This window comes from Stegodyphus dumicola, chromosome 1 (genome assembly GCF_044657685.1).
Source record: "Stegodyphus dumicola isolate Sdum_Otavi_A_Nest chromosome 1, ASM4465768v1".
In the NCBI taxonomy this organism is placed as follows: Eukaryota; Metazoa; Arthropoda; class Arachnida; order Araneae; family Eresidae; genus Stegodyphus; species Stegodyphus dumicola.
The window spans coordinates 274,996,268-275,572,983 of NC_140768.1; the positions used below are offsets into that span (position 1 = coordinate 274,996,268).

General features: G+C 33.1%; 4 protein-coding genes across 15 annotated transcripts in view; 2 read left to right on the forward strand and 2 right to left on the reverse strand.

The window, feature by feature from the left end:
• Window positions 1-5,486: 5,486 nt before the first annotated feature.
• Window positions 5,487-254,564, forward strand: LOC118190988 (stress-activated protein kinase JNK-like). Of its 6 annotated transcripts, none has more exons than XM_085807134.1 (12): window positions 5,487-5,678; window positions 83,782-84,035; window positions 164,340-164,469; window positions 168,726-168,784; window positions 173,643-173,781; window positions 178,562-178,727; window positions 183,185-183,256; window positions 186,595-186,780; window positions 191,088-191,224; window positions 236,519-236,582; window positions 239,892-239,981; window positions 243,720-254,564. In XM_085807134.1, exons 2-12 carry the CDS (start codon window positions 83,866-83,868, stop codon window positions 243,806-243,808), a joined length of 1,302 nt encoding a protein of 433 aa, XP_085663260.1. In that variant the 5' UTR covers window positions 5,487-5,678; window positions 83,782-83,865; the 3' UTR covers window positions 243,809-254,564. The 6 variants fall into 6 exon arrangements, with proteins under 6 accessions (XP_085663260.1, XP_085663254.1, XP_085663261.1 ...); XM_085807128.1 differs by lacking the exon at window positions 5,487-5,678 and adding an exon at window positions 9,055-9,244; XM_085807135.1 differs by lacking the exon at window positions 5,487-5,678 and adding an exon at window positions 9,055-9,244 and having other exon boundaries at window positions 191,088-191,212.
• An 8,887-nt stretch (window positions 254,565-263,451) lies between these two features.
• On the reverse strand, window positions 263,452-309,112 carry LOC118202765 (stomatin-like protein 1). Of its 4 annotated transcripts, none has more exons than XM_085807153.1 (10): window positions 308,938-309,112; window positions 308,619-308,773; window positions 302,434-302,546; window positions 295,672-295,738; window positions 287,395-287,477; window positions 281,935-282,138; window positions 274,967-275,022; window positions 274,688-274,821; window positions 271,199-271,396; window positions 263,452-264,531 (listed from the first exon to the last, which is right to left on the reverse strand). In XM_085807153.1, the coding sequence occupies exons 1-10, from the start codon at window positions 309,000-309,002 to the stop codon at window positions 264,347-264,349; spliced, it is 1,260 nt and encodes a 419-aa protein (XP_085663279.1). In that variant the 5' UTR covers window positions 309,003-309,112; the 3' UTR covers window positions 263,452-264,346. The 4 variants fall into 4 exon arrangements, with proteins under 4 accessions (XP_085663279.1, XP_035230850.1, XP_085663286.1 ...); XM_035374959.2 differs by having other exon boundaries at window positions 308,619-308,777; window positions 308,938-309,095; XM_085807160.1 differs by having other exon boundaries at window positions 308,619-308,777; window positions 308,914-309,058.
• A 71,845-nt stretch (window positions 309,113-380,957) lies between these two features.
• LOC118182384 (long-chain-fatty-acid--CoA ligase 5-like) overlaps window positions 380,958-576,716 on the forward strand; it is a 201,355-nt gene continuing 5,596 nt past the window's right edge. The window contains exons 1-19 of one of the 3 annotated variants that reach the window (XM_085807174.1): window positions 380,958-381,100; window positions 478,171-478,338; window positions 493,589-493,703; window positions 495,676-495,743; window positions 498,679-498,774; window positions 498,912-499,011; window positions 505,422-505,594; window positions 509,305-509,337; window positions 514,038-514,160; window positions 525,985-526,062; window positions 531,867-532,001; window positions 534,429-534,511; window positions 536,738-536,888; window positions 542,643-542,715; window positions 546,908-546,996; window positions 549,647-549,763; window positions 566,613-566,756; window positions 566,895-566,996; window positions 570,973-571,044. In XM_085807174.1, the coding sequence (XP_085663300.1) occupies window positions 381,065-381,100; window positions 478,171-478,338; window positions 493,589-493,703; window positions 495,676-495,743; window positions 498,679-498,774; window positions 498,912-499,011; window positions 505,422-505,594; window positions 509,305-509,337; window positions 514,038-514,160; window positions 525,985-526,062; window positions 531,867-532,001; window positions 534,429-534,511; window positions 536,738-536,888; window positions 542,643-542,715; window positions 546,908-546,996; window positions 549,647-549,763; window positions 566,613-566,756; window positions 566,895-566,996; window positions 570,973-571,044 (1,956 nt within the window). In that variant the 5' untranslated portion in view covers window positions 380,958-381,064. Of the gene's footprint in view, window positions 381,101-454,407; window positions 454,644-476,264; window positions 476,475-478,170; window positions 478,339-493,588; window positions 493,704-495,675; window positions 495,744-498,678; window positions 498,775-498,911; window positions 499,012-505,421; window positions 505,595-509,304; window positions 509,338-514,037; window positions 514,161-525,984; window positions 526,063-531,866; window positions 532,002-534,428; window positions 534,512-536,737; window positions 536,889-542,642; window positions 542,716-546,907; window positions 546,997-549,646; window positions 549,764-566,612; window positions 566,757-566,894; window positions 566,997-570,972; window positions 571,045-576,716 lie in introns of those variants that run through there. The other 2 variants (XM_085807180.1, XM_085807181.1) reach the window with 2 other exon arrangements.
• On the reverse strand, window positions 523,736-528,894 carry LOC146999559 (uncharacterized). Of its 2 annotated transcripts, none has more exons than XR_015038382.1 (2): window positions 528,756-528,894; window positions 523,736-524,275 (listed from the first exon to the last, which is right to left on the reverse strand). XR_015038382.1 is itself a non-coding variant. In XM_085807183.1 (2 exons), the coding sequence occupies exons 1-2, from the start codon at window positions 525,119-525,121 to the stop codon at window positions 524,081-524,083; spliced, it is 315 nt and encodes a 104-aa protein (XP_085663309.1). In that variant the 5' UTR covers window positions 525,122-525,577; the 3' UTR covers window positions 523,736-524,080. The 2 variants fall into 2 exon arrangements, 1 of the variants encoding a protein (XP_085663309.1); XM_085807183.1 differs by lacking the exon at window positions 528,756-528,894 and adding an exon at window positions 525,002-525,577.

Genomic DNA, 576,716 nt, shown 5'->3' on the forward strand with positions numbered 1-576,716 from the left:
CCTTATTTTAAACAATATATTAATAGGAAGGACGAATTCCACTACAATATATATAATTATCTAATGCACATGGACAGGTCTCCGCCTCGCGGTTACGATTTCATCTCCCACAACTCTGTTAGATTGGGATGTGCCTGTCTAAATTATGATGAGGATGAAACAGCACGTAACATCTGATTTGTAATTCTTGAATTACCATGGTTTCCTGACTAGATTCCATTTCAAAAATCAGGTCATGCAGATGGATAATTCTAATGTAACCTAAATTAGATTACAAAGATTCTAACTTCATTTTAGTATGATGAAACTAAGAACGTACGTAACTAAGAACGTAGAAATTACGTAAACAACGTAAAAGTTGATGATGAAGCATATGATGAAATAATTAAAAGATTCCTAAGTCCAGTATGTATAAGTATGTATCTCGCATAATTCAAAAACGAGTATCCTCAGAACGTTGAAATTTTGTGTATAAGACTGCTATAACAAGTAGATGTGCATCTCCCATTTTGGTTGCAATCGGCGGCAGAAAAAGTATATATATATATATATACACTTTGTTACTCGGCTCAGTGACATCATTTTCTTAAATCTTATATGTTTTGCTTTAAAAATGATTGAATTATGTTGTTCTTATCTTCCGGATAAGATTTTTATCTCTTTAGTTAGCCTGCATGCATTAATTGTGAAGTTATCAACAATTTAAAACTTTCTAAGTGCGGCTAAGCCTAAACTTTTGTTTACCGTAGCGGCCATATTTGTTTACATTTGAAACTTAGCAGAATAGTGGATTTGTTCCAATCTAGAGAAAGTAATGTCGCAACAACAAAGTAATGTCTTCTTTTATTATTGCGAATTAAATTATGCTTAATTCATTCTGGAATCATCATTTAAGTTATTAGTTTGTTTTTGCGTAGAAACTGTAATTTTAATTGTTTTAACTGTACTTGGAGTTTTATGTTTTTTTATATATTTCAGATTTTTAATGAAAATATTTTGAATTTTTATGTATTTTTGCCTTGCCGTGAAGTGAGAACTGAATTAATTAGTAGCGTATGCGCATTAGGTAAGCGGCGCTGAATCTTCTATAGAAAACTGTTTCTTTTTTATTTATTTAATTTCTTTTATACATCATTTTATATTTATTACAGTATTTGAATAAAACTTGTGGTCATTCTTCAGATAATATAATTTTTGCGCACTCTGAGTTATAAAATGAATGAGATGTAATGCTGTTAAGTGAACCTAGCCCCGATGTGTCGCTATGATAAATAAACATAGTGAACTTTAAAGCGTGCTTTTATTTTATTGTGGTTTATGTGCTATCGACGAAGTAGATTTAATTCAAAATTCGTTAACTGTTAATTCAATACGTTTAAATGAAATGCAGGAAAATTGCGTATAATTTAATGTTCCGTACAAGGAAGTCATGTGGTGTACACATCAGATTTGTTTTTCTGGCAACGCTGTATCGCGCCTAATGACCCAAAATTCAAATCTTTTGTGAATTTCGGGACTCCCTGTATAGCTAATTAAAATGGTACTCTAGTTTAAAAAAATTCCATTTTAGATTCTTTAAAGCATAGCATGTATTGGCAATCCATGAGATTCTGATGTGTAAATTAGATATATAACATTAACAAACATTTTTAAAAATATTTATTTTGAGGAAATTATATCAAATATTTTTTGAGCATGAAAATTAAGTTTTAAAAGATTATGCATACTGGGCTAAAACAAAGGAATGCGCAAGTGTATTTATAATAAATATTTTTATCAATAAATGCATAATTTACTTTTTTATGCTATCATAGTAATCCAAAGGAATTTTTTGTACCTCTACAGAATGCGAGACCTACGTTTTTACATTTTGCTGGTCAGACTTCTACTAATGACTCTTCCGCTTTGGTTGATCAAACTTTTTTTGAAAATAATTTTTTGAAAAATTTGATTTTCAACAAACAACGAAATCTGACTTTTAATGAGTTCTTCCGATTCTTATACTTATATATGGGAAAGTTTTATACTTATTATGAAATAATAAAATTAGAAGAAGTTTGACTCCCGTAACACAAAAATTGACATGGGTGTTTAATTTCAAAATTTGCAATTTTTGATGCCATTTTCAACTTGCCTTGAGAGATCGGTTAATTAAGTTACACTAAGGAAATAAGTTTAAAAAAGTGCATCATAAATGTGTATTATTTAACAGGCGGTACAAGGAAGTCATGTGATGACCACATCATATTTTTTTTTTTTTTTTTACATGGAGTGAGTTGCGCGTCTCGCAGTGAAGGTTAGCTCTGAAGAAGTAACACAGTAAATGACGTCTATAGGATGTTACCTCGTTAACTCCTAAATTAAAGAGATAGTACTATGACATGTAACAGGACACAATTTAATTACATGAAAACCTACATTAAACAACCATTTCTCTTACTATGTCTGGTTACTAAGGAAATTGCATCCCGTTGCTACATTCTAAATATTTCAAACTCAACAGTTCATCACGTGACATCAGTCTTCAATGCGGGTTGAAGAGTAAAATGATGCCATTCGCAACAAAGTAATATATGTATTATTACAGAGGAATACATTCGTCTTCTTTGTTTATGCAGGCATGTCGTAAACAGGGTATTATTGTTCTCAATCTTTTCAGTCTTTAGTTCTCCTAAATGTCACCTAAAATTTAAAAAAAAAAAAAAAAAAAAAAAAAAAAAAAACTTCTGAAAGATTTCAGATATTATATTACTCCCAAAAGGGCGTTTTTTTATCGCTTTCTGTATTAACTCTCTTTATTAAATATCATGTTAAGACAACAATAACACGCCGAATAAATACTAATTCAGAAGTCAAACAACAAAAATCAGCGTTAATTTACAAAACTTTCACAGGACTAGTTTCGATGGTTTTACCGAACCATCATCTTCAGCTGCAAAACCGCAAATGAACAAGACAGGAAATAATGTTTAGATAAGATAAGAAAGCCTGGACAAGAATAAGCAAGTGGCGCCATCTGTTGGCGAAACCAGAACTAAAACATAATTTCTCTAAAAGCCGAAGGCAAATTTGGATTGGAATTAGGATCGTTAACTAGAACAGAAAGATTTTTATGAATGTGAAATGCCTCTAGAAAATCCAGTTCTCCAATGGAAGATGTTTTTTGAATAATTTTGGCAGCAGAAAAATTGAAAGTGTGATTTTCGGACCAACAATGTTGAGCAACAGAAGACTTCTGTGTTTCCTTTTTTCTAACATATGCCTCATGTTCTTTGACGCGAAATTTTAAGGCTCTCTTAGTTTGGCCAATGTAAATTAAACCGCACTGGCAAGGAATCCTATAAATACCCCAGGAATTCATATCCGGAATGGGGTCCTTGAGTATAGAAGTTGGAATTTTATTGATGGGAAAGTAAACAACCCGAAAGTTAAATTTCTGCAAAATATGTGCAACTTTATAGCTAATTGATGGAAAGAAGGGAATGACAACAGAATTTTTATAATCTCCTAAAATAAGAGTGTGGCTTTTAGTGTGTTGAGATGAGAATTTTTTAACTGCTTGATTAATAATGTTGGGTGAAAAGCCCCTGTCAATAGCTATTGCTTTTAAATAATTTAGTTCTTCATCAAGGGCTAGTTTGGAGGAGCAAACTTGAAGAGCACGGAAAACATAGGAATAAAATGAAGCTAACTTTTGTTTAGTCGGATGACATGATTTAAAGTGTGGTGGAAGGCAAACCGATGAAACCGCCTTCCACCACACTTTAAATCATGTCATCCGACTAAACAAAAGTTAGCTTCATTTTATTCCTATGTTTTCCGTGCTCTTCAAGTTTGCTCCTCCAAACTAGCCCTTGATGAAGAACTAAATTATTTAAAAGCAATAGCTATTGACAGTGGCTTTTCACCCAACATTATTAATCAAGCAGTTAAAAAATTCTCATCTCAACACACTAAAAGCCACACTCTTATTTTAGGAGATTATAAAAATTCTGTTGTCATTCCCTTCTTTCCATCAATTAGCTATAAAGTTGCACATATTTTGCAGAAATTTAACTTTCGGGTTGTTTACTTTCCCATCAATAAAATTCCAACTTCTATACTCAAGGACCCCATTCCGGATATGAATTCCTGGGGTATTTATAGGATTCCTTGCCAGTGCGGTTTAATTTACATTGGCCAAACTAAGAGAGCCTTAAAATTTCGCGTCAAAGAACATGAGGCATATGTTAGAAAAAAGGAAACACAGAAGTCTTCTGTTGCTCAACATTGTTGGTCCGAAAATCACACTTTCAATTTTTCTGCTGCCAAAATTATTCAAAAAACATCTTCCATTGGAGAACTGGATTTTCTAGAGGCATTTCACATTCATAAAAATCTTTCTGTTCTAGTTAACGATCCTAATTCCAATCCAAATTTGCCTTCGGCTTTTAGAGAAATTATGTTTTAGTTCTGGTTTCGCCAACAGATGGCGCCACTTGCTTATTCTTGTCCAGGCTTTCTTATCTTATCTAAACATTATTTCCTGTCTTGTTCATTTGCGGTTTTGCAGCTGAAGATGATGGTTCGGTAAAACCATCGAAACTAGTCCTGTGAAAGTTTTGTAAATTAACGCTGATTTTTGTTGTTTGACTTCTGAATTAGTAAATATCATGTTTCTTGCACTTAATCCACATAAAATTTAATCCAACAAAAATATAAAATATTTTAAAACAGCATATCTTTAGAAATTTTCATAGACATTCTCGTGCGCTGGAGATAAAAGTTCCGTATGGTATTTCCCGTATGGTATTGCCATTGCTCGCTTTGAAATTGTTAAGTTTGTTAATCAAAAGTTCGTTAAAGTTTTGCAAAATATAAAATAGGTAAGAAAACAAATTCCAAGTTCGGGCTGTTAAGTGCCCACGTTAGTGTGGAGGATTACGTTATTCAAAATTGAATTGCTTTAGGTACCGTCGTTTTCTCACAGTGCGAGAAACATGCAGATTCTTCATTATTTAATTTCTTTAAATATAATACAGAGTGTCAACAATCTGAAAAGACAAACGAACATTTATAGTGAAACACCGCAAAATGCCGTTTCGAAACTAATAGCCTTTCTGGGCCGCTAATAAAATAAAATAAATTTCTGATTTCAGTATTTATTATTGAAATATTAATCTTCCATATTTAGAAACACAGCTGAACATATCTCGAAATGTAAGTATTCGTCAGAATGCGATCGCTATTGCTCTGGATAGCATGTGCCAGCATGTAATGTACGAAGAATTTGGAAACTTTGATAATAAACAATGACGTAGCGTTTTCACCAATTTTATGACATTCGCTATTCAGCTATGCTTTTTACATCACCTCTTAGTGATTAGATAAAGAAACCTCCACGAGGATGTTATTTTATCGCTTTCTTTCCATATGATTTTGTCAGCTGATCTCCATTTGCAAAATAAGTATCGATAATTTGTATCTACACTCATAGAAGTTCTAGAACTTTGTGCCTCCACAGTTTTTGTCGCAAGTGAAAGCAGTAAAACCTAAAAAAATCAGTTTATGCTTTGAAGTGAAATTTATATTACATATGCAGAAACCTCGTCAACATCCAAGCAGGTAGCTCATTCGCAGGAAACTGGGAGTTCGTGTCGAAAGACTTATGTTTAGGAGTCTCAATCACCGGTTTACTGGTAGGTACAAAAAGAATGATATTGTTCATTTCAAGCAGACTAATTGATGTTAATTAAGGTTTGCAATTTTTAATGCTTTGCTTATATATTAGTTTGTTTTGGGAAGCTTGCTATTCGATGAATTTAATTACTTTTTAGTTTTACATTAAGATGATAATTTGATTTCTTATTTGCGTAATTTCCAACTTTCGTTATTTTATGTTTTAGCGTTTGTCCACGATTGTTTAACACCGCACTATAAATTTTCGCGGCTTGTACATACACGAAAGTATTTCGTTGATTCACCGATATTAATCTCCTTGTTAAATAGTGTAATGATATGAATTCAGTACCAGTAAAATCAACAGTAAAAATAGCTGTGGAGTTTCAAAAATACTTCTTAAAATAAATCTCTGTCATCTGGAATAACATGTCACCAGGAATGCTCAGAACAGCTCGTAATATGTCTTTATAGCCGTCAAAGTGGGACCCCACCAAGATAGACTTTGAACTTCAAATAACCCCACAGAGAAAAGTATCATCTGAAGGGAGAAGTGGCCATACAAATGGAAAAAGTGAATTATGACTCTTTCTTTTGTAATGTGATGGCGCAGCCGTTGTACAGATAGATCAATGTGCGGTGGTGTGCTATAATCTGCATAAAAATTACAGGATAAAGCAACTGCCTCTACTGAAATTGTAGAAGGACAAAATTAATCAGTATATTATGATACATTTTCTTGGTAATGGTACAGATGTGTGGTCCTGTTAGAGTAATGTTCTCAAAAAAGAAGGTCCTTCGCGGACCTTCTTTTTTGAGAAATCCGCTGTAAAGCGGCAGCAAACACTGACTTTTGGTGAATGCAGTGATATTTCATGAACTGCATATAATTGTTTACATGTCCAAATTCGAGAGCAGTCTTAGGGAAAATGGGCCTCATCCCCAGTAAAGAAGTATCCATGTCCAAGTATCGTCGACCTTTATCCTGGCAAGACATGTCAGAGTAAATGCCACTCATTTATCACCATCGTTGTAATTTAATTCCTGGACGCGGTTTACCTATTATGAGTAGAAGTGAAAATTTTTATCAAAAATTTGCCAGACCGTTGAAAAATTCAAATCGAATTGTCGCCCTATTCCCCGAGCATTGCTACTACCAGCAATTTCTCATGTGAACAGCCACCAACTGATGTCGCTGCATCAATAGCCGTCTCTTCTGATACCGGTTTGTGTCCTCTAGCAAACCGAACTGCTAGGATCCTACTTCTCCAAAGACCTACCAGAAGTCGCTGAACACTGGTAATTTAGTCCTAGGTTAGAACCTCGAGAAAAAGCCCGCTGCATGGGCGTTTTTCTGGTTTTCCGCATGTGTAACATGTGTATACGAGGCAGTTGCCCTCAGAAAGTCCTCCTCTTCTCTTAGGTAGATAACCCTCGAGGCTTTGCCATAATCACATAAACCAAACCAAACCAAACGTATTTCTTCAAACTTCTGAATCCTGCCTTACAATGCATTAATAAATAGTGGAACTTTATTTAGGGTTGTTACGACTTCTAAGCTCACGAAGAGCGGTGGTTGCATTTGGTTGCTGGAGATAAAACAACTGAACAAGTACCTTGCGCTGAGGAAAAGTGGAACAAGTAACATTCGGATTGCCTCTGATGTTTTCCCCATATTTTTATAAATTTCCTTAAATTCTTGCCTTACTTTTACTGAATTATTAACGTTGCTATCATTATTGATGAGTTATTGTTGTTGATGTAAGCGAATATTTGCATTTTTAGATTTTACGTGCGTTTCACGCAAATTGGCATTTCAAGTGATACCGACCGAGCTGTCGATGGCTCTGAGCAGTGTCCAAAGCAAATACCCTCTATATTTGACACAATTGTTAAATTCAAAATAATTTTTTACCATCTTTAAATGTCAGCGGTATTTATAGCATGCTAAATGAAACTTAGAAGACTGAATCGCTAATTTTGTCAACACTAGCCGGCGTGAAGATAAATTAATAACTGATTCATAAATTTTTATTGATTGTGCATGGAAATATATTAGAGTCTAAGCTCCATAAATTAACTAAAAAGGAATTATGGCCTTAAGTTGGATTATAGGTGCATTTCGTTATTTTACATGTATTGCGATATTTAACGATATATTAAAACGCGAATACTATAGGCAACTTTCGAATACTTGTAATTCAAACATTCATTCACTAATATAAGTTTTTAAAAATTTAGTGTTCAAAAGCAGCTCATCACCAAAATTCAGAATACACCCCTGATTTTACATTTCTTCGTAGGCCCTTGATTTATTCTTCAAATCTGAATACTGTTTCAAATTTTAGAGGCAGAGAAACTTTAAAAGTTTATGTTCTCAATTCCAGAGTGATTAACAGCTGTGAGAGAAGAGAGGGAACAATTTATTTCCAAACAATTTATTTTTTTCTTCCCCTTCTCGTTTGCAGTCAATTTAAATAATACTGATGTTTAAAATTAGGCAAAAAAGAAGATTTAAATTGATGTCAATTTTTAATAAAACTCTATGGATTTCGAGAGAATCTTCTGCAGTAGAAACATTCTTTTGCTTAAAAATTTATACCATTGTAAGGTTGCTTTTTTGCTTAATTTAAAATTTCACTTTGATATTTTAAAAATATGTTTATTAAATAAAAAACATACTTTTATGTCAAAAAAATTTTTAATTTAGCCAAAAAGGTGACGTTTAGTTAGACGTACATTTTGATTAAACTGCTGTTCAAATGAGACACATGTCTGTCGTCTTCAGAAGCAAAAATGACTTTTGGTTCTGCAGACCTGTATCTATTCGCCTTTGAAGTCAATAGTTTATTCAAAACCTACGTCAAGCAAAGTTTGCTTGTTTACATAATTTTCAATATTCTGATATATCCCGAATTGATCTGTAAATAGCAGCAAGAAAGATAATGACTTTGCCTATTAGCTTTAGAGAATATTGCATAGTGCAATTATAAAACCAGTAAATAGTTTCATTATCATCCATAAGACTACTTATCAATAAAACTACTTGTATAAATGAAACGCCTAATTTCATAAATTAATACTCTAATGTGAATCTCTTTAATTTTCTACGCTGACCGCTTTCTTAAAAATATAAATTAAAATAATAATAATAATAAAACGCTATAAATTTTCCAGACCAGGGAATTTTATTTATGATACAATCGAAAAAAGGAATATTTATCGTAAAAATGCTGCCGAAAGTAAGTTCCTATTATGAGTGTGGGCCCCCATTCCTAAATAGTAACTTTGTTAGTACTGCCATCTAGCGCCAGAATGTGAATCACGATAGTTTTAAATTAAAACAATAGATGTCGCTCCTTTCTCCGAATCATTTATTAATGCTAGAAAGACAGGTGCAGTAGTGCGCCATCTCTCTGCTCTCTACGGAGATTTTCATATCGGCAAATGGCAGCAGTGCTGGCGGAGTTTCATCCGGAAGTGGAAAATTTTCCTCAAGAATGCAACGTTCTAAAACTGCTAAATTTAAAGAATTTCTAAAGATAATTCTTGATTCCATCTCCCCTCTGAAGATAAGGAAATAAAAGTAAGTTTTACTTGCATTAAAACAAATTTATTGTTTATTTATGTGTGTTTCCCGTTCCGTTTTCAATAGAAATTTTTTATGTGTAATGTGTGTAAAACAATGGTTTAAGGAGTATTATAATTAAATCTAATTTCCACAATTTAATTTGATTTATTTTTCCTGTATTGTTGTACTGCATGCAGCTGTCCAGAAGTGACCTCATTTAATCCTTTGTGCACATAATTATTGATTTAGTTTGCGCCTGTTAATAATAAATGTATTAAATGTTATTTTTATGGAGATTTTATTTCTAAATTAGGAGTGCGTTTCGTAACTTCTTTTAACTATATGGTTAAGAGCACATTAACTGTTTTGCACGTGCGCGAATTATAACAAAGTAATATATTATTAAAAATGTTATGAAAGGTAAGTGCTTTTTTCTTCTCTTTTTTTCGGGGGGGGGATATTATTTCAAAAAATTTCTAAATATGCTTTTTCTTAGTTAATTGAATTTGAGAATATATTTTTATTAAAATGTGTTAATCAAATTAAGCATGTTTATCAATAAGAAAACTTTGAAAAAGATACTATAAAATAATTTTAAAATGAAAAACCCGCTGATTGTCTTATATTTTATAATATCAAACCCATAAAACAGAGCGCATTTGTACAAAATTTAAAGCGTTTGCGTGATTTTAAAAAAAAAAAAAAAAAAAAAAAAAAAAAACATTATTTGCATTATTGCTGTTGCTTTTTTATGATGAAATGATGTATAAAATATTGAAAGCAAGTAACAGGAAGAGTTACTGAAATATTCGGCTTAGACAAGCTGATTTCATTCACATTTGTCTTAGGTATAGGAATATTATACACGGTAGCATCTTTTATAATATACAGGGAAAATTTAACTTCTTGTTGTCCCTAAAAATATTTTAAGAATGAACTATAGTTCTCATTATTCCTACTTCCATGAATCCCGAATGATTAAGACAGCCGAATACTGATACTTTTGTCTAGGTTCTAACTTCGGCTAAAGAGCTGGCTGCATAGGATTTTCAGTCTTATCATAGCTACGCGAAAACGAATTGGTTTATGTTAGTTAATCCTTTACGAAGGTTACAGCCGAAAACATCGCGGACGAAAACGTCGCGGAGAAAACAACGCAAGGCGAAACATCGTGGGAGAAAACATCGCAGTCCTAAAACATCGTGGTACAAAACATCGTCGTCGAAAATATCGTGGTAAAAAAAAATGTATCTACAAATCATCGCATGACGATAACATAGCAGACATGCTTTTTTTAGGCTTTAATAACTGTAAATGGATATTCCTATAATGATTTGTAAGCGCAAGATGGACAGAGGGATAATTTTTACTTTCATATTTTTATTCACTAATAAATTTTTGCTGATAAAATAAGAAGGAAACTTAAGCATGGAAAATTAATGCAACTTATAGCACTCAATAGAATTTTAAACCAACATAGTTCACTAACAAAGGCCATTAATAAATCATTTTTATAAAGTTTTTACTGGTGATTTTTCATGAAAAGTATAATCTATAAGTTGCATTTAATTAATTAATGCAATAATTTAACTTTTTCAGCAAAAATTTATTAGTCAATAAAAAACTGTGAAAGTAAAAACTAACCTTCTTTACATCTTGCGCTCACAAATCCTTATGAGAACCATATTTCCATTTACAGTTATTAAAGCCTGAAAAAAGCATGTTTGCGATGTTATCGTCATGCGATGATTTGAAGATACTTTATTTTTTACCACGATATTTTCGACGACGATGTTTTTAAACTGCGAAGTTTTTGAACCGCTTTATTTTCGACGACGATGTTTTGTACCACGATGTTTTAGGGCTACGATGTTTTCTCTTTGCGTTGTTTTTTCCGCGACGTTTTCGTTCGCGATGTTATCGGCGGACACCTTTACGAAAGCATCCTTCTTCTTAGGCAAATGTCGCCGGTATGCTCTGTCGTGCTAAACCTAATCTAACCTTCTTTGAATGGTTCTTAAATTTAAAGTTCCAAACTGTCCTGCCCACCAGTGGTTGAATGGATGAGATCACTGAAGACTCGTAAATCGGGTTCAAATCTCACACAGCGGGTAAGCTACGTGGATATTATTGTGGTTGTTTTCCGTATAGTAACTACCAGACGGTTTTCCTTGAAGTTTCTGCTCCAAAGGCGTTCTTCACTTGACATATAGATCGCGTGTGTTGTGTCTTATTTAAAATTAACTGTTCTGTCCTATACTTCACTGCTTCAACAGAACTATGACAAACCAAATCTTTTTCATAAGTAACTAAACATTTATCTCGGCAATGTAAAAAGGCAAAATTGATAAAACATTTTTCTGACTTTTTCCCTTCATGTTTAGATTATAAATATAGTAAAAAAAATTGATTCAATTACATTTTTTAAGCTTTTAATTTTTTTACCTAAGAATATGTTACTTTTTTTTTACATGTTACCTTTTTTTAAATTAAAAAAATAATGCTTAGGGGGAAAAAAGGTACTTTATTAATGCAACCACCTTGGCTCAATATGAGGATTTTTTTACATACGAAAAGGTTAAACTTACTTATTGGATACAAGTTGGTGATTTACGTGGACTTTTTAGAAAACTTTTCAAGCTATCTGTAGTTATCGTGTCCGCAAACGTTATCAATATATCAAAAGAAAACATACGTTACCAACTTGACATACAAATTTGAATTAGTAAATAAGAATTACGTGATAAATAAATAAATAAATCACTTATATTCTTCTCCGTATTTTTCTGCAAATTTTTGTGCTATTTTGCTTCCGAAGTACACAGCGATCCGTTTTCTTTTCAAAAGAATGAGAGAAATAAGGAACTTCGGCATCATACAAACTTCGGCAACACCGACTACCTACCTAACACTCTACCTACTACCTACCTAAAGCCGACTATCTGCTCGTTGTTTCTTTTAGAGATTTTTGTATCATAATTATGTATATTTTATCGCAGTTTCTTCCATTGCGAGCAAATTCTGTAAGTGCATAATTTTAAATTGAGTTTACGGCAAAATATATCGCGAGCTGCCTACAAAACCTGTGGAAGTTGGAACAAAATAAAAAGAACACATACGAAAATGGCGACTTTGCTTGGTTACAAAAGAGATTTTATGTCAAGTTCCAATTTAGTCAACTTCATTCTCAAGTCAACACCATCAACCGCTAAGAGATTTTTCATTTCAGGTTTGTCGCTTAATAAAATAACTAAGAATACCAAATAGTTGTATAAATCATTTCAAGCAGCGCGAAGCATCTTTCGAGGTAGTGGTGCTTTCTAATGATTTACAGAACGACATTTCTTCGGCAAAATCACATTTATCAATATATCTTACGTACGTTTCGTTGATCAGGAATTGTTGGCATAAAAGACAAAAAGGTGACCGTTCAGCGGGTATGAAACCAAATTTTAAATATTTCACCCAATACTAACGAACTTTTTTCTTGCTTGCACCACTCATTTCACTTACGGCTGAAAGAAAGAAATACAAGATCAATTAAAAACTTTGTCACATTGCTAAATATAAGCAAACCTGAAAGCCACTGCTTTTGCCATTCAAGGGAAGAATAATATACCTGTGTTTAAAATGCACGGCAATTTAAAACCTTTTTTACGTATACATCATTTACATGACTCTTTATTTTTAGGAATAAAAAATTGAATTCCGACTTCTTGAAGAAAATTGGAAATTTGAACGTCCGTTGTCCCCATAAATTCTGGACAAGTTCGTTTTGGAATTGCCCCCTATGGAGTATGGGCCCCACGTTGGAAAACTCTGATCTGGATTAATTTGGAATTTATTAAGACAACTGGTACTTGTTTGTGATTCGACTTCTGCCAATATATCACGAACAATTTGTTGGCGCCTTTTGGAGATAAGATCTGAGTTTCTAATCACCAACTCGGATTATTTTAGAAATCTCTTCCTAAATGACATCAAAGAGATTGTTATTCTCTGAAGTTTGTCGTCGCTTCCATATGAATTGCGGCAAGCAAGATGGCAAGTCACGACGAGTACATATTTTGACTTATTGCTCAATTTTACTGATGCACATATACATTCCATGATGGCTACGTACGGACGTTAAGATCGAAACTCATACTGAAATAAAAAAGGAGCCTTCCTTACTCTTCTTTAAGTCCCCCTCCGAAAGCATTAGACAGAGTGAACATTAACAAGGAAAGAAAAATCTTATCTTATTAGGAGAATGCGGAATACTTCTAGGTTTCCCGAAAGCTTACACGAATTTGAGTCACGGATGACACTTTTGGTCATGTATCAGAGGGTAATGAATAATCAAATACCAGAAAATCCGACATAGCAGTATAAATATTTACCGTTTGAAAAAATTAAATTGGGATTAAGAATAAATTAGTCCGAAGCATGTAATGCAGCATTTGCCTTGATTACCTTTACAGCTGAACCTCTCTTAACCGACAATAAAAGGAACCACTTCCGGATACCAGTTTCGTATAAATATTTCGAGAAATTTAATTCCATCAAAATAAATCGCACATGAGATCTCGGGATCATGATTCTCAGTCTATAGCTCATAAGTAAATGACGTCCAAAATCATGTTTTCTTTCTTTAAAGTTAATCCTTTGTACTCGAGGCTTTTTTTGCCCGAGCGACCAGCAGTTCAAATCGATTTCCCGCATATTTGATGAATTTCTTACTGAAAACTTAAAATGATTTCGCACACAATTCAATGAAATCTAGTGTCTCTTTCTTGTATGAAGGTCTTGCGGTCCTGAGCCTCTTTCGCCGGATACATACGGTATTTTCTTCAGATTCCGTACATGTTATTTATTATTCTGAAATTTCTCTCTCTTCAGCGGAATCACTGTCGCTTTCACATTCACTACCTTTTACTACCTTGATTTTCGCCTTCTTACAGCCCTTACATCTTCATCACAGCTTTCCTGCTCTCTATCGTTAAGTAGTCTACATACAACCGTAATTCCTTTCTTCATCAACGAAAATTGGAGCTTCTTCACTTAAACTGATTCCTTTATCGTATTTCGTATGTATTGGGCTTCGTAATATTTAAAATAATATTCCTATTGCCACAACTGTCAGACTCGAACTAAAGTCGAAGACGCATGTGTAACAAACAATATGTCTGAAAACGCTTTTAAGATTGAAGACTTGCAGCATGTATTGTTGAATACACTCACGAAGCGATATTGCCCAAACCAAACTTAAACAAACATCGTTAGCACTAGAATTACGGCGTCAAACTGGTGATCGAGAGTCACCTCTCGAGTTACCGCATCAAATCAAGTGATGGAGAGAGTCACTTTTCGAGCGCCAAGGGTTAAAAACACTCGCACACGATATTATATTTTGCAAAACCGCAGCTAAAAAATTTGTAATAATGTCCCTGTGTATTGTTAAGAATTCAATGTTCCTCCCCCACTGTGTTCTCTAGTGTAGTCGTTAACACGTCCTTATCTCAACTTGAAAATCCATGGTTCCAATTTCAAAGAAGCCGTAGTTCATTAATTTTCAATTTTTTGGAAACAATTTTTATAAATCTGTTCATCTAAAAACACATACTACTGAAAACTTTAGCTGATTAGTTTTTATAGATAAAAGTTAAAATATAACGAGATTTGCCGATTTTCCAGATTTTCAAAACGCAGTTAAAAAAATTTATTAAGTCTCCAAGATGATCAATTCATGCAACGAAAATATAAAGTGATAAAGTAAGCAATGTAAAAGAAAGCTATTTCAGCTGTACGTACAAAATCTCTCTTCTTGAATTTCATCTTTAAACATGATCATAGGCCTCATTTTATGCTAACAGTTTTCTTATGTAGTATTTATAGACAAGAAACACTGAGGCTTTCAGTGGGAACTTTGTTGCAAAATATTCGACTTTACATTCAAAGTTCACCCATTGACATATAAAAATGGATGTGCTGTCCATCTAAAGATGGATACCTTAATCTTATCTGACTACTAAAACAAAATCTGAAAGCTTTCAGATTTTATATTTTCCTCAAAGTATCTTTTGTTTTCATTTGCAACACATACACGTTTTGAGACCATTTGGACTAAAATTATTTAAAAACAACATATTTTTGGAATTTCCGATAGACAGTCTCTTGCACTGAAAATAAAAGTGTTTTATTTGGTGTACTGTTGCTACGGCTCGATTTGAGAACGTTGAGTTTTTTAATCAAAATTCGTTAAAGGTTTACAAAATATGAAATGGACAATAAAATGAATTTCAAATTCCAATTCTGAGCATCCAGGCGCCTAAATTTCGGGTAGTGGACTATGTTATTCAAAATTTGACAGATCTAGCTACCGCTGGTTTTTCACAATGCGAGAAACATACATACATTCATGCAGATTCTTCATTGTTTAATTTCTTTAAATGTAATACAGAGCTTCGACGCAATATGCCATTTCGAGATTAGTAGGCTTTCTGGGCTAACGCTCCTCTAGGTTTGAAAAAAAAAAAAAAAAAAAAAAAAAAAAAAAAAAAAAACCACTTAATACACTATTTGAGTAGGGTACTGGGCGGTAGAAACATGGCAAAAATGTTTTTCGCGTTTAAGTCATCAATTGGAATTGAGTGCAACTGTCTGGTAAATCATTTTATTAAGTGTTTTTTCACATTAAGATCGAATACAGCGGGAAATCATTCCTTCACTAATTTATGACACTTTTGTGCTTCTTAGCCAACAGGCATATTTTCATGCTTTTAAAGTATTACTATACATTGTGACATTTTCCCTATTATTGGTAATCCCAATTTTGTGAGTAGTTATAGCACACGGTCTTTGTTTCAAAGCTGCTAGCACAGGAATTTTCCTTTGCATGAGGGCACTAATATCCTTTCGATATAAATTTGAAATTTAAGGAACTTCAAATTTGAGTTATGTGAAAATATCGCTAGCGACTTATTACTTAAGATTTGAAGGAAGTTATTGGAGTTTCAACGTTTACTAATCCATAAGATGCTGAATTTAGGAAACATCTTGAATTTTCAGATGTATTTAAATTAATTTGAATATCTTTCATTCCATAAACGCGCATCAATAAAGGGATGTATTGTTCTGCTTAGCTAATTAGTAGAATTATATCTCCTCTTTTCAAGAGCATAGATACCACGAGAATGACTTCTGTGATTTAAATATCTATGTGTATGTAGAATATTCCATTTATCTAGTGCAGGGGGGACAAACCTATGCCCCGCGCCCATTAGGTGGCCCGCGACAAGTATTTGGGTGGCTCGACAAAGGTACTAAGGCTGTTCACACATTTTGTAAACCATTTTCATTGTATTTACAGAAATATTTTACCTAAACTTCTTGTGTTTTGAATGTTTCATTTGATGACCCTAACTCTTCACTACTTTTCTACACCGTAATTTTCAAGACAATAAAGCTTTTTTTAGTAGCGGAAGAGGTATTTTATTTCATTGTTGTTGAACAGCTTACCAAAGTCCAAGGAGAGTTGCAGATAGACGTCTGGACAATTCGCTTTTTGAAAATCCAAAAGCGCAAAAATCCGTTGATGACACATCAGAAGATTTAGTACAGATATGGGTGAAGGCAAGGCCTTGAACACGGTTTCATGTTCCAATTTTTGCAGGAAAGTAGCCGTGAATTTTGACGTGCGGCTGCTTGCTTAATGCAGATCTACCCATTGATGGCACTGTGGGTAAAGAGAAGGTATTTCATAATTGGAAACATCGCATGACGATAACATAGCAGACATGCTTTTTTCAGGCTTTAATAACTGTAAATGGATATTCCTATAATGATTTGTAAGCGCAAGATGGAAAGAGGGATAATTTTTACTTTCATATTTTTATTCACTAATAAATTTTTGCTGATAAAATAAGAAGGAAACTTAAGCATGGAAAATTAATGCAACTTATAGCACTCAATAGAATTTTAAACCAACATAGTTCACTAACAAAGGCCATTAATAAATCATTTTTATAAAGTTTTTACTGGTGATTTTTCATGAAAAGTATAATCTATAAGTTGCATTTAATTAATTAATGCAATAATTTAACTTTTTCAGCAAAAATTTATTAGTCAATAAAAAACTGTGAAAGTAAAAACTAACCTTCTTTACATCTTGCGCTCACAAATCCTTATGAGAACCATATTTCCATTTACAGTTATTAAAGCCTGAAAAAAGCATGTTTGCGATGTTATCGTCATGCGATGATTTGAAGATACTTTATTTTTTACCACGATATTTTCGACGACGATGTTTTTAAACTGCGAAGTTTTTGAACCGCTTTATTTTCGACGACGATGTTTTGTACCACGATGTTTTAGGGCTACGATGTTTTCTCTTTGCGTTGTTTTCTCCGCGACGTTTTCGTCCGCGATGTATTTGCCGCGATGTTATCGGCGGACACCTTTACGAAAGCATCCTTCTTCTTAGGCAAATGTCGCCGGTATGCTCTGTCGTGCTAAACCTAATCTAACCTTCTTTGAATAGTTCTTAAATTTAAAGTTCCAAACTGTCCTGCCCACCAGTGGTTGAATGGATGAGATCACTGAAGACTCGTAAATCGGGTTCAAATCTCACACAGCGGGTAAGCTACGTGGATATTATTGTGGTTGTTTTCCGTACAGTAACTACCAGACGGTTTTCCTTGAAGTTTCTGCTCCAAAGGCGTTCTTCACTTGACATATAGATCGCATGTGTTGTGTCTTACTTAAAATTAACTGTTCTGTCCTATACTTCACTGCTTCAACAGAACTATGACAAACCAAATCTTTTTCATAAGTAACTAAACATTTATATCGGCAATGTAAAAAGGCAAAATTGATAAAACATTTTTCTGACTTTTTCCCTTCATGTTTAGATTATAAATATAGTAAAAAAATTTGATTCAATTACATTTTCAAGACTAAGCGTCCATTAAAGACGGTTTCAGAAACAAGCACGTTAATGGTTGTCATTAATAACGAAACAACAAGTTAACAACTTCCTCTCATTTGTTATTAAGCGGTAAGTTACGGCTATTAAACGGTAACTAAACAGCAAATATAGTTGCAAAATACAATTGGATAGTTTGAAATCAAAGCAAAGCTTTAATGATGATTTTTAAAGAGAAATATAACAAGTGGGGCAGTGGACACCTGAAAAATAATAAACTATAATAATTGGCGCACTAATCAAAAAACGTTCGCCGTACCTGATCTAGTGGGATAGAGATCAGTGTCTAGCGTTTAGCAATAATGGAATACAGAGTGATTTCTTCCGAAGGCAGACCTAACCGATTTATTTTACTTCTGAAATTAATAAAATGCCAGCGTTTATGTCAAGAATATTATTGATCTGAAACATCTTAAGAAATGTTTCATCAGTCTTTAGTCTAGTTCAACAAAATTTGTGATATTAGAGTGGCAGCATTGACTGGATCTATATTAATATACAACGCACTGATTTTTAACAAAAATCACTATCTATCACGGATGAAATTTGCCCCTAAAAAGAAAAAGTTCCATTTCTCACTAAATAAGAGCACACTTCCTGAGAGAAAGATATACAAATGATTGATGTTCGCTGAATCACGATTTCTTAATCAAAGTTGTGACAAGTACCATGAGGTTTCGAAGTTCTTCCTCAGTTTTCCCTTTTTATTGATTTAGTGTCCTATTGTTGAGTAACGAGCTATAGTGTTAACGTTCGGTAGCTAAGGCCATGACAGTTCGCTATGTTTCGGCCTTTTTTGATGACAGCAACAAGAGAATAAAAATGGGATATTATTTCTTTAGTCTGTAACTGGGACCTCTCGAGATCCCCCTTTTGAGAGTTATAAGATAACTGCCCCTGTGCCCAGCGGAGACATTCATTCCTGTTATTACAGGGAACACAATCTATTCTTGTTTTGGCTAAAGCTATTTCTATTAGTGATTCTTAATGCATGCACTTGCAATAAAACAAATAGTAAAAGAAGTAATACACTTATTCAGAGTTTCACTATATATGTATTTTACCGTAAAGGGTATCTATAACTATCTTTCGTCATTTCTAACTAATTTACCTTTCGTATGCTTGAATCTAAATCTCATAAACGGCCAAGCGTTAAGATCGCTGAACACTGGTATTTCACTCTAGGGTTTGAATACCGGCAAACGGTCTGGCTTCATAGAGGTTTTCGTGGTTTTCCCCCATATGTAACGTGCATACGAGCTAGTTTCCTTTAGAAAGCCAGCTCACCAGCGGCCGAGCGGTAAAGTCGCTGAACACTGGCAGTTCGGTCCGAGGTTCGAATCCCACGAATGGAATGGCAGCATGAGCGTTTTCAGGGTTTTCCTCATGTGTAATGTGTACACTAGAGCCAGTTTGCCTTAGAAAATCCTTTAAGAAGGCATCTCTTCCCTTATACGAATAGCCTTTGAAGACTTTGCCATGATCAAATAAACCAAACACTTAGAAAGACGTCCACGAAAGCATCACTTCCCTTAGGTAGGTACATCCATCGAGTGCTTTGCCATTATCAAACAAACAAAATCAACCTTACTTCTTAATTTATCGTACATGTTTTTGTAACCTTTTTACGTTCTAAACTGCTTTACAGCTTCTAAGTTCAACAACTTAAACACATGACTATCAATTAGTGAATCTTTACGGCGATACTTTTCTTTTAATAGTTTGAAGACACTAATCATAATTCTATTCCGAACATTTTCTGAAAATAAATTTGGCATCTGCTTTAATGCTACTTATCGATTTGTAATTTTAAATCCCATCTAAAGGCCTAGTTAATCCTTGGTTTCGTTCCACCTGAAAACTTTAAGTGTTCTGGTTGTTAATGCCATTTCGGCACTAAATAAATCTCTTCCATGCTAAAGAAACACACTTTCGTGTTTTCAACATTTTCTAGAATTAATATTTCGGCCATAATCCTCATTGCGTTTTACACATCAGATATCGAAACACATTACAGAAATTCGCTGCGCATTTCCACTGCTTACAGAAACTTGTATTTGTTATGCCAACCTGGCAAATAACTATTCATTACTTCACTTCTATCAAATCACTATTCATTACTTTGCTTCCATCGATCAAGCCTGAACTGATTGTCACTATCAATTCATGCTTGACAATGACTAATGCAATGATGTTACAACATTTTTAATATTAATTATTGAATACCAAACGTTGCTTGCTTAATTACCAAACACTGTAGTCTGCCAATATTTTTTTAATGACGTGGCCTAGCTGTTTATAATCGTTGGCCGCTACTAAGGCCTAAAGCGGTGGTCTCTTTATTATGGAGGCACCTAATAGGTGGGCCACCATTGCCTTATGTGAAGGAACGGACAAATTAAATCCAACCGGGAACCATTCGAACCTGAGCCCATTGGTACGGCAGTCAGATTCAACAACCACTTTCCCGCCTGGGCAGCATTTTCAAATATTGTTTGTACAAGTAAACTTATCTTCTCACATAACCCTTTCTTTAATTTCTTAATAAAATTCATTGTAAGAGTCTGAAATTTCAGACCAGAAATCCTGATAGATGAGCACAGCATATTAGAGTTTATATGCCATCTTTGACTAACTTACGCTATATCGTGTACATTAAATTATCGCTTTGCTGAAATTTTAGTGACTGAAATGAGTGAAATTTACCTGTTACACACCTTCAGAAAAGGTGTGCAAAATAAAATACACGCAATGTAGATACTGATGCAGCTTTCAAGCCTTAGAACCGCAAATAGTACTGATTGAAACAAAATTTGTTGAAATTGCATCAAATGAAACAAAAATGCTATAAATACAAAAAATTATTGCATAATTGAAATCATGGTTCAGAAGAGCAACGTAATTGCAAATTAAAGTGTAGTTTTTCACGTTTTCTATAGATGTAGACACGTTTTAATTGCGTAAAAGTTTTATTTTAGATGAAACAGATTCACCTACCATCCAACTGAGATAGTGGTTAGTGACTGTGACTAGCATACCAAAATGCACGGCTTTGAGTCCTGGAGAAGACATAGCTGCTTTTAAACTCATAATATCTGTGAGGCATGGGGGCGCTCAAAATATGAGGCGAGCCGAAATTTCTCTCGAAAGAATGGTGATAGAGGGGTGAAAGACCTTCGTACCCGTCTCTCCGGGGTACTATCCTTCAAAATTAGGGGCGGAACTAAGGAAAGTCGTACTGTGACTTATGGGTGCACAAGGCTCGTTCCAACGACAGGCGCAGTCTTGCCTTCTTGCCAGGGTGAATTTTAGGGATTTGTTCTGATTTCTAACTAAAGGCATTAGTCACAACAACTAGGGATTCACCGAAATTTGTTCAATGAAGCACTGCGACTTTATGATATAGGCACTTAATACGAAAACGGATGGGAATGTTCTGAAACGTTAAGTATGAAAACCATTATGGCCATTCTGTTTTGGCGCCACTAACTTTTATAAAATCAAATTACAGAGTTATATTATGATAACACACCACCATAAATCAAAATCGTTAAAAATTACAATGGTGAAAAAGACAAAGCAGAACTGCAGAAAAGTACAACATAACATTCAGAAACTCAAATACAGCAAAAAAATTCTCTAAGAAATGAAACAAGTCCTCAAATTCTACTAAGTAATAAATTTTGGGGACGAAAATCAAAATCAAAAATTCAGGCAGAGCAAATGTAAAAATGAAACTGAAAACCTGTCCAGTTACACACTTGAGTTTTTAACATTCGTAATGGTAAGCAAATTACAAGATCGTGATTATTCTACTTGATTAATGATCTTCATTTGCATAATTATCTCTTTTCTTAATATAATATATCCAAATGAAAGAAATCCTCTAATTCTAAATAAATACTGCAAACAAAAATCAATGAGATGCAACCCTAACAAAAGTAAAAATGAAACTGAAAACCTGTTCAGTTAAACATTTTAGTTGATTTTTAGCATGTGTAATGGTAAGAAAATTACAAGAAAGATCAGGAGTATTCTTATCATTCATTAACTTCCCTTACTTTTTAAATCGCTATAGAAGTCCTCCTTAAGAAACGCACAGTGCGTATAGAAAATTTATTTTTCAAAAATATTCTTTCTTTTATATATAAGCAATTATCCCCTCCCCAGCGTTGATGTTGTTCTGTTGTCCGAAAGTTAGTTCAGAAAGGTCAAATAGGGCCACAAATATCTAAAACAGCCCTAGTGAGGTCGACGATTATCGAAGAATATAGGAGCTGCCACTTCGGGGAAGGGACGGACACCATGAATTCTGGAGAGCCTGATCAGTAGGGCAGAGCAGTCAAAAAATGTGTATTAGAGAAAGTTGTGTATCAGGGCTAGTAAGGGTAAGAAACAAGTTCGCCGACCACCAGGGGATATTTTCATTCTGTCAAAGTGTTTTGTTCTCAGTCTGGCTGGGATAGTTGAAATAATTCGGTTGCAGTTAAGCTCGGGATTAGAATTTTTCATAACTTGTTGCTCCCAATCTGATGAATCTTCTGATCTGATGAATCATCTCATCTGATGAGGATTGTTGCTCCCAATCTGATGAATCATCGGCTGGCTGTTGAATCTCCATCACCAAGAGTTAAACTGCTGGAAAGCTTGAGTACCATTTCGGGCTTCTTTGTCGAGGTAGTTGGCTTCCTCATTGTCACAAATATCGACCTGGAATCCATTGCAGGTTTCAGGCTTTTGGAACAGCTGTTATTGTGTTTATGAGCACAACAATGTCCTGGGCAAACTGAGAGTTGCCCTTCTTGCACTTACTATAGAAAAACGATTGCCAGAGCCCCAGAAAGGTTGGACTCCTACCTGTTGGTCTGTGGAGGGTATTTTATTTCCTTTGTACCACCGAGTGGGCACCACTGGAGGTGTTCCCCTGTCCGCCACACCCTGAGGACGCTTCCTGTATTGGTTACAGGTTTCCCTGAGGAAATTTGTTTAAAATACACAATATTTTTTGTTATCATTCGTATGGAATACACTTTGAAGCCACGCTCTTTCTGCTACCACGAGCTCTTTCAAATTTGCTCCCTTTGGATCTAACGTATGGCTTGGTGTGACTATGAAAAACATCAGAAGCTTCACCAAAATATCTGCATCTTTTTCTTGCCTTTGTATCCAGTGAAAGTGTATTTTGACTGGATACAACGCAACGTGAGGTGAACGCATGGCCAGCTGATCTAAAATAAAACTTTCTCCGCCTGCTTTCAAAATTCGAGTTCTAGCTCTTTCTGTAACTCGAAATGCGCATACTTGGGTACTTCATATAACCTCAAATCATCAGAAATTTTGCCAACAACAGCAATTTTATTTCCATTTCCAGGTTTCTTCCCTGCAGCTTTCTGTTCAACTGTAAGAGGTTAGCATATCTAGATTTAAACTGGAAGTTTTAAATTGATTCGAATTCCATCAATGATACAGCTAAGTTATCCCTTTTCTTGCTTCCAAGAAAGGCCTAATTATCTCTATAGTGGTTCCCGAACTAAAAGACGGTAGAAAATAACTTTTTGTTGTTATCTGTGTTTGGTCGACTAGTTCTGGTGCGGCTTTCTAATCGTTCTTTAGGTAGAAGAAAATATAAAAGGAAATATAGCGTTTCCCATGTTTGCTCTCTTAACGTTTTTGCTGACTGTGCAATACAAAAGTATGTAGGAGCAAAAATGTTCAAAACGTATGTAAAAGTGTACATGTAAGGGGGATCTCTTGGCTGGTATCCCACAAAGATAAAGTTGATTATTACATTTCATGCTTGTAAGAAAAGGTAATGTGTAAGTATAAATATTAATCTCTGGATTTGTGACGATTTGTGTTAACCCCAAAGTTAGGTAACTTCCACACAGAAGTAGGTAATTCTAATACAGCTGGCAAAACTTAAGCCGATTCAAGTAATTCAGCAAACTAAGAGAAATAGTGAAAACATGGTTATTGAATGCTGCTTGCTAAAAGCTCTTTCTTAAACTTAGTTTTCTTTATTAACTAATTTACATCTTCGTGTGAATTGACGAAAGAGACAGTAAAACGAAAAAATAAGATAGCTGGTTATTATACATAACACCCTACAAATTAATATTCGAGGTTTGCATGGCTAAATCATTTCGAACTGAGCAAAATAATGGATATATTTGCATAATAAAGTTTCGACAATTCGTTAATTCGTTTGGATTAGTCAATATAATGGATTATATATTGGATCGAATAATGGATTATATATCCCAAATCAACTTTGATAAGAACAAAAAAATCCATATTTAGTCGTAACTAGTTTCCTTTAAGGTTAAATGTAAAGAGCTAGCAAAATGTAATTTTTTTATAAAACATTATAGCTACAAGGTTCATTTTAGTTGACATGTTAGTGGTTTTCTATAGCTTCTGTTTCTTCTTTCACCGGTACCAAAATACAAACTAGGTCGAGTTTAATGAACTCGTCGTTGAGACTAATAATACTAACGACTAAATAACTAGCAAACATGCAGTAGATTGTATATCCTCCAATTAAATAATGGATGAAATTAATAATAAACGTGACTGCATCTCATCAAGTTTTCGTGTAATCCGTATAATTGTTTGCTTTTTATTGGTATGTCAAAAACGTACATTATTTAATGGAAAAGGAATTTTTATTTTGTCGTTTATGTTTTTTTATTTTGACAATGGTTTTATATCTTAAATTAACCCGTAAAACAACATGCTTTTAAAACATAATAATCTAACAGAATTATTTGGATGTAACGGAACTAGTTTATCGAACGACATAGCGTGGCAACTAGAACAGCTTACAGGCAGTCAACTTCCAGTGCTATGAGGTTATGGTATTTATTATTATTTTTCCGTAATTGTGACATTTATTTTAAATGTTTATTCGAAATGATAAGTGTTCTGTTTTAGTGTATGTTCTGTTCTGATGTATATTTTCATTGTAACTGTTCCTTAGCTCTGTTCATAAATAATTTTAGGGCTAGCCGGTGTTTGTGTTTATAAAAGAATGATTAGAAAATTGCACCAAACGTGGTATTAGTAGGTTACAATAACATATTTTTAAATATAATCAAATTGTGCGACTATTTTATTTACTTGTTCATTCGTTTCGAATTAGAATCAAGCCTCGAAGTTTATTTTTTTTAAACAAGCCATAAAGTTACAGTCAGTCTATGAAACTAAGCCCTGTGTGGAAGTAAGAAAAACAAAATTCCATTTGTTCCGTATATTTTAAATGCAGTATTCCTTAAATTTATTCTGATTTATTAATTTGCATCTTTGGAATTCTTGCTTACAAAAAAAGGGGGGAATGCGTTGCATAATAGGTAATTCCTTTCCTGATTGTGGTGTTTATATTTGCATCTATTACTTATTTTGTTCACTTATATCATTTTGTATCAGATATATTTATCATTTGTATACTCATTCTAAAATTTGAAACTAGAAAATAAAGAACAAGAGACAGTTTTACAGTCCCAAATAATGATTATTGAAATAATCCCAATAAAACCAAATTATTCATATTGAAATAATCCTAATAGTTACATGTATTAATATTGAAATTTAATTCTGTTTAAAGGAATATTTGATTAAATTCAATATAATTGCTGGATTTCTGAAAATAAAGGGTTAATTGCATTTTCACTGGTGTAGTACAAATATAGATTCAGTCACTGTAATTGTGATTAATTTCCGTCCAAAAATATTGTACAATTCTCATTTGATTCTAATTAAATGCCATTAAATACATGGTATGAAATAATAATAAAAGAAATAATATTAATGGTGAATTATTGTTCAGTTAAAAAAGTAAGCTTAAAAAGTGAGCTTTAAACTGCAGCACACATATTTTCGCCTCTTTTAGCTAAGAAATGGATGAAAATTTAGAAAGAAATTCTAATTGTTAAGTTTCAATTTTAGAACACATCAAGATGCATCAAATGAAGTTTATATCATAAATAATCCAAGCAAATTAAGAGAAGAATTAATATCATTGTACTGAAGTTTCACAGTAGTGTACATACAGTTTTCTAACATTAAAAATTGGTTGTTGGAAATAACATATTCAATGTCACTCAAGCTCATTATAATGATTGATTAAACTTCTCTAAAACGCACCTTGCTGCTGCCATTAGTCATTTAGCACTATCTTCCTTTTTAATTTGAACTATAGCTCTTGTTGCTCTTACTTTCGCCACAATAAGCTGTCCAATGTCCAGAAACTGAGTATGCACAGCAACGCAATTCTCTACAGTTTATTGCAGCGAACCTAAAGTAAGGCTCATTGAAAATAGCAGAGTCAGGCTAAACAAGAATGCTTGAAGATGAAATATAGCATATTACCAGTCTTTTCCTTCATTTCATACGTAAAATTTGCCATTGAACAAAGCGCCTGGTTCGAGGGTTTATTTTGTTGATGTTTATATTTAATTTGGCCTGCATTATGTGGTTTATAATTATTTCTGGAAACATTAGTTACACATGTTGCTGGACAATTAAACGAATCAGCATGTTACTTTGTCTTATTGTTTGTCAATACTGATTTTGTTTTTTACAATAGAACACTAAAATGAGTTATTTAATCATAAGGAAGTAAAATCAAGAATATTAAAAATTTTAATTTGTTGTGGAATTAAAGACATAGCATTTCTGGATAATTCTAATGTAACTGATATTGAAATAAAATAACGTATTTAAAAAAGTTTAAGTACGCTATTTTATTTCAATATCAGTTACATTTTTTTTTTTTTTTTTTTTTGTTCAATCAATGCTAAAATAACGGATGTAAAGACTATATTGTTGCGTTCTACGGGTTCGTGGATTTGCAGTGATTGATGACAACATTGGATAAAGAATCAAAATATAATTTATTAACTAGGATTATTCAAGACAGTTCCAGAAACACGTTAACAGTCGCTGAAAGGCCTACGTTAAACACGCTGGATCAATCAACAACACGGCCTTCAAACTATCAAGCTATAACGGTGAAGACAGCTTCACGGCAAAGCACTAAACTACTGTTCTCGACTCGGTCGATCGCTCTCGAAGCTCAAGACACTATCACGTGACTCAAGGCACTCTAGATACCCTCCACGATAAAACTCACGACGCTCGACGATACACTCCTAATTTGTGTACAAACAGGGTTTATATAACTTTTAACCTGCCTTCGAGAACATTCTTGGGTAAACCGGTAAGAATTTGTTATAGAATGTTCTCGATCCATCCATGCATATTGCTAATTTTGTCACCAAATATCGCCAGATGGGCGATTTCGTGCCAACCTGCCTGTCCTTGCCATTTTCTGGCAACCCTACTCCCGTTTTGCGGGGAAGCTAGCTTCACCGCGACTGCGCATTTCGTAACAATATTTAAAATGTATTTTTCTTGAAAAAGAATTTTACCTCTAACTAGCGCCTTCCCAAAATATTTATGCAGCATGCATTCAATAAATAATGTGCGTCTATAATATGTACGGAACGAAAACTGATTATTGTTTTGAAGTATGTGGATTTACGAGTGATAGATTTATAGAATACCTTCCATAACAAAGTTACATCTCTAACCAGATAGGTGACTGATGGCATGCCTTTGTATTGTAAGAAATTATAGGTTCACAAGTAAGTAAAAATTCTGCTGCGTATTTTTGAAGTAATATAAATGGTAAATATAAGTAACTTTTACCATCTTGCTATCATACCAGATTACAGTTTTACACAAAATATGTTTTTAATAAAAACTATGCAAATCTCATGGATAGCAATACTAAAAAAAAAAAAAAAAAAAAAAAAAAAAAAAAAAAAAACACGAATGAGAATATAGAGTATTTAATATAGCAGAAGATAAAAACTTATGCGCTCAGTAATTAATAAAGGAATGTATAAATTATTGGTATTTCCTATATTGTGAAATTTCTAATGGTAAAAAAGTAAGAAGCAAACGAAACCATGTCTAGACATACAACTATTGCTTGACAAAAGTATTTCGACAGTTTAAGTCTGTACTATAAATGCTTTTTGCAATTTTCGAAGAACTGTTAGAACTTTCAGAAAAGTGTCTCAATATTCAATAACCGACTACTAAGTTCTGCGAAAGTATGAAAATATGATATTTGTCTTGAATAGTAATGTCAGCATATCACAATCGAATTCTTACAAACCTGTCATATCCAGGCGTGGATATTATCAGATAATGTTGAGAAACTGAATAATCTGCAGAAAATGAAATTCCTGTCAAACTCTGAAAAAGAATTGCAAAGACCGCGAAATGAAATTGCATCAAAACATTCAGAGCAAAATACTATTCATTTTCATACTATTAGGCTGCTTGTTTTGTTTTGCGCCACAACTCGAATTATTATCTCATGTCTCCCAATCTTGCAAATGAATATCCGTGAATAGGATAACTTTGTAAAGTCTGTCATGATTTTCTTACGAAGAAAATGCGAAAAAAACAACGGTGCCCTTGCCGAGAATTAAACCACAATCTTTCTAATCCTTAACTGGACTTGTTAACTGCTTATATTAAATTATCGTTTACATTATAGTTTAATTTTTACTGCAGGGTCTTCTTTATACAATTTTCGGAACTAGTTAACGGGTGACAAGTCAATTGTATCTTCGCTGGGATTTGAACCACTGATTTTAGAGTTGATAAATGGATTACTAATTAAAAATAAAATGGATTAACTGTTGTGTTGTGTGTGTTATTGTTGTATTGTTGCTAGAGGCACGAGCTGTTGTGTTGTGTGTCAGAGAAGTGACATTTCACTTTTCCAACTGTAACGTCATGAAAAGCTGGATACCGGGACGGGTCCGAGGATCTCCCACCCATCTTCTCCTACCACCAACCTATCGAGAGGACTTCCGGCTCACAGCATATTTAGAGACTCCCCATGCCGCACAGACACTATACATTTACAAACATCCATGCTTTCTCCGGGATTCCAACCCGTACCCTTCAGTACGGTAGTCTGCATCGCTAATCACAACCGGGATATTTGGGCGGCAGATGAACGAGCTAACAACTTACACTACGACACCACGCACAATGGAATGCAGTAATGTCTTATACGCATCTTAGTTGTCATAGGAAAGATGCAACGAAAGGTGGTGAAAAAAATTAAACGTAAACTTAAAATCAATAATCTCAGTATTACTATGGCTCTTTCTGTAAGAACATATCATGAAACAAGAAGAATTTAAGCTCATTTTAATAATCAGTATGAAATAATTAGAATTAATAGAAATAAATGTTTCCTCCTTCATCTGATTCTGATGTAAAATGATTTAATATTTCTTCGTTCCTAAAATGGCCCGTTAATTATTCATTTGATTACATGCCTAAACACCAATACGAAATCCCACCTTTAAGATTCAAGAGAAAAACATCAACATTATTCCTGAAATTAAATGCCTGGACAATTTCATCGATATAAAAATTCTTAGAATTTCGATACATTGCTTTACTAAGGGAAAAAACTGCAAAAAACTTCCGTGCGGGATTCTGATTGAGGATTAAAGCGCATACTGCAAACAATATACAGAGCGGTCCGAGAGGTAAAGTCGCTGAATACTAGTAATTCAATCTGAATCCGATTCCAAACAAACAGGCTGGCTGCATGTTCATTTTCGTAGTTTTTTTTTTTATATGTAACTTAGATAAGAGCCGATGTCTCTTTAGGAAGTCCTCTAAGCAAGGCATCCCTACCCTTGAGCTTATAGCTCTGGCGCTTTGGCATATCATATACACCAAACTAAACCACTGCAAACCACATGGCCTCTTCCAATGAACAAAAGAAAGAAAGAACAATTGCAAGCCATACAAAGGTTCGTTTTTCTGAAAATCAACCAAGCCACTTCTAATCATGTTGTGTTTTTTTTAGGAGTACCACCTTCATAGAACCAGTCAGTAAAAGAAACAGAGTAACAGTATTACAACTAAAGCCCCGCCGCGTCTACACTAGCTGATATGTCCCTTGACAGCATTTGATCTAAACAGGCAGATTTTGTACCTAAGTTGCTTTGAGCTACTAAGCCAATCAGAGAAGTCAGAGTGAGAAGATGAAGTGAATTTTATAGGATAGGAGACTTTCATCCATCTCATAATACATATAATAATTTTTAAAGTTTTCATTGCCTTTATTTTTCTGGGATTAATATTTTAAATAAGTGTAATAATAAAAATAATTATAAACAGTAGGCTTAATAGCAGACAGAAAAAAAACGATGATTAAAAATACCAATAAAGAAGCAAAAAATTAAAAACACGAAAAATAAATAACAATTAAAAATGTAAGAAAAAATTCAAAGTTCAGGAAGCAGGAAAGTAAAGCAATTAATTGTGAAATATAATGTTCGTGTGTATGTAACATATAGTATGTATTATCACTCATTTACGTAAGAGAAAATAAAAAGAATTACATCACATGTCGCATTGTTGATAGTTACATTCATATTAAAATGCCATTTTAGGTACATGAAAGAGAGAAAACAAATAAATTCGATCTCTTTATAAAACGATGAAAAATTTAATAATTACATTTACATAATTAATATGAAATTTCGTGTACAGTAATAAAATAACGTAAAATTATTAAATGTTTCTAATAAGAATTTTTATAATTTTTATATTAATAAAACTCTGCTAATTACAGAAATAATAAAATATTTATTTAAATGGGAAAAAAACAGAAAATAGCTCAGTTCAATTCCAATTCACGACCTGCTGGTTTATGGGAAAATTAAACACTTTGGAAAATGCACCAAGCGATCGAACCGTTTTTGACTTCATCCTAGTATTAAATTGAAATTAGTAACAATAGAAATGAGAAACAATAGATTTAAAAATTAGTAACAATAGAAAGTCGGAAATAAAAGCAAATACAAAAAGACGATAAATTAGGCTTTTTTTATATTTTAGACTTCTCAGCTTATATATTAAGCTTATAATAACAAATAGAAAGGCTTTATAACTTACAGTAGTAAATCACTTGTATCAAGGTGAAAAATATTTTAATTCTGAAGAAGTCAACAGGAAATTATGATCCCAAAGAAATATCGCATCATAATTAGAGTTTGTTAAAATAATGAGGTGCTTTTTCGGAGTTATATCTCCTCGTGTAGGTGGAGCTTAAAGCGTCATACATTACTTTTTCTAGAAAATTATGAAACCATATGCTTTCAGCAAAGAAAACATTCTGTGAATCAATTAACCTTAAAAATAATTCCTAAGAACAGTGATCACGACTGTATCTCGCAGCCAGCACTTACCTGCTTGAAGTTCAACGGAAAGATTGGTACTGAATATGCGAGTTTCAGGCTGTCGGAATAAAGTATCACAAAGTTTCTTACAACTCGTATTTTGTATAATCCAGCAGGATTATCTGCTGCTATTAAAAATAACTCTCAACATTACAATTATTTGGGTACGTAAATTCACGTACACGTTAATTTGTTCTCTGGTAACTAATTAACAAACATTTAAGCCTCGCCTCTTGAGGGCAAAAGCTACTGGCATCACCCAAATGCCAGATGAGACGTTTGTAAAACGTAAAATAGCAGATTATATTAATTACTATAAAAAATATATTAATTACTATAATTAATAGCAGATCTATATTAATTACTATAAAAAGCATAAACTGAGGACACATAAATAAAACAAAATCTGAAGGCTTTCAGATTTTATGTTACGCCCAAAGGGGTGTTTTTTGTGTGTTACCTTTATTTATTAAATATCATGTTCTTTGCACAAAAACCATAAAATTCAATTCAACACCAATATCACGAAATAATTTAAAAAGAGCGTATGCTTAGAATTTCCAGTACACAGTCTCGCGCGCTGGAGATAAAAAAAATTTCGTACAGTGTTCCCATTGTTCTCTTTGAAATCGTTCAGTTTGTTAATCAAGAATTCGTTAAAGTTTTACAAAATAAGAAATAGATAATAAAACAAATTCCAAATTTTTAGCTTACAGATGCCCATATTCGAATGGAGGACTAATTTATTCATAATTTGATGTCTCTAGGTACCGTTGTTTTTCTTACAGTGCGAGAAACATACATATATCCATGCAGATTCTTTATCCAATTTCTTTAAATATAATGCAGAGCTCTAATATTTGTTGGCAACAATTTAAAAAGTGAAACGTCACAAAATGGCAGAACGAAATTAACCCTCTGAGCGTTATGACCGGCTTTATCCGTCATCAGAAGTTTTGCTACTTGGCATAATTAATTAGCTTAAAATATGAGATATTTTGCTTTCTTACTTTCTTCAACAATATAAATATCATCTTAATGAATATAAGTTTATGAAAATACAGACTAAAATAAGTAATTATACAAACTTAATTAATAAATGCTGTTTAAATACCAGTCTTCATGACGAATCTAAAACCCTGTGCCGCTCAGAAGGTTTTAATAGCTCTTCTGGGCTAATGCCCTTTGGGCTAAAAAGAATACAATTTACAATTTTTAAAAATTACGTAATATAAACAAACAAAACTTTACTAATTCAGAAGTCAAACAACAAAAATCAGCGTTATATTTTCAAATTTTCGCAGGACTAGTTTCGATGGTTTTACCGAACCACCATTCCCAGCTACAAAAGCTGCTCTTTTGCAGCTGCATGAGCTGCATGAGCGAAGTGGAAAATAAAGTGATTGGAATGATATTTTCAAGGTAGAAGATTCCAGAATTGCAAACACAAGTAGACAATACCAGGAAGTGGAGTAATGTTTTTCTAAATTAATACTTTACTGAGCACTATCTCGTCCACATTTATTAGTTTCCATAGCGTGCCTAATAAAATCCAAACTGTAGTAATCCCTAAGTGGTTAATATCCCAGGCTGGAGAGATTGCTGTGTATTTGGGTTTTAGGTTTTCCACATATGTAACATGAGTACAAGCTATTTTTTCAATGTTCTACATGAAAACATCCTTCCTCTTAAGCAGATAGCCTTCTTCGTGTGTTTTGCGATATTCAGATAACTAAACTAGTAAATTCCAGCAGACAAAAGGCAAAATAATTAAAATAATGAATTCTTTTTCATTTCTATAATACTGAATAGTGTCGTCCACATTCATCAATTAAGAGCCCAATTAATGCAGCCAAGGCTGCATTAACAAATTAAGAGCGTGCACTATTCACTATCAAAATTAAGTTTTAAAAAAATGCAATAATTTACTGCAAGATTCAGAATCGGAAAATGTTCATGTATAGTAATTCACGTCTTAGAATCGTAGTAGAAATATATATTATCCATCAATTAGTCTATGGCATAGAGATATAATCCGTGAGGAGGTGGTCTGCTTACTATTTTTGCATATACGATGTTCTCCATACTTCTGTTTAACTATGTTCACTTATTAAAGTACTAGCAACGATTAGATTTAATTAATGACTTTGATAAAGGAATTGTAAAAAGATACTCCTGGAAATGAATTCTCCACCCCTCGCCAATTTTAGTCATCTAGAGTAATCTAGAGGTTAGCGGAGGCTGACTGATATTCTGAACTCGAGACTGCGGGTTCGACTCCTCTGTCAGACTTAATCTTTGCGCTCGTTTTTTGTTTTTCCTCGCGGGAAAGATATCGGTTTACTCCCTGTGGTGCATCCTAGCCAATGTTCCCGGTAATGAGACAGCTAACATAACATTAGATTCGGCTATTCCCGACGGGATACTCCAGAGTAAGTGTCAAACTTTGAAAAAAAATTTTAACTAAAAATTCAAATCAGCACATAATCAGATAACCCAGTTTTATTCTGCCATTTTAAATTGTGCCTGAGGACACCGGAAAGAATCTCATTTTTATAAGATAAGCTGATATGATATATTTTTGAGGTTGTATTTGTACTTCATTGATGCACTTAAATAAATCTACATCCTTAACTTTTTTAATGCTTAATTCATTAGGATTAAAAAAAAAATCTGAAAGCTTTCAGATTTTATAATACGCCCATTGTAGATTTTTTTAACGTTTTGTGTATTACCCTTATTTACTAAATATCATATTCTTTGCACTTAAAACACATAAAATTTAATTCAACAGCAATATCACAAAATATTTAAAAACAGTATATCTTTAGAATTTTCAATAGCCAGATTAACGAGCTGGAGCTAAAAATGTTTTATTCCGTACATTGTTACCCTACTCTCTTTCAAATCATTGATAAAAAATTTTTAATCAAAAATTCGTCAAATTTTACAAAATATGAAATAGTTGATAAAGCAAATTCGAAATTCAAAATTCGGGCTTCCAGGTGCCCATGTTCGGGTCGAGAATTGCGTTATTTAAAATTTGATGGCTCTAGGTACCGTTGGTTTTTCACAATGCGAGAAAGAGATCTACATTCATGCACATTCTCCTTTATTTAATTCCTTTTAAAATAATACAGGGCGATAATATTTGGTGGCAACAATTTGAAAAGTGATTCAGCCTTTTACAGTGACTCAACGCACAAACTCATTTTGAGACTAATAGCCCTTTCTGAGCTAATGCTGCTTTGGGCTAAAAAGGCTTATTTTCATTACTTTAAAATAAGTCACAAAATTTAATTCTTAACTTAAGGGAGTCACTAATTTTAATGGCTGGTGTACAGCAGAGTGTTTTCGCATGCTTATATAATGTTTTAGTTTTAAAGAACATAAATTGATCAAAATGACCTTTAAACTTTTCTGATCAGAATGCAGCAAGATTTGAATTCTTGAAAAATCTTTAGTTGAATAAAATTGGCGGTATATTGTCAGTTGCTGTCATTCGTGTTACAATTGTTATTGCCCTGAACTTAACAAACGTTATCGTGAACATCAAGCCCTAAAGATCTAAAAGCAACTCAACCAGTATTAGCATTCCATGGTACCCAACGAAGTAAAATTAATTCTTAAAATGATCAATTCCTTGCTGATTTGCAAAATTCAGACATTCTTATCCAATCCAGTTTCAGATATTATTGGATGTAAAGGATTTTTTCCAAGTATCTAGCTGGCAGGATATAATTAGGTGAATGTATCGAAATACCTATCGCGACTCATTAGAGTACTTAATACCCAGACTTTACTGTAACAATTACTTATTCTAATAAAGGTTTATGAACGCTTTGCTGCACATCTTTATTGGTATTAGTTGCAAACACGCGGATCTACTAACAGAAAATGAGACAATATGTTTTCGTCAGCATCTTCGACCACTGTTGTTAATTGGTGAACATCTATAAACCGAATTTATTTTCTGCAAATGTAAACATTTAGGATTTAGGAAAACAATTTTATTAGCAATAGAATTTTATGAAGTTGATTTTCATGTGGATATTTAAAACTGGGTATCTAATACTTTAGATCACTCCTGGTTCACGCAATGCCGCAATTGCTTTTCCCACCCACGATGTATTCTTTAAGATAACAACATAAGATTTTCAGGCCACCCACCCTATTTTTGTTCCAGCAGCTTTTTTGATCGTAATGCCTTTGAAAAAAACAACAGTCAAGTTAGATGATTTTCTTCTGTCGATTTCTTCTCAGCGGCTTTGGAGCTAGTTTGGCTGAACTCCAAGTGTGAGAAAAACATTGGACAAGAAAGATGAAGATCAGAAACATAATGCCCTTTTGAGAGAAATGGTGCTGTTAAGCTAAGAAGAAAATAATCGGATTATAAATAATTCCACATATGTTTCTGTCATAATTTTACGTTTGTAGTTTATTTGGCGTCAGACATTCCGGCATAGCTTGTTTGTTGAAATATCCCTTTCAAAGATTCCCAATGTTCTGGGAACGCCGCATGTATACAATACACCCTTGAAGAAAAGGTAAGTACAGTTGAATTTTCATATTGGACTCCAAATAACCCAATCAGGATCGAATCTTTTCTTTTCCAACGTAAATAAACTGCCTATTAATTAATTTACTCTTTTTTCTTTTCTTTATTTATTCTGTTGATAAGTATTATGTTAAAAGATAAGTACTAAAGTATTAAAGATAGGTGTACGATTAATACTAAAGTATAGCACTTAAAATAAGTACCTATAATGTAAAAAAAAATATTAAATCTTAAAAAATAAATAAATGAAAACTTTCAGACTTTATATTACGCCCCAAATGGACTTTTCTTTCCGATTTACACACACACATACACGTTTTTAGAGCATCTGGGCTAATGTCCCTTAGGGTTAAAAATATTTTAAAATCCAGAATATTTTTAGGATTATCGATAGACAGTCTCGCGCGCTGGAGATAAAAATGTTTTTTTTTCGTACAGTGATGCCATTTGTCGCCTTAAAATCGTTGAGTTTGTTAATTAAAAATCCGTTAATGTTTTACAGAATATGAAATAGACAAAACAAAATTCTAAATTCCAATTTCGGGCTTTCAAGTGCTGATCATTGGGTGGTGGACTTTGTTATTCAAAATTTGATGGCTGTAGGTACCGTCCTTTTTTCACAATGAGAGAAGCATACATACATTCATGAAAATTCTTCGTTATTTAACCTCTTTAAATATAGTACAAGATCCTAATATTTGGTGGCAACAGTGTTATAAGTAATGCAACGCTTTTTGTGATTCAACGCAAAAGGCGTTTCGAGATTAATAGCCCTTCTGGGCTAATAAATAAATAAAGAAAACGCTAAATTTCTGTATGTTCTTATTGTTCCTATTTTATACACGGAATCTATATTTGTTTCCTTTTTATTCTTTTAGAATATTTTACGCTATTATTATTTTAAATTGTATATGAACTTGAAGTAAAATTATTTCTATTTAATATGCCAGACAATTGTAAATCATCAGAACAACGTACTGCAGTTCTTAATCACCATAATGAGATTGCCATTCGCAACTCTAGCATCTAGCTTGTGTGCATGAATTGCAACTTTAATATTTATCATGTAATTTTAGTCCTTAAAATGATGTAAATTAAACTTCTCAGTTTTTTAATGTGGTATTTAAATGTACGAATTTATTCGAAAATAAGACTATCTCGAATATGACATTTGAGGTAAAATTTTTAATAAAAATATAGGTGAATATTGAACATGTACCCTGTGGGAAAAAAAATCTCCCGTTCTACTGGCCCGATTGACGAAATTCAAATTGCGTTTTTCATATCTCGAAAGCCCGACTTAGGATATATATTAGATTTCGGCTAATCTTTAGAATATGGTAACAGGTAGTTTGGCGACATTTTGGCAAGGCGATAAAGGTTACTAGCTAAGACTTTAGCAATAATCTGAGAAGTACACAGTTCGAATCACAGATTATTTTGTCTCAGAGAAATGAGAAATTTTTACAAAATTTGGCAATTTGGAATAATCTGAGTAGTAGAATCGAAATACGGAAAAAAACTGCCATATAATTTCAGAAAAAGTCCAATTTTGTGTCAAATTACCTATATTAGAACAATGCTATATATAAATCTAATACATATCCTAAGTCGCGCCTTCGAGACATGAAAAACGCAAGTAGAATTTCGTCAATCGGTTCAGTTAGAACGGAAGAATTTCGTCAATCGGCCTTTTCTGTTTTCCGAGCAGCGTACGATCTCAAAAGACGCTGAGAAAATACACTCATGTCCCTAAATTAAGGATAATTCGGAGTCACGCGGAAATCGAACTCTAAAATAAATAAATCACCTGTAAAATCACTACACACATCTTCAAGAATCATGTGCAAATTTCAGGAAGTAACCAGATGACACCGATGGTACGTCACAATGACGAGAGTGTAAGAGAGTGATATATAAGGAATACAGGCAAAGAAGTAAAATTGTTCGCAGGCGCTTTATAAGCATTTCAATGCAATAACCGAATAGTTATGACACAAAGGACGCATTTGGATGATTTTTTACATGGTAGAATTATCGGCCGTCTGGAATGTGAGCGTACCCAAATGGAAGTATCAGACGAACATGGAATTGCCTAGAGTGGCATCTCCAGGCTTTGGCAACTATTCCAAGATGATGGTAATGTGAGTAGACGTTACAGCACAGGTTGCCCCAGAGTTACAACGCCGAATGAGGACCGGTATTTGGCAGTTACTGCCAAAAGAAACAGGCGGAGCACAGCCTCAGACCTGTCTCTTCAGCTCTCTTCAGCCACTGGTACGACAATTTCAAGGCAGACCGTGTACAGACGCTTAGGGCAGATTGGTCTATATGCTCGTAGACCTGTCAAACGCGTTCCACTTACTGCAACTCACTGTCGCCTGCGGTTAGCCTGGAGTAGAGAGCATGCATTGTGGACACCGCAACAGTGGGCTTGTGTGATGTTTTCCGACGAGACCAGGTTTAGCTTGCAGTCTGATTCTCGCCGGACTTTCATATGGATAGCTCCAGATACCAGTTACCACCAAGAAAACATCATTGAACGACACCAATACGGTGGTGCATGAGTGCTCGTTTGAGGTGGATTTATTCTGGGTTGCAGGAACTGACCTGCATGTTCAGATTGGAACCATGTCAAGCCAAATCTATCGGGACGTCATTCTGGAACAACATGTACGTTTGTTTGGGGGCGCCATGGGTGCACAGTTTGTGTTTATGGATGACAACGCTCGTCCTCACCGTGCAAACATCGTAAGCGAATGCCTTCAATCGGAGGATATCACCCGTATGGACTGGCGAGCATTCTCACCGGACTTGAATCCGGTAGAGCACGTGTGGGACATGATTGGCCGACGAGTTTCAGACCGTCAACCTCCTCCTACATGTCTACCGGAACTTCGGAGAGTATTGCGTTTTGAGCATTGCTTTGGAGAGCATTGCTTTGTAATATCCCCCAAGATCAGATCGATAATTTGATACTCAGCATGCCTAGGTGTTGTACGGACTGTATAGCATTGTCTGGGAAACATACAATGTATTAAAATCATACCAACCATGTAATATTGGTTTTTTGTAAATAGGTTTTTTTTTGTAATTTGCTCCAGGGAGAAAAAATCGCTACTTTTTTTAATAATATCAAACATATAGCATCCTTTTTTTGCTCTTTACCTTTTGTTTAATAAATAAGCTTTACAAATAAGTCAAATTTGTTTTGCTTCTAACTCTTCCATTGCCTGATTTTTCATTATCCTTAATTTATGGACATAAGGGTAGTTACTGTGTGATGATAGCAACAGCTATTAAAATGGCAAATGGGGAATATGATGGCAACGGCTTCGAAGTGCCTTTTTAAATTAACACGCTATACGCGTGGTTATCGTAATTAGCTGTAGATATACAATTAATATATACGGTAGATACGCAATGAATGTACACCTGATAGATTTATTTAGTTTAAACAATGTAATTGTTCTACACTATGAGACGATTAAACGTTTTCCTCTCACTCCTCATTGTGCAACTGTGCTTATTAAACCGCAGGCTTTGAGCCCTTAAGAAATTTTAGAACATAAATTCAGCAAAAATGGAGTCTTATTTTAGATGCCACTACAGAGCAAATGTAAATACGGTAGAGTAGATACTGTAATACTGTAATAGAGTAAATACGGTATAGAGTAAAACAAAGGCAAATACCCTAGAGGTTCTCACTCGGTGGTAGGCAAGATAAAAATAGGTGGTACGCAAAAAAGCAAAGTATTTTTAACTATTAAATTCAAATATTAAAGCTTCAACATCCTGATTGAGTTTTTTCTCTAACACTCGTGAATTTATGCGATCTGAGCTTTGTTCAAGAGTAGTGGTGGTAGTAGTACTTTGTAGTGGTGGTACTAAAGGCTTTCAGTATTTGTTTAGATGGTACGCGTTAGTCAAAAGGTTGAGAACCGCTGCCCTAGAGTAAATATGGCACAGAGCTATTGCTTCTTACTAGAAAATGACTAAACGTAATTATTCGTTACTTTCTGCAGATTCTATTATATTAATTAAGCATTCATTAATAGATAATAATAGTTACCTGAAGTTAACGAATATTTAAATTTTTTTGTCTTCAGAACGACGTCTTTTCATGAAAGGAGTTTGCAGTTGATTTTTTACTTATCTATTGTTTCTGCTGAAAATATTATTTCAGTTGTTATTGTTAAATAAGTGAAGTTCAATGCAACCTTAACTAATATAATTAATTTAAGAAACATTTAGCTTCCTACAGCACGTTTAATTTCGAAATATTTATTCTAAAACATAAAATAAAAATATGCATATAAACATACATAAAAATATACATACATATAGTAAAATAAAAAAATATGCATAGTATTTTTCAATACTTAAATCTCCAAAACTTTCAATCAAACTCTTTATAACTATTGTCTTCTATAATATTAGAAACGTTACAGTAAGTGAAATTATACTGTAGAAACATTCAAAGAAATTTACAATTGGCAAACCTTAGCACTTTGTCCTTCTTAACTATAAAATGCCGTATTCCCTTCTTTAAAAATTATGACAGTGAACAATGACATTTAAACTCGTATTACAACTGTCACAGGTCATTGTTGATATTTGCAATATTTTAAACAACTGACTGTTTTAGCCCTTCATAATCATGTTGAAATTATACTACATATCAATAAAAGGATTACTGATAATAAAATAGTTATTTTTAGCCCAAAGGAACAATTTTTCCAGAAGAGCTATTAATTTCGTTTTCGCATTTTGAATCTTTCACTATAAAACGACGTTTCGCTTTTCAAATTGTTGCCGTCAAATATTAAAGTCCTGCATTATATTTAAAGAAATTAAATAATGAAGAATATGCATGAATATATGTATGTTTCTCATACTGTGGAAAAAGAACGGTATCTAGAGACATCAAATTTTGAATAATGTAGTCCTCTATTCGAATATGGGCATTTGGAAGCTAAAATTGCAATTTATTTTAGTATTTATTTTATATTTTGTAAAACTTTAACGAATTTTAATTAACAAATTGAACGATGTCAAAGCGAACAATGGCAATACTGTACGAGAAAAAAAGGGCGACAGACCGTGTATCGTAATTCTAAAGATATGCTGTTTTTAAATATTTTGTGATATTGTTGTTGAATTGAATTTTATGGTTTAAATGCAAAGAACATGATATTTAATAAATAAAGGTAATACACAAAACTTTAAAAAAGTCACTTTGGGCGTAATATAAAATCTGAAAGCATTCAGACATTTTTTTTTATTTTATTCTTTTTTCACTTGTTTTCTTAATTGCAATTATCGCATGAGACACAGCAGTTAACACAGTACACGAGGATTGCTCCTGTGTGAATAGCAAAGAATACTATTTTCATTGGCTAACGCTAATCATATTTTATGAGTTTAGTGGGGGGAGGGAAGTTAATGAAAAGCGAGAACGTGAAGGGAAAAAGGGGGAATTATATTTTTGTTGCTAAATATATGGTTTCCTCGTGTTGTTGCAAATATTAGCATAATTATTATTTGAAAGAACAGTTGTGTATATGTTCGTAAGTATACAGAACACTTAAAAATTTATAAAACTTCCTATATCTACTACAGAAGTAACAGGTATAGTTTTACTGAACAAGACAATGCGTTATGCCATTGAGCTCAGATTTTATGTGGTTTGAGATGTATAAAAAGGATTTTTTTCTTTTAAAGGTCCCTCTGGCTCCTAAATATAAATCTAAATTTCGGGAATGAGGTAAAGAAGGCAACCTTCTCCCTTTAAAAGCCACTGTCTTCTAAATTTAAATCTGGGGAATGCGATAAAAAGGGGAAACCGCTGATCTTCAAGAAATCTTGAAATGATAATAATATTAAGAATAATAAGAAGCTCTGTAATGGAGTCTTCTTGGTCTTCAAGAAATGGAAGATGAATCTCGTGAAATTTAGATTCATTTGCTCCTTGAATGATATCGAAAAGTAGCAGAAAGAAAGTTGGTGTTGGTAAAAATTCGACTAGGTAACCGGACTATATTCCGGTTACTTCTGTTACTTAACTTCGGAAAGTCATTGGGTTCTCGAAGCAGGAAATATATGCAATGCCCTCGTTGAGCCTGGAACTTCGGACCTCCTGGGTAACTAGCAGGATGTGCTTACAATTACACTACGAGACATACATTATTCTACACTGTACATTTGCAGCAAAATTCTTATCACAAGCCTTTTCGTTCAGACGTAGAAAAGTACAGTTGGAACGAAAAATAAAAGCATTTTCGCTTCCCGTTTTCATTTTCATAAATTCACTCCAAAAGACATTCAGAGAATATGTATGCTACTTGTTTTATATTTTGAAATTTATAATACAAATAGAATAAATATTTCTTTTAGTTTTTTTTCCAGGCATAGAGTTTCTTTATTATTGGAAATATATTTTCGGTTATGACCTCGTTTCCCACCTTCGATATCTCAAACCCATCTCACTTTCTTGGCTTAATCTGGCAAAGTTTGCTTAGCCGGAAGCTACTTGATGTTTTTCAAATATGACGATCCGACTTCAAACTGAAAAATATTTTCTATAAATAGATATAGATATAAAATAAGCAACTAGGGATGTCAATAAAAAACTAAATTTAAAATAAGATCAGCGGCTAGTAGTTTCTTTCGCACCAATAATCGATGTTCTATATATATCCCAAAGTTCTGTTATCGAAGCGATTCAACTAACCATGCACAGATCTTTCTTTCCCTTCTCCCAAAACCGCTGACGCAGCGCCATCTGCAGTCGATAATCGTCATACCCAGTGATGCACTGTATGAAATGACCGTGCGCTATCCCCCGCTTTTTACTGCAGAGGTTGCCATTTTCTGAGCAGACTATAAAGAGGTTTGCTTATCTAACTGTGAGCTCCAATAATGCGTCGGTTCAGAAAAAAAATTAAGTTCCTGTTCGCGTTTGTTTGATTTCAAACAATCAAACTCTGTTTGGCTTAACATAAGCAGTAGTTGCTGCGAAATGTGTACATGATAAATTAAATAACTGGGAATATTTTCAGCTAAATAAAGCTTGGAGGAGCCTCAGTATGGGATTTTAAATAAAATATGAACCTTTTTTTCCAGCTAGTTTGGTTAATTTACGAAAAATAGATTTTCTTCCACGGTTAAATTTTTTTAAATATTTTATTGAATTAAAATTTTATTGGATTGAAATGTTTACAAACTAAAGAAGATACGCTAATATTAATACCTCAGTATATAGCTTTTAATATATCGGTAAACAATCAACTGCTGTTGGTAAAATTATCAGAATCCACTGGTACTGTTTATCAACGGTTTATCCAGAGGCAACTTAATTGCCTCTTCTTGTTTGCAGGGACTGTTGAATAAGTTGGGTTGATGTCTTAGTTGAAAAAAAAATTCCCTGCTTTGCACAAAACACAGTTTTTTAATCGGTACCTGACATCTTGACTTTACACATCTCATAAAAATAATGGTAGCAAAACAAATATTTAGCTACCACCTTTAATTTATGGTGGAAGCCAGAAACTAAACATAAAATCTAATTTACACTATAACTCAAAAAGTAATATAATAAACAATAATAACAGAAAAGAAAAATTGATATCTTGGAGAAAATTTAAAACATTAAACAATTAGGGTGCTAAAATTGAATTTCAAAATATTCATACAGTTCACCATCTGGATGACAGGATCATCATTCCTGGATATCTGCAGAGGATAAGGAGAGTTGCCAAGTATTCTTTAATTTATATTTTAAATCAGTGGCTAATCATATCAAAAATCTTCTGATGCAAAATCTTTTCTTTGTAAAATGCAATCTTTCTGATTAAAAAATTTAATTAAAATTGGTGTATCCAATATTAGTTTACAATGTTATAAGTGTGTATATAATTTATCTAAAATGAGCAAGTTACTTGTTAATTATAGCGTATTACGAAGGATTGATTTATGTTTGTTTCCCAATGTAGAGCTCTTAAAACGTGAGATAAACGACGCGGAGTTTTCAAACGTTGCATCAAATAATAGTGTTTCGAATTTTGTACATATACGGATAATTTTCATGAAATTATATGAAATTGTATTTTTCTGTGTAATACAACATGAAAAATCTAGAGACGATGTAGTGCCGAAAAAATTACAATACAGGAGCAACTCTCTTTAACATTAAATAAATGGCTATCTCTTTAATTTGGCGAGATATCGCCAAGCTGGCAACTATTTTGGCGACAAATTTTTGTCGAGAAACTCCCCAAAGTTGCTAAAATTGGGGAACATTGGGCGACATTTTGGTCCGATTCCTGTATCACTGCAATAGGTATTTTAATTGAATAACTAATTGATTTCATATGCAACTTTAAGCGTATTTGGCTTCATATGCCTTCCAGTAACTTCGATAAGTACTAGACATTTCTCGGCGGGCGGGTGAAAAATGTATAAAGCCGGAGAGAGCATCTTCAAGAGAAATCTCCTGATTAGCTTCTCTCTTTAGATGTGCTTTGCATTGCGTTCTGTTTAATGTTCTTAGTAGTTTCAAATGCTTGTGTTTTTAGTGTTTCAAGTACTTACTGCTTGTGCTCTGTGATACTGTGAAGATTTGTACGACTATTTTTGTAGAAAGTTTCAGAACTCTGAATGTTTCTTTTGATAAAATAAATTTCATCAACCTATCAACAGACCTGTATGCATTCAATCTATTACGAAAAAATTGTACGCAGACAATAATAGATTACGTTCAGATGGTTATTTTTGCTTTTGTAAAACATTATAATGCTGTTTCTAATGAGAAAAGAATCACTTCGATATCAAATTTAAAATTAGGCAAAAAGCCCCCTTACTTTGGCATAGATTTTTGAATAAAACTCAATTGCTTCCAATGGCGATCAGACGCAAATACCCTTTCTTGAGAAGGGAAAAAAAATCTGAAAGGTTTCAGATTTTAAATTACGTCCAAAGGGACCTTTTTAACGTTTTGTGTGTTACCTTTATTTATTAAATATCATGTTCTTTGCACTCAAACCATAAAATTCAGTTCAGTAGCAATCACGCAAAATAATTTTAAAATGACCACATCTTTAGAATTTCCAATACACAGTTCCGCGCCCGCTAGAGATGAAAAAGTTTTTTTCCCCGCTTTAGAATGTTGTCGTTGCTCACTTTTAAATCGTTGAGTTTGTTACTCAGAAATTCATTAAAGTTTTGCAAAATATGAAATCGATAATAAAACAAATTCCAAATTTCAAATTTAGTCTTTCACATGCCCATATTCGTAGGAGGATTACGTCATTCAAAATTCGATGGCTTTATGTACTGTTTTTTTATCACAATGCGAGAAATAGACATACATTTATGCAGAGTTTTCATTATTTAATTTCTTTAAATATAATGCAAGACTCTAACATTTGGTGGCAACAGTTTGAAAAGTGAAACGGACATTTATAGTGAGTCAACGCAAAATCGCAAAACGAAAACAATAGTCCTTCAGGGACAAAGCCCCTTTGGATTAAAAATTCAGTCTCCACCTAATTAATATGAATTTTTTGCATTAATTTAATCCATTATTCCTAGAATTTTTATAAAAACCATTCTATAATTGGGTCTCATAACATTCCTTTGAATGCTTGATGTTGTTACTTATTTCATTGCTAGCTATAATGACAGTTCTGATTTTTTTCAAACGTTTCTCTAAGCTGTTTAATTCAGTGATAAATGATCTTGACACACGAATATGTGCACTTTATTTACATGATTAATACGCCTTTCAATAATAAAAACTATTAGATATATACCTTCAGATTTAACATCTTCATCACATAAACTACAATCCATATCCGCAGAAATCAAAATGTGTTCTGAATAATCACGTCTTCAGAAGCGCAACCTAAAGGCTGGCAACATTAATTCATAGCATTACCATTTTCATTCTTTCTATTAAATATATTTTTATACTTAGATTTTTTGTTGTGAAGCTGTTGTTTAAAAGAAAAAATCTGATGTGTACACCACATAACTTCCTTGTATGGAATATTAAATTATATGCATTTTTTCTTGCACTTCATTTAAACTTACTGGATTGAATTAAATCTACTTCGTTGATAGCGCATAAACCACAATATAATAAATGCACTCTTTAAAATTCACTATATTTGTTTACCATAGCGACGCTCTGGCGCTAGGTTCACTTAACAGCGTTACATTTTGTTCATATTATAACTAAGAACGCATATAAATTTATATCATTTGAAGAATTATCTAATCGTTGCCACAAGTTCTATCCAAATACTATAATAAATCTAAAACGATGTATAAAAGAAATTAAGCAAACAAAACAAAAAAGAAACAGTTTTCCACAGACGATTGAGTATTTCTCATTCAATTAATTCAGTTCTCACTTCCCGGCAAGGCAAAAATATATAAAAACTCAAAATATCTATACGAATACTAAAAATTACGAATTAAATTTTAAACACTTATTTGCTCGAAATTCCAGAATGGACTAAACATGATTTAATTCGCAATAATAAAAGAAGGCGTTATCTTTGTTGTTGCGAAGCTTAGTTTCTCTAGATTGGCAACAAATCCGCTATTTTGCCAAGTTTGAAATGTAAACAACATGTCCGCCATCGCAAAAGTAAATAGACTTAGCTGCACTTAAAAACTTTTAAATTGTCGATAAGTCCACAAATATTACATTCAGATTTACTAAAAACATTAAACCCTTAACCGGAAAATAAGAGCAACATAATTCAGACATTTTTCAGGCAAAAAATGCACAACTTACAATCATATAAGAGAAAGAAATTGTGATCACTGAGTTGATCAGAGTGGATATATATATACACATATTTATATACGTTTGGGGCGGCCGATTGCAACCAAAATACGAGGTGCATATCTACATGCTATAGCATCTATTATATATACAAAATTTTAACGTTCTGAGGCTACTCGTTTTTGAGTTATGCGAGATGCGTACGTACGTGCAGCCGCCACGAAAAATTCTCTTCAGAATTCATTTTAAATCAGTTTTTTTAATTTTTTTTGGGGGGAAAAGAGTCTTTTATTCTGTCCTTACATACAGATGCCACGCAAAACCATCGTTAAATTGCATTCGATAGAGATCAAAATGGATATTTTCGTTGAAATATGATGCCTGAAAATTTTTGCGATTACAATACTTCCTTTTTACTTCGTACAAGGAAGTAAAAAAAGTGTTCACCTCTTAATCCTTATTTGAATTTTGGAGGAGAATATTATGTTAGCTTATTCTAAAATAGCTTTTTATTTGTTTCTCAATTTTACTAAACTTTTCGAAAATATACTATTGTTTTCAGTAAGCAGGTTTGCCATCCTGGCAAATATTGGAACTGGTAACTTGAATAAACTGTTGGAAGCCAAGGGTGTGCAGTTGCTCCAATGAAATAAATGCATAGCTACATCTTGAGTAATTAAGGCGAATTAGTGCAAAAATGTCTTTGTGCTGCTAATTTATGATGAAATTATAGCATAACTGTTTTTAGCTGAAATTTACATCGTTGTTTTTAACACTTCATTTTATATATACGATATAGCGTTTTATATCTTGAATCTCTAGCGAATTTAATATTAAACTAATTCATCTGGAATCTATATAATAAATTCTGAATGCAAATTTTTAGAAAAATAAAAATCAAATCCTTTCACAACTTTGTATAATCGAATATTTTAAAAGTCAATGATTTATTTTATTCTTTTAACATTCTGAAACTTTAATGGTCAGCACTTATCTATGCTAGACTGTAATCTTTTTTCTGATGCTAATATTTATAATGATGCTAATAATGATAAGTGGAAAAATATTTATTGCTATCAATTTATATAGTACTTCTGAATATCTGTACTATATAAAGCATAACTTTCAAAATCGTCATTTTCGCTCATTCTCTTTATATTTATTTTTTCCGCTTTGGCTACTTTAATGAGGAAAAACATGCAATTTTATCGACCTTGGGTACTCTTTTATAATACCTCATGTATGGATTATTTCATCATACTTTAAAGGCAGCATTTTCATTTATTTATAATGTCTACTTTCATTTTTATTGTGTCTAGAATTTTCCGTCAAGATAAATACCCTTATATTTTTCTATCTGCTTTCCAATAAAATTTGCGTTTCTTAGCGTTATGTTTTCACGATTTCGAGCTCTATTTCCTACACTCATTTATCCGTGTTTCCTTTACTCCCGCTTTCTAATTCTGTCGGAGATACAGCCAAAAACATTCTTATTTTTCCTTTGTTTTTCCTTCCGCACGTCTATTTTCGTACTGTGCTTTTGATGTGTGTGGCAGTTATCAAGCAGCAATTTTTTTCTTGCAAAGTGTGCCTCTTTGCTTCAGACTGCTTAAGAAATCACTTAACTAAAGTGGATGAGACATTTATAAATTGTTCTAGACTACGGATGAAATTTTCGACATTAATGCACTTAAATTTTTAATTCATAATATCCATCGTCTTAATTCCAATGACAATGCAAGCAGCATTATTATTTATTATTATATCTAAATGTAATAAGCAGTTAACAGTGACAGTGCTTCATATTAATGCCAGTCACATGAAATTAAGAAACGGAAGATAGCCGCCCGGTGACGGTAGTGTGGTTAGAGCAGCCGACTGTGGTACCGAAGGACCCGGATTCGAATCCTGGATAAGGCATGAATGCATGGGGAACCGCTAAATATATGCGGAAAGTCTTCTCGTGTGGTTTGGTTGTAGGGAAGAGTGTGGAAGACCCCCGGACCACTCCTTGACGTGCTCTCTCTCAAAACTGGGATGGAAACAGAAGTTCAACCTCCCTGAGGCTTTTATGAAATACATGGACAAGACAACAACAACGACAAACGGAGGATAAGCTTTACGTATTAAAAACTGCTTTTGTTTAAACCACGTTTATGACAATAATCTTTGTAAAATTCGACTCTTAGAAAACATGTATACGTGAAACTCAGAACACATTGATTTGCTTTTCAACAGCGGTTTCTAAACGATACACATTGCCCACTTGGGCAAATGGCTAATGCATTACGAAGGGAATCACGAGTCGGAAGTTCAGCAAATGAACGTAAATCATCTTAAATATGCAAAAATTGTAGTTGCACTTAAGTAAACATTCTGCTAAAAGGTCTTCTTTACAAAAGAAACTTTTATGGCGCCTTTTAAGAAGACACCACACACAAATTAAATTTACCTAAAAACCTAACCTTACTGAAACAAACATTGCGTTGTTATTTAAAATAACCGCTACAACCTCGCGTAGATAGATGACTGGTGATGATCATGAGAAGTGATTAAAAAAACATGTAATTGTTATTCCAAGAAAAGCATGACTTTTATTTATCAAGAGAAAGTACTTCTAAATTATTAAAAAAATATATTGAAAATCTTCAGTATATAAAAAAAGGAACATTTCTTCCCGGGCGAAATCAAAAAACAAACATAGGATATATATATATAATTTTGATTGCACCTCTAATCTCTATTTAGTTTAACATTTTCACCGAAAACTATTATTCTTTAACCAAATACTCAAATTATAAAGTGTATTTTATAAAAACGTTTTGTAGAACAAATTATGTATCCAACATATTGCACAAAAAATCAATTAAAAAACATTTAGCAAAATTCTTAGAAGGATCATCTACACTCAACTGAATTCATACGAGAGGTATTTGCTTAATTTCAACTATTGCACTAATTTATTTCTTCAGTAAATATTACTTTACAGCAGGTATGAGAAGGTATTCTCAAATCTCGGAGTATTAATAACTAAATAACCCTAACAAAATATTTTTCTTTCCTTGAGTTATAGTTAAAATTTCTCTAACATTCAGTTATAATTAACTTTAAATTTCCTTAATATTATTGCATAGCAAAGTAAATCACCATAAGTACTGAGTCTTATGGTAAGTCTAACTGTAACAGATCAAATCCAACAAACCAAATAACTTGTTCTAATGCTATTATTGAGTGGACTTGTTCTAATGTTATTATTGTCCGACAAGTCAAATCTTCAAAGTTCAGCAATTCTATAAGTGCATTCATTCTCTTTCATAACGTTATTGCTCTTAATATTGCTGTGCTATAGTCAGTTACATTCATCCATGCTATCTTCGAGAGTTGAATCCGGGTCTAACGCTATGGCAACCAGCTCCTCTACAGACATAACGAACACTTATCATAGTAAATTATTTACTACATATAGGACTTACTGCAGTATTTTTAATCCAGGCAATCTTGAGGAACTTTTAAATACTTCTTTGTGTGGATTTTTTTATTTCTAGCAGAAGCACTTGATATGCATCATTCGCAAACATACAAGGAAATCAATTAAATAAAACATAGAAAAAGAAAGTAGAAATATCACAGTGAACTCACCGCAGACTAACAAGCATATTGATAACAAAAGTAAATTAGTCTGTAAGGCTTGTAACTGTACTGTAACCTTCCAATACCTATTGGAAATATTTCTTGAGAGAGATGGGCATACGCCGAGAAGCTCAACGTCCATCACATGGTCTCTGCTGCATAAGACACAGTTTCGAGTGAACAGTATTCCGAACAGTATGCAGGTAATCAGCAAGGCAGTCGTTGCCTGTCTCTAGGCAGCAACAGCATGCCGTCTTGAAAATCAGGAATCCCTTGAAGAGTTCTTTCAAGAGGAATCCCTTCAAGAGTTTTATCACTAATAAGTGCATATAATCACAGATTAGAATTTTTACTAGTGGAATTTACATTGCGTCGAGAAGGAATTCAGAATTTTCGGGTGAACTATTATAATTACTAATTTAGAATGGTTCATCAGCTAATTTTGGGTAACAGAAACGCAGTGACTTTTCAAAGGGAAAGGGTGTTCAACTGAATCTGATGTACCTCCTCTGCATAAGCTGATATCAGATTTGATTGCATTCCTCTTCCTATGTACTTATTTTTTGCGTTTTTGTATTTTTTGAGGTTTTAGTATATAATATTTATTTAATTGCTCTGACTTTTGGTTAATTTTACATATTTATAGAAAATTTTGAAATTTACACGTATTGAATTTCACTTATTTTCCGACCTTGTGGAATTGATTTTAAATTTCTTATTTTTTGTCTATATGTATATCATAATTTTTCTTCTTTGTGAGTTACAGTCTGTCTGTATATTACGGAAATCTTCTTAAATTTACATATAGCCACTTCCATAATTTTATCCACAACTTATCAGGTAAAAAGCAATTCAGCGAATAATTATATTATCAGTTGTAAAAGTAAAAATTCCTACACGAATACAGAATGAGTTTAGCTTCTTTCCGAAACGAAATAGTTGTAACTAAATCGTTGCTACTGCAAAATGGGGGACATTTCTTTTATTTATTTAATTCATTTATGAAACTTACTTCAAAGGCAAAAAGCATTTTTAGTAAATTTCTAAAGTTTATCTGTAATAATATACCGCATTCCTCAGTGATGTTTGGAATTCTCGTCACGCTTTAGTTTCCAGCAATCGTTAGATTTTCCCTCGTTTTATGTTATCAGTTCTCTCGATTTCTCCATCTAACTTCTGTCGTTCCTCAGCTACTGTCCCACAAATACCCGCCAAGTCTCTCAGAACTGCCAGAAGACTTTACTGTAAGCATTCCTATCTGCAATTTTTTAATTCATTCCTCATCAGATAGGCCCAGAAACAGGCAACATGGAAAGTAATGAAATTAACCTCGAGTGCAGAACTTACAGATCGTTATAAGAATGTCTTATTCTGTGCTTTCAGTCTGCTCTGTACGCTGGAGGATATTCGCATTCCTGCACAATGTTTGAAGAATGTCATTTCTCTTTCGGAGGCCTCTTGTCAGTGATGCGTCGATAAACAAGATCGTCGCTGCCTAATATCAGGAATTCCAGCGCTCAGATACTTCTTATAACACATTACGTATGCTATTGTGGAGATGTTGAGGGGGCAACTAGAAATTTACTTTTGCCACAGACCAAATAGAAATAAAGCAAGATCACTGGCTTCTAAATGGAATAATTATTTTCGATAATCCTTCCCTTTCTTCTCCTTTCCTTTCTTGTCCAAATTTTGTTGGCCATTTTAGAAACTATAGATTAAGTCGTATAATTTTCATCTTGAACCCTGACACCAGGAGATCTTCATAGGAATTTATCTGACTGATATTCTTCACAGATGCATTTTAAGGGCAATCATCAAACTTTTCAAACTCCTATCCAAGTCTATTCATACACTTTTTCATAATGGCATAAAGGGAAAAGGAGTAGTCGTGTAATGTAAATACAGAAAGCAGAGATGATTCAGTTTCATACCAGTATCTGTTCACTGTTGTAACTGTTCCTTCTAAACTAACGACAGAGCGGTAACATCTCTGAATATTAGTAGTTCTACTCAGGTTGAAATAACGGTGAACGGGCTGACTGCATGGTGGTTTTCATACACATAGCGTGAATAACATAACGTTTCTTTTAAAACGCTTCTCCTCGAAGGTATTCGACCCTCTAGGCAGACAGACTCTTAATCACTCAAACTGCTGAATCAGGTTCGTGAATTCGCGCGTGGTTAAGAAGGGAAGAAATTGTGCTGTGGTTGGTCTCTTTATAGATGAGAATTTGAATCTTGCCAATTGCTTCATCCCAGTTTTGATGGAGAACACTGTGAAAGGTAATTCCGACGATATCCTAACCGTTTTTCGTACATCCAACCTTTCGAAGGGACTTTCGAGTCCTCGAAAGTCCCTATACAGTATTAGATTGTATTTAGAGTTTCCCTATACAGGAGAAGACACTATAGATACGTTTACAAATATCTAAACCTTCTCTGGGATCGAATCTCAGTTCAAGACTAGGATAAATTGCATCACTAATCATTGTACCGAACACTCAGCGAATCATATCTTCATAAGCTTGTAAGGTTATTACAATTATTTTTAACTAACCAGTTATTTTTAGATCTTTGCTATCACGTCTCACTTCTTTTCTCTAGCAGAATGTAAATGAGGTAGAAAGAGATAGTTTTATGATAGAAAGAGATATTATAGAAAGAGATAGATTTAATGTTTTAAAGGAAGGTTTCTGGAGTTTAATTCAGAGCGTGTTTGCCTCGAGGCTACATTTTTGGTTTTTGCTAGCTGGTATAAGATTCGTAGTCTTGCGTTTGCCGATATTTGAATATTTGCAGTGGTTAGGTTTTTGAGCCAGTTTCGCGTAAAATTGATTTGTGTAACCTTTGGCTTCTAATTTACTTAAATTTAAATATTACATTTGACTGTAATTTTAAGTTACTTCGCGGCAAGTGGTTGACTGATTTGTCAGCATGAGGCGTGCATTTATGTTCCAATTCTGATTTAACTGAAAAGATTTGTTTAAATCTTCTTAAGACTCTGTCCTTTTATATTTAGCGATAATTCGCGGACAGTCTACCTAAAATTTGGTTCCAGTTTATGGTAGCTAAGAAAACCAAACTTCTTAGCGGCGCCCTAACAAAAGTGAGGACATTGGATCAAGACAATGCAATTTTTAGTCTGGCCTTTACAAGATCAAAAATTTCATCGGCAGCAATAAATCCAGAGGAACGATTTGAATACGTGGTAGATACATTCGTGCTTCAACGAACCTACAAACTGCCCTCGATGGCAAAAAATCTGTAATTGCCTTCCTTGAATAAATAAATTTGCTATTCTTGCTTTTATGCAGTGGGGGGAAGGGCAGAAGGTCACCATATCAATCACCGGACTACGAGGACAGGCACTGAGGAAACTAATTAGTAACTTTTTGTTGCGTTGTGCAGGCAATAAAAATTTTACATGCGAAGTGTTTAAAACTGCCTTGGTAAAAGCATTCTCCCTGGTGAAAAACTGGGCCAAACTAAAGGCAGAACTGTTTAGTAGGTATCAGATGAAGATTGAAGAACTAAATGAATTTATATTAAGAAAAATTCAAGTTATTGACTTGTTGTATTGGAAAAGTTCCGATGCAATTGCTTATTATCCTGCCTAAACTGTTAGCGGCTAAATTCAGAACTTTGTGAAACTGTAAAACCCGAACACGTTAGAGTAGTTGTTTGAGCTCGCTGTAGCGTTTGAATGTAGGACAGTTTCAGAAAGTACGCGTACATTAGGATATGGCCAGAGGTCGAATGGACAGTTTTATAAGCCTATAGCGGGAGGAGGGCCACGGCTTGACAGTAATAAACTTTGTAAAGACAGAAAGAAATTTTAACCGGTAAGTGACGATCACCAAGATAATTCACAAAAAGGGAAACGGGGGTGATAGCAAGAAGTTACATTAATAATGGGTATTTACTACCAGCTGAGTTGCTGTACCGCTTGTTAGATGAATAAGGGGTACTGAAAGTAAGAGAGTATAAAGCAAGAAAATCCCTCTAAAATTAAATTGAAAGAGTAGTTATAAAATCTTTGGCTCTGCTTGTAATCCAACTTTTTTTAAATAACATTCCAGCGGACGCACTTTGGGTTCAGGAGCACAAAGCAGTTTCTTGGCGAAAACTCTTCTAGAAAATGTTTTAAGCGGTATAGAATGTTTGAGATTGTATTGTGTGTGTGTGTGTGTGATTATGGCAAAGCCTCGAGGGCTATCTGCCTAAGAGGAGGGATGCCTTCGTGGAGGACTTTCTAAGGGAAACTGGCTCGTATACACGTTACACATGGGGAAAACCACGAAAACACCCATGCAGCCAGCCCGTTCGCGGGATTCGAACCTCGGACCGAACTACCAGTTCGGTTGTTCAGCGACTTTACCGCTCGGCCGCTGGTAGGCCGTTTGAGATTGTAAGAACACAAGTTATCGCCACCAGAAAGTAAACAGTGTGCATGTATCGGAGAAGCCACTTTAAAAGTTCAAGTAAGAAATGAGCATTAGAAGATGGTTTTCTTCATTGTGAAAAATCTGCAAGCTCCTGTAATTTTGGGAATGTATTTTTTAAAGGTGATGGGGACGAATTAATTTTTAGGAAGCCACGGTACAACAGGATATGAATGAGTTGGAGGAGACAGAAACACACCCTCTAATGCCTTCGATCTAAAACACTTGAAGCCCGAAGAAAAACAGAAGCGAAACAGTTGAAAAGCCATTTATCAAAATTATTTGACGATGCTCAAGGGTTAATGCAAATTGTAATCCATAGCATCGTCAGAGCAAATTCCACATACCCCCCCCCCACACACACACACATTCTATAGAGCAAAGCCTTATGGCTATAATAAAACGAAAGAAGAAATAATTAAGAAGCACATCTCAGAAATGTTAAAAAATAAGGTCTTAATTCTGATAAGCAACGCTTATGCTAGCCCATTAGTACTTTGCCATAAGAAAAACAATCTCTCGCCGACGGACCACAAAGTATAGCGTGTAGCTGTTGATCATTGAAAACTCACATTAACAAATATCCCATTTGTCCATTCTCGAACAGATAGTGAGAAAGATATAGTCGACGAATTATTTGATAATACTAGACCTTAGCTCTGGATATATTTAACTATTTGTAAAACCAGAGGATATTAAAAAAACCGCGTTGATAATAAAGTCAGGTGTTCATGGCTTTCTGAATGACTTTTAGCTTATACGGAGCACCCGCCACATTTCAGGAGGCGATGGCCACTCTATCAAGACCTGTCCTTGGAAGATCAACGTTTAGTCATCCAGGTGATGTGCATTGCTGTGTTGTGACTTATCTCACTTGTCTGACAGTAGTATCAGTACAAGCCCACGAAATTCATCTTGGTAAGGAGAGCAAGATTGTGCCTATCGTTGGCAAGAAGAAGTGACTGTCGGACTTCTCTCAGTTACACCACCAATTTTGATGGAGAGCACATCGAGGGGAACGAGTCCGAGGGTCTCCCACCCCTCTTCTCCTACCCCAACCTCTCGAGAGGATATTCGGCTCGCCATATATTTTTAGAGTGCTCCCATGCCGCAAAGACACTATATGTTTACAGACACCCATGCCTTCTCGGGATTCGAACCCGAGTCCGGGGAGTAAGCTGCCCTAATTATTATACTGTCTGCTGGCCGTAGATGATATGATTGTAACTAACGAAAGTATAGACAAATCCATTCGGGATTTAAAGGAAATGTTTTCGCTTCTAAGCGAAACAAGATTAAAAATAAGTGTATCAAAATGCAGAATTTGCGACCAAGCTCCTTATTTAAGCTAGAAGATATCTCAAAAATGAATTGAGATGAGGATTCCAAAATAATTGCGATAAAAAATTACCCGCCACCCATTACTGCAAAAAATGTTGTTCTCACTTATGGGCTTAGTTCCTATTATAGAACTTTTATCAAAGACTTGTATCGTAGAGGATAGAACAGCTGCCAAAACTAAAAAGAAAGAAAGCCAGATTTATTTGGTCGGCAGAAGCAAACACAGCGTTCAAAAATCTTAAAATCGCATTAATACAAGCTCCTGTTTTGAAATTTCCAGAAGACGACGGAAACCCCGAAATTTCCGCATCTGATTCAGATTATGCGGTTAATGCTGTGTTTATGCATGACAAACATCATATATTTCGTTAGATACTTAATCTAATGGAAAAGAATTATACGACCGTAGAAAGGGAAACTTAAGCAGCTCTTTTGGCCGTGCAGAAATTTCATGTGTCGCGGTGGATCGTTTGTATTTCGGGAAGAATTTATCACCAAAACTTTATAGATGGGCCCTTAAACTACAAGGACACAGTTTAAAAAAAAAAATTAGATATCTGAAAGCTTTCGGGTTTCATATTACGATTTATTATTTATTTTATATTATTTATATTACGATTACGATTATTATAAATCTTAATGTATTTATTATATATTATTATTAAATTTTACATTACGATTATATTTCATATTTTATGTTCTCATTATTATTTACATTTTAGATTTTATATTATGATATATTAATAATAACAATTATTATTATTAAAAGCTTTCAGATATATTATTTTATATAATTTACTTCAAGTTGCATAAATATATTAATTTTATTATATTTGATTATTAACTGATCATTGATATGATGGACAGTAAAAAAAGCCTGAAAAAAGTAGAAAAATGTATAGCAACATTTAATACACTATCGAGGATTCTAAAAATATGTTGCTTTTAGAAATTTTGTGATTTGAGTATTGAATTTTATGAGTCGTAAGAGCGAAGAAAGCGATGCTTAATAATAAAATCGAAAAGACAAACGTTGTATAAATAATAATGAGTCCAAGAAGATTATTCGCAAATAGCAAGCATAAAAAACCTCAACAAATTGTCTATAAATCTGAATTTTTTCACACAATGATTTTTGCTTTTATTTCCTTTCTTTATCTTTTCTTTTCTTCTTTGTTTAACATCTTTTTACGTCTTCAGCGAAATTATCGGATAAGAATTTTAATATATATATATATTTATTTAGATTGCCTCATATTTTTGCCAGAAATTAGTTTTAACGTTTTCTCAAAAATATAATGGTAACTTCCATATTTTCTCGTAACATTTAAACTCATAAATTAGAAATTATTCTTAAATTGCCTTAATGCATTGCCGGTGAAACAAAGAAAAAAAATCCCTATCTTCAATCCCGTTATGCTCACAGCCGAAATCCGCGAAGGGAAGATGGCGCCCTGTTTCCCGGCGCTTTCTGCCATAGTCTATGCCTCCACCGGACAGAAGTGTAGGGAAAATGGATGCGAGATGTGGGATCGATCGCCTTTGACGTCAGTGCCGGATCGTTGGTCAGATCCAGAAATTTCCGCTTCTTCTGCGGCCTCTTCCGGCGGCAATGTGTGGAATATCCAAATCGGAATTGGGCTGAAAAGTGCAATTTGAAATCCGTCAGTTTATTTCAAAATGAAATCAGAACTAGTGTTTGGGTATATAACTGCTCTCCGTGCTTCATCTGGTGGGAAGAAAAAAAACCTTCCTCATAATATTCATTTTTTATACAATGAGATTTAATTACAGTAAAAGTGCAAAAGAGGCGATTTCGTAGGCAGCATTTCTTTAAATTCTGAGAGGTGCAATGGTTCCACATTATTCCCGTTTCCCAACAATTCGGTTTTGATTATAAAGAATGTTCGAAGGAGAAATTACATAAGCTGTATTTCTTAAAATTTTATTCCTGAACAAATACTTCTGAATGCAATGTAAGTTCACAATACATAAAACATTTTATGAAAATAATTTTAACGGTGGAAATAAGATGATTTTATAAATAGCTTAGATTTTATATGGATTCCATAGAGCAAGATATTATGCTTTAATAAGTAAAATAAAAAAGGTCAATACTTTAACGTACCAATTTCGTTGGGCATGTTAATATATTGACTAATCTACCATATTAATACCAAATGTTGTTTTATTCATACCTGCATCATTAATTACTAGAATGAACCTTTTCAGGGTTCTCTTTAAATCAAATAAAAATCTGCTTAGAATCACATATCACCAGGTATTGAAAAGTGACTAAGTCAATATATTTATTCTCCAATATTTGCGTTAATTTTAAACGTGAAAGTATTAACTTTACATTAGTAATCCCATCAAGCGAGATGAATGCTTTAGTAAGTGAACTTTTTGATCACTGTAGCATAAAATGTTAATGTTTGCTGCTTGATTATGCATACATAAGCCACGTCTTTGGCTTGGCTGTATTTCTCTATTCCTTAAAAAATGCAACTGCGCAGTTTAAAATTTTGGGGTGCAGATTATTTCCGTTATGCTCTGCCATGCCGTAAGATGTGTCTGAATAGAATAATCAAGAAATAATTAAGATGCATATTTCATTTGTCAAGTTATTTGTGATTCTTCAAAACCTACACCTAGTACTAGGCTCCATTTCCAGAGACCTACAACGCAGCAGTTTCTAGCTATGATTATTAGTGAATGATTCTAGTGAATTTTCCCATCGTACCAATTTTATTATCATACATATTTTAGCAAAGTTTTGTTCCTTTTGACCGAGTACATTATGACTGAGTGGTTAAGACGAAGGTCCCGAGTTCGAAACCCAACAAAAAGCAAGTTTCCTTAGAATTAGTTTTGTTTAAATTTCCTTCCTGTTAATTTGTTTCCTTTATGTTCCATATATTGGAGACTTTTCTCCGTTTTCTAGAACAGCGGTTGCCAACCGTTAGAACTTCACGGACCACTACATATGTAATTTTATATTTGGTGGACCACTAATATGAATTTTAAAAAAACTTAAATCAGACCTTAAAAACAACATATTAATACGCAAAAACAGTATTCTTCAAATTTCCAATACATGTAATTTTAATTTTCATTTGTTAATATAATTTTCGAAACATTTGGTGCTGAGCATCATGCCTTTATGGAAATTCAGGCTACGCCCCTGATTATGAGTAACAACTAAAACACTATTAACATCTCACTGACACACATTTCATTCACATTGAAAAATTATGTTAAAAGTACAAAATCTTACTTTCTTATACAGAAAGCGTCACATTGCTATATCACTGCAAAGGAAGTTCACGAAAACCAAGAACAAACCGGCAAACGCAAAGCAATATCAATAAACTGAAAGTGTTATGCCGCCAATTTTTAATTATTGTAAAGATATTTACTTAGCAATGGCGCCATCGATCAACAGTTAGACAAAACAAAAACAGAAACTTCCAGTGATGCAAATATAAACAAGAATGCAGATGGTTCTCATAAAAATCCATCAACTTGCCTATTGACACGGAGAAAAACTGTGTTATTAACGACTACAATAGCACACGCTTGTAATTCAAAAGGAAGGAGAGTTCCAATTCGCGCTATTATTGATAACAGCAGCATATTCATGGTTGTCAACTCTCACTTTCAAATGTTGCTAGCACCTGCAAAAGTAGCTAAAACGTAATATGAATCTGAATGAATATTTGGCCATTTAAATGTCGCTAAATTCATTGAAGAAATTTCGCTAAAAGTAGTAGCTAAAATTAGAAAAAGAGTATAATACATATTCTATAATAGGTTTTGTTAACTCGTCATATTTTAAACTGAATCTTCATATAAATATAAATAATGTCCGAATTTTTCTGCGGACCATCAAAAAATTTTCACGGACTAACGGTTGGTGACCGCTGTTCTAGAACGTTCCAAGTTTAGAATGTTCCAACTCGTTCATCAGGTGTGTATAAGTGGTTACTCATTCAGTTTGAATAATAATGTCTTGCGTTCAGATTTGAACGGTCTTTTCATTTGTGTGATGACATCATCTACGGGACAATGTTTTTTGCATAATATCTTCTATTGTACTGGAAAAGAATGAAATGCCAAATAAAACGTAGTGCAAAACTAACGACTTTAATTGATGTACATTTTACCTGATCAGAAGCATTTCAGTGATTCCTGGCTACTGGACACACCAGACATTTCAAAATTTTCATGTTCATAATGTTGATTTTCCCTTGTGTTTTACTTTTCTTTTCGCTTAACCTACTCACCATATGATTTTTTACCCTTTAGTTCCACTAACTTCACTCTTAGAGGTATATATTCGTTTGGATGACTTCATCGCTTGGAAAATAGCTATTGCCTTTCGCTCTCTTCCACACCATTATGTTAGCCATATTTCAACCTTATGTTCACTTCCCAACGCAGTTCTATTCAGGATAGGGCAACCGCCCAGGCGCTTGAACATGTGACTGTACTCACCTAAGTCAAGCGCTTAAGTAATTCAGCCTTATATCCTTCTTCAGCTGCAATAAAATAAATGACAATTTAACAAACAGAAAGAGAGAGAAATGCATTTTAAATAACTTTTAAGCAGAAATAATGGATAGAAAAAATAAGCAAACAGATTTTAATTCTTGACCTCATTTGCCATTCCTAAATGCCACAACTTGATTTATTTTTCCCTTCATTATAGAAAGCATTATTGTTGTCACTGGTAAATTTTCGAAATTTCATCGATTCTTATTTTTATCTGTAATACTTGTATTTCATTTCTTCTAGGTAAAGAAGGCGATAATGTTCGATCGCTATAAATATTTCTATTCAAATAGAATCTATGATAATTAACTTTGTTTTCCTTGCACTCAATTAATATTTTATAAATAGGATGTGTCCTATGTATAAATACATGTATATGCCTGTGTAAAACTATGTATACAGTGTTATTTATACTGTAAACTCAGACTAGAAATTGCTTAAGGTCAAAACGTTTGAGTCAAAACGTTTAGGGGCAGAACAAACTTTCAGGTACGTCTTTAAAAGAATAAGCAAATATTTAATTTAAACGAAATATTTTTATTACATGCTATTATCTTAGAGCTGAACGAAATCGAAAAACCATATAAGGTGTTTTCTTCCTCGTTTCAGCATGCCTTCATAGCAAATATAGGCGAATTCTAAAACTCTTGAGGCTTTTTAATAGAGAACTTAGTGAACTGTAATCATTCCTTCGGTTAGTTATTCTGAGAAATGGTTTTCTTCTAGATTTCGTAGGCAATAAAGGGGATATTTTATTAAACGCTTTCTGCGTTACTACATTTGATAAATATTCATTGACTCCAGTGAAGTCAAATGACTTCACTGGTTTTAGGATTATAAATAATATTTCTAAAAATCCACTATTCTTCGCGTTCAATGAATCTCCTTGGATGCCTTGTTCGCGGTTTGTTTTCAAGCAACTTTTTTACAGTATTTCAAAACTTAATTGAACAGTAAAGTTTATTTTAAATTCAATAGTGGAAGTATTTTTTCTTTTTTTCACGATTTCAATGAGAAACAGTAAGTTTGCTCGCATCAGGCGACATATCCATTTCTTTGAGTCATATTAAAAAAAAGTAATTTCTAATCCTTAAAATGTGCCTTTTCAATGTTTAAAATCCATCTTTAAGGGTATTTTACAAGAAACGCTCGCTAGAACTGGCTTTTTGTAACATGTGTAACGCAGTGCTCAATACATTTTTTTTACTTTAATTTGCTATTTAAAGGCAAAATATTTAAAATATCTCATTTATTCATTAGTGATAATTAATATTACTCCTTATAATAGATTTAGCATGGCACTCAGATACAAAAAACAATGAAAACTATTTAGTGTGGAATAACAGTTGAATTTTTTTCACTAAACGTTTAAAGGTTTTATACCCCCAATGCCTTTTTGATACACTGTGGATGATAATAAGTCACATGCAAATTACGCAAATTCTTTTACAAAAGAATCTATTGAGTATAAATTGATTTGGGTAAACTTTGAAATTGGGAAAATATTTGGCCATCTAAATGATCGTTTTTTGGTAAAGTTGAAAGAAGGGAATAATTTGACTTTGATGGGGACCTATTGTTTGGCTATTTTATTATCATCTAATTAGAGGAGTAAAAATGTTCCTTCAACATACTGAAATTAATAGGTACACTAGCTTCCAAATGCAGTACAAATGACCAAATTTTAAAATCATAGTTGAATTTGAGTTGCTGAAAATAGCTGCAGATGCAAATGGCACTACGCTGATATCGTATGTTACAGCCACTCACGATTGATTACCTGAATATCAACTAGTTAAATAGACGTTGAAGACGCCATATTTCTGAAAGATTTGAGAAAGCTCATTTAAATGCCAAAATGAACTGTTTGCTACTTTCTTGGATATTCTTTGATGATATTCTGGTTTCTAGTCTAGTTTCTGGTTCTAGTTGAAGGAAGAATAACGGCATACTGTGAGCACTGACTTGTTAGTACACTCATTGAAGGAGGTCGATTACTCAAAGATGTTATTGTTTTCTTTGGCGTAAATTTTTCGGGAGTTTTTCGAACGAGAAAACAACTCCAAACAAGTCACATACTTTTCCGGAGACCTGTGCCCGATTGACCAAGTGTTCAACCTCTTCTGAAGACATGTATATTCCTACAGCAGCCAAGTGGAATCGACAGCAACCTCCACAAATGTTTCCTCCATGGTTTTAACTTCACTTGGTATGACAACGTCTGCCAGTACTACTCTAAGCCAATGGCTGCACATGTAGGCAGTATACACCCAAGTACAAAGTGTACGTGTTTCACTAACCGCCCAATCTAGAGCGGCAAAATCAAAGTCGTGTCGTCAACATTTCAGTTGCACTGTCTTAGGTTGCCGGAACGTACTGTTCACGGAAGAGTCAGAATATGTAAGGTCTAGTGAGAACGAGGCATCCGGAATGAGCCCAGAACACCATTGAACATCACGCACTCAGAGGTGGCAGCATCATAGTGTGAGCTGGAATTTCAATGTATATCTCACTCGCTGTAAATTTTTAAAGATGATTCTGTAAAGCCTGTACAACATTGGGATGAAGTCATTTACCTCACTGTCAGACTACACTGCAGCAATTTGTTCTAATTACCTTTCATCGAGTCAACATCATTAACGAGTATCTGGAGAGTGAGAGCATTTGCCGTATGGTGTGGCTGGTGTACACCCCGGACATTAAATTCATTGGTAGTATTTGGTATGTTTTCAGGTTTGCTGTCTTTGTACGTTTACCTTCTACAGCCAATCTCAGACAGCTAAAAACTTTTCTAATGAAAGAATGGCTCTTGCTCTTGCTAGACAACGTCTCTCTGCATTTGTTCGTCACCTCATTGAATGCATGTTCAATCGCTGTAAAGTTTTCTTGATAGTCCGGAATAGTCACATACTTTATGAATGTAATTTTTGTTTATCTGTTTTTAGTGTAAAGCGTGAAATCGTTAATGACCCAATTTTGACGTTATATAATTTACAAAAATTAAAATATTTTATCTCTGTAAGTAATGCATGTTTTCTTTCTTCACAAACACATCTGCTGCTTTTGTGAGCGAATTGGTGTAAAAAAAGCTTTACTTTTCCGTTTTTGTTGTTATTATCGTACTGTGTTTAACTATTGAAAACCAGGTAGCTAGTACACAGACAGCATGGCATCCGAGTCATTAATAAAATGTTAATGTTTCAAAGATAATATCACCATCTGTAATTAGCATTATGTATTCATTCCATTTGACTGATCTCTTTTCGTGTTAATTTTGAATTCTTTTGAAGATGTCGATCATTCGAATACATTTTGTTTCCTGAATTTTTGAAATGGTATCAAAATTATGCTGTTTACAATGTGGCTTCAGGTAAAAAAAAAAAAAAAAATTCAGATGCCTAATCTGGCAAACGAAAGTATGGTAAGAACAGTTACACTTTATAATATAAAAATTATGCTGTGTATAATGTGACTTCAGGGAAGAGAAAACAGTCTTCAAATTCCTGATCTAGTAACCAAAAGCGTGATTAAAGACAGTTGCACGTACTTTTTCATTAACTGCTTGAAAGCACAAAAGAAGCTTAATTTCTTTTGGTCGTTAAATGTTTGATTGTCAAACATCAATTAGCTAAATTCAACTAAACCCTTTATTTTTATAAAGAACTATCGCGTACCTTGTTTCCGAAATCTTGGTAATATCTTCGTCGTCTAGCAAATAGGTTATATTTTGAACGCATTAGTAATAATAACAACAAATAATCTTTTAACAGCATCATTGATAGTGTCTGAAATTCGTTATCCATTAACATTGTATACATAGACTGTGCTTACTTATCGTATACATATAAAGTAAGCAAAATATTTCCTAAAACTAACAAACAGTTTTTAAAAAACTCCATGCTCGTTTATGAGAAGAATAGAGCATTAAAACAACTATTCGCCCACCAGCGTCTGAGCAGTAAAGTCGCTGAATACTAGTAGTTCGGTCAGAGGTTCAAATCCCGGCGAACGGGCTGGCTGCTTGGGCGTTTTTCGTGATTTTCCCCATGTATACGAGCCAGTAACCCTCGTATGCTTTGCCATAATTAAATAAACCAAACTAAAACTAAACAGCGATTCATTATGTAGAATAATTAGTTTCTTTCTGTAAAGAAAGGTTTCCTTGTCAATTTTCTCATTAGTAAATAGTGATTCTGTAATCTGGATCATTGTTTCAGATATACTTTTAGTTATTACTGAGAAACTGATTACACAGTAATCAGTTAATTCGTTAAGATACTCTCAAATGTTATGAAAATGAAGAAAATTGGCTTTCTTCGAGCTTCACTAGTACGAGAGATGATCATTAATAACACTGTCTTCTAGGTTTGGATTCAATTCTAATGTCAGGATTCAATTTTATAGATATATGTATAGTTCGTATGCACGTAAAGGTGTCTTCCTGACACCTTCTTAGATCCCATGGGAGAAAAAACACTGCCGAGGTTAAAACATTTTATATAAAAAAAAGGAAACACATATTTTTAACCCACTGTTAGAAAAACGTTTTATACAAAAGAGCTTTATGCAAGAAGAACTTTGTTTGATATGACCGATCCATCATTCTTGGAAGAGACAGATACAGCAGCAAGAGCACTCACGAAGCCGTGTTCAGATCCTACATGTCGAGATAAAATATTTGGTTTATGTATCAGACATATGGCTGTATTTTGCCTTTTAATAAACAGGAATTTATTACCTCTTTCTGCAGCTCGTGTGACTTGGTATTTTAAAGATCTAAGCACTTGAGTTAATCCAGTGATAACTTTACCTCCGGAGTTCAAATTAGGGAAATATTTGAAGAACTATATAAAATCCTAAAGATAACATTCCTCCTCGTTAAAGATTTTCAAACAAATTGGAGCAAGAAATAGCAAAGTATGTCTCAGTTAGCTACTGAGATGTCTCAGGAATTAATTATCGGATAAATATTCAAGTTATCAGAAACTGAATTCCATATTAAGAGATATTTTTTCGAATTCCTGTTCAAAAAATAATTACTTTTCCCCCAGTCGCACAATTTTTCAGCATTGCTGTTTCCATAGATATTATTTTATTAGAAGGGCAAAAATTATGCTAAGCAAATTTAGTGAGTTTTAAGAATTTACGCTCAATGTGGGCATGTTTAAATACATTTTCCCATTTCATCTCTTTTACAGGACATTATACTTATTTGTGAGGTTTATTTAATTTACGCAACCAATTATTATATTTTTTGAATCTTTGCTATCACTTCTCTATTTCCGTTTTCTCGCCAGAATGCAAATTAGTTCGCGTGTATTTAAGGGAGAATTTGAGACTGTTAAGACAAAGCCTGTTTGTTCTGCCTGTTGAAGGCTACGTTACTAGGTTTGCTATTGTAATTTAAAATTAAATTTACACTTGAATTTTTACCTTGAGTTCTCACTAAAAGTGCTGGCAGATTTGTAAGCATCTGTTGTGCCTTCTATTCTTCTGTTTGAGTTTAACGTAAAATGGTCTTTTACACTCTTCTTGAGTTTCTGTACTTACTTTTAGACTTAGCGATAAGTTGCTTTACGTCTGTCAAAAACATTTGATCACAATCTACAGCAGTGAAAAACATTAAACCTTATATATTTACAAGTGTTTATGCCTTGTTGTTTTATTGCTCATTCCTTTCGGGGGTCTTAATTAGTGATTATTATTTTATGACAGGTTTTTTATTGTTTTATGCTATTCAATTAACTGTAACGTATAATAAAACACCAATATTTAGTCTTTTCCTGTATATTTGAGTAGATCAGAAAGTTTGCACAACTAAATATCTCTTGAAAATCTGGTTGTATACCCCTCGTTCTAGTGTTCGGAATGGTCCAAATGAGATACATTTACAGATCGCGACAATATTAAGTAATTGATGCCATTTTTAATAAAACTGTAAAACACATAAAAGCTTTCAGTCTTGTCGAAACAAAAATCAAACAAAAAAGTATTTTCATAATCGAAGTTGTCAAACAAAAAGACATTTGTCATACAATTAAATTACCTTTGGTATCATTAAGTAATTTTGAAGACTTAATACAGAAGAGGTAATATACAAATATTGATTTGATCCATCTTCGAATACAAATTCTGAAGATTTACCAAAGAAACACTCTAATGTTTCTGAAAGAATCCTGGGTTTCAAATTTTTCCTTGCGTTAAGTTTAAAAGATCAAAATTTTGTATCTAACCTAATTCATTTTATACGAAACCCAACATCGAGGAATTTCCCTTTCCTTCTCCTTTCATTCCGAAAACTAATGGATCTTCAGTCATAAAACAAATGTTTTCGAGACAAAACTCTACATGTTACAGTAATGGCTATGTATTGAAAAAGACTTTTCATAGGATAGGGAACAATTGAATAACTATTATATTTTCTGTAATGGTCCCGCATAAAAAATTTCGTTTTTTTTACAAAGATGATTGGTGCGCTTTCGTGAGATATTTATGGCTTGCAGTTTCTAACTGGATTTCAAAAATGTAGATTACAAATTTTAGTTAAATTTGATTGTCCTTGGTAATCAGAATGCTTGAGATGTGTGTAGCGACAAACCGCTGACTTCTTAAAACTGCAAGAACAAGTCCAAGAAGCCCCTATTATTTTAACTCAAAACATTCACAATCGGCCCCTCTCGGGTTTACAGGAAGCCTCCACTTGGGCTGAAACCTAAGATAGAAAATAGAAAACTAAACTAGTTCTAACTAACTAAAACTTAGTCGAAGATGTACAAAAATAACTAACAGAGTCGCCCGTTAAATAAAGCTCACAGGTGAATTCTAACAGGCTGAATACGGCCGAACGTAGGAATACAGCTGAAAGCAGTAATAATACGGCCTAACGTAGTAAGATTTGGCTTAAAGCAACAACGTGACCCAGGAGGCAAGGCACGCTCTACTGAGAACGTCTGAGCTCTTCTACGGAAGTCACCGAGGCTTCTTATTAATACTAGTTCTACCTCATTTACATAAAACGCGAATCTGAAAATTCATTCTGGCAGGGAATTGTAGGTAGGAAACAAGAGGGTAAAGGAAAGCTGTTTGAAATTTAAAATAACTATTAGGAAATTAAAATAACCTCTACAAGATCATGCATGCAAAACTTTGCTCATATGCTACGATATTTTAGCATAAAGAAATCTTAATTTAGTTTGAGTTAATTTCGAATTTCGACAAAATTTGATTGGCTAACTAGTAATGCTCTAAATTATCATTGTCGTTTCCATTGTCTTAAGACTTATCAACACACAGTATGGCTGGAATATTTTGCTTCAACCCGCATAATCATCTGACCTTGGATCATCAGATTTTCTACCGTTTCAGAAACTTCAGAATTCCATAGATGGAGTTCATTCATTTCTTTGGAAGCTGCCAAACAATGTCTTGATAATGTTTTTACAAATAAATGTAATATACATTATCCAGAGAAGCTTTCAGCTATTAGAAAGATGGCGAAACGTCACAAAGCAAAGTGGTTCTTATGTTGTTCAATAAAATTTTCTGCTGTTTCCTTATTGCTTCATAAGCACTTATCTTCAAAAGCATCTCATAACATTCCAGATAATCCGGTATTTGACAAACAAATAAACGTTTTTGTGTTTAATGGACTAACAACATATCTGAGAATTGGAAGTTTGCCGTGCATGTGGTAAGGGAAAGACCATGGATGACAATTTGGTAGCATGATGTGACACTGAAGTCTTTTAGGCTTTTTGGAGCGAAATCCGTTAATAGCAGCTGCGGCATTTATTCTTTATGATATTAAAAATGGAAACACTAGATTATGCACGTTTCTAAATTCGGTATACGAAATGTAATGCAACGTTTACAATTAGCTAATAAAACTAATGAATGTGTTTTCATCTTAAACATTGAATAACAATTACCTGCTGTTATATTTGTCTTTATCTCTCACTTTACAGGAGTGTTTTTCACACATTATATTACTCCAAAACTTGTTTCTTCTTTTCTCTATATTTTCTTCGGAAAAACATCTTCTCCCATACTGTTCTGTCTCATACTAATTAGGCGAGAACAGCTTGTTTTTATTTGAAAAAGCTTTTCAAATGAATTTTAATGATAAATTATTTCTAAAATTCGCTATAAGTAAACCTTTTGCTAATTAGGAATCTAATTTAAATATAATTCATGTATTATGCTGTTCCCTCTTGCTAATTAAAACTGCAGGGACTAAAGTGGTTCTCGAAAGTCTCATCAGCTGAATCGTTATCTTCTTTTCTTTTCAAAAAGACTTCACAAATTAGAAATTAATTATTAAACTTCGTTTTGAAGTGAGAAAAGAAACAAAGAACCAGCTCTAAGAATATTTTTGAATAAAATCTTTTCCTACAGAGTTCAATGAAGGTAATTAGTGTCAAAAATGATTGCCTTTCATCGGAAAAGAATGTTTGAAAAATCGAAGAGATTTGCTATTTACGGCGAATACAGTGTGATTCTACTAGAAAATAAATTTTTCCAGATTAATTCTGTAGCTAAAATAAATGACATTTATGCGTTACCAGCGATATTTTGAAATGTCTTGAGCATTGATTTCTGTTATTAGAAAACCGTTTGAATAGATTGTAGCTGATTTCGGATTTCATGTTCTGCATTTGATGAAATTTCAATAACGTGTAATTGCTTTTATCTTTATTTCCAACCGGATTAATTTTAAAGCAATCAGTATGTCAGTGACTGAAATCTTTGCAACATATATGGCTTATGCGTTTTGATTATACCACTGAATATTATTTTTTATTGTTTGGAAAGTTCAGTGTGCTAATAGCGAGCAAAGAACGCTCTTTTGAGTTAAGATAATTAAATTAGGTACTTGGTTAACTTTGTTGACGTTAAAGAGGTCTAACGTTTTAATCTTTTATCACCATGCATTAAGCTACCATAGTTTTTTTATCATTGATTCCGCTTAGCGAATGTTGCTGTTTCACAAGGTATAAGATCTTTCTTTCATAACCCATGTGGTCTTGCAAATTGTTCTATATTTGATTTTCCATAAAGTATTTATTTATCTTTCAAATGAAAAAAGTAGATTATTTCTCTAACTGAGCTATTTAAAAACACTGGTATTTGTACACACTTGATATCCACATATATAATTAAATTTAGTTTTCCACCGCTGTCGATATTATCATGTGATTCTTTTGTATCACTTGGCGATAGTTCGATTTTTTCCTATGTATTTCGTTAGAATCCAAATGCCCTACATGACTTAAATATTTTCTTGAATACAGCAAATATTCTTGTTTTTCTCATAATCATCACGTTCATTTGGAACACTGGATAAATCTTCAGCGCTGAAAATGATATACAAATCTTGGGCCATCGGCTTTATACGAGACGCATCTTGGTAAAGTGACTTTTGTCCACCGCTCTGTGTACAATATAACGCCGGCATTTATTTCCCAGCTTTTCGCAAACTTTTTCTCTGACAATACAGCATTTATTCTCCACCTTTACGCGTGACATTAAGTGCCATTGTATGGTGCCATCGGACGGATCTAAAATGGAAATAAAAGTAGGGTCAGCTTGTATTTTCCATAAAGCCGAAAATCTGAAAACACCATGGAAAGGATGCCTATGTCTAGAGAATACAGGTTTTTAAAACTGAAATTTTAGCAGTTAAAAAGGTAATAGAAATAGTAGTTAATAATAAATGAAATCAGTTTACAATTCAATTATATTCTTTTTCTTCGTAACTTGCATTAGCGAATTTCAAATATCCTTCTCCAAACAGCACAAGAAATCTTTAAACTCCAAAAAAGTAGCCAAATTAAAGTTCCTCTTCGTTGGGTGAAAGCCTGTGCGAAGAAAGACCGAAACGAAGACGCTGATTTCCTTGCTAACTCTGCAGTTGCTACTCCTGATTCCGAAGATATGGATTTAAAATTGCTTAAGTCGTACAGAAAAAAATAAGCGCACAAGAAAATAAATCAAATCTGGCAGAACAAATGGAATTCTGTTCCTCAAGACAGAAGAACACATGATCTAATCAACGTAATAAACGGGAAAAGATGCCTCAGTAACCCCCCGTTTAAATCAATTTATCTCTGGACATGGACCTTTATTAGCACGAGAGAAATATTTCTTCCTCAGATAACAGTATATGTGGAATATCAGAACACTATCTTGTCTCATGCAAATTAACATGATGCGCATTAACACCACAGCGTTATTCAACTACGAACGACAAAATCAGCAGTATTGTAAAATACCTTTCAAAACAAGGTCAAGATATTTGTGAGCAATAACGATTACGAAAATTTCTTTATCCCATCAACGAGCCCGCCTCTCGGAACGAAATGCTTTGAAAACGGCCGCGTTGTCAGACAACAAACCCCTCCAAAAAAAATCGCTTTCGTTTTCTGAAATCTCTCTAAGATGGCCCAGCCTAAGGCAGTATGTTTGCTTCCCCTCAGTGTGATGGATAAGCCATAAAATTGCCTCCCCGGTATTGAATGGCTTGCGTTTCGTTTCGTCTCCCTCCTCTTTCTTTGTACTAGTAGCCTGTAGACTTGTTTCTTTTAACATGTGACGGCCGAATTTTCCGAAATCTTTTTAGAATTTTAGCTTCCAAGCTTGTAAATTTTCAATTATTCGACATGTTTTATTGGGCAGTATTTTAAGAAAGATCATTATTTATTTTGTTACACAATTTTTTACTATTTACTAATCTATTTTATTTAGTTTTAGTAGGTCAATTTATTTTTGAAAATTAAATTTTAATCCATTCTTTTACCGACTGTTTTCATCACATTATAAGTCCATATAGATTTACGATGAGAGTACAATATTTATCAGGAATTTTTGGAAAATTTGGCATACGTATTTATATTTTAGCGTTGAATTTTTTCCACAAGTTGTTCGTTTACAGTCGAGCTCATCCTCGTAAACGCTTGATCTTTTCAGCATGGAAATGGCAAGCAATAATCTTCCTAATATTTTTCGTTATTTTATAGCAATTTCTAGAATTTTGGCGGTTTTCTACAAATATTTTGGGTACGTTTAGCTATTATACAGTTGCTACTAATGTGGAATTTAAAGCCAAAAATGTATTCCTTCGTTGATTTGAGAGATCGCATTTCGAATTTAAACGGAAGTTTAAATGAATTTGATACAATCTTAGCACAGACTAGAAGAATTATTTCTCTGTGTTGGTTGGATTTTTCTAACTTTTCTGCATTTGATAGATTAAATGCATAAAGCAGACACGCACAAATATAATTTAAATAAATTTATTTAAATAAATTTCTATTTTCATTTAAAATTTGTCATTATTAGCACCTCCCGCAGTTTTATACAATCATAGGATTTTCCGAATTCTATTAGGTCGTTAACATAATTTCAAGGCCGAATAGAAAAGTGATAATATGGAAAGACTATGTCTTAAGTACCAATAGCCAAGTATTTGTAATTAAATAAAAATAAATATTGAATACCAGCCGCTTTTTTATTTATTTTTAGTCATATAACAAAAGATAAACAAGAATACTATTACATCTAAGAATTATTTAGTAAATTATTTTGCTAATGCCATATGAATGATGAAACACGGTAAAAATGTTTTAATGATTGAATTCAAAGTTAAAAATCAAACAAACCCCAAAATTCCTTTTTCTCAAAACTTCGTAAAATGTTTTGATGAAATATGATTTGAATAAGTTTTCCAATTCTGTTTTGAGTGATATAAATGAGGATATAAATATTATTAATTTAGGACATAAATATTAGGATATAAATTATTATTAGTAATAATTTTTGTAATATAACTTAGCAGAATATCGTTTACCGTTAAAAATTATATCTAAAAGAATTAAATTTTGTAAAAGAATAAAAAATATAATTAACTGTTCCATTTTGTCCTCTATGCATCTATTTATATAAAAAAGGAATCTGGCTAGAGAATTTACGACTTGTATATGAACTAAAAATTGGTATCTTGACAAAACTTGTCAGAGCATAAAAAGCGTATATTCTGTGATATTAGTGTATTAATCATACTTCTGTATCCGTAAATGCAGCTTATAATTACCAGCATTAGTATCATAATGGATTTTATTAAAACGACGAAAACTGAATGCATTATCAAAGTACGGCTCTTTATCCCGTTAAGTATTGCTTGGGTCGTAACCAACACGAGTTTTATTTTTGAAATATTATTCCAAATAAAACAGGAAGCGTTAAACTATATGCATTTTAAACAGTTTTACTTTTTTATATGCATACAAATGTTAAGTAGCTTTAAATTGCACTTCATTTCTGAAACTTCTGCGGTATTACTTTTAGAACGGATGAAGGACTTTAAAGAACAAGTACATTTTAGTAATATGCAACGTTAATGATATAGTTCAAATGTTATTGAAAAACTGTACGATTTGTAACTGGCACTGGAAGAAGCAAAATTTATCTACAACTTTCCCTTTCTTCCCAAATTCGTCTGATTAGCAAGGATTGAATAGATAATTGTAAACGTCTTTGCTAAAAGTAATAATAATCGGGAAGAATCCTTTCTACCCCTGCCTCCTGGGAAAAGAAAACGACTTGGAAGGGAACCTGACCTCCGCAGGCTAACTGACACTAAGGTCTCCAAAGACTATTTCTAGTCAATAGAGTTTTTTCATTGTAGAAATACTCATTATCTAGAGCTATCTTTTTTTAAGCTACAGATATAGTGGGAAAAAATTCTCATTTTACATAATTTTCGGATAATTACATTTTACGTTAAATAATTTTAGATTTTGATTAACGCAATCGATGAATATGGCAGAATAATAGTTTGTTGTAAACATTGTAAATTTCAACGTTTTTTTAAGTAAAGATTTCAAGTAAACCAAACCTAAACATTATTAAATTAGTCTTATAATGTTTACTGTTTGGTTTTCAGTGTTCTGAATTTGCATTTTAAAAACATAATTTAAATAATCTTTCTTTACGCTAGTCGCTTTTAAAATGTTTACCTATGTAAACACTTACTAATGTTTAATGTAGCAACTTTGTATGTACTTAACGAAAGACTTAGAGGAATTTATAAAGAAAACTAGTTCACGTGGAAAAAATCACGAAATCTTCCTTGCCACGAAAACTCCACGAAAACTTCCACGAAAACTGCGATGGAATTATTGCATTGAGTAATCTTCAGTGTGATGTAATTAGTGTCCTAAATATAAAAGTATGTAAAAATCAAATTGGAAATTGCAGCAAATCAGTCCCTAGAAATATGCTATGCCTGTATTAATGTAGTAGCAATCAATTATTCATGAACATTATAGTATGTATGCCATATAACAATTTGTCAACCAACGTATTGACCAGAAACCAAAACCAGGTCAAAATACTTATGATCATCTCTTTTATCCACATAGCCATCGGTAAAATTTTCAAACTTATACTTGTTCTTATTGCAGTTATAAACAGAAATGTGAACACTCAGATACTGCTCTTGTTAAAGTTAGTACAGTCTGCGGCTGATTCTATATCTGCCGAGGTGTTTTCGAAAAAAAACTTGAAAGATAATAAATTATGTTACCTGCTGAGTCATCGAAATATTATATAATTGTTTATTGAAACTGAAAATTTTATAATTTTCTATAAAACTGCGATGGAATTATTGCATTGAGTAATCTTCAGTGTGATGTAATTAGTGTCCTAAATATAAAAGTATGTAAAAATCAAATTGGAAATTGCAGCAAATCAGTCCCTAGAAATATGCTATGCCTGTATTAATGTAGTAGCAATCAATTATTCATGAACATTATAGTATGTATGCCATATAACAATTTGTCAGCAATACAGGAAACAATTTCGATATGCGCGCCTTTTCTTTTAACATAGTTTTTCTCTCGTTACTTTTAAGATAAACATATAACTTGAAATAGTTTTTCTTCCTCCAGCTTTCACTTATTTACTTCTTAAAATATCTCCACTAAAATCAGATTGATATTATCAACGATTTTTCTTTATTATATAAATATAAAATTTATCCTTTATTATATAAATAATTGAAATGCTTAAATTTGACATTCTAATAAATATTTTATAGTAACTCTCTGAAAAATTTAACTTCTTTTAAAATGTATGAAAATGAATTAAATCGTGTATTTTTTCTAGTCTTAATGATAATAAAATTTTAGAATCATCAGTTATATATCCGTATTGATTATGAGAAATTATCTCATTCTTCTTTGAGCTGGAAATTGCTCAATGGAGCTTCTTCCAGCTAGAATTTGAACTCGGGGGTGTAAGTGATAGTAGATCGGACTATAAGATAACGGATGTTTCGTGTTTTTTTTTTTTTCTCGTAAAAACGCTATGTCTCTTCAATGGCACCCCAACGAAAACATGTCAGACGATAATTCGTTAACACATGAATTATTCCGACAGTGCCTCGTGCTTCTTCTCTCTCGCCCTTTAAATGAAACAAATAATAAAGGAATTATGTCATTCTCACTATCTTGTTATAAATGGAAGTCTTTCCAGCTAGAATTTGGAAGACCTCCTTATTAGAAGCACAATGAGGGCACCGCTGAATTTTCGCATTTCTTGCTTCGAAAAAAATCCAATGTCTCTGCATGGTATCTTTCTGTTTGTGCAGCATTCGAAATTATTCCGCTTTCGCAAATTTTTCAAATTTACTTTTTCTTGTATCATTTTTCCATTTGTCGTATATTGATAGATGAAACAATGCAGATTTCTGTCTATTTTTTTAAGTTTTCGTGTCGGCAGAAAAATATACTGTCGCATTTAAAATTGGTTTTAATGCTGAAAATGATTTGTTTGTTTGGTTCTATTTTTCCTTTTTCTTCCTTTAAAGATTTATTTTTCTTCCATATACTTATTTATTTATTACATTTTAATCTAATAGTCTCCCAAAAACTAAAGCGATAAAAAAGTTCTTTGATTCCAAGATAAAAGAAACTTTCATTATGCTTTGAATTTCTTCAGCAATCTTTCACCAGTAGGATTTATTTTCTTCTTTCACCTACTGATACTATGTGATTCTATATCTGTATATGTATGTGTGTAAGTATGTATAATGGTTTAATTGATATATATATGTCATCAATGATATATATATATATATATATATATATATATATATATAATCAATGATATATATATGCATTCATATTTTAGCATATGTATATATTTGAATGCATATATATATATATATATTTCATTTTATAATTTCATTACACAAAAATTTTATACCTTAGGGAGTATATCTTTTATAGTAGATTGTGGGAATGCTTGAATTTTGAGTGAAAAGGAAAGTCAAGATTTCTACTACTTTACCCCGTTCAGTGCTTTCTCTTTTACTAAGGAATTAACATCATAGGAGGGCTGTTTTTGCCCAAATGTTCGGCTTTTGTGGGAAAGGTTAGAGGAAACCGGAAAAGCAAGAAATAATTTTTCATTCATGAATTGACATCTTCAAGAAGCATTGACTCTCAGTGAGTAAAAGACAAACATCTGGAAAGATGTATTTAAGCATAAAATGGTTTTCGAATCCAAATAACATTAATTTAGAGAAATTTTTGTGGATGCAATATATAATATTGAGATAAAAGTATAAAAGTAAGTACAAGAGGGCGATGTAGAGTGATTTCACTGTTCGACTATTCGATACACTATTCGACTATGTTAGAGAAAGGCCTCAAACATAGTACTGTCGGCTCTGTGTTTAGATTTGCTAAATTTACTAAAGCACACGATATCTATCTACCAAGATAGAGATATTCTACTTCCGACGAGCTTTCTAAGAAACACTTACAAGCATTTAGTTTAAATATTGAGAAAAATCATAAAAATTCCATGCAGTTGATCTATTTCGTCGCTGAAAATAGAAGCCAAGAAGAATCGATAGTGTTCTCTGGCTTCAGGCACCTAGATTTTTCACTTTTAATTTGGAACTAGAAATATAATTACAAATGTCTCTACTAGGGGAGATCAAAATTCATTATTTTTTCCCACATGTAAAATCTGGTTAAATACGTTTTCTCGTTTATAAATTACAGAAGATTTTTCAATAATTCCTGATATTTTAAAGGAAACTTTTGATGTATTTGTTTCCTGTAACAGGTCTAAATAATCATTCATTACAGCCACACTAATTTTAACGATCTGAAAATTAAGAAATGAGTTGAACTCTTTCATAATTATGATAAAAAACTTAATTTGGGTTTAAAATTACCTCAGAAGTGAATTTTTTTTATTTCTTAATTTAGATGCATTACAATCCAACAGTTATTTCCCCTATTAAAATACGGACATATTAGTGGCCGGTAAATACTGGTAGTTCGACTTAGATTTACACCCTGACGAACAAATACGATGGCTGAATGGTATTTTCCCATGTTTTTCCTATGTATAACATGAATATGAGACTTTTCTCGCTAAAAAGTCCTCTACGAAGGCATCTCTTTCCTTAAAAGCAGATAGTCCTCGTGTGTTTTGCTGTATTCAAGTAATCCTAACCTTCAAACTACGGCACCTGTCACACTAAATCAAGATAAAAGGTTTCTAAACAAGATTTTTAATCGGTCTGCGGGCCCCAGTGGCCAAGCGCTAAAACCGCTGAGTACTGGTAATCCTACATAAGTTCAAATCCTGTTGAACACGCTTGTTCGGTGAAGGTTTTCTACGTTTAATGTGAAGGAAATCTAGTTTTCCTTAGAAAGTCCTCCCTGATAGTTTCCGTCCTCTTGCGCAGATGCCAATTCCATTAAATTTTCTGCATTAAACACAATTGTAATTCTTTCTTTTTAAAGAAATCTCAGGGGAAATAATTGTAAACATCAGATTCAGTGCGATTATGAATTATTATTTTAAAGTAGTTAACATTTTGAGTGGGAAAAGCATTTTTAATACGCTCATAAACAACCCATCCTCTAAACTGGCATCAAACTGTGTCGATTTCTACAACAATCTATATAAATACGTTTCCAAAAAATTCTGCTAAAATATTAAAAGTTGTATTTGTAGAGCATTTATTAGTTAGACTACCTACTCAACTTTTGGTTTTCATAACCTATAAGTTATTTTCTCCCGCCTTCTTAGCATACCTCCGTGGTGTAATGGTCAGCACGCACGGCGTGTATTCGAGAGGTTGGTGGTTCGAGTTCCGGCGAAGGCATTGCTCCTATTTCACATGTCCTGCTTCGAAATAACCTAATGTTTCTATAGTGGCACCCAAACCAAAAAAGGTGGTGGATGATGATTCTCCGCCGCAAGGATTTGGCGTTTCGGTCCCCTAATCCCCAGTCGCCCTTTAAAATGGGGAGTATATACGGTATTTTCTCCCTCCCTTTTAGCATGCCTTCGTAGTCTCAGTACGCTCGGCGCGCATTCGAGATGTCCGTGGTTCGCGTCCCGGGTAAGGCATTGCTCATTTTTCATGTCTCTTGCTGTTAAAAAAAAATGTAATGTCTCTACAAACCTTCCATTCATCAGAATAGTAATAAAGTTATGAAGCATAGGGGGTAGGGGGGAAAAGGAATTTTAAAGAAAAGATTATTTTTACAAAATGACTCAAAATTTCTTGAGACAGTATAAGTAGTTATATAACTCAAATAATTAAATATTTGACCTCTTAATTTTACCAGTATTTCTGTATAGAAATAAAACATAATTAAATATCTTTAATGAGTATCATAGATAGTGGAGCACATCGAGTGAGCTTCACAATATTTTCAAAAGCAGCCACTTTGACAAATGAACAGAACTGTCGGGAATCGCTTATGAATGTCACTTACACGTTTCATAATGCCAAGAATGTTATAAAAATAACGGTTATGCTATATCAACAACTTACCGATCTTTCCAAAGTGCTTAAAAATAGAGCTGTTCCAAAAATTGTATTCAGTTCATTCACGGTGTTTAATCAAAAGCTCGTCGTCGATTTTTGAACTACTTATCGATAAGCTATTGAATTCAAATTTTGTACACACACCGTTTACGGATGATAATAATTCGATTTAGAGTTTTTAAAATTTAATGTCGAAGAAATTTTTTGCGCATATTTCCATTTAAGAATAAACTAAAAATCTCAAAATTTTTAAGTTTGCATCATTTTACAGAGCGTAAAATAGCTTTTGAAATAAAATTTGCATGAAATTCGTAACCTAATTTCTGATTTTGGGGCGAATTTTGTTTTAAATTTATATATCTTTTCGATTATTTGAGGTAAAAGGATACTTGGAAGTAAAAGACTGAACCAATAGTAATAATAATAATAATAATAATAATTTATCGCATAGATTAATGGTAATAAGAGATTACTTAATAGCTTCTTTGCTAAATTCCTGTACAGTTTTATAAGAAGAATCATAGGTCCTTAAATTACGAAATCAAATAATTGAATCGCATTGTCAGATGCATAATATTTATAAATTTATCAAGACAGCCTCACGTTTTTGTTATTCGTGATATAAATTTGTAGATAAATTTCTTAAAGAGAATTATTTAATCTCGTATTCCCATTAAATTACACGATACATTATTTTTAAAACAAAGGGCGTTAGCCGACAAGGTCTATTAACTTCCTTTTTTCATTTTCCGTTGAAAACTATGTCAGTTCACTTTTCAAACTGTTGCTACCACATATTACAGCCCTGTATTATATTTAAAGAAATTAAATAATGGTTTTGGTTTATTAGATTACGGCAAAGCACTCGAGGCTATCTGCCTTAAAATTAAATAATGAATAATCTGCATAAATATATGTATGTTTCTCGCATTGTGATAAAACAACGGTACCTAGACCCATCCAATTTTGAATAACGTACATTTCCACCCGAATATGGGCATCTCGAAGCCGAGATTTGGAATTTGTTTTATTATATGTTTCATATTTCGTAAAACTTCAATGAATTTTTAATTAAGAAACTCAACGATTTTAGAGCGAGCAAAGGCAACACTGTATGAAAATAAAAATATAAAAAATTATCTTCAACGGGCGAGACTGTGTATCGGAAATTCTAAAGATATGCTCATTTAAAATTTATTTTGCGGTATTGCTGTTTAACTGAAGTTTTATGGTTTAAGTGCGAAGAACATGATATTTAAAAATAAAGGTAACCCACAAACCGTTAAAAAAACGCCCTTTGTGCTTAATGTAAAATCTGAAAGATTTGCATTTTCAGATTTTTATGTTTGCATTTATTACTTTTATTTTTCTCGTTTTAATTCATTAATGCTCTTATAGGTAAACGTTCATTTTGTAAAAAATTCTATTTTTTATTCAATAACTGCTCTAAAACGGAAATTCTTAAATCCCTTTATATATGCATCCACTTTGTAACTGGTAATAAATTTGTTTCTTTAGAGTCAGTGTAAGGCCTTTATCCCAAAACATCAAGAAGATTTCTCCCCACGCTAATGACAGCCATTACCCATTGTCGTCAGAATTGCATGGACCCTTGTCGCCTTAGGCATTGGGGGTTGGAAGGCATACAAAAATACGGGCTAGTCCTTTTTAGCGCGTTTTTTCGATAATACAAAAACACGGGACTGTCCGTTTTCGAGGGTACATTTAAACTAACAATAATCCGTAACGAACCGTTAAGAGACCTGCATAAAAGAACGAGAAAATCCGGGCCAAACCGTTAATGGGTTATATTAGTAAACAAATTCTTCTAAATAGTAAATGAATGAAAATACTTTTGAAAACTTTGCCCAAAGCTTCTGTACAATGCTTTAATGGATTCGTAGCTTCACAGGATACAGATCCATTGAATATGGGTCAACATTACCATATGTTAATCAGTAGGACAAAACCTGTATCAACATATGGTAGTGTCCTGGTGTCTCGTATGCTTGTTCCTGTCCTGTCCTGTCCTGCCATCGGACGGCAAAGCTTAAATAAGATAAGCATTTAGTGCAGTTTATGATGCATGTAGATTAATTTTATTTATTGATAATTCGACTTATTACTTTATATAAAAATTTGTTTCTGATGCATGTAAATTAATTTTACTTATTGATAATTCTAATTATTTTTTATAAAACTTGGCTCTTTATAATCAAAGGGATGTGTCAACCGCCATGTATTAGGCACACTGTTGCAGAATAATCATCTTTATGTCACGTTTTTATTTTTCCCCTCAAAGATTAGTTATTCATTACTTTTCAATAATCTTTATAAAGAATTAAGGCATTCTTCCTTTCTATAATGTCCTAATAGTTTCTACATATTCACTGCCTATCATGATGCATTTTTTAAATGACTGCTCATAATTCAAATAAAAAATTGTGTTACTATTTGTGTTTACAGTTGTAACTAGTGTGTGATTTTTTCCATATGTGAAGACTGAGATATAATTACATTATGGCATACGCGCGAAAGGTTTTGAAGGATGAACTATCTTTACTCTTGATTTTTTAATTTTGATTTTAAATTTACAGTTTTCCTTACAAAGTAAAGCGGCTCGTATACACGTTACACATGGAGAAAAAACACGAAAACGCTCATGTAAACGGGATTCGAACCTCGAACCTGATTATTCTGCAACAGTGTGCCTAATACATACAGCGTTTAGCTACTTTACCGCTCAGACGCTGGTGGGCCTGATTTTTAAATTAAGGTAATGAAATCAATCAGAATGAAAGATATTAAAACTAATAAATTGTGCGCAAAAAGGCATTATATTCGAAGAGGCGTTATGCATGTAATACAAATACAGTCCTCAAATGATATGTTGCTGCTTTACAAGAAACTGTTTACAGCAAAATTCTTATTGGGTGTAACTGAAGCTTGATCTATTTTAATGAAATTTTTAATTAATTAATTAAGTAATAAGAAAAATTTTACGTCACTTTATCAGTAAAACACGCATTTGTTTAAAATATTTTTGCCAAAGTTTCGAATATTATAACATATCAGCTTCAAAAAGCACAAAGTTTTTTTTTAACTAGAGTCGAATAGGTACTGACAAAATATTTCCTTTGAAATTATTACTCATTATAAACAACTATAAGATAAAACCAACTCCTACATTTTTGCATTCTCATCATCTTATTCAAAATATGAATACTATGAAATACTCTAGGAGAAAAAAGATATTATAGTTGTCTATATTCATTACGTAATTATGTTTGGGTAAATTATAAAATTATTAATTTCAAATAATGGATAAGCGCAGTCTTAATTAGTCTTTTATTTCTGTACTTTTAACTTTCAATTTAATATTATACATAGCACGTACTGAAATCTTCAGCAGGTTAATATCATTCGGATGAATTTACGAATCTTAATTCTTTGATAATTGTTTTAAAATTTTCAATTTGATAACTGAAACTTTCGCAGAGCCTAACTCTGCGCAGAATCATTTAAAGCATTAAAATCTCATTACTTTCCTCGGTTTTTATTAAGGTGTTTATCGCATTTTCAGCTTGTATGATGTTGGTGCTGATTTCCTGCCCTTTTACTTATTCTCATGCCGTTAAGAGAGTCATCATCTTTATCATTTCGTCACGTTTGCGTCATTATCAACCCAATTTATAATATGACGGTAGAATACACTCATCGCAGAATTTCGAATTTGGATGGAAATCCAAAAGTACTAGGCATTTTAAATCTTTACAATCGTTATTTCGTATTCTTTATAACTGAGATTGAGCATACGGGAGTTATGATCACGGTTAATGATCACGATTAATGTTATCATTTGGATATTTATTATGATCATGGTTAATGTTATCATTTGGATATTGTTATTGAATTACCAAATTTCCGCCAGATTATATACGAAAGTGTGGAAAATATATCGCTTATTGTGATCATCATCTTAATTAATATTACCAAAATATTATGGAATGAGTTTTATAAGCTGAAATTAATTAGTCAAATTATATCAGATTAAATTTAGAAAATTACTGAGAAATGTCGCCAAGTAAGGCATTAAGTCACCAAATTACTTGATTGTAGTTTTAGTCAACCATTTAAAATTAGGCAAAAATGCAAACTTTGGTTTAGTTTGGCGAAAATTTTGAGTACCTCTCTCAATTACAGGGTTATCGGAAACAGGAAATCATCTTCTTTAGGAGCAAAAGAATTTCTGAAGATTTTCTTTTCTGAAAAAATCTACGCCAAACTAAGGTTGCTTTCTTTGCCTAATTTTAAACTTTATATTGGCCAATGAATATGGGTATATCTATAATGGGTAAAAGATAACAGGATGATTAAAATTAATATGAGTTATAAAATATGCATAAGATATTGAGAATAAATAATATTAAATGAATATGAGAACAATTTAAAAATTCAAATACATGGTAATTTTTTAAATGAATGTAGGTTAAGGAAATAATAAAATAGGAATTTGATTATTAAATATAAAATAAATGTGGGATTAATGTAAAAATACAATCAGTATAGTCATATTGGTCTTAAAAACAACGCTTTTTATGATAAAAAAAATAAATTGTTAACTAGAGTTGACTAATTATTTTTCTTTAAAAAAAAACATACGAAAACTTGCCAAACTCGATACTGAAAAGAGAAACGTCCTACTTTTAATCAGTATGTGCTTTGAGAAAATAAATACCGTTCTTACCTTTTGATTATTATGCTTGTATGCATATAAGATAAACTCTTGATATATTGAGAGCCAGTCATTTATGTACTTTCGAGCGTTTTCTGTCAAATAACTGAAATAGGAGTAAACAAGAGTGCTCCTCTTTCCGTGAGATTGGCTGTCAAAGTAAATTCTCACCGGCCTGGGGAAATTCAATTTCGTAATGAAGATACGTATTCTTTTTTTTTTCTTCCAGACACTTTCGTAAATATCTGCTTTTATTGAACAGCGAAAGTTTTGGACAAGTTCTTGGTATCCAGATTTGCTCAATTAGTTCGTCTATTCAGAAACAATGCTTGTCTGTTTTTATTTATAAGAGCTGACTTCTTAACAGAGCATTTCTTTTCCAGATTAAAACAATGCAAACTCCTCAACCCTTCAGCAACTGTTGTTAGAACATAGGTGGCAACAGTACAGCAGAAGTCGTGGCACTGATGCCAGTACAGCCCGGTGTCTCGAGCCCGAATTCTCCTCAGATCTCCTCCGCTATGAGCAAGCTGCCTGCCCTCTTTTACACGGTTGAGGTTGGAGACACCAAGTTCACCATCCTCAAGAGATACCAAAATCTCAAGCCCATTGGTTCCGGGGCGCAAGGTATCGTGTGGTAAGTAATGCTGCATGTTTTATTGTTGTTTACGTTCGTGAAGTTAATGTTTACTTCAAACGTTATGTCCAAGTATCTTGGTCGCTTTCTCATGTCCAGAACCTCAAATTTAGAACAGAAAAACACAGCACTATTAATGTTTGATTCTGTAACTTTCAGAAGAAACTTAACTTGTAAGGGACTACATTCGGTTAATTTAGGAATGATCTTAACATTATAAGCGATTACCAACGATTTTAACCATTTAACTTCTAACTTCTAAACTGTGCATTTTTGAGGGGAAAATTCTGACATATTATTTTTTCATGTATATACAGGTTGGCCATAAAATAACTTTGCCGATATATGAACCCCGTGGAGCCTATCTGTTGAGCCATCCGTAATGAAATTTCAGAAATTGTTTTCTGAAGGTATGCGTTCGATATTGTAATGCTTAAAACAATAGAGCTCTCACGGTTACGGTTACAGTGAAATACTTTCAAAAATTTCGAATCGCAACGCCGACATTTTTTGCTTCGCAAATTGATCAGCGCATTGAAAAACCATAAACAGCATTAGAATGATACACGCATGACGAAAATTGCCAACGTAAAACATTTGCAAAGAAGAGCATTATGAAGGACTACACAATTACAACACAAAAGAGGGCAGGAGAAAAACCTTTTATTGGAATTACGAGTTTTAAATATGCCCACCCTCGCAGACGATAACGCATTGCATGTGGGAGATTGTTGACAATAATAACAAACGTAACTTCGCAGAAGGAAGCTGTGTAACTTCACGCTAACATATCTCGTGGATTTGAAGTGTAAACCTTAGATTTCAGATCATTCTAGAACCCAAAACCCATCGGAGTGAGGCCAGGGGAAAGCGATGGCCACGAAACTGCAAAGTTAGCGGAGAAGACTGTATCTCCAAAGTGCTGTTGTAGCACTTGCCGAACACAGGTGAACGCATGTAAATGTTATTTGGCAGAAACTTTGCTCGAACCTGAGTGATCCAATTGCTATACGCAATTCATCATCGTCAGTGACTTCGTTGGTCTGAAACTATATCCGTCTTTTTCATTCTTTTCATTAAATACCGTAATTGATATTACAGACTGTTGATATTAGGTTTTTTTCTTATCATGACTTAAAATAAAATTCAATGTGGCTACATTTCTGTTGGTAAGATTGAAGTGACTGCTGTGTTTAAAGTTTCGGAAAGCCTCAAAATATCATGGTAATCAGAAAATGTATAGTATAGATTTGCCAGAAAGGATGCACACTCGTGTAATGTTTTTATAGTGCATCTTCCTCCACCATCAGTGTCCATAAATGGCTGTTAGAACAACACGAATAACGAAGTCTGCCTATTGCTGAAAGCGTTTCATTACAAGTGGAGGCTGCTGTAGGGAATTTGTAAAATTAAACATGAACATATAATCTCGCTGTATGTAGACAAACATTAAAACACAAACAATCGGAAACATCAGCTTTCTTTGCTTAGTTTCTTTTTATACTATTACGCAAGTAAGGTAGGTTTATATCACTGGAATATTTAAACATGTGGAGTAAATACACACAATAAATTCATTATAATAGGGTGATAAGAACGATTTGTTTTTAACATATTTTAAATATATTTTAAATATATTACATTAATTAATTCAATATTTAACATAACTGTAAGTTTCTTTTACTGATGATACAGTTATTGTCCTAAAGAAAATGTTAGCATACGATTAAAAATTCCATTATCTAATATTTTCATGTGGATATAAAAAATTATTATTAAAGTGAATAATCTTTAATGCGCCTCTAAAATTTAATTTATAGAGAATGTTTTTAAAACGACAAATAAGTTTGATGGAAAACAGAAGAGCAAATTAAATGCAGTTTTCAAAACCGCATTTAAAAAATCTTCAGAATGCACTGGAGAAATTTCTCATTTTAGATATAATTCCTCATCGAAACAAAATTAAATCTACAAGAAGTAGTTGTGTATGTGCAGAGAGAAATAGACAATAAAACAAAATATAAATATACAAAAAGCGGCAAAATACTTAACATGTAAAAAGCATTAATCAAACAAACTGAAGCATAAACATGGAAATCAGTACTGAATTGAAAATGAATTAACACAAAATCAAAACAATTGTTGTTCCTTGTTCAAGGAAAAGCGAACAGAATTACAAACAGTCATTTTTTTTAATTATGTATAAATGAATGGCAAAAAAAGGAAGAGTAAACAATAAATTAAACTGAAAATTGATTTTTTTAAAATTAAAAATTAAAATAAATATTTTAAAAGTCTTCATTAAGATATAAACTGCCCCATGCAACTTTAAAGAAAATATGTGTTTTACATTCCATGTATTTATTCATCTTACGTGTGTATTTATAAACTGTAATTAAATGAAAAATTTAAAGTATTTACAGCCGCTTCAAAGCAGGTTACATCTTAATGAATGCTTTTATAAAACTTCTTGTTAGTTGTAAATATTTAGTTTTCAATTTATTTGCTTGTATATTTTTTTCATTTTAGATTTGTTCAAGATAGAAATAAGAAACGCGGCTCTTTTGATAATTCTCGTCGCGGCTGCTCGTTAAAGACAAAAGTTTTAGTTATTAGAACTTTAGTTACTTAATTTACTTTTGTTTTAAGGTCGATTTATAAGTTAATGTGTCGTTTTGTGTGATTTGTGCTTTCTTCATATAGCACGATAACTTGCTCCTTTTTGCAGATTAATATCTTATTTTATTCGATTCTATTTTATTCACAACAATTTATTTTCGCAACAATTTGCATTACGTTAATTTCTCTTAATTAAACATTTTTCAATTCTTTATAGCTCTTTTCTTGTATGTATAATAATATATAATAAGTATATCTATATATAATAGTATATAGGTATAATTTTAATAATATATAGTATATAGGTATAATTTTAATAAGTATATCTATATATAATAGTATATACTTATTATACATATATATATTATATATATTATATTATATATATATATACAGGGTGGTTCAAAACTATATGTCAAAAATATAAAGATAGGTAGAGAAGACCTGAATAAGCAGATTTTGTATAGGAATGTGTGTGCGGTAATGCCTCATTAAAGCGCTAGCACGTAAAGCAATGTGAATCATAGGAAACTGAAAACACAAGTAAAGACCAAAGAAAAAAAACTAACAGTTTACAATAGGTGCCCAAAAGAGCGGCCACCAACAGCGATACGAGATTCACAGCGGCAGCGCATGGATCGGCTTACATCAGAAAAGATACTAATTCAGAAGTCAAACAACAAAAATCAGCGTTATATTTACAAAATTTTCACAGGACTAGTTTCGATGGTTTTACCGAACCACCATCTTCAGCTGCAAAACCGCAAATGAACCAGATAGGAAATAACGATTAGATAAGAAAAGAAAGCCTGGACAAGAATAAGCAAGTGGCGCCATCTGTTGGTGAAACCAGAACTAAAACATAATTTCTCTAAAAGCCGAAGGCAAATTTGGATTGGAATTAGGATCGTTAACTAGAACAGAAAGATTTTTATGAATGTGAAATGCCTCTAGAAAATCCAGTTCTCCAATGGAAGATGTTTTTTGAATAATTTTGGCAGCAGAAAAATTGAAAGTGTGATTTTCGGACCAACAATGTTGAGCAACAGAAGACTTCTGTGTTTCCTTTTTTCTAACATATGCCTCATGTTCTTTGACGCGAAATTTTAAGGCTCTCTTAGTTTGGCCAATGTAAATTAAACCGCACTGGCAAGGAATCCTATAAATACCCCAGGAATTCATATCCGGAATGGGGTCCTTGAGTATAGAAGTTGGCATTTTATTGATGGGAGAATAAACGACCCGAAAGTTAAATTTCTGCAAAATATGTGCAACTTTATAGCTAATTGATGGAAAGAAGGGAATGACAACAGAATTTTTATAATCTCCTAAAATAAGAGTGTGGCTTTTAGTGTGTTGAGATGAAAATTTTTTAACTGCTTGATTAATAATGTTGGGTGAAAAGCCCCTGTCAATAGCTATTGCTTTTAAATAATTTAGTTCTTCATCAAGGGCTAGTTTGGAGGAGCAAACTTGAAGAGCACGGAAAACATAGGAATAAAATGAAGCTAACTTTTGTTTAATCAAATGACATGATTTAAAGTTTGGTGGAAGGCAAACCGATGAAGGTTTAAGGTAAACTGTAGTACTGAAGTTGGATGTGTTACGTGTGACCAGAATGTCGAGAAACGGAAGAGAATTGCAAGTCTCAAGTTCAAAAGTGAACTGAATAGTAGGATCAATAGAATTCATTATTGAAAGAACTTTATTTAAATCATCTTTATTACTTTCAAACAGGGTAAAAGTATCGTCTACGTAGCGGAACCATGCCGGGAAGTTTAAAGTTTCAAACAATTTTGATTCATAATAATGCATGTAGATATCAGCCAGGATGGGACTGAGGGGGCTTCCCATGGCTAATCCCTCAGTTTGCTTGTAATATTTATTTTGGAAAACAAAATGTGTTTGTTTCAAACAGAGTTGAGTGAGAGAAATTAGCTCATCAATTTCGATGCAAGAGAAATGAAATTCGCGAAGTCTGGTTTCTAGACATCTTAATGCACCCTCCACTGGGACATTGATCAATAATGATTTTACATCAAAAGAAACCATGAGTAAATTACTAGGAGAAATGTTTTTAACCTTTTTTACAAACTCTATTGAATTTTTTATGGTGTAAATGTTATTGTCTAATAGAGTGGAAAATCTAGAAACTAAATATTTAGCTAATGGATACGAGGCAGTACCTAAATTTGATACAATAGGGCGGAAAGGAATACCACTTTTATGAATTTTGGGAAGAGCATATAATCTGGCACAATTCGCAACAGATGGGATAAGCGAATGTTTTAAGTTGCTTGAAATGATTTGCGAAGATTTGATCGCAGTTTTTATTTTGGATAAGTCCGAAGGTGAAGGATCTTTAGGGATCAGATTATATGGTCCTTCGTTTAAGAGTTTAGTGACACCATCGATGTAAGTGTTCTTATCCATGACGACTATCTGGCCACCTTTGTCGGCCTTTGAAATGATAATATCCGGGTTAGAATGAATTTCACGCATTGTAGCTCTTTCTCTCGCAGTTAGATTTGGTTTCAAAGGTTTATTATTGAATTTCACATTATGAGCGATAAGATGCCTAATCATTTCTTTCTGTGAATCTGAAACTTTACTGAACTTGAAAGCTTTTTCGATAGGAGCCAAAATCTTTGGAATCGAGGGTTTACAGGTTTGTGAGAAGTTAAAGTTATATTTTAGAATTCTCTCTTGTTCTTCTGAAAGACTAACATTAGAAATATTAACTATTGGCTTGATGTTTACAATGGGAAGATTTTTTGAACTACTTGAACTGGAAGACTGTAAAAGAAGTTTTTCGAATTTAACTGCAAGGGTGTTTTTATGACGGTTAACTGCATTCTCCGTTCTAGACCAAGACTTTTGTTCAAGGGCAGTGAATTTTGGATATGATTTAGCGAGTTCCAGATGAAGCTTATAGAGTTCATGTTCAATTTTGGACAATTGTTGACGTGTATCCCTTATCACGGACCGAAGTAAGGCAAGCTTGCAATTTAACAGAATTCTTGAAACGCGACTCGAAGGTTTTTGATTAGATTTGATTTGAATAAAATTGGGGATCAATTTTTTACATTTACATTTAAGTAAAAAGTCAAGATTATTCAGGAATTTTTGCCGTTTCAGGCGTAATTTAGTGAAACGATTAACGGATGAAGGCATGATAAACAATGCAGAAAATCAAATTAAATTAACTGAGCAATAATAAAGTACACACAAAACAGCAGAAAAATCCCTCACTGAAATGAATAGAAAACAAAACGTTTGTAAGCAAAATGCATGAAATCAGACAAGCAAAGCACAATATCCAAATGTACAAAACAAATGTTCTGGTTTCGCCAACAGATGGCGCCACTTGCTTATTCTTGTCCAGGCTTTCTTATCTTATCTAATCATTATTTCCTATCTTGTTCATTTGCGGTTTTGCAGCTGAAGATGATGGTTCGGTAAAACCATCGAAACTAGTCCTGTGAAAATTTTGTAAATATAACGCTGATTTTTGTTGTTTGACTTCTGAATTAGTATTTATTCGGCGTGTTATTGTGTCTTAATTATCAGAAAAGATGTCGCGCTTGTCGAGCACATGTCCAGCAGCAACAGAAAAGCAGGCAACAAGAACTTCCACAGTTATAGCAGGACTCTACTCTCGTACACGAGGCTTTTAATGTGACCCAAAAAGAAGAAATCCAAGCAGGTAATCCGAAAGAATGCGGAGGCCAGGGAACTATTCTGCCCCGGCCTATTCAATGCTGGCTGTAGACAGCGTTCGAGTGATCTCTGACGTTCCTGGACGCATAAAATGATCCACTCGTGCTTAACTCTCGATGAAGATGCTCGAATGTTCTACGATCCGGCTGATTCCTATCCGAAAATTTCTCCCTGTACATCCTTTAAGCCGCTAATCCCTTTTTTTTTGTGTGCAGCCCCATATATGAAATGCATGTCGGCAGCATTGGTGTAAAGATGCATTTCTCTCGATATCCGTGCGGGAGATGAAGAATCCAGCTAGCCTCTGGATACTACTTTCCAGCTAGCCTCTGAATACTTTTATACGCCTGACTCATTAGCGCTCTTTGCTGGCTCAACACACCATTACCGCTTACACATTCCTACACGAAATATGCTTATTTAGGACCCCTCTACCTGCTTTTACATCTTTGACATATAGTTTTGAACCGCCCTGTATATATATATTAGCATGTTTGAAGTAATCTAAGATTTAAATTCAGGCATTTTACAACTTGGAATACAGATTTTGTTCAGAAATGCAAAAAAGACAAAGCGCTATCCTAATGAATTGTTGGTAATTGTATAGGGATTCCCCTTGAAAAATCGGGATCTATTTGGGGAATCAACAACGAATATAATGTAAACTATTATACATCAAAGTGGGACGTCTGTTAAGCCTACATACACTCGTGCGCAATATTAAGAGAATTTTTACATTATGTCGAAGTTCTGAGAAACTGTTGGACAGATTTTAATGCAATTTGTTATGAATTTTCATTTATAATATATGTTCGCGCCTTATGTAAATTTTGATTTTGTTCCCTGCAAGAGGGCGCCTGCGAGCGCCGAACTACTTGTATATCTATTGTACGAACTTGTTCTTCACACAGTCTAATAAACGCAGTAACGAACGTTTGAGTCTACTTTCCATCCGCTAACATGGTCCGTCGTGAGCCAGCGCATTTCTTTGGATGATGTGTCAAGACAATTTTTAACGTTCTGGTATAGAAGGACATTTCGTGCAGGAAAACGGATTTATATTTTGTCTGGATTGTGAAAACAGCGGCAGGAATATGGAGTCAATTTTAAAGCAAAAGCGTATCATTAAGGGTAAGTTGACTCGTTTAATTTCACAAATAAATAGTTTACAAAATCAAGAAAATTCTTTTTCTGCCATTGAAGTGTACGAAAATGATGTTAGTGCATTAAGTGTTGAAGTGAACTGTTTAAACGATAACATTCTTGGTACTTGTTCTGACGCAGAGTTTAGTAAATATGAAATAGAAATGAATGAATTATTTCCCAAATTAGATGCATTAAAAATTACTTTAAAGGAAGAATCAAGAAAACTTAGAAATTCAGGCAAAGATATAATAAATGCTAATGCAAACGGCTTGAAACTTCCTCGCGTGGAATTGCCAGTGTTTACTTCTAATTATGTTGATTGGATATCATTCAGGGATTTATTTCTTGCCTTTGTTGGAAATAATAGTACATTAAGTGACAGTCAAAAATTGCAATATCTTAAGCTTTCTGTGAAAGGTGAAGCTGCTGTTTTACTACAGTCAGTTCAAATTTCAAACGCGAATTATGAAAAGGCATGGGAAGCGCTTACTGAACGTTATGAAAACGAAATGGAAATAATAAACGCAGCATTAAATAAATTAACTTCACAGCCTGTTCTAAAACATGAATCAGCTTCAGGTTTGCGGAGATTAATTGATACAACACAACAGTGTATTGATACATTAAAAATCCTTAAACAGCCGGTAGAGCATTGGGATACTATGATTATTTTTCTGTTAAAAGGGAAACTTGATCATGAAACACTAAAAGAGTGGACGATAGAGCATTCGAACAAGAAAATTTCTGCTTTCGCTGAATTCAAGCGTTTTGTTTTAAACAGAGCGAATGCTATTGCCTCTTTGGCGAGGTGCCAGAGGGAGAAGTCAATTTTGCCTTCTGAAATTAAAACTCGCGGTTCAGGTAGCAGATACGCTTTTTCGTCCCAACTTGTAGCTAATGTGTGCATTCGTTGTAAGAGTAATTCTCATTCTCAGTTATTTAAATGTGATAGTTTTTTAGAACTCCCTATCAAAGAAAAATGGGATATTATTAAAAGGAATAAATTATGTGCTAATTGTTTGAAAGATAGTAAAACGCATCCCATTTTTAAATGTCGTGCAGGAATGTGTAAATATTGTTCAAAGCCACATAATACAGTGTTATGTTCGAAAAATTCAAATGATGAAAAATATCATATACCCATGGAACACGGAACTTCTGCTATTAGTAGCAATAACGCCACGGTGCCTGTTGCGCAAGCAGTTTTATTGCCTACTGCGATTGTTTATGTTAAAGATATTAATGGCGATTTTCAAAAATGCAGGATGCTAATTGATTCAGGTAGCCAGGGCTCATTTATTCGAGAGCACTGTGTAAATTTACTACAGTTAAAGCGCACTAGTGCAAACATAAGTGTAAATGGCCTGAGCTCGCAAAAAATTGGAAAGGTTTCAGGTTCAGTTCAATTACAAGTAACATCTCCATTTTATAAAAACGCAAGAATTTCAGTTAATGCATTAATTATACCCAAGATCACGTGTGACCTTCCTCAATATCAAGTTGATAGGTCTGTTTTGACATCTTTCAAACATTTGTGGTTGGCAGATACAAATTGTTTCCAGCCTGGCCCAATAGATATTCTTTTGGGCGCAGATGTATTTGGCGAGATAATGCTTCATGGACGTTTAACTGTTCCGGGTCATTCGTTAACAGCCTTGGAATCAATATTCGGCTGGGTCATTATCGGAAAGACTAAAAGTGTATCACAGACAATTGTATCTAATCATGCTAGTTGTACCAATGTTCAGCTTCAGCTTGAAAAATTTTGGAAATTGGAAGAAATTTCGGAGATAAAGCATTACACAGAAGAGGAAATTGAATGTGAAAATCATTTCAAGCGGAATTTTTCTCGTGATTCAACAGGTAGATTTGTTGTTAAGTTTCCATTTCGTAGATCGGGAAATGAACTTGGGTCATCAAGGGATGTTGCTGTACATCGTTTACAAAGCATTGAACGTCAATTTATTAAGAATAAATCTCTTTCCAGTCAATATCACAAATTTATGGAGGACTATCAACAACTTGGTCATATGGAATTGATTCCAGAAAATGAAATTGATGTTCCAGCTAATTCTAGTTTTTACCTTCCGCACCATTCAGTTCCAGATAAAAATGGTGATAAATTTCGAGTCGTATTTGATGGTTCTGCAAAATCTTCTAGCGGGATTTCTCTTAATGAGAAATTGATGGTTGGTCCACAGTTGCAGACTGATCTGACAACATTAATTATTCGTTTCAGAATTCACAGAATAGCTATAACTGCAGATATAGAGAAAATGTACAGACAAATTATACTAAAAGATGCAGACTTTCAGAGAATAGTCTGGCGCGATTCACTTTATAAACCAGTTCAGGATTTTCGATTAACTAGGATTGCTTACGGTACTGCATCAGCTTCGTACCTTGCGGTAAGATGTTTACAACAGTTAGCCATAGATGAAGCAACTAATTTTCCTTTGGCTTCCAAGACATGTCTTAGGGACTTCTACGTTGATGATTTGATGTCCGGAGCCAATTCAGTTACTGAAGCTATAGAATTACAAATGCAATTGAATCAGATGTTGTCACGTGCAGGATTTATTCTAAGAAAATGGGCTTCTAACAGCAAAGAAGTCTTGAATTCAATTAATCCAGATTTGTGCTTATCAAATGTTTCTTTGAACATAGACAATGATGATACTGTAAAAACGTTAGGTATCCTGTGGCATCCAGCTTCAGATATGTTTTTATTCAAAGTCAATTCATCATATCCTGAAGTCTTAACCAAACGAACATTACTTTCAATAATCGCAAAGACCTTTGACCCTCTTGGATGGTTGGCACCGATCACGGTTCGGTATAAATTGATTATGCAAAGATTGTGGAAACATCAGTTTCAGTGGGATGAAAAGGTTCCTCCAGATATTGAATGTGAGTGGAAACAACTTACAGAAGATTTGTTATTTATTAAAAGTATCAAAATTTCGCGATTCTTGTTGGTTGAATCAGTTTTAACCAGTTTCAACTGCACGGGTTTTGTGACGCCTCAGAGAAGGCCTACGCCGCTGCAATTTATTATCGTTCTGTGCTAGATGCTGGACAAATTAATGTTCAGTTAGTGATAGCCAAAACAAGAGTTGCACCACTAAAAACCATATCACTTCCCCGATTGGAACTCTGTGGAGCATTACTGTTGACTAAATTAATGGATTTCACCTGTAGGGCTTTAAATACTCCTATATCGCAAGTTTATTTTCATACTGATTCCACTATTGTATTAGCCTGGATAAGATCTCATGCAAGCCGATGGAAGACCTTTGTCGCCAACAGAGTAGCAAAAATCCAGACTTTATCCTCTCCTGTCCAGTGGCATCATGTGAGTGGAAATGCTAATCCTGCTGATCTTGCAACCCGTGGTGTGTCATCATCTGCACTGGTTACTTCATTGTGGTTACGTGGTCCAGATTTATTGTATAATTTATTTCCTTTTCAGCAAGCATTATCTGCACCACTACTGGATGATTCTGTGCCAGAGCAAAGATGTACTTTACAGTCTACAACTGCTGCCAGTCACTTGACAGACGCTCATGATTTATTTTATAAATATTCCTCTCTCACTAAACTTAAACGTGTTGTAGCATTATGTATGAGGTTTGTAAATAACTGTAAAAATTCAGAAGATCAGGTAAGTGGATTTCTAAAAACAAGTGAATTAACTAAAGCTATGCATGTGTTAATTAAATTAATGCAATATGTTGAATTTAAGAATGAAATTAACACTTTAGGCAGAAATCAATCATTATCTGGTACAAGCAAAATTTTATCTTTGAATCCATTTTTAGATAATTTAAGTATTCTCAGGGTGGGCGGTCGCTTGCGACATGCAAACCTTGCATATGGTTTTAGGCATCCAATTTTGCTTCCAAAGAAGCACATTTTAACTCATCTCATTGTTAGACATTACCATGAAAGACTTTTGCATGCAGATCCACAACTTATGCAATCTTGCATTCAAGAACAATATTGGATCATAAATGGTAGAGCTGTTATCAGAGATTTAGTTAGGAAATGTATAAAGTGTTGCAAAATTAGAGCATCTGTCACTAATCAATTGATGAGCGATTTGCCGTCTAGTCGCGTTTCGCCTGCTCCTGCGTTTTTGCGTTGTGGAGTGGATTACGCAGGTCCTTTTCAAATTAAAGCAAATAAGGGTCGAGGCTCTAGGTCATTCAAGGCATATATAGCTCTATTTGTTTGTTTTACGACAAGAGCTATTCACCTAGAATTAGTGACTGATCTTTCAGCAGATGCTTTTATTGCAGCTCTTAAGAGGTTCATTTCCCGCAGAGGCAAAAGCAGTGATATATATAGCGATTGTGGTTCCAATTTTGTTGGAGCAAAACGCAAACTGATGGAATTTGAAAGGCTTGCTAGGTCTGCAACTTATAACCAAAATGTTAGCAGATATTTGGTTGATAATGGCATTAAATGGCATCTAAACGTTCCAGGTGCGCCACATATGGGTGGACTCTGGGAAGCTGGCATAAAATCAACAAAATACCATTTAAAACGAGTAGTTGGTGAGGCGAAATTGACATATGAAGAATTTGAAACATTTCTCACACAAATAGAAGCTTGTCTTAATTCGCGACCTTTAACAAATTTGTCTAATGATCCAAATGACTTGTCAGCATTAACGCCTGGTCATTTTCTTATTGGTAGATCATTAACAAGCATTCCTGAACCAAATTACATTGAAGTTTCCCATCTCACCAGATGGCAACATATTCAAAAAATGGTTCAACAATTTTGGAAGCGTTGGCACAAAGAATATCTGTGTCGATTACAACAAAGACCAAAATGGCTTTTGCCAACTAAAAATCTTCAAGTTAATGATCTGTGTCTCATAAAGGAGGATAACTTACCTCCAACTAAATGGAAAATGGGTAGAATTACTCAGTTACATCCTGGTCTTGATAGTGTTGTTAGGGTTGTGACTATTAAGACTTCAGATGGCATGGTTAAAAGAAATATTACAAAATTGTGTCCATTACCAATTTGAGTTTTAATTCATGTATTATAAATTAAGTATTATATCATAATTTTAATATTGTATTGTGTTTTAAATTTACTAAATTTTAACCACTAAATGTTGAAATAGTATTTCAAGGTGGGCGGCATGTTCGCGCCTTATGTAAATTTTGATTTTGTTCCCTGCAAGAGGGCGCCTGCGAGCGCCGAACTACTTGTATATCTATTGTACGAACTTGTTCTTCACACAGTCTAATAAACGCAGTAACGAACGTTTGAGTCTACTTTCCATCCGCTAACAATATAGAAATAGGTATGCAATTCCAAAGTCATTTTATTATACGCATAATTATCAGTTGTAGATTGATATTTTATTTTATTTAGATATAAATCTGCAAAGATCTACAAAGATTACCACTTTTTATAGATTGCTATGTTATTTTATTCGATTCTATGTTACTCACATTATTTTCGACATCCCTGCTCCACAGCGTCATATCGAACTGAAAATGAGTCTGATATGGTGTATAGCCCCTCTTACAGCCAGAGAGGTCGTGCAGCGTGACGGAATACTGGACAGGAGGTATTTGAGGACTCCATCTGGTAGTCGATTCCAATCCTCCAGCGAGGCAGTTTTCAAGTCCGAGATAATTTTCAGAGGAAGATGGTGAGATCAAATTGCCCTTCCGAGAGCGTCCCGTACATGCTCTATAGGTTAATGTCAGGAGATCTGTCTGGCCAATTCTTACTTTTCAGGTAATCGTCGTCTATCTGATCCCTATGTGGACGAGCGTTGTCATTCATTAACAGGAAGCTAGGACCGACTGCGCTCCTGAAAAGTCGAATATAAGGTTCTACGATATCTTTTTTATACCTCATAGTAGTCAGGGAGCCATTATTAAACACATGCAGGAGGGTGCGCCCATCCAACATAATGCTTACACAAATCATTACACATCCATTACTGTAACGAACCTTTTTCCGATGGAAGGGATGATGTCGCGTTCTAGGCTATAGCTTCTAGGCGTGTTCTCTCCAGCCACAGGTACGCCGAGAATAAGTTTCTATGGTAAATGTCTACTCTTCGAGAAAACGCGCTCTGCTCCACTGAAGTTTGGTCCTAAACGCTTTTGTCTGCATCATGCTAAACGTCTTTTTGTCTGCATCATGCTTTTGGGTGCTGCAATGCGCGAGGCTCTAAAATTGGGTCCTCTGTCTCATTAAGCCCGCGGACAACTGTAGGCCGTGAAACTCGTGTTCTAGTGGCAGCATACAAGCTCACGTAACAGCAATGAAGCTGTAGCAGTCCTGAGTCACCGCGATAAATGGCCAAATAACGGTACTGATTCGTCGTTTTGGATCTTGGTCCACCTTGTGTAGGTTTCTCGATATGGATCCAGCGTCCCGAAACTTTCCAGAAACTGCTGTCGACACTGGGTGTTACATTGAGCTCTGTAACCCTGCGCTCGTGATTGTTCTGCCTTTAATCTACCTACATTTCTCCATCTCATTCCATTATCCACACATTCGTGGCTACTCATTTTGCCTAATATCTTATAAAATTTACCCAACCCTTGCGAGAAACACGACGAATGTTGTGAAGGAGTACGAGCACGCAAATTAACCCTCCCTCGTGCACTTATTTTCCCTCCACAATCACAGTCCGCAGACACGCATGTGTACGCTTATGTATTGGACTTTGAATATTTTCAAAATTCTGCATCGGCATAATTAGTATCTTTCGTTCAATATTTTTCCTAAAAAAAGACATGGTTTGCAAATTCCTTTAATTTTGCACGAGTGTATTTGATGTTTAGATCTAAGTATTTTTAATGTTGGCTAGATGTTTCCGCCCCAAAATGACGGCAGAATGTTTCTTACATTGAGCTATGGAAAAATAGTTTTGTAGATCAGGACCTTTTTAGAATAAACAACAGTGAATTAAAATGATCTAAAATTGAAGCTCCAGGTGAATAAAATTAATTAAACTGACGCAAATAATACAATTGGGTCAGCATTTTGAAGAAGTAGTAACTGCAAACGTTTTTTCTCATCTAATTATGAAATTTGGAAAGATAAAAGTTATGAAGAAAGATGGATTCCTCTTTTGAATAATTTAAAGCGAAAAACGTATTTCATTGCCCATTCTTGCTCAAGTGATAGAATTTGTTTTCAGCATACCAGGCGAAAGGTTATTCCCAGTGATGAATATCACATGGTCTGAAAAAAAGAGGTAGAGCAGCTGAATCAACCGTAACAGCTTTACAAAGCTGCAAAGTTAACAGTGAACAAAATAACAATGAATGTTTCGGCACTAGTGGTAAATACTCATAACTTTTTAATGATAAGATATATTAAGTTTAAAAATTTCTTTTAGTTCATATTTTTTATGTGTGGTTAACAACTAGATTTTTCATTCATAGATACTTCTCGTAGCAGGTTTTTTTTGTTGTATTTTTTCTCAGAATTGTCCCGGTTTGAGCAAAAAATATTATGGTAATTCATATATAGAACCTTTAAAAGACTTTAAAAGTGAAGACCAACATACAATTTTGGAATTCAGTTTTATGAAATGGTGTTGAAAAACTCTACAACCGTGTCTCCAGCCAATATTATGAATTTTCTACATTTCAAATTCAGATCGGATCACTAAATTCAGTTTCTTCACATATGATAAAAACGTCTTCAATAAATTCAACAGCTATATATCAAGAGTATAGAACGCATTCTAGGGTCCAACTGTGTATTGAACAAATAAATATGTTAAAAAAATTCAGCGCCATCGGAAACCGATAAAGTATCTTCCCTCACTCTATTTGAAAACGGCATTTTATCTCAAGTTTCTTTAAAACGTTTGCTTTTATCTACAGCTTCATAGAAAAACCGAGAATAAAGTATACGTCCTTAAATGGAATTTTCAGATTCCATTTTTACATTGGTTTGGACATTAATAAATAATATACCTTCTAGTGTAAAAATTAAAACAAAATCTAGTCCCAATTACTGTCTGCATGCGTCACATAGTTTGCAAGGCTACTAGTAATATCAACTAATTAAAACTGATTGTAAAACGCGTGGATTGGAAAACTATTAAACTCTAATTTGAAATAAGTAGATAAAATCGAGAAAAATTTCGATTTTCTTTTAGGGGAAATTTTAATTATCTTAAGGCTTCAAGTAATTTTTGCCCAAACTTTTAACAAAATTAAATTTATTCAGACTAATTTCACAGAAATATTAAGCTGCTTTAGTTATTCAGTCAGAATATTTAATCATAATGTTTAAATCCGAATTCAAGATTGGCACTTTCGAAATTTATTTGTCAAGGATCGAGCAAGTTAATATTTAAATCTCTATGAATATAAACTCTTTCCAGAAGTTCTATTATTTAATTTGAAAATATTATACTTCTGATGTGAACGCAGCTTATTTCATGTAAACTATGCTCTATAAAATTAGAAAAACTAGCTTTTGATTAGTGTCAATTTTTTAAATTCGCAGTTGTTATAAAGTTTTCAAATTGGCACTAATCACCTCTGTTATCATTATAATCCGTTTTATTGTTATTTTTTAATGTTTTGAAGTACTCTTGCATAAGTGCAAAATTATGCAAGTGCACTTCAAAACTTAGGCTGTAATGACTACATCAAAGAAAGAACCTACTTTGTCATTTACAGATTTTTAATATTACAGTAAATTCAGTAAATAATTACAATAAATATTTATCGAAATCAGTTTCCAGATTCCAATACCTGAAAAAAAATCTAAGGCTTTAAAAGCAAACGCAATAACAAATATCAATGAAGGATACTAAATTTATGATAGTATAATTTGTTTTCTTTTGATGCCAAAACTCTGTGTTGGTTGGTATTTATTAATTTATAAATGCGCGGCTTTTGGAATTTTAAGCTGTTAATCGTTCTTGCCTCCTAATACATCTGGGTCAGAGAATTAAAAGCATTAATCGCAGAGTTCGTATTTAGATGATCTCTGTCCGTGAGTCACAAAGAGGATCACCGTAGAAGGTTTGCTGAAGTTTAAATAAACCAATGTAGAAGCCTACAAATGTCTGGCTTTTGGAATTTAAGCTATATTTCGTTCTCGCCTCCTAATATATCTAGGTTACAGAATGAAAAACATCAAGGGCACACTTCGCGTGTAAATGTTCTCTCTCTGTGTGTCACAAAAAGAACCACCGTAGAAGTTTTACTGTAGTTTAAATGAATGTAGAAGACTATCACAAATGACGGCTTTTGGAAATTAAGCTATTCATCGTTCTCGCCTCCTAATATGTCTGGGTCACAGAATTAAAAACTTTTAAGTACAGACTTCGTGTTTAAATGTTCTCTTTCTGTGAGTCACAAAGAGGACGACGGTAGAATTTTTACTGTAGTTTCAGTGAACTACTGTAGAAGACTATCATTATACCTGTGTAATACAATGGTTAGTACTGTTTCTAACCACTGTAGAAATCTACTAACATTACTACTGATGTTCAAAGCAGTCGTGTACAACGGAAGTCTAAATTCCCCAACTACATCACGAAGGAAATTTGGGATGGTATAAGTTGTTGTCTAGAAGCCATTACTAAGCCTTTCGCCTGATCTTTACTCACAGAACTGAGTCATGGAACTTTCTAAATTCTGTGTTTATCAATCGTTTAACACAAGTGTCATTAAATTTCTCGGTTTCTGGATCACAATCGTTCTTTTCCTGGAGAAGCGATAGCGCTGTGGAAAATTTAGTGTTAACAAGATGCACCGCAACGGAGCCTCAGCATTATTTATAGCATTACACCTCAGCATTATTTAGTGCAAATATATAACAACCCTTTACCTATGGGTAAAGATGTCTTCGAGAAGGATTTCATAATATAGTAATTAACAACGAAGACATTTTACAACCAGTTCGTTCAACACCTGATATACGAAGCCTGGCAGGGTTATGAGTGTTCCGCCAATGTTGCCAAAACACTCATAATTTGATTCATAAAATAAAATAGGAATTTTTTTTTATTTTATGAATAAGACTGCATTAATTATTCTTCAACATTTCCAGTGAAACTTTCACTTAACAAAAATTCCAGTGAACTTTCACTGTTTAATTAAACCTTAGATCATTATAAATTTATGCGTAAATTAACCTTAGATTTACTGAAAAATCTTTGAGTCGGAAAGATTTAATTGGATTGGATTATGACAAAACTCAAGATGGCTATTGGCCTAAACGGAGAAACGCTTCTTGGAGGACTTTCTAAAGGAAATACAGTAGTTAAGTTAAAGATTAGGATCATTTAGGTTATGGCAAATCACTTTCACTTAAGAATTTTCTGCATAAAAGGAAGGCTGTCTTCATAAAGTACGTTTTTGAAGGTTTTTTGTCTCGTATTCCTGCTGCATACGCTAAACCCCCAAAACTACTCATGCAGCCAACGCGTTCGAAAGAATAAGAACCAGTACTGGTTGCGAAGCAGTGAGTTACCTCTTCTTGAAACAACATTGAGTATTTCAGGGTTGGGAAGCCAGGCCGAAAAACAAATAAATATACTAGATTAATAGTATGAGCATACCGCCATTTATTCTTCAAAATAGAAATCAAAAGAATGAATTTAAAACTAAGAGATTGGAATTTAACAGCGTTTGGAAAAACTAGATTAGAATTAATACCGTCAACCAAACTTGAAAATTTTGTTAATTTGAAACAAAAAATAAATTTTACTCAACTCTGAAGGAATTTTCTCTATAATTTTAATGGAACTCAAGATTTAAAAAAATGTCTCAGGGATGGCAAACAATAATTAGCTATGGCTGATCTACTTAATTTTATTTTTTTGACATAAGATTCATATTTTAAAATGCAAAAATTTAATATTCTTTAAATTTGAGCAATATATGTCAAACAACATTGAAGGGAATGCTATGAATTTCACAAGAATTAAAATCTTAAATAGTCTTTTAGAACTAAGGCTCACTAGCAGCCAAGCCGTCAATTCGCAAAATACCGGTATTTCGACCCAGATTCAAAGCCTGGCTAACAGGCTTGCTGTATGGGCATTTTCGGAGTTTTTTCCATGTGTAAAGTGGGCGTTTCCGTATTTGTAAAGAAGGACTTTTCTAAATAGTCCTCCATGAAGGTATCCCCCTTCTTACGCAAATAGCACTTACGTGCTTGACCATAATCAAAGCAATCAAACTCTAAGACGTGAACAAACCAGTTTTATTAACAAAGGAAAAATAACTGTAAAACATTGAGTCTGGGAAGAATGTGAGCCCTTTTGTAAGCAACAGAGGTTTTTCCCTCTGTTGATGACAAGAAGATTATGGTGACGGTTTTAATCAGCAGATTTTTTGGTCAATGTTAAAAGGAATGTTTTTGAAAACGTAATAACTATATGGAGAAGCTCCCTTATCAGGGCAAGTCGATTTTAAATAACTGATTGAAGAGAGTAAGAGACGGTTATAAAGAACTTACCATGAGAAAGAGAGAAAGAGAAACATAAAAATTAAATGACTTTCTTTTAATTAAGCACAGCGACTAGATTTAGCATTGGGAAAGAAGCAGGCAGACAAAGACTGACAATAAACTGCAGAGTTGAAATCAAATTTATAAAGCGTTATTGGAATTTGAATGAAAGCAAAAGATTCAGAGATTCCGTTTCAGCTGTAAATTGAATGGTTGTGTCAACTGAATTTCTATTAGCTACGACACATATTGAATCCTGTTTATTGCCGTTCAAACGTTTAATCAATATAAAGCACCCATAACATACAAAACAGATTTTTTTTAAATAATTAACCATAAAGTAGTGACATAACTATAAGCAAATATTGAATAGAGAGGATTTCTGAGAGCTAGTTTTTATACTTTGCGTTAGCAACTCTATTGGAAATTAGAGTGAATCTGAATCAGGAGCACTGTAGTAAATTCTGACGTGTGAAATGGAATTCCCGAAGTCTGGTTTCATGACATTTTAAAAATTTCTCAGGTATAGCATTTAGATAAAGTGATAAAAAGTGATCTAACGTCAAACGAAACCACAACTGAATTCTGGAAAAAAGTATTCTCGATTTTATTGACAAAGTAAAATGAGGCTTCGTTCAAGTATTGTTGCAGAGTAAGTGTTGCAGTTTCGTGATATGTGCTTTGTTCTTTTATGCGATTCGATCTCATTTATAGTTTTTAGAGATGATAAAGAATTTGTTTCGAATGAACACGGATATTAGTGAAGTTCACGCAAGATATTAGTGACATTTGAATATTGGTTAATTTTACGCTAAGCCGTTTTTTCCTTTTTGTTCTGATTGTAATTAAATGATTTGCTATTGAAGATGAAAAAATAAAAAGACGAACAATTTTTCTGTTTTTGAAATTTTGAAGTAATGACATTCAATAGATATAAATAGGAGCACTGATATTGTAAAGAGAAGGTTTAAATGCAGCTAGTAACATCAATGTTAACCATGAGATTAGTATTCACTGCCGGAATAAAATATTATTTATTGCCTTATAATTATGGATTTAAAAATTTGTTTTACTTAACATGTTTTTACTCATGCTAAATCTGTTTTATACTCCTACCGTTTGATCTACTCTACCAGAATTTGCAAATAAGAAAAGTTTCGAATATGGTAAAAATATTGTAAAGTTAAGAGAGAGAGAACTGGAAACGTCCGCCATCCCCAAAGAACGTCTGTGGTCGGATCCACTATAAGCAGTATTTTTTTTTCGGATGGAGAATTTTTAATGTATTTTTGAATCTTGATTAGTTCGTAAAATCTTACCTAGCCAGTTACTAGGATAGAAATTAGCTTATGAGTTGTAATTAATTTGAATCTGCACGTTGACTGTTATTCCCGCGAGAAGCTGAGGTATGTTTATGCTCGCTAGTTTCAGTTTTGTACTTCAAGTTTAAAAGTAGAGTAAATTTTAATTGCTGTTATTTAGTGTTTTAAACATTTAGGGTTTTGACTTTAGTAAAGCCGGTACAAAACTGCGTCTTCCAGGCTGGAAGGTTAGACTACTTTCAGTTTAAGTAAAAGAGAATTTAATCTTATAGCATAAGCAGTATTAAGTGATTGGAATAGTTTTGCTCTTTAAAGAAAAGTGCCTCTATGCTTGGATATTGATTAAACGTTCCATTAAGTCAGTGACAATCTAAGGTTAATATTTACACATTATGATATCTAAAAGTGGCGAATATTTCTTCTAAATATCTACAGATTATTTCGCTCTAATTAATATATATTTATCTTTTTCAATCAGTTTAAATAAGTGATTGAAATAACAATGAATGCGACTGCGATTGGTCAGAAAACAGTTTAGTGAACGGAAATTTTTAATTTTGCTTAAAGGTTTCTGGCAGTGTTCATGAATTTTTCTTCTCCTTTACTTTAAATAAAAATCTTTATTTGTGTTCTCCTTTAGTATTCCAGAGCTATCATATAAATTAAGCAAAACAGAAGCCTTCTTGGAACTGTAAAATCGCAAATAACTAATAAGGTATCCTAATCATTCCTTTCTTTGGTCTGTAATTAAAAGTGAAGCCAGGAGATCGGAGAAAGATTAAAAGATCTCGTGACTGTCATCTAGCTGGTTGCCTCTTCTAACAGACAGTAATGACCCATTTTCTTTCTTTTTAAAAATGATCAGCTGTCAAATGCTCTCAAACTAAGGCTTCTCTCTAGAAAACTGTTTAAATCAGATCTTGTCTTTTGACATTTGCAGTAGAGGAACAAGCGTGGCCTATTATATTTCATTTTAAATTAAACACTTCCGGGAACCTTTCGCCTTTTTTTTATTCCAGTTGAACTTTTGCCTTCTTCTCTACAACTGTTTCTACTACCTTCAGAAGTCTTACAAGAAAGAAAAAATATCATTCTGTGCCAGTTTCAGAATATATATTCTACTGTCTTTTAACACTCTCCCTTTTTACGGAATTTTCTACTATTCTTTGCGCATTATCATTTGAAAATAACATATTTGGTAATTTGGATTTGGAATGGTTTTTCATTCATCCATAATTTATTTTACAATGGAAAAGTTACTAATATTTCTGTTAATTTTTTTTCTCCTGAAATGAGGAAAAACTAATGATAAATTTTGAAAATTGCGCCAAAACGTCGTTAAATTAGTGTTTATTACATGAATTGTTTTACAATAAATATTATATTCTAATCGCCAAGTGTTTGTTGTTTTGATTAATTTTGCTTGGAAAATGAATTTTATTGGCATTACGTGGAAAATTAAAACATAACAGTAATTTACTGCGATATCTTTGTGTGTAAGAATGTTAGTTAGTGTTTCATTCTGGAAAAGAAAAATTCAATTTATTGTTATTTTATATTATGAACCGTACAATTTATAAAATTCTCTTACTAAATCTTAAGCATCTCTTTTATATACTGCATCGTGTTTTGTTGACAGTTCAAGCTTAATTTTCTAAATAAATATGTTGTTGGTAAGAAACACTTTAGATTTATTGACCGCCAAATCAATTATATTTAATTAAATACAGAATAAAGTCTGAAGTAAAACTGTGGTCCTCTGAATCAGTTCTCTGGTAATATCAGTCTGTCAACTCAGTTCTCCGAGGAGCAAAAGTACGTTTCGTAAATGTTTCAGCGCACAGATTGCTAAGTGCGGATATGCAATAGAAAATTCACTTTAAACATATTTATATATATTGCATACTTTTTAATATAGGTCACTTACTCATATAAGCCGCACTCTAAAAGTTGAAAAAGCCAAAAAAAAAGTTAAATAAAGTTATCCCAGAATATAAGCTGTGGTAAGAAAAGAATATATTGGTAACCATATCCCGGCAGATTCAGGGCAATATAATTATCAGTAGGTAGACATATACATTTTATTTTATCAAAAATATAGTATGTATACAATACAGTATTATTATTTAAAACTCTTAGTTATAATTGTGTGCTATACTTAGTTATTGTGTGCTATTAGTTTTCTTTTAACTTTCTATTGACTATTGTTTCTGTTAATATTCTCTAAAGTTCAATAATTCTACTCTTTGATAACATTATCGATACCTTATCTTAACAGTTTGGCAAGTTTATAAGATGATACTGCTGCACTCTCGTTATTTCAAAATGAGAAAACAGCACATTTTTAACTGCATAGAATATAACGAAATGCAATCGTTTTTCCATAATGCATCATCTTCGCGAATATAATAAGGCGCATCCTTAATTTTCATGATCTAAATTTGGATAAAATGAGTGGCTTATTATTCGGACCAATACTGTGTTTATACATGGTTTAGTCAAACTTTAAAATTAGCTTTGGACTCCTTTTATCGATTCTAGGTTTTTGAAATTTTCTCCTTATCCGTATTTGCAATAAATGAACGATGTTCGTAAGAGTGTTCTTTTTTTTTTTTTTTTTTTTTTTTTTTTTTTTTTTTTTTTTTTTTTTTTTTTTTCAATATTCGATTTAGTTATTGTTTATATTGAATTTCTTGTTAATCTTAATTTATCGCTAAGACATTTTGTCGTAGAACTTCAGTTTTTATAGCGTCCGATAGAATCAAAAAATAGTCAGTCTTCTAAATGAAGGATTTTGGAATTGCTAAAGTAATTTGTCAATTCTTGATGGCAAAAATCTCTAGATTACTTTTAGTTATCTTAGACTTGCTAAAAATGATGGATATTTAAACCAAAAGATTTATTCGTTCGATGTTAGCGGCCTTATTTTCAGTGATGATTAAATAAATTTTTATTCTAAATACAGACTGAAAGGAAATGAGTGTAAATTTAAGTCATCGGAAAGTGTTACAACAATCTTGTCATTATGTAATTCTTTCTTACATTGATTGGGGGGGGGAATTTCATATGTTCAAAAGCGGCCCCTTTTTTCTTTACCAAATTTTAAACATTCTGTAAATTAAATGATGAGAAATAAAGTACATGAACAAATATTTCAATCTCCACGGTTATGGTTAAATTCTTGAAATGCAAAAAATAATTTTTAGCTATCTGTAATCTTCGTACATTCTGGCAATTACATTTTTTAAACATCTTGTATATTGCCCTTTATTTCAACAATCGCAGTAAAATACGCAGCATTTTTAGCAATATTAATCGGTACTGAAACCCAGTCATTTACAAGATAAACACATATTTTAAGAATTAACCCTTCTTTTCCTCACGTCAGAAATGTATGCAAGAATGTTCTCATTGTACAGCATCAATGTTTCAGTTATTATATTAACACCATACTCTTTAATATCTAGAGTACTGTAACTCTAGCAAAATAATTTGTCTTTATTATGTTATCTTTCATGCTGTCGGGCAAAATATCATAAAAAAAGTATAATACAATTTTTATGGCACCCAAGCTGGGAAATTTCGTTGCTAGGAATCATTTTCTCGAGCTCTTATTTCTATCCGGAAGAAGATAAATGAGCCAATATTAGGTGATCAAGATCTCGTGAATTCTCGCTTTGGACGTGAAGCGCCTGATGACGTCAAAGTCAGAATCGATTTACGGCCGCTGACGTCGTTTCATCGTAACGATTCCTATAATTTGCAAGTTCGGGAATAACATTTCGATACGAATGGATAAATTTTTGCACAAAGAAAAATATATGTTAAGTCCTCGACACAATAGCAAGGATATATTTCATTTTATATGCAGAAAACTTTCTATTTTTAACAGATCAGCAGTCTAATTGTGGTAATGTTTCATCGATTTTGCGAAGGAATGTTTTTAGCGTAATGTAGAATACTTAAAAAAAAATAATTTAACGTACTTATCGTTAGTGATTAACAAAGTTCCATATTATAATGACTGTATATTAGCTCTTTTTCAACTAAATATAATATTTTTAAAGATATTTTGAAACAGTTAACATTAGTTTTCTTACTATCAAGTAGAAATATTTTCCTGAGAAGTATATCCATATTTTTGTATAATTATTGAAAAATTTGTCAAAACCTTAAGTAGTTTTTCCTTTAAGCTCTTCATAATATTTGTAGTTTCCCATTTTTTACATTATTAGTTTACGCAGAATGTTTTTAGATGAGGATGTAATGTGGGTTTTACGTATAGTATCTATTTATTTACAAAGTAATTGGTATACAAAGCAAATTTGTACACAACTTGTACAAATAAATATCTTCTAGTCCCAAGGTTTCAATTTAAGAAATAGATTAATCAAGACAGCTTTCAGAAGATGTAAACTTTGGCTACAATACTGTAAGGAAAAGAACATGAAATTCTAATTTTCTTAGAGTTGTCTACAAAGGAAGTTAAAATTATTAATTCTTTCTCTTTTTAACTAAACTTTAAATGAGAAGCGAATTTGTTTCTGAATCATGCAAATTTTCTGTAAAAATTGTTAAAATGTGATATATACGAAATTTCACAAATGGGAAAAAAAGGATTTAAAAATATTGATTTTAGAAACCATGTAAAAAAACTACATCCTTAGATGCAAAATTTAATATTTAAGAATTTTGAGAAATGGAAAAATATCAAACCCTGTTCTCAGTAATAAAGCCTTACTGGAATGAAATGTATGTGGAATGAATGTGGTAAAAATTAGGATACGAAAATTGGTACATTTATGTCTTAATACATAATGCAAAATGCTTGAGAATGTTTCGTGAAAAATTCGGAGAATCTAAAGAACGAATATACTGATTTAGATTATTTTTCATTGCCTGTGTTGTATTATTTCGGCCACATTTTCAGCAGATTTAGTGAAAGTGCTAACAAAATATGTTCGTTTTATCATTTAACGGATATGCATTAGATGAAGAAATGTAACTGACCACGTAAAACTATGGTTTAGTAACACCTCCTTGAGTTTTGCACGCAGCTGTATAGAATGTTTTGTATTTAAACTATTAAATACTAAAGAACATTTTAATAACTGTTTTTCTCTTCTATGGGATCCATTAAAAAAGTTATATTTTTCATTTACTGAATCCTTTCACACAAAGTTATGGAACTGTTATTCTAAAATTCTCGTCGTTATTTTGAAAGGTTCTTTAGTTCTAAGTTATTCTAAGATAAATACTGAAGGAAGTAAAGCCTATAGCCTTCCTAACACTTTGGCTCAAAGCTATTTTTATGTTGGGTAATTACGATCGAGATGTGAATATGCATATATATTTATAGTATATATCACTATAAAAGTATAGTGAACTCCAGATTAATCGGGCTGCAGATTAGCAAAACCTGTTCAAAAAGTGAGAAGTTTGTTTATTTCGGAACGATGGAAAAGTTAATGTCATTAACCATTAGCATAAAATAAAACTGTCTATGGGCAGAAGTTGTATAACATAACATAAGTTATTCTTCTTTACTGTGTTTCTTTTCAATTACTTTCGGATCAGCAGTGATTTTGAGTTAATCATGGACGTTAACCATGAAACAGCTATGATTATAAATTAACCATAACTCCATAATTACTTCTGGAAGTGATAAATCTGGAAGTGACTGTATCAGGAAGTACATGTCTAGGATGAACATTTAAAGAAATAAAGCCTGTAACTACATTTTTGAACATCCTGTCAAGAAAATATACTTCCGTGTTCATCATCTGACATTAATATATTGAGACGCGTGTATTGATATACACTTACAATGCATATCACAATACAAGGGTCAAATAAGACTTAAATAACCAAACTTTTGAAAGAATAATCATTCTTTCAGAAAAGCCATTTTTAGAAGGGCTCGAAAGAAAGGAAAGATGACATAAGAGATTTTAGTGATATTACTGTTTCTATAAACTCTTATTAAAAGCATCTTATACTTTAAAAAGCTCTCTGCTTATCATTAAATTGAAAGCAAACAAAATAAAGTAAACAGAAGCTTCTTTATGAATTATCTTTATTTTTTCTTTTGCTTTCCAGAACTGTTTTGTCTATCTTTTTGGTCTGTCTTTATTCAGCGTTTTCAAATAACATTTCACATACACCATTTAATGTTTCTCTTATAGGTTTATTTTTATCACATCGCATCCTATGTTAAAGTAATTACATGAAAGAATTAGACTAATTTTGTTAATTGAAGCAATATATTATAATAATTCAATATGTTTCTAGACCGCTATACCCCCCCAAAAAAAATAGAAAAGAGAAATAATATTTCCATATTCCATAATTTCCATATTTAAAAAAAAAATTAAGCTAATGTCAATATTAATTTCAAACTTAAAACGTGCTTCAGAATTATTATTTATCTAATTCTTTTTCAATGTAAATATTTAAATTGCTACGAAATTCCTTTTTCGCTTATATTTACTCTACATATTATCATGCATGTTAGTACTTTCTTTAGAAGCTTGGTTGAAATAATGGAAGATAAACTTTCTTGAAATCAAACACTATTTTAGGACTCTCCCATTTATTTGAACAGTACTAAACGGTATTATTTGATATTATGTTTCGTATAATGGTTTGGAATTAACAAAATATATTCATTTCTGATGATGTTTTTAATCAAAGGAACCAAACCTGCTTCATAGCGCGATTTTTTAATCCATTTCTCTTCCATATTGGTAGATTATGATGTCTTCAATTAAACCAACTGACGAATAGAAATGCCATTTCTCGACGATGACCATTTTTAAGACTCCTTTCACAAACTTTTGAATGCATCCAATTACCGCGCTTTTCATGTTGTTTTAAAGCTCGATAATGCATTTCTTGTGATACATTTAAACATGAACAACTTTCTCCATCTCAATTATAAAAGCATATTCTTTCCGTCGCAATAGTTTTCGTTAAATGAAATACCAATTTAAGAATGATTATAGCACTTTTTTTCGTAACTGCTACTGGTTTGAAGGAAATGGAATCACAGTCATCTTGGCATGTTTTATGAGGAATATTTTCTCCTTTCTCACCGCGTGCTTTCGGGGTGTACTTGAAAGCACGTCCGGCAGGCAATGGGATCCCCATGAGTTGAATCCCCATGAAGAGACAGCTGATTTTCCCGTTTAGTGTTCCAACTAAATGAAAAATGTCTTTATAGTGCCACCGACTAAAAGGTGTTCGATGATGATTCATCACCAACTGGATTTGCCGATTGTATCTCCCTCCTCTTCAGTCGTTCTTTAAGTAGGGGAGAGTACACGGAATTTTCCTCTTCCTCACAGAATGCCTTCGTGGCGTAACTGGAAGCACGTCCGGCTAGCAATCAGAATATTAGCTGTTTGAATCCTGTCGAGGGCGTCGCTGTTTCTCCTGTTCCTGCTCAAATAAATGCTTAATCGCTCTACACGTTATTTTTTCAGTGTTAACCAATTTAATTAATTTATTCATATTTGGAAAACTCTTTTATTCTAAGCATGAAAAACATATAATCGTCATCATATTTATAGTAAAATAAAAATGGGAAAACAAAACTAAATTAAAATAACCTCAATTAAAGTAATATGTATGGACAAAAAATAATCTATCTGCAATTTTATTCTAAGCATTAAACGATGGTTACAGCATAATCTTAAAATAAAAATGCAAAATCTAAACATGTTTTTCTTGACTGAATTTATTTCTGAATATTCACTTCTTCACTGAATTTCTCTAATTATAGTCCAGTTTATACTAAATGAAAACATCAGCAAAAGACACGGGAAAATAAATGATCAATATTGCTGTAGGTATTATATAATTATTATGATATGATAAATAATGTAAAATAAAATTTAAAAAATAAGACAACTGAAATGATGCAGCAGCATTAGATGAAGCAACATTTTTATCATAGCCCAATATGCTACACAAAAGCCACGGTAAAACCACGGAAAACAATCGATCCGTGTTACTATTCTGGGCATAAAATGAAACTGCTGTGAATACTTTAGAATATCTAGAGTACCGAGTTATTTATAATCAAGACGCGAAGCATTTGTCACAACCGGTAAGTACGCTGCCGGGCAGAGCAATTCGCGCAGAAGCTCTAAACGGGTGAAAGTGGCCCGAAAATGAATGCGCGAAAGAAACTTTGAAACTCATTGGGATGCAATCAAGTCAATCCAACCTCGCCTTAATAGGTTACTATGAATAGCTCCAAACAGCGGAAGCGCCACTAGCGGCCTGCTGCGAGGTTAAGTTGCGGTCGCAGTGAGAAGGTCAGTGATGGAATAATCGATAAACAGAGGTCTTATTTGGGCCCAAAATCACGTGTGCCAAGGCTGTGTGGGTAAAATTGTTGCACGAAGAATTTCCATCGAAGCCGGGTTTAAAAAGGAGCGAAACATTTAAAGGAGCGAAAGTGTACTTTATACTTGAAGGCATACCAAAGGATCACAAATGGATTATCATTTACAAACTATATGATGTACAGTTCTCTGATCTTCCAGCTGGTGAAGAATTTTAAATGCCTCTTTTAATTTTCACACACTAATCCTCAAACAAGTTTTTTGGTCAGCCATGTAGTTGAATCCTTTAATGGCTTGAATATATAAAATTTGTCATTTATCGTAAGAGAAAGTTTAGATCACCTTTGAGTATAAAAGATTTTTCTTGCTTTATTTATTATCACATAATATTTCTTGTATTCGGTAGACTGCTTAAAAGGAAATATTAGAAATAATGAAAGAAAGTAATCAGTCTTAATTTGTCAAAAATTCATATTATTATATTTAAGCTATTGTTCTTCTCTCAATCACAATTGTACCGGATTGACAACCACTCAAATCTTTTACGCATCTTCACATTAACCGCGGTGACAAATATTTATTCTAAAAACGAGAATGCGTTTTATAAGCAATTCCCAGGTGTTATGTTTGTGTGCGTCACCGGCACACTGGAATATATTAGAACTTAGAAAATTTGTCTCCAATATTTTGGCAACTTATCATATAACTAGTAATATATTCTTATATAAAACTTTAACATAAAATTGCCTTTGGAATGATATCTAAATCTCCGATGTATCTTCATCTTAAAAATACTTCTTTTAAACTAATTTGAAACTGAGCAGTAACACTGATATTTATATTACTAGTATAGAGCTTTTGACTGTCACTGTAACAATATAAAAATTTAATTTTTTTATCTTTTTCATACCTATTGTCCCTCTGCTTATTTGTCTGGTAAGTTTTGTCTATCAATAAATTATTCTAGTTACGTCATGAAACTATGTAAGTAGTTCGCCTGTAATTATATATAATTTGTAAAATACAATGGATTCTATACTACCACAATGTAGTTTTGGCATTAATGGATGTCCTTAAAGAAAATCCTTAAATTCGATAACAATTCTTTTCTAAAGTAATCCTTAGATTGCTTACAACACATTATAGCATTTTAGCATTAAATATGAATCTTTTAAACTAATGGAAAGCAACAGCGCGATGATTAATCAAATTAACGGATACAGCTATGATACTTGCTATTAGATATGAGCGTACTTGGGTCCGTAAATTTACAGTTAGCCCTGCGGATTATAAAATATTAGACGCCAGTAATTTCCTTAGACAAGGTATCGGGAAGTTCCTTTCAAAGTTCATGCAGACAAGAGTACAATAAAGTTCAGAACACAATAAAATTAAATTTTAATGAGTTTCTACTTGAGAATCAACATGAATTCATATTACAGATAATAGTCTGCTTGACTAAACATTAGCTTATAATAAGGCTCACAACTCAATTTTTGCTCAAGGAAGAATCACAATTCTCTCTGATTTTAGCGTGTTAAATCTTCAAGCTTACCATTCTAAATAGGACTTCTCCGGAATCTGCTACATCGCCCCAGAATTGAGAGAAGGAAGATAACATTCATCAGCACTTGCTGCTCCTTCTCCAGCTAGCTCAGCCTCATATAAGCCCAGACTCTGACTGATGATCTTCAGACAACAGACAACGGTTCCACTTAACCTACTAATACTCTTACGCTCGTCTCAAAAATCTATATAATCATCTGGAAAGAACGAGTTGCGTGACTAAGAAGTGATAGTTATAGGTGCAAATTAAAAAAAAAACAGGTTTTTATTTAAAATCAACTAAATTATCACTGAGCGCCCTCCTCTATTTGATTTACGAAGTAAATAGATATACTTAAGGAAAATAATTGAAAGTGTGCAGGGAAATAATTAGCACAAATAAGCAGAAACTGACTACAATTAAGTTGCAATTTTATCAACGTATTGCTGTTACGTTGGTGAAATAGAAGGTTTAATGCTTGCCATGGAAGAGTTTGAGCGGAGTTTTTCCACGTTTCCAAGAGAAACGGAGTGGATGTATCATTAACAAAATTGTTCTGCAGAAAAAATTTCGGAACCTTTGAAAATATCCAAATTGAAAGCGCAAAGAATAATTTTGGCTTTCGAAAATCGAAATTTTCTCATTGTCAGCAACTTTTTGGCACGTTCTAAAAAATTTATCTTTTCCATGCCGAAGTAAGATGTTACAAGGGTAGTGTTGACAAAGGCATCTTACGACTTATAGGTTTTTTCCGGCACAAAAAGAAACAAAAGAAGTATCAAAGAAGTACCCGGTGTGTGCACATTCGCTGGCTAAAAATTCTAGACCTGATTATAAAAATTATGCATATCTAAGTCTTGGCAATCAAATAAAGGAGCACCCTTTGCTTAGTGAAATAAACTTCTGTAATTTTCTAAAAGCACAATCCTTTGAATAGCTAAGACTTCATTTCTGGCTATTAAGCAGATTTAAGTTTCATTCCTAGTTTTATACGCGTTACATTAAATTCGTTTATAGAGTACAGGATAAACGACGTTGCACGTGTAAAATAAAAAAATTCACTATGGCCACACAGAGGTTCAATTATTTTTAATTTGCTATATATTTGTGTAATTATTTACATTGGTTTTGGAAAATTATAGCAACTAGAGGTATATAAAGTTTCTTGGAAATGTAACGATATCATCACTTTTAAACCTGTTTGATGTGAGTTAAGGAACAATAATAAGCATGATTACTTAGTCTTAAATACTATTCGCTATTCTAATAGAAGCTTAACCAACGCAGCAATCAGCTTTACACAGCCGAGCATAAGATTACGGAGCATAAGATTTTGAAAATAATCTTAAATTTGTAAAGTACTAAACTGTAGTTAAATGAATTGCTCATAATAATGTCAGTGAGATTAAATGAATTATATTTTTTTTTCATTAAGGTAAGTTTCCGTATCCCAATTTGAGAATTTTAGGATAAAAATATTTTGTGATACTGAAAACAAGACAACCTATGTTATATTTCAATTACCTTTGATAAAAAGAAGTGAATACCTTCTGCCTAGTACGAACCACTAAAAGAGAGGCTCTGAATTCCATTGGGAAAAAGTTGCAAGCATTTTGGATAGTTTCTGGTAGATTGGATTTTCTGTTTCTCTCCTCATTCTGTAGAGTCGTCTCCTCCACCCCCCCCCAAAAAAAGCTATTCAATTCGGCAGAAATACTAAGCTTTGTCTACTAAGTTTCTGGGTGTTGATTAATAACAGAAAATATCATTTATTGAGTGTAAAGCAGTAAATTTTCTATTGAACATCAGTCATGACCGTTTTCAATTTTGTCTGCACTTAATTTTGTCATTTTATTTATCAGCCTTTTATAAGTTTTCTTTATAAACATGTATTTGAAAAACTGGATTCCCAATATCATATTCTCAAAATAAATAAGTTTTTTCCTAAAATGGTTATGAAATAGATTAATATGAATATGTAAACAATGAAGACTTGAGTACATTCAAAAGAAATTTAATGAGGGCGTCTACGAAATTTTAGGGGTAATATTTTATCAAATTCAAACGAACATGCAACAATAACGGATGTAATCATAACATCTTAACTTGCTTGCAAAACCTCACTCAGAGAAATCTACGAAAGTCTATTAGAAAAGACAATTTTTTCCCTGAAATACTTAATATTCTGGATTTGCAAAAAATGGAAAGAATTTCTTCATTTTTCTCTGTACAATAATTATATTAAGCATTCAAAATTTCTTTACCTGCAAACACAAGGCATTCCAATGGGAAGTACATATTCAACTCATCTTTGTAACTTATTTCTATTTTCTAAAGAATTTAAATTCCTAAAAAGCCTTTCTGATAGCAATTTCAGTAAATTTGAACACACTTATAAGATATATTGATGACATTGTAACTTTCAACAATTATAATCTCATAGAAAATAGCAAAAATTACCCAAACTATCTAAAACTTAATAAGACCAATAAACACCAATCAGAATTATTTTATCTTGATCTTATTATTCATACTCTTAAGGAAATTAAGCTTTTTTTTATAAAAGAAAGAATTTAATTTTTCTACTTAACTTATAAATTGGCAATCGAACATATCTAAAAGCGCTATTGCAAATACTATCATTAACCAAATTAGAGAATTTAAAAATTTTGCACTGAAATAGAAACGCAAAACTAAGAAATTATAATTCTCACCAAAATTTTAGAAGAAAATGAAATTCATATATATATATCAAGTCTTTTAAAAAAATTTGTATTAGTTTACACCCTATAATACTTTTAAAAAGTATCAATTTTTTATCTGAAAACTCCAAAACAGAAGGATAAAGAAGGATGATTTGGAAGGTTTTATAGATTTTTATTCAATATTTTTTATCCATTTAATTTTTTTTCTTAATTTTACTTACTGTCTTTTTATTAAAACAAGGGCCATCTATAATCAAAGTCGTCATGAAAAGCCCATGACATGAAGACTTTTAACTTTTCTAATAAAAGGTCCTTTACTTCTTTTACAAGGTACTTTCTACATAATTTTAAAATTTAATTAAAGTTTTAAAAAAGATCAGAATTTACTTAAATTTTATTTTTATATTGTAGAGTATTATTTTACTTTTTCAAAAATTAAATTTGAAATTAAAATTTTAATTTGAGGATTTAAAGGGTAACTGGGGTTCTAGGGGGACCCAGTCGCCAAACTCAGTGGCGAATTATTGTCCATTACCTTTTAGTTTGGGAGCCAGTTGTAGAACTATTAGTTTTTTTTTTTTTTTTTTGAACGAGAGAAATGAAGAAACTACAATGCGCTCGCCGGGACTCGAACCCTGGACCTCTCACATACGCTCCGAGTGTGCTACCCTTACACCACGAAGGAAATCAGAAACAAGGAAGAAAGTACCTTATAAGTTTTTTTTCCGCTTCTTTTTTGTGACATTAATGTTTCCATCGTTTCATAATAAACAAATGTAAGGTTTATTTTTCAAGAAGCGCTTGGTCATAAGCTGGCTAATCTGCCCACGGTTAATCGGAATTTGACCGTAGTATATCCACAGAAAATTTCCAGATTATGCGCTTAGAAAAAGGTTATATACTTGCGCACTTTAATTCTTCAGGCTTGACTAAACTATTACCTTAACGCATAACAAAGTAAATATAAATTGTCGAAGTCTAAAACAAAAACATATAAATATATTATTTTAAATAAAATTGGTGAATCTTTTAATTAAGGAGATTAAAACGAAGTCTTATATTAACTTTTGCTCTTGAAGCGGTTATTATGCAATCAAAATTGTGTTCTAAGCAGCCTTCGCCGATTATGCAAATGAATTGTTCTTCAAGCCCTTGCTGTTTCAATAAATCTGCACAATACTTTGAGTCTAATGGTGTCTGCGTTAATTACACTAAGTGGTAAAAGGAGAAAGTACAGCTCTTTAGTAATGAAATGTATTGCTTGCGGAAGATTCTGATTGGATGTTCTGATATGACGTCATTAAATGAACCAGAGAGATAACATCTCAAGTTATTCTACGATGATGATGGTGATTAATTAGAGTGGCTTCTAATACTTGCAGTCTTACTGCGATTAGTAGATGCGCTGGAGCGTGGATCTGTCATTCTTCACGACGGTGAGGGAAAAACAGAAATAAATAAAGAAATAAAAACAGAAAGTGTTTAAACCAGGGAACAATTACGTACTTTAAATAAGTAGTGCATTATAAATAAGTAACAATTGTTTCGCTCCGGATGAATACAGTAGACTAAAGAATAAGTGAAAACGTTTTACAAAACGTAAATTGCTTACTAGATAGATTTTTGCTTGAAATAAGGGTTTTATAGATTTAAAATGATTTCAAGGTCTGCCTCGCTTCTACATTACGCGCAGGAGATCGTTTTAATTTTACGATACGTTTGGATCTTCGCAGCAACCGAAATACATCATTTCTAGTGGTCACCTTTTAAGGTATTTTCTCTCTCCTTTCTGCGTGCCTTCGTGGTGTAACGGTAGCAATGCAAAGCGCATCTGAAGAGCGAAACTCGAACGGAGATCTCGTAACAGTCGACTCTGGACTATAAAACTGAGAACTGATGTAATCTCTCTTTTTATGTAGTTTTTCCCTGGCTGCCCATGAATTTCCGGTAGCTTCCATTTCTCGAAATTACTTGAAGACGTATATGGTTAAAGTTACATATAAGGGCCGGATACAGTTAAAGTTACATTTAGGGATCAATTACAGCAATTCAATTACGGTACCAAATACAGCTATGTACGAACCAAAGCGAAATGTCGGCAAATGATCACCAGGTTTGGCGGCTTTTGGAGATTTATTGCCAAAAGTGGTGAAAGAATTAGCCAACTTGGCGATATATCGCCAATTTAGCAAGATATCCTTAATGTTAAATATACTTTTCTCTATAGTCTTATTTTTCCGGAAGAAGCTTCGCTCTTTTGAGGTATTTCATGTTAGATTATACAAGAGATACTACGATTTTACGTTTAATTTCTCTACAATTATTTACATAGATGCAAATTCGTAACAATAATAACATCTTTATTAACGAATAAATTTATGAGCAGTTTGCTCAAAACAGGTCCCAACTATAAGACCTAATAAAGGTTTTGAAATGCACGAGAGGGCTCTTCGTATCTAGGAAAATTAATACACGTAGGAACTTGATTAAGCACTGGAAATTCATGGTCATGTGCCGCAAAACAAGAGATTGCTTAGAAAATGGAAAACGATGGGCAATACATAATGTCCTGTGAAAGAACTGGTTCTTTTTTGTGACTCACTGCTCCCTAACAATAACTTTGATGAAAAACACTGGTAACGAGGAGTGAATCGAGAGTGATTAGCAAAGTTGGAGTGAAGAGCGGAAAGAACTGAATGACAAAGGACTCGGGACCAGTTACCAAGACTAGAATAAAATCGCTAACTCCTTCTACTGATTTCTTTCAACTGTAGTTTTGAAATTCCCTAAAATCTGTTTTCTACATGAAACTATCAATAAACTTATAAAATAAAAAATTTTCAAAAAGCTGAGAAATGATACAAATGGAACTCACTTTTAACAAAGGAGGATAATCATTATTTTCTTACCTAAATTGAGAATCCATCTTTCCTGGCAGCTTCGAAGAAGAGCTCCTCTCTTTTTCGCGAACCAGACTGCAGATATGTATTCTTGGAACGCTTGCAACATGAGATGTCAGTGAACTGCAAATCAATTTCAGCTCCGTTTTCTGGAATTAGAGGAATTTCGCCGAATTGATTCTTTGAAAACGTTCCGGAGCAAATCGTCCAGGTACAAGAACATAGAAAATTGTTTTCACATTATTTTGCCGTAGTTTTAGAATTATGCCATCCAGACTTTTCTCGTGTTTAAATTGGTGCTCTTTTGGCGACTTGGGCGCCCCAACGATGCTAATATAAGAAGTTTTTGTAAAGCTTGTATTATTCCTGTGTTTTAATCTAAAGTTGGTGAACTTTAAGAACAGGTAAGGGAATAATCGCTTAGTTCTGAAACGTAAACATACGAAGTGTTAATTACCCTTTATTATTCAAAATAAAGTTAACAGACGGCTCCTTCTTGGAGTTACAATGAGACTCCACATGGGCTTGAACTTAAGAAAAATAATAGATATTCCTATAACAATTACTAAACGGTCAAACTAAAACAAAAGTCAAATTAAAATCCAAATGAAATTCTGTTTGGCAATTCTTCCTAGATTAAGACAGAGGAGAAGCACGCCTCAAAGAAATCATAAATGTGAAGCACCAATCTATGTTAAGCCTAGATTTTTAGTACGGAAACTCAAAACATAGCATAGAAACTGTGCTAAAAATCTACGCCTAACACAGGTTGGTGCTTCACTTTTATGATCCTCGTAGATCACAAAAAGTTTTAACACAACAGGAACTGTTAACATACCTGATATCCAGGATTTAAAAAATGAAGCTACTGATAAGATTCAAATAATTTACAACATGGTTCAAAACTAAAGACCTAGTAGGCTAAATTGTCTCTACACTGAAAAAGTACTTAACAACAGCACTGTCACTAAGTTTTAATCTTTCACGAACACGGCTAGAATTTCTCAGTAAGACATAACTGAGATGTAGGAATAGTAAGTTACAGAAATAGTCAGTTACAGAAAAGTTAAATCTCCAACTTTTAACTTTTAAGCTATGTCTAAGCTTATGCTAAATTTTCTGGTCAGCAAGGAGAGATAGTTTAACAGAAATCTAACTATCACTGAAGCTCTCCTCCCTGATCGGTATAGTAGTTGGCGAGGCTATCATTGGCCCCGAGTTCAATCCTGGAGACGGCGGGAATCTTAATTTTATGTGCGATAGGGGACACCTAATACAGTACCGAACCGAAAGTCCTCTCTGATGGTTATGGGGTGGAAGAGGGGTGATAGACACTTAGATTCTACCCTGGGTTATTCGCAGTCACAGTTGTGGCTAAGCTGTAGAGTTAGCGAGGTGATATTATACTTGTACGACCAATGGTGAAACTCTACTGTCTTGCCCTCTTCTCCCTGTACCTGTTACAAAATCTTAAGACTAACTGTTATAAGTTTACCATAGGATGTTTCCTACAACGGCACGCACACTGTATGATTTTGAAAATAAACATATATTTTTGGTTATATAAATGTATATATTTTTATTTCCAAGAATATACACATTTAGTTTTGTAGCCTTGATGCATTTGTACAATAATTAAGTAGGCAGGCAGTCCTGGAATGGTTTTCTAAAATTAAATACCCAAAGTTCATCATTCTTAATTCCGAACTGTGCACTTAAATTCTATTTGGATATATATTTCTGTAAATTGTTTAAGCTTATCTTTAAAATTTTTAATTTTATTGGTAAATTCTTTGCATACTCATGACTAGAATGCCTAAATTAATTCTGCGGAGAAAGTAAAAATACTCCAAAAACTGTTTCGCTTGTGCAAACTATTTCAAACTAAAGTGCTAAACTAGAGCTTGTCTCTGTCAAGCATTCTAATTACGGCTCCTGTTTACAGAAAAAATAAAAAAGAAAGAAAAGGAAGTTTCGTACATAGCGTGCATTTCAACCCTTTTAGATATGTATTCAAACATGCCCATAGCAAGTAATCCATAAAATTGAAAAATGTCTACCTAATAATAGCTCATACGTTTTTCTTTCTTCCAGCTGTAACACTGTAAAAGCGCTGTGTATTATTTCAGAAGCTTTTACGTTCTGTAACTGGAGTAGCAGTAAGTGGTGGTTTCTGACGAGCAATCCCTAGGTAATTCCAGCGTTTTTTGATACTTCAGTTTCTCAAAACAAAGAAGTATGATCGTAGGTTAAGTTGCAGTAAAAGTTGGGCTGGAGCGACATAAATATTTTGTGGCTTGTTTTTAAGTTGGAAACGAGCGTTGTTAAGAACTTCGTAGTTATCTTCTGTTGTCCTAAGAACTGTGAAACCACTATTTTATCGCCAAAGGAAATTAGCAATTGTAATGGATTCTAGTTAATTAGTAAACTAATTAGATGAATATGATTTCTTGAGTAATGTGCTTTAGGAAACTTATATGGTAGTAGTAAACTTAGTAAACTTATATGGTACACACTACATTTAAGTTTTAAAATTTCAGAATTCATCTATCTGTTCTTGCGCGTAGATGGTAACACTCCCACGCAAGAACATTCAGAACTAGTTTCGACGAAGACAAACAATAGTAATGATTTTATAAATCATTAATAAAGTAATAGTGATTGATGTGCTAAGTGAGAATTAGTAGCATCAAAGTGCCTTAGAAATTGTGCACTAAGAGTTACTACTGCTCCTACACATTTTACATCTTGCTGTTGAATTTAGAACCGCACCAATGTATTTCAGATCAAAATTACTTTTGAGAATACGATCAAAAGTCGCTTATTGAACTTCAAAGCATTGAATCAGTGGGTATTGAAATTGTTTCCGGATAAGTCATCAATGTCACAGTGATATCGGTTGTGAAGTTCTTCAGCGATGTATTTTAGTAGAGCAAGTGTTTACGATAAATAGCACTGAAAGTTGCTTTTACGGCTAATTTCATATGATAAAGGGAAAACTACTTTTACAGTTTCTATTCCCTATGCTAGACCGCCATTCGCTCCTTAACCTGTATCGTGATTAGAAATATGTAAATAAGCAATGCTAGTTTTTGATTTATGCATGTTATTCAGTGCAGCTTCGTATTTTGTAGACAGGAATTTAAAGTTTATTATTATTACTATTATATTAAATCAAGTGGCCGGACACTTGTTCGAAGCAAGTGGTCGGGAAAGCCGAACCGGTCGGTTCTTTTAGGCGTTTCATCACAGTACTCAGTAATCAGATGGCTAAATGACCAATAGATTTTGCCCTTCCCAATGAATACATTTATTTTCAATTGTCTGGCATTTGAACAATAATAAAAGCATACTGTGATTATTAGCAAATATGTTATGTTTGTTACTTTTTAATTTGAATTATTGGGGGATGATTCCGAAGATATGGTAATAATTGCTTCAATTTATGTGAAATTTAGTTATAGGATTCTAAACACCCAGGTTCGGTAATGAATCCTAAAACTGAAATTGAATACGAAGTTTTTACAGAAACGTTTAAAGCTGGGAAAAAATTTTATAAATTCTACTGTAAATAAAATGCAGAAACAACTCATTTATCACTAAAAATTATAGAAATTAAATACTCGGCAGTTAAACAATGACACTCTTTCTAAAAAATCTAAACCGCGTATTAAAGCATTAAAGAAAGAATTTGCCATCTGAGTGAAAACGTTCTCAAAGAGGAATATATAAAATTTATTTTGATCAATTTCAATATTGGAAAATGAGATCTTATCAGCTAACCTGTAAAAATGAATAATAACTGCAGTTGTCGCTTAAATCATTGTTGTTCATTAAATATTGTTTTAATTTTGGAAGCAAATAAAATAGAACTTGCATGTTTTTATTTAGTACTCCCTTTTAATAGTACAAATTGCGACAGATTCTGCATTTAATACTTGTAAATCATTTGTTAAGGTAGCCAAATGTAGCTCTGAATTAACTCGACAACTGTATAAGCAAAGAGCAACTATGTAGCATAAAATCTCTGTCATGTATTCTGGCAACGTTTCCCACATTGGCTAACCTTATGTCAGTCCATCCTAGAAATTAGAGATTCTCAGAAGAAAAATCCCATTACATGTTGAAAAGAGGAAGACTCCTTCAGCGCGGTACTTGATGGAGTTAACCAATAAGCTTCCTCCCGGGCTATCCGATCATTTGCAGAGTCCCTCTTGTTTTCTTTTGCGGGGTAAGATGGGTGTGGAGGGTAAAGAAACTGCACTTCAATCACGCGATCTCTTCTGTCCTGCTTCCGCCTTTTGTATCGATCGTGTAGTTGAGAATGCAGTTCCCAAAGCCCAGGAACGAAATACATTGTCTTCAAATGAAACTAGAATTAGCTCTAGAAACAAAACAGTAAAAATATTTCCTTAAAATCTCCTCGAGAGTATCGACTCTCAGAATAGTCTCTATTCTTAATTAAACATCAGTAGCGTATTCAATTCATCTGCATTATGTGTAAATTTTGTTTAAGTCAGTGTTCCTAAAGTAAACAATACCACTTCTTTGGCGATGTTTTAGTTAACCACTTGGGCTGTAAGACTCAAGGAGGAAACAGGGTATTTTTAAAGAAGTAATAGTAACTTAATAATAAAAAGGAAATAAGATTATACATAACATATCCGTTGTGATCGGTGTAGTGATTAGCGATGCTGGTTACCGAATAGAATAACCGCTGTTCGAATCCCGGAGAAAGCCTGGATATTTGTATGTGTATAGTGTCTTTTCGGCATGGGAACATTTAAGATACATAGCAAGGTATTTCGAGAAGCTTGATGGTAGGAGAAGAAAGGGAGAAACCCTTGGATCTCTTCTCTGTTTGGTCGCTTATAATTACTATATTATACTGTCGCTTATAAAGTGCCTATACCTCATGCCAGCAAGACACTCATTTCTGTATTTCTCATCACGATAAAAATGTATGCACTTGTTCTGATGTTAGGCACTTGCTAATTTTTCATCTCTCCGGCTTCCAAAAATCCTAATGTCTCTACAATTTCTTCTTAGAAAGATAGGTCAAGTATACAAGTTTTCAATCGATGAGAAATCTCTTCTAAAAGAAAGATTTCAGGATCTTAAAGGGAAATATTAGACTTTAGATTATCAGACGCGAATCGCAACATCCAGGTTATAGCAAAACAAATATCATATAATACATTAGAACAATAAATATCTAAGAATGTTATTAAAGATCTGGTACTGATGATCTAAGTTTTGGAAATCTCCTTCAAAACACTAAAGCCTGAAGAGCAAAATTCTATCTTTAAAAGTATATTTACTAAGTGATAACATTATTACCCCAAATGTTAGGTTAGGTTATTTAATTATGGCAAAGAACAGTAGGGCTATCTGCCTAATGGGAGGGATGCCTTCGTGGAGGACTTTCTAAGGGAAACTGGCTCGTATACGCGTTACACATGGGGAAAACCACGAAAACACCCATGCAGCCAGCCCGTTCGCGGGATTTGAACCTCGGACCGAACTACCAGTGTTCAGCGACTTTACCGCTCGGCCCTTGGTAGGCCCTATTACTCCAAAGGAGCGTTAACTCAGAAGGGCTATTAGTCTCGAAACGGGATTTTCCGTTGAATCACTGTAAAAAGGCTGAATCGCTTTTGAAATTGTTGCCACCAAATATTATCGCCCTGTACTATTTTAAAATAAATTAAATAAAGGAGAATGTCCATGAATTTAGGTATGTTTTTCGCATTGTAAAAACACGATGATAACTAGAGGCATCAAATTTTGAATAACGTAATCCTTCACCCGAACATGGGCACCTGGAAGCCCGAATTTTGAATTTCGGATTTGTTTTATTATCTATTTCGCATTTTATAAACCTTTAACGACTTTTTGACTAATAAACGATTTCAGAACTATAAAAACTAATCGAAAACCTAAACGATTTCAAAGCGAGCAGTAGCAACACTACCGAAAAAAAAACAATTTTATCTTCAGCGCGCGAGACCGTCTATATTCTGTCAGACCGCAATATTTCTAAAGACATGCTGTTTCTAAATATTTTGTGATGTTGCTGTTGAATTTAATACTATGTAATGTAAGTGCAAAAAACATGATATTTAATAAATAAAGGTAACACACAAAATGTTAAAAAACGCCCCTTTTGGCGTAATATAAAATCTGAAAGCTTTTTTCAATTTTTTTATTTTTTTGTAAATTTGATGTTTATAATAATCATAAAAAGGAACAGTAAATCGTCCGTAATATATAATACGCAATTAAATATTACTATGTAAGTGTATTTCTCTCAATTTATGGAAGATCCCCATTCTTTAGCTGAAATGGCCGCTTTATTGATCAGCTGGGAGTCGAGTCACTTACGAAATTAAACATTCATGCTCAGAAATAATTCAATAAGTAAATATCGCTTTGTTATACTGTATTTTATATTCATTAACCTTGAAGAGGAAGAAGGAATGCGGCCTACATCCATTTTTAAAATATCCCCATGTTTTCTATTATTGTTGTTGGAACTTACTATTACGTATCTCACTTTATCAAACATTATTTTTCTATTAGTCAGTTTGGTGAGTTTGGAGCATCATTTTTTGTGATGGAATACTTTATTACGTCTATACTAAATTATGCTTATTTTTTCTTTATTATTCTGAGAAGATGTAGGGGTTGCCAAAACCATTATCTCAAGTTACATTAAATTAAAAAATATTACTTGCAGAGAGTTTTAACAAAATAAATTCTAAGAGCTTTCAGATTTTATATAACGCCCACATGGGCGCTTTCTAACGTCTTATGTGTTACTTATATTTATTAAATCTTATGTTCTTCGCAATTAAACCACATAAAAAGCAATATCACAAAAAACCGAAAATATGAAAGCTTTCAAATGAATGAAATTTATAATATGAAAGCTCTATATTACTCCCAAAAAAGTCGTTTTTTAACGTTTTGTGTGTTACCTTTAGATATTAAATATCATGATTGTCGCATTTAAACCACATAAAATTCAGTTCGACAGCAATATCACAAAATCTTTAAGAACAGCAAAACAGCATATCTTTAGAATTTCCGATACACTGTCCCGCGCGATGGAGATAAAAATGTTTTTTTTTTTCGTACAGTGTTGCCATTGCTCGCTTTGAAATCATTGAGTTTGTTAATCGAAAATTCATTAACGTTTTGTAAAATTTGAAATAAATAACAAAACCAATTCGAAATTAAAAACACGGCCTTCCAAGTACCCACGTTCGGTTGGAGGATTACATTATTCAAAATTGGATGGCTCTAGTTACTGTTGTACTTTCACAATTCGGGAAACATTCTTATATTCATGCAGATGCTTTATTATTTGGCTTCTTTAAATATAATACATGGTGATAATATTTGGTGACACAACTTTGAAAAGCGAACCAACGCAGAAAGTGTTCCAAAATCCATTTTGAGACAAATAGCCCTATGGGTCTAACACCCCTTTTGGGTATTAAAGATGTATAAAATAATAAATGTTTCGATGGTGAAGCCCTCAAAATATTAGCAAAAAAGAAGAAATAATATAATATGGAATTTTCCTTGATTTGATCAAGTTATTTAGTCTAAAACCGCTCATAGATGTGAAGCAAATTATCGGTATGTCTGAAAGTAACCACAAGAATAAACCTTTTTATTTAAACAGAGCTCTGAGCATCAGTGCACAGAACTCTTCCCCCCCCCGTTTAATGAAGAACACTGCGGGGAGATAATTTTAAATCCTGTGCCGATATTGTCCAGACAATTGATCAACCATCAGCTCAGCATATGCAGCCATAAGCCTGAGAGCATAAACATTGATTACCCACGCTCGACAGGAAATTTGAATACCGTCGTTAACGGGACCCACATAAAAAGCAATATCACAAGTCTTGTGCTGTCTGAATGGAAACCAATTTCCAAGTAAGTTCATTGTAGAAAAACAATATTTATTTATGAATTACTTCTGCAAGTACATAAAGTATTTGCTTGTCAAATTTCCTTATAGATGTTAACAGAAGTTTAGAAAAGGAAATGTTTGCAGGCTTTTTAAGTTATGGATTGGGTTTTACAGCCTACGCTTTCGTAGCGAGATTTGTTGGCCGAATTAGACTTCAAACAAACATAAGGATGTTTATAAGAATTAAAGTAAAAATAAAAAGATGGTATTTGTTTTGAGCGAAGAAGTATGGTAATTAAAAATCACCTGCATGTTTTCGAGACACTTGCTGTATCAGTAGCCAACAGAACAAAAACAGAAACACAAAAGTATATTTTAGTCTATTTTTTTTTATTGTTTTGTTGTTGTTGTTGTTGTTGAACAATTCATTTGAATTTTAAGAATTTGCAACTCTGAGAAATGTTATATTGATTTTTATATTTTGTTGAATTTTAAAATCTAATTTCGGATATTTGGAGTCTTTTATATTTCTGATCTGGATTAACCGTAGACATTTTTATCCGGCCGCATTATTTTATATCGCTTATTAAATCTTTTTCGAAATAAAAAGTGTAAGTCAGAATAAAATTGAAAATATTCGCTACAGAAATGGAAGTTTAAGGTTCTAATGCTTTGCTGATTAATAGTTTGGTTTGTGTAAAGTGATTATCATATAAAGTTTTGTTTTGTTCTATAATATCAACAACATTATCTCATTACCCGTATAATTTAGTGTTACATCTATCTTCTTTACTCAGATTTCATATCACAGCAAATATATTAATTTTTTCCTCGGAACACCCAAAGTAAAATTATAGTTTTTACATATAAGCTTCTCTTAAAATAATATATTTATATTTTTTTCGCTTAATTTAATTTATATCGATTTTATATACCTAAAAATTCTTTTACATGTTTATTAATTAAGGTAATAGATAAAATTTAATTATTTGCAAGGATTTATCTATTTGATCTAACCAGTTATTTTATGTTCAGTATCTTTACTGTCATTCTCCCTTTCCGTTTTCCTGCCAGAATGCTAATGCTTAGTTCGCACATATTCAAATGAGGTAAAAAGAGATAGTATTTAAAGGAAGGTTTTAGATTCTTTAGTTCAAGCGTGTTCCGCCTACTGAAAACGCGTTCTAGTTGAACGGCGTTGTTTTATTCTTGTCAATAGCGCTTGTAACGCCGGTATAGATTTGAGCTAAATTACGCGTTAATCAGTTCTGATTACACTTGGATTTAATTTAAATTTTAAATTCTTGTTTTTGCGTTTACGCCATAATGCTACCTGGTTTTGTAAGCTCGAGGAGTGACTTATGTTAAATCATATAAGTTCTTAATAAAAGGTTTTTTTCTTTACAACCTTCTTACGTTTGTCTGTTTTCATATGGCACATAGCGATAAATCCTTTGGATACAGCTAAGGTCTTAGTGTGTGCTTCTCAAGAAGATGAAACGCTGCATATTTATCTGAAAAAATTAAGGCATTCTTATTAATCGTGAGATATATTTATTAGTATTTGATAATAATTTATCTTAAATGAAAATAATTATTCTCTAGTCTTTAATTTACAAATGTAATTGACTTATTACATATGAAAATCTACAGCATCGTTGTTTTAGCTTTGTTAAAAATAGAAGTCGAAATGATAAATATACAGGGTATTTCATATTGAATGGAACAAAAAGAAAGCATACCTATGAACGCTGTAATTATATTATTTTGATAAATCTAATTTACGGTGAAACTATAACTATCCAAGTTTCTATAGATTTCTTCTGTGCGCCCATCGGTGACACGACAAATATATATGTGGCATTCCAGTTGGTGCCATAATGGTGAGAGAATATCCTTTGTTAATGGTTCAAGCAATGCTTTATCTGCTGCTTCATTTGCTGTGAATCCTGAGTAAATTCAGGCACGAACACTTTGTCTTAGCAAAACCTCGTAGGAAAATATCACAAGGGGCTTGGGGATCTCGGTGGCCAAGAAAGCAATGGCATATCGTTTGATCTAGCACGGCCAATCCAGAGGTGGAATAGAATATCATTCAGGTACTAACGTAAGTTTCTATGCAGAATATCTTGATAAATATACCCATTAATCGATTTTCCACGAAGAAAAAAGGACCGAAAGCACAACGGATAGAAATGACGCAGAAAACATTCCCCTTTGGAGAATCATGCTCATGTTCCATTATGCCATGTGGAATTTTCTTGACCAAAAATCGTAAATTATGGCAATTAAATATGCCACACCCTTACATGAGGCACATTGAGTTCATAACTCGCGCAACGCGTTGATTTTGTGGGACTTCGTAAACACGTTTCAAGAATGTTTTCAACCACTTTCGTTTTGGCTGCTGTTCGTTCTGGGTTGCTTTTCTTACACTAGCAGCACGTGTCCTGAAGCTGTTTTACCGACCATTCGATGTAATGTTGCTTCGATGATTCTTTGCCAAACTTTCGTGCGGAAATGTTATTGAATGAAGATAAACGATGATGTTTTGGCGTATTCCAAAACACGATACGCTACATCTTGCAAAGATGGGGCCAATTTAATTAACAGAGCCTCTAGCGGTGATTTCGTAACCGGAAGATCTTTCGCTGTTACCAGATAAAACTTGTATAATTGTAGTTTCAGAATTAATTTGTTTCGGCTTAATAAATCAATTACAAAACTTTTACTGTGCTATTCTTTTGTCCCATTAAATGTGAAACACCCTGTACTTTAGACCAAAACAATGTTCATAAAAATTAGCCAAACCTAAATTTAATTACATGGTTTATGTTACTTTTCTGTAATTGAGTGATAAATGTTAAATTCGAAGCTTTCAGTAACTAATAGGTATTGTTGCTTGCGCACAGGTTCGTAATAGAGTGAATGCACAACTTTGACGAAAAGTTAACAAAATTTATTCTTATTACAAGAAATAAAACAAAGTGCTGAAATTTTTCCCCACATATATTCGTACAATATCACAATATTACACGGTGGTTATATTTTAAAATACTAAAACCTTAAAATTAACACAATTCAAAGCGCAGAGAAAGTTAATTCGATCTCACCGCGAATTCGTTACACTCAACAACAAAAACTTTGTAAACAACTGAATTGAGATATTTCTCTCCGGCTTTTATAAGCTTTTCAAACAGTCTCGAGAAGCTTCTAGCAATTTCTCGAAATCAAAACAATTACTAGATATCTATTTATTAAATGCGCGTGCTCTTGTATTTTTACGTTTTCGGCGTAGCTTTCCTTTAAAACTCGTCACGTGCTGCATTGCAGGGGGAAATGAAACAATTCTAATTACAATTCTACTAAAAATAGCTAACTAAATACAAAAACCGTAATAATATTTTATCCATTATTGATGTAAGGTGACATACAGATGTTTATTTAAATTTATTCGTATTATATAACAATTTGAATATACTTTGATTTATTATGATATCCTTCCCCACGGGCGCCCATTCAACTTGGTGACTTCTTAATTTCATCCTTTTTACTCTACAGACTACAAATGTTTTTATACTTTACATTACTATTACACTGTACAGTAAAATGTTTAATAAGAAATAGTAAGCTATTCTTTGCAATCTTTCCGTTTTACTTCTGTTATACATAACAGTCCTCTTTGTAGTTTTTGTTCCAACATTTTGCTTAGTTCTATTTTATCACTGTTGTTTGGGTTATCTGTATTTTGTTGCAAATTTTTTCAGTCATTTTGAAATTTTTAATCAGTCACACTAAATTTGTAATTTATTTTTTCAATTAAAATCAGATTCGAAAGGCATAACAGATTTTATTATAATTTGAAATAAAGATTCATTTCCAGAGTTCTCATTACAAAGAAGAGGATTTAAAGATTTCACGTTTCCCAAACGTATGCGTATAATTATCTCCAGATTTCCCTACTTCATCAAAAGAAAACAGAAACTCTTATTCTAGGGATAAATGCGCATCCCTATGTCTGGAAAGGCGGCGTCCAAGAGTATTGATTCTTTCCCATTGGCGTAGGGATGCGGTTGTCAAGGAAACGCTGGCGGAACGGGAGAACGCTGGCAAGGAAGAAAACTCAGAAAATGGCCTAAGAAATGCTTAAGAGTTGCGTATCAGATTCTAGTGTGCGAGTGGAGATGTTCGATTGTACCCATGAGGTTTCAGGAATGGTGGGGAATATTTTTTTTTATTTCTTCCCCCGCCCCAAGCATGAACACGGGGTCTCTTTGAGGGTTGATGATTTGGCTAGTTATAAAAGCATCACTTCTAGCACCCTTGACATTCAAGTGTTCATGATGGGTGTTTAAAAGAGACTTGAAAATGTAACTGAACGAGCTGCGTATTGTAAGGCTTTTTTATATTACTTACAAGGATTTAGTTCTCTCCCTTTGCATTCTGTTATATTTGTAATCATCTGCCTTCTTTGTGTATCGAGTTTACCCTCAAAACATTTCTGGAAATCTTTGTTTAAGATAGGGTTTTGGAACGAAAAGCTTTATTCTAGCCTCCCAAGATTTTTTAAAAATTTTTTGTCAACAACAGCAAGAAAATATGCTTTTAAGAACATACTAAGAGCAAATATCGAAAAATCTATTTCAATTTTTTAAACTCTCACGAAAAACAAATATCAAAACTACAAGATTATTGGAAAAAGAATTTTGAGGCTGATACATTGTGTATTTAACACAGTTAAGGCGTTTGAGTACACTACCCTCTATTTAGCATAGTTTTATTAAAAAATCGTGAGCTAAAATATCTGTGAAACCATTATTTAACAAGTTACAGTGTTTGCTTAAATAGAACACAAATCAAAATTAACAGTCTTCACAAACATTTAAATTGAAGTGTTGAAAAAACGAAATTACAAAAGATACACTTATGAGTTTTAAATAGCTTCAGGCTTACCTATTCGACAATATTATCAGAAGTATATTCCCTAAAAGAAAATAACATGCTGGAAAGATGCTGGTAGTGCACAAGTAAAATGTTAGCACAAAATCTTTTTAAGACTTCTTCATCAAAAACCATAGATAGAATCCTCTCTCGTTCGTTTGTTTTTGAAGTTGCCGAGTTTCATTATGCAAAAGTGACACTAATTTATTCTAACAGAGGCATTTTTCGGTAATTTAGTAAAAAAATGCTCCTTTAAAGATATTGCAGTGAAACTTGAAATGTTCACTCATCATCGCTTATCATTTACCTGCCTACTACAGAATTTTAAGATACTGCTGCAAAATTAATACATGATATAAAAACGAAATGAAATAATGAATGATATGACATTCTACGTGGTCACGCGAGCTGGCACTGTGTGTCACGTGATATTAAATTAATTAATTTAATTATACTCACATTAGTAATTAAATACCCATGTCTAAAACAGAGAAAGCGTTCAGCTCAAATTCAAATTCAGCTAAAGGGAATTCCTTACTGTAATATAACTCAAAATCCGACCAAATTTCTTAAACTTATTTTTAAATAGTAAGTAAATTTAAAATTAGTTCTATAAATTTCAACGCGTGGACTAAAGTCCAAGTAATTGTTCTAGAACAGGCCTAAGCAAACTGTTTTGTCAAAGCGCCACATCTGGAATTAATAAGAAACCGCTAGCCTAAAAAGAAAATAGTATTTTTAAAATTAAATTGTTATAATAAGGGAAACTGAATTCTTATCAAAATAAAGTAAATTTCTAACAGCGAATAATTTAATGAGACGAGTGTTACTATCTTAAATTTTTTTTAACATTTTATTTCATTTCATTTTTATGCCTGGTGTTAATTTGTTGTAGAATCTTAAAACTGTTTGCAAGTAATAATCAGTGATGATTGATTATAAAACATTTTAATTAGATTCATTATACTCTATGTCTGTTCATATATATACAGGTTGATCAAAAAAATAACCAAGTAAATTCCAAGCAATATCCAAGTTTAAAAAAATAATAAAGCAATAACCAAGTTTCTCGAGCAAAATCCTTTAGTTTTTCGAATTAAAAATGTGGTAGAATCTGCATATTCCTTCGTGACTGTTTAGTTTTCTTAAATCAATATCACACTACAGATCTAGAATCTCAAGTTTCAGCTTACTTGATGATCTGTCAGTGTCTATTGAAAATGGATTGCAAAATAATGTCCAAAATTGTTTCAGTTTTCCTGAAATTGCCCAATATTGCTAATGAAAAATGTTCTACAATTTAAGAAGTTTCATCCTGTTTTAAACCAAACTGAAAGTCGTAAAATAGTTCGCGAGGTGAAAAATTAAAACTGTATTTTAAATTCAAATTTATTTTATTCAAAGAGGCATTAAAAGACAAAACAATTAATTTGTTGTCAGAAATATTATTATTGCTTAACCTTTATGTGGGTGTATTTGGTCTAGTACCGCTACTAACTCCTATGAATTATTATCCTCTTATTAAAGTTATAAAACAATCTTTTTATTTAAACATAACTTTGAACATAAGGTCGCGACTTGTGCTACAATAACCGCATCTTGTGGTAATGCAAATAAAGGCGAATAGTCAATTAAATTTAAAAGTTGATCAGTGGTATAAGACTGCACAGTTAAATACTAAGCTGTCTAAATAATTTACCGGTGTGTCAGATTAAAGTATCGGCGGCAAGAGAACGCAAGGTTTAGAGAGACTACAACTGCTAGAGATGGCAGAAGTTAAGCACGCTACCTTAGCGCCAGAAACTCTCTCTCTCAATATCCAAACTCCTCAACTTAAATACACAAACAAACTAGTTTGCATTCTAGTGAGGTATTCGAAAGGAAAGGAGTTAAAGTAAAGATCCAGGTCTTAATAATATGTTAGTTTAAAATAATAACTTTATAATTTAGTCTAAAATAATAACCTTTCACGTTTCTTCACCAGAATTTAAGTAATCGCAACGAAAATTTTTAACGACTTTGTTTCTAAATTTAAGAACCTGAGCAAACCTTTACAGTTATTTAGTTAAATGCCTAAATCTAAACTTCTGTTGCTACAAAAGTTAGGAATTTTCCTTGGACATTATTAGAATTTTATGCAATCACTAGTCAGTTCATATAAAATCTCTTTCCAGGAATCTGGAAGAAAAAGTAGTTTAGCGAAGAAATGTTTAACATTTACAGATTTCAGCTTGCCATTTACAACTTCATGAAACGTTTCAACATTTTGCTTTCTCAAAATTCAACAATATTCTATTTCAAGATTTTACACCTAATGTTCGAAGCTAAATTTTCATTAAATCTCTAGTGTTGGCTAGAGAGCCGAACTTTTAACTAAACTCAGTTGTACTGTGCTAGCTTTTACTTTCATTCAAATCGTTATCATTTACTTCCAATCATCATCCCTTTAGTTCAATCCATTATTATTCAAATCATTACCATTGCCTTCAAATCATTATTATCATCTTGTACTTTAAATTTACTCTACGCAACATTAGAACGATAACTTTTACAAAACTGTTAACAAAACATGCTTCAAGGAATATCTGCAACTTGCAACTGTGCAACTGGATAAAGTAAAAAGTGGGTGTCTAATTGTTTCAAAAGAAGTCATTACCGAACCTCATAAGTGATAAGTCGTTCCAAATCAAATTGTCTAAGAGGAACCCGATGCCTTCCATCGGACTTCCTGCTGCCGGTGGAGATTGCATTCTGGTGAGGAATGTGGAAAGAAGAAGCTGAAGGGCAGATGCCAATCATAATAACCGGCTAGTTTAAAAAATTAATTTTACACCTTAATTTGCCCGAGCCTCTCGTAGACCGTCTGATGTATCTAAATTAATAATTGTAGTACATTCTGTATATTTTTTCAACAAATTAGAAAATCTACAAAAAAAAAGGAAATTCTTCAGCTTCAAATGCTACAGTCTACACTTTGGAAACTTTTGCGAAGCAAAGTTAAATAAAACACGTAGACGTGGCCATCGTTTCTACTGAATAAAGTAACACTTGATGATAGACTTCATCACCGCAGGAAACACTAGGAGAAATGTCATTACTGGCTTTTATTAATTAAAACTTAGCTTAATTTGGGCTGCATTCTTAAATACATGATATTCCCAACTTTTTTAAAAGCTAATCTAAACAAGGTTAAGAGGTTAGGTTATTTAAATACGGCAAAGTCATGGCGGCTATCTGCCTAAAGAGGGAATATGCCTTCCTGAAGTACTTTCTGAGGAATTTTGGCTCATATTCACATTAGACGTGGGAAAAACCTCAAAACCAAATAAACAGTCAGCTTGTTCACCTGGGTTTTAACACAAGCCAGGTAAAACTATGAGCATTCAACTGTGCTCACTACTTGACCACTGCTAATCGAATCAAAGTGAAACGCATTTGATTCGATTAGCAGTGGTTGAATGGTGAACTGTGATTAGCAGTGATTAAATTATATTAATAATTCCTATTCTTGTATTAAAGCAAATGAATTTAACTTACGTACTGCTCCAAATATGTTTGCACATATTATTGTCTAAGGCATAATTTTTAATTCAGGATCATATAGCGATAATTATTACTACATTTTTTATCTTTATTACTAGATTTTATCTTTATATACCCAGTTGTATGTTGTAATTCTTTGGATAGTGGTCGTGGTAGCGTGCCAGGGTTTTTGACTCAAAGGCTTATTTTGAAGAAATTTTTATGAAGGATATTATTCGCATTTGCTTTTAGTAAGAAGAAAATCAATAACGACCTTTTGTTCCAAACACAAGAAGAAAATTAAGAACAACTTTTTGTTCTTAACACATTTTTCCAAGAGTTAATCTCCTACTGACGTCACGCTCTTTTCCCATTTATCAAAATGAATTACAACCGAAGTCACAATAAATTCTCACCCCTTTTAGCAAAAACTTCATGCCTAAACGACATTATTTCCTATAACCGCTCTGCAGCTAACCAGCTTACTTTATCAACATTCTTTTTAGACTCTCTGCTGGGAAGTGTATACGTTAAACTGAAAGCCTCTCAGAAAAAAATGGGAAACTTAGGTGTTAGTACTTAAGCACTTCCATAAAAATGCTTTTACTTAGGCTCGGTAATAAGTAGTTTACTTTTTTAATTACGTTGTTAAATTTTTGATTCATCTGATGATTAAAACCTAATGCAATTATATTATGATATTAGTTTTTGGTATTAAAGGAGAAGCTCAGTATGTCTAATATATCAAACGTTAGGAAAGCGAATCGCACTTTTATCCCGTTTTGTTCTGCTCTTTCAACTAGAAATTCATAAATTCGAAATTTGACTGAATACAGCTTTCTATTCAAGTATTAAGCTCTGTTATTATTCTCAGAAATTTTGATCCTCAGAAGTTCAAAATGCATGCAAACTATTTTAGCCCAAATGGGCCTTACCCCAAAACTGCTATTAGTCTCAAAACGGCATTTTGCGTCGAATCACTTTAAATGCCTTAATCACTTTTCAACTTGTTGCCACCAAATATTATCGTCCTGTATCATAGTTTAAAAAAAATTAAATAATCAAGTATCTGTATGAATGTATGTATGTATAGTGCTGTTTACTTTGTTGCACAGCTGTTATTTTTTTTCAATAATGTGATAGTTTCTTCTTGTTTACAGGCGTTAGTTGTTAATATTTCGAGAGCCCACAGCATTATTAATGGATAACAGCAGCTGAATTTGCTGTTTTTGAGAAAATTAGTAATTGTGTTAAAGGACAGGAAAAATAAATAATAGTAGAATTTGTTGATAAAATAAATAATGATATGTATAGTAACAGAAGGACATAAGCATGTCTGAAAAACAACAGTTACGTTACGTAGCAGCAGAAGAATTTTTTTCCTGTGAGAAAAAATTGCTATCAGTATATTTAGTAAGTATTTTTTCGTTTTAAAAAGATATGTGGTGCGTTTATATTCGCGATACTAATTCGATCCGCGATAATAAAAGAGAAAGTTTCCTGAATGAAAAAATAAAATAATTGTATAGGATGAATAACTACTACACATCTATTCCTCATACTCGTGTATTTAAAATTAAATTTCTTCTACAAATAAAACAAAAATGGTCTTCAAACGTATTCACAGTTTTCAATATCTGTTAATTTGGAAGCGTCATTTCTTTCTCGCTCCTGAATTCGTTGTCATTTTTATATTATTTCTTTCTATTCATTCATTCTCATTCTTGGTTTTATTTTTCCCAATTAGTTTGTAGAGACATTAGGATTATTTTTTAAAAGCAGGAGTCATGAAAAAGGAGCAGTGCCCTCGCCGGGACTCGAACCGCGGACCTCTCGAATACGTGTCGAGCGTGCTGACCACTACACCACGAAATAATGCTAAGAAGGCGGGAGAAATACTTTATAAGTTCTTATACTTGATTTTTGTCATACAGTGAACTTTTGATGATTATTTTATTCGTTTTGCTCTCCGCTTTATTTCCATTTTACGTAAGCAATATCTACGTATCTGAAATAAAGATATGTCAAATTTCGTTAGAAGTTTTAAATAAGCGGTAATCATAAGTAAGATGTAAAAGAAAATAAACAGCATTGATAAAAAAAATTGGAGATATAAATAACAGTACAACTCGGTCTTTAATTCAATAACATTTATGCATAGAAATAATCACTTCGTAGAGAAGAAAATTTGTCAAATTACTCATAAGATACCAATAATCTTTGCTAGGCTAATTAAAGTGTATTCTGCTGCAATTATTGTCTCGAAGCTTTTCCCCGATGAAACAGCTCGCGGCAGAACACAGAGCCAAAAGCAACTCACGGCGCATGCGTAGATTCAAATCCTGGACTCTGGTTCGTTATTCTAACACGGAACGAATCGGATGACACGGTGACAGTGGGGAGGAGGGAGCCTTTGAAATCTAATTATCAGTAATAATCCGTCTTTCTCCCCATCCCTTTTCCGAGAGGATTGTGGTCTTCAAATAAATCTCTTAATAATCCTTTTGTTAAGAATAGAATGATGGGAAAAGGAAAAAAGAACGCTGATGTTAGGAATACAACCACAGATTCAATAGCATGGAATGAGCCTTTGAATGTTTCGTTTTGCTTTACGATGAGAGGTAAAACGGGTTGAGTCTTTGTCATTTATGGAATACAAAGTGTTTTGCTATTTCGCGTATAGATGAAGAATCATAGAGTATCTTTTTGAAGGCAAAGTTTGTTTACTTTTCAAAACTGCACAGTGTTTCAGATTTCACATTTTTAGTAACCAGTTCTTAAGATTTATTGATATGACTACTTTTTAGGATGAAATGGCAAATAAATAGTTTATCTTAAATTATTCGTCGCTCTTTTGGAATTTCTAAATGTACGCCGATCCGTGTATAAGCTGAGAAATAAGATTTTTCCCCAAAGTTTCAGCCAAAGTTGAAAACTATGTTAGCCAAATTTAAAACTGCGCTTTAAGTCTAGATATGTGTTCTCGGAAATACGAGTAAAATATCTGAATTAAAAAGACTAATTATTAGATCTATAAGACTATTTGAAAGCTAGTGCCATATCCTCACCTACTTGAAAAATAAGGGAGATAACATTATGTAGAGAGAAAGAGCATTTTGATACCAATACTTTGTCTTTCTCCATTCTCCTAATTTTGGGGCGTAAGCATCATTTGGCGTTTTTTCGTTGTGAATGTTGCTTCGATTCTCAGTTCTGGTAACCATTCTCAAGCAGTCATGAAAGTAGACTTTTTCCTCACTCAAATCTTTACTATATAGCATGGTCGGGTAGCAAAAAATATTTCAAATTCATTTAGGAAAGGTCAAAATGTGTATTTCCATTGAAATCTGTACAATAAAGGAAAACTGCAATATTCTTCAAGTTTTAAGTTATCACTTTTGCTTTAAGCATTGTTAAAATTTGATAGCTACTCTTCATTTTTCGATTGTAATTATTTTATTAGGGAAATGGTGGGCAATAACAAAACAAACAACAAAAAACGAACGATCATTGTCATCCATAACGTTTGAACACATTCCATTCTATGCTCCCGTTGACCCAATCTCGAAGTTTTTGGAATTCTACAGATACAGATCTTTCTTATAAGCAAAGGCAGAAAGGATGTTGGTTGTTTCACTATTTGCAGTATTTAACATGGTTTTTATATGTCGCATGAAAATTGACTGGCCATTGACAACAAGAGTTCAAAAGCAGCTATGATTTTTTTAAACGATCGAGCTACAACGACGTTTACCTACATTTGTTAAATTCTGACCCGCTTGGCAACCCTGCTGTAGGTAGAAGAGTCTTTACTCGTCACTCATCTTAGCTTACTTTTGCATCAGCTTACTTTTGATCTACGTGCCATTGTATCCCTTTAACACGAAACCGTTGATGAGTGAACGCAAGTCATTTTGATCCATTTTCCTGAAAAGGTAAAGTATAAATATAATCACCTGCAAAACGGAAAAAGGATATTGAAACATCAGTATACTAAGAACAATATGCTGTCTTCAAAACGCTATATTTTTCTATCTTTAGAATTATCTTCATGCGGACTTCTGCAAATGTTTTAAATAACCTAGTATATTAAGAGATTAACAGTTGAAGAAGTATCAGATTGCTCTGTAAGTTCCTAGATCCAGATCTCATTCAAAGCTTTGATCTTTACAACAGCATCCGATTAAAATACTATAGAAACTTTGGAAGCACAAGTAGGTTGGCCGCTAGTATACATTAGGGGCATTATTCGATTTAGACGCAAAAGCAATATTTCGGTTGTTAATGGTTGATAATATTTTTCGTAAAATGACTAGTTGCTAAGTCTAGCCTAAAGAAATATCGCTCTGGTGATACTATTTAATTAAGTTTTTTATGAATTGATTTAAATAGATGGAACTATTTACAGTAGCTAGAAAAATGTCTGTTGTGTACACCACATGACTTCCTTGTGCGGAATATTAAATTATACGCATTTTTCCTGCGATTCTTTTAAACTTATTTCCTCGAATTTCATTAGAAATATATTTCTCATTGAATTAATTCATTTCTCACTTCGTGACAAGGCAAAAATACATAAATACGCAAAATATCTTCATTAAAAATTCAAAGATAGAGAAAAACATCAAATACCAAATGCAGTTAAAATAAATTAAAAACAACTTTTACAATTAAAATTAGAGTTTCTGAGAAAAAACAAGCAATTAAGTCAGCAGGCAAGAAAGCAGATCTTTCGGTGCACAAACTTAAAGTTTCCTTTTGTCCCACTCCATGAAAAAACGCTGAAGGTTCACAAAGACCTAATCTACTATTCTGCTCAAATGTAAACAAATGTGGCTGCTATAGAAAGAAAAATTAGGCTAATCTGCACTTAAACAACTTTTAAATTGTGGATAATTCTACAACTATTGCATGCAGATTACCTAAATGCATAAGAACCCTTAACCGGAAGATAAGAACAACATAATTCAATCATTTTTAAAGCAGGAAAAGGGGCAGTTTACCAACATATAAGAATAAAAAAAACTGAGCTCATTGAGCCGAGTAACAGAGTGGGTATATATATTTATATGCTTTTGGTGCGGCCGAGTGCAACTCAAAACGGAGATGTACAACTACATGTTATAGCAGTCTATGTACAAAATTTCCACGTTCTTGAGGCTACTCGTTTTTGAGTTATGCGAGATACACAGATATATGTGTACGTACAGACACCACGAAAAGGTCTCTTCTGAATCCATTTTAAATCAGTTTTATAATTCATCAGTATCAATATCAGTTTGGAGAAAATGAGTCCTTTATTCTGTCCTTGCGTACAGATGTCACGCAAAAACATCGTTAAATTGCATTCGATAGCAATCAAAATGGATATTTTCTTCGAAATATGACCCCCAAAAATTTTCATGATTGCAATACTTCTTTTACTTCGTACAAGGAAGTAAAACTGGATCGGAAAAATCGCCTTTTTTGTCTTATGGCGTGCAATACGGTTGCTTGCCTTGTGAATTTTAATTTAGTGTTCATCTTGAAGTACACAGAGACAGAATTAGGAAATTTTGACTTAAGTACTTAATGCCATCGCTAAAATGATAATCAGAAATGAAATGCAATTAATCATCTATGATGAATTTCGCTTGCTTCCAGATAGGATCAGTTACTATCAACTTCAAGGCAATTTGTTTTGTTATCGAATTTTCTTACCAAATTTGAGACTTCAGAAATAATTGTCAGTGCTGTTTTGAGTATGCCAGTATTTATGTATAACTTCTTTTCATTCAACTTTAAAGCTTACTTTTATGCTGGCTCTTCCTCTTCACACATAATATTAGCTATACTGTAAATTAAGTGGTATAAGCAGAATCCGGTTCAGTTTTGTTTATTATGCACTTGATTGTTCCCACCACAGATTACAAGCGCATGTATTTTCACAGCTTCTTTTGCATTAAATTTCAGTGAAAAAAAAAAAAAATCATCGATTTTCTCTAGCAAGATTGCCTAGCTAATGGTATTTTGTAGGAGCACTGTAATTAAGCTTAGCTTGCTTCCTCAAAATCCATTTCTTCCTATACGACTACTTCGTAGATGCATTTCTGTGTTTTAATGATATTGATTTTTATTCCGTTCCCTAAGTTTCAATGGAATCTCTGATGAGGATTGCTGGTACGCAGAAACGCTTGGCAACAATAAAATGAGGACAATTTGCAACGATAATAATTCGCAGATACAAATGTTTTCGGACCACTATCCTATATTTTACCATTTCCAACTTTTCGACAAATAACTTCTGTCGCCTAAATATAATCGAGTCAAATCGAGATTATTCGTTGCTAAGTAACGCTCTCAACTTCCACAAAGAACTCCCCATGTACAGCAGTAGTAACTTGCTTAGCTTCACAGAGAACCGCTTTAAAAATAATAGAAACATTATTTTCAATACATTGTAAGAAATTACATAATTTTAACTCTAATATGAACCATTTATTTAAACTATTTTACCTAATACATTTGGGGAAAAACAAACCGTACGATATATAATACCACTGGCATTGCATTTTAAATATATTTTGCATTTGCAGCAGTATAAAGCTACTTTGTGTAGATTAACCTTGTTTTTAAAACGGGAAGAGAAATACGTCAATGTAAAATTTAAAATTAGCCTTAATGAAAAATTTACTTTGGCATAAATTTTAAATTAAAACTACCGATTTCAAGGATGATGAAATACAGATCCCTTTCTCTTAAGAACCAAAAATTGACCGTATACTGTGGCGTTTATTGCGCAGGATTACTAACGGAAGTAAGACGTTGTTATAGAACAGATATACCAAACAAAATATTTTACACATATTGCACTTATTCATTCAAAATTAAAGATGCATAATTTAAGATGCCTGCCGTTAACATTCCTAGTAAATGAATTTGCGAAGTATACTGCGATAGGTTCAGGTTCATGGTGTAGTGCAGCAGACACAATTGTTTAACCATTGGTAATATGGGTATTGCCCAACTGCACTATCTATCTTTATTTGAACATTATTTTTGACGGATTTACAATTTTTACATACGGTTACAATATAATTTGTGACATAGGGTGCCTTTCGCACTCGAATACGTAATGGTAAATACAAAACATAAAGGTAAATACAGAACATAAAGTTAAATACATAACATATTAATGCATAATGGCATACATATAACAATACATTTACAAACATACATATAACATGATTATATATATAAATGCAAAAAGCATTTTTGCCTGTATATACAGAGAGTACCTTTATACTAAGTACATGCAGAAATCATTTTGTATATGAATTATTTTTCAGAATATTTTAGACTTTCTTTTGTTGGGTGCAAAAAGGTGTTCATGATCCTCTAGTCCTTTTTTCAATTCTATTCTGTACTTCTGTCAATTCGTCCTTCAATTTTTTTGTCAAGTAGGTCGTTTTGTCAATTCTAATTTAAATTTTTGGATATCATAATATCATAATATCTTAAAACTAACATAAAAAATTTCGCAGAATGCAAATCATAAAATCAGATCGTAATAATAAGGCTTATAACATCCTATTGATTGTATTATTGGAATCTTAATATTCACACTTTTAAAAATCTAAAAAATAGCACCTTACCTTTTTTCTAAAAAGGAAATATTTAAAAGTAGAATTTCATTTTAAACTGCTTTACAAGCCGTTGCCATTCACAGCTTCAAAATACAGAATCATTAAATTGAACATTTTGATATTCTCCAGTATTTCCAGATCCTGAGCTAGTATTTCTGTGTGTTAAAAGTTCATATAAAGTTTGTGAATAAATATGCCTGAAGGAAAGAAAACGCTAACAAGACATTTGGAACTATTTTTACAACTTCGATCAATAATACTTTCTACAGGAACAAATCCGGATGTCTATATCAGTTAGATGCTTTCATCAATTTACATCTCAAACATAAATAGGTTAAGGACTATTAAACAAACTATGGCAACACTCCGTAAATGTGAATGTTGATGAGCTGACTACGTCCAGAGCACACACATTTTTTTCTCTTCATCTTTTCTAATATAAGATATTCAAGAGTAAGACCTTTCTAATGCATTGTTTTCGAAAATTATTATACACCTACGGTTTCTACCGATTATTTTAATAGTTTCCCGTGGAGACTTCTGATACTATTTCTGACTATTTTTTCCTTATCGATGAGGCATCATTCCGTTTATCAGGATATACCAAACACAGCATTCACGCTTACACGTTGGCCTTCCAACAACCCGCATCCATACATGAAATTATTTTACATGAACCGAAACCTGGTATGAGGATTCCAATATCTAAGACAGAATAATCTGTCCGGTATTCTTCCCAGCAACAATAAATTCAGATCATTATTATGAAATCGTTCACAAGTCCATGTGAGAGCTAGCTGTATATGAATCTCTGCTTGACTTTTTTTTCTATAATATATAAACATTTGGATTTAAATCTATCATTTTCTGTAAAGGGCTCACCAGCAACCTGCTGGTAGTTCGGTCGATAAAATCCTATACAGAGCAGATAGCTTCTGAGTGCTTTGCCAGAATTAAACCAAAGCAAAACCAAAGTGTTTTCTGCAAGTATGCCGAAACGGCAGGGTAGGAAATTTTTTAAAACCTATGAGCAATTTTGGCATCCACTGGTCGCTTTGTACAGGCTTTCTTCACTTTCGGCGAATCTGTTGTTTCAGTTTGTTCAATTTTTAATCAAAATCCATACGCTCGATGTTATATCTTTTTTTATCCCATTTCGTCATATTCTATATGCTTAAGGACATTTACTATACTTTAAATACACACAGTAAAAAGTCAAAGTGTAAAACAGGTCATGTATCCTTAGCTATAAAATAGCAATGGGTACATGATGTACAATTACTGGAAAAATAGGTCATGTATCTTTCGCATGCATTCAGATGCGATACATAATGTCGTATATGCATATTTTGATGACAAAGTATCTTCTGAAAGATTGAGTTTTCATTTAAACAATTCTTAATTTCAGAGAGTGCTAGGTTCTATGACTTATTTAATCAAACAGTATGTATATGTCATTAGTTCCAGGTAATTTGTTAAAAATATTTGAGTTGAGCAGTGATCTTATAATGTAATTCCTTCCTAAAACTAGCTGGCTTCGTTACATCTTCTATGTTTTTCTTTGAACTTTTATGTTTTAGATAAACAAAAAATTGTAATCTAAAGTAAGTAAGATCATTATAAATCCTTTTACCTAAAAAACGTTCTTTCTAAAAATAAAATACTTCCTATGGCAGTTACATAATAAATTAATCCATATAATATCCGAATTAAGGAGAAGAAAAAGGATAATAAATTAATCTGTATACGAGTAATATCCGAATTAATGAGAAGAAAAAAGGTCACAACTTACTGAAATATTTGTATTTCTAAGTCGCATATTAAATAGAAATACTAGAGAATATGCTTTAGTATTTACAAGACGCAAATAAAAAACGTATTCCCCTTAACATTAGTAAATCAAACATTGCTAGTAATAAAATTGTGATATCAAGTATAAATTCAAGCATAAATAAGTTTTCCAAACCCTTTCTTCAGCATCAGTGTCTGACAGTTCAGGTTTAATATCCGAAGCATTGACGTCATCGAATCCTTTTTTCATTATGCAGCAACTTAACTAAGAACCTCATTTTGACTCTTTCAGTGAAAGGCGAGCAATATGGAGTTGAGATGTATACGTGCTTCTTATCTGAAATGAAATCGGTGCTCGTGAGGTTTCGAGATTTTCCATATCGTCATTTCTTCCAGAAATAAACGGATCAATAGAATGGAGCTCTTATAGAAAAGAGGCAGCTGTTCGGGAGTGACATGGCTTTGTTGCAATTGAGGATATTCTTAGATGAGGGCTTTTGAGACCACAAATTTATTCTGAGTATTGTATTCAACATTTTTTACAATTCATGATACATTTTTAATGCTGAATGAAATAAATATTGCGAAAAAATATTTTAATATCATTCTTAGCTTAAACCGAATTATATGGATGTTACACTCTTTTATGCTTTAAATTAAGTAAGTAAAAATACTGAGAAAAGTTTTCACTCAATGAAAGTAATGCATTTTACGAAGTCTTAAGATGATAATAATTTCTTTAGATAGACGTAAATTTTTTCGTCGTTTATTAAATATACATTTCTTTGACCTTTTTCCCCTTAAAAGTGTATTTTGAGCATATATATAATATAAAAATATGTCTACATAAATTTTAGAATTATAAAAAATTATTGAGAATTTCTTTATAATATAATATTTCTTGTTAAAACTGCTTCTCATTTTTCTTTGAACATATTTATAATACTTATGTAAATGATATTTTACATGTACTCTTTAAATGTATTATTCATATTGGAAAACCTCATCTTTAAAAGCCTACCAGTTACTTATTAGTATGATCTCTGAATAATATTAGATTAGCTTGCGTTCGAAGCTCGGCAGCCGGCCGGTGACTAAGCGGCAAAACTGCTAAACACTGACAGTTCGATCCGAGTTCAAAATCTCGACGAACAGACTATCTGCCTGGGAATTTTTGTGGCCTCTTGTGAACATAAATACTGGCCAGTTCGTTCATCTTAAAATATGCTCCACGAAGGCATCCCTTCGCTTAGATAGATCTTATAAGCTTTGACCTAATGTAAATTATTTAATCCTCGATGATAGACTCGGTGCATGGGTGTTTTTCGTGGCTTCCTGAAGTCGCCACCTTTCTTCCTGAAAATGTCCTCCAAGAAGGCTTCTCTTTCTTTAGGTAGCCCATTTAGATTCGATAATATTCAATTAAGAAATGTTTTTAATTCTTCTCAGTAGGCTCGTAAGAGAAGATGAGCTGAAGTAAATATGTTTAAAAAATAATTAAGTATGTATTTCTCACATAATTAAAGAATCATTATTTTTAAAGACCTTATTGCACAGCGCATGTATAGAACTTTATGACTCCAATTTTTATAAAAATTCATGTTAAACTTCCTTTTCTTTTTTTATTTGATGTTACACTGTCTTTTGAAGATAACGGAATTATACTATGGGTACAGACAATAGGAGAAGCTTTTTTTGTTTTCAATTTTTAAAATGTCCTCAGAGTGGGTACTATGGGTACAGACAATAGAAGAAGCTTTTTTTGTTTTCAATTTTTAAAATGTCCTCAGAGTGGGTCTATTTATATGAGGTTTTACTCGGGAGCGTAAAAAAATTCACTGGTGCTATTATTGTAGAGTAAAAGGAATTTTCAAGAACGTTTACTTTGAATTGTAATAAACTATTTGATAATAGTTGCGTAGTATAAAGAGAAACTACTATGCAACAAAAGTCACTTGCACGAAATAGCCTTTATTTGATCTATTGGGTCCTTAGCCGAGTGGCCACTGAATACTAACCGTTCGACCCAAGTTCGAACTAAGGCAAACGGGCTAGCTTCATGATTGGTTTTAGTGTTTTTTTCCTCGTGTAACGTGAGTACGAATTAGTTTTCCTTAGAAAAATATCCATAAATTCATCCCTGTGCTTATTCCTTGTGAGCTTTGCCGTATTCAAATAACCTAACGTAACTTTCCAAATTATTGAGTTTAATTCTTTTTAGAAGGCGCTTCATTATGTTTCATAGAGAATGGTGTTTACTTCTTTCTCTTCAAGTACCATTTTCGTGTTAATTACGGTTACCTCCTAATTAAACAAATCATCAACATCATCTTTATTAGACACTTCTGGTGACAAACTTTCTGTAGACAAGCGAAAATTTTTCCAAGTCATAAAGATGATTGACTCTTTGCGTCGAAATAAAATACAAAGTATCAACTTTACTTGCTAGTTGTGATTTGTTTAAAAGAAGTTTGGATTGTATTCTGCTATTTAAGGTAATTCTTCTGAAGCTCCTCTTGCAAAAGTTAACACTTTAGTATGGCAGTTATTGATATATAATCAATATAAAAGAGGAACCTCTCAGGAACTTTTACTGTCATTAGATGTAGTCACCGACAATGTATACAACTTGTTGTCAGCCATGTGGAAATCGTACTGCACCTATAATAATAGCTGATCTGAGAATAATTCGAAGCTCAATCAGGAAAATAAATTTTCCTCGGATTCGTTAGAAAATTTAAGTTCCAAAAATGAATAATAATAAGGATAAAAATATTTAATAATTATACACGCATAGTCTGCTCTTGAAATACGGTATGCATGAAGATCATGCCATCTAAATAGTACATGAGAATTATCAAAACTTACGCCTTGTGATAGTGATACATTTTTCTATAGTCACTCCGACTCCGAAATAGGCCATTTCTTCTACTGAAGTTTCGCATTTGCTTTCTATGATGATTTGACCTATATCTCATCTAGCCTAGTAATACGGAGTAAGGAAGCCTCTCCTTCCGACTTACAGCACTTCACTTAAGTGAGTTTGATGAGCTTCTTATAGTAACAATTTCTCCATTTCCAGCAAGCCCATTATTCTTAATTCGAAACCTTCGTAACTTCACAACTCTATACTGCCAGCTCCAGCCAGACTTGACTCTTCTTATCGTGGTTCATGTGCATAGCACTAGAAGAGGGAATCAATTTATTGTGAGGTAATTTTGGTATTTATTGTGACGTAAGTTGCTTTCGTTTCATGGTATACTTGCAGCTCTTTTGCCGCTCCTCAAGTTCAAACCCATATATTGGGCCCCTTTTTTTCTATAATCAATGCATGCGTCTCAGAATTAAAGCATTTTTGTGCAGAATCTTCAAATTTTGTTACATTTATCACTACTCGAAAATACATATACTTTCATAAGATGTCGTCCATTCAAGATTTTAAACAAAGATCACTTATAGATTTGCTAAAAAGACTTTTCCATCTACTTTCGAGACTCTTCATTAAGACGAAAGTATACTGGATAGTGTTAAATATACGTAGTATATAAGTCGATCGAAACTTACTGATTTGAGAGCTGAAATCATTTATCTTATTCGTATCTCTTATACTATTAAGATCCCTAAAGTGAGGCATAATTCAGGGAAAAGAATGTAGCCTACTGGCAATAATTCTAGTAACAAATTTTTGGTAGCTACGCCGAAAAAGTCAAAAATGTAAGAGCACGTGCATTTAACATTGAATAAATGTATATCTCTTTTATTTCTATTGAAATTGAATAAATATAATGGACTACTGTGTTAACTGTAAGCGTAATTACGTCCTCTTGTTGGTTTCCAGAAATCTCGAGAAGCAAAAAAAATTACTAGAACTCTCTGGCGACCGATTGAAAGCTTTAAAATGCCGGAAAGAGACATCCCAGCTCAGTTTACCGGAAGCCTTGAATGTTCAAGTATTCAGAATGAACTTTGCAATGACTGTTTTCCGATTATTAAAGTGACACGGTTTATTCGGAAAACAAATGGACTTGAAAAGAAACTGCCAGTATTTTTTGCGTCGCTGATGAGAAACGGTATTGGAAGAAGCATATGTAAAACGAAAATGATTCTGGATCTTCCAAGCGACTATTCGCCGATTCAGATCAAATGAAGTAGCATGATGTTTTTCCGATGTCAACGCTTCGGACACGGACAACTTTTTTGTAACAACGCTCCTAGATGTCTCAAGGGTAGGTTAGATCATTTCACCTACACTTGCGCTCAACCAAAAGAGGATAAGCCAACGTGTGCGAGATGTAAAAAAATCTCATATCGCTTCATTCAAAGGTTGCGAATTTTACCCCAAAATTCGTAATCAAATGAATGCTGACAAGACTGCTCCTGAGCTGCCTTCTGATGCCAACAAGAAGTTTTCTAAGCCCAGGAAGAACTCCACTGATGTCTTTTATGCTGTGAAAGCCTCAACTCCTACTTCTAGGACTGCTGATTCCATCCCCAAGACTGAATCGCCAGTCGAAAGCCTTCAAGTTCATTTTGCTAACTTTTTGGTAAAATCTTTAAATTTGCTACGGCTCTGAAAAGCCTGAATACGCAGGAGGAAAACCTTTAGCTTGCTCTGCAGTTTCTTGACTTAATCGAACAGCTGGACTTTTAAATTTTCAGCGTACTGTACGATGATTGGAACTAACTCATGACTGTTTTTTTTTAAAGTTCTCTAATGTATGATGTTCTATTTTATGTCATGATCGTTTTACATTCGCCATTAAGCCACAATTACTTAAACCGAGCCAGCTCGGTTGTTTAGTTAGCTGCTGTTATTATTGTTCATCGGATTAGCTTTCTCTGTGTTGTGCGTTCTACTTAACGTTTTAGTAGTTTAAAATATAACTACTAATTATCACTGCGGGATATTATAAACACTTCTACAAATATCTGAGAAAATTTCCAGCGTCCTGTTATATTTCTTTTGATAAGACTAGATTTTATTAACATTTTATCGAACTTGGGCATTCAGTCTGTTACGAACCCGTACGGCACGCAACAATATGGCCATTAACATGGTTGAAAACGAAGCTTCAGTGGCCATGGTGAAGCTTTTTCAGTTCAAGTTGATGACAGCTGTCTAGTCTCAGGATCATAAGCAAAATACTAAGTTTTATCTCTAGCCACAATTTATTTAAAGAATTTTGTTCTTTTTCCTGTTTTTCAGCAAAGTGTTTCTGCTATTCTTTGCTCACCTTTTGAAATTAGAACAGAAGATATCCCTGAATCAGAGGAAATGGATGGGTTAACTGATCGAATGTTAATTTAACAGGATGAATGTTTAAATGGTTAACATATTATATTGCTTTCCACTATATCCCGGTTGTGCGTCTTAGTATGTAATTGCATAAAGTACACTCTTAGACAAAAAAACGACGCACCAAGAAGGAGTTATCCGAATGGGACGAAAATCGGTAGTAGTGATGTACATGTACAGAAAAACAAATGATTACAGTTTGAGAAAAATTGGATTATTTATTGAAGTGATAGACCTTCACAAAGTGAAAAAATCGGTAACGCGTTTGTCTATCTCTGTCCCTTATGCAAGCAGTTATTCGGCTTGGCATCGATTGATAGATGTCCTCCTGAGGAATATCGTGCCGACTCTGTCCAACTGGTGCGTTAAATCGTCAATATCCCGAGCTGGTTGGAGGGCCCTGCCCATAATGCTCCAAACGTGCTCAATAGGAGAGAGATCCGGCGACCTTAACGTGAAGGTAATGCTCGGCAAGCACTAAGGCAAGCAGTAGAAACATGTGCCGGGCATTATCTTGCTGAAATGTAAGCCCAGGGTGGGGTGACATGAAAGGCAACACAACGGGCCTTAGAACTTCGTCTACGTACCGCTGTGTTGTAAGGTTGCGACGGGTGACAACCAAAGGAGTCCTACTATGAAATGAAATGGCATCCCAGACCATCACTCGTGGTTGACAGTCAGGTTGGTATCGCACCGCTGTCCGGGGCGTCTCCAGACTCGCCTTCGTTGGTCATCGAGGCTCAGTTCAAAGTGGGACTCATCACTGAAGAGTATTCTACTCCAGTTCAGTGACATTCCAGTGCGAATGAGCCCGACACCACTGGAAACGGGCTTGACGTTGTATAGAGGTCAATGGTAGTCGGCGTAAGGGGCGCCGTGACCTCAGCCCAATTTCTGTGAGCCGTCTATGAATGGTCCTTGCGGTCACTGAAGCACTAGATGCACGTACAATCGATGATAATGATGCATCTGGGGCTGTGAGTGCCGCTCTGACGGTTGCTCGGTCTTCACGTTCTGTCGTTTCTCTGGGCCTACCGCTTGCTTCTTGACGCAGTGTGCGGCCATGGTTCACCCATTCCTGCCACTATCGTCTAATAGTGGCATCGCTTCTGCTCAAATGTCGAACTATTCGCCGATAAGGCCAACCGGGTTCTTTAAGGCCAACTACACGACCTCTCTCAAATTCGGACATCTGCGCATATCGTTCGCGCACCTCTATGCGAGGCATAGTTACTGTCTGCCAGAGCACACGGAATGAAATTCGGGAAGAATTTATGACCTGGAATCGTAATATCTCTTAAATATCCTGCCAGTTGCGCAGATCAGACCCGCTGTAGCGACAACCGTTCATTCATTGGCAGCCAAAATGTAAACTTTTAAATTTTCCGTCGAAAGCTGTATGCATATCAATTTGTGTCCAATTTGCTTTATATCTTCTCGGTGCGTCGTGGTGCATCATTTTTCTTTCTTTCTTTTTTTTTTCCTTCTTTTTGTCTAAGAGTGTATTAAGCCTTCCGGACGGGATAATGATTAGTGACTCTGACTGCCGTACCGAAGAAGACGTGAATTCCGAAGATCGAGTCCATGAATTCCTAAAAAATGGATTCCGAAGACGGCATGGATATTTCTTAATGTATAGTGTCTGTACGGCATGGAGGCTCTCTAAATGTGCGGCGAGCCGAAAGTCCTCTGGAGACGTTGTGGTAAGGGAAGAGGGGTGGAAGATCCTCGGATCTATCTTTCCTTGTTGCTCTTCGTCAAAATTAGGGGCGGAACTGAGCAAAGTCGTACTGTCACCTGTCTAGTCTCCAGGTTCTTACCAACGCCAGGCGCAGTTTTTCACTCCTTGTCATGATGAATTTCGTGGGATTGTTCTGATGTTACTGTCAGACAAGTGAGATAAGTCACAACCAGCAAATATTATGTCGGTAAGTTGATGTCAGTTCAGTAAAATAATGTTGGGAATTTTTTTTTATTTTACGCCATCAATTTACATTATTATAAAGGGATTGTTACATTATTACTTATTACAAAGTAAGCATTTATTTTAATGCTCACTTTTCCTTTCCTCATTTCGGGATAGTCACGCATGAGACAAGTTCTTTCAGTTCTAAAGCGCTTATAAATTATATATTTACTTTTACTGCGACAGAAATAGTTTGGAAATTTGGGGTGCATATCCGGAAATGAGTTAAAAGTCGAAAAAAGCCTTGTTCAAGAAATAAAACCAATGAAACAGCTATGCAAATCGATTTTGAGAAGAAAAGGAGCGTGCGAAGGGTACGTCGGTTGCTATGGTAACGATGACTACCAAAAATTTGCACATATTATATGAAACTTCTTCATAAAATGACAAAGATAAATAAAAAATTATTCATTGCCGTGGCTTTTCAGGAAGTTTTTTTATAGAAAGTGTTATACGTGTGCTAAGCTTTCATTTGTTGGTTGCAAAGACTTCAAATTTCTTGAGAACTTTAAATGTTGCTTGATCTAACAGATTTCGCTTTGGGACTAGACGTGTTTATACGCTATAACTACTAAGCACATGTCGTATATTTTAATTATTACAGTGCTTGAAAAATCAATCAGTAAAATTTTATTGTAAATAATTATAATATTAAAAAACTATTCAAAATTTCGGTACAACTGCAGAATTAAAGGGGAACTAAAGTAATCGCCGTTCTCTAGCCAATGGCAACTTGAAAATTGGCTTTTAAGACAATTCTTCGATTATATTATGTTTAATAAGTAATAATGCCTGCAAGGTGCACAAAAAGATGCCATTTAATGAAATAATCATAACTTTTGACCCAAACTAAAATCATGGTTCCAGTTTTTGCCAATTCTATGTTTGAAATAAAAGTATAATTAGCTTTCTTAGCATTTTCAGGTTAAAAGAAATTATAGCATTCCCCGAGTACACACTTTAATAACACGTCTAACTATAAATCTGACGACACGTGATACGAATACTGGTCAGGGCGCAACTGATTTCTTATGCTTAATAGCTTTGAAAAATATATATATAAATGTCTGTACAAACAGAAACTCGAATTGACTGGCTGTACGCTCGAGCTGAAATGTGTTGAACGTTAACTCATCACCACTTGAATTTGGATGACTGGTTTTTGTCTGGGTTTCGTGTCTCTTCACTGTCGGCCTTTAAATGAGGGAATTATAGAAACTCCAGCATGTCTTTTCGTCGTATTAGCACGTAGTTGCTTCTTTATTAGCACGGCCGGCTAGGATTTAGAATACTCGTGGCACAAAATCCCGCTGAATATACAATTAATTCTCCACATTCCTGAATCCAATAAAGTATACAAAACCTCTGAAATAATGCCCAAACTAAAATGTTAACTAGCTTCCGTTCCGTTCTCTAAACTTCCGTTCGTCAACCCTTAGATTTGGTTGACTGGGTATATGGCCTTTTCTCAGCCACCCTTAACTGTGGGGAATATAAAGAACCATTACACTTCGTGGTCTTGTAATGTAAGTAGTTATTATGTCTTATTAACAGTTGGAAGTTCCATCCCAGCTTCACCACTGTTGAGTTTTGTGATGTTTTTCTGGCTCCAAAAAATTATTGAAAAAATCTTTAAGCTCGACTTTGCCCTGGCTACAGTAGTTTCCTTGGTTCTGCTTATCAAATATTCACGAGTCGCCTTAATAAACTCCTGTAAAATTTTTTCAGACGAGACCTTTCTCTTTAAAATCAAAATAAAATCTGGTAATAGGTAAAAGCTGCAATCGTTGTCGGTTTTAAATACTTAATAAATTTCCCTTCGTTATCTCTAGGTTTACGTTGCCAATTTATACAAGGAAATCCTTGTAAGGATTATGTTAATTTTATTAACAGTTCCTTTCCTATCTATTCTTAACTTCAATTTACACTTCCGACGAGAATTCTTATAGTAGTATTATAGTAGTTAAAACATCTTTCGACCATTCGATGTGATATTCCGCTGGAGAAAAGGGGATTTGATCAAAGAAACTTGAGTTTCTTTTATCAGAAATAGATCCTTGTCATGTTTACAACAGCCTTATTTGAGTTTGTTGACTCTCTGGCCCCGCTGTTCTATCCTATCAAGTTGGTTCAACGAGGTTAACACTTCCAAATAATTAGGCTATCCGAAACGACATGATGACCAGTTTATTGTAGATATAATTAAGCTATCCGAAACGATATGATGACCAATTTATTATAGATATAATTAAAATATCCAAAACGACGTGATAACCAGTTTATTATAGGAAGCTTCAAAGCTTTCAGGAATATCAAAAGCGCTGAAGCAAGTGTGAATGTTTCGAAGAATGTTACTCCGAAGACGACTCGATAATAATTTTTAAATATTTCAAACATAAATGCATGACATAAGCATTTTCCTCGAACTGTTCGAACATAGACGTATTGTGATTGCTACATTTATGTATACTTTATCGCAAAACAAGTGAAGCAATTCTGCCTCATTCTCTATCAGTATTTGAAATTTGTTTATTGTTAACTTTTAACGCTGCGTTACTTTGTCTGTCTACAACAGTAACAGTACTTTTAAGTAGAGAAGATACAAGTTTTATTCGCAGAGATAGAGAAGATGTTTGAATTATTCAAGACATCTTGATTTTAGAATAAGAAATTAGGTTCTGTATTTTACAATGTAGCGTTGTTTGTTTCCTTGTATTTCTTTTTAAGGATGAAAAAACAGAAATAAATTATGGTTTCCTGAGAGCTAGCCTTCACGTCGCTATTCATACGCTTCACGTCGAAAATTTGTAGTTGTGTTTTAAAAATCTAACTTGCGCATCTAATGTAAATTTCTCACTCCTTTTCTGAATTTTTTTTTATTAAAAGTGAGCTGAGAAAGTCTCCTTACTATTTATTTATTGCATTAGCATATCGCATTAGCAAATTAGCACATTAAAAAATTAGTACATTAACATTTATTACCATATCACATATTTAAAACATTAGCATATCATTGGAAATGTATGAATAAAATAGTAGCTTATGTATTTTTGTTTCAGAAACTTTTTAAGTTGGTATGTTTGCTTTCCGTTCGTTTAGAAAGGTGAAACAGAGATACATTAACTGAGATAATACACTGTATTTCTTCGATTCTAAGAAGTACGTCTTTTCCGTATAAACGTCGTTAAAGCAGAGATGCATCTTAAAATCGCATATTTTTCCAAATTACTAATCATTCTAAAGTAATTAATTTTTCGTAGCTAATTATTAAATTAAATTAGTACACTGTTTTTTGTTAAAAAAATCGAATTCATTATTTAAGAAATATTTTCTAGGTGTATATAAGATATTATTTCGTTTGTTTTCTTTTCTGAGAATCAAAGTATTTTGTCTACTGGTTTCAATTTTTCAATAATGAGTGATTTGTATCTACGTATGTATATATGAATATATGTTTCTGGCATTGGGGAAAAACAGTGGCACCTAGAACCAATATTGCCAGATTGTGCAATTTTTCGCCAATTTCCCTACTTTTTACAAACCGAAGCTATTAAAAATTGTTAAGTATCTGATTCTGCGAATTTTCTGCTATTCCATGATTTTTTGAGCTGTATTTTGCTAGAGAATTTTTTTAATATATCCTAAAATTCATATATGTTAATATAAAGTATCTACAAAAACCAATTTATTGTAAAAAGTAATAATTTTTAGGCTTGACTAAAAGTTAGTAATTAGCAATCCAGTGACCGTAGACCGTGAGTGCATGTGCACTCAATACAGCGCTAGACGCTCTTAGTTTCATTAATTATTTTGTTTAATATTTTGGTAAGCAATGATTAGAATTCCAAAATCATATTATATACTATATTAACTTTAGCTTATGTGATTAATGCAAAAAGCCTCGAGGGTAATCTGCCTAAAAGGAGGAATGCCTTCGTGGAGGACTTTCTAAGGGAAACTGTCTCGTATACATGTTACACATAGGGAAAAACAACGAAAACGCCCATGCAGCCAGCCCGTTCGCCGGATTCGAACCTCGGACCGAAATACCAGTGTTCGGCGACTTTACCCCTCGCCGTTGGTGGGCCCTATATTACCCAAAACGTGAATTATGAATAACATGAAAGCATTAAAAGACACCCTTTAAAATGCTTGAGTTAAAAAATCCAGGTTTGAGAACCGGTTAGAAAGGATTAAAATAAACAACACAAAACTTATTAAACTTGCATAAATTCGAATAGACGGCGCCTAAAATTGATTTAATAAAGCACAGTACTGCTTTAAAGCATAAACAAAATTTTATGTTTGGAAATGGATGGTTGTCATAAAGTGTGTTCACTGTGTTTAATCTATAATGCATTTTTTGAGTGACAAATTTTTTACAATATTGGTATATACAGTCTAAATAAACAAGTGTTTAGAAACTAGATGGGAATGTTCGTCTGTTTAAAATTGAAATTACTATCCCATAGCATCTACAAACTTCCAAGACATTATTTTTACACCTTTATTATAATTCCATACAAAAATTGAATATACAGCTCTAAGGATCACTTTTATTTTTTATTTAATATATGCATAGTAATTTCTCCCTTTTCCATGCTAATAATTTCAGCTTAGGTGACCTGATATATATCTAAAAACTGATGCGACACCGTATGACTTCCTTGCACAGTATATTAAATTATACGCATTTTTGGCTGCATTTCGTTTAAATTTATTTCCTCGAATTTTATTAGAGATAGATTTTACATTCAATTAATTCAGTTCTCACTTCGCGGCAAAACAAAAATACATAAAAACTAAAATGTCTTCATGAAAACTAAAAAATATAAAACACTAAATAAGTTAAAATAACTAAAAAAAGAATTTTTATAATTAAAATTAGAGTATCTACGCAAAAAAAAGCAATTCGAACAGCAAGGAAGAAGGAAGATTTTTCGGTGCACAGAAATGAAATTTTACTTTTGGTCCACTCGGCAAAAAGGACACTGAAGGTACAGAAACGGACTTAATTCACTGTTCTGTTAAGTTTCTAATGTAAAGAAACTTGGTTGCTATGGTGAAAATATTAGGCTCCGCCGCATTTAAACAGTGCTTAAATTGTTTATAATTCTACAACTATTCCATACAGATTAACTAAAGGCATAAAAACCTTAACCGAGAGATATGTACGACATAATTCAATCATTTTTAAAGCATAAAATGCACAATTTAGCAAAAAAAAAAAAATAATAAAATAAATTATAAAAAAGAATAAAAAAACCTGAGCTCACCGAGCCGAGTAGCAGAGTTGTATAGATCATGGGACAAACTTGGAGGGGTGGTGGAGCATACTAAAACAGGCATTTTTTGTATAGGAATGTAGGGTCTAAAGTGACAGGTTAAGGCAGGATCGCAAAAAAGCGACACGAGAGGGAAATGTGTTTATGTACAAAATCAACGCAAAGTGCTTCTTTGCAGCAAAACAATATTCACAATAAATGTTCAAAAAAGGGAACACTAACAGTAATAGGAGCTACAGCTGTGATTGGTTGGCAATGCAGCGGTAGTGATCCGGACAAACCATGATCCGATGCATCAGAGGATCATTCGCAACTCTGATGCGAACGTGATGGGTGAGTTTACGCACAGGGAAAAAGCTGACATGCATCTCATGTATGGTGCTGCTAATGGGAACGGCAGAGCAGCGCTACGGTTGTACCAGGAACGGTTTTCGAACAAGCGTATGCCAAAGCCCATAATGTTCGAAAGGTTGCATCGGTCTCTGTGTAAAAACGGGTCATTTGAAGCCACCTCTGACACTAGGAGTGGAAGAAGTGCACTACAACCTCGCATTGAAGAATCCATCTTGAACACTGTGTATGAATCATCTCAGACAAATACATAAGCTATTGCACGTCGTCTGTAGCTGAGTCATTCCACCGTTTGGAGAGTATTGCATGAAAATGGTTTGCACCCATACCATTTGCAGAGCGTCCAAGCCTTGCAAGAGACAGATTACCCTCTTCGAGTTTATTTCTGTCATTGGTGCTTGCAGCAGTGTGCGGCGCAGGCGGATTTCCCATCGGATGTGCTATTCACGGACGAGGCAACTTTCTCACAGGCACACGTCCACATGCATTCCAAACCCGCTTCTCCGTGAATGTCTGAGCAGATATTATTAACGACTGCCTCATAGGCCCATACCTCTTACCTGCACGTACAAATGGCTTATGTTATCATATTTTTCTGCAAGAGGTGCTACCGGAATTGCTGCAGGATGTTCCAGCTGTCGTTCGTGATCGCATGTGGTTCCAGCATGATGGTGCACTAGCCCATAACCAAGTGCGAGTACGCAATTATTTGGATGGGACATTTCCAGGCCGATGGATTGGCCGTGGTGGACCCGTTCCGTGGCCACCCGGTTCGCCATATTTATCCAGTTTGGATTTTTTATGGGGCCATCTGAAGAGCATCATTTACGAGACACCCGTTGACTCACTGGAGGACCTTGTTGCACGACTATCCATTGCGGCTGCAAGCGTGCGCGAAATTCCTGTCGTTTTTCAAAATGTTCTTCAATCCCTTCTGGGACGTTACCAAGCATGTATCTGCGACGTTACCAAGCTGGTGGTCGCAATTTTGAACATTTATTGAGAATAATCTATTGCTACAAAGAAGCATTTTGCGTTGATTTTTGTACATAAACACATTTTCCTCTCGTGTCGTGTCGTGTTTTCTTTTTTTTTTTTTTTCCCGTTCCTGCCTTAACTTGTCACTTTAGATCCTACATTCCTATAAAAAATGCATGTTTTAGTACGCTCCACTACTCCTCCATGTTTGTCCCATGATCTATGAAACACCCTATATATATATATATGTATACTTCTAGTGCGGCCGATTACAACTGAAACGTGAGTTGCAGAACTGCATGTTATAGCAGTCCTATATACAAAATTTCAATATTCTTAAGCTACTCGTTTTTGAGTTATGCGAGATACATACATAAATATGCACGTACGTACAGACGTCACGAAAAAAATATCTTGTGAATCCATTTTTTAAATCAATTTTATAATTCGTTTAGGAAAAAAGTGTCCTTTATTCTTTCCTTACATGCAGATGTCATACAAAAACCTCGTTAAATTGCATTCGACAGCGGTCAAAATGTTTTTTTTCGGGGGGGGGGGTTAAATTTGATTTGTTGTTGTTTCTTGTTTTATTAAAATATGATACCCGGAATTTTTCGTGATTACAATAATTAGTACACTGTTTTTTGTTAAAAAAATCGAATTCATTATTTAAGAAATATTTTCCAGGTGTATATAATTCTAGGTGTATATAGGTATTCCTCTACTTAGGAAAGTAAAGAAGGAAGTAAAAACAATGGCATATATAATTTCTACAATGAATACCAAAATTAATCTCGAATTTACACTCTAGCTGCCTCAATAATTATAAAGAGTGACTTAAAACTTTTCCGTTGAACTCATGAACCACAGATTGTATTGTATTAGTGATAGATGAGACAATTCTGTAAATATTGCAAAAGCATTAAAAAAACTCCAAAAAGACTACAAAACAAAATTATGCACGTTAATTGGCGATTTCATTATTCTATTTTGTAAATCTAAAATGACCCAAATCTAAATGTCAGTTTGTGCCCCGCACTCCAATATATTTTATATGTATTATTAATTATCTAAAATAATTTATTGTCTTATTTCATTTATTATTTTTCCTAGAGTCAAAATTTGTTCTCCATTGGTGGTATTAAATTAAGGAGAGCATTACTGAATTTAAGGCATCTTACAATCGAAGATACACGGTATATCAAAGTTCTATCTGTCTTTGAAGAGTTCAATAATAATGCTGATATTTTTCAGCCTTTCACCTCACGATTTAATTTGTTCAAAGACCTAAAGGACTCTCGCTGACATCCTCGTAAAATGCTTTTATTCAGCACTAAATTTTTAATAAAACTCTGATAAAGGATATATAAAATCTAAATGATTTTAAAAGTAACCGAAAATAAAGCCATGATATCAAAGCTTCCGAGTAATTCCAAAGTTCGTTTTTTTTTTCCTCACTGAGAATGATAACATACACAATCTAAAATTTATATGAAGGTTTTTATAACCGGTCTCATTTCATTCTCTTTTACGAGACCTCCTTCCCTCCTACGCAAAAAGGAATTGCACACACACACAAAAAAGATAAGAATGGGTAGAAGTGGAGAAGCAAATAGATAAATCCCGCCTGCTTACAAGACACAAACTTTGATTGAGGATCCCGTATTTCTAAGAATTTCCCTCGGGATATTATCCAGAAATTCTTTGAACATGGATCTTCCATTTAAATTTAGAGAATGCCCAACCATTGGTAGGCTCTTGGGATAAGAAGATATAAGCGATGGGGAGAGTTTGGGGAAAGCACTCCTTCCAAATGTTTGTTGTCTAGCGTTGGGAAAGTTTCCCTCCTCTCGCTTTAATGTGGCGGTTGGCAAGACGAATCTGAGATAACGGTGGGCATGGTACAAAAGGTATCTTATGTGCTATTCGAAAGCAAAAGTGGCCTAAACTTAGGAATGTTTGGATCAGGGATTGTAAGTTTGCCAAATTTTTCAATTACCGGCAGCTCGGTAAAATTGCCAATTAAAACTGTTTAACGGTAAGTTATCAGTAATTATATTCTTTCCTCACAAAATTTGTCAAAGATATAAAGAATTCGTTTGCAGAATTGCAGAATTAACATACTTTGAAAAACCAGCCAAACGATAATTGACACTATAAGGTATTTCTTCCGCCTTCTTAGCATGCCTTCGTGGTGTACTTGTCAGCACACTCGGCGCGTATCGAGAGGTCGGCGAAGTAGATTTAATTCAATCCAATAAGTTTAAATGAAATGCAAGAAAAAATGCGTATGATTTAATACTCCGTACAAGGAAGTCATGTGGTGTACACATCAGATTTTTTTCTAAGAATTTTTTTAAGCTTTGTCCATTTGATATATTTCATGATAAACATGTGGATTTCCATTTCTTAATTTCTCTTCAGCACCGCTGCTAACTTGGCGAATCATTATTTGTGCTCGCATCGCTGCATGATTGTACACACTGATGGCAGGGATGCCTTCGTAGATGATTTCTAATGGAACCTGGCTCATATACATGTTATACGTACATGGGGAAAATTACCAAGACGCCCATACATCCAGCCCGTTCGGGGGATTCGAACTTCAGACCAAACTACCGGTTTTCAGCGACCGCTCGGCCGCTGGTGGTTCACGTGAGATGTGAATAACCCCAGTTTTTCTGAAGCGTCCTCCAAGGAAGCATACTTCTTCACAGGCAGATAGCTTCGCATGCTTTTCCGTAATCTGATCTAAATCGTTCCATAAAATGAAGTGTGTTTTCTCATCGGCATAGCAAAGTGATTCATTAAACAATAGTTTTATATATAATAATAGATATGTATTATTTTGCAATAAAGTTTATTTTACGCCCTTAGTATAATAAATAAAATATGTTTCTAATATCATATAATATATCGACTGCAAAATTTCTAACTCTAGATTTTGTGTACATTATCATTTTCCCCCAAAATAAAATCCAATGCTAATAACAAAATTTTAAAGTCAACATCATAAATTTACCTAGCTCGCCTGTCTTGAATTACCTAATCTTATGCTGGTCAGGTGAATTTTTATTTTGGCAGTTAACTAACACATAAACTGAACTTTATTAAATACACAAGGATAAAACTTACCTAAAGGGTCTCTAGTTTTTTACAATTTTTAACTCGGAATGAACAAAATTATCCATCCCTATTCGGGATATTCAAATTAGCGCAAAAGGATAAAAACACAGTTACGATTTCGCCTATTAATCCTTGTTAGCCAACTGATTTTTGCTCCAGCTAATCTCAGGCTTTATTAGAAAGGAACTCAGCAATTTCCTACGGGGACAGCGACTTGCTGCTCAAAAGTGCTGACTTGCAAAATACGGTGCTAACTTGGCGTTGCCAAACTATACTCTCTAAATTATTACTTGAGCTTGCTATTTAAACACAGTTTCCATTCTGGTCAGTGTCAACGAAAAAATAAATTAGAGAAAAGACTGAATGTAAACTAACTGAATTAACTAAATAAACTTTACAATATACAGACTACGTCACTATGGATGCTATAAGCCTTTAGCAAAGGTTGACTGCTACACTGAATTCAAAGGTATGGGCTAATTCTGCTTACAGTTTGAATGTTTGTCTCGGAGGTAAAATATAGGTTTATTGATCTGGCCCTTTATAATACTTATTGCGGAACGTTCTCGGTCATGAGACAGCTAAAGGATTGATAGGCTTAACCATTTCTGACGACAGCTTCAGAAAGCAGTCCTCAATGCTATTTTTTTTTAATTTTAATTAAACAGTTTTCTGTACAGTGGAATCTCGAGATACGAATTTAATTCATTCCAGCATTGACCTCGTATAGGGAATTTCTCGTGTCTGGAAACAAGCTTCCCCACTGAAAATAATGGAAATCCCGTTAATCCGTTCCGCACTCCCACAAATATCAACATAAAAATCAATTTTTCCAATAAATAACACTGGTAATTAATATAACCGTAGTTTATCATGGCTTCCTACATCGAATCGCCTTTTAACTGCTTCTCGTTAATCGACACCAACAACAGCTTCTCAGCATCTTCTAGGAGTTTTAGGCGGTGCTTGGCAGTACGGTAACTCCTTTGGCCACATCAAGTTTCTTAATTTCTTCCTTCTTCTTTAGAATACTGCAGATCGTCGACCGTCGAACGGCCGTAAGTATTCGTTAATTCCGTCACTCTTACACCAGGCTTATGTTTATCTATGATTTCTTTCTTGATTTCAACGGCCATGGTTTCCTTCTTTTTCTTTGCAGCGCTATCTGAGGTAACAATCTTCTTGGGAAGTATCGTGATTTAATTATTTTCACGTTAAATGTAAAGAACAATTAACTCACAAGCGCACAAACACGTAGATCAAAGAACACTGAGTGATCTGTTGAGGGGATTCCCCGAGTCGAGCCGAATTGGAAAATGGCGCCACTCATACCAACAGCCTGGCTCCTTGCTTGTTACTCGAGTTAGTGCTCGTATTTCAAGAGGAATTTTTCGCTCATGCTTTCCTCGTGTCTCGAATTTCTCGTATATAGAGGTGCTTATATCTCGAGGTTCCACTGGTATTTAAATATTGCGGTACTTTACTTGTACCACTTCAAATATTAAGTCTTGAATAACACCAGATCTTTTAAGATTGTGATTTTTTCTGAGTTGAATTGAATTTCTTTTCTATATTAAATTCGTCTGTCCGCAATGGTGGATATTATTTTTATTTTATAAATGAAATATTTTCTTTATTCTCTGCTGCATGTTGTTTTTATTTATTTCTTTTCACGCATTCTGATGTCTGCTAATGTTGGTTCTTTCTATTTTCAGCGCCGCATACGACACTGTGACCCGGCAAAATGTGGCCATTAAGAAGTTGAGCAGACCCTTCCAAAACGTGACTCACGCGAAAAGGGCCTACAGGGAATTCAAGCTCATGAAGCTGGTTAATCATAAAAACGTGAGTATCTGTAACTAATACACCTTTTGTTTGAAATTCTTTCTAAGAATTGTTTGAAATTCTACTCCTTTTCGCTTAACATTTACGCAGCTGATTTTTTAAAATCTTTGAAAGAGCAAAAAAGGATACTAATAAAATTATTATAAATATTCTCTTTAATGTTTAATACCAAATGCTGCGTTATGTTACTATGTTATGTTCATACGAAAAACGGGATTATTTGTCCTAAGGTATACGTATTGCACACACGGAAATAATTACAATATCACTATGCAAAATAATCCTCAATTAATTCAAGGCCAACACCTGACATGATATAGTTACCCGCAGGAACTAAATTCTTTCTCAATGCAGGCTGTTCTTTCACGCACTAACATTAACCATAGCCGAAAACATTATCTTAATTTCTCATCCCCAGTGGTGATACGCTGCAGAAATTCTTTACCATCAGCCTCATACTTGAGGAGAAGTTCTTAGTAATCATTGATGCGTCTCTAATTTCAGTTGCCAAGTGCTTGCGTAACCATCTTCATTGAATTTCCTCTTGTCAAGAATGATGTGATGGATGGATCAATATTAATGTCTTTCTTGATTGCGACGCATTGTTGTTTTCATTCTCCATGGTTATGATGAAATCTTCCGTAAGCTGCTGAACTAAAGCATGGACAATTTCTCGACACCTGAAATGCCTAGCTTCAGCATTCGGTACTTTCATATACTTCATATGTATTCTATGTATTCAGCATGGTTAAGGTCTGACTCCAAACCTTAACCATGCTGAATGCTCATCTAACAATGTTAGTGTAAACGAAAACCTCCTCCAGCACTTTGCTAAACAAAAACCTCACAACATTTCATTGTTCTTGCTTGGTTCATTGTTGGGAGGGCTCCGTCTTCTTTCTAAATTGTTTCCTGTCTCTGTTAACACCATCAGTCTGTAGTTAAAGATCTTTGTCTTACATACCCGACCAACGATGATATCCATCGGGCACGCGACTTTTAATACAACGTTTACAATGTTTATGGTTTTCTACTGATTAATATATACTTGCCGGGACATAAAATTGCAGTTGTAGTTTCAATTTTGTAATAATAAAAGATGAGATTTTCAGTAAATCCACCGACAACAAATATACAGTAGTTCCGAAGAAGGTAAAATTTAACCTCAGATATTCAATGGTTTTTTTTTTACTCCTTGCAAGAGAGGAACTTGTGTCACACTTCCATAAAATGCTCCCAAAAATGAGCTATTTTTATGGTTCAAAATGCTGCATTTCTGGCCCTTTTAAGATTTATACATTTATTTGTGCAAAATATTTAGTTCTACAAATTATATTTCATTGTTCTGGAAAGGACTCAAACATGCTTCTAAATTTCTTTTTTATATTACTAAATTTCGGTTAAATCTCCGTTATCTTTCAACTCAATAACCAATCGCAAAATTATTCCTCCACACACAGTGCACTCTTTAGCATGCATTTCTAGAGTAGGTAATTAAACTTTAGATGAAATTTACGCCTTACTAGAATACAAAATTGAGGCCCGGTGGCGCAGTGGCTAGCGCATCGCGCAGCAGCACCACAGGTCCGGGGTTCGAAACCCGGGCTGGGCAAGGTCGACTCAGCCTTTCGTCCCTTGATTTCCATCCCTTGGGTCGATAAAATGAGTACCAAGTTTGCTTGGGGACTAAACACTGGGGGTCCTGCGACAAGCTGACCACTTCTTCAGGGCATATGCTTACGCACCCCGGGCCCACGGTCAAGAAAGCAGATTTCGGAGCACTGCAGGCCTTGGCCCATTTGGGCTGTTTGCGCCACTGAGTTTAGTTTAGAATACAAAATTATATTACTCCTTTACACATGAACGCTATTACGATTTCTAACTACATTGTAGGGAATTTCTGCCTTTTGCTGCGCGTGCTCTAGTAATGTAATTAGTAGCACGTCTAGCTAGCAGTAGGATAATCCTATGTTCGAGAATGTATTGCTGATTTTTCTCGTGTTTCTCCGAGGAAAACGTAATAGCTCCGCACTGGCGCCCGAGTAAAACCATGCGGTGCACGATATTTCATGACCATTTGAGTCTGGCCGACAGTGTCTCTTCTCATTCGCCTTTGTGTGGGGAGAGAATTTAAGAAATTATCACCTTTCTCACTGCGTTCTGTCATGATGTAACTGGTAACATGACAAGTTAGCAATCAGAAGATCCGGATTTCGAATCCCTACAAAAGCATAGTTAATTTCTTTTTGCATTTTCTGCTCTAACAAATATCTTAAATCTCTACAATAACCTGTCTTAAAATCTGGACACTTATGGTAGAACCTCTACAATATTATGTCTTAGAATCTAGACACTAGTCGCAAAACGAAATATTTCCTTTTTAGGTTAGGGTTTCTGAGCAAGAAAATGCTTATGTCAAAGTATCAATCTTGTCTTAGAACTGGACTAAGATAACCGTTCTTGGCAAACATATTTCTAATATTCTGAAGTCTTTTAGATTGATATATGAGCTGACATCTTTCTTGAAATTTACATGCACAATCTGATAAATTATTCTGTAGAACTAAGACGTTTTAGTGCGTAATTTATTAAATATTTTCAAATCTATCCTTCCTTCGCTTATTTTGTAGAGACATTAGGTATTTTTTTGAAACCAGGAAAGATGAAAATTGAGCAACGCCTTCGCCGGGAATCGAACCGCGGACCTCTAGAATATGCATCCAGCGTGCAGACCACCACACCACGAAGACATGCTGAGAAGTCGGGAGAAATACCTTATAATTTAAACTGTTTAGGTTTTCTCTAAAAATGTATTGGTTCCCAGTTAACGTTTTGTATAATATCAGCTTTAAAATTTTATATATACTAAGGGATTAAGAGCGTGAATTTCGTAAATTCGCGCTTTCATCTACTTTCTTGCCTGTTTTTGCCTTGTCTTAAAAAGGCTTTACAGCAACCAGTTGCTTCGGGATAAGATAACTTTCCAGAATGATATTAATTTGAGCAATCAGCAATAGTTTTCATGCTTGTGAAGAAATTTCTTTGCATTAAACACCAACTTCAGAAATTTTAATTCCTGAGAAGGAAGTTTAACTCTTTTATTATTTTAGATTCGTTACAGGTATCAGTCAAATACTGTGTTGGAAAGATATTTTCTGGCTGAAAACGATGAGGAAAATAGTATGAATTCGAACATTTTTCCTCGGCTTCGTCAAGCCAAGAAACCTTCCTTAAACTGAAATAATAGGCATGCAAACTTATTTAAACTATTTTGGCGGAGGAAATAATATGCATTCGAACTTAAGTTTCCACTTGAATAACACGTCACTTTTTAAATTATTTATCCATATAGCATATTCCTTTCCCCCCCCCCGTCACTAGTTAAGAGAAAATTCTGCCTACTACGTCATTTTGAACTTGCGCTTTTAATTTTTCCTATTTTGCCTTATAGCAAAAACCATTCATTTTCCAAATCCTTTTCATCCCGTAATTTCTGGCAAAATGCGAAGCAGTGTCAAAAGCTGAAGGGCATGTTTGTTACGACACTCAACGAATAGATTTTAATGTATACTAATAATAATTTAATGCATAATTTTAGTGTATTTAAAGAATATTAAGTCATTAGCATATTATTTCGTAAATGTTTCTCTTAAGAGACTGATAAAATAAGATTCCATCCTGGTAACCTGCTTCATAATTTTTAGAGTTCATTAATTTAAAATAAAGATCTGATGATTTTAAGAAGTAATTTTTATAGTATAATATAATGATGATGTTCATACTTGTTACTTACTAAAGTCAATTTATATTTCTACGAATTTTCTCTCTTAAAATCCTTGAATTACATATGTATATATTTTTAATATTAGCCTTAAGCACAACATAAAAGAATATCACGATCATTAATGGTTTATGTTCTTCATTAATTTCATAAATAACACATATTCATGTAATTTACTTATAACTCTAAAATTACTTAAATGTAAATTATTTAGTATGCATTTGTATATTCTGTATTTTTGCAGAGAGAATTATTTTTAAATGTTTCTAAAATTTCAAGAAACAGTGTAAAGAATATGCATGAAACTTACGTATTCTGTGTGAAAGTGATATCTTGGGTAAATTATCAGGAACTAGTATTGTTGATATACATATATATTCATAATTGTGTGATTAATTAATGTAACTTAAAAATTAATTAAGCTTCATAAATAATAGTGAAATAAAAACTGAGCTCAAATGATTATATTTTTCAGATAATTGGTCTTCTAAATGCTTTTACGCCTCAAAAGACTCTAGAAGATTTTCAAGATGTGTAAGTTATCTTTATTTTATTGAAAATTAATCAAATAAAATTTTTAATTTAATGAAATGCTGACTGATACTTTAGATGTATGTACAAATACCTAATTTTATGCATGTTAAGCAATCATGATTTTCAAGACGTTAATGTAAATCTGAAAACTTTTATATATTTTATTGCTTATAGATCTAAAATTTATATTGCTATCTGTAGGCTGACTTACAAGTAATATGCGTATAACAATTACGTAAATAATGTCATTTCAGTTACTCCTGTTTTACAATTTCTTACGTAAGTATAAATAAATGCGCATTTCAGAAACTTTATCTTTTGCAACTCAATTAATTAAAAATACTTGCTGTTTGTATATAATACGTAATTTACTATGTTTGGTTATAATATAGAACTTATGCTGTTTGAAATAATTTTTATTCACTGGACAACATTTATTATCTCAAAGCATTGTTTTTCATCCTGCACTAATAATCGAATACACATAATTCAACAGAATGCATTCTTTCTTCGTATAAATAATTTGTTTTAGAAATTATAGTTAGTAATATTGAATCATGCATTTAAAACATATAACAGTTTTTCATAACATTCAACAGTTACACATAAAACAGTTTTTCAATCACTGGAAAGACAAATATATATTTAAATACACTTTTGTTTATAATTTTCATCCTCAGTATTTAAAAGTTTAAGACATGTAGTAAAAAACAAATAAAATCAATTAAATATTTTGTCTCGAGATAATAATTACTATTGTGATTAAAAAATAGTCTTCAATTTCATAACTTGATTTAAAACTTAAGAAATTTCACTTAGTATTCTCTTATGCTAAACGTTGCGATGACAAATCTTGTCGACAGGATTGAGACTGAGAACTCTTGTCGAGAATATATAGAATGCAAAGTTTTAAGACCAGTTTTCTTTTTAATTCTAGCAAACATGCCGAACGATATTCGACATCATTTATTGCTATATTATCTTAACTTACTTTTAATAAAATATCGTCTGTATGTAGGGAGAATTTCCCATTCAGTTAATTGTTCGCTTTGATCCGGCGATGATCTACTGTCACGTATTCCAAAGTTAAGCAAAAAATAACAATAACGTTTTGCTACAAAGCGAGAAAATAGCAACAGAGGCATCTGAAATGTTATGGAATTCGTACAGGTATAAAGCTTCAGCACGCTATAATATCTTTTCTTCGTTCCGTACGATTTTGTGACGGACGCCTAGATAATGATGATGAAATAAATAAGGATCGCCCTTTGCAGTCTGGAATGCAGGCGAGCAATGAATACGTTCCACAATTCTTAACGAAAACTGTTAAATGCCCATTCGAATGTTGACTGCTGAACTTAACATTTGTAAAGACACTGCTCACAAAATTGTGACGAAATACCTTGAAAAAAGAAACATATGTTCTCGTTTTGTCTCACAAGAACTTACAGCAGGAAGGGAACCGAATTTCTTTATGTAATAATTTCATTAAAAGACCATTAATGCTCATTTTTCCAAAGAAATTGTGGTTGGAGATAAAAGCTGTATCCTTTGCCTAGGATCCTTAAACAAAAGGCTATAATCTGGTTGGATTGAGAAATATACATACAACAGTTTCGAAAATCTCAAATAAAAACCGTGTTTGTTTCCTGAGTGGAAAGGAAAAATTCATAAAAATCCATGCTCCCGAAGAATACGTAATTCAGTATTTTATAAAGCCGTAATAAAAGAACTCAGAGCATTAAGCCATTAAAATCTCAATCGAATAACTAAATTTTATACGCCATCACAGAATTCCGTTCTCGTCAAGCGGTTTCTAGAAAATGAAAATATCATTATTCTCAGTTAACCCCTTATTCACCACATTTGGAACCAGTATGGTAGGTTCTCTTCCTTAAACTGAACTCTGAATCCAAAAGTCTTTGTTCAAATAGCATGCCGCCCATCTAGTTTAGTGATTAGTGACAATGACTAACGTAGCGATGAGCCCGGGTTCGAATCCCGGAGATGGCATGGTTGTAACTGTCCGTTCCTTCATGAGAGGCCACCTATTAGGTGCTTCCATAATGAAATGACCACCATTTCCGGCCCTTGTAGTGGCGCAAGGCTAATGGCTATTAAACAAAGCGTCTGGCATGAAAACAATTGTTCAAATAGCACTGAAGAGATTTAGAAACCGCTACCAGAGATTGGAACAGCATGCCGAAAGATAGTTCTACAAAGGAATCAAGCAACTGTATGAATAAGCCGTACGTTATTTAGACTTAGAAGGGCTGTATATTAAAAACAAAGAAATGAGAACGTTGTTTTCTCCAATTTTTATTTTGTACAAACTTAGGCCTGTAACTTTAAAGACGCACTTTATACATTCTTAATACTAGGTTTACGGACATTTTTGTATACCTACACTTACAGACACCGGTCAGATTGAAGATATAGGAAATACCCATTTTCTTCAAAAATAAATTAGTTTGATTAAAAACACAGTCTTAATACTATACCTAACGATAACCATCAGTTTGACGAATAAGTAGTTTTTTTTATTCGATGTAAAAAACGTTATCGTAATTTTCTATCGTTAGCAGAGTTACCACAGCAATCTTCGCTGATACTAACTATTCTCTCTAGCAATTCGGTATCTCTTCTTGAATTATTCATGATGACTACACAATGGTATTTCGTTAGAATGAAGTAAAACTAATACATACTTTACTCTAATGACATTGCTAATACTCATAATAACATAATACTTTCTTCTCGATCGTCACGAACTGAAACTTTCTCTAAAACATATTCACAACATTGAGTGAAACTCAACTACTGCACACCGCTTTATATTTACACTTTAGGCACGTTAGATTGACATATATTCACAGGTGACATCCCTTGCTCTGCTGCATTGATTTGCGCGTGTTTTGTACCTCAAAATTATCTGAAATTTTAATTATTTGATCCTTCCATTAAAATGTATATGTATAATAAATATGATTCTACTAAGTGCTTACTTTTGTGATGTAGCAATTTGAATTACCATTTTCCACGTCTCATTGATATAAGAGCAAAATATGATGTTCCTGCGTAGAATGGGGGGAAAAAAGCAATTGTCTGGGAATATCCGCCTGGAACACACCTTGTTAACTGTGATAAATCGAGATAATGAACTTGATACTTCGATAGCAATGTTATTACACTCATGTCCGTAAATTAAGGATAATTCGGAGTCACGCGGAAATCGAACTCTAAAATAAATATATCACCTGTAAAATCACTACACACATATTCAAGAATCATATGCAAATTTCAGGAAGTAACCAAATGACACCGATGGTACGTCACAATGACGAGAGTGTAAGAGAGTGACATATAAGGAATACAGGCAAAGAAGGAAAATTGTTCGCAGACGCTTTATAAGCATTTCAGTGCAATAACCGAAGAGTTATGACACAAAGGACGCATTTGGATGATTTTTTACGTGGTAGAATTATCGGCCGTCTGAAATGTGGGCGTACCCAACTGGAAGTATCAGACGAACTTGGAATTGCCCAGAGTATCAACTCAAGGCTTTGGCAACGATTCCAAGATGATGGTAATGTGAGTAGACATTACAGCACAGGTCGCCCCAGAGTTACAACGCCGAATATTTGGCAGTTACTGCCAAACGAAACAGGTGGAGCACAGCCTCAGACCTGTCTCGTCATCTCTCTTCAGCCACTGGTATGACAATTTCAAGGCAGACCGTGTACAGACGCTTAGGACAAATTGGTCTATATGCTCGTAGACCTGTCAGATGCGTTCCACTTACTGCAACGCACAGTCGCCTGAGGTTAGCCTGGAGTAGAGAGCATGCATTGTGGACGCCGCAACAGTGGGCTTGTGCGATGTTTTCCGACGAGTCCAGGTTTAGCTTGCAGTCTGATTCTCTCCGGACTTTCATATGGAGAGCTCCAGGTACCCGTTAACACCAAGAAAACATCATCGAACGACACCGTTACGGTGGTGCAGGAGTGCTCGTTTGGGGTGGAATTATTCTGGGTTCCAGAACTGACCTGCATGTTGAAATTGGAACCATGACAAGCCAAATCTAGCGAGACGTCATTCTGGTACAACATGTACGTTTGTTTCGGGGCGCCCCATGGGCGCACAGTTTGTGTTTATCGATGACAACGCCCGATCTCACAGTGCAAACATCGTAAGCGAATGCCTTTAGTCGGAGGATATCACCCGTATGGACTGGCCAGCATTCTCACCGGACTTACCGGAATCCAGTAGAGCACGTGTGAGACATGCTTGGCCGACGAGTTGCAGCCCGTCAACCTCCTCCTACATGTCTACGGGAACTTCGAGAGCATTGCTTTTTGAGTGGTGTAATATCCCCCAAGATCAGATCGATAATTTGATACTCAGCATGCCTAGGCGTTGTACGGACTGTATTGCATTGTCTGCGAGACATACAATGTATTAGCAATCATACCAATTATGTAATATTGGTTTTTTGTAAAATTTTTTTTTTTTTTTTTTTTTTTTTTTTTTTTTTTTTTTTTTTTTTGTAATTTGCTCCAGGGAGAAAAAATCGCTACTTTTTTTTAATATCAAACATAAAGCATATTTTTTTGCTCTTTACCTTTTGTTTAATAAATAAGCTTTTGTTTAATAAACAAGTCAAATTTGTTTTGCTTCTAAATCTTCCTTTGCCTGATTTTGCATTATCCTTAATTTATGGACATGAGGGTATTTTGACAGCAAGACTAGTGATGACTCCAGCTGTAATACCAATCAATTTACATTTAAAATAAATTTTGCAGAGTTATTATGTATCAGCAATAAATTGTCAGAACTTTTATTCTGAGATTATATGCAGATATTTAGTAATGGAACTGATGGACGCCAACCTATGCCAGGTGATACAAATGGACTTGGACCACGAAAGAATGTCTTACCTACTCTACCAAATGCTGTGCGGCATCAAGCATCTCCATTCTGCTGGCATTATCCACAGGGTGAGAAATGTTTTTAATCATCAAATAGTTTCATTTCGATTGAAGTGTTATATGCATATCCAGGGCCAGATCTGCACAATGGTAAGGGAAACATGTGTCCCGACCTTCGCATTTCCAAATTCTTCTTGAATAAACATATATACAATTTTAAATAAAGTGTTTGGGTTCTGTATTTTAAAATTATAAAATTAGATGCAGAAACAAAATTAAAAATTTTGCATTTTATTTTTTGTGTCTCATTGGAAACATTGAGAGGGTTTATAAAGCTTGGATTTGTAATACTAACTTGCATAGTCGTTTTTATTGTGTGATCACTATATAGAGCTATGAGGATCTCTTTATTAGCATAAGCGTAGTCATATACTACATAATTATGAAATTGGGAAACTCTTAATAGCATTATTTGAGTTTATTTATATTGTTATGATTTGTAATAAAGTCGATAAAAATTCTTTAGTTTCTTTTATCGCAGATTTTTCGAAGGAAAAAAAGGTCTTGGATTAAAATGTATACGCTCATATTTTACACAACACATAATAACATGAAATGGTGGCAATAAAGCATAGAGAAAGGTGATATGCTTTTTCTTTAAAGAGCTCAAAATCTTAAAATACTGAAATACTACATTATTTCAAAAAATAATTTTTATAACTCGCATTAGTGATACCCATTTCGTTTAAACAATAGTGGAGGAGGAATTTGAAAAGAACTAGTGGGAGAAGATTTTGCTCCGGACTTTCAGTTGTGTAAATCGGGCCCTGAGCACGTCTAGTGTTTTAAATCTGAAGCAGATTAAATTTGTAGGTTTCCGGCTTGGAATACTTCGGTAATATGCAGTACTCGTACATAATATTCTGAAAGGAAAATGAAGTAATAATCCCAGCCGCATTTTAATTTACTTATAAAAGAAATTGAACAACTTAAATAATACTGTAAATTTGTGTACTTTTGACACTTTTTCCTGTTTTAATGGATTTAATATTAAAATCTTTACCGTATGCAGTTACTTATCAACCTTTTGGTATTCCTTTATAAACTATATTTTTCATGAAAATTTACCAGTAAAACTTTGTAAAGAATGTATTTAGTACATATAGCATTTGTTAGTTAAAATAAATTATTAACTAAGTTCATAACTCTATTAATTGCCATTTGTTTCATTGATTTTCTATTCGTTTTCTGTTTTTAAATGCTTAAATCTCTTTATTACGTTTTTAGCAAAAAAATTATTAGTTAATTGAAAAATCGGAAATGTAAAAGTAAAAATATTCCTCTTTCCTCCTTGCGCTCACAAATTATACGAATATACATTTACAGCTTCTAAACCCTGAAAAACTTATGTTTACTATATTAACTTCTTGTAATGATTTATAAATGCTTTATGTTTTACCACGATATTTTCGTCGACGATGTTTTTAAACTGCGAAGTTTTTTAACCGCTTTATTTTCGACAACGATATTTTGTACCACGATTTATGGTGTCTAGAGCTCTCACTGATAGAATATCAATTGCAACTAGAAATGAATTGTTGTACAACTGTTGACTGACAACTGTGATGTTTTCTATTTGCTTTGTTTTCTCCAACAATGTTTTGCACTACGACGTTTTTACCTTGCTTTGTGTTCTGCGCAACGTTTTCGTCCGCGATGTCTTTACCGCAATGATTTCAGCGGACACCGAAAATCCATATCATTATGCAGCAAGATCCCGAATATTCAGAGAAGTATATCGTATATCCAAAAAGTCTAAGATTCACTAAAAATTTGCTTTAGTAAAAGAGTACATCAAAAAATTAGGAATGCAGTATGAATTTAAATAAACTTTTTTGGGACTTCTCGGTTAATGAGCGCAAGTTATAATCAAGCTCCAAATGTAGTAGCCTGTTTATTTCACTCCGCAAGTAGCTGTGCAGTGACGTCACTACGAATAAGTGGGAGAAATGAAATGAGCATCGATCTAGCAATTTTGTCGTCAACATTTTCAGTTGTTTTTTTATAGAAGTTCTATTTAAAAAAAGTCTGTACGGATTGTGCTATTTTGCAGTTGCCAAATGATGAAGACTCGTAATTAAATTTTTCCAAGATATCTTCAGAAAACTATAAAATAAAATTGTATTTTACTGCTACTAGAGCTCAGAAATGACACTGCATTGAAAGATAGTGCTGCGAAAAGAAATTTTACGGGTTGGATGCTCAGAAATGACACTGCATTGAAAGATAGTGCTGCGAAAAGAAATTTTACGGGTTGGATGCTCAGAAATGACACTGCATTGAAAGATAGTGCTGCGAAAAGAAATTTTACGGGTTGGATGCTCAGAAATGACACTGCATTGAAAGATAGTGCTGCGAAAAGAAATTTTACGGGTTGGATGCTCAGAAATGACACTGCATTGAAAGATAGTGCTGCGAAAAGAAATTTTACGGGTTGGATGCTTATCCGAAGGTTCACGTTGTCGTTTTCTTTTACCTGTTCAGTTTATTTAATTTTATGGCGTCTAGAGCTCTCACTGACAGACTATCAATTGCAGCTAGGTATGAACTGTTGTACAACTGTTGATTGATATAATTTTATCTCTTATTTGTGAACTTTGGTATTTGTCCTCTTTTAGCGCAAAAGGGTCTCGAAACACGATTTTGCTTTCTTCCACTTTAATGTGTTGCTTCACTTTTCATTCGAATCTGTTGCCATTGGAAAAAAACGTAAAATATTATTCTTTCATATTTAATCTGTCTGTTATTAATTAACAAACTACGCTATTTAAAAGCAATAAATGTAGTCTTTAAAAATATTGTATTTATTTTTACTTTTTAATCTGATTAATTTAAATAAAAATGCATTTAATTCATCGTATATCTAATAGAAAACGTTAAACATTTTAATAAAATTTAGCGTCTCGCCAAGGAATTAATTTCGGTTTTTTAATGTGAAATAAAACTGGTATTTTTCCATACTGAAAATTAATTTTAATTAGCCAAATACCTTCTATTCTGTTCGACGACTTTTTCTGATAAATTCATGATTCCACGCTCATACAGATTCTGCTCTTTATCATCAAAAAACTAATACAAATGCGATTTGAGGTCATGATAATCCAATGGTGCAAGTTCGGGGTTATATGGGGGATGCGACATCACTTCCTAACCCCAAGTTCCAACAGTTTTCTACGTGTTGATAAAAATGTGTGAGGGTTCGCACTGACGTGGTGGAACACGATTTCTTTGCGATTTATTTTGGTCTCTTCTCTTTGATTCCTTCCTCCAGTTTCATAATTTGTTTTCATAATTTGGCAGAAAGCATCTGAGTTTATCGTTTGATTGCTTGGAAGGAGTTCAAAATATACAATACCTTTGTAATTCCATCAAACTGACATATTTTTTGATGCAGTTTAGCTTTCTATGTGAATTTTGCTAATTCGTCATGCTTGGACCATGATGTTGTCGTATCTGATCCGGTTCTCATCACCAGTGATAATTCGTTGGAGAAAGGGACGATTGCATAACGTTTAATATGCGTATCGCAAATATTGATTCGTTGGGTTAGGTGAATTTCAATTCATTAGGCACTCGGATATCGAGCTTCTTCACGAGTCCAAGACATCTTATGTGATTTTAAGTATCGTTGTCTGTTACAGTTGTTGTTGTTTTTTAACCTCGTCGCAGTCTTTCCCACAGTTACATGACGATTCGATTCAATTATGGCTTTAATTTTGTCCTCATGTACTTCAGAAGTTCGTCCAGAACACGGTCATCTTCAAGGGAAAAGTCTCCAACACGAAAATCTTTAATCAAATCCTGACACATGTGTTCTGTTAAGCAATCAGCACCATAAGCTTCACATTTCCCTTTGTGAGCCTCAGCTGCTTTCTTGTCTTTATGACAATAAAAAAGTAAAATAGTCGAAAATGTTTATTTTTGTCCCCCATGTTAAAGGTGACCATAAGCTAACCAGTAGTAAATAAAAATTACACAGAATTTGTTTCTATAGCAATCTAAAAGTGCCAAATCTCAGAAGAAGAAAAATTATAAGATTGCCAGATATATTACAAAATACGCATAATGCTATCTATTTGTGTAAACTGAAATTACTTTCTTGTCAACCTAATATTACACTCGTTTTCACTTTTCAAGTGTACAGAAGGTATATATTGTTCCCATGGTCTAGATGCATATTCATCTAGTATCTTACAAAATGTTTCGCTATTCCACTTGGTCCATGTCTATTGATAATTTCTACTGATAAATCATACTAAATTTAAAGAGCTCATTTGGTCGATCGTTAAAATAATCCTTTCAAAATATTGATTTAATAGAGAGGACATTTTTACGAACGGTATATATGTTATTATCGTTGCCATTCTCATCATTCTCTATATTTCGCGCCAACATTTATGTTTGACATCAAACGGCATGCTATTTGTCTTAAATTACCTTTTTTCTTATCTGTATATTAAGCTAAATTATCTCTTAATTAATTGAATTTCTAACACGTATTGGGCAGTGAGAAGAAATGTGAAACGATGACATAGCTTTCAAAAACAGCTTAACCATAATCTTGTTAGTTAAATTTATCATCAGTAAACAATAAAACACTCAGTTCAGTCAATCAAAGTCATCGCATGACTCAAATAAAGGTAAGCAAAACGTAGTACGAAATTCATTTCGTAATAACTAAGCATTGAAGATATACGCAGTTTTTCATGTATCCGTAAATTGTGTCCGATTATTAACATGTTTCATCACCATTTTTATTTAGCTTTTCGCTCTCTGATTTTTTTTTCAGGACCTCAAACCCAGCAATATCGTTGTCAAATCAGATTGCACACTCAAGATTCTGGACTTTGGATTGGCGCGAACAGCTGGTACAACTTTCATGATGACGCCTTACGTTGTCACGAGATATTACAGAGCACCTGAAGTCATCCTAGGCATGGGATACAAGGACAACGGTAAGATATGTTTTAAGATTTTCTTGCCATCTATTGCAAAATATAAACTCTTAACTTAATATATGAAGGCAAAGAATGGGATCTCAATCTGTATTTATAAGTATATAATAAGTATATAAACAAACTATATAGAAAGTGTAATCTGTAGTATTGAAAGAATAGGAATGTATTATCGGGTGTGCCGAAACATTGGATGCTTATTAGCTGAGTCTGCATGTATATGCAATTTTGGTTCTGTAAATATACTGAAAACTTTTATGAAAATTTGCAGCAGTTAAAAACCGAGCAGGCAAACTCCGTAACCTAGAAATAGAAAAGAAATGAAATAATTAGATATATCACAAGGGCAAAATATATATGTAAGTGCTAGCCTATTTTATTACCTATTACCTCAAAATTATCATAAATCTGTTATAAGTTTGTCAATATGTTAATAGGCAAACATTTATAGTCTTCATGTTGTGTCCCTAAAAATAAGAAGTGTGAAAACAGCTATAAAATAGTTCATATTTTTATAAAATTAATTATAGTGCATACTATAATTTCGTAGCCATCTCTTGCTACTAAAATTGAAATGAGCCGAAGTGGTCTGGGTGTACTTTCTACTTCATGAATGTAGAGCATTTCTTGGAATCTAAAATGGCGTAGAACGATGCACTAGTTATCATCAAGTTAAATAGGAAAATATTTTCAACTTTACCAGGTGATCAGAAAAAATACCTTCCAAACGGTATCAGAAAGCGACAGTCCTGTCTTTTTACTGTAAACGGAATAAACAACTGTTGCCTAAAATTTAGATGAATTTCCAAACGGAAGAGACTTACAACTTTTTATTGTTTCTCAATTGAATTTGTTATTCTCTCAATGTTGCAATCCACTAAAAGAAACTACACAACTGGAATTCCAACAGTTCAGACTGACTGAACTTCTACGGTTCGTAGTAAATTCGGAAATTCTATATTATACGCCTGGAACGTTTTTCAGCCTAAAGACGATAGATAAAAATAATTTTAAATTTGCTAACACTGGATAACGTTTATAAATTAAAACAACATTGAAACAAAAACTAATATGATTAATAACGCAGAAATAACTTATGTTCGCTTTCACCTCCCTAACTTGGGAAGTCAGTGAATAAATTGGAAGACTTTAAAGTGGTGATTTTGACGATGGTACTTGAAATCACAACCACAAGCTTTGTTGTTGGAGTTTAATTTGTAAAGAATATTTACTAAGATACAGTAAACAACAATGAAAACTTATCCATCGGTATCTCAGAATGCAGTTTTTTATGTCTGCCTATCCACCATGAAAGTCGGAATTTATCTTGGTCTTGTGCTGTTGTCAGATGTGAAAAGATTGAAATACCCCAGTATGCTTGATTATGTCTTTCGTTAAAGCAAAGTAGAGTAAAATTAACTGTCGTAAAGTAGAGGATAAGGGAGTCCATTTAAAACGCCCTATGACGGTCGCCTGCACATTCCATCAGTAACCTGCCTGCACATTCCATCAGTGTAGTAAAATGATCATTGCAACTAGTATCTCCTATAAATTTCGGTTAGTTTTCCTCTTGTGAAGTATAACAATACAAAATGGAAATATTACGTATGAAATACGTTTAGTTGTGCTGAGATTGCTTTGAAAAAGGAGGAAAGTCATGTTTGAGAGAAAGGGGCATAGCTTTGTATGCAACGGAAAAAATTTTGAAACAGCAGGTTCTCCAACTACTATGTTATGGACGCAAATGTAATATTTCATGGCGACGGTTGTTACCTAATCTGTGTGTTGTTTGATTATGGCAAAGTGCTCGGAGCCTTTAATGTAAACTCTCTTCTTCTGATTTTTTATCACATTTCCTTGTCTTGTCTCGTGGTTATATTACCCAATCTAACTATTTTTGACTCTTAGCACTTACTAAGGAAAATATTTCTCAGCAGTAAAGGAAATTTATTGAATTAATGAAACTGAAATGGCATAATTCCTTTCCATTATTGATTTTCAGCAGGATGTTTCTTATAAATTTTTTTCATCTGAACTGTCTTAATCAACTACAGGGTGTCTCAAAAAAATGTACTCACACTTCGAATGACGAGAAAAACTTTATTTCTGAAATGGAAGGTCGAGAGTTTAGTAGAATTATAAGAGTGAAATATGGAAGGGCTTCGAATAAAGAAGACAAATATAATAAAGGAATCATGTCGCGAATGTTTAAATTGATGACCATCATTGCCCAGAAAACGCTGATAACGCGCACCAAGGGATTCGCAAACGTCACGAAACAGGTCATAAGGAATATCGTGACATTGTCTTTCAATTTCCAATTTCAATGCATTAATTTTTCTTGGTTTGGTGCGATAAACTTTTCCACACAAAAAGAAGTCCATGAGCGTGAGGTCTGGAGAACGCGCAGGGTATTCAGTGGTATCCCTTCGTCCAATCCATCTGCCTGGAAAAGCTGCATCGAGGTGAGCTCGTACATCGCGTTGGTAGTGTTGAGGTGCTCCATCTTGCTGAAAGTAAATCTCTTGGTCATCACCAAACATCTCTGGAATTTGTGGACCGACAAACTCCTGAAGCAAGTTGAGGTAAGTCTCAACAGTGACAGGTCCGTTAAACAGACGGTCCTATGATGCCCAATACGAATATCCGAACCACACTGTTACTCCTGGTAAGTTAACATAGTGTTCAAGTGTTATATGAGGATTTACAGGAACCCAGTACGTGCAATTATGGCGCCATTTAATTTAAAGGATGCCTCGTCGCTCCGCACAATTTTTGTGAAAACCCTGCATCTTCTGCAGATTTTGTCAGGTACCATTCACAGAATCGAACTCTCCTGTCAGGATCATCTTCGTTGATAGCATGGATTAGTGTTGGAATGTAGCATTTCCATTGCAGACGCTTCATGGTGCGATAGACGCTATCTCTTGAGATGTGGGTTTTCCGAACAGTTTGTCAAAGAGATTTTTGTAGCGATTGAAGGAGTGTTTCCTACACCTGCTCTTCTTTTCCAGGGCTCGTGTATGACCGTTGTTGTCCAGAACGTTTCATGTTGACGTTCGGGACGATTCCATCTGCTTGAAACTTGTCTCTGATTTGAGCAATGGTCCGGCACGTTAGTAGCGGTTTTGCTTTATAAGGTATTTCTCCCGCCTTCCTAGCGTGCCTTCGTGGTGTAGTGGGCAGCACACTGAGCCAGTATTTCATAGGTCTATGATTTGATTCCCGGCGAAGGCGATTAAATATTTTTCATCTCTCCTGCTTCCAAAAAATCCTAATGTCTCTACAGCATATTCCCTTCTATATCGTCTTTGCACTTCAATGGCGTTTTCGGTCTTCCAATAACATTTCAGAACGAACTTCCTCTCTTCTAAGCTAAGTTGATTTCCTGCCATGCTGTGATAAATTAATTACACCTGCAACTCAAAAAGGCAGCATGTTAACGACAGTCAAAGTGTGAGTACATTTTTTGAGACACCCTGTATAGGTATTTACAGAACTTTTATGAAATTTCAATCAATGTTTAATCAATTAATATGTGTATTTAATTTCGTTTTACAATAATAAATAATACTGTTACGAATTTTGTACTTAGGTAAGTAATTTTAGTAGAATTTTAAGTAAAATTGTTGTATTTCTTTTGTAACATGAACAATCTGAAAAGAAGCTATGCTGAAAAACTAAGAATACAGGGGCAAGTGCATTTAACTTTGAGTAAATGGGTATCTCGGTAATTTAGAGAGATATCGCAAAGCTAACGGCGGTTTTGGCGACCAATTGGCGACATTGTTGGCCAAACTAATGTTGCATTTTTGTATAATTTTTGTATAATTCCTGTTATTATAAAAGAGAGTCAAATACACAAATCGTATATATAAACGAGAGAGCTTTACTTAACGGGTCCACTCGTTTTAAAACGACAACAAACGTATAGCATTTGAATAATTACTTGAATATTATTTGCAAACAGTTATCGTGTTTCTTTGTGCATACTTTCATGGCTTAAGTGTTTAACATATATAGCTGGCAATTTGAAGATCAGTGAATCATATTTCGTCTAAAATGTGATTGAATTTTCACATTTCCTATCTTCATATATATTGGTTTCTATGATAGCTCCCGAACTAAAATATGTGGAACTGTCATCACATGGATTTGATCGACTGGGTCTCATTCATTTCCCTAGTTATTGATACTCCAAGCTATAAATGAAAGGTCCGTAGCTCGAATACCGGCAAAGACATAATTGACTTTAGGTCAATTAGGTAACAATTCTGTCACCTAAAAGTATAAAACATTATCTCTATGTACTTATAACAGAATAATTTGCTTACTTTATTTAATGCACTATGAACTTTATTCATTTAAACAGAACGTTTACCCAGCATATGTTATTTAAATATATTTCTGAGCAATGAAATTCTTAATTTTAATCTATCTTTCCCTTCTTTTTTTAGTGGATATCTGGTCCGTCGGATGCATTATGGGAGAAATGATTCGTGGTGGAGTTCTGTTTCCTGGTACTGATCGTATCCTTAAATTTGAAAGCTGCTCAATATGCAGTTCTATATATATTTCTTACGTGCAGTAACTCCACAGCTGACCTTTCGGCCACCTTGCATTGATATGCCCCTCTGGAATAGGAAAAAAAGTTCAAATATAATCATAATACAGTTAATACCCAATTACATGACTTCCACGGTTAACTAAATCAAAAGGCACTTAAAAACGCAGGAGAGAGGAATAACACATAATATAATTATCAGGGGGAAAATAACATTAGAAATTCTATTTCTAAACAATTTGAGGAAAATATGTTCATTTGCGTATGTAAATCAAAATAGAAAGTACATATTGTAAATAACGAAAGTTAAATTATCATTAGAAATGAAAATCAACTAAATTGCATCACAGAACAGTAATTTAGAATTTAATGATTCAGTAATTTATAACCGTAATTTAGAATTTAATGATTCAGTAATTTATAACAGTAATTTAGAATTTAATGATTCAGTAATTTATAACAGTAATTTAGAGTTTAATCAATGTCATTGAGTTTAAACTCACTTGCGAAAATCGGTTACAACGTTTGTGCATGTTTGGGCCACATGTAATCTGTGGGTAATCTTATGATTGCTGCGCAGACGAGATAATACTCAATGTCACTGGCTGTCGTAACGAAGGGTCCGAGTTTGAATCCAGGAGAAAACGTGGATGTTTGTAAGCGTATAATGCGTCTGCAGCAAGGGTTAGTCAAAATACACGGCTAGCCGAAATAATCTGGAGTGGCTGAGGGTACGGAAAGAAGGGTAAGAAACTCTCGGAATGTCCTCTTGTAGAGTTCTTACTCGGAATCTCATCCGGATTGCAGCTTAACAGTACGCGCAAGGCTTGGTGATATCCAGTATGACTAGATGGATGCACAAGTGCAGACCTTGTTTCAGCTTGGACCTGTAATTATGATTTTTCACAGTGAATGTGTACATGGATAATTTTAACGTCTACCTTACTGGCCTGTGCCTCTTACTAGAAACTTTGGCTGAGACTTACCAGATATTCCTCCCAGAACTGTTTTAAATATATACCTCTAGCCATCCGCTGAAAAATATGGTTCCATTATGTTGCGCCACAACATTACAGTACGGTTCATACGTGCTGACCTGTATACGACATTTCCAAGCGACTAAATTAGCAGGCTGAAGATCTTATTTGCAGGTTTTTAGTAGTTGCTGCAAAAGTCCCCGATATGCTTGATATTTCGCAGACCGCACAAGAATCTTTACGTCGAACGATCTAAGAATTGCATAAAGCGTGGCAAACGCAATTTTTAACAGCTTCTGTAAGTGTACTTCATTTCAATAGTTACTATTGTTTGTAAATATGATGATTTCATTCGTTACTTCCTGTTCATTGTACTACAAGGCACTTTCTCCCTGCTTCCAGCATGCCTTCGGGGTGTAACAATAAGACACTGGACGCGTCTTCAAGATGTCCAAAGTTCGAGTCCCGGCGAGGGCACTGCATATTTTTCACGTCTCTTACTTCAAAAAAACCCTAATGACTCTACAGTACTATTCTATAATGTATGCAGTTTCGACTGTGTTAATTGATAATCTCAAACAGTTATTAATATTTATTTATAATCATTAACGCTTTGTTTAGATATTTAATTCTTCTTCAGCCTTCTCCTTCCGTCGGTTTGTGTGTGTGTGTGTGCCGAAATGGAATTTAATCTCTAATGCGTGATCACTGCATTTGTGACTTACATTCTATGAAGAAAAGTATTTGTTTCCGGGAGTTCTATCACTTTTAACATTTATTGCATTAAATGAAAAATACTGTGTATATTTAAAGAGATTTCATCTTTGCGCTTGCTGTGTCGTTCATTTGTTTTCAAAGCATTTAATCTTTTTAACGCCGAACAAGGTCGAATTGAACTTATTATTATAGTGACATTTTTATCAAAATTCATTCGACAAAAAAAAGATTTTCAGCTACATTATATTAACAGATAATTTTGTCATCGCAATATCAAAATGCATACAGAAATAAAACATATTGTTACCATTTTTTATGAACATGACGGAAAGAATCCTGTGAGATATGCAACATCATTTGGTATTTAATTTCCTACATTCGCCATTCTGAAAAATATAATTACCTTGTGTAAAAAGGCCATTCTGTAAAATATTTATCTATGTAGTACGTTAAATTTCATTGCCTTGAAGGGTAGAAAGCGTTAGTACCTCATCATTGCCCGTTGTTTATGAAAAGAATAATTTATTTAATGCCAGATGTTTAACGTACATATTTCTGAAATATGTTTTATGAAACGCGAGTAGAATAGCTTTGTTCACAAAATCATGGATATTGTGAGGTACATTTAAAACTTTATTTAAATGCCTGTATAGGAATTTCAGTTGAATCAAAGGTGATACCAGCCTATGCACAATGCATCTATGTTTGCAAGATTTTTCAACCAATATTTTAACGAAAATGACCGGCAATAACTAGTAAAGCACATTGATTTTTATTTCTCTGAAATATAGTCTACTGCAGAAAAAAAATGTGGATGGAGTTTTTCATTTGACTTTTATGGAGCTGATAAATTATATTGTCGACTTCAAAGATTGAACAGCAAAAATCAGCAAAGATTTCTTAATATAACTATCATAAAACAGTTTATTGAAAACAAAATTGCATATAATTTTGTTTCATCATTGAAAATGTAATCATCTTTGCATGTCAAATTTGGCTCTTTCAGATTAATTTCTATTCCATAAATAGAAATTTCATATTAAAGGGCACAATTTTCACAACATTATAAGAATTCAAAAACGCATAACAAAACCATTTGCTTCTACGAAGTCATCCAAAAGCTCAGTGATCGTGCCAAGCAAAGTATCGAATTAGAAAGAGGTATTATTTATGAGTTAGGTTTCTTATATTAAATGAGTAGTTTTCTTAAACCTTTTATGGTTTCATTCTTTTCGTTAAACTTTAAAGAGTGTCTATGTAAAATCAACTATCTGTATTCTTTCACGGAAAAAAAATTTAATTCTCAATCTTATGATAATAAAAGTAAGAAACCATTTCAGATTTAAGAACTTATTTGGATTTTACTTTACAGAACTCGAAACCAGTTGTAGGCTGAAAGTTAAAAATACTGTACTGTAGTTTTCAAAAGGCTTCTTTTTTTAGTTTAGTATTTCTTATTTTAAAGACAAGTTTTTCTAAAGATCCTTCTCATGCGCAATTTTCTTTACATTTTGGTTTATGAACATCTTTTCTTTGTCAGTGTTTGGGATTTAGAGTTCAATATGTAATATATTTCTTGAGTTTTGAATTCCTTACTATTTGTTACAAGATATCGATCAGTGGAACAAGATTATTGAGCAACTCGGTACACCGTCCGTAGAGTTCATGAAGCGTCTCCAACCAACTGTCCGGAACTATGTGGAGAACAGACCCAAGTATACAGGATATGCTTTCGAGAAACTGTTCCCTGATGTACTCTTCCCAGCCGACAGCTCGGAGCACAGTCGACTGAAAGGTTAGAACATTTCTCATGCTTTACCTTTTATCTTTTTTTAATTACTTTGTACAAATTGTACATGTTGCCATGACAACAGGTTTTATTTCCTTCAAAACGAGAGACATTTTAGTTAAATGCTATGATGGTTTATAAAATAATACCCCATTTAATGAGAGCTATTAAAAACAAAATAGCACCACGTTTTAAGGATCGTGATAACACCCACAAAAAAAAAATCAAAGCTGCTTTACCTAAACTTCACACAGATAGTCAAATACAAAAAGCTTTGATTTTCTCATTAAAAAATTTCCATTGATATCGACTTGCTTACGTTGCTATCAATAAAATTTTAAAGACAAAAAAAAAAAAATAAAATAAAAAAAAAAAAAAAATAAAGAAATAAGCCGTGAAAATGTCTAGTTCGTCAAGAAAACGAAATTTTATCCGTCATATCGGTTGAAAGCTAAAAACATATAATCGAACTATTCATCAAATTAAGGAAGATCTGAATTTAAAATCTTATGCCAAAATGATGTATGCAGAATACAAAAAATTGTCAAAAAATTATTGCCTTGCAGTTTATAAGCAAATGTTCCATTTGAAAGTGTAAGAATCTTAATGTTAATGTTAATGTTAATGTTAATGTTAATGTTAATGGCTGAACTAAGTAGCATTCATTTGATATTTTCTAACTCTATCACTGCGCACTTCAAGATAAAGCCGAAGAAAATTAACAAGGAAAGTAATGATGTACTGTGTCACAGAGGCAACGCTTCTAAACACAAATTTAGAAATGCCGAGAATTATGAATGGTTTCATTTGTTTAAATATGTGTATTAACAAACATTTAATTCCTTTCAAAAAAATGAAGAAATTTTGTTTTGTCTAACCTTAACTACTAGTCATTGCATGAAAGTTGTCAGCTTTTTCAACAACTAGAAAATTAAGTTTTTTTCTAAATTGAATAATGGCCCCAACCTATCCTAAGCTAGAGAGATCAAAATATTTGGAGGCTTTTAAAAACAAGTATTCCAGTTAAAAAAAGAGTCTAAAACTTAACTCTGTTCAAGAGAATTTACCTAACTCTGATTAAGAGAATTTACCCTTGACGATTAAAGTTAATTTCTAAAGAAACAGTAAATGCAAAACGTGGATGACATCTCCTGAGCAGTTCTTCATAAAGTATGCTACACAGGAAATTACACAGCAGTGTAATTAAGCTCATCAAAAAATGACTAAAAGAATAATATTTAATTGTAAGGTTTTGTTTTATAAGAAATACAGTATAATGCTAACTTTAAAAAAATCTCAGATTTGTCTCATTGCTAATTTGGAATGTTCATTAATTAAAAAATATTGAAAAAACTTCTGAGTGCATTTTGAGTTGGTGGGGAATGAAAAGAAACTTCATGTTATTCGTGTATTTTAAACAGTAGAGTTGGATTCATGTAAATAGAAATATAAAGTTCGTGGTCTTATTTGACACAATGTTTATGATATTGACCGATATGATGTTAATAGCAATGTTATCTTTTGTGATTACTATTACTATTATTTATGATTACTTTACTGATTTTATTATTTGACCTTTTATGATCTTTATGATTACTTTTGTTTGAAATTTCTTCAAAGGTGTATTTCTTCAAAGGTGATATTAATGTAGTATGCTATCTACTGATTTTAATTCACTAATATTTAAGTTATTTCTTAGATGGGGAGCCATGGCAAAGGAATACAAGGTTTCTAAGTATTTGGTTTAACATGTCGAACTTACAAATTCGAAACACGCTTTTTATCGTTCAACGAAGAGACTGCACAGTATTACGACCCAAAATTCAGCGAAAAGTAGTAGCGGTTTTAATTATCATGGGTAATGAATGGCCTTCTTATAAGGAAAGGTCTGGGACGATTATGATACGATCATCGAACCATAAACCACCAAAAGAACTTTGTCAATCCTCCAGATGATGCCCGTACTCAAACAATAAAATTGTATTAAGAGCGTTTGAAGCTAAAAAAAGGATTCTGCACAGCATGCGGAGTACTACACCGCAAATGCTTCCACATTATCTCGTAGAAGCATGGTACAGATCCGTTTAGCTTTCATATTCAAATATGGAATAAAATGGAAGGGAAAGTAAATGATTAAAAGAAACAGTTTTAGCAGCGCGGGCTAAGAAACTAATCACTAAAAGCGGTAGATAGCATTCTTCTTCAATAGTTCTACATCATATTAAAATTAAGCATTATCGTACAAATCGAAAGAAAATTTTAAATTATTTAGTGTTTCATGGGCACTAATTGTATTATTTGATGTAATTGTTTATAATTTCTCCAAAGGTATGATTATATAATCATACACTTTGAGAAAAATTACAATCTGAAAATTTTTGATTGCAGTCTAACACCTAAAAACAATTTATCACCAAAAATTTCAAAATGTTTTTACTATATTTTATTAATAAATTAAAACTTCATAAACATTTTAAATGCATTTCTCTACAGTTGCATAGCATATGGTATTGAAAATTTGCCATTTATCCGATATATCGGTCATCGATCACCATTGGTTTCCGTAGACAACCACCATCAAACTATCTTACAATTGTGCCTTTAATTTAAAAGGCTTTCCAAGCTCGTGAAACAACACTTTTATCGATTTCAAACTACGCCTCTTGTCAAACTTGCCAATCTTTCTACCTTCTGTAAAGACGTCCTGATGTTTTCTTGTATCTATACTATACATTCAATCTCACTTCCACTTGCAGAAGAATGCCTGAACTTGCGCCTTTCTTTCTTCTTTTAAAATTGCCTCGCACTATGCGCGTTCATTCATTGTGGTTCGTCTGTCTTGACGTAACCTCTGTGAACGTGGTGCTCACATTTGCATAAGCATCACATTATACGGAGTTGACTTTCATTGCACTGATCGTGCTAGCCCTCTTAAAAAATTTCATGGTTGCATATTCAAAAATTAATTTGTTGCTGAAGTTTTGTATACTAGTTTAGTATAGGGTCAATGATAAAGAATTGTTTTCAGCTTATTTTCACTGTAGACTTTTGAGAAGAACAGAGTTCCGTGTCGATCATAACAGTAGATGACTGGTAATGTGTGCTGCGCACCCTTTCGAAGAATTTTAGGGCACTGAACTAAAATAGGCCTAGGCAAATAACAGTCTAAGAGCAATAATCATATTTTTCAGTGCAGTTTAAATTTTTCTGTCCATTGATGATTCTTCAAGTAAAATAAATTTGACTTTACTTTACATTTTTAATTTGGCATTTTGTGAATTAATTATCTTATAATTTTTTGTTCAAATCAAGACACAATTCTGTAAATCGCAATTCATTCGCAGTCCGTTCAACAAAAACTGGCATTACACCAAATGAGCAACAATATGAGATTACAGATCTGATAGCGATACTGATATAGAGAACTGCAGATTCTCTATACTTTTCGTATCCTCTATACTAATTCGAGAAATTTAACAAACATTTTCTAAGGTCAAACGGTTAACGATCAAGCATCATTGAGTAATATTTACAAGTATGTTTAAGAATCTCCTAAAAATTAACACCAAAACTTTTTTAAATATGGTGAAAATGCCAAACAGCATTATTTATCTCATTAATATGTTGACCGTTAGAAATTTGTTTATTTTTATGCTTGAATTCACTTTTCCTTCTAATAACAATTTATATATAAAAATACTATTTTATAGTATTTTCGGCTTGCTATATTTTTAATCCCAATAATATCAATGCAGCTTTTCGACGAAACGTTTGCCCATGCTAGAACTAGAGGAAACTATATTAAATATCATATAATGTCATTAATTTAATGGTTACTATAAATATATCAAAAACAAAACAAAAGTCTGTTAAATTGAATGCTTGTCAGCTTTGAAGGTATGGCATCATCACATTCTGATTACGTTCATTTCCCACCCATTATTTATACTCCTTCGATTGCAGAACGCGGTCCTTTCTTTGACTTCAGATTAGCACGAAGGTCTAACCACAGCCACTCTTCGGGGTTTCGTGTCCTAGCCTTCGGAAATCGATTGCCCCCAACGCTATCTTCCGCCTTTTTTCCGAGTTTTTCCGTTAAACGAAATATTTTGTATAAACTTCCCCTTTAATTCTTTAACTGGAAATTTTTATGAGTTAACATTTTCTAAATTCTGTATTTCGACAATAAAAGTGCTACACAGACTTTCATTCGATTGATTTCATTCATGAAAACTTTTCTATTTATTGCCTATGACCAAAACGAAAAGTAGTATAATTATCAAAACTTTAACACTTTTTTTCTTTCATTTTAGCAAGCCAAGCGCGCGACTTGTTGTGCAAGATGTTGGTCATCGATCCCGAGAAGAGGATATCGGTCGAGAACGCCCTACTCCATCCATATATCAACGTATGGTACGACGAGGCAGAAGTCAATGCCGTAAGTACTGCTGTAAGTCCAAATTCACGATTCACCCTTCTCGGTGTCGTATGCTGTTCGTCGATCTGCTTCTTGTGGCGTGTGGCGTCCTGCAAACATGTAGAGAAGTGTATTCATTGTAAATATTGGGTCAAATTTTCAAATTATCTGAATTCTTTTTAGGGAAGTAATAAAGAAATTGTTACAAATTTTAATTAGCAAGATTCACAGCTAAATTAAAATGCTTCTGCTTAAAATCATAACTAGTGACTAAAAGATACTGGTTTATCAAAAAAGTAAACATGACTTTAAAGTACTTTTATTAGAAGATCTGAGACAGCTTGACAATTTGTACTACAAAGTAAGCATGAAAGTTTAATTCTTTCATCCTACAATTAGTAAATTTCGGTATGAGTTCCACTGATTGTCCTTCAGTTATCAAAGCAGTATTCTGTTTCTATCCAAGTACGCTGAATCTTATATGATGTAATTATAATAAAGGCCATGAATGATACGTTTTTCAATAGGTGGCTGTGTTCCATAAGTTAGCGGAAAATTGCTTTCAACTGTTATAACAGAGTTAAATTCTGCTCTTTCAGATTTAAATTCTGGTTGCCATCCTCATGCCCACTGGTTGTTAAGGACGGTTATGCCATTAACTGTTTAAAACGTTTCTCTGTATGTCAAGTTTAACTTTTCCATCACTGAGGTAAAACATGACCGCTTTTTAGTTATTTTCGTATAAAAGCTAAGAAGCCGCATTTACAGTAAAATACAATATAGTAATTGAAAATCAGGTTCATCTTTTTCGATAATTTTGTGTTACCACGTTTAAAAAAATTAAAACTATTCACAAGTAAATTTTGCTCTACTGAAAATTCATCTAAATTAGCAAATATAAAAAAGTGAGGTTTTTCCCCCCCCCAAGTTGTGTTTCCTCATTTATTTTACAGATGCTTTTTAAAAGCGTACCTATATTTCTTCTATATTTATATTTTAATAAATTATCTTACTTTAACTGTTTATATGCATTATATTACTTGAAGCAAGAGGTAGCTTTGGCTAAATAAAAGAAAAAAATCGAATTTCTGAATAAAAATTACAAAATTTTAAAGCTATTCTGCATAATATCTGCATATGAAAAAAAAATTTAAAGAAAATTTAAATAAAAAAAAATTTTGTGTTCACCATATGGCTTCCTTACATGAATATTAAATTACACACAATTTTTCTTGCATGTCATTTAAACGTATTGGATTGAATTAAATCTACTTCGTCGATAGCGCATAAACCACAATAGAATAAAAGCACTCTTTAAAATTCACTACATTTGTTTACCACAACAACACTCTGGCGCTTGCTTCACTTAATAGCGTTACATTTCTTCGTTCATTTTATAAATCAGAATGCATATAAATTTATATCATTTGAAGAATTATCTAATCGTTGCTACATGTTCTATTCAAATACTATAATAAATCTAAAACGATGTATAAAAGAAATTAAGCAAACAAAACAAAAAAGAAACAGTTTTTTACAGACTATTCAGTATTTTTCATTCAATTTATTCAGTTCTCACTTCCCGACAAGGGAAAAATACATAAAATCTCAAACTATCTATATTAAAAATTACGAAGCAAATTTTAAACACTTATTTCCTCGAATAAATTCCATAATCCATTAACATGATTTAATTCGCAATAATAAAAGAAGGCGTTATCTTTGTTGTTGCGAAGCTTAGTTTCTCTAGATTAGCAACAAATCCGCTATGTTGCCAAGTTTGAAATGTAAACAACATGTCCGCCATCGCAAAAGTAAATAGACTTAGCTGCACTCAAACAACTTTTAAATTCTTGATAACTCCACAAATATTGCATTCAGATTTACTAAAGGCATAAATACCTTAACCGGAAGATAAGAACAACATAATTCAATCATTTTAAAGCAAAAAATGCACAACTTACAAACACTTAAGAGTAAAGAAACTGAAATCACTGAGACGGTTAACAGAGTAGATATACATATTTATATACCTTTGGTGTGGCCGATTTCAATCAAAATATGAGGTGCACATCTACATGTCATAGCGGTCCTATATACAAAATTTCAACGTTCTGAGGCTACTCGTTTTTGAGTTATGCGAAATACGTACGTAGGTATGTACGTACGTATGTGCATACGTACGTATCTCGCATACGTACGTACGCACAGCCGTCACGAAAAATTCTCTTCAGAATTAATTTTAAATCAGTTTTATAATTTTTTTGGGGAAAAGAGTCTTTTATTTTGTCCTTACGTAGAGATGTCACGCAAAAACATAGTTAAATTGCATTCGATAGCGGTCAAAATGGATATTTTCGTTGAAATATGATGCCTGAAAATTTTCGCAATTACAATACTTCCTTTTTACTTCGTACAATGAAGTAAAAAATCGACCTTGTCTAGTACCAGAGAAAAGGCTTTTTCAATTTAATTCTTTGATGTCATAAAGAGTTACCGAATGCAATGGATAATAACGTTCTTTTTTTTTTTTTTTTCCAGCCACTCAACTCGAATAGCAAAGCTTGGTGAAATGTAATTGCCTCATCATAAAAATGACATAAAATTAAAGACGATGAAAGTTTCCTTTTGTTTCATATGAATACATATTAATACATTTCATTTTAAGGATCTTCAGAAATATTTTATTAGGAAGTGTATTGTTAATTTCAATGACAAGAAATGCTAGGCTCGAGTTCAGAATACGTTTTAGTGAACAAAATCCTTTTGTTGATGTCAGTAATGGACAAGAATACTAGTACAACATATGAGCAGTTTTTATTTATAGTTTAAACTTAAGTTAACGGCCATGGAAAGAGCCATGCATCGGTACCTGCTATTTGTGCTCAGTTATTAAGAATGTTTTTCTCTGATTATGAACAATAAATAAAATGATGCATTACATAAAGCCACCCGCAAATATAGAAATGGTCGGTTTATTTCTACTTGTCAAAAGTGAAGCACTAAAGTTGTGTTCCTATAATTAGTCTTGAGATAGCTCGTATACCCAACGTCTAAGTACTGTATGGCGAACATGGGAATAACAACATGGTAGAAAGATGTTATCTCAAATATTGCTTGGTTTCTTGTGAGAAAACTAGTGGTCTCTAAAGGTATTAAGATTTTAAAACTCTCAACTTAGGAAATTAGCACAAATTCAATCAAATCGAGGGCTAGAAATTTATTCTTTCTTCTTGCTAATTGGCATAATATTTATTTTAAATGAACTTGACATTCTTATGGAATTTTTACTAGCAATATCAATTTAAGAAGTTCTGTAAGTTTTGAAATCATTTTGATTCTCAACACCTTTACGAAGAAACATGCGGTCAGAATCGTACGGTAATTATTTTATTTCACAAACTTAAGAAATTTCTGTTTTGTACTAAGAAGTTTTAGTCATGACCTCTTAGACCCCTTTGTTTCCTTTAAACTCATTGCTATATTGGCTGCAGACATCTTTAGTATAGTAAGAGACTTTTAAATCATGAATAATATTTCATTGTTAAATTGGCCTAAAGTTCATATACAATCTTATGAAAATGCTAATTATCCTTATTTACACAGGACTGAGACTACAACAATACTTTAAATATTTTTTAAAGTATTAGGGGTTTAACACCCCGCTTTCCGTTTAACACAACTATTAACGTTAATACTAGCAAGAACCAGAATTCACCGAAATTACTAACGATGTAGCTAATTCGCGTGATTGAAAGCAATGTTATTTCTGATAGCGCAAAAAATATATCATATATCACCTAACTCACAGAAAACACTTTTCATACCAGACATTTTATAAATGCATCTCTCGAAAGTCGGCATACATAAAAGCTATAATAAGTTTCGTACCACATACGTAGTAGTTGCGCAAGAGTTATGCATGCTTTGCAATAATTCGTTGCTAAATGTCTTATAATGTGGTGCATAAATATTGCCGCTACCACGATACAGTACATTATTTAATTTTACAGCGGATCACATATAGTCCAAGGGCCAACACAAAAGATTAAAGATGTACGATGCACTAAGCGAGGATCGTTCCACGTCTTGAGCGAAGGGTACAGTTGTCAACAGATCTAGTAAAATTGCACTAAGCGCAATATACCAGCAGTAATAGATCATATTAGCGTCAGTGTTCGTGAAAACTTTCCATTGTTGATATTTTTTGGGCGTATCTCGATAACAGATGAGGTTGCTTTGATGTCATTGTTCACTTAGACCTATGAGTATATCTTATAAAATCAACGTAAACCAAAGCTCACCTAATTTTATGCCGCAATCATTCTAGCTGCTCAATAGCTATAAAATGCATTAGCCGAATAACTCGTTGCCCAAGTTCTAGTAATATGGTGAGCTGGGGTAGCTCATGCTCAAAATCTTTAAAGATGAGTCGCAAAGGAAGAATGTTTCAGGAAGTCAGATTTGAAGAACTGACAAGTTCAGAGCACAACATACAATCAGCATATAGTCTTCGGCTGTTCCAACATTTAGACATGTTCAAATAATATACAGAACTCTTAGATTAACACGAGAACATAAATGTCTTTCTTTTTCTGTATCAAGTAAATCGTGATACATTTCTGCATCCCTGTTTCGGGAAGGAAAAAAAAAAAAAAAAAAAAACTACTTCGCGAGCAAATAAAATGTATTTTTCCTCTTTTTTTTTATAAAACTACCATGGCTATCGTTGCGTCTATACATATATTTCCCTAAAATTTTGTGCACTTTCCAGGAGTAAATATTTCATGTCTACATCGAGTTCTATATAGTTAGAAGAGATTTGTATTGCTTTCCATAAAACTTTAAAAAAAAGGGAACATTTTAGATCAGAAAAAAGTCTTTTATCTTTATCAGTAAATTGCTGTAGATCACAAGTTTGAATATATTATGTAAAAGAATTCTAGGGAGCATGTTAATATGATTAAAATGAAACAATGAGTAAAACGGTGTATAGACTAAAACGGAACGGCGGGAATAAAAGAGACTTCTGAAAAAATTCTCAACTTTAAAAATGAAACAACCGCAATTTTATTGCTTAGAGGACAGCATTTTTCAAAAATTTCAAATGTTGTAATTAAGAATTGCGGTGATATATTTAGTTTCATTAATTTAATACATTTTGTTGGTTGCATTATATTTAGGTTGTAATGCTGCAGATACTGCTTTTGTGTTGCTGCAATGTATGTAGCTATGTGTGTATATGTAGCTTTCTGTGTATCTTATTTATAGAAAGTGATACTATTTTAATAGATTCATAATCTAAATTAAAGTTATTTTTATCTCATTGTATACAAAAGTATTCAGGATGTAGTTTAGTTAGTTGAACGAATATGTTCGCCATTTCATGTAAATGTTTCCAATAGGTAGTGCTGAAAATCCCCGAAGAACTTATTAATTTTTTTCGTTTTAATTCAACGAATATGTTACTTAAGATGTATAGTTATGTTAAACGTACACTTAATTAAGTAAATGTGCTTCAAGAATCATTAAGTATTCAATAAATAATATGAAAATAATTTTTACTTTTTTCAAACTGAGGAGGCATTGAACAAACAGTAAAATCACCAAAGAAAGCGTCAGTTTTAAAATCATATATGACTTTAATTCTTTCAATAAACTTAATTAATTAGTTTATAACCAAAAAGTAAGAATTTCGACCTTGAAAATTAAAAACAGAGATGCATAAGTTACATGCTGTTTTGTCAAAAACAAAGGAGCTTTTTCCCTCTCTTTTCTAACGAAATTTATATTTCAACGTTTGTAGTTAGTGATTAATGCATCCGATTCAATAGTTAAATATTGTTGAGCTAGACACATTAAATGAATAAAATGAAGTCTGCGCGTCGGCACCCCCGTAGAGACAACAAGCTGCTATTATGCTTGAGCTCTTATTGCGTTTCGTGTAGAAGAGGAAATCTACTATCTGTGCACTACGGCCAGGGACCATGAGAGACGACATAATTTTAAACAAATCTTTTTAAGTTACATGAGCATACATGACTCTTGAAGAAGATCCTTTGAGAATTGGAAGTAATTTGCCTAAAAGACAGAATTTAGGTTTCTCAGTGTAGTTGCCCATTGAAAATTATATAGCTATTCCCCATCTTCGTGCAGAGAGCACTGATTGTACCGTCCTCAGCCATTTGTATGTACTATTTCACGTTCTGCTGTCCCTTATATTTTATCACTGATAAAAGTATTGTGGGTATATCTTGCAGGATGAGTTTTTGCAGATGGTACTGTCTTCTCATAGTGTGTTAAGGTCTGTAGTGACGTCTACACTTAACCTTAAGACTTTTCCGATGTTCTCAGTTCTTACGCTACAAGATAGTATTTTGAGACTTACAAGTTTGAGACCTACAACGTTGAGTATATCATTTGTCGGCGCAGTTCTGTATACTCTGCTGATTACGAGGGCTATCCGCATTTGCAGGCTGAGAAGTTTTCTAACTTTATGGGCATTTAACATGTTACGCCAAGTTGATGTTCCATTTCAGAGGGTTGGCACTGTCACTGTGTTATACCACATTTTTAGAAGTGCTGAGGAGATAAATGCCCAAGGATTTTTCTATCATTCGGAACAGTACTGCCAAAATGTTTTATCTTTCAAATGTTCTGTAAGTAGAAGCCACCTGAATGTTTCGTCTAAAATAATGCCAAACCATTTTAATGTTTTGTATATTTTGATTGAATGCTCATTAATTTTAAATATTGTATGCCTGATTAAGGTTTGAGGATTCCCAATTACTATAGCAACCGTTATTTCGTATTGGAACTTAAGCTTATGTTGAGATCACCAGTTCGCGAGGTAGTCTAGCGCTTGATTTGCTCTGATCTCTAATCTTCTGCTGGCACTTGCTCCTATTGTTATCAGGATGTCATCTGCATATGTTTGTGCATGTATATTTCAATTAAGACAGCTCAATGCTTTAAGTACTTCATCTACTACTGCCTTCCACAACGTCGAACCAAGGTACAAGGCCTTGTGGGCAGCCTATGCCTGTGTCTCTTCTAAAGATACTTCCATCTGTGCTGACGCTTAATGTTCTGTTGGACAGATAGCTGCTAATTATTCAAATGACATCATTACGAACTCCCAAGAGGTCTAGTGAGACGAGTATATACAGCCACCAAAGGGCATCAAAGGTGTCTTTAGTATTAAGCGAGATCACCGCCGTATAATGTCTCCTTGCAAGGTTGCTGTCTCTGTTTTTAGACTTTTCAGAGCGTAATCCACTGAAAATTCTTTGAAGCCAAATTGAAGAGGTTTTCGTCTAGCAGCTGTGTAGAGATCACGCTGCAATCTTCCTAAGAAAATCTCATAAGAAGTTTAGCAAAGGAGGACAAAAGACTGATCGGTCTGTAAGAAGAGGGCAGTGTCGTTGAGCGGCTTTGTTTGAAGAATAGGACAACTTCAGCATCATTTAAAGGAGTTGGAAAATATCCCATTTTTCAACAGAGATTGAGGAAGCAAATCACAAATTTAAGACGTCCTCGAAATCATTATTCCTATAATGATGTCCATCTGGCACTGCAACCTTTTGCGATTCAGCCTTTTATTTCGATGTCCACTTCCGAGTGAGGAAAAAAAGATTTGCTTATTAAGTTACTTAAGCTGCATGTAATATGCTTTACTTGTTTCATTACCACTATATGACTAGGGGATCCGTATCTGTGATATCTTTTGAGAACAGATTCTCAAGAATAATTCTTACTGTTGTGGTGCTAAGGGCTTGCGAGTGACTACTTACATTAAAGGCGACACCTCTGTAGATTCCATTTAAATTTACCATTTTGAAGGCTATATCAAACTTTACTGTTATATTAGTGCAGAATATCTACGACTTCCGTTTCTTTGCATCTAGTATCGCAAATTTGTATCTAGTATGTTCCCTTTTGAGAAGTATGCAAAGGTGCTGTCGTAATCCTTTGTCGACTGGCCTGATATCGACGTCTGCATACGTTAAGCGTTTTCTTGTATATGTTAAGGTTCTCTGTCCACCAGGTGAGTAGGCTTATTTTTAATTGGAGATTTTTTAATTTGTAAACTTCGTAACAGCCTGCTGTTATGCTTTCTATAAGAGCTTCTGTGGCTTCAGCAGAGGCTGGAATACGACTGGCAACTATATATTGAGTAAGACTATTTTCTTTTTTCTTAAGGTAGGTGTCTATGAATGGCCTCCATATTTGCTCTTAAATTTGTGTTTATAATGTTTAACGGTTCTATGACTGATTGTGAAAGAAAGAAATTTGTGCGCGCTTATTGAATATGTATCGAGGACTTCCCAATTGTCCCCATTAATCACTAAGTCTCTAGAAATGAGTTTCACATCTGAATAGCGTTTTGCTAATTATGCTTAGAATGCTGGCAAGAGGTGTCTTGAATTGAATAAATTAGTGTATTGGCAGAGCTGAACTGAAGAAGTTCTAAGCCTGTCTATCTAATATCTTCAATCGGGCTCTCCTAGACATGGATTTTTTTGCGTCTCCTCAAATTATATTCCTACAGCCTTCACTTAGTTTTAGATGCTGTAAGGCATGTTACATGTCAATGGGATGTAGGAGGTGAATTTTATGGATGCATTTTGGCCTTCTAGAGCTATCATTACTGAATAATGAGAGAAGCGGATCATATAGTCTAGCGCAAATTATCTCAGCTGTGCTGTTGTCGGAGAGGAATGCTTTTCAGCCCATTGGAAGGCCTATCAGATTACCATTCTTATGAAGGCAAAAGTAATTTCATTTTCTGTCATAAACTACATTACTGTTATTGTAGTCACTCTGTCTCTTTAGATATTAACTTGGAGGACTTTTATTGAGGAACTTCGCGGATAAGCCTTTGTTGTTGCATATTCTTCCTGAGCAGTTCTTTCAGAGAATCTCTGTGTGATAGACAGAATCTGTCTATTGTCAGAATCGCCCCGAGATTGGTGCTATAGATTACATCTCCCTGTGCATTGTGTTTTACGTAGTTCATGGATCATTTGTAGCCTGAGGTGAAGTTTCTAAAGAAGTATTCACCTAAATAAAGTGAGCAGCAGACTGGATGCTTATGGTGCCCTAAGCCTTTGGCAACTGCAGCACCGCACAAGCTGAAACTTACTATAATTTTGCCTGGAACTTCTAGATTGCTCTTGATATCTGGTATTAGATCCTCCAGCCAATTATTCGTGACCTCAGACTGTCTCAATGATGTCAGCGAAACGACTTGCGTTTGTCCACAATTGAGGAAAGTGGTAAAATCTTCTTTTAGGTCCTCTGATGCTGCTGTTGCTGGGACGTTGAAAACAATCAGCCTGCTCTTCTTAGGCTGGCTGATATGTAGAGTTCCGATGTTTTTAAGTTTAATCTTCAGCTTATTTAAATTCAAACCCTTTGCTAACTCGACTCTTAATTGCTTTGGTGATCTTTGTTTATCTTTAGGCCTTCGAAGCAAAACGCGATCCTGTTTGGGCTTCGTGACTGGAATGTGTAACCTTATATTATATTTTGCGACATCAGCATACAACAGGTTAGCACTAATGTATGTTTCAGCTTGCGCTTCTTCGTTGATAGCCATTGGGAGGCGGTTTAGATTCGTCGGAGCGTCGCGTAATTTTCATTTCACTCTATTGCTGTAATAAGGAGCTCTTTCGCCTGCGTAAGGCAGGCTTTCTGTGCAACTATAACTATTTTTTGCTTTATTGCTAAGTCTCAGATATCTTTAATGAAACTCTGCAGTTTTCTAGCGTCTATAAGGTTGATTTTGTTTTTCAATTAGCATTTATCCAGCTAGTTTAATACATTATCAGTGATTCGCAGTATGTGACCGAGCCTTGCAGATGTGGGGTCTTTCACTGTACTTCGTTATTCTGACGCCACAGTGCTCGAAACAGAGTGCGTTGAAGAACCTTTGCTTGAGCATCCATTTGATGGAGGATAAGGCACTGAAGACTAATCTAGAAAGTTGTGCGAAATGTGTGTCGCCTAAAGTTTCTGTACTAAGAGTGGCTTTTAGGGATATAGTGTATTTTAATTACGTAAGTACAGTAATAATATAAAGGGGAATGCGGGATCTTCTGATTGTGCACTCAAAAAATAAAAAGAAATTCAAACACAAAAAATCCACATATCGGCCCGCGTGTAGAAATACTTGAACTAACTATACACGAAAACGTAGGTGGGTATCTTTTATCGACAGTCTAAAATCTTGAAATCACAGCGCACCAAAATCCTTCAAGCTAAAATCATGGAGTTCATGTAAAACGCACATTAAGCCTAATTCACAAACTAAGCTAAGCGCAACTTAAAAACGCTATGTATTCGTCCGGTCTTACTCAAATTCAAAAATACTAAATTGCAGTAGATAGAATATCATTTCAGATAAGCTTATAAACAAGAATAAAAGCATAAACTGAAGAGCTCACCAACTTGTATGCAACACCTACCACGTCATCGAACCTTTAGATTACAGAATATGCATTAGCTGTGAAGTATCTTCTAAATTAAAAAACTTCGGCAGCATTGTTAAAACCACTGGCCGTATTAATACTGACCATGAGAAATAATCTTTGCTCTAGAACATTGGTATACTAGACTTTTAATATCAAAGTAAAACAACAAATTGCTCAGATAAAATTTGAAGAAGATAAACCTGAAAAGAAAAGCAGAAATAACAACTCTTTGGCAGATATTTTTAAGATATTCAAATAATAAGCATTTCTTTAGCTATCCATCAGAAGTATCCTTAAAGTATTCTTTAATTCGTTTTGTATTTATTGAAGGGCTGTTGAGCCTTCCAAACACTTCAAAAGATATTAAGGTATTTTCTTCAGCTCCAAATGAGAATGTTATCTCCCCGTTTTTTTAATCTGACTGAACTATCTGTTTGATTATTTTCAATTAAGATGCGAGATTCTTTTATGTTAATTAACCAATTATTCTATGTTTTGGATCTGAACTGTCATTCTCCCTTTCAATTTTTCCGCCTGAATATAAATTTTAGTTCGCGTGTATTTAAGGTTACAGTTCTGAGATTATAAGATAGAACTTGCTCTACCTTTCGTGGCCACGATACTAGGTTGCTATCTTAGACAAGAGTTTTTCTCTTCAGCCTTGCATTATAACTGACGATAGTTAAATTTCACGGTGGTTAAGTTTTTAGCCAACTTCATGCTAAATTGACTGTGTTGCCTTCAACTACTAGTTTATTTGATTTAAATTTTACATTTGATTTACTGTTACTCTTAAGGTATCTCACCACAAGTGGTTGGCTGAGTTGTAAGCGCAAAGTGCACCTTCTGTTCTTATTCTGTTTTAAATAAAGGGTCTTTCGAAGTTTCAGTTGTTATTTTAGACTTATCGATAATTCGCTTAACGGCTACCAAGTGTTTAGACATTTTGGATGATTGCAAAGAACATTAAACTCTACAAAGGAATTAATCAAAAGTTGATTTATATCGCCTGGAATGCCTAATGTAGTATATTGCTCAAATTTCATTCTTGGATTTTATTATTTCTGTCTATTTGCAAAACTGAAGCAAAATACATCTGTATCGTTTGATGAAGACACGTCCTGTCCCGAAATCTGAGAAAATTCATTTAAAATATGGTGATTTTACAACTGACTTTATCGGAAAACAATGACGTGGTAATACTGAAGAGGCATGAGTAAATCCAGCGACCAGTATTTGAGCGTATTCATTATTTTATGAATTTCCATATTTTAGTAATAAATAGAGCCCAGTCTGTTAATTAAATCTACATCAGTATGGTAGCTGCTTTTTTTCCCTTATATATTAAAGTTAATTTGAAAATTTATTGTATACTATATTTTCCTCTCATATTAATAATTAACATATTCTACCACACGATCTTGAATAACGTTTAATATGTATTTCTAATTAATAAACGTAAATAATTGCAAATCTAGTCAGCATGGTATAGTAATGATAATATTTTAACGCATGCTAATATTTGAAAAATTTATTAAAATCACAGATTTTTATAATTTAGATTATTATCGTCTAATTTCCAAATGCATTCTTCATAAACCATCCAAGAGTCTGTCACAATTTTACTCGTTAATTCTATTAAATTCCCTTAAATTATTCTTTTCATTCTATTATGCCCATATAAGAATTCTTCATGCACTCCTAATGTACCCTATCATCTCAGCAGCGGAATGGACTGGTTGCTTGAACATGTTCCTCATAAGTAACCTAAGCACTAAAACTTCTTCTCCTAAATCTATCAGAAATTAAATATTTGTTTGAAAAATCATGCTTTAAAATGTTGCATCTCCACTTGTCTAAATGTTTTTTATCCTAGTGTTGTTTTAAACACTCTTTACTTTCCTCTTTCGTACTTAGTTTTGGTTGATGTGAGTAACATAAACTTAATATCATTATGGACAGCTTGTATTCACTTAAGCTAGCGGGCAAGCCCGCCAGCTGAGCGGGCTGAAGCCCGCTTATCATTGTTCTTTTTTAAAAGATATCCTATGTTAAATTTGGCCGGTATTGAAAAGTTGAACCGAACTACCAGTGTCCAGCGGTTTCGCGCTCTCTGGGTCCACTTTATTAAAGGTTGCATACAGAATATACTGCATACACGATACATATGCATAAAATCTCGAAAACACCCATGCAGGACAACCCTTTCACGGGTATTCGAAAGTTTGACTGAACTACCAGTATTTAGCTGTTTTGCGCGGGCTGCGCCCGCTTTATTCAATTATGCTATCATTCTTCGTTTTTAAAAGAATTTCCATGTTAAAATTCGCCTACATTCGAAAGTTGGACCGAACTACCAGTTTCCGGCGATTTTAACCGGTTTTTTCCCGTATGCATCCATACGGTACTGCATTCTCCTTACACATGCGGAAAATCATGTAAACACCCATTCAGCCAGCCCGTTTCCTTAGATCGAAAGTTGGACCGAATTACCAGTGTTCATCGGTCCTGAGCGGGCTGCGCTCGCTTTATTTACATATACATCCAGAAGATACTGCATACACGATACACATGCGTAAAATCACGAAAACACCCATGGAACCAGCTCGTTCGCCGGGACCGAAAGTTCGATCGAACTACCAGCGTTAAGAGGTTTTGAGCAGGCTGCGCCCGCTTTATACACATATGCATGGAGAGGATACTACATAAACGATACACATGCGTTAAAGCAAGAAAACACCCGGGGAGACAGCTCGTTCGCCGAGACCGAAAGTTGGATCGAACTACCAGCTTAAGAGGTTTTGAGCAGGCTGCGCCCACTTTTATCACATATGCATCCAGAAAACACTTTATACACTATACACATGCGGAAAATCACGAAAACACCCATGCAGCCAGCCCGCTCGCAGAGATTCGAATGTTTGACCGAACTACCAGTGTTCAGCGGTTTTACCCGGTATCCGCGCGCTGTATTCACGTATGCGTCCAAATTTTATGTACAGTACCCCGGAATTCGAAAGTTGGACCGAACTTCCAGTGTTCAGTAGTTTTGCGCGGGCTGCTCCCGCTTTATTCAAGTATGCATACCGCATACACGTTACACATGCGGAAAATCCCGAAAACACACATTGAGCCAACACGGTCGCCTGGATTCGAAAGTTGGACCGAACTACCAGTAATCAGAGGTTTTGAGCGAATTTCGGCCGCTTTATTCACTTATGCATCCAGAAGATGCTGCGTACACGAGGCACATGCGTAAAATCACGCAAACACCCATGGACCCAGCCCGTTCGCCGGGATTCGAAATTAGGACCGAACTACAAGAGTTCAGCTTTATTCATTTATGCATCCAGAAGATACTGCATACACAAGACATGCGTAAAATCACAAAAAACATGAGTGTAGCCTGCCTGCTCACCGGGATTCGAAAGTTACCGTATACCATCTCAAAGGAGCAAAGAAAAATCTTTAATCTAAAAAAAAAAAAAAAAAAAGAGTGAATTTAATTTTTATTGGTGCGAATTTATTTAAAATACATTTGCATTCAAAGATAATATCTAAGACACAATAACACGCTGAATAAATACTAATTCAGAAGTCAAACAACAAAAACCATCGAAACTAGTCCTGTGAAAATTTTGTAGGTATAACGCTGATTTTTGTTGTTTGACTTCTGAATTAGTATAATATCTAAATTAAGTGCACGTATCTAATAACATAAAAAATATATTATTCCAAAAAATCAAATTTATTATTAAAAAAATAACAACATATTTTAAAAAAATAGCGCTTTCAGATTTTTTAATTAATATCTCAGCTGATTAAAATTGTACAACTTCAAGAACGTCATCATTTAAATTTAATGTAATATAATAACTTTTATTCAATATCAATAAAAGAATTAACGTGACAATCACCCTAACCTGAAATAAAAAAAAATTGTAAAAAGCAGCTGTTTATTTAAAATGCCTACATTAAAGAAATATTTTAAAAATACAGTTAGGTAACGTGCAATCGCGTGCTTTATTTAACCTCAGAATATAACTTTGTTTTTTATCTGGAGCGATTCAAGAAACTGTTGCAATAGGAAAAAAGAATTTGGCACTTAGCCAGAAATTAGCGTTTTCAGTTTTTAATTAAAATCTGAGCTGTTTAAAGTCGTACGAAGATGAGAGTGGTATCAATGCGTTTCGAGAATTTTTTGCAATCCGGCGATACCTGTCTCGAATTCCAACTCAGCGCCGTTCCATAGATATTTGAAAAAAAGTTAAATTGACACGTGACGTTTCCCCAGCACAAATCTGGAGCCGAAGCAATTGTCCCCCCCCCCGGCGCTTTCGAAAAAGCAATTTTATCTCAGCTAATTCCGAGACTGCTGCCACTCCGAAAAATGAAATAACGTTTTCGCAGTTTTTAATTAATAACTCCGCCGATTATTGTCGTACGAAGATGGGATCGGTACCGTTGGATTCGTTGATTTTTTTGGCATCCGGCGATATGCGTTTCGAATTCCAACTCGGCGCCGTTCCGTAGTTATTTGAGAAAAACGAATTTGGCACACGGCCAAATCCCTAAAACAGGGAAAACCCGACCAAAAAGTGCAAAACGTAGGGAAATGTAGGGAGAAAATCAGTTTTTAATTAATATCTCGGCTAATTAAAGTCGCACGAAGATGCCGATGGTCAATACGGCGAGCCACGGGAATTCTGAATCCAACGGTACCTTCTGCTAAGCTCTGCACCCAGCCGTTCTTGAGAAGATGATGTTACAAACACACAAACAAACAGACAGAGGCACACAGATTTTAATATATAGTAGACTAGCGGGAAAGCCCGCCAGCTGAGCGGGCTGAAGCCCATTACTTCAGGGGATGGATGCCTTCGTGGTATTCGAAAGTTGGACCTAACTTACAGTGTACAGCGATTTTATATTTGCTGCGCCCGCTTTGTTAACGTATGCATGCAGAAGATACTGCATGCGGAAAACCACGAAAACACACATGCAGCCAGCCCGCTCGCCGGGATTAGAAAGTTGGACCGAACTACCAGTGTTCAGCGATTTTACCGCTCAGCTGCTTGTACGAAGTGTAATCGCAAAAATTTTCGGGTGTGATATTCCAACAGTATACTCGTTGTTAAAATTCCTTTATTTAAATTCTTTTTGGTAAACTCCAACTGCTGTCTATATATTTTATACTTAACATCTCTTTTGTAATTATGTTTCATAACAGTAAATATATACTGGCATTTAAATGCCTTTAAAATAGTAGAAAACATTTAAAAGCATTATGTTACAATTTTTTCATGCTCGGAAGTAATACTTTTAACTGCGAGCAAACCTTTGATCTTAGTCGTAACTGTAACTGCTTTCGGCGGCGTTTGTTTACATTTTTCAAGCGTGGGTTTTCGAGCTGATCAGTTTTCGTCAGTTATCTTTGTTTACCTTCTAAAAATGTTCTTCGAAGGGTCTTCTAAGACTCTTGATAATATTTTAGTCGTGAATTTGTTCTATTTTGATTATACTGGTAAATTTCTTTCGTTTTACGTATGCTATCATAATGCATACTATTAGCAAGTAGTATCATAAACCCAAAGCATCAGTGGTTCTAAAATAAAACTCGTGCATGTGTGAAGAATATTCATGGCAGATGGTCATTTGTAGATGCTGTTACTGCAGAAAAAATTGCTGACACTTAAAAAATAAATCTCCTTTAGTGGATATGACAAATGATGAAAGTCCAGCGTGAAAATCAATTGTGAATACAACTGCGAGTGTAAAGGCAGCTGAGTTGAAAACAACTTTTCAATCTACATCAAATTCTAATCAAAATGTGAGTGAAATGTGTTCCTATATTTTAATGAACAGCGAAATGTTTGTTGCATAATGCTACAACAGTTCTTCAGATGTAATATGAAAGGGAATGTTTGGCAATGAACTCATTTGCAAATTGTATAAGAAGGTTTTAATTTTAAAAAATCAAAAATTGTAAAACCAAAACTTGCAGATTGTAAAATTGCTGGTAAATAACAGAATTTAAATAATAATATGTGCAATGCTATGGAAATTCTAAGAACAGATAACAATTATCAAAATATTTTGAATAATTAGGTAACGACCACAGGAAGCGTCATTTTTACTTCCGTGTGTAAAGTAGTGGTGTAACGTATTCAGCTACGGCAAAGCACTCGAGTGCAATCTGCCTAAGGGGAGGGATGCCTTCTTGTCGGCTTTTTAAAGGAAAGTGGCTCGTATACGCATGGGGAAAATAACAAAAACACCCATGCAGCCACCCCGTTCACTGGGATTCGAATGTTGGGTGTTTGTAAAAGACGCAACTTTGTGGAACAAACTCATTTGCTCATTACAGTCCTATCCCTCGAGTATATCAAATATCATGTGAATCATGCCCATGTCTTGCATCTGCTGCACACCTTGTTCCATCATTGCGTGGATATAGCTCATATTGTGTCAATAGTGTTGTATGTGTCCAATATCCCCTGTATATACATTTGAAAATATATATGTACATACATATAAACCAAATTAGTTAGTCGCCTGTTTTTATCGCATTCAAAATAAATAAATAACAGAAAATAATTTTAAAAATCTACCGAGTAAGTATTGCAGATGGGCGGGCTGCACCCACTCAATTCTTTGCTGGTGTCTAAAATAGTTTCTGTGTGAAATTTGTGGAAATATTTTATATTTAAATCAAAAACAGAAAAATAATTTTAAATCTATGATTAAAATTGTTTTTCTCACTTTCATTATTATTAACACGAAACTGAAGGGACTGAAGAATTTTTTCGTGTTAAAGGATATTGAAAAAAAAAAAAAAAAAAAAAACATATTTTCAACAAAATTAAGTTTATTAGAGTACATTTTATTTGCACAGATATGCATATAGGCATGTATTTAATAAAAAATCAATGAAACAAAATCATTCACAAGAACTGCATTATTCATTTCGTTTTCTTTGTCGGAATCTGCATCAATGATATTTTTTTAGCTTTGAACAAACTCCAAAATGTCCTTGTCTCCAATTATTTGGGGCTGTACACACATTATCATCAACTACTGCAACTGTTGTTCTTTGGATAACACAGTAGGGCAGCACACAGAAACTTTTCCAAACGTTTCATAAAATGTCAGTCGCGTGAACCCGTAAAATATTTTACTGTACCTATGTCTATAAAAGACACAACTTTGGGAAAGACATTACAGGCCTATCCCTTGAGTATATTAAATATCATGCAAAACAAAATATTTTATATGAATGAAATCAGTTATTGCGTCAATAGTTCAAAGAAAAACAGAAAATAATTTTTAAAATCTACCGAGTAAGTACGCCAGATGGGCGAGCTACAATCCGTATTTATCTGAAAAGAAATAATAATAATAATAATAATTTCTTAGTTATAAGTTTATATTAAACACAAAAACTTGAACAGAAAAAAAAAATGTAAACAGAAAAAATTGGTGGGCTTTTGACGGCATAAACTGCCTGACACCTGGGGTCTCCTCTGCAACCTCATCGACCAGAGGGTTATTTTTTCTCCCAGGTATCAGCCCCTTCCCTGGTCTGCTGTTACAGAATCATAGACAAAATTGCATCACTATATATAAATATGTATATATATATATATATTGATGCAATTGTATATACATATATACACGCACGCACAATTAAGATATATATATATTTGTATGTGTTTACAAAAATGCAAGCAATGAATAAGAAAAATTATTTACAAAAATTTACATGTTCTATGTACACCTGAAAAGAAAAACATTTTAATTTGAATGAAATCATTTCTATATACACCTGAAAAAAAGTATTTACAAGTTCTATGTACATCTGAAAAGAAATGTATAAAAACATTTTAATTTGAATCAAATCATTTCTATATACACCTGAAAAAGAAATATTTTTATGTGATTGAAATCAGTTCCATAAATACCTAAAAAAGAAAAATACATAAAATGTTTTAAAATTAATTAACGCAATTGTATGTAGACCTGAAAAGGAAAATTTATAAAAAATATTTACAACATTGAAAAAATAATGCAGCTTCCGATTGCCTAACTACTACAAATTCCACTTTGTAACAATAGACATAAAAGCCGACTAATGCATAATTCTCAAACTGTTTCAGCTTCATCTTGACTTGCTTCAATTTATCCCAGTCATCCAAAAACCTCAAATCTTTTTCATTTTTGCTTTGGCTTGATTAACTTCATTTTGTGTTGCAAAAATCTCACTGTTTCAATGTCTCGAGTAACTTTTTTACTGCAGAACCTCCCTGTAAACAATATTTCTTGTGAATACTTTAGAACATGCGGGCATCAAACGGCCTTGCTTCTTGGTGTCTTTCACTAAAACACGAACATTCCTCATAGACGAACATCTTGAAAAAGCTACGTAAAGCATTCCATGACTGAAAACTGGTTGCGGTAAATAAATCCCAACTTTCTTAAGTGTCTGTCCCTGTGACTTATTAATAGTCATACAAAATGCAAGCCTGATGGGAAACTGTCTTCGCTTGAGCTGAAAGGGGAGGTTTGAATCTGATGGTGAAAGTTCAACACGTGGAATGAAAACTCTCGATCCAGCATTCTGTCCAGAGATGACTTCACAATCTAAAACGTTTGGCATAATTCTCTTCACAATGAGCCTTGTTCCGTTGCAGAGTCCAACCGATGGATGTAGATTTCGTAGAAGCATAACTATAACTCCAACTTTCAAATTCAGACGATGAGGTGGCATTCCAGAAGGCGTCAGGCTGTGGATGAAATCCAGCTGATACGTTTCTTGTTCTTCTTCGTCATCGCAAATAACCGAGTCTGCACTGTAGTGCGTGAAAACTTGACCTGGAAACGTGGAAAGAATTTCTTCATTAAGCTTCAGAGCTTCCTCGTTCTTTGGACATAAAATCGCTTTACTGGCCAAGTCTTGTAAGTCGAATTCATTACCGCAGCCAAACATTTCTTCTACTATCGATCTGTTGACCACACACAAAGATGGAATTTCGATAATGTCTTCGTCCAAGCCACTGTCATTTTTAAGACGACCGTCTCCCAACTGCAGAAGCCATTCTGAAAATTCTTGTTCTTCCAGATTCAATCGCATATTGGTGGAAAGCGTGCATTGTTTGAAATGTGGCCACAAAAAGGAGTTCCTGAGGCAGCTCTCGATCGCAGAAGTTCGGTTTCCATGTGCGACAACAGGTAATGTTTGTCTCCAGTCACCTCCTAAAACTAAGGTTTTACCGCCAAAAGGAACATCCAGTCCGGTCAAGTCTCTCAGCAATCTGTCGACAGCTTCCAAAGCGTAATGAGGCGTCATGGTGCATTCATCCCATATGAAAAGTTTCGCAGTCTTCAAGTACCTTCCTTCAGCGCTATCTTGTCTCACACGGCACGAAGAATTTTCCAGAAGTGGAACGGGCAACTTGAAAGTAGAGTGTACAGTTCTTCCACCGGTCAACAGCACAGCAGCAATGCCTGTCCACGCAACGGGAATGGCAACGTGGCCCATTCCTCGAACAGCATGAAGGATCGTCCTAAAAAGGAAAGTTTTTCCAGCTCCGGCAAACGCATTAACACAAAATGTCTTCGGTGTGTTAGGATTCTCATCTCGTACAGCTTCCAAAACCAAGTCGTAAACTAATTTCTGTTCAGGATTCAACATCCCGTTCAACACTTCGGCTTGTTCGTTTTCATACTGGACATCGAACTGCGGGACTTCGAGAGAAACAGCATCAGTCAATGTTGGTTGCGGGAGACCAAGAGAACATAGCGAAACATTGTGCACTTCTAACTGGTCTTCTATACTTCTCAGTGCAAGGCTGAAACTGTCTTCTAAGGAGTAAGATCTCGCAAAATCTTCAGAAAGGGACTCTTTGAATTCATTCCAAAAAGCGACGGGTTCCGCAGGGTTGCAGAAAACACAGATGAAGCAAAAAAGTTGTCTTAGCTGCGGTGGCATTTGAAAAGCTGATGCTTCTGCCAGAGTATTTTTCCATTCTTCGTCGTCTTGCAGCAGATGCCTTGCACGGCAGGCTTCCTTGAACGTTGAATACTCCACACCTTCGTAAGTTCTTAAGTCGGCAAAACTCTTCGCTCCTTTAACGTGACACAGCAGCAACCTCAGATGGAAACGCTCAACATCTTTCGGGCTAACAGAATACATTCTTGAAATGATGTAATCTCCAAGTCTAACTCGTGTCTGCCAGGCATGATTCCTCCAGGTGAAATGTTTAGGAATTTCGGCATACAGGTAACCATTCGCTTCGGGAACTGTCCTGTTCAGTTCAAACCATCCGGTGAGCATGGTATTTTTCTCGGAAGCTCTCTGGAAAGCATTCCTTTCTTCGGATTCGGCAAAATAGACGGACTGCAGGTTTTCCAAATGAACCGGTAGTCGTATGATGGAGTGCGACTTAGAATGCATTCTTTTTTCAAACAGCCTCCACGCTGCTTCAGGGGCAGACACGTATCTTGCATTTAAGAAACATTTGATCTCGTCCCACATTAAAGTTCTATCTCCAGATTCTTCCAGAACAACTTTAGCTGCATCATGACCCTTGTACACGTATTTGAACAAATACTTCACCGATTTTATGGAGCTGCATACTTCAACGTTTATGTGGGCGTTGTACTTTTTCGATAAATACGGATTGTAAGGAACGACCCATCTGTTATCGATGGCATGACCCTTGATCACGATAAAGTTTCCATCGTCCCTTCGTCTGTAGAGTGGGTAGCCATTCACGTCCTCTTTAGTTTCTGCCTGAAACGGTTTCGGAAATCCTTTCGAACATACACCATCACTCATGCAGGGAGAGTTTCTATTCAGTTCACCGCAGGGTCCGTGAATCATCGATGACTTCACAATGTTGTGTAGCTCCGGATGTCGAGTAGCATCTGGAAGTTCAGCACACACCAGCGAGTCGATGCACTCTGCATCTCTTATTTTGTCTTCTTCCGCTAAAAACAACAAAAGGTGCATATGAGGCAATCCTCTCTTCTGAAATTCGATGACGTGTATATCTGCAATGGTCGCACCTAAGATGTGATTCTTTGTCAAATCTTGCATCAAAGCCGTTTTCTTCAGGTCAAATACCCTCGAAACGATGTCCGGGCGATCGTGAGCCTTCTGTCCTGGGAATAAGTTTTCTGTTATTTCCGGCCATTTAGGGTTGCACGTGAAAGTCGAAAACAGATCCGGTTTACCAAAGTCGCGCACAATGGCCATCGAGTCCTGATAGTTTTGCTGCATGCAGCGAGGGCTTCCTATAAACGTTGACGGAAGTATAACCGGTATTCCAGGGCGGACGCCCGTCTCTTGACCAACTCTGTAAATGTGATCGGCAAGACCCATGTAAGTTTCCACTCTCAGATTCGTCTGATGGCTCCGGAGGTACGCAATCCTGTTGCCTTCAACTTTTAGGTATGCATCCACGAGATACTGCTGAAACAATTTCCGGCCATACAAAATCGGGTTGTAGCAATCTCGTCGTACGGACACCCTGTGACTGTAAAACTGTAACTCTGTGTATTGCTGTCCGACTCTGAATCCTTGCTTGCCGTGAGGAAAGAAAAGTACGTACGTCATGGGTTCCAAGTTGGGATTTAAGGTACTGATGTTGATGAGACCGCCACCTCTCGGATGGATCACGATGTCTCGGTTTCGATGGAGGAGCGCCGTCCGTACTCTTGAAGACGACTGCAACTTCATTTTCTTTCGGAGCATTGTAACGTCCCCTGTGCTCGCCTGCAGCAACACTTTCACCCTTGATGTACATGCGGATATCCGCAGCAGTTTCGGCACCTTGCTCTCGTACAGTTTCTTCTTCGAATTCCTTCAGCATCTTGTAGGCTTCCGCATATGGATTAACGTTCCTTAAAACTGTGTCCAACTGTCTCAGGAGTTCGGCGTTCAGGGCAACATTTCCAAATATGTTCATTCTCTGCCTGAGGGCTTGATCCGAATCTAAAATGTACAGCTGAGCATACTGTTCTTGACCGGGATGAGGCGGATGAAGGTGGCTCGTTCGATGATATATGGCACCGTGAATCCTGAAGCAGTAGGGACCCGAACCCGAAGGCATTTCTATATTGGCACCCAATGAAGCAAAACTGAGCAGGCAGTTGTAAGTACGTATGTTGGCAAAAAACTCTTCAGAAAACGGGTGGTTCCCATTCATTAAATTGTGCCATTCTTCTGGATATCTTCTTTCAGCTTCGACAATTTTCCCATTGTTACAGCAGTGCATGTATCTTCCTCTTGCATTCCTTTCTCCCGTAAAGAACAATCCGTTGCAGAGATCGCAGGAAGCTTCCATTGAACCGGCGCTGTGTTGCTCAACATAAACTTCGAGTCCACATCTTCCTGCATTGTGAAGAGTGCTGCGTGAACGTTGTGCTGCATTCATGCGTAGCCTGTCTTCTCGTACGGACATTGTTTCTTCGGATAGGACTTGTCTGTGGCGTGCAGCGTCTCGCGTTCTTCGTGTAGCAGCGTCCTCTTCCGACTCTTCCGCTCGAACTTGACGATGACGATGAGAGTCCAGTCTGTGCCTCCTACTGGTTTCTTCTTCACTTTCTTGAGCACGCAAATTTTCTTGACATTGGGATTGCCTGCTGAGTCTCCTAATGGTTTCTTGTTCCGTTTCTGCAGCACGTAAATTTTCTTGATGTTGAGCTTTCCTGCCGAGTCTCGTAGCGGTTTCTTCTTCCGTTTCTTGAGCGCGTAGGTTTGCTTGCCGACGCGCTTGCGTGCTCAGTCTCGCAGCAGTTTCTTCTTCATTTTCTGCAGCTCGCCGTAAACTCTGTGCTTCAGCTCTTCGTCTTCTTGATGCATCTCCTGTAATGCCTCTTTTCCGTTTCGGCATTTCAGTACGTTAAAAAAAGCACTACTAAAATATTAACTCGACTCAAAAAATTGACTACGCAGATGAAAGAAAAAAATTGCTCATTAAACCAATACTGCTGGAAAAAAAATTAATGCATTCTATATGTATACAACACAAATTTTAAAATAATCCTAGACTAAATGAAAAATTTTCCACTTAAGAGCAAATTAATTTTAAAAAATCAAAAATGTAAAACAAAAACTTCCCTGTTAAAAAATTGCTGGCAAATAAGAAATAATATGGGTAATATTATGAAAAATTCCAAGCACAGATAAAAATTATGAAAATATTTCTAATAATTAGGTCAATCTGAGAACAATGCACATAAACAGAAAATGAAAACCTAAACACAAAATAAATAAAAGGTATAAATACAAATATAAATTAGGAACTTCTGAAATCAATTCTGAAATTCAAATAACAAACCTAACAAAATAACAAATCTAATAAAATATAGAACATTCGATCGCCTTAAAACGATAATTGTTATCGCACACAGGAAAATGTCAAAAATATAAAATGTAAATGCAATTTATCGACCAACAATAACAGAAATATAAAACACGAATGAATAGATCTTTAAAAAAATACAAAATAATACATTAAATATATAAAAAGAGTCACCAAGTTAATGTTCCGAAGAATTCTCAAGTTCTAAACTAACAGGAGCATATAAAAGTCTAAAATACTACTTTAAATTACTAAAACTACAAATATAAATGCAAAAAACAATCAAATATCCTGTAAAAAGAAATAAAGATTAAGTGCAATGAGTAATAATAAGAATATTTACGAAATTTGAAATGCTGGAAAAAATTGCGACGGTCTCCTTCCAAATCCAAAATTCGTAAATAAATTTTTTGTTGCCAAACCAGGAAACTAAACTTTTGATTCTATTTGATCTGTTGCCAGACCGGGAAACAAAACTTTTTATTTTATCTATGACGTCATTTACTCGACTTATCAAGGGCATAAACCAATCTACATTCAACTAACGACAACTAAATGAAGAGAATGTTTCTATTTTTAGTTTTATGTTAGCTTTTCAGTTTATTCCTTTAAGTTATTTTAATTTTTTATTCTTAGTTTGTTAGTGGCGAACGGCCTTGGCGTTCCCATAGCATTTTTATCTCCGACGACTGCCGAGACTGTTGCCACTCGGAAGACTGAGTGCCGAAATTATTGTTTTCGCAGTTTTTAATTAATAACTCCGCGGATTATTGTCGTACGAAGATGGGACCGGTATCGATGGATTTGTTGATTTTTTTCGAATCCGGAGATATGCGTTTCGAATTCCAACTCGGCGCCGTTCCCAAGTTATTCGAGAAAAACGAATTTGGCACTCGGCCAAATCCCTAAAACAGGGAAAACGGGTGAAAGAAAGTGCAAAACGTAGGGAAACGTAGGGGAAAAAGCAGTTTTTAATTAATATCTCGGCTAATTAAAGTCGCACGAAGATGCCGATGGTCAATATGGCGAGCCATGGGAATTCTGAATCCAACGGTACCTTCCGCTAAGCTCTACACCCAGCCGTTCTTGAGAAGATGATGTTACAAACACACAAACAGACAGAGGCACACAGATTTTAATAAGCCCGCCAGCTGAGCGGGCTGAAGCCCATTACTTCAGGGGACGGATGCCTTCGTGGTATTCGAAAGTTGAACCGAACTAACAGTGTACAACGATTTTATGTTTGCTGCGCCTGCTTTATTAAAGTATGCATGCAGTATTTTCTCCATGCGGAAAATCACGAAAACACACATGCAGCCAGCCCGCTCGCCGGGATTAGAAAGTTTGACCGAACTACCAGTGTTCAGCGAATTAACAGCTTAGCCGCTTGTACGAAGTGTAATCGCGAAAATTTTCGGGCGTGATATTCCAACAGTATACTCGTTAAAATTCCTTTATTTAAATGCTTTTTGGTAAACTCCAACTTCTGTCTATAAATTTTATACTTAACATCTCTTTCGTAATTATGTTTCATAACAGTAAATATATACTGGCATTTAAATGCCTGTAAAATTGTAGAAAACATTTAAAAGCATTATTCTACCATTTTCTCATTCTCGGAAGTAACTGCGAGCAAACCTTTGATCTTAGTCGTAACTGTAACTGCTTTCGGCGGCGTTTGTTTACATTTTTCAAGCGTGGGTTTTCGTCAGTTATCTTTGTTTACCTTCTAAAAATGTTCTTCGAAGGGTCTTCTAAGACTCTTGATAATATTTTAGTCGTGAATTTGTTCTATTTTGATTATACTGGTAAATTTCTTTCGTTTTACGTATGCTATCATAATGCATACTATTAGCAAGTAGTATCATAAACCCAAAGCATCAGTGGTTCTAAAATAAAACTCGTGCATGTGTGAAGAATATTCATGGCAGATGGTCATTTGTAGATGCTGTTACTGCAGAAAAAATTGCTGACACTTAAAAAATAAATCTCCTTTAGTGGATATGACAAATGATGAAAGTCCAGCGTGAAAATCAATTGTGAATACAACTGCGAGTGTAAAGGCAGCTGAGTTGAAAACAACTTTTCAATCTACATCAAATTCTAATCAAAATGTGAGTGAAATGTGTTCCTATATTTTAATGAACAGCGAAATGTTTGTTGCATAATGCTACAACAGTTCTTCAGATGTAATATGAAAGGGAATGTTTGGCAATGAACTCATTTGCAAATTGTATAAGAAGGTTTTAATTTTAAAAAATCAAAAATTGTAAAACCAAAACTTGCAGATTGTAAAATTGCTGGTAAATAACAGAATTTAAATAATAATATGTGCAATGCTATGGAAATTCTAAGAACAGATAACAATTATCAAAATATTTTGAATAATTAGGTAACGACCACAGGAAGCGTCATTTTTACTTCCGTGTGTAAAGTAGTGGTGTAACGTATTCAGCTACGGCAAAGCACTCGAGTGCAATCTGCCTAAGGGGAGGGATGCCTTCTTGTCGGCTTTTTAAAGGAAAGTGGCTCGTATACGCATGGGGAAAATAACAAAAACACCCATGCAGCCACCCCGTTCACTGGGATTCGAATGTTGGGTGTTTGTAAAAGACGCAACTTTGTGGAACAAACTCATTTGCTCATTACAGTCCTATCCCTCGAGTATATCAAATATCATGTGAATCATGCCCATGTCTTGCATCTGCTGCACACCTTGTTCCATCATTGCGTGGATATAGCTCATATTGTGTCAATAGTGTTGTATGTGTCCAATATCCCCTGTATATACATTTGAAAATATATATGTACATACATATAAACCAAATTAGTTAGTCGCCTGTTTTTATCGCATTCAAAATAAATAAATAACAGAAAATAATTTTAAAAATCTACCGAGTAAGTATTGCAGATGGGCGAGCTGCACCCACTCAATTCTTTGCTGGTGTCTAAAATAGTTTCTGTGTGAAATTTGTGGAAATATTTTATATTTAAATCAAAAACAGAAAAATAATTTTAAATCTATGATTAAAATTGTTTTTCTCACTTTCATTATTATTAACACGAAACTGAAGGGACTGAAGAATTTTTTCGTGTTAAAGGATATTGAAAAAAAAAAAAAAAAACATATTTTCAACAAAATTAAGTTTATTAGAGTACATTTTATTTGCACAGATATGCATATAGGCATGTATTTAATAAAAAATCAATGAAACAAAATCATTCACAAGAACTGCATTATTCATTTCGTTTTCTTTGTCGGAATCTGCATCAATGATATTTTTTTAGCTTTGAACAAACTCCAAAATGTCCTTGTCTCTAATTATTTGGGGCTGTACACACATTATCATCAACTACTGCAACTGTTGTTCTTTGGATAACACAGTAGGGCAGCACACAGAAACTTTTCCAAACGTTTCATAAAATGTCAGTCGTGTGAACCCGTAAAATATTTTACTGTACCTATGTCTATAAAAGACACAACTTTGGGAAAGACATTACAGGCCTATCCCTTGAGTATATTAAATATCATGCAAAACAAAATATTTTATATGAATGAAATCAGTTATTGCGTGAATAGTTCAAAGAAAAACAGAAAATAATTTTTAAAATCTACCGAGTAAGTACGCCAGATGGGCGAGCTACAACCCGTACTTATCTGAAAAGAAATAATAATAATAATAATAATAATTTCTTAGTTATAAGTTTATATTAAACTCAAAAACTTGCACAGAAAAAAAAAATTAAACAGAAAAAAATTGGTGGGCTTTTGACGGCATAAACTGCCTGACACCTGGGGTCTCCTCTGCAATCTCATCGACCAGGGGGTTATTTTTTCTCCCAGGTATCAGCCCCTTCCCTGGTCTGCTGTTACAGAATCATAGACAAAATTGCATCACTATATATAAATATGTATATATATATATATATATATATTGATGCAATTGTATATACATATATATACACACACGCACAATTAAGATATATATATATTTGTGTGTGTTTACAAAAATGCATGCAATGAATAAGAAAAATTATTTACATTTGAAAAGGAAAATTAGCATGTTCTATGTACACCTGAAAAGAAAAACATTTTAATTTGAATGAAATCATTTCTATATACACCTGAAAAAAAGTATTTACAAGTTCTATGTACATCTGAAAAGAAATGTATAAAAACATTTTAATTTGAATCAAATCATTTCTATATACACCTGAAAAAGAAATATTTTTATGTGATTGAAATCAGTTCCATACATACCTAAAAAAGAAAAATACATAAAATGTTTTAAAATTAATTAACGCAATTGTATGTAGACCTGAAAAGGAAAATTTATAAAAAATATTTACAACATTGAAAAAATAATACAGCTTCCGATTGCCTAACTACTCCAAAATTCCACTTTGTAACAACAGACATAAAAGCCGACTAATGCATCATTCTCAAACTGTTTCAGCTTCATCTTGACTTGCTTCAATTTATCCCAGTCATCCAAAAACCTCAAATCTTTTTCATTTTTGCTTTGGCTTGATTAACTTCATTTTGTGTTGCAAAAATCTCACTGTTTCAATGTCTCGAGTAACTTTTTTACTGCAGAACCTCCCTGTAAACAATATTTCTTGTGAATACTTTAGAACATGCGGGTATCAAACGGCCTTGCTTCTTGGTGTCTTTCACTAAAACACGAACATTCCTCATAGACGAACATCTTGAAAAAGCTACATAAAGCATTCCGTGACTGAAAATTCGTTGCGGTAAATAAATTCCAACTTTCTTAAGCGTCTGTCCCTGTGACTTATTAATAGTCATACAAAATGCAAGCCTGATGGGAAACTGTCTTCGCTTGAGCTGAAAGGGGAGGTTTGAATCTGATGGTGAAAGTTCAACACGTGGAATGAAAACTCTCGATCCAGCATTCTGTCCAGAGATGACTTCACAATCTAAAACGTTTGGCATAATTCTCTTCACAATGAGCCTTGTTCCGTTGCAGAGTCCAACCGATGGATGTAGATTTCGTAGAAGCATAACTATAACTCCAACTTTCAAATTCAGACGATGAGGTGGCATTCCAGAAGGCGTCAGGCTGTGGATGAAATCCAGCTGATACGTTTCTTGTTCTTCTTCGTCATCGCAAATAACCGAGTCTGCACTGTAGTGCGTGAAAACTTGACCTGGAAACGTGGAAAGAATTTCTTCATTAAGCTTCAGAGCTTCCTCGTTCTTTGGACATAAAATCGCTTTACTGGCCAAGTCTTGTAAGTCGAATTCATTACCGCAGCCAAACATTTCTTCTACTATCGATCTGTTGACCACACACAAAGATGGAATTTCGATAATGTCTTCGTCCAAGCCACTGTCATTTTTAAGACGACCGTCTCCCAACTGCAGAAGCCATTCTGAAAATTCTTGTTCTTCCAGATTCAATCGCATATTGGTGGAAAGCGTGCATTGTTTGAAATGTGGCCACAAAAAGGAGTTCCTGAGGCAGCTCTCGATCGCAGAAGTTCGGTTTCCATGTGCGACAACAGGTAATGTTTGTCTCCAGTCACCTCCTAAAACTAAGGTTTTACCGCCAAAAGGAACATCCAGTCCGGTCAAGTCTCTCAGCAATCTGTCGACAGCTTCCAAAGCGTAATGAGGCGTCATGGTGCATTCATCCCATATGAAAAGTTTCGCAGTCTTCAAGTACCTTCCTTCAGCGCTATCTTGTCTCACACGGCACGAAGAATTTTCCAGAAGTGGAACGGGCAACTTGAAAGTAGAGTGTACAGTTCTTCCACCGGTCAACAGCACAGCAGCAATGCCTGTCCACGCAACGGGAATGGCAACGTGGCCCATTCCTCGAACAGCATGAAGGATCGTCCTAAAAAGGAAAGTTTTTCCAGCTCCGGCAAACGCATTAACACAAAATGTCTTCGGTGTGTTAGGATTCTCATCTCGTACAGCTTCCAAAACCAAGTCGTAAACTAATTTCTGTTCAGGATTCAACATCCCGTTCAACACTTCGGCTTGTTCGTTTTCATACTGGACATCGAACTGCGGGACTTCGAGAGAAACAGCATCAGTCAATGTTGGTTGCGGGAGACCAAGAGAACATAGCGAAACATTGTGCACTTCTAACTGGTCTTCTATACTTCTCAGTGCAAGGCTGAAACTGTCTTCTAAGGAGTAAGATCTCGCAAAATCTTCAGAAAGGGACTCTTTGAATTCATTCCAAAAAGCGACGGGTTCCGCAGGGTTGCAGAAAACACAGATGAAGCAAAAAAGTTGTCTTAGCTGCGGTGGCATTTGAAAAGCTGATGCTTCTGCCAGAGTATTTTTCCATTCTTCGTCGTCTTGCAGCAGATGCCTTGCACGGCAGGCTTCCTTGAACGTTGAATACTCCACACCTTCGTAAGTTCTTAAGTCGGCAAAACTCTTCGCTCCTTTAACGTGACACAGCAGCAACCTCAGATGGAAACGCTCAACATCTTTCGGGCTAACAGAATACATTCTTGAAATGATGTAATCTCCAAGTCTAACTCGTGTCTGCCAGGCATGATTCCTCCAGGTGAAATGTTTAGGAATTTCGGCATACAGGTAACCATTCGCTTCGGGAACTGTCCTGTTCAGTTCAAACCATCCGGTGAGCATGGTATTTTTCTCGGAAGCTCTCTGGAAAGCATTCCTTTCTTCGGATTCGGCAAAATAGACGGACTGCAGGTTTTCCAAATGAACCGGTAGTCGTATGATGGAGTGCGACTTAGAATGCATTCTTTTTTCAAACAGCCTCCACGCTGCTTCAGGGGCAGACACGTATCTTGCATTTAAGAAGCATTTGATCTCGTCCCACATTAAAGTTCTATCTCCAGATTCTTCCAGAACAACTTTAGCTGCATCATGACCCTTGTACACGTATTTGAACAAATACTTCACCGATTTTATGGAGCTGCATACTTCAACGTTTATGTGGGCGTTGTACTTTTTCGATAAATACGGATTGTAAGGAACGACCCATCTGTTATCGATGGCATGACCCTTGATCACGATAAAGTTTCCATCGTCCCTTCGTCTGTAGAGTGGGTAGCCATTCACGTCCTCTTTAGTTTCTGCCTGAAACGGTTTCGGAAATCCTTTCGAACATACACCATCACTCATGCAGGGAGAGTTTCTATTCAGTTCACCGCAGGGTCCGTGAATCATCGATGACTTCACAATGTTGTGTAGCTCCGGATGTCGAGTAGCATCTGGAAGTTCAGCACACACCAGCGAGTCGATGCACTCTGCATCTCTTATTTTGTCTTCTTCCGCTAAAAACAACAAAAGGTGCATATGAGGCAATCCTCTCTTCTGAAATTCGATGACGTGTATATCTGCAATGGTCGCACCTAAGATGTGATTCTTTGTCAAATCTTGCATCAAAGCCGTTTTCTTCAGGTCAAATACCCTCGAAACGATGTCCGGGCGATCGTGAGCCTTCTGTCCTGGGAATAAGTTTTCTGTTATTTCCGGCCATTTAGGGTTGCACGTGAAAGTCGAAAACAGATCCGGTTTACCAAAGTCGCGCACAATGGCCATCGAGTCCTGATAGTTTTGCTGCATGCAGCGAGGGCTTCCTATAAACGTTGACGGAAGTATAACCGGTATTCCAGGGCGGACGCCCGTCTCTTGACCAACTCTGTAAATGTGATCGGCAAGACCCATGTAAGTTTCCACTCTCAGATTCGTCTGATGGCTCCGGAGGTACGCAATCCTGTTGCCTTCAACTTTTAGGTATGCATCCACGAGATACTGCTGAAACAATTTCCGGCCATACAAAATCGGGTTGTAGCAATCTCGTCGTACGGACACCCTGTGACTGTAAAACTGTAACTCTGTGTATTGCTGTCCGACTCTGAATCCTTGCTTGCCGTGAGGAAAGAAAAGTACGTACGTCATGGGTTCCAAGTTGGGATTTAAGGTACTGATGTTGATGAGACCGCCACCTCTCGGATGGATCACGATGTCTCGGTTTCGATGGAGGAGCGCCGTCCGTACTCTTGAAGACGACTGCAACTTCATTTTCTTTCGGAGCATTGTAACGTCCCCTGTGCTCGCCTGCAGCAACACTTTCACCCTTGATGTACATGCGGATATCCGCAGCAGTTTCGGCACCTTGCTCTCGTACAGTTTCTTCTTCGAATTCCTTCAGCATCTTGTAGGCTTCCGCATATGGATTAACGTTCCTTAAAACTGTGTCCAACTGTCTCAGGAGTTCGGCGTTCAGGGCAACATTTCCAAATATGTTCATTCTCTGCCTGAGGGCTTGATCCGAATCTAAAATGTACAGCTGAGCATACTGTTCTTGACCGGGATGAGGCGGATGAAGGTGGCTCGTTCGATGATATATGGCACCGTGAATCCTGAAGCAGTAGGGACCCGAACCCGAAGGCATTTCTATATTGGCACCCAATGAAGCAAAACTGAGCAGGCAGTTGTAAGTACGTATGTTGGCAAAAAACTCTTCAGAAAACGGGTGGTTCCCATTCATTAAATTGTGCCATTCTTCTGGATATCTTCTTTCAGCTTCGACAATTTTCCCATTGTTACAGCAGTGCATGTATCTTCCTCTTGCATTCCTTTCTCCCGTAAAGAACAATCCGTTGCAGAGATCGCAGGAAGCTTCCATTGAACCGGCGCTGTGTTGCTCAACATAAACTTCGAGTCCACATCTTCCTGCATTGTGAAGAGTGCTGCGTGAACGTTGTGCTGCATTCATGCGTAGCCTGTCTTCTCGTACGGACATTGTTTCTTCGGATAGGACTTGTCTGTGGCGTGCAGCGTCTCGCGTTCTTCGTGTAGCAGCGTCCTCTTCCGACTCTTCCGCTCGAACTTGACGATGACGATGAGAGTCCAGTCTGTGCCTCCTACTGGTTTCTTCTTCACTTTCTTGAGCACGCAAATTTTCTTGACATTGGGATTGCCTGCTGAGTCTCCTAATGGTTTCTTGTTCCGTTTCTGCAGCACGTAAATTTTCTTGATGTTGAGCTTTCCTGCCGAGTCTCGTAGCGGTTTCTTCTTCCGTTTCTTGAGCGCGTAGGTTTGCTTGCCGACGCGCTTGCGTGCTCAGTCTCGCAGCAGTTTCTTCTTCATTTTCTGCAGCTCGCCGTAAACTCTGTGCTTCAGCTCTTCGTCTTCTTGATGCATCTCCTGTAATGCCTCTTTTCCGTTTCGGCATTTCAGTACGTTAAAAAAAGCACTACTAAAATATTAACTCGACTCAAAAAATTGACTACGCAGATGAAAGAAAAAAATTGCTCATTAAACCAATACTGCTGGAAAAAAAATTAATGCATTCTATATGTATACAACACAAATTTTAAAATAATCCTAGACTAAATGAAAAATTTTCCACTTAAGAGCAAATTAATTTTAAAAAATCAAAAATGTAAAACAAAAACTTCCCTGTTAAAAAATTGCTGGCAAATAAGAAATAATATGGGTAATATTATGAAAAATTCCAAGCACAGATAAAAATTATGAAAATATTTCTAATAATTAGGTCAATCTGAGAACAATGCACATAAACAGAAAATGAAAACCTAAACACAAAATAAATAAAAGGTATAAATACAAATATAAATTAGGAACTTCTGAAATCAATTCTGAAATTCAAATAACAAACCTAACAAAATAACAAATCTAATAAAATATAGAACATTCGATCGCCTTAAAACGATAATTGTTATCGCACACAGGAAAATGTCAAAAATATAAAATGTAAATGCAATTTATCGACCAACAATAACAGAAATATAAAACACGAATGAATAGATCTTTAAAAAAATACAAAATAATACATTAAATATATAAAAAGAGTCACCAAGTTAATGTTCCGAAGAATTCTCAAGTTCTAAACTAACAGGAGCATATAAAAGTCTAAAATACTACTTTAAATTACTAAAACTACAAATATAAATGCAAAAAACAATCAAATATCCTGTAAAAAGAAATAAAGATTAAGTGCAATGAGTAATAATAAGAATATTTACGAAATTTGAAATGCTGGAAAAAATTGCGACGGTCTCCTTCCAAATCCAAAATTCGTAAATAAATTTTTTGTTGCCAAACCAGGAAACTAAACTTTTGATTCTATTTGATCTGTTGCCAGACCGGGAAACAAAACTTTTTATTTTATCTATGACGTCATTTACTCGACTTATCAAGGGCATAAACCAATCTACATTCAACTAACGACAACTAAATGAAGAGAATGTTTCTATTTTTAGTTTTATGTTAGCTTTTCAGTTTATTCCTTTAAGTTATTTTAATTTTTTATTCTTAGTTTGTTAGTGGCGAACGGCCTTGGCGTTCCCATAGCATTTTTATCTCCGACGACTGCCGAGACTGTTGCCACTCGGAAGACTGAGTGCCGAAATTATTGTTTTCGCAGTTTTTAATTAATAACTCCGCGGATTATTGTCGTACGAAGATGGGACCGGTATCGATGGATTTGTTGATTTTTTTCGAATCCGGAGATATGCGTTTCGAATTCCAACTCGGCGCCGTTCCCAAGTTATTCGAGAAAAACGAATTTGGCACTCGGCCAAATCCCTAAAACAGGGAAAACGGGTGAAAGAAAGTGCAAAACGTAGGGAAACGTAGGGGAAAAAGCAGTTTTTAATTAATATCTCGGCTAATTAAAGTCGCACGAAGATGCCGATGGTCAATATGGCGAGCCATGGGAATTCTGAATCCAACGGTACCTTCCGCTAAGCTCTACACCCAGCCGTTCTTGAGAAGATGATGTTACAAACACACAAACAGACAGAGGCACACAGATTTTAATAGTATAGACTAGCGGGCAAGCCCGCCAGCTGAGCGGGCTGAAGCCCATTACTTCAGGGGACGGATGCCTTCGTGGTATTCGAAAGTTGAACCGAACTAACAGTGTACAACGATTTTATGTTTGCTGCGCCTGCTTTATTAAAGTATGCATGCAGTATTTTCTCCATGCGGAAAATCACGAAAACACACATGCAGCCAGCCCGCTCGCCGGGATTAGAAAGTTTGACCGAACTACCAGTGTTCAGCGAATTAACAGCTTAGCCGCTTGTACGAAGTGTAATCGCGAAAATTTTCGGGCGTGATATTCCAACAGTATACTCGTTAAAATTCCTTTATTTAAATGCTTTTTGGTAAACTCCAACTTCTGTCTATAAATTTTATACTTAACATCTCTTTCGTAATTATGTTTCATAACAGTAAATATATACTGGCATTTAAATGCCTGTAAAATTGTAGAAAACATTTAAAAGCATTATTCTACCATTTTCTCATTCTCGGAAGTAATACTTTTAACTGCGAGCAAACCTTTGATCTTAGTCGTAACTGTAACTGCTTTCGGCGGCGTTTGTTTACATTTTTCAAGCGTGGGTTTTCGTCAGTTATCTTTGTTTACCTTCTAAAAATGTTCTTCGAAGGGTCTTCTAAGACTCTTGATAATATTTTAGTCGTGAATTTGTTCTATTTTGATTATACTGGTAAATTTCTTTCGTTTTACGTATGCTATCATAATGCATACTATTAGCAAGTAGTATCATAAACCCAAAGCATCAGTGGTTCTAAAATAAAACTCGTGCATGTGTGAAGAATATTCATGGCAGATGGTCATTTGTAGATGCTGTTACTGCAGAAAAAATTGCTGACACTTAAAAAATAAATCTCCTTTAGTGGATATGACAAATGATGAAAGTCCAGCGTGAAAATCAATTGTGAATACAACTGCGAGTGTAAAGGCAGCTGAGTTGAAAACAACTTTTCAATCTACATCAAATTCTAATCAAAATGTGAGTGAAATGTGTTCCTATATTTTAATGAACAGCGAAATGTTTGTTGCATAATGCTACAACAGTTCTTCAGATGTAATATGAAAGGGAATGTTTGGCAATGAACTCATTTGCAAATTGTATAAGAAGGTTTTAATTTTAAAAAATCAAAAATTGTAAAACCAAAACTTGCAGATTGTAAAATTGCTGGTAAATAACAGAATTTAAATAATAATATGTGCAATGCTATGGAAATTCTAAGAACAGATAACAATTATCAAAATATTTTGAATAATTAGGTAACGACCACAGGAAGCGTCATTTTTACTTCCGTGTGTAAAGTAGTGGTGTAACGTATTCAGCTACGGCAAAGCACTCGAGTGCAATCTGCCTAAGGGGAGGGATGCCTTCTTGTCGGCTTTTTAAAGGAAAGTGGCTCGTATACGCATGGGGAAAATAACAAAAACACCCATGCAGCCACCCCGTTCACTGGGATTCGAATGTTGGGTGTTTGTAAAAGACGCAACTTTGTGGAACAAACTCATTTGCTCATTACAGTCCTATCCCTCGAGTATATCAAATATCATGTGAATCATGCCCATGTCTTGCATCTGCTGCACACCTTGTTCCATCATTGCGTGGATATAGCTCATATTGTGTCAATAGTGTTGTATGTGTCCAATATCCCCTGTATATACATTTGAAAATATATATGTACATACATATAAACCAAATTAGTTAGTCGCCTGTTTTTATCGCATTCAAAATAAATAAATAACAGAAAATAATTTTAAAAATCTACCGAGTAAGTATTGCAGATGGGCGAGCTGCACCCACTCAATTCTTTGCTGGTGTCTAAAATAGTTTCTGTGTGAAATTTGTGGAAATATTTTATATTTAAATCAAAAACAGAAAAATAATTTTAAATCTATGATTAAAATTGTTTTTCTCACTTTCATTATTATTAACACGAAACTGAAGGGACTGAAGAATTTTTTCGTGTTAAAGGATATTGAAAAAAAAAAAAAAAAACATATTTTCAACAAAATTAAGTTTATTAGAGTACATTTTATTTGCACAGATATGCATATAGGCATGTATTTAATAAAAAATCAATGAAACAAAATCATTCACAAGAACTGCATTATTCATTTCGTTTTCTTTGTCGGAATCTGCATCAATGATATTTTTTTAGCTTTGAACAAACTCCAAAATGTCCTTGTCTCTAATTATTTGGGGCTGTACACACATTATCATCAACTACTGCAACTGTTGTTCTTTGGATAACACAGTAGGGCAGCACACAGAAACTTTTCCAAACGTTTCATAAAATGTCAGTCGTGTGAACCCGTAAAATATTTTACTGTACCTATGTCTATAAAAGACACAACTTTGGGAAAGACATTACAGGCCTATCCCTTGAGTATATTAAATATCATGCAAAACAAAATATTTTATATGAATGAAATCAGTTATTGCGTGAATAGTTCAAAGAAAAACAGAAAATAATTTTTAAAATCTACCGAGTAAGTACGCCAGATGGGCGAGCTACAACCCGTACTTATCTGAAAAGAAATAATAATAATAATAATAATAATTTCTTAGTTATAAGTTTATATTAAACTCAAAAACTTGCACAGAAAAAAAAAATTAAACAGAAAAAAATTGGTGGGCTTTTGACGGCATAAACTGCCTGACACCTGGGGTCTCCTCTGCAATCTCATCGACCAGGGGGTTATTTTTTCTCCCAGGTATCAGCCCCTTCCCTGGTCTGCTGTTACAGAATCATAGACAAAATTGCATCACTATATATAAATATGTATATATATATATATATATATATTGATGCAATTGTATATACATATATATACACACACGCACAATTAAGATATATATATATTTGTGTGTGTTTACAAAAATGCATGCAATGAATAAGAAAAATTATTTACATTTGAAAAGGAAAATTAGCATGTTCTATGTACACCTGAAAAGAAAAACATTTTAATTTGAATGAAATCATTTCTATATACACCTGAAAAAAAGTATTTACAAGTTCTATGTACATCTGAAAAGAAATGTATAAAAACATTTTAATTTGAATCAAATCATTTCTATATACACCTGAAAAAGAAATATTTTTATGTGATTGAAATCAGTTCCATACATACCTAAAAAAGAAAAATACATAAAATGTTTTAAAATTAATTAACGCAATTGTATGTAGACCTGAAAAGGAAAATTTATAAAAAATATTTACAACATTGAAAAAATAATACAGCTTCCGATTGCCTAACTACTCCAAAATTCCACTTTGTAACAACAGACATAAAAGCCGACTAATGCATCATTCTCAAACTGTTTCAGCTTCATCTTGACTTGCTTCAATTTATCCCAGTCATCCAAAAACCTCAAATCTTTTTCATTTTTGCTTTGGCTTGATTAACTTCATTTTGTGTTGCAAAAATCTCACTGTTTCAATGTCTCGAGTAACTTTTTTACTGCAGAACCTCCCTGTAAACAATATTTCTTGTGAATACTTTAGAACATGCGGGTATCAAACGGCCTTGCTTCTTGGTGTCTTTCACTAAAACACGAACATTCCTCATAGACGAACATCTTGAAAAAGCTACATAAAGCATTCCGTGACTGAAAATTCGTTGCGGTAAATAAATTCCAACTTTCTTAAGCGTCTGTCCCTGTGACTTATTAATAGTCATACAAAATGCAAGCCTGATGGGAAACTGTCTTCGCTTGAGCTGAAAGGGGAGGTTTGAATCTGATGGTGAAAGTTCAACACGTGGAATGAAAACTCTCGATCCAGCATTCTGTCCAGAGATGACTTCACAATCTAAAACGTTTGGCATAATTCTCTTCACAATGAGCCTTGTTCCGTTGCAGAGTCCAACCGATGGATGTAGATTTCGTAGAAGCATAACTATAACTCCAACTTTCAAATTCAGACGATGAGGTGGCATTCCAGAAGGCGTCAGGCTGTGGATGAAATCCAGCTGATACGTTTCTTGTTCTTCTTCGTCATCGCAAATAACCGAGTCTGCACTGTAGTGCGTGAAAACTTGACCTGGAAACGTGGAAAGAATTTCTTCATTAAGCTTCAGAGCTTCCTCGTTCTTTGGACATAAAATCGCTTTACTGGCCAAGTCTTGTAAGTCGAATTCATTACCGCAGCCAAACATTTCTTCTACAATTGATCTGTTGACCACACACAAAGATGGAATTTCGATAACATCTTCGTCCAAGCCACTGTCATTTCTAAGACGACCATCTCCCAACTGCAGAAGCCATTCTGAAAATTCTTGTTCTTCCGGATTCAATCGCATATTGGTGGAAAGCGTGCACTGTTTGAAATGTGGCCACAAAAAGGAATTCCTGATGCAGCTCTCGATCGCAGAAGTTCGGTTTCCGTGTGGGACAACAGGTAATGTTTGTCTCCAGTCACCTCCTAAAACTAAGGTTTTACCGCCAAAAGGAACATCCAGTCCGGTCAAGTCTCTCAGCAATCTGTCGACAGCTTTCAAAGCATAATGAGGCGTTATGGTGCATTCATCCCATATGAAAAGTTTCGCAGTCTTCAAGTACCTTCCCTGAGCGCTATCTTGTCTCACACGGCACGAAGAAGTTTCCAGAAGTGGAACGGGCAACATGAAAGTAGAGTGTACAGTTCTTCCACCGGTCAACAGCATAGCAGCAATACCTGTCCACGCAACGGGAATGGCAACGTGGCCCATTCCTCGAACAGCATGAAGGATCGTCCTAAAAAGGAAAATTTTTCCAGCTCCGGCAAACGCATTAACACAAAATGTCTTCGGTGTGTTAGGATTCTCATCTCGTACAGCTTCCAAAACCGAGTCGTAAACTAATTTCTGTTCAGGATTCAACATCCCGTTCAACACTTCGGCTTGTTCGTTTTCATATTGGACATCGAACTGCGGGACTTCGAGAGAAACAGCATCAGTCAATGTTGGTTGCGGGAGACCAAGAGAACATAGCGAAACATTGTGCACTTCTAACTGGTCTTCTATACTTCTCAGTGCAAGGCTGAAACTGTCTTCTAAGGAGTAAGATCTCGCAAAATCTTCAGAAAGGGACTCTTTCAATTCATTCCACAAAGCGACGGGTTCCGCAGGGTTGCAGAAAACACAGATGAAGCAAAAAAGCTGTCTTAGCTGCGGTGGCATTTGAAAAGCCGATGCTTCTGCCAGAGTATTTTTCCATTCTTCGTCGTCTTGCAGTAGATGCCTCGCACGGCAGGCTTCCTTGAACGTTGAATACTCCACACCTTCGTAATTTCTTAAGTCGGCAAAACTCTTCGCTCCTTTAACGTGACACAGCAGCAACCTCAGATGGAAACGCTCAACATCTTTCGGGCTAACAGAATACATTCTTGAAATGATGTAATCTCCAAGTCTAACTCGTGTCTGCCAGGCGTGATTCCTCCAGGTGAAATGTTTAGGCACTTCGGCATACAGGTAACCATTCGCTTCGGGAACTGTCCTGTTCAGTTCAAACCATCCGGTGAGCATGGTATTTTTCTCGGCAGCTCTCTGGAAAGCATTCCTTTCTTCAGATTCGGCAAAATAGACGGACTGCAGGTTTTCCAAATGAACCGGTAGTCGTATGATGGAGTGCGACTTGGAATGCATTCTCTTTTCAAACAGCCTCCATGCTGCTTCAGGGGCAGACACGTATCTTGCATTTAAGAAGCATTTGATCTCGTCCCACATTAAAGTTCTATCTCCAGATTCTTCCAGAACAACTTTAGCTGCATCATGACCCTTGTACACATATTTGAACAAATACTTCACCGATTTTATGGAGCTGCATACTTCAACGTTTATGTGGGCGTTGTACTTTTTCGATAAATACGGATTGTAAGGAACAACCCATCTGTTATCGACGGCATGACCCTTGATCACGATAAAGTTTCCGTCGTCCCTTCTTCTGTAGAGTGGGTAGCCGTTCACGTTCTCTTTAGTTTCTGCCTGAAACGGTTTCGGAAATCCTTTCGAACATACACCATCACTCATGCAGGGAGAGTTTCGATTCAGTTCACCGCAGGGTCCGTGAATCATCGATGACTTCACAATGTCGTGTAGCTCCGGATGTCGAGTAGCATCTGGAAGTTCAGCACACACCAGCGAGTCGATGCACTCCGCATCTCTTATTTTACCTTCTTCCGCTAAAAACAACAAAAGGTGCATATGAGGCAGTCCTCTCTTCTGAAATTCGATGACATGTATATCTGCAATGGTCGCACCTAAGATGTGATTCTTTGTCAAATCATGCATCAAAGCTGTTTTTTTTCAGGTCAAATACCCTCGAAACGATGTCCGGGCGATCGTGAGCCTGCTGTCCTGGGAATAAGTTTTCTGTTATTTCCGGCCATTTAGGGTTGCACGTGAAAGTCAAAAACAGATCCGGTTTACCAAAGTCGCGCACAATGGCCATCGAGTCCTGATAGTTTTGCTGCATGCAGCGAGGGCTTCCTATAAACGCTGACGGAAGTATAACCGGTATTCCAGGGCGGACGCCCGTCTCTTGACCAACTCTGTAAATGTGATCGGGAAGACCCATGTAAGTTTCCACTCTCAGATTCGTCTGATGACTCCGGAGGTACGCAATCCTGTTGTCTTCGACCTTTACGTATGCATCAACGAGATACTGCTGAAACAATTTCCGGCCATACAAAATCGGGTTGTAGCAATCTCGTCGTACGGACACCCTGTGACTGTAAAACTGCAGCTCTGTGTATTGCTGTCCGACTCTGAATCCTTGGTCGCCGTGAGGAAAGAAAAGCACCTACGTCATCGGTTCCAAGTTGGGATTTAAGGTACTGATTTTGATGAGACCGCCACCTCTTGGATGGATCACGATGTCTCGGTTCGATGGAGGAGCGCCGTCCGTACTCTTGAAGACGACTGCAACTTCATTTTCTTTCGGAGCATTGTAACGTCCTCTGTGTTCGCCCGTACCTACACTTTCACCCTTGATGTACATGCGGATATCCGCAGCAGTTTCGGCGCCTTGCTCTCGTAGAGTTTCTTCTTCGAATTCCTTCAGCATCTTGTAGGCTTCGGCATATGGATTAACGTTCCTCAAAACTGCGTCCAACTGTCTCAGCAGTTCGGCATTCAGGGCAACATTTCCAAATATGTTCATTCTCTGCCTGAGCGCTTGATCCGAATCTAAAATGTACAGCTGAGCATATTGTTCTTGACCGGGATGAGGCGGATGAAGGTGGCTCGTCCGATGATATATGGCAGCCTGAATCCTGAAACAGTAGGGACCCGAACCTGTAGGCATTTCTATATTGGCACCCAATGAAGCAAAACTCAGCAGGCAGTTGTAAGTGCGTATGTTGGCAAAAAACTCTTCAGAAAACGGGTGGTTCCCATTCATTAGATTGCACCATTCTTCTGGATATCTTCTTTCAGCTTCGACAATTTTCCCATTGTTACAGCAGTGCATGTATCTTCCCCTTGCGTTCCTTTCTCCCGTAAAGAACAATCCGTTGCAGAGATCGCAGGAAGCTTCCATTGAACCGGCGGTGTGTTGCTCAACGTAAACTTCGAGTGCACATCTTCCTGCATTGTGCAGAGTGCTACGCGAACGTCGTGCTGCATTCCTGCGTAGCCTGTCTTCTCGTACAGACATTGTTTCTTCGGATCTGACTTGTCTGTGACGTGCAGTGTCTTGCGTTCTTCGTGTAGTAGCGTCCTGTTCCGACTCTTGAGTGCGCAAGTTCTCTTGACGTTGCACTTGCCTGCTGAGTCTCCTACTTGTTTCTTCTTCCGTTTCTTGAGCACGTAGGTTTGCTTGCCGATGTGATTGCCTGCAGAGTCTCGAACTGGTTTCTTCTTCCGTTTCTTGAGCGCGTAAGTTTTCTTGCTGTTGTGCTTGCGTGCAGAGTCTCATAGCGGTTTCTTCTTCCGTTTCTTGACCACGTAGGTTTGCTTGACGATCTGCTTGCGTACTCAGTCTGCTAACGGTTTCTTCTTCCGTTTCTTGACCACGTAGGTTTGCTTGGCGCTCTGCTTGTGCACTCAGTCTGCTAGCGGTTTCTTCTTCTGTTTCTTGACCACGTAGATTTGCTTGGCGCTCTGCTTGCGCACTCAGTCTGCTAGCGGTTTCTTCTTCCATTTCTTGACCACGTAGGTTTGCTTGGCGCTCTGCTTGCGCACTCAGTCTGCTAGCGGTTTCTTCTTCTGTTTCTTGACCACGTAGGTTTGCTTGGCGCTCTGCCTGGCACTCAGTCTGCTAGCGGTTTCTTCTTCCGTTTCTTGAACACGTAGGTTTGCTTGGCGCTCTGGTTGCGCACTCAGTCTGCTAGCGGTTTCTTCTTCATTTTCTGTAGCTCGCCGTAACCTTTGTGCTTCAGCTCTTCGTCTTCTCGATGCATCTCCCGTAATGCTTCTTTTCCTTTTCGGCATTTCAGTGTGTTAAAAAAAAATACTACTCTACTAAAACAATAACTGAACTAAAAAAGTAATAATCGAACGTAAAAGATGAAAGAAAAAAACTTGTTCGTTAAAACAGTACTCCTGAAAATTAGTTAATGCATTCTAAATGTAAATAATTCCAGACTAAATGAAAACTTATCCGCTCAAGAGCTACTTAATTTAAAAAAGTCAAAAATTCTGAAACCAAAACTTGCCGATTACAAAATTGCTGGTAAATACCAAATAATATGGGTAATACTATGAAAATTCTAAGCACACATAACAATCATGAAAATATTTCTAATAATTCAGCTAATCTGAAAACAATGCGCATAAAAATAAAATGAAAATTACAAACACAAAATAAATAAAAATATAAATGCAAAGATAAATTAAAAAGTTATGAAATCAATTCTGAAATTTAAAAGCAAAAATGAACTAATACATCTAAAAAAAGAACATTCGATCACCTTAAAACGATAGTTATTATCGTACAACTCACGTATAAAGAAAATGAAAATTATAAACACAAAATAAATAAAAGTATAAATGCAAAGATAAATTAAAAAGCTATGAAATCAATTCTGAAATTTAAAAGCAAAAATGAACTAATACATGTAAAAAAAGAACATTCGATCGCTTTATAACGATAGTTATTATCGTACAACAACTCACGTAAAAACAAAATGAAAATTATAAACACAAAATAAATAAAAGTATAAATGCAAAGATAAATTAAAAAGCTATGAAATCAATTCTGAAATTTAAAAGCAAAAATGAACTACTACATCTAATAAAAGAACATTCGATCGCCTTAAAACGATAGTTGTTACCGCACACAGTAAAATGTTAAAAATATAAAACGTAAATGAAATTTTTTAAGCAACAAAAACACAAATATATAATACGAATGAATATATCTTTAAAAAAATACGAAGAAAATATTAAATATATCACAAAAATTGATGTTCCTAAGAATTCTCAAGTTCTAACCTAACAGAAGCATATAAAAGTCTAGAATACTACTTTAAAGTACTAAAACTACAAATATAAATGCAAAAAACAATCAAATGTCCTGTAAAAAGAAATAAAGATTAGGTGCAATATGTAATAATATGAATATTTACGATATTTGGTATCAGAGAAAATTTTCGTACGCTATCCTTCCGAAACACAAATTCGTAAATAAATTTTTTTGTTGCCATACCAGGAAACAAAACTTTTGATTCTATTTGATCTGTTGCCAAACCAGAAAGCAAAACTTTTATTTTATGTTTGACGTCGATTAAACCAATCTGCAATCAATTAACGACAACTAAATGAAGAGAATGTTTCTATTTTTAGTTTTATTTTATTTTTAGTTTATTCCTTTAAGTTATTTTCATTTTTTATTCTGTTTTTTAGAGGCGAAGGGCCTTGGCGATTAGAAGCATTTTTATATGAAGCGACTACCGAGACTGTTGCCACTTGGAAGAATTAGCGCTGAAATAAATGATTTCGCAGTTTTAAATTAATAACTCCGCCGATTATTGTCGTACGAAGATGGGACTGGTATCGATGGATTTGTTGATTTTTTTGGCATCCGGGGATATGCGTTTCGAATTCCAACTCGGCGCCGTTCCGGAGATATTCGAGAAAAACGAATTTGGCACGCAGCCAAATCCCTAAAACAGGGAAAACCCGAGTAAGAAAGTGAAAAACGTAGGGAAAGTAGGGAGAAAATTAGTTTTTAATTAATATCTCGGCTAATTATAATCGCACGAAGATGCCAATGGTCAAAATGGCTTCCCACGGACACGACGAATCCAACGGTACCTTCCGCTAAGCTCTACACCCAGCCGTTCTTGAGAAGATGATGTTACAAACAAACAAACAAACAAACAAACAAACAAACAAACAGACGCGCACAGATTTTAATAGTATAGATTATTTGAGCATAAAACAAGACGATATAAATAAAGAGCAGTTTATGGCAGAAACATCCGGAAAATTAATATGATTATTATGGGGAATTAATCCCCGCTTGAAGTGATACAATACGTTCTGCAGAAGCTATTAGAGTTCCAATGAAAAGTTCTTTTGTTTATTTCACGTGAAGCGGATTTTATGTATTTTCAGACACACTTAACCCCGTTTTACTAAATTAGAGTTAATAAAGTTTTACTCTTGACTGTGAGGAATAGTGATTAGCTAAATGCTTAAGTATTAAAGTTTTTTAGATGGTTTTGTTTTCTCTTACAGCCTGCTCCAGCACCATACGATCATTCCGTTGATGAAAGAGAGCATACCGTGCAACAATGGAAAGGTAAAAAGATGTATAAATATATAGATTTTAGTTGTAAAATTCTAATATAATCATTTTAACTTATTAAATGTGGAGTTATTACGTTAAGCACTATACGTTAATAACCTGTTGTTGTGGTGACTTATCTAACTTGTCTAACAGTAACATCAGAATAAGCCCAAGAAATTCATCCTCGCAAGAAGTGCAAGATTGCTCCTGTCATTGGTAAGAGCCTTGAGCACCATACAGGTGATTACGACTTTGCACAGTTCCGCCCTCAAGTTTGACGGATAGTACCTCCCCCCGGGGGGACGGCTGGCTTTAGGGAAAAAGGGTCTTCCATCCCTCTTTCCCTAACGCCAACTTCTGGACAGCACTTTGGGCTCGCCGTATATTTAGAGTGCCCGCATGCCGCGCAGACATTATACATTTACAAACATCCATATCATCTCCAGGATTCGAATCCAAACCCTTCGGTACGGCAGTCAGCATTGCTAATTACTATCCCGTTTGGGTGGCTTGTTTAGCCTACTTGTCTTGAGAGTTTCAAATACGTTATTGTTATGCTTGCTACATATCAAATGTCACTACTTTTCTTAACTGCTTTTATTTGAGTGTATTTAGTAAAATGCATTTTTGAAAAGGAAGCTTGCGCTGTACAGAAATAAATAATTTACAGAATTTTTGGGGGCACAGCATGAGCATTAGGGGCAATGTTCATGCCTCTTGTTTTGTTGTTAGGTCTATTAGCAGAATAAACACGGATTAAAACTAATTACAGAAACTGATTAATTTCCTTTGCATATCGATAATTTTTCTATTTTTCAAATTTGTGATCCTTTTTTCCCCCAATTTTTTATTTCATACATACATAATATTTATTATTACTATTACTACTATTGTTATTATTATTTGTGTTTAAAATAGAAAGCATGTTTCGAACTGAAGAGCTCACCAACTGAATAGCTCATCAGCCCAGTTGAATCATTGTAAGACAATTTAATAATTTGAAAGGAGGAATGTAATGAGTGACAATTTACTACTGAAATAATACGTAAAGAAAAGCTCTAAAGTTTGTGTATAGAAACGTATTAACTCTTCACTTAGCGTAACATAATATTTGAGAAAAGAAATTTGGTATTTAACGAAATAACCGTAAAATAAAAAATAAAAATTCTTTTATCTACCAAATATTTTAATAAGAAACTATACATATTTGCAAGATTATTTTATAACTTAAAACCGTACCTGAAACCAATAAACTAGTCAATTTGTTCAAAATACTAGAATATATATTTCGCAATCCATTATTAAGGACTAAGCCCTTATCTTAATTTGTTTTGATACATTAGTTTTAGGTAATAACGTACTCAGTAATATTATAAGTGTATACTCAGTTTTAAATAATATTCACTTGAAACTATGTAGCGTTTCCAATTAAAAAAATCTTCTATACATTTAGAACTATCATTTTTATTTGATAAATTATTTATTAAAAATTTTCGTAATCTATACTAAATGTTGTACTCGCATGGACGTAAGTAAAGTTGCAACATTTATTCGAAGTGGGATTATGTTATGTTAGAAAATTATTAAAAATCTATAAAAAACTAATAATGTAATTTTCTTAATGGTTCGCTAAATATTTTTGAAGAACTGAAAATATTTGCATATTCATACGTAAATGGAAGTGAAGCACGTTAAATTTCTATTCAAAAGGTATAGCTTTATATGTGAAATAAATAATCTACGAAAATAAAATTTTGAAAGCTTATGAATAGTATAAGCCAGATTAGCAAACTTTTCGCTCTTCAGTGCAAACGAATAAGAACTTTTACAGTATTCTTCAAAACAACTTTAAGTTAAATCAAGTCCTTATCAAAGAAATGTTGGAAAATGAACTTTTTTTTTATATACTTTAAAAATTTAGTTTTTACAAAATGGTAACACTGAAAACAAAAGTTGAGTTATAATTCTTTGAACTCTATCACTAGTTTGCGTATCTACTTATTTTTTAATATTCTATGTTTCTATGAATGAGCCCCCACCATTGACGGAGTTAAGACCAATTAATGCAGGTAGTTCGACTCAGATTTGAATCCAGTCAAACAGGCTGGCTGTATGGTTGGTTTCTACAGCTTTCCACTATGCGTAACGTGAATATGAACCAGTTTCCCTTAGAAATTCCTCCATGAATGCTTTCCTTAGACAGACAGCCATCGTATGGTTTGCCATATTAATTTCATCGATTAATATACATTCCTATCATGGAAAAAGCAACAAAAATATTATTAAAATAGTCAATTTTACAGTCTACCATGTTCGATTTGTATACTCGATAAGCTGCAATATTTTATTGCTATTGCGTCACTGTTCAGATTTATTTGTCGGTTTTAATGTAATGAATTTTCTATATACATTATAAGGTATTTATCCCGCCTTCTTAGCATGCCTTCGTGGTGTAATGGTAGCATACTCGGCGCGTATTCGAGAGGTCCGTCTTTCGAGTTCCGGTGAGGGCATTGCTTATTTTTCACATTTCCTGCTTCGAAATAACCTGTCTCTACAGTGGCGCCCGAACTAAAAGGTGGTGAATGACGATTATTCACCACCAGGATTTGGTGAATGGGTCCCCTGAATCCCCCATCGCCCTTTAAAAGGGGGAGTATATAAGGTATTTCTCCCGCCTTCTTAGCGTGTCTTCGTGGTGTAGTGGTCTGCGCGCTGGGCGCGTATTCTAGAGGTCCGTGGTTCGATTCCCGGCGCAGGCGTTGCGTATTATTCACTTCTCCTGCTTCCAAAATACCTATTGTCTTTACAGTCCACTACACCACGAAGATACGCTAAGAAGGCAGGAGAAATACCTTATAACATTCAGAGATTTTTAACATTTTAATGTGGTAAATTATTTTCAATCTGAGATAGAGGGATGACTTTTATTCTCTTCGGTTCTTTTTTAACCCCTTTAAGCCTATTCATCGAGCATTACCACTCCAAAGCTTTCGTATTTATTCTTTCTTTTCAAACGCAATTGTGGCATCTGCCCTGCTTCGCTTGCAGCCTCACATTTATAACGTTAGGAGGAAACATTCCGTAATATTCCATGCGCATTTTTATAATTCAACAATGTATTTTCAGTTTACGACCCGATAACTCGTATTTGCTGGGTAAATACTCAGAGAATACATGTTTCCTTTCAATGGAATTCGGTGCTGGATTATTTTACTTATTTTTAACAGTGTTATTTTGCATTTTAAAGACATTAGAAGATCATGTATATATTTGCTTCACTCCTTAAAAGTCTTTTAATTTTTATCATTTCTTATTTAGAATTAATCTATCAAGAAGTTTTAGAATATGAACAAACTCACAATACGTTGGGTATCCGACCTATGGGTTCTCATCTAAATTCACAAGCAGGTAAGGTCTTTTAAATTAAATGCGTTATATTCATCTTTTAATTTTTGTATTTGAAAGTATTTTATTATTTTTAAAACTAGTTAAATCATTGGTTCATACCTTTTTACGTAAATCCTGAATAATAAATTTCATGATCCTCTTTTAATCTAAATGTGTTTAATTTGAAAATAAAATTTATCGTAGCACATGAATTCACACAGATATTTGTTAAACATAAAATAATCCACTTGTTAAGTCGAGTCTCAAACTTATTCTTGCATAGCTATGTTTCAGTTAAATTATCATTCTCTCTTATGACTTTTATTTCAACAGAAATTTAAATTTGATTTAAGGTTTACAATAAACAGACAGTAAAAGTGCAATGTATCTAAAGCATTCTTGGTTTGACGTATTAAGAAACAATCTTAAACTATCATAAGAAATAAAATCAAATGTGGAAGTTTTTAATGAAATTTGCCGAGAATATTTTACATTTTGAGCTTTCAGTTTGCAATAAAAATTCATGATATGAGAAACATTCTTCATCGAAGAGATTGTTAATTGGAGGAACTAAGAAATTAATGGAATTAGAAATTAATAAAATTCATAAGAAGGCCATATGCCAAGGTTAAATTCTTTTGAAGTTTTTTAAATAAAATATGTGAAGGCTTCTTTCACTTTGGACTGAGGACTGTGACCAAAAAAAACTCGCAAAAGTCAACTAGAAATTCAAGCAAAAACATTAAGTCTTGTTTCAACACTTAAAACTGATGAGAATTTTCAAGCAAGCCGTGGGTGGTTCTTCCTCTTTAAAAAAACGCTCATTGATTCATAATTTTCGCATTGTGGGTAAAGGCACAAGTGCAGATAAAGAAGCAGCACTAAACTTCCCCAGAAGAAATTAAACAAATTATTCAAAAGAGGACTATCTTAATGAACAAATTTTTAACCGTGGACGAAACTGGATTACACTGAAAGAAGCTGCCTTCTAGAACTCATTTCTCAGAAAAAGAGCTATCTCATCCGGGCCATGAAGCATCAAAGAATCGAATTATCTTATTATTAGGAAAATGCTTCTGATGATGTCAAATTCAAGCCCATGCTTGTGTATTACGCTGGAAACCACGCCTTCTAAAAGAAAGCGCTAAAAACTCCTTACATTTTTTTTGGGGGGGGGGGTCTTTTAATAACAAAGGTTTGGTTATTAAAGCAGTGTTTGAAAGTTGCTTTAAAGATTACTTCGGCTACTTAAAGATTATAAGGTATTTCTCCCGCCTTCGTAGTGTAGTGATCAGCACGCTCGGCGCGCAATTAGAGGTCCATGGTTCGAATCCCGGCGAGGTCATTGCTCATTTTTCATCTCTCCTGCTTTGAAATAACCTGATATCTCTTCAAGATTATTTTTTCCCCTTCGTTAAAAGTTATTGTGAAAAACAAAACATAGCTGCTTAAGTATTATTGTTTCTAGATAAAGTGTCAGGTCATTCTGCTGGACTAATCTTTGCAATAATTGTCAGAATCTATTTTCTTCCCTCTACCTTAGTGCCATAACCCATGGATCAAGGGGTTATGTCAACATTTTAAGACATTTTATTTATTTTTAATTTTATTCTATTTTTGAGAAGGACGCTTTCACAGGCAATCGAAGCAAACTTTGGTGAAAGTGCACCATCTTTGATCACATTTTGGAAAAAATACAATATCCAAAATGCTACTGAAAACATCGGACATGTATGAAATGAAGTGAGCAAAAATAATATGAGAAGCGTGTAAAAATATGTTTTGGCTTATTACGCTAATGATTTTTGGGGCTTTGATTTTCAAATGGATACAATCTCAGCAGAAGTCGTGAAACTTGAACATGATTTAGGCTTTAACTCACTGGATGCTGCCAATGTTATGGAATGTGTTCAAACGGAATTTCAGCCTCTTGATGACGAATCTCTCATCAACATATGAGGAGGAGAACAAGCTTATTAAGGAGAAAATGAAATTGACGAACATGTGCAAAGGGAAAAAATTTCACATTGAATAAATAATCACGAAGAATTACTTAATGCCGTTAGAAAAGGGTGTGAATTGATTGAAGAAAATGATTAGAATGAAAAACGAGCCTCAAAACAAAGCGAAAATTAGAAAATGCAGTTCTTTATTATCGTATGATAGGCGAAGAAAAAAATGGCGTAAACAAACTTTGGTTAAAAAATAATATTTTTCTTTTTGATTTTATAAACATGCAATAAAAGTCTTCTATTACGTAGCGTACCTTTTACCCTTTTATTAGTTTCCATTAATTTTTAAGTAAATTCGTAAATATTTTTGTTTTAGCAAACTATGTTAGGAACAAATTACTAATTTTCCTATAGAAATAATGTTTTACTCTATACGGTACTTTAGAATAACCAGTTAACAGTAATAGCGAGTTATTCTTGTATTACGATTTAATTTGTATACAGAGATAGCGTAAGAGGCCCAGCTGTAATGTCGCTGAATACTAGTAGTTCGACCTGGGTTCAAATCCTGGAGAACGACCTGACATGGTTTTCCCCATGTTTAACATGGATACAAGTTAGTTTCCCTTACAAAGTCCTGCATGGAGGCATCCCTTTCCCTAGATGTCCCCCGTGTGCTTTGCTATAATCAGATAAACCAAACCAATAAAAAGAACACCACTTGATGCCAAACATAAATGTTCGCTAAAAATCTAACTGGAGATAGAAATGGTAACCTTTAAAGTACATTCAACTAACGTGAAAAGAATGACTGTTTTATAACTGAATATAAAATAATAAAAAATACAGACATCTCATAAATAAGAACGCATACATTTATTCCAATCAGCAGTTGAATGAGTTTCACTTCTAGATGTAGATGACAGAATTGAGGTGAGTTCTTGACATCAGAAGCAAATGGACCGAATAATCGTCGAAAAAAGAATGCGCAAACCTTCGAATTAACTTCCACTCTGTTATATCTTTCTACTAGCGATCATGCTACAAGAAAAGATCATGATAATCTTTCATGATATTTTCTCGTAGCTCCATTTCCGTACTTCGGCAGCAATATAATATAATTTCATATAGCGGTTTTTCGAACGAAGCCTTTCAGTGCTTTGTCTTGGGTGAATTTAATATCGAGTGTTCATCATTCTGTAACTATCAAATCGTAGAATACATTTCCTTAAAAAAGAATGAAAACTTCCTTCACTCTCTAAAGAAACAGCTGTTGGTTTGGGTTTGGTTTGTTTAATTATGGCAAAGCACCCGAGGGCTATCTGCCTAAGGGAAGGGATGCCTCCTGAAGGACTTTCTAAGGGAAAATGGCTCGTATACACGTTAAATATGAAGAAAACCACGAAACCGCTCATGCAATCAGCTCATTCGCTGGGATTTAAACAGGATCGAACTACCAGTGTTCAGTGATTTTAGCGCTCGGCCGCTGGTGGGTGTAACTGCAACTGAAAATCTTGGAAGGCAAAATTATTGTATAGATGTTCATTCTTCTCGCTTATTCGCAGTGACGTCATTGCATAAGTATCAATAAAATAAAAAGTTGCCACATTTAAAATAAAATGAAATAAAATAAGAAGTTATTGCACAAAAGTTACTACACCAAGGTGAGGTAAAATAAAAAGGTACCACATTTGGCCTACAATTTTCGACTAATGGCCTGTTTATCGGAAAATACTAAAAATGTAACAAGAGATTATATTATTTGAAAAACGTATTTTCTAATTTTCACTATATATCTTCTTGGCAGATGGTGTGATCGAAATCGACAGCGAAGTAGATGGCTTAGTTGATCAGTCCACTAATGGTCCCAGCAACCCTTTTAACAGACGAAGATAAGTCCTGAATTTTCCACTCTTCCTCAGGTTCAAGCCGCAGAGAATAAAAAAAAGTATACCAGTACTGTTTTATAAGGGTAACCCACGTTTTGAACATTATTTTACACGGTTACAGTTGCAGAAACTGGAAAAAATCTTATGAAAAATTCAAGTATAGTGACGAAGAGGTTGGCTGGTAATCCTGGAAAAGCTCATCAGGTATCATTCACAAAATATAATCATTCCTTTCATCTACTTTAAGTGATTTAGACTTCGGAATTTTAAGTAAACCTTCCGACTTTATTAGGAATATTACTTAACTTTGTGCCAGAAAATGCAGTCTTCTTTTTAATAGTGTTATGAATCGTTACAAAAGTCTCTAAAATGATTTTACCAGTCTAGTGCTTATCGCGGTTGCACAATATTATATAGTCATGAAAATTCAGTTCTTACAATAGAGGTTTCGAACAAGCTTAGAATGATTATTTTACATGTAAATGAAAAACAGTTAGTTTTCAGAAAGAAAAAGTGCACCATTTATTATGGTTAAAATTACGATAAGCTGTAGTAATTTATATTTTAAATGATAAAAAGAATAAAGAAGCGATTTTTGTGTTCTAATTTTATGTGATATAAGAAAGATATTTTTGTGTTGTTCTATTTTTATCTAAGAAAAGAAACAAATTCTTATATCCAGAGACTGTCAAGATTTTTGTAAATTTTTCTATTTTTGTTTATACATCATCGATTTTGTGAATTATGACAACCACAAATAGTGATCGTTTACAGTTATATTTTCTTGTGACTGAAAATTTAAAAATTATTTGGTGCTGATTGTATAACTTTGATAATGGACATTCTAAGCGCTTCAGGAACATATTTGCAGTAATCGCCGAGTCCTGATAAATTGCGAAGTTACATGAATGTTTCAATGATAATGATTTGAATTAAGACGTGTGAAGTGTGTATATTTCTTTAGAATATTAGAAATATCTAATTTTATTTTCATTCTCTCTACTAGAATATAAAATATTGCATAAAAACATTTTAAAATATTTGCGAACATTATTTTACGAGTTTAATTGTAATTTTTTTCGCCGCAAACTTTACGAGTATAATTTTTGTTACTTTTAATGTCTGATGGAAATACGAGCAGATATTCATCATTTTCAACTAAGCTACAACTATCTGATAATGGTGGTTTTGGTAACAATTGATGGTAAAAATTCTGCTTAAAAAACTGAAGGCACTGTATATTAGATTACGGTGGCCGACACTGGAATGTAGAGGTTAAAAGCATTTACTGAAAATAAAAATTTTAAATTAACTAGATCTGCAGAAATTTATAAAAAAAGAAATCTTGAATCTTTAAAGAATATTTTTGGAATATAAACTAGCTCTTCTAAGTAAGTTTTTTTAAATGCATAAACATTTCCTAAGAAAGAAAAAAGTCAAAAGGAAAAAAATAATTTGATTAAGCAGTACGTTTCCTTTATCTGATAAATAAGGAATCAGACTTAATAATTATACAAATTCCGCTAATATTTCATAAGAAACAGATAATATTGTCAAACTCGGTTATATAAGATTACAAATGCTTTAAGCATTTTAAATTTTTTAACGAAATTTGGTTTTTAACGAAGATCTTTCAGCTGATTTTTCGATATGCCCCCAAAAGTCATTTAGAATCAGCAAAATTTTTATTGCTGTTCTTGTTCACACCTTAATCTGCAGTTCTTCAACATGTGAAAGAAAGCATGCAAATGAAATACATGAAGTACATTAAATAATCGAAAGTAATTGCATATAAGTACCCTTTTCGAGAATTAAAGTTGTAGCCCATACTCCCTTTTGGCCTGTTAATTTTTATATCATCAAGCTCAGTTTATTTATCCATTTAATAAATACTATTTTAATTATATCTGATAAGAAGCAACTATCAATTTGAGGGAGAGACTTTTTTTATGATTAATACCTTTTTACGAGAACGTGATCTCAAGTAATTAATGTTAATATTTCTCCTAAACATATGTATTTATACAGCTTTTTGAGTTAAATAACTGACCAATAAAAATTTTAGATAATTCTTGGAATGTAGGGTAGTTGTGCAATAAAACTAAACTAAATCGAAAATTTTTTCATCTTCTCGTGAACTTTTCGATTTATTTTAGTTTATATTTTTTTAAAGCCTAACTACATAAGGCTTTAAAGAAAAAGTGAAATAAAAGGCTGAAAATCGAGGTAGTTAAGTTCAGTCATAAATAATATTTTATATGGGAAGTTATGTATTTAATCAAGTAACAAAATTCTTTTTTGCTTAATCAAAATGGTTTATTCAGTCAGTTTAGAAGAATTCATTAAATAAATATAAAACAATGCCATAACTTTCGATTGAACTAAAACTTGATATTAAAATGGGAAACATGTAATTTAATAACTCCGCTCTTTAAAAACGCACATTCTGATGTATTTTATTTACTTAAATTGCTTTATTTTTTCTACTTTAAATTTCAGAATTTTTTATGTTTTAATTAGTATTTATCTCGAAAATGAATCAAACTTACAAGCGGGTTTCTGTTGTTCTGAAACAAATTCGTGGCGATCGATTTAGTATTCAAAGCAGAGCAATTTTGAGGGAAAATACTGTATTCCTGTAGATATTTTACCGCAATTTCTTTCGCTGTAGGGAAATTGATATGTCGAGCATTTAACACAGTTTAAGGCGTTTAAGTACACTGTCCCCTATTTAGCATAGTTTTCTAAAAGAATCATTAGTTAGAGTAATCTTTATTTAACAAGATGGAGAGTTTGCTTACTTCAAATAGAACACAAATCAAAATTAACAATCTTCGCAAGCATTTTAACTGAAGTGTTGAAATAACGAAATTACAACAGATTTATAAGTTTTAAATAGCTTCAAGCTTATCTATTAGGCAATATTACCAGGAGTATATTCTAAAAAGAATGAAGCTCAAGTACAAAAGCCTTTTAAGACTTCCGCATCGAAAAACATAGGTAGAATCCTCTCTCGCCAATATATCGTTTAGCGCTCGTTTGTTTTTGATGCTGCCGAGTTTCATTATGCAAAAGTGACACTAATTTATTCTAACAGGAATCCCATAGCCACATACTTTAAAATTAAGACAAAAAATACGCCTATTTGTCTATAAAAACAGTTGTATTGATTTGTCTATAAACGTTGGAACAACAAAAAGAAATTTAGTGAATTTTACTATGATTGCGTTAATGCGTATATACACAAATACTGTTCTCTCAGTACGTTTAAAATAACTCGTTATTAGAATTCATAGTTCAAAATAACCGAGTTTGACAAACGCTAAATGCTTTGTTCTCATATTCTGAATGTATTTTAATTTAAGAATTAAATACTATCATAACAATATATAATTTTCAAGTATTTAAATGCAGTCTAAGCAGAATAACTTTGCTCCTCTGAAACACAAAACATTGAAAAATTAACTGCTTATGAACAATCCTAAGATTTCCATATTTTTATACATCTGAAAGATGAAGTGTGAAAGATATTCCCTAGATTTGAAAATTAGTCATTAATAGTGCATGAAACGAAGTACTTCCGGAGCAATAAATTTCATTGAAATGATCCCCAAAATTTAATTATATCTTTTAATATTTTGCTCAAGATTCGTATATATATTATAGTAGAGGAGGTACGAATGATCTTTATGTGTAGTTTTAGATAACAATCATTTGATGTCTTTCAATATTTAAAAAGCAAAACACTGTGGTTTCTCGTGATTGTGTACAAAGCACTTCACAAGCTTCGTTGAAAACAAAGTTTTACTTTCATTTTTAGTTGCATCTTAAAGTAAAAGATTTGTTTGTGTTAATTAGGCATAATAATAGTTATAGATTATGCGTAATTCGTTAATTTAAAGAAATAAAAACGAAATCATTTGAATTTGCAGCAAATGCAGCAACTTCGGCGTGGTCACTTGAAGAATCGTTAGCAAGATGTGCATTACAATTAAGTTGTATCATATGCTCAATAGAATTAGAACTGAATGCAAACGCACATTAAGATTTATCTAGTTTATTTTGTTATATTAAATTTTTCGTGACAATGCACAGTAGCGTTTCACATTACATTTGTAATTTTAAATCTAAACAATTTTTAGTCAAATATTGGTTGTAAATAGAAATACCAAGAGATATAAATAAATATTAATTTTGTCAACCAGTGTTTCTCAAACATCATCTCCTTGAAGTCCCTAAAAAACAATTTTAAAAAGTTCTAGCTGACCTCTCAGTGCAAGGAAATATTTGATAACATCCCTTACCGGTACACTCATATCGCTAGCACTGCTTTCTTATCAATAATATGTATCATAATTACCCAGTTTGGGCACCAACTGCTACTACTGAGAGTTACGATCTAGAGGGACGTTATTGGTCCAAGGGACGCTAACGGAGGATTCAGGAGCGAAAGAGCAGTGACACACTTGAAACATCTGGCTACCTAAATATTTTTAAACACATTTAAACATTCACTTGATTATGCAAACGTTACACTATGCATCTTTATAAAAACTATATTAATCACATCAGTCTACGCTCCACATATGTTATTCCAATACTGTTTTTGCCTTTTTTTAATTCTAGACATACAAAATGTAAGTATAAGTAATGTTAGGTCTAAAATTCTAAAAATATCGCCACAAATGCGTACTTTCAGTGGTATCTAATATGTGTTTTAGTAGCAATATATGTTATGCTACAGCATGTGTTATTGGGAGGACTTAAAAGAATATTTTGTCAAGTTCTTTACAATAAATGACAGAATGATAATAATCTTTCTCATTACAATTCTTTCAATATTGCGTGATGAGATTTAATTAATAACTCTATACAGTGCAAGTGCAATAAATACCCAAAACTTTCATTCAAACAACATCTAATATATAACTGTTGCAAACATGGGGGCTATAAGCAATTTTGAAAGGGATGAGCAAACTGTTGAGGCGACGGACCAAAAAACATTGGGAAATAAATAAAAATGTTTATGTGCTTGAATAAAAAAAGGAAGGAAACGCGAAAAATGCTGCATAAAATTTAGGCAAAGCTAAATTTAACGATATTAAAAATAATGTTTCTAACAAGATTAAAAAGAAATAAAGATGCTTAATTCTATGACAAGTGTTCTCAAAAAGGGGGATTTTGCCCCTTAGGACGAATCGGGAGGGGGAGCTTTCTAGGGGAAAGCAGTCTGCCTTTTATTCATTTGTTAAATATTTAGTTCTAGTTTACAAGGTAAAAAATTACTTTAATTGATGTTTTAATATTTTCTATATTTTCCTTGTTTAATTTATAAAGCACATTTAAATAAATGTACACCGTGCATAAAAAAGGGGGCAGACAGTTCTATATCTCCCGTTCTACTAGGCCGATTGACGAAATTTAACTTGCGTTTTTCATGTCTCGAAAATGTGACTTAGGATATGTAATAGATTTATATACAGCATAGTTTTAATATAGGTAGTTTGACACAAAATCTGACTTTTTCTAAAATGGCATGCCAGTTTTTCTCCATATTTCGATTCTACGACTCAAATTATGCCAAACTGCCAAATTTTGTAAAAATCGCACGAGTAGTTTTTTAACAATTAGCTCTCAAAATTTTAGCTCCTCAATGTTAATTGAATTTAATATATACTTATTAATCTCTCTTTGTTTTATTAAACTTACTTGATTCCTTCTTCCAGAATTCGAAATTTAAATTATTTTTTATAAATTTTTCGAATTTGTATTATAATTATAAAATTCGATAAAAATTTTTACATCACCTTAAAGTAGATGTATTTCTAAGCACGTCTGCAAAAAATTAGAGTTTTTTATTCAAAATTTCCTTAGAATTTACATTTTGACGCGTTTTAAAATAAAAGCGTTAATAACGAAAATGTTGTTTACGTACTTTGTTAAAATTATTTGATAGCATGAACGATGGACTTTTTTTTCCCTCTATAAATTACGAATTCCGCCATGCGAATTATTCTTGGCGTAAACTGAAAAAAAATCTGCCAAGATCAATTTTTAAATTTCTTCAAATTTCTCAAGAAAAATTACAAAACTTAATATCTAGGCATAATTTAGGTTGCAAAATCGAAATATGGAAAAAATTGATATGTTATTTTAGAAAAAGTCCGATTTTGTGTCAAAATACCTATGTTAGAATAATGATCTATAAAAAAACTAATATATATCCTAAGTCGGGCTTTCGAGCCATGAAAAACGCAATTTGAATTTCGTCAATCGGCCTAGTAGAACGGGAGATACAGAACTGCACTTTTTTATTTTCTTGCAGTGTACATGTATACTTCGAGATTTGGAAAGAGCGAGGAATTAACCTTTAGGAATAGTAAAAAGAGTGCATGGGGCAGAAAAAAAGTTGAGCAGCACTGTTCCAGGAGCTAGTGGTCAGCTTCATACTTAATTTATGCAAGTATTGTCATATAATTATTATTATCTCCATAGCACCATTCATTGTTGTCATGACAAAATTTAAATAAGAATTCGCAACTTCCTGGCCTACTTGAATTTCAGTGTTTTTTACTGCTAATGAAAAGGGGAACTAAATCAAAAACTTAACAGACTGTTAATAGACTAATAATTAATTCAGTGAATTACATCATTTTTAAAATATCGCGATAATTTTATTTATTTATTTACTTATCTATTTGTTTTTTTATTTTTTTATTCGAAGATACAGCCTGTGGAGGACCGTTTGGACTACACATAAACTGATTCCAGCAATTTTGCGATTTCAAAACAATTTGGCTAGATAGTTTAAAGATATTTTCATAGCTATTTTCGCAAGTTCATAAAATATCAAAAGAAACACGTGAAAAATAGATGGGAAATACTGATATAAATCTCTGATAAAGCATAATAGTAGATATTCTTTTTTAATCCTTAAAAAAGGAACAAAATGAATTTTGATAATTACTCATACGATATTTTAAAGTGTAAAATTTATTTTTATGAGAATTTGTCACGAATTACTAACTTTTTTATACCAGTGTTCTGTATTTCACATTTCAAGTTTTTATGTTATTTTCAGAGATGCACAGTTATAATGCAACGAGAGATATGGAATATTTATTACATATCTCTAACATTTTATACAAACTTCAAGAATTTTATTTTGAAATATTTAAGTAAGTTTAAAATAATATTGTAATAAACACATTAACAACAACTTTCATATAAAATAGATAAGCACTTATATGCACAAAGGTATAACTTAAAAATCTCTCACTTCTTCCCATAATACCCATAATAGGCCACAATACTGTCTAAAAACGTGTATTCTATGAATTAACATACTGCCCCTTTTGAGCTGCTTTCATGCCCACTGCAATGATCGGGGGAAAAAAAAAAAAAAAAAAAAAAAACGTGATAATTATATCTGATTATAAAAAGGAATGAAATAAAATATGTCATTGGATGAAAATATTATAATCAGTAGAAGCAAATATTCTTATCACGTTATATATTAGCCTTTTCATCTTTTTCTTTTGTCAACATACTTTCTTTTCGTCATTTGTTTATGTTCTAACATAAAATAATCGTAACTGCTTACTACCAAGTTTCAAAGTTGAATACGTTTTCACAGCAGTAAATAAAATTCATTGTGTTTTCAAAAAAGATAAAAATCTCAGTTTTTTCAAAATTAAGCAAAGAAAGAAAATCATTAAAAATCGACAATCAAAGAGCTATATGAAATATTTTATACGCGACAGATCAACAATGAAATACAAAATAAAATCAGATAAATGTTATTAAAGAAGTAAAATATATTTGCTTTCATGATTGCTAAAATTAAAAGACACTGAAAATACACATTAAACACTTTTGCACACACACCGAAAAAAAGATAATAAAGTTATCCAAGTTTATTTTTCTCTACAATTGTTTTCAATACTTTTAATGTGAACATCATTAGCAGCACACAGAATGCCAACAAGCAGCTACTAATGGTATCCAAGACTATTAACTGGCAAGATGGTTAGCCATCATTTGTAGAACACTGAACTTGTCAATAAGCATCTAGCCAACTGTCTATCCCATTCCATGCTGCTTGATGTTTGTCAGGTATAACAACAGTAACATCTGTTTTGCAGGATTTTAGATGTTGGAAGTCTTTGATGTTAATCTAGTTAAACAGTAGACAGATATAAAGCCAGTGTACATCCAAGTAGGCAAATTACCGTATTTGACGGCATATAAGACGCACTTTTTTCCTAAATTTGGTCTTGAAAAAAGTTACCTGTGTCTCATACGTGAAGGACACAGTCTTATACGTGAAGGAAATTGCATTCAATAATTGTTTATTTGGCTTTTACGAAACGTGCGAACTAAAAGAAACCACGCTATTGAAACTTTTTTTCCTTGTGTGTGGCCATCTAAATAAGGGTGCGTCTTATATGCCGTCAAATACGGTAGGTGTCACTCGACCTCGCCAACTGCTAAGCTTCTGCCACAGATAAAATTCTGAGGGAGGACACCCTGGGACGCAGTCAAAGAGTCTCCCATGCATCTTCTCTCAAGAGGATTTTGGCATACTATGTATTTTGAGTGTCCTCTTGCCCAAAAAACTATACGCTTACAAACATCCATATCTTCTCCGGATTCGAACTTCGGCCCTTCATTACAGCAGTCAGCGTTACCAACCAATATCCTTTCTGGGCAGCATTAAACAGTAAACAATGTTCTGACATAACTTTAGAAAGATCTAGCTAGATTTCAGTCTAAATTCAAAGCAGTAAACAATGTTCTGACATAACTTTCAAAAGATCTAGCCAGATTTCAATCTAAGTTCAAGCTTAAAACTTTCTAAAAAGGTTAGAATTGTAGGCTACTGAAGAATTTCGCTCATAACAAAAGTGTTATTCCCTGTGAAATGGAAATTCAGTTTTTAAAATGATCCAACTGAATGCAGGATAAAATTAAAACCAGTTTAAACTTTAACACTAATATCTGAAGTATAAGCTATAGAAAGAGAGACATATTACTTTCACCAGTGGAGATTATCTTCTCACAAGCGAAATTTAAATTTAATTTAGTGCTGAACAAACTCAGTCACTTCTTCAGTGAACTAGCATATAATCTTGAAATAACTGTTGCTAACTACAGGTGGGGTAACTTCTTATATATCCCCTTTGTCTTCTACTTCATTATGTTAACTACCTCTTCAGGAGGAATTGCGATAAAATAAGAGTCATAAAAGTAATCTTAATCAAATGTAATTAACAAATCTTACACAAACTAGTAAGTTAAAACTTACAAGGAAAAAAATAAATAAAATGCATTTAACATGATAAGTGTGGAGACCAAAAAGTAAATTTGCCATGACTAATGCATGGCATTCCATGATACAAGTAATCTCTAATAATAAAGAGTTCCAGTGTCACATCTTATTGACACAGGTTTTAAGAAGGTTGTTAACAAGAAAGTGACAGAAAGAAGAGTAGTTCTATGCAGTTTCATCTGTGCACTAAGATGATGCTGACCATACTCCCTCAGAATTTCAAAATGCTAGTTTGCTTATTATTTATTATACACAGGAAGTTCAATATTCTCTGGAGCAAAATTTGCTTACTTTTCATGATGAATAGGTATATTCATTTTCATTTCTTCTTCTATGTCTTCATCTCACAGCATTTATAATATACACAATTATTTTCAATATTTTCAAATACATACCAATATTTTCAATACATTATACATGAGCCTTGTTTATGATCATAAGTGTAGATAAGGACAGTGCTTGGAAAGAACTTTTAAAGATTCTTTTTGCCTTATCACAAACAAAATTCTTTCACGGTGACTTTCCTGAAATCAACCACTTTTCCGAGACTTCATCTCTCAAAGTGAAAAATCTATTATACATTCCTGACAGTCATTTTCTCTAATGTAACCGACCTAATAGACCAAAATCACTTGAAACCATGGATGGCCACCTTCACTGCATTATAATTGACACATAATTTCTGGATACTTTCATCAGGACATCCTGTATATTACGGAGAAGTATAGAAAACTGCTAATTTATTTCACTACAAATATATATAATTAACTCTGCAGTGCAGTTTATTAAAAATATCAATCTGAAATTCATAAATTACACTAAATTTCCCTTTCTTAAACTATTGCTCAGACCACATGGATCATAAAAGTACAAGATTTAGTACAATGACTGTATGTTTTATAATCACATTTCTTATAAGTTGCTACAATAATGTTCAATAATGTAATTTCCAATAAATGTTCTCCACTAAAAATTGCCATTGGGCTGTTTGTGAACTGTGAGCTTTTTAGTAATGCAAATAAAATTGTTTTCTAGTTATTGTAATTGCCAAATGCTACATTGCTGTATTTTATAGTGCTTATTTGAGAATAATTTTAGGCGAAACATTACAGCAAATTTTTAATGTTAGGAAACAAATAATGTTTGAAGTTGCCAGTTTGCATGTAGTCAAATGTTGCGTGATCAGGGTTTTGTATATAATTTTTTGTACATAATATGCATTTTTGTTGTAAATATGTATTATTACAATTTATACATTTGCTGGTTTCATGCAGTGGCTAGTCTGTAGCTCTGTGTTATTTTGCTATGGTGCTGAGTTGAAGTTATAATTATTCTTTGTAAAGCCAAATTGTTTTTGAATTAGTAGCACAGATTAGCTTTTGAATGTTTGTCAGCTTTGAATAAAGTTTTGTTTAATCATTGTTTCATAACATATATGATTTTTAATCAAAATAACAAACTGAACATTTACAACAATTGACTATAGGAAACTTCTTTAATCTTTTTTTTAAAGTTTAACCACAAACACATTCGGCACATTTATGATTTATAAATTATTGCAATAATCAGAAACCACTCTTTCTAAAATTAATGTGTTAACTATTTCATTTTTGATGAAATATATCCAAAGAAATTAAATACTGAAAATATTTATCCATTATGCAGAAATAATTGTGTTTAAATTAAGAAAAATCTTTATAGAGATTTTGTGAAATCAAGACATTTTATATGATTTAGGTACAGACAGTATTTTAGCAAATTAAGGAACATCACTTATATTAAATCAGTTTTCATACTGCCAATCAGTATTTAAGCAGAGCTTTTCAATAGCATATTTCTGAAGAGGCAGAAATAATAGAAAATGTAAATTATCATTTTTAAACACATCAGCAAAATAGTTGCTACATTCATATATTTATTGATAAATCTGATATACTATTTAACTATTATGCATGCTAATTATTGGCTTGAAATTAATTGTAACCATCATTAAAGTTAGCAAACCATTATTTACTAGCATTTATAGCTTAAAAATTCTCTTTATATTCTTAACCTTTATAACGCCTCACCAACAAATATCATATTTCTCTGGCTATATGAAATAAAAAGGATATGGATAACCTTATATGTCTTTATGACAATCATTGGCACCATTCTACAGTAGTAACAGATATCAGCTTCAATAATGTATAAAGATTCAGGTTTATAATGCTATACAAAGCATTTTCAAAATAATGCAATAGTTCCTTTTGCAATAATCATAATTTTTCCTTCGAATCCATAAAATTCAAAGTTAATTATTCTTGCTTTCATTTATTATTTTTATTTGTACATTTCATATTTATTATACAAAGAAAATATTCTCAATTATGGGCAGCAGATTTTCATTATTATTTTTAAAATAAAATGGTTGGTATAATGTTAAAATATAAACTAATTTAACATTTGCAAATAAAAAAGTTCATTTAAGAAATTCAAAATACCTCGACAAACAACATTTATACACATTACTTATTTCTTAATTATTTTGAAAATATACTGAAAAAAAAAAAATGAATGGTGTCTCTTTTACACTCAAGAATTCAGGGAACAAAAAAGACAATACTTTTCCATTTTCTACATATGCATAACTCTGAAGCAGAGAGATTTCTTGAAAAGAAATGAGAAGAAATGGGCTGTGACCAATTAATTTAAATAGCTATTATTGAAAAGCCATTTTTTAGTTTTAGAAGAAAAATAAAATTTCTGCAACCTTGAATGCTTCTCTACAGTCTTGTTACCAAATGTCCATTACAGGTGGACAAAACTGCTTTTTTATGGTATCGATCAGAATTGTTCACTCATTGAACTGAATCTGTTCTTTTTCATCATTCACTGCTCATGAACAATAACCTTGATGAACAACATTGGGAACTAAGAGTGAATCAAGAGCTGTTAGTGAGGATTAGGCAAAGAATGGAAAGAATCAAACAAGCAGTGGGATGAGGAAGAGTTAATAGCTAATTGTCCAACTCTAATATCTATTCAGTTGAAATGAAGTTAGGATGGTGCCTTTTTATTAGATGATCCTGCATAAAAATTAATACTGCAGTATCTTTTACAAAATTAATACTTTTTTTAATTAAGAAAATATAATGTGTTCATATTTGTGAGATGCCTAAAACCATATGACTCACTGAAATTCAAACAGAAAATAAGTCATAGCTAAAAATAAAAGAAATTTTATTTGAAATTTTTGAAACATGAACAAGTTGTACACAAAAATCTAAACTACATATTTCCTTTATGAAAATAAATAAGGAAAGTAAAGAGAAAATGAAATATTCTTTTTCATCAATAAAAATTTCTGTGATCCAACATTTAATATCAGTATATATGTTAAAGATTTGTTCACTGAAATTCATCACATTTAGTTAGATAATGTAAGTATCATTGAGGCACAGCAAATGTCTTGTACTCTTGCTTTGTTATAAATAACTTGTCTGTTATATTTGAAAACTAAGTATGGATACTATGCAATTAACTGCACTTTAAAATATATTTTTAGTAATTTTCTACATTTAAACAATTCTTTTGTTTATTTTTTCATTTTGGGTGTATTTTTTCTGATTGACTGAAAGCTATGGATATAACTTACTCCACTAACAGAAATACAATGGTCATCCACAATGGCATATTTTTGACATAAAACAGGTTTTATTCATATTTCAACAAAATAATTCCTCCCAACTGCAAAACATACAGTTAGCAATACATCTCCATAAACATTATTATAAGATTTCACTTATTTATTTATATCACCATATTATGTTCATACGTTCATTACTTTATATAGCTATGGCATGCAAAACCTTTTCTTTTCCATAGCCAGCTGGCTCAGGTTCCCTTATATGGCTCTATTCAAATAAAACTATCTCTCTGTTAAAGCTTTATCTTTTTTGCATATACCTGCCTGCATTTTCTCTCCCTTTTCAATGCTACTTACATTATTACATTCTGTGGCATAGTTAAAATATGCCCATTTTAATCTTCCAGATCTCATTTCATTTACGATGCAAAAATACTTTTAAATATAAATTTTACTTCCGAAAGGTCGGAAAGATGTTATAATATAAGCACTTTAAATATGCTTATTTATACTCCCAAGTAAAACATATTACTGGTATATGTTTCAAATAACAATATAAAGTTCAGCATTCTAAATCTGTTAACATCTTTCACAAGCAGTTAATGGAATTCTTACAGCCACAAAAAAATCATGTAATTTCCTTTATCATAACAGTTTACCCCCTCTCACATTTCTGCTACTATGATATCACTAATGCAAAAAATGTTCATATTTAACTTACAAAAGAATGATTAAAAGTTTTTTTTTTGTCAGAATAGGTCGGGAAAATGTTTCCCATTTCAGCCAACACATAACCGGAAATTTGATAACTAATTCATTAGCAAAACTTCACTAGATATGAATGTTGATTTTTTGAAAATTAAACATTATATTTATGTACGTGCTAGCACTTTTAATTCAGAGTCTCTGCATAAAAAATACAGCTCACTGATAACAGAAAAATTGATGATTTTGAAAACAATGTGATGAATTATATTACTTCTTACATGTAAAAGCAGTTCCTTCATACACTTGAATAAGCTAAATTGGATATAAAAAAAGTATCTGGCATTCATGATGATGTTCTGTTTATTGACTATATATGTCATTTAAAACAATTCAAGACAAAATAAATAAAATGGCTATAAATCAAGGAAGCAGTCTAATCCAGATAAAAATGTTACCTCCAAAATAAAATGCTAGTAAATAATATTAAAAAATATGAACTTACTGAAGGGTTGAAGCACCATGCCACTATAAGATCAAAAGTTCTATTTCAAATACCATGTAAGATAAAATGGCAAAAAGCAACAACTCATGTCAGTATATAAGACTAAAGAAGGGCATTAGTAGATATACATCAATTAACATTAAAGAGATGAATGACACCGCAAATATTTTGAAAGACTATAAAACTAAATTTCTCATCTTCACATCCAGTTCCTATTCCATTAACCTCTTTTACCCATGTAATATGCTTAATAAAGGGTGACCCAAAACCAACTAATAAATAATTTTAGAAATTATATTGTATGTGAAGTTGCAATAGATAGTAAAGAAATGCATACATTAAGGATCAAGGTAAAGCTATTAATTACATTATGATCATCAGATACACTTCATACACAGAATACATTAATAAAATTGAATACGGAGCTATCTTTAAGAAGCATTGATGAAAGCTGGTTAAGATGTTTTGGACAGCATGAAGCAGCATTTCTGAACAGATCACCGATATAAACAATCAAGCAATATCTTTTAGCATTGATGGTATTAACAGGTCATCTCTGTATATCTTGTATTCCAATAATTAAAAAGCACTGAATTTTAGATTTGGAGAGCTGGATGATCATTAATATTGAAATTAACTGCTTAGTTCTTAATTATCTCCACCTGAGATAACAGGTTCTGTTACAAAAGAAGCAATATAGTACAATGATACAAAAGAAGCTACATTGATTCTTGCATAATGTCACAAAATTCATTGTTTGCTTTTTCCAGATTAGGAATAATGCTGTTTAAATACAGGGTCTGTGGTATTAAAATGCAAAGTCGCATATTTATGATTCTAAAACACAATGCTATCTAAGGACTAATAGTAATTTTAAAAATTTACTTAACAACATATTTGAATGCCTATCTCTATTAATATTACATTACTAACATATTAAATCTAATGAAATATAAAATTTTAAAGATTACTAGAGCCTGAATCATGCTCTGTATGGAGGTGGGTGTGTATATGTATATATATTGATTAATCCAGTGATTTTGTATAATCACCATTAAATTTAGTAAATATCATAAATTAATTAAATATTTATCAATATGTAATAAAAATTCATACTTTATCAAAATTCATTCAGTTTGCCCAGCTGCATGGCTTCTGTCATGACATGTCATTGAAAACAACAGTCTCTGTTATTGGCAGTTTTTGTTCTCTGTCAATGTCAAATGCACTACTTTGAGCATGGATTGATGATATAGGTAGGACCGTGATTTCAGTAGTATTTCTAATTTCATGCCGGCTGGATATTTTTTTCCTGTGCTCTTGTGTTTTATAAAATATCGAATAATGGCCGATAAGCTTGAGTGTTTTTAATTCCAAGCTAATTAATGTTTTGAAAACTAAGAAAGTAAACAGTAATTTTCTAATGAATGAAAGATAACTTGCTAATAAAAGTGAATAACAAAAGTAAAAATATTATGTAATGAAAGTAGACAATGCTGAAACATTTACATTTTCCGTAAGTGAACATAGCTCCAATGTTAGATTTTATGTGTGCTTTGAAGAACTTTTTACCATAATTCAGGAGGCACATTTATCAATAGGTCATGGTGGTAGAACCAACACGTTAAAAGAACTTCAGAACAAAAGTACAAAATATTACCACTGAAGTAGTGATGATTTGCTTAAATTTGTGTGAAAGTTGTTAAAAGAAATCACTGGTACCCAAGAAAGGACTAGTTCTTAGGCCAATTGTTTTTTCAAGAGATCAGCTCAAGACCCTAGGTAGAGCTAATTGACATGCAGTTGCAACCAGATAATGACTTCAAATTTATATTGTCCTATTAAGACCACTTAACGAAGTTCATACAGTCAAGTGCTCTGAAAAGCAAATGTGCAGAAGTTGCATGTCATTTAATTGATATTTTTACTATATTTGGAGCCTCATGGTATACTTCAAAGTGACAATAGTCATGAGTTCAGCAACCAAATCGTAGAAGAATCTTAAGCAATATGGCCAGATCTGAAAATTGTGCACAGAAAACTAGACACAGTCAGAATCAAGGCTCAGTCGAGCATGCAAACTAGGAAATTGAAAATATGCCAAATATGCCAAAATTGAAAATATGCCAAAAAAAAAGCAAAAAAACTAATAAATGGTCCGAAAGGTTAGTACAACTTACGAAAAATAGGGCATTTCATGAAGGCATCAGGTGTACTGCTTCTGAAGCAATGTTCAGGGCACCTGTAAAAGTAAGTTTAAAAATGTCCTAAATGACTCTATCAAATATCTTAGAACTGAAGATGATCTTCATACTTTAATTGAGACAATTAATAATACTTCTGATACCACCAATAGTGAAATAGAAGATGATTCTAATGCAGAAAATACATTCCATTGATAAATGACTCTCCACCTGCAATTAATTTTGATTAAGAAAAGGATGAAGCAGCAGTCCCCCTTTTTTTTTCAGATACATGTTTTAAACAGGCAAGAACAAGTAAGAAAACACAGAATGAGTGCTAAAGAAAGTTTAGAATCACAGGCAGAAAAGATATTGAAAGTTTCAAACCTTAAATTTTTTTCTGGTAATGTTGGTGACACAGCAAAAACTATGAGAATCAGATATTGACAGAGCAAGAAGTAATCCGTGAAATTTATTAGTGGTGATATTAGAAGTTCCAAATGGAGAGTTTTATATGTTAGGAACAGAACAAGGAAAACTTTCACAGTGGTATACTAGAAATCAGCTCACAATTCATGAAGAAAAATTTATTTTGCTTGATGATGTTCTAGATCTAGCAATATCAATTTGAGAATGTATTAGAAAATCATCTCTTTCTGGAGGTCAGGGATATAAATGATGTATTTGCAAGGCACAGAGCAAATCTCATGAACGCAAATGTAAAAAAATCTAATAAACTTTGTAATTCTAAATGTCATAACAGTCTAATGCATCTAAATACAGTAAACTTACAAGTAAATGCTTTTTTTCTCTAGAATATGGCTTTAGTTTGTTTTTTATATGGAACTGTTTTGTAATAATAAAATTGTTTTCTGTACTCAGGTCTCATTTCACAAGACATTAAAGTTACCTAGAAATGCTAGTTATTATTTAATTGTTCTATTTTGTTTAAAGTGAAGTATTTACTGAAATAACAAGATTGGCTTTATTTTATTTTTAACAGTTCTGATCATTTTGTATTTTTCAATACCTTTTACGACACGTATTATATAACTTATGCTATTATTTAATATATCTGTTTTAAGATATCTAATGAAAGTATATAAAAGCATCACTTTTATTTAATTTTTTAAACTGAAATATTATTGTGAGTTTTAATAGCCAGACGTTCTTCTAATTTTTAACAATGAATTTTTTAATGTTATTTGAAAATATTCATTTTTGGGAATATAGACTTCATTACTCCACAAAATAACTTAATTTATTACATTTCCCATTACAAGTCGGATATTATATAAATAAACTAGTAAATTTGTTTAACTATTCAATAATTTATCACATTTACCAAGGTTAGTGGTGATTATGAATAATCACTGGCATTTATTACATTTTAATACTTACTTAATTATGAACAATATAGAGTTCAGAAAAACAAAGAGTTAATTGACTTTAAATCTGAATTCGATTTAAAACTTATCAAACCACTTTGGAACATAATTCAATTTTAAATTAATAAAAATATGGAAAATTTTAAGAGAAAATGACAAAACTATCAAAATCAAAACTGACATTTGATTCATAATAACTGATTATCGCAGTAAAGGAAATTTACCTACTGAAGCACAAAATTCTAGAAAATTCATTAAAATTTTGCCATAGTTTATATCAACCTGGGGAAATATAAGCATTTTACAAAATTAGAGATGCAAAGAACCTATTCTAATTAAATTTAACATATATAGTAATTATTATTAATAGTAATATGATTATTTTTCTAAAGGGGGGGGGAAGATCTTCAAACTAATCATTCATAAAAAGTACTACAATCCTTTCACCACCAAAGCTGTAAATTAATTTCATAATTTGAGGAATAAAATATAATCATTAATGAACAGAATATTATCTCACGAACTTAAAAATTTGTACATAAAGTTATAATTCATCCATGAAGTAACAACTTCTTGTGAAAAGTCTCCTAGGCTCTATCCCTATCTAATGCAGGAAATAATTTTTCAGACTTTGATAAATGTAGTCCACTGCATAAAAACATAAACATTTCTTCTTCCGTTAGGAAGCTTGAGGCAATAAATGTTTATATCTGGAACAGGTAAAATAAAACAGCAACGCCATCTAGTGATGGCCACATTTTTTTACCCCTTTTTCTACTGTGCAATTTCACCTCCATCTTTATACTCTGTGCTACAAACTTTTATTATTACAAAACTTAAACTATTGCAAAAATTACTATCAGTTTATAGTAATTTTGCAATACATTATTAAATAATGATTTGATAAAAGATTGATTTCCTTCATACATATAAAAATTAATAAGGATATGACAAATAATGCTTGCCAAACAGAAGAGAGAATCTAATGTTAAGCAAATTATCTCATCTTAAACTCTCTCTCCGCTAAATTTTAAAGCAATTAAGACTTCTTCAGTCTTTTTTTTTAATTATTTATAAATTATTTGTTTGAAAGCAAAATTTTTACATAAAATTTAGAGGATGTAGTTTTTATAAGAATGTTTAATTATTTATAATATGAATACTTTATAAATGTAACTTTTTATTACAAATTACTGATAATTTTCAAATGTATGAGATATTTTAAAACAAATGGACAAAATGGCAATCAAAATCTTTTCTGTTACAATAAATCATTTGTTTTCTAATCTTTTCAATTAAAAAAAAAAAAAAAAGAGAGAGAGAGCTTGCCCCTCCCTCCTTTTTGGAGGGCAGGTGGTACTTAATTTACAATGTGAAGTCTTCCAGTCAAATATTCTTCTTTAAATGATGAGAAAGTCATTTGATTTTTTTAAAGAAATATTCCAACAGGCGGTATCATCAATCATTATTGTTTTAACTAAAAATCACAACATTTTTATTTTCTGTTTCAGTTTGGTATACCAGGCAGGCATACTTTAAGTACTATGCATATTTCATTACAGACTCGGATGCAAACTTACAGACTTGAATTCTAAAGAGTTAGCATTGATAATAATAGTTTGCTATCCTTTCAATTAACTCACTAAGGTTCATATTAATTATATTTAACTCTCTCTAAGGCATTAGTAGTTTTAAAAATTAAAAAATTTTCTTGTTATATAAAAATAATTTGCATGCTCGCTAAATTTTTTTTTTTTTTTTTTACAGAATTTAAGATAATTTATTAGATACTGTAAGAAATTTTAACTTGACTAAGGATTTATTTTTATTATTATCATTATTGATAATTTTTCGGGAAATAGAGGGAGAGAATGACAGCTTAAATCACTAAAATGAAGATTTTAAGACAATTTTGCCTCCATTTTGCTATTTCATTTTTCAACAAACACATACACATTATTACATTATAACAAACACATATATATTATTACATTATGACAAACAGATATACATATTAACACCATATGAAAAGTACTCATAATAGGTTTGGAGGCATTAATAAAATATTCTTCTGTTCAAAAAGTTCATAGAAAAGTCATGTTTACACATGTTAACATGTTAACAATCATGTTTACATGTTATGCAATGTTTGAATTTAGTTGTAAGAGACCTTTAGCATACTCTCTGTAGAAGAAAGTATGAAATATATTCATCCACAATCATAAAATAGTGAAAACAATTTAAAGTACTTTCAATCCTTATGTGAAATACTGCATTTTGTGCAAAGGGCATTGAATGAGAAGTCACAGTTTCTTTTGATTAGAAATAGTTTATTGTCATGTCACACTCACGTTATTTACCAGTCAACAACTAACTTTATGATTTTCTTTCATTGGCATGGTTTCTACAAGACTAAAAAAATTCAAACTATTCAAAACAATGAGACAGCCAGTCTGTAAAAGATACCAAAAGATGCATTCTCTCAATGCAGGCATACCAGGAACATTAGAACAAATGCATGCATTAAGGGATGTTATTTTGAAGGTAACTGGATAAAATTTTTTCAATTCAAATAGAGCTGTCCTGCGAACATTTTCTATGAACTGTTTGAATACAGAAGTATATGTATTACACCAAATGTGTGATATAAAAAAATGAACAAAATATTAGACTAGATAAGTAAAACAACTAGATACAGATTTTACAAACATGAAATACACAGATGAGAGAGAATTTTAAAATAATGTGCAACTGTTAATTTTAAATATATGTTAATTTTAAGTATTTTAAGTAAAAAAATATGTTTCAGTCAAAAAGCTTAGCAAGTGATCTTAATAAACTCCAATCCCCGGTTACCATAACTTTGCCATCCATAAATGCTTGCAATGGAGATATTTCACCATTTAAAAAATCTTGTAAATTATCTTCAGTTAACATAAGGGTAACATCACAGTCCAGTAATTTTTTATCTTCAAATACAGAAACAGCACCTTAAAATAAGAAAAGTTATTATGAACATCTAAACATAAAAAAATCAGTATGTTATGTGTTACTATGAAACATAATTACAACAGTTTGAAGGTAAGCATGTACGATGATCTAAGCATCTATACCATTAAAATCTGCATGAGTCTGTTTGTTTGTCTGTGGCATAATCTGCTTTGGAAGGGTGGACAGTTAGTTTTGAGAGAGGTACCACCCCTCCCCCTGGATTTCAAAAATTTGTGAGAAGCCATTTCGACCATTCTCATCTAGATATGACTTTACTTAGCCAAGATATTAATTAAAAACTCTGAAAACACTAATTTTTGCCTAGATTTTTCTGAGTGGCAACAGTCTCTCACCTTGGAGATAAAAATCTGTTTTATTTCGAAAAGCGTTGCCAGTGCTTTCAGATCATAGAGTTGTTAAAAAAAAATTTGTAAGTTTTAGAAAATATAATTATATTCTGATGTTATATTCTGATGTTGAAGAAAGCACGCGATTGCATGCATGCGACATCATTGTATGTCAAAAATGTTTTGTGAATGTAAGCATTTTAAACAAATAGCTGATGTTGGCAACAGTTCTGTTTCAGGTTAGGATAATTGATAGGATATGTTATTGCTATCTTAATTCTTTTATTGATGTTGAGAAAAAGTTGTTATATTATATTAAATTTAACTCATGACATCATACGTATACATATTAATTTAAAGTGTCAAAAGATTTTGTTTCCTGGTTTGGCAACAAAAAATTACTTATGAATTGTTTGTTGCTTGGAAAGACTGAACTAAATTCATTCAATTTGAAATACTTTTATACATTTTCTTTTTAGGTGTACATAAGCTTATATATTTTGCTTTGGCCACAGATGACTAGCAAAATACAATTTACAAAAACAAAACAAAAAATACACTTAGGAGCACCAGAATTTTAGAATTTAGGGAGGACCAGGGAAGTAGAATTTTAGAGTCTAAAAGATCACATTGGCCCTACACATGCGCCCTCTATTGGCAAATATCACCATTAATATCTAATTGAGTAGATCGGAAGGAACTGATTCACTGTGGCAAATAAAGACACAAGACTGGCAAGGTCTTAAAACAATTAATAGGAAGTGGCAGTAACAACGTTGCCATATTGGTGACCTGGATATGATTGACTGCTCTGCTGCTGCTCCTACACGGACAACCAAATATGTCACAGCGGTATCAATCACATACTCATGCAGCCATGCACAATCAACTGCATGACAGCAGGCACAAGTGTTCATGCTTCCCCCCCAACCTTGTGAACACATGCCAACAGACCCGGGTTTCTCAAATATGCCCATGGGCTCAAAACGGGCTTCTTCACACCACTATGCTGACTGTCTATCAAAATACTAAACCTATCGAAATAAGATGCTAAAAAGAAGACTTTGTAACGCTGTGCTTGCCACAGGGGAAAGATATTGTGAAAATTTTTCATACCACAGACAAGTACAGAACGGAGCAAGTTTGGCACCTGTACATCCTCATAGGGATATCATGCACTGCTGGGATTCCCCCCCCCTCATGGAATAATTCAATAACTCCAAAAGAGAATGCCCTACAGGGGTGCAATTCCATAGTCTCCTCCCCTCTTCAAACCACCAACCTCGAGAGATGGTTTTCGCTCACCTTGTATTTTGAATATTCCCTTTCTGCTCTATATACTTACAAGCATACACGTCTTCTTTGGGATTTGAACCCAGGCCCTTCGTTGTAGCAGCCACTGTCACTAACCACTATCTCATCTGGGTGGCTCAGGTCAGAGATAGTTGTTTTTGATATGATTGGTTTATGACCAAGCTACATAACTGAAAGTTTTAATTTCTATGTCCAATCTGAGCAGCAACAGCAGCTGCAAAGAACAGTGACCTTCAGAGGTACCCTCTACTGACAAAAATCAACATTAATATATAATTGAGTAGACTGAAAGTAAATGGTTCACAATACCAAATATATATGGCATCACAAGGCCAGTAAGGTTTTAAAAGAACTACCAGTTATAACAATAACAACGTCACCACAACCTTACTAGTTTAAAAAACAGTTTTTTTTTAAATTTCTTTAATGATGCAGATATCATATTAATGAATGGAAGTTTATAAAAACCAAGACTAAAGTAAGTAATTATCAGATGTAATTGTGATCCTATTTCAAAAATCATGAAAATAATTTCAAATAATTCAGAATATTATTGTGAAATATGCACATGCATACACAGCTATTTTCAAACAACTTCATGACTGTTGAAAATTACATTTTAATTTAATGTTTCACTACATCATTTCACAAACCTGCCTATAATTTTAATCTCACCATTTAAAAAAATAATTGTGAAATTTAGCTTGCATCCAGCACATTCCATAAAAGCATAAATCTGGTTAATCCTCAATAAAACAATCTCAAATACTTCTCAGTCATAGTTGTTGTTTACTTGATTTCATCAACCCTCTTTTAAGCACTTTTTTATCTTAATTTTGTTCATTTAAGTATCATTTTTAAAAAGATGAATTTTAATTAAAAAAAATGTTAAGTACATTAACAATATCTGAAAATAAAAAGTGATTTTTAAAACACAAAGCCAAACTGCAGAAATATGATGTAGCATACAATTTGCAGAATTTCAGGAATCACTTACTGCATTTTCAGGAATTATTTACTGTACTGAGTAAATATCATTCAAATTTCCTACTTTAGGTTCATCTCCATTATAATTTTAGGAAACAAAATTCAAATAAATGTATCTGAATTTTGCTTATTTTACTATTTAATATTTTATAAATAAAATAAAAAATCAAATAAATTTATCTTTTGTAAATCAAATAAATTTATCTTAATTTTGCTTATTTTATTACTTAATTTTCTTATAAAACAGCAGAAAGTAAAAACCCACATATTTTTAAATTCATATTTCCTGTCAGAAGGAAATTTAAGGCCTTATCATATTAATTTACTTATTACCTATATATACATGCATATACACTTTGGGGACTGAATGGCATAATATGGGTCTTCTGAATTTACACATTTTTTCCAATATTACTTCTATTAATAATGTTAAAAACTTAACCAAATCAACAAACTAATTTTAACTAATTAAATGAACCAACAGTCTGTAGTAACCTTGAGGAACTTCTCTCTCTCTTTACTAGCCGCATCCAAATCGCAGCAAAACATCACATCCCTAGAGGAAAGCACAAGGATGATTGGATTCCATTTTGGAAGGATTATAACATCGAGGCACTTATAAAGGAAAGAGACCAAACCAGTAAAGAACTGCAAAGCAACAACAGTGAGGAGATAAGACGTAAACTTATAGAAGTAAGTCAAAAGGTGGAAGAAGCCATCTCGGCTAGCAAACAAGAGAAGTGGACAGAGCTGTGCGAAAACCTTGACCCAAGAAAAGGAATGTCCCAATATTGGAACTTGATTAAGGCTCTAAACAACTCAAGCAGTCCAGCAGCCAACATACAGGCGGAACGTCAGTCGAATGTGATCTCCACAAACGGCTCAAATGCCAGAACAAACAAAGAAATAGCAAACTTACTTGCTAAGCACTGCAAAACTTCTAGCAAACTGCAGTATAAGATAGGATACAAAAAAGTTAATAAAAAATACCTATCTGTTATTAAAAGAAGCAGGAAAACGACCAACAACAGCATCTTCACATCTGACTTTGATCCTGAGGAACTGGAATCTGCAATAAATAGCCTGGATCAAAAGAAATCACCCGGACCAGACCTCATTTGATGAAAATGCTCACAAATGATCACACATTTTGGTGAAAATTCCAAAATAAACTTGCTGAATATCTTTAATATCTCATGGTGCTTTGGTAAGTTACCCAAATCCTGAAAGAACTCTGTAATTATTCCCATCCTAAAACCTGTAAAATCTGCAAGTAACTGTGCTAATTACAGACCTATCTCGCTCACCTGCATTCCGTGCAAACTTATGGAGCGCATTATTCACTCTAGGCTGATGAATTGGATCACAGAGAACAACATTTTGTACTCATATCAGACTGCATATAGAGCCAATCACAGCACCGTCGGTTAGCTTTTCTACCTTTGCCAATCGATTATTGACGGCTTTCAAAACAAACCCCATAAGAAAACTACCATGGTTCTTCTTGATCTTTCTGCTGCTTTCGACAGAGTCTGGAGGCAGAAACTGATCAACCTTTTACATGATACAGGCATTACATCTAATGCTCTAATCTGGATTAATGATTTTCTAAGAAAAAGAAGCTTTAAAGTCAAGGTTAATGGCAGTTTCTCCACCACTCACCATACTCGGGTGGGAGTTCCTCAGGGCTCCGTACTTAGCCCTCTTCTTTTCTTTCTATACATGAATACGATTGACCCCCACATCAGTAAAAAAATCAAAGTTGCCTGTTATACCGATGATGTTGCAGTCTGGCACACCCACTCAAACTCGAAGTCTCACAAAAGGCTCTAAATATCTGTATGAAAGGCATTGAAACCTGGTCAAAAGATCTTAAAATTAATCTGGATAAAACAAACTTTTGTGTCTTCTCAACATATAGAAAAAATAGAAGCTCGTTTCATTATAAAGCTATTAGGTTCTGAAATCAAACAAACTTCTAACCTCAAGTATCTTGGACTGACTCTAGATGCAGAGTTGAGATTCTCTAAACACCTTGAACATGTTTCAATAAAGGTACTGAAAAAGCTACACATCCTTAAAAGACTTTGTGGTGCCTCTTGGGGATCAAGACCAAAAACTCTCAAGAATATGTACACTTCCATCGTCAGGCCTGTTCTCGAATACACAGCACCCATATGGGCATCGGCAAGGCCTACTGTAAAAGGAAAGATCGACGCTGTTCAATATAGGGCCTCTAAAATCATCACTGGAGCTGTTTCACCAATGAATAACATCAAAATTGAAAAGGAATGCGGCCTCGCCCCCTTGGAGAGCAGAAGAAAATTAATAACAATTAAATTTACCAACAAAATACAAACCCTTGCTGAACATCATATCTTAAGTAGAACCTTCAGGGCATAAAGTGACAATTGCAGGCTTAAGAGATCTTCAACCCTCCAACATGACCAAGATATCAGAAATGACACTAACCTCAAATACAAGACTCTCAAAATTTCCAAAGAGCCTTACAACATTCTCCCCCAAACAAAAATTTACTTAAATCTCTTATAGCCTTGTACCAAGAAAGATCCTACTGCAATAATCAAAGAAAATGGTGACCATACCATTGAGGAACTCACGACCTTAACTCAAGATCTGACGAACGCCTACTCAGACGGCTCTTCCGACTCCAATCTGAACAGAGTAGGAGCGGGAGTCTTTTTCATCGGACCAGACGAAGTGCAGAAATGCCACAGTATTTCTGTTGGGAAAATCGCCTCCAACTATACATGCGAGCTCGTCGCCATCAAAAGTGCTCTGGAGATTTATCTCTCTAAAGAAGACCACAGTTCCAAGGGCATCATCATCTTCTCTGACTGCAGATCAGCATTGCAAGCGATCCAGAAGGGCAAATGTCAACTCAGTCATCAGATCATTGAGCTCACAAACAAAATCATTGCTGCCCAAAAATCCTGCATCTTACAATGGATACCGGCTCATGTAAATATTTTTGGTAATGAGAAGGCCGATGAGCTTGCAAAGGCATCCCCTGATTCTCCTCAGCCATCCAACTGCCTAACCCTCGTTGATGCCAATGCAGTTGCCAGCCAAAGACTAATCAGTCAAGTTAAAGGAAACTCCATCCCGGAATTAAATTGTGACAGAGCCATATCGACTATCATAACCAGACTTAGGACAAATCACTTAAAAGGGATGAGGATTTCTGCAGACGGACAGCATAGTTACACCAACATTTATCCTCATTGCCCAGATGACATCCCACTGTCTCGCCATCACATCTTCAGCTGCCCAGCAATCCAGGCCAGACTCTTTAACATCAGCATTGAAGACCCAGTGGACCTACTTTATACTGATAGAGATGCCGAGGTTGCAAAAGCTGTCTTTGACAGCTTCGAAGCTATATAATTGCACTTTGTCATAGACATGACATCATCATCATCAACTAATTAAATTTGACCAAATACATTGTTTTAACTACTTAATTGTATTTTAATTATGAAGATGACAAACTCATAAATAGAAAGAAAATTAAAAAGGAAAAGCAAGCATCCTGTGAAGCTTACAGAACTACAAACATATTCCTTCTGAAATAAATGCAGAACTTTAAATATAAACCCAACAATTTTTTAAATTACAAATAAGTGATTATTAAGTATCTATTACATATAACAATAAAAGTGATGGCAACATTGCAATAGGACAAAAATATTACATAATAGTAGTAGCATTTTTGCCTTTAAAAAGCAGTTTTACACCAAATGAAAATTTTTCAAACTATATAAACCCAATACAAGCAATGAATAGACTATATATTTAAATTTTCATATGCTGTTAAGTTTAAGAGAGGAATCAAATAACCACCATATAAATAGGTCTAACTTAGTACAGATTCTCCAAATACCAAAGCCCAATATTTCTATTTTGCCTGAAAATAAGGTACCTACTATAACCATTGTCATTTAGTGCTGTTAAATGAATTATCATTGCATATCATTATATAAAAAAAATATCTCACCATTTTCAAATTTGCAAAATACGGTACTAGTTGTCTGGCCAACAATGTCAAGTCTAAAAGTTGCTTTTAAATCCTTCAACAATCCTTTGTTCAAAGCTATATCTGCTAGTTTTTTTATAGTAGCCACATGATCCTGATGCTGACTTACACTACCTGATGGCACTGCTTTCATTTCATTTTCAGCATTCATTTTATTATCTATAAACAGTAAAAATGAAATAAAAATCATAATTCTCAACAATATTGCATATTTAACAGATATTTAATAATAAAAAGTGTACAAGAAAAGGAAAATGATAATAAAAATCTTAAATAATTTTAAGCAAACTGTTCTTAAAATAAACAGTAAATGTCAGTAAAATTTTACAAATTTACTAGCTTTATAGAATAAAACTGAGAGTTCTTTTCTGCAATGAATTTAACGTGGAATGGCATAAGCAGTATTCAATGATTTTAGCTACTCTGCAACTAAGCGGAAAGGGCAGGTCCTCATAATACATGGAATCTCTAATGTTAATCTCTAATGAGATCCCTTGTCATCCTAGGTTTTTTTTTTTTTTTTTTATCTATGTTTTGGAAATCTGAAGATATTTATTGTTTGATTTCCAATCTTGGCTTGTCTAGCTACATTTTAGAACATGTGACTGATTCCTAGAATACTTCTGAACACAGGTGAAAAAATAAAGGTAAGATAGTAGTGTGGAGGTTACTAGATTCTTGGATTTCTATAATAAATTATGGAAATTTCTGCAATAAATGTTTATACCACAGTTATAACCAGTATTACATTCTAACTTACAGCAGAACTCCTACAGACTCTTATAGTAATCAAAATACAAAATTTGGAAGGAAAAGATTTAGGAGCAAAAATAAATAAATAAATCATTAAACCTAATCAGTATACTTTCTCTGTCAATTTGTAGCATTATCAATTCAACTAAAATTATTCAAATCTAACATTTATATCTAATTTTGCACAGAACTCGGCATTCTGTATCTCCTGACTGCCTTAATCTGCATAGTTTCATTACCCACAAAAAATGGCAAAAGCCTAATCTCCAAGAATAACAAGAGATTATAATAGGGCATTTCTTTTAAAAATCTCTCTGAGTAAATGACTGATTTTGTCTAGTTTTGACATTCATTATAGCAACTTGGTACATAATACCTCATTATTTAAAATATTTTGGTTTTCTGTGTTCCCCCCCCCCTAATAATTTAAATAACATCCTAATTAATGTCAGGTTATAGCAGTATCGAATAAAATAACTAACTGCATAAATCTAGCTAGCAAATGCTGTTTAAATACAGCTCTTTATGAGCAGATCCAACAAGTTCTGCGGGTTAGAGAGTTAAATTCTATTAATTTTATTAGAAGTTGTATGTGCTGTTCATACAATATTTTAACCCCTACGCACCAAATGTCATGTATACGTGCCAGCAACGAACACACTTATCTACCGGCCGACACGCAGGCATGCCAGAGCGTTGTTGCATTCTCTACCGACTATCACGTATTTGTGCCAGTACCTTGGAACGTTTTTCAAACTATAATTTCTGCCACAAGATGGCACTGTATGTCCATATGGTTTCTGTATTAGACCTTCTACTTGAAATGAGAGAAGCATGACTCACATACACGTGTTTTTGATTATATAAACAAACGGGGAACTAAATGTTTACAGTTCAGTTTTTGGAAAATAATTAGATCTTGTTAGACGTGAATTCTTTCTGTTTTTACCGTTTCAATGTCGAAGCGTTGAAAATGTTTAACAGAGCATGAAATAGCAGAAATGATGCAAAATATTTCAGATATTGATTCTGAAATTCTGATATTCTGATATTGATTCTGAAAGATTAACTGAAAGACATTTTCCAAAACTTTGTTCAGAAGAGACTGATAAGAAAATGAGACGATGATGCTTCGTTTGTTCACATTCCCGGAAAAATCCTCCAAAACGGCAAATGAGTTATTACGAGTTCAAGGAATGTTACGTAGGACTGTGTGTAGATCCCTGTTTTAAAATTTTTCATACGAAAAGAGAATTTTAAGTAATATATTTAGTTTTCAGATTATAATGTTTAAAGTCATAAAATGGTGAGTAATTAAAATAAAATGTGTAAAATATGCATTTAAACAAGAAATAAGGTAATTAAAGTATATATATAAAAATATCTATAAAGCATAAGCCGTTTAAATACTCTATAGAGCATTATTAAACAATGCGTTGATACTTCGGAAATTTCATGGATTTAGGCTTAGTAGCAAAAAAGCCCCCGGCTCTGGAGAGACGCTCACGGAAGACACTGCCGGCCTACGTGATAAGCGCGCGTTTTCGCTACCCGGCTCGAAGGGGTTAATTCTACACAATGATGATACTAAAAGCAACTAATTCTTCAATACTATAAAATGTAATTTAAACAAAGCGCTAAACTAAAATCTAATAAAACATCACACAGATACACAATTAACAGAATGGTAAAAAGTATCAAAAACTAAAAATTACCTCAGTAATCAGAAAAGGAAATAAAATACAAAATGAATAAATAAATATAAATACACAAACTGAAATAAAAGAATAAATTTTGATATTCAAACTCTAGGTCTGGCCTTAAAATCTATTAAATGATATTTTCAAAATATTTCATGAAAATATTTCTAAAAATATTTAGTGGCATTGCTAACAAAAGGAAAGCTTTTATTTGATGATTTAAAAACCAGAAATTTAAATTTTACCATGCATCTGAAAAATTTCATTTAAATAAAATTGCTTAATTTAATATAAATATAGAATTACTTTAACTGACAGTAAGATCAAAAACCTTTGATATCATTCAGAGACGTTAAAAAATTCTATCCTGATGACTCAAAACATTCAGTGGTTCTTTTACAAGTACTCTTTTTATGACTGACAGGTAAAAATGCTGCACCACCATTGAATATAGTCTCAAAAATATAACTTCATTTCATCATGTTTTGTATCAGGAGATATAATGCTTTTTGTTGAAAAAATTATAAAGTTTATTCTTTCATAACAGACAAGTCTCATATATTCATCATAAATGGAATCTGATAAAATAAGCATTGGTTGAGAAAATTCTACACAAAAAAATGTCAGGAAATTGTTAAAATACCAATGATGCTAACTGAAACTGTATTTGGCAATTTACCAATTGTCACTGATTTTAAATTTATATGGAAAATATAAATAATGATTTATAATTTTAATTTATATTAAATTATGCATTAAAATTTAAAATTCACATGCTGAAAACTACATTAATATACTCAGTTCTGTCACTGCATTTTCAAGTGGCCTGCTAACCTCATGAGCTGGAACTTAAATTCTGGTGAAAGCTCTGAAAGAGCTGGATATGCAAACAAGGAATTTAATCTACAATGTTTAATCTGATATTTGTATTCCATATTCCAATCAATAATACTCAAGATTTCATTCAGATTAAGTTTATTAAAATATTTAATTTAACCTGTAACATTTGGCCCAAATGGGAAAACTGCAGCAGCATGCTGGGTTGACTGCCCAGTGGCAGCCTTTAGAGCAGTCATTATTGTTCCTATCGCATCAACAGGATCAGCTGTTTTCAAAATCTTCACTGAATGCCTATTCAAAAGCACAAATAAAGTGATAAAACATCATAAAGATATCTGTACTACTATAAACATATTAAATTCAAGATAATCATATGTAATTGGAATATATTTATTAATGCAAAATAACAAGAGCAAAGAATACTGATGTAACTTACAAGTAAACATTTATTACTTCTAAACCCCAATTAATGACAGAACGATTTAATTCATCCTAAAAAATAAACAAAATTACTTTAAAACTTTTTACATTTAAAAAGACTTGAAAAAAGTAAATTTAAAATAATAAACAGAAATTAATAAAATTAAAACAATTAAATAGAAAAAATCAACAATGCAGGAGAAAATTTTTAATTTTACAAAGAATGCTGGAAAGCAGATATTATGTTCGATTTTAGTAAATCAGAAATATCTCTACATATTTACACAGGTCACAAATAGCAAATATTGTTCACCCAGAAATATTAATTTTCTCATTCTTTTTTAATGTCCCATAATAATTTATTTAGGAAAATCTATTTTTACTTGCTATAGGCTTTAAAAGATATTTTGTATTCCTTTGACATACAGTAGTAAGATATGGTCCTAAAGATTAAAATGAAAATATACAATGAAATTTAGAGAACTAGAAAAAATTTTATAACCATTTATATTTTTACAGAGTTCATCAAAACTGTAGTTACTATGATAACTTGAAAATAGAATCATTTATATAATTGACATTTAATTTAAAATGAAGAAATCATAACTGAACAAATGTTATACAGTAGCCTTGCTGGTGGACCATATTATGAATCAGCTTAGCAAGAAGTGATCCTCTAAAACAAGTATTTAGGGGGGGGGGCAAATAAAAGATTGAGGTCATAATAAGCCCTTCTAACATTACTGAAAAATTTAATTTAGTACAGAATAATGTGCTAATTGGTCCATCCACACAATGAACTCCCCTTAAAGCCATTGTCCTGTTAGTTAGATTTAATATCAGGTTATCTTTTCATAATAAAAATTTTTCTAATATACTTTTATTTATCTCTGTTCATAAGGGCAAAAAGAGGTTCTCATTTATCAGATGTTTTATCTGCATATTTGTTTCAAGAAATGGCATTCTAAACACATACAATATCTATTATAACAGTTTCTGTTGTGGATGTTTTCAAAATGACAAATGGATTCATTATCTCTATCATCAAATGCCAAGAGTGTCGGAATAGCGATAAGGTGCATGCCTTGCACCCACAATGCTGCTGATAAATATAGCAACCTTAAGGAGACGTCTTTGGAGAAGCAGAGGGAGAACAGAGACTGGCTGCCAGGAGGTAGTATGCATATCTGAAATCTTGAAATAAAGATAAATTTTTATTCTGTATTAAGTATGATTAAAGTTCTTGATGAATGCAAAAAGATTATTTAATGTGATATGAACAACAAAGATCAGCCAGATACCACAGTAGTTTCCACAAGAGTCATCAGATAAACAGCATCTGTGCTTGCAAAAAAAGAGTAGGAATTTTCTATTCAGTTCAGTCACATACTACCAAGCTTGAGTTACTGGAGAATTTATTGCTTGCTGTGCATGATTCCCCTTAAAAAACACTTTAAAGTACAAAGCTTTTGGTAATTACTGCAAGAAAGAATCACAGTTAATCACTGTGCTTCTTAATTAATTTTTCTCCTCTTTTGAATTCATCCATTTAAGATAACAAAATAGGTTATTACATGCAACAAAAAAAAAAGTGTTTTGTTACATGTTTATAATTATGATGCAGATTCAAGTTTATATTTTTTCTTTTTTAATTATTTTTTAATTCTATTATAATTTCTTTTTTAATTTTTCTAAATTTACTGATGTGAAAGCAGACCTGATTAAAAAGTACACAAAAATACATACATACACTGTCACAAAAAAATATATGCAAACAGAAGAAATTAAGGTACAATCACGAAACTATGCAGAAATGTAAACTGGTAGGAGACATGCAAATGATTTAAATTTTGACACCAATAAGACAAGGGTAAGCACACTATGTGCATATGAGATGCGCAGCTGGGAAAGTTTAAAAGTATGTTTGCTTGAGCCATAGATTCAAACGAATCCCTCAACTTAGATGGACGGTATTGTGACTAGAGATGCATCTGAGATTGAACCGGCAGCAGTATGAAAAACTGTCGAACTTTGAGAAGAGGCCTATAGTAGGCCTCAGAGAAGAAGGTTGGTTGAACAGGTGTATCGGCGCTTGTCAGAGTGATATGGTAGTTGCTCGGCATTGGCGAGAATGAATCATGGAAAAGAAAGTCAACCATCGCAAAGGGTAATACAGTCAAAAGTCGTTAATTCGAACACCCATAATCCGGAATGATCTATAATCCGGACCTCAAAGCTAAAATCTATCTGCGCACGCGGAGTTGATGCATGCGCATAGGCGTTTACGTGTGCGCACAAGGCCTTTACGACTGCGCATATGCGTCTGCACAAGCGCAGAATACGTTTTCGCGTGCGCGTTTAATGTATAACGGACGGTATAAGCTAAAATTATCTAATTATCTATTTCAGTTAATGTTGATGATTGCGTTGTTCCTTAATCTTCAAATTGGCTCCGGCTTATTATTTTTTGCAGACTGTTAGAGCAATTTTATAAAAGTAAGCTTGAACTTTCGATTATGCCAAATAGAATTTCTGATGCTGGAGCTCCCAAAGGATCTAGAAAACGAAAGTATGTTTCGATGTCCATCAAACAAAAGGGGAATTGCTACAAAAAATGGATAAAGGCATATCCTTTGTTTATCTAACCGTTCCGAAATCGGTTTATCAATTTCACGCTGCTCTGCGCGCGGGGGGGCGGCACTATCCTCATCTTCAGGGCAGATGTTTTTATTTTATTCGGCTTATAATTCCTTACTAAATGTAGTATTTCATCTCGATGTACTCCGTCTTTGATATGATTTAAATCAAATTCCTCGTCATTATAAATATCACAAATACAAATCAAATAGTTTTCTGGTCGCAATTTTCTAATTTCGGCTATGCGTAATGTATGCTTTACACATGCGCGCGTTGAAAGAAATGTTTAATAAAGTAAACAAATAAATATTAAGCTTCTTTTTTTGTAAATTTTGATACCCTTTAGATCATAATTTCTCATTATTTTATAAATTACGGTTTCATATTTTTAATTTTATAATTTCTGCATGCCATCTTACTAGATTTAAACTGATGATCTATAATCCAGAAAAATCGATAATCCGGAATCGCCGAAGTCCCAACGAGTCTGGATTAAAGACTTTTGACTGTAGTAGCACAGTAAGCAACAGCATAGTAAGCCGAATTACATCATTCTAGATATCTGTAAAATCACTTTCTTTGCCCACATCTACTACATTCTTCATTGTGGGACACCTTTTCCATTCACACACTTATATATTTTAAAAGTACCACTTACATTGTACATACATAGTCAATATTTCGTTTTTCCTTTTACAATATCCTGAAGCATTGTAAAAGTTTCATAAATGCCTTTCCTGTATTTGGGGGGGGGGTTAGCATTCTGATGGAACTGTATAACTATAAAATAAAATATGAGTCATAATTAATTGCTAAACTAAATAAAATAGTTGGTAAAGTTTTGTAGCATTATTGCTATAATCTGAAAGAAATGCTTTTGTCGAGGACTCACTTTTCAAAATTGACTACACAGAAGACATCATGAATACCTACTTGTACGCAAGTAATTTATTTAAATACTATGCCTAAAAAACTCTAAATGGTAAATATTTTCTACTTTTGAAGTATCTGTCTCTTTAACATAAAATTCAGTATTTTTCCACTAATGAGAAAATCTTTTGAGTTCAGTAACATTGTCCAAAAGCATGAAAATCTTTCCTCAAAAAATAAGGTACAATCCCATTATCCACCCAAAATATCACTGACAAAGTGCTATGTCACTGAACTAGGCAACTGAGAACTTTACAAAAATGTATCTGGAAACCCACTAATGCATGTGCATTACACACTGGCATAATGTGTGCAGTTTTGAAATTAGGGGGTTATATTTGTGGTTTCTGCTTGTGATTAGTGTGTTAATTTTTTTTCTCACTGTAATGCAACTCTGGAGTTTGCTTGCCAATGAAAAAGAAAGTGCTGCACTTTTTCAGAAATATGGCATTTTGCCTAGCATTAATAAAGGGATGTGCAGTGCATGAAGTTCTATCTTACAAACAATCAAATTATTCAAGTTATCTTGGGGCTTTTGGAGAAAATGTCAAGAAGGAAAGCAAAAAGACTGTTTTGAAGACATTTAAAGCAGACAACTGAAAAGAATCCACTAGTTATAAAATGTAAATATTCTCCAGACTGATTTTCATTATTGTCATTAAAAGTAATAAAATGATGCAATTGGCTAGCTTTTATTTACCTCTGATGTTACATTATTATAGAAATCTTGTGGCTCTAAAGTTGTTTATGTACTGTTCTTTGGTGATTAAAATAACAGTTTTCTCCAAGTAAATGCAATTCTGTTATTATTATTCTGTTAAAAACATACTCTTGTTCACATAGGTACACATAGGTAGATGACAGGAAAAATGATTTATTATGCATGTTGCATTTTTAATTTAGTTAATTTGTTGCTGTTTTATGCAATTTTCCGTGTTTCGTTATGGATGGTTCTTGCATTTTTAATTTTGTTAACTTTATGCTGTTTTAAGTAATTTTCAGTGGCCCCATTTTTTTTTTAAAACGGCTTACTGTTTTTTACATGTTAGGTTGGCAAAAATTTAGTCGCCAATGACTGGTGCCTTTGCTGGAGATCTGAGCAGGTAATACAATAATACCAAATAAAATTAATATTTCCTATAAAAATAAAATCCACAGGTCACAACCCACTTACTTTCACAGAATGAGTTTCATGTGACATTTTATAAATTACAATTAGAAACCTAATTTGTGTCAATTCACAGCTTTCTAAGTCATTTTCTGCATGATTCTAATATGAAATTAGTGAATTAAGTAATTTTCAAGCACTAAGCAAATTTTGCATTTCTTAAGTGCTTCCCCCCCCCCATTTTTGTTGTTTAAAATAGGCACTGTCAACAACCACAGTTTAAGTTCTATTCCTTCAGCTGTTTTCAGGGTCTCTATGCACAGGATGTCTTCATGCAACTGCTTCTCCAAGGTAGTCCCAGAAGTTCTCTATCAGGGGAGTTAAGATCAGATTTTGCTGGTATTTATTTATGTCTTCACTTTCAAGTATTTGCAGAATTTGCTTAATGTCTTCTTCACTTTCAAGGAATTTGTCAATAAGATTTGCTCAACATGGAAGAGCAATAAAATATAAAAATATAAAAAGTCAGATCCATATGAACCTCTGAAAAGTCTTACATAAGGTTCTAAGACCTCATTCCAATATCTCTGAGTGGTCACAGATCAGCTATTGAAAATGTATAGGAGTGAACATCCATTGATTATTATTATTCCCCTTGCCCATCACATCTGCATTACCCAAATAGTCATGTTTCCATTATGTTTGAAGGAAGATTTTGGGTTCTGATACCCTGCAGATGCAAATACACTTAGAATCAGGTGTTAAATTAAACCTTGATTTATCAATAAAGAGAATATTGAACCACTGATGTTTATTTCAGTTCTGATGTTCTTGGCAACAATTAAAATGATTGTTCGTTTGTTGTGGAAACTGTGAAACACATAGCTGGTATTCTTTCCTAAATGTCTTTTTTATTAAGCCTTTTTTACACAGTTTTCCTTGATACAATGGTTTTAGTGCTGAATGCAAACTTTGAACTTAACAGCTGAGAAGGAGACTTTCTGTTATAATACAGGCAGTTATTGCTAGATATTGATTTTGAGAAGTTATTGCTATTTATTGATGACCCTGTCTAAGATTCCTATCAAGAATTACAGAGTTCTGAAACTGTTTCTCATCTTAAAAACTAACACATCTCACTTCTTCCATGATTGTGCTTCCAGTCTCACTGCTGTCGTGCCTTGCTTCTAAATGGTGGATGGTTCATCACCTCACAGATTCGTCCAAATGGTATTTTAAGGCCATAACAAAGCATTTTAAGTCTTTATACAGTGTATTGCAGAAATTCACTCAAATATATTCAGTTTTTGCAAAGTGCACTGATTCACTGTCAGATGAAATAATATCTCCTTGATTTGCATATGAGAAACTATTTGATAATTTTTGAATGGATAATACCTAAGTAGGTTTACCTTTTACACAATCTCTGTAAAAATGGATTACATTGATTAAATATTTCATGGAATATCATCATTTTGGGGTTTGTAAAGATAAATTTGGACATGAGTATTGAATAAATACAAAAATTAAAGACAAATACAAAATATAATTCATCAGATTAATTTTGTTTCATACAGGAGAAATAAAACTGTCAATCTGATTTTAATATAGGCAAAAGCATTTTCATTTTTTCATGCAATGGTTGCCACATGAATTGAATGTGATAGCAATCTAGATTATGCTCTTTTATGATTTTGCACATGGCATCCCATATCAGAATTAATAATGCTGTAGCTTTAGTTAGCCTACAGTGTTCATATCCAGCTACTGCCAATTCATCTGCTTAAGCAATTGAACATCTAGCTCGGAAAACTCGTGAATTCACATTCATTCTTCTCACTCATTCGCTGCAATGTCACTGCACAGCTATTCATGATACAATAGAAAAAGGGTACCTCATTTGGTGCTTTGGCATGCATTTGACAAATGGTGCCCTGTTAACTGAAAAGTACCCTTTTCTAATACTTTGACTTCCTGAATGTCAATAATCATATTTTCCAACATGCATAATTCAGAAAAATTAATGTTATAAACTGATACTGTTATCATCCATGTTAAAGTAAATAAAAATTTCATCATTGGCATCTGGAACAAGTTATTACTATTACATTCATTTATATATAATTCAATATGATTTTAAAAAATACTGAATACTTTAAATCTAAAGAATTCACAGCTATAAATTTAATATAAGAGAGAGCTTAAAACTATAAACAATATTAACATATCACTTTGAAATATGCATACCATACATAAAATAGCATAATGCATAGATCTGAATCACCAATTTGTAAAATTTTAATTTTTACTTTTATGTTGCAGTTGACGAGTTCTCGGCTGCTTTCTAAATCTTCCTGGTCTTTTTCTGAAATGATATTTTTTAAACAGAATAATCCAAGATCCTTTAGAGTGCTTTCTTGTTTGTGCAGTTTCAAAACATAACTGATTACATCAGACACACGATATTCAATATCAGTTTTTGCTTCAATTATACCACCATCAGCTGTTAATAGCTGAAAATATAAAGATTATCAAAATATATATACATTATGATGCAATTTAAGGCAGCAAATAATTGAATTCTTAGCAAAACTTTATTAAAGTATTGACTTTTTAAACTTTCCATCAAAATGTCGTACATGTATTAAAAAAACTGAATGCTTTTGCGAATGTTGTTTAAATCTGAAGCATGATTAAACTGAAACTTTGCATGTAGTTTTATCAGTTTTTGTATTTTTCATTGTTTTAAACTACTTAAATTGCTAGTCTTGTAAATAAAAAAAATGATTGATGAAATATTTAAATTTTTTTATTTGTTAGTATGCAATATATACGCCATCATTTTTGATTAATTTATTATTTAAAGTTGCTGCATATATTTTCCTAGAGAAGACTGATGCATGTTAAAGCAGAAAAGACACATACTAAATAAATCTGAAAAATGTTTACTTAAAATAAAACCTATTAAACAGTACTTAAATACAAAAACAATGTTATTAAATATCTTAATAACATTTTAAAGATATTAATTAGCTCTAAATCCCAGATGAGTTATGGACAAACCCATAATCATTTGGCAGTCTCATCATCAAGAATGCTGCCCAGGGTATACCAAGAATTGACCCACATTACATCTACAAGGGGGGGAGATACACATAGAATCAAACTTTACATAACAGTTAACTCTTGGTTTGTACTACAATCAGCCTATGCTAAACATCATATTATCCAGAGTGGGATTAGCTTAGAAAATAAGATATTAAACAAGATATTTGAATTGCAATATCAATTTAAAGTCCCTTTTTTTAATTTAAAAGTAAAAATTAATAAAACTTTTTAAACTATGGATTATTTTTAATTTTATAATGAATTATAGGCATAATCAATGATCACTTTCGTACAAGTTTATTAGTCACATGTTCTGTGCTTAATTTCAGGTTGGAATACAATGAATTTTTCAATATTTCTTTCTGTAAAACTTTGTGTTTCCACATCTAGTGCCTAAATTAAATGTGGTTGATGACTAATCAACAGACTTGGATTTCTCATCTACGTTTCATTTCCCCTTTCTCAGTCACCTTGTAAGGATCCTAAGTTTTACTAACGTTTATTTTATTTTAAATCTTTACTATCACTTCTTATTTTCTACTTCCAGCCAGAATTAAAAGCTTTAACTTATTTATGCAAATTTGTCTTGCTAACGCCAAGTACTTAAGTTGTGGCTTTTTGCCAAGCAAGAGAGAGGAAGGAGTTATTGGAAGCAAGCCGCATGCCATAGTAGTTTTACTCGGTTGCTGGTTGCCTTCAAGGCCAGAGGTTTAGTCCTCTTGATAATTTCAAACGTATTGTAGTTTTAGCAGCTCGGCAGACTACATACGGACTTTGTTAAATAACAGCCAATCTTAAAGCTAGGCACTTGTATATTAATCCAAAGTTAGTTTTAGTCAGTAGTTTTATATTCTTACGTTCAGACCACAAATGGTTGGTCTTTGTATTCCGAAGTTCCGGAAATCTCTGTAAAGATAGAAAAATAAAGGGTTTCATATACCCTTCCTGTGTGTATTGTCTACTTCACAATTTATTGAACATAGCTTGAGTAAGCTCCCTGTTCCGAGTCAGGACAGTTCATGTTTCCAAAGCAAGTCAAGAGGAACACAAGTCCTGATAACCTTATGCAAGCAATAACAGACATTCCTCTCATGAGCACTTGTGAAGCAATGGTTAATAAAGCAAAATTAAATTATTGTTCCTTCGCCCATGCTCAAATACGATGATAGGTATAATGAAGTTTTCAACATATCTTGCTCTTCAACTCTAAAAATCCAAACAGAAACTTGCATTATGATGATTTTTTAATGAGAAATGCAACAATCTGCCTCTTAAATAATTTGTTTGTCATTAAAATTTTGATAATTAATATATAGTCTTGCATCAGATTTAAAAAAAAAATAATATCAATGTGTTTTACACAATTACTAATTTATATCACAATAAAAACATTTGTATTATGAAAAATTAGCTGTTCAAATAGATAGTTAATATTAAAAATTAATTGTCTATTTGAACAAATATTACAATAATTAACAACCACTTCAAAAACTAGTACTTATAAATTATCTTGTCACCCATGAAAGTTGGATACCATCGAACCATGAAAGTTACCACAGATTCCATCCAGAGATTTTGTCAAGCTTTCCTGAGAAATTCTAAAGGAACTGACACCTTTTTATCTAATAAACAATCAGTATTTGATAACTTTCATTTATATGCTTCATAAAAAGACTTTTTCTCATTTGTACTATGTTGTTAGGCCCTCTGCATTGATTTTACTAGAAGCTCTGTTTAGAAGGCTATGAATACAAACTTCCTATAGGTTATTGTTCTAATCTATTCTACTTTGTTAGTCATATTCAACTGATAATATCATGTTCATTAATACACACATCTTTTTTTACGGTAGCATTTCATAACTTTGAAAATAATCCACCACCTATACTCTGGAGAAGTTAGGTCCAAACTTTTTTCCAAAATGCAAGAAAATAAGTACAGCAATAATGGTTAATTTGTATCTTTGTTCATGAAAACAACAGGTGGGTGGCTTACTTAGAATTAATCAGGGTTACATCAGACAAAATGCATATGTTATGAGGGTTACATCAGACAAAATGCATATGTGGTTTTACATCACACTTACCCATAACTGGCACAAAATCACACTGCTTAGCAACTGTTTCATGGTTGACAGGATAATGCATAAGTACCCAAAACTAAATTTAGGAATTATTTGTAAAATTATTTGACATAAAATAGCAATTCAGTGAGCAGTTTACAATCAAAATAAGTTTTAGAATTCTAAACTCAGAAGTGAATCTGAAGTAATCACATATACCAACTAAATATACTACAAGTTACCTCAAAGTCAGTACCCTCAACAAGAATACAAACTACAAGTTATCTCATAGTTCACAGTCAGAAAGTAAAGAAACGTACAGATATGAAATATGTTTATCTATATTTCAAGATGTAAGATTTATGTTAATTAACTAATTACCTTATTATTTTATTAGTACTTCTACTCTTGCCAGCTCCTAGTAAGGTGCAAATTTGTTAACGTTTTAAGAGCAGAATTCTTAAATTTCTGAAACAGCTGTTGAGACTATCACTGACCATCACTCTAATACTTCTTTTTAATTGTCTTAGCTTTACAAACCATGATTGCTTTGTGGCAGATTTATAAGGCAAAGCTTTTAATGGCACTTTAAGATTTTACTTCAACATTTGTTCTGATTTTATTGCAAGCTGTGGAAGATTTGAATTTCTTTTAGTGCTCAAGTTGCATAACCATTAGGCTGAAAAGTGAATGAAAAGGTTGATTTAAAACTTTGTTCTGAACTGACCTCCTTCTACACTTAAAAGATAAGACATGATGATAAGTCATCTGACTGACTAGTTCCAGGAATTACCATTTAGAACAGTGTGAATCTGTACATACATTCTCCCCACACACAAAAAAGTGCATGTTTATTTAAAATTAAAGTAATCCATATGTGAATACTGGTTTTATAGAAAAACTCTATGAATTTTAAAAGAAATATTATTGGTACCTTTTCTTAATCATAAAAAATATTCTGCACTGCAATCCAGTGGCACTAAATGTGTGAAACAAAAAAATAAATAAATAATAAAAGAAGCACCATTCTAGTGGCATCGATCAAATAAAACAGGAATCAAAAGATTTTTAAAAAATTATAAGACGAGGCCTTATACACTTCATAAATGAACAGAAATTAAAATACTTTTGCCGATTTTAGAAAATTTGATGGGTTTCTAGAAAATCTTATCTTTTAATGAAAGAAATTATATATGGAGAAAATGTTCATGTATTACATTAAAAGAAATAAATTTAAATGAATAGCATTTAAATTTTATTTTAAAAACATAAATTATGCATCAGAAAGAGAGATACTGATAAATATTTCTTAGCTAATCACTGCAAGGTTCTTTAGGATTCATTAAAATTTATGACTGTTAAATTATCTTTAATCTTGTTCAGTTAATAAATTAGTTTCTTCAAGTCTATTATATTTACTAAATCTATTAATTTTAGGCAACAATTTAACATCAATCTAGTTTTTTCAAAATATCTTTTTAAAAAACTTGTCTTATGATTTTATAATTCTCTAATTTCTGTTTTATTTTATTGAATAGCTCTACAATCATATCTTCTTGTTTTTATTGCTTATTTAATTTTATTTCAACCTATAAGACAAACTAGTCTTAAAGACTACATACTGTTGTAGAGACTACAGGTTTCTGTCTACACAGAAGAAAATATGCACTGGGTTTCTTGAAGAAGGACAACAAAAATTTTATTAAAAATTTCAATTTAAAAATGAATTTTGTCCAGTTTTAAATTTCACACACACATATTTTCCTTACACATACACAGTTTATTGTTTACCTGCATTGAATTTGTCCTAAATTATGTTTTTGTGAATTTTGTTGACTCTTCCAGTCATTAAGTACATGCAGCCAAAGCTGGTCAACATCAATCTATTACTAAAAATTTTACAGTACATATATTACATTAGCAATATTAAATGTTAAATATTAAAAATTTCATCGAATATGACCATAACATTAAAGTAATTCTGGCATCTTATTTTACTACTAAAGAAGATCACAACTTTAACAGCTGTAGTGTCAGTGAGAATTTAAGGATCAACATTTTTGTCACACATATGGAGTCAAATAAAAATATCTACATTATAGCCTTATTTTGTCTATTAAAATGCAGCTGAGTTAAAACTGCAAGATCAGGACTTAAGTACTTGTTTTAACAATTTAAAATACATGAATTAAAATCAATTCAAACTCTGTTTGTATAAAACGACAGCACTATCAATAGAATCAGAAATTTTCATAAATAATAATCCTCATGTACAATTATTAGCTAATTCTTCCAAAAAAGTCTATATAAAAAAATATCATTTCAAAGATAGTCTTAACACACATTTTTAATCAATTAATCAATTTGTTAAAAGTTTTGCATAAGAAAAAAAGAAAGGCATAACAAATCTAAAATGAGTTTCCTTGGTACCTCCCTGTTAAAACAGCCATTTAGTGCCAAAATTGGCAAACTTAGGCTCTCAATCTGAAACGTGCAAATTTCAAAATGCTACCAAATATTTATGTGATGGCCACTTTAACAAGAAAGTACCATTTTCTCTTATGTTATACATGAAATTAATAATTATATGAAATTTTACCTGGGGTGTTGAAAATGTAAATATTTGTGGCCTCAAATCAACTCTTGTCCATTGGTCAATACAAGGCAAAATAAAAGCAAATCCTAAATTAACAAGATTTCCCATTGTCAAAAAAATGAATTAAGCCATTTTGATAGAAACTTGCTATATTAAAACAAGTCCATAACATCAATAGATATTCAAAAAGAAAGATTTCATATCTATTTCAAGACTTGCCACAAATATGAATAAACATAATGAAAATTAATTTAATCATTGTACTTCATTAATAATGAAAAGAATATATTCCTATGAAGAATATATGGACTTTTTTTAATCTATTTTCAGCAATGCAGTATAAGGTCATTAAAAATTACATACATTTATTTTGCATAATATATTTACATTAAAACAGTAACTTTTTAAGACACATTTAATAGAACATAAATTATTTATAATTTATTATGCACAGAAAGTAAATAAATCTGACCATTGTACATAGTATAACACCATATTACTTTGACTTTAAGACATAGAAGGATTTTAAATTTAGAAAACTGAAAAAAATGATGAAAAATAGTCACCCTTGAATTTAAATCCAGTGCGAGATTTAAAAATTGAAAAACTGGAAAACAGAACTGACTTCATAATAGGTATTGAATAAAAATAAAATAAAATTTCATAAAATAATTTTTATTTTCAAGACTTCAATTAAGAACCTGATCGTTAAGGAATCAGAGACAGGCAAAAATAATATTCACTTTGATTTTATTCTGCAATCTAATTTTATGTCTTTAAAGTTTGAATAAAAAATGTGGCTTAAATTTGAAGCAATACAGTTATATATACAACATAACATACTGATCCGATGACTTTCTCTCCCTTAAAATACCCTTCTGAAAATAATAAATTTTTTATACACATAGCCTAGTATTTAACAAATATCTAAAATAATTTCTGATTTTTTAGTTTTTATATTAAAGAAAAAATAACACAACATTTTGACTCTTTAACTATCCTTCTTGAGGAAGACGTTCAATATATCAAGCACATATATAATCATGCCCAAAACGAAGGTATATGCCATCTAAAGTCAAATTCTACTTTCCTGCCTTCTTGACTCAACAAAAATTAAATACAAGCCTCTAAGAATGAATGGTGCAATTTCATGAAATAGCTGTGAAGCATGCATTATGTGAAATGGATTCATACAGCCTTTAATTCAGTCACTCAAAAAGATCGTGACAAAATTATTCAGTAAGTGCATCATTAACTGCATAATAGGTATCTTTAGTGATATTCTGTTTCAGTCCATATTTTGATAAGAATGTTTAGTATAATGCTTACAAGTGCTTAGACATTTTCTAACTGAAGTGGTCAAAATTATCAAATCTTCAAACCTCAATTCTGACAAAGCTTCTGTGAAAAAATGTAATGCAACTTCCTATGTAACATCAAAACTGTAATGTAAAATCAGAACTTCTTGCAAACCATAGGAAAGGTATATTTCTACAAACCTTGTCTAAAAACAATTTGTAAAATGGGATAATGTTCAAACTTGTTGAAACAATACCTGAAATTCAGTGGCTTCCATCCATTCCTGAAATTCAGTGGCTTCCATCCAAGCAAATAGTGCTTGATTTGAGAGAACAAAAAGATATGGTCTTGCCCATACATACACAAAAATTAATACTAGATTTAAAAAAACAGTGGGGGAGAAGAAGCCAAAATTTTTTTTACGCATTAGACTACATCAGGCACTGACTGAATCATACATAAATTTGAATAATGAACATGTTCATATGTTACAAGCAGATTTTCAGAGTTCAAATTCAGAAATCGTGACTTTTTACACAATTGTTCAAATGGAACATAGACTCACCTAAGAGCAGAATATTTTAAAGAATACTGGTTTATTGTCAAATCTATGTAGTATGCTAACAGCTAATAGGTTACTATAGTATGTTAACAGCTAATAGGTAAACCTGTACTTCTTGCCTTTAAGTTTTATTGAATTTGCCTTTAAGTTCAGTTGAATTTGAAGCTGAATGTGTGAAACAGTTGAATTTGACCATAAAAATACATGCAAAACAAAAATATATACATATAATATTTTTTAGAGATTGAATTAAATAAAAGCACTTTCATTCCATTTTACATAATATATACTTCATACAGATCTCATGAAATTATACCATTCATTCTTGGAGACCTTGTATTAAAAAAGAAAAGAGAGAGAGAGAAAAAAAAAAGAAACTTTAACCCCTTAACAGCCACAAGCGTATATATACGCCTTGCTTAGCCAATGCGTTAATTGCCACGAGCGTATATATACGCCCTTCCAAAATACTATTATTTGCTTTGTGCTGCTACCAAATTATTTGCAAAGCTTTGGAATGCAACACCAGAATGATCTTGACAAAGTATGTGAAGGGGAATACTATTTCAGAGAAGTGTGGAGAGAAATTGGAGGGAGGGGTGTGAAAAAAAGCGATGAAAGCGATGAAAGTAATGACTGTGCGGTATTGGCTGGTGTTGTTTGAGTAAAACTTTTTTTTTTATTCGTTTACTTTTTGTAGTAGGTTCCAGGAATAAAGAAAGATACAATGGATGTTTCAAACCCATTTATCTTTTTACTTCCTTGTACGAAGTAAAAAGGAAGTATTGTAATCGTGAAAAGTTTCAGGTAGCATATTTCAACGAAAATATCCATTTTGACCTCTTTCAAATGCAATTTAACGATGTATTTCCGTGATATCTGTATGTAAGGACAGAATAAAACACTCTTTTCCTCAAAAATTATAAAACTGCTTTAAAATGAATTCTGAAAAGAATTTTCCGTCGCATCTGTACAAACGTTTGTACGTACGTACGTATCTCGCACAACTCAAAAACGAGTAGCCTCAGAACATTGAAATTGTGTATATAGGACTGCTATAACATGTAGATGTGCACCTCGTATTTTGGTTGCAATCGCCTGCACCAAACGTACATAAATATACGTAGGTAAGTTGAAAAATAAGTTTTCCCTGTTGACTGTGGTCAGAGTTGTGTACGAAAGTCAAAAAATATAATGAGACATTAAAGATATGACATACCTTTATTTTATTATTCTCATATGAGTACGTTGAGACATTTGCATTATCGCTTGATAAGCTTCAAAAAGTCCTCCAAGAAAAATTCACGCTTTCCATATGGAAGAAGCGTTGAATGGCTATGGGCGAAAGGCGACACAGCAGGAAAACGTGCAAGTCACTAATACACCATTGGGTAGAGGTTGCTGCAAATCAAGCAGATGGCACTGTTGCAGTGCCTGTGCAAAGCGGAGACCAGCCTGTCATTTGAGCCCCGGTAGGTATGGAGAGAAGGTGCGTTTTGAATTCGTGGTCAAAGGAGGAAGTGAGAGTGATTATCGGCTAATGAATGGGCACATGGAGTATCAGGAACAGAAATTCATAACCGCCTCGTGGAAGTCTATGGGCCAGGTGTGATGTCGAAGCAAATGGTGCGGAGATGGTGTCGCACATTCAGTGATGGACGTCAGCAAGTGGAGGACATACCGAGAGCTGGACGGACGCACACGGCCACTACAGATGCAAATGTCAGGAAGGTGGATGACATGATTAGAGCGAACCGGCATATCACCATCAATGAAGTAGTGGAAGAACTTGGAATCTCACATGAGCGAGCTCAAAACATCATCCACGACATTCTTCGATACAGGAAAGTGTCAGCACGATGGGTGCCCTGACAATTGACCTCAACACACAAGGAACAACGCATGGGGGTCAGCCTGGAACATCTCGTGCATTATCATGAAGATGGCAATGACTTTCTGTTTGGGATTGTGACGGGGAATGAAACATGGGTCCACCATTTCACGCCAGAATCGAAGGCCGCATCTATGGAGTGGAAACATCCGTCATCACCTGTCCGAAAGAAGTTCAAGACAACTCCCTCTGCAGGTAAAGTACTCCTCACAGTTTTGTGGGACGCCCAAGGAGTTTTGTTGCTGGACTTTTTGGAGGTTAGAACCATCAATGCTACGCGCTACTGTGACACCCTGTCGAAACTGAAAGAGGTGATTCAGAATAAGCGGCCTGGCCTTCTCACATCTGGCGTTCTGCTGTTGGATGACAATGCCAGACCACATTCGGCGACGGCAAAGCAAAACCATATTGCAACTCTTGGTTGGAAGCGCCTACACCATCCGCCATACAGGCCTGATCTCGCATTAAGCGACTTCCATCTGTTTCCGGCTTTGAAGAAAAATCTCGGGGGAAGGTGCTTTGGAAGGATTACTGAAGTGAAACAAGCCGTTCAATGCTTCTTCCATATGCAAAGCCCTGATTTTTTCCTGAAGGGCTTTTTGAAGCTTATCAAGCGATATGACAAATGTCTCAATGTACTTGGTACCTATGTGGAAAAATAAAGGTATGTGAAATCTTTAATGTCTCATTCTATTTTTTGACTTTCATACACAATTCTGACCACAGTTGACAGGGGAAACTTATTTTTCAACTTATCCTCGTATTTATATATATATCCACTCTGTTACCCTGCTCAGTGATCTCAGTTTCTTTACTCTTGTATATTTGTAAATTGTACATTTTTTGCTTTAAAAATGATTGAATTATGTTGTTCTTATCTTCCGGTTAAGGTTTTTATGCCTTTAGTAAATCTATATGCAATATTTTTAAAATTATCAACAATTTTAAAATTGTTTAAGTGCCGCTAAGCTTAATAATTTTTTTGATGGCGGCCATTGCTCTTGTTTACATTTGAAACAGCAGGATAGCGGATTTTTTGCCAATCTAGAGAAACTTAGCTTCGCAACAACAAAGATAACACCTTCATTTATTATTGCGAATTAAATCATGCTTAATCCTTTCTGGAATTTTTTCAAGGAAATAAGTGTTTAAGATTTACTTCATAATTTTTAATACAGATATTTCGAGTTTTTATGTATTGTTGCCTTGTCACGAAGTGAGAACTGAATTAATTGAATGAGAAATACTCAATCGTCTGTGAAAAACTGTTTCTGTTTTGTTTTGTTTGCTTAATTTCTTTTATACATCGTTCTAGCTTTATTATAGTATTTGAATAGAACATGTGGCAACGATTAGATAATTCTTTAAATGATATAAATTTTGTGCATTCTGAGTTATAATATGAATGAAATATAATACTGTTAAGTGAACCTAGTGCCAGAGTGTTGCTATGGTAAACAAAGTGAATTTTAAAGAATGCATTCATTCTATTGTGGTTTATGTGCTGTCGGCGAAGTAAGTTTAATTCAATCTAATAAGGTTAAATGAAATGCAAGAAAAAATGCGTATAGTTTAATATTCCGTACAAGAAAGTCATGTGGTGTACACATCAGATTTTTTGAATTATTTTTTGATGAACTGGTAGTGCTTCATATTGTTACTGAAACTAACTGTTTTGTAGACGAGTATATGAACCAACACCTTGCAAACGATAAATCAAGAACAAAATCGTGGCATTCAACCAGTTCAGAAGAAATATATGTTTTTTTAGGCATATTGATTTCACAAGGTAAAACCTGATATTACACTTTACTGGTCTAAAAATGAATTGATCGAAACTCCATTTTAGGGATCTTTTTATTATAAAAACATCATTTTTATTATACTTACATCTTTTTATTATACTTTTACTCAAAACATTAAATTTTGTGCATTTATTTTTTTTTTTTCTTTTACTCTTTATTTTGTGAAAGTAAACAGTTTTAGAAAGTAAAACTTGCACTTATTTCCCCCCTAATACATTGCATAACTACGCGTGCCTGTGTGGAAAAACCCTGGTACTGGGAAATGAATCTTGTACATTTCCCACGGCAGTTAAGGGAAGTTTTATACGGCAGTTTTATAATTTAAAAAAATTATTTCAACATGATAATTTTATGAATGTACATAAGATTTGTATACAGATACAAAATATTGAAAACAGCAATATAAATATACAGCAGTAACTCGTAAAGTCCAGTTTCAATTCGTCTGTATTCACTAGAGTGAAAATTTCAAAATAAATCACATTTTAATCCAGTAAAATAAAATAAAATTCTGAAAAATTAGCACACAAGTTCATTATTAAATGCTTAAATGATTTTTTTACACTTTTTGTAAACAAGATTCTTTTTGTGCAGGTTTAATGTTATGTAATATAATAGATATTTCTGGCTTCCTGTTGTATACTATGTGCCTATGCTTGGGTCATTTATTCTTGAACTCTGATAATGCAGTTAATTTTTGGGCTCTGATAATGCAATTTGTTTTTGAACTCTGACAGGAACAGAAGCATATCATACACCATTTTGCATTTTTTTTTGTGGGGGGGGGTTGTTTTTGTTATACCTCTAACTTCAATTTATCATGTTCCACAAAATATACCACAAAGCTTACACATGTAAGTTATAGCACTAACAAAATAAATAAACAAATGTACAATAGCACTTCAAATGTGGAAAAAAATTATTAAAAAAATAATGAGTGAAAGAATTAACAGAACTCGATAATCTGAACTGAGAATGAAATTCCAAAAAGCAGAAATTGTCTCTTTAGTCAGAAAAAGTTCAGAAAAAAATTAGTGACCAAGATATAGACAGGTGCTTCAAAGTTGCATGAATTACCTCCCTCTCTTCCTCTGCTAGATATATGAATGCACTCACGAAGAATATGCTTAACATCTTCATTGCCACTACCACAGCTGTGCAAAGCACTTGAAGCAAATCTAAATCACTTTAACTAGCTCTTAAAATTGCCCTGTGCAGTAAAAAATTGAGTTACTTAAAAATCTATTGAAAATTGATTAAGTTTTATTTTGTGAAAAATTGTAGGAAAAGACCTTTTGGTTCATTGTGCTTTTAATGAGGCCATATATTCTCTGTTCAAAATATGCATAGCATAATTTCTATAAAAGTGTTTCCAATGAGAAACACATAAATTTAAATCAATGTGAAGTTTTGTGGTTAGCTTCATTAGAGCTGTCTCACATCTAAAATTTCCAGTGTCCACGAATGTAAATAAAATGAATGTCAATACCAAAATCTTGCAAGGTCTTAAAGAATAACCTGATTCAATAGCAAGTATTTCTAAAACACTAATTTTCTGTAATAATTGTAGCAAAGAAAACAAAAAACACTACATATTAAAGTGTACACTGATCTCAGACCACTACAAGAATTCTGAATTCATTTTACAGCAAGAAACTCAGTTTACTAAAGTCGCTACAAATATACTGGAAATTAGGTTGGAACTGGGTTTCAATGTCTTAGATTCAGTCAATACAATTAATTCGAACACTGATGCACTAGTCCAACTTTTCCCAAACTCTAACAATCATTAAGTATTCTTCGAAGAATTGTAAAACTGAGGTTATTGAACAATGAAGCATGTTCTGCTTTTATGTATTTAACACAAACTAAAACAACTCTCAAAGGGAATTTAAAGAGAAAACATACAACAAAGAGGCTTGAATTGTGTATGTAATAAATTTAGTTATGTAGCATGACACCAAATGGCTTATGTTGGCCAACAAAATACATGCAGATTGCATTTCTGTTAGTGTTTCTATTCTGAGCTCAGTAGTAAAGACGTGTTTCAGAGTCACTTAAATATTTTAAAAGTATTGATTTTCTTTATACATATTTTTTATTTTATTTTATTTTTTAAACCGGTAAGTAAATATAAAAGTTTTGCTAATGAATAAATGTAATATCATTGTCATATTACTCATACCAACTATTAAGTGTAGTAAATTTTATCTTTTATAGATATGATATAAAAATTGGAATAAATATTTATTTTGTTTATACAGTCAAAAGTCTTTAATCCAGACAGTTCCGGAATAATCCAGAAAGCAAAGATTCCTTGAATATTGTAATATTCATTAAATATTGAAAATTGTATTGTTATGTTATGATTATACTCTCATATAAGCATCTTAGGCAAAGGCTCATAATGTATGAATCATATTGAATATGTATATGATATATAAATGAATATATGGTATATATACATATGAATTATATTGAATATTAAATTTTTTATGATCATATTTCATAATAGACAAACACACAGTTTGTTTGAAAAGATCATAACATCTTCCATAATTCTCCCAATGAATAAATTAATATATATTTTATATCACATTTAAAGCTAACAATGTAGTAAATTTGAACATTTTATTTTCAATACATTTCAATGAAGTAAATTTGAACATTTTATTTTCAATATATTTCAATGAAGTATACTTGAACATTATATAATATTATACCTGGTCCACGAATGGGCTGTAATTTACCTAACCGCATCAACACAATACGCTCTAATGCATGAACTCTCTGAAATAGACAATGAAAATGTATAAATTATAATGAATAAATAATATTCAAGTAAATACAAAATTAAAGATTCTATAATTTGATCATTTGAGGTATAGATTTCTAATGTTTACCAGCTCATTACTCTTTTTTCAAAAGTTTTTCTTATTCGTTGCCCTTTTCCAAATTTATTCAGCACTCTCTTTTCTTGCAATACTAATGATATATTTAAGTGACTTGAAATATGTATTGGATTTTAAGTTCCTAAGTATTTATTTCATTTTAAATGCATTAAACTATTAATCTAGTTTTGTCATGACATTCAAAGCCTGACTAGTAAAGATTAAAGACATTTTGGATATTTATAGTCATAGCAGCAAAACTAGCAAAACATTGCAACCATTGTGCATGCACTGAACTTGCAAGAATCTGCAAGCTACTTCCACATACAAAATATCAAAAAATTACACATCTGCGGACATGTTTTTTGAATTTTAGACTAAAATATTAATTTATGTGTTTTGCATGTCTTTAAGAGAAGATATGAACTATATATAATAAAATGCATGAAAGGTCAAAATGACAAGATTTAATATAATTCTGGTAAAGATGGTTAAATTAGGTTAGGTTAACTGATTAAGGCAAAGCAACTCAAAGGTTGCCTGCCTATGGGGACGGGTGCTTTCATGGAGGACTTTCTATAGGAAACTGACTTATTATATTAAATATGTGGAAAACCACACAAATCAACTATGAAGCCAGCCCATTCATCTGGACTTGATCTCAGGTTGAACTACCAGTATTTAGTGATTTTACAACTTGGTTGCTGGTGGGCCCCTGTAAAGATGGATTATTATAAAGTTTCGATATTTAGTAAATACTCAAAACATTTATTTAAAAAGAATATATCTCAGTAGATGGTTTAATAAATAGTCAAACTCCAGGCTGTGGATTCCATTTCTTTGTTGGCTGTCTGTGTGCATCTTCCTCTTCTCAGGAATGTAACATCGCATCTATCCTCATGGTGAACCCTGGATAATATTCTCGAAGATGAGAGAAATAAAATACCAGTCCGTCTGGCCTTTCCCAATGACCTGCTTCTGAGGAAGCCTCCGGCCATTGAAGAGAATGATTAAAAAAATATTCAGGTAATCAAATTAATTTCAAGTGCGTTTTATTACTCATTAGCTTTATAATTTTCCTTACTGGCCCACGAACCAACAAGCTTTACAATTTTTTTCCCTGCATATAAAACAACAAAATGCAATTTTTATACAATAAACTTCTGGTTCAAACTTTTAAATGATTAAATAATTGATGAAACATATTATCACAATTCATAATCCAAAACAATAAATCAGCTCCCCTTCATATTATAATAAAAGTGAGTGTCTTAAATGTAATGTCACGTAAACATCGTCTATAATCATAAATTTTACACATAGTACTTTGACATAGTTTTCTGCCCTTTCCTTCCAATTTCATAATGTTTATGTATGTGATTTTGCTGGCAGTTCCCTAAATCATATGGTAAAACTATTTGTTTAAATAGACCTCATGCTTCATATTCTAGAAGCCACACATCACTTTTACATATTGCAAATAAAAAGGAAAATATATTTTACATGGATTATCATATTGTTAGTAGAACTGTCTAATTCTGAATGCCATCATAAGCTGTTAGCAGAACATGACTTAAATTTAGCTTCTTTGGTACCTTCTGAAAATCAATACCTCTGTGAAAAATTGATAACTTGTTAGCGACTAATTTTTTACCAAGCTAATACAAGAAAGACAACAGCCATTTAAAAATGGCAGCACACTAAGAATTCCATAAAGGAGCAATGTATAAATAAAATTAAAAGCAAGAAACACTCATAATAAAACACTTATTGTTTCCATGAAATCCTTAATTTCCCCTTCCCCCCCACACTCTCTTCATGTACAGAGCAATCTCTTTTCACATCAAAAAAGTGAAAGAATTGCACATATTGTTATTTTCTCACAACAAACATAGCAATCTGTTTTTGCTTAAAAAAAAAAAAAAAAAAAAAAAAAAAAAAGATCAGAGAATTGCAAGAATTTGGCATCCTGTATTTTAACATTTATGCTTAGGGGGAAAACTCTTACAACTTTACTCTTACATGAAAAAAAAAACAATACAGTCAAAAGTCTTTAATCCGGACTTGTCGGGACTTCGGCGATTCCAGATTATCTATTTTTCCAGATTATAGATCATCAGTTTAAATCTGGTAAGATGGCATGCAGAAATTACAAAATTAAAAATATGAAACCGTAATTTATGAAATAAAGAGCAATTATGATCTAAAAGGTATCAAAATTTACAAAAAAAAAAAAAAAAAAAGCTTAATACTTATTTGTTTACTTTATTAAGCATTTCTTTCAACACGTGCATGCGTAAAGCATACATTACGCATAGTCGAAATTAGAAAATTGCAACCAGAAAACTATTTGATTTGTATTCGTGATATTTATAATGATGAGGAATTTGATTTAAATCATATCAAAGAAAGAGTACATCGAGATGAAATACTACATTTAGTACGGAATTATAAGCCGAATAAAATAAAAACATCTGCCCTGAAGATAAGGATAATGCTGACAGATCAACTTCCAGTTGATTGCCCGCTGCGACATCCCCCCCCACGCAGAGCAGCGTGCAATTGATAAACAGATTTCGGAATGGTTAGAGAAACAAAGGATATGCCACTTTTTGTTTGATGGACATCAAAACACTGCTTTTGCTTTGTAGATCCTTTGGCAGCTCCAGAATCAGATATTCTTTTTGACATAATTGAAAGTTCAAGCTTACTTTTATAAAACTGCTTTAACAGTCTGCAAAAAATAATATGCCGGATCCAATATGAAGATTAAGGAACAACGCAATCTGCAACATTAACTGAAATAGATAATTTTAGCTTAGCTTATACTGTCTGTTATACATTAAATGTGCATGCGTTAATGTATTATGCACATGCATACATGCATGCATTGATGCATGCGCAGAAAGTTTGTAGCTTTGAGATACAGATTATGGGTGTCCGGAATAACGACTTTTGACTGTATTTCTAAAGAAATGAAACTCTCTTTTTCTTCACCCAGCAAACCTCACAGTCTCATCGTGATTCCTTAGGTGGGGGAGGGGGGAGAAAAAAAAGATACTCAAAAAAATAAACATCAGAAAAAATGACTTCTGAATTTCAAGGTCAGAATCCACACTTATCTGCTGCACATGCACATTTACGTGGGTTACCACGATGTCACAGTTTGCCTATATTGGCGATATATTAGATAAAAGACTGTGATAAAGGGACACACATAGCAGTATAAGAAATAAAGCAGAATAAAAGTGATGACCATAAAAAGAAAAAAGGAAAAGCTTAATTAAATGTTGAAATAAAAAAATTTCACACAAGGCACACTAATTATTTTGATCAGCTATGAACTCAAACTGAAAGGGAAAAAATAAAAGATTGCCAATAGCTGTCTTTCATAATATAATAAATACAGCAGGAATAAGCACATATGTGATTTATGTACCTAATTTCTTTAGAAATCAGAGTATAAATGAAAATATTTTAATGACTATACTTTATGCTGAAGCTATACTAGCATGTGCAGGTAAAATGGAAACCAAAAAAAAAACTTACCAAAAAAAAAAAAAAAAAAAGGTACAACTCTGATATACGCCCTAATTTCACCAAATGTGGCGATATGTATTCTGCACTGGTTTTTGGCACGATTGCGTGTTCTTTGGCAACCCTGTTGACGTTGAACAATCTTTCGCTGGAGCTCGTTGATTCGCGTCTGTGTCTGAGAAGATGGGAGGGAAAGATAAAATGGTAGAAGTTGTTGAATTGAAGTTCGGCAAAAGGAAATATCATTGTGGCCATCCTGTTGAGGAGTAGTGGGTATTTGGAGGTGTGGAAAGAGGGTCTGGGAGATTATTTTTAATGGCTGTGCATGATAGAAGTAGGGATTTTTGATTTTATTTATTTGTGAACCATAGTATGAATTTTCTGGATTGTATTTGGCTGTCATGTAAATATGATAGTGATTACGTGGCGACATGTTAAATTGGTATTTCTGCTGCTCGAAAAATCATTAATTCATGGTAAGTGCATTTTATTTTATTCTTGTTCTTATTTTGTAGAATGTTATGTTCATTGGTTATTTAGTATGAATTTCTGTCATTATTGTTGTTTTTGAAACAGAACGCTCTGTACATGGTATTATTTGAAATTTATTGTCATTATGTTATTATATTGAAGCGAGGTTTGCGTAGATCGTAGATTCGTTCCTTGCCTAACTTGTGCAATTCGTAGATTTTTTTTTTTTTTTTTAAGTTTAAACAGGATGCTGTGTACATGGTATTCTTTGAAATTTATTGTTATGTTAATTTATTAAAGTGAGGTGTGCGTAGTTCGTAGATTTGTTCCTTGCCTAAATTGTGCAATTTGTAGATGTTTTTTAAGTTAAAACACGTCGCTGTGTACATGGATTCTTGTCAAATATTTTTGGTTAGAAACTTTACGTTTTTGCTATCTAAATTTTTTGTTTTTGTTTCGGATTTTTAGCTTAAATCGTGTGTTCAAAATGTAGTTTTTGCATGTGCGAAAACCGTGTTTTTGGAGACATTTTAGGCTTAAAGTTCGAAATATAGACAACAAATTTAGATAGTAATATGGTAACTTGAAGTTTCTCGCCAAAAATGTTTGGTGAGAAATTTGGCGACTTGAGGGCGCATATAGAGTAGTTCCATTAAAAAAATATTGAAACTGATAATAAAAATAGCTCTAGAAAAAGAGCAAGCAAGTGCAAATAATTTTACAAAATCAGCAACGGCATTAGGCATATTGCAGTTAATTGACTATCCCTAAAAAATATCGATGTAGACATAAAAAGGTAATACAGAGATAATATCCAGAGGAATTTTATCTTGTTTATATTTAGACCTGTTGCATGTAAAAACAAATAACATTTCAATTACTATTTAGTTTAATTGCATAAAATTGCATAAAATCAGCAACGGCATTAGGCATATTGCAGTTAATTGACTATCCCTAAAAAATATCAATGTAGACATAAAAAGGTAATACAGAGACAATATCCAGAGGAATTTTATCTTGTTTATATTTAGACCTGTTGCATGTAAAAACAAATAACATTTCAATTACTATTTAGTTTAATTGCATAAAATTGGTTGCATTGAATGACATTTCTAGATAATGGACATAAAGCATACAGTTTTGTGTATAATTTTTATTTTTAAATAAAATAATGAACAATATTATTAAATTTATATGTCATAGAATTTTGATAGTTCACACATGTTAAAATAAAGGACTGTTGATTTAAAGCAGTGCTTTCAGAACAGCACGAAAAAGTTACTGAAAAATTTGGTGATGAATGTGTTTTATTTTTCAATGCATCATGTAATCCTTATTCAGTAATCAAAATTTGCATTTTAATTTGTTAAAATATGTTTTCTTTTCATACATTGATTACGTTTGTGAACTTATGGCAAATACTGATAGTTTGGGAATCTTTTTTATAAAAGTCACAGAAACCACCACCAATAAATAAGTTTTACCTTTTGTTCTGTAAAAAAACCACCAAATTGCACCAAGGTGGTGACATTAATACATACGTAATGATCTAAACTATTTGGCATGAAAGCGTCTCTATGAGTAAAGCAGTGTATTATTTGAACATCAAGATTTCCAGACCGAACTTTGCCTCTAACATTTCCTATCATTGTAATGGCACCATCAATACATATACTTATGTAATATTTTCATGAAATTTTATTTACATAAAAGTATTAATTGATCATTTTCAGCCTAGCCTTCTGGTGCTCTTGCCCCATAATTAGGACTTAGAGGTTAAATTTTTCACAACACACCAAAACTCTGCCAGAACATATTGGTTGGAAAGCATTACATAGGGAATTTTGCAAATTACAAGCTTTGACTTCTTAAATTTTGTTTACATTTTTCCCTTACTTATTTTTACAATTAAAGTTGGATAGTTTGCACATTAATAACTAATTGCACCATATCTTAATAATTAACTAATCAAAGATTTTTAAACTTTATAAAACAATTATAGTTTTTAATAATACATTACGTACAAAAATATCGGTGCAAAATAATGTGTATCAGAATATTACAGTGCAGGAAATTAATAAAAAATATAGAATTTTTTTGAAGACATGAAAAGCTCTTAGGTAATGATGAAGTATGCAATCTACTAGTTTTAGTTAGTTGGCTTCAGAACTGTAGTTGGAACTGAGTTGAGATTTGCAATGCTGCCATTTTTCTAGCATATATTACCAATTTATCTTTCATTATATATAATGAAAGATAAATTGGTAATTTTATAAAATAAGTAGTTTTTAATTTAAAACCAGTAAGTAATTTAGACTTTAATGATTCTTCATAAAAATTACCTTGCATAATCATTCAGCTGTTGTTTTTATTAGCTTAGAACGATTAGGGATGTTGGCTTAGATTAATTTGAAACTAATAATATTATAGAATGAAAAGCTAATATTCAGAAAAGAGAGCTTGGATCATTAAAACTTAAAAAAAGATTCACTGTAAAACTATTTTGGAGTATTTTGCAAGCAAATCTTTAAGTTATGCATATTATAAAAAGCAGTAGAACACATATGACATAATTACCAAACTTACTTTTAAACAAATCCACATGGTAACAGGAAACATAATTATGACAAGCACATGAAGAACAAATGTGATGATATATCTTAGCAACATAGAAGGCCATGTCTCTCTTGCAACTTCATCTGCAAAATGGATCATAATAAATATAACATTTTTAAATAAAATACATATAATGAACCTAAATCAACAATAATGTATCTATCTATTAAACAGCTATATAAAATTATGGGTAATTCCTTATTATAGTGACCCCAATATTGAATCACTAATCAACTGAGACATCTCAGCGAAATTTCACAACATATTCTTATACCTTGCCACATGTTACATTTTTTTTCTCACCATGTATAATTATATTAGCATCGTGTTTCATTTTTGTTAAGGGTTTCGAATTCACGTTAATATTATTATAGCAGTTCGCTAGATTGAATTGCTAATTAACCAAGATACCTTGCCACATGTTCTTATGTTCTCTGCATGTTACATTTTTGGACTCGCCATGTTTTCTTACACTCAAAACATGTTAATATTTTTGTACTCGCCATGTTTTCTTAAATTCAAAACATGTTAATATTTTTGCACTCACCACATGTTATATTAGCATTGCATTTAATTTTTCTTACGGGTTTCAAATTTGCATTCATTTTAAAAAATATTTCTTACATTTTTGTGAATATGCTGTTAGCAATCTTTATTTTACCAAATAAAGAGGTGGATGGATGTCATACCAGTTTTCAAAAAAGTCGAATTCTACCTGACAAGTGAGTACAGAAAAATGGTCACAACATGAAACTAAATGTTAACAATCAAATCATTTGGAGGTAACATCTGTATAAGAAAGAAGGGCCTCTGTATTGGAAATTGGTTCAAGAATATCATTCGTCACTTCTATTAGATTTATATATTTTTGGGAAGAGGAGCCAACATCCATCAAATGTGACAAACATCTTAATATGTGTGAAAACACAGGATTGGAACAATTACATGCGTGAAGTGTTATCCCTACATCTGATGTAAAGTTTCAGTGAATGAATAGGCAGTCCCAAAAAAATAGTTGAAATTGAAGAACGTTTGTCCGACGTAAGAAGCAGTAGCAGGGTACTTCCACAACAGTAGATTTTAGGAGGAATATGTCGGGAAGATGGCGAGTGTTTTGTCATACAAATCTCAAATAGAGATTAATTATTACATTTATTAATTAATTATTCAACACATACCAGATGAATCAACGATCTATTCAGATTGCTGGATGGAACATAAAATGGAGCAACTTGAAGAAGCTGTTATAGTCATTTTATTGTGAACCATATGCACAATTTTGTAGATCCAACAACCCAAAATATGGAACACCCAAAATATGGAAAGAATGCGAGGTTTAGCCAAATGGTATAATAAAAAACAACAGCCACAGCTTGACATCACCTCAAATCATATCTTTCATAATTTATGTGCAGAAAGTACACAGGAAAAAATTATGTTTTTGATGAATTGCTGAATACTATTTTAGATACATGGCTTCTCATAATGATTTTAAAATATTCTTAGGAAACAACATGTGAGTATTATTGTTATTATTGCATATTATGCCATTTATTTTTATCTTTGCACTTCACGAGCTGGTGAGATATCTCGATTGATTAGCGATTCCATCTTGAGGGCTGCTATAATACGGAAATACCAAATTATATTACTTGACAGTAGATTTTTGCTAGTTAATGTATGAAAAGATAAAATAAACATTTTTATTTTTTCTCTATTTTATGACAATAGTTCATAAATTACTAGTATGCAGAAGTTATTACATGGGTGAGTACCTTTTGATCTCATGGCATGCATAGAATACAGTCAAAAATCGTTAATCCGGACTCGTCGGGACTTCGGCGATTCCGGATTATAGATCATCAGTTTAAATCTGGTAAGATGGCATGCAGAAATTACAAAATTAAAAATATGAAACCATAATTTATGAAATAAAGAACAATTATGATCTAAAGGGTATCAAAATTTACAAAAAGAAAAGGCTTAATATTTATTTGTTTACTTTATTAAACATTTCCTTCAATGTAAGTTGCTTCGTTTCATGTGATAATACTTTCTCTTTAATTCTATTAAACAGACATAATTTCTTGTTTAGTTACAAAGTTCCGCTGTTCAAGTCCTATAATTGCTGTTAATTGTATAATTGTCCTATAATTGTTGAGAATACCGACTAATTTGTCAATCGAAATGTTTTCGTTTTCAATAACCTCTGGGTCACTTTCTTCACTATCGGAAGCGAATTATAATGACAAGGAACTTGATTTAAATCATATCAAAGACGGAGTATATCGAGATGAAATACTACACTTAGTACGGAATTATAAAAAAATAAAATAAAAACATCTGCTCTGAAGATAAGGATAGTGCTGACAGATCAACTTCCAATCCGCAGCGTGAAACTGATAAACAGATTTCGGATTTCAAAACATACTTTCGCTTTGTAGATACAAATTACATATTAGTAAATATATATCGGAAATTCTATTTGACATAATCTTTCTAATCTATCGTAATCTAATAATGACGTTTCTGCCCCCACCCCTCTGCCGCAGAGCAGCGTGAAATTGATAAACAGATTTCGGATTTCAAAACATACTTTCGCTTTGTAGTAAATATATATCGGAAATTCTATTTGACATAATCGAAAGTTCAAGCTTACTTCTATAAAATTGCTCTAACAGTCTGCGAAAAATAATAAGCCGGATCCAATTCGAAGATTAAGGAACAACGCAATCTGCAACATTAACTGAATTAGATAACTTTAGCTTAGCGTATAACTCCGTTACACATTAAACGCGCATGCGCACAAACATATTCGCAGCTGTAAGGGTCTTATGCGCTCTCGTAAACGCCTGTGCGCATGCGTGAACGCGACGCATGCGCAGAAAGTTTGTAGCTTTGAGGTCTGGATTATAGATCATTCCGGATTATGGGTGTCCGAATTAACGACTTTTGACTGTAGTTCTAAAAAATCACCAGCTATGTTCTTAACAGATTATTAATCCATACTTGTTGGCGAGCATAACTAAACCAAACCACTTTTTTTAAAATATTTTTAAAACAAAAACTTAGTCTTAACAAAAATCTGAAAAACTAATAAAAAAATTAAATAGGCTTCATTAATTTAAAAATGATTAGGTTTTCTTTACTACATAAAATATGTAAATAAGTAAGAAGTAAGCATTTTGCCTTTTCTCTCATGTGGCTGATTTATTCTACCATGGAATTCAACTCTATTTCTAATATAATAAAACCTTGATTTATGAATTTAATTCATTCTTAAAGACAGTTCATTATTCGAACTGCAGATAAACTAAAATTATTTATAATAGTAATTAATGTAAAGTAGATTAATCCATTTCTGGAACTGATTGCTTATTTAAAATTTACAATACTACTTTGTGCAAAAGAACATAACACAAAACCAATGGAAATAAACCATGAACACACATTAAAAAAAATAAATAAATAAATAAATAAAAATTTGATAAAAATTTAATTTTAATTGTATCTGAATGATGACTGGATATTATAAATAAAAAGTGATGAGAAGTGGATGTTATTGTTTGGATAAATACCCCACTGTCTTTCTGAGCCATATTCTTTAATATTCCTCTCAAAGCCACCCTAATTTGTTTAAAAGATAAAACTTGCACACACACACACACACACACAAAAAAAAAAAAAAAAAAAAAAAAAAAAAAAAACATGTCCTGTTCTACTGGGCCGACTGACGAAATTGCATTTTTCGTTTGTCAAAAACATGACTCAGGATATAAATTAGACTTAATATAGTATTGTTCTAACATATGTATCTGATTTGTACCAAAATCAGACTTTTTCTGAAATGGCATACATATTTTTTTATTTCAATTCTGCGGCTCAAATTGAGCCAAAATGTTAAATTTGATAAAAAAAAAAAAAATCACACGAGTAGTTTTTAAAAAATTACCTCTCAAAATCTGAGCTCCTCAATTTTAATTGAATTGGGTATATATTTATTAATATCTACTTGATTCCTTCTTTTACACCATCTTAGTAAAAGTAGCCAATACTGTATATAACTTTAATATATATCCTAAGTCGTGCTTTTGAGACATGAAGAACACAAGTTAAATTTTGTTAATCAGCCCATTAGAACAGGAGATACAGAACTGTCCCCTTTTTTTACAAGGTGTACAAGTACAGATACAGGTAGAAGTTGGTGAGACACCTGAATTTCACCATTGGTCATACAAGTGAAGGCCTGCCACATTAATTGTACAGTTCCAAACCAGTTTTGAGGAAAAATAACCCTAGGGGGTTCTGAGGGACTCCCAACTCTCTTTCCCTATCACCAACCTGTCGAAAAGACTTTCAAATCTCCATGTATTTTGAGTTCCCCCTTACAAGTCCATGCTTTCTTTGGGATTTGAACTCAAGGTATAGGTAAAGCAGTCTCTTGCTTTTTTTCTCTTCTTTCTTTCTTGGTAAATTACACAGTGAGATTTAAGGATTTGGAAACCGGAGCTTATATCAACACTATGGAAGGTATGTGGAGTTTAATAAAAAAGGATTTTCGAAAGAAATGCCATTGACAGTCTGGCAGTACAGGGAATATTGTTTATTTTTTCTTTTGTGAATTTATGTGGTGATGGCAGGATACAGATTATAGTTTAGATAATTTTTGGATACTGTTAAAGAATTCTGTATATCTCACATACCGAAGAAACAGAAATTTTAAAATTAGGTAAGTCGATACTTTCTTTTTTGTACAGCATAGATCAAATAACATGTACTATTTCCATTCTTTTGTTACTTCCTTGTTTGATTTAAAATGCAGTTTATTCAGATTATATATTTATGTTTCATTGCATTAAGTTTTGGATGCCATTTTACTGGAGAGGGTGTTGGATGTAAACAGGAATGGTGCCAAAAAATCACCAATTTTCACCAAGGGTATACCCTGAAATATATTTTTACTCAAATAATAATATTTGTTTCTGAAAGTTTTCATTCTTCCTGCATGAATGCCTAACAGAAAAGTTACATTTATGATTGTTCATATAAAAAATACAATTACTTTACAGTTATACTTGATTACAATTACTATAATTAGATACCAACAGAAAATGAAATCTTAACACCAAGAAGGAATTGTGCTAGACAAACAAAATTTGGAAAACATGTCTGAAAGACAACATCTATTCACATTCTGCACTAGACGAATAAGCATAATGTTAGTAGCACCATTATGAACATCCAAATCACACTGCAATGTAAGCTTTACATACTTCAGTTATCATTTTACTAAAGATTGGATGCTAAAAGCAAGATTTGAGTCATGAATGTCTTTAAGGAGATGATGAAGGCAGTATCACGGCTTACTAAGTTTGATTGAGGCCATGTAACAGGGTGAATAAGGTGAATTTTCTTTTTGCGATATTGCATAGAGACTTAACAATCATATGTTCACAGTACATGCATGTTGGTAGCAGTGGTCACAGAAGGATACTGTCTCAAATGTTGGGGTCTAGCCACATGTACGCTAGCTACTGCTCAAAGGAAAGACTATATTTGTTGCACGTCTATGGCACATCACATTGCATCTACAGCAGATATTTGAGCTTTTGTTGGCACCATATGTACACAGAAAACTGTAACAAATCAATTACTTGAGGGGCAGCTCTGAGCCAAATGCCCTGTTAGTAGGGTGGACATGCCACTAACTCCAAATCACTGCCATCTGCAACTTTGGTGGTGTTAAGCTGGAGTTCACGCGAGGGCAGAGTGGAGATCAATTGTGTTCTCAGATGACAGCTGTTTCTGTCTTGGTGCTAGTGACAGCTGTATGTTCATTAGGAGGAGGCTATGTGAGCACTTGGAATAAAGCTCTCTATAGTGTAGACACAATGGACTTTTACCAGGACTTATGATCTGGGGAGCAATTTCCGATGACAAAAGAAGTACTCTCATCATTATTCCACATACTCTGACAGCAAATTTGAACATCAAACTACTGATTGCACCAGTGGTCAGATACATTTGTTTGTATTTTCGGAAACATAGCTGCATGAAAATATTTAATATAATATAAATATGAAAGTTCTACAACATTACTGTAACACAAAATAAATTTAAAAACATTTATATATTCACAAAATATAAAATCTCACCAAATTCTTCGTCAGAAGATATGGAAACAGCATGGTAAGAGAAAGCAGATTTATAATGACTTCGATTATATGACTTCATATTGATGTTACTCGGACCATATTCAAAAATTGATCGGTAATCAAACACAGGACTAAATTCAGAGTTAGTAATCATGCTTTCTGAAACAAGAATTTAAAAATATAGCCTTAAAAAAGTAACAGCAGCTATCGGAAAGAAAAGTTATTCAAATTAGACTGGATGCTCATGATTTTAAAAAAAAAAAAAAAGGATGAAGTAGTTATTCCATCAACATACATAAAATTTAAAGGACGAACTTACACAGCAGTGGCTCGGTTTTTCTCATATATTATGAAATAATGAAGTAGATACCATACACTGCCCATCTGACAAACTCATTTCAATTGCTAGCTGTACTTTGGTGTTACACATTATTATGATACACAGGAGAGAATTTTCATAACCATCAAAACAAATAGATATCCTGTTTTGCCCCCGCTAAGTCTTTTTGCCTCCACGTTGAAAATCAAGCTTGGGTGCGAAAGAAAGTAAATAGATAGACTAGTTTTGTTTTGTTTTGTTTTGTTTTTTTATATATATATATATATATAAGAATATGGCAAAGCACATAAGAGCTCTCTGCTTAAGGAGAATGATGCCTTTGTCAAAGACTTACTAAAAGAAACTGGCTCCTATATACGTTACACACGGGGTAAACTATGAAGCCCAGCCCATTCCCTGGGACTCGAACCTCGGACCGAACTACTATTTTTCAGCGCCCTTCGGACGCTGGTGGGCCCAAATAGAAAGAAAGCAATTTTGCTGAAGAGAAAAATAATTCCGCAGCATTTCATGCCAATTTTGCGAAATCCAGGTAAAAAATAAGGCTCATCATATATCAAAACAATAATAATGATATAAGAAAGAGAAGAGAAAAGAAACACGTAACGTAATTTAACCCTAAATTTATCCTGATGTGCAAAAATGAGTCAAATATTGGAGAAATCCATGTAAGCCAAGATCCGTAGAAAGAAAAGGAGTAGTGTAGTTCTTTCTACGGACTTTGCATGTAATTTATCACCAAATAATGAAGGGCTTAATGCGCTGTTGTAAATATATAGCGTGTTGAAAACACTAAACTTATGCAAATGAAAAAGGATTTAAAAAAGGAGGAGAGACTCCGTTCCAGTAACTGAACACGCCTTAACATTTTTGTTTCCTATCGGAAGTATAAATGAAGCTAGAAGACGTCTGATCAGTAGTGTGTCACTTTGAAAACTAATAAGTGTGCTTGAGCTACACCGACTCGACTGCTCGGTAGTCGTAGATTCGGTGTTGGCTTGAGTTAATTGAAAGCGTCTGCAAAGCCAAAGAGATTAAAAAAATTGCGGACCCAGTTTAATAAAAATATAAAATATATTCCAGAAGCTAACTTTAAGCTAAGACAGGACAGCAAAATAATATATATATACATATATATATATATATATATATATATATATATATATATATATATATATATATATATAAGGAGGAATTCCAAAAGTAAGAGAATATATAAGGAGGAATTCCAAAAGTAGAATACAAGGCAATATGCTTGTTTCTGTCATGAGAACAAAGTGTGCAACAAAGAAACAAAACAGCAAAACAAAAGTAGATCTTCATATATTTTTTTGGAACGCAGCAGCAGACAAAAGTAAATATCTATGCCTAATTCGAGGCCACTTAAGCAAAAACAAAAAACCCATATATCCATAAACAGCTGCTTTCAAAGTAAATAATGATAAATTAGAACGCACTACGAAGCTTCAAATAAAATTACTAAATATTTGGAGGAAAAGCTTTACAAAATCATCACGTGGTCCTAAATAATGGAATCTTCGTAGCCACAAAAATTTCTAGGACTTAAAGTAAAAAAAATAATAATAATAATAAATAATAATGATAATAATAAAATTTACATAATGTGTTCAAGAAGAACCAGTTCAAACATTTCCATGTAAGACTCAGACTTTCCATGTAACAATCATACAACACAAAAAATAAATATATAAGCAAAATTCTTGGCAATGAATCCCGAATACTCAAGTTAAGCTTTAGAAACGGACCTAATTTTTATGAAGCAAACAATCATCTCTGCAAAGGATATAAATTAATAAATCTAATTACTGAAATTCTTATAACAACAATTAATGAGTATGTAAAAGAAAGAGCGTTCCATGTTCGTGCGTCATAATTTCAAGGAACAAAAGAGTCTCCCTTTCCTTGCAACAAATATTGAAGATCAATGAACTAAGAGCTACTTCTAACTTCTTCTGCTAAGAAAGAAAGCCTTTTCCTCACGTAAGACTTTGGGGTGATCCAGATATATAAACAAAGCTCCAAGAGCGTGGAAAAGAACTTCTAAAACACGAACGTTACCTTCAGTGCATTCGAAAACGTAAGCACACTTCAGGTTACTAACCAAGGAGATTAGGAAAAAAAATGGAGTAAGCCTTCCCCGTATGTCGCCTGCAGTGAAAATGAAGCTATGAAATGTCACGTTATGGTATCACAAGTTATCATGGCTGCTGCCATAAGTGGACTTCTGGTTGTTTTTGCTTACTTTCTGATCGGTGTTATCTACATGTTAGCTATTCACCATTAAAAGTTTATAAGTCTCCCGTAATTTTAATACTTAACACAAAAGATTTTCTTTTTAGTGCATATAAAAATCACAAGAATTGCAAATAACTGTTCCAAATTTTATAAAATCTAGGTAGATGAAAATGTGCAAATGGTAATCATAACACAAATGCAAACATGGTAAAACCTTTAAGATTAATGAACATTTCAGTAGTATTTTGAGCAAATCATGACTAAAGACACTTTTCTGAGCTTGCGGAAGTTAATATTTGCACTCAGTCAGTGTAATTTTATTTAAGAATATGTTTTGTAGTCTTTCTTATCCGTACGCTGTATGGTGGCCATAATAAGTCTCGACGTCATGTTCCTGATATTTTCTTGGCTTCACTTTTGTGACGTCAGACTTATTCCATCTATTCTAACCTTCTTGTTAGTGACAGTCATATCGATTTCAAAAGCGCCATTTTCCTTGCAATTAACTTTTGGCGCTAGATGGCACGCACTAAAAAGTACTTATGTTCAGATTTCGAAACCATGTTTCTTCGCAGCTAGACGGACACCTAGCATTCCCACTCTCGACTGCCTAATGGTCAGATGTCATCACTTTTTCAATGTTCAAGAGATGCATGGGTGTTCAAAAAACGCAGAAATGAAGAATAAAATTAAATAAACGATAAAATTGCCCTATGAGGCCGTTTAAAAAAATAAAAACAGAATTAATATAAAATTTTATATTAGGTCAGATTTCAAAATCGTAAAAACAACCTTGTATTTAGCGTAAGTATAATGAAACACTCAATCGATTTCGAAGGCAGCTAAAGGTCCCTCCTCATCTGGAGAAAGAAATACCTAGAAAGAAGTAAATAAAAGAGAAGGAGTCTCAGAAACACGTGGTCCTTATCAGCACTGCACATGGTTATAACTGGATTTTTAATCAGAGTTGCACTGGCCGCCTACTTTTACTGAGCCAGGCTATCTGATCAAGCATAAAGGACAAGAAAAATTAGCGAAGTTAAAATACGGAGCGATGGGCAAATGCACCTTCACGCTCAAAATCTGAACTTCAAATAATGGAAAGCAACCACTGAACGGATTTTTATACCCTCTGGTAGTACCAAACGTGAGGAGATAACGCCATCTATCGGCAAAAATAACTGAATTAAGATAATAGAATTTTAAAGGCATTAGGAAGGACTGGATTGGACTTCAAATCATTAACTAAACCTGCTAAATCTTTGTGAATGTGAAAAGCCTCAAGAAAATCCAATGCACCTATGGAAGAAGCCTTTTGGATAACTTTTGCAGACCCAAAGTCAAAATTATGGTTAAATGTCCAACTATGATACGCTATTGAATACTTGTTAATTTCGCCTTTTCTGACATAAGATTCATGTTTCTTGATACGAAACTTCAACGCTCTTTTTGTTTGGCCAATATATCTTAAACCACACTGACACGATATACTATAAATCCCCCCAAGAATTCAAGACAGAAACGCAATCTTTTAGAATCGAAGGGTGAATTTTATTAATAGGGAGAAACCGACTTGAAAATTGAATTTCTAGAGAATCCGTGCAATTTTATAGCTAACAGAAGGATAAAATGGAAGCACGACAAGGTCATTAATATTATTTCTAACAGTGGAATGTCTTCTTTGATGGGAATCTGAAAATTTTTTAACGGCTTTATCAATAATCACGGGAGAAAATCCACGGTCAATCGCAACTGCTCTCAAATAATTAAGTTCATTGGTAAGCAAAGATTCAGAGGAACAAACTTTAAGCGCGCGGAATACATAATAGTAAAAAGAAACCATTTTTTGCTTAACAGGGTGGCATGACTTGGCATGGGGTGGTAAACAAACTGCAAAGGGTTTACGGTACACAGTGGTGCTAAAATCAGTTTCATTGCGGATTATAAGAATATCAAGGAAGGGGAGGGAATTGTTGGATTCAATTTCAAGAGTGAATTGGATGGCTGGATCAATTGAATTCATAATAGATAGAATCTCGGATAAATCCTCTTTATAACCGTCAAAAAGTGCGAAAGTGTCGTCAACATACCGAATCCAAAGATGAAAAGATAGTTTATCAAATAATTTCATCTCAAAATAGTGCATATAAATGTCAGCAGGTACCGGACTGAGATGATTACCCATAGCCAATCCTTCAACTTGACGAAAATATGCATTTTGGAAAACTAATTGTTTTTACGATTTTGATTGTCACATTAGCGTGTTTCTCTTCTAGTCTAGGTCAGATTTGTTTAAAAAAATAAAAAAAATAAACGTTTGGAAATTTTTGACATTTTACTGATTCGGTAATTCTACGTGATAAACATAGGTTTGGTAATTTTAGGCGTAAATGGTATTATCATCCGAGTACTCGGGAACGGGGCTCAACCTCTGTTGAAACTGATTGTAAAATTTATAATTATTCACAGGTATGAGAGATTTAGGTATGAAATACTAAATTTTGAAATTAGTTCAATACTTGTGTGATCGCACCCTTTTTGGCTATCTTGTAAAGATACGATTTCACTTAGCCAAGGAATTTCTCTCACAGACGTGAAGAAATAGCACACAGGAAAAGGATTTCAATTGTCCATTTATTTGATTAAACTATTTAATAAAAATACACTCACTTCGTGCTCACAATAACATCGATTATTTGCGATGAGAACTTAGGAATAATTTTAAAATGACTTTAAATGACAGAGAGTAGTGCTGGACTACGTAAGACGTACAGGCTGACTAAGTTACTTACACCAGCGATAGACTGTGAATAAACAGCTGGAAGACGTATCAGCAACTCAGAGTAACAGCAGGAAGGACAGAATAGCAACGTGCGCTATGCTAGCGAAAGCATGGTTCGTCTAACTTTCTCTTTTCTCCCGTTTAAATACGCTTCTTTACTTTAATTTACTTTGCATCCTGGCAAGGAAATGCGAGGGGAAGTTGAGGAGTTCGGAAAAGATAAAAATTATAATAATTAGCTATTCAAACTAAGGAAAACCCTACATACTGTGATAGTTCACTAGCATCGTAAAAGTTCATATGTTCGAGAAATGCACTCAGGTTCATTATCAAAACACACATCCAAAGAGAGCTCTTGGAGAAGGAATAACATGACACAGAAAGAATGAGCATATAAGGTAAAGGAGATCAGAAAAGGCAACCGAAAAATGCATTACTATATAGTTTGACGGTTTTTTAAAGTAAGCGATGGAATATGCACTGTTCATATAAATTCATAAACTGTCAACAAAAATCAAACAGGCTTGATTTCTAGCATTCAGTTCAATACGAATCGTAATTTCTGCTCATATGAACCAAAGTGTGAAAAGCATATGATGACCGGATCCCCTAATGACACACGGACTTTCCCTCTTTAGGTTGTAAATTCCCCCATTCCCCCGAAGAAAGGACTCGTAACCCCTCCCACGTAGCATTTAAATAACAAAATACATCATTTTCTAGTTTTATTTATTTATATTCTAAAAAATTTGAATGCAAATGAAGATTTTTTGGATTGTCATTTATCTTATGAATAAAGACAGATAGTTGTAGAAAAATAAAATGTTGAATGTGGTAGTTAAGTAAATTCAGTAAATAGTTTGGAGAAAACAAAAATATTAAATATTTTATAAAGTCATGAATTCATTAATCCATATTATAAGTAGTATATGTAGCACTAATTATTGGATACATTTTTGAGACTATCGATAAACAAAGCACACAAAACCAAAAACATATTTTTTCACATCACAGAAATATTAGTATTCCAAGTTGTAGAAAATTGTGTTACTGAATTAAACCGTGATAAGATAAAAAGAATAAGATAACAGGTTTAATGTATTAAAACCTGTTAAAATACATTAATAGGTATGTTAAAACAAAAGATCAAATATTCCCTACCTTGGCACTTGGAGAAAAGAATTCTGCCATGTAACATATTGCTCACTTCCGTTTAAACGATATTACAAGCATTTTCTTCAGATAGCGCCGACAAGTTATATTTTGTGCCTGTCCAGATGCAGGAAAATTATCATTAAGCTCTTATTGATGTGACAGGAGCATATTTAAAATATGTCAAAACCATGGAATTCATAACAATATCGACTGTCTTGTAAAATTAGTATTTATCTTATCGATTTATCATGTAAGACTTAATTAAATCATGTATCATGTAAGAATTAAGATTTATCATGTAAGATCTTAAAGTTATGCTTTTTACCAAGAATATGCTGATACTTTTCTTCACATTCTTCATCAGAAATATTGGACACATTTTTCATCTGATTATCAAATACGCAATTAGAGGCGACCAAATCTAAATTCTCTTCCTCCAAGGAAGCTTGCGTCTGATAGAAATATGAAAATATAAGTGTGAGGTTGTTCTTTAGAGATATCAGGATAACTTCTAAGCTTTTTTAATGGAAGAAGCATTCTGTTTATCAAAAGTGACAGCAACCTTCTTGATTTCATCAAAATGCTTCGCACCAAGGCTGCCTTACTGTATTTGGAAAGCCTGGACGAAAATCTTTCCAGCCCCTTCCTTAAAAATCAAAAACAGCTGAATCATGATAGAACGTTTCAAAAAGGATGCTTTTGGAGTTCTAGAAAAATTTTCAATATTCGGTGCAGTATTCGGTGTAGCGGGTCCCTCTACCTCATCTACGTTAAAGCTACGACTACTCGGCATAAGAACAGGCTTCTTTAACTATATTCTCCACTTCGTCAAAACTGGACTTGGCTGTAGCAGTATATCAGCTGCGAATTCCTCATTAAATTTACTTCATATTTTTTATTCATGAGAAACTATTTCATTACTTTAAAACGATGCAAATACGGAATTCTGGCTGTTGGAAAATGTAGTTGAGGTTCTCAAAATTTATTGGATCCTAGAATGCGGATCTTAATGCATTGCAGTTTAGCCGCCCTTGCTCTGTATAGTTGGCCGGTTGATAATGGGTTTATCTACACCGAAACTATTGGGCGGTTAAATTGCTTCTTCGATCTAAGAAATATTAGAAATAAGCTGACTCTCCAGCCTTGCTCAGCGAAGATGGGAAGGTGTTTGGATGATTAATTCGAAGCCTAACTAACCAGTTTATTTGCTCTTTATAATCAATCTAAAGTCAATGTTCAATATAAATGTTCCATTTTCTACAAACGTAAGGTACCTCCTTGAGCTTAAAAATACACGTCCTTAGTAAGTTTTTCAATATCTTATTAATAACACAGTTCAGATCTGACCATATTCGACGCTCGAATCGTTTAATATAGCTAATAATCTCTGAACGAACTATCTATATGCGATCATACACTGACAGAACTTCTAGAATCATAAGTTTTTTTTTTTTTTTTTTTTTTTTTTTTAAGAAGACTAAAAACGAGCAATGCCCCCGCCGAGACTCGAGCCTGGACCTCTCGAATACGCGCCGAATGTGCTACACCACGAAGGCATGTTGGAAGGAGAAAGAAAATACCATGTTTATTCCTGTGTGATACTATTTGTGGAAAAGTAAAATTTCAAAATGAACGTTTTTTTATAGCTGCTGAAAGGGGAAATGATTTTACAACGAGTTACTATCCTCAGTTAACGAGAGAATTAATGTAAATAGCCAACATCTTCCATAACCTAATAAAAGAAGCTCTTTCGTCTAGCTACAGAAGGCACCGAAATCCCTCCGTTTTGTCTTGCTTGCATATTTTTAAGGGATATGACCTTTTCATTAAATTTCTTGAAGCTAATTCGATCTAAATCACCTTTCCAGATCGTTACCATATTTCTGGAAGTATTTCTCCTTTCGATAATTGTAACAAAAACCTTTGGGAGATCTTTTGTGTAAACTCTGCACATAAATTGTCTTGCTGAATTTTATGCAAAAGTCATTATTCTTTAAGCTTTCTGAAGAAATACAGTTCTTCTTTCAGCTTTCCAGCTTTTCCGATCTTCTCAACAAAGAATGGTACTATTGACATAAACCTGTTTAAGATTATGGTTGATCTACTCGTATATTTAAATAATTAATTTTTATTTAAATAAATAATTATTTAAATAATTAATTATATTTGAATAATTATAAAAGTGATTCAAAATCTTAACTTTTACTAAAACGATAGGTTGGATAACATACTGCCATAAAACAATTCTCTTCCTTACAAAATTTATACATATGGGAATTCTAATTCTGGTACTCTATGTAACATTATTCTTATCGATAATGAAGCGAACTCTAGATTTTACTACAAAATAATACTATTACAAAATATACAAAATTATACGAAATAATACTACATAGCATCTCTCTGCTTGTTTCTCTAAAAGCATATTCAGTACAACCGTTTGAAAGCACTTAATTCGAATTTCAGTTATTATTTTCTGTGACTCAGTTATCTTTTATAGATAGCAAGGGAACTTAACCCTTGCTTCATCAACCCAAAATTACCCAAATTTTTCGATTGCGTTACAAACGTTTTGTCTCACTTTTTGTTTTCAAAAAAGGAATTTGTAATTTATTTTAGGCAAAATTTGTTTACATATAGAGTAAGTCAGATATCGAAACTTCTGAAAACTTTAGGCTCCTTTTGACTGCAAACAAATTTAATGCTTGCTTAAGGTTCACATCGAACTTAGATTTGTATTTTATTACAATCTTCTCCTCTTATGTTAAACTTTGACTTTTATGTTAATGGTAACAAAGAAATGACTCAAAATATGCCTTAAATTGAGCCGCTTTTGAGATAAACAAATAGTCATTCTCAAGATTTTTTATGGAATCTAATGTTAGCACCTAGAATCTGTCAAGTAGAATGCGCTTTTATGATTGATGATGAGAAAACTAATAAATCGATAGAACACCTGCCATATTTCATACACCTGCCATATTTACTTCAGTAAATAGAGGGATGTTTTTTTATAACAGAGAACATATCGGTTTCTCTCCAACTGGATTTAATGCATAAATATGATAGAATATAGGTTTTGATGGAAATAAATATTCCCTTACAGGTAAAGAGTCAAAACGGTAACATTAATATACAGTGGCTCGCAAAAGTGTTTGTACACTTATGAGTTTCAGTGAAATATTGCTTTATTCGTTAATAAAAATTAATATTTTAGAATAAAAGTTTTTAATGACATCTATAAATTTCTCTTAGCAAAACTAGATGAATTATTTTATGAACATGTTAAAACTTTGTTTTTGGAAAATCAATAATAAAAAAGTAACAGAAAAGTTACCTCATAAAGGTCTTTGTACGCTTTAAAGAAATTTGCACATATTAGTAAATATTAGTATTTCTGTCTATTTTTCTGTCAGTTAGTAATTTGTGTATGCTTTGCAGTATTTATAACAGCTTCTAGGCATAGAGTTCACCAGTTCTTTTGTAGTATTTGCATCATATATGTTCTTCCAGTCTTCCATCATTATTGTTTTTAGTTCGGTTTTTGCTTTAATGCTGTGTTTTCGTACTCTAACCTCTAACTCTCCCCAAATATGTTCTGTTGGGTTTAAATCTGGTTACTGGGTGGTGTTTTCAGAACTTGTGGACAATTATAGACACCCAAAAGGCGAAAAGGCCGTATTCTTAGGATAGTTATCCTGATAAAAAATAAAGTTGTTTCCAATATTCAAATTTCGGGCGGATAATTTTAAATTATCTTTCAAAACATTTTAATAAAGAGCATGTTTCACTGTGCTATCAATAAGTACTAAATTGTTTAATCCTGGCGCTGACATGCACCCTCACACAAGAACACTTCCACCGCCCTTCTTTACTGTTTAAACTAAGGTCTTGGGACTAAGATCTTCAATTTTTTTCTCTCCATACAATTATACATCCATCGGAACCCAAAATGTTAAATTTGCTTTCATCTGCAAATAAGACACGATTCCAATACGTTTCGGGCTTATTTCCGAAAAGCCTAAGCTTTCAATTTTTTTTGCACTTTCAAAAAAATTTTCTTCGAACAGAGCGCATATGTGATCCAGCTGATCTGAGCACTCGTCGAAGAGTTTTAAGTGAAATTAAAGAAAAGATTTTCAGTAAATTCTGTGGAAATCTTCATAACACTCAAACGTGGTGGGTTTTTCACAGATGTTTTCAACTATAAATTTCTCATAACGTTGAGTCACGCGGAATCCTCTTTCCTAGACAACCACTACTTACTTTATTATGGATTCGATTTTCTTCTTTAGAGCATTTTATCACGTACTGCACCATAGAATGGAATACATTTATTAATTTAGTAATATCCCAAATTGAATTTCCCTCCTTATGATAAAAAATATCAATTTTCGAATGCTGCTCGTTGCTTCCTTACGACTACGAAGCATTTTTAAACATTAACTAAAATATATCGAAATAAGCAAACAAGAAAATATAGCCAAACAATTTTCTAAACGTCACTCAAATGCAAAAACAATAAAAAAAAGGTGGCAGACGATAGTTTTATTTATGCAATTTTACGAAAATGTTTCGACGACAAGAGACCGGCAAATACACGGCCGGCAAGCATTTGACTAACTAGACCGGAATACTTTAGACCAGGGGTCGGCAACCTGCGGTTTGCGAGCCACATGCGGCTCTTTGGATGTGAAGCTGCGGCTCTTTAGTTCCATACGCAAACATTATTTATTTTATATTAAAAAAAAAAAAAAAAAAAAAAAAAAAAAAAAACAGAGAAGAACTCAAGAAGAGCATCAAGAATTCAATCGGGATTGGACGCAGTCGTTCGCTTTCATATGCAACTCAAATGGCCTTCTGACTTGTCTCATTTGCCTCGAAACACTCGCACACAATAAGAAATCAAATTTAGAGAGACACTTCACTAAAAAAACATACTAAATTTGCTAGTAAATATCCAGCGAAGAACGAAAGAAAGCTGTCGACGAGCTCCAAAAACAAAAACACATATCAAGTTCCATGTTAAGTAACTGGACGCAATCTACAAGTAATATTAATCTGGCAAGCTTCGCGGTATCATTAGAAATCGAAAAAAAAAAAAAAAAAAAAGGCAAACCATTCACAGATGGTGAGTATGTCAAAGATTGCTTCATACGTGCATTTTTTATTTCAAAAACAAACCAGAAGTCTTGAAAAAATCAAAGATCTGCCACTATCCGCTAAAACAGTACAAGATAGAATAGCTAAAATGTCTTCAAATGTAACATATTTGCAGGTGGAAGATATTCAGCTTTCTTCTGCATTATCACTTGCTATAGATAAGTCTTGCGACATAAAAGACACGGCACAAGTTGTCCTTTTTGTCAGGTATATGTCTTCCCAAGATCCAAAATAAGAACTTATAGGATTGCTACCGCTCTCGGGACGAAACAGAGGGGAAGATATAGCGAATGCCGTGCAACAATGCCTAGAAGACAATAAGATCGATTTAAATAAAATCGTTTCAATAGCAACTGATGGAGCCAGAAGTATGACAGGAAAAAATAAAGAGGCAACAACGATTCTTAAAAGCAAAATAAACCACGAAATTGTTACGTTTCACTGCATAATACACCAAGAAGCGCTTTGTGCCTAAACGTTTCCCCTCGAAATACACTCATGTCATTAAATTAAGGATAATGCAAATTCAGGCAAAGGAAGAGTTAGAAGCAAAACAAATTTGACTTATTTGTAAAGCTTATTTATTAAACAAAAGGTAAAGAGCAAAAAAAAGGTGCTATATGTTTGATGTTATTAAAAAAAGTAGCGATTTTGTCTCCCTGGAGCAAATTACAAAAAAAAAAAAAAAAAAAAAAAAAAAATCTATTTACAAAAAAACCAATATTACATGGTTGGTATGATTGTTAATACATTGTATGTCTCCCAGACGATGCAATACTGTCCGTACAACGCTTAGGCATGCTGAGTATCAAATTATCGATCTGATCTTTGGGGATATTATACCACTCAAAAAGCAATGCTCTCCGAAGTTCCGGTAGACATGTAGGAGGAGGTTGACGGGCTCCAACTCGTCGGCCAAGCATGTCCAACACGTGCTCTACTGGATTCAAGTCCGGTGAGAATGCTGGCCTGTCCATACGGGTGATATCCTCCGATTGAAGGCGTTTGCTTACGATGTTTGCACGCTGAGGACGGGCGTTGTCATCCATAAACACAAATTGTGCGCTCATGGCGCCCCGAAACAAACGTACATGTTGTTCCAGAATGACGTCCCGATAGATTTGGCTTCTCATGGTTCCAATTTGAACATGCAGGTCAGTTCTGGAACCCAGAATAATTCCACCCCAAACGAGCACTCCTGCACCACCGTAACGGTGTCGTTCAATGATGTTTTTGGTGGTAACGGGTACCTGGAGCTCTCCATATGAAAGTCCGGCGAGAATCAGACTGCAAGCTAAACCTGGACTCGTCGGAAAACATCACACAAGCCCACTGTTGCGGTGTCCATAATGCATACTCTCTACTCCAGGCTAACCGCAGGCGACAGAGAGTTGCAGTAAGTGGAACGCATCTGACAGATCTACGAGCATATAGACCAATCTGCCCTAAGCGTCTGTACACGATCTTCCTTGAAATTGTCGTACCAGTGGCTGAAGAGAGCTGACGAGACAGGCCTGAGGCTGTGCTCCGCCTGTTTCTTTTGGCAGTAACTGCCAAACACCGGTCCTCATTCGGCGTTGTAACTCTGGGGCGACCTGTGCTGTAACGTCTACTCACATTACCATCATCTTGGAATCGTTGCCAAAGCCTAGAGATGACACTCTGGGAAATTGCAAGTTCGTCTGATACTTCCAGTTCGGTACGCCCACATTCCAGACGGCCGATAATTCTACCACGTAAAAAATCATCCAAATGCGCCCTATGTGTCATAACTATTCGGTTATTGCACTGAAATGTTTATAAAGCGCCTGCGAACAATTTTACTTCTTTGCTTGTATTCCTTATATATCACTCTCTTACACTCTCGTCATTGTGACATACCATCGGTGTCATCTGGTTACTTCCTAAAATTTGCATATGATTCTTGAAGATGTGTTTAGTGATTTTACAGGTGATATATTTATTTTAGAGTTCGATTTCCGCGTGACTCCGAATTATCCTTAATTTATGGACATGAGTGTAGTTGAGGTCATGAATTTGGTAATCAAGATTGTTAACAGTATCTTGTCAAAAGCACTGTACCATCGTCAGTTTAAAGAATTCTTAAACGAAACGGAGACTTAGTATTCCGACCTCCTTCTCCACAATAAAGTGCGATGGCTTTCCAAATGAAAGGTGTTGAAACGTTCTGCTTTGTGCTTGAATGAAATAAATACATTTCTAAATGAAAAAGGGCATTAATCACCCTGAAATAGAGAACGACAAATGGTTTCAAAAATTTTACTTTATGGTGGATGTCACAACAAAATTAAATGAGCTGAATCTAAAATTGCAAGGAAAGGAAAACCCAGCCTATGTTTTAAAAGAAGAATAGGTTTGTTTAAAAAAAATTAATTCTTTTTGCAGAAGATATTCAGAGCGGTAAATTACTTCATTTTCAATTTCTAAAGCACTATCGTGATAAAAACCACTGCAACTGTTGACACGAATTACTTCAGCACAGTTACAAAAAAAATTAAAGATGAATTTGCTGACAGATTTGAGCAATTCAAAACCAACAAAACCACTCTAGCATTCATAGTAAATCCTCTCAACGCAAATAGTAACGAAATCCACATGAATTCACTGAATCTCTAGAAATGCAATTGATCGATTTAAAAAGTAAAGCTTTGTGGAGTGAAAAATTTACAGAGTTGAAAAGCAAGTTGGAAGAGTTGGAGGTTCAGAAATGAATTTACGTAATGCAACAAAAGTGGTCAGCTTTAAACGAAATGCCGCGAGTTGAGGCACTTATATTCAACTCATGGAATAGTCTTCCAGATTGCTACAGTGAGGTGAAGTTGGCTGACTCCAAGTTGACATTTGGAGTGCTGACTATCTTCGGATCGACATATTTTTGCGAGCAAGCGTTCTCTTGCATGAATATAATTAAAACTACAGTAAGAAGCTAACTAACAAATAAAAATTTACAATCGTGTTTGAAACTTAAAACAACCAGTTATGAGCCAAATTTATCTAAACTTTCTAAAACCATGCAAAGCCATCGCTCCCATTAAATTTGTTTGCTCAATTGCTTTTTTATTGAAGTACAAGTTAGTGTTTTAAGTAAATGTTTAATTGTTTTAATTTTTTACTTAAATAATAAATAATTATCTAAAAATGCCATATATATATTATCTAATGTGTTGTGAAAACACTATTTATATATGAATAAATAGATATTTTTCTTATGAATAAATAGAAATTTTTTTCTTATGAATAAATAGAAATTTTTTTCTTATGAATAAATAGAAATTTTTTTCTTATGAATGAATAGATTAGTTTTTGTTTATCAAAAAACTTTATTTATGCGAGTACTATTTATTGCTGGCAAGAAAAAATTTGGTGGCTCTTTAAAAACTTTGAAATTTTGTAAATTGTAATTTTTGACTCTTCCGACTCAAAAGGTTGCCGACCCCTGCTTTAGACGAAACACAAAAGGAAAACTGGAACTAAGGAAATAAAACAAATTATAGAAAATAAACTTAAAGAAAAGTCTTATAAGGTGTTTCCCCCGCCTTCTTAACATGCCTTCGCGGTGTAATGGCCAGGGTACTCGGCTCGTATTATTCGAGACATCCGAGGTTCGAGTCCCAGTGAGAGGCACTGCACGTTTTTCATGACTCCTGCTTCAAAAATACGTAATGTCTCTAAAATCCCTAATATGTCTCTTTCATTAATAACCCAAACAATCTCTCAATATCCTCGATATTAAAATTACCAAAAGAGTCGCTTACATACAGAACGATTGAGCAGACTTGAACGAAGTGCGTCTACATGTTTTAGACAAGGAGTATATAGTCTTTATAATTAATACACAATAACACGCCGAATAAATACTAATTCAGAAGTCAAACAACAGAAATCAGCGTTATACCCACAAAACGTTCACAGGACTAGTTTCGATGGTTTGACTGAACCATCATCTTCAGCTGAAAAACCGCAAATGAACAAGATAGGAAATAATGATTAGATAAGATAAGAAAGCCTGGACAAGAATAAGCAAGTGGCGCCATCTGTTGGCGAAACCAGAACTAAAACATAATTTCTCTAAAAGCCGAAGGCAAATTTGGATTGGAATTAGGATCGTTAACTAGAACAGAAAGATTTTTATGAATGTGAAATGCCTCTAGAAAATCCAGTTCTCCAATGGAAGATGTTTTTTGAATAATTTTGGCAGCAGAAAAATTGAAAGTGTGATTTTCGGACCAACAATGTTGAGCAACAGAAGACTTCTGTGTTTCCTTTTTTCTAACATATGCCTCATGTTCTTTGACGCGAAATTTTAAGGCTCTCTTAGTTTGGCCAATGTAAATTAAACCACACTGGCAAGGAATCCTATAAATACCCCAGGAATTCATATCCGGAATGGGGTCCTTGAGTATAGAAGTTGGAATTTTATTGATGGGAGAATAAACAACCCGAAAGTTAAATTTCTGCAAAATATGTGCAACTTTATAGCTAATTGATGGAAAGAAGGGAATGACAACAGGATTTTTATAATCTCCTAAAATAAGAGTGTGGCTTTTAGTGTGTTGAGATGAGAATTTTTTAACTGCTTGATTAATAATGTTGGGTGAAAAGCCCCTGTCAATAGCTATTGCTTTTAAATAATTTAGTTCTTCATCAAGGGCTAGTTTGGAGGAGCAAACTTGAAGAGCACGGAAAACATAGGAATAAAATGAAGCTAACTTTTGTTTAGTTGGATGACATGATTTAAAGTGTGGTGGAAGGCAAACCGATGAAGGTTTACGGTAAACTGTAGTACTGAAGTTGGATGTGTTACGTGTGACCAGAATGTCGAGAAACGGAAGAGAATTGCAAGTCTCAAGTTCAAAAGTGAACTGAATAGCAGGATCAACAGAATTCATTGTTGAAAGAACTTTATTTAAATCATCTTTATTACCTTCAAACAGGGTAAAAGTATCGTCTACGTAGCGGAACCATACCGGGAAGTTTAAAGTTTCAAACAATTTTGATTCATAATAATGCATGTAGATATCAGCCAGGATGGGACTGAGGGGGCTTTCCATGGCTAATCCCTCAGTTTGCTTGTAATATTTATTTTGGAAAACAAAATGTGTTTGTTTCAAACAGAGTTGAGTGAGAGAAATAAATCATGTCATCCGACTAAACAAAAGTTAGCTTCATTTTATTCCTGTTTTCCGTGCTCTTCAAGTTTGCTCCTCCAAACTAGCCTTAGATGAAGAACTAAATTATTTAAAAGCAATAGCTATTGACAGGGGCTTTTCACCCAACATTATTAATCAAGCAGTTAAAAAATTCTCATCTCAACACACTAAAAGCCACACTCTTATTTTAGGAGATTATAAAAATCCTGTTGTCATTCCCTTCTTTCCATCAATTAGCTATAAAGTTGCACATATTTTGCAGAAATTTAACTTTCGGGTTGCTTATTCTCCCATCAATAAAATTCCAACTTCTATACTCAAGGACCCCATTCCGGATATGAATTCCTGGGGTATTTATAGGATTCCTTGCCAGTGTGGTTTAATTTACATTGGCCAAACTAAGAGAGCCTTAAAATTTCACGTCAAAGAACATGAGGCATATGTTAGAAAAAAGGAAACACAGAAGTCTTCTGTTGCTCAACATTGTTGGTCCGAAAATCACACTTTCAATTTTTCTGCTGCCAAAATTATTCAAAAAACATCTTCCATTGGAGAACTGGATTTTCTAGAGGCATTTCACATTCATAAAAATCTTTCTGTTCTAGTTAACAATCCTAATTCCAATCCAAATTTGCCTTCGGCTTTTAGAGAAATTATGTTTTAGTTCTGGTTTCGCCAACAGATGGCGCCACTTGCTTATTCTTGTCCAGGCTTTCTTATCTTATCTAATCATTATTTCCTATCTTGTTCATTTGCGGTTTTGCAGCTGAAGATGATGGTTCGGTAAAACCATCGAAACTAGTCCTGTGAAAGTTTTGTGGGTATAACGCTGATTTCTGTTGTTTGACTTCTGAATTAGTATATAGTCTTTATATTCCATGGTTTTAGGCATTGCAGTTCAGGCTTCATCACGAATCTTGAAGTAAGAAGTGATTCTATAAGTAGAAAGGAAAATGTTTATGTTTGTTTTAAAGTTGTGTAGTGTTCTAGCTAAAATAAAAGTACTTGAGTACTAAAACCTAGTAGAAGTGGGAAGCGACTATGTATTCGCTAAGTTCTGTTCGTAAGTAACAACTCAGGAGAAGGTTTAAAATACTCTTTTATTTTAACTGAAATGTATTCACAGATGGCCTCTCTTGGGAGTACAGAAAACCAGCTCTTATAGCTTGAACTTAAAAACAGAAAAGATAAACTATTGCTAAGTAGAAAATAATCAGTCTAAGCTGCACCGAGTTGTTTAACGCGTAGTTGGCTCCTAACTAAAATCACCGGCGTAGACTAACAGACACATAATAAACACGGCCGTAAAATCGCAAGCTTTAACTTGTAACAACAACGTGGCCGAAAGGCAGAACGCGCTCTAACTGAAGTAGCTCAAACATCAGCTTAAATACTCGTTTCTACAATAATTTGCGTAAATCATTAAACTGAAAACTCATTATGGCAGGAAAGCGTAGATGGGAAAAGGAAGAAGTAAAGGAAAGGCGCCTCTGCAGTTGTTAAAATCGTTACCATTGCATATTTTACTCTTTATAGTTCTTGTTTTAAGAGGGATTAACTCTCACGGATAGGCTTCTTTTTTTTTGGAATGGAACAAGGAAACAATATTTGGTGCAACAATCCCTGATTTTTGCAGCTGTGGTAAAGTACTGTAGCAGCTATCCTAACAAACAACTTCATTGTTGTGCGGATTTGGAAACAGATCGAAACCACTTTTGAGATCTGCCATGAGGCAAACAAATCAAATATTGAATCTAATAAAGCTGAAAGAAAACCATCACATACTAGATAAAATCGTAATATTTGAATCATCGAATTATTTTTGCCACTTTTTTAACGGTATGTTGTTAAAATTCTGACATTCTTTTTTTGATAACCCTTCATAGATTCCCAATATTATAATATCAGTTATCCAACGCAAAACCATTGCTAAATTATTAAAATAAGTGTTCCTTTGATATTCGATACACAATTTACATAATAATTTATCTCAATAGCTCTTTTACATAGTTCGGAGTTAAAATTAACGATGTGAAAAATACTCTTCTTCTTCAGAAAAGAAGATTAAACGTGGAAAAAAAAAAAAAAAACCGCCCATGATTTTTGTGTGCTGTGCGAAGAAAGAAGAGGGAAAAAAGTCAAGCTTGTGAATGATAGGTTACGTCATGTCACGAAATGAAACTATGAATTAATAATTCACCCTATTTGAGATTCTCATGCCAGAATCGATTCCCATGGTCTACTCCTCAGTCATTTAGTCCATGGTCTCTTAGCTGATCAAGCATCTTTATCTTTTCCGTAGAATACCAACTTCTCTTCATGATGTTCTTAGATCAGCTTCCCCAGGAGTTTGGTAAACAAGAAAATTTCCTTCTTCCGTTATTTTTCAATCACATCTTCAGGCTCCCAACTTAATTGGTAGTATGTATTAGAATACTGATCATTTTAGAGCAATCCTTTTTTCTCTTCTTCTTCTTGCAGAAAATGCCTTTTCATACATTTTCAACAAATCGAAGGAAACAGTAGAAACTGTAGTTCCTGCAGAGGTAGAGTCGGCAGTAAAAGAACCAGTGGTAAGTGCTTATTTATTACAGATTTTATACTTTACAGATAGACGGCCTTGGTACAAGATCTCAAGCTAATCTGATCCCGATTCAATGAAAGCTTCTGTTTACCAATTGTTTCCATTGGTTTCGTTTTCATACAAACTCAATGAAAAATTTGTTTTAAATACTTATAAAATTACTTCCTTAAAGACCCTTAAAGAAATTTAAAGTAATCTAGTTGTGAGCATGTTTCAAAAAGTGGCAAATAAGAATAAAACTGTTAGAATTTTAATTTTAGGAATTGCATTAAATCACTTCCATTTTTTTACAGAGCACTTCAATTCAACGCTAATTTTCAATGGACATTTGAATTTCTTAAATCGGAATCTGATTCTAACAATTATACGTAGTACTTTCAAGAGTAAATTGCATATTATAGTATGTAGTATTAATTTACAATGATTAACACTCTTCTGTTATAATGCTGTTCGATATACCACAATTTCTGTTATTACGAAAATGTTGATTTGAACCATATAAAGTAATTATTGAGATTCTGAAATGTATAGAAACATAACAGTGGCTCTTCAAGTATCAGATTTCTTTCTTATCAAAATCTGTATCTTAAGCTACTGCATTTAGAGATTTACAGAGCCATAATTTAAAAAGGATTCACGATCTACGCAAAATTTTAAACTCTCGTGATTAAAATTTATACTTACAGAAAAAATATACGTATTTTAATTTACAGGCACAGAGCGCATTTTAATTTACATGTATATAACTAATTAAGTAAAATAAATTTGCGTATATTACAAAATATATTTGATGGAGCGTAAAACCTTTTTTGTAAAATACACTTTGTACTTTCTGTATTGTTCTTCATTCTGTGCTCACTTAGTTGTTAAAAAGTAAAAATAGGTGTACGGCTCACTGTCAAATGCGTATAAAATGTTTCTTTAGACTACGCAAATATTCGATTTTTTTATTGGGAGCAACTCACTTCAATATAAAGAACGTTTATTTTTTTTCAGCCCTTCTTATTAATAATGGAATTTTGTCTAAATTAAAATGCTATTTCTACTGCATTAATTAAGTAATAATACTATTCCTGAGAAATTTTTATCATCGATTTTGTTGCAGAATCTTTAATTAATTTAGAATTTTCTTTCTTTTATGTTTTTCATTTCATATTTTATTTCCAATAACTGGATATTATTTTTATTTCAAAACAGAGAAAGCGGTGGTAATAAAGGTTTCCAATTTTTGTTTAAATGGTACGCGTTAGTCAAAAGGTTGAAAACCGCTGTTCTATTCTAAACGCTTGAAAATTTCAGTAGTATTTCGAAGGTTTTATTTCATCTTAGACATAAACTAACTCGCGTGTTGCCGAATCTTGTTGTTTATTAGTTCCTTTAAGAGTTAGTTTAACTGTTTTTACAGTAGGGAACCCTATTTTAAAATTCTATGTCCTCCTCCCACAAAATAAAAACAAAAAATAGTAGAAGAAAAGCTAAACCATTAAAATGCATTTTGAAAGCTTCATATTACCGTCATACGACTCGAACAGTTTTCTTCGAATTTATTAATAGGGTTTACCGATGATTATCATATCCATAAAACCGTGAAGAATATTAGGACATATATGTTGACAGTTGTAAAGCGTTATCTCATTTTCTGAAGATGAGATGACGTCCTTATAGCGTTTGCTTAGGAATAATTATTCCGCCATAATTTTCACAATTAGATTCAAATGCGTTCTGTTTCCTCTTTTGCTTTGATTAAAGATACTAGGGAGAATATGCTGTCGACTAAGGTATTACATTTTGAGGTTATGAGATAAGGAAAGTTAGCGAAATGTGCAACTCTTAGTATTATTTGTATCATTGTGAACCACAGACGGATACTTTAAAACTTAAACTGAACTCCCAAGTTTGCAATTATTACCTTTACTGTCACAAAGATAAATATTTTATTGATTGAAGAGTTATTGAATAAAATTTCAAGTATTTTAGTTTGTAGTAAAATTATTTGCTCACATAACTGACTAGAGATGGAATTTTTAAGTGAGTTTATTAAACAACTACATACAATTTTCATGCAAGTAACTTTCTTATTTATATACGTGGACCTCTGGAGTACGCGCCCAGCGTGCAGACCCTTACACCGCGAAGGCACACTAAGAAGGTGGGAGAAATACCTTATAACACCAAATAGCTAGATTTTTGAAAACTAGTTTAAAGAGTCGAATTGGACACTTTAGTTGTGAGTGCTTACATTCACTAAAAAGAAAAGAATAAAACACTTGTTAAAAACTCCAGCTGCCATACCTTTGGTCTTGAATTCGAAGGCACTGTCATTCATAAATATGCAGTGTATACGACGTTAAAGCACTTAAAATCTATTTAGTAATAAGGCCTTTCGCGAGATCTGTAGTGGAAAAAAGAGATGCATTACGGAATACTCGGATCTCGGGGAGCTTTCTCATAAGGAAAGTCTTCGAACTTTGAGTTCTCAGTTTTTCTGAAGAACCAAATATGATTCTTCTGAGTACATAACAGTAAAAACATTAGCTGCTAATATTCTATAGCTAGGTAGTTAAATTGTGTAAAATAATAAGATTTGGCGACAGTGTTATTTGGTCAGTTTCAAACTTTTCAAAATACAAGCTTAAAATTTGGAAAGTGGCCAGCTGATCTATTAATTCAACTATAATATAACATAATAAATGAAGAGATAAAAAATGGAAGATTTTAATAGTCCATACACCGCAACTCAAAAAATGAATGATTAAATAAAACTGGTGCGGATTTATTCTTTGAAAAGTCAGATCAGAATACAAGAAATTGTGGAAATACTATCAGATATGCTCAAAGGAGCGTTTTCTTAACATTTTGTGTGTTACCTTTATTTATTAAATATCATGTTCTTCACACATAAGCCACATAAAATTCAATTCAACAGCAAAATCACAAAATGTTTAAAAACAGCATATCTTCAGCGTTTCCAATAGACCTCGTGCATCGAATATAAAAATATTTTTTCGCGTACAGTGTTGCCATTGCTCGCTTTGAAATATCTGAGTCTGTTAATCAAAAATTCGTTAAAGTTTTACAAAGTTTGAAAGCGATAATAAAACTAATTCGAAATTCCAAATTCGGGTGTCCAGGTGCCCGTATTCGGGTGAAGGATTGCGTTATTCAAAATTGGATGGCTCTAGGTACCGTCGTATATTCACAATGCGAGAAACATACATAAATTCATCCAGACTCTTCATTATTTAATTTCTTTAAATATAATACAAGGCAATAATATTTGGTGGCAACAATTTAAAAAGTGATTCGCCGTTTATAGTGAAATGCCATTTTGAGACTTATAGCCCTTCTAAGCTAACGCTCCTTTGGGTTAAGAATATTTCATATTTGAGACATTTTAACAGGTTACAGGTGAAAGCATCATGGTAAGAGCACGTACGAAAACGTCACGAAGGAAACAACGCAAGGGGAAAAACCTCTTGAGAGAAAAGAGCAAGGAGAAAGCATCGCAGTTTTGAAATATCGTGAGAAGAAAAAAAAGCTCTTTGAAAAAAACTTTACATTTTTAAAGTCTCATTGTACGTATGATCCTGGTATAAAATGAAGTACCATCGCATGATGATAAAATTCCAGACATGCGTTTTCTGTCTATAAAAAAATTTAAGCGAATTTTCGCTCAACGATTTAAGAAGACGATTTACAGAAAAAATAAGAAGGGAATTTAAACGTTCAAAATTCTGGGCATTTGTAAAAATGAATATTACGTATAGCAGTTTAAAGAATTTTAAACTTACGCTACTAACAATTAAAAGTATTACAGTGAACCTCTTTCCTCATGAAAAAAATAGAGTATAAAAGACCAAAAAGAGGAAGCGACATAAGTTTAAAATTCCGGTAACTGAAAATACCTACTATGAATTTTTACCAGTTTCAAGATTCTTAATGCTCGAGTTTTCTTCTAGTGTTTTTAGTAAAAATTTAATTTTTTCCCTCCTTTCTGCATGCACACACGGCGCGTATTCGAGAGGTCCAGGTTCGAGTCCCGGTGAGGTCATTACTCATTTCTCACGTTCCCAGCATCAAAATAATTTAATGACTTTACAAGTTAATACAAATATGTCATATAAAGTTAAAAATACAGCGGGCTGTTCGCACATTTTTTAGACGATTCCCATTGTAATTACAGAAATATTTTACCCAAAATTTTTATGTTTTAAATGTTCCATTTGATAACCCTTATTCTTCACTATCTTTATATACAGTAATCTTCAGTAAAGAATTTTGTAGTATCGGAAGAGGAATTTTATCCCATTGCTCTCAAACAGCTTTCCAAAGCCTAAGGAGCTTGTAGGTCGACGTCTGAATAACCCGTTTTTTGAAAGTTCAAAAGCACAAAAATACATTCGTGATAGATCAGGAAATTTAGTAGGGATATGAGTGAGTGAGTCTTAATATCCGTTCCTTCTTCATTTCTTCCAAGAAATTAACAGTAGATTTTGACGTATCGCTGCTTGCTTTGTCTTGATGCAGCTCTACTGTTTGATCCCATTGTGTGTAAAGAAGAGGTATTTCATATTTGAAAATTTGGCTATCAGATATGTTTTTCATAATATTTGGAGTTGATTTAAACGTTTTTTTCCATTCTCTTTATTTTTAATTTGCCGTTATATGAAGAACCAGCAATAATCATAAATCCCTTAAATAAACTTTCTTTAGATTTTTTGAACCAAATTTTAAGATTTTTTTCTCTCCTTTGATGATAATAAATGGATCGCTTTTTATTGCAGTCATTTAAGTATACCCAGGATTCGTCTATTGGGACCACATTTTTGCATTTTTATCCGAATAAACTCTGGTTAAATAATTTATCCGAATAAATTCATTTTTATCTGAATAAATGTTTCTCATGAAGAATTCTGAAACGTGTTCTGAGTTCGGCGATATGTTGCGGTGATCACATTATGTTTTTTCGCCTTTTTAAGATTAAAACAAGCATTAATCACTTTATTTACAGTTGACACTGAACATTTTAATGATTTTGCAACTCTCCTTTGACTTGGTGGATTTTCTTTTAACATTAAATCAGTCTGACTTTTGCAGTTGACATTTTATTTTTGCAACATTCAAAGCATTCCGTTTATTCCTTGGATACGTATTTGGAACAATTTTTTCACTTGAAACTAAATTTTGACGTTTTATTCCTTTGTTGTTGACAACATTATCTATCGTAGCTTTAGATATCGAAAAACTATGGCTTTCATAACGTTTTTAACAACTAGATATGTGTTATTTTCTTCGAAAAAAGCACAAACATAGACTTCCATCCATTGCTTCTTTGAATTCGACATTTTACATGAAGACAAAACTGCAGACGATTATTTATGCTTTCAAAATCTAGTTACAGTTAAAAAAAGTCCAGGGAATTTTTTTTTTTTTTTTTTTTTTTTTTACAGCAAAGCAAAATCCTTTAAAAATGTCCGGATAGCCTCTGTATTCCTTATTTCTTCTTACGCTAACAAATTATTAAACGAAGATTCACTTAAATTTCTTATAGACAGGAAACGCCTATCTGCAATATTATCATCATGCGATCGATTCTATGCTTTATTTTTCAGCTCGATATTTTGATATTTTGTACTACAATGTTTTAAAGCTGAGTATTTTTGCACTGGTTTCCTTTTCACTGCGACGTGTTATATCTCGATATTTTAGAATTGCGAAGTTTTTGCCTTGCTTATATTTCTCCGGCGATGTTTGTAGGACGATGTTGCTCTGTTTTCTCCGCGACGTTTTCATCTGCGATGTTTTCGGCAGCAACATTTTAATACCATACGAAAAATGCCTTAGATATCTATCACTTTACGTTATAATAAATATTCTGGCTTCGTATTAAATACATAGCGCTGATTGTGTGTACTAAAGAAACTGATCAAATGAATTATCTATTTTGCACCAGGTTGTAATTAGCGAATTGAATTGAGTTGTAAATCCATTTAGTTAATTAAGAGCTTCAGAAATGCTAGGTCACCGGCGGCTGAATAGTAATAATCTCTGAATACAGATAATTCGACACGCGGGCTTAAATGACGTGAAACAGAATTGGCACTTTTGTAATTTTCCCCATGCGTAACGTGAACACGAGACAGTTTTCCTTAAAAAAGTCATGTGTTTCTTCAAAACCTCCATCTCAAATTGTCAATATCATCAAGAAACTAAAAAATAGAAAAGCCGCCGGACCTGATGGAATCAGTAACAAGGCACTGAAGAATTTTCCTCCTAATGCTATCACCGATGTTGCCAAAATCATAAACTCCTACTTGCAACTCAGTTACGTCCCTCAAAGTTGGACAACTGTCACAATACGTTTCCAAAGTTCCGTTAAAAGTCATAAACTCCAACAGAACTATATGCCCACCAGCTTACTCAATGACGTTTCAAAGATCACTGAAAAAATCATCCAGCATCTACTACTTAACCACTGCAATATTACCAAGCCCTTTCCTCCTGAACAATTCAGATTCCAAGTAAGTTAACACATCAACACCTCAGATGTATAACCATAGCAACCAGGGTTCAACTGCAAATTACCCTCACTGGTTGCTATCGTTTTAGACATGGCTAAAGCATTTGAGAGGTTGTGGCACAGCGGTCTCAAAATAAAGAAATATTGTTTGAATTTTTTAAGAAGGTACCCTGATCAAACCTTCCAATAAAGATAAAGATTTTATATATCGTCTGCTTACTATGTACTTTAAATGAAGATGATAAACAGTTGTGCATAGTTAGGCTCTTGATGCTGCGAATGTGATATATACTATACTGTGAGTCTGATAGTGACGGTTAAATAGTGATATAGTCTAAGATAACATCTAAGGCAATGTTTTAATGAAATTGAAAATATTGTTTAGTTTCAGAAAATCAGTTTTTAAATGTTTAAACTAGCGGGCTGAAGCCCGCTTATCATTGTTCTTTTTTAAAAGATATCCTATGTTAAATTTGGCCGGTATTGAAAAGTTGAACCGAACTACCAGTGTCCAGCGGTTTCGCGCTCTCTGGGTCCGCTTTATTAAAGGTTGCATACAGAATATACTGCATACACGATACATATGCATAAAATCTCGAAAACACCCATGCAGGACAACCCTTTCACGGGTATTCGAAAGTTTGACTGAACTACCAGTATTTAGCTGTTTTGCGCGGGCTGCGCCCGCTTTATTCAATTATGCTATCATTCTTCGTTTTTAAAAGAATTTCCATGTTAAAATTCGCCTACATTCGAAAGTTGGACCGAACTACCAGTTTCCGGCGATTTTAACCGGTTTTTTCCCGTATGCATCCATACGGTACTGCATTCTCCTTACACATGCGGAAAATCATGTAAACACCCATTCAGCCAGCCCGTTTCCTTAGATCGAAAGTTGGACCGAATTACCAGTGTTCATCGGTCCTGAGCGGGCTGCGCTCGCTTTATTTACATATACATCCAGAAGATACTGCATACACGATACACATGCGTAAAATCACGAAAACACCCATGGAACCAGCTCGTTCGCCGGGACCGAAAGTTCGATCGAACTACCAGCGTTAAGAGGTTTTGAGCAGGCTGCGCCCGCTTTTATCGTATATGCATCCAGAAAACCCTTTATACACTATACACATGCGGAAAATCACGAAAACACCCATGCAGCCAGCCCGCTCGCCGAGATTAAAAAATTTGACCGAACTACCAGTGTTCAGCGGTTTTACCCGGTATCCGCGCGCTGTATTCACGTATGCATCCAAATTTTATATACAGTACCCCGGAATTCGAAAGTTGGACCGAAATACCAGTGTTCAGCGGTTTTGTGGAGCGGGCTGCGCCCGCTTTATACACATATGCATGGAGAGGATACTACATAAACGATACACATGCGTTAAAGCAAGAAAACACCCGGGGAGACAGCTCGTTCGCCGAGACCGAAAGTTGGATCGAACTACCAGCTTAAGAGGTTTTGAGCAGGCTGCGCCCACTTTTATCACATATGCATCCAGAAAACACTTTATACACTATACACATGCGGAAAATCACGAAAACACCCATGCAGCCAGCCCGCTCGCAGAGATTCGAATGTTTGACCGAACTACCAGTGTTCAGCGGTTTTACCCGGTATCCGCGCGCTGTATTCACGTATGCGTCCAAATTTTATGTACAGTACCCCGGAATTCGAAAGTTGGACCGAACTTCCAGTGTTCAGTAGTTTTGCGCGGGCTGCTCCCGCTTTATTCAAGTATGCATACCGCATACACGTTACACATGCGGAAATACGGAAGATAATGAAAAGATTTTTTGCTATCGTTATTCATGTTATGCAAAAAGTCTTTAAATCAGTCCGTGGATTCTCAGACTTTTCTACAATTCTAAGAAGTCTAGAGGAAATAAAATATTCGGTCAATCAGATCATGATGAATTTCAACAAGCAGAATGTGTTATGATCAGCATGAAGGTTTTACAAATTAATCGGATAAAAGGCTGAAAAACCCTCCAAATTTTCGTCGATTACAGCAGAATTTTAAGAATAAAAATAAAAATTAAAATTTTTATGCCTAAATATGATGTTAATTTTAGACTTCTTATTATTCTACTGTCTAATCGTCATGTCGTGAAAAAGCTTATAATGTGGAAACATCAACAGCTAGAAGATTGTGGCGTATAGTTATTAATGCCTGAGTTGAGACAGAATTCTTGGATTTTGAAGAGCAGACAGATTATTAAGAATACTATAAGATCATGCACTACTTGTAAATGATTTTCATCTCAGACACCAGAAATGTTAAAAGCAGTTTTACTGAAGACATACTGAGAAACGCGTCTGTTTTTGAAATTGTTGGTGGGGATCTTGATGGTCCTCTTATACTGAGAGACGGAAACAAAGCTGGGATATTAATACTGATACTTGCTGTGTTTAGAGCTGTACATCTCAAACTTTTGACATCTATTCCACAGAAAACTTCTTACTTGATCTTAGAAGATTCATATGTAGAAGAGGGCGTCAATGAGTTACTTTGACAACAGAACTAACTTCATTAGAGTGCAAAATCTATTGAAAAGTATCGACTTTGAAAAATTAAAAGCTGAGAGCACTTTATCTTCTATGGAATGAAGATTGATTCCTACCTCTGACTGAGAATTTGTTTTCCTCCATAGTGGATTTCTATAGACCTTAAAACAGAGTACTGATATAGCCCTGAAACAGAGTTGGGACCTAAAAAGACACAAAATTTGCTGTTTATTTTCAAAGCCAAACTTTAATTAGTCCAAAGGGGCTTTGTCCCTGAAGGACTATTGTATTCGTTTTGCGATTTTGCGTTGAATCACTATACATGTCCGTTTCACTTTTCAAACTGTTGCCACCAAATGATAGAGGTTTACATTATATTTGAAGAAATTAAATAATGAAAAATCTGCATAAATGTGCGTATATTTCTCACATTGTGATAAAACAACGGTACATACAGCCATCGAATTTTGAATGACGTAATCTTCCTACGAATATGGGCATGTGGAAGCCCAAATTTGAAATTTGGAATTTGTTTTATTATCGATTTCATATTTTGTAAAACTTTAACGAACTTTTGATTCACCAACTCAAGGATTTCAAAACGAACAACGGCAACGATTTATGGTTTATTTAATTAAGGCAAAGCACACTACGGCTATCTGCCTAAGGGGAGGGATGCCTTCGTGGAGGACTTTCTAAGGGAAACTGGCTCGTATACACGTTACACATGGGGAAAACCACGAAAACACCCGTACAGCCAGCCCGTTCGCGGGATTCAAACGTCGGACCGAACTACCAGTGTTCAGCGTCTTTACCGCTCGGCCGCTGGTGGGCCCGAGCAACGGCAACACTCTACGGGAAAAAATACCTTTTTATCTCCAGCGGACGGAAAACTGTGTATCGGAAATTCTAAAGATAGGCTCATTTTAAAATTATTTTGCGACATTGCTATTGAACTGAATAACTGTTTAAGTGCAAAGAACATGATATTTAATAAATAAAGGTAACGCACAAAACGTTAACCCCCCCCCTTTGAACGTAATTTAAAATCTGAAACCTTTCAGATTTTTTTCTTCTTTTTTTATGATTTAATCTTTTTAACTTAATGAAGCAGTAATTCAATTAGTGGGATTTAAGCAGTGGCGTAGCTAGGGTGGGGTAAGGGGGGACATCTGTCCCCGGGCGCAGCATCCAAGGGGCGCCAAATTAATGCTACGAAATATTTTAATGAAGCGTTTTCCATTCTTGGCACACAGAAAGGGGCGCAAATTCTTCAATTGTCCCCGGGCGCTGGAAACTCTAGCTACGCCCCTGGATTTAAGTTCATGATTTCTAAACTAAAGCATATAAATAATTAATATATAAATGATATTTAGTGCATTCCGAACGACAAAGGGAAGATCAGAAGCTAATATACAAATTACTGAACTTAAAATTGGGAATGTGTTTTCCATCTTAATACATGTATAAGAGATGTCAAAGCTACATTTTTTTAACTATAGAAAGTTCAATAATAGAACTCATTTCGTATTTATAAATAGTTAAGATGAATCGAAATTGGGCGAAATCACAGACAGATGCCCGAAAAGGACCTTTTTAATCCACTATTTATGAACTATTTTTACAAAACTGATAAACTAGCTTTTCAGTTTGGCTATCAGTTTCTTTGATCGTGTGTCACTCTGCAGGTTTCAAACATAGATTTTCTTTTTATTTAAGTATTCAAACTCTGTTGCAATGTTTTGATAACATTTTTAATTTTAATAGAATTCAAAAGTCCAACGAAATACCATTCAGAAAGGTTGCGTTATCCGGTCAATGTAATGTCTATGCATAGGTTGATGTCGTTCGGCTTTGACTATATTTGAATATTTTGAAACATCTCTGACTATAATTGAATGTGAAATTCATACACAATAGAACTGCTGATTCGTTTTTCTCAGATTTCTTCTATATTTGAGATATGAACGATACTTCGCTTTTGCTTAACAGAATTAAAGAAATTCTTATTTTTTAGGCATTTCCTGAAATTAGGCGGTTTAAAGCTATTAACATCATTAAACAATTCAATGGAAATTCTTTTCGTAGAAAACAATTGAATTATATACCACGTGTCTTCAGATATCTTCAAAATCTTGGGATGAAACACAGGAAAGCAATAAATTTAATCTTTAATATGAAAATTATTTAAAAAGGCTGAAAACAAAAATTGAGAATAATTTCAACGGATAACGGATGCAGTAATCTTAAGCAAATGTAAACGCTGTTTCTAATTTTATAATAGTGAAGGTAAATGCTGCAATCGTGTTGATATTATGTTTAGAAATGTTGCAACCCTGTTTCGAACCATCTGTTGAAGTTGGGCAACTAATGTACAATTTATTTTGTTTTTTCTAATTTAAATCTTTCAAAACATTTTTTTTAATTCAGTTTTGGGATTTATTAAATTACCTGTTGCTTAGCTCGGAAAGAGGCTATAGATTTTTAACATTTCTCTAAACACCAAAGCTCTGACGAAGATGTCACGAAAAATGTAAAATGAATTAACTTTAAAAATGTTTTCAAATATGCTTACAAAATTATTCCTTTTTTTTAAAAAAATTCTCATATTTATGAGTATTGCTTATACTGTTTGGATGGAATTAACTCAGAATATGATTATTGAATTTGCTATTAATTTTAATATTGATTTATAGATATGTAACTGCAATTTTATGACAACTTAAAATTATAAAATGTTTCTTAAGGGAACTTGGTATCCCGAAATCCTTGAAGTTACCGATTTTTCAATTTTTTTCTAAAAACATTCCTTATGAGGTATTTCTCCCTCATAAGGAATCATAATCCTTCTTAGAATGCCTTCGTGGTGTGGTGGTCTGCACGCTGGACGCGTATTCCAGACGTGCATGGTTCGATTCCCGGCGAAGGCGTTGCTCATTTTTCATGACTCCTGCTTCCAAAAAATAAATAATGTCTCTACAACCTTAACCTTATTACGCTGAAGAGAAATTTTGAAATGATCTGATGATAATAAATGGTATAAAAAGAATTTTAACAATTTTGACAGCCCTTTAAATGCCACATCCCCTTCAGGATTTATTTTGTTTATTTCTTAATTGCTTCAGTAACATTTAAAAATCAGTGTGAAAGAAGAGGAATGTAATTAAATATGACTGAAGCTATCAGCGAACTCTGTTTCTATGTATAAACGGATTTATTTAAATGCAAAGTGAAGTTGTAAAAAAAATTTTTTTTTCACTTTTCAGGTTTATAGATATCTATTCAGCTCAGCGAATATTTCTGTGTGTATTATCAGTCAAGTTTGCTACGTTTCTTTAAAAACTGAAATTTTTTGTGATAACACACGAACAGAAAGAGGTGGCGTAATGAAAGTAATCAAGTTCCTGACTATAGCATTATTGAAATAGTGCTGGAACAAACATTAAGCACTTTAATTAATTAAAATAAAACCTAAGTTAATTTAAAATGCAATTTATATACGAGAACAAATGTAAGAAGAGAAGAAATCACATTTGCTGCAGAGTGGTTTTAAAGACAATGTTTTATATCTGTTCAAATTTCAAATTTTGCTTTTTGGAAAAATGAATAAAAAGGCAAATTAACATTATTAATATTGATTATAAATTTTTTAGAAAATATTTTATAATTAATTCATGTATTAAAATCATTTTGAACGTGTTTAAAAAAACAAAAACAACTAAAGAAAAATTCTATTTGCATTTTATGATTCTGGTCAGATAAGGTTTTAAACAAAAGATTATAATTTATGTTTATATAAACCTATTTCTGAAAATGCAAATATAAAGAAAACAAATAAAATAGTGCCAATCTCTAAGCAACCCATGATCAGGTGTTCTCAGTGGATGATAGATCTGAATATCGTGCTAGCCAGGGCAACAGTTGAACACCTTCTGTATCGAGGAAGATTAGGACGGTACGGGTAATATGCGGTCGTCCATTATCTTATTGAAGGATGGCGTCACACAGCCCTCGAAGATGGGGTACAGCCACAGCTCAAGTCGTCAAAAAATGTTACAGCAGCTGTCCACATTATAGAACAAATTACTGTCCACATTATCGGCTATACGAACAAAAGTAGCTGAGATGTGTACCCAATGGCATTATATACCAACCCGCCAGGTGCTAGGCCCGTATAAAGATCACAAGTGAAAGCTAGCAACATCCGTTTTCTTCGATGCCTCTACACACGCATATGCCCAACAAGATATTGAAAGCAGAACAGGGAATTGTCTGAAAATATCACGTGGGGCCAATTCTATGTCTAGTGTCGTAGTTCGTCACACCACAGTAAGCGAACTTGTTTCTACTGCAGCGTCAAGAAAAGCCGCAACAATGGTCGCCTTGGGTCCTGCAGTTGTCATTGCACTATTGGCGCAGACACTTGTTAGTGGCAGCAATTTGAAAAGGGAAACAACGTTTGTAGTGAATCAACACGGAATGCCAAAGCAGAATTAATAGTCCTTCTGCGCAAATTGTCCCTTTGGACTAAAAAACAGCGTTGCTGATCTTACGATTTAACAAAGTTACTTTATCTTTGAAGCACTGCTTTGTCATTACTACGCCATCCGTATTTCGGTAAACAAAATAACTTAAAGTAGTATATAGTACGAAAGGAAATTAGAAAATTTAGCCTTGATTTGTCTTGCTGCTTTAAGCTCCTGACGCCGCGCTTCTGGGGCGCCAAAGAACTATCGCGTTGTAGAGTTGCGGATTCCGGACGATACCCGAATATTCCTAGTAAGCAACCCGGGTGTCCGGATCCGCTCTCACCTGTCACCTGCTCCAAGAACAGACAATACAGGCAGCCGCCTCTAGAGCTCTGATTTTCATTGTGAACCAATTAAGTTGTCCTCACGAGCGAGATCTGGCCCACCAGCCGGCCGAGTAGTAAAGTCACTGAATACTGGTAGTTCATCCTGGGTTCGATTTCAAGCAAACGGGATGGTTGCACGGGCATTTTCTTGGTTTTCCTATGTGTAACGTGGATGCAAGTCAGTTTTCCTTAGAAAGTCTACACGAATGCATCCCTCCTCTTAGGCGGTTACACATGCCTTGAAGCGTAAACCTGCCTGAGAGGAGCCACCATGATATCAGATGCTTCGTAGTTATCAAAATGAAATTAAAACATCATGAGTGACATCAAAAGAAAAATATGTTTAGCTTTGAGTTTACTCAGTCATTTGATTTGCATGGTGCGTCAAGTGTACTGATCGCTTAGGGCCCTCAAAATGCTGGAGCATAGCCTGTTTTTTTATTTATTTGAATTATTTAATAATTATACAAGTAAATGAAATCAACATCTGTTAAGAATACAAGTACAAAAAGAATTTTATTCATGATTGTCTTCAGCTATTAGCAATCAAGTATTAACTTAAATATCGTTAGCATGAAAAATTTTATAACGGAAAAATACTTGGAATAGATACACTGCATATCTTAAGGAAAATAAAAACGGAGAGATGATGTCATGGCACTATGCCAAGTCAACGCCCTTTTTATGAGATGGGCTTTAGTTTCTTCGTGAAAAGTAAGAAAAGGATGAACAAAGACACTGCAAGTTTTGTCACAAAGCTCAACTTCCTTGGACGCTAAGACCTTTAGTTTTGAGATGTTATAATGTCACATTTTTTTTTTTTTTTGCAAGCATTGCATATGTCAAATCTGATTCGCAACGGAAGGTATATGCTTTACCAATTAGTAAATGAATATTTTTGGCACTCTACATGAAATGCTGTTTAAATTACTTTTAAATTTTTTATATGCTTTTTAATATCCTTGTCTATCATGAGGTAAAAACTCTAATATTTTAAATATAATCTTAGGCGCTTTATAAAATATAAGCAGAAATCTATATATTATTTAACAAATAAAATCAGGGTATCAGTTTGTAAAATATTTTAAAGCTTCGTGATTTATAATTTTATTGATCTCCAAGTTCTTTCTATGATAACAACACACTTGCCCTAAGATTAAAATACTCAGACTGTATTGTATTGAATTATATCAGCGTTTCCAAAACTCTTCTCATCGGGGAACACTGGAACACTTGAGTAAATTTGAAGTTTTAGTTATAATAACGGTGTGGTGTATTTAATTATGGCAAAGCACACTGGGGCTATCTGCCTAAGGGAAGGGAAGCCTTTCGTGGAGGGCTTTCTAAGGGAAACTGGCTCGTATACACGTTACACATGGGGAAAACCACGAAAACGCCCATGCAGCCAGCCCGTTCGCGGAATTCGAACCTCGGACCGAACTACCAGTGTTCAGCGTCTTTACCGCTCGGCCGCTGGTGGGCCAGTCATAATAACGACAACGCAGATATGTTAGATAAGCAAAATAAACATATATTCGAAATTTTATATCATACCTATTACAGGTATGATATGAAAATTAATATTAATATCAAGCTATGAAATTAATATAAAAATATAAATTATCATATTAATATAAATTTTATTAATTTTCAATTTAAAAAAATCTGAAAGGTTTAAGATTTTAAATTAAGTCCAAAGGCGCGTTTTTTTAACGTTTTGTGTGATATATTTATCTATTAAATATCATGTTTCTTGCACTGAAACCATAAAATTCAGTTCAATAGCAATTTCGCAAAATAGTTTTAAAATGAGCTTATCTTTAGAATTTCCGATACACAGTTCCGCGAGCGCTGGAGATAAAAAGTTCCCGCCCGTAGAGTGTTGCCATGGCTCGCTTTTAAATCGTTGAGTTTGTTACTCAAAAATTCGTTAAAGTTTTAGAAAATATGAAATCGATCATAAAACAAATTCCAAATTTCATATTTGTCTTCCACATGCCCATATTCGTAGGAGGATTATGTCATTCAAAATTCGATGGCTCTATGTACCATTGTTTTATCACAATAAGAAAAATATACATCTATTGATGCAGATTTTTCATATTTTTATTTTTTTATTTCTTAAAATATAATGCAGGACTCAATCATTTGGTGGCAACAGTTTGAAAAGTGAAACGGACATTTTTAGTCATTCAACGCAAAATCGCAAAACGAAAACAATAGTCCTTCGGGACAAAGCCCCCTTGGACTAAAAATGACATATAGAATTGATTAATTGAAAATAATTATATTAAAAAATTAAAGCATTTTAAGCTTTCAGTGACTTTTATGATTCAATAATTCATTCCATAGAATAAGCTTTCAATGACTTTTTTCAATGACATTTAAGCTTTTAATAACGATGTGTTTGAGTTTTCCAAATAAATATTCTTTTAATGCCAGGAACAAAGTCGGAAATTCTAAATTCTTGCATTGGCGGCAGCATCAAATCGGTTTCCATATTTGGATTGTTGCTGAAGGAAGTAAAATATGAACAGCTCGGTAGATTTGGTAAGTTCAGATATTCTTCTGACAAACTTACTGTAAAGGCCCTTATTTTCCCGAGGCTTTAATTTTCGCGAGCCCGTCGTAATCGCGAAAATTTAAGCCTCGCGAAATACTTTTTTTTCCGCCTGAAATAATATTAAAAAATCGGAAATTTTTCACTTACCCAAAATTTAATGATTTATTGCACAGTTACAAGCCTTTTCTTGACAACTTTCTTTCTTATAATGTTTTTTAATAATATACAACTATATTTCTCGAATATAAAACAATAAAATTAATAGATGGTAGCTCATTCACTTAAAATACTATTTATACCAGCTTCTTTGAAGCCATTCAAAATTATCTCATGTATGGCTTCAATACCGTTAAATACGCGCAAAAAGCCAAGAAGCGTGAATCGGTTTTAGTCGTGATATTCGCAAGTCCGCAGATTCTTTTTCCTCTAGAAATTGAAGCTCATTAGAATACCACTCAATAAACTCATTCTTGAGCAAACGCTTGAAGTCGCCATTTACAGTTAAGTGCAAAGGTTGGAGCTCTCCTGTGCAGGAAGCGAGCACAAAAACTGGAATAATATTCCTCTTCTCTAGTTCAGTCAGAAAAAGAGGATCTTGGTGTGCCTTAAAAAAGTCGAACAATGCTACACTAGATTGTTCTGGAACTAGCCCGAGAAGCTCTCTCTGCTTGTCGTAATAAGATACAAGAATATTCTCGATGTATCGAATCAATATGGCAGTATTACTCCAGTGCAAATCGGTGTGCCACACGTCCCAGTCCGCGGGAAATGTAAACTTTGGATGACAATTTGTTGTTTTTCCAGTGAACAACAATTGTGGTGGAAGTAGGCTTCCAGCAAGGGAACATGCTAACAAAACAGTCATCTCTCTTTTATTTTTTATGCCGATTACAGACACTTGTTTTGAACCACGTTCTTCCAATGTATAATTAGATGTAGGCACAAACTTTGCGTTTGTCTGATCAAAGTTAACGAACATCTCAGGGAGAACAACAATAAGAGCGATGGGGAAGGCGAGGACGAAATTTTCGGACAAAAGGAAGTTTCTTAAAATGCTTTATGCAAAAGATGTACTTTTGGAATTTTTCAACTTTCTCAATATTACTTTGGTACTTTCAAATTTTTCAACTTTCGGTTCTGTTCCTATAAAATTCGCGAAATTTTCAGCTCGCGAAATCACCGATATATTCATTTTCACGCAAATTATGGCCCGCGAAAATAAGGACCTTTACAATATAATGTATTTAATTCGTTCTTTAAATTTGTGTTCTGGAACCGTAATCAGTAGTCAAATCAATTAATGTTTTCGAAACAGTATTGCTTATATCTGTCGACTTAGTGAAAAGAATCTCGAATCCAAGAACTGTTTTTCTAGCACTGTTGGAAGTACTTACTTGTCATGCAAATGTTATAATATTTTACGCTAAACTTCACTGTCTATTTTTATTAATATTTTCACGCTAAACTTCACTGTCTATTTTTAATAATATTTTCACCGCAAACTTAACTCTCTGTTCTTAATAATATTTTTACGGTAAACTTCACGGTCTATTTTTAATAAGATTTTCACGGTAAACTTCACTGTCTATTTTAATAAGATTTTCACGGTAAACTTCATTGTCTGTTTTTAATAATATTTTCACGGTAAACTTCACTGTCTATTTTAGTAATATTTTTACGGTAAACTTCACTGTCTATTTTTAATAATATTTTCACGCTAAACTTCACTGTCTATTTTTAATAATATTTTCATGGTAAACTTCACTATCTATTTTTAATAATATTTTCACGGTAAACTTCACTGTCTATTTTTAATAAGATTTTCACGGTAAACTTCATTGTCTGTTTTTAATAATATTTTCACGGTAAACTTCACTGTCTATTTTTAATAATATTTTTATGGTAAAATTCACTGTTTATTTTTAATAATATTTTCATGGTAAACTTCACTCTCTATTTTTAATAATATTTTCACAGTAAACTTCACTGTCTATTTTTAATAATATTTTCACGGTAAACTTCACTGTCTATTTTAGTAATATTTTTACGGTAAACTTCACTGTCTATTTTTAATAATATTTTTACGGTAAACTTCGCTGTCTATTTTTAATAATATTTTCATGGTAAACTTCACTGTCTATTTTTAAAAATATTTTCAAGGTAAACTTCACTATCTATTTTTAATAATATTTTCACGGTAAACTTCACTGTCTCTTTTTAATAATATTTTCACGGTAAACTTTACTCTCTGTTTTTAATAATATTTTCACTGTAAACTTCCCTCTCTATTTTTAATAATATTTTCACGGTAAACTTCACTGTCTATTTTTAATAATATTTTCACACTAAACTTCACTGTATATTTTTAATAATATTTTCACGGTAAACTTCACTCTCTATTTTTAATAATATTTTTTATTTTAATAATATTTTTACGGTAAACTTCACTGTCTATTTTAGTAATATTTTTACGGTAAATTTCACTGTCTATTTTTAATAATATTTTCATGGTAAACTTCATTGTCTATTTTTTAAAATATTTTCATGGTAAACTTCACTATCTATTTTTAATAATATTTTCACGGTAAACTTCACTGTCTGTTTTTAATAATATTTTCACGGTAAACTTCACTCTCTATTTTTAATAATATTTTCACTGTAAACTTCACAGTCTATTTTTAATAATATTTTCACTGTAAACTTCATTGTCTGTTTTTAATAATATTTTCACGGTTAACTTCACTGTCTATTTTTAATACCCCTATTCACCAGGATTTGAACATGGGTCAAACTAGCAGCGGTTCAGTGGTTTTATCATTAGGTAACTTACGGGTCCACGATACTCAGAAATATATAAAGATAATGATGCAGGGAATGGTACAAGGTAATATGTAAATTAATAAATTAAAGAACTATGACCAATGTATAACAGAAGAAATCATACAAAATTGCACAGAAATGAAAACCGTGTTAGTGATTTTTAGGAAATGTTACACAAGCTCTCAATCAGATTGATTAGAACTAATTTCTTGATATTCTGCTTTTCATTAAAACATAAAAACTTTCATCTGCTTATTATTTACTAATTCTTCATACTTTGAAAAACTGGGCACTAGAAAAGAATATCAAACATTTTTAAGTGAGCTTTGAATGCATTTGAACAATGTTTTTTTTTTTTTTTTCATTTGGGACTGAATCCCCTAAGAAAATCTTCTGTTCTTTGTTAAATACACTACCAGATTACTATGCGACTTTGGATGTTCATCAACACCGTTATTCAAAAATGCAGAGAAGTCGATGTGGATTTTTCCTGTTGTATTCATATCACTAAAACTGATGGTAACAAAATAAATGCATGTCATAAATCTTTAGCATTAGTAAAATGTTGTAAACATTTATCGATCTGGGAAAATAATTTTTTTTATTTATCGATAAGTTATCCTTAAGACATCTGTTTGAACAATGATAATTTTTATCATAAAGGAAAAACGGTTTCAGTTAACTGTTTGCAGTTAACTAAAAAGGCGTGTTACATTGTAAGCATTTTTTAATAGAAAAAATAAGTTAAAAAAATTAATAAACAGACTTAAGATGCTTCTGCAATTTAAAGTTAGAACTTTATTTTAGGCACACAGACATATATATATGTACATGTGTTATATTATATTAATTATATAAAAATATAGTCTTTTTAAATTGCAGTTTAACAGATAGTATTTTAGCCAAAATATAAAACGGTCACGCCTACGCATTTAAAGAGTTTTGCAAAGCAAAACAGCTTGCTTGAAAGGTAATCTCACATATATGAACTTGATATACCGAAGAAGATTTGCGTGAAAGAGAACTAAATGCTCTCAAGTAAAGCTGATTAATTAAGATATTTGTTTTATTTTTGTTTAAGTCAATGGTTGAGTATTATCTTAATACATTTTTCCAGTGTTACGCAGCTGGTACAAAGCGGGTATAATTTTCGTAAAAGCATTTTAAAAAGGGAAGATACTTATATTCGGTTAGTAAGTTACTCGTAATATACCATATTTCTTAACTGCGCAACAAATTTTCTCAATGCATTTTATGATGTCGTCTTTACAATAGCTTTTCTCCATACGTGCTCTGACATTAAATTTAAATCTAAAACGCAGATTATGTTTACCATTCGAAAATATATTACTTCTAAAATCTTAACATTTTTGCAATATAAAATCAAGGCCAAATCCAATCATTAGTACCTTATTTACTCGCATATTTTGCCGTTTCGCGTATTCCCTCCTAATCTTTTAGAAAAATTTTGAATTTCTTAAGTACAGTCAAAAGTCGTTAATCCGGACTCGTCGGGACTTCGGCGATTCCGGATTATCGATTTTTCCGGATTATAGATCATCAGTTTAAATCTCGTAAGATGGCATGCAGAAATTCTAAAATTAAAAATATGAAACCGTAATTTATGAAATAAAGAACAATTATGATCTAAAGGGTATCAAAATTTGCAAAAGGAAAAAGCTTAATATTTATTTGTTTACTTTATTAAACATTTCTTTCAATGTAAGTTGTTTAAGTTTTGCTTCGTTTCATGTGATAATACTTTCTCTTAAATTCTATTAAACAGACATAATTTCTTGTTCAGTTACAAAGTTCCGCCGTTCAAGTCCTATAATTGCTGTGTCAAGAACACCGACTAATTTGTCAATCGAAATTTTTTTGTTTTCAATAACCTCTGTCACTTTTCTTCGCTATCCGAAGCGAATTATAATGACGAGGAACTTGTTTTAAATCATATCAAAGACGGAGCATATCGAGATGAAATACTACATTTGGTAAGGAATTATAAGCCAAATAAAATAAAAACATCTGCGCTGAAGATAAGGATAGTGCTGACAAATCAACTTCCAATTCATTAGGCGCCCGCCGCCGAGCAGCGTGAAATTGATAAACAGATTTCGGATTTCAAAACATATTTCGCTTTAGATCCTTTACATATTAACAAATATATATCGGAAATTCTATTTGATATAATCGAAAGTTTAAGCTTACTTTTATAAAATTGCTCTTACAGTCTGCAAAAAATAATAAGCCGGATGCAATTCGAAAATTAAGGAACAACGCAATCATCAACATTAACTGAAATAGATAATTAGATAATTTTAGCTTATACGTCCATTATACATAAAATGCGCACGCGAAAACGTATTCTGCACTTGCGCACACTCATATGCGCAGTCGTAAAAGGTCTTACGCGCACGCGTGAACGCATGTGTCAACGTGGCGCATGCGCAGAAAGTTTTTAGTTTTGATGTCCGGATTATAGATCATTCCGAATTATGGGTGTCCGAATTAACGACTTTTGACTGTATTTGCTTTCAGAAAAGGCATTTAGGAAGCGAGCTCTCTAAATTTTAGAACGGATTCGCCGATGCAGTGGTTGTTCTCGTCTTAACAATAGATTTGCTCGTGGATTTTGGGTGCATGAGCCCTGATTGAAGAACAACAATGAAGAACTTCAAGAAAACATGGGTATCTAATGCTTTTGATGGTTCTGAAGATCATATTGCAAGATGGACTGAAGGGTGGCGAAGACGGCGAGAACGACGATGATGACGACGACTTGCAAATTTTAGAACAGGGGTCGGCAATGCGGCTTCTGCTGCCCCGTCCCAATGGGTCCTCCGTAAATTATTCTGCTTTGGGTGCAATTTTAAAGTTTTGGGTTTATGTTTATATGTATATCTGTCTACTTTGTCTATTTGCTTCTGACAATTTTGTTTGATTCGTAAACATGCTCCAAATTTTCGACAGCCAGTGAAATCAATAATTACAAGTTAGTGTGTACACACTCTATCGTTCTTCCCTGTTAGATTCGTTTACGTACTTTCTAATCATCCAGGATGTTTTCTTACACAGATTTGCTTACAAACTGATGGCTGTACGAATCCACGAGGAACAACATTAAGCGAACAAGCAATTGTAATTTGAATGGAGAATAGAAGCGCCAATTTTATTTCATAAATCATAAAGACAAATATGTATGCTTATTATGTAATAAATGTGTAGCAATATCAAAGAAGGGTAACTTTGAGAGACAATTTAAAAGGGTGCATCCGAAGTTTGACACAGATCCTAAACTTTCTGAACTTCGAGCATGCGAAATAAAATTTGCGCAAGCCTTGATAGGGAAGAATATTGCATTCATTGCCAATAAAAACCTTTTTTTTTTTAAAAATTTATTGCATATCACTACATTATACACCAGAAATTATTGTGTGCAAAAATCATTGACTTCTAAGATGTAATCCATGTTGTTATAAAAATAATCAATTTAATAATGAAGATGAGTAGGCTGCAGCATAGACTACTCAAACTGATTTAAATTTTGTGCCCTCAATGACTACAAGATTGCCGACTCCTGCTGTAGCAGAGGGAACAAGCAGCAGTTGCAGCAGCATTAAATAATTTGAGTCAATAACAAATTGCAACAATACAAGTGTGTGAGATTCAAGATAAAGGGATGTAAAAAGGAAGATATATTATTAAATACTAGCGGAAGTACCTGATTCCAGTTAACCCTTTGCGGCACAGTGCGTTCGGTCTGGACACACCTAAAAATTTCCTTCTGTACGCACAGAAAAATTGAATGAAAAAGGATTTATAGGTTACTCTGAACCTTCTTTATTTATAGTAGATGGCAGCTCAACACAAACCAGTCCATATATTTTAGCCATGTTCAGTTTTTTAGGACTCTCGTTTTTCAAAGAAATCTTCCAGATTTTTTATTACGGTATAAAAGGAATTGTTTGAAAAGAAATTTCTATGTTATTTTTTTGGTTGTATGCTAATCTCATTGTTCTATATTAGTTTTAAATTTTTACCTAAAAATCTTGCCTAAAATCAAACGGCGAACCCTAGGTGTGCCCAGTCATTGACAACAATGCTCGTTTCAGCACTCTTTTCGAAGCTCTATTCAATCAGTATGCCACTTTGGACACACCCACAGAATTAAAACGATAAGTGCTATTTTCACAAAATTTTACTTGTGTACTCCTCTAGGCCTAATTAGACTGCCTACCTTTTTTATTTATTTTTTTTAAATCAAAACTCCGACTTTAAAAGGTAGCGTGCCGGAAAGGGTTAAGTTGGATTGAAAGTAATGTATCTAACAGCAGAGAGAACAATACCGCTGTAATGCTTCTCTAATGACGATGCAAAAAATACGATTCATAGTAATACATTTTTCAGTCTTATGCGATATGGAACCCACATAAAAATTTTGATAGATAAATAAATTAATTCTCTTTCATTATATTAATATTAGCAACAACGGCACGCAGTTTTTAATTATTTTCGTCTTTCTAATCAAATGGTCGTAAAACTTCAAGTTCGATCCAACATTTCACTTATATTCAATTTTAGTCTATTCAATGTGGCAAAGAATTTATCATGATTGGTCAGAAATCAATAACGCGAACAAACGAACAAACTGACATTGTTCCTTATATATATATATATATAAAGAGAGATTTTGTAAAACTTAAAAATTTTTGATTAACAAACTCTACGATTTGAAAGCGAGCAGTAACACTTTTCGAAGTAAAGCATTTTATCGCCAACACGCGAGACTGTTGCCACTCGGGTACATGAGTGCGAAAACTAGTGTTTTCAAAGCTGTTTCAGAGTTCAAATTAATATTTCGGCTGATTAAAGTCGTACCAAGATGGGACTAGCCGAAATGGCTTCCCAGGAATTTTTGGAATCGGGAATAATGTATTTAATGTTTGACAATGTTATTTTTATTTCATCGTAAAACTCAGAATTTTTTTATTAATAAACTCTACGATTTGAAAGCGAGCAGTGGCAACAACTTTCGAGATAAAGCAGATTTCATCGCCAGCTTGTGAGACTGTTGCCACTGTGAAAAATGAGGTTGAAAATTATCGTTTTTCCGAGTTTTTAATTAATATCTCTGATTTTAGCCATTTTTTTTTTTTTTTTTTTTTTTTTTAATGTGGACGTCGACCTTTTTCGGTAACCAGAAAAAAATCGTAGTTTGGCGACAATAGCTATAGTAGTGACTGAGTTGTTATTAGAGGACAAACAAACATACTTTCTTCTTTATATAAATATAAATAGAAGATAGATTGTAGTATTAACATTACTATTATGCATTCTTACTGGAATGTAGGTTTCTTTTAAATAATATTGTGAGAGTTACCGGTAGTGTATTTCTATGAATACATTTGTTATGTTCTTACTGCAACCGCGTCCTTTGGAAATTAAATTATCCGCATAAATTTCTCCTCTTGATTCTCGTATGGTAAAATAAGCAAAAAAAAATTGCTCAATAAAGCATTCCTTTTGTTTTATTAGCAAAGGAAAAAATGTAATTTTGTGATACTCGGGCACTAAATATATTTATTGAAATGAATTACGCTGGATATGTATATTTATTAAGAGATAATTTTTCAAGGCAAGCCAAAGGCTAATTTTGTAAGAACAAGAGATTCCCAAAGACATAAATCATGCTTGATGACATGATAGGAAGTTACGATAGTTAATAAGATGCGAAAATTTGTGAATAGAATTCATTTTCTAGTATATCATGCTGTAAACATTGTCATGTGGAAAAATATTAAATGTAAATATTATTATTTCTAAAAATTCTATAAGATAAAAGTTGATCTAAAATTATTAATATTAACCTCCACAAAATCTTCCAACATATAGATAATTTATTTAAATTTCCTTTGATAGTTATCAAGGAAATATTAAGTTAACCTTGAGATCTTTCTATCAGATTTGGCACCAAATCAGTTAAGTAAACTGTAGATTTCTTTTCCGGCTGCCTTCTTGTATAAATTTGTTTTTACCTTCCGGAATACGTTTACTAATATTCAAATGGATGTGCAGGATACACGTAGTTCAGAAAGACAATTATAAGGTTTTTTTTAAGTATTAGTTTTTAAAAAGTGCAGCATAATTAACGTTATTATGTAAGCAGTGAATTAAATTCTTTTCCGTCAAAAAGATTTATTTTTGCCGTTCTTGACAGTAAATTATGGAAAATATTGGTACATACGTATTAGCGCAACCACCTTGGCGCAACAAGGCGATTTTTTATAGATAAAAAGATAAAATTTACTTATCCTGTGCAAGTTAGTGGTTTTCGCGATTATTTTTTAGAAAGATTTCCAAACTATCCATATTTATCGTATAGTATCAATATATAAAAAGAACAAAATACTTTAACAATATAAAAATACAAATTAAAATTATTAAATAAGGATTACGCGATAGATTAAAATATAAAACACTTCCATTCTTCTTCAAATATTTCTGTAATTTTGGGGGGTTTTCTTTTCTGGAAGCTCACAGCGATCTGTTTTCGTTAAAAAAAAAAAAAAAAAAAAAAAAAAATCAGAGAATTGCGTAGACTCGGCTTTTTGCAACTCTCGGTAACAGCGGCTACCGAGGAAACGCATTTCATACTTTAAAACTAAGTTTAAGACAAAAAAATATCACGATTTACGTATTAAAATCATTGGAACTTAAAAACAAGAAAAAAGAACCCCTGCAACGTTGCTTGACTGAAGAACTTTCATAAGCATGGTTGCTGAAAGAATGGTTATGCCCATGGTTGCCAGAGTTTGGCACATTCTGAAAATTTGATGATTTCTAATACGAAGGTGGCTGCATTAATGTGTAAGTACCAAAATGTTTAAATTATCTTTTAAAATAATATAGGACAAATTATTTGTCTGAACTTGGCGTCTTCTACCCAATGAGTTCTAAGTAACTGTTGCTAGAACTTCGGATCCTAACTCTTGAAATGCTCACCGAATCTTTGTTTTCACTTTCTGTACGGTTCGCGGATTATTTTTGCAAACACCTTTTGTTTTAGGTAATCTCAAAGAAAAAAAATTCTTCAGTCCTTGAATCTGGCAGTCGCGGTGAACGATTAAAAATAAAAATCAAGAAATTATGTGATTGCCAAAATTTTCTTTTAAAAGAGACTTTATTTGAAATATCGAGCTAGTCCTTGGAGTACTAAGTGCTTCTGAACACTAAAATATTTGCAGTATGTTCATTGCATGAAAACAATTGAGTGTTAATTTTCAAAGCAAAACTGAACAGTTTTCGACCGTTTCTTGGAAAAATGTGGAAAATTTTTTGACTAATTACAGAGACAATTAGCTAAGAAAAAAAAAGATGTTAATTGCTTTAGATGTTAATCGTTAATCTCTTTGGCAACGGATATGAACCAGAAATTACTGCTGTTTTCGTAACTGCCCAAATGAAAGTACTAATTGAAACTATCTCCTCGAATTTTCAACATAGATGTATGGAAGTTTTAGAATTTACCTTAATAAAACATAATAATTAATAAAGGAATAACAGAGAAAATTACGTTTTTTTATAGAACATTTATAACCATATATTCAAACTCTTTTCATAAGATTTTGTACTTTATTATAATAAATTTTGCTGCTGAAAATATGCGTACAAGAATATTATTAATTAAAACAATGCTTATAATCTTCTTTTCCGAATGCCATGTGTATTTTTAAAGTTCTAATAACATTACGTTTCGGCTATGCGGGACTGGACTTCGAAAGAGACAGTTCTCAGAATCCCCACATTTCTAGGAAACCCACGTAGCTAGGTTACCATTTTCATTTACTACAAAGACTTGAACGCCAAACAGTAATCGATTATCGCTCAGACTGGGATCACGTGATCCTTCAGAAACAGGACTTTCGTCTGATTGGTTGACTCTACCCGGGATAGAGCTCCAGCCGACACCTTTTCGGTGAGGTTTGAAAAATTCCCGCCTAGCCGCTACATCGTTCCCCTAGCTAGGCGGGACGTCGCTTCCACCAGAGCTCTCTTTTCTAGGAATCCTCCCGTTTAAACTAGTGCCACCAGAATATCGTTTCTCAGAAAAGTCCCGTTTAGCAGGGACTGTCGCTAGAAGTGATAACCCCTTTACCAGCAAAGTATGAAATCCGGGGTTCTATAGAATGTCTAGGGTTTTTTATAGAATGTGGAAAACTGGTCGGCAATGTATGAAAGGATTACAAATTTCGCACGTTGCCTAAAACATTCTATAAAATGCCAAATGACAAACCGGTAAAAAATGAAATACATTTCCGATTCGTTTCAAATAACTGAAACTACTTACCCGAAGTTAATAAATGACGTAAAAAAGCCAAAATGACTACTAAGAAGGAACCACGAGACTATGAGTTCCTGAATCGCTATGATATGATGTTTGTAGAAAGCAAAAGTAAACTCATTTATCCTGTTAAAAAAGGCTTCAGTATTATACAGTATTATATCGCGGATACTGAGTTATTTCACGTACTTCATGAAATTCATTTGACTCTTGGAAATGGAGGACGTGACAGAACATTGGAAGAACTTTCAACCAAGTGCGAAAACGTTGTATGAAATGATATTGAACTCTGCACCCACCTTTGTGAGCCCTGCTCACAAAGGTGGGTGAAGGTCCTGAGAAAAACAAAAGTTGTTAAAAAGGGCATTGCTATGCAACCTATGATTTTTTTCTGAATTTAGTTCCATTTGTCAAGTAGACTTTAACTGATTTTCAATCTCAGCCAGACGGAGAATACAAATTTATTGTGGTGCACCAAATTCAACTCACTAATTGTTTTTACGCATTTTGAATAAAAGTTTTTTTAATGTCATTCTTTCATTATTTTTTCAAAATAATGTTTACTTTTGAGAAATAAATGTCTTTTAAATATTAGCCTCATGGCCTTTTTGCCATACATACTTTGCATAAAGAACATTTGTCATTCTATAGAAGACCTAGATATTATATATACTGTGCCTAGGTAAAGTATATAATAATTCTCATATTGCATACTTTGCTTAAAAACGCCAGGCGTTCTAGGAGGAGAACGTACCATAACTCTAAATTTAAGACTCATTGAATGTAGTATACAACTTTATGGAATTTTTCAAGCTTTTAAATTTTGGTGCACAGTTGTAGAGTCATTATTGTTTTCTAAAAAAAGAAGATGTAAAAAATGTGTAATGCCCTTGGCGAAACTCGAACTTGGACCTCTCGGAATACACGCCGAGTGTGCTACCATTACACCACGAAGGCATGCTGGAAGGAGAGAGAAAATACCTTATAAAGTAATTAAATAAATGTTTGTAATTAAAATTCTAAATAGACAACGAACCAATCCAGAAATTCTTATTTTCTTTTTAATTTTTTTTTTTAATTTTAATCTTGTTTTTTTCACATACGTCTTATCTGCATACAAATACATTTTATTATTAATTTATAGGTATGCTTTTAATCACTTCTCAGCCTACAAGAGTTCTCATTACAGAACTAATCTTTTACAACTTATGCAGCCATGTATTTCAGAGTAAGAAAGCGGATTTTGCATTAACCATTTCATGGATCTGACTATTGTAACAAAATGAGGCTATTTAGAGAGCCATTGTCTAATTAACTACAGTTAATGCTCTAGGAAAATTTCGCCATTTTGCTTATGATAAAATGTTACTTTCATGAACGATTTCACTTTATTTAATAGGTTACTACCATAAATTGCTCTCTATTACTCAGTTAATAAATGCATTCAATTTAATAATCAACTTCTGCTTTGGGAAGTTTGCGAAAGTATTTATTTTATGTGAGGAACTCTGAAATTCTTTGAGATTTTGAACATAATATTAAATTCTTGCAAAATGTAATTAGCTCTTTGCTTCAGATGCAAGATGTTCTCAAATTAAAGAAAATTTTTTAGCTTTTATACCTTAATGTTGTATCATATTTTTGAGATTATGCATTCAGATGTGTTCAAGATAAACTAAACTGCACTATTTTCTGCTGAATAAGAGTTGGATGGGGAGGAAGAATTCAAACTCTACAATTGCAATATAGTTCACAATAGTAACAAAAATAATAAACAATGTTTCTGAAATTGAATTGGGTAAAAGTTTACTATTGGGTGCCCCTTGTTTCTTGGCGATTCTTTTTTGACGCCAAGATCGGCGCCATGAGGGTGCAATTTCAAGATGGCCGCTAAACAAAACCAAATTAAGAAGTCAAAGAATTGCACAAACTCTGTGTCCATGTACATATCGATCTGTTTTCACTTAAAAAAATCCTAGAATTGCACAAAATAGGCACTGCGCACTGCCTTAAATTTGTCCATGTCTATTTTCACTTAAATAAAATCAAGAAGCTAAAACAAAGTTAAAACTGTCATGGTAACCAGAAGTGAGATTTCATCGCCAAAATATTAAAAAAAAAAAATTGTCGCTAATCGAAGGGGCACCCAATTCTACGCTAGAGCCTTGAATTGACTCATATGGCAGAACAGCAGGCTATGTAAGCTTATATATAAAAAATATTTCCTTTTTCTTAATTACACACTTTTTTATTCAGGTTTTATTAATTGAGGCAAATTAGACAAAAAGTTGTAAGGTTTACTTTAATTTTCTAGTAGTTATTTTTATTTTGGAACAAGCCTTTAACGTTCTCATTTCTTACCTACGTTTCCCTGCCAGAATGAGTTTACAAGATTTCGATTTACGTAAATGAGATAAACACGCATATTTAAGCTGAAGTCTGGGTCACTTCAGTATTAGGAGATCGTAGAAAAGCGCGTTCTGCCCTTCTGCCACGTTGTTGCTACTAGTCTAAGCATAGTGTTGTACGCCTACTAGTGTACGTCACTGGTTAAATTTATTTAACATTAGAATAAAGCGTAAATTTAACCCTTCTTTGAATTTGTTACTTACAAGAACTCAGCGAATAGTCGCTATACAATTCTTCAACATTCTAGGTCTTAAGGAACTCTAATGTAGCTAGGCTATTACAAGGTACCGGAACTTAGTTCTAAAATAATTAATATCAGACTTTCTTTTAATATTCATTTATACTAAAGTTACTAATACACATTCATACATACACTGTCATAAATGGAATACGTTTCACCAGTGGCCAAGCAGAAAACTATGAGTTAGAACTTGGTCCTTAGGCTAAAATAACCAGACATCCCGAATAGTGTAGAACAATTTCGCATTTAGTGTAAAGTTCTGACTATATGTCCACGGAATTGCCATACTGTCCTTAAATATTCTCGGATTTTGTAAACATAGTTAACAAAATTTTGTTAGTGCAACTGCACGCGGTCTTGAAGATATTTTTTTAAAGGATCAGGAATGCATTCAGTAATCAAATATGATTGCGATTCCTGGATGAACATTTTAGGAAACTTCAGGAATTCAGAAGACTGGTTTGAGAAAGAATTTTTGGATTTCTGTTCTAGCTATGTTCTGTACTTGGAAAATGAAATCAGATCAACTAAAGAATTTTGAATTATGACAGGAGAGCTCAACTTCCGAAAAAAAATATTTTCACGAAACAACTATCCGACAACAAATTATTCAGTGAAATATTACATTACAGAGATATGAAGTACCCGACATATTAAATAATTTTCGAGCATAAGATCGGAATTAAGTGAAATGGAAAAACATGTTTTTCATAATCGGAGCAAAATTGCGTTTCTTTCAAATCTGCGCATTTCTTTCAATCTCCCGCCTTTCTGGCGGGAGAAATACCTTATAAAATAACAAATAATTCTGTACCAAAGAACGTATTTCACTTTGTTGCAAAAAACATGCAACAATAAATATTGAGCTGTGCTCGTGAATATTTGCATGCAAATGTCGTTTGAAAAGTTATGTAAATACCCAACAAGAGCAGATATTAAACTGGGGTGCATCCTAGAGGATCCAGGCTCGAATACTTTTTAGTTTTTGAGAAAAAGTGTAGCAAAACCCTAAATGAGAGAGGTTCTGGCACTTCTTCTATGAAACAGAATCACAATTTCAGCAGAAAATTCTATTGATCCCGTAAGATTTTATTTTTGTAATAAGACAAAAAAGATTCTACCTTTTCTACGCATGCCTTTCCTTCACTAGGAATCAAAACTTTGAATAAAGAATGCGACCTTTAAAAAAAGAGAAGCTCCCAGCTACATATCAAAATGTTATTTTCCAGGAAGTGCGATGAATTTGTGAAAGCTTGTTTAAGAACTGGTAATTTAAAATAGAACAAGGAAAGAGAACCGTTGTTTATATTACCGCTTCAAGTTACAGCTAGCTTAATATAAGAAATACTAAATGGCTCAAATACGTTTAGTGCCTGGAAAAATAGCAGATGCAGAATTTTTAGAAAAATGTAAACCAAATATGGGGAAAGAAAATGGTAGTTATACAAAATATTACGTTCGTTTTCAGCTTATAGACCATTTCCTCAATTTGGCAGAATTTTTTCCCTGTCAGAGTTCTGCTTGACAGCTAGAATTAGATATTCAAGAGACAGAAGTGTCGGACTCTGTTCTGTTTGTTTCATATCTACATTTCTCGGTTAAAATTTCCTTTCGTAATCTCACAATAGTTCTAGTATTCCCTCAGTTCACATTAGGGATAATTTTTAATTTTTTTTTATTTCTATAATTACTAGTCCAAGGGGGCAGTTTGCCAGAAAAATTATTAATTTCTTTTTGGGATTTTGCATTGAAATGTCAGTTCACTTTTCAAATTGTTGCCAACAAAATTATTAGAGCCCTGCGTTATATTTAAAGAATTTAAATAATGAAGAATCTGCATAAATGTAAGAATGTTCCTCGCATTGTGATAAAGCAACCTAGAGTGCTTGTGATAAAACAACTAAGATAAAATAACCAAATAAAATAACCTAGAGCCATCAAATTTCGAATAACCTCCACCTAATATGGGCATCTGGAAGCCCTAATTAGGAATTTGTTTTATTATCTATTTTATATTTTGACAGACATTAAAAAATTTTCGATTACCAAACTCAACGATTTCAAAGCGAGAAATGGCAACACTGTGAGTGAAAAAAAAAAAAAAAATATCTCCAGCGCGCGAGACTGTGTATCGGATATTCTAAAGATATGCTCATTTTAAAGTTATTTTGTGATATTGTTGTTGAATTGAATTTTATGGTAAGTGCGAAGAACATGATATTTAATAAAGTAACACACAAAACGTGAAATAAACCCCTCTTTGGACGTAATGTAAAATCTGAAAGCTTTCAGATTTTTTTATTTAACTATTTTATTTAATTATTCTGTTATTTTTATTACTAATTATTATATTAGTTATATCATTTATTTGTTTTTGTTTCTCTTTCGTAGTGGCCATCCACAGGGCCACTACGAAAGTGCTAAACCCTATACAAAAGGCATTTAATAAAAAAATAACACTAGTGTCATACTGCACTGCATTCTGAGTAATGTCTTCGGGAATTCAGCATCAGTGTTGATCCGAACACATTTAACACGCATGAGACTGAAGCACTTACTCTTATGCAAGCAAGGCCCTCAGGTATCATTTAGCAACAAGGTAACGCTCGACCACATACTGCATGGTATTCTTAGTAATGTCTTCGAGAATTTTTTACTGTGTTAAGAACATTCCAAGGACGTTTAATTTTTATGCATATTTTATTTAAAAACAATGCATATGCTTCCTAAAAAATTATGTATTTATTTCAGTTTTTAACAATATCTATGATTTATAATTTAATTCAAGTTATTTACCATATATCTAGCTGATAATTTTTATAAATTTCTCATGAGTAGTGTTTTTAATAAACGACGTTCCGACCGCCATAGACTATCCACTACCTAGAATAATCGTTTTCATAACGCCTAAAAATGAGATCTCTAATCAGTTAATTTAACCTTAATTAGAAATAATATTCTAATGTGTTGAATTCCGTCGTTTTGAAAAGCTTCTGTTATAAAACTTGCTACCTGTAACTATTATTCTGTTTCCGTGTTAGCGAATTACAACTTCAGAGCAGATTTTTTTAAGAAGAAAGTATTTAAAACGTATCCTTAATTTTCTTAAGAAAGTCGCTCAGAAAACTAAAAATTCTATTAAAACAAGATACTTTTGTTCTTGCAGTCATGACTTCTGAGGGAAACCATTTAGAATGGGGAAGTAGTTTTTTCTCTTACCCCTTGTTTTCACAGAAATAAACAGCTTGGTATCGCCGCTTAGGAGAATCGGTTACTCACACGTCATATGTACGTCAGAGAAGGAGAGGCAGCTCTTCTCCAATAGAAAACTTTCACGTGAAGCCGTATGCAGCATTGAGGGAACATCTTTTAATCTAAGAAAAAGCAGCCTAGATGATTATTTTTTCGGGTACCTACGAATTAGTGGAGCATATCGTGACCATCGTTTGATTATAAAATGAACTAATTTATTATAAGAAGATACGGGTGTATAAAAAAAATTGCTAGAATGTGAAGATATTTTTTCCCCTTTACTGGTGTTATTTCAAAGATCATACGTAGAAGAATAAAAAGATTAGGGAAAGTAGTCTGCTTGTTCGTACTGTGTAAATAAAAAGAATATTTATTATTAAGGTTTATAAATGTTATTTTTTAATTGGTTTTAACATCCCTACCGTGAACTAAAGATTCATCGACTGTTCTGTGAGTGCAGTGTACGTGCTGGATAGCATTGCAAATAAACTGAAACTTATAGTGGTGTGTGTTACGTAAGGCGTTACGTTCGAACAATGGCTAGCTCAGAAGGGATTCGTAAGTCATCTACCCGATGAATTAACAGCTATCTTGTCATAAATGGAGCACTTCATTTAAACTTAAGCAAAAAGATTTATTTACACATAAAGACAAGTTAAAAGAATATAAAATATTTATCTAGCTACAATATCTATCTAGCCACATCATGCAAACATCGTGCTTAACTAACTAAACCGGAACTGTTCGTTTTCCTCTGGCGTCCCATGACGTCAGTCTCTATCTGGCTTTTGATTCGTTGGCTTAGTGATGCCATTCCCAACATCCTCCCCCCTTTTGAGTTGCTGGATAGCTACTCAAAACATTCAAGTCTATCAAGTTCAGTCTAAGTGGCATCTTAACAGTTTTACCAGCTCGTGTCTTTATAGTCTTAGAACTGTCACATACATCGGAAACATCAGTGAGGTCCGGAGATCGGGGTGACCCAGAAATTTCTGAATGATGAGAGGTACTCATGTCGTCTCCACGATGAGAATATGAAGACTTTACAGCAGATTGATGTTTTTGAGGATCACTTGGATGACATGAACCTGACAAATCATCATCTTGGATTTCTAGGGGAAACACTCGTTGTATCGGACGTACTAAATTGTTAGTTTGCGTTCTTAATCTAACTGTTCTCACTTTGCCGTCCTTTCCTGGAATCAGTTCCGTAACCCTGGCTAAAGGCCAATTCAATCTCTTTTTGATATCATCTCCTATCAACACAACGTCATTCACTCGAATATTTGGAAAGTGTGAATTTTGCTGTCGTTTCTGAATAAGTAGTCCTAAATATTCCTTTCGAAAACGTACACGGAGATCTTCCATTAATTTTGCACGAAATCTGATTCTTTTCCTGAGATGATTGGTGTCTACTGTATCTATATCAGTTACATCTAAATTGGATCTGTCGGTCAGAAACATGGCAGGTGTAAGTGGAACTAAGTCTTCTGTATCTTCGGATACATACGTCAGGGGTCGCGAATTTACTACCCTTTCACATTCGCACATAACTGTTTCCAGTTCTTCATAGGTAAGAACAGCTCTGCCCAATGTTCTCCTAAGGAGTTCTTTGACTACTCGAACAAGTCTTTCCCACCATCCGCCCCACCAGGCAGCAGTGGGGGGAATGAATTTCCATTCGATCTTCTGTATTTCTGTTTGTCGAGTTATTTTACTCCAATCAATTTCTAAAAAATTATTATAAGCTCCCCTAAAGTTTGTACCGTTGTCTGTATAAACCACTCTAGGTCTTCCTCTTCTAGCAACAAAACGTCTAAATGATAACAGAAAAGCATCAGTAGAAAGCGATGTTATTAACTCTAAATGAATTGCTCTATAAAGAGCACACGTGTAGAGAACCATCCATACTTTGTCCCCACGTTTTACAAATAGGGGACCTGCTAAGTCAATACCAACTACTTCGAAAGCTGCAGCATTTTCCACTCTATCAGCAGGTAAGGAAACTGGTTCAGTAATGAGAGATTTAGTTTTGTATCGTCGACATTTAATACAGTCCTTCAGAACACTACGTATCGCTCTTCTTCCTCTTGTAATCCAGTACTTTTCACGCAATATGCTTAGTAATATCTGGGTTCCAGCATGACAGTTTTCTCAGTGAAAATATTCAATCAGTCTTTGAGTAAAGATACATTTATCAGGAAGAAGAATAGGTGAAATGAAGAAAGGCTTATCTATGCGTTCAGTAATTCGAGTTTTAACTCTGATAATTCCGTTCACATCTTTGAAAACACACAAGTTCCGAAAAGAGGTTTCATTAGGAAAAAATTGAGCTTGCACATTACGAATAAGCAGAATTTCAGCATTTTCAATCTCCTGCGTTAGAAGTTCTCCCCCCCCCGTCTAGTATCATGATGCGATCTTACATTACTGATAAATCTCAATATCCATGCAACCATTCTAACTATTGAATGGAAATTTGAGAATTTAATGGCATACCACGGGACTCTCTCTTCCAACAAATTAATATTACATAACCTAACCTTTCTCCTTTCAAGTGTTATTTCGGGTGTTTCCGTTATCAATATTTCGGTGTCAGGCCAGTTGTCTCTTGCTTGCAACAACCATGCCGGGCCTTTCCACCAGCAGGATTCTAACAATTTCTTGGGGGAACACCCTCGCGAAATCAGATCAGCGGGATTCATTTTCCCTGGCACATGTCGCCATTCATTATTAGGAAACAGATTATTTATTTCTTTTACTCTGTTCGAGACAAAAACTGTCCAATCACCACGTTCTTTTAACCAGTATAAAGCTACCCTAGAGTCGCTCCAAAATATTGTTTTAATCTCATGGGCATTTAAAGCCTGCTTCACTGAATATGCCAACCTGGCACCAATGCAGCAAGCCATTAACTCTAACCTAGGGATCGTTACTTTCTTCAAAGGTGCAACTCTGGTTTTTGCTCTAACAAAGTAAATTTTTACCCCTTGAGAGGTTCTCGTTCTAAAAAAAATACAGGTGGCATATGCCTTTTTGCACGCATCTACGAAAACATGCATCTCAGTGGAATCATTTATTTCAACATAACGTGAGATTTCGATATCTCTTAATGCATCTATTTCTCTAAACCATCTTTTAAAAGACATTTGAATACTATCTGGTAAGGGAGTATCCCACTTTAGATTTAAATTCCACGTTTCCTGCAGTAAAAGCTTAGGTGGTAAGATTGCAGGACTCAACAAACCTATTGGATCATATATTTTGTGAACTGTAGCTAAAATGATTCTCTCAGTAAAATTCTGATCTTCACTTACAAGATCAAAGTTTAAATTACACTTAAGAGTGTCCTTATCAAGATTCCACAAAATTCCCAATACTTTCGTGACACCAGTACTATTAAAAACATACTTACATTTTACATTACTCTCCCAGTTTCTTAAATTAAAGCAACCCCGTGACAAAATATCTTTTGCATTTACAATAAAATCTTCCTGCTCCTCAATATTTGCAACACCAGAAACACAATTATCTACGTAAAAAGAATGTTTCAGTTTTTGTGCTATAGCATCAAATTCAGATGGTACATTATCTAATAAATGTGTAATTGAGGCTGCCAATAAAAATGGACTCGACTTTAACCCAAATACTACTCTGCGATGTCGGTAAACAATCTGTTCACTCTCGGACGGATAAAAAAACCGCAAGAAATCTCTATGTTGAGGGGCTATACTTAGCATCAGAAATGCTTTCTCAATATCTGAAGATAATCCTATTGGATGAATTCGAAACCTATCAAGTATCTCTGGAATTATTTCTAGTAAGTTCGGACCCTTATACAAAAGGTCATTCAAAGAGCATTTACCACTTTCTCGGGCTGACGCGTCAAAGACAGGTCTGATTTTTGTAGTGGTACTGTCCTTAATTACTGGCCGATGAGGTAAAAAATGTCCCGTCTCAGCATTATCAGTTACCTTTTCAATTATATTCAATTTCTCCCATTCCCGGAAAATCGTAGTATATTCTTCTAAAAATGCTTTATCTTGTGCTCGCTGGCACATCCTTTTATGCCGCTTCCAAGTTAAATCTTTATTTGTCGGCAAATCGGCCACATCAGATTTAAAAGGTAAACAAAGTTCATATCTACCGTCTGAAAGAATTTTCACATTATTTTTAAACTCTTCCAAAACTCTAGAATGTTCTAAATTCTTTCTATTATTTTCAATGGGATCTGAAATACCTATGGATTCTAAAGACCATGAATCTTTTATCGAATAATTACTAACATACAACGAAATTGCATTCAAAATAGTATCATCATTGCTATCTCCAAATGACTCATGCTTCCCAGTTAACATATGTCCCAAACAAGTGTCAATCAAAAATAACCCTGACCCTAACCGAACAGATTTATTAGTAAATAAAGCGCCCACAATATCCGCTCCCAAAAGCAGATCAATCTCACGATCAGAAGAACCCAAATCAGACAAACTGACGCCTCTATCTTTCAGTTCATTAATAATTTTACTATCGTTCACTTTTGGCACTGTGCCACAAATTTTGCTCTCGGAAAGTGCTTCGATTTGAAAGGAGAAAGTTTCATCTAATGCCGAAATCAACAAATTATAAACATCGTAAATCTGCGTTCGCGTTTCTCTTCCACCGAATAACGAATGCTTCAATTTAATTTGCCTTAATGGTTTTAAATTTAAATTCTCTACTAATTTTTTACTGACAAACGAATGCTGAGAACCTGTATCCAGTAATGTGCGTACTTTAAGCTCAACATTCTTAAATTTAATTTTAACTATTAGAGTCATTAAATAAACATTTTCTATTTTACAGTTATTAGTTAATGTACTGGTTTCAGTTACGTCCCTTTTAGACTTTTCATTTGCGCTTTTTTCTTGGCGATCGGGACACATTAAAGAATGGTGATGTTTATTACAGTACATGCAAGAATTTTTTACTCGACATGTTTTAAAAGTGTGTCCAAATCTGAAACATCCAAAACAGGCCCCCCTTTTAATTAATATATTTTTCTTAGCTTCTAATGTCATATTTCTAGCAGAAAAACATTCTTTAGTTGGGTGCCGTTTTTCACAAAAGAGACAGTTAAAATTGCGCTTACCTGGGCTCTCAGAATTTGATGTACTTACTAACGCAGCTGCGGTGGCGAAATCTAAATTTTTATTTAGTGTATCCTTTTTCTTAGAAATATGATTAGAACCAAACCCAGTGCGGGCTAACACGACCATCTCTTCTCCTTTCACTTCTTGTTTCAGAAAATTCATCAAATTTTCAAGGCATCGGTCATCAGGCTGAAGTGCTTCTTTTAAATTTCTGTTTCTCTCCCAAGCAATTAATACTTCTTCGGGCAGGCAGGATTCAACTAAAGGCGTTAAGAAATCACCATACTTCTCTTGCGTTCTTCCAAGACTTTCTAAAGCTCTAATCTTGGTTTCTAAATCATCGTAGAGAGTGGGAAGATCCGTCTTCACACGTCCACTGCTTGCATTACGCATAACCATGCTTAGAAGATCTCTGACGTATATCTGTACAAGTAAGTCTTCTCTTCCAAACCTCTCTCGAAGCTGGGCGATTGCTTTCGGGTAATTCGACGCCGTTGCCGGAAAGCTCTCCACTACCCATGCGGCTTTGGAGTGTGGAACAACTGCTTGCAGGAGGTACTGGAATTTATCTTCATCTGGAATCGTCGGATCTTCATGGATCTTCGAAAACTGGCTCCAAAACGTCAAAAATTCTTTTGCTTCGCCGTTGAATTTCTTTAGTTCGATCTTCGGCAGTTTAAATTTGCGCTTCTCTGGTAATTCAGTAGGTAAAGGATTCTTCGACAGCTTTTCGATTTGAGAACAAACACAGTTCAAAATATTTATCTCTATAAGGCTCAGACGAAATAAAATCTTCTTCATATAGCTTTTCAGCTTCTTTAGATTGTAGAATTAGTGACGTTACTTCCTTTTGGCAAATTTCAAGTCGATTAAACTTGTCTCTAAGCTGTTGTTCCAGAATCGAAAGTAGCTTCAAATCAGGAATATCTGATTTCAGTTCTGCATCAATTTTGTTTGCATATGTGGTAAAGGAAGTTCTTAGACATTTTCTTTCGGTTTTCAGCTGTGTAAGCTCCATTTTCAATTTATTTTAGCTGTTATCGCGCCCCACGTCTTGGCGCCACAATGATATGTTACGTAAGGCGTTACGTTCGAACAATGGCTAGCTCAGAAGGGATTCGTAAGTCATCTACCCGATGAATTAACAGCTATCTTGTCATAAATGGAGCACTTCATTTAAACTTAAGCAAAAAGATTTATTTACACACAAAGACAAGTTAAAAGAATATAAAATATTTATCTAGCTACAATATCTATCTAGCCACATCATGCAAACATCGTGCTTAACTAACTAAACCGGAACTGTTCGTTTTCCTCTGGCGTCCCATGACGTCAGTCTCTATCTGGCTTTTGATTCGTTGGCTTAGTGATGCCATTCCCAACAGTGTGTATTTAAAGAATGTTTTGACGCTTTCCTTGTATCGAGGAGAAGGCGGAGTAGGCAGGAGCGCTATTCTGCAAAAAAAAAAAAAAAAAAAAAAAAAATTTCTTTGTACTCTCGAACTTTTTAAGGTTAATTTTTAAGCACCTAGCTTGTCAGGGGCAACTTTAACATTCTAATTTATTTATCTTACTTCACGATTTAATTTATCAGTTTACTAAGAGAATTTACATTTTCTATGCTTTTCTTCCTGTGATTTTTTTTTTTTTTTTTTCAAAATTTTCCAATTTTTATTACTTATAGATCTTGTTTCGTTGTGCAAAAGAATTATGAGATACCTTCTGTAAATAATTTCATGTAGTGCTCTTTTGTTGCGATGCGGTTATTATTATAATAATGTTATATGTTTAACAGGAAAATATTATAATCTGCCTTTTGTTTAAATATATTATTTGAAAGATGTAAATTTTAATAGTTTTAGTTAGTTCTACATTGAATTTAAAAAACACATAGGTAGAAGGGGGGAAAGAAAATAGTTTCATATTAAAGCGAAGCATAAAGAACTTCACTAACAATTTCCAAGAGAAAGTAGCTGTGTTCCTAGCGCCTGGGTCAGACCACTATCCCAGTGTAGTAGGAGGTACTGGTGTAGCAGCATATTCATTTTTTGATTGTTAGCATAACGTGAAAAGCGTATGAGTGGCTTTAGAAGTTCGTAGCACTTGTTGACTGTAGTAGTGTAGATCTGTGGTGAAGAAGGAAAAAGTTGAGCGGGCAGTTGAGTAGAGTCCGTAATGTTGAAGTAAAAAAAGTTGCAGTGCGAGACAAACACGAATCGATAATAAAAAATTTCGGAGTGCAACATTTGCATTCCTTTTAATGAAACAATCACTGCATCTCCTTTTTGGATGGTACAGTGCTTAACTGGCTAGCTTTAAATCAAGGTATAATCTAACCTTCTTAGATCTAGTCTAACTAATCTAACCTTCTTAGACTGTCTTATGAATTATCGTCTGTCTGTTTACCTTTCATTTCCAGAACATTAAGTAGTTGCAACAAATCTAAAACATCTGAAGGATGTTTTTTAACTTGAAGTTACAGAAATAAAGCAGTTAACAAAACTAAATTCTGCTTCTCGCGTATTACACAGGCAATAACGCTTCAAAATCTTTACAAGTCAAAGGATATATGTTTGACCAATTATTAGCTACGGTGCTAAAGGTAAATCACAGCAGAGGAGTTTCATGTTGTAGGCTGTCATGGTCAACCTAACTCGAAGCATTAGAAGATCAGGACAATTTTAATGTAAGAAATAATTTTTTAATTGAAATAAACCTTACAAAGTCTGTGGATTCGATTCTGACATAAGGCTTGGCCTTACTACCCCTCCCTCCTTGCGCTTAAAATATAGGTCTAACATTCGGTACGCCATGACCAACATTCTTGATGATGAGACGGCTGAATGACTAGTAGGTTTGGCCGAATAACTAGATAGGTTTGTCTATTCCCGACGAATGCTTTAAAGCAAATGTCTCCCCGTTGAAGGAAAAAAAATAGGTACTGAAACTATTAAAAGAGTGGTAATAAATTATTTTATTACACCATCATTATTTATGAATTATGCTTACTCTAATGTATCATTGAGAAGGTATATTAGAAATAATATCATTACTATGTAGATATATCGGAACTTAGTTAATTTGTTTCAAGTTTACTAATTGTAAAAATTTTAATTTCTTGCAATACTTTAATACATTGAATACAACTGTGGATAAAATCTAGCATGTTAAGATGAGACGTCACTCTGGCTATTTAACAATAGCTTTAATATGTTAGCGTAACATTGAAAAGATATGCTAGAAGTAAAAATATTTCATAAAAAATTATGTTTAAAAAAATAATCAGTAGAGACGCCAGATTAAACTTTTACGTCATTAACGTCACTAAAGCTGTGACAATTACTTTCAAGTTTTACAGAAGTTAAATGTAATTTAAACACTGCTGTATCTTCCTTTTGATTGACTTCACAGATATTGATTCGGACTAGGAAACTGTGGTGGAAACTTTGTTTCTAGCCAGAAAGCTGAGTAACTGAGTGAATAGGTAACTGATGCCATCCGAGCTAGGTACCTACCTAACTCGGATAGGAGAAACCAGGTATCCGGTTCGAGAAATATTTTTTAGTAGTTGAAACATTCGAAGGCAAGGTCACCTAATTTTTATAGTTAGTTGCGGAAAGTCAATACACCTTCTCTGAATTGAAACTAGAAGTGGTTCAATGAAGTTTTGTTGAATTTTAAATCTGCGTTTGTGAGCATGTTGACTGTTATAAGAGTGCTAACTCATCCAATGTAAATAACTTTAGATGAAGTACTGTTTGGTAAGCATGCTTCGGAAAAACAGTTCAATAGCAAAGTTACGGAGGGTGTTTTCAATGTTCTAGAAATTGAGTTGTAATACAGTTTCTAGAATTTACAGGCAGCGCTATCGGCCAGCGACAAGTCTTGATATATTTATGCAGCTATCCTGTGCAGTATTGTTTACTGTTCAACTGTTTGATTGAGACAGGCGCATTTTTACAGCACTGTTTTCTGAAAACATGGAAAAGCGATGAACAATTCTTTTCTTTTTGTACAAAAGGGAGTGAAAACTTCAGAAATTATTCAAAGTCTGCGAAGAATATTTGTTCCCATGTTTCTGTCCCCGCATTTGAAAACACTTTAAGGAGGACACAATTTAAAAGTTTAATCATGCTATAAATAGGTAGACTGAGGAACCTCCGTAAACATTCTTTGAAGACGCCTTAAAAATTTAGTTTTTAATTGGCATAAATGTGTTCAATAAAATGGGGATTATGTTGAAAAACAACATTCTAATAATGATGAAAATTGACGAAATGTAAAATATACCATAATTCCTAGAAGTTTCAAAACATCCTGGCCATAAATCAAGAAGTTGTCGTAAAGAGCTAGATAAATGAAAAACATTAAATACATTTCTCTGCCTATCATTATTCCAAATGGGGATCATTAATTATTATTCCAAAATTAAAAAATCATTATTCCAAATTGGTTTTACAAATGGGGAAAATCAGTTATACTCTTAGTGAGAAACGAGCATCAATATTTTATCTGCTAGCTGCAAGCTTAATCACGGAACGAATGACTTAATTTCTTATATTTATGGCATTTATAACTGCAAGTTGAAATCTGGGTAAGCAAAAGCATATTCACAAACGGAAGCAGCATGTGCACCTACAAGGCTTGTTAGATGTAACATATTTTTCGTTTTTAAAGTTTTTAAACATTCGTTTAAGTGACGCATTTCTGTTTAAATTCTCCCATCTCTCAAAAATGTTCAGGTAGGTGTATTTTGTTCTATCCGTTTGTTCCAAATGAGCAAACGACAAGAGAGATTATCGTACCAACATCGGCATTACTAAATAGGATTATTAGAGAAGTAAACGCGAACGTGGCGAAAAATACATTTCACGGGTCGATTAGCAGGATTATGTAACACATCCATGTGCTTCGGAAGCTGCAAAGAAACTTCACCCTGAATTTTTATTTTGGTAATTTTTTATCACAAAGATATAGATTTTGTAATTTGATGTAAAAATTACTAAAATTACTAAAGAAAATTATTAAAGCTTTATATGGAGGAAAATATTTATATATGAATTCTTGTAAAGTAGTTTTAAATCCTTGCATGTGATTATCATAAATAATCTTAGGGTAAAGAAAAAGACAAATGAACGCATTAACGTCAAACGCAAATTCATGAAGTCAGACTTCTCGAACTGGGCTTAAAACAGCCAATATAACAACCAAAATTATCATGTAATAGTATTTGTAAAAATTATATCCGAACGCTAAGTGGTTTCCGTTGCTGCTAATTAATTCTAAAATTGAGGATCTTATTTCTCTAAGACGGAAATAATTGTATTTATGACAGATACACACAGTAGCTTTATTTATATCCGAACTCTTTTATTATTTAGGGATAAATATTAATTTACTTTTATAATTAAATATGGCTGCTACTCAACAGTTATATTTATTTATGGCCGACCAATTTTGACTAAGTGACTGGCAACATGCTAATAAAATGCCCAATGCAAAGTAATGAATGCAAAGTAGAGTTCCTGTAGAAAATCTGTATGTATGAATATATTCTGTATGTATCTGTATCTAATATATTCTGTATGTAAAATATGAATATATTCTGTATGTAAAATCTGTATGTATTTATATTACAAAGATTGAATTAATTAATTGAAATACATTGATCGAAATAAATTTCCTAATACTTGCGCAATAGCTGCAAAGTAATATAACAATAATATATTTACTAATGGAATATTGAGTATATTGTCGATGACGATAATTACTTAGTTCGATGACGAAAATTACTTAATTTATTGATTAATTTTTATTTTAAGAGTTTCCATTTCTGTTTTTCAGGATTATAATTCAAGTTTCTTTTAAAAAAATGTTTATCTGGGTTCAATATCAATGGTTCCGGGCTACTTCATTCAGCTACAATTCTACTAACTAATACTCAATATTCCATTAGTAAATAAATTATATTTATATACACATATGCTACAGTGTCACAAATTTCTATGTACATATTATTCTTCGTACATGAAGAATATTGAAGAATATTGTGAAGCATATTTAAGAGAAGTAATCTGAGTATTTTCTTGCAAGAAGCTAAAAATTGCTATAGGGAAAACTCTTATGGCGCTCATTACCCTACGACAACCACCTCTGAAAAGGACCAGTATTTATGAGAACAAAACCAGTATTTATCCTTATTAAATATCACTTCTCTAGGACGAGCACTTCCACAAATAACTAAATTATCTGAAATCGCAGTCATCTTGCAAAATATTCACTGTATATTGAGGAAATAAAATATGTTCAGTTTTCCCATATTCCTGACATAATCAGGCGCAAGAAAGAGTATATAATAAATATGTATGATATCAAAACTATATTAAAAAAAAAAAAGAAAAAAAGGAAAATTATTTTGTATTAACCCAATCAGAGCTTCATTAAGACAGCTTGAAACTCAAAGCACTTCTGTGAGTGTTCTTCGATCCCTCGCTTTTCCTAAATTTTATGGGGAAAATAATATTCAACGTTTTTCCTTGATATTTATACTTTTATACGTGGAAAAAGAAATGGTTCTTTTATTAGTATTGCAGTGTATATAGGTTTGCAGAAATCAACTTAATAACTATGCAAAGGGAGAAAAAAAAAGCAGACTCTATATTAAAAAAAGAACAAAGTTTATAAGAATAATCACCCAGCAGGAGAATGAATTAATAATTCAGCTAACTGACTTTCGGCTACAAAGCCACTAAAGTTTATAGGGTTGTCGAGAATTTCTGAAAGCTTCGTGAAAAATAGCTTCTAAGCTTTCAAAAATGCATTTTCCAAGAGTTTCCTTCACCCCTCCAATTTTTCCCCACTCAAGTTGCTTGGAAATTGAAAAATGTTGTCAATTTAGTCATGAAAATTTTAGTCGAGACGCAGTTGAAAGTTTTCTGCCCATATTTCTGATCTTAATTGAGCTATTTTTATAATTCAAACGTCGATCAATTCAGAATTAAAAGATCTACAACCTAATAAAAACTTACAAATGGGATCAGCGACCACAAATTTGACAAACGAAGATACAAAAAAAAAAAAAAAAAAAAAGCATTTATATAAAATGCCCTAAGTAAATGAATAAAACAATACACAACACTACAAAAATACATAAAACCTAAATATTAAAAAATAAACTGGAATGTTTCCAACGATTGAGATTTTCCATAATAATTCAACTTACTCTATAAATAACTTTGCGTTAATAATTCTTAATTAGGAACATGTAACGAACTTTTAGATAATATCTGTAGGATTAATTTAGTCATGAAAATTTTAGAACCTTTAAAAAATGAAACCTTTAAAAAATGAACCTTTAAAACATCCAGAGCCCTTGTCATAGAACTTGAGGGCCTAAAAGGTACTGTGAGCCTGAAAATAATTATAATTCTCATTGAATTCAACTTTTTGGCAAAAGAAAATGGCCTTCTCTTGACTTGTTATGTAATTTTTGAAGGACATCAGGGATCTTGAAAGTATCTGCCAGCAGAATGCCTTTCCATCATCCGATTTTAACTTCCCGTACGAGATCCCATTTCGCATATGGAGTGAGTCTCAGAACGCCCAGTATTATTTTGTGGTAGGACTGTAGATCGAAATGTCCTATCAGGTAGGTTTTCTGTTTGAAAGACTCTATTAAGCCAATTTATGGGTTTAATGTCACCGTCTGGTAGACCTAACTAGTCTCTCCTCATTCCTCCGTCATTCTATGGGTCTCCAATAGCGGATGTTGAAGTTGTGATTCGACGTACGTTGTATTAAGCGGCTCGTATTTCACTTCGACCCTGGAGCAATATCGGCAGCTTTCTGGGCAGGGTCTTCTAGCTATATTATTAGCGTTTTTGTGTAATGATTCTTTCCGATGACGGACAGAGATATCATATTCTTGGGGTCTCTGTATCCATATCGCTCTGGATTCGGGATTCATTCAACGATACATCATTGCTAACCTGGCTTTTGACCTGATGTAAGGGGCAGGAATGTTCTGTTGTGGAGTTAAAGGTGGAAATGTTCTATGGCTTTAACTATGGTGAGCAACTCTTTTTTTTTTTTTTTTTTTTTTTTTTGTGACGCAGCAATTCCTCTCCGGTTTAGATAGACACTTGCTCCAGTATTTCACGACACTTCCTTGACCGTTTATTTCTTGGGATGAAGCCTTACTGACACTTTCAATACTCGCATCCATGTCAAAAATAAGTGGTATGTCGAGCTGAAGATATATGAATATTGTCGCAGATTTTAAAGCCTCTTTCAGTTTGGTAAATGCATCATCCCAGTCTTTTGTTCACACGAGCTTTTGCTCTGTCTGTCAGAGGTCTTTATGAGTCTGTAAAGGGATCTTGTGACGGAAGAAAAGTCTTTCACAGATCTTCTATAACAGGTGTAAAGCTCCAGGAAACTTATCAGCTGATGGGCATTTTCGGGATGTCTACATTCCTTAACTTCCCTCACTTTTGCTGGATATGTACACACTTTTGGCATAAACGACCTGTTCGAGGAAAGTCACTTACTGTCTGAACAGATTACGTTTGGCAGGACATAACTTTAGATTGGTTTCCTTCAACATCTAAAACATGTTCCTAATATTTTTTCAAATTTTATTCAAAACCTTTCCCAATAATGATGGTGTCATCGAAGTATATTAGACAAGTTTCGCAGAAAAGACTTCTCGGTACGCTTTCTATGAGGCGTTCAAATGTTGGCATTGAATAATCCAAACGGCATTGCCTTGAACTGCCAAAGTCCTTCACTGGTAGTAAATGCTGTCCTTTTTTTGTCATCAGGATGTATCACTACCTGCCAATATCCACTCTTTTAATCAAGTATCAAAAACAATTTGCCTCCAGAAAGAGTGTCCGGAATGTCGTAAGCTCTGGGAAGATAGTAGCTATCTTCGTGATGTCATTCAAGAAACGAGAGCAATGCAAAAATCTAGTTGAATCTAGTGCAAAAATCTAGTCTTTCGTTCTGACTAAGACGATGAGAGAGTCTCAAGGACTTGCTGATGGCTCGATAACACGATTTCTTGCATGTCCTTTAGAAATTTTCCCATCTCTTTTTGTTTAGAAATCTGTAGACGTCTTGTATGTTGCTTGATTGATGGATGGTACCCCCTATGAAATTTGCGCTGTGCCAAACTCGTTCGACCTACATCAGAAGATGGGAGGGAGAATAAATTAACCATGTTCTTGATGACATCTCTGTTCCAATATGGGTTTCCTCAAATTTATGTCGATGTATATCTTTTGACAATACTGCATTTTTCGTCTGAAAAAGGTTCGAACCTAGACCCAAATTTATGGTAACTGGTTGTCCGAGCACCATGTGAGCAGGGCTGCGAAAATATAAAATAATAAGGGAGGAGATACATGAGGAATCATGTATCTACTCCCTTTTTTATTATTTAATATTTTCGCTGTTGTATGTGTTTGTGGTCTGTGACGAGTTTATTTAATTTTAACAACTCTATTATATGTTAATTTTTTTAGGATCGTTTTGTGTAAATGTTGCTTTAATTGATTGGCTTTGTAATGTTTTGCTAACAGTAATTTTGAGTTTGCTATTTTTTTTTTTTTTTGTTTTTTTTTGTTTTTTTTTGTTGTTGTTGTTGTGCATGTGTGTGTGTGTGTGAGTGTGTAACTTGTTTTTCTCCTGTTACTCGAGGCTCTAACCTGGTTTCTCTGGGGCTAATTTAATTTTGTTGATTTTCTCTTTTTTTTGGGGGGGGGCGGAACGCAGCCGGGCTGCTGGCTCCCTCGTTTTTGGTTGGATTGGCCGGTCCTCCTTTTAGTCATAGGCTTGCTATGCCAGCTAGGGGGAGTGGGGGCTGTGCCCGTTAATACCAATATAATACATGAGCAACCATATTTTAATTTTCCTCAGCTTTTCATTTACGAGTTTCACTTTTTTATTTTATTAATCATTTTTCCTTGCCAGAAAGTTTGTTTTCATTCACTTAATACAACAGTTTCTAGAAACACATACGCATTCCTTTTTGCCAGTATGAACTGAATAAGGCAGAAATCTATCAAATCATTCTACTCATTCAAAAATTATTATTGTTAAAATATTATTTACTAATAAAGGCTATGTAAAAAAAACTATATTTGCTGAAGCAGTATTATTTTGTCTCTCCTTAAAATTTCAAAATATTGCTACATTTTTCTCGAGAAATTTAATTTTGGATCCAAAAACTTCATTTTTAGCAGTTTAATTATTTTATAGCATAGCTATAACTAATATCGCTTTTTTAAAATATAAGATCAGTTCCCTCCCCCATCTAAAACCATCCTGAAACTCAAGTTTAGAAGATCTTTTACAATGAATTCATATTCTTTTCATCGATATTTTTCGAAAACTGCATCTAAATAATCGACGTCTTACTATATAGTATGGTATAAAGCTTTAGTTTTTTAGGAAAACATATGTATATTTTTATCTTTACGCTGTAAAATAAATAATAACCAGTCAAACATAAATTATTCAAATTATACCAGTTATCAGTAGAGCATTAAGTGTTAATTTTTCAATTCACTGTTGTTAATTTTTCAATTCACTGTTGTTAATTTTTCAGCTCAATGAAATTTCGAAATGCGGCGATACAGTATTCTGTTACTTTTTAAAAAAAATCAGGTATTAAACAGTCTCCAGTGCAGTTCGGCTCAGAGTATTGTAGTAGGTACAAAATCTTAGAATAATTAACTTTCGATTCTTAACTAATTTTGAAAAGAAGTAAAGTTCAGTTTCATAGTGAAAAGCATGCTGTATATAGTTGCATCTTTTCTATTTTAGTTTTTTACTTAATCATTTCTTTACAATCACACAGTTATGAATAAAAATTTATATGATTTTAAACTATCGAACGACGCCATACTTCTGGCGCCCGTCTCCAACGCAGGCCTTGCAGATCAGCTTCCACCCGTTCCGCTTCAAAGAGAAAACCTGCAATGCACGGTCGAGATGAGCATTTAGTAGAGAACCTCAAAACTACCATTCATAATGATAAAAAATATATTAACTTCAAAATATAACAAGATTTTATTGTATCTAATCGCTGCTGCCCTAATTGGTATATGGGCTAGTGCTCCCAACTGTTGTATCATTGGGATCGGGTTCGAGAACCGGAGAAGGCATGAATGTTTGTAAGTGTATAATGTCTGTGTGGCATTGTGACACTCAAAATACAGGGCAATCATAAAGTCCTCTCGAATGTTTGGTAGTAGGGAAGATGGGTGGGAGATACTTGTACTTTCCCACCTAGGATGTTCACCATCAAAATTAAGGAGAAGCTCGATTGTTACTCCAGCTATTGTTATACATCAAGAGTGTCGCGCATTTGTGAGGCTTGTCCGGCTCTTTGAGGATTAGTGCTATCTTGTATCACTCGGATCAAGAAGTCTTTACCAAGGCATCCTCAATGGAGAGAACAAGATGGATCAAAAGGAGTGTGGTTAGTTATCTCTTAGCGCAGGTCAGGATGAGATATATTTAACAGGTCGTGCATTGAATTTCTATGAAATAAATAAAGTACTTTCCAAGCCCCATAAGAAAATTTCAGCATATGAATTGAAGAATTTTTTACACTAACAAATACGAGATGAATTAAACTGCACAGAACAAATAACAGGAAAACTACTATTTACATGATATAAAAGCACGTAAATACAAATCAAGCACAGGTAAAGTAAAATGAAAGAACTGTGTTAAATTTACAAAGGCATTTTGTGTGGATAAATTTGTGTCGTTGAAGAGATATACCGCAAGTGATTCCAGTCTAACGACTTTTTACACAAATTCTCATTTATTCTGATAATGAACTTGTCAATAGGCTAGTGTTTGAAATCTTAGTGTAGTGGCTGATAGCTTGGTATAGTAGCTATTGGAGTGAGAATCGGATATTCCCTTTTTATGTAGTGGCTGATTGCACATGTAATGGTGTGCATTCGTAAAGATGCGAAGAAACTTTGATTGTCCGACAGGGAGCTTCTTAAGCTCTTTGATAGAATATTTGCCTAGGCGAGGGATAACACAAAATGGGCCTAATGGTAGATATATAAATAAGCCGCTTTTTACCCTGACAATTTTGGAAATAGTTTCCTAAGAGTAGAAGCAAACAACTGATTATTTTCTGTGCCTTGCTGTGGACATGCTTTACGTAGTCTGTCCATGTTAGAAAGTAATGTAGACTAATTCCTAGGTAACATGCCTTTCAAACCCTGGGGATCTCTTCGCCGAATGATTTCAAGTTGCATATTATGGGGATTATTAGTTTCTTTCTTCTAATGATAAGTAACTGCGAATTTTGCGCATTTATATAAATTCTCCAGTTTCTACACCATTATTCAATAAATAGAGTGATATTTTGATGGCATGATTAACGTTTGTAGACTTCAGTGCTATAAGTATCGTCTTCATAACATGCGAGAAGAGAATTTTGTGTATCAGGTTTCGGGAAGTCATGAAGAAAAATTAGGTAGAGAATCGGGCTAAGAACTGACCCTTGTGACACACCCGCTTGTATGAACTTAACGTCGAATTTATCCTTTCCTTGAAATATGAAGAACGATCTTTTTGAAATAGAGGACCAAATGAGTTGAATCAGTTCTCTTTTCAGGTTGAGGACAATAAGTTGAAGATAAGCCTCTCTTGACGAAAGTATTAAAAAATTTTGAAATATCTAGCATGAGGAGGTCGATGTTTTGCTTGTTATGCAGGACGGCACCTGCAAACTCTACAGTACGAACGAGTTGATCTAAAATACATAGTTTATAAAAAAATAAAGAAGTACAACAATCTATGAAGCAATAAGATAAAATTTACAATGATAGTGAAGCCAAAAAAATAAAAATAAAAAAAAAAAAAAAAAAAAAAAAAAAAAAATGCTGGAAAATGTAGCATAAAGAAAGCACCAGGCATGCCCTCATTTTCAAGATTAAAATTCATAAAAGTTAAATTAAGAAATCGCACGGAGTAGCCATGTTTAAATTGCATTTATCGGGAGAATATTTAGCATTTTTCATGGATACTGTCTTCGAAAAAATAATTTCAATTTGTATCCTCTGAATTCCAAAAATTTCCTCTTTTGAGCGAATTTTAATTTTGTTTTACCAGTTTGCTTTATAGTAATTTTTTTCCCAATCGTAATGCATATATGAATAAATTTCTCTTAGAAAGTCCTCCATAAATGTATACCTTCCCTTAGGCAGATATCCCTGGCGTACTTTCGTTTGATCAATTAACCATCCAATCAATCTTTTATTAGTGTTAGTGCCTAAAAAACCGAAGAGTGTTAATTTGAGTAACTCTGAAACAATTTGATTTTCATCACAGAATTTGCTTAATAATAATTACTACTATGCCATCTATCTCAAGGCCTTGAACTTGTAACCGCAAGGGGCCCATACTGTTTTACGTCAAGGGTGGCATTAAGAACTAAGCAGGGGAGATAGAATGTATAATTCAATTAAAATTTGATTAATTTTTTTCCTTAGATTAAATTTTTATTTAAATAAGAAAATACTAAAGGCCAATTTAATTTACCTGTGGTATAACGAATATTTTTGGGCCAACTATCTACCTAAGAATATCACCTTTGAAAATGTCCAGTATTTATTAAAAAATAAAGAAACACTAGTATTGAACAATAACCTTTTTAGACAACTACCTGCATGAAAAATTAAAATCATCTGGAACCATGTGTAATTGTTTTTCAGAGGGTATTATACACTTTAACAGTCACCTTACTTAACTGTATCAGTTTTTAAATAATCGAGATACCAACGGAATTTGATTGCATTTATACGAAAATAAATTTGATGTCACTTTAGCTACTATGAAGCCAAACTTTTAAATGAGAGAACATTTTGCTTAACAATAAAATATTTCGTTTTTTCTGTATGAATAAAATTCCACATCCGTAATATCAATTACTTTGTCTAACTGTATTGCCTTTTAAACAGCAAAGAAAATTTTAGTTCAGCATAAAGAAATAAAGTTTGTTTTGAAAGCAATTTTTTTACGAATCCGAGAGAAAAAAAATTTAACTAGCTCAAACCGCTTTTACCTCCTGCAATTTCACCCGGCCCCTTATTGTTACTGTTAGAAAAGCAGACGTGTAGGAAATGACGTCACAACTTGCGGTGACTTCTTTCCGCTAAACCTTTTTTCTTTCAAGCCAACCACCACGTGATATGCTTCGCTCGACGTAAAGTGTATCTCAGTTTTAATATGCATGGATTAAACAATCAGATTTGCCGCTTTAGATAAAACTTGCTTGAAATTCTTACATGGATACTGACCAGAACTTATGAGTTTTTCGAGACGCATATTTCATGAAAGACAGGTATTTACAAGAATTATGTATTTATTTTTCTTTGTTTATTGTATTAGTCTATGACTTTATGCAGTTGTGATTATGATGCTATATATGATTTTAAATGCAACACAGGTTCATTGTGTCTCTATTTATTACAATAGCCGCAAGCAAATAAAATCATACTGTTTAAAATATTGGCACCAGTGAAAACACTTTTGATCAAGATCTTATTATATTTTACTTTTTTTAAAATTTAAATTACATTTTATCAAATTGAAAATGAGGAATTTCAAAATAGTACTCGAAGTACTTAAATACATACAAGTGCAGTCATTTCATGTCATGGCAAAATATTTAGTCCTAATGTAAAGTTCTGAGATGTAATGTGATTAGTTCACATCTTAGTTTTCTAACATTCAAATAATAGTGAAAGACACTAGACTCAATTCTTATTAAAAAAGTGGCCAGATTTTTTTCCTCGGCCAGTGTCGCACAAAACAATTTTGAAAGAGGAGAAGAAAAAAAGCAGCATATTCTTATTATTTCAAACACGTAATGTAATATATAATTTGGAATTTTTCAGTTGTGGGCTAGATCCCATGGTTCCAAACGATTACTGTTTTCTGTATATGAGACTTCTGTAAATGTTTGTCTTAGAGAATATGATTATCGGTTGCTTATTCATGTTTATTTTTGTTTTCAAGAATATTTAAAATTTTTAGAAATGGTCGCCATGGCAGATTTAACTGTCATCAAAATATATATTGTGCTGCTGTAATTATTCCTAAAGTTGAGTATAGTTATTAATGTTGAAGATTTTAAAGAAACATGATATAGCTCTGAGTATGGGAAATCTCTCTTTTCATTTCCGGTTATTTAGCTCGGATCAGTTTAATTTTTTTCAGCCAATTCATATGATTTCTAAATGTAGTTCATAAACTAATTTTTATCAGATAATTAATTTTCTTTAACATTTTTTTCTTTCGAAATTTAAGTGTTCCTCCAAGTGTTTACATTCTGCAGTATTTTAAAAGGTGATTCATGTAGAATTTTTCACATCATCTAATTTCATTGCCCATTTTTCAGATACGAAATACAATAGAAAAATATAGCCTGATTTTTTTTTTTTTTTTTTTTTTAATACAAACCAGTCACTTTGTAGATTTAGTGAATTTTCGGAAACACTAATGTTTGATTATTGAATACATTTCTGATTTTATGGAGTCATCTTCATCACCATATTGAATGGCTCTAACAGCATTCATGTCAACGATACTTCCAAAACCAGCGAATATTTGCAGAATATGTAGCTAATTCTAAAGCGAAGGCTTGGAATGAAATGTGGACCTAACCCGCACAGTTCTGGAAGCTTTAACTTTCACTAGCTGGTATTTGTTTTCGGACACTTGTAATTTTGAAATTTATCTGCATAGATCTTATACTAAATATTGAAACACAAAATCCCAGTATTTTTTCAATTTATTTTTTTCGTCTATTTTAAGACTTGTTTGTTACAAAGATATCATTAAAAATTCTTTATAACAAAATGATTTATTCCAAATCTGTTAATCAGTAACTCGCAAAATTATACAGGTACTTACGTATTATCGCAAAAATCTTAGTAGAAGTCGCCAAATTTTCGGAATATGCGAAACTGTAGCAACCATGCACATAAATATTCTTCAGGCAACCATGCTCATAACAGTCGTTCAGTCAAGCAGCGTCGCCATTTTCGTAAGCGTTCTTTTTGTTGCATTCCAAGGTCCAACAGTTTTTTTTAGCTCAAATTTAAAATATAGCGCGTGGAATCTGCCAGCAGCGGAAGAAACCGCTTTGAAATTTCCACAAAAATACAGTATTGTGCCTCAAAATCTCTAATGGGAACAAGGATGAGATGAGTTCGGTAGGTAACCAGTGCGCAATACCGAGTTTGTGCATGCGCTGATATTTTTAAAAGCGAAAACAGATTGCTGTGAACATTGCAAAAAAATAGTACTAACACGTTAGAGAAGGATTAAAAAAAATTAAATTCGTTACATGACCTTATTTTAAAATTTAATTTTGGTCTTTAACGTTTTTAAACTGTGTTTTCCTTCATATTGATTTTCCGACTTACTTATTACTTAAACATTCATTATTTGAGAAAGTTTAAAAAAAAAAAAAAAAATTTTTTTTTTTTACTTTTCAGTCTTTCTTACTTTGGTCAAATTGCGTTAAATTGGTTGCGTTGATATATATGTAAGTATGAGTAATATGAAAGTTAAATATATAATTCGAATACTCGAAAATTTTGTTTGAGACGTTTTGGAAGATATTTCTTGTCACAGGTTTGTGTTTCATATGAAAATATATCACAAGAATTTCGTCTTTATTTGGAAATTATAACTTATTCAGCAAAATATACTAACCGTTCCGTACCTGAAGTAAATACAGCAAGATCTACGAAGCATTGAAAGGATCTGTTTAAAATTTAACTATTCACAATTTGAAACATAATAAAAGTTTCCAAAATATTAAAAAAATTATTGATACAAAGCGTTTTACTATCTTTGTTGTAATAAAACAATGGAAAATATGTGGAACTGTTCAAAAGAAACTTAAGTCTGGACTAAGCTAACGTGAAATAGTCGTAGATTTATCTTATGAAAAATCAAACAAAACCTAGAACTTAGTGCTGTGAAACTCGCAGCGGATTTACAGAGCGGCTTGCAATAAAAGTTAACCCTGAAACATTTAGAAGAATCATTCTAGCACATGAATAAAATGGGGGCTCATCAAGAAGAAAATTCTTCTTCAGCAAGAAAACAATGAAAATACACATGGCGTCACGAAATCCACAGTAAGGACAGATTTATCATAATGAAAGAGAGTTATATTTGCAGACGAATCAGAATTTAATACATTTGGGTCCGACGGATTTTGGATGTACTGTCGGGATGTTGCAAGCTCGTGCAAGACCATCCGCTGTTGCGAGAAAGCTGAATGTGCATCATAAGCCCCGTTCACATGCAACGCTCCTTGGCACAGCTGCCGTTAGCAGGAGGAGAAAAAGGACACATGGAAGAGTTTCGTCTTTAGGACCCGTTCAGAAGACCACCCTCTTCCTTCCCTTTGCACCTAAGCCTCTGTGAACAATCACGTCTCCGAATTGGCAGATTTCTAATACTGTTTACACATTTTTAACGTTGTTTAATGTTGTTAATTTTGTAATCTGTACTTTCGCAACTGGTACCTGAACTTTCGTAATGGTTCCTGGAAAATATATGCTTTTTAATTATTATTATTATTATTTTATAAGCTGTTATTTAGTTCACTCTTGGTGCTTGTCGCTATGGTTAAAAGATGATCATGGATTTTTAAACTGCTTCCCGATAAGATATAGAACTCAAACTTTGTACTTACACTGCTTGTGGATGTGATGTCACGCTTTTGATTTTTAGAGGATTAGATTTTTTTTCAAATTTAAAGCTGAAACGATTTTTTTGAAATATTAACAAATAAACTGAGAATCTCAGAATATTATATTTTGCACCATAACACACTGTGGAGGACAAAAAAAATTAAATGAAATTTTTAGCGTAATATTTTTTAAAAATATTTTGGAGAATTTTTGAAAATCGTTCATATTTTTAGACTTTTTGACGCCCATTAATTTTAAAATTTCATATCTAAAAATATATCGCTTACAAACTTCCGACATTTTCACAGCTTATAAAACAAACTTTTCGCATTTAAAAAAATGATAAAGGAAATTAATTGCATGATTCTTTTACTTTTTTGAAAGATTTGCAGTGAAGCAGAATGGGAAATATTGGTTCTTCTTGGGCATCAATTAGAAACATCGGTTTCAAAGTAATAATCTCATTATACCAAACTATTTTTATGACATTATTTATGCTCTATAATTTGTTATTGTTGCCAGTTGTTAGTTCAGCGTGAGATTGGAGATATTTCTGAGTTAATTTTCTCTTAAGATGCGTTTTGCATTCCGTTGTGTTTAACGTTCTTATTAGATTGAAGCATAACTACTGATTATACTTAGTGATATTCTAAACACTTGTACGAGTATTTCTGTAGAACATCCAGAACTTTGAAATGTTTCTGTTGATAAAATAAATTTAATTAAGCTATCATCGGATTTGAGTGCAATGACAATCATTTACGAAATATTATCAATCTTTTACAAACCGGTACGCACGCAACAATATTATAATTAATTAATGTATTAAAATTGTTTTGAACATGTTTTACAAAACAAAAACAGGTAAAGAAAAATTCTGCTTGCGTTTTATGAGTTTTTGCAATTTTTCTGGCCACATAAGGTTTTAAAAGAAGGTTTGTAATTTTATTTAATTTCTATTTACCAACTGAATAAATAGCACTAGGTTTGGTGCGTATTGAAATTCAGTAATAAAATTTTAAAGAAACTTGAAATGATTAATGTCTATTTAGACAGTTTGTATTCTTTAAACTGCAAATGCAAACTAAGAAACCTTTTGCATTTTTTTCAATAAATCCTTTTACTTAAAGTCCTAAAACATATACAGGTATGGACTAAATTTTTTATTATTTTTATTGCTTATTTAAAATTATATACTTTATAGAAACAAGGATGGGTTTTGCAAAATGCTGAAAGGAAAAGTTATTTGAAATGAAAATGTGACTGAGATCATATTTGTTTTAAAGATTTTAGATAAAAGTGCATTTTTATTTTTTCTCTGAAACTAATTCATTAATTGCAAAATTATTCCTTGAAGTTATTAAGAACTAATAAATACAATAAAAAGACTGAGGGGAGACAGAAAAACATTTTAATTGTAAAATTTTTCTTCAAAAATTTAAATTAAAAAAATTACTAGTAAAAACTTTTTTTCAGCTTAAAATTATTTTGTCTCACAAAACCATTTAATAATATTTATAAAAAGTAGATGAAAATGCTTAATTTTTTTTAAATGATCATTCAAACGGTTACCGAGTCCCTTGTCGCGTTGAAGCCCATATGACGTTGTCTTAACTTTAGTTTTAATTTGAACGATATTTCTGGAATTATGAGATAACCTTGTCTGTATTTTTCTATAATTTCCGTATCTTGTACAGTTCTATCTAATTTTTTTTTGGGGGGGGATGCTATCACATCCCCAGACATCTGTCAGCGCGATTGTTTCGCTGACAGTCCAGCGAGCAGTAACTAAAATTAAGTGAACCGCGCAGTATAGTACGGGAAATCTCCCCATTTGCCCTGCTCCCGAGAGGTAAGGAGCATTCAACCAAATTCTACCTCCAATTCGGCGAGGCAGTTAATGCTTGTCCCATGTGAACGGGACACGTTGGAAGAACCGGTTTTCGCTACCGGTCGAATCTGCTCTTGTGAATGGGGCTGTAGTGTCATCAAAGGGACAAAACCGCTGTAGAAGTCTGGATCTAGACGTCGGAGGATTACCACAACGGAAGAGGAATACAGAAATAAAATAACTTTAAATTTATTCTACCTCATCGTTTGTGAGGGGCACCTGGACCACGGGGGTCCAGTTTTCCACTGGGTCCACGGGGGTTTGTGAGGGGCACCAGTTTTCTTCAACTTGCTATAACTTAATCAAATCTTAAAATCTACAAGCTTTGTCAGATCGCTACAGAAATTCAAACGTACAACTTAACACAAATCTTATCCTTTCACTACATTATTTAATTCAGATTAACATCGCAGTCGCCGGCAGAGAGTGAAACATTACACAGTAAAACAGCGAAGGCGGTCAGGCCAAAATCTCTCACATATAGCTATAGCTAATTCTTCTAAATTTCTAATAATAATACTTGTCACGCATATCTGCATTAATTCTGAAGTGAACGAAGTTTGAATGGAAGTTTGAATAGGCAAAAAAGAAAGGTGTAAATTGAATAACATTTCATTAACAAAACTTAAGCAGAAATACCACGAACTTAGATCACTGAACCGTAGTAAACTTTACAGTTTTATTTGGTGTTGTTCAAAGATCCAGACAGCATGGGCCACATGCAATCATAGATTATTATGTTGAATGATGACATCACGCAGGTCTCGAAACACAACCACTGGCCTTAACATGTCAAATATATAATTATAGCTGCCCACATTACCGGCTATGCGAACAACAGCTGACCGGGATGTGTAACTAATGGCATCCCAAATCAGTACGCCAAGTGTTGGCTTCGTATGACCATGACGAATGTAAATTTTCTTTTCCTTTGGTATCATTCTTTTTTTTTTTTTTTTTTTTTTTTTTTTTTTACGGTGTTTCAACATGCGAATACATCCATCATGATGCTGTTCGCAGAATCGGGATCCGTCTAAAAAGATACTACTCGAGTGTCGTCCACGGCATCCAATCTCGTCGTTCGTCATACCACTGTAGGCGTGTCTGTCTTTGCTACATCGTGAAGGGAAGCAGCAACGACGGTCACCTTGCTGATAGTTCCTAGTATTCCAGACATCGTCGCATTGCCTTTATGCATTTTTATCGTAATGCTCACAAGCCATGCTCTGACACAGGGTAGGTGACGTGGCGGTACGATCTCGCAAGACCAAAAGATAGCATGGTCTGTCCTTTCGAGTATTAGTGGCCTGGGGCCGCTGAGATCCTACATGACATTTAGTATGCCCCTTTTAGACCCATCTATTCCAAATTTACCTCACAATCTTCGAATCTTGACCAATATGTGGAGCACTGTCGCGGAACGATTAACCAAAGTCCCCATAGAGCACGATACTGCCACGGTCAAATACCGATACGTGCCGATAGGAGTGTCTCTTTCTTACATGAGACATAACACGACCTTTATACAAATAACCAACGTTCAAATGCGATTTCAGAATGACAGCCCGCTGTGCAATCTTCCCATTTAAATATAATGTAGATGGCGTTACTCACATGGTTTTCTGAAAATGTGCTAGAATACTGATCATTTGTATATCTCAGCATGCCATACTTTGAATGCAAATTTGACGTCTTTTACATGCCGCCTTCATCGTGCTACAATTTTAATGCTTAGCAATGAAAATAAAGTAATTGGAATTACATATTAATTTAGCCACATTGTGTTGCTATTGAAAGAAGGATTTCAAATTTGAAAAGAAGGGCAAAGGCTTCAAAAGTGTGATTGCATATATAAAAGCTACATCGTATTCGCGGATAATGCGGTACAATATTTATCGGATATGTGCGAAACCATGTTTAATAGCACTATATAAAACACAATATTCGGTGTAACATAGATATTTACAGTTAAACTTAATTTATTAATTTTGCAAAGAAGACCAGTCTTAGATAAATTATGAATAAAATATTTTGTACTCTATAATACATTATATAACTGTACTTTTAAATAGAGTAATGTAAAATATACTGCACAATACGGTACCCTCTCTTTCATCACAGTAAATGATTCTGACATTTTAACAATGATGTGAAAACGACGAGCGAGAAAGGGAAAATGCAATTCTTGTCGTCAGAGTAATATACTGTATCTTAAGATACACACACTGGCCGATGAATTAGAAACCCAAGATTAATATTTTATTGGACCAACTTTTGCAGGGATAACTGCTCTGATTCGTTTGGGCATAGAGTTTACATGGTTCTGGGTCACACATGCTTTTGGGGTCACTCCCCCTTTTCTTTTTTTTTTTTTTTTTTTTTTTTTACCATGAGGCCACTTCGTGGCCAGGAGAGTCTGAGTGTATCCCCAATGTATTACATGCTTCTGGAATGCATTTACGTCCAGAGTATACCATGCATTGGCTATGCAGCTTTTTAGATTTTCTAAATTAGATGGAAGAGGCGAGTGCTGTCGGATGCGTCGTTTTACCATATCTCATACATTTTCTATGGGGTTAAGATACGGGCTATGCAGTGGCCGGGGAAGGGGTTGGAAGTTAGACTGATGTTCAGCGAACCAATTTTGAACTCTTCCAGCACGATGTACAGTTGCATTATTGTTCATGAAGTATCCGATATCAGGGTAAAAATGCAACATTGCAGGGTGCACTTGATCTGCCAGTATATCTAGGTATCTCATGGCTGTTTGTTTACCCCTGAGGCGCCACTTCCATGCCAGCAGTTCATGCCACTTCTATGCCAGGGCACACTTCCATGGCAGCAGAACATACCCCATATCATAACACTCCCACCAGACCCTTACACAGTGCGAGTAAGGCAAGACAGATTCATGGCTTCCTGGGGTTCTCGCCAAACTCGATGTCTTCTGTCAGTGCAAAATAAGGTGTAGCGTATTCATCCGACCACATTACCCGTTTCCGAGCCCAGTATCTTCAAATGTCCAGTATCTTCTTTCCCGACACCACTACAAACGAATTCTTGCATGTCGGGCAGAAATAAATTGTTTTCTCACAGGCATCCAACTATGCTTTCCTAACCTCTGCAATTTTCTGCGCATGGTTCGAGCTGAAATCTGTTGGGAGGAGACCTGGTTGACGATCTGTGTTAGTTGAAGCACAGAAGAGTCCTCGTTCTACCGTACAATCCGTCGGAGACGATCCCGATCACTCTCTTGAAGAACTGTGCTCGAACCGCAGTTAAGTCTTCTAGAAAAGGACTGCGGGCTCTGATTCCAACTTTTAAAAACTTTTTTTATGGCTGCTTTTAAGGACCCAGTGAGATTTTGCTGTCTTCCAAATCGAGGCCCCTGCTAAAGGGGCACCAACGATAAGCTTTTTTGCAGATGGTGAAAAATCTGTCATTTTTCCCATTTTATTTCATTCATATCGTGAAAAGCACGCTTACACCTTACTCATACTAGCATTGTAACCATGTGTAAGCCCCGTCATAAAAACAATTTGCACATTTCATCCCTAGCACGTATTCAAATGAAAATCTCAAAGGTTTCTAATACATTAGCCAGTGTGTGTAATAGAAATGGGAATCATTCATTTTCCAAGCACCTGTAACCATGACTAATTATTTTTCGGGATAAGCAAAGTTTTTAAAAGCAGGATAGTTGCGATAACACGTTAATAACATGAACAAGGTAAATGAAAAAAAAAAAAAAAAAGCCGCAAAATATATAAAAAGAAGAAGCATGGGAAGGGAAACAACGCTAAATCAAATATTCTAATTATCGATAGCTAAGATTTCTTACCAATATACTTATGACTATTAGTTGATGTACGAGCTCAAAGTTTGAAAGGTTTCTTGCAAACTGAGATCACTCATAACGCTCCGTTCAGATGGTGGTATAAATATCATAACTGGTTTAAGCCGAACTTCGTTGCTAAGTAACCAGACTTTGCTACGTCACAAAAAATGATTTAGAGGTTTTAGCATAAAGTTCGAAGTTTCGAACTTTATGCCGATTTGGTATGAGCCGACCATTCAATGCAAACGCGCGAAACCTATTGAGCAGGAAAACAGAGCTGGAAAGCTGTAGAAGCATTCACGCATGAGCAAATTTAGCTTTTCTAATTGGCTTTCGCTTAGACTTTGTCTTGCAGGTGTGAACGAAATTCCCGCATTTTATGCCTAATGACTATGCTTCTATGATATATACACCATCGTCTGAATGGGTCCTCAGACTCCCCAATCACTATTCCCATTCTCCATATTCAGTTACTTCGACCAGGAGCTACGGTATAATAGATGCATGAAAAGAAAGTTGTTGGTCGTATTTTAGCTGCTAAATTTTGGTTATATTACAGACGTTTGCCACTTCGCTTGTGTTCTGAAATTTAACGCCAAAATTTTTCTTCTACTATTCTAGACCACGGATATATGAAATTATGCATATTGAATCAACAGATACGAGACGCAACGTTTTGGCTAAATGCGTATAGCAGCTTTTATTCGATTAAGAAATTTGGCAAAACGAAGGGCATTTTGTATTTAGTTAAAAATACTCGCATTTCCATCATCAAGACCATATTTTGAAATTATGCGAAGAAAGAAGGAAGCATTAAAATTATACTTAATTTTAATTTCTAGCAACAATAAGTTGAAAAATCTGAAGTCTTAAATTGATTTTATCGTCTTAAATTTTCAACATAGGTATTGCTTTGATTTCTGTAAGTGCTTTCTTTAGCAATCATGATATTTGAGACTCCATTTTTGTTTATAGAGTTTTCTTTTTGTATTTTTCTGATAACGATTCTCTGAGAAATAAAATGAAAGCCTATAGATAGCGGATAAATTTGCTGAATGCATAGGTTTTCCTGCGCCAAATGTGCATTGCATTTTTATCTCAAATATCTTCTAAATGATGTCAAATATAGAAAGAAAAAATAATTTCTTTGAATCAAAAGCAGCACACTATACAACATAAAGGATAATAAGCAGTAATTTCAGTTATCTCAAATGAAATTACTGCTTATAACAATCATGATATTTGAACACGATGTTGATGAAATCACAGTGATACGTAATCATACAATTTTGTTATAAACCAAAACAAAATATGCAACATCGTAACGAAATGTTGATATGAAGAAAATGAGAACTTTGAGATAAACCGCACTCAAAAATACTTTTTGAAAATAACTCAGAATTGCTGAAGACATCATTAAAATACTTATCAAATTTCAGAGAATATTTAATGGAGCTTTTAATAATGACCCAATAAACAAGATTCATTGTATCTGTTATCAAGTCTTGTAAATTGTAAGCCACAGAAGATGGTCAGTTCTGAGAATCCACGATCTCATCTTCAAATGTATATACCACTCATCCTTATCGAAGTTTCAACACTGTATCTAACTGTCGCCAAATTTTTACTAAATTATTGCCCAAACTGCAAAAGCATAAAGCAGCTTATCCTTTTTTTTTTTTTTTTTTCTTAACGGGCTGGCTGCATGGGTGTTTTCGTGGTTTTCTCTATGTGTAACGTGTATACGAGCCAGTTTCCCTTAGAAAGTCCTCCACGAAGGCATCTCTCCCCTTAGGCAGATAGCCCTAGTGTGCTTTGCCATAATTAAATACACACACACACATCCTTTTTTTCTTAACCGAATTATTTACATACTATTAATTTGCTCTATGGTTAGTAAGATGGTTGATGGGAGTTGACTTCTAGACCGAAACCAAGGGTGTGAAACCGACTTCGCCAGAAACTCTGTTAGATTCTACTGAACCCTTTTCCCCGTGGCTGCAGTATCAGTCTATTCTTTTCAAGTATTCCTGGTGATAATATAGATAAATGCTTCATGGGTTCGTCTATCTGCAATAGAGCTTTCCAGAATACTCCTGGACGTTGGGGACAGGAGGCTGTTAAGTTGCGATATTCATTATCATTTTACGGAAAGCAGAAATGTAATTAAACGCATATTTTTGAAACAATTGTTTATAATAATTTGCAGAAATTCGTAACAGTGTAATTTTGTTTCTAGCTAAAATGATTTAGTTGAAAAGTATCTTTTGGATTTAGATCTGGATTTGTTAGTATGGTAAAGAACACTAGAGCTGTCTGCCTAAGAGAAGAGGAGCCTTTGAGAAGGACTTTCTAAGGGAAACTGGCTTGCATTCATGATACACTTTGTTAAAGAACTAGAAATTTCTTATGCAGTCAACTCGTACTCAACGACTTGAACGCTCGTAAAACTACCAGTATTCAACAATCTTATCAGCTTGAATGCTAGTGGCCCAAAACACCTTTTGTAACGAGTTAAAAGAATAACTAATTTAAATTACACGAATTCATTTTAACACAATTCTTAAATCATTAATTCATCACCGAAGTGCAAAGATACTCTGTAGAAGACTTTTTTAAAGAAACTGTCCATTATTTATTTCAAACATGGACAAAATCACAAATGCAAGAAAATCCTCCTCCTTGATTAGAACTGGGTCGAACACCAATGTCACGCGGTCTTCCAGTATTCAGCGGTCGGAACATTAGTGGTCTTGCAAATTTATTCAGAAGGTAAAAGAACGTATTGTAATAATCGGTTATTTTATTTATATATTCAGTAATCCAGCTTTTCTCAATCAGGCTTCCTCAGAACCTAGTGTCGCGCGATAATTAATGATGAATAGGCTTATTATACGTAATGTTTCCGTGAAAGAAGAAAATCAATTATTTCATGGGTGCCGTAAAGGTAAAAAGATTGGTATATGCTAACAAAAACAGTAACATATTTCTGAATTGTGTCAGTTTCGTGCAAGTTGTTCAACAATACATGGAGAAAATTCAGGAAAACTAACTTCTTATTTTCTTTTAGCTAACTGCAAATGCTGTTCCTTTCCCCTCTCCCCCTTCAAAAAAAATAATATTCTAAACCTGCTTTCATGCATACATGAGATAATTCGTTTGTGATAAGCGGTAGTTTTAGCCTTATGTGGTTTGCGGCTTCTCATTTCTGGAAATACGATAGCCTAAACTTTCAGCTATTTGATTTATCAGCAAATTTGGAAAAAATAAAAATAAAAGCAGTTTAAGAATAATTCACAGTAATATATCACTGTGAATTTTCTTTTTTAACGGATGTGTAAGGCAACATTAGTAAAAAATATCCATTTCTTAAAAAAAAAAAAAAAAAATCTCATTTGAGATATGATTTGAAGGTAAAGATTTCAGGGGTCTGAAAAAGACGGTTACAGATTTTGTTTCCTTAAATATTCATCTTAGATGTGTCTTACCGATTACGAAGTTTCTCAAAACACGGCTAAACATTTTATAAAAACAATTTCAACCCTGAAGGTGAGCAGTTTCCGTAAAATTATAATGTAAATTTTTAAGTGCGAGATTCGTCTTTGAGAATGGGTCTGCCGACTAAATTACTTTTCAATTCTCTTTCCTGATTGAGATATTTTGATCAAATTAATAACAGAGCAACTGCAAATCAAAAGATATCTCTTTTGGTGAGTATTTGGGTACTGAGTAAAACGGAACTTTTGCAACTGTGACCGACTCTGTAAAATAACTACGAATATCTGTATGAATTTCGCCCACAAAAATATCAAGCATTTTGCGCTTAACTTATTAAAACATAATGCAAGTGTAATTATTTCTTTGCGGGAAAGTTATATTTCATATCTGTAGAACTCTCACACCCACGTAACTGAAAAAATTCTCATGTTTTATTTTGAACTAGTTTTTGCTGTGAAAACAATTTTAACAGTAAAAGTACGTAGTGTAAACGAAAGTACGTATCTAGTATTAATAGTTGTGGAAATTCGTTGATTATCCGAATTTATGAGTAATGAATATCCCTTGTTTGTATTCTTAGAGATTTAACCTTAGTTTGGCCAGGTAAACATCTGGATAATTCGTCCAGCAATGTTTTAGTTTGGTAAAAGGATAACATCATCGAGCAAACGTGAACATCACTAATCAAAAACGAAATCCAAAAGATACAAAGGACTTATTGCGGATTCCGAATGCAGCAGGGAAGAACAGAAATGTCTATGTGTTAAGCCACAAGCAATAAAAATGCTATCGCAAGTAAAAGTATATGATTACTCTGCCTATGCTGCAAGGTGTGTCTCATCTATTTATGTTCAATACGAAGTCATCAATGAGCTCTTGAGGCTCCATGGCCCATTCTTCTTGTAGCATCAATCGCAATAGCGTGTTGCCAAATGTCTTTCGAGAGCGTCTACATCGTATTGGATTGAATCTCGGCCCGGATCAATACATGAAGCGAGTATCTTCACTTTCTAACAGTTCGCAGATAGCTGCTGTATGATGAGGTGTGCTGTTGCCATTAATGGCGGATAATTCAGGCTCATAGCACCCCTGAAATAGTAAACATGAGAAAGGAAAGCTTTCGATACAATAGCGCAATTTCAACTCTTTTTGTACCATGCATCCCTTCCACCATTGCTAGAAGATCTTCTCCTCTCTTTCCAAAACTTGAAAAATACAAGCAAATATATTTAGATTTAGGTAATTTTTAGCGGCACACCAGGAAGCAGCAAAAGTCAGGCATTCTTTCCTGAAACTATGAAATCCTTTCTCCAGGTTGAGAACCCCTGAAAAAGCGGCTATCAGTTTGGTGCTTCAGCCTCACCTAACGAGAACTCTGGTATTTTTTCCAACGGGTTCCTTTCGACAACATTAATGAGATGATTCAGTATTTCTCGTTTCCCCCAGATATTTAGAGCTTCAGAGTTGCTAGTGAGATTAAATTGGGTCTTATTCATGCATTGCCCAGTCCTTGTCTTCATAAAACTACAGAAAATGCTTGTTTGTGATGGACATAATTAATAACACGCACAGTACTTGTCATCCCGCGAGTAAATCCAGCGATAGAAGTCTTCTATGGTCTTCTTTCTATTTCATCTATTCTCACTCGTCGATCTCTTCTCTTAATTACAGCTATCAGTGTTCTCCGAAATGCCATCTAAGCTCATAACACGATACTGAGCGACTTTGTACTCCTCGACTCATACTAGTCACAGTTCAACCTTCTAATTTCCTTATAATTCAACCTGCAATAAAGTCATCCAAACATTGTCTACGGGGCTGTTTATTGGGCATATCATACTACGAAATGATGTGCGGCAGGAGGTACTGACCTCCTACTGATATGGTGAACGTATACTGCTTACAACCTGTATACACTTCCTACACGCTATCTCATGCTGCAAATATAGGCTTGCCGTAACCTAGGCAATCGCTTGGATGGTCTAGTTAAATTATAATAATATTTAAATTCTGCCTGTTTATTCCACTATTATCTTTATTTGCAAACTAAGGTATTCAATTTCACCAGTTTGGGATCCATCGACAATCTATAAGGCGAGCTCAAAAACACACTGTGATTTCGAAGGAATATGAGTCTAATACCGAAAAGATCATCCTGCCCAAATATTTACAGTAGTTGTGATACTGATAACTATAAAAACAATATATGTGCGAGCCACCTGTAGCAAGCGTCGAGACTGTGATCGAGCTCCAACGACATATCCTGAAGCGAATCCGGTGTGACGCAGTTGACAGCTATGGACTCCATGAAGTATAATATAACTTAAAAATATTTTAAGGCAGCTGCATTTTATTTTTATTTTTTTATTACTCTCATGTAAATATATTAAAAATTATATACTTTTAAATTTCGTATTGAAATACAGCCAATGTATTTTGTTTGGTTACTATTGTTTAAAATTAACATAACTCAAGTTAATGATGAATGTGAAATAATACCTGTTAATCTTTGGTAAAAGACCAGTTGTCCCCATTCATCATCATCTGAACTGAACTGAACTGCGCGGAAACGATTCTGAAAATAATTCAGGGGTATAGATAGTGGATATAGTAACCCTTTTCCTTCACGAACCCCGAGATGTAAAAGTCATATACAATTAAGGCCGTTGGTCGTGAGGGCCACTTGCAAACATGCTAATCATTGTGTTCAGCCCGTCCCTTTTTTTTTTTTTTTTGTTTGGTAGGTTGTCGCTCAGAAATATCTCAACACTGCTTATTTTGACAAGTTTCTCGTACGTACCAACTTCTTTGTAGCAGGGTAAAAGCCATTTTCGCTGCTAAATGCCACTTTAGCTGTCCAGGTCAGTACTAGAGATTTCTAAAAGAAAGATAAGAAAACGTTTTGAATTAACTGAGCTTTGAGCAAAATTTTATCAAAATATTCCGTCAACTATTAATTATATGACATCTTGAAATCAGGGACTGATTTTGTGTTTTGCTTAAAATGAATTGCTTTCTTATCAATTTTATGACTTATTAAAGGTCTATATATAGCATCCCTGCAGCTGTTTATAAATATTTGTCGCCATATGTTAAAGCAAAAAAGTCATATCCAAGTTTTGGATAACCCAGATTATCTGCATATGTGATAATAACTTTGGAGTATAATAAATGACTAACTGCTTTATTCTGCAATTATCGAAACTACTTAAGAAACGATTTCAGCACTTTTTTATGAGCTATTGCTTGGTGTAGTGAGATTTAGGTGTAGTTTGTTTGAATTAAAGTTGCTGAAGTGCTGGTAAGTGCCAATTACATTAACTTCTTGAAGATGACTAAATACAATATTTATTTATGAAGCCTTCTTCTAAAAGAATCATATTAAGCGTTATTAATAGATATTGGTATTTTTGGCACTATAATCATCAACAGGCAAATTGCATAGTTGGTATAATTAATCGGCTTAGGTTGCAAATAAAGGTTTTAATCACAATATCTCATTTACATTTTGCATTAGTTATATTTAGTTATAACAGGGTGAGCAAAATTAGATTGAAAGACACTTAGACATTTAGACCAAGACAGTGAAAATTAGAAAGCGATAATATAGTAATCTATTTAAAAGCTAAACTTAAAAACGCTATTGTGCGTTTCATTAAAATTTGTCTGACAGCTAGGAGTAATATCTTTATCAATCGCCTAAGATCAGATAATCTCGGGATAGATAATATAAGATTTCTTTCTATGAGAAAGGTTGCAAGTGAACGGTATAAAAATGAATGAAGAATTCATGCATCTACTTTCATTAACATCGCTAAGACTACAAATCAACAAAATACACAAGCAAATATTATAAATCATCACATCCACTTCCATTAATAATATAACACAAACAAGCATTTTTTGATTTAATTCGTCACAATGTTTTCAGTTTGTAAGATTAATTACTCTCAAATGATGACCTTGAATAGGTTTTTCATATCTGAAAGAATAAAGGCGTCGATGAAGAACAGAAGTGTCGACAATAAAAAAAAGTTTGGACATCTAGACTTTAAAGTAATTCGAAAACTTGTGAATGTTGAATAGTTGCGTTCTTTTAAGTGTTACCCAAAATCATAGTAATACAACTTGTATTAACAGAACTACTGGCTTTCAAGTTTTATTTTCAGCGATTAGCATAATAGTAGTATCACAATGAGGAAATCTACTGAATTGTTTAAAGGAAATAACAAACAAAGCAGTGCCATAAATAACACAAAATGAATGCTAGATTTCTTTGTTAAAAGCTGATATGTTATCCTTACAAAAATACATTATTAAGTTTTTAAAAATGAATTTCATTACTAGAGTCTTCATAAATTACGAATCTTTATGCGACTCGTAATTTACCTTGAAAAAGGAAATATAAGAGTGGTTATTGGTAATGATCACTTTTGCGACACTAAGTTTCTCCTACACCATTTATCCAGTGGAATCAAAGCATTTTTTGTCGAGAAAATGACTTGTGTCTTCTGGTCAAAGTTACTATCAGCCAAAGTCTAATGGTTTTCTGGAACTGAGATATACAAACAGACATTTTGCTGCAATTAGAACGTAGATATATTTCGTTGCTATCGTGTTTATCGCATCCGGGTTTTTTAAGCACATGCATTTATATTTTAGACTTACATTTGGCATCTTAGCGGATTAAACACGACTCTGCAATGCTGCTTCATTAATGATCAATGAAGGAAAGAATTTTATCTTTATAACAATGGCTAAAATGAGTTCCAGACTATTTTCTTCATTAAAATAAACAATATAAAGGATGCTTCATAATTGTTTTTAATAGGTGTTTTCTTCCAAACTAGTAACTGAGGAGAGGAAATCGTTACTTTTAGGTATCCATACTTTTTGATCTTATTATTAGGCTTTGAAAGAAGTTTAATACTATTTTATGAACGAGGGAAAAAAAAAAAAAAAAAAACTGATCGCTGTTATTCTAACGTAGATGTTTTCTGCCAATGAAGAGGTACAATTTGAACACACACACAAAACGGGGGTGGGCAGCTCTATATATCTCGTTCTACTGAGCCGATTAACACAATTTAACTTGCGTTCTTCATGTCTGTCTGCAAAGAGCGCCTTAGGATATATATTAGATTTACATATAGCATTGTTCTAATATAGATATTCTGACCAAAAATCGGATTTTTCTGAACTATTTTTTTTTTTTTTTTTTTTTTTTTTTTTTTTTTTGTATTTTGATTCTATGCTTCAAATTATGCATAAATATTAAATTTTGCAAAATTTGATGAGAAACTTGGCGAGAAATTTAAAAATTTGTCTTGACGCATTTTTTTCAATTTCCACCAAGAATATTTAATTCACTTGGCGAAATTCTTAGTCCAAAATTCTTAGTCATTAATTAGTTATTAGTGTTATTTCGCATCGCATCGTCATTTTTTGGTCCATCGAGCCGGAGACGAACAAATGACCTATGGATGTCGTCTTAAAAACTGTATGTAATTTAATACAATACTGTATGAAAGAGCATTTTTTATTATCAAGCCGAAAAAAAAAAAAAAAAAAAGCATAACAGTGAAAAAAAACAAATCATCTGCTCTCATCACCAAAACACGAGAGTCATGTGATAACTAGAAATAAACTGCGCTCGTACTTGCAGCGCCATCTGCATCAACTTAAATTTAATAATTAAAATGCCCCATGCACCACTGTTATACAATCATTCCACCCATTCTTTTCCCAAACTCGAAAAATGCATATATATTTATTTAAATTTACACTATTTTTTATCTGTTTTATAGATTCAACAAGAAAAAAAAAAAAAAAAAAAATTTTTTTTTTGATAAATACCGAAACTTGAATAAAAATACACTTTTATATTCATAAAGTAAAACTAAATACTTAACAGATAAATGAAAGGCTGATCCGTCTTCCTCCGAAACTGAGAAAATCCCCTCTGCTGTAGAGCCCGATGCTCTCTAGAGCAGTGCTCCGCAACAGGTGTGCCGCGGCACACTGGTGTGCCATGAATAGGATATAGGTGTGCCGCAATCAAATATATGTGTTTGACATTTTGCAATTTTTTATCATGTATTTAATACACAATGACATTTTTTTTTCCTTAATAATGTCTATTTTAAATGTTTTTATATATTTCACTGTTGCGTGATTGTAAGTGTGTCAGCATTTGAATTTTTTCGGCACTTCCTTGATAACTCGGAACTCTTTGGTGTGCCATGAAATTCCAGAAAGATTTTTTGTGCGTCGACAGGTGAGAAAAGGTTGCGGAGCACTGCTCTAGAGCCTTCATTGTTTTATGTTATGCGCGCATTAGCGGGAATTTTACAGTTACAGTTTTGGATTCAATAATCAGCAAGCTAATAATCGAGAGTCCAAAATAATCTCGATAAAAAAGAGATTGAATGCATTTTGTTGCGCAAGTATGGGAAAGCAAAACTGTGTTGTTTATTATCAATCGAAATGTACTTAGCCCTTTTTTGAGAGGGAAACAAATACACATTTTTGTTATTATTTTACTTCTGTCAGATGCGCTATTTTTTACCATGTATTGCTATTTTCAGCAGCAGAAAATGTTTAGTTACATGCGTTACGAATTTTGTATACTGAACACACTCACAAAAAAAGACAGTTCTATATCTCCCGTTCTACTGGGCCGATTGACGAAATTCAAATTGCGTTTTTCGTTTTCGAAAGCTCCACTTAGGATGTATATCAGATTTATACATAGCGCTGTTCTAATATAGGTATTCAGACACAAAACCGGACTTTTTCTGAAATTACATGCCATTTTTTTTCCATATTTCGATTCTACTGTAAGGATCTTAAGTTTTACTAACGTTTATTTTATTTTAAATCTTTACTATCACTTCTTATTTTCTACTTCCGACCAGAATTAAAAGCGTTAACTTATTTATGCAAAATTTGTCTGGCGAACGCCAAGTACTCAAGTTGTGGCTTTTTGCTAAGCGAGAAAGAGGAAGGAGTTAGTCGAAGCAGGCCGCTTGCCTTAGAAGTTTTACTCGGTTGCTGGTTGCCTTCCAGGCCAGAGGTTTAATCCTCGTGGTAATTTTAAACGTATTGTAGTGTTAACAGTTCTCTGTACTACATACGACTTCCTGTTAATATCCGGCCAATCTTACACGTAGGCCCTTGTTGATTATTCCAAATTTAAGTTAGAGTTTAGTTATATTTTTATATTCTTACGTTCAGACCACAAGTAGTTGGTCTCTGTATTCCGAAGTACGGAAATTATTGTAAAGAGTGAAAAATAAAGGGTTTTGTATACCCTTCTTGTGTATCTTGTCTACTTCCCACAGTTATTGAACATAGCTTTAGTAAGCTCCCTGTTCCGAGTCAGGTCCTTGCATGTTCCCAAAGAAAGTAAGACGGAACATTGAACCTGATAGTGGCGCCCAACGAAGAAGAATAACCATGGCCGAGTTTCAAGAAGAACCTGTGCTGCCTGCAGAAGTGGCTCAGAATCCAGAAATGCCAGCTGCCGCCCTGGAAGGATTTGGTTACATCGTCCAGACCATGCGCGCTTCGAGGAAACCAGAAGCAACATTTAATGGAAACTCACCGGTAACCAGTTTTTTGGAAAAATTGGATGACCACTTCATGCTCTACCCCGTGCACGAGTTTCAAAAAGTAACCTTAGCTACCAGCGCTTTGAGGGGCCAAGCGCTTAACTGGTTCAAATGTATAGGCAGAAGTCTCTTGGGTCAAGCAGGAAGTCCCACCTATACTTACGAAAATTTCAAGACTGCCCTAGTAAAAGCCTTCCCTGTTGTAAGGGATCGTGCGAAATTAGAAACGGAACTTTTCAGCATATATCAGCAAAGAATCGAAAATCTCTCAAGCTTTATTTTAAGAAAAATTCACGTCTTCAAACTCTTGTATGGAAATCGTCCGGATCCTGAGATAATTCAAGTGATTTTGCCGAGGTTACCTCCCCAAGTGCAAGACTTTATTGAATTAAGGAATCCGACTACACTGGAAAAATTATTTGAGCTAGCAATCCAGTTAAAGTAGAAGAACGGCAGACATTGAAAGAAGACGCCAATATCAACAACGAAACCAATTTGGTGCGCCAAGACCACAGCAAAGTCAAGCACACGGCTACGGAAGCAAAGCGAATCAGTGGGCAAGGAAACCCGAGCATTCAAAAACAGCTGGCGAACGTCGACAGTTCAATAGCAATCCAGGAAAAAAGTCTCAAGGCCAGTGGAAAAAGAAGGAAAGCATGGAAATGAAAAATGATTTAAACTAAAACGGATTTCTGCTGACGGGAGGGTGCGGAAATCCGAAGGCCAAGAAAACCCCTCTTCCTTCAAGTTAAATACAGTAATGGTGAAAAATTTGACTCCGAAGATTGAAGTGTTGGTGAATAATATCCCAGTCACCGCACTCCTGGATACAGGCGCGCAGTGTTCCTGTGTGGCAGAAGATTTTTTTAGGAAGTATTTTCGTAAATATCGCGTATATAAGTCGGATAATACGACAGTGTTAGCTGTGCAAGGAGAAAGATGTAAGTGCATAGGTAAATTACCGCTATACATCCATATCAAGGACGAACAAGTAAAGGTTATGTTTTTCATAGTAAAGAATCTGCAAGCACATATTATCTTAAGAATAGATTTTCTTTCAGAGGCACAAGCAACGCTGGATTTTAATGAAGCGTCCCTTAAGCTGACGATGAAACCAGTTCGAGAAGAAAAGGCTGAATCGCCGATGTTAAAGAGCAACGAAGAATCCGACAAGTGGATCCGGCACGGCAGACACGGGAGGCACAAGCTCCAGAGGTGGAACAACGTCAAGCACAAGGACAAGCCATTAGGAGGCAGGAGCAATTGAAAATAAAGTTTCCCCGTTGGAAAATTGAAGGTAACAAGAAAAAGAAGCCGTTCCACCGTCCAGAAAAGAGAGCTCACGAACACCCCCAGAATAAAGAAGGGAGAAGTACGACGAAGGCAAAGAAAGCCAGGAGAAATAACGGCAACTATAACCCGGCTTCCAAACGGAAGATCAACTCATCGGACATAACTATCCGCAGCAAATGTCGCCGAACTGCGGAAGGGCCACTAGCGGCGGAGGAAAAGATACAAGGAAAATTTGAACAGCCAGCAACGAGATCCAAGCAGGAACGTGAAAGAAGTGTCCCGGTTTCAAGGGTGACCGAACTGGAGGAAAAAGAAAGCTTCTAGAGGAAGAAACTGAAGGGCGATCCCGCACAAGAAGGAGGATAAATCAAACCAGAATCTGCGCTACCTTCCAGGACAGGGCTCAGAAAAGAATGTCCGAATATCACAAAGATAAGTAAAATTTTATGTTACTTTGCAAACTTAAGTTAATCTTTCATTCTTACTGCAAGTGGCAGATTTCAAGAAGTTTTACCTCATGTGAGGTCTACCTTTATCGCCAAAAAGGCGAGAAATGAGTTGTTACCGATTTTGGTATTATGTTTTTCAATTACTCGCGCGTAAAACTAAAGTTGATGTATAATAGGAATGTGTAAATACTTAAATATTGTAAAAGTTATTGTATAAATTTTATTTAAAACATTCTGGCAAGAAAGAAGTTTTAGTCTGAAAGACTTTTTGAAATGTAGTATTTCAATGTAGAAGAATTGGCACTTGCTGGGAAAAGAATAGAAGTTAACAATGTACTACTAATATATGTTTTAAAATGCGTAAAATTAACGGCATGTTAATATGTTCTTATATACAATGTGAACTGTAATTTTAAATGTTAAGAAATATTATGATATGGTAAAAGTGAAAGTAATGGAAAAAAAAAAATTTTTTAAACTTATTCGTGTGACTGTAAAAAGACCAAATTATGGTGAATATGTGTTAAAGGTTGAATGAATGTAGTTAGGCTCTCTGACGCTACACTTCGGAGTTAGCCACTTTCAGAATAGTACCTCAGGGTTTAAAGTTGAAGATAGGGTGTGTTACGAGGTCTTGTCATGTTGAATTTTAACACGTTAGTGTTTTGATTGTAGGAGGCAGTGTTGAACACGTATACATAAACACATTCGTGTTTGGTGTTCTTTTACAACACATGTCAGAGAGCACGGGGAGAGATAATTAAAATAGTCATGAATGAAATAAGAGTGTTAAGAGAAATATAAATATGCATGTTACTTGCCATTTCATTGTGTAACATTTGATTAAACTAGTTTTCCTTCCAGATCTCTGGAAGGAACCAGATTTAAATAAAAGCTCCTGTTTAGATGCAGTACAGATGAAAAATTGGGTGTCCATGGAGCTGCTATTGTAAAAACAATTTTTTTTTTTTTAAATTTCTAGTTTCTAGTGAGAAATGTTTGTAAAAGATTGGCCTCGCGTTACATTCTAGAGCTAAAAGTTTTCAACAAGGTCGTTTTAGACCTCAGTTTCAAACTAATTAACTCTGGCGGGAAGTATGTAAGGATCTTAAGTTTTACTAACGTGTATTTTATTTTAAATCTTTACTATCACTTCTTATTTTCTACTTCCGGCCAGAATTAAAAGCGTTAACTTATTTATGCAAAATTTGTCTGGCGAACGCCAAGTACTTAAGTTGTGGCTTTTTGCCAAGCGAGAGAGAGGAAAGAGTTAGTCGAAGCAGGCCGCTTGCCTTAGAAGTTTTACTCGGTTGCTGGTTGCCTTCCAGGCCAGAGGTTTAATCGTGATAATATTAAACGTATTGTAGTGTTAACAGTTCTCTGTACTACATACGGCTTCCTGTTAATACCCGGCCAATCTTACACGTAGGCCCTTGTTGATTATTCCAAATTTAAGTTAGAGTTTAGTTATATTTTTATATTCTTACGTTCAGACCACAAGTAGTTGGTCTCTGTATTCCGAAGTACGGAAATTATTGTAAAGAGTGAAAAATAAAGGGTTTTGTATACCCTTCTTGTGTATCTTGTCTACTTCCCACAGTTATTGAACATAGCTTTAGTAAGCTCCCTGTTCCGAGTCAGGTCCTTGCATGTTCCCAAAGAAAGTAAGACGGAACATTGAACCTGATACTACGACTTAAATTATGCCTAAATATTACATTCTGTAAAATTTGATGCGAAATTTATGGAGAAATTCCAAAATTTATCTTGGCCCATTTTTTTCAGTTTGCCTTCATTGTGTTATATTATGCGGGTTTTAGAGGGGATTTTACAGTTACAGTTTTGGAACTGTAAAAATACTTGGCGAACTTCTTAATATATGGCAATGTAATTTCCTTTTGCTTTTAGCATTATGCATGAGCGGAAAAAAAGATCACATTGTTCTTACTTTCAAACAGTTTTAACAAAGTGCCTAAACCACATTTGATGTTGTTATTGCTTTCAACAAATATGCCAAATTTCAAAGCGAGCCAATATATAAATAAATTCATACATATCTTCGGAAATTTTGAATAAAATAATCTAATGTTTTGCAAATATGCTTAAAAACACATCTATTTTAAAATGATAGTTAAAATTTTATAGATTATGATTCAAAATATTTTTCGAAAAATTTGTAAAAATTAATTAAAAATACAGAGTTAAAAAATAAATCATAAAAATTGGGTGAATTTTATTTGGAATGAACCTAAATCTCGAAATGTGAAAGGAAGAATCAAATAAGTTTAATAAAAAATAGAGATTAATAAATATATACAAAATTCAATTAGCACCGAGGAGCTAACATTGTAAGAGCTAATTTTTTAAAGACTACTTGTGCGATTTTTACAAAACATGGCAGTTTGGCATCATTTGAATCGTAGAATCGAAATATGGGAAAAAAATTGGTATGTTATTTCGGAAAAAGTTCGATTTTGTGTCAAAATACTTATATTAAAACGATGGTATATATAAATCTAATACATATCTTAAGTCGCGCTTTCGATACATGAAAAACGCAAACTGAATTTCATCAATCGGCCTAGTAGAACGGGAGATATAGAACTGCCGCCCCCCTTTTTTTTAGCAGTGTACATAGATAGATTATTTTAGTGCAATTATATGTGAAATGGTTTTATTTCTCTGTGCAATATAACATAATAAAAATTAAAAGAGATGCAGGAAAAGTAAGAATACACGGACAAGGGCATTTAACACTGAGTAAATAGGTATTTTCGTAATTTGGCGAGATATCGACAAGCTGGTCATGCTCTTGGCGACTTATATTATCGCCAAATTTGGTGAGAACTCGTCCAAAGTAGCCAAATCTGGCAACCATTTGGCGATATTTTGGCCCGGTCCCTGTATCACCGTGATAGGTATTGTAACTGAATAAATGTAATTGATCACTGCGTTAGCTGTAACCGTAACTCGACCCTCATATTGCTTCTTTCCAGTAAATTCGAGAAGCAGAAAGTACTAGAAATATCTCAGCGGCCGGTTGAAAACTATGTAAAGCCGAAGAGAGAACATCTGCTGTCAGTTGTTTAGTTATTGTGCTTGTGAGTTATTTGTTCAGCATGAACTGAGATATCTTCGCTTTCTCGATATAGCCTTCTATGTAGGTGAACTTTACTTTGCGTTGTGTTTAACGTTCTTAGGGGTTTGAAATGTAACTACTAATTGTATTCCGTGATATTATGAACACTTATATGAGTATTTCTGCGGAAAATTCCAGATCTTTGAAGTGCTTTTATTTGATAAAAATAAATTGTATTAACCTATCATCGGACCTGTGTGCATTCGATCTATTACGAACCCGTACGCACTCAACTATATGTATATTCTTGTTTATTGCGATAAATTTTTTCGGTATTTTGCGATGACAGTTTAAATGTGAGGGATTGCGGAAAAAATTTGTTTAAGAAAGAAAATATGTATCAGTCGTCATAAATTTTAGACTAAGGGATCTCTTTTCTACGTTTGAAGACTGAGTACTGAAAATGTTCTCCCTATTGGTATTCTTTCAATGTTAAAAATGTAAAAATTTAGTTCGTAAATATATTATAAGGTATTTCTCCCGCCTTCCTAGCGTGCCTTCGTGGTGTAGTGGTTCTGCTCGCTGAGCTGGTATTCCAGAGGTCCGTGGTTCGATTCCCGGCGAAGGCGATTGCTCACTTTTCATCGTGCCTGCTTCCAGAAATTACCTAAATGTCTCTACAATATAATTATTTGTCTGCAACAAATGTATAACTATTTGTGTTCAGAACATGTCAGGCAAAGATATTATTATTATTATTTTATTATTTAGAAATAAATACTGGAACCGAGAAAGGTTCCGTCGCGGTTTAAGACCTAGAAGGACAAGACGACACAACAACTGAGAATACTCTTTTTATCCACAAATAGAGCTTAAAATCGTCATTATCTGCTTGAGCTAAGTTAATGATAACCCTTAGCTAGGTTGCATCTAATGCAAATTTTAATGGTGTTACATTATAATTAGCAGGAATGAGTGTAATAGCAGACTAGAAGACTGGGAATTCAGCTAGAGAGGAAAAAACCTTAACAAACCCTTTTGGACTACTGTTAAAATTTGAAAAACTTTCGAATTTTTCTCTTTTAATTTTATTTATTTATTATTTTTTTTTTAACGAAGGTTAGTAATGTTGAGCTGGTACTGGAGTATTATTTTTCTCGTGTTAAGAAACAAATCTTGTTAAATGTTAATTTTCCAGGTAAGACCTCGTTTGAAATGGGAAAAGGTGTTTGCCGAGTTGTAGCAATTGAAAGCGTAATTTTTTTTCGGGGGGGGGGGAAGGAGGATCGTTCAAATTTTTTTTTAATTGAAAAAAAAAAATTATTGATCTGTGAATGCGTTAGAGCATCAGTATCTAGCTAAATTTCACTGAGGTCTAAATTATGTGATGGTCTATGGCAGAGGTCTTCAAAGGGGCACGAAAAAATATTTTGGGGTAGCAGTTTCTAAAAAACTACAAAGCAGAAGTTCAAACGTATTGTGGGGTTCCAAGCTATTATCTAACAGCTAAGTGTATAGGAACATCGTGAACAGGTAAGCGAATATTCGCTTTAATTCAGAAACAGATACGTAAACTCAAGAAGGGTTAATTATTTCTCAAAATAAGAACTTAACAGTCGGCTCCTTTCTCAGAGCTTACAGCAAAGCCTTCACTTGGGTATGTCTCAAAGTAATAAGAAATAAAACTTAATTAATGCTTAACTAAAAGATATAGTCGAAGCTATCAAGATTTCTAAGTTGGCTCATAAATATAACTAAACTGGCGAAGCTATCCTGAGATACGGCCGAGCGTAGCAATAGCTTAGAGAGAGTGTAGCCAAAAGGCAAACGCCCTCTAGTCAGAATCTGTGGCTCTCTAACGAAGTCAGTGGACCTTCGTCTTAAATACCGCTCTAACTCATTTGCATTAACCGCAATTCTAAAATCACATTCTGGTAGGAATTCTCGATTACAGTTGTAATATTATGGAAAGTTGAAGTCATACTGTTAGTCTTGTCCTTATCTGCTATAGAAGAGTATCTAGGGCAAGTTTATATACTTTCAAATTGTATATATAAATACAATTTGAAATAAAACTTAATTAATGCTTAACTATATATATATATATGTAAAATTAAAAAAAAAATACGATGGCTTTGCTCTTTGCGAACCAGCAACCTTTAATTACTTTTCTGCAATTCAGGATCGTCCCCTAACCCAGTACCTGCTAGAACATTCACGCCTATTACATAACCTCCTCATATAAATGGTGCGTCATAAGTTTTCTACATTTTTCTGGAAGCTACTCTGTTACATAACCATTCATATAAATGCTGAGTCATAAGTTCTCCTAGACAGATGCCTTCTCGCCTTCGTCCTGCTAACGTTTCCGCTATGCTCCTCTTTCTTTGTTAGAACGTTATGATGTATTAAAGTTTAAAGTCAGTCGTATCTAATAGTTCAATTACTGAATGAGTTATTTGATTAACTTCATCTGGAAAAAGTCATCTGCTATAAATTAAAATAAAGATATGCTTGCTGTTAAAAGTGAAAAGTCCAGAGTCGTCATTTTCCTCCGTGTTTCAATCACCCCAGCTTCGTTAACCATCTGCCAGAACGTGTAATGGAATAGCCTCACCATTCGTCCACGATGTGTTGGAATAACTGAAAACATTACATATATATATATTAATTGAAAAAGAAAATGTAAAGCGAACTGGTAATTAGACGAAAGACCTATCTGGTCTCAAACTTTTGCGCATAATGCTGCAAAAAGATTTGAAAGAATAGTAGTAGGTAGGAACATTGCAGCAACCTTGCTAAAAAGGTCTATGTAGTACTATGTTATTAGCGCGATAAAATTGCCAAATTTTAGTGCTGGAAGACTTGTTATTGCACGAAAAAAATTAATTAATCTGACCGTTGTGTAATGTGAAAAGTTAACTCACATGAAAAAAGATGGACGGAAAAAAATATATATATATATCAGGAAGTTACAAAAACATGGATTATAAATGTCAATATATAAAATGCCTATACATAAAAAATTAAAATTAAAATTGCCAATATATAATATGCCAATACATAAAAATTAAAATCAAAATTAAAAAAAAAATAATAAAAAGATACAAAAAGCATCAAAAACTAGCTACAAAAACAATAATTAAACAGCGGAAAAATGGTATATTAGCCCACTCGTACTCTCAGTTGGCTTTTCAAGGGAAAAAAAACTGATCTACGAAATAGGCTAAATACCATTACGCGTTTCGCCGAAACAGACCATTGAAGCTCTTGTTTAATGCGAAAAAACTTTATACAAAGGTATATTAGTATTTCCGAAAAAATTCTTTTGCAATAAATCCTTTTTAGTAGCTCCATTATATATATATATATATATATATATACATATACATATATATATATACATATATATATATATATAATTTATCAAGCAAAGCAATAAAAACAATTTTGGTCAAGAAAACATCTTGCGCAATATGCTGCAAAATAAGTAAAAAATAAAATTGTAGAAAGCTCGCCTAAAAGTTACAAAGAGCTGCCGCTCCAAAAGGTTAAAGACGTTTTCAAAAATCAATACACATGAAAAGCAAATCATTAGACATGTAAAACATAAATACAATAAAATTAAATAACAGAAAAAGTTAAAAAGTAAGCGGAAAATGGTAAATTAGCCCAATTCGATATCCAAACAGGCTTTTCAAGGGAAATTTCATTGTTTGAACGTCGAATCAAGCTAACCCCATTACGCGTTTCGTCGAAACAGACAATTGAAACTTTTACGCTAAAAAATTTTTTGACAAAGTGTCTTGGAAATTTTAATAGTCTCAATTCTCTGTTCCAATTTCCCGACGCGTCCGCTTAGAAAGACACATTAAGGTGTTAAAATATGTAAATCAAAATCAAACTTTCTAAATCTAGTCTAAAATTAAAATCAAAACGAAAATAAATAGCGATGAGCTATTAGTCCTAAAAATACAAATACATTCGGGCTGGGCCTGCAAGCTTAAAGATTAACAATTTAATTTTTAAAAATTGTAGATTTTATAAAACTGTAAGAAAACCTGTAGTTAATAATCAATATAAAATAAAAAAATTGAGAAAAGAACAACTCAGTGGGTCTTGCTAAGACCAAGAAAAAGTTGTAACAAAAGAAACAAAAAACTGACCTTGGCGATGTAAAGCTGTCCCTCTGAAAACATGTAGAAAAATGGCTGCTAACTTTAAGCGTCTTATTTTTGGATGACGTATGTAGGGGGGAGCGAAGTGTTGTGGGCGTTTAGCCAATGCGAAGTGATTTTCGTTATCTGTAACTCGTCTCCTATTATCGGAGGGGGCCGGAAACCTCATGAATCGTGTGAAGAGCTCAAAAAATGGCGCTTGGCTTGTAGAAGAATGGAAAAAAATTTTTCGAAGTGAAAATGGCAAATTCAGCTAAAACTATAAAAACTTGGCCATTAAAGCATGAGAAAAAAGAAAAAACAGTAATATGTTAAAAAAGTCGTAATTCTTCAAGCTAGCGGGCGATCAAGCTACTATGAAAAATGAAAAAAGCCCGATTTGTTAATAAAAGCAGTAAAATTGGCCACTAAAGAAATTTAAATTTAAAAATATGTACATAATAGTATTTAAGATTAAAGTGCCAAAATTTTTTGGAGGAAAGAGAATGAATAAACAAGAATTATCTGTACATTTTTACAATAGATTCTCTGAATTAGTCATCCTTCTTAAACCGTCCGTAGCTTTAGGTATAAAAAATCATTATCTAACTCAAAAAATCTATAATTAGGTAAGGTTAATGCCAGCTTTGGTCAGGGAATTTTTAATTATTTTATGTGGTATTTGGTTACTTTTTAAAATAGTTACGAAGTATAGTATTTCTTCTTGTAAGTGATCCGCAGTATTGCAAATTCTTTTCATTCTAAGTAGCTGTGAATAAATTGTGTTGATTATTACTCTTTTGGAAATATTTGAATTCCAGTTAGTGAGTTTAAGTGTGGAAAAATTAAATTCTCTTCTTTTATCGTAAACTTTAATAAAACGGTAATCAATAATATGTAAATCAAGGTAGACTATATCATGCTGTTCTGTATTGGTTTTATTAAGTTTTAAGCAAGCAGGGTAGATATTAGCGTTTTCTATTTTGTTGTAGTTATTAAATGCTATGACATCATCAATATATCTATAGATGTGTTGGAAAAAGAGACTTTCTTCCGTTCTGAGTGAACGTACATAGGTTAGTTCTTTAGTGAACAGGAATAATTCACAAACTGAAGTTGAAAAATTCCCGCCCATAGGTATTCCCTGTACTTGTTTATAGATGTAATTGTCAAACTGAATAAAATTATTGAAGAGAACGCTGGTAAGGAATAGCTGCCATTTTTCGTTGCTGGGAATGGTAGAAATTTGTGGAAATAAATCTGGAAGAGCAAGTAAACTTGTAAAAATTTCTTGGAGTGGTAGAGATGTATAAAGGTTTTCAAAGTCGTAGCATTGGATATGTTCTATTTGAAGGGAATTCAGAGTTTTAATAACTTGTTCATTACTAGAGATCATCCAGTTGCAATGCAAACCTTTAAAATCATAGTTATTGATTAGTTCACGAATCATACGAAGTTTTTGCGCAAAGAGATAATCTATTTCTTTGAGATAACTTTTAGTACTATTAGCTATGAACCTGAATTTAATTGGAGACTTATGAAATTTCGGTAAGGCATAGAGATTTGCAAACCTGTTGTTATATTTCTGGGGTTGTATTTTAAGTCTTTTATGTAGTGCTTTAAATTTATTTAGAAGAATCTGAGTACTGGAAGTTATTTTTTGGTAAGTGCAAGTGTTATTTAACTCTTTATGCAGAAGGTTGTAGTAGAAGTGTTGTCAAATAATACTAAAATTGTTGCTTGCTTTGTCAATCTTCGTGATGATAAAGTTATGTTGCAATTTTTGAATGAGATCCTCTAGGTGTTTTTTATTGTGTAAAGAGTTGAAATTAGGCGCCTTGAAAAGCAAACATTGAAATTCTTTTATAAGTGCAGCTTTCCATTCAAGAAAAGTTGTAGTGGGTAAATTGGATCTTGTACTAGCAATAATAATAAATTTATCTAGATCATTATTGAATTGTTTGAGGCAGACGTGTCTATTAAGACTGAAAGTAGGACGAAACTTGGTGCCTAGTTGCATAAGGTTACGTAATTCAGTATTTTCTACAATATTAAGATCTCCTGTGACTATATGTTGGTGGAAAGGATCGACATATTTTTTGTAGACAGGCATTTGGCAGTAACAAGTGCTATTATCTTTTATAACGTGGTGGTTTATAACTAGTTGACCCAAGGTTTTTTCAAATTTAAAACAGGGTTTAATCTTGACTGGTTGGTTAGGAAGCAAGTGCTGATATTTTTTGAAAATGCTAGGAATTTTGAACTTATCGTAAGAAGGGTGTTTGAACTGAATAGTACAAAAAAGTTTTTTGCGAAAGAAACTACTGTTTTTTAGTTTAAAATTGCAGAAGTCTAAAATAAGATCCTTGACTATTTTGGAGCATTGCGACGGTTGATTAACTGTTTTAACCAGATTCCATAAGGTAGTATTCTTAAAGGTATGAAGAAGTTTTATGGCATTTTTAACGAAGTCTTGATGTCCAAGGTAGGAATTAAGATTATGAATAATTAATTTCAGATCTTGTGTCGAAAAAAATTTTTTGTTTTTAGCATCACCTCCTCTAATTCCTCTGTTAGTAGTAGTGCTAAAAAATCTGAATTGTCCATATATGGAAATCTCACATATACATATATATACATAATAATTTATTTCCTAAACCGTATTGATTAATTGATTATATTATCTCCTAAGTTTAATTAAAGTAGAATTATTTTAAAAGTGTGCATCCATACTGGTAAGTTATATTTTGAAAGATGTTTTGAAGTAATTTGAAAGCAAAATGTTAATAATGTTTTAACGGGGACTGGAGTTAAATCATCACGAAGAATAATATTACAATTGCAAAAGTAAAAATTAAAACATGTAATTATTGTCATTGATCGGAAATTAGTTGACTTTTCAAGGGGAACAAACCAACTCCCGTTCAATGATCAATAATTGATAGAAATACGTAAATATGAAAGTGTTTCGTCTTTACTCGAGTTATAAATTAAAGCCAAACCGGCAATTCTAGTCAGGCCAAATATTTCCGCGAATAGTTGTTACTCAAAGAACTGATTCTCATGAAGCATTTTAGTCAATTCAATTTGGAGTAAAAATCAATTACTGTAGAGAAATCTTGTAAAACTCGAGTAATCGTCCCCGACACTATCATCTTTATGTATTTGAGTACTATATTATTTGTAGAAATTAAACATTGGAAATTGTCATTATGAAATCGAAATCAAAGTAAAGTTGAAATAAACATAGAAGATTATAAAAAAGATAAATAATGCAAACTTTGCAAAAACAAATCAAAGAGAATTTTGAACTTATCGTAAGAAGGGTGTTTGAACTGAATAGTACAAAAAAGTTTTTTGCGAAAGAAACTACTGTTTTTTAGTTTAAAATTGCAGAAGTCTAAAATAAGATCCTTGACTATTTTGGAGCATTGCGACGGTTGATTAACTGTTTTAACCAGATTCCATAAGGTAGTATTCTTAAAGGTATGAAGAAGTTTTATGGCATTTTTAACGAAGTCTTGATGTCCAAGGTAGGAATTAAGATTATGAATAATTAATTTCAGATCTTGTGTCGAAAAAAATTTTTTGTTTTTAGCATCACCTCCTCTAATTCCTCTGTTAGTAGTAGTGCTAAAAAATCTGAATTGTCCATATATGGAAATCTCACATATACATATATATACATAATAATTTATTTCCTAAACCGTATTGATTAATTGATTATATTATCTCCTAAGTTTAATTAAAGTAGAATTATTTTAAAAGTGTGCATCCATACTGGTAAGTTATATTTTGAAAGATGTTTTGAAGTAATTTGAAAGCAAAATGTTAATAATGTTTTAACGGGGACTGGAGTTAAATCATCACGAAGAATAATATTACAATTGCAAAAGTAAAAATTAAAACATGTAATTATTGTCATTGATCGGAAATTAGTTGACTTTTCAAGGGGAACAAACCAACTCCCGTTCAATGATCAATAATTGATAGAAATACGTAAATATGAAAGTGTTTCGTCTTTACTCGAGTTATAAATTAAAGCCAAACCGGCAATTCTAGTCAGGCCAAATATTTCCGCGAATAGTTGTTACTCAAAGAACTGATTCTCATGAAGCATTTTAGTCAATTCAATTTGGAGTAAAAATCAATTACTGTAGAGAAATCTTGTAAAACTCGAGTAATCGTCCCCGACACTATCATCTTTATGTATTTGAGTACTATATTATTTGTAGAAATTAAACATTGGAAATTGTCATTATGAAATCGAAATCAAAGTAAAGTTGAAATAAACATAGAAGATTATAAAAAAGATAAATAATGCAAACTTTGCAAAAACAAATCAAAGAGAACATAAAAATAATATAAAAATAATATAAAAATAAAATAGAAAATAATATAAATAAGATCAGTGAATGTACATGAAGATATAAAGGCCAGAAAGGTATTAAGTAACTTACATTCTTTCTAGTGGGGGAGTTGGCAGTGTGTTCTCTTCGTGTCTGACTCAGAAGTGTAGGGTGTCCGAAAATTCTTAGCGGCAGTAGGGGCTTTGAATTATATCAGTCGGCAAGACTTGGGTGAAGAAATTTATGGTAGTGGGTGGGACTTGGAATTCTTGAGGGATGTATTTTGTGGAGTTCTTATCTGAGAGAGACCGTCTGTTAAGATTTTTTTAAAAATACTAGTGAATGGAAATTAATTAATTTCTGGCTAATTGTCGTGTCGCAATGATTAAGAATTTAAGAAAGGAAAAAGGCATTTTCGCTATCCAAGAGCTAGTAGACAGTCTAAAGGCAGGAAATAGGCCCATTCTTTTACTAACAGTATAGTAACAGTATATGTCTGAAGACAATTAGCTTTTTACAATATATACAATTGAGTAATTACACTATATACAAATCTTTCAACTGACAGTCATCCAACTTATACCGCCTTCTCAGGTTTAGGAATAAATTATCATATCCCTATCAGTTAAATGATTTAGAGTGAGTATTTAACGCCTTCTCTTTTAAGGCAATGGTTGATAAATTGAAAGGGAATTAGATTATTTTTGAGAATTTTGATAAGGATCAAAATTTCGCGTTGTAAATCTATTGTATCTGTGCATATAGTTTTAATTCGTTGTATTTGATTAATTATAGTATTGTTAATTACTTTTTTGGATATGTTGGAGTTCCAATTTATTAATTTGTTAGTATTGAAATTGAAGTTTCTTGTTTTGTCAAAAAGTAAAATTTTTTTGTAGTTAATGATTTGACGATCTAGAAAGTCTATGCTATTTTGTGAATTATTAGTTTTATTAAGTTTAAGACAATTCGGATAAATGTCGGAGTTTTCAATTTTACCAAAATTATTAATTGTAATAAGGTCATCAATAAATCTGTAGGTGTGTTTGTAGTAATTTAACTCTTGTGGTTGTAGATTTTTTTGGAAGTTAAATTCTTTGACAAATAAAAAGATATTACAGATCGAGGTGCTGGAATGTAAGCCCATTGGCAATCCTCTGACTTGTTTAAAAAGTTGATTTTGAAACTTGATGTAGTTATGAAAAAGTGTGCATTTTAGGTAGGTTTTCCATTTGTCAAGAGTCATGATATTATTAGGGAAATATATTAGGGAAAAGTTTTGGTAGATCAAGTAGACTGGTATAGATTTCTTCTAGAGGAAGTGAGGTATATAAGTTTTCAAAATCATAGCAGTTAATGTTTTGGATGTTAATGGTATGAATGGTATTAATGACAGGAGTGTTATTATGAATGATCCAGCAATAGTTATGATTAGTGTTACAATCATTGAAAATAAATTTACAGATTTTATTAAGTTGAATTGAAAAATAATAGTCTATATTTTTCTTGTAATTATTAGTTCCATTAGCTATAAATCTAAATTTTAATGGTGTTTTATGGAATTTGGGAATCGCATAAAGATTAGTAAATCTGTTGTAGTTTGCATTGAAAGTAATATTGAGTTTCTTATGAAAAGTTTTAATCCTGTTTATTATAGATGTTTCTGTAAGGTTGGCTGATTGATAAGTAGTTGCGTTGAGAAGTTCTTTATGAATAATCTCAGTGTAGAATTGTTTTCATATAATGCTAAAGTTATTAGTTGCTTTATCTATTTTTGTAATAGTAAAAAGCTGTTTTAATTTACTAGTATCAGATGTAAGTTGCGACCAGTTCAGTGTACTTTTAAATTTGAGGTAACTGATTTCTGTGGATATGCGTTGAAGAATTTTAGCTTTCCATTTTAAGAAGGTATCTATGGGAAAATTCAGTTGATAGCTTGCTTTAACTATAAATTCGTTGATGTTGTTTTCGAAAGTCTTGTAACAGTAATTTGTAGTCATGTTTCTGACTGGTCTAAATTTTGTACCATAACTCATTAGTGTTTTTAGTTGATGGTTTTGTATGATATTCAGGTTGCCAGTAATTATGTGCTGGTGATTAGAATCTACGTAATTGCTGTAAATTGGTGTCTTACAATGTCATTCTGCAGTTTCATCTATTTCATGGTGGTTAGTAAGCAAGTTGCTTAAGGTCCTTTGATATTTAAATGCAATCATTGGTATAGTGTCAACTGCGGGGAAGTAATCTTTACAATCTCCGATGATTCTTGAGAAATGAATATTGTCAAACTGCGGATGCAGAAAATTGACTTTAAAATAAATTTTGCGTTGAGTGAGACTATTAGAGAGTCTGAAAAGACTAAAATCAAGAATCATGTCTTTAATGATTTGTATGTCGTCGTAGCTTTCTTGAATGAAATTTTTTAGTTTGATAAGGAATTTATTAGTACAGGAGTGTAACCAGTTGAGAAGTTTCTTGGGAAAACAGTCTGAGTCAAAAAAACATTTCAATTGTTTTTTCAATGCAAGTGTATCCAAAGTGGATAAAAATCTCGCATTATTTTTTATTTTGCTTCCTCTTTTTCCTCTCTGCGTTTTGATGCTGTAGAGTTTAAATTGGCTGAAAATAGACTTCTTAGAAGTATCTCTATGACTATGTATATAAGTGTTAAGTCCATATGGATAAAGTGAACGTTGTTTTAGTATATAGAGAGATTCCTGAAAAATTCGTGTTTTGTGATTGGGTATTATATCTAGTATCTGAAGTTGAATAGAGTTGAAGTCATGGTGTTTAAAGTGTTCTAATTCTGCTGTATTAAGTTGTGATGGTGTACTTATTTTAATGTTATTTTTTTGTGCGTTGAATTTTTTGATTTGAGCTCTATGGTTATTGATTCGAAAGTTAAGATTGTTTTTAGTCTGTCCTATATATTTAATATGTCAAGTACCGCATGTAATCATGTAAATACAGTTAAATGTTTTTCATAGAAATTGTTTTTTGGGTTTACCTGTAGTAGGCATGGCGTTAAATTTCCAAGTTTGTCATCTAGTGGAATGACATTTAGTGATTTCAATATGAGTTAAACTAGCAAGATATAAAAGTAAGGAGGCTGCTAACCTTAAATACAGTAAAGTTTTTGTATAAGAACTTTAAAACTTAAAAAGGTTGGAGATAATATATAAAGTGGGTACATTAGGTAAGAGATAAATAGCGCTAATAGCTGCTATTTAGCATATCAAATGTTGTATGAACTTAAATCCATTTAGTGCGAATACAAGTTATTATTACTTGCGCAATTGCTGCAAAGTTAGTTAATAATAATTTATTTCCTAAACCGTATTGATTAATTGATTATATTATCTCCTAAGTTTAATTAAAGTAGAATTATTTTAAAAGTGTGCATCCATACTGGTAAGTTATATTTTGAAAGATGTTTTGAAGTAATTTGAAAGCAAAATGTTAATAATGTTTTAACGGGGACTGGAGTTAAATCATCACGAAGAATAATATTACAATTGCAAAAGTAAAAATTAAAACATGTAATTATTGTCATTGATCGGAAATTAGTTGACTTTTCAAGGGGAACAAACCAACTCCCGTTCAATGATCAATAATTGATAGAAATACGTAAATATGAAAGTGTTTCGTCTTGACTCGAGTTATAAATTAAAGCCAAACCGGCAATTCTAGTCAGGCCAAATATTTCCGCGAATAGTTGTTACTCAAAGAACTGATTCTCATGAAGCATTTTAGTCAATTCAATTTGGAGTAAAAATCAATTACTGTAGAGAAATCTTGTAAAACTCGAGTAATCGTCCCCGACACTATCATCTTTATGTATTTGAGTACTATATTATTTGTAGAAATTAAACATTGGAAATTGTCATTATGAAATCGAAATCAAAGTAAAGTTGAAATAAACATAGAAGATTATAAAAAAGATAAATAATGCAAACTTTGCAAAAACAAATCAAAGAGAACATAAAAATAATATAAAAATAATATAAAAATAAAATAGAAAATAATATAAATAAGATCAGTGAATGTACATGAAGATATAAAGGCCAGAAAGGTATTAAGTAACTTACATTCTTTCTAGTGGGGGAGTTGGCAGTGTGTTCTCTTCGTGTCTGACTCAGAAGTGTAGGGTGTCCGAAAATTCTTAGCGGCAGTAGGGGCTTTGAATTATATCAGTCGGCAAGACTTGGGTGAAGAAATTTATGGTAGTGGGTGGGACTTGGAATTCTTGAGGGATGTATTTTGTGGAGTTCTTATCTGAGAGAGACCGTCTGTTAAGATTTTTTTAAAAATACTAGTGAATGGAAATTAATTAATTTCTGGCTAATTGTCGTGTCGCAATGATTAAGAATTTAAGAAAGGAAAAAGGCATTTTCGCTATCCAAGAGCTAGTAGACAGTCTAAAGGCAGGAAATAGGCCCATTTTTTTAGTAACAGTATATGTCTGAAGACAATTAGCTTTTTACAATATATACAATTGAGTAATTACACTATATACAAATCTTTCAACTGACAGTCATCCAACTTATACCGCTTTCTCAGGTTTAGGAATAAATTATCATATCCCTATCAGTTAAATGATTTAGAGTGAGTATTTAACGCCTGCTCTTTTAAGGCAATGGTTGATAAATTGAAAGGGAATTAGATTATTTTTGAGAATTTTGATAAGGATCAAAATTTCGCGTTGTAAATCTATTGTATCTGTGCATATAGTTTTAATTCGTTGTATTTGATTAATTATAGTATTGTTAATTACTTTTTTGGATATGTTGGAGTTCCAATTTATTAATTTGTTAGTATTGAAATTGAAGTTTCTTGTTTTGTCAAAAAGTAAAATTTTTTTGTAGTTAATGATTTGACGATCTAGAAAGTCTATGCTATTTTGTGAATTATTAGTTTTATTAAGTTTAAGACAATTCGGATAAATGTCGGAGTTTTCAATTTTACCAAAATTATTAATTGTAATATGGTCATCAATAAATCTGTAGGTGTGTTTGTAGTAATTTAACTCTTGTGGTTGTAGATTTTTTTGGAAGTTAAATTCTTTGACAAATAAAAAGATATTACAGATCGAGGTGCTGGAATGTAAGCCCATTGGCAATCCTCTGACTTGTTTAAAAAGTTGATTTTGAAACTTGATGTAGTTATGAAAAAGTGTGCATTTTAGGTAGGTTTTCCATTTGTCAAGAGTCATGATATTGAGTATATTAGGGAAAAGTTTTGGTAGATCAAGTAGACTGGTATAGATTTCTTCTAGAGGAAGTGAGGTATATAAGTTTTCAAAATCATAGCAGTTAATGTTTTGGATGTTAATGGTATGAATGGTATTAATGACAGGAGTGTTATTATGAATGATCCAGCAATAGTTATGATTAGTGTTACAATCATTGAAAATAAATTTACAGATTTTATTAAGTTGAATTGAAAAATAATAGTCTATATTTTTCTTGTAATTATTAGTTCCATTAGCTATAAATCTAAATTTTAATGGTGTTTTATGGAATTTGGGAATCGCATAAAGATTAGTAAATCTGTTGTAGTTTGCATTGAAAGTAATATTGAGTTTCTTATGAAAAGTTTTAATCCTGTTTATTATAGATGTTTCTGTAAGGTTGGCTGATTGATAAGTAGTTGCGTTGAGAAGTTCTTTATGAATAATCTCAGTGTAGAATTGTTTTCATATAATGCTAAAGTTATTAGTTGCTTTATCTATTTTTGTAATAGTAAAAAGCTGTTTTAATTTACTAGTATCAGATGTAAGTTGCGACCAGTTCAGTGTACTTTTAAATTTGAGGTGACTGATTTCTGTGGATATGCGTTGAAGAATGTTAGCTTTCCATTTTAAGAAGGTATCTATGGGAAAATTCAGTTGATAGCTTGCTTTAACTATAAATTCGTTGATGTTGTTTTCGAAAGTCTTGTAACAGTAATTTGTAGTCATGTTTCTGACTGGTCTAAATTTTGTACCATAACTCATTAGTGTTTTTAGTTGATGGTTTTGTATGATATTCAGGTTGCCAGTAATTATGTGCTGGTGATTAGAATCTACGTAATTGCTGTAAATTGGTGTCTTACAATGTCATTCTGCAGTTTCATCTATTTCATGGTGGTTAGTAAGCAAGTTGCTTAAGGTCCTTTGATATTTAAATGCAATCATTGGTATAGTGTCAACTGCGGGGAAGTAATCTTTACAATCTCTGATGATTCTTGAGAAATGAATATTGTCAAACTGCGGATGCAGAAAATTGACTTTAAAATAAATTTTGCGTTGAGTGAGACTATTAGAGAGTCTGAACAGACTAAATTCAAGAATCATGTCTTTAATGATTTGTATGTCGTCGTAGCTTTCTTGAATGAATTTTTTTAGTTTGATAAGGAATTTATTAGTACAGGAGTGTAACCAGTTGAGAAGTTTCTTGGGAAAACAGTCTGAGTCAAAAAAACATTTCAATTGTTTTTTCAATGCAAGTGTATCCAAAGTGGATAAAAATCTCGCATTATTTTTTATTTTGCTTCCTCTTTTTCCTCTCTGCGTTTTGATGCTGTAGAGTTTAAATTGGCTGAAAATAGACTTCTTAGAAGTATCTCTATGACTATGTATATAAGTGTTAAGTCCATATGGATAAAGTGAACGTTGTTTTAGTATATAGAGAGATTCCTGAAAAATTCGTGTTTTGTGATTGGGTATTATATCTAGTATCTGAAGTTGAATAGAGTTGAAGTCATGGTGTTTAAAGTGTTCTAATTCTGCTGTACTAAGTTGTGATGGTGTACTTATTTTAATGTTATTTTTTTGTGCGTTGAATTTTTTGATTTGAGCTCTATTCTGATTCGAAAGTTAAGATTGTTTTTAGTCTGTCCTATATATTTAATATGTCAAGTACCGCATGTAATCATGTAAATACAGTTAAATGTTTTTCATAGAAATTGTTTTTTTGGGTTTACCTGTAGCAGGCATGGCGTTATATTTTCAAGTTTGTCATCTAGTGGAATGACATTTAGTGATTTCAATATGAGTTAAACTAGCAAGATATAAAAGTAAGGAGGCTGCTAACCTTCAATACAGTAAAGTTTTTGTATAAGAACTTTAAAACTTAACTTGTAACAATTAAGTGGCTTGCCTTATTAGAGTTGTAATATTATGGAAAGTTAGAAGTCATACTGTTAGTCTTGTCCTTATCTGCTATAGAAGAGTATCCAGGACAAGTTTATATACTTTCAAATTGTATATATATATATATAGGACATAATCAGGCCGACAAGCACCTTTTCGGCTATCCTACCGTCGCAGAAGAAAAGTACCCAGGACAGCAACGAGACTCGATTTTCTTTACCACGAAGTTCTGAACGGTATCAGCAATCATCAACAGCAAGGCGACAAGATATGAGTTGCAGACATTTGCTAGGATTTAAGATTCCTTCGCATTTTTTATTCTGCGCATAACTTTGTGGTCCGTGTGAATTTATGTGATGTGAATCAGAGGAAAATTAGGACATTTGGTAGAATTTAAAATAAATGTCATGAAATTACTTATAAACGAAAGTTTGAACGCTTTTCTGAAACACTGGGCTTCTAAAAGTGACTAGAGAAATTGAACATAGAGAGAATTTGCTGCCTCTAAAATAAAAGTTTTTGATTTTACTTGTTGCGGCGTACATCAGTTTTTCGTCCCCCCCCATTTTTGTCTTGATTTAGTTCATTTTAATAAGTATTTAACTGAGTCGGAGCAGAAATGTAATACCAATATTGTGCTAGCTATAATGTTCAAGTATTTCTTATAATTGCAGAATACTATTAAAATTACTTTTATTCTATTTTTATGAATGAATATTTTTAATTATAACTAAAGACTTTTACTGTTTTGGGAAGAAAATGCGTTGTTAAATTGCATCCAGTATTACCAGACAGCTCGTTTTTATTTCCTGTTAAGTGTTATGCCGATGGGGGGGGGGTATAAAATAGTACAAATAAAGTTGGACTGGCCGATTTTGATTGTGACAAAGTATACTATGGGAAAAGATGCCTTCATGGAGGGATTTTAATGGAAACTTAACCATATCTACGTAATATATGAGAAAACCGTCAAAAATCTCATGCACCTGGATAGCTCAAACGCTAAAAATTTAAAATCTTTAAACAATGTATATATATATATATATACTTAAAGGATCTAAAGTTAAAAGTAAATTGGAGTCAAAGCTAGGAAATTCCTCAGCAATATTAATAATTGCGACTGCGTATAAGAGGTTTAATACAATATCTAAATAAATGAAATTAAAATAAGAATTCATAGTAGTACATACTCGAAAAATAAAAATGCAGAAGGGAAAAAAAAAACATACAAGATAAAAATATAAAAATTAATCTCCCTTTCTTTTTAAAATTTTTAACCTCTTATTATGTTTCTTTATGTATATATATGACGCATATTAAAAAAACTACTTTGTATTCTTTTTTATTATCCGCATAGACTATGATGGCAATTAGAATTAGTTCGGATGCTTGAAATCCTTTTTCGTGCTTTTTTTAAAATTCTCTAACATATGCAATTTTTAAACTGTTATTTTAGACTGGGAAATATGTTGGTCACATCAATGCTCACATATAAGCAACGGAACGTAACTGAAAAGGCGTTCAAAATTCGCGAGTGATAATTCAACCGTTTTACCACGACTGCCAGGTGCATACCTGAAAGCAGCCGGTGGAGAAACTTAAAATAAAATCGAATGTACAGGACAGTTTCATTTCTTCTTTTCCTGAAGAGATTCTAGTGAAGCGTGCAAGAACGAGTTTGCAAGAAAAACAACATCGGAAACGGAGGCCTTGACAGCAAGGCGGAGTTTGGATGGAATGCTTGTCATTATCTGCTGAATGTTCTTCTACATTTCCAACAGTAATTAGGGGGTCAACGATCATAAAAATCTCTCTTCTGTGTATATAAACTAAACTATTTTCTTCGTCTGGCAGGCCGTTTTCATTGTGGTTCTCTTTAGACCGAAATCCGCTGCTTCTGATTTTGATAGAGGGAGAACCATCAATCAAAATGTTTGAACTCTCTCCTTCTCCTCCCCATGTTTGTAAAGCGTAGCAAAGCACGGCTTAAACAACGAATATAAAATGTGGATAGGGATTTTGGTTCAGGATGTAAGCTTTTAATGGCCTGTTTGCCTTAGATATTTAAGCTTTTGTTTTTCTATTTTTCTAAACGTAAGTTTTTAATTGTATGTATATTCTTTGTAGGATAAAAACAAAATAAATAAGTGTTTCTTCCGCTTCCCGAATTTTAGATTATAAATTATTTGATAGGCGGCAAATGAAAGCAAAAATTAAAAAAATTATTTTTAGACGAATCTTATGATTTATTCCCACTGTAACCGTGGTCATCCATAACTTTCCCTATATTTTTTAGAACATACAGAGACAGTTCGCACATTCTTTAGACGACTCTCATTGTAATTACAGAAATATTCTACCTAAAATTTTTGTGTTTTAAATGCTCTATTGGATAACCCTTATTCTTTTCTATCTTTATACACTGTTATTTCCAAGATAGTTAAGTCTTTTGTAGTATCGGAAGAGGTATTTTGTCCCATTGCTCTCGAACAGCTTTTCGAAATCTAAAGAGGTCGACCATTGGACAATCCGCTTTTCAAAAGTCCCAAAGCGCAAAAACACATTAGTGATAGATCAGAAGATTTAATACAGGTATGAGTGAAGGATAAAGTCGTGATAGTTGTTTCTTGTTCCATTTTTTCCAGGAAATTAATAGTTGATTTTGACGTATCGCTGCTTGCTTTCTCTTGATGCAGATCTACTAATTGATCACACTGTGTGTGAAGAGGAGGTATTTCGCATTTAAAAAGTGGCTATCAAATATGTTTTTCATAATATGCGGAGTTGATCTTAACATTTTCTTCCTCTCTTTTTATTTTTAGCTTGCCGTTATATGAAAAACCAGCAACAGTCATAAATTCCTTAGAAAAACTTTCTTTAGATTCCTTGAACCGTGTTTCAAGATATTTTTCTCCTCTTTGATGATAATAAATAGATCTCTTTCTTTTGCAGTCATTTAATTACATCCAAGATTCATCTATTGTGACTAAATTTTCCCATTTTTGCCAGGATAAATGCTTCTCATAAAGAATTCTGCAGTGAGTTCTGCGTTCGGCGATATGTCGTGGAGAGAGACGATGCACATTATGTTTTTTTGCCTTTCTAACATTAATCGCTCTGTTTACAGTTGAAGATGAGCATTTTAATGATTTTGCAACTGTACTTGGCGGATCTTCTTTTAATATTAAAGGCCTTACTTTTCCAACATTCGAAACATTCCGTTTTTTCCTTGAATATATATTTGAACTATTTTTCCACTTGAAGCTAAATTTTTATGTTTTTTTTTCTTTTGTTGTTAGCAGCATTACCTATCGTAGCTTTAGATATCCAAAAGCCATAGCTTTCACAACGTTTCTTAATAACTAGATACGAATAATATTCTTCGGAAAGAACACAAACATGGCCTTTCATCCATTACTTCTTTAAAAGCGACATTTTGCATGAAAACAAAACTGTCAAATAGCAGACGATAATTTATATTTTCAAAAATATGGTTGCAGAAAAAATTCCAAGCAGAAGATCTTTTTCTACATCAAAGAAAAATGTTCTAAAAAATGTGCGAACAGCCTCTATACCATACGGACGCATACTTTCGTTCAGTCGTGCTGATTTTTTTCTCCACGGGACTGAGCTTCTAATTACTAAGATAAAGCACGGGAGTTTTTCGCCATTGGCTCGTTATGGTAGGACAACCGTTAAAGCTACATTCGATGTGTTGCATTTGGACTAAAGATTCTTTCTCAAAATCAGGCACATACAGCGCAAGTTAACTCAGCTTTCAGCGAAGAGAAGAGAAGGTTTCACAGAGAGGTTTTCAGCGTCCGGGGACGATTGAAGTTCTCACGCCCATTTTGTCTGCCAAGAATGGAAAACATTTCATTCTATAAATTCGTGCTATCAGTTCGACGCACCCTAGATGTTTCGCCCGGGGACAGATGTTCCCCCTTGCCCCCCCCTTTAGCTACAATGGAGGTACCTCTATGTTAGCTACGTCCTTTCTTAGTTTTTCTCCAAATGAGATATAATGTTTTACGCACGCGCTGAGTGAATTTCAAATCTTCTGACGAATACTCAGTCAGCGTTGTCTCTGAACCTGACTTTTATTTAGTTACCAACTCCAGATCCGGTGGCTCAGTTTCTTCCTGTCTCCGATTGCATTCGAAAGGCGTTTTTATCTCCTTCTTTCGAGAACTCTGCCCATTCGTTTCGCCTTTCATCTCCTTTTCTGATTCTCTTGCGGTTTGGAGAAAATCTTTGTAATGGCATTTACTTTCTCCGGAAGCATGTTACTATTTTCGGTGGATTTCACGAGCTCGAAGGATCAGTTTCCTAAAATGTAGTATCCCGGACCAACGGCCTGATCCATTACCACTGGTTTCGTAAAGGCGAACCCAAAACCATTTTCAGTCTTTACTTTAGCAAGGGCTTAAGCACTTGCAATCCAAAGGTTCACTGATCCACATTACTTCACCAATTAAATTTTTACGGACATAGAAATTCAGGTTAAAATAACACGCCGAACAAATATTAATTTAGACAGAAGTTAAGCTATGGCGCCAATAGCTTAACTTATGTCCAGTCATTCTTATCTTATCTTATCTTATCATTATATCTTGTTCATTTGCACTTTGGCAGGTGAGGATGATGGTTCGGGAAAACCATCCAAATTAGTCCTGTAAAAAATTTGCAAATATAAGGCGGATTTTTGTTGTTTGACTTCTAAATTAACATAGAAATAGAAATTCGTTATCACATTGATAGAAGCCTTAAAATCACGTTGCACCAACGACTCTTTCCCCGTTATTAAACGCTTTTTTTATATGTGGCTCTAAGTATTTTTCTGACTCACATGCAGAGCTAAAGGTGTCAATTTCTCTGCCTGTTTTTTTTTTTTTTTTTTTTTCCCTCCACTGCGGTCATGAGGGTCATAAACGTGAAGATGAACTCCGCTCAAAACATTGGAACAGTTTCCACCTGTTATTCCTTCATTGCAGACTTGCGAGTCGTAAATGTGAAGACGATTCCGCTCTCAAAACATCGGAATGGTTTCCTCTTCTCAAATTCTTCCGCCTTATTCTGATCATCTACTTTATACGAGTTATTCTATAGTTTCTTGGAAGACCACTGGTTTTTCTCTTTTCTTTCCTCTCTTTTTTAATTCGTTGGGTCCCCCAACCTGAAAATCTCTTTTAGAGCAAATGCATTTTTCTTAAAATACTGTTTCAAAATTATATAGCTTCTCCGTTAATACGAGCGGTGATTTAATTTTTCGTCATTCATCTATGCATTTGTCTTTGGTTTCGGCATTCGTGCGTGGTTCGCAAGCATTAGTTATTTCAGTTCAGCAAATGTGTTAACTTCTAACTCTTTCATCCATCCATCAAAATAAGTATACAATGCAAACATAAAATCTTTGGCACTTTAGTTCGGTTTCCATTTATGACTTACAAAATTTTGCCTAAAGGCTTTTGGGTTTAAACGTTAACGATCCAACAAAATCCGTTTGATTTGAGCTTACTCTCACATTTCTCCGGTCGTTTTGCGAATTATTATCTGTCCTGCGTTCATTCGTAATGTAGCCATACGTAAGGTCCATCATTCGGCTTATGATAACGATTAGATTCAGCTTACCTCTCAAAATTTTAGCTCCTCCATGTTAATTGAATTCTATATATATTTATTAATATCTCTTTTTTATTAAACATATTTCGAAACTTATGTTCATTCCAAATAAAATTCGCCATTTTTATGATTTATTTTTAAAATAATTTTTATAAATTTTCGAAAAATATTTTGAATTATAACCTATAAAATTTTTGCCATCATCTTAAAGTAGATGTATTTCTAAGCACACCTGCAAAAAATTAGAGTTTTTTATTCAAAGCTTCCGAAGATATACGTGAATTTATATTTTGGCACGTTTTGAAATTTGGCGTATTTGTAATGAGCGATAATAACGAAAACGTTGCTTACGCACTTTGTTAAAATTATTTGAAAGTATGAATGATAACTTTTTTCTACTTGTGGATAATGAAAAAAAGAAAAGGAAAATAGGTTGCTATGAACTAAGAAGTTCGCCAAGTCAATTATTCTTTGCTCAAACTGGGGGAAAAAAAAAAAAAAAAAAAAAAAAAAAAAGCGCCAAGATAAATTTTTTAATTTCTCCTTAAATTTCTCATCAAAAATTACAAAATTTGATTTCTAGGCATAATTTGAGACGTAGAATCGAAATATGGAAAAATATTGTTATTTGCGCAGTGTACCTCGATATTGAATTTCGGCATAGGTCTTTTCATTTTAAGCATGTTTCGCTGAAACGGAATATCTGACAGATTAGATGTAGATTCCCTAATGTAAGGTACTTCGCGGTTGTAATTTATAGCATTTTACATGCGTATAATTATTTAAATACACGCTTTTTATATTGTTACGTGCGTACGGGTTCGTTATGAAATGAATGCACAAGTCCGATGAAAAATGAACAAAAATTTATTATTATCACAACAAAAATACTTAAATTTTCTCAAATTATCATGCAGTATTACAATATCTCACAGTAGTTATCTTTTAACTACTCAAATGTCCAATAGAACGTAATTCAAAACAGCTAAAGAAAGCTAATCCGCGAATTCGCTATAATCAACAAGAGCAGTTTTCTAAACAACAAAAAACTAAGCAACTACTACGAACTGAGATGTTTTCCTCCTTTTATAAGATTTTAAAAAAATCCCGCGCTAGAATTTTCTGGTACTTTCTCGAAATCAAAAAGACATATTTATTTATTTAATGCACGCACTCTTGTATTTTCAATTTTACGGCTTAGCTTTCTTTTAATATTCGTCACGCGCTGCACTGCGCGAGACCAAATTCGTAACACTGCCCCCTTCCCAAGGACTGCACGTCCCGGGCAGTACAATCCCTGGACAGGAAGCTAAACTTACAACTGTGACATAAATGCATTAATAAGCATTACATTACAATAATAAACAACATGAACAATAAATGCAATAAATAAAACAAATCAAATGCTATCAAATACAAATCAAATACTAAATGCAAATCAAATACTAAAATCAAATCAAATACACATTTAAAAACAAAAAGGACCATGGTCTTATACTATTTACAATTATTTACATTATGTACTATGGCCATAGTAATGAGCTAACCTGTCGTAATGAACGACTGTAGGTTTAGAGTTCGAAGACTTACGAATCCGAACCACGACGTCATTCAGCCTGTTTAGGACTGTGTACGGGCCATCCCAAAGTGACTGTAATTTCGGACAAAGTTCTTTCCGTCGAGTCGGATTCCACAACCACACCTTGTCTCCTTTGTTGGATCTATGTCCAGTAGCTCTCGTGTTGTATCTGGTCTTCACTTTCTCCGTCGCCAAGTTCACTCGCTTTCGTGCGAAACGGGGCAACACTTCAAAACGGGCCTGGACATCTTGGATGTGTTCCTCAGGCGATGAAGGCGCATCCGTACAGAGATCAAACAAGCGGTCACAAGGCAGACGAAGGTCTCGACCGAAGAGCATCTGAGCTGAAGAAGAGCTGGTAGTCTTGCGTTTCTTTTCGACCCTAGTGTGATTTCGGCAGCTTCCCGAGCTGGATCTTCCGGACAAGGCGTCGGCATTTCCAGGCGAGGATCCTTTTCGAAGATGGATAGTCATGCCATCAGATGCTGAAAGCAGTTTGTTGTTTTTCAAATCTAAGGAAAAATTGTATTTCCTTAAAAAGTTCAATCCGAGTATGCATGGATCTGTGATATCCGCCACATATGCTGTGTGATGGTAGGCGGCACTTCCAAACGGGATGCTTACGTTTAACTTCCTAGTTGTGTCGATCTTATCACCAGACGCAGTCTGAAGGGTAACACAGGATGGCGTCCAAATAAGAGATCATTAGGAAAGATTTAGCTGAACAGTTTATCTTTAAACTGTTCAGCTAAATCTTTCCTAATGATGGTAACATTACCTCCTGTGTCAATGATCATATTGCAAGGAACTCCATCGATATTCCCATTAATGGACATTCCGTTACTGTTGCCACTCACTGTATAAATTTTAAGCGCTTTAAAACAAGGTTTTTCATTATTTGGCAACCTCTGTTCTTCGATATGGTCACTAATTTGTTTACTGCGTCGTTGCTGGGAAATGGTCTTATTTTCCGTACCTCGGGGTGTTTTGCAGTTTCTTCGTATGTGGCCTTCAACTCCGCAGTTCCAGCACTTTAGAACTAGTTTCTTTTCACTTCTGTTCCGTCTCAAGCCACTGACTTGTCTGGTAAAATCATCTGCTTTATATTCCGTACCCTGGGGCGTTCTACAATTCCGTCTTAGGTGACCTTCACTACCACATCTCCAACACCTTAGAGCCACTTTCTTCTCGCTCCTACTCCGTATCAAAGCGTCGACTTGTCTGGCTAAATCCTCTAAACGAGCCATCAGTTGATCCACTGGCTCATGGACTCGCACTCTAACTGGGTAGCGATCTCTACTAGTTGCTTGCTGGGCTGCCTCGAACTTCATGGCGTACAACAGAACGCTTTTTATGTCCTTTACATCTGCCATTCGAAGAGCTTTCTGTATTTCAGGATCCCGGATGCCGTCGATGAAATATTGCAGCGACAGGATTTCTCTTGTTTCTGTCGGGCACTCCGAAAAGGCGTGATGTGACAGCCTTTCAACATCCGTGGCGAGCTCCTGAAGTGTTTCGGTGGGCTTCTGCTGACGGGATTTTAGTTGAAGCCTGCTGTAGTCTTTCAAACACTTTTCACCAAAGCGCAGCTCCAATGCGCCGAATAGAGCTTCAAAGTCTAGTCTCTGGTTTTCGGGAAGCGTCTGCAGGATATCCGCTGCGTCTGCTCTCAGAGAAGCAACGAAATGACAGGCCTTAGTTTAGGAATCCCATCCATTCGCATCCGCAACGATAGAAAATTGTGCCTTATACACTTGCCAGGAGGTCTTGCCATCATATGTAGATAGTTTCAGAGAGGGACGAGCAGGCATTGGTAAAAATTTAAAACCACCCAATTTGCTCCCTGCCGTCGCTACGAATTTCTTTAAAGTATCCATTTCTTTGGCAACTGCAGAAACTCTCTCATCAATTTGTTGTTCGATTTGGTGTTGGACGGCACAAACTCTTTCTTCAATTCGTTCCTCCACAGCAGAAACTCTCCCTTCTATATGTTTTTTTACAGAAGAAACTCTTTCTTCTATTTCTTCTTTCACCGAAGAAATTCTTTCTTCAATTTGATCTTTTACGGAAGAAACTTTTTCTTCAATTTGTCCAACTTTATTTCCAACTGTGTCAATTTTGCCTTCCATAGCTTCAAATTTATTTTCTATTATGCAGGTAATTTCTCTTTTCATTTCTTCTTGACCAGCTTGAACGGCTTTCATTTCGTCCTTAACGGATTCCTGGCCCAATTTCATTTCTTCCTTAACGGAGTTGACGGCCCCTTCCATCTTTCCTTGGCTAGATTTCATCTCTTCTTTCATTTCTTCTTTAAACGAGGCAAAGGCTGATATCAACTGCCTTAACTGCTCTTCCATCGCTCTTGTTATTGGCATTCAAATCCCACTTCTGACACCAAAAATTGTTACGTGCGTACGGGTTCGTTATGAAATGAATGCACAAGTCCGATGAAAAATGAACAAAAATTTATTATTATCACAACAAAAATACTTAAATTTTCTCAAATTATCATGCAGTATTACAATATCTCACAGTAGTTATCTTTTAACTACTCAAATGTCCAATAGAACGTAATTCAAAACAACTAAAGAAAGCTAATCCGCGAATTCGCTATAATCAACAAGAGCAGTTTTCTAAACAACAAAAAACTAAGCAACTACTACGAACTGAGATGTTTTCCTCCTTTTATAAGATTTTAAAAAAATCCCGCGCTAGAATTTTCTGGTACTTTCTCGAAATCAAAAAGACATATTTATTTATTTAATGCACGCGCTCTTGTATTTTCAATTTTCCGGCTTAGCTTTCTTTCAATATTCGTCACGCGCTGCACTGCGCGAGACCAAATTCGTAACAATATATTTAATTTTTGAATTTTTATCCCGTTTGCTGTTACATATGCTCATTTGTCTGACCGCAACATCAGCTCATGCGCACGAATATCCTCGGGGCAAGAAAAGCTCAAGATACGCCTGCCATTGGCAACAGCCTCAAACACCTTACAGGTGACAGTGCGTATTGCTCAGTTCCACCCCCAATTTTGATGGAGAGCACCCCGGGGGGGACTTAACCGCCTTAATACATTTTAACCTTCGTAATTTTCAGCATACTGTGTATTTTGACTTATTTATTATATTTTCTCATCATACACATTAACAATATTTATCATGTAGTTAACTTAAGAAATTTTTTAAATTTTTAATTCTTTTTACATTTTTAATAGCTGTGATTTTTCTGTGCATGCTGACTATTTCTTATAATTTAAACCCATTTTTATATAATTTCCGATCATAATAACGCTTTTAATTTTCCTTATTTTACTGTTTCACTTAAATTTATGCAGAATGTTTTTCGCGTGTTGAATTTTTCTAAATATTCCGACATTTTAAAATTAAGCGTTGCATTTTATAACCGATAATTATTCACCTTGTGCTTATACAGTTGTAGTTAAATTATGTGTCATTGGTAACTAGAACTAGAGAAGAGTATAGCGACTATTCGCTGTTCTTACAACTATAGAGAAAAGAAAGAAGAGTTACAATACTCTTTTATTCCACCCAAAGTATAATAACAGATGACCCCTCTCTGGCTTACAGGAAAGCCTCTTCTTGGGCTTAAGAAACTAACTTAGCTAATTAAAACATAGCCGAAGCTGTGAAGAAATGACTGACTAATTTGGCCGTTATAAACCTCACTGGCGAGTACTAACAGGGACTCCGCATGGAGGTAGGAAGTAAGATGGAGTCGCCCTAAACAAGTTTCTCCGTACCCTGCTCTGAAGCACCGGCGATCCCTACGTGGGGACCAAAACATTGGGTCATTTACCATTGAGTTATATGGGATTTGACGCGTTCGGGTGTAAATATTTTGTAATTACATCGCAAATATACATATAAATGTATATATTTTCTTTTTTTTACAACACTTCAGAGTCTTAAGTATGTGAAAACAACATATTTTTAAACAACATTTCATTCTGAACGGAATTAAATGCTATACTTTTCACAGGACAGTTTTCTCTAGAATGGTTTAATTTGAATGAAATATTTTCACAAGTTTTCGTTAATTACATTAGAAAAAAAAATTAAGGTAATTCGATTTTATTCGGTTAAGGTACAAAAATTAAGATCAAAGTTTATTGTATTATTAATATTAAAATTATGCATTATTTCTTTTCTATTTATAGAGCTTCTTCCTAAAATACTTTCTTAAATATGACATGATTTTTTGGCTTCTTTTAAATCGAAAAATGTAAGTCAATTTATAATTAATGCTCTATTCGGTTCATTTTAAATTAGAGAATTATTAGGAATTAGCGAAATACTTTAAATAAGTATTTCGCTAATTCCTAATAATGAAATAGGTATTAAATAGTATTTGACTTTCTCTGAACATTTCTGAAAGGGAATAAAATAAGTTTTTTTTTTTTTTTTTTTTTTTTTTAAGTATTATTTAAAACTTGTAACTGAGTTATTATAAAATGTAAAGGGAATAATTCTTTTAATTATACTTATCAGATTTTTTTTTTTACCCTTCATTTCAACAATACATATTCCAAAACTCTTTATTACGTTCTTAAGTGCGCATCTCATAGCATTTGCTTTACAATACCTTTTAACAGATTGATTTCCAATACGAATAATAGTTAATAAATAAATAGTTTTATAACGTATTTGTCAACAGGATTTCAATTTATGTTTACAATTCAATATTAAGGTTATTATATATTTAGATAACATTTATAATCATTATAAATTAGATACATTTAATCATTAGATTTCTTCACTGTACTTTCACAATTGTTTATAAGTGAATACATTCTTCATTTCAAATACATTTATAAATAAGTTAATGAATATTTAAGTATTTTGTCAAAGGCAGATACATGCTTTTTGCAAGCACATGCATAAATACCCATACATATTTCCTATTTATCATTTCCGGCATGTGCAAATCTTTAATTTCTGTGCATTCACTATATTTTTCGTGTAAAGTAATTTACACTAATTTAGCATACACCCGAATGTTTTACATAAAAAATATATATGAATATAATTTGAATGAAAATTATAAGTATTATTTTTAATACCCACTCAAAGGTCAGTTTTTCTTCAAAAAAGCTCCACGATGGCATCTCTCTCTTTAGGCAGATAGCCCTTGCATGCGTTACTCTATTTAATAAAAACTTAATCTGACCTCTGTGCCTAATTACAAATATTTTAACATACATAATTTTATATTTACATTTAGCCATCAAGTTTCAAACTTTTCAAATCTTCTAGAAAATAAATTTTGGCAGATCTCTTTTAGCAATTTTCTTAAAATCTATATTTTTGTAGTGCTTAGAATTTTATAAAAGCTTAGAATTTTATTAAACAAATTCATAATCAAAATCGCTGTTGTTAGTTATCGAAAAATAACCAAGATGTGATTTTTGCGTAAATGTCAGTAAACTATACAAATTGCTATTATCCATCACACTATGAATGTTTCTTTCATGCGAGAGTGTCCCTTTTTCGATTTCTATGGAACTGTCGTGTGTCGAAATACTATCAGAATCTTGTCAAGCAAGCTTCTGAATGTAAACAAAGAACACCCCGTCTGGTGACCCAAGCTTCAAAGCAGTGCTTCACATCTAGCGCGGAATGGCCCCTCCTCCCTTTCCTACCTCCATGGGACTCCGGCCAGGCAAAACACGCTCTATTGAGAACTTCGGAGCTCTTTTGCGGAAGTGACTAAACTTCTCATTAAATACTGGTTCTACCTCATCATTTACATAAAATGCGATACTGGAAACTCATTCTGGCAGGGGGAAGGTAACTCATTCTGGCAAGGGTAGATGGGAAACAAGAGAATAAAGGAAAGAGTTCTGAAATTAAAAATAACTGTTAGAAAATTAGAATAATCCCTACATCTTATTAATTGAATCGTTCTTTCTTAGTCTGTACTGTATAGTTCCGTTTTTATTTACTTACTCTACACTTTTTCATTCAGTAATACTCTCATCATTACTAATTCTAGAAAGAAACGAAATTCTGCATAAAATTAGTAACGTTAAGCATTTAGATCATGGAAAATAAATATGTCATTATGAACTGAGGATATCAGAAATAAGTTAAAATTAAGAGTACATAAGAAACTAAAAAAGTACTTAATGTATTGAAGAAATCAAATTGTTACATCTAAAATTAATTAAAAGTTATTCGAATGAACAATTACACGTATAAAACATAAAAAGAACGTTAAAATTTAGAAACCGTTCAAGGTTGCAAAGGCTAAAATGTACAGAAGAAATTGAAAATTTAGATTTAAAAATTAAGTAAAGTTCATGACATTAATTAACGTCGGAAATAAGATTGCAAATTGTTAACGATATACATAAATAAGTTATTTTATTTTTATTCTGAATACATACAATTTCCCCGCACACCACACATGTACAACACGGGGCCTACAAAAGTAAGTTAAATATTACATGCATAAAAGAAACGAACAAAAACAGAGAACGTCAGTCTGAACTTCACGAAAACAGATAAATTCACTGGCCAACTCACGCCCAACATTTTCAAATCGTTCTGCAAACACAATCTAGGGCCATAAAAATGTAGAGTATGAAAAAATCAAATGTTCCACATCTTGAGATATTTTATTTGAACATTCACATAAATTATTTGTTCTCAGATTGAAACGAAACAGGTAACTTAGAAAATTACCCTTCTAGAGACATTAGGTATTTTTTTTGGAAGCAGGCAAGAAGAAAAACGAGTAACCGCCTTCGCCGGAAATCGAACCACGGACCTCTGGAATACCAGCGCAGCGTACAGAACCGCTATACCACGAAGGCACGCTAGCAAAGTGGGAGAAATACCTTATACGCTCCCCTTTTTAAAGGGCGACTAGGGTTTTAGAGAACCTAGTCGCCAAATCCTGGGTGTGGAGAATACTCATCCAAAATCCTTTTAGTTCGGATGCCACTGTAGAAACATTAGGAATTTTTTTGGAAGCCGGAGAGATAAAAATTAGCAACGGCTTCGCTGGGAATCGAACCACGGACCTCTGGAATACCGGCCCAGCGTGCAGAACCACTACACCACGAAAGCACACTAAGAAGGCGGAGAAATACCTTATACCCTTACCAGATAAAGGTCGAAAATTAATTGAGAGGAAAGACTCGGAATGGTAAAAAGAAGGAAAGAACTTTTTGGTGTCCTCAGAATTACAAGATGAAATATATTCCTTATTCCACTTAGCTAAAAGCATCTTGTAATGAAAGGACTTCCAATAGCTCTTTGGAACGTTGATTCTGATAGCTATGTGTAAATTTAAGGCATCTTTAGCTACGAAATCAGCTGTCTCATTTCCATAGAATCCATAACGAGCACGCACATAAGCAAAACGGATATCAATTTCCCTATTTCTAAGCGAAGTGACAGTGAATAGAGTTTCAATTACTAAGTTGTCGCTGCTGGTAATACTGTTCAAAAGATAAAGAGAAGAAAGAGAATCAGAACAAATAAGGTACCTTGAGGATGCTGTCCCATTATCCTTGATCCATTTGACGGCAAGATAAATACACAGAAGTTCTGCTTGAAAAACTGCGCATTCATTCCGTATACGGTGTTTAAAATAGCAAATCTCAGATTTGTCTTCAAAAAGAATAAATTCAAGGCCAACCTTGTTGTTAATTTTGCTGCCATCTGTAAAGAAAACCGTATAAAAACTCATTTCAGTAGTCTCCTTATAATCGCATAAATTTATGCACTCTAAAACAGTTGGATGAGGAAGATCGGGAAGAGGAGATTCCCATTTATGCAGCTTTCCAAAGTTTCAGTTGCCAGGCCTCGAAACTATTATTCTTATACTTAATTTCGAAATCAATAGGCGGAACTCTTGCAAGAACAAAAGTAGCCTCATAACTTAAGGTTCTATAACGAATAATAATACGAAGAAAGGAATAAAATTGTAGAAATATTAAGAAAAAATATAAGTTTCAACGGGTAAAAATTGATTAACATAATAATAGAGACATCGGAAAGTAAATAGATTTGTTATTTGTTATCAAATTGTGACACCAAAATGTAGTATCTCTTATCTCGCTCGTACTGTTGTTCTTCCTCTTATCAGTTACTTTGCTCGACGCTTCGTCTGCAGGCTCTTGTGCATTGCGTCTGTGAGTTTGAGATGCTGTTCGTGAACTGTCACTTTTATATTACTCAATAAGATAAAGTGAAACCATAACTGAATCATTCTTATCTAAAATTTCGTACTGAAAATTATGCATTTCTTCTCCGCTTCTCTCGCCTACTAGCTTGTTGTCAGCTACTGGTTTTTCGTTCTTCAAATGTGTTACAGAAATGTAATACCAATGGTTTTCAAGAATTCCAATTCAATAATACCTGTTCAAGAATAAGTGCACTTAATGCGCACCTATTCTTGCGCCGATTTAGCTGTGTTTGCGTCAAAGATGTGAAGTAAGCCATACAGAAAGTATTATAGCAAATGTGTCTTTATAAATCCGCATTCATCCGATTTCTACCAATCCCTTAATTGCTGTTGACGTTTAGAGGGGCACACAAAGAATTGCTTTAAATAATTTTAAGCGTTTAATTAAGTATCATTGACCTTTTTCAGTGTTCAACTAATACTGGCAAATGGCTCCAATATTACTTAACGGCACATGGTGCTTATGATTCGGTAAAAACGCCAAAAATTCCCCATTTGCCGGGATCCTAACCCTATTCCTAACCTAACCTAACCTACTAGCATTTAATGGTTTTATCCGTTTAGCGCAACGGGGGAAATGTAAGTCCTTTAGTCATTTATTGTATTACTAGGAAGGTAGGTAGGTAGGTGAAGGAAGACGGGGACGCCTGGTGGCTACCAGAGATAAACAGACATGTGTCCCTCGCCTTCCACTATCTAATGGCAACAACTCCCTGTGGCCTCAAGGGTCCACACCGGGAGCTTAATAAGAGCGCAGGAGTTTACATGGCCAAACAGGGGCGACTTATTAACATTGTTTGACTAATTACATAATTACAGGTATGAGACTTGTTGGACGGATTTACAGATGAGGGGCTCAGAGCTAAGTACTAAATGTATGAAAACACAAAAACATGAAAATGTACAGAAAACACACACGCAGAGGGAAAAAAAGGGGGGTAGAGGGATACACTTGATTAACACTGAAGACTTATGACAAATAAAACTACTAGGAAGAGAAGCACTTCTGAGCTATTACTAGGAAGAGAAGCACACCTGAACGCTTATGCAGCTTTTCCAAATTATAATTTCGTATCATTTTCCGAATAATAATTTTAGGCTCACCAGCGGCCGAGCGGTAAAGTCGCTGAACACTGGTAGTTCGGTCCGAGGTTCGAATCCCGCGAACGGGCTGGCTGTATGAGCGTTTTCGTGGTTTTCCCCATGTGTAACATGTATACGAGTCAGTTTCACTTAGAAAGTCCTCCATGAAGGCATCCCTTCCTTTAGGAAGATAGCCTTAGTGTGCTTTGCCTTAATTAAACAAACCAAAAAAATAAACCAAACCGAATTATAATTTCGTACTTTTTCTGTTCCTTTTCATCCGAAAATGCTTGAAAAATATAAATGGGATATTTGTAAACAGTAATTAAACTTGTAGAGACATTAGGTATTTTTTTTTTTTTTTTTGGAAGCAGGAAAGGTGAAAAATTAGCAATCGCCTTCTCCGGGAAACGAACCACGGTCCTCTGAAATACCGGCTCAGTGTGCTGACCACTACACGACGAAGGCACGTTAGGAAGGCGGGAGAAATACCTTATATACTTTCCTTTTTAAAGGGCGGCTGGGGTTTTTAGGGGACCCAATCGCCAAATCCTCGGTGAGGGGAATCATCATGCAACACCCTTTTAGTTTGGGCGCCACTGTAGAGACATTAGGTATTTTTTGGAAGCAGGAAAGATGAAAAATTAGCAATCGCCTTCGCCGGGAATCGAACTACAGTCCTCTGAAATACCGGCTCAGTGTGCTAACCACTACACCACGAAGGCACGCTAGGAAACCTTACAAACTTTGCTAACAAGCCGTTGTTCCATGCGCAAATTTTTTATTAAATATCTTTCTTTCGTTGAGAAATATCAAAACATTATTAAGAAGTTCACTGCCTCTTTTTGTTGCAGTGATAAAAGATATATTTTTACAGTTTGAAATGTAATTGCGTGGTTGGCAATGCTTAAACTGTTTCTGGCAGCATAGCTTCAATTTTTCCTTTCTTTTACCGTCGAAAATGTGCATGGCGCACTTACAAAGAAGTGCGCCATGCAATACATTGAGTTACTCTAATATGGCAAAGCACATGGCGCTATCTGCTTTCAAGACGGTGGATGTCTTAGAGGAGAACTTTTCAACAGAACTGGCCGATATTCACGTTATACATAGAGCAAACCGTGAAAATGTCCATCTAGCTAGCCCGTTACTTGTAATGACACCTGAAATGGAACACGTATTGCATACTTTCTTTACCAGAAAATCGTAATTTATTTTTTCTAACTCCAAATTATTACCTTTCTCACTCCGAATAATGGCTGATTCTGTAGCAATGTTTGATTAAATCAGTTACCAAAATTTGAAAATGTGTAATCATAAAAACCCCATAATTTATATAAAAATTAATATCAATAGATGTAAACAATTTCGAGGAGATATTAAAATAAAATAAAAATTGCTCTTTCCCATTTGGAACTCCATAATTGAAACTAATCATAAAGCTTTTATTCTAAGCTCTATGCGCACAGTTAAGTGGCGTAACATAAGTGGTTTCTTGCATAATTTCAGATACTTAATCAATTATATATATATATATATATATATATTATTTCCCTTTTCCTTATAAATGAAGTAAAACCTCGCTTGTTTTTTTTTTTTTTAATTTTATTTATTTATTTATTTCTGTTTTAATTTAAGGAACGTAAGTCACGCAATGTCAAACCAGCAGACAAACAATGGCATTCATTCTGTTGTCATGCTGATCAAATTTCTCTTGAATGAAGGAAAATGAGCTGTTATCATAAAAAGAAAATAATTTCCGCAGCAATAAGTTGTCTTATTATGAATTTTAAACTTTTGCGGCGTTTTCATTCGTAGGCTTGGTAACTAGGGAAAAGCCAACGTAGCGCAAAACTCGATTGTTATACTGCTATGGCATAACAGATGTGATATTTGCGGAACGGCAGCTGGAGGACATGAAAGCCCTAGGTAATATAAATACTTATCTGAAATCTTTAAAATGGAAAGCGACAATTATCGAAATTCTCTCAACTTTCCCTTTACTAAACAAGCAAAAGGCATTTGCGATGGATTATCAATAAATCATTGGTGAAAAAAAAGTCTTTCAAGTTTTATATAACGTCCAAAGAAGCGTTTTTTTAACGTTTTGTGCGTTACCTTTATTTATTAAATATGTTCTTCGCACGTAAACCATAAAATCCAGTTCAACAGCAATATCGCAAAATAATTTTAAAAACAGCATATCTTTAGAATTTTCGATACACAGTCTCGCGCGCTGGAAATATTTCCCGCGCCCCCGTACAGTGTTGCTATTGCTCGTTCTGAAATCGTTGAGTTTGTTAATTAAAAATTCGTTAACGTTTTACAAAATATGAAATAGATAATAAACAAATTCCAAAATCGGGCTTCCAGATGCTTAAGAATTAATCAGGTGGAGGATTAAGTTATTCAAAATTTGCAGGCTCTAGATACTGTCGTTTTTTCACAATGCGAGAAATACACATACATTCATGCAGATTTTTCATTATTTAATTTCTTTAACTATGATACAGGGTAATAGTATTTGGTGGAAACAATTTAAAAAGTGATGCGCCGTTTATAGTGAACAGACGTAAAATGCCATCTCGAGACTAATATACCTTCCGGGCAAACGCTCCTTTGGGCGAATAAATAATATATAAAAAGGAACATTTATTTTAAAAGAAAATTGATTAAGAATTTTTAATAAAATTTGTTTTTTACGTATACTACTTTAACTTTTATCGTAATTTAGTTTTTACAGAATTAACTCTTTTTTTTTTTCAGTTATAAGAGGAGGGGAGAGAGAGGAAGCAGCATATCCAAATATTTAATGATCGAATTAAATTAGTTCATAATGAAATTTTAGTCTCAGTCAAGTTTAATCTTTAGAACTCCCATTCAAGAGACATTAGGATTTTTTGAAAGAAAAGGAGATTGAAAAATGAGCAACGCCTTCGCCGGGACTCGAACACGGGTCTTTCGAATACGCACCGAGCGGGCTGACAACTACACTACGAAGGCATGCTAAGAAGGTGGGAGAAATACCTTATAACATAAGTAGCTCATATTTGTTTTCGTACACGTCGTTCTTGTGTTTTTCAGATTTATTTGCAAATATCAGTAATTAAATATTAGTATATTTTTTTAAATTTTTTTTTCAAATATACTATTTATCTCCTTTTCTAAAATTCTTCTTTTCTTTTACACGTCATAAAATGTTTATTATTTTCAATTATTATGCAAAATCTCGTTCTGCAAAAATAAAACTCATTAACACAATTACGTCGCTTAAACTATTTGGAAAATAGAAAGGAAATCTACAAGCAGTCTCTGGCTTGTGTTGCCACCGCTGGGTAAAAAATTCAGCGATTTAAAAGCAATTAGCACACTTCTTAAAAACTTAAACATTTATCCTGCTCTTTTAATAATGTTTACAAAACATATGTAAATAAAATTCATTTAATATAGATTATACACGACTAATAATTTTTATTAAAATTTTCAGCTTTATTGTAATTAGTAAATCGTACACGTTTCTTTTTCTGGTGTTTCCTCATTAGTAGATCAAGATCATGTGATCCGTTGAGATCATTAGAGTATTTCTTTTAATAGCAACCTGTGAGACATTTTGTTATTTTTTATCAGTTTTCGTTCCCCCGGTTTCATTTACTGGAATTAACCCGTCAGAATTTTAATCTTAAGTGGCCACTGAGGCAAAATTCCAAATTAGAGTTGGGAATATCGCGATTTGCCTGATATGCGCAGCAGAAATTTATTCCCATATGTTCCTTCCCACATTCCTTTTAGTTACACTGTCGCTTTCACGAATAATATACAAGAATAATTCATTTCTGAGGTATAGTGAGAAACTCAAATAAAGAAGCATCTTTCACTAATTTTAAATTAAAAGTTATCAGTTTGGCTGAGCAAGGTAATGCCAATCTATGAGACAAATGGCAATGATAATGGTGAAATGCAAATCTATGACTTTGACTCGGACTTGCCTCAAGACAGAATTCGGAGAACTGCTAGAATTGCCTTTGCTCACTTTGAAATCGTTGAGTTTCTTAATAAAAAATTCGTTAAAGTTTTACAAAATATGAAATAGGTAATGAAACAAATTCCAAATTTGGGCTTCCAGAAGCCCATATTCGGAGGAGGAATACGTTTTTCAAAATTTGATGGCTCTAGGTACCGTTGCTTTATCACAATGCGAGAAACATACATACATTTACGCAGATTCTTCATTATTTAATTTCTTTAAATATAACAGTGGCGATAATATTTGGTGGCAACAGTTTGAAAAGTTATACGGACATTTACAGTGAATCCACGCAAAATGCTAAAACGAAATTAATAGCACTTCTGAGCTAACGCTCCTTTGGGATAGTAAGTAAATACTCCTATTTCGTATGCAGCTTGCAAAAGATTATTCTATCCAGAGAAGCTTCATAGATTGCGTTAGAAACATTTTTTATTAATTATAAATAGGACGCAAACATTTATAAAAATTACCAGTTACGTAACGAGTAAATCTTTTGCTCTTCCTATTTACATATCGTTTGCTTTCTTTGTATTTTTAGAATACTTTAAAACTTGATAAAAATATCAATAAAGAAATAAAACGAAAGTGCGTGATTTTAAGAATTTACCGAAGTGACGATCTATATGTAAAAACACAACACATACATACAAAAACAGAACTATGCTGTCACTTTTGACATGAAGCTGACAGAGCTGGTAAAACTTCAAGCATATTTGTGAAATTCGAAACAGAGAAATATAATATTGCAGTGATAATAAATATTTACATTCTCCGGACTTTTTTTTTAATAAAAAAGAAGTAGAATCTATGACGTAGGTGAATCTGTGAAATATTCGAAAGCTATTTGAAAAAACTTCATGCACTGGCAACAATGATCATGACTTCAAAGGAAAAAGAAAAAAGATTATGTAATTAAATGACGGATAAATTTATTTTTTACTTATTAGTTTAACTCATCGAACATGTTTGAAGAATTACTACGTGCAGTTCATTTTCATGCCTCAGTACATTTAGTAACACGAAAAAAAGTTTTCTGGCATTATGCGACATTAATCCAATGATTCAGCTAATCTGACAAACACGCAAGGATTCTTGGAATCTTTATGTACTATTAAAACCTAAAATAAAGATAGATTTAATCAGTTTGAAATCGTTTGTGTAGTTTTGAAGTCAGCTTTCTTAACCCATGTGTTATTTTAAATTCAGATTTAAATTAAAAATTTTGTGGAACTTGAATGTCAACACTATTGAGTATTGGCAATTTACAATACCGTATGAATGATAGAATCTGTCACCAATCTGTAAAGTGGTATAACAGCGACAGAAATAAAAACAAGCTGTAAGTATTTCTAACGTTAATGGAAATGTCTAAAGTTTTATGTTCATTAACATATTATATTTAGTCTAAAGGGGCAATTTGCCCTGAAGGACTATTAATTTCGTTTTGGCATTTTGCGTAGAAAATTTTAAAAGGCTGTATCACTTTTCAAATTGTTGCCACCATATATTATCGCCCTGTCTTATATTAAAAAAAATTGAATAATGAAGAATCTGTATAAATAAATGTATGTATGTTTCTCGCATTGTGATAAGACGACGGTGCCTAGAGCCATCAAAATTTGAATGACATAATCTTCCACAGAATCTGGGCATGTGGAAGCCCTAATTTGAATTTAAAATTTGTTTTATTATCGATTTCAGATTTTGTAACATTTCAACGAATTTTTGATTAAGAAAACTAAACGATTTCGAAGCGAGCAATGGCAACATTATACGGGGAAACAAAATAATATCCAGCTCCCGTGAGACTGGTACCGGAAATTCTAAAGACACGCTCACTTGCTCATTTTAAAATTAATTTGAAATATTGCTGTTGAACTGAATTTTATAGTTTGAGTACGTAGAAATTGATATTTAATAAATAAAGATAACGCACAAGATGTTAAAAAATGCCCCTTAGGACGCAATTTAAAATCTGAAACCTTTCAGATTTTGCAATTCCAAAACTTAATAAAAATAAATTTTTATGCAAAAATCAAAGGAAAAAATGAACAGGTAAACGAAAGACTGACCCTAACCCCCCCTAAAATTTAAATCCTCCCGGGGCCCCCCAGTTGAGAACTCCTGGCCAACACGAAGGAAAAATTTAGAAGTATACACGACTTTCACTGAAAACCAAAATGTATTGAAAGTATGCCATTTTTCCCCCCATTTGTCAAGCGACCCATATTCAGAAACTATCTACTTTTATGTCCTGCTGAGGCTATGATTGTGTTCAAAAGCAAAAATTTATTTTGCGTGCATTTATCTCTTTCAGGTTGAGAAATTTACCTTAATTTCAGTAACAGTATATAACTCTTCAACTGGCTTTCCACAGAAATCACCAACGAATGAATACAACAGTTTTCTGAAATGACGACATCTTATAACAATGGAATTATTCGAAACAAAGGAAAATGACGTAAGCAGAGAAGAAACCAATTGTTTATTTCTGGATTAGTGAATATATTTTTTTCCGTATTCTGCACTGGAAAAGTGTCTAAGAAATGTATATTTTAATGCTGTGTTTCCTGGTATACTGATGAGGACGACCATCAAGTTTATTGCGCTGTTATAAAACCATTTCATTCCTTTGCAGATAATTATTACGGGCTGGCCTTCATGTTTGTCACGCTGTTTAGCAATTCTATTCCTTCTAATGCAATAATGTTTTAATTTAATTTTTAGTGTGAATCATGACATTTATGCAATTTTTTCAAACTATTTCATACTATATTATATTTATTCAAAGTGATGAAATGATAATAATACATGAACTTTTAGTCCAAAGGGGCTTTGTCCCTGAGGGAGTATTGTTTTCGTTTTGCGAATTTGCTTCGAATCACTCTAAACGTCCGTTTCACTTTTCAAACTGTTGCCACCAAATATTGTCGTCCTGTATTATATTTGAAGAAATTAAATAATGAAGAATCTGCATAAATGTATGTATGCTTCTCGCATTGTGGTAAAACAACCTACAGCCATCCAATTTTAAATGACGTAATCCTACTGCGAATATGGGCATCTGGAAACCCAAATTTGAAATTTGGTATTTGTTTTATTATCGATTTCATATTTTGTAAATCTTTAATGAATTTTTGATTAACAAACTCAAGGATTTCAAAGAGAGCAATAGCAACAGAAAAAACATTTTTATCTCCAGCGCCTGAGACTATATTTCGGAAGTTTTAAGATATGGTCGATTTAAAATTATTTTGCAATTATTGCTCTTGAACTAAATTTTATGGTTTAAGTGAGAAGAACATGGTATTTAATAAATAAAAGTAACACACAAAATGTTAAAAAACGCCCCTTAGGACGTAATTTAAAATCTGAAATCTTTGAGATTTTCTTTTAAGAAATATACTTTTACAGGTTATATATCTTTGTTGCAACTGTCTTATCAATATCCAGCTAAATGACAGTTTTTTTTTTTAAATTTTATTTCTTACTTTTTTGGATGGAAGGTTTTGATTTATTTGAAAAAAGTTTATTCTTCAAACGCTTTCTTAGGTATTAATGTTTCCATACAGATTAGCTAACACTCTGTCTTCCATTACCATCGACCCAGCAAATCGTGTTCGAAACCTAAAATGTAACTGCTTAAAAACGATATAATATATTAAATTTAGCTTCTGTGATTTAACATCGCTTTACTTTCCAAAGCAATGAAGTGAAATTAAAAACAGTCTATGTTTTCTAAATATTGTTGCGTGCCTATGGCCTCGTAATGGCCTGAATATATGCACAGGACTGATGATAACTTGATGAAATTTATTTTTCCAAAAGAAACAATTTCCAGTTCTGGAACTTTCTACAAAAGTACTCGTAGAGCTCTTCTCAGTATGACAGAGTACAATCAGTAGTTACCACTTGAATATGTAAGAACGCTAAAGACAACGCGATGTAAAGTGCATCTAAAAGAGAGAAGCTCGCACGGAGATCTCTCAGCACTTCCAAGTAAACTCTGAATTAAAAACTGAGAATTGAAGCACTCTCCAGTCTTATATATAGTTTTCCCCCGGTTTCCAAGATATTTCCCGCACTTTCCATTTCTTGAAATTACTGGAAGACATGTACAGTTATAGTTACATATAGGGATCAATTACAGTACCAATTACGGTTATAGAGGAACCGAAACAAAATGTGTGCCATGTTTGGCAACATTTGGTGATTTCTCGCCAAATTTGATGACAAAAGTTAGTCTTCAAAATCATCGCCAGCTTAGCGCTGTTTTGCAAATTTCGCGAGATACCCATTTACCTCAACGTTAAATGGATCTGCGGATCTGCAATGTTAAATGGATTCAGATCACTTCTGATGGCCGCTGATGTCACCAGCGGCCATCAGAAATGATCTGAATGATGCTGGTGTTTCTGTCAGTTCAAGAACAATCAGGAGAAGATTAACAGATGTTGGACTGAGAGGTAGAATTCCACGAAAAAAGCCTTATCTTAATTTTCAGCAACGACAAAAAAAGACTACAGTGGGCAAAGGAACACATTAATTGGACAGATGATCAGTGGTCACAAGTTATATGGAGTGATGAAACTAAGATATCGTTATTCGGTAGTGATTTTCTATATGTTAAGTAGAAAATTATTTATGTTAAGGATTAAAATTAGGATGGGAGATTTATAAACGTCCAATGATGAATAGCTAACCTGTAGATAACGTCGATTAGAATGCAAACAAAACCAACCAGAAATTCGGAAAGTATGGCAACGACCATGATAAGGAGTGACGTCATACCGTGACGTTTTATAGCTTCATTTTCATTGCAAAGGACATGTGGAGAAAGCTTACTGCATCTATTCTAATAAAAGTGTTTGACTTCGAACATTGTTGACACTTCTAGCCTTCAAATAACTGAGCATGTTAAACAAAAATTCGTTAAATTTGTACCAAATATAAAGTAAATCAAAAACAAATTCGAAACTCAAAATTCGGGCTTCAAAAATCTCATGTTTGAGTTGAGGACTACGTGCATTAAAAATTCGGTCGTAAAAAATTATAATAAAAATTCGGCTTTAGGTGTCGTCATTTTTTCACAGTGTTAGGAGCATACGAACACACGTACAGGTTATTCAGAATTTATATTTTTAAGTAATATATCGCGATAATATTTGGGGGCAACAATTTGAAAAGTGACTCGGGCGCAAAAGTGAGTTTCGAGACTCAGCTCAGAGACTGCAGCTCTGGAGCTAATTATTTGCTATAAAAATTTTATATATCGCTAGAGTAATAAAATTTTTTCAAAAAATTCCAACAGTGTATTTTATTCTCAGAGCATAATTTTTATTATTGATGAAATGGCTTTTGTTAATAAAGTAAATTTAAACCCTTAATGAAAGGCAACATGTCTTTTGTTGCCACCAAATATTATCACCCTGTGTTATACTTAAAGAAATTAAATAATGAAGAATCTGCATAAACGTATGTATGTTTCTCGCAATAGAACCTCCCATTAGAACCTCTCCATTAGAACACTTCTTAAAAAATCATTCTCTGGAAAATCTTCTGTCATTCTATGAAGTAGGTTCTCTGAAATCAGCATCTTGTCCTTGATGTGGTCCATGTTCTATTAAGAAAAATTTTATTTTGTCTGAAATTGTTGGCCATGATTAAGGATCATTGAAGTTAATCAGTTTAATGGTTATTTTATCCTCCTCGTTTCCAGAAATTTCAATTACTTGCTTCCTTTTATTTGAATCAAAGTCGATATATTCTCCAACTTCAACCACATTTTCTTCTGAGCTATTTGTTATTATTATTATTATTATTATTATTATTTTCTTGAATTACTTTTTTCGTTTGAATTTCTGCATTTCGCCAGCAGCCTTGTAATTGTAAAGTGCAGCTTTGATGAACGTAATTTCTTAATTTTTTCCTTCTTTTGTATTCAGCTCAGCACTACTGGTTTTTTTCGATGCCATCTATGAAAAATTTGATTTTTAAATAATTTTGATTAAGAAATTATATGAATTTTACTTTTTGTCTTAAGAAAGTGAATAAAACTTATTGTTGAATGAAATTTACATAATCTTAAAACTGGAAAAATCTAAAACAAAAAGCATTCATAAAGTATTTTAAAAATATTACCACGCCATAAACTTCTTTCGACGTAGCATTTGATATTTCTGTTTGACTATGAATAAAATTTTCATTTGAAATTCATTTATAAAAGCTTTATTTAGCTAATTATAGCGTTTCATTTATATAAAATTTTATATATCAGGGGGATTCATTGCAACTGGGAGCATTCACTGCAAATATCTTATTACGCGAAATTCATGCGTAATAAGATATATTTCAAATAAAAAATATTTTTAATAATTTAGTTACACTGAGTTTTTTCTCATAAAAGTTAATAAATTAATTAAATGAAAGCTCAAATTATAAATACAAGTTAGTTCTCCTTTTGACGAGTGCCATTTCAGCAGTTCTGTCGTAATTCTGATGTAACTTGAAGATTTATTTTGTGTTTGATACCTTTACTTATATTTTTATAAATTATTCTTTTATTTAACATAAAATAAATTTAAGAATATGTAAAATTAAGTAATATTTACAAACAATTTATTTGTGTACATATGCTCTACGCACATACATATTTTACAAAATTAACCCATTTTCTTTAAATTAGTAAACATGAACTAAAACACAGAAAATGTCTTCTTTTTAAAATTTTATATATCAGGGTGATTCATTGCAACCGGGAGCATTCACTGCAACCCCTCGAAATCGATAGAATTTCAAAGTTCTGCGCCAAACGAAGATTGCTTTCCTGGCTAATTCCAAACTCGGGAAGTAGTTTTTTTTTTTTTTTTTTTTTTTAAATCCAGAAAATTCTTTAATGTTGCCCCTCTCCCTTTCATATATTTCACGACATCTGGCTGCTGCTTGAATGTACTTTTCAGCTTTGGTGATACAATTAGAGTTTTGATCCGTATGAATTTGATTCACATATAATTCATTCATGAACGTGAAATCCTTGATTTCATATAGAAAATGCTTTAGATTAACTTTTTGTAGTAAATTGTATTGACGCTGTGTTTTCTTCGTTTTCCTCGTTTATTCTTCGTACTTTACCTGTTTCATTTTAGAAATTATTCAAGTCATCCTAATCACGCTTTCTTCGTGGTCTAGTAATTCTTCTGTGTTGATCGCTAATCCAGCGAACGCGCTATTTCAACCAGTTTTTTGCCATTTTTTTTTTTTTTTCCCGAAATAATCATGCTCATTATACCCTTCTATTGCTTTCTGTGGCAGCAGTTTTTTCCAAATTCCTTGCGTGCATTGCTCTGAGATTTCTTTTCTAGTAATTGGGATGCATTGACTAATACCACCTTCCCCCGGCTTCCTTCCCCCCCCCAAAAAAAAAAGCCGCATAATGTAGTATCGCTGTTAATAGCTCTTACTGCCTGAAGAAGTACTGTTTTCAGGTAATAAGATCAGAATGCAATAAACGAACCCAGATCGAAAGGTTGAATCATAGCTGTTGTATTGTTTGGTAAGTACATCACATTTATATTTCCGTTTCAATCGCAAACATCAACAGGACGCCATAAGGTACTGTCAAGGAAAGGAGAATTTCGAAAGGAATGTTGTTTTTGACAGTAGGGATAATAATAATAATAAAAAAAAAAAATTAAGGAAAAAAATTAAGAACCTATCTTCTAATTTAAACAACTGTCATCCAAGCCCAGGGTAGAATTAGTATTAAGATTAATAGGATTATAGCAATGTATACGAGGGCTTTGCGCCTAAGGGAAGGAGTATCTTCGTGGAAGAGTTTTAAGGAAACTGACTCGTATTTACGTTACTAAAGCGAAAAACCGAGAAAACACTCATGCAAGCAGTCTGTTATGGGGGCCACCATTGGCTGAACGTTAAAGTCGTTGACCACTAGTAGTTCGATCCGGGTTTGAAACCCAGAAAATGGCCTGGATGCTTGGGTGTTTATGTGTAACATAGATACAAGCCAGCTTCTTAGGCAAATGGTTGTCGTTAGCTTTGCGTTAATCAAATGATAAAAGCAAGCGGTCCGTTCGCCGGGATTTGAACTCGAGTCAAGCTCCCAATTCAGGCTTTTACCACTCGGCCGTTATCCAAGCCTTGAGATTACTTCTGTAGAACACCGGCAATGCGTTCTTATTAATATGTTTCAAACCTCTGGGGTTTTGTGAACGGTAAATAGAAATGGTTTTAATTTAAAACCACATTAATTTTCTTTAGAACAAAACGTTAATCCTATTTTTAAATTACTTAAAATGTGCGGCTGATGCAGTTTCTTTGTGAATTGAAATTCGTTTTGGCATTTCTGCCAGAATAGGACTATTTGATCTATGTTAAATATGTGGATACTTACGTATTAGCTCCACCATTTTAGTACAAGTTGCCAAATTTGCAAAGTGCGCCTAACTCTGGCAGCCATACGCATAACAATTCTTCGAGCAATTATATTCATGAAAGTTCTTCAGTCAAGCAACGTCTCCACTTTTTTATGCGTTCTTTTTGTTGTAGTCGAAATTTTGACGGTTTTTAAAACAAAATCATGATGTTTTTGACTTTAACTCAAATTTAAATCATATGCTAATGAAATTTGCTTGCAGTGGAAGAAACTGAGGTAAAATTTCTCTGGAGTAATACAGTAATTTTTCGGTATATTGCCAAAGGGAAGAGTTGTTCCGAATGTATTGTTAAAGCAATCGAGTTGTTAAAACTCGTTTGAAAGTACGTTAATTGATTGCTTTTCGTATAACTACTTAATTAAAAGGTAAAATAATGTGTGTAATATGTATGCTTATAATAATCAATATTTTGCAATTTAAAATCATCATGCTGTTCCTTGTCTAAGAATCGCCAAATTACGCCAAGGTAATTGCGTTAATATGTAAGTAGCAATATCCATTCTGAGAAAATAACCTTCATCTTTTACCATAAAGTGAGTCTCGTAAGTCGGGCCATCATAAGTAGAGGACAACCTACGTAGTAAAATATAGCTCGGTACAGATTTATTTGCGGGTAATAAATACAGATTTATTTGCGGGTAATGCATTCTTCTTCCAACGTTGCAAGATATATATTTGCCACAATTTGACAAGAATTTTATAAAATTATGAGGGAACTACTCTTATATGCGCCCTCAAGTCGCCAAATTTCTCGCCAAACATTTTTGGCGAGAAACTCCACGGTGCCATATTACTATCTAAATTTTTTTTCCACATTTCGAACTTTAAGCCTAAAATGCCTCCAAAAACGCGGTTTTCGCACATGCAAAAACCACGTTTTGAACACGCAATTTAAGCTAAAAATCCGAAATAAAAACAAAAACTTTAGACAGCAAATACGTAAAGTTTCTAACCAAAAATATTTGACAAGAATCCATGTACACAGCGACGATCTGTTTTAACTTAAAAAACATTTACGAATTACACAATCTAGGCAGCGAAAGAATCTACGAACTACGCACACTTCGCTTTAATAAATTAACATAGCAACAATAAATTTCAAAGAATACCATGTACAGAGCGTTCTGTTTCAACTTTAAAAAACATCTACGAATTGCACAACCTAGGCACTACACACTCATCAACAAAATAAACTAAAATTAATTTCAAACAATTCAACAAAACAACAATAACGACAGAAATTCATACTAAAAAAAACAGTGCATAAAATAAAATGCACTTACCATGAATGAATGCTTCTTCGAACAGCAGAAATATCAATTTCATGCCGGCTTTAACATGCCGCCACGAAATCCCTATCGTATTTATATGACAGCCAGACACACTATCCAGAAAACATGGTACTTCTTCAAAAGTTCAAGAGCAGCTATATTTATAAGCTGCTACTTATGATTTGAATTACGTAAAATTATGTATTTTCCTTCTAACTAAATAGTAATAGTGTACAAAATCCAGAGGGTTTACGGATTATAATGGAAATGATACGTTCTTGAAAATATTATCAGGTATGTAACTAGGATAACTGATGAACCCGACGTATCTGATGATCATGATGATAATAAGAATGACAACACGAGTATTATAGCACTTTAACGTGTAATAGCAATATAACAATGAAATATTTATTATAGCAACAGTAGTAGTTGTAGTACTAATTATTTTATAAGTATTCTTTCCTTTCAGCATGCCACGAAGGCATGCTGGAAAGAGGCAACACTTGGCGCGTATTGGAAATGTCCAAGTTCGAGTCCTGGTGAGAGCACTGCAAATTTTTCACATGTCCTGCTTCAAAATGACCTCTCTACAAAATGTCTCTACAACTGGTGCTCCAACTAAAAGGTGAGGTGGTAGGCAATAATTCGTCATCACCAGGATTTAATGATTGGGTCCCCTAATCCAAAGTCGCCCTTTTAAAGAGGGAATGTATAAGATATTTTTTCCCTCCTTCCACTATGCCTTCATAATGCAACATTAGCACACTCGGCGCGTATTCGAGAGGTCCGAGTCCTGGCAAGGGCATTGCTAATTTTTCATGTCTCCAGCTACAAAATAACCTAATGACTTCACAGGATATTCCATATCGTATTTGAACATGTCTGAGCACGGTGTAAGAATAGGCATTACGGCTTTCTGTTAGTAACATCCAACGCGCGGAAGTACAGTAGTGGCTGTAAAACGAAGCAGTGACTGAATTTAAAGTTACGTTTTGGTTTGGTTCACTCAACTCATGTGTTGTACCTGTTGTATTAAAAGCGTTTCTCGTAACGTTCAAAGGTGCATAAACATTTCTTGAATGTTTTCTTCTTAATGAACAGTACTAATACTTTCTAACTTAATTCTAACTTGTCTTAATTTTCAGTATACTAAAAGTTGTAATTTTGAAATAAAGTCATGACTTCTTTTAATGATTTTTAATGTAAGCCGTAAATATTTAAGCGAAATTTTGTTTTGTTTCATTTTGTTTCAGCCGTTAACTATATCTTCTTATATTCTACAAAATATATTGCAAAGCTTACTCAAGTAAATTATTGCACTACTGTAATGTTTAAATAAATGAAACACATAAGACTGAAAGAAAGGGAAAAGTGAAATAATTTAAATAATTATTAAATACAAATTTAAAAACGTATAAATTTAAATTGAAAATGAAATTCTGAAAAGCGGAAATTGTCTCGTTAGTCCATAAAAGCTCTGAAAAAAAAAATGGGTGACCAAATTGCAGAAAGCATTTAATAGAAAATATAGTAATTTTAATAATCAGTAATAAATCAATCATAAATCTTTAGCATCAATACTGATTAATCGCAAATGTTTAATAATTTAAATAATGGTAGTTTATAATTTTAATAATATTTAGTAATTTTAGGGGCATACGCTCAAGACTTGTGACTCTTAGATTTCCTTAATTTTCCTCCCTCCAAGAAGGGGAAAAAATAGTTGCAAAGATATTAATTATACAGCCCGCTTATTTTGGGAAGCTGAAAATGAGTGAATTTTCTATAGCGAAATAGTGTTTATGTAGTTCTTAAATCAAAGTGAAATTTAGAGTTTATGAAGAACTGAAAATACCTTAATTTTCCTTAATGAAACATTTCCGTATTCTATTAAGCCAATTTGGAGTTCGATAAATCTAGGAAATTGAAATACATAAATTCCTAAATTAGCAAATTATTTACACAATTTTTAAGCTAAGTTAGTGCAGAATTACACAAGCAAATTAAAATTGTACGAATTTATTGTAACAAAATATGAACATAAATTTTCTGTAGTAGGGATACGCATGCTATTTTCAAATCAATATGAAGCTTAATTATTCAAGGAGATCGAAAATATGTTAATTTTTCATAGTGAAATTATTATGGAGTTTTTAGAGCAATACAGAACTTTGAAAATGAGAAACACCTGTCCTGTTTCAGTCTAACACCCACGTGTATTTCGAAGTGTATGAGATACCGCCGGTTGTCTACGTCCTCTTTGAAGAGGTCTGTGGGGGTGGCATTAGAAAAGTCCCCACTTCTCTACTCCATCTGAGGATATCTATCGATCCTTTCACAGAAGGCTCAGACGACCCATTGATTCGACAGGAAAGCTAGGCATGCCGGGAAAGATCGTCATACCACCCTGATTTCACCACTACTAGCGCCTCTTCTTTTCGTCTCCATATTCTTTGCGATTTCGCTATTGAAAATTTTACCGGCGCTTGCCGGTGCCAAGGATTAAAAAAAAGGTAATGTTATGAAGCAAAAAAAGAAGTCATCATCGAAGTCGGTTTGCTTTGTTGCTTTCTTCGAGCTTGCCACCTTGACTGTGTTGCCCTTTCGTGAAAGGTAAGATGCTGAAAATATATCACCTGCTAATACCGCAAATTAACAAATATAACTTTAGCAAATACCATAAATATATTTAGCTAACCTTCTGTGTCTTAATTTCGATAAAAGTCGATGACCTTGTGCCATTAAAATTTCAAGCAAACCATTGCCAGTGGCCATCAGGTATGTTTCAGATACACTGAAATCTCATTCTAAGTGTTAAGTCCTAAAAGAACTCATTCTCCACTGATTTTATTTGTGATTATTAGAATAATTATTCTCTTTTCATGGCCATTTATTATTGACAATAATGGTTGTTATTTACTTTCTTCTTGTTCTCTAATTTTAAAATTGGTAAAGGGAGTCATCTACGATACATCTGCATTAACATTTTTGTGAATATTCGAAAATGAAATATATCTCGCGTAATATACAGAAACTTTAGCCTTATCGACCGCGTGTATTTTTTTATTATTATTTTTATTATTATATTCAGCAGTTGTCTTGGTATTTGTTACTGTAAATGTCAGAGGGGCATAATGACCGAACACTTTTTTTCCCATTCACTTTAGTTCGAAATTTTATGCATTACTTTAAACAAGTCTTTCGTAAAAATACTTAATTCTATAGAGAAAAACCAGTTCTTAAAACTACTATTTTCTGTTTCACAAGCTGAATACTGTAACACAAGTAATGTCTATGCGTATGTGTGGGTGTGTATTTTTGCTTTTGTAAAAATATAATGGTTTTGGAAAATTTTGAAAATATTTCTGCTCTTTTCATTATTTGCAAAGAAGTTTTCCTAAATTCATTGAAATTTTATTAAAATTGTTTTATTGATTACATTGTCGAAAAATTTAATTCTGATAACACTCGAATTCTTTCATGAAAAATATAATGCAAGAATACGATCAGCATGATTTATGAGCCATCCTACAATGTTGAGGTTCATTAATGATTATTTCCAAAAGATTTCAGAGAAGCGTAACAAAATATTGCACCGTTGCATTCCATTATAAGTATTAGTAATTGCATGGTAGATATACATGTGATATTCTAATTTTTACAAAGTTGCCTACGCTAGTCTAAATGCCTTTTTTTTTTTTTTTTTTTTTTGAGATTTTCCACGAAGATGCCTTATTACACTGATGATATATTGTATTATACTGATGGAAAATATACAGAAATATCGGGCAGCCATCCTTAATCAGCCGTTGGGGATTACCAGCCTTACTCAGCCTGATTTGGGGATTACCAGCCTTACTCAGCTTGATTTGGGGATGCCCAAATGAAACATTTGTCGGAGATTTAAAAGAAGCAAACTTATATTCACATTACACAGATGGAAAACCACTAAAATGTAAGGCAAAGAACTTACTCAGCCACTTGAAACGGCGTATGTTAAGCTATAAGGATTTATTTTTCCTACCCATTTTGTCAACTGATGTTGTTATCACGTGGTAGCTACAAATATCTCTGATGGATAACTATAAAATACTTGTTCAATACGACACCTGTGTGAGCGCTTATAATTCGGTAAGATATCGTATTCGAATAAAATTTGAATGTATATATATATATTTATATAGTATCATTTTTTTTATTTTAAAACAAAATTATCCCAATTTTATTTCCTCGCAGTATGCTGCGAAAATTAATCAATATTAAATAAAAACTCAATGGCGTAACAGCCCTAATGGGCCAAGGCCTGCAGTGCCCGAAATTTGCTATCTTGACCGTGGGCCCCGGGGTGCGTAAGCATATGCCCTGAGCAAGTGGTCAGCTTGTCGCAGGACTCCCAGTGTTTAGTCTCCAAGCAAACTTGGTACTCATTTTATCAACCCAATCAAGGGATGAAAGGCTGAGTCGACCTTGCCCAGCCTGGGAATCGAACCCCGGACCTGTGGTGCTGCTGCGCGATGCGCAGCCACCGGGCCTCCTCAATATTAGATAAGAAATAAGAAATTTAGAACCTAATCCACAAAAACACGAAAGAAATAAGATTCAAAACCAGTCAAATCTAAAATTCCTAATAAATATATAAGAAATTAACCAATAGCTTTAAACCAGAACTATAGACATGTAAAATACAAATATTACAAAATATATAAAATACAAAGTATATAGGGAGAAGAATGCAATTAAAATCTGATTCAACGTTATCAAGAGGAGGTAGATCAGATATACATATAATATATATGTTTGTGTGTGTGTGTACATATAATGTCTATATGTAACAGAATTAATACTCACAGCTCTTCAAAGTACTATTATAAAATATGGCGAAATTAACAATTTCGATTAAACGTAGGAAGTACAAAGGACGGAGAGAATAAAAAGTCGTTTTAATCACGGATATTTTCAAGGAATAATGTATGATATTTGTAGGAACTGTTCAGATGAATGACTCCCAATTCCAATACATGCATCATAACGACGATGAAATCATTGTTATAGATTTTGGAAGGTGTCTGTCATATCACGTACTTTTGCAGCAGCGGCGCTAATTCTGACAAGGTCTCCAGGAGAGTTCATCTGCATCTCGCAAACAAGATCTGCCGTCGTTGTGATTCATGTATTGTAGTTATTGTTCATTCATTTGAACAATTCTCGTAAATATTAAATACTATTTGGTATGATTGAAACGACTTATCGCTCTCAGTGTTCTTCATTCTTACTGTGTTTCTGCTTCGTATTTATTGTGTACTTACTGTGTTTCCGCTTCGTACTTACTGTGTACCTTTTGTGTGCAAGTGCTTACAACTTACATTTTTCCACCCAGTGTATCACAAAACTTACTTTTGCCACGTACTATCACCCCTTAAAACTGCCATCAATTCTGTTACAGACTGTGATTATTTCACTATATACTCGTATAACTCCATAGAACTGTGTCTTAAAAGGAATATATATATATATACATATATAGTCATGCCATACGTTTCTTACTTTTTTGTTAAGACAAAGTTATATGGCAATATTTGGTCAGAATAGCATCTGCTTGAAAATGGCGACGCTCTCCGAATCAAAAATAAAATTATATTAAAATGATATTAGCTGCGTCTAATTCTGTATCAAACAGAATTTATTAAGTATCACAAGAAAGAAAACATAGTCCAGAGAATTTAATATCGTATCTAATTTACAAAACACTTTCACAAATCGACTTTTTCATTGCTGATGCTTTTCATTTTTTTTTTTTTTTTTAAAGACTAGTAAGGACCTAATTCTCTTAGGAATCGAATATGTGAATGCGTGAAACTCTGCGAAGATTCTGCTGTTACTGCTAACGCTAGAAATAATAACTGAATTAGCAATAAAGCAATAATTAAAGTAGGCAGCTTATGCCTTAGAGCTCATTCACCTTACAATACCTCAGAATTAACATCAAAACAATTCGTAGAATGCAAATCACAAATTTAGATCATAATAATAAGGCTTATAACATCCTATTGATTATATTATTAGAAACTTAAAATCCACAATTTTAAATACATAAAAATAGCATCTTTATTTTTTTCCAAAATAAAAGTTTTAAAACTTAGGATTACATTTTATATTGCTTTACAAATCATTGCCTCTGCTTCAAAACAAAGAAAAAGTAAGCATATATTTTGATATTTTCTAATGTTTTCAAATACTGAATTAACATTTTTGTGTGTTAAAACTTCATAAAAAAACTTGGAGAATAAACATCATAAAAGAGCAAAAAAGTTAACTGAAAATTTCGAACCCCCCCCTTTTTTTTTTCAACTTCAAGCAATTACAATTTTTAAAGGTAAAGATATCCGGATATCTTCTTCAATTTACATCCTAAATATAAGTAGTATAGCGGATATAAAAAAAGGTACGGCAAGACTTAAACTTTGCAAACGTAAGCATTGATCAGCTGAGTGCGTCCACGTCACACACATTTTTTTCATTTTCCATTTTTCTAAAATCAGATAAGATTTTATTTCAGTTGAACTCAAATACTTCTTGATCTGCAAAACTAAAATAATTTCTATCTACTCGTATCGGAATATCTTACCAGTGGCCGAACGGTAAAGTGGTAGTTCGGTACACTGGTAGTTCGGTACGAGGTTCAAATCCTGCGAATGGGCTGGCTGCATGGGCGTTTTTGATGGTTTTCTCGATGTAAAGCCTGTATACGAGCCAGTTCCCCTTAGAAAGTCCTCCATGAAGGCATCCGTTCCTTTTGGCAGATAGCCCTCGAGGCTTTGCCGTAAACAAATAAACCGAACCAATCATATCGGAATAATATTAAAGTATTTATTTAAATGCAGTAATTTCTTCTTTCAGTTTAATATTAAACTAAAAAATTTCCTTACGATCAGTTTCGGATTTATTTTTGAAAGTGGCTTGAAAATACTAATAATACATAGATGCCTGTTAGTTTTAAGCCAGTAGTTTCATTGTTCAGTACCTAACTTAAAACTTATTCAGTACTAATACTATAAGTAAGAAAGTTTTACGGAAGTAGATAATGCTAATCCTATTCTAGATGGTATAGTAGATTACTGTAAACAAAGTTATTTGTAAAATTCATAATTTATGACTGATGTTTGTGCCTTTTTTATTTTTATTTATTTATTTATTTATTTTTTATAGTCTAAAGGGGCTTTGTCTCTGAAGGACTATGTTTTCGTTTTGCGATTTTGCGTTGAATCACTAGAAATGTCCGTTTCACTTTTCAAACTATTACCACCAAATGTTAGTCCTGTATTATATTTGAAGAAATTAATTAATGAAAAATCTGCATAAATGTGTGTATATTTCTCGCATTGTGATAAAACAACGGTACATAGAGCCATCGAATTTTGAAGGACGTAATCTTCCTGCGAATATGAGCATGCGGAAGACCAGGTTTGAAATTTGGAATTTGTTTTATGATCGATTTCATATTTTGTAAAACTTTAACGAATTTTTGATTAACAAACTCAAGAATTTTAAAGCGAGCAATGGCAACACTCTACGGGGGGGGGGACCTTTTTATCTCTAGCGGGCGCGGAACTGTGTATCGGAAATTCTAAAGATAGGCTCATTTTAAAATTATTTTGCGACATTGCTATTGAAATGAATTTTATGGTTTAAGTGCAAAGAACATGATATTTAATAAATAAAGTTAAAACACAAAATGTAAAAAAAAGCGCCTCTTTGGACGTAATTTAAAATCTGAAATATTTCATATTTTCTTTTCTTTCTTTTTTTCTTTTTTTTTTTTTTTTTTCTGTTTAACCTGATTAAGAAAATTTAGGGCCCTTCGAACAGTCTGTTTGGAGCTTCCCGAATGTGTGTTGTCTAGCTTTACGTAAGAGGAAAATAAGATTAAGTGAAACTTTAGCGCGATTTGAGAAACTTCAGGTCTGGTTCTGGATACTCAGTATATCATTTTGTTGTCGTCTTGTCCATGAATTCATGGAAGAATGATAGCTAGAGCCTCAAGGAGGCTGGACTTCGATTTTCACCTTAATTTTGAGGGAGAGCACACCGGGGAAGGGGTCTCCTAGCCCTCTTCCTTACTACCAATCCATGCGAAAGGACTTTCAGCTCGCCCTATATTTAGAGTATTCCCATGTCGCAAAGACGTTACACATTTACAAACATCCATGCTTCTTCGGGATTCGAACCCAGGCCCTCCGATACCGCAGTAGGCTTCCCGAAACTGTCTGGGCGGCTCAGTATGTTATGACTTTGGAAATTAATTTTGAAATAATGAATGTTAAAATATTTCTAGAATAATAGATAATACGAAAGTAATATTAGAGAAAATGTTAAAGTAATGTTAAAGAAAAGATAATAAAGGAAGAAATAGATTAAGACTTCGAATATCAAAAACTATCTGATTTAAGTCTTTTTTATTCGCTTCGTTTTGTTGTTTATAAACAACAAGCTGATAATATAAGAATCCTAAGTATGCCATTTTAGTCTTATATTTAACGAACATCATAGCAAGTTTTCAAACAGCTTAAAAAAAAAAAAAAAAAAAAAAAAAAAAAATTCCTAATTTTGAGTTCTTTTATAAAAGTTTTCTGCGAAACATGTTCCTTAGTTTTACTTAAGCTAAAAAATTCAGATCTAGTTCGAATAGAAAAAAAAAAAAAAAAAAAAAAAAAAAGACACATTTTTTAATCGCTATTTGAACTAGAATTGCATGAAATCAGTCCATAGACTGACCTTGGTACTGATGCGTAGGCGAAGTAATGGCAAGATAATTTAGACATGAAAATTTTTCGTCCAGTTTTTCATTTACAGACTTAATTGTTTTTTAACTTTAAAAAACTAAATAAAGTTCATATCGAATAAAAAAAGGAAAAAAAAAAAAAAAAAAAAACACCTGGTCATTAAACACGCAAGAGTTGTGCCTCCGGAAAGTTGCATAAATAAATATTTGTATAAATATACCAGCTAATTTAATCGTATCTACTGTGTGTGCGTCTTTTCGTGTTCGAACATTTTATGCCTCGGATGTAAATGAAAATATCGATTTTACTTATATATCAATATTATCTATATCGATTTTCTTTAAATGTCAATATTTGCCTGTAGCAGGTTTTTTATTCAAATAAATAATTTTTCACGGATTCTTCAAAGGGGGCTTTTCACATTGCTTTCAAAGCACTGAGTTTAGAATTAAAATTCCCTTAAGTGGGCACAAAACATAAAATAAATGAAAAGCAAATTCGGAATCCAAAATTCGGAGCAGCACAAGTGTTCGGGTAGGGTGTGTTCAAAATTTGCTAACTCTAGGTGCTGCAGTTTTATCACAATACGAGGAACATACATACCTACAGATTCTTCATTAATTATTAATAAAGATTAGCAGCATAAGATATTTATATTTCGACTAACGTCTTCTGAATGCTCTTAGAAAAATGCATGATCAAAGTTAATTGTAATATAGCAGGAATTCCTTACGCGCGTCACTATCTATGGACCTCTCGAATACGTGCGAGTGTGCTACAGTTACACCACGAAGGCATGCTGGAAGGAGGGAGAAAATACCTTATAAAGTGTAGGTTTTTACTGTTATTTACTTATTAGTTATCATAAAATTAATAGCATTAACTTGATTTGCAAATAACATCTTTTATTTCCGTTTCGAATTACAATGCACTACAGTTATAAACTCTGTTTAAGTCTTCATGCGAGTATTAATGCGAATGTGAATTTTTTATTTGTTTTCTTTTCATTAGAAAGGAAATGTGTGTAGTGATAAAAAACGCATTTTGTCTTCAGGCGGTTAAACAGAAGATAAGAATGTATTTAGCCTGAATTTGTCGATAACGAGTTTGAACTTTTTGAATATTATATTTTTATTTTGACAATGGATGCTATTTGCAATGTCAATTCCATATGTAACTTCGGGAAAATACGGATAGTTGCTATTTATTTTCAATTACTTTTTTTTTTTTAACTTTTCATATCAGACACTGAAAACGATGTCCTCGTCGCTAATCAAAAACAAGTTAAAAATGTAATTAATATTTCTGTAAGGAATGAGCTATGATTGTCTTTCTACCATTAAAATCAACTTGTAAATATTATAAATGAAAAAAAATTAGCAAGATAAAAATAATTCATTTATTTTTCGAAATAATATGTTTCGTGTAACAGCGATAATTAAGTTTGGTTACGTGGTTTCAAATAAAAATATTGATTTTTGAAAGTTTGAATTAAAACCTGTAACTTGTTTGACCATCTTTTGCTTCTGACGAATTCTACCTTCGCATTTACGTAGAACAATAACAAAGAATCAATTAACAATAAACAAAGAATAACAAACAAAATTTCAAGAACACAGATAATACATAAAATTTAATTAGAAGTTTTATTGTCCGACATAAGTCTGGATGTCTTACCATTTTAAGTGAAAGTAAAAGAATGGTGAAACTTGTACAGTTGGATGTATTACACCACTTTAAGCGAAAGTAAAAGAATGATGAAACTTGTACAGTTACAACTGGATGTATTATGTAAGTGAAAGTAAAAGAATCATGAAACTCGTACGATTACAATTGGATGTTATTACCACTTTAAGTGTGTAGAGACATTAGGTTATTTCAAAGCAGGCGAGATGAAAAATGAACAATGCCCTCGCCGGGACTCGAAACCCGGACCTCTCGAGTACGCGTCGAATGTGCTGACCTCCACCACGAAGACGGGAGAAATACCTTATATACTCCCCCTTTTAAAGGGCGACTGGGGTTTTTTAAAGGGACCCATTCGCCAAATCCTGGGTGAGGACATAACACTCTTTTAGTTCGGGCGCCACTGTAGAGACGTTAGGTATTTTTGGGAAGCTGGCAAAATAAAAAATATGCAACGCCTTCGCCAGGAATCGAACCACGGACCTCCCAATAACGCGCTGAGCGTGCAGACCACTACACCACGAAGGCTCGCTAAGAAGGCTGGAGAAATCTCTTATAAGCTCATAGAAATACTCCCGGACTCATGCTTAGAAATATCTTTTAAACTCTTTTTAAAGATTACATTCAGAGTAATTTTAAGACCCTATCGTCTTTGGAAATGAAAATGAGTAGTACCTGGTCCAGCATTCAGTATTTCAATATAAAATTCATAATGCTAGTAAAAAAAGTATGTTGACAGTTACAAATAATTTCTATTTTATATTTTCTGTCTGCTGTTCATCAAACGTTATTCATGAAGGTCTCCTTTTATAAGTAATAAAACAAAACAATTGAATGTTGTCTTCGATGCACGCTGTGATAAAAGCAACTGATTTTTTGTTATTCTTGCAGTTGTTGTTTATGATTTGGCGATTAGGGGACCCACTCGCCAAATCTTGGTGGTAGAGAATCATCAGCCACCACCTTTTCAGTTTGGGCGCCATTGTAGAGACATTAGGTTATTTCGTAGCAGGAGAGATGAAAAATGAGCAATGCCCTCGCCGGGACTCGAACCGCAGACCTTTCGCCGAATATGCTGACCACTGCACCACGAAGGCATGCTAAGAAGGCGGGAGAAACATCTTATAAGTGAACGTAAAAGAATGATAAAACTTCGTACAATTACACAAATTACTAAAGGCTCATGTAGCCAACTAGTTCTATTCTCAAAGAAACAGAACTAAAGTAATATTCAGAAGTTTTAACGTCTCAGGTATAGAGGAATGAATATAGCTTAACTTAGCCTAAGCTATTTAAAAAATTTTGCTATGCTTCTGTAGCTTTGCGCTTGAGTGTTTTCGAAGGCACATGCTTCTTGGATTTTTTCTTCTTATTTTTAGATGGGAATTTTTATTTTCTGCACCCAACGGGAGTTTCTTATCACACTGGTCTTGATTGCCAAATGTTTAATAACTAACTTAATAATAATAATAACTAACTGTTTATTAATTTTACGTGACATCTATTTTAGCTGATGAAAATGAATTTTGTAGTTCTACAATTTGCCTTTAATTCCAAGTAATTTATATTTACATAATTTCAATTTAATTCTTTCTCTTCCAGTTATTCTTAATATGTTAGAACATAAATGTTTGCTTTATTAATCTCAAATAAATCTTGCAATTAGAAATATTTAGCAAGGTAATTCGAACAAGTTGTGTAAATTCAAACTTGTTTTACTTTCGGAAGCGATATCTTTTTGTTTGGAAGAATATTATTCCGCTAAACATTTCGTGCTTGTGAATAAAAATAATAACGTATAATATTTTTTCACGTTCGAACAATATAACAAAAATAGAATGAAGATATAAAAATAAAATAAATTTTTTAGAGATTCCAGAAAATTATATAATAAAAAAATTCAACTATAGATGCAGTAAGGAACAAAAAGAAAGGGGAAAATGGGAAATGAGTAAAATAAAGTAACATTAAAAATAAGAGTTTAAAATCACTAAAAAGTATTTGATAGATTCTTCTCAGAACTCAAGAACGCAAGAAAGAAAGGGTGTATCAATTTGTGATTTTGCTCCTTGTAAACGCAAAAAGAGAGCTGTCATAAATAATATACAATAATTTGAATGCCTCATAAAAGCATTTATTGATTGTAAAAATCACAAAATTAAACATACAGAAACAAGATGTAACATTTTTAGGCAGATACTACGAAACGCTTTGATGGGATGAATTTAAAGCGGAATCGACATCTTTATGCCTTAATCAGCACTCACTCCACATGCAGTTCATATATAATGCTCCACGGAGATATTCATATGCTCTTCCTCGTTTAATATCAGACTGTTTGTCAAAAAAACGAGTTATTAAAAGTCTACTGGATAAAACTTCATGTGTCTAAAATGATTATACCACTTAAAAAAATTCCGAAAATAATACCCTATTGCCAAATATGGTAAACGAGGCACCTTGAAAAATATTGTTTTTCTGAAGTGATGCATTTCTGTCAACTTTCGTTAATACGTTGCTGAACCTTCCAGAGCATACTCAAAAATGGTTTCCATCTCACACTTTTACAGGTGACAGCAAGGTCCGGACACTCGGGTGGCTTTCACTGACTATTCGCGTATTGTCTGGATCCCTCAACCGTCCAGAAGATTAACAGTGCTAGACAGGGGCTTATGGTGGAAGACAGACGTATTGCGCATTCCTACAATACCAGTGCTTATTATACAAAATATATGGCAATATAAAGATATCTTGCATCGAAAAGTGGTGCTACTCCTAGTAATTGTACGTTTTATATTTTCAAGCACGTTGGATATTTAAAACATAGCATTAAACATTGAGCTGCAAGAAAATTTTGCTATGGTGAATTAATTCACACTTTTACAAGACTTTTTTTTTTTTTTTTTTTTGACAGCGTCCGATGCCACAAACAACCGGTACACTGACCGGGCGGCGAGGATTTTAAGTAGAAAGCGAAAGACTGGAAAATTTGCTACTAGTGGCCTGGTTACCGAAGCACTAGAGACTACGTTACACTAGAGACACTAGATTTTAGATGGCCTTAAAATCATCTTATATTTTCTCATAACTGTTTCTTTGTAAAAGTAAGGATAGTAAGGATAAAGGCTGCCTGAAATATCGTTATAATTTCAGTTCTAGACATTAAATGTCTAATACTGCAGATAAAATGTTGTTTCATTAGAGTCTGCAGTTTCAATGATGAACGGTACGAAAATGTGCCTTTTTTTACAACGATTCGGTACATCCTTCTTGTTCATAATTTTGGGCTAATACAGGGATGCCGGTTTTTCCTCTTGCTCGCTAATTATTAGGTGTCTCAAAGTTCTCCTTTTTCCATTAATGAAGGAAATGCTAAATATACAATACCACTGTTTGCGAATTTTTTTTTGCTTCCCCCCCCCCTTTTTTTTTTTTTTTTTTTGAAAATTGGGAATTACGTGCTAGTTTTATTGTAGCTGAATAAGAAATTATTTATTTTAGTTGAATAAGAAACAGTCAAGTTCGAAAAACAGGATAAAAGAAACAACGTTGTCAAATATTTTTCATTTTTCATGTTCAATGCATTCCGTTCCTGTGACAGTGCATTTGTCCTTGCATTTCTGCAGCTCATTTTATCTCTGGTAGAAAATTTCTCTCTTGCTCTAAAACTAGACATCAATAGCATTTATGATACCACCATTACATGAAAAGCAGATATCATGAAGGTATTTCTTCGCAGAGTAAAATCTCTTAAAGCAAATGTGGAGGATAAGGTAATATTTGAACTCTCGCAGCAGATATATCAGCCGTTCCATTAGCACAGGAGTATTGGCATATTCAATAAAGAGTCACTTTTGTCAATTTTCTCTTAGTTAAATTTCTTCGCACAATTTAGTAATCAACTGTGCATAATATTTTCGTATGATTCTTTTCCTCGCTCAAGATAATCAGTCATCGTATAAGGTATTTTCTCCCTCCTTTCCGCATGCCTTCATGGTGTAATTGGAAGCACACTCGACGCGTACTCGAGAGGTCCAGGTTCGAGTCCCGGCGAGGGCAATTGGGATTTCTTCAATTTCCTGATATCAAAGAATTCTAATTGACTCTACAAATGGCGCCCGAACTAAAAGGTGGTATACAATAATTCGTCACCACCAGGATTGGATTCAATTGGGTCCCCTAATCCCCAGTCGCCCTTTAAAAGGAAGAGTATGTAAGGTACTTTCTCCATTCTTTCCGCATACCTTCGTCGTATAACTGGAAGCATATTCGACGCGTATTCGAATTCGAGAAGTCCAGGATTCGAGTCTTGGCGAGGGTTTACACATTTTTCACGGCTCCTGCTTAAAAAAATTGTTATTTTCAGTTCTGTCTGAGTTTAATTAAATAATTATAGGTAAAAGAAGAGAAATATAACTTGAAACCAAAAAAATAATTTAAAAACAGTCTTTAAGTAGAAATATTATTTTAATTGCTTCAGCATAGTTTTTTCATTGCAGCGTTAAGTACAAAAATCTTTAAAAATTTGCTCTTTAGAATCGAAAATATAACCGTTTCGTTAGACGTTTCTACATCCAATCTTTTAATAATCTTCTTCATGGTCCTACGTGGGCTTTAAAACAGAAAATACATGATTATTTTAACAGCCAGAATTATTTCAGACCTCAGAGGGCGCATAAATCTTTGCTGGGCAGAGGCCTAAAGTTTAGTTGATTAGAATTCAACGTGCATATCAACATGCATATTCAGCATAAATTGCGTGGAAGCGTGACCTACTGCAAAACCTTGACATCGAAAACAGGTATTAAATACGATAGTGGGTCATTCATTACATGTGTTTCAGTAACACATAATGTTTATGCTATTGAGAATACGCTTTAATACCAGAATCACGGGAATTTTTCTTCTTTCTTTTTCTTGGCTCGTATTTGGGAGATTTCTTGTGAATTTATTATGGGTATTTGTAACACCAAACAAAAACATTTGCAACGAAACGGAAAGGCGATTTAGAATAAAGCGCTTACAGGAAAAATTTAACAAAATGTAAATTAAAAATAAATTATTGAATTATTAAACAGTTTTTTGTTCTTTAATCACTGCATATTATGATAGCATTTAGCGGTGTATTAGAAGATACACTATATCATATCTTCTTACACCTTTACTCCACGTCTTCTAGGACACCGTAGTAGCATAATGAACGTAATTAGAAAAAGGCCATAGAAATTCTTAAGGTCAAAATTAATATATTAAATCACCATGTACCTATGTGTCTCACAAAGTTTAAATGTCTAAGAGTCTCACAGAAGTCATTAAAATATTTTAGTTTCTGAAAAAAAAATTTAGCAATTTTAAACACGCTAAACTAAAATTATGAAACTTTATTTTTTGAAGTATATTTTCATGTATTCTTCTTTTTTTATTTATTTATATTTAATATTTTTTCGGAAAATAACATTAACTTTAAAATTTAATAGTTTTCTTTTTAAGCGGGAATATCATATTCTAGACTCTTAGTTTTTTAGACTTTATCAAGACTGCAAACAAAATCGTCTGTGAGAAGTACAACGTGCAAGTTTATGACATTATTTAGAATCAGTAGCAGTAGGCAATATTTTAATAAAATATCTACTATGTAAATATTTCGATAAACTTTTCTTGTCTACCTTTTGTTATCATACCAGCTTAAGGAAACCATACACACTTAGAAGTCCGTAAAATAGTTTTTATTTGCAACTATATCATAAGGAGAAAAATGCATTATAAAAAATTCCAGTTTTTGGTATAATAGAGCGTAATTCAAAGTATGACTGAATTCAGAATGAAAGATTTGGGAAACTATTAAAAGTGTCCTTCAAAGTGAAGTACAGTGTCTCACAAAAGTGATGGGACACTTGTGCTTTACAAAAGGAAACTATAGTAAAATAAATTAAAAAAACATGTAAAAATTTTTTGTGTGTGTATTTCATACTTAAATTTAGTAACAATTATTACATAACATACATTTTCTCAAAATATTAAAATATTAATTTAATAAAAATACAATTGTTTAGAACGGAGCCAAAAATGGCTCACATAAGTGATGGGACACTTACTTTTCCATCAAATATTTATCCAAAAATTTTACTTTTTAAAAGGTTTTTATATTTTGTTGGATTTCCTTTTACTTTTAAAACATGATTTTATCTTCTTGGGATAAATTCGACTAATTTTTTTTTTTTTTTTTTTTTTTTTTTTATTTCTGGAGTGATTTTACCCTATTCTTCTTGAAGCACCGATTTTAATTGTTGTTTTGAAGAAATGGTGTGTTTGCGAATTCTTGATTCCAATTCTTGCCAAATAATCTCTATGGGATTTAAGTCTGGAGATTGTGGTGGTGTTTTTATTATTTCAGGACAGTTATACAGCAGCCAGTGTCTAACGTTCAAAGCAGTGTGCTTGGAGTCATTGTCTTGGTAGAATTTAAAATCGTTATGAAGGTTCAATTTTCGTTCTGAAGATTTCAAATTTTGATTTAAAATGTCAATATACTTGTACTGATCCATTATACTGTCAATAAAACCAAGATTACCAACTCCAGCGGACGACATACACCCCCATACCATAACTCCTCCTCCATCATGTTTTACTGTTGGCACCAAGTTCTGTTTGCGAAATTCTTCCCTGCGTTTTCTCCACAAAAAGATTCTACCGTTAGAACCAAATATATTAAATTTACTCTCATCAGCAAATATAACTTCATTCCAGTAATCAGAATTCTTATTTATGTTGGATTTTGCGAAAGCCAATCTGAGGTTTCTATTCTTTTCACTTACGAAGAATTTTTTCCTGTCTGCTCTACCGTGATATCCAGCAGATCGAATTACTCTTCTAATAGTCTCAGGATTAACAATTTCTCCATATAATGCTTGTAAATCAGCAGTAACTTTAGGAGCACTCATTCTTGGATTTTTTTTAATAACTCGAATGGTAATTCGCTTTATTCCATTAGATAGCTTTAATGGTCGGCCAGGTCTTATTTTATCCTGAATCATATGATTCTTTTTATATCGTTTAATGATATTGAAAACTGTTGAATGACTCAAGTTAACTGTTTTAGCAGTTTCTCTAATAGATTTTCCACGTTCAATATGCAAATTAATAACCTAATTTTCGAATTTCAGGCAAAGCTTCTTTTCGTTTAGCATTCATGGCTGCACAGAGCTAAAAAACACAAAAATTCCAAAACAAACTGGACAGAAATACTGCAGACGATTTTATAAATTATTGCCAATTGCTTTTGAGTAAAAATAAAAGCCTCCAAAAATATTTTTATTGTAGTACGTAGTAGTATCTAATGGTGTCCCATCACTTATGTGAGCCATTTTTTGCTCCGTTCTAAAGAATTGTATTTTTATTAAATTAATATTTTAATATTTTGAGAAAATGTATATTATGTAATAATTGTTACTAAATTTAAATATGAAACACACCCACAAAAAAATTTTACATGTTTTTTTAATTTATTTTATTGCAGTTTCCTTTTGTAAAGCACAAGTGTCCCATCACTTTTGTGAGACACTGTATATTACTTGTAAATTTTAAATAATAGGAAACTTAAATAGTTTCCACATTTGTAACAGAATTTTACTGATCAATCTGAAATATCGAATAATCCAGAAACTCTTAGACTGTGCTGAATATAGGAGAAGAATTGCAAATAGAGGGAAAGGAATTCTACGTTATTGCAAAGGAATTCTACGTTAGTGAGAAGAATATTAATTTTAGACTTTTTCTCAAAATATATGAGATATAACAGTTTTTAATACTGAAGTAAGGCAACTGAAACTAATTTAACATATTTGATTAGGGTAATACATTTCTGTCGGAAATTCAAAAGTAAAACTTAGCTTCAGCAGTAGGACATGATGGAAAAGAAATTACGATATTTTTTTAGAGGAGTGTGATTTGATGCATGGGGCACATACCTAAAGTTTATTGATCATGAACTGAATTATTGCAGAAATTTGATATTTTAAAAGGGAATCTAAAATCATCAATGCAAAATATCAGCCTTCAAAACAGTTTAAAATTCTTCCAAAATGCATTTGTAAGCCCCGCCTCGTCAATCAGAGATTCTGGATGCTGTTTAATTATTCTGAAGCGATGAAAAACTTCCTCAGTATTCTAATTTAAAATATATCGAACATAATTTGCAAGAAATGGAACTTGAAATCGGAAAAAAAAAAGTTTCTCTTAAATAGCATTTGAAATTACTAATACAAGAAGAGTGCACAGTAATTAACATGGAAATGACAAAAATTCTAGTTGAATCAATGCCGGTATGAATAAGCTGTATTTGAAATACTGATGTTAATTCAAGAGAATATATTTAAAAAAATTTAAGTTTCTTAATTTTTTTTCTGCATTTTATTTGCTCTTTTCACTTCCTTGTATGAAGTAAAGTAAGTATTGTAATCGTGAATAATTTCGGGTATCATATTTCAAAGAAAATATCCATTTCAATCGCTCTGGAAACCACTTAAACAATGTTTCTTCGTGAGATCTGTACGTATGGACAGAATAAAAGACTGTTTTTTGCCGAAAAGAATTGTAAAATGGATTTAAAATAGATTGGGAAGAGAATTTTTTCTTGGCGTCCCTACATGTATGTATCTCGCATAACTGGAGAACAAGTTGCCGTAGAACGCTGAAATTTTATATATAGGATTGTTATAATATGATAGTTGTGCACCTCCCCTTTTCCTCGCAATCGCCTGAACTAATCGTGTATATATTCTAAATAATTATATATATATATATATATATATACACTCTGTTACCTGGTTGCGTGAGCTTAGTTTTCTTATTCTTATATGTTGTCAAAATGTGCATTTTTTTATTTAAAAGTGATCGAATTATGTAGTTTTTATGTTCCGGTTAAGGTTTTTATGCCTTTTTAATCTGCATGCAATAGTTGTAGAATTATCAACAATTTAAAACTTTAAGTGGCGAGTTAAGCCTAACGAACCGCCGTCTGTTTACATTCGAAACTCAGCAGGACAGCGAATTAAATCTGTTTCTGCACTTTCAGTGTTTTTTGCTGAGTGGGACCAAAAGTAAACTTTCAATTTTGTGCACCAAAAATTCTGCCTTCTTGTTCGCTGGCCGAATTGTTTGTTTTTTCATAGGAACTATAGTTTTAAATGTAAAAATTGCTTTTTAGCTATTTTAACTGTATTCGCTGTTTTATGTTTTTCTGTATTTTACAATTTTTAATGAAGATGTTTTGAGTTTTTATGTATTTTTGCTTTGTCGCGAAGTAAGAACTGAATTAATTGATTGAGAAATGTATCTCTATTAAAATTCGAGGAAATAAGTTTAAATGAAATGCATTAAAAATATGTAGAATCTAATAGGCCATACGAGGAAGTCATGTGGTGTCCATATCAGATTTTTATTTCATAAAATTGTTTAATTACTTGAGCATTATGTTCTTACTTTAATAAGTATTATCCTATTTATATCCAATTTATACTTTGTTATTTTTATAAACTGTACATAAAAGTGTGAGACACCCGCAAAATTAAATATCAGAACTAAAATTTTAATTGTTTTCGGTGTTTTGATCGAGGAAAGTCACTTAAGTGATGTTGTATCACGTTGTGCTTGATGCCTAAAATCTGAATTAAGATGAATTCATTTTCTGAAGGTTAAGAGGTAAATGTAGCTTTGTAAAACACAAACCTTCATATTCATATTTATCTTCCTAATCACCGAATTTCTTACAAATGCATATATGTTAAGGAAGTGAATGAATGGCTAGTAATTACTGATAGCGAAACATGCGAAGTTACCATGCTTCAATCTCGTGATTAGGACATCTGGTATACAAGATGGCGAACAGTGAAAAGGAATGTAGGCAAAAACTTTGAAAAGAAGCCTCTAAAAGTATGTCATGCCATCGATAAGCGAGCGCATGCTATTGGAATAAAAAGATCATTTTTAAATACATTGTATTTTATTATTTATTATGAAATATTTCCACGGAGAAAAGTAGAATTGATGCATTTTATCTCATTTTCAAATCAAGTTTTTAATTTTTAATTACAAATTCAGTCAGAAAATGCTTATGCTTTTACATGATAAAATATAATATTTACTCTGAAGAGAATAATACCTCAATTCGTTAATGAATTATTAACATCAGAGTTTTAATTTCCTTTGCGAAAGAAATCATTTTTTGGATAACAGTGACACAACAAAGTACTTTTCATATTTTTTAAACCTCATGTCTACCAGGACGATGAGAGACTTTGATGATAAATTAGGAATTTTATGCCTGTGAAATGGAGAAGATTAGCCAGTTTTCTTGGAAGATAAATGTCTGATAGCCACAGTCAAATACTTATTTGAGGTATCAAGGATATTTTATAAACTTGCCTTGTAATGTAATAAATGCTTGTGGAATATAAATAAAAAGGAAAGACATGATTACAGACGTGTCTAAATAGTTAGCTTAAACAGTTAATCTTACAGTTAGATATATATTTTCTTTACTTCCAGAAGCTTTTGTTTGAACTATTAAGTTTGAATTTTTTTTTTTTTTAAGAAGATGATTTATAATGTATAAACAGTACCATCAACACAATGCTAGTCTGAATTTTTTTTTCACGTAATTCTTTTAATTTAGAAAGAACATTTAAAAGAAATATTTTTAAAATATAGTCATTAGGTTATTTTGAAGCAGGAGACATGAAAAATGAGCAATGCACTCGCCCGGACTCGAACCTGAACCTTTCGAATACACACCGAGTGTGCTACCGTTGCACTATGAAGGCATGCTGGAAGGAGGGTGAAAATATCTTATATGCTCCCTCCTTTAAAGGACAATTGGAGATGAGGAGACCGAATCGCTAAATCCTGGTGGTGGCGAATTATTGTCCACCACTTTTTAGTTCGGGCGCCACAGTAGACGTTATGCGCCACATGAGGTTATTTTGAAGCAAGAGACTTGAAAAAAAAAGGGCAATGCAATTATCGGAGCTTGAATCTGGACCTTTCAAATACTCGCCGAGTGTGCTACCGTTACATCACGGAAGCATGTGAAAATGAGGGAGAAAATACCTTGTATTTTCACAAACTGTTGATTCATAAATACATAAAGGAGAATTTTAAGTAGATAAGTAGTGCATTACTACAGGACTGCTATAAACCAACTACATTAAGACCCCATCAGTGGCCATGTGGTTAAGACCGCTGGATACTGGTAGCTGGAAGACAGACCCCAAATGGGCTGGCTGCATAGTTGGTTTTAGTTTTATAGTTTTCGTTCCCCATTTGTAACTAGAGCCAACTAAGAGCCAGTTTTCTTTAGGAAGTTCTCGATGAAGGCCCTTGAGCAGATAGCTTTTATATGCTTTGCCATACTGAAATAACCTAACTGCATTACGACGAATGTCTTAGAGATTTTTAAATGAAAGTTGGCATATATTTATATTGAAAGGGGAAAAAACCTTGAAAATATTACTATAGATAAAAATTATCTGTTACATGTTTTATATAGTAATATAAAGAGATAAATTTAATCAACTCTCGATTAATCAGAGGTAGATTAACGCGGTTGCGGATTAATCGAGTCTTGTCTAGTAAAACCATTCCAGAAGAATTTTTTAAAAAATTGCTATTACAAACCCTCCGAACAAAGCAAAAGTTATACGGGAAATACAAAAAAAAAAAAAAAAGGGGGGGGGAGTAAGAAACAGCAGTGATAGTAAATGAATAACAGCAGTGATGTAAATTGCTAAATGTAATGTAAATTAAATAGGCAATCATTAATTTTTATATCTCCATTTACTACTCTCAAAATATGCAAGAGCAAAGCAAAACATTATCCTTTCTGTTTGTATTCGTACTATTTCGAAAGTTGATTTATTTTATATAATCAAATGAACTTATTCCAGAAATTAATTGATAAAAATACAGCTTGCTAATAAATAAGAATGTAAATTGTTAATAGCATTTTTCTTTAATTTCTTTATTCCCCCTTCCCAATTATAGTCGGATTAAGTGTGGACGTCGTTTGAGATGTTACCCTGGTTACCTGGGAATTTTCTGTACCTTATTGCTCATATTTACGAAATATATTTATAAAAAATGTTATTTTAAAATAGCTGTTTTTACGCTGGAAATGAATTTTTCGCTATGATTTGAAAGATGAAAAAATAAGTAAATAAATAAAGTACAAACGATTCTGCGCAAAACTACATAATATACATGGTATTAGAAATATGTTTTATTAAATAAAATAATGCTGTAAATATTTATAAAAATCATCTGATAGGCACATTGCACAGTATATTATTTGGGTATCAGTGTGTAAATTAAATAAATATGTAATTCATGAAGAAATACGTTTTTAATCATTCAATTTTTTTTAAAAATTATAGTTGTAATTTGAATGATAAAATTAAAAATCTTGCACCATATCGAATGGTAATACTTTGGAAATTGGCTATTTGTGAAACCGCATTGAAGCTTGATTCTTGGTACTCTGGGATAATGTAACATGACATGAGATGATGTAACGGCTGATTATTTCACACAGTGCATTACTAACAACAAAAAAGCAAAAATTGAGAAACACATATTTTGTTTTCGAAACCTTTCACTTTGTTGCATTGAAGGGTTACGTATTTTCATAATAAAGGACAAATTAAAGGTGTTATTCTAAAAAAATGACACTACTCTTAGGATCTTAAACAGGACACAGCTGATTAATATTGTGATATCGTAACATAATATAATGTGACGATGAAAATGGAAAGCTAGAATAACATATAAATCAAGAACGACAAAAATAATCGCATTAATTTTTTATGTTTCTTCTCTAGCACCTAAAATATTTGACTGAAATCTCAAGATTTGCATGAAAATCTCAAGTTCTGATTCTTGAGAATTTGTTTCTTTATATTTCGAAATTCTAGAACCCGGAGAGAATTTTTCTAGAAAACTTGGGTATATGTAAATAAATAAATAATATATAAATACTTTAAGATGTAAATTGTCATGCAAAAATATTTTGCTTCTCTTTTTAATAAAAAATATTGTCTACCTTGTCAACTCATAAAACAAAATCTTTTATTGCTGAATAACTTTAAAATTAACTAAATAATCTAATTTTCAAAGCTCCAGCAGCTATAACTGCATTTCCATTTTAATAAAAAATAGTGTAAAAACAAATATATTAGGGTATTAAAATATTGCTGTTTGAATGAAATTTTTAAAAAAAATTAAGTGTATAAAGAGGCTTGCGGTCTGTATATTACAAAAGCTATAATAGTAATAAAAATAATAATAATCAAACCACTAAATTTTATTTTTTATGAAATGGTAGCGTACACAATTTTTTTTTCGATAATCCTGCAAATAAATTTTCAGTTAGATGCATTATAAAATTAATTCATTGAGATGCATTATTAAAATACGCAAAGCATTGTTAAATGACGCGGAAACAATTATTGCCTACACCCCAGAAAGAGAAGAGAGAGTAGAGAGGTATACACCCCAGAAACGTTTTTTCAGAAATCTCACTTATGATGCAAATATTCTGTAGCATTTTTCAAATCATTTTCAAAACACGAGCATTGCTGAACCACTCCTTTGCACTTCGCCAAGAATACGGGAGAAAACTGAAACTGAAACCTCTTCTTTTCCGCACCCCCACTTCGTAGTTGACACACGTACATGGTACGTAATCGTAATCGTCATCGAAGACAAACGCAACGGAGCACAACAATCAAATGACAGCTTGTTCTGGTATTGTGCAATAACCGGCGAATAGTCATGTTGACTCGTAGATGAATTAATGAATGAGTATTTAATAATGTTCTTCTAATAAAATGATCTTCCAGCAATACTGCTTTTATAATTTGTAAAATCATTATGCTTGATTTGCTTTTCGTACTGAACCTATACTGTATCCTGTAGACAAAGAAAGGTACTGATATTGTTTTTGGTTTTGCGTGTTATTTACCTTTAAATGAAACATTTTTTTTTTCTTTAGTGTAACGAAACATCATTCTTTGCCGTTCCTAAACTAATTTCTGATACCTTCGACTCAGTATGTAAAATTTAATTTGTTCTCTATGAATAAAGGGCTAATTCTGCAGTCTTGTTTATTTCTGAAATTTGTTTTTGTGTCACTTATCAAGTAAAAGCTTGTGCAGTTAAAAATTTTAGTTTTTACCATAATTTTATTATTAAAAAATATCTAATCTATCTATCTATCTATATATATATATTTAAAAAAATGAATATATATATATATATATATTCATTTTTTACATATGAATTACATACATATACATATATGTATCTCTGTTTTGATGATTAGTGTAGTCTTTCCTTATATATTCACGTAGTTATGTTTTGTATTTGTAATAATTTATTCAGTTTACAGATCGTTTAAAACTACGTATTATTATTGTCTCTGTACCAAGACAGGGGTTTAATTATAAGTAGGATAATTTTGAACTTGCAATAATTTGTATGTATTTATAACTATTTGTGCTTTGAATTTGAATGTACTTATTAATGCGTCGGGAATAATTAGTTTATTTTTATGATTGTACTATTGAACAATGTATATTTAAAAGTTGAACCATGATGTGTCAAAATGAAAGTAAGTACAACCGTTTCATCTAAAATTTTTAAGCATTTATTAAGTAAATATAAAATATTTACATTAATATTTGCTAAATGTTTAATATTTACATTATTCTTAAATATATTACAGTGTTTGCTAAATATTTAATATTTACATTAAAATTATGTATAATGTACAGTTTTTCTTCCCAATTATTGCTCATTTTGGAGTGCACTGCTTTAAGTTCAATTCTCTGTTATGAATTGATATTAGTTTAGTTAATGTGTTATAAAATTTGAAATTTTTTCATTTATATGGGGCAGTTAATCAAAAAGTAATCGTGAGTAATATGATTAAAAAATTATGATTTTTGAGTGTATTTTGTTCTGTTATTTTTGCATATAATGCACAATTATTTTTTTGTTCAATGGCCAAATATACTGATAATATGTGGGTATTATTTGATGATCATTTGAAATATGGGGTGATTTCATTTATTGTTATATTTTCCTTAATTGTTAACTTTCATTAGTGGTTAATTCCTTAATAATAATAATTCATTTTCCTTTTTTTCCCTTAATTACTTTTTTTGATTCCATAATTATACTGTTAAATTTTCCTTAATTCCTTAATTTTCCTTTCAATTATAAATAAAAATAGAATTTATGGTAATTGTGGACATTAGTGATTATAAACAATAATTGGTTGTTTAAGTAACTGTCAACATAAGTGATTAATTCCTTAATAATAATAATTCATTTTCTTTTTTCTTCCTTAATAATTAATTTTCTCATTTCCATAATGATGCTGTTACATTTTCCTTAATTCCTTAATTTTCCTTTCAGTTATAAATAGAAATAGAATTTATGGTAATTGTGGACATTAATGATTATAAAAAAAATAATAGGTTGTTTAAATAACTGTCAACATAAAAAAATACAAAATTAATGCAATACATGTTTTTGTACATGCATAATTTAATTATGCAATGATAATCTTATTGAGAAGTAAACTTTAAAATCTCATTAATTTAATTTTCCATCTCTAGATTGAAATAACACGGACAAAAATGGATAGTTCTTTGCAGTATATTTGTGGATCTGTTGCTGCAGCAATAACAGGAGCTGTTGCTACTGCTGCAGTTTATATTGCTACTCGCCCACCACCAAAGATTAAACGTAACTTTGACTTAAATTCACAATCTGAGGAACTTCCTGTGAGTATATTTATATTTTAATAATTTAATTTTAAAACATATCTAAAAAACCAATAGTTAAAACCTTCATTCTTATTATGTAGCTGAATATTAATTCAGAAATGTTAAAATACCTAAAGTTACATTTTTTGTTTTCAAGCTTGTAATAATTGCTATGTAGTGATATATATAAATCATATAATCTCAGAGCTATCATGTATGTAAATTGGAAAGATTAAAATTTATGAACACATATGGATTTGAATATGATGAAATCAGATTTAAAACATGACTCTCTATGATTTATATTATTAACATTATTAGTTGGGGGGAAAATATATTTCCAGTTACCCCTTGGCGAAAATTGGTGATTTTTTAGCACCATTCCTGTTTATGTGCAATGCTTTCCCAGGTAAAATAGCATCCAAAACATACTACAATAAAACAGAAAAAAATATCATCTTGGTAAACTGCATTTTAAATGAAAATAAAAGAAGAAAATTACTTAAAAATGGAAATATATGTTATCTAATCTGCATAGTACAAAAAGGAAATATCAACTTACCTTATTTAAAAATTTCTGTGTCTTCAATGTATAGCACATAGAATGCCTTAAAAGCAACCAAAAACAGTTTTAAAATTATCTGAACTGGAATCTGTATACAGAGCCGGATTTAGACTTCATAAGGCTCTAAGCTAATTGAGATATGTTTATTATACTATATTTATAAATATATTATAAGTCTTTTATATTATAATTAAATTTTTTTGAGGGCTCCCAAAAAAGTGGAGGGACCTAAGCTTGTGTTGTTTATGCATAAATTCTGCACCGTCTGTATACTACCATCACCACATAAATTCACGAAAGTAAAAATCTAAAATATCCTCCATACTGCCAGACTGTCGATGGCATTTCTTTCAAAAATTCCTATTTCTTTACACCACACATATCTTCCATAGTGTTGATATGAGCTCCAGTTTCCAAATCCTTAAATGACATTGTGTAATTTACCGAGAGGTGAACGGAGCCATTTAAATCTTCATTTACACACCACTCAATCAATGTTGGTAAAAGTATAGGTTAGGGTACCCCTTGGCAAAACTTGGCGGTTTTTGGCGGTGCATGGATACCGATTTTGTGCAATTCTTTGACTCGTTATTTTGGTTTGCGAAGCGCCAATTTTTGCGCCAAAAATCGCCGCTACATGAAGCCAAATTAACAAGACAAACAATTGCACAAACTCGGTATCCATGTACACATCAACTTATTTTCACTTCAACCCCCCCCCGAATTGCACAAAAATGGCATTGCGTTGTCCTTTGACTTTATCCATGTACACGTCGACCTATTTTCACTTAAAAAAAAATCCTCGAATTGCACAAAAATGGCATTGCGCGCTTTTTTAACTTTATCCATGTACACGTCGACCTATTTTCACTTAAAAAAAAAATCCCAGAATTGCACAAACTTGCATTGCGCACTCCATTTACTTTGTCTATGTACACATCGATATATTTTCACTTAAAAAGTCAAAGGAGCGCCAAAGTCTACAACATAGGCAAACAAAAAATACATAATCTCAATAAAGTACATTTTAAACCAAACAATAAAATAACATAAAAAAACGAAAAACATGTTATACATTTAAGCACTACCAAAAGCAAATATTCACTTATCAAGATTTTTGAGTTCACTTCGTACACCCAGAGCCACGTAAAAATCAAAATATCAATCATACTCAAATGACTTTTTTCAAACCAGCTACTCTTTCTGATTGAACACTTCACATAGTGACTATCTGTGCCTTTCTTCCTACAAACCCAATCAAATCCAACTAAACGGTTTTAACACACACCACAAAAACGCTTACAAAACATCCCATGATTCAAAATTTCCCAGAATCATGCACCCGATTACGTCGCAATAGGGTTTCCATAACATTCAAATACTAAGGCTACCATAAATGAAACAACAACTTGGCGATAAATCAAACAACAACTTCGCCATAATACAAGGGGTACCTTAAAGTCTACTCTACCCTCAATGTTTTCTTTCCCATTCATTTCTAATCATACAGAAACTTCAGGTTAATTTTACCACCGGGTGCTATTTTACAATGTACAGCACAAAATAACCAATGTTCTTCTAATATGCAATGCAAAAATAAGACCTTAGAAATATTTTCCCAACAATCAAAATTACCACAGTCGCATATTATAACGATTCACATCAGATTAGAGTTTTCAAAACATACACCGTAAAATTCTCAGTTTACTATAAATGAAACAACAACTTGGCGATAATCCGAGGGATACCCTAAAATATAGACTACCCTATTAGTTATTTTTTAATTAAAGGAAAATTATGCTTTTGTGCTAAATAATATTTTTTTTTAAAGATCCAACTGCTTGTAAACTTTACCATTTGTATTTTAGTACGTATATCTGTGGTGTAGCTATGTAGCAATTACATTTTAGCTTTTACTTTTGCTCTAAATATTTCTGCAATGTCTTAAATTTCATGTTTGAAAAATTTTTTTCACTGCATTCAAACCTTGAACTATTTAATGTTAAGTTTTTCTTACTATCCGAGTTCTTGCATGACATTCTTATTAATTGTTTGATTGATGTAGAACCTTTAAATCATATGCTGTGAAACACAGCTTTTGAATTGCTGTATGATTTAATTAAAGAAAACATTCAGTATTGTCCATTTGATGATATGAATATTTATAGGTGTTATAATCATATTAATATTTTTTGATTTATAATTAAGTTCATTACAACATGCTCACAAAGCACATCATTTATTCCAAACCAACATCAACTGACAAATACTTCACTTTTGACCAGCAACTAGTGTGTTGCCACATATATGTAACATCTACCCTCTTTTGGAAGAGTCATAGGAATCAATGCATTACATAATTATCATATTTGGATAGTCGATATACATTACGACCACTTCTTGTTTTATATACACAATCATGATTAATATTGTTGCTATTATCTTGATGGTGAGGATCATTATGTATTTTTGGATGTTCACTACTTATATTTTCCTCATTCTCATTACATAGATCATAATAGTCTAATGTCACTAAATTCTTCTGATTTTTAGTTTTTCTTAAATGTACTTTATTCTGTTTAATTACACCTTATTATCTTTTGTTCGAATCCAGTATGATCTAGGAGTTATGTTTTTTTAACTCCTAGATCCTATGTTATGATCTAGGAGTTATGTTTTAAATGTTTTTTTAAAACTATAGCAGGCTCCTATTTATTTTCCCACCTCATCATTACCTTTTCCCCAGGAATAAATTCATGTCTTTCTCTTGCATGCTTATCATAATAGATTTTAGCCTATTTCTGCGTACTCCTTACCTTTTCTCTATATTGATCTTACTTAACAGCATTTGACTTAATGATAAATTTATACCTGAAATTGGAGTATTTCTATATTCAAGTAAAGCCTTATTTAATTTCTCCAATCCTACTCTTCTAAATAAATTCTTAGCTATACCTACCAACTTCTCTGCAGGCCTACCAGCGGCCGAGCGGTAAAGTCGCTGAACACTGGTAGTTCAGTCCGAGGTTCGAATCCCGCGAACGGGCTGGCTGCATGGGCGTGTTTGTGGTTTTCCCCATGTGTAACGTGTATACAAGTCAGTTTCCCTTAGAAAGTCCTCCACGAAGGCATCTCTCCCCTTAGGTAGATAGTCCTAGTGTGCTTTGCCATAATTAAATATACACAACTTCTCTGCAAATCCATTAGATTTAGGATATCGAGGACTGCTAGTGATTATTTCAAATCCCCAATCCTTTGCGAAACTCTTCATTTTCCAACTATTAAGTGGTACATTATCACAAATTAAAGTTTTGTATATTCCATGTGTTGCAAATATCAATTTGAATTTACTAGCAACTTCCACTGCACTTTTATTTTTAAGAGGAATTATGTCTACCCATTTACTTAAGTAACAGCCTATTACTAGATAACTTTCCCCACATACTCACAGATATCAACACCTACCTTTTCATAAGGTAAACTGGGAATTTCATGAGAAACAAGAGGTTCTTTTACTGTTTGAGGCCTGAACCTATCACAATTTAGGCATTTAGAAATTATATTTCCAATGTCACTGGTGATTCCTGGCCAAAATAGTACTTGTCAAGCCCTAGCTTTTGATTTTTCAACCCCACAGAGAGCCTGGTGCAATAATGTTAACATACACTTCCTTAATGCAACAGGTACTACAATTCGATTATTGAAAAAAACTAAATCTTGTTCAACACTCAACTCATTTTTAAATTTAAAATAAGATCTTGCTTCTTTAGGAACTTTATCAACACTCAAAGGCCATTCATTTTGCCAATATTCTATTGCCAACATTAACCCTTCATCTTCTAATGTAGCTTTCTGAAATTCCCTTTTCTTACTCTCAGACATTTGCAATTGTTTTGTTAGTGTATGAACAATCTCTGTCATGGCCATGTTTTCATTTGTATATGTATTATCAATAAAAGAACGTAACAGTAAATCTGCAATATACATATATTTCCCAGGCAAATATCTTAAGTCGCAACTAGTGTGTTGCCACATATATGTAACAATAGGTACTTAAGTATTATTGTGAACCTCCTTAACAGATGTAGCCAAACTCTGTCCATCATGCACATGACAGTTCTTTAAGTAACTATATATTTTGTAAGTTGCAATCTAAAAGTTTCCGGAATCACCTTTTTCTTCAGTAAATACCCTAAAATAATCGTCAATCTACTCCAAGGTTTGGTGATTATTTAGGGTATTTTTACTCCAAAATATTTTTTAAAATTGCCAAACTACTCCAAGGTAGTTGCACTAATATGTAAGTACTTTATAATATAATTAATTACCATAGAAAACACTTCTTTGATCATCATCAAAGTCAAAAATGGCTCTAAGAGTGTGTCATGAGATGTAACTGAGATAAAGACATTTTTAAATATTTTTAGAATATTCTTCCATTTAATTTTTTTCTAGCATTGAGTACACAATTTTGCTCAAGTTTATACCACTTGAATAGTAACAGTCATTTTTAATGCTATATTTCATAGCTGCCCAATCTTTACATGAACATAAGTTACTGCAATCCCTGAGTATATGAACGAATATGAAATTTTTATTTAATTATGTAACAGATGTGTAGCTCATGATGAATGGGTTAGGCAGTCCTGCTATGCAATTAACAGACATGATCTCCAGTATAGATCGTTTTTGAGATGTAATGCCATAACTTAACACACTCAGCATTGGCAAAGTTGAGTAAGTAAATGTATTCCTAAAGTCACATTGCTAATTGCTTTGAATTTTTTTTTTTTTTTTTTTTTTGATAAATTTTATATTTCTCTTAAGATACAGTTCTGTTTCTTTTGAAGTATTATTTTGAGTAGTATACTTACCAGAAATATATAGATTTTTAGAACCCATTCTAGCAAATTTATTCAAAATCTAATGTTTGTGATACCTGAAATAATTTTTAAAAGATTAAAAACAGGTTATCCTGGAATTAATATTCATTGGTTGTTCTTTAAACAATTTAAAATATTTTTTTTTAAATTCAGCATTTAACAAAATGAATAATATAACAAAGCTGATAACTTACGGTTTGATAAAATTAAACTTTAATTTTTTTCACCTATATTACAGACTTTAAAAAAGCCAAAAGGGAAGTTTAAAAATCAATCTTTTAAAGTATTAGAAATATATATATTCATTACAAGTTAAAGACTATAAATCTTAGCATAATTAGATACTTTTCTTTTAAAATATTATGGCAATATTTTATGTTCTCTGTATAAATTTATTGCTGGCTGCAGGAGTCGGACATCGCATTGCAAATTATGTAATACAATGTGTTTTGTAGTTGTTTTGTGATTGATAATATTTATATGTGTGTAGTATAATATTTCGCCAGAATTGCGGCGCACAATGAATTGGAAGTTGATCTGTCAGCACTATCCTTATCTTCAGGGCAGATGTTTTTATTTTATTTGGCTTATAATTCCTTACTAAATGTAGTATTTCCTCTCGATGTACTCCGTCTTTGATATGATTTAAATCATTTTCCTTGTCATTATAATTCGCTTCCGATAGTGAACAAAGTGACACAGAGGTTATTGAAAACGAAAAAATTTCGATTGAGAAATTAGTCAGTATTCTCGACACAGCAATTATAGGACTTGAACAGCGGAATTTTGTTACTGAACAAGAAATGTTTGTTTATAGAATTAAGGAGAAAGTATTATCACATAAAACGAAGCAACTTAAACAACTTACATTGAAAGAAATGTTTAATAAAGTAAACAAATAAATATTAAGCTTTTTTTTTGTAAATTTTGATACCCTTTAGATCATAATTGTTTATTTCATAAATTATGGTTTCATATTTTTAATTTTATAATTTCTGCATACCATCTTACCAGATTTAAACTGATGATCTATAATCCGGAAAAATTGATAATCCGGAATCGCCGATGTCCCGACGAGTCCGGATTAACGACTTTTGACTGTGTTATGGACCATGTGTTATGGACATACCATGTGTTATGGACTTTGGAAGTATACACTTATTAATAGATGTGATAACAAATCATACTGTTTATTTTGTATGTGTTTAACAAATCAAAATTACTTTTCTGAAGACATTCATAACTTGAAATTAACCAATAATTTTTAACAGCTGCTTTTTCAGAACTAAAGTCCTCAAATGACTTAACCTTCCATCGGGCATGTATATGTGAGAGATACACTAGAATAGAATTTGATTTTATATCTTAAGGCCCAAAGGCAATGTGAACTGGTCTAGACTATTTTTCTTACTCTCTTTAGCATACTTGTAGTCACCATGTTAATTTCAAAGTATTAATAGGACTTTGAATGCTTGCAATTTATATTCTGGAGATAAGTAATGTTCAGTTTTCCTTATGATTTTGGTCTTAAACATTTATGATCTGATATAAGATTTGTATTTAATTACTTTTAGTGTTGAAATAGAGGCCCTGTATCTGTCATTATTTTTTTCTCCATTTTATGGCAGAAAAAAAGGAATGTTTAACATGAATGATCCAAATGACCTTGAGGCTATAAGAAAATTCTTTTTTTTATATGAGAGCGATGATGATGATGACATTGTTTTTGATGAAAGCAGTATAGATGAAGAGGAGCATGTATGTCAAAGAGAAGGCGATAGTTAAATATCATAGTGAGACACAGAAGAAAAAGTTAATAATAGTTCTGCTGACACCTACATAGCCCATAAAAAAAAAGGATTAATTCAGGGATATGCTACCCCCCAAAAGAAATCCTCTCAAGCAAACTAAATGTGTGTTGCATTATATATAGTTCAAAGCAGCAATGGCAATGACATTTATTTTATTTTCACATCAGTGTTGATAATTCTTTGGGGTAGAGTAGACTTTAAGGTACCCCTTGTATTATGGCGAAGTTGTTGTTTGATTTATCGCCAAGTTGTTGTTTCATTTATGGTAGCCTTAGTATTTGAATGAAACCCTATTGTGACGTAATCGGGTGCATGATTCTGGGAAATTTTGAATCATGGGATGTTTTGTAAGCGTTTTTGTGGCGTGTGTTAAAACCGTTTAGTTGGATTTGAATGGGTTTGTAGAAAGAAAGTGCAGCGGCAGCGCCAAACAGGCGATACGGACTTAAAAACTGTACAGAAAAACGCCAATTGGCGAAACAGTAAACCCGTTTGGCAAACCTACAGGCTGACGGAGAGAGAAGATTTTTTCCCGGCAGTCAAGTGGAACTACTTCAACAAATGTGTGCGTCTCGGTTTCGCCGAGATATGTAAACTTGTGTACTCGCATCTGTACTGTGCTCTGAATTTCTTAAGCCGTTATAATGTACCCGGCAACTGTTACTTTTCCTTATTAAATTTGATTATTAATTGTAACATGTCTATCTTAACTAAGATTTCGGCTTTCCTAGTTAATGTTAGGGATATTTTCGTATGCACGTGTTACTCACACGTACATCATTGGTGACCCTGTCCCTCGCTCCTTCTGTTTCGATCCCTAATGACTATCTGTCTCAATCTTTGTTTAAAAACTAAAAATATGCCTTATTTTGCTGCCAATGCTCTTCCTTATGACTGATAAAGGCTCCATCCTATTTATTTCCTCCTCATTTTATCGTACGGATTACATGTGGTTTATCACACTTAAGGAGGATTTACAGGCATGTGGTCAAATTTTTTTAATTATCTGTGATTGGTCTTAATTATGTTTTTGTGATATGTTTTGCTCTAAAATTATAGTTTTAATTTAATTATTGATTGTTTAAAATTGAACTTTGGGTAATATTCGTGCTCACACTTTTATTGAGATATTGAATGTCTTCATTATTTTATTCTAAATTGATACTGTTTTGATAAGGTATAGTGCAAAACATTAAGTTTACGATTTACGATATATTTATAATTGGCAACCATGCCAGGATCGGAAGGCCAAACCAACGAGGAATCGAATATGGCGGTTCAGGAGCCACAAATCTCACACGTGGCAGTTAAAATTCCCCCTTTATGGAAAAAGAATGTTAAACTTTGGTTTATTCAAGTTGAAAGTAACTTTGCTTTAGCGAAGATTAGTAGCGATAGTACAAAATACAACCACGTGGTTTCTTCGATAGACCCTGAAACTCTTTCCGCAGTATCAGATATTTTATTTAATCCCCCAGCGACGGCTAAATATGATGCCCTTAAAGCTAGGTTAATAGTAGAATTCTTAGATTCGGAAAGCGAGCAAATACGCAGACTTATTTCTGAATTGCATTTAGGGGACAACAAACCATCTCACTTATTGAGAAAAATGAGAGAATTAGGTGGAAACTGTATAACTGACGAATTTTTAAAATCATTATGGCTGCAAAGGTTACCTTCCGAGGTGCATGCCATTTTATCAATAAGTTCGGAATCCTTAGACAATTTAGCAAAAATGGCTGATAAGATAGCTGAAGTGCGCACGCCAACGAACAACAGCGTGTTCGCGGTCCAGGCAGCTTCGGCGAGTTCCCCCAGAAACCCTAACGATTCTGGTGCCCCCCTCGAGGAGCTTAAGGCCTTAAGGAGTGAAATCTCTGCCCTAAGTAAACAAGTCGAGCGGCTCTCCCGCGGAAAAACGAGGAATAATTTCCCCCGGGATCAACATAACACAGCACGTAGTTTTTCGCGTGGGCATTCCCGAGAGCGTGTGAACAATTATTGTTATTTTCATTCGCGATTCGGTAATAATGCACGAAAATGTCGAGCACCTTGTTCCTTTTCTCAGAACACTACGGCCCAGGAAAACTAGCAGTAGCGGCTGTCGATCGAAATTCATCGGCAGTCGCGCATTCATGTCATTTACATGTTTACGATAACAGATTAAATTTAAACTTTTTGATTGATTCGGGCTCGGATGTTTCATGTGTGACACCAACTTCTAAGTTTAAGAAAATGCATCCTGATTCGCTTCAATTATTTGCCGCGAATAATTCCAGAATTTCTACGTATGGAACAAAATTGTTAACTGTGAATTTAGGACTTAGACGAAACTTTTCTTGGAAGTTTTTAATCGCCGATGTACCAGTGCCTATAATAGGAGCCGACTTTTTAAGGCATTTTGATCTTTTAATCGATTTAAAACGAGGTAGGCTTATCGATAGTACTACGAAATTAACTCGTATTGGTTCTCTTTCCGATTCTAAAAATTATTTTTCGGTAAAGTTAATATCTGGTGATTCACCATATCACAGAATCTTGAAAGACTTTCCGGAAGTACTGAAGTTAAAATCCGATTCGGGTAGAGTAAAGCATAGTACGGTTCATTACATCGAAACAAACGGTCCTCCGGTGCACAGTAAACTGCGTAGGTTAAGCCCTAAGTTATACGAAGCAGTAAAAAAAGAATTTCAGTTTATGATAGATCAAGGTATTTGTAGGCCATCAAAATCAGCATGGTCATCACCTCTTCATGTAGTTTCTAAAAGTTCGGGCGACATACGGCCAGTAGGAGACTACCGAAAACTAAACGCGTGCACCGAACCCGACAGATACCCTATCCCGCATTTACAAGACTTTAATAATACGCTTAGCGGAAAGACAATTTTTTCAAAAATTGATAGCGTTCGGGCATATCATCATATACCAGTCCATCCAGATCATATACCGAAAACTGCAGTTTGCACACCATTTGGTCTTTTCGAATTTGCGTTTTTAAATTTCGGACTGTGCGGAGCAGCTCAAACCTTTCAAAGGTTTATGAACGAAATTCTTGGAGATCTAAAATTCGTCTACGTCTACTTAGATGATATTTTGATATTTAGTGATACGGAAGATGAGCATAAATCTCTCCTACGTACTGTTTTTGAAAGAGTAACTTCATACGGATTGACAATTAACGCTTCGAAATGTGTTTTCGGCGTTCCGGAAATATCTTTTTTAGGCCATATAATCAATAAAGATAGTACCAAGCCTCTGACGAACAAAGTGGAACCGATACTTAACTACCCACTTCCTAAAACGGTAAAAGATTTGCAGAGATTTTTAGGATTTTTAAATTTTTACCGTCGATTTTTACCCAACGTAGCCCAGAATCAAATACATTTAACTTCGTATTTAAAAGGGGCTAAGAAAAATGATAAGACAATCCTGAATTTGTCCGAGGAAGCGCGGAGTGAATTTCAAAAGTGCAAACAGCTAATCGCTAATGCTGTTCTTTTGGTACACCCGAAGAAAGATGCCCAGTTGGTTTTACAGGTTGATGCGTCAGACTTCGCGATCAGTGGAACGCTATCACAAATAGTTGATAGAAATTTACAGCCTCTCGCATTTTTCTCACGAAAGCTTTCACAGGCGGAAAGGAACTATAGTGCGTATGATCGAGAGCTATTGGCAGCTTATGCTGCTATTAGGCATTTTAAGCATATGTTGGAAGCACGGAACTTTTCTTTAATCACCGATTACAAACCGCTCACGTATGCATTCCGACAGCGTTTGGATAAGTGTTCACCTCGTCAGGCTAGGCAGTTAGACTTTATCTCACAATTCACCACTGAAATTCGCCATATAAAAGGTTCGGAGAATATCGCTGCCGACGTACTTTCGCGTATAGAAGCAATAAGCATGCCTAACCCTATCGACTATGAGGAAATCGCTAAAATGCAAGAAATCGACCCAGAATTACAAACATTGCTTAAAGAGTCAAAAGTTCTACATCTCAAAAAAGTTACCTTACCGAATTGTAGCTTACCGATATATTGCGATGTGTCAACAGGTAACGCCCGCCCTTACATTCCTCCGGCATTCTGTGAGAAAGTTTTTGCCACCTTGCACAATTTGTGTCACCGCGGCATTCGCGCATCAACAAAGTTAGTATGTTCACGGTTTGTTTGGTCTTCCATCCGCAAAGATTGCGCGAAATGGGCACGGCAGTGCATTCCGTGCCAGAAAGCAAAAGTAAGCAGGCATACTAGAACCCCGTTAATGAAGTTTCCAGACCAATCACAGAGGTTTGATCACGTCCACCTTGACCTTGTTGGTCCCCTACCTCCTTCTCAAAATAATTATTACTGTCTAACTATGATAGATAGATTTACTAGATGGCCCGAAGCAGTACCCTTACCAGACATAACAGCACGCACAGTAGCACAGGCTTTCTATGACCACTGGATTACTCGATTTGGTTGTCCGACTGATATTACTACCAACCAAGGGCGACAGTTTGAAAGCGGCTTATTTCGAGCCCTTTCCCAATTATTGGGAATCAAGAGGATCAGGACGTCTCCGTACCACCCACAGGCGAATGGACTGATCGAGGAGTTCCACCGTCCTTTGAAAGCTGCCTTAAAAGCGCACGATACCAGTGACTGGGTAGCTGCCCTTCCAACGCTGCTGATGGGTTTCCACGCCGCTCTCAAAGAGGACATAGGAGCAACCACTTCTGAACTGGTGTATGGAAAGACTATCCGTCTCCCAGGAGAATTTTTCAATCCGACATCTCCGGATGCGTCCCCCAAACAGTTTGTGGAGGATTTAAAATCTCACTTTGCCAGGGTCCACCCGACCACGACTTCTAGCCACGGCCAGCGAACATGTTTCATTCATCCACGCCTTCACAAGTCCACATATGTGTTTGTTCGACACGACGGAGTTAGAAAACCACTTCAAACTCCTTATGATGGACCATTTAAGGTGCTAGAAAGACGAGATAAAACGTTTGATCTCGAAATAAAAGGGACTAAGCAAACGATCTCCATAGATAGACTGAAACCCGCTTTTGTAACCATGGACTCTTCTCAAGTTGCTTCCAAGAGTGTGAAAAAAACTTCGGACAATTGTATCACCCGTTCTGGATGATTAATCCGACCCCCGCATCGGTATGTCACATTTTGTTGACACTGCGGAGGGAGTATGCAGCGGCAGCGCCAAACAGGCAATACGGACTTAAAAACTGTACAGAAAAACGCCAATTGGCGAAACAGTAAACCCGTTTGGCAAACCTACAGGTTGACGGAGAGAGAAGATTTTTCCCCGGCAGTCAAGTGGAACTACTTCAACAAATGTGTGCGTCTAGGTTTCGCCGAGATATGTAAACTTGTGTACTCGCATCTGTACTGTGCTCTGAATTTCTTAAGCCGTTATAATGTACCCGGCAACTGTTACTTTTCCTTATTAAATTTGATTATTAATTGTAACATGTCTATCTTAACTAAGATTTCGGCTTTCCTAGTTAATGTTAGGGATATTTTCGTATGCACGTGTTACTCACACGTACATCAAAAGGTTCAGATGGTCACTATGTGAAATGTTCGATTAGAAAGATTACCTGGTTTGAAAAAAGCCATTTGAGTGTGATTGATATTTTGATTTTTACGTGGCTCTGCGTGTACGAAGCGAACTCGAAAATCATGGTAACTGAATATTTGTTTTTGGTAGTGCTTAAATGTATAACATGTTTTTCCTTTTTTATGTTATTTTATTGTTTGGTTTAAAATATATTTTATTGAGATTATGTATTTTTTTGTTTGCCGATATTGTAGAATTTGGTGCTCCTTTGACTTTTTAAGTGAAAATATATCGATGTATACATGGACAAAGAAAAGGAGTGCACAATGTGATTCTGGGATTTTTTTAAGTGAAAATAGGTCGACGTGTACATGGCTAAAGTTAGAAGAGTGCGCAATGCCATTTTTGTGCAATTCGGGGATATTTTTTTTAAGTGAAAATAGGTCGACGTGTACATGGATAAAATCAAAGGAGTGCATAATGCCATTTTTGTGCAATTTGAGAATTTTGTTTAAGTGAAAATAAGACGATGTGTACATGGATACCGAGTTTGTGCAATTGTTTGTCTTGTTATTTTGGCGCAAAAATCGCCACTTAGCAAGCCAAAATAACAAGTCAAAGAATTGCACAAAATCCGTATCCATGTACCGTCAAAAATCACCAAGTTTCGCGAAGGGGTACCCTAAACTATACTTTTACCATTCTTTGGTCATTGTTTTAATGTTTTTACTTGCATTGTTACTCTTTATTTAAATAAAGGAATAATCTAGTAATATAAATAAAAGTTGTTGAAAAAATCAAACTTATTAACCTTTAATCAATTACCACATAATTTCAATAACACCACTCTTAAAGATTTTAATTTTACAAGAGCATATCTATAAAAATTCGCTCACGACCATTCACATTGGTATAGTTAGGTACACCAGCTGGAAGATTAATATAATTTTCTTCAAAGCAAGAAATATATATATATATGGTACTTCACACTTTTATTTGATGTTATGAATACTTTATTAAATTATCTAAATGATGTTCTAGTAATGTACATATTTATAATACAGTACAAAGTCTGTAATACGGACATCCATTATCAAGAATGATCTATAATCCGAACCTCAAAGCCACAAACGTTTTTTTTTTTTTTTTTTTTTTTTTGTATGCTTTATGCATGTGCATTTAATGCATAACGGATGGTATAAGCTACGCTAAAATTATCTTTACTGATTCTAAGGCATTTCAGTTAATGTTGCAGATTGCGCTGTTCCTTAATCTTCTACTTGATCTGTCTTATTATTTTTTTGCGTACTGTTAGAGCAATTTTATAAAAATTAAGCTTGAACTTTCTATTATGTCAAAAAGAGTTTCCAATTCTGGAGCTGCCAAAGGATCTACAAAGCGAAAGCATGTTTCAATGTACCGCTTCCGATAGTGAAGAGAGTGACAGAGAGGTTATTGAAATCGAAAAAATTTCGATTGACAAGTTAGTCGGTATTCCTCGACACAGCAATTACAGGACTTGAACAGTGGAACTTTGTAACTGAACAAGAAATTACGTCTGTTTATAGAATTAAAAGGAAAGTATTATCACAAGAAACGAAGCTACTTAAACAACTTACATTGACAAAGTAAACAAGTAATAAAGTAAACAAATAAATGTTAAGTTTTTTTTTTTTTTTTTTTTTTTTTGTAAATTTTGATACCCTTTAGATCATAATTGCAAAGAGCTCCTGTGTGCTAGATTCAAGAATTTTGACTCTTTCTAATTGCAAGCATTGAGTGGCTGTGCAGATGCTGTATACCCTCCCCCAGTCTGCACTGATGAGGAAGGGTGACTTGTTGCCATATTTTGAGCCCTTGCATTGAAACAATTGATCTTTGCGTTGGTGTGTAGTTCAGCTTCATTCATTGGGCAGGGCTAGTTGGGCCCATTGAACACTTGTGGAGCAAGGTGTCATTAGTACTATGAGTGTTGTAGTTTGTCAGTTTTTCCCCAGGTGACGGGATGTGTGTTTCTATCATGGCTGGGTAACCACTGTATAAGTCTGTAGAGTGAGGTGAATTTATTGCTCACTGGTGTTCCGAGCTTTCAATATTCCTAGTGGAGGCTTTGCTTGTAGCAACATCTATGGGTTGAAATCAGAAGTGTGGTGAGAAAGACCACATTGGCTTTGAAGGACAGAACCTGAGTGTATTTCATGCGAGTGAAATTCTGTATTACTAGTGCAAAAGAACACCTATGCACTAGATTCAAGAATTCTGCCTCTTTCAAATTTGTGCGAGTTGAGTGGTTCCACGAACCTCATTTAACAATTACCTCAGAATTTAGTTACTGTTAAGAGAGATACTTTCAGGCTAGTTTCGATAATACCATGACAGGTTTCAGTTAGTATATAAATATAAATAATAGATTATAATGTATTTAAAGGCAACAATTTTTATAGGGCCCTGACCATGTGAGAATATCTCATCTGACACCAAAAGCTCCTCATGTATCATATCTGTATGAAGATGCTCAGACCCTTTATGAATGCATGTTAAGAGGAGCTAGAGTTTCAGGTAAGTTTTCTTGTCATTTAATCATATTCTCAGTATTCTGCAACCGATTATCAAGGAAAGATTTTGCTTTTATTAGATTATTTGTAAAAGAAATTACAATGCATTTTTTAAATATTTATTGAATAACTGATCAAAAAGTAACTATGGGGTCTTTTGAAAGGTATCTGTGCCCAGCTGAATAGTCTTTATAGTCTTTACCATAGCTCCATAGGATAGTCTTTATCATAACTCTATCTGCACATCATGTCTGCACATAGTCTTTCCTGCCTTGTAATTTAGATTCTTACCAACATTTCTGTTTTAATATGCGAGTAGTGTCTTGTTTTATTTGTTTCACCTTGGATTTTTTTTGAAAGTCGGACTTATTGAATATTTTTGGATTTATTACCGAGAGAGAAAATCCACATACTAAAACAACATGTAAGTTGCATTCTGGATCACATATTATATTGGATCTTGTAAATAGATTGTAATAACCATTTTAGTATTAATTGTGGATCAGACTTGATCCTGATGGTTCCAGAGATAAAAGAAATTATTTTATTGAAGAACTTAATGTGACTTGTTTCTATATATGTATTAAATAACTTCATATATGTATTAAATCTTCATTCGAAACTATTTGCTTTTGTGCATTTTTAATTGTAAAATTGCTACGCCATCTTTTTGACTTTCAGGAGGAAGTAAATGTCGTGAGAATGTTAACAAAATACAGAATATGGGCTAGTTCTGCTGTCAGACCTATCTGCATAAGTAACTCTGCATGTACACCTTGCTGAGTGATTGCCTGGTTTTGTAGAAAAGAGAGAAGCAGATTAAGAATGGAGAGTTTTGAAAAATTAACTGTGTTCTTTTCCTGTGCCAGATATGAGGTACTTCAATAATTGACTTGATACACAAGGAGCTTAACATGAGGGCATTATATCACTAGAGCACATAGGGAAAATGTATTAATTCTGTTTTCCCATCTAAAGGCATCTAAGGGAGGCATTGAGTCCCAGTCAACTATTCAAAGTTGATGACTAAATTACTGTTCACTTTTTTTTTTTTTTTTTTTTGTTTTGTTTGGGCACCAGATGTGGAAAAAATGAAGCATACTGTAAAGGAATTTTGAAAAATAAGTTTTGGTACCTTTAAATAATTGGTTCGAAGTACTAACCTTCACACTGCTAGAGCAGCTTGAAAGCAATGTCTTAATTCTTCGTAATTTGCATGATGGAGGAGAAGAGCTTTAATATATCTTGTTTTGGTACTAGAGAAAAAAATTTTGGAAGAATTTCAGCAAGATTTTATAGTTCACTGTCCTTTATTTCTGCTGTATTTAATCTTCTGCATTCTTAGGTCCATTTCATATATACTAAAGGCATCATGAAATAAACACTTAAACTGCAGGTTTATATACTAAGTTAAAATTTTAATATAATATTTTGTGTTACATTTTAGCTTAAGGTTTTTTTTATGAGAATTGTATAATTTTTTCAGGCTTATGCTAATTTTAAGAAGAGTTCAAGAATATGGATTTTTTTCAAAGTTAATTTGAAGGAGAGATCTTATTTCAGGAACGTAGAATGCTGTAACTGAGAATTAAGAGGAAAATTCATTTTACTAACTTTAATTACAAGTACATTTTCCTGACTTCTAAATATTTATATTTTATTGCTGTCTTTCTTTTTTCTCTTTTTTATACTGTAAAAACTAGAATTCTGGAATCTGCTTTTATTTTTGTTTGACAAATGTGTCTTGAGTACAGATTTCCCCACTACTATAAATAAAATAACACTATGTTATCTTCCATATTCTTCTCGGCACTTTTAGTGTGTGATTCAGAAACTTTTTATTTGCTTTCGTAATTTTCAGCTGGCATGTAAGAAATACTTCATTCTTTCAGTAAATCTCTTTAAAGAGTAATTTCAGACACTGTGTAATAAAACATAGTATTAAATGCTATAAATTAATATAAAATATTTTATAGGTGATGGTCCATGCTTAGGATGGCGAGAAAAAGGAAGTGATGAGTATCAGTGGATTAGTTACAAAAAGGTACTTTTAACTTTGAATGTTTGCATTTAATAATTCTACAAGTGCAAGTTTGGTGTCTTGTTTCTAGTATTAAACTTTATTCTTGAAGAGAAACGTGATATATTCATTAGAAAATAAGAAAATGATGAATTGGCACATTTAGCACATTGTTTATGTATAAACAGTATATAGAAGTTTAAATTATATACATTTTAAAATGTGTTAAAGCATCATATTTTGTAGGTATTTTTATGGATGATCTATTCAATTTATCAATAGGAATCCAAACTGTGTTCTGTTTTATCCTTTTCTCCCTGCCTACTCTAATATAGACACAATAAGCACACACAGTGATTACAGCTTCTAGAGTATTTGAAGAGAAATGGAGGTATTAAAACAGGTGTTTTCAGTTATTAGCTGTAGTGGCCAAGTTATTACATCTGTTAAATATCACATCTGTATAGTACTTTGAAAGTTCAAATAATACTATTATATACTTACACTGTTAGTAGTTTAGATTAGCAAACATTAAATTTTGTCGATAAGGAGACTTTTTTTCCCTTTAATAATCAGTATGTATTATAAAAGTAAGTGTACAATGTGCGTGCCACTAAAACTCAGAAACGAGTCCTGTGATGAGTATCAGTGGTATGATAAGGGAGCTAGCTATATGGCATGGTAGCCCGCCATGAAGGCATGGTAGCCATTTATGCCCCATCCATGAAGAAGGTCCTTATTTTTACCTAAAGGGCGTGCTTTTGAAGATATAAGGGCTGGAAGTTTCACTCTCTAGAAATTTCTGGAACACTCCAGAATATTTGAGAGCATTCCTCAACATTCTGGAATCTTTGGGAATAGTTCAGAATGGTTAAAAACATCCCAGATCATTCTCTAATATTGTAGAATGTTTTGGAATATTGTGGACCATTTGAAGCCTTTTTTTCTATGGATGGCCCTCCTGGTGAAAAGAGAGTATACAAATCCATTGACGTGGTAGTAACTGTTGAAGAAAGTGTTAACTTCCTCACAGAAATTTTAAACTCTTTGCAAGTACCAGGAATGCCATTACACTGCCTTCGACTAAAAATTGGATCTCCGATGTTACTACTCAGAAATCTCAACTCACCAAAACCATGTAATGGAACAAGTATGGTCGTCAAATAGCTGTCAAATAAACGTTATCAAAGCCGAACTTATGACTGGTATGAACAAAGAACGCACAGTACTTATCCCTAGAATATCACTGATATCTACTGGACTGTCATTCCAATTTAAAAGATTGCAGCTTTCGATCAAATTAGCTTATAGTTTTACAATTAACAAAGCACAAGGACACACTTTAAAGCATTGCAGCATCAACCTCAAAGTCTCTTGCTTTTCTCATGGTTCAGATGTATGTAGCTTGCTCTCAAGTAGGAAATTTGAAAAATTTGTATACATATATACCCCAGATAACAAAATGAAAAATGTTGTTTGTAAACAAGTATTATAAATAGTTAAAATATTAAGACACAATAACACGCCGAATAAATACTAATTCAGAATTCAAACAACAAAAATCACCGTTAATTTACAAAATTTTCACAGGACTAGTTTCGATGGTTTTACCAAACCATCATCTTCAGCTGCAAAACCGCAATTTTGCGGTTTTGCAGCTGAAGAAGCTAAATATCAGTTGTATGTATTTTCCCCCTGTTTATAAAGTTCTTTGCTTTTTATAAAATGCTTGTTTTTATTATTATTTATGAATGAAACACTACCTATGAGGTTTAAAGGAGTCAAACAGAGGTTTTTTTACCAATGCTCATTTAATGCTCATTAGTGATTTTTTTTGTAGGGATGCTGATAATCAGAAAATACCAATTTAAAACATCTAATCATGTAAAAGTTAATTACATAAAAAAAGTAATTTAGAATAAGAATTTTACTCATTAATAGCCTTAAAATATTGGGCAGAGAAATTTCCCATTTCATTTAAAAATGTCAAGTCTATGTAAAAATGTAAAAATCTTCAGCTGCAAAACCGCAATTTTGCGGTTTTGCAGCTGAAGATGATGGTTCGGTAAAACCATCGAAACTAGTCCTGTGAAAATTTTGTAAATTAACGCTGATTTTTGTTGTTTGAATTCTGAATTAGTTAAAATATGTTTTCAATAAAAATGGACTTCTTATATTGTAACACAGCAATTTTTACTCCAGTCTAAATTTAAACTATCACATTAGATTTAATAAACATAATTTCAATTTTATATTCTTTTAAACTAAGACTTAATTTTGTCATCTATTCATAATTGAGACTTTAATTTTTATTTAAATTTTATGCTGAATTTTGTGGAATTTTAAACAGTAAGTTTTGTTGTGATGATTTGTTAAACATAAAATTTTTCAGTGCTTTTTAAATATCTGTACTCTTGGTTTTAGTATTCAGTAGAATTTTTGTCTTTTGCACATTTTTGGATGTACACATGTCAACAGCCAACTCACACATGTGCATACTGGGATATACACTTTTTATTAATGATTTACACATTTTTATTTATAGGTTATTTCACAGAACACTATACACTGGTTGTAAAAATGTAAATATCAGTTGTATGTATTTTCCCCCTGTTTATAAAGTTCTTTGCTTTTTATAAAATGCTTGTTTTTATTATTATTTATGAATGAAACACTACCTATGAGGTTTAAAGGAGTCAAACAGAGGTTTTTTTACCAATGCTCATTTAATGCTCATTAGTGATTTTTTTTGTAGGGATGCTGATAATCAGAAAATACCAATTTAAAAACTTGACATTTTTAAATGAAATGGGAAATTTCTCTGCCCAATATTTTAAGGCTATTAATGAGTAAAATTCTTATTCTAAATTACTTTTTTTATGTAATTAACTTTTACATGATTAGATTTCATTTTTTCTTATTATTAACAGAAAAGCTCTATTTTTCCCTCACTACATAGGTTATTGAGCGAGCAAAAAATTTTGGTGCAGGCCTTCTTCAGAAAAAACTAAAACCTGGTTTATTTGTTGGTATATATTCTGCAAATAATGTTGAGGTAAATAGCTTCATTTATTTTTATTACATAATTTTTTACTTTCAGGATAATATTGAGTTGTATTTGTAGTAAAATGCTTATTAGAGTATGTGAAGATTCTTTTATTACTAGTAAATTTAATGTATATTTCTTTTTAGTGTATTTTAACAGAACATGCATGTTATGGCCGGTCTATGGCCATTGTTCCTATTTATGATACTCTAGGACCTAAGGCATTCACTTTAATTGTAAATGAAGGTAACTATTTTTTTTTTTTTTTTTTTGTATTTGTGACTTATTAACTGCATTATTCTCATTGAAATTTTGTGCTTTTGTAATGCTAGAAATGTTAAAGTTTGTAAAATTCATCATATTTTGAATAATAAATTGTAATACAGTAAAAGCCCTACTATGCAGGCATTCAACTAACTTAATACCTCAAGTAATTAGAATATTTTTGAATTTCAAAAGTCTTTTTTTTTTTTTTTTTTAATCTAAAACTAAGCAACTAAGACATTTATAACCGTTATAGAGGAAGATTAGGATTGCAATTTGAATCATACGAAAACTATCCCCAAGCAATGCAATTTAGTGGAAATAAGTTAACTCCTATTTATCTGTATCTCAACTGCATTTTGAAAAAAAGATTAAAACCCGGGACTTGTCTTCAGCCAAACAGCATGCATTAGAGTAATTATAGGATCTTGGCATCAAAAGTGCAACTCAGGCCCAGCAGAAGTGGACCAACAAGACCTGCAGTTCAGGCAGGCACCATCCAGAAAGGACTCTGACAGTAATAACCACATGGATTTTTATTAATAATTAAGCACTTGTAAGCAAATATTCAAAAAATAATTAAAATGGAAAGATGTGTAATGCTAGAAATTGTGTTCGGTACAAATATCTTTAGAATGAAATTTTAGTTATAAAACTTATGTATATTTAGGAAAGGTGCCAGAGTCATTGTGGCAGCACAGAGTGGTAAAATTTAGAAGCAGGAAAGACCTAGATGGTGGAAAGTATAATACTGGCCCTAGATGTATATTTTCAGTTTTTCATTGTGAAAACATCAGTTATATTCCTTTCATTAGAATCATGTTATTGAACAGCACAGCAGCTCTGTGCAAAGCTATAATGGCATTAAACTTAAGCTCAGTTTATTCATCCATATAGTCTAAGATCTTATATTATACAAATTTTAATGCTTCACCACAATTATCCATGTTATTTCATCTTTATTTCATTTTTGCCTTTATTTCTCTGGGCTCCTGTCGAGTCTCTGCTGCTAGACTGCCTTGGTCTTATAAAATCCTACTGCATTTCTCTGTTTTCTTAATGTATATTTTCAAACTCTTGAACACCAGAAATAATTTCAGAGACTGTATATTTTCGTCTCAGTGTTAGTAGATAATGCCTGTTATACAACAGCAAGTTACAATTTTATTAAAGCAGCATAACATGAAGCAAAAAATCAATGTATTAAAATTAAAGACTTTTAATTTTTTTCCTCTGTGATGATTTGGCAAGATATTCTTAAGAGAATAAATCCTATAAACAAACAGCTTGAATAGCTTCAAGTTAAAACTAAATATTAAACTTGCTTTAGAATCCATTGAAACGAAATAAACATTTTTTTTTTTGCAGTGCAGATCAGAGGTGCTTGTGTATTGACATAACCAACAACCTTAGTAGAAGTCACCAAATTTTCAGGATTTGCCAAACTCTGGCAGCCATACACATAACTATTCTTCCAGCAACCATACTCATAAAAATCCTTCAGTCAAGCAATGATGCTATTTTCGTATGCATTCTTTTTTATTGTATTCCAAGTTCCAATGTTTTTTGTAAAAACAATTGTGACTTTTTTTTTTTTTTTTGCCTTAGTTTTAAAATATATGCTTTTGGAATTTGTCGGAAATGGATGAAACTGTAGTAAAATTTCTGCAAGAATACAAAATTTTACTGAAAATTTTCTAAAGGGAGCAACAAGGAAATTTGTTTTGAATGAATTTAGAAATCGAATAAGGTGTTTTACTTCCACATTTATGCCTGTAATGCTGCAATGTCTATAATGCTTTTCTTTCAGAATCTCACATAATTTAAATGTAGACTTTTGATATTCAAGTTGATAACAAATAAAATGGCTCTTTTTATAATTTTAAACTGGAAATTTTTTTCTTCCATTCATTTGGGTTTTCTACTGTGAATTGCATTTTTTTACTCAGTTATCCAGAATTTGTCGTTTCCCAAGCTTTTCGCAGAGTTGAGCTTTTACTTTAGCAGTATTTGAAGAATTAAATCATGTAACCTGTTCAAGAAAAATCATAAAGATTATTTATAAATTTGTTGCAAATATTTGACATTTTTTATTTTAATGTTTATTGCAAATAAAAGAAATGAGCAAAAGCTGTTTTCTAAATATTTCCATTATTTTTTGTTATACTTTTTATTTAAATTTAAGTAATTAAAATAAAATGATAATGGTTATATGTAAATAACTCATATATGATCATGTATAATAAAAGCAAGCTGTTATGAAATAAATTACTTCAGAGCTTATGCTTTTGTATGTTTTGATAGGTATATGTAATAAGATTCTGTAGTAGAATGCAGGCAGTTGAATCTGTAATGAACAAAGAGAATTTTGATGTTGTAGAATGCTGAAACGCTGATCCATAATGAATAAAAATTTGGTAGTCGAGGTATATTTAATTCAACTTTTATTTTAGTTAACATACTGTGGCCACAATCAAGTTGGCACATTAATTTTGCCTATTCCAAAAAGTTTACATTATAGATAAATTTTCAGTAAGATAGAAGGAGCAGACAGACTGCAGTCCATCTAAGGCCAGCATAGAAAGCAAGTGCTTTATGTTTAGTGTGAAAAGCTTAATTCACACTGAATTTAGTTTTGGCTCTCAATGCATGGCTGTTTTAGTTCCATTTACATTACATTATTATGTAAGAGTCGTATAAAATGGATTAATCTCGAAATGTCGCAGTGTAGAGAGATTACTATTTTTAGAATAGAGAAGAAAATTAATTTGCACTGCTAATTTAACCTTTATGTATTCTTTATTTCTCTTACATATATACAGTCAAAAGTCGTTAATTCGGACACCCATAATCCGGAATGATCTATAATCCGGACCTCAAAGCTAAAAACTTTCTGCGCATGCGCCGCGTAGGCACATGCGCACAGGCGTTTTACGCGTGCGCATAAGACCTTAACTACTGCGCATATGCGTGTGCGCAAGTGCAGAATACGTTTTCGCCTGCGCGTTTAATGTATAACGGACGGTGTAAGCTCTAATTATCTATTTCAGTTAATGTTAATGATTGCGTTGTTCCTCAATCTTCGAATTGGATCCCACTTATTATTTTTTGCAGACTGTAAGAGCAATTTTATAAAAGTAAACTTGAACTTTCGATTATGTCAAATAGAATTTCCGATGCTGGAACTTCCAAAGGATCTACAAAACGAAAGTATGTTTCGATGTCCAACAAACAAAAAATGGATAAAGACATGAAGAATGTGACAGAGAGGTTAGTGAAAACGAAAAAATTTTGATTGACAAGTTAGTCGGTATTCTCGGCACAGCAATTAACGGGACTTGAACAACGGAACTTTGTAACTGAACAAGAAATTATGTCTGTTTATAGAATTAAAGAGAAAGTATTATCACATAAAACGAAGCAACTTACATTGAAAGAAATGTTTAATAAAGTAAACAAATAAATATTAAGCTTTTTTTTTTTTTTTTGTAAAATTTGATACTTTTTAGATCATAATTGTTCTTTATTTCATAAATTACGGTTTCATATTTTTAATTTTAGAATTTCTGCATGCCATCTTACGAGATTTAAACTGATGATCTATAATCCGGAAAAATTGATAATCCGGAATCGCCGAAGTCCCGACGAGTCTGGATTAACGACTTTTGACTGTATATATATTAATAACTCATGAATAAATTTTTGCATGTGACTGAAATGCTTGAGGTATAAAAAATAATTTTCATTAAATAGCATTTTTGTTTTATTTAAATCTATAAAATGCAAATTCATGGAAGTTTTAAAGAAATATTGTTTCTTGGTTATAATCAAAATGTAGGTAAGGTATAATTTTTTCCTGATAATCCATTTATTAAAATCAACCAACATTAATTTTATATAAAAATATAACAAAACGGCTGGTGCGATAAGAAAAATTAACAAAATTTAGAAGTTCAGAGCTTGTATGGGGCAGCACAAAGCCTAGGATTGCCTTGTACAAGAGCATATATTTTTGCTTAAGAAATAATAAGCATAGAAACTAATGATTATGAAAAAGGGCTTCTAATTATAGTTACTGCATTACTTTTAAACATAAAAAAGCACAAGCTCCAAAGTATACGAATTAATAACATAATAGCTTGCGATTATTAGAGAAAGGTCAGATATCTTTCTTTACATTAATTAGGTAATGCTTAGATCTGTTTATTATAGTATTTATTGTTATTTTAAGCTTGAATACACTGAAAATTTACTGCAGTAACAAAAAAGTTTTGTCCAATTTTTCTTATACTAATTTCTTCCTCTTTTTGCATATACAGTGACAGAAAAAACTATTTGGAAGGAGCTTCTTTAAGCACTAACGCTATTGTTAATAAGTTAAATAAAAAATTAATGTTGGTGGAGAAACACACAGCAATTCAATTAAAATGAGCAATGAAAAAATTCCACTGAGATATGTATTGGAACATTGGAAGCAGGAATATGCGAATTTTGATATGGAAAAACATAACTGAACAACCGATGATAAACACATAATAAAATTTGATCAGTTAAATAAATGAATGAAAGATGGAGGAAAGGCAATTTGTACTTATATTTTAAGAAAAATTTTTCAATTAAAAATTTGTATTATGCAATCTGTGAAAAGCAACAAGACTTGTATGCACAGGATTGTAACAAAATAGTCAATTTAAGGAGTAGGCATCAAGTAAAAAAGTGAAAAATTGTAAGCGAACTGGTTAACCCAAATCCCTGTTAGCTTACTGGTTAATCAAATATTGGTGAACTGGTTAACCAAATACTGGCTTATTAAAATATCTGGTAAAAGAAATCTCTTTATTAATCAGATAGATGATGCTTATCATGCTCTTATAATCTTGTGATATCACATACTGTAAGAAAATTATGTACATAAACTTAGTTATATGGTAGAAAAGCAGTAAAGAAGCCCTTCATTAGTGAAGCAAATAGGGAGAAAGGCTACAGTTTGCAAAGACATATAATAAAAAACCTCTAGATGTTTTTAAAACTATAATATTCAGTGATAAAAATAAGTTTAACTTATTTGGATCTGACAGCAAAAAATTGGTTTGCAAGAAAAGTACATAGGAATTTTGCGAAGTTCTAGGAATTTAAGTATAGTTTTTTTTATTTTGCCTTTTTCAATATTACAGTGAAGTTTTCCCAACATAATTCCCATTTAATTGAATATAAACTTTTTGTAAGCCATCCTCAAAGAACTTTTTCAGTGTCTCCTCTCTCTCCTTATGACATGGTTAAAGTCTCAGACTGAATATCCTGTAAAGATTTTTTTCGAATGTGGGAAAAGAATACTCCTTGCAGATGTTGAATAGTTTCTGAGAAAATTATTTCTCTTTGCATCTTCCATAGCTGGAAAATGAGTGCTGTAAAAAATGCACATGTGTTAGGTAAGCAACTGAATTGGACTGAATAGTATAGCTGCATAAATATGTTAAGACCTGTCTGTGGCCATTAGTATTGCCTATAAATTCTAGAAATTGAACTATAATTCAATTATTGGAACTTTGGAAACATGCCACGTGGAAAAGCTTCAATTTCTTGAAATGAGGTTTCAACAATAAAACACGGAAGAGTAAGTATTCTGGTTAAAGATTATATTTTGTAGTGGACATGGTAAATTGGCTGTCATTGATGGTGTGCTGAATGCAGAGAAATATGGGAACCTTTTACGAGATAACTTACTTGATAATGTGTCGGAATTAGGTCTACAAAATGATTTCTGGTTCTAACAAGATAACAACAGCACTATTAAAGGTGACTAAAGAATGGCTGTTGTACAGAGCTCCCAGTAGATTAGGAAAACCTCCCCACTCACTTGTTCTGAATCTAGCAGAGAATTAGTGGCACCCCTTAGATCAGAAAGTGAGATGCCATAAATTTTCAGATGAAAATGAATTCAGAAGAATTCAATGAATGGAAAAATCTCTCATCCAATGTAACAAACAGACTTGTTTAGTCTGTGCCAGCAAGAATGCAAACTGTATTTGATAATAAGGGGTCTTTAATCAAGTGTTACATTTTACTTTTTCACAAAGTTTATAGATTTTTGCTATGTTCAAATATTTTTTCTCCTTCCAAATTCTTTAAACTGTAGTCTTACTTTCATAACATATGTTTTTGAATTAAAATGTTTATCATTTTCAGTTTTTGCTTTTTCGTGCAAATAAATTTCAACTTTGATTTATTAGCAGTATCATTTTTATGCTAAATGAACCTTGTTCAAATACTTTTTTCTGCCACCGTAAGTGGTGTCATTTACATTGTCATTAAGAGATGAAATTGCCCATGTCAGTATTTTAAAATTTATAATTGAAAATTTTAAAGGCATAATTTATATTTATTTTTTATAGCTGAGATGGCAGCAGTTATTTGTGATAAAGAAGAAAGATCATTAGCTCTGATAAATGACAAAAATGAAATGCCGACATTAAAACTCATCATTCAAGTTGATCCCATTTCTGGTGATGCTAAGAAAAAAGCTGAAGAGTCTGATATTGAACTTTTATCTTTTAAAGACATTGAGGTTTGCTTTAGATTATTGATTATTAATTACTCCAGAACTTTTTTATGTTTCACATATTAATATCATTAATCTTTTTTTGCTTAAAAGTTGCAGTATTGGAACTTGTATGTAGAATTAGTTTCTGTTGATACTTTTTAATTGAGAGAAGACATTGAAATACCTTGTAATCTGGAAGCATTCAATCTTGAATGGGTTTTTATACAGAAATTAATATACAGGTTGATTCATAAACATAAAACTACCTGTCTATTTCACAAACCATTACAGAAACCAAAACTAAATATTTAGGAATGGCTGATGAATAGAAGGATTTTAAGATAAGAGTTCCATCACCACTGTTTTCAAGATGGTCATCTTGAATTTTGTTTTGAGATTTTTAAACGGGAAAGCTGTATGTGACACACGAAGTTAAGCTGAAATTTTGTCAAAAATGGAATGCTGTAGTTAGTTTTTTAATACCTTTATTTATTTAATAAATAATGGTGCATAGATGCATTGTGATTATAACATATTGTGAGCATGTTCACAGTTTTGTTGGAAAACAGTAATTTTTTCAACTTTTCATGGATTTGGGCTAATACATCTGCTAAACCAATGTGTCGATAAAGGATTTTCCTTGAATGGCATTATATTCTTATCCAGTCATGAGATTTTTTCCATCATTTGTTAAATTATATGTTATTATTTAAGTATTACATTTTCTTATTTTTTATAATAATCCATATATTATCTTAATAAAGTGTTTATGAAAATAAAATTGAAAAATCAGTTATGGAAATTTTGATAATAAATTACATTAAAATATAATTTCTTCAAGAGCAGATCTAAAACAGTCATGCTATTCAGAAAGCTAAGGTGATTAAAGTTACACATTTTCAGTGGCTTACAAGTGAAAGACAGACTTCTTCTGATAACTCCATGGTTAGAAATATAGAGAGGTTAAATCAAATGATCTGAGGGCTGTTCATGATTCCTATCAGCTTGACCATATTGTCTTTGAAGTTATTAATATAGTTACTTAAATAAAATATACTAGGTTAACATATTGCTGTGTAAGTACTATAGGAATGTATGCATAATAAACTTAAAAGGAATGGAAACATATCCTGGTAGATTTGTAAATATTTTGCACTCATTAGTATATTATCATTGAGAATAGGATCCATATCAATTTTTCCATTGTTTCAAATGACATCTCAGTTCATAATTTTGCCATCACTAGCAATTTTGGTGCATCTATCTATATTGGATTTAAACTACATCAGTATTTTTGGTTGTTAACAATATCTTTTTGTGGTTTTGTTTTTATTAACTTCAGCATTGATAAAGTTAAAATAGTTCATTTTTAAGTAAGGCATGCAAGAGCTATCTGCCAAGGAAGGAATGCCTTTGTGTAAGACTACTTTTTAACAAAAACTGGTTCAAATTCATATCATGCATGTGAAAAACAATGAAAATATCATTAGTCTATCCATTTTCAAGATTTGAACCAAGGGCAAACTGTTAGTGTTCAACAGTTGTATCTTTCCAACCACTGGTAAGCTCAGGAAAAACATTTGTATTAAACAAAATTTACCATAAGAATACAAGTTTTACAGGTTATTGCTCTTTAGATTATAACTGCAAATTAGACCTGTTTCTTGGAGTCATTTTTACTTAACTGTTGCGTAAATTGAATCTTGTACAGATGTATTTGTTTGTGTGTAAGAACCACTGTACCAAAATTTGACTACACCTGTACTGTACTGAGGTTGCTTCACAAAATGGTACAGTCAAAAGTTGTTAATTTGGACGCACATAATCCGGACCTCAAAGCTACAAACTTTCTGCGCATGCGTCGCGTTTACGCGTGCGCATAAGACATTTACAACTGCGAATATGCGTGTACGCATGCACGTAATACGTTTACGCATGCGCTTTTAATGTATAACAGATGGTATAAGCTAAGCTAAAATTACCTAATTCAGTTAATGTTGCAGATTGCGTTGTTTCTTAATCTTCGAACTGGATCCGGCTTATTATTTTTTGTAGACTGTTAGAGCAATTTTATAAAAGTAAGCTTGAACTTTCGATTATGTCAAATAGAATTTCTGATATATATTTACTAATATGTAAAGGATCTACAAAGTGAAAGTATGTTTTGAAGTCCATTAAACAAAAAGTGGAATTGCTGCAAAAAATGGATAAAGGCATATCCTTTGTTTATCTCACCATTCCAAAATCTGTTTATCAATTTTACGCTGCTCTGCGGAGGGAGAGAAACGTCGCGGCGCGCAATGAATTGGAAGTTGATCTATCAGCACTATCCTTATCTTCAGGGCAGATGTTTTTATTTTATTTGGCTTATAATTCCTTACTAAATGTAGTATTTCATCTCGATGTACTCCGTCTTTGATATGATTTAAATCAAGTTCCTCATCATTATAATTCGCTTCCGATAGTGAAGAAAGTGACAGAGAGGTTATTGAAAACGAAAAAATTTCGATTGACAAATTAGTCGGTATTCTCGACACAGCAATTATAGGACTTGAACAGCGGAACTTTGTAACTAAACAAGAAATTTTGTCTGTTTAATAGAATTAAAGAGAAAGTATTATCACATGTAAGGAAGCAACTTAAACAACTTACATTGAAAGAAAGTAAACAAATAAGTATTAAGCTTTTTCTTTTTGTCAATTTTGATACCCTTTAGATCATAATTGTTCTTTATTTCATAAATTAAGGTTTCATATTTTTAATTTTGTAATTTCTGCATGCCATCTTACCAGATTTAAACTGATGATCTATAATCCGGAATCGCCGAAGTCCCGACAAGTCCGGATTAACGACTTTTGACTGTAATTACTATGGTGACTATTATTTTGTGTTTTGCAATTTTTGTGTGTTTATACATTGATCTTGTTTTGCTTTCTAATTTTTTTTGGACTGTTACCAAGGCATTTGCAATCCATGTAACCAGAGATGTTTTGACGTTTTGAGACATAAAATTTTCTATTGCATGTCATAGGAAGTTCTCAGTCACTATTCAGTATTCCACAATTTTAAAAATGTCTTCTTTCAATTTGTATTTTGATAAGAAGGTATTAGTGGAATCACTATCACTGTTGTCATATGCACAAAACACATTAACTTTCCTCATTATGCAACTGAGTGAAATATTCACGTAACAGAATTGCACCACCTTGTGTCATAAAAATAAATGAATGAAATGGAAAGCTATTGTTATGTTCTTAATACAATTCACTAAATTTGCCAATAAGCTATTGTTTTTAAATTGCTGAATATAATTTCTCTCTTGATTATGAAAATTCTATTTATACTTGCAATTTTAACAACTGCATCCCCATTAGAAGAATTAGCTTAAAGTATATGTTAGGTCTGATTAAACTTAGTTACCTTGGAAGTTAAACATTTTGATTTATATTTTCAGTTTTTATTTGAATTTGGTTCAGTTTTGAATTTTTCTAAATAAACTATTAGTTTTAGGATTGAAATGAAGTAATTAGTCATTTTGTTTTCTGAAAATGTGTTAGGTTTTAATAGAAGTTAAGCATTGCACACCTTAAAATTAATGCTGAGTAAACCTTAAAGAAATCTCAAATAATATATCTTTTAGTAACTGAATGAGGAATAAATGCACTTTTAGAGATGAAGATTTTTTTATGTGTTGTTAAGGTGAACAATTTACCAGTTAAATTTTAATTTTTCAGGACCTGGGGAAAGCTAATCCTCAAAACATGACTGTAAGTATGTTTAATTTATTATATATATATATAAATGTACTTAGTTTTATTATTTTGATTTTGACACTTATAGAATTATCTGAAATTGACCATTAACTATCGTAATAACCACAACCAAGACATATAATTTGACTAAAATAAAATTCTCTCTCTGTCATGACTGATTAGGTGTTAATCGTTGGTCACTTCAATGGCATTTGATTTAGATTTAAACACCAGATGTCATTTGTGAGTAGTCACTATATAGGGCATTTTTAATCTGTCAGTATGAAAGTCTTCCTGAAAGGTTTTATATTAGCTAAAGAGGAAGTCAGACTTCCAGATTTTATCTTTAATTTTCCAGTGCCTTTTTAATAATGGAGTGCCACTTAGTGATAGATATAAACATTGCTGCAAAATCTAACTAGATTATTGCAACCCTAACAATATATAATGCTTCATAAAAATATTATATATATAATGAATATAATCTTCATTATTAAATAATGAGAGGAATCTGTATGCACAGTGGGTACTGCTTAATATGGTCTCTGGTCTTCTGTAGTAAACTTATTTGATTGTACAAAGCGGTTGAGTTTTATATTTGGTGTTGGGCTGTACTCAGGATTTAGTTTATTTCTGGGGGGGGAGGGGGGAGAAGTATAAAAATAAAGTTTTTAAAAACAGGCAAATTTATAGAAGATTTTAATAAATATTTTTAGGAATGAAATGTACACATACCTGAATCTCTCTGTCCTTGCATACCATCCTTAATATGTAACTTGCATATACATTTTTCATATAAAATGTACATTATTTCTTCCCATGGATGACAAAAGCCATGTTAATTCAAAAAAATTATAATTGTTTCAACATGTTACACAGATCAATATGATATGTAAGCATATCAAATATTTTAAAATTTATCCATTAGAGTTTGTTGCATATTTCTTGTTAGTAGCTCTTCAATGGTGGTCTTCAAGACACAATATTGCTTGTATCTTTCTGCATCTCCGCCTTTAAGTTCGAGCATTCTTCTCAAAATTTAAGGCTTGTTAAGGCTGCTGCTGTTCGTACAGCATAAGGATTTTTATCTTCGGGATTATTTTCACAAATTCCTTTGTTTTCTCAGACAGCTTCGATGATCTCTGCATCAATCTTTTCATAGCAAGTCTGGATATTTTTGTCAATTGCTTGTTGAGACTACTGCTCTGTGTACAACATCAGGATTTTCATTTTCAGGATCATTTTCACTAACTCCTTTGTTTCCTCTGATAACTTCGATGATCTCTGCATCACTATTTCCATAACAAGTCTGGATATTTACATCGATTCCCAAATATTCGAGGAAAGTCTTATCATGCATTTCTTCATTGTCACCCTTGTCTTCTGGTAATTCTTCCTTATCTTTTAAGCTTAAGTCCGTGGGTTTGGATATTTTCAGGCACGAGCAAACAACAAAAGCACAATGTGGATGGGTAAACTGAAAAAACTGTATGAGCAAAAAAGACTATTTTTTATACAGATTCTACCTCACTTTTTTTTAATGTTTTTCCTTTTACCCAACTGGGCTGAGCCAATTCTGACACACCTCTTGTAACCCACAGCCACCCATGATTGATCCAGATATGACAATTCTAGCATTTGTACCTACCCGTGTGAAAGTAAATTCACTTTGAACAAAATCACTAAACTTGAAATACAAACTTGGAGTTTTGACTTTAAAATTTCAGAAGTGATTTGATTTTTATAAGTGGGGTTTTGACTTTAATAAGTGTTCGATTTTTATAAAGCAGCAATTTTATTAAGTGGTACCCACTGTATGTATGTTCCTTACACTGGAGAAAAACAGCAGAACCTAAAGCCACCACATTTTGAACACACATAGTCCTGCTTTCAAACATGTGCACATCAAAGCCTAAATTTTGAATTTATTCAGTACTTATTTTATATTTTATGTGAATTTAATGAATTTTTAATTAATAAATTCAGCAGTTTAAAAGCAGTGTGTTTTTACTTGATAAACTATACAATATTTATGTTTCAAATTTAATCAAACAACTCAGTGTTTTAAAAGATGTGTTGCCATTCAGAAAATATAAGTTTGTTTGATTTATTTCATTGTGGTGAAGCACACTAGTGCTCATAGCATAAGGGGAGAGATGCCTTCATGAAAGATTTTCTAAGGGAAACTAGCTTGTATCCATGTTACATGTGTTAAAAAACCAAAAAAATGCAAATGCAGTCAGCCTGTTCGCCTGGTATCAAACCTAGGTCGAACCACCAGTGCTTAGCAACTTTATCACTCGGGTGCTAGTGACACCCAGAAATTGTAAGCTATTTCCCTTTCAAATATAAATAATAATAATAAATCATAAATTTAAAAGAAATGTATTGCTATTGCCCAAAATAAAACATTTTTATCTTCCATATGCCAGTGTGTTACCATTCTTGAATGCATAAGCTAATAAATTACACTTCATTAAATAATTAAAAATTTTTCTTTCAAATTTAATCTGTCTATTATTTATTGTTAACTTATTGTTTAAAAGAAATGGACACATTTCATTTTTATAATTATTAATTAACTAGCTGCCTACCTGAAATCTTACTAAACTGAAATGCATTAAGATCATTATATGTTATTCCTTTTTATAATGGCTGTTTTAGGCAGTTTACCATGCAAGCAGTTAGTATATGTAATGTTCAGTGTGCTTCAAATGCACTTTGGCAGTGCACATTTGGAAATTGCCTCCCAGTTAACAGAAAAGTGCCCATTGTTTAGCTTCCTTAATAGTCTTGCTCATTAAATGATGTATCAAATGCAGTTATTTGCTTAATGTCTTGTATACAATTACAAGTAAAATTAATGTAATTTTTCATTAAATCCTTCTACAGCATCTTCAAGATTAGTGCTATGAAAGCAAATTTTAGTATTGATCTCCTTTGAAGTACTGTTAAGTGCTGAAATTTGTTTGAGAAAAGTGCAGTATCTATTTTATCACTGCTTGCTTAAAAAAGAATTTTTAATTAATTAATAATTTATTTAATTCAATGTAATTTATTAGGCCTTCGTATAATAAACTCTTGTAATCTGATATGAATAAAATGTTTGTGCAGTAAAATTACTATGAATCATATTTTAATATTACTTTTCTGCAGCCTTGCTAATTTTGAATTTCACTCTAATAGTTCTGAGTATGCTAGTGTCTTTTAATTAAAATGTTAAAGTTAATTTTAAGTTGCAGACAGTGAATTTATAAATTTTCAACTCCATCTATTTTTGAAATACTATTGGTTTGTTTATTATTTTAAATATGTTCTTTACAAATTTCAGTTTATTAATTAATTTATAAATATATCTGAAGGGTTTCAGATTTTAACAGTCACCCAAAGGGTTTGCTTAGGTCTTTTCACACTCACTGAGCTCACAGTCTACCACTCTGCTGTTACACTCACTCCTACTAACTCCCTTTTTTTGTCTTTTTAGCTTTATTATTAAGAATAATTTTATTCTCATTTATACCATTCAACAGCAAAATTACAAAGATTTGAAAGCAGCATAGTAGTATACATTTAGAATTCCTGAAGCAGTGCTAAATGTTGGCATACTTTTTTCTGGGTTTTTGTTCCCCCCAGTCTTTTCTCTGTTCATCATATCAGTGTTCTGTTTTCTTACTGAGATGATTGTATAAAACTTTTTGTCTTATTATTAATGATTTGGTGTTTACTTTAGTTATTAAATATCACATTCTTGGTGCTTATATCACACAAAATTCGATTCAAAAGCAAAATCACAGAATGTCTGAAAACAGCATAACTTTAGAATTTTTGGTGGACAGTCTCACAGGCTGGAGATAAAAATGTTTTTAAATGTTTTCTATATAATGTTGCCACTGCTGACTTTGTAATCAATGAGTCTGCTAATCAGAAATTCATTAAAGCTTTACAAGATATGAAATACAGAGTTCAAAATATATATAGCGATTCAACACAAAATACCATTTTAAGACTAATATCCCATCCGGAATTAACATTCCTTTTGGACTAGTAATAATTAAAAACTGTTCCATGTATAATATGGAATTCTAATTAAATAATTTTAAATAATTGATAGCAAGTGCATTAAGTGTTGAATCCAGTTTGGGTATTTTACCTTTATCCTATGAATCAATCCATTCTTTATTGTTTCGCATGTATTTTTGTCATCTGAAATGCAGACCTATAGTAGATGTATTACTAAAAATATATGTACATCTGTTTTATAATAATTAAGTGAACTTTATAAAATATTTTTATTATGAATGAAAACGTGATATTTTACCTGAATGAATCTAATTTCCCCATGTTGGTAACATGCATAGAAATATATAAAAATCAATGTAAACATTTCTTGCAACTATGTATTATTGAACAGTATTTACAGTATTTTGAAATTATTGAACTTTCTTAGATTTGAAGAATAAATTACAAATAACGAAATATGTTAGCTGTACTAAGATCTCAAGAAATGTCTGTTGTACAGTTGTCAACGATATTAATTCATTATGAAAATATCATCATAGATGAATGGCTTTTCCTTTTCATGATAAATTTAGACTGTGTTTACCATAAAACAAAGAGAACACTAATAAATTGTAGTCCAGTGTAATTTATTCAGATTTTTTGTATTTAAAATTTATAAATGTATTTAAAATATTCGTGTATTTAAAAATTTTCAGCCTCCTAAGCCAGACACACTGGCTGCAGTTTGCTACACAAGTGGCACAACAGGAAGTCCTAAAGGAGTGATGTTAACTCATAAAAGCATTATTGCAAATGTCAGTGCTGTCATGTTACAACTAGTAAGTATTTACTAAATTATTTTTAGAAGCTGTATATCGTTAATCAAAAAATTGTATCTAAATATAAAGTGTCTTGAGTTCAAATATTTGGAACTATTAGTAAAAAGTGCAGCAAATTTTCTCTAAGGTGATCACCGTCTATTTTAAACAATTTTGATTTTACCATGAGTATTAATATTGATGATTATTGATTTACCTAATAACCTTGCTTTTGATAAAAGTTGAAGAAAAATATTGAAATGCTTCAGTACAAAGTCCGTAATCCAGATGTCCAATATCCAAACTTCTAGATTACCAGCACAAAAAAGGGGGAGAGAAAGGGAAATGGGGAAGACTTTACAAAGTTTAGAACTGGAGACTATAATGCTCAACAAAAAGAAGTAGGTGTGCCATAAATTTAATTTTCTCCTGACAGACTGAGATTTCTGCATGTGCCAAACACCTGCTGCCTAGAGAATCATACTATGGCATTGATTGATATTGGTCACAGCTACATTTTACATCTCTTTTTTTTTGGGGGGGGGATGAGCATTTTTCTCTGTTGCCTAAAAATAAGTGAAACCCCAATGTTACCATGTCATCTTGCTAGATTTAAACTGTTAAATTCCAGAAATTTCTAGAATTGTCTAAGTTCCAATGAAATCAAATCTTGGTTTTTATTCTGTATAATAAATATAAAGTTATGAAGTAGTTATAATGGTAAGTGTTTGATAATGCAGTGATAAAACATAACTGGGGAAAATTTTAAATAATGGGAACAAATAATAATTTGAAATACAGAAAATATATTTTATGTGTCTAAACCATGGAGAATAATGAAGGAGGGGAAACTGCCTAGTAGAAAAATGGGTCCTAAAATGTTGTATCCACTAGATGGCGCTGCACTTCCATCTTAGCAGTTCCAAATGTAAACATATATTGAGTAGCCAGCCAGCTAAGCTTACTTGCGGATGAAAAAATGTTTATGTTTTTAATGTGATGAATTGTGTTATTATCAACGTTACAATATTTTGCTCACTAGTGATTGCATTTGATTCCTCAAATTATAAAACTAATTTACAGCTTTAATGCTGTAAGGCTTGTAGTACTTTTTATGAATGATTAATATGAAGATATTTTTTAGTCCCTTCCCCTTAGAAAAATAATCATATTGCTAGTAATAATACTTGCTGTATATATGTTAAATTTAATTAGAATAGGTTACAGCTTTATATAAACTGTAGCGAAATTTTAATGAAGCTTATAGAATTTTTTGCTTCAGTCAGTAAATTTTTTTTACTATCATAATGAGTTGTTCTTTTTTATGAATCGGATGTCAGTTTTGATATTTTTATTGTTTTCTATTAAAAATTTTTATATCTTTGTTATTTGAGAAGTATGTTTCAAATTGATTTCACAATATTTTAAAATTGATTTCGGATTTGAATTCAGTTAAGTATTCTGAACACTTGGTTATGCTGAACTGTATATTATTCATAATTAAATATAAATCGTAAAAAAATACTGAAACTAATTCAATCTATCTTTAATCTTGTCCTGCTTGAACTAACTTCTAACCAATAAATGCAGTATTTTAACCAAAAATAAAATGCAGATCTTTTTTATTTTAAAAGTACATGTGCTCTTTTCCTCCAAAGGAGGAAAATTCTATCTCATTCCAATAGCCTAAAAGATGAATTTCCTATGTTTAGAAATATTTTATCACAGTAATGAAGAGTTGATATTTTCTCGCTGTTAAGTCTCAAATTGGTACATGTAGCTTTTTTGAAAAAAAAAAAAAAAACTGTTGTGCATGTGTTATCTTTTACTGGAAAAGATCCCCTATTTTTTATTTTCATTTATTGAACTGATTATTTACTAATAGAGTCTAATTACATTTGTTGCAAAACTACCAGTTTAATATCAGAATCCCTAATGTGTGCTTGCTGCGGTATTTAAAAAATATCATTACCTATGTAAAACTAAAATCTGTTTTCTCTTGCAGTAATTATTTACTTTTTTATTCTCAATTTAATATCTCTTTTTCAATGATTAAAGACTCGAAGTGAAAAAAACAAGTTCAGTTAAATAACAAAAATTCAATAAAAAGTAACAGTGATTATATAAATAATTCTGAAACAATCTTAACAGTATTGTTTTATATTGTTACACTCAGGGGTGAGCTATAGGAGGCTAGAGTGATTCGTTGAATTTGTATTCAATTTGCAAGCACCTTGTTCTTTCTCACCAGCAGTTGAGTAGCAAAAGTCACCAAACACTGCCACTTTGGTACTGGGTTCGAATCCCGGCAACAGGCTAGCTGCATGGGCATTTTCCTGGTTTTTCCACGTGAAACATGTACAAACCAGTTTCTCTTAGAAATGAAGGTATCCTTACCCTTAGGCAGATAGCCTGCAAATTGTTTGGTGTATCCAACCTTTTCTTTTTGTTTGTGGCTTAGAAAGTACTGCTGCTGAATGTGTACATGTCTATATAATTTTATAAAATTATTATAAAATTATAGCAGCAGCAGTTTCGAATTCATATCGAAAACTATTTAAAAAACCCATTTAATTGCAATTTATTCTCATTTGAACTGTTGGAAAGGAAATATTTTCAATTTTTCAAGATTCATATCAGCATGCTGAAAACAATAGACATTTAAATAATGTCTCTTCAAGATCTTTAATTAACATATTATTGTAAGTAAGATGTGCAGTATTCGCCAGTCAAATATTGTCGCCAGATGAAATCCCTTATCTGTTTTTAGACGACTGTAATAATTCCAAGGACATAAATTTAATGTGATCTCATCAGATATTCACCCCTTTTTGAGGGGAGAAGGAAAAATTAATTATGTGCATAATAAAAATTCCGGTATGGTGCCAGCCTCATATAAAATCAAGACAATCACTATGGAGCTAACAGTCTGATACATTACAAATTATATTTTAAATTGGAAGATTTATCATTTAGGTATCACAAAAAACCATGCCATCTACCCAAAAACAAAATTTCTAACAATAGAACATAGAACCACTTATTTAAATATTCCATAATTCAATACAAAAAATATATTTATATATTAACTCAGTCTTCACATAAGCAAATTTTTATGCAAAATACATATAAGTGCATGATATTAATATGGTACGTAAAATTTTCTAATATACTGTATTGCAAGTACATAGTACAGAATTGTAAATAAAGAGTTTCTATGGTAAAGCAAAATGAAATTTTTGTACAGCCCCAGTTACACTTAATTAGATAAATCACGTACAGGACTAAGAAACAATACAAATCATTATAATCACATTATACCAGGAAATGTTGAAATTAAATACATATGCACTTGTATATGTTAGGCACAATATTGTTGAATCTCGAAATGATATTTAAGGGTGATCAAGCATTAAACTAATGATTATGCTCACACAATCGAGAAATCAACAAAAGACGCATAACAATAAATTTCAAACAATATTAATTAAACATATTGCATAACTTGTAATAATGTTGAATAATAGTACAAAAATGAGTGAAAGAAATAAGTGTACTGTCTATTTCTAAGATCATATTGATGTATAACTTGAGAAGTGGGAGATAGATGTTGAACCTAGTGGGAGAATCTTTTAAGAGCCAAACAAAGGCAATTGATGGCGGAGAAATTCTAAATGGTTGAGAAAAAATCATTATCAAGTGCAGAAATAACATAATAGAAGAAATAACACAAAAAGTTTTCGAAAACCTATGCTGGAATGTAACTTTAGATTTCAAATACACTATATCATTAACATTGAATGATCTTAATATGGCATTTTTCATTTGACAAGTATTCAGTTCTATTTGCTTTATTCCAACATCTCATAGACATGCCCATAACTTAGTTTTAGCTGTGTTTTAGCTATCTCCCACTTCTCCTCAAGTTATACATCAATATGATCTTAGAAATAGACAGTACACTTATTTCTTTCACTCATTTTTTGTACTATTATTCAACATTATTACAAGTTATGCAATATGTTTAATTAATATTGTTTGAAATTTATTGTTATGCATCTTTTGTTGATTTCTCGATTGTGTGAGCATAATCATTAGTTTAATGCTTGATCACCCTTAAATATCATTTCGAGATTCAACAACATTGTGCCTAACATATACAAGTGCATATGTATTTGATTTCAACATTTCCTGGTATGATGTGATTATAACGGTTTGTATTGTTTCTTCGTCCTGTACGTGATTTATCTAATTAAGTGTAACTGGGGCTGTACAAAAATTTCATTTTGCAAATAATGTGATTTATCCAACTGACTGGCCTTGGATCAGGATTAAACATATTAAAAGGTAATGATGAATTTCTTCCAAAATGCAGAATATTAGGAGAATAACCAGTTGAAGGATGAACAGTACCATTGCAAATATTTTGATAAGCAATGCATTTTCAAATGGAATTTCTTTTTTATGAAGTATAAGCAAAGAGCTCTTGATGCAGGCATTGGCACGTTCATTTTGTGCATTATACTCAGGTCTTTGAGGAATACAGTGTGATAATTTAATATCCAAGGATTTGGTAATCGATTCAAACACCAGTCAAAGGTATTTTGTGCCTAAATCAATTAAGATCATTTCTGGTCTTCCAGGTATATATATTGTAATAAATGTACTACAGTCAAAAGTCGTTAATCCGGACTCGTCGGGACTTTGGCGATTCCGGATTATCAATTTTTCCGGATTATAGATCATCAGTTTAAATCTCGTAAGATGGTATGCAGAAATTCTAAAATTAAAAATATGAAACTGTAATTTATGAAATAAAGAAGAACAATTATGATCTAAAGGGTATCAAAATTTGCAAAAAGAAAAAGCTTAATATTTATTTGTTTACTTTATTAAACATTTCTTTCAATGTAAGTTGTTTAAGTTTTGCTTCGTTTCACGTGATAATGCTTTCTCTTTAATTCTATTAAACAGACATAATTTCTTGTTCAGTTACAAAGTTCCGCTGTTGAAGTCCTATAATTGCTGTGTCGAGAACACCGACTGATTTTTCAATTTTTCAATCGTCAATCGAAATTTTTTCCTTTTCACTAAATTCGGGTTGGAGGGAAAGTTCTGTCCTATTTTAAATAGGCAGGTGATTTTTCTTGTAAATAAAAAAAAACATCTGGCTAGTGAGTCAATCAGATCTTTTTTTGTTTTTTTAGCTGCTGTATAATATAAAAGGTGCCCTTTTTTACAGTTCATCATTTACTTGTAATATTTAAAGGGAAAAACATGTCGGTAGATAAAGTGCATTTATGACACTGCATTTTATATGAATTCCAAAAAGGAAGCAACGCACCTGTTGCATGTAAAAATTTATGTGCGGTATTTGGAAAAGATATTGTAAATGTTCGTACTTGTCAAAGATGGTTTAGCAAATTTTGTTCCGGGGACGTGAGCCTGAAAGAAAGTGTTCAATCTGGACGACCATCCAAGATCGATAATGATGTTTTGCGATCCATGTTGGAAAATAATCCACATTTAACAAGTCGAGAAATTTGCAGAAGAGTTTGGCATTCATCATACAACTGTTGGAGATCACATTAAATCTCTTGGGTTTGTGTTAAAGCAAAGTGTTTGGGTTCCACATGAATTAACGGAAAAGAATTTGTCTGATCGTGTAAGAATATGTTCATCACATCTGATTAGACACAATGTGGAGCCGTTTTTGGACAGGCTGGTTACTGGAGATAAAAAGTGGATTCTTTACGAGAATATTAAAAGAAAAAAATCTTACTGCAAACCAGGAACATCATCAGCAACAGTTCCAAAACCAAGTATCCTCAACGAAAAGTACTGCTTTGTTTGTGGTGGGACAGGAAAGGTCCAGTGTATTACGAGTTGCTGAAACAGGGAAAAAACATCAACGCGGATCTGTACTGCAATCAGCTGGATAAATTGAATGCAGCTATCAAAGAAAAAAGGCCAGCATTAGCGTCCAGAAAAGGAATAGTGTTCCATCACGATAATGCTCGCCCGCATACTGCAGTGGTGACACTACCAAAAACTGAATGCGTTAGGATGGGAAATCCTTAGTCACCCCCCGTATTCACCTGACATTGCACCCTCTGATTATTACCTGTTCAGATCTCTGCAAAATTATCTAACGGGAAAAAAATTCAAGTCTTTTGAAAGTGTTTCTAAGGCAGTTGCTGACTATTTTAACTCCATGGATGAGAACTTCTACAAAACAGGAATTTACAGGTTACCTGGAAGATGGCAAGAGGTTGTAACAAATAACGGAGCATATATAATTGATTAATGTTAAACACATATTTTTATAAATGAATTCAAATATTTTCTTTAAAATATGACAGAACTTTCCCTCCAACCCAATATAATGACGAGGAACTTGTTTTAAATCATATCAAAGACGGAGCACATCGAGATGAAATACTAATTTGGTAAGGAATTATAAGCCAAATAAAATAAAAACTTCTGCCCTGAAAATAAGGATAGTGCTGACAGATCAACTTCCAATTCATTATGCGCCCGCTGCGCCGTTCCCCCTGCCGAGCAGCGTGAAATTGATAAACAGATTTCGAATTTCAAAACATACTTTCGCTTTAGATCCTTTACATATTAACAAATATATATCGGAAATTCTATTTGATATAATCGAAAGTTTAAGCTTACTTTTATAAAATTGCTCTTACAGTCTGCAAAAAATAATAAGCCGGATCCAATTCGAAAATTAAGGAACAACGTAATCATCAACATTAACTGAAATAGATAATTAGATAATTTTAGCTTATACGTCTATTATACATAAAACGCGCACGCGAAAACGTATTCTGCACTTGCGCACACTCATATGCGCAGTCGTAAAAGGTCTTACGCGTAAACGCCTATGCGCATGTGTCAACGCGGCGCATGCGCAGAAAGTTTTTAGTTTTGAGGTCCGGATTATAGATCATTCCGAATTATGGGTGTCCGAATTAATGACTTTTGACTGTATAACAGTTTCAGCAGTGAGATTTTTGAGAGGTCATAAAACAAGATGTTTAGAAAAATTATCTAGAATAGTGAGATCATGTCCACAATTTCGTGCAGGACCACCAATATATATGGAAATAAAGTCATTTAGATATTTAGGTATTCTGATAGCTTTAAATGGAGCCTGTTTAGAAGGGAAAGATTTGTATTTGTTACATAAATGATACAGGAGGACAAAATTCTTTGTGTCATTATACCTACCCTTACCCTTCCAAAAGAATCTTTTGATAAGATTTCATACATTTTCTGAACTCCAAGATGGAATATATGAGAAATTTCTCATTTTCACAGGATTTCAATGCTAGTGGGACAACAACTAATTCAGCATTTTTTCATTTATTCAAAACAAACATAAGAAGCATATTGAATCATTTGTGAAGAAATTATGTACTTTTGCTGAATTAAGCAAGGAAGGATTTTTCAAAATGTTGGTAATTGCTGATTCACCTGAATCTAAAGTGAATTTGTGTTTCAAATAAGCATTGCAGTCTAATGATACAGTATGACAATAATTCCAATGACATAAATTTAACTTGACCTCATCAGATATTCACCACATTTCAGGGAGGGGGGAGAAGGAGGAAAAATTAATATGTGGATAATAAAAATTCCAGTATCACGGTGCCAGCCTCATATAAAATCATGATGATCATGATGGAACTAACAGTCTGAAATACATATTACGTAGATTACAAATTGCATTTTAAATGGAAAGATTTATCATTTAAGTATTACTAAACCATGCCATATAGATAACAAAATTTCTAATATTAGAACAAGGAACCATTTATTTTTATACAGTCAAAAGTCGTTAATTCGGACACCCATAATCCGGAATGATCTATAATCCAGACCTCAAAGCTACAAACTTTCTGCACATGCATAGCATTAACGCATGCGCAGAAGACCTTTGCGTCTGCGAATATGTGTGTGCGCGTGCGCAAAATACGTTTACGAATGCGCGTTTAATGTATAACGGACGGTATAAGCTAAGCTAAAATTACCTAATTATCTATTTCAGTTAATGTTGCAGATTGCGTTGTTCCTAAGTCTTCGAACTGGATCCAGCTTATTATTTTTTGCAGAATGTTAGAGCAATTTTATAAAAGTAAGCTTGTACTTTCGATTATGTCAAATAGAATTTCTGATATATATTTACTAATATGTAAAGGATGCACAACCCAAAAGTATGTTTTGAAGTCCATTAAACAAAAAGTGGAATTGCTGCAAAAAATGGATAAAGCCATATCCTTTGTTAATCTAAACTTTAATGTTTGTTTATCTAAACTTTGTTTATCTTTAACGCTGCGGCGCGCAATGAATTGGAAGTTGATTTGTCAGCACACATCCTTATCTTCAGGGCAGATGTTTTTATTTTATTTGGCTTATAATTCCTTACTAAAATTAGTATTTCATCTCGATGTACTCTGTCTTTGATATGATTTAAATCAAGTTCCTCGTCATTATAATTCGCTTCCGATAGTGAAGAAAGTGACAGAGAGGTTATTGAAAACGAAAACATTTTGATTGACAAATTAGTCGGCATTCTCGAAACAGCAATTATAGGACTTGAACAGCGGAACTTTGTAACTGAACAAGAAATAATGTCTGTTTATAGAATTAAAGAGAATGTATTATCACATAAAAAACGAAGCAACTTAAACAACTTACATTGAAAGAAATGTTTAATAAAATAAACAAATAAATATTAAGCTTTTTTTTTTTTGTAAATTTTGATACCCTTTAGATCATAATTGTTCTTTATTTCATAAATTATGGTTTCATATTTTTAATTTTATAATTTCTGCATGCCATCTTACCAGATTTAAACTGATGATCTGTAATCCGGAAAAATCGATAATCTGGAATCGCCGAAGTCCCAACGAGTTCCGGATTAACGACTTTTGACTGTATTCCATAATTTATCATGAAAAATATATTCATATAAACTCAGTCTTAATGTCGGTAACTTTTTATGCAAAAATACCGTATTTGACGGCGTATAAGACGCACCTTTATTTAGACGGCCACACACAAGGAAAAAAAGTTTCAATAGCGTGGTTTCTTTTAGTTTTCACGTTTCGTAAAAGCCAAATAAACAATTATTGAATGCAATTACCTTCATGTATAAGACTGTGTCCTTCACATATAAGACACAGGTAACTTTTTTTAGACCAAATTTAGGAAAAAAAGTGTGTCTTATATGCCATCAACTACGGTACATATAAGTGCATGATATAAATACGGTACATTACATTTTGTAATATATCATATTGTAAGTACACATATTTCCATGATAAGGCAAAATACAATTTTTGTTCATCCCCAGTTATTCTTAATTAGATAAATCACATACGGGATGAAGAAACGTTACAAACCACTATAACCATATCATACCATGAAATTTTGAAATTAAACACTTTTATGCACTTGTATATGTTGGGCAGAATGTTGTTGAATAAGCGAAGAATAAATTAGTGGAAAAAAAAGCAATGAATGTGTTGCACAGTAGGACCAAATGTAATTTGATGCACAATACTGAAATTATAAAAACGTCAAAACAAAACTAACCTTTATAGTCATATCTTTATCAATTATAATGCTTTTCCACATGAGTAATTAGCACTCCATCGAGCACATACAATAAATACAACTACAGAATTTACGATCCACAAACAATGTGGTTTGGAAATCTGCAGACTTTCAGTCAACTCCATCGAGCACATACAATAAATACAACTACAGAATTTACGATCCACAAACAATGTGGTTTGGAAATCTGCAGACTTTCAGTCAACAGAGAAAAAATAAAATCCTTTAGAAGCAGTAACATTATCTTCAATCAAGGAAGCAACCACACACACATTTCTTGCAGCTGGTGCTTTTCTTTTACTTGATGGTTAAGATAAATACGATGGCAGATTTGGAAAAGTTGAAGGTATTGCTTCTTTCTGGAGCCTAGGGTGACCATTTCTAATTTGAATACCGTGCCATTGGACAACTTGGTCTCGGAAAATTGTTACAACATCCTTCTCCGAAAGTATTTGGTCGGCCCGAAAAACTCCATGTCTCCATTTTTCTAGCAGCACAGAATCCTGTAAAAAATATTTCATTACGTATATATAAATATCAGAATTCAGTTGCATACAAAATAAAAATATACTTGTTGCATGTAATTTTTTTTACATTACTTTGATGCAAATGTAATTTTAAAATTGTAATGTCAAATTAAAATTTAACTGCAGCATGTAACACTTGAAAAGTTCTACAAATTCAAATTTAAATTAAAAATCCTTGTGCATAATGGTTCTCACTCTGCACTGTAATAAGATTTAAATCTTAATTTTTAATAGCCATTCATTCATGTGATCAGGTTGCATGATTTCATATTCATAACTTATTTAATATGCTGAATTTATCTCACAGTAAATCCATTTTTAATTACATTTATCTGCTGTTATGTTTTCACTCAATCATGCAGCATTGTCTTCTTTTTCCATTTATTATAAAAAAATATTTCAAACTGAAAAGAAGGGGGGAATGAGTTTATCTTCTTTTCTGTAAATGAAATAGAAGGGCAAATACTCTATCACTTTTGTATAATTTCAGAAATTTATTTAACTTTAAAATCTAACAATTGCATACTTTCATGGACGAAATGCAGATGCACATAAGTTATGTGCAATATTTAACCAATTTTCAATTTATTACTTTTTTTATAAGCATACAGTAAATATTCTTTTATTTACTAACAATCCAGATGTTCTGAAAAGTTATATAAATTCGTATATATGATCAGGCATAATATAAATGTTGCTCACCTTTGGAACTCTAAATATATCTGGTTTCTTGATTCCCAAGCTTTTATTCTTTAGTCTAACAGTTCCATAACCACTGCTGCATCCAGCGACAAAATAGTTTCCATTATTTGACTTTTTCATAATGAAAATTGATATCAAATCAGTATTTTCGCTATTACTGTCAATGCAAAATACTACAGAAAGATGGAAAGCTAGTGATTGCAGCGCCCTCTATAAATAATGCGACTATAAGTAGACCATTTTTGGGAAAAGTGGTAATACCAGTTTCCCCTTCTTCTTTATACTCCATGGTCTAAACAAAAAGAATCTAAGCAAAAGGGGGAGAAGCTTCTAATGGTTTACAAAAACTTTACATTTTAGAGTGTGTTTACTCACTTCAGGAACATTTGCTGCCTCTTAAAATACATCCAATGAAATGTACTTATGTAATGTTGAGGAGGAGGTGGATCTTAATTTTATTTATGGGAAATGCAACTGAATTCCATTTTGTGAAAACAAACTAAATAATTTGTTTAAGAACACACAATAAATTATTTTCTATAATTAGTCTTACTTTTTTATTGAATTATTTAATTAATTTATTTCACAAATGAAAACTATAGCTCTAAATATCTTTTATTTAATTAAAAAAATATTTATTTAAAACAATTAAAATTTCTAAGCATTGTTGACACTGTACAAGTTCTACCTATCACAAATCAATATAATGAGACTGATAAATGATTAGACTTTATCATTAAGATAAATAATAAATAAACTAAGAATGATCTACATTATTGAAGAGAAGAAATTAAGGAAAAATTCCTCATGCTAAAAAAAGGAGTAAAACTTGGCTTAGATATTTGCAATGTTGTAAATTGTATCAGTAATTTTTAAACATTTTGATATCATTTAGAATTCATAATGTAATACATATATTGTAAATTATAACTTTGTTTTATATATTTTAAATTATTTATTAAAATCGAATTTTGTATTTCTAGGGTGAAACTGCCCCTAGTAGTAATGATACAATGCTCTCATTTTTGCCACTTGCTCACATGTTTGAGCGTTGTTGTCAGGTAAGACATAGATGAATTTTTTTAAATCTATTTTTCTTCAACAGATTTATGTTAGATTTTTGATACATTATTTTATTTATAATTTTTCTAATAACTATATATATATATATACACATGTGTGTGTGTGTGCATGTGTAATGAAGCAGACTTAGATGTAATGAGGATTTAGAAACATTGATAGCATAAATATTGATGAAGTTGAATTTCATGGCATGTAGATAGCAAATAATGTAGAAAGTTAAGTCTGTAATGAAAAGTAAGAATTTTGATTGCATAGAATGTTGAAATGTTGATCCATATTGATAGGAAAACTAGCAGCCAAGGTAGATTAAGTCTTCATTTTTATTTCATTTCACAGAATGTTGAAAACTCCATATTGAATAGGGAAACTGGCAACTGGGGCAGATGAAGTCCTCATTTTTCTTTTGGTAAACATTTTGCAGATACAAACAACTTGACACACTGCTTGTGCCTATTTCAAAATGTTTAGATTTTTGGTGACTTTGTAGTAAGAAGAGAGCAGCAGGCTGCAGTCCAACTAGGCTAAAGTGTAAAAAGCAAGTGCAGTTATGTTCAGGATGAAATTTTAATTCAGAATGAATTAGTTTTGGTTCTCAATGCTTATGATTGGATAATTAATACTGCTGTAAAATTATTAGCTGTTTCAGTTTTAGTTCCATTTACATTATCAGCATTATGCCGTATGACATGGATTAGTCTCAAGTGTAAAATGCAGTGTAGAAAAAGATTAATATTTTTAGAATACAGAGAGGAAATACCAAATTAAGCATTAAGGGGCTATTGCTAATTTATATTCTAATTTATCTTTTCATATTTATATTAATTTTATTATTATATATGATGATTGCTTTAAGACTGAAAAAAAGTGCACCTTGTTATTAAAAGGATAGAGATTAGAAATATATACAGTAAAATTTAAAGTTTAACTGCAAAAGATACAAATATCTTTATTTCTAAAAAACCACCCTTTCCATTACTCTCCTTTCAGTTTTACATTAGCTTATCATAACATGTTAGTTTAACCCTTTGAGGGGTGGTATATAAAATAATTTAAATTGTGGTAAAATTTTGCATGAACTATAACTTATGGACCCTAAGGACACAAAATTGAGACTTAAAAAAAATCTTGAGCAAAATCCTAAATTTTGAAAGGCTGTATATATTTTTTGCCGGCACTGCATGCGTAAATCATATCATGCTGAACTGAACTAATATACTATTAACTGAACTAATGTAATATTACAAAGAGATATAACTGCCGAAAAATAAAAGAAATTAAAAAATGAAACACTACAACTCAGATGAGAAACTATGTTGCATTTTTCAAGTCATATTGTATGCTTTAGATAATATGTAAAAAAAAAACTGTGGTTCATGCTATGATACCAAGAATTGCCCCCCCCCCCAATCCACACACACTTTAGATTATCGAGGACCGTAAGGGCCCCTTTTTAAAATTTTTTGTAAATATAGGTTGTAATATATCTTTTTGTTCAGGAAGAAATGCCGTTAAACAACTTTATTATTTTATACACCTCAAAGCTCTTTTTTCGTTTTTCAACCCCTTTCGCCTCCTAGGGGCTCCTTTTCAACTTTTGGATAAATTCTAGTTTGCATCTAAAACATGCTTTAGAAATATTTTCCCTCATTTCACCAACTGTGAAATTTATTTCATAAACAACCTATTTGTAACCTAACCCTAAATTTCTCTTACGTTCCCTAGTCTTTCATCTGAAATTAACAAAGACGATAAGAATAAAAGCATGCTTTCAAATTAGCAGTTTTTGTAATTACACTAAGAGATGGACCTTAAGTGCACTTCCATTTCCCGTATTTTTAAGTGAGCTTTCTCTTTGTGTGATCTTATCACACCACACAAATGGAAGAAGGCGTGACTCTCGAATGACAAATCGGTTGTCAATCACCTCCTTTCATTTTCGTTGGATTCTAGGATTTTGGAAAATACGAAACAAGGGGGTGTCTTTTGGGGGCTAACATGCCACATTTAACCTTTACAATTGTGTAAAATTCTGACCTCAGATTGCAATTTTTAAATAGATGAGTCTTTCTCTTGGGAAAGGGCGAAGTGCCGAAGTTAAAATTTTAACTAAATAAAGACGAATGAAACTCGTGCAGAGTAAAAAAAGAATAAAAAGAAACAAATATACCGTAATTTCGCACGTATAGTCCGCACCATCGTATAGTCCGCAGACACGATTTTATATAAAAAAAAAAAAAATTAAAAATTGTCAGATAGTCCGCGGACTATACGTCCGAAATTACGTTTTTTTAATACGGCAATATTCCCATGCTTTTTAAACACATCCTTTTGCGCAAATTTCTCACCGCTTTCTTGTCCACTTCAAAATAACGGAGTAAAATCCTAGTATACGGTGCAGCCTTGGCGCGACTTTGAAAATTATCGCCAACACCAAAAATGATCCAAAGAACGTCTATATATATACTATACACGCATAGTATATATACTATATACTACGTTTAACTATATATTTTCTTTGAATGACCCGTTAACTACTCATCGTATATGTCCCGTTTTTACTGCTCATCATAAAGTCGCCAAAAGTAGTCAAATCCCGTGTGCACCGGATACTAGGATTAAACCAATAACGGCCCGCTTCTCTATTTCCATCTTTTTCAGTTTTCTCAAGTACCTCTCAGCAGTAAATCTCCGGCGATGTTTCATCAACGTTAGCGAAGATGAAAGACAAAATACGAAAACAAAATACTGTGCAACGTGCTATCTTCGTGATAAGTGGTAATGAAATGTGACCTTCGACCCCACTCACTCGGTGTTGCCAAACCACGCTATAAGTAAACGAATCACGCTTTTTTTTTTTCGTACTCCAGGTACTTTCTACTATGGCTCCTAAAAACCGAGCTGACGCATCAACTACTTTTCTCCCTCCCGGCAGTTGTGCTAAAGCAGTGCGAAGGACACTTGGAATCTCGCGCTTTTTTTATATTTGATCATCGGCAGTCCACGACAGCGTGTTTTTTAAATTTCAACAATTTTAACCGTGAACAACCAGCGTATTATCCGCACTGGCGGATAGTCCGCAGCTTCAAAAATTCGCATTTTAAACACAGTTAGTCCGCGGACTATACGCGCGAAATTACGGTACTTGTATTAAGTTCTAGTGCAGAGTCAGTAAACTCCCCATCCCTTCATGAACATAATACGGAATCCTAAACAACTTGTAAATTAATCATAAACAAATTATTACATCATAAACTATTATGATGCAAAGAAATGTTGTCATCTCACACAGTAGAGAAGAAGAAGCCTGGTGCTGCCAACTATTGGCAAAATTCCCTCAGTTGGGGCGACGACCGGTATTAAAAACGTATACATAATCTTCTTTTAATTATCAGTTTTGATTGAAATGCAGTAAATATAAAAGGTTCGGCATGTGTACGTCATATATTTACAGATTTTGAATTTTTTCTTTCCCTCCAATAGAATTTATCAATCTTCAAACATGATACCTTAAAATGAGGTATATTAATTCATAACTGCAAAATATTGAGCATCAATAGGATGGTGCTGCTATTTAAAATCAAAAGGAAACACTAGAAACTTACGATTATAGCTTTTAGTGTAGAGAAATTAGCATTTTTTTTTTTTTAGGTTAAAAAAATTGACAAACAACCTGTATATATTATATACTGGTAAACCAGTATATTTTATATACCAGTGCCTTTCAAAGGGTTAAAGATTAAATTTGCTAATTAATGCCAACTTATTTAAAAAAAAATTAATAAATTGTCAAAAAATTAATTCTTCTATAAGTACTTGTTAAGTAGAATTATTTAATCTTTTAAGTGGTCTGTCTCTATGCAAATATTTTTTATTCTATTTATTTGATTAATTATTGTGTTACCTATAACCCGTTTTAATATGTTTGGAGTACCAGTTATATATGTGTGTGTTAAGAAAAAGATTTTGCAATACTGATGGCATAGAATGTTGATTGTATATCCGTGATGAATAGGAAATTTGGCAGTTGAGGAAGATTAAATATTTGCTTTTATTTCAATTGGCATTTGCAGCCACAATTCATTTGGCTCTGTAATCATGCCCATTTAAGAACATTTACATTTTTAATGCTGTTGCAATAGCAAGAAAGCTGAAAAGCAGCATCTTGGTGATAACAAGAGTAGAAGTAGAAGAGTGCAGTTATCCATTATGGCAGCTCAGCAAGAGAAAGGTTTCTGTTCTCAAAATTTTGAATTCAGGTTCCAGATTAGCTATGTCATCAGTGTTATACAAGTTATATAATATGGATTGGTCTAGAAATATGCAATTCAGAAAAAAACATTTTTTTTTTTTAAGAATAAAGAGAGGAATTAAATTTAATTTTAGCATTAAGAGGCTATTGCTAATTTAAATTATAATTTATCTTTTACATATTTTTTTATCTTACATATGTGTGTGTGTGTGAGTGAGATAGACGATGATGATGTAGATATAGAAATGCTGATTGCTTTCATAGAAGATTCATTATGAAAACAAACTTGCAGTTAAAGCAGATTTAATAAGAGGCAGTTGTTCCAGATTTTAAATTATATTTCTTTTATTTTAATTCAAAGTTTTGCAGCCACAGAACCGTGGCTCATTAATCATGCCTGTTCCCAATCAGTTCCGGCCCACCAGCTGCTGAGCGGTAAAGTCGCTGAAGACTGGTATTTCGGTCCAAGGCTCGAATCTCACGAATGGGCTGGCTGCATGGGTGTTTTTGATGGTTTTCCCCATGTGTAACGTGTGTACGAGCCAGTTTCCCTTAGAAAGTCTTCCACGAGGGCATCCCTCCCCTTAGGCAAATAGCCCTAGTGTGCTTTGCCATAATTAAATACACCACCCAAACAGTTACATTCTTGAGATCATTGCATTAAAAAGACAGCTGCACAGCAGCAGTATAGTTAAGCCAAAAAGCAGAAGTGAAGTGCGATATGTTCCTGATAAAATCTTTGGTCATCGGGAACACATGGGGATTTTCAGAATGGGTTACTTTCAGTTTCAGAATCGGTTATTTTCAGTTTTAACCCATTTGATTGGATAATTAATAAAGCTCTAAAATTATTATTGTCTGTATGAATTTTGTTTACATCACCAGCATTATGTAAAAAATCATAGGATGTTATTTAATCTAGAAATGGCATAGTTCAGAAAAAATTATTATAAGCAGTTACTATTTTTAGAATAAACAGAGGAAATACCCAAATTAAAATGAAGAATTAAGGTGCTGTTGCTAATTTAAGTAAAGTTCCTGAATACTGGTAATTTGGTCCAAGGTTTGTATCCCAGCAAAAGGGCATTTTCATGGTTTACCCCATATATAACCGGTATATGAATTGGTTTCCCTCAGGCATCCCTTAGGAAAATAGCCCTCAATTGCTTTGCCATAATCAAATAAACCAAACCTAAAAGAAAATCATATATTTTTAATATTACAACCTAAAAACTTAGGTCATAATTGAAAATGAAAGTTTTCTGAATGTTAATATGATAAATCAAATTTTAATAAAGCTGTTTCTGCACAAGCAAAATCACTTATCTTTTAAAATTGTTATTTCATGAATCTCTTTAAAATTCCTGTTTAAACACATGCTTTCACAGTGTAACTAGCTTTTGGATTCATTATCATAAATTAATCCTTGTAATACTTTTCAAATAATTTTCTGAATTCGGCCTTTGTGGTATGTATAATAATACATAAAATATTAAATGTATTTAATTTTGTTTTTAAACATTTATTTTCTAGGTTGGATTGTATATGACAGGAGGTAGAGTTGGTTTTTTCCAGGGCGATATACGAAACTTAAGTGATGATTTTAAAACCTTAAAGCCTACTGTAATACCTTGTGTGCCTCGCTTGTTAAACCGGATGTATGATAAAGTAAGGACTATTCCTTATTTTGCTGTACAGTAATTAGTTTATTGGTGATTGATGCCTTTTCTTGTGATAAGTTTACATTACTTGTTATCAGTTCTCAAAAGTAAATAGTACTTCTTAAACCGAGGTATTTTTTAAAAGTTAAACAAAATGTATGTTGAAGTTAGGAGTTTCTTATATATTATTGTGTAGCAATCAATGTATTTCTTATTTCTATATCTTTGCTTCAGTCTCCAAAAGTATTTCCTCTGATCGTTGGGTGAAATAGATTTATTCATTCAAACTGTATGGAACTTCTGAACAGAGTTATCTGTTATGAAAGAAAAATGAGTGATGCAAAAACAAATTAAGCTGTTTAAATGTGGAAGAAACAAAAGACTAGACATAATATCATTAATAGAATTGGGAAGATTTTTATGGATGTGGATTAGCTTCTAGGAAATCTGATTTGCCAATTGAAACAGTTTTTTGAATAATTCTGATATGAGAATTAATATTATTGATCAAGTCTAATAATGCTGTGCAATCTGAGTTTATGAGTTTCTTTTTCCCCCCTGAATACGAGTTCACATTTCTTAATGCAAAATTTTATGTTTTATGAAAAGTGGTAACCTTCAAAGAATGTTTAAAATGAAGTGAAACTTCAAAATATACAGTTAAATCTTGAAAAGTGAATTTAAACACTTGAATTTAAAGTGAACAGTGCCAGCTGTTCAGTGTATTCTGTCAGTGAATAAATTTGTCCTCGTGCAAAGGGTTATGTGGCTATCAAATCGTATCCAATAAATATCAATATAGTTTATCAAATGTAGTAATATATATATGTATAATACAGTAAGACCGCACTTAATGATGCTGCACTTAACACAATTTCATTACGCGATAGTATTGGGATTTTCTGAAATTGCACACAATGCTGGTACTGCTGGGTTGTTTTAGGATTTAAAGTCACCAAAGATCATTTAACACTTCTACTAGTGTTAACATCATTGGAGACCTTAAATTAAAACAAGTTTTTTTATCATTCCAGAACCCCAAGGAAACTGAAGAGAATTTCAAAATCATTTTTACCAGTAATTTGGGTGTTCGATAAAAATCTTTAATCACTATATAAATTTTTCAGAAGTGGTTTACTGAACATTTTTTTCTGTCTTTAAAACACTTTTGTGAATTTAAAAAAATTGAACCAAAAGCTTTACTTCTGATAATGCTTCAAGCCATCCAGCATATTTGTTTGATTCATACTTGCATGCATTCCAGTAGTGGTTTTCCTGCCATCAAGCTCAACTTTATTAATCCAACCAATTGATCAAGGCATAATATCAAATTTTAAAATTTGTAGCAATTGCATTGATGTCAAAATCGATGTTACAAGAAGACTTTATGTAACTCAACTCTCCACTCAGGAATAGAGCCTGTCAATCTTTTCCAGTGCGGCATTGCAGTACATTGTGTGTTGATGTTCTTGATTTTGTCAATAGCATTTAGGTTAATTAAATGCTAGATACTGCATTTTGTTAATAGCATTTAGTTTAATTAATGCTAGATGCTTAAGTACATCTTTAATTCTTCATAAAAGCATAGGAGTAGTTCTTGCTTGCTATTATTTGCAGCTATATTTATCTCTCATTTACATATTTCTGGAGTGAGTGAAGTGCTTGTAAGCAAGGTTGGGACTAAAAAAATTACCATATTTACTCAAAAATAAGCTCTTCTTTTTTACTATATTTGTTCTAAAATTTGAAAGGGTCTTATAATTTGATATTTTGATAAATGAAATTGCAAAACGAGAGGAAAGAGTTTAATTATCAAACTGTGTAGAATAATTGCACTATTTAAATATTTCAGTATTTAACTACAAATACTTATTATACCAACCAAATACAGGTTTATTTATAAACCGCATATTCATATGTCATTCAGTTTAGACTGTTACTACTAGTCACTGGTATGCCTGAAAACAAACAGCTAACAATATATCTTGAAGACATGCCAAGCAAGTATTAATTTAGAAGTCAAACAACAAAGATCAGCGTTATATTATATATATAACCAGCAGTATAAAAATCAGCGTCCATTTGCGCTTTTGCAGCTGAGGATGATGGTTCGGTAGAACCATTGAAACTAGTCCTGTGAAAATTTGAAAATATATCGCTGATTTTTATAGTTTGACTTCTAAATTAAATGCATCATTAACTTTCCTTAATTTTTCTTTCTATACCATTGTAAAATATTATATTGAAATAGGTAGCTCATTTTTCATTCTTACCAGCATCATTGCTCTCATCAAATAGTCATCTACATTTTTATTTCATGGAATTTATCCCAAAATGTAAGGAGAGCCTTATATTCAAATAAATATGGTACTGTTTTAGAATTTTCTATTTTGATATAAAATATGATAGATCATCCTTAATTTTGTTTTTGCAGATTCAGGAAGAAGCAAATTCCAGCAAAATTAAAAAGTTGTTGCTGAATATGGCAATAGAAAGTAAAAAGAGTGAAATTGAAAAGTATGCTTACTTTCTTCATTTAAACTATTTTTTGTTATTGTTGAAACATTTTTACATTTTGTATATTGACATTTTAAAGTTTTCTATCTGTAAGATTAAAAAAAATATATTATAAAATATTGAATTTTTTAAAAATATTATTGAAATGTAGAAAAGTCAGAAATTTAAAGAAGAGATTTGTGTTTCATTTGGAAAATTGTTGGTAAAATTTAGTTTGGGAAAATTAAGCACTTCTGTACTTCATTTTTTCTAACTAATCAGGTAGTATTACAGAGCATTTCAAGGTAAAAGATACAATTACCATCAGTATTTAATAGTTGTTATTTGCACTTTTGAGCTATAGTGTCTTTCAATATTATGCAAAAAAGTTTTCCGATAATATTTTATAGTTATGCTGTTTTTTCTAATGATTTCCTTAATTATTATTTACACTTTCATTTTCATTTCCATATACAGATTCAACACTGTATCAGACCTGTCAACTGGATTTCAAACTTAAGAGTTTTAACTGGGATTATTTAGCTAACTGTGTTCATGGGTTTTGGGGAGAGCACAATTCAAATTTTAATTTTCCTTTTGTATGGAAATTTAAAACATGTATACATGTTTTATATTGTAGTAGGTTATTTAATATATTATTTTCTTTGAAACCAATAGTTTATATATAATTGTAGATTTATTAAACCCAGATTATTTGGGAAAATAATGGTGTGGAAAAAAAAACTATTGTAAATTTAAGTCAAAAGATTTTCCGAATTTTCAAGATCATATTCAATTAAATTAAAAATTATTATTTATTACTGATTCAATGAAACAAAGCTGACTTTGTCAGGGGATATTAGCCTTTTTTCATTAGGCCAATGCAATGATTAGGTAATACTTATTAACATTTCTGCCCTTCTAGACCTGAGGTTCTCAACTACAGGGGGGAAATCCCCCCAAGAGGGAAATTTCTTAGTTACAAGGGGAAATGTGATCAGGCTTTTATTCACCTGTTAAGAATTTAGTTTTAGTTTATGAATATAAAAATACTACTTTTATTCAAGTTTTGGTATTGATTAGCATTTTCTAAAACTTTTTTAGTTTAATTTATCAAAACACACTAAAAAATAATCTAAAATAAATGCATGTGTATTTTTTGAGGTTTAAAAAGAAGGAGATGAACATTTAGCAGCAGTGAAAGGGGTGCATGGAGTAAACAGTGTTGAGAACCACTGTTCTAGACCATTTGAAAGTGCATTTATCTTTGAATTTTTTGTATCTAATTATTTCTCAGATAATTCAGAATAATACTCCTGCATTAAGTCAGTCTTCCAAATTTATAGCTGTTTATAATGCACTGAAATAATTTTCCCCAAAACAAAATACATTAATAAAATTGAAAAGCACAATAAGAAATACCATTGATAAATGTAGAAATTAATCATGTCATAATATTACCAATAATTGCAAAAATAAGCAAAACAGAAATCAAAATAATAAGTACTGTACTTATTCTTCTATTTCTAATCTCCCCCCTAAAAATTGAAAAATGTGCTTGAGTTACAAAATGGCTATTTCTGGCTAACATATTTATGAATAAATGGCACCATGAACTTTAGGTAGTGATATCCTGTGAAATCATCTGTTTCCAGCATTACTGAAAGAATTGGATTAACAAGAGCTGTGAACCCAATCGAGTCAAAAGCCCTGTTATTGTTGATAAGGTATTTCTTTTGCTGATATGCTGTTTTACAGAACTGTCTTTAATGTTGCAATGTGTTATCTAATAACTTCCATTTCAACTCAAGAACTGATACGGTTTTTATCAAAGTCTTCATTGTAAGGACTTTCTCCCAAAGTTTCACCCCTTGGTTCATTTTACCACCACCCTCTTAAATCAAATTTGACAGTTGAATGATGTGGAGATGATAAAACATGAAACAATGAGGTAGCAGAGAAGCATTATTTCTGAGAACTTTCAGGGATATTTTGGACAGTGAAAAAAGGGATAGAACAAGTGTGTAGCTGCTAAATGAGAATGCTTTAAAGGAGATAAGATTGATGTGCTCTAAATACTGTGCAATAAAGTATCTATGACCTCAAGTTTATGTGTGTATTGGACAGACTATATGTATGAAGATTGCTTAGCAATGTTACATATAAAATGTGAAAAAAAATTGTGAATGTATCAAAAATTTATAATATTGCTGTATTATTCATTATTTTTTATTTTTGTTGTTGTAGAGACATAATTCGCAATAATAGTATATGGGACTGGACAGTTCTAAAACCAATTCAAGATAAGCTTGGTGGTCGACTGAGGTTAATAGTTGTTGGATCTGCTCCCATTGCAGGCCACATTTTAACATTCCTTCGTTGTGCGCTTGGTTGTGTCGTAAGTAATATTTACAAATATAGGATTTTTTCTAATTTTTTGCTGTTGATATTGGAATTAAATAAGAAATGTGTTTGTAGAATTTAATCTCATTTACATATTAGTGTGTGCCACAGAGTAGTCTTTTCTATATGGAAGCATGAATATTTGAATTTTCATATGAAATGATTAATTCCATATGGTTAATCCATATGGAATTCCATTTGGAATCAATCATTTCCATATAGAAGTATGATTTATTTTTTTTAATTGTTGTAGTAATTTTAGAAGATAAAAAAATATTTTGATTTATTTTCAACTAGTTACTAGTCATCAAAATTAAACTAGTCAAACTTCACTAGTCATCAGAATTAAAGCATAGTGAGGAAAAAATGTACCGCTAAGTTAATGTTGCAAACAATGCCCAATGCTGTAATTATTTATGTTAATTTCACAATTAAATACAAAATTGCAATTTTTACAATTAAATACAAAATTGCCTTTCCGCACATATATTAGCATTGAAAATATGCAAATTCAGAGATTGACTGACAATGTGGTGTGCCGTGAACACATGTTGGATTTCTAGTCTCTAGTATTATTTAAAGTGATAATTTGATTTCAGTCATTAGGGCTCAAAAGCATCATTTAAGTGAAGGTCAAAAGTGGCTGATAATTGGTAGAAGGAGGTCAAACACAGATGGAGGTCGCCGAAGATTTTAGTATCCCTCAAAGTGTCATATCAAGAGTTTGGAGTCGCTTTTTAAGTGCTGGATCAGTTGATAGACAGCCTGGTCAAGGCAACCAAGAGCAACAACAGCATTAGAAGACTGTTTTCTGTCGTTGTTGGCTCAAAGAAACTATGATTTCAAGAGGAAAGCAACTACAAGCAATTTGGATTTAGATCTTCAGGCTGCCACAAGAACTTAAATTAGCCCTCTGCTGCTGCATGAAGGCTTCACGAGGTTGAACTGTGTGGGAGAAAACCAGTGGTTTCTGTCCCACTTACACTAGCTTTAAGAGGAGTCGGCTTAATTTGGTTCAATCATCATGTTCAATGAAGCCAAAACGACTGGGCCCAAGCACTGTTTACTGACGAGTCCTAATATAATCTGAACAATGATTCTAGATGTGTTTTGATCTGGAGAGAGGAAGGAACATAGAACTTGCCTTTCCTTTTCCATGAAATATCCCATTCCCATACCACGGTTTATTGGTTTGGGGAGGAAGTATGACAACGAGCTGGATTTTCTTGAAGGAGGTTCTGTAATTGCTCAGAGATATGGGACCTTTGAGACCTCTTTATAGATGAGATATCAGAACCGTATGTTAGACTGTTTAAAGGTGCTGTTGGGCCAGAGTTTTCACTAATGAATGATAATGCTCGGTCTCATTGAGCACATGTGGTGTCAGAATACTTGCAAACAGAAGTTATATCTTGAATGGACTGGCCACCATACCCACCCAACTTGAACACTATTGAGCATGCTTAGGGTACCTTAGGCTACTGAATTACAGCATACCAAATTCCCTGGACAACCTTCCTGGACCCTCCAGGGAAGAGATCTTCTGTTTCTTGACATTCTGGTTACACGTAACACATCCAACTTCAGTACTGCGGTTTACCATAAACCTTCATCCGTTTGCCTTCCACCACACTTTAAATCATGTCATCTGACTAAACAAAATTTAGCTTCATTTTATTCCTATGTTTTCCGTGCTCTTCAAGTTTGCTCCTCCAAACTATCCCTTGATGAAGAACTAAATTATTTAAAAACAATAGCTATTGACAGGGGCTTTTCACCCAACATTATTAATCAAGCAGTTAAAAAATTCTCATCTCAACACACTAAAAGGCACACTCTTGTTTTAGGAGATTATAAAAATTCTGTTGTCATTCCCTTCTTTCCATCAATTAGCTATAAAGTTGCACATATTTTGAAGAAATTTAACTTTCGGGTCATTTATTCTCCCATCAATAAAATTCCGAGTTCCAAACTCAAGGATCCCGTTCCGGATATGAATTCCTGGGGTATTTATAGGATTCCTTGCCAGTGTGGTTTAATTTACATTGGCCACACAAAGAGAGCCTTAAAATTTTGCATCACGGAACATGAGGCATATGTTAGAAAAAAGGAACACAGAAGTCTTCTGTTGCTCAACATTGTTGTTCCGAAAATCACACTTTCAATTTTTCTGCTGCCAAAATTATTCAAAAAACATCTTCCATTGGAGAAATGGATTTTCTAGAGGCATTTTACATTCAAAAAAATCTTTCTGTTCTAGTTAACGATCCCAATTCCAATCCAACTTTGCCTTCGGCCTTTAAAGAAATTTTGTTTTAGTTCTGGTTTCCTCAAAAGATGGCGCCACTTGCTTATTCTTGTCCAGGCTTTCTTATCTTATCTGCTCATTATATCCTATCTCATTCATTTGCGGTTTTGCAGCTGAGGATGGTGGTTCGGTAAAACCATTGAAACTAGTTCTGTGAAAATTTTGAAAATATAACGCTGATTTTTGTTGTTTGACTTCTGAATTAATCTTATGAGTTATTTTTCAATTGTTAGTAATTTAACTTTTTTTAGAAATGCAAAACATCTTTTATGATGGATACAAAATAATAATTGTTAATTTTTAAACATTTTTAATGCATTTTTATTTTATATTTTTCAAATGTGTGTAGAATGTTTTCTGTTCTTCAGTAAAATATTGCTTCTCTGAAAAGAACAGCATCTTTATAAAGGAAAAGATGACAGTGTTGTTAAATATTTTCCTTCTTTATGCACTCTGAAGTTTCGAGAAACTCATCTATTTCATGAATTTGACTTGTGCTTTTTTTTAACCTTAGAAAATTTAATAGAATATATAACTTTTGTGTAGCTTGTTAGATAACTAGCATAGTGTGTTACTATTCATTGTGGTGTAAGATATTTTTCAACCTGTGGTTGCTTAATAATTTAAAATTAGTAAATATATTTCTCTATAATTTATAGCTTTTTTATAATATACTTTAAATAGTATAATTTGTAATTCATTCACTGTATATAATTTATAGTATATCCAACTGATAACCTTTATGCTTCTTTGCGCTGTTATCATAATCAGTAAATTCTAATTTAACAAATGGTAATTCTAATGCCATATATTAAGAGAGGTAATCAAAACATTAATAAAATATGCAATAAGAAATAGTACTAGGTGAACAAATATATTTTTAAACTAATCCCTTTCTGTGTCAAAGTAGTTCTTCTGCATTTGTGTGGTGCATCTAATATCTGGAGAGGAATTCTTTATCATGCTTTAAAAACTGTTTAGCAACTAATTCATTTCATCATTATCACTTGCAAAATGCATCCTGCAAAGGCCTTTCTTCAGATTTTTAAACAGAAAGAAAATCACTTGAAGTAAGATCTGACTAACATAACAGGTCAGGTATGAAGTGGGATCTTGTCGCAGAAATTATCTTTGCAAAGGAAGAGCTCTGTTAATAGCTTTTCCTTTCATCATCTGTTAGATTTTTCATATAGTTTTTGCTGTTATTATGCATAATACTTGCTTGTATTTATTTTTTATGCTCAAAGTAATCAGTTATCAACAACCCTTTAACATCCCAGAATACAATCTTCATAACTTTGGGTAATGATGCTAACTCATGACATTTGTTGCTGACTGGAGAAAAGGCATATCTCCAAGTTTCCAAGCCATATGTCATCTTGTTTTCTTTAAGGACCAAACTGGTGTATCAGAATTTTATTGATGGTCATATAGCTGTATAAAACCTCTTTTCTATTTAGTTGAAATTTTGTTAAAATAATCCCCAAAATTCTCATCAGGTTTCTTTTGTTCACTTCCCCAACCAATAGACTAAGACTTTTCTCATCTTGAAGTGCTTTTGGCATAAAACTATTTCTAAGCTGTGAAAGAAATCTCTACCTTGAGTCTGTACTACACTGTCTGACCAAAAGTATCTGAACACCCAGAGGTACGGATTCGGAGAGTCCTATGGCATGTACAATTATTATATTAATATGATGTTGTTCCCTCTTTTGTATAGATGACAGCCTGCCTATGTCTGGGGAGACTTTCCACCAGTTTTTGATAGGTGGTCATAGGAATTGACTTCCAGGTATCCATCATAGCTAAAGTGAATGCTTGCAATAGGTGATAAGTTTCGTTGGCTATGTAATCTGCATTCTGATTTATTCCAGAGGTGTTTTGTGGGATTTAGATCAGGGTTCTTTTAAGGCAAATCCAGTTTTGAGTCCCCGTTTCGTCAAACCATGGCTGTGCAAGTCTCGATGTGTGAATGGAGCAGTTATCCTGCTGGAAGGGAAATGGGAGTTTCTTGAAATATTGCCATAGAGTTAAGAGAGCAGTATTGTCCAGAATGTCCACATACATCTCAGAGTTCATGTTTCCAGTCACTGGAACTAAGGTACCTAGACCAAACTATGAAAAACACACCCACACCATGATGCTGCCCCCAACCAAACTTTACATTGGCACAATGCAGTCATTTAACAAGTGCTCGCTGGGCATCCGCCAAACCCAGGTGCATCCATTTTACTGCCAGATTGTAAAGCGAGATTCATCACTCCAAAAAAAAAATTTTTTCACATGTCTGCAGTCCAATTACAGTGAGCTTTGCACCACTGTAATCGACACTTCACATTCTGGGTAGTGAGGTTTGGCTTGGTGAGTGGCTGTATGACCATGAAATCCCAGTTTTTTAACTCTTGATGAACAGTCCAGCTGCTACCATTGACGCCTGATGACCTTAGGAACTCTTGAGTGATTTCAACCAACAAAGACTTGGGATTTTGTTTCACTACCTTTTCCAGAGTTCTACAGCTGTGTTTACTGATTTTTTCCAGCCTACCACTTCGTTTTTCTGCAGTTTCACTGCTTCAGCATTTCCTCTTCACAGTTACATCACTCACAGTGGATTTTGGCTTCTCTAGAATGTCAAAAATTTCACAAACTGTTTTCCTACTGTATTAAGTTTTCCTACTTTGTTGTATACTGCCGCAAGTCACTAAGCTCCTTTGACTTACTCGTTGTCTCACAAGCACATCATAACTATGACCTGACAAACCTCTACCAGCACTCTTCTAGCTTTTGGTTATGCATCAGATTATGTCACCTGCCAGATCCACTTCTTTATTAGAGTGTCAGAATACTTTTCACCAGATGGTGTTATATGTTCAGTTTTTGTCATCTCCTTGACATAATGATTTTCTTCTTTTTGTTAATCATTTCCTCTGTTATTGATGTGGATGGATGACTGAAGCAGGGGAGGTCTTTATAGGAAATTCCTTCAGCACAATTTGCTGCGTATTTGGCAACTGTGGTACAATCCTATCTCTTTTTGTCTCAAACAAATTTTTATGAATGTATCAACATGTCCATCAAACAGAAATATATCATCATAGTTTGAATTTCAGTTTCACTCATCTTTGGAATTTCGGCTGACTTCAGTAAGATGTTGACTTTTTTTATTTTTATATCCTCTATTTTTCTTCTTCTTTACTTTTTTTAATAATTAAGTATAGATATTATATTTGCCAAAATAAAGTCTTGTAAAGAACTGCATAACAGTGAGTGAAAATTCCATCTATATTAACCTAATTTTTAGTCCTCCTAACTTTTTAATTTCCCTTTGCCTGCACCTCAGTGCAGAATTATTGTTTGATTTAATTTTTTTCCTTATACTGATTTACATCTGTTCTCTCTTGATTTACTATCCTTTTTAAGTGGATCTATATTTTTCCGTAGATCGTTGTTGGGTATGGACAGACAGAGTGTGTTGCTCCATGCACATTGACTACACCAGGTGATGCAAGTGTTGGTATGTATAATTATATGAATTTAAATGTTATTGCTGATTTCCTTCTTAATTGGTAACTTAATAATAATGCCATATTTGTTACTATTTGAAAAATAATACATTACTCTTTGCTTATATTTTTAAAATTTGAATAGCTATAATCTCTAAATTCTCTCTGTTTTATATCATTTCTTTTATTTCTTATATTTACTTCCATTCATAAGTTGTTTGTAGCTCTGTTATTTTAAGAGGATAGTTAGTGAAATTTGAAATCTCAGTTTGTATATTGATGTATTTTAATATGTGTTCATAGTCCAATGTTATATTAATCTGCAACTGCTTTCCTGCTTTAAAAATCACATAATAAATACAAATAATAAAAACCTTCTTTTTTAAATTTATAAATCATTTTTCATATTTATTTTATAAATAGTAAATTTTGAATAAACTCCCTTAACTACTGAATTGACTTATCCCGCCTTCACAAGTATGAAATTCTAAAACATTGAAAGGATTTCTTTATTTTTTAATCTTTATTATGTTTAAAATCTGAATTTGAGGAAATAAAATCAGTTCTTTAATTAGAAAATATATAGCATCATTGAATATTGATACACTTTTTGTTAACCATAGATATGTGACAGATCTTTTGCTGAATTCATTTATGCATTGTTTATTGCCTTGTTGTCATCATAATGAAGTTTGATTACACGTCTTTAAGACAAATCTAATAATATTGATTGTTAGGTTTATCTTCAGTATTTTATTACAGTAGAAGTCCATTAGTCCGGCATCCAACAGTCCGGAATGCCTGATAGTACAGCATCGCTCCGGAAAATTGTAAAAATTTTTTTTTCTCCAAAAGTGTGTCTTTAAAGCAAATAAAACCGCTCGAGAGCTATTCGGAAGTTTTCAGGGTAGTTCGAAATCATCCGGAAGCGCTCGGTATTGTTCGGAAACAATTAGCGGCTGGCTAGTCTCAGCTGTCACAACAAATTCAGGTGCAGTGCAGCTCCGTTAATCAATCACGAAGCGTCTTCGCCATTTTTTGTGCGTTGTTGTTTTGTGTCCTTTCACATCGCAGTAAACGTAACTTTTGAAACTGTTTACAAAAAAAAGTGATTTTTGTTCTAACTGTACAGTGACCATGTTTCAAAACCTAAGCCTTCGAGTTCAAAAGGAGAGAAACGAAAACACGTAACACTGACTCTTAATCAGAAACTAGAAATCATCAAACGGCTAGGTCTTGGAACCAGTTAAAAAATACAACACTCCAAAAATGCTGGAGAAGACTTTGGCCAGCTGCAAACCCTGCATCTGACCTAACTCTACAGACTGATGAGGAAGAAAATCATCAAGATGCTCTGACCAAAGTTTTGGATGTCGTTAGAAGTACTGACAATCCCTTGAAAAACCTGCCTGAAGATGAGGTAGAGGAGTGGCTTTTAATCGACGAGAATGAGCCTGTTGAACAAGAACTAACCGATGAGGACATTATCAACATTGTAGTAAACCCTCAGCCTACTCAAAATCTTGAAGAAAATGACTCAGATGCCGAAACGGAAGAAAAGGAAAAAATCAGCTGGGCAGAAGCTGCAGAATCACTAAATAAGTTTATCTCTTTTGCCGAGGCTAGTACTAGCTACAGTGCTTCAGAAATTATTCATTTCCATATCATTAGAAATAAGTTTTATACTAAACGCCAAAAGTCAAGAAAACAAAAAGACATTCGTGACTTTTTTAAATCAAAATGAAATATGTTTTACAGTACGTGTACATACATTATATGAAATGTAAAATAAACTTTGTTGTATGTATTTGCATACTGTATTTTTAGTTTAATTATTAACCTAATTGTTCTTATAATTACCGCCCAATAGACCGGAATTTTCGGTAGTCCGGCATCGAGCCGGTCCCGAACGTGCCGGATTATCTTCTACTGTAATAGTATTTATATTTAAAATGTTTTTAGCCTTATTCTAGTACTAGTTTCGTAAGCGACTTATCTCCTTAGTAGTATTGGGAAAGTCAAAGGGAAAAAAAATACAGTACAAATCCGTAATCTGGAATGATCTATAATCAGGACCTCAAAGCCACAAACTTTTTTTTTTGTATGCTTTAAGCATGCGCGTAATGCATTTACGCATGCACGTTGGGAGGATGTCTCCAGATACGTTAAAAAATGCTTGGCATAATTTATGGCCAGCTATCATATTTCATGGTGAGGACGATGAAGATGATAGCCGTGAATTTGAAGGTTTTTGGACATTGCAAACTAAATGTAAAATTTTCCAGTTATTGGATTTTGTAAAGAAATGTGGAGAAGCGGTAATAAATGAAGATGATATAACAGGAGTTTTTTATTGCGGCGACAATGCCCCAATCATCAATCAATTAACAGACGGCGAAATCTCTAGTATGGTTCTAGATCCAGAAAATATCGCTTGCGATAGGTGCAACTTTGTAACTGAACAAGAAGTTATATCTACTTATAGAATTAAAGAGAAAGTATTAGCACAAAAAATGAAGCAACTTAAACAACTTACATTGAAAGAAATATTTAATAAAGTAAACAAATAAATATTAAGCTTTTTTTTGTAAATTTTGATACCCGTTTAGATTATAATTGCTCTTTATTTCATAAATTATGGTTTCATATTCTTAATTGTATAATTTCTGCATGCCATCTTACCAGATTTAAATTGATGATCTATAATCCGGAATTGACGAAGTCCCGACGAGTCCGTATTATGGACTTTGTACTGTATATATTTTTCAATTAAAGTTAATGAATACAAGAGCTTTTATGCTGTATATTCCTATAATCTCGGTTGCATTGCCGGTTACTGTCATTTTGCTACATCTTTCCTGTGTAAAATATATATCCTATTTCCTCTTGAATATTACAGTCAAAAGTCTTTAATCCGGACTCGTCGGGACTTCTACAATTCCGGATTATCGACTTTTCCGGATTATAGATCATCAGTTTAAATCTTTTAAGATGGCATGCAGAAATTATAAAATTAAAAATATGAAACCGTAATTTATGAAACAAAGAGCAATTATGATCTAAAGGGTATCAAAATTTACAAAAAAAAACTTAATATTTATTTGTTTACTTTATTAAACATTTCTTTCAACACGCGCATGTGTAAAGCATACATTATGCATAGTCGAAATTAGAAAATTGTAACCAGAAAACTATTTGATTTGTATTCGTGATATTTATACCGTCGAGGAATTTGATTTAAATCATGTCAAAGACGGAGTACATCGAGATGAAATACTACATTATAAGCTATCATTTTTGTTTGATGAACATCGAAACATGCTTTCCCTTTGTAGATCCAGCATCAGAAATTCTATTTGACATAATCGAAAGTTCCAACTTACTTTTATAAAATTGCTCTAACAGTCTGCAAAAAATAATAAGCTGGATCCAATTTGATGATTAAGGAACAACTCAATCTGCAACATTAACTGAAATAGATAATCAGATAATTTTAGTATAGCTCATGCCGTCCGTTATACATTAAACACACATGCATAAACATATTACGCGCATGCGTAAAGGTATTACACGCTTGCGTCAATGTATTATGTGTTGACGCATGTGCAGAAAGTTTGTAGCTTTGAGGTCCGGATTATAGATCATTCTGGATTATGGGTGTCCGGATTAACGACTTTTGACTGTATATGTATGTCTGCCAAAAATTAAAGATATTATTATACAATAAGTTCTGTCAATTAGTAAAGATCAGTAAATGAGTTAAACAGTATTTTTTTTTAGGATTAGATATTGTTATGTTTTATCTCGCATATAGCATTAGAATGTTTCCATTAATATATGCTATTAGCTTTTTCCTGTGTAATTTTTTGCCTTTAAAGCCTTTTAACTTGTTTTCCAGTTTAAAGTAATTCAGCTCTTATTTTGAAATATACTATAAGATTGAGAGTTGATTTTTTTTATAAAGAACATGCTTAGTGTTGAAATTAAATAGAAATATGTCATTTTTGTTTTTTTAGACTTCGAATTTCGATCAAATAAAAATAAGGGTGAATAAGATATTTTTATCGGTATTCTTTCTATATTTAATCCTGGAATTTAAATTATGTAGGATTGAGAGAATTATAAGATCTTATATCAAAATATTTAATATTTTTATTGTGCTTTATATTTTTTCTTAAGTAACAAAGCATTTTTATTTTTCAGATAATGTTGGGCCTCCAATTCCATGCTGTAGAATAAAATTAGTGGATGTTCCTGATATGAATTATTTTGCATCTGAGGGTAAAGGAGAGGTACGAATATACTTATAATGAAGAAATTTTATGCTTGATAATATCATGAACAAGAATGGAAAGTAATAACCATAAGCAGATATAATATTATCCGTATATAGAAAATAAGAAGTAGAGAAACCAAAATGAATTTATAGTAGTAGCCAAATGCCCAGCCTCGCTTGGAAAAGACTTGCAGATTTGGAAGTGTTTTTGGAAGTCTGACTCTAATCCTGTCTGCTGTCATGAGAAAAGAAGGGAAATGTTATAGACCGAGATATAGCTATTATATTCAGTTTTCACCTTATGGGAAATTATTTGCCAATTGTTGGTAAATTATGAGTAATTCAAAAGTAACCCCCTGATCAAAGTGTCATCAAATTTTAGAGTTTTCTGAAATAGAATGAGATTAAAAGTGAAAATTTTGAAACCATTCCAGTATAAAATATGAATTTATAATTACAATTTAAAATAATTTTAAGAATTTTCAAAATTGTTAATTTAACACCACATTCAGTATTGTCATCAAAAAGATAATGCATATTATAATTTGAATATTGAAATAATTTCATCTAAGAAATTTGTTTTTGTGTTCAAGGAATGCATTTGCAAATACAGTCGCTATTACATTTAAATGCAATGCAATGATGCAAAATAAAATGTTACTTGAAAACAAAATGTTGTGTGATATATAAAATATTGTTTTAGAAACTTAAATGGTGAAACTTTGGCATGTGTGCTTAGGATGACTCACAAAACGCTTGCTGTTACGTTGATGATTTACAGTCATATACGAGTACTTTATTTTATGTGGTTATAAATATAGTCAAGTTATATTGTAAAATTATTGTTTGCAATGTGTATAATTTTGATTTGCATGGAAGAAAAGTGAGTAAATAAAATTTCTCTGTGATTCTGTCAGCATTTTGTAGATGATTCCTGTTTAGAGACCTCTTTGCATCTTATACAAGTAGGAAGTTTCACTGTCCCTATAAGCAAACACAGACAGTGATAAGTGTATTGCTATTTGTATGCATAGTACACTTACCTAAATGCATTTATTTAATGTATTGATTTTTTTTTTAAATGCATTTTGTTTTCAGTAAAAGTTTTGGTGTGCTCTATTATATTAAGATAAAAATTTGTATACCTTAATTTGCAGAATTTGCAAAAGTATATGAGAATAACTTTTCTAATTCAAACAACTTCTGAGTGCCTGTTGCTAAAAGGATTTAAAAAGAAAATTGATTAAGCTTAGAATATAGCATTAATTAGTATCTTTTCAAATTGTACGTATAAATAATTAGGACAGATATCTATCAACTTTTACAATTTTTTTAAGTTATATGAAACTAGCTCTAGTTTCATGTGAAATCTCAAGTGTCTCATGCAAAAATTAATATTTTACAAATTTTCTTTTTACTTTCTTTCATTCTTACAATAATATATTAATTTAAAAAAAAAAAATTAACACTAAAATAAATTTTTACTTTCCACTAATTATCTTTTAAAATGGCTTTATCTATTATTCTGGTGACTTTTAAATAGCTTGATTTTAAAATTTTAACAAAGTCATAAATATTGTAAAACACATAATATATTAATATTTTTTCTGAAGTATTTTTCAACAAAGGGAAAAACAATTTTAATTAATAAAAAATTAATTTTATTTGTCTAATCCTCCACTTTTATAAGTGTTTCTTGTATTGTAATTATTTCAAAGTATTCAAGTATATGCATTTTCTGATTCCCCCCCCCCAAAAAAAAAGAAAAGTACCTGATTTTCTCTCCTATTGAAGTTTGGAAAAGGTGGAAACAGTTTGTATTTAATGTTTGAAATCACAATTATTGTTTTACTAATGGAGTGTTTTGCTTTATGGAGACTATACAAAAGTTAAATTTTGCATTCACAAAACCTTTCCAGGTCCATTAGTGGCCTACTGATTAAGACTGCTGAAAACACTGTGTTAGTTTGACCTGTGTTTGAATCCTAGTAAACAATCTAACAGCATGGATATTTTTTTGGTTTTTCAGTGGTGTGGCATGAATATGTGCAAGCTTCTGTTAAAAGTCCTTCATTAAGGTATCCCTTCTCTTAGGCAGATAGCTATCATGTGCTTTGCCTTGATTAAAATAATGTACCTCAATCCTTCGACACTAGTGTTGTACTGTTTTCACAAAATTCTGTATTTTATTTTGCCAAACCTCATAATGGAAATAATCTAAGATCAGTACTTAGGCTGCTTTAAGCCACTTTTTTCAGACACCTAATGCATATTATTCTAATAACATTGTATTATGAATGCTTTATGTATAAATTAAAATGATAAATATCAGAAACATTATTTTATATTTTATCATTTCACTTAAAAGTAATTTCTTTTGTCTTTACTTTAACATTCCTCTGGTACCTTTGCAAAAAAAAGTATCAGCTAGTATTTAGGTTTTTTATATGTTTAACCACAAAGATTTTATGAATTATAAGCAGTATTCGTATAATTAAAAATTATCATTGGATACTATAGAATTTCAGCTAATGTAGGTTCTATTTGTTTTAACATTTTGATATACACGTTAATATTTCCTAGTTCAAAAATTCTGTATGATAATTCAGTTAGCTAGTTATGCATTAAAAGCTAAAGCTGTAAGTTTAAATATTAATGTTTTATAGGTTTGTGTCCAGGGGCTTACAGTATTCCAGGGCTATCTGAAAGATACTGAGAAAACTGAAAGCACTGTGGACAAAGATGGATGGCTTCATACAGGAGATATAGGAATGTGGCTTGCAGTATGTATTTCTTTTTTTTCATCTCTTCATTTCTTGCTTCTGAAAAGTGTGTTTATTTTCATATTATGTAAAATTTGTGTAATGTTTTAAATTTCTCTTTTTAACCAGCTAATATGTTTATAATATAAAATGCTTTGGTACATTAAGAATGAAAATAGGCTGATGTTTCCAAACAATTTGTTTTTCTCCTCTTCCATTAAATCCTTTTCAGAAAAGAATTCAAAATGCGTAAACATGAAAATTGAAATGGAAAAACTGATATCACAACCACTGAGGATATTTTTCTATAAATACCACTACCTATTTTTTTCAAGTGCCAAGTAGAGCAAATGTTGCCAAATAATTTTTTCCTCTTCTCTTGTGTTAAATCTTATCATCTGTTTCTGAATAGGCTTGAAAGAACATTTAATTTTTTTAGTATGACTGAGGTTTAAGTGCCATCAAACAGACTGGCAGTAGGAGTGTCTTTATGATTTTCCATATGTATAATGTGATAATGAACTAGTTTCCCTTAAAAAATTCTCCATCAAAACATCTTTCTCTTGGAAAAATAGCCTTCACATTTATTGCTGTAAATGATTAAATAAATGACTGAGATTTAAGGAACTGTTCTTGTGTTCTGTATTTACCACTAAAGCATTTTGTGATTTTGATTTGGCAGATAATCCTTATATGCCTTTCCATAATTTATTAAACAACTGATTGCATATTTAAAGAACTGTTTTGTTTGTTGTGTCAATATTTTGTGCATTTAGGTTTTAATTGTATTTTACTAAATTGTAGAAATATAATTATAAATATTTGAAGTTTTTTGAGGCCAGAAAGGAAAGCTGTAAATTTTCATATAAATAAATAAATTAAGTAATAAATCCCCAACTCAAAAGAATTAGTACCCCCCAAAAAAGTCTGAAATGGCTCAGATTTTAAAGGATGCCCAAAATAGTTTGGTAAGATTTCTTTACACTCTCGCTGAGCTCACAGTCTACCAGTCTGCTGTTAAACTCACTCCTGTTAGCCCATTTCTTTTTGTCTTTCTTGTTTTATTATTAAGCATTATTTTCTTAGCACGTATGCCATATACATTTCAACAGCAAAATTATGCAAATTTTAAAAGCAGCATATGTTTAGAATTACCAATGCAGTGTTTTTTTCATGCAAGTAATTTTTTTCTAATCTTTTCTCTCCATCATATCAGTGTTTTGTTTTCATAGTAAGATGGCTTGCATAACCATCTTTTTATTATTAATAATGTTTTGTGTGGTAACTTTATTTATTAAATAATACATATGTTCTTTGCACTTACACCAAATAAAATTCAGTTTAGTAGCAAAATCCCAAAATATTTAAAAACAGTATATGTTTAGAATTTTTGGTATACAGTCTCACTTGCTGGAGATAAAAATGTTTTATTCCTTACACTGATGCCACTGCTTGCTTTCAAATCATTGAAGTTGTTAATAAAAAATTCATTAACAAAATAGGAAATATAAAATTTGGTCTTCTAAGGCACATTTTGGTTGAAGGACTACGCTATTCAAAATTTGATGACCCTGGGTACTGCCATTTTTTTACAGTATGAGGAACATACATACCTCCATGCAGATTCTTCATTATTTGGTTTCTTTAAATGGTTACGTGGTGAGAGCAGGCAGTGGCTACAGCGGACACGTGAGGGTAGCTGTGTGGACAGAGCGGACATTTGTTGCATGTATTGTGTTGTTTCCCCAATCAGTCTCATGTCATCTATTGTGTAGTTTTGAGCTTTGCTCCTGATGTAGAGATAAGCTGATACTTTTAAGAGAGAAGGCCTTTCTCATCTTCTCAGTAGATGTTTGATCCTTATTCTTTGTCTATGTAGAACAGTGTTTGAGACACCAGGATGCCTGAGCCAAGGCTTTACCCCTTGTAGAACAGGTTTATCATTTCGAAAGGTGGTATACAGTAACCAAACGATAAATCAAGTAGTTTTTTTTTAAAATAATTTTGTTAAGGTCAGATAGAAATACTCGTTAATGTATTAATAACACTGGAGTTTCTGTCTAAACTAGTGAGAGCAGAAAAATCAAAGAACTGGTGACTGTGACAAGAATGAGGTAGTACAAACATAGGCAAATTGAATTCATTGTAGAACAGTATTTTGGCAGACTTGCAATCTTTTCCTATTAGTTTTCTTGGTATATGCCCGAACTGGACTTGAATAACACAAAAGTGGGCATAGAATGGACTTGTAAATGAGTAACTTGTTGTCAATTGATAATACGCTGTTTCGAGCAATTAAGGGGTATAGTTTGGATTTAAGAACTCAAAACTTCTGAGTAATAGATGTAATGTGTGGGGACCATGTAAGTGACTTATTGAAGACCATCCCAAAATAAGGGACTTTCTTGGCCCAGGGAATATCAGTGCCATAAAACTTCAGGTTTTTCTTGAAGTTGGTCTTTTTCGTAAACATAATAGCTGCTGTTTTTTTTTTTTTTTTTTTTTTTTCACGTTGACGAGGATCCTCCACTTGGAGAGTTGATTCTTATGAAGTGTGTATGTCGTTTTATATCGTCAAAAAAATCTGTGATTTAACCTATAGCCATTTTAACAAAATTACTCTCTAAAAAAAGGGAAAAGAATGTTTAGTTGTAGATGATTATCCACACACCCAAAAAATAAATTAGGATTAAATTGGATATGTGTAAAAGAAAAGACACCATTGTAAAGGAAATGTAAAGACAAATTTTCAGTATGAAGTACTGAAGAAAACTGAACATTCTTGTGTGCGTTGCTGAGATCGAAGTTAAAAAAAAAAAGTTAGAGACTTGCAGAAAAAAAGGAAAAAAAAAAAAAAAAAAAAAAGAGTCCAAGAAGAAACATCAGTTCTCATTTCGCTGATATTTCAAGAACTATTAGAATTATATCAGAAAGATTATGATTTCGTTACTAAAATACAGACATACTCCAGTGCCAAGACTGTTTTATGTAAGGAGAGGAGAAAGGCTTTGGGAGCTACCCAAAAAGCCAACAATATTCAGTTTGCAAACGATACACTTATGCTTTTTAATAGAGAAAACTTTCTTCGCTTAGACTTTCAAAATGACCAAGATAACAGGATTAGTATTTGAAGGAGAAGAATCTCGGTACCTTTCGAAAAATAGAAAAACCTTTTTCTTAGATGGAATATTTAAAAGTTGTCCGAAACAATTTGCTTAAATATATACAATACACGTCGTCTTAAAGAGTACAGCATCTGAGACTAACGTTTATCCAGCGCTTTTTGCATTTCTGCCTGATAAGAGGCAAGCCGCTTATGGGGAAACGTTGGTGCCCTAAGTGAAAGCTGGACATTATAAAATTGTATTTTCAAGCTGCAGCCATCAATAGCTGTATGTTAGGATTTCCCAATTCGACTGTTTCCAGTTATAACTTTCATTTTAATCAATGTTTGTGGCATATGATACAAGAAATGGGTCAAATAAAAGACTCTAAAGAGAGCAAAGATATAAGAAATGTCTGTAGAAGGATTTTCTGCATTAGCTTACTTGCCAATGGAACACATAGATGATGCTTGGAGCATTGTATGGGAAGAAGCTTTTGGCATTGACAAACTTACCACATTTATCGATTATTTTGTCAAGCAGTAGATGGGCAATCCAAATATGCCCATTAAAGTATGGAATGTATATGGACAGCGTCATAGGACAAATAATTCTGTTGAAGGTAGGAATTCCAAATTAAATGCAGTCACTGGCAAAACCAGCCTAATATGTACTTCTTAGTTAAAATACTAAAAGAAGAAACACAAAAAGTGTCTTTTAACTTGAAATCCAGAGAATTAGGCGACCCTGGAATACAAAGGAAAAAAGCATATGTAAAATTGGATGAAAGAATTGAAAACATCTTAAAAGAATTCTAAAATCAAACAATTTAGAAAAATGTCTAAAATCTTTAAGTTTTTTAACTCGGTTGGACTAAATCGAATGGTAAATGATATTTATGCCTTTATAATAAAGGTTAGTTATTTATTTTTCTTTTATTTACTTTGTAAGATTCTGCACTGTGTACTTCTAAGTTACATTTGAATGTTAAGAATCTTAAGAACTAGTAAGCGAATAATTGCTTGAGTTCGTGGGATAGAAAACAACAAGTAAAAAGGGTGAAATTAACTCTTTATTATTCCAATAAGGTGTAACAGAATTCCATCTTGGAGTTGTACAATAAGCCGACACTCTTGCTTGAACTTAAGAGACTAAGGACTAAACAAATCTTAACTAAAAAGATATAGCCGAAGCTATCAAACTTCTAACAGAGTTGGTGCCTTAATGCTAATTACTGCGAAGCTATCGCGTCCCTAAAGTACAGCCGAGCGTAATAACAGCCTAAGAGAGAGTAGCCTAAAAAGGCAGACGCATGCTAGCCAGAATCTCTAGTTCTCTCTAAGACACTAGAATTTTGCTAGGTTAAATATGCTCTTCCTCAATTTGCATTCAAATGTGATTCTAAAAAAAATACATTCTGACCAGAAGTTATAAGTTGAAATTCAGAAAGAATAGGAAAGTTAGTTTAACTGAAAATTTAACTATTAGATAAATGAATATGATCATTACAACTTGTATCTATTTTGTATATTTAACTTCTAACATTTATTTTTACTTACATTAATGAAACTAATTAATTATATGGCAATTGCACCTTTTCTAATATTTATTTGACTCTAAAATACACTTTTCCACGAAATTCCTGAAATTCGTTCATACCTTTCATTATACTGTTACGAATTTGGTATTTAAAAAGTTAATGTTAGTTCAATTATAAATTAAATGGTTTTACTTCTCGCGCAGTGCAGCGCGTGACTAATATTAAAAGAAAGCTAAGCCGGAAAATTGAAAATACAAGAGCGCGGGCATTAAATAAATAAATATCTCTTTTTGATTTCGAGAAAGTACTGGAAAATTCTAGCGCGTGATTTTAAAATCTTATAAAAGGAGGAAAACATCTCAGTTTGTAGTAGTTGCTTAGTTTGTTGTTGTTTAGAAAACTACTGTTGTTGATTGTAGCGAATTCGCGGATTAGCGTTCTTTAGCTGTTTTGAATTACGTTCTATTGGACATTTGAGTAGTTAAAAGAAAACTACTGTGAGATATTGTAATACTGCGTGATAATTTGAGAAAATTTAAGCATTTTTGTTGTGATAATAATAAATTTTTGTTCATTTTTTTCATCGGACTTGTGCATTCATTTCATAACAAACCCGTACGCACGCAACAATTTTTGGTGTCAGAAGTGGGATTTGAATGCCAATAACAAGAGCGATGGAAGAGCAATTAAGGCAGTTGATATCAGCCTTTGCCTCGTTTAAAGAAGAAATGAAAGAAGAGATGAAATTTAGCCAAGGAAAGATGGAAGGGGCCGTCAACTCCGTTAAGGACGAAATGAAAGCCATTCAAGCTGGTCAAGAAGAAATGAAAAGAGAAATTACTTGCATAATAGAAAATAAATTTGAAGCTATGGAAGGCAGAATTGACGCAGTTGAAAATACAGTTGGACAAATTGAAGAAAAAGTTTCTTCCGTAAAAGATCAAATTGAAGAAAAAGTTTCTTCGGTGAAAGAAGAAATAGAAGAAAGAGTTTCTTCTGTAAAAGAACATATAGAAGGGAGAGTTTCTGCTGTGGAGGAACGAATTGAAGGAAGAGTTTGTGCCATCCAACACCAAATCGAACAACAAATTGATGAGAGAGTTTCTGCATTTGCAAAAGAAATTAATACTTTAAAGAAATTCGTAGCATCGGCAGGGAGCAGGAGTGATGATTTTAAATTCTTACCAATGCCTGCTCGTCCACCTCTGAAGCTATCCACATATGATGGGAAGACCTCCTGGCAAGTGTATAAGACACAATTTTCTATCGTGGCAGATGCGAATGGATGGGATTCCAAAGCTAAGGCCTGTCATCTCGCCGCTTCTTTAAGAGCCGACGCAGCGGATATCCTTCAGACTCTTCCCGAAAACAAAAGGTTAGATTTTGCTCTGTCCGGCGCCTTGGAGTTGCGCTTTGGGGATAAGTGTTTAAAAGACTACAGCAGGCTCCAGTTAAAATCTTGTCAACAGAAGCCTACCGAAACACTTCAGGAGCTCGCCACAGATGTTGAAAGGCTGTCCCATCTCGCCTTTTCGGAATGCCCGACAGAAACAAGGGAAATCCTGTCCTTGCAATACTTTATCGATGGCATCCGAGATACTGAAATACAGAAAGCTCTACGAATGGCGGATGTAAAAGATTTAAAAAGTGCTCTAGTGTACACCATGAAATTTGAGGCAGCCCAGCAAGCCACTCGTCGAGACCGCCACTTAGTCAGAGCTGCTCAAGTCCAGGAACCAGGGGATCAAGTCACCGCTCGTCTAGATGATTTAACTAGACAACTGAACGCCTTGAGACGGAATATTGGTGAGAAGAAACCGACCGTTAAGTGCTGGAACTGCGGAGCTGAAGGACACATACGACGAAACTGCAAAACACCCCAGGGTACAGATGTTAAGACCGCTTCTAACAAGCAGCAGGGAAACTAATTAGTGGCCATCTCGCGGGGCGGAGGTTGCCAGATAATGAAAAGCCCCGTTTAAAGCGCTTCAGATTTCTGCAGTGAGAGGCGGCAGTAATGGACTTTTCATAATAGGACATATTAATGGAGTTCCGTGCAATATGACTATAGATACAGGAGCCAACATCACCATCATCCGAAAAGATTTGGCTCAACAACTAGGAAACAAACTTATCTGGACGCCACCCTGCGTTACCCTCCAGACTGTGTCCGGTGAGAAGATCGACATCGACGGAAAAGTAAATGTTAACATCACGTTTGGAAGTGCCGCTTACCATCACACGGCATATGTAGCAGAGATCACTGATTCTTGCATACTCGGATTGGACTTTCTAAGGAAATACAATTTTTCCTTGGATTTTAAAAATAATGAATTGCATTCTACATCTGAGGACATAGTGTTATTTCTAGTTAATGATGAAGAAGATAAATCTGTCCATAAAATCATAGCACAAGACAATATCACAATACCGGCAAGAACAGAAATTTTACTTCTTGGATCCATAGCCGAAAACAGAAATTTCTGCTACGGCATCATAGAATATCCCAATAACTGTAATAGCCCAAAAGGAGTACTAGTAGCCTCAACACTCGTCGACCTATCCAGAACGGTTATCCCGGTGAGAGTCACCAATGTAACTGAAAAGTCAAGAGTTATTAAGAAAGGTGAAGTGGTTGCAACATGTACTCCAGTAACCAGCGTTGAAAGAAAGAGTAACATCTCAGAATCCGTGTCCTCAGAGAGCATTACATCGGAGTTATTGCAGAATGCACAATTAAACGATAAAGAGGGAAATGCTGCCGATCGCGTCATTAAAGATCTTCAAGTTGTTTTCTCCCGCTCGTCTTCTGACGTGGGTCGAACTAGTTTGGTGCAACATAGAATAGATACCGGCGATCATCCCCCGATCAAGCAACATCCAAGACGTCTACCGTTTGCTAAACAGGAAGAGGTGCGAACACTGTTAAAAGATATGGAAGAAGGCGATGTCATCGAGCCTTCAGCGAGTCCATGGGCATCTCCCATCATTCTCGTCAGAAAGAAAGACGGCTCAACAAGATTTTGTGTTGACTATCGTCGGTTGAATGAGGTTACGAAGAAAGACAGTTACCCTCTTCCTAGAATTGATGATATTCTAGACACTCTTTCTGGAAGCAAGTGGTTCTCAACACTTGATTTAAAGAGTGGGTTTTGGCAGGTAGAAATCCATCCTAATGACCGAGAAAAGACGGCATTTACTACGGGACAAGGACTTTGCAGTTCAAAGTGATGCCGTTTGGACTGTGTAATGCGCCAGCAACATTCAAACGTCTTATGGAGACTGTTTTGAAAGGCCTTTCTTACGAAGTCTGCCTGATATACCTGGACGACATCATCATCGTTGGAAAGAGTTTTGAAGAACATTTAGAAAATCTTAGGAAGGTGCTTCAGAAACTGAAAGAAGCCAATCTGAAGCTGAGTCTCGCTAAATGCAAATTGTTCCGAAAGGAAGTGACTTACCTGGGACATATCATATCTCTGCAGAAGGTGTACACACGGATCCTGAAAAGGTATCAGCGGTTAAATCTTGGAAACGTCCCGAAAATATCCATCAGCTGAGAAGCTTCCTAGGGCTTGGCACCTACTATAGGAGATTCATGAAGGACTTTTCTTCCATCGCAAGACCCCTTCACAAGCTGACAGAGAGCAAGCAAACGTTCTTGTGGACAAAAGAATGCGAAGATGCATTTAACAACTTAAAGGAAGCTTTAACATCTGCTCCAATCCTGACGTATCCTCAGCTCGACAGACCATTTATTCTCGACACGGACGCGAGCAATGAAATGTCGGTGCGGTTTTGTCCCAAGAAATAGACGGCCAAGAACGTGTAGTAGCGTACTGGAGCAAATGCCTGTCTAAACCGGAAAGGAATTACTGTGTCACCAGGAAAGAATTGCTCGCCATAGTCAAAGCTGTAGAACATTTCCATCATTATCTATACGGCAGAAAATTCCTCCTCCGCACGGACCATGCCTCATTGGCCTGGCTTTTAAATTTCAAGAATCCTGAGGGTCAAATAGCCATGTGGATACAGAGACTCCAAGAATATGACATCACTATCCGTCATCATAAGGGATCATCACACGGGAACGCCGAAGCCCTGTCTAGACGACCTCGCCCAGAAAGCTGCCAATATTGTTCTAGGGTAGAAGCGAAATACGAGCTGCGGACTCCGATCGCAAGGCAAATTACAACATCAACATCGGCTGATCGAGACCCGTGGAGTGATGATGAAGTCAGGAAAGACCAGCTGGAAGACCGCGACATTAAACCCATAATTGATTTAATGGAGTCATCAAACAGAAAACCTACTTGGCAGGACATTTCTATCTGTAGTCCTACAACAAAACAATACTGGGCACTCTGGGATTCACTTCACATTCAAAACGGCATCTTATACCGGAAATTCGAATCGGATGATGGGAAGACGTTCCGATGGCAACTGATACTTCCAAGATCCCGGATTCCTGATGTCCTTAAAAAACTACATAACAGCCCTACAGGAGATCACTTTGGAATTATGAAGACCTTACAGAGAGTTCGTGAGCGCTTTTACTGGAATAATGCAAAGGATGACATGCAAAAGTGGTGCCGATCTTGCGATGCCTGTGCAGGTTGGAAAGGACCGAGGAAACGCAGCCGAGGCAAGCTGCAACGTTACAACGTAGGTGCGCCGTTTGAACGTATTGCCTTTGATATCCTGGGACCTCTGCCACGAACTGCTGATGGCAACAAATACATACTCGTTGTCATTGATTACTTCACCAAGTGGCCTGAAGCTTATCCTATTCCTGATCAAGAGGCTGTCACAGTAGCTGAGGTAATGATACAGCACTGGATTTCCGGGTTTGGAGTGCCTCTTCAGTTACATTCCGATCAGCGAAGGAATTTTGCCTCGGCAGTAATCAAAGAACTATGCAAAGTACTCGGCATTGACAAAACTCAAACGACGCCATTGCATCCCCAGTCGGATGGCATGGTAGAGAGGTTCAATCGAACCATCCTTAATAACCTCTCATTAGTGGTTTCCAGAAACCAACAGGACTGGGACAAGAAATTACCACTCTTTTTACTGGCTTACCGCAGTGCTGTCCACGAGACTACCGGCTATTCTCCATCACAGATGCTCTTCGGTCGTGATCTTCGTCTGCCTTGTGATCTACTGTTTGGCCGCCCTCCGGATGCTCCTTCTTCGTCTGAGGAATATATTCAAGATCTCCAGGCCCGGTTTGAAGTGATGCACAACTTTGCACGAGAGCGAGTCAACTTGGCGACGGAGAAGATGAAAACCCGATACGACACAAGAGCTACTGAACATCAATTCCACGAAGGAGACAAGGTGTGGTTGTGGAATCTGACTCGACGGAAGGGACTCTGTCCGAAATTACAGTCACCTTGGGATGGCCTGTACACAGTCCTAAACAGGCTGAATGACGTCGTGGTTCGGATCCGTAAGTCTTCGAACTCTAAACCTAAAGTCGTTCATTACGACAGGTTAGCTCATTACTATGGCCATAGTATGTAATGTAAATAATTGTAAATGGTATCAGACCATGGTCCTTTATGTTTTTAAGTGTGTATTTGATTTGATTTGTATTTAGTATTTGTTTTATATTTAGTATTTGATAGCATTTGATTTGTTTTAGTTATTGCATTTATTGTTCATGTTGTTTGATATTGTGATGTAATGTTTATGCCTCAGTTGCATTTATGCCACAGTTGTAAGTTTAGCTTCCTGTCCAGGGATTGTACTGCCCGGGACGTGCAGTCCTTGGGAAGGGGGCAGTGTTACGAATTTGGTATTTAAAAAGTTAATGTTAGTTCAATTATAAATTAAATGGTTTTATTCCTCGCGCAGTGCAGCGCGTGACGAATATTAAAAGAAAGCTAAGCCGGAAAATTGAAAATACAAGAGCGCGTGCATTAAATAAATAAATATCTCTTTTTGATTTCGAGAAAATACTGGAAAATTCTAGCGTGTGATTTTAAAATCTTATAAAAGGAAGAAAACATCTCAGTTTGTAGTAGTTGCTTAGTTTGCTGTTGTTTAGAAAACTACTGTTGTTGATTGTAGTGAATTCGCAGATTAGCGTTCTTTAGCTGTTTTGAATTACGTTCTATTGGACATTTGAGTAGTTAAAAAAAAAACTGCTGTGAGATATTGTAATACTGCGTGATAATTTGAGAAAATTTAAGCATTTTTGTTGTGATAATAATAAATTTTTGTTCATTTTTTTCATCGGACTTGTGCATTCATTTCATAACGAACTCGTGCGCACGCAACAATACTGTTACTTACTATTAATTTTTAAATATTTCGCTAAAAGTTTTTATTTTTATTACTGTTCACTATGTTTAAAATGCATTCGCACTATAATATCTTAACAATTTATTATAAATAATTAAATCTGATTGCCAAAAATGCATTTATCCTTGTAATTTGATAATCGAGTACAAAAACAGAAAATTTTGGTTAAAAAAAAAAGTTTATCCCATGTGAGAGAGATTTGCCACATAAAATATTGTTTTAAATTATATTTGTGGTTTTTAAAAGTGTATATTTACTTATTTATCTGCACCCTTTATCTCTTCTATGATGGGGAAAAAATGTGTCCGCTCTAACCACGATGAGTTTCGGAGTGTCCGCTCTGACCACAAAATCTTATGTCTCCGCTCTGACTATGTCCGCTTTAGCCACACCACCCTTTAAATATAATACTGGACGATAATATTTGGTGGTAACAATATGAAAAAGGATTTGCCATTTATAATGAATGACGCAAAGTCCCGTTTTGAGACTAATAGCCCTTCAGGCTAATGCCCTTTTCGGCTAAGAAGAAAAGTATTTATTTCATGCAGTCATAGGATCTTTGCAAAAATAATTATTATGCAAACTTTATTAATCCTCTCAGCATTATGGACTAAAAATTCTATATAGAGGGATGGCTTTTGTATTCATTACAAATGAAAATTTCTGCCAGCTTTTAATGTATCCGATTTAGGTTTGGATGTATATTAGAAGAAAAGAAATCAAGGTTCAGAAGTGTTTTTTAACTATAATCAAAAAAATACCATTCATTCATGCCATTTTAAGGAACTGTGAAATTTAGGTCTAAACGCATATGTTCAGAAGTTTAAAGTAAATTACAAATGTAGTAATATATGCAGCTGATTGAAATAAGAAATGAAAACCAGGTCGATGGTACTTATTTTCAGAATTTTGCTCATTGCAAAAATCTTTCTTTCATAATAAGAAAAGATTTTAAATGTTTCTTAATAATATTGTATGTTGAGTAATTATTTGTGAAAGCTTTAAGCACTTTTCATTTGCAGTAATTCAATATATATACCTTTTTCTTATTTTCCCATTTATTTTAGAAATACTTTAATTGCTATTCAAGATTTTGTTATTCTTTCCAAAACAAGATTTTGTTTTGTTTTTTTAATGTGTCATACTTTTTTAATAATGCTGCATTGGTCAAATATTTATTGATGAGCAAAATTAGAGATTGTACGAAATTGAAAAAAATCTTCCCTAGTTTGTGATTGGTATAATTTTGGCTAAATGTACTTTGCAAACAGATTACTGAAGTACCATAATTTGCTTAAATTGTAAATGTTCCCATTAGCATGGAGCTATGAGATATTGAGTTCTGTGCACTTGTTTTTAATCTGATATTTTGAATGAAATTATATCCAGTCTAGACATTATTGTAATCAACATTTGCACATGAAGCATAACTGCATATCATTTAAAGTTTTTAGCCATTTTTACCCGTATTTCTTTCATGCAAATGCAAGCTTATTTTGACTTGTAGGTTTAGTTTTGTTTCTTCAGAATAGTATGAAGATTGTAATAAAACGAGTAGCATGCATTTTTATGTTTCTCTGTGCATATAAGTTATGATTTACACTATATGTAGTGTAATTTACAAAAATGTGAGATGCTTTACCATAATTTGGAGCAACGTTTATGTTTCCTTCAGTAACATTTTCTTTCTCTCAATTCAGCTAACAATTTAATACAAGATACCTAATTTTTAGCTTCTCTTTGTTAGTCAGCATGGCTTTTTAGATATTAATGATTTTAATCTCAAAATGAAATGGATACAATTCTCCATTTCACTTAAAGGAATCAAATATTTATTAATAACTCTAACTTCATCATTATCTACCGAAAAATTTGAAATATCATGAGAATTAACAGCCTATACTGTTTAAATTTGTAGAATATATTTCTAGTATTCTTGGAAAAGGGAGACTCATGAGGTGTACAATTTTAACATAAAATTAAATAATAGAATATCTTTGCTTTCAGCTCCATGTACATGTATGGTTATAATTCATTTTCTTTACATTAAAAAAACTGTTTTAGTTGCAGATGAACTTTCAGTAATGAACAGAGTGAGTGAGTGAGATTTTTTTGGCACAAAACCAAAAATAATTATTATGCACCAAACACAAGGTAGCAGTAATGAACAGCATTTGTTATCATATCTGGTAGCTACATAGCACTTAAAGTAAAACAATGTAAAGTATGAGCAATGCATATTTCTTCTTCAAACACCATAATAGTTATTATACTTTCATAGTCATTTCCAGCTTTTCCTAACCAATAAGTGAATGGCTAAAGCTACATAACATAGATAATTCATCCCAGGTTCTGTTCCCAGAAATTTAACTGGCTCATTTTATGTGTTTTTTTTGGGGGGGGGGCTTTTGTTGTGTGTAACAGAAATGTGGGCCAGTTTCTTTTTGAAAGTCCTCCATGAAAATATCTCTTCCCATTTGAAAATAACCGTAGTGTTAACTAAAATAGCAACAAAAATCAATTTTCATAAGTTTAATTTCTTTTTTTCAATTATCAATTTCAATGTGTAAATCTGCAGGATTAGTTTTGATAGTAAAATAGAACTTTCTTCTTCAGCTGCAGGAGGGAAAATGAGAATGGAGAAGCATGTTTCTTGCAATAGCAAGAGACAAAAAATTGAAGAAAGCTCCCATTAAGAAAAATGTTACAAAGCTTTGATGTCATCTATTGACAAAAAGTTAAGACAACTAATAAAATAATTTCTTTAAAAGATTGAAAGTAAAAAAAAAAAAAAAGATTAGAACTAGGTTTATTAACTAGAACTAAAATATTTTTATAAATATTAAATGCCTCTAGGAAATCTAATTTAAAAATAGAAGTTGTTTTTTAAATAATGTTGGCTACAGAGAAATGAAAAATTTGATTTTTTGACAACAGTGTTGGCAGATGTAGATTTTTTGTATTAATTTATTATGTCTGCAAAATTGCAAGGCTATATTCAAGGCCATAGTTTGACCAATGTGTATTAAGTCACACTCCCAAAGACTACTATTTGTACCCCAGAAGTTCATATCCAGAATGTGGTTTTTAACCCGGCGGAAGTCGCACAAAGAAAAGTTACTAGAGTGGGCGCGTGAGGTATCACATACCCCAATATTTAAAATACAATAAAAGTAATTTTATTTTGTTTTAAAGCTGTTTTTCTTGTTCTTGAGTATTATAAATACGAGAATAATAATTGGGTTTCAAAAAATTAATTTCCAAAATAATCTTAGAGTTGAAATTAAGATAAATGAAAATAATAAAAAAATAAACATCATGCCTCTAAGTTTCATTGCATCTCTAATACAGAATGCTTATTTTATTTCTTCACACTTTGAACGAAATAAGTTCACGTGTTCTTGGAACAGAATGTTTTCACATTTTAAACATTGCATTCACGTTCTTTTGTCCTTGGCGCGAGGGCAAAGAATTTATCACATCTTTCATACTTAGTTGTTCAAATTTCGTGTATTCGTTTTAATTCTTCGTTGAAACTTCTGCTTTTGTTTTGCATGCAGTACGTTAGTTTCTAGGTAAAGTATTTATCTCTGATCTTTGTTCAATACATTTTTCATTAATTGTAATGCTAAGTTCTTCAAAAACAGACTTATGTTTCTGGTTGGTGGAAGCATTTATTACAGCAACATTCAGTGCAGGAAAGAAAATTACCATTGGCCACCTCCTTGTTATTCTGGCAATTGAATAATTGGCTGCCATTTCATCCCCCGTATCCACTGCTCCTTTAGTCATATTATAAAAACATATAATTCCTGACGTTTTATGTTCTTCAATAGTATCATCTATAGTATGATCGTTATATAATGTTGAAAGCATAAGAACAGTTTTTTCTTTTTTAGGAACATCAGGAATTAATGTTTTATCTTTCTCGAAACCAAAACACTTTAGAAAATATTCCTAGTTTCATCTTCAGTTTCCGAAATGCAATCTTCATCGCTTTCAAACATTTCTAATAAATCTTACAGGCATTGCATCTCCAATTTATAGGGAGTCATTCTTTTCACAATAATGCAATTAGAAATTTTTCAGAATTTAATGTCAAGTACTTTAAAATCACTTGGGAATAGAAATATTTACTGTTACACTCTAGGAATAAATTTCTGAACTAAATATTCAGTCAGAAAAACACTTACGCGGGCAGGCGCATGGGGTAACTCATATCCCAGTTCCAACAAAATACCAATAAATCTTTTTCTAAAACACACAAGCAAAGAAAAAGTGGTTCTGAAAGTCAACTACAACTAGAAACTCAGCTACTGAAAGCAGCACAGAATTTCAGTTTCACAAGTTAGGAATATTCCACTTTTATGTAGGGTTGGGGTATGATACACCCCACATGCTTTCCCGCGGGTTAAGTATGGAACTGTAAAATTTTATTGCTAGCATAAAAAAAGTTAGAAGATGTCTGTAAAATATGTGCAAGTTTATAGTTTATCAATGGAAAGAAAGAAATGACTACTGAATTTATATTATTATTCTAAATGAGAGAATCATTTTTATTGAAATGAACATTTTTAACTGCTTTGGTCAATGACACAAGGTGAAAAGCTTCTTCAGTGACAACTGCTATTAAATAGTTAATTCTTGACTAAGAGGAGGAACTTGGAGGAACAAGCTTTCAAGTACATGGAAAACAAAACAAAACAATGAAATGAAGCCAACTTCTGTTCATTGAAATGATAATATTAGAATTGTGGTGAGTGGCAAATGGATGAAGGGCTATGATACATAGCAGCTGAAATTAGATGTATTTTATGTGACCATGATGTCGAGAAATGGGTGGGAATTGGATGTCTCAAGTTCAAAATGGAACGTAATAGCAATATTAATGGAATTTATTGAGAGAACTTTATTAAGTCATCTTTATTACCATTAAATAGTGCAAAAGTATTGTCAACATAGTGGAACTAAACTGGAAAATTTGATGTCTCAAATAATTTGCAGTCATAATCATGTAGATGCCAGGAAGTAGTATAGGATTGAAAAAGCTTCCTATGACTAATCTTAGTCTGGTAGTAATACTTATTTTAAAAAACAAAATGTGTTTTCTTTGTAGTTGAGTAAGTGAAATTAACTCATCAGTTTCAATACACTAGAAATGAAACTCTCAAACTAGACATTGAAGCCCACTTTCTACTGATTTTGAATTATGATTTTACATCAATGAAATCTTGATGAAATTTTTGGGAGAAATATTTTTTCTTTGTTAACAAACTCTTTCAACTTTTTTATGGTGTGTTATTAACTGGTAAAACTGAAAAATGTAGAAACTAAATGATTAGGCTAGTAATAATAAACAGGCTATGTGCTTTCCTGTTGTAATACAGTTATCATTCTGATAATTGTGTTTTAAACAGAAAGCATATGGTTTTAAACAGAAAGCATATACTACTGAAGATTCCCATGTTAAAGAATTAAATAATATTCTTTTCAATTTTGGGTTGCATATTTTTGAGCATTTCTATTTGCAGAGATACTGATTTATGAAGAGCTAACATATACTGAGATCATTGTTAGTATGATAATACTGATTATTGTTGCAAGTGTATACTGACATAAAAAATATATGTACACTAAAAAGAGTTAATATATCAGAATTACAAGAAATTTGCTTAAATACATCTCACTTTCTTTGTATATAACATATTCACTAATTTGCGTATAAATTCATGACTTTTTAAATTTGTAATTTCAGTATTTAGTTTATAATTTTCTAACATAAGTTTTGAGTATGTATTGTGATTCATCTTTAAATGCATTCATATATTCTGTAGAAGTAAGTGTAATATTTTCGTTAATGTTTGTAAATAATTTTCCTTATATGTTTGTAAATAATCTTATATTTCTTATTTAGAATGGGTCTCTAACTATTGTTGATAGAAAGAAACATATCTTTAAATTACAACAAGGAGAATATGTAGCTCCCGAGAAAATAGAAAATATATATCTTCGTTGTCCATATGTGTGTCAAGTATTTGTTCATGGAGACAGTTTAAAGGTTATTATTTCAGTCTTTTCTTAATATGTTTATGCATGCAGAAAAGTTGTTTTAACGCCCACATTTTTAATAACTGTTAGTACTTCAGGTGTTATGCTGTATGTCAGGCTTAATTTTTGTTGCTACTGTTTGTTTAAGGCATGTGTGGTTGGTATTGTTGTCCCTGAAATGGAGAATGTGATGCAGTGGTGTAAAGAAAAAAATATAAATGGGGAGTGGAATAAAGTATGTCAGAATCAGGTACTTGTTTTTATATTCATTATGCATCTAGTTAAGTTCTTATAATATTCTAAAATTTTATAATTAAAAATATTTGTATAAAAACAAAATTTTCAATTAGTCTAAGTCAATATATCTAAGTTGGATTAGCTAAATTATTTTATTTAATGATTGAGAATACTTTTCATTTGTGTTGTTATAAATCATTAAAATAATTTAATGCTTTAACAAATTTCATTTCTTGCTATTTGAAGATTTGAAATATTTATTGCATGATGAAGATTTTATTCGATAATACTGTAGATTGAAAATTAGGTATCAAAAGTGTCTAATTTAGTCTTCCATTTTTGGTATCATTTCCCATTAAATTATGCTTTGCTATTTTACCTTCCCTTTACCTGTGTCGTACCATATTGATCACATTTGTCAAACTGCCAGTTAATACATAAGTTCTTTCTACCAAATTGTAGCAATTCATTGCTTGATAAAAGTGTAGCATAATGCAATGGTCTCAAATTCTACATGGGCTGAATGGACATTCTGAAAATAGCTGATGGGCCAGATTTTTTTTAAGCATAATGAAAAAATTTTATCAGCAAAACAAAAAACTTTAAAATTTTGCTCATTAAATATTTATCAAAATACACATAAGCAATAATAATTAAGAAAAAAATTCAAATTTATGTTTATTTTCGATCTGAAATTTAAGTTTGGTACCTGGAAAACAGTTTTATTGATCACACTTTGTAATTCAAAATTCAAGCATATTGACAGCTAAATATCTTAAGCTGATATTTATTTCAGATAATTCTAATATGCTTAATTGTTAAATAATTTACTTTAAATTAAAACTAAGCAAATCATGGAAAATTTTCTGAGAAAACTTTCCAAATGGAACAAAACTTGAGAATTAATCATGACTACCTAGTCTTATTTATTAAATTTTCCTTTGGCATACAAATTAAAATGCATATGCTCGTATGTAAATAATTATAAATATTTTATGTGAATACAAAATTTGTTTGTATAATGTCCATACACTGGAGAAAAATTACTAAAAGTTATTTTCATTGTGGATTATAGATGCTCGTAGATTAACTAGGTTCTTTTCTTATTAAATTTCAACTGCGAGAAAAGACTTTTCACATATAAATGTATTCTCAAACAAAGTGATTATTCTCAGTGGAAAAATTTATAACTGAGCTTAATTACTTTTTGACAAGTACAAATAACAGTTAATCCAATCTGTATCTTAAAGTATTTGAATAAGATTTATAGCACACTGTAAATTAATTCAGTTAGTTTACAGAGTTTCTGGTCTCTAGTCACATTAGTTTTTAATAGTAATGAAAATGATGTAAATTCGGACTTCAAATAAAAAAGTCTTGGAACCATTGCAACTGTATTCGCAACAAAAACATAATATTCTTCCACTGAACCACATTGTTGTTTATAATCATAATGATTTAATTTAAACTATAATCATGATTTAATTAGTGTCAGAACTGTGGTAAATTGCTTTATATATTTCTTAAATGAATAAGATGCTTATCTAGCACCAGGTATTCCGTTATTACAAAGCACTTTTTCTTTAGCAGTGACTATAGTCATTATTGAAAATTTGGCTGCATTTGATGTTCAAAATGTTTTATGTCATGAAATGTCCTGATTGTGTAAGTTCTGTAGCTCTTTGTAAAATATGTAAAAAATAAATATATAAATCTGTCATACTTCTAGAGCTAAATTTTCAAAATGTTAAAAAAAAATTAAAAATACGATTTTTTTTTTTTTGTATTCTTGTACTTTCTATCAAACCCTCCTGAAAAGTCAACAATTGTTGGTGACTAATCTTTTTGCTAACTTTCCATGTAAAAAATTTTTAAAATGATGTTGGGCTGAAAGTTACATAAAATAGCAACAAATTATAAAATTACAAATGCAAGAAACATCCATAATAAAACAGTAAAAATTACTTAAAATGAACATCCATACAAAAGACTCAAAATTTCAAAAAACAATAACAATTAAATTAAAAATGCAGAAAATATCTGTAATAAAACATTTAACTTTTTGTTTTCTCAGTATTCTGTCCATGTGCATAGTGATTTGTTTTAACTTAAAGATAATTTCAGAAATCTCAACACTGCAAATTTGCATACTTTACACTCTTTCTCTACTAGTAAGCAAAATGCTGTATTTCTGAAAAGATGTAATGCCTTCTTTTCCAACAGCAGGCACATAGTGGACAAACTTTTCATTACAAGGAAAAAAAGCACACACACTCGTCCCTACAAACAGAAACTACAAACATAACCTTGAATTTCAAAACTGCAGTAATGACTACAACTAGTACAAGGATAGATGGCGGCATCACATGGTAGCATAATCCTCACACTACGAGTAATGAATTGCCAGAAAAATTCATTTTCATAAAATTTTCGGTTTCCTACTATGGCAACTTAGTGCTTTACCCAGTGGTTTCTTGTCAAGGTCAGCTGAATAATACAATAGTACCAATTTTTACTTCTTTATACAAAGTAAATGTTTACAAAGTTATGTTTTGTTGTGGTCTTACATTATGTCGAAACTTGTCAGATTTAACTTCTGACAAGTTTCTTTGTGTTGAAATGGCACGAAGTCTTATATAATCTTAAAACTTCATAAATGTTAATTAACTATGTTGCTGAGAAATAAACAAATAATTTCTATTTAAATTAACAGTAACTTCAGGAAAATAATTTGTTAGGGGAAAAACTCAAATGTCAATCAGTAAGTTATACTGAATGTCTTGTAATCAGTATTACATTGTTTCAGGCGTAATAGGTATCAATTTAATATAAAAACTGGATATAGTTTTTTTAAATTATAACTTCTCAGTAAGAATAAAAGTTGAAAAAAAAAATGTGTTCATTTGCCAGAAATATAAGTTACTGTAGCATTTAAAGATTCCACAAGTATGTATTGTTACACAAAACAGTTTGGGAAGAAAAGTAAATGAAAGAATACGTATGGGAAGTTTTTTCTATCTATCTGTTTCAGAGAAAATTTGTTGTAATAGAAGAACAATTGCTGTACTATTATAGGTTATTAGCTCTCATAAATAAGCTAATCATAAAGCAGCACTGATTAATTTATTGAAGCTAAAGGAATGCATTGCAAAAAGTGCTTATTGGTTTGTAATGAAATACATCCGTTTTATTAAAAAATTACTTTAATTAAAATCTGCTTTTGTATACTGTTTGACTTCTAAAATTTAATTAAGCATAGTTTACCCCCCGTCTCTTGGTCAACTGACATCCTGCTGACATAGTCCTTTTAAATTTTTTAATTTTCTATAGAATTCTGTGTTCTTTTTGGTATCTATATTGATAAAAATATTGTAGCTTCTTCACTGCAATTTTTTTTAATTTTTTAATTTTTATTTATTTATTTAAAAGCCAGCTCTTAAGCTGAAATTGCAGAAAACTAGCTTTCTTCACTCTTTACATTTAATGGGCGAGAATTAAGTCAAATTTGAGAACTTTCTTAGTTTGAATTGGAAAAAATGTGAACCTTTTTCTTAAATTCTGGCTGTAAGAGAAGAGTAGGTCATCACATTCTAATAGACTGTAAAATGTATAAAGAGATAAATATGTAGAAGGTATTCATAATACATTTTGGTCTCCGTACTTAAAAAAAGTTCTATTTTTTTATATATCAGTGATGCTATTGATGACCCGTTATATGTATTAATGCACTGACCCTTCAGATGCTTTAGAATATAAAAAGCATGCAACTTTTATTTACATTTAGCTTCTGTTAATTCTTTTACCTTTTCATAAATTTAGATTTTTTCCTGTAGCATTCCTTCTTTTTCTTTGTGAATATTTAAAATGTATCAATGTTTCCTTAGTTTACATTTTTTGCTGCAATGTTATAAAAATTCTGTACCATTTATGTTTAAAATACATTCTGTATTTACTTTCAGATTTTAAATTTTTATTTATTTATTTTTTAGGAAGTGAAAGAATTTATATTAGACGAGATGACTAAAATAGGAAAAAAATCTGGTTTAAAATCCTTTGAACAGGTACAAAATTTCAGTTCCATAATTTTGTATGTAATTAAAAGAATATATTACAATGGTATGCATTTCATATAAGTGGCAACATTAATTAAGTTGTATCATATTAGTACAGTGAAAATCATTTAACACGAAACTGAGGCGACTGAAATATTTTTTCGTGTTGAAGGATATTGCAAAGAAAAAAAAAATATATATTCAACAAAATTAAGTTTATTATAGTACATTTTATTAACATAAATATGTATATATGCATGTATTGAATAAAAATCAATGAAGGAAAAACATCCACAAGAACTTAATTTAATGTAAAATTTTCAAGTTCTTTGAGAAACAAAGCATTTTTTGAGTTTTTGGAAAATAATCTGATATTTTTCTTTGCATTTTTTTTTTTTAACATCAAATCGTCAACAAATTGTTCGATGTCTGCCATTTTGTTATTCGTTTCACAACTGGAATGTGCGTCTAAATAAACTGCGCATACTTTTCACGATGTTCCTCATTTCAGATGACGCGGGAACAGGAGCTGCGTTATTCATTTTCGTCATCGGAATCTGCATCAGTGATATTTTTTTAGCTTTGAACAAACTCCAAACTGTCTTTATCTGCCATAATTGGGTCTTTACACACATCATCATCTACTACAACAAAGGTCTTCCGATGATACAGTAAGGCTGTCCAATAGTACAGAAACTTTTTCAAACATTTCATTAAGTGTCGGCTCAGTTTCAATATCCTCCTTCTACATTTCATTTGCCATGAACCAAACTCACTGTTTTTTTATACACACTGCACTGTACTTGTCATCGAATTCCAAAGCCAATTGATGAGAGATGAGATGTTTTCGTATGGTGTTTGTAAGGGTGGATGGTGAAACTAGTTTAGATAAACAAAATTGTCTCATGACACAGGCTATTCCAAGGGTATTTCAGAGCCAAGTTAGCCTCCTTTTTATGAAACATGCCAATCTTTCATTTCACACCTCTCTCAAATCCCACCTGCATGGTTGTTATTTTCCATATTTTTTTCATTTTCAGAAGGGAAATCTTTTTGCGTTAAGCGATTTTTGTTTCATGTTAACCGTTTGAGTCCAGCGAAGCGCCGTATGCCAAAAATTTGTATTGTCGTATGCCAAAAATATGGCACAGCGCGATAGCGCTTCTCTTGTTTTGTATCGAGAATGCGAAGACGCTGCTGTTGGTTAGTATACTTTACGCAATTAGTTATTTGGTTAGTATGCTTTACGCGAAACCAATTGAATATTTCAATATTTTTTTTTTCAATTTTCAATAATTTTTTTTCAAGTGTACTAACCAACAGCATTGTCTTCGCATTCTCAATACAAAACAAGAGAAGCGCTAACGCACTGCGCCGTATTTTTGGCATACGACAAGTGAAGCGCTCGCCGGACTCAAACAGTTAAAAGAAAAAAAATGCATGAAAATACATAATAATTTGTTGGGATCATTGTATTCTTTCATGTTAACCAATATTTCGTTTTAAGTGTTTTCATGTTAAACATATTTCACCGTATATTCATCTGAAATATGAAAACAAAGATTGTATTCAAAAGATTTTATTCAAGACATCTGAATTTTAATGTAATACTTTTTATGTATGCTAAGCTTGAATCCAAAATAAAAGTATTCTGTTTCTCAAATATTCCTTAAATTGAATTTATGTGATATTTAATTATTTTTAGAATTAAAAGTTTATTTATAATTTATTATATTGCAGTTGCTTTTAGATTAGAATTCAATTTCTGCTTGCACCGATGAATGGTATTTCTGTATGCCAAGTACCAAATGAGAAGTTTAATAGAAACTAGTTTGACTGTTCGATTTCTTTCTATATAGTTATAATGAGTATATGAGAGTGATATTCTGAATGACATGAAGCATTTGATTAAAATTCTTACCTAGTATAAAATGTCCATTTTTGTTTGTGGAAATAAGAAAATTTCAGAATATATTTGTTATGGGTATGTTTATTATATAAAATAAATTTATTTATACCTACATTACAAAACATATACTTTGTTAAATGAATTTAAAATTTTATAGACATTTTCATGGAGAGAAAGGCCTTGGTGAATAGACTTTTTTCATTTATAAATGTGTGTGTGTGTGTATTTAATTATGGCAAAGCACACTAGGGCTATCTGCCTAAGGGGATGGATGCCTTCGTGGAGGACTTTCTAAGGGAAACTGGCTCGTATACACGTTACACATGGGGAAAACCACGAAAACACCCATGCAGCCAGCCCGTTCGCGGGATTCGAACCTCGGACCGAACTACCAGTGTTCAGCGACTTTACCGCTCGGCCGCTGGTGGGCCTTCATTTATAAATGTATTTCTATGAGAAATTTGTTTGATGCATATAATGTCAAAAATAAAAATAAAAAATATATGTACAAATTTGATTTGGTGCAAAATTGTTTACTTGGAGCAAAAACATTGATTTCTCAGACACTATTAAATTCAGTTAAATGAATTTATTTGGAGTGACACATAGCATCATGACGCATAAATACGAAAAAAAAAATTATGCAAAAAGCATAAAAGCAAATAAAACTGAAATGACAAATGAATGCTTCAGAAATGCTTACATACTTTCAATTTTTTTATTTGGAAATATAACCTCATATAATTTGTACATGCATATCATAATATGATTTCATGCTCTGAGTAATGCAGGTAATTATAGTTTGATTTATTAAGTTCTAGCTTTGTAACAAGTATGATATTCATGACATTGAGATATTTAGTAGAATTTTTGCCTTGCAACAGCTCCTCCAAGATTGTCCTTTAAATTATATGTAGGATTCATATCCAGAGGACCAGTTGTGACTCTGAGAAATTCACCTACGAGGTTTGTTTTATGTGAGCACGTCGCAGTGTGCAATGAACTGGAAGTTATCTGTCAACACTATCCTTATCTTCAGGGCAGATGTTTTTATTTTATTCGGCTTATAATTCCTTACTAAATGTATTATTTCATCTCGATGTACTCCGTCTTTGATATGATTTAAATCAAATTCTTCATCATTATAAATATCATGAATACACATCAAATAGTTTTCTGGTTGCAATCTTCTAATTTCGACTATGCATAATGTATGCTTTACACATGCGCGCGTCAAAAGAAATGTTTAATAAAGTAAACAAATAAATATTAAGCTTTTCTTTTGTAAATTTTGATACCCTTTAGATCATAATTGCTATTTATTTCATAAATTACGGTTTTATATTTTTAATGTTATAATTTGTGCATGCCATCTTACCAGATTTAAACTGATGACAAACTACGGTTTCATATTTTTAATTTTATAATTTCTGCATGCTATCTTACCAGATTTAAACTGATGATAAAGTATGGTTTCATATTTTTAATTTTATAATTTCTGCATGCCATCTTACCAGATTTAAACTGATGATCTATAATCCGGAAAAACCGATAAGCCGGAATCGCCAAAGTCCCGACGAGTCCGAATTAAAGACTTTTGACTGTATATATTTAAAAAGTATTATGTGAAGTATCACATTACTTTTAGGTCCTCTATTGAATTTGTGCAGGAAATACATCCACTGATCATCATTCCTTTTCATGTCATCATACTTTCACCACTGGTCATGTTCTCCAATGTAAGGGAAAATATTTCATGTTATTTGCTTCCTGTTGATGTAAATGTAATTAAAATCATATGCTACAATAAGCCTTGATTTGAGACTGAGGAGAACACTGGCGTATTGCTAAGAAATCTAATTTTGATTATTCTCTGTGTCCTCTTTTGGTGCACAAGATTTGTTAAACTGAAACCATTGCTTTTTGGCTTATAGTCCTTTTGCACTGAACCTTCTGTTTTTCTGTTAACACTTTCAGAATTTTAAAACTATTTATTGAAAGCAGAAACTGTCTTGAAACATTCGGTCATCTTGTTATTTCTGTAATTATCTGCATTGCTTTTAAATGGCCAACAGTTTCTCAGTTCAGTTATTCCTCTGAAAAATATTTTGATGCTATAAAAATTGTTTGCCTATGAATAGTATTAAAATCAAACTCTAAAGGGCCAAAGTTTGCAAGAAAATGTACTTCATTGAAAGTGCTTATTATATCTTTATGTGGTACAATACCTTTTTTAGAATTTCAGAAAGGGCTTGATCAAATTGAATTTTGTAGTGATAATTTGGTGCATCTTTTCCTCCATGTGGATGTAAAGATTATTTAGAATGCTGGTATAAATGAAAAGCAGAAATTTGAACAACTTCTATTATTGGCAGTGGTATGTTTATATGAAATGTTTAATTTCATATATTTGCCTATTCAAATTCTATGATATTTGGTGTTTTCACCTTGAATCAAAAATTTATTTTTCGTCTGAAGATGAAAAAAAGAAAAAAAAAAAAAAAAAAAAAAAAAAAAAGATCTTTCTTCTCTCTTTTAATATAGACGGCACTAAGATTTTCAGAGATTTTTCATGTCGTACAAACTGTAAGAATTTCTTATTAAATTTAATTCTAAAATAATAATATACCATATTAAGCATTTCTTGGTGATTAAAATTATAATTAAAAAAATAAGTTGTCAGGAAATTTGAAGCGGGAAACATCTGCTAAAAATCTAATAATAATCCCACTTAATAATCAGCTCAAATTTTGAAGACATGGTTTTTACCCACAGCTTTTTTCATAGCTGTATATAGTGTTTCAGTAACCTTTTTTCAATACTCTAATGTACACTGTGCAAAAAAAAGTGGGACAGTTCTATATCTCCCATTGTACTAGCTCGAAAGTGCGACTTAGGATATGTATTAGATTTATATATAGCATTCCTTGTTCTAATGTAGGTATTTTGACACAAAATCGGACTTTTTCTAAAATGACATGCCAATTTTTTTTCTATATTTCGATTCTATGACTCAATTTATGCCAAACTACCAAGTTTTGTAAAAATCGCTTGAGCAGTTTTTAAAAAATTAGCTCTCAAAATTTTACATCCTCCATGTTAATTGAATTTGGTATATACTTATTAATATATCTTTTTTTATTGAACTTATTTGATTCTCCCTTTCACATTTCAAAATTAAGGTTCATTCCAAATAAAATTCGTCCATTTAATTTTTTTTTTTTTTTTTTTTTTTTTTACAATTTGTATTTTTAAATAATTTGTGAATTATTCTTGCCACAAACTGAAAAAAAAAAAAAAAAAAAAATGCGCCAAGATAATTTTTTTAATTTCTCCATAAATTTCGCACCAAATTTTACAAAATTTAATATTAAGAGAAATTTAATAACAAGATGACCAAATGTTTCAAGACAGTTTCTGCTTTCAATAAATAGTTTTAAAATTCTGAAAGTGTTAACAGAAAAACAGAAGGTTCAGTGCGAAAGGACTATAAGCCAAAAAGCAATGGTTTCAGTTTAACATCCACATGGAGGAAAAGATGCACCAAATTATCACTACAAAATTCAATTTGATCAAGCCCTTTCTGAAATTCTAAAAAAGGTATTGTACCACGTAAAGATATAATAAGCACTTTCAATGAAGTACATTTTCTTGCAAACTTTGGCCCTTTAGAGTTTGATTTTAATACTATTCATAGGCAAACAATTTTTATAGCATCAAAATATTTTTCAGAGGAATAACTGAACTGAGAAAGTTTGAGTTGCAGAATTAA

Bases quoted from the DNA above. Each gene is read 5' to 3' on its own strand.
- LOC146999559 (XM_085807183.1), bottom strand. From the start codon at position 525,121: ATGAAAAAGTCAAATAATGGAAACTATTTTGTCGCTGGATGCAGCAGT. The intron at 524,276-525,001 runs GTGAGCAACATT...TATTTTTTACAG, and splicing joins ATATATTTAGAGTTCCAAAG to GATTCTGTGCTGCTAGAAAA.
- LOC118190988 (XM_085807134.1), top strand. From the start codon at position 83,866: ATGCCAGTACAGCCCGGTGTCTCGAGCCCGAATTCTCCTCAGATCTCC. The intron at 178,728-183,184 runs GTAAGATATGTT...TTCTTTTTTTAG, and splicing joins CATGGGATACAAGGACAACG to TGGATATCTGGTCCGTCGGA. The intron at 186,781-191,087 runs GTTAGAACATTT...CTTTCATTTTAG, and splicing joins GGAGCACAGTCGACTGAAAG to CAAGCCAAGCGCGCGACTTG.
- LOC118202765 (XM_085807153.1), bottom strand. From the start codon at position 309,002: ATGGGCAGTGTATGGTATCTACTTCATTATTTCATAATATATGAGAAA. The intron at 287,478-295,671 runs GTATAATATTAT...TTGTTAATTTAG, and splicing joins ACAGCCCATTCGTGGACCAG to GATTTGCTTTTATTTTGCCT. The intron at 264,532-271,198 runs GTGAGATATTTT...TCTTATTTTAAG, and splicing joins ATTTTGCAAATTTGAAAATG to GTGCTGTTTCTGTATTTGAA.